At 37.5% G+C, this 518691-nt stretch overlaps 39 protein-coding genes, 16 long non-coding RNA genes and 3 pseudogenes across 104 annotated transcripts; 35 read left to right on the top strand and 23 right to left on the bottom strand.

The window, feature by feature from the left end:
* Window positions 1–14546: 14546 nt before the first annotated feature.
* On the top strand, window positions 14547–17463 carry LOC149668291 (uncharacterized). Its single transcript, XM_089841176.1, has 2 exons — window positions 14547–14939; window positions 15064–17463. Exon 2 carries the CDS (start codon window positions 15661–15663, stop codon window positions 17461–17463), a length of 1803 nt encoding a protein of 600 aa, XP_089697302.1. The 5' UTR covers window positions 14547–14939; window positions 15064–15660.
* A 53-nt stretch (window positions 17464–17516) lies between these two features.
* LOC149668290 (protein regulator of cytokinesis 1-like) lies at window positions 17517–18909 on the bottom strand. Its single transcript, XM_089841177.1, has 2 exons — window positions 18473–18909; window positions 17517–17895 (listed from the first exon to the last, which is right to left on the bottom strand). The coding sequence occupies exons 1-2, from the start codon at window positions 18568–18570 to the stop codon at window positions 17517–17519; spliced, it is 477 nt and encodes a 158-aa protein (XP_089697303.1). The 5' UTR covers window positions 18571–18909.
* Window positions 18910–21788: 2879 nt separating this feature from the next.
* Window positions 21789–28607, bottom strand: LOC149668289 (uncharacterized). The gene is made up of 18 exons (XM_089841269.1): window positions 28593–28607; window positions 27995–28109; window positions 27723–27931; window positions 27539–27649; window positions 27387–27471; window positions 27250–27317; window positions 27125–27184; window positions 26929–27059; window positions 26706–26859; window positions 26532–26648; window positions 26318–26452; window positions 26048–26237; window positions 25862–25977; window positions 23629–25688; window positions 23465–23562; window positions 23191–23392; window positions 22795–23105; window positions 21789–22213 (listed from the first exon to the last, which is right to left on the bottom strand). Exons 1-18 carry the CDS (start codon window positions 28605–28607, stop codon window positions 22170–22172), a joined length of 4221 nt encoding a protein of 1406 aa, XP_089697395.1. The 3' UTR covers window positions 21789–22169.
* Window positions 28608–30923: 2316 nt separating this feature from the next.
* Window positions 30924–32877, bottom strand: LOC149668288 (uncharacterized). The gene is made up of 3 exons (XM_089841179.1): window positions 32402–32877; window positions 32090–32258; window positions 30924–31232 (listed from the first exon to the last, which is right to left on the bottom strand). Exons 2-3 carry the CDS (start codon window positions 32249–32251, stop codon window positions 30963–30965), a joined length of 432 nt encoding a protein of 143 aa, XP_089697305.1. The 5' UTR covers window positions 32252–32258; window positions 32402–32877; the 3' UTR covers window positions 30924–30962.
* Window positions 32878–36086: 3209 nt separating this feature from the next.
* On the top strand, window positions 36087–41365 carry LOC149668287 (uncharacterized). Its single transcript, XR_016368035.1, has 4 exons — window positions 36087–36435; window positions 36508–36742; window positions 39990–40211; window positions 40557–41365. It is a non-coding gene; the product is annotated as an uncharacterized LOC149668287 (long non-coding RNA).
* Window positions 41366–58394: 17029 nt separating this feature from the next.
* Window positions 58395–59664, bottom strand: LOC149668286 (uncharacterized). The gene is made up of 2 exons (XR_016368033.1): window positions 59387–59664; window positions 58395–59314 (listed from the first exon to the last, which is right to left on the bottom strand). It is a non-coding gene; the product is annotated as an uncharacterized LOC149668286 (long non-coding RNA).
* Window positions 59665–63321: 3657 nt separating this feature from the next.
* Window positions 63322–68069, top strand: LOC149668285 (uncharacterized). 2 transcript variants are annotated; one of them, XM_089841167.1, is made up of 7 exons: window positions 63322–63658; window positions 63802–63970; window positions 64827–65145; window positions 66349–66763; window positions 67261–67316; window positions 67401–67512; window positions 67930–68069. In XM_089841167.1, the coding sequence occupies exons 2-6, from the start codon at window positions 63809–63811 to the stop codon at window positions 67502–67504; spliced, it is 1056 nt and encodes a 351-aa protein (XP_089697293.1). In that variant the 5' UTR covers window positions 63322–63658; window positions 63802–63808; the 3' UTR covers window positions 67505–67512; window positions 67930–68069. The 2 variants fall into 2 exon arrangements, with proteins under 2 accessions (XP_089697293.1, XP_089697294.1); XM_089841168.1 differs by lacking the exon at window positions 63322–63658 and having other exon boundaries at window positions 63668–63970.
* Window positions 67538–71046, top strand: LOC149668284 (uncharacterized). The gene is made up of 5 exons (XM_089841268.1): window positions 67538–67596; window positions 67930–68631; window positions 68836–69002; window positions 69072–69789; window positions 70785–71046. Exons 1-5 carry the CDS (start codon window positions 67538–67540, stop codon window positions 71044–71046), a joined length of 1908 nt encoding a protein of 635 aa, XP_089697394.1.
* A 1622-nt stretch (window positions 71047–72668) lies between these two features.
* On the top strand, window positions 72669–77582 carry LOC149668283 (uncharacterized). Of its 3 annotated transcripts, XR_016368029.1 has the most exons (3): window positions 72669–73277; window positions 76654–76802; window positions 77498–77582. XR_016368029.1 is itself a non-coding variant. In XM_089841172.1 (2 exons), the coding sequence occupies exons 1-2, from the start codon at window positions 72680–72682 to the stop codon at window positions 73413–73415; spliced, it is 663 nt and encodes a 220-aa protein (XP_089697298.1). In that variant the 5' UTR covers window positions 72669–72679; the 3' UTR covers window positions 73416–75747. The 3 variants fall into 3 exon arrangements, 2 of the variants coding, with proteins under 2 accessions (XP_089697298.1, XP_089697297.1); XM_089841172.1 differs by lacking the exons at window positions 76654–76802; window positions 77498–77582 and adding an exon at window positions 73351–75747; XM_089841171.1 differs by lacking the exons at window positions 76654–76802; window positions 77498–77582 and adding an exon at window positions 73339–75747.
* Window positions 77583–82035: 4453 nt separating this feature from the next.
* Window positions 82036–87740, top strand: LOC149668282 (glutamate receptor-like). The gene is made up of 5 exons (XM_089841173.1): window positions 82036–82111; window positions 83049–83204; window positions 84512–84773; window positions 85652–85779; window positions 87613–87740. Exons 1-5 carry the CDS (start codon window positions 82097–82099, stop codon window positions 87718–87720), a joined length of 669 nt encoding a protein of 222 aa, XP_089697299.1. The 5' UTR covers window positions 82036–82096; the 3' UTR covers window positions 87721–87740.
* Window positions 87741–87764: 24 nt separating this feature from the next.
* LOC149668281 (uncharacterized) lies at window positions 87765–89146 on the top strand. Its single transcript, XM_089841174.1, has 2 exons — window positions 87765–87836; window positions 88675–89146. Exon 2 carries the CDS (start codon window positions 88691–88693, stop codon window positions 89144–89146), a length of 456 nt encoding a protein of 151 aa, XP_089697300.1. The 5' UTR covers window positions 87765–87836; window positions 88675–88690.
* Window positions 89147–89219: 73 nt separating this feature from the next.
* On the top strand, window positions 89220–90100 carry LOC149668280 (uncharacterized). The gene is made up of 2 exons (XM_089841170.1): window positions 89220–89579; window positions 89639–90100. The coding sequence occupies exons 1-2, from the start codon at window positions 89222–89224 to the stop codon at window positions 89998–90000; spliced, it is 720 nt and encodes a 239-aa protein (XP_089697296.1). The 5' UTR covers window positions 89220–89221; the 3' UTR covers window positions 90001–90100.
* Window positions 90101–95990: 5890 nt separating this feature from the next.
* LOC149668279 (uncharacterized) lies at window positions 95991–106169 on the bottom strand. Its single transcript, XR_016368034.1, has 3 exons — window positions 106109–106169; window positions 96112–96238; window positions 95991–96035 (listed from the first exon to the last, which is right to left on the bottom strand). It is a non-coding gene; the product is annotated as an uncharacterized LOC149668279 (long non-coding RNA).
* Window positions 105772–107620, top strand: LOC149668278 (uncharacterized). Of its 3 annotated transcripts, XR_016368031.1 has the most exons (3): window positions 105772–106818; window positions 106895–107325; window positions 107387–107620. It is a non-coding gene; the product is annotated as an uncharacterized LOC149668278 (long non-coding RNA). The 3 variants fall into 3 exon arrangements; XR_016368032.1 differs by having other exon boundaries at window positions 105772–106755; window positions 106895–107620; XR_016368030.1 differs by having other exon boundaries at window positions 106895–107620.
* Window positions 107621–109440: 1820 nt separating this feature from the next.
* On the bottom strand, window positions 109441–252312 carry LOC149668269 (uncharacterized). 17 transcript variants are annotated; one of them, XM_089841150.1, is made up of 5 exons: window positions 148637–148776; window positions 145884–146298; window positions 145331–145386; window positions 145135–145246; window positions 141788–141835 (listed from the first exon to the last, which is right to left on the bottom strand). In XM_089841150.1, exons 2-4 carry the CDS (start codon window positions 146147–146149, stop codon window positions 145143–145145), a joined length of 426 nt encoding a protein of 141 aa, XP_089697276.1. In that variant the 5' UTR covers window positions 146150–146298; window positions 148637–148776; the 3' UTR covers window positions 141788–141835; window positions 145135–145142. The 17 variants fall into 17 exon arrangements, 4 of the variants coding, with proteins under 4 accessions (XP_089697276.1, XP_089697274.1, XP_089697272.1 ...); XM_089841148.1 differs by lacking the exons at window positions 141788–141835; window positions 148637–148776 and adding exons at window positions 144563–144717; window positions 252181–252269; XM_089841146.1 differs by lacking the exon at window positions 141788–141835 and adding an exon at window positions 144563–144717.
* On the bottom strand, window positions 123424–128738 carry LOC149668277 (cytochrome P450 1A1-like). Of its 2 annotated transcripts, XR_016367994.1 has the most exons (6): window positions 128591–128738; window positions 128301–128450; window positions 128028–128236; window positions 127305–127430; window positions 124450–127227; window positions 123424–124375 (listed from the first exon to the last, which is right to left on the bottom strand). XR_016367994.1 is itself a non-coding variant. In XM_089841138.1 (5 exons), the coding sequence occupies exons 2-5, from the start codon at window positions 128393–128395 to the stop codon at window positions 127097–127099; spliced, it is 561 nt and encodes a 186-aa protein (XP_089697264.1). In that variant the 5' UTR covers window positions 128396–128450; window positions 128591–128738; the 3' UTR covers window positions 123424–127096. The 2 variants fall into 2 exon arrangements, 1 of the variants encoding a protein (XP_089697264.1); XM_089841138.1 differs by having other exon boundaries at window positions 123424–127227.
* LOC149668276 (uncharacterized) lies at window positions 136434–138175 on the bottom strand. The gene is made up of 2 exons (XM_089841163.1): window positions 137453–138175; window positions 136434–137391 (listed from the first exon to the last, which is right to left on the bottom strand). Exons 1-2 carry the CDS (start codon window positions 138048–138050, stop codon window positions 137222–137224), a joined length of 768 nt encoding a protein of 255 aa, XP_089697289.1. The 5' UTR covers window positions 138051–138175; the 3' UTR covers window positions 136434–137221.
* Window positions 150710–156545, top strand: LOC149668275 (uncharacterized). Of its 3 annotated transcripts, XR_016368014.1 has the most exons (4): window positions 150710–151481; window positions 151554–151787; window positions 155170–155391; window positions 155737–156545. It is a non-coding gene; the product is annotated as an uncharacterized LOC149668275 (long non-coding RNA). The 3 variants fall into 3 exon arrangements; XR_016368015.1 differs by lacking the exons at window positions 150710–151481; window positions 151554–151787 and adding an exon at window positions 151912–152101; XR_016368016.1 differs by lacking the exons at window positions 150710–151481; window positions 151554–151787 and adding an exon at window positions 154289–155045.
* On the top strand, window positions 156582–162401 carry LOC149668274 (glutamate [NMDA] receptor subunit 1-like). 3 transcript variants are annotated; one of them, XM_089841144.1, is made up of 4 exons: window positions 156582–159056; window positions 159488–159643; window positions 160991–161252; window positions 162283–162401. In XM_089841144.1, the coding sequence occupies exons 1-4, from the start codon at window positions 159042–159044 to the stop codon at window positions 162288–162290; spliced, it is 441 nt and encodes a 146-aa protein (XP_089697270.1). In that variant the 5' UTR covers window positions 156582–159041; the 3' UTR covers window positions 162291–162401. The 3 variants fall into 3 exon arrangements, with proteins under 3 accessions (XP_089697270.1, XP_089697269.1, XP_089697268.1); XM_089841143.1 differs by lacking the exon at window positions 162283–162401 and having other exon boundaries at window positions 156582–158452; window positions 158969–159056; window positions 160991–162089; XM_089841142.1 differs by lacking the exon at window positions 162283–162401 and having other exon boundaries at window positions 156582–158452; window positions 158951–159056; window positions 160991–162089.
* LOC149668273 (uncharacterized) lies at window positions 177192–194102 on the top strand. Of its 2 annotated transcripts, none has more exons than XM_089841126.1 (3): window positions 177192–177416; window positions 177489–177723; window positions 192980–194102. In XM_089841126.1, the coding sequence occupies exon 3, from the start codon at window positions 193128–193130 to the stop codon at window positions 193716–193718; it is 591 nt and encodes a 196-aa protein (XP_089697252.1). In that variant the 5' UTR covers window positions 177192–177416; window positions 177489–177723; window positions 192980–193127; the 3' UTR covers window positions 193719–194102. The 2 variants fall into 2 exon arrangements, with proteins under 2 accessions (XP_089697252.1, XP_089697251.1); XM_089841125.1 differs by lacking the exon at window positions 192980–194102 and adding an exon at window positions 190393–191473.
* On the top strand, window positions 203326–205122 carry LOC149668272 (uncharacterized). Of its 2 annotated transcripts, none has more exons than XR_016368021.1 (3): window positions 203326–203474; window positions 203965–204322; window positions 204395–205122. It is a non-coding gene; the product is annotated as an uncharacterized LOC149668272 (long non-coding RNA). The 2 variants fall into 2 exon arrangements; XR_016368022.1 differs by having other exon boundaries at window positions 203327–203474; window positions 203968–204322.
* LOC149668271 (uncharacterized) lies at window positions 204343–206306 on the bottom strand. The gene is made up of 2 exons (XR_016368017.1): window positions 205511–206306; window positions 204343–205160 (listed from the first exon to the last, which is right to left on the bottom strand). It is a non-coding gene; the product is annotated as an uncharacterized LOC149668271 (long non-coding RNA).
* Window positions 226593–228646, top strand: LOC149668270 (uncharacterized). Of its 4 annotated transcripts, XM_089841135.1 has the most exons (4): window positions 226593–227095; window positions 227155–227374; window positions 227477–227646; window positions 227703–228646. In XM_089841135.1, exons 2-4 carry the CDS (start codon window positions 227159–227161, stop codon window positions 227872–227874), a joined length of 558 nt encoding a protein of 185 aa, XP_089697261.1. In that variant the 5' UTR covers window positions 226593–227095; window positions 227155–227158; the 3' UTR covers window positions 227875–228646. The 4 variants fall into 4 exon arrangements, with proteins under 4 accessions (XP_089697261.1, XP_089697260.1, XP_089697258.1 ...); XM_089841134.1 differs by having other exon boundaries at window positions 227155–227646; window positions 227712–228646; XM_089841132.1 differs by having other exon boundaries at window positions 227155–227646.
* Window positions 237110–256684, top strand: LOC149668268 (cytochrome P450 1A1-like). The gene is made up of 4 exons (XM_089841127.1): window positions 237110–237411; window positions 239906–240031; window positions 240110–240214; window positions 255618–256684. Exons 1-4 carry the CDS (start codon window positions 237357–237359, stop codon window positions 256091–256093), a joined length of 762 nt encoding a protein of 253 aa, XP_089697253.1. The 5' UTR covers window positions 237110–237356; the 3' UTR covers window positions 256094–256684.
* Window positions 256685–259154: 2470 nt separating this feature from the next.
* Window positions 259155–260302, top strand: LOC149668267 (steroid 17-alpha-hydroxylase/17,20 lyase-like). The gene is made up of 4 exons (XM_089841267.1): window positions 259155–259189; window positions 259236–259573; window positions 259637–259741; window positions 259818–260302. The coding sequence occupies exons 1-4, from the start codon at window positions 259155–259157 to the stop codon at window positions 260300–260302; spliced, it is 963 nt and encodes a 320-aa protein (XP_089697393.1).
* Window positions 260303–262300: 1998 nt separating this feature from the next.
* On the top strand, window positions 262301–264081 carry LOC149668266 (centromere protein F-like). The gene is made up of 3 exons (XM_089841165.1): window positions 262301–262570; window positions 262695–262916; window positions 263262–264081. The coding sequence occupies exons 2-3, from the start codon at window positions 262702–262704 to the stop codon at window positions 263305–263307; spliced, it is 261 nt and encodes an 86-aa protein (XP_089697291.1). The 5' UTR covers window positions 262301–262570; window positions 262695–262701; the 3' UTR covers window positions 263308–264081.
* Window positions 264082–265710: 1629 nt separating this feature from the next.
* LOC149668265 (uncharacterized) lies at window positions 265711–267501 on the top strand. Its single transcript, XR_016368018.1, has 2 exons — window positions 265711–266160; window positions 266592–267501. It is a non-coding gene; the product is annotated as an uncharacterized LOC149668265 (long non-coding RNA).
* Window positions 267502–268543: 1042 nt separating this feature from the next.
* On the top strand, window positions 268544–300044 carry LOC149668263 (uncharacterized). Of its 5 annotated transcripts, none has more exons than XM_089841152.1 (6): window positions 268544–269141; window positions 295863–296031; window positions 298311–298725; window positions 299224–299279; window positions 299364–299475; window positions 299905–300044. In XM_089841152.1, exons 3-5 carry the CDS (start codon window positions 298460–298462, stop codon window positions 299465–299467), a joined length of 426 nt encoding a protein of 141 aa, XP_089697278.1. In that variant the 5' UTR covers window positions 268544–269141; window positions 295863–296031; window positions 298311–298459; the 3' UTR covers window positions 299468–299475; window positions 299905–300044. The 5 variants fall into 5 exon arrangements, 3 of the variants coding, with proteins under 3 accessions (XP_089697278.1, XP_089697277.1, XP_089697279.1); XM_089841151.1 differs by lacking the exon at window positions 268544–269141 and adding an exon at window positions 295539–295719; XM_089841153.1 differs by lacking the exons at window positions 268544–269141; window positions 295863–296031 and adding an exon at window positions 296379–296422.
* On the bottom strand, window positions 285559–293016 carry LOC149668264 (uncharacterized). The gene is made up of 3 exons (XM_089841124.1): window positions 292764–293016; window positions 292457–292691; window positions 285559–286995 (listed from the first exon to the last, which is right to left on the bottom strand). The coding sequence occupies exon 3, from the start codon at window positions 286931–286933 to the stop codon at window positions 285605–285607; it is 1329 nt and encodes a 442-aa protein (XP_089697250.1). The 5' UTR covers window positions 286934–286995; window positions 292457–292691; window positions 292764–293016; the 3' UTR covers window positions 285559–285604.
* LOC149668262 (uncharacterized) lies at window positions 299501–303528 on the top strand. The gene is made up of 5 exons (XM_089841266.1): window positions 299501–299559; window positions 299905–300606; window positions 300815–301251; window positions 301330–301765; window positions 302785–303528. Exons 1-5 carry the CDS (start codon window positions 299501–299503, stop codon window positions 303143–303145), a joined length of 1995 nt encoding a protein of 664 aa, XP_089697392.1. The 3' UTR covers window positions 303146–303528.
* A 1889-nt stretch (window positions 303529–305417) lies between these two features.
* Window positions 305418–306621, top strand: LOC149668261 (uncharacterized). The gene is made up of 3 exons (XM_089841265.1): window positions 305418–305594; window positions 305673–306390; window positions 306452–306621. Exons 1-3 carry the CDS (start codon window positions 305418–305420, stop codon window positions 306619–306621), a joined length of 1065 nt encoding a protein of 354 aa, XP_089697391.1.
* Window positions 306622–309764: 3143 nt separating this feature from the next.
* On the top strand, window positions 309765–312582 carry LOC149668260 (uncharacterized). The gene is made up of 5 exons (XM_089841139.1): window positions 309765–309907; window positions 310892–311041; window positions 311106–311314; window positions 311904–312028; window positions 312108–312582. Exons 1-5 carry the CDS (start codon window positions 309894–309896, stop codon window positions 312156–312158), a joined length of 549 nt encoding a protein of 182 aa, XP_089697265.1. The 5' UTR covers window positions 309765–309893; the 3' UTR covers window positions 312159–312582.
* Window positions 312583–321372: 8790 nt separating this feature from the next.
* Window positions 321373–325423, top strand: LOC149668259 (uncharacterized). 2 transcript variants are annotated; one of them, XM_089841155.1, is made up of 4 exons: window positions 321469–321576; window positions 322817–323078; window positions 323345–323472; window positions 325296–325423. In XM_089841155.1, the coding sequence occupies exons 2-4, from the start codon at window positions 323009–323011 to the stop codon at window positions 325401–325403; spliced, it is 306 nt and encodes a 101-aa protein (XP_089697281.1). In that variant the 5' UTR covers window positions 321469–321576; window positions 322817–323008; the 3' UTR covers window positions 325404–325423. The 2 variants fall into 2 exon arrangements, 1 of the variants encoding a protein (XP_089697281.1); XR_016368010.1 differs by lacking the exon at window positions 325296–325423 and having other exon boundaries at window positions 321373–321513; window positions 323345–323467.
* Window positions 325424–325444: 21 nt separating this feature from the next.
* LOC149668258 (uncharacterized) lies at window positions 325445–327870 on the top strand. Of its 3 annotated transcripts, none has more exons than XM_089841130.1 (5): window positions 325445–325519; window positions 325596–325655; window positions 325750–325920; window positions 326352–327256; window positions 327316–327870. In XM_089841130.1, exons 4-5 carry the CDS (start codon window positions 326899–326901, stop codon window positions 327687–327689), a joined length of 732 nt encoding a protein of 243 aa, XP_089697256.1. In that variant the 5' UTR covers window positions 325445–325519; window positions 325596–325655; window positions 325750–325920; window positions 326352–326898; the 3' UTR covers window positions 327690–327870. The 3 variants fall into 3 exon arrangements, with proteins under 3 accessions (XP_089697256.1, XP_089697257.1, XP_089697255.1); XM_089841129.1 differs by having other exon boundaries at window positions 325463–325519; window positions 325571–325655; XM_089841131.1 differs by lacking the exons at window positions 325596–325655; window positions 325750–325920 and having other exon boundaries at window positions 325448–325519.
* Window positions 327871–344422: 16552 nt separating this feature from the next.
* Window positions 344423–345598, top strand: LOC149668257 (steroid 17-alpha-hydroxylase/17,20 lyase-like). Its single transcript, XM_089841264.1, has 2 exons — window positions 344423–344537; window positions 345123–345598. Exons 1-2 carry the CDS (start codon window positions 344423–344425, stop codon window positions 345596–345598), a joined length of 591 nt encoding a protein of 196 aa, XP_089697390.1.
* A 1263-nt stretch (window positions 345599–346861) lies between these two features.
* Window positions 346862–347191, top strand: LOC149668256 (cytochrome P450 18a1-like). The gene has a single exon (XM_089841263.1). It carries the CDS (start codon window positions 346862–346864, stop codon window positions 347189–347191), a length of 330 nt encoding a protein of 109 aa, XP_089697389.1.
* A 5940-nt stretch (window positions 347192–353131) lies between these two features.
* On the bottom strand, window positions 353132–355655 carry LOC149668255 (uncharacterized). Its single transcript, XR_016368026.1, has 3 exons — window positions 355406–355655; window positions 353299–355348; window positions 353132–353265 (listed from the first exon to the last, which is right to left on the bottom strand). It is a non-coding gene; the product is annotated as an uncharacterized LOC149668255 (long non-coding RNA).
* A 4864-nt stretch (window positions 355656–360519) lies between these two features.
* Window positions 360520–362686, top strand: LOC149668254 (uncharacterized). The gene is made up of 2 exons (XM_089841262.1): window positions 360520–360661; window positions 360775–362686. Exon 2 carries the CDS (start codon window positions 360785–360787, stop codon window positions 362684–362686), a length of 1902 nt encoding a protein of 633 aa, XP_089697388.1. The 5' UTR covers window positions 360520–360661; window positions 360775–360784.
* A 10759-nt stretch (window positions 362687–373445) lies between these two features.
* Window positions 373446–380003, top strand: LOC149668253 (uncharacterized). 2 transcript variants are annotated; one of them, XR_016368024.1, is made up of 3 exons: window positions 373446–373911; window positions 373979–374027; window positions 374103–380003. It is a non-coding gene; the product is annotated as an uncharacterized LOC149668253 (long non-coding RNA). The 2 variants fall into 2 exon arrangements; XR_016368023.1 differs by having other exon boundaries at window positions 373979–380003.
* Window positions 380004–385356: 5353 nt separating this feature from the next.
* LOC149668252 (fatty acid hydroxylase domain-containing protein 2-like) lies at window positions 385357–387319 on the bottom strand (annotated as a pseudogene). The gene is made up of 4 exons (XR_016368095.1): window positions 387289–387319; window positions 386928–387053; window positions 386665–386867; window positions 385357–386446 (listed from the first exon to the last, which is right to left on the bottom strand). The product of XR_016368095.1 is annotated as a fatty acid hydroxylase domain-containing protein 2-like (transcript).
* A 3668-nt stretch (window positions 387320–390987) lies between these two features.
* LOC149668251 (tRNA-dihydrouridine(20) synthase [NAD(P)+]-like) lies at window positions 390988–393497 on the bottom strand (annotated as a pseudogene). The gene is made up of 11 exons (XR_016368094.1): window positions 393429–393497; window positions 392680–392723; window positions 392559–392619; window positions 392385–392498; window positions 392176–392325; window positions 391933–392098; window positions 391747–391868; window positions 391489–391686; window positions 391335–391422; window positions 391204–391273; window positions 390988–391150 (listed from the first exon to the last, which is right to left on the bottom strand). The product of XR_016368094.1 is annotated as a tRNA-dihydrouridine(20) synthase [NAD(P)+]-like (transcript).
* Window positions 393498–394878: 1381 nt separating this feature from the next.
* On the top strand, window positions 394879–395359 carry LOC149668250 (uncharacterized). 3 transcript variants are annotated; one of them, XM_089841160.1, is made up of 3 exons: window positions 394883–395008; window positions 395064–395194; window positions 395255–395359. In XM_089841160.1, the coding sequence occupies exons 1-3, from the start codon at window positions 394990–394992 to the stop codon at window positions 395357–395359; spliced, it is 255 nt and encodes an 84-aa protein (XP_089697286.1). In that variant the 5' UTR covers window positions 394883–394989. The 3 variants fall into 3 exon arrangements, with proteins under 3 accessions (XP_089697285.1, XP_089697286.1, XP_089697284.1); XM_089841159.1 differs by having other exon boundaries at window positions 394879–395008; window positions 395082–395359; XM_089841158.1 differs by having other exon boundaries at window positions 395064–395359.
* A 1838-nt stretch (window positions 395360–397197) lies between these two features.
* LOC149668249 (uncharacterized) lies at window positions 397198–403066 on the top strand. Of its 2 annotated transcripts, XM_089841157.1 has the most exons (5): window positions 397198–399010; window positions 399067–401396; window positions 401764–401943; window positions 402027–402308; window positions 402990–403066. In XM_089841157.1, exons 3-4 carry the CDS (start codon window positions 401785–401787, stop codon window positions 402144–402146), a joined length of 279 nt encoding a protein of 92 aa, XP_089697283.1. In that variant the 5' UTR covers window positions 397198–399010; window positions 399067–401396; window positions 401764–401784; the 3' UTR covers window positions 402147–402308; window positions 402990–403066. The 2 variants fall into 2 exon arrangements, with proteins under 2 accessions (XP_089697283.1, XP_089697282.1); XM_089841156.1 differs by lacking the exons at window positions 397198–399010; window positions 399067–401396 and having other exon boundaries at window positions 401715–401943.
* A 183-nt stretch (window positions 403067–403249) lies between these two features.
* LOC149668248 (putative fatty acyl-CoA reductase CG5065 pseudogene) lies at window positions 403250–403721 on the bottom strand (annotated as a pseudogene).
* Window positions 403722–403744: 23 nt separating this feature from the next.
* LOC149668247 (uncharacterized) lies at window positions 403745–405879 on the bottom strand. Its single transcript, XR_016368020.1, has 2 exons — window positions 403956–405879; window positions 403745–403852 (listed from the first exon to the last, which is right to left on the bottom strand). It is a non-coding gene; the product is annotated as an uncharacterized LOC149668247 (long non-coding RNA).
* Window positions 405880–424802: 18923 nt separating this feature from the next.
* LOC149668246 (uncharacterized) lies at window positions 424803–426500 on the bottom strand. 3 transcript variants are annotated; one of them, XR_016368013.1, is made up of 3 exons: window positions 425583–426500; window positions 425076–425506; window positions 424803–425014 (listed from the first exon to the last, which is right to left on the bottom strand). It is a non-coding gene; the product is annotated as an uncharacterized LOC149668246 (long non-coding RNA). The 3 variants fall into 3 exon arrangements; XR_016368012.1 differs by having other exon boundaries at window positions 424803–425506; window positions 425583–425894; window positions 425977–426500; XR_016368011.1 differs by having other exon boundaries at window positions 424803–425506.
* A 1663-nt stretch (window positions 426501–428163) lies between these two features.
* On the top strand, window positions 428164–430680 carry LOC149668245 (uncharacterized). Its single transcript, XR_016368025.1, has 3 exons — window positions 428164–428349; window positions 428426–428938; window positions 429045–430680. It is a non-coding gene; the product is annotated as an uncharacterized LOC149668245 (long non-coding RNA).
* A 1337-nt stretch (window positions 430681–432017) lies between these two features.
* On the bottom strand, window positions 432018–432579 carry LOC149668244 (uncharacterized). Its single transcript, XM_089841145.1, has 2 exons — window positions 432483–432579; window positions 432018–432423 (listed from the first exon to the last, which is right to left on the bottom strand). The coding sequence occupies exons 1-2, from the start codon at window positions 432577–432579 to the stop codon at window positions 432050–432052; spliced, it is 471 nt and encodes a 156-aa protein (XP_089697271.1). The 3' UTR covers window positions 432018–432049.
* A 702-nt stretch (window positions 432580–433281) lies between these two features.
* LOC149668243 (uncharacterized) lies at window positions 433282–434300 on the bottom strand. The gene is made up of 3 exons (XR_016368027.1): window positions 434076–434300; window positions 433811–433981; window positions 433282–433380 (listed from the first exon to the last, which is right to left on the bottom strand). It is a non-coding gene; the product is annotated as an uncharacterized LOC149668243 (long non-coding RNA).
* A 1137-nt stretch (window positions 434301–435437) lies between these two features.
* LOC149668242 (ionotropic receptor 93a-like) lies at window positions 435438–439137 on the bottom strand. The gene is made up of 4 exons (XM_089841261.1): window positions 438179–439137; window positions 436608–436869; window positions 435688–435815; window positions 435438–435506 (listed from the first exon to the last, which is right to left on the bottom strand). The coding sequence occupies exons 1-4, from the start codon at window positions 438317–438319 to the stop codon at window positions 435438–435440; spliced, it is 600 nt and encodes a 199-aa protein (XP_089697387.1). The 5' UTR covers window positions 438320–439137.
* Window positions 439138–443254: 4117 nt separating this feature from the next.
* Window positions 443255–445695, bottom strand: LOC149668241 (uncharacterized). Of its 2 annotated transcripts, none has more exons than XM_089841140.1 (5): window positions 445594–445695; window positions 444474–444623; window positions 444201–444409; window positions 443481–443605; window positions 443255–443402 (listed from the first exon to the last, which is right to left on the bottom strand). In XM_089841140.1, the coding sequence occupies exons 1-5, from the start codon at window positions 445605–445607 to the stop codon at window positions 443352–443354; spliced, it is 549 nt and encodes a 182-aa protein (XP_089697266.1). In that variant the 5' UTR covers window positions 445608–445695; the 3' UTR covers window positions 443255–443351. The 2 variants fall into 2 exon arrangements, with proteins under 2 accessions (XP_089697266.1, XP_089697267.1); XM_089841141.1 differs by lacking the exon at window positions 445594–445695 and adding an exon at window positions 444751–445031.
* On the bottom strand, window positions 445633–458750 carry LOC149668239 (uncharacterized). 3 transcript variants are annotated; one of them, XM_089841122.1, is made up of 7 exons: window positions 458703–458750; window positions 456295–456709; window positions 455781–455836; window positions 455585–455696; window positions 454466–455167; window positions 453304–454257; window positions 451931–452285 (listed from the first exon to the last, which is right to left on the bottom strand). In XM_089841122.1, the coding sequence occupies exons 2-7, from the start codon at window positions 456558–456560 to the stop codon at window positions 452024–452026; spliced, it is 2352 nt and encodes a 783-aa protein (XP_089697248.1). In that variant the 5' UTR covers window positions 456561–456709; window positions 458703–458750; the 3' UTR covers window positions 451931–452023. The 3 variants fall into 3 exon arrangements, with proteins under 3 accessions (XP_089697249.1, XP_089697248.1, XP_089697247.1); XM_089841123.1 differs by lacking the exons at window positions 451931–452285; window positions 458703–458750 and adding an exon at window positions 445633–445742 and having other exon boundaries at window positions 456295–458020; XM_089841121.1 differs by lacking the exon at window positions 458703–458750 and having other exon boundaries at window positions 456295–458019.
* LOC149668240 (uncharacterized) lies at window positions 449021–449761 on the bottom strand. Its single transcript, XM_089841136.1, has 2 exons — window positions 449156–449761; window positions 449021–449093 (listed from the first exon to the last, which is right to left on the bottom strand). Exons 1-2 carry the CDS (start codon window positions 449738–449740, stop codon window positions 449052–449054), a joined length of 627 nt encoding a protein of 208 aa, XP_089697262.1. The 5' UTR covers window positions 449741–449761; the 3' UTR covers window positions 449021–449051.
* A 10274-nt stretch (window positions 458751–469024) lies between the features above and the next one.
* On the top strand, window positions 469025–470354 carry LOC149668238 (uncharacterized). The gene is made up of 2 exons (XR_016368019.1): window positions 469025–469185; window positions 469531–470354. It is a non-coding gene; the product is annotated as an uncharacterized LOC149668238 (long non-coding RNA).
* A 39-nt stretch (window positions 470355–470393) lies between these two features.
* LOC149668236 (uncharacterized) lies at window positions 470394–486330 on the top strand. Its single transcript, XM_089841260.1, has 5 exons — window positions 470394–470487; window positions 470809–470887; window positions 475023–475110; window positions 475542–475697; window positions 486067–486330. The coding sequence occupies exons 1-5, from the start codon at window positions 470394–470396 to the stop codon at window positions 486328–486330; spliced, it is 681 nt and encodes a 226-aa protein (XP_089697386.1).
* LOC149668237 (uncharacterized) lies at window positions 482848–483816 on the bottom strand. The gene is made up of 3 exons (XR_016368028.1): window positions 483694–483816; window positions 483482–483559; window positions 482848–483391 (listed from the first exon to the last, which is right to left on the bottom strand). It is a non-coding gene; the product is annotated as an uncharacterized LOC149668237 (long non-coding RNA).
* A 209-nt stretch (window positions 486331–486539) lies between the features above and the next one.
* On the top strand, window positions 486540–493281 carry LOC149668235 (uncharacterized). The gene is made up of 4 exons (XM_089841259.1): window positions 486540–486564; window positions 488158–488285; window positions 489809–490031; window positions 492777–493281. The coding sequence occupies exons 1-4, from the start codon at window positions 486540–486542 to the stop codon at window positions 492815–492817; spliced, it is 417 nt and encodes a 138-aa protein (XP_089697385.1). The 3' UTR covers window positions 492818–493281.
* Window positions 493282–500887: 7606 nt separating this feature from the next.
* Window positions 500888–509563, top strand: LOC149668234 (uncharacterized). Its single transcript, XM_089841258.1, has 3 exons — window positions 500888–504829; window positions 507364–508006; window positions 509337–509563. Exons 1-3 carry the CDS (start codon window positions 500888–500890, stop codon window positions 509561–509563), a joined length of 4812 nt encoding a protein of 1603 aa, XP_089697384.1.
* The last annotated feature ends 9128 nt before the right edge of the window (window positions 509564–518691 follow it).

Below are 518691 nucleotides of genomic sequence, written 5' to 3'. Positions count from 1 at the left end.
ATGGCCGCGATCGGTGGTGTTCTGCTAGCTGATATTGCTTTGGAAGAAGAGGAACGGTTAATTTATCGAAGAATTAGAGGAGATGGATTTAAGTTACCCGACGCTGAATTTTTGCGCCAATATCGAATGTCGAAGGTGAAAGTAGAGAAGCTGTGCGAGATGTTAAAGCCCGAACTCGAGAAAGAGCGCACCGGAGGCTTATACGTTCTTACTGTTAAAGACGAAGTGTTGGTGACATTGCTTTTTTATGGCTCTGGCTCTTTCCAACACAGCCTTGCCAGTAACTATGAACATGGAATGAGCCAACCATCAGTTAGTAGATCCATTGGTCGAGTTACTGATGCCATCAATGAAGTAATGCGGCACTACATTCGCTTTCCCACTGGAAATGCTGAAGTGGAAGCTATCAAGGTTCGTATTTATTTTGAGACGACAGATTGCGTTTCACAATTCTAAAATTTAATACTTCTTTTTCAGGCGTCATTCAGAGCCAGGTGCGTCTTTCCTGATGTTCTTGGAGCTATAGATTGTACCCATATCCAAATTAAAGCACCAGCTGTGTGGAACCCAATGCCCATCTTGATAGGCATGGGAATTATTCCATTAATGTGCAATTGGTAAATGATATACTATCTAACTATAGGCAAACTGACAACTAACAGTTCTTTATCATGCTATAGATATGTGACAATGAAACCCGTATAAGGGATCTTGTGGCTCAATGGGGTGGTGGCACTCATGATGCCTTTATTTGGCGTTTCTGTGGCGTGCTGGAAGATTTTAAGGCTCATAAAATGCCTGAAGGTTATCTTCTTGGAGACAGTGGCTATCCTCTTCAGCCATTTTTAATGACCCCCCTTCGTCAAGCCAGAACGCCGAATGAACAAAGATACAACCAACGTCACATGTCAGGTAATTGATGTTTATTAATCTACGCATTGTTACGTAAATAATATAGGGCTGTAATATAACGCTTCAATATTGTGCCAATTTGTTGTTGAGTTTCTTTGTTAAAAGCAGGAGCTACAGAGCAAGGCTTTGCAAAGGCACACACATTGACGTAAACATTTTTGTTCATTAGGTCGCAACGTTATAGAAAGGGTCAATGGCATTTTGAAAATGCGATTTCGATGTTTGGATTCGTCCGGAGGAGTCTTGTGCTACAAGCCTGAGAAAGTGAATGATATCATAAGTGCTTGCTGTCTCCTTCACAACTTCTTGTTGGGCGAAGCAATGCCTGCAGAAGACGGTAAATTACGTTTAATTATCGCGTTCATTTTAGTTGTCGTGTCCTCAACTGAATGCCTGTGTTTCGTTTTAGTATAGTTTTGTACGAGAGAAACCCTGTGATCTACCTTTTCTCTTAGTTCACGTTTATTTCCTTTGTCATGTGTCAGTGTTTGTTTTAGTCTTCAATTTTCCAATTAATTCACTATGAATCTCCTTTATACTCCTAAGTTTTAAACACTTAAGGTGCGTTTTCAAAGGAGCGTGTTGAGGGTAACAATCGAGCGGGAGCGAAAAAAAAACGAAAAATTCTCGCACCCGCTCGGCGAGCAACCGTTTTCATTAACGCGATATTTTTTGCGGGTGCGAGTAAAAGCCGCGAGCGGGGAACAAAATCGCTACCCGCTCCGATCAGATTCAATTAGATATTCTTGCTAAGCGTTTTTCTTTCTCGCTTAATGTTTTTCGTAGCCAATAGGAGCGTCGAAAACTTTGGCGCGTGTTTTAAGTGCAGCGCGAGACTTAAAAGTCTATGTTTTAAGCCTAATTATTCAGAGTTTTAAAAGTGAATATAAAAATGGGTAAACAATAGGTAAATATATTGCAACGGTCTGCAGAACGCGTTGCAGACGATCCGTTGCAGACGACAGTGGACGGAAGCCTCACACTTTAAAACCGCCGGTTTATGCTCAGTCCACTGCCGTCGCGTAACTACATCAACCCCAAACATCCGAGATATTTCCGGTTGCCACCCTTCCCCCTTTCGCGGATAGGAGTTAGCTTCCTAATGGATTGTATAAAAGAGAAATTTTATCTTGTAACATACACATTCGCATTCACACCCGGGTGAAATGTAGTCATCATTATTCAGTCTCTTTAGTTATGTTTATTATTATTTTAGTTTATGTTAATAAAATCAAAAGTTTTGATTAACCGATCGCTATGCCTTCTAATTTAAAGTTAACGTATTTGAAATATTTTGAAACGCCTTGTCAACGGAATCGATCTCTTTTTTCCGTTGCAAATGGTGCCCGTGCCCACGCGATTCGACCCCCGGGTATTGCTTCGTTCGTGCCCCACTTTCTGCCGTACCGTGCCGTCTCTTCTGCCGTGCCTCGCCGCCGACTCGTCTTTTTCGACGGGGTGGTCGGACCCGATCCGAATTTTTCGATCGTGCCCGCGTGTCACATCTCGGCGTATTTTGTCCGAGACGGAATTCGAACAATTCGTGTACGCAAGTATGACATTTCTAAGCCTTATTCCCTCGTGGCGCATGGCGCGATACGCCCTGCTTCTAGCTTAGACAAGTCAATGTCGCCGTTAATTATGATAGTCTTCGGATTTAATATTCGGAATTAACTTAATTGTCATCGAACCTTTCCCTCGCCTTAAAACATGAAAATTTCTACAACCTTAAACGCGGAAAACGACCTTTTTCTAACACGCGCCGACACAACATGTCGAACTTAATGAATGTGCCCCTCCATAACTTGTTAATAACCAAGTCTCGTGTAATAAACGGAGTATTCCACTACCCAGACAACGTCCTATAACAAGAGAGGCCACAAGTATTGACTTCCGGCGTAATAGTACTGCGCGTCGTAAAGATATGTTCGCCACCGCCCAAAAATCGCGCGCCTGTGGATCTGACAATCCCCGGCTACAACGTGTAACAACTGAACCAGAAAACCCAAAAGGAATTCACCACCGCCGATCGAAAGATCCAGGACAGGACAACACCGCCTCTGATCACACGATCCCGGATGGAAAATCCACAACCAATCACTGACATCCCCTACAGAACCTTCATCAAGAAGTAAGCCACCTCCGAAGACCAACGAACTTTCGAGCATCTCCAACGCCATCGGACAACAACAACGCCCTCAGACAACCATAACGTCATCAGACAACTACACCACCGTCGGACAACCGCACCACCATCTCCACGGCAGCATCCATCATCAACACAAGAAGGCGCCAAAGGAAGACTAGCTTACACGCCCTTAATTTTATAGCCATGTATAAAATTTTTCTTTGCGGGGTAGGATGCAACGGTCTGCAGAACGCGTTGCAGACGATCCGTTGCAGACGACAGTGGACGGAAGCCTCACACTTTAAAACCGCCGGTTTATGCTCAGTCCACTGCCGTCGCGTAACTACATCAACCCCAAACATCCGAGATATTTCCGGTTGCCACCCTTCCCCCTTTCGCGGATAGGAGTTAGCTTCCTAATGGATTGTATAAAAGAGAAATTTTATCTTGTAACATACACATTCGCATTCACACCCGGGTGAAATGTAGTCATCATTATTCAGTCTCTTTAGTTATGTTTATTATTATTTTAGTTTATGTTAATAAAATCAAAAGTTTTGATTAACCGATCGCTATGCCTTCTAATTTAAAGTTAACGTATTTGAAATATTTTGAAACGCCTTGTCAACGGAATCGATCTCTTTTTTCCGTTGCAATATAAAGTAGGAGGAGCTAATTGAAAAATATAGCAAATCGTCACGAGTGACGTTTCTAGTCTAGAGAAATGACGCTCGCGCTCAAATTAGTAAGATCATGGAAAGAATGCGCGTGAGGAAATTTGTTTTAGTCTTAAAATAAAAATTTCCTCACGAGCATTCTACCTGCAGACTCACGCCACGTGCAAAATCGCGCGCAACTGTGATGACGATTTCTTATTTTTTAACAAGTTCAGCAAGACCAAATACTTTATATAATCACCTATTCTTAATAAATGAAAATATATGACTAATTTGAGCTGAGAATAAAAGGGTTTCAGATGAAAAGAAAGAAAAATTGATAGATTTAGTTAGAAAAAGAGACATTATATGGAGCTTATCGCCACACAGATTTAAAGAGAATAAATCGATGGAAGTAGCGACGAAAGTGGAGATGAATAGTACGTATTTTAGTGATATAGGTGTTTTTCTTCAGCTAAAATGTTTATCATTTTGAAAACGAATGTAAAACATTTACTGTAAAATTAGGCTTAACGATCTCTCTATGTAGGGTTATCGAGCATATGAAAACGGTTGTCAAAAAGGTATCGCTAGCGCAAGCGATAGCGACAAAAGGAAAATTTCTTGGCGAGAAACCAAATATCGCTCGTTCCGCTTCTCGCTAAAAAATACCCTCAACACGCGCCTTTGAAAACGCACCTTTAGCCCTTTAATTTCCTACAACTCAATTGTACATGCCCTATTGTTTGATAATAATTCAAAATAGTCACAATGGTCATCATGCAGGAAAATCCCCTCAATAGACACATTTTTAATTAGTTTTATATATATGGAACATGAGTGTTAAAGAAAACTATTCCATTGCAGCTGTACCAAATCCAAACGTGGTAAGAAACCTTGATGATGATGAGGACAACGATGAAGCCAGTGATGGTGATGATGATAATGAGCTGCTAAATGAAGGCAGGAGAATAAGACAAGCCTTGATTGATCTGGAATGTAAAGTATTTTATTTATTTTTCATGAGTATCGTCATGGATAAAGAATGCGCGCGAGGAAATTTGTGTGCACGCTACAGGATAGGCAACTCCCTCTCTGGAGCGATCTCTTTTTCTGTACATACTCTGTTAGAGTATCGGTTGTCAGCATGCGCAAAGAAAGGGCTCTCTGTAACCTAGCCTTGTACGTACTGTCAAGAGACAAAAAACGTTTAGGATCTTCGGGATTTCAATATCCGCGAGTTTTCCGTCTCTTGCCAGCATGTACAAAGCTAGCGTACGTACACAAAGACATAGCTTTGCGCGTGCTGACAACCGATGCAGTAACAGAGTATATACAGAATAAGCTGTCGCTCGAGATAGGGAGTTGCCTATCCTATAGCGTGAAAAAAATTTCCTCAAGCGCATTATTTATCCATGGTATCGTGTTATATCAACCGCGTGTTAATTCTGCAAGACGTGTTACCAACCATAGCTACACGTTTATGCCTTTGAATGGTAACAACCCATCTACATCAGTCATGTAGGGCTTAACGAAACGGTCAGGATGTCCCTTTCCGAGTGAAATGATTTTTGTTAAATGTAACATACCACAGGATAGGATTACGAATTGCGTGTGGGATAAGCCTTTCACTAGACATTGAATAGTTTGGAATATATAAATGATACCTGGAACTATTCGTTGCCTGGATTTACTAAATCACATTCATCATTTCGTATGTTGTATTCCAAACTAAACGTTTGCCTACGTCGACCATTGCCCCTGAGCTGTAGTATGCCGGCTATTAGTTACGTGCCGGTGTCAGACAGTTCGCGGCCAGGCATAATGCGCCAAGGCTCGGGCCCCCTCGCCACGACAAGGCCTCTGACACCATCCCCTGGGGCCCACAGGGGGAGGGGGATATATGGAAATAACTGTATTCCAGCGTTTACTTCATCTTGCAACAATATAACTAGCTCGAACTTAATACCGATGTTAGTAACAAAAAGTGCATCAGTCAATATTACTAGGTGCCTTAAAAACCCGACGACATAGACAATTAATGGTTCCAGGTACACTTTTAGTGGTCGAAAACTTTACACCCTCGTTTGTTGAGAGCTTAACACTCGTAAAATTACTGTCGTAATCCCATTCAATAGCATGTTACAACTAACGAAACTCCTTTCACTCCGGTGGTGAATTTCCCTTTTCAAACGTGTCCCTAAAGGTCGGTAAATAACAACATGAAACCTAGAGATGATTGGAACGGTAATGATAAATGTGGTAAATACAAAGTAATGATATATGAGGTTTCTCTTGATGATATTACGACCTATTTTAGCAGAGTACCATGCAGGTGTGACACATGTACGTGATATTGGGATGTAAATGAAGTGTAACTTTATGCTTTTTGTGTAGGATTGACGAACGAGACAAGGCTGTGCTGACAAGAGACTGAGCCATGGAACAGCAAGGTCATTAGACCTTCGTCCTTATTGTATTGTTGAAGGGGGTGACGCGTCGCCGCGTCGAGCACCGATACCAAAGGTATATTGTGCGCCCCGAGCTGGTTAGACTGCGAAGAGTCCTGTCGCCTCGATGAATTGGAGAATATGATTTGCCGAGACAGTGGAGAACTGGTTAGGCTCCATAGTATGCATGTCAAAATGTTCAAACCTCATGGCCGCGAGGTAGTCCCAGCTACAGAGGATATGGGAGGAGGTTTCCTCTACCTCCCGGCAGAACCTACAGAGTGGGTCATCGACGATGCCCAATAAGTGCAGGTGTCTATTCAGCCGGCAGTGTCCAGTGAGGAGACTGGTAACCAGCCTAATTTTAATTTTGGTAAGGGCAAGCAGTTCCTTTGCCCTAGTAATGGAGGGACCCGGGATAAATTCCTTGGCTCGTCTCTGTCCATCCATGTCAAGCCAGAGTTGCAGTTGAAGTGCAGACATCCGGTAGTGAATCCTTAGGCGAATGATGCCATGGGGGATGGGAACCGCAGGCTCAGGTCCGAAGAACTCCGCCTCAGCCCCCTTTTTGGCATACATATCAGCCCTCTCATTGCCCAGGTATCCGCAGTGTCCTGGCACCCACAGCAATTGAACCTTGTTGCGGGCAGCCAGTGAACCCAGCAAATCCAGACAACTGAGGACTAGTCTTGAGTCAACAAGGCACTGATTCAGTGCCATGAGGGCGGCCTGACTATCCAAATAAATCTGAATCGTCCGTCCGCGGTAATTGTTCTTCATGCAGAAATCCGCGCATAAACAAATGGCCATGATTTCCGCTTGAAAAACACTGGCAAAATTGCCGAGGCTCTCGTAAAAACCAAACTTCTTGGTCAAGCAGTAGACCCTGGCACCAGCTCCAGAGTCCGTCTTTGAGCCGTCCGTGAACCAGACGGTCTCCCCCCCCCCCAGTTCCAAGGACTGGGGTGGTCTCCCAATCAGCGCGACTAGGAAAGTACACGCTGAAGGGCTTGTCAAAATGATATGATACAACAGACTTATCTGAGGCCATCGCAAATGATGGCTCGAGACTACTGTACTACCTGAAGAGCTTAGTGTGACTGAAGTCCCAGTGCTTGGGCTTCCACCAGCCAGGCTCCCATAATAGCCTCCTCCTCAATAAAGAGGTGGAGAGGAAGCATATTCAGAAGGATCTCCAGAGAGGCTGTGGGGGTAGTCCTCATGGACCCCGTGATACTGATGCACGCAAGCCTTTGAAGCTTGCGTAGTTCATCTTGGGCTGTTTTAAGGCGAACCCTGGACCACCAGACAAGAGCTCCATTGGAGACCACCGGCCTGATGATCGTAGTATAAATCCAGTTCACGGCACTGGGGCTAAAGCCCCACGATTTGCTGACTGAACTTCTTATACGCCAGAATAGAAATTTGGCCTTCTTGATGCTAAGATCAAGATGGGATTTCCAAGTAAGCTTGGCATCAAAGGTCACGCCAAGGTATTTGACCTCGGTGGACTTCTTCAAAACCTGTCCAAAGAAGGAAATATCATTGAAGAGGTCATTGGTAAACGGTATAAGGACAGTCTTGTTGGGATTGACGGTGAGGTTAACTGCCTACACCATTCCTCAACAACATGCAAGACAGTTTTCATCAGTGCAGCGATAGTTGCAGGGAACTTCCCTGTAACAATCACTGAGATGTCATAGCCAAAGCATAGTCCGCATAGCCACAGCAGTGACACCCCCCTCCCCGAGTCGACCCAGCAGCTCATCCACCACCAGGCACCAAAGAAGAGGGGAGAGAACCCCTCCCTGTGGACAGCCACGGTCGGTGGAGATCTCCAGGGATTCCCCGAGAAGAGACTCCGCCACCCTGCGATTCGTGAGCATGGAGTGTATCCAACGACACAAAGTGTCGTCAATACCAAACCGCTCCGCAGCGCGATGAATAACTTCACTAGAGACCCTATCAAAGGCTCCCTCAATATCAAGGAAGATGGCTAAAGACATCTCATTGAACTCGACGGCCCTGTCAAGGCAGTTCAAAATGCCATGGAGCGCCGTCTCCGTAGATTTGCCTTTCTGATAGGCAAACTGAGCAGTGGACAGGGGAGTATGGGAGAGAATTCCATCCAGCAAATACCTGTCCACCAATTGCTCTAAAATCTTTAGGAAGAAAGAGGTAAGACAGATGGGTCTAAATGCCTTGGCCTCAAGATAGCTCGTCTTCCCAGGTTTGGGAATAAAGATAACCTTCGAGCGCTTCCAGATATCCGGAATATGCGCCAGAGCAATACAGGCCCTCAATATCCTTCGTCCTTAACAATCCCAGCGGATAAGCGTCGGTCGAGCTCTTTCGCGAGTTAGAACCTTAACACGTCACACAACTAGTGCTCATCTAGAATGCGCCTCATCTAATTCGAGAGTACATTTCACTCATGCCTGTTGGGTCCCGAGGCTGCAAGGTCGACCAGATACCAAACCTATAGAACTACGTGATTCGAAGACCACGGACGTTCGGAACCAACTACTGGATGATCCATTGCATCCTTCAACCCATTAACCAGATTTGAGTCGATCTCCATGTCAGAATCAATCTACCCAGGCACAGTTTCCATGGCTTACAGTCTTGTCCCTCTGGTCCAGAAACATGCATACATCTGTTTCATTCAAGATGTGGTCCTACATAAGAAGTAAGAACGCATGCACACGGTACTCCCCTACCGTGTGGGAAGTGCCCGTTGCGAACCAGTTGACGTGCAATGTGTTACACCTACATTCCACAATGGGTACCCAGTGTTTCCTTGATATGAATCTGGCATTGCGATCATAGTTTTAGTGTAATTAATGAACATTTTGTAACAGTGTTTTACATATCTATACGGGTGACGACAAAGATACTTAGGCAAGGATTGATGAGTTTGTACGGATTGGACAACAGTGGAGGCAGCTCGCCTGTAAATGCAACGCATAGATTTTAAATTATTAATAGCTTGCTCCATGTATTGGATAATAATATCTATCAATAAATTAACAGTTAGTGATGTGTAAACGGTGATGAGCGTGTACACAGTGCATGCAATTTATTATCAGTCGCCGGGTTCTTAATGGTAAAGGTACTGCATTTAGTGCATGCAAAAAAGTAAATAACAATCAGCGTTAAACGCAATGGAAATAGTGAATGCACGCTAAAAAAGATAAAGAAAGCTTTGCGAACACCCCAAGAATTAAAGCACATAAACGGTATATAGCCGTACACATTGAGTGGGAACAAAGACCTGAAATAGCAGCAAGGACAATAGCTCAATAATTTAATAATAATAATAATAATAATAATAATAATAATAATAATAATAATAATAATAATAATAATAATAATAATAATAATCATTATAATAATTAAATAATAATAATCGTTAAGTGCCACGCATGTAATGCACGACATAAATAAAAGAAGAATACTTGATAAATTCATACCAAATAGAGTAATTAATATATAACAGTTTAATTGAATAAGGTATTAAACGCCACTCGGGCAAACGATGAAACAACGTCAAAAGCCTGGATAATTATTTTGCAATAAATAATGTATATTCTAAAGAAGCCAACCAGTAGCATGTTAGGTGGTTAAATCAAAGATAAGAAACCAATTTGACCAATCCTAACTGAGCATGCAGTAAATAAAGCAAATAATTCAATAAAACATTAAGTACAATTTCAAGGTCAAATTGCATGTCTAATTTAGCATGCAATAAATAAAGGTATTAATTCAATAAAGACATTAAATAATGTCAATACCAAAAGCGTGAGGAACTTAGCATGCAGTAAACAAAGCAAATAATTCAATAGAAACATTAAAGTACAATTTCAATACCAAAAAGCGTGAGGAATTTAGCATGCAGTAAACAAAGCAAATATTAATTAAACAATTTAAAGGCCAAAGTGCACGGGAATTTACCATGCAGTAAATAAAGCAAATATTAATTAAACAATTTAAAGGCCAAAGTGCACGGGAATTTAGCATGCAGTAAATAAAGCTCGGCAAAAGGTCAAATCGGGGTCTGAAACGGTCTCCACCCCCGCTGGGGGTGCGATGGCTCGTGACAACCCAATGAAGAGGCCCAGAGCGGAGGATTCGACTCCCTCACCAAGTACCTCGCAGGCGGCGTCGAAAAAGGCTAAGTCCTATAGTGACGCCGCCAGCTCAGAAAAGATGGCCATTGTCAAAAAAGGCTATCCGACGGCGGTCATCACGGAGGAAGACGTGGGCCCAATTCAGAAGGCGATTCTAAGGGCGCTGGATGGGATACCTTCGGGGAGCCCTCTACCGCGCCTTGCGAACTTTAGCCTGACGACCGGGGCCCTAGTATACTCCTGTGAGGATTCGTTCACTGGGCAATGGTTGAAGGACAACTTAGCCTACTCGGTGGTGGGGGATGCGGTGCTCTCAGTAATGAGAGCTAGCGAACTCCCTAAGCCGTTTAAGGTAATGTTCCGCACCAAGGACCAGATCACCAAGGAGCCGGCGGTGCTGTTTCGGCGCCTAAAGGCCCTTAATGCAGGTTTTGCCACTGAACGCTGGAAATGTATCCGGACGTACGTGGACAGGGCCGTACGGTACTGGGTACTGCTCATTGATGGCTCCTCATTGGAAGCCATTAAGAATGCTGGTTTCGTGGGCTATACTGGAGTGGACAAGGGTTCCTTCAAACTCCTTCAGAACACGGAAACCACTAAAACCACTGTAGCCGAGTCTGCGGCGGGGGGTGGGACTAGCGAGATGGGGGATCTCGCGGAGGAGCTCTCTGGTGTCGCTCTAGGCACAGAGGGGGAGGGGGGGGTGGCTCATTCGGAAGTCTGTTCTTCCATGGATGAGTCCACCCTACTGGAAGAATCGGATGGGACCCTTCGGGGTTCAGCCGATGAGCGTTCTAGTGGTCCTGGTGAGGGGGAGGATCTTGGGACTGGGAGCTCGCCTGTCGGGGGGGGGGAGGTGCCATTAGCCCTCTCGGGACCGATGAGGTGTAGCTAGGTCCCTTCTGAACCCCTCTCTTAGGGACCATGGGGACGCTACGTGCAATTCAAATCAATTTGCACCATAGTAAGGCGGCCTCTGCGGTACTCTGCAGGAGGTTTGCTATAGAGGGTCTTGATCTGGCCCTCATACAAGAACCGTGGATTTGCCATGGCAAAATCCTCGGTCTTGACGCGGCGGGATCACTATTTTATGACCAAACTGCTGCTAGACCTAGGGCGTGTATTTTGGTTCGGAGGGATCTTTGTTGTATCTCTCTACCGCTGTACACGTCCCAGGACACGGCGGCCGTGAATCTAGTCCTGGCCACTGGGCATGCCAAGCTGACTATCACGGCTGCCTCCGCATACTTTGCCCACGACGCGGACTCTCTCCCGACAATTGAGGTGATCAATTTGGTCAATCAATGTGAAAAGAGAGGGGACAAACTAATCATTGGCTGCGATGCCAATGCTCATCACATCACGTGGGGCAGCTCTGACTGCAACAAGAGAGGTGATGATTTACTAGAATATTTAGTTGGTTGTAAACTCTATATTCTTAATCAAAACAATGAACCTACTTTTGTTACTTCTAATAGAAGGGAGGTCATTGACCTCACGCTAGCCACGGAAAACCTCGTGTCTTCCGTGTCTAACTGGCATGTGTCAAATGAACCGTCTCTGTCGGATCATAGGCACATCTGCTTTACTGTCGCGATTACTTCTGTCCCGGCGGGGACGGAGATACGCAACCCAAAACGGACTAATTGGGCCGGCTATAGGGAAGACCTAATCCTACGCTACGGAGGGGGTCACACTCTTAAACTTACTTCACCTAAGGATCTTGATCGGGCTGCTGGTGATTTACAGTGCTCCATCATGGAGTCGTTCCACCGGAACTGCCCACTTAAGACCGTCAACCGCTCGAGGCTTGTCCCTTGGTGGAACGCGGATCTCAGCCGGCTTCGTAAATACACGCGCAGGCTCTTTAACAAAGCCAAGCGCACGGGTGACTGGGCTGGATACAGGCAGTCCCTTAACACCTACAACAGGGCCATTAGAGCTGCTAAGAAGGACTCCTGGCGGAGCTTCTGTGAGCAAATCTCCAATGTCCCTGCCACGGCTAGGGTCATGAAGATTCTAGCGCACGACAGCACACATCGACTTAATGCTATTAGGCTACGGGAGGGTGTGTACACTAAATCTGGGGCTGAGACTCTCAAGCACATGCTGGAGGTCCATTTTCCTGATTCTACTTTTATCAATCCAACAAACCCTGACTCTCTCTACCCTGTCCTGCACAGGGCTAAGAGGGAAGACTGGCTTGTAGCCAGACAGGTTGTCACGATTCCCAAGCTTCGGTGGGCTGTCAACTGTTTTGAGCCCTACAAGTCTCCGGGACCCGATGGGGTCTTCCCTCTGCTTGATGCAACTTGTGAGGTTAACTCTGTTGACAACGGTTCCATAGTGTGATGTGGTGTTTCCATTTCATATAAGGATATGGTATTTCCTCCTATACAGGCTACGTGCTTACCCCAATCCGTGATGATATCATGGTCAACCAAAAAGTTGCTACCCAGAACGATGGGGTATGGTAGATATTCAGCAACATCAAATTCCGTCTCACTCATCACAAGTCCTCCTTCCAAACGAACGCCAATATTAATCTTACCGACCAACGGTAGGTCCGAAATGAAACCAGTTGCAGAGATATCCTTAGTCCGCGTCATCGACCCATATAATCCTAGAGTCCTCACCATTCTCAGGCTCATAAAACAGCAGTTAGCCCCAGAGTCGATAAAAGCAAGATTAGTAATATTATTAATAGTTAACTTCAAGCCAAATCCTTTTCCAAGTGTTAATAGTGCAGGGTTTCTTTTCGGAGAAGTACGGGTACCTGCTGGCTCCGCCTCCGTATTTAGTTTTCCTGGTTGGCCGGTGACCGAGAAGCGCCCTGGTTGGTGCCTGTAGGTCGAGGTGGTGTAGCGAAACGAGGAGGTCGGGAGGGCGTTCCCGACGGTTCCCGAACAGGTGACTGCTGAACACCACTCCCATTGCTCGGTAAAGGTTGATTACGGTTGAAATAACTCGGCCCACTATTACGGAAATACCGGTTATTACTAATATTACCCCTGCCTCGGGACTGACTCCTGTTGCTGTTATAACTACGGGCCTCAACTAGTGGAACACTTCCTTCACTAAACTGTACTCGTTTTGGAGAGTGTTGTGGTACGGCATCATGGGACGTTAACCGACGGGCCTCGTTTTCGAAGATGTTCAAAGATGTGCACCAGGCAGGAGAGAAGGATGCTTTATAACAAGGTAATATATTAGTTAAAATAAGTCGAAGCATTTCGGATTCACTGTATGGATTTCGTAAGCCCTGATTGCGGCGTAACATTCGTAGTTCGTAATCGAGGAGGGATTCCCCCTCTTGTTGTCTGTCTTGTACCATATTCATACGAATAGTATTGTCACGGTCCTCGGAAAGATACTTATCATTAAATGCAGCGGTAAATCGGTCCCAACGCAGATCAAACGGGCCAAGAGCGCTTCTTAAGCCATTAAACCATACAGCGGCCCGGTCCAAAAGAGATTGTTGTAAAATCCATTTCAGGTCCACCTCTGATGTTCGTCGTAGTCGGATGTATGTACCCAAGTCCTCTAAGTACTTTTTTGGATTATCATCAGAATTATCTGAAAAACTTGGGAGAGACATTTTCGTGGTTACAGGGGTGGATGTGTGTATTTCGTGGGACATAGAAGCTTGTCCCATGCCCATTTCACAACTGGGAGTCTCAGGGATGGTATCATACGAAAGCCGAGGTTGACAAGGCGTCGAGGTGGCCTCGAATTCTGAAGTCCGGTGACTGGGACCAGAGGGGATGCTGCTCTGATTTTGCCCCATTTGAGTGGTTATGTCTCCAGCTTGGCAGGACGTAGTCTCGCCCCAATGAACATGGCGGTGTTCCTGTGGTCCCTTCTGTGAGGCAGTATCGGACCCAAAAATACTCGACAACCGCTGGGAATTGGTAGTAAAATCGACAGAAGGTGGCATAGGTCTCTGGGCTTTAACGGCAATAGTTAGTTCCTGCAATGCCTGTTGGATTTGTTGTATTGAGAGGACTAAGGCAGCCAAGTCCGTATTGCCTGGATGAGGACCTGACGGAGCAGTAACCGTAGGACCAGGACCAACGGGTGTTGGATTGTTCCCTGTTATCAAACTTGTACTCATCCAAGCAAAAATAAGATCCATCAGGGAATTAAAAAGACGCAAAACAGGATATATCACATAGCGAATCTTAAGGCAGAAACAACTAAAAATATATTTGAGTACGATAAAGGGAAAGTCCATTAGGAGACCCCAACACTTATGAAAGGAATCGTTCGTGTGCGGCCGTAAAATCGTACAGATTGCAAACTTCATAACCTTTAAGGCGACTAATAGTGTGAAGGTCTTAAAGCAATATGGGTTGCATATGAATAAATCCATTAACTCACATACTCCTACTATAAACATAGTTACGTAAAATAGTATCTCTTCAAGTAACTGGGTAACTACCAAACGACCATTATTAGAGAGGCCACGTGTGGCGTTAAATACTAACGACGGCATAAATGACATTATGCAGTTGTCCTAAACGTTGGGATGTACAAAAGCCAAGGCGAAACAATAACCATAACAGCCCAACCGCGTGGTGAACGCTAAGCCTAACACGGGCCTTAGTAGAGGATTCCCCCCATGGGCCACCATATGTAACAATATTTTACATGGGGATAGGTAAGAGCTAACATCATGCGGTAGGTTCGAAATTTACGGAAATATAATAAAGTATTATAAAGACTTCTTACTTTGGTATTTGAACGACGTTTTATTTTCAACTTATCTTTTTATATTTTAACAGCGTTATCCCGGTATTGACTCTATTCACCGACCGACTCTGTAGCTCGACTCCCAAGAACTGCCTCAAGAAGCGGGTGCTTCCCGTTTATATACCCGCGATCCTGTCCCTTAGAGTCGTCTGCTACAGGGTCTGTTACAGCAGGAGGGCTTAGACCACATCGCCTCTCCGCTATGCAAGATCTACAGACTTTGCATTGCTCTCGGTCACATACCTCGTGACTGGAAACGCTCTAGGGTCATCTTTATTCCCAAGCCCGGGAAGGCTTCCTATCTCGAGGCGAAAGCATTTAGACCCATATGCCTGACCTCCTTCTTCCTCAAAATTCTGGAGAAGTTGGTGGACAGGTACATCAGAGACGAGGTACTTTCGGTAACTCCTCTCTCTTCTTCACAATTTGCCTACCAAAAAGGCAAATCCACTGAGACGGCCCTTCACGGCCTTACGAATTGCCTGGATAGGGCATTCGAGTTTCAGGAAATTTCACTGGCTGTCTTCCTCGATATCGAGGGGGCCTTTGACAAGGTCTCTAGCTCGGTTATTACTGAAGCTGTTGAGAGATTTGGCATCAGCGCCACTCTTGGCCGCTGGATCAAGTCCATGCTTACCGACCGCGAGGTGTCGGCGTCCCTCCTTGGGGACTCTCTAGGGGTGACTACCAGCAGGGGTTGCCCTCAGGGTGGAGTGCTCTCCCCCCTGTTGTGGTGCCTGGTGGTGGACGAACTCCTGGGGAGGCTCGGGGGTGCTGGGGGCTGTTGCTGCTTCGGGTATGCGGACGATGTAGCGATAGTCTTTACGGGGAAGTTCCCGGATACTGTCACCGCGCTTATGAGATCTGCTCTCTCTAGCGTGGAGCAATGGTGTCAGGCGGTTAACCTCACCGTTAATCCTGATAAAACTGTCCTTGTTCCTTTTACGAGGAAGAATACTAAGGATCTGTTCAATGATATCTCTTTCTTTGGCCAGGTCCTGACAAAGTCCTCCGAGGTGAAATACCTGGGGGTGACTTTTGATTGTAGACTCACATGGAAGCCGCATCTTGATCGGTGTATTAAGAAGGCCAAGACGCTCTTCTGGAGGACCAGGAGCTCTGTCGGCCAGACTTGGGGCCTCAACCCCAAGGCTGTACACTGGCTCTATACTGGGATCATCAGACCCATACTATCTTACGGGGCACTTGTCTGGTGGACAAGGGTCCGGCTTAAGACGGTGCAGGCTGCCCTGCGCAAGCTTCAAAGGCTTGCCTGCATTGGTGTTACGGGGGCCATGAGATCGACCCCAACTGCTTCCCTGGAAGTGCTCCTTGACATGCTTCCTCTTCATCTCTTCATTGAGGAGGAGGCTGTCATGGGAGCCTACAGGCTCAACATTAGTGGCTGTTGGGTTCCAAGACTTTGGGATTACAGCCATACGAAGCTCTTTCGGGAGTACGCCGCACTTGAGCCGTCGCTTACGATGTGCTCTGACAAAACCGTTACCAGTTTTGATTTCACTAAGCCATTCAGCATCCACTTCCCCAGTCGGGCAGAGTGGACTAACCTGCTGCCTCTTGGCACTGGGGGTGAAACCATTTGGTTCACCGATGGCTCCAAGACTGATTCCGGCGCTGGCGCCGGCTATTACTGTCAAACCACAAGGGTCGGCTTTTCTGCTTGCCTGGGCACCTTCGCTAGTGTGTTCCAGGCTGAAATTGCCGCGATCTGTTATTGCGCAGATTACTGTATTAACAAAGGGTATACCGGACGGACTGTGAGAATTTATTCTGACAGTCAGGCTGCCCTGAACGCTCTGAACCAGTGTCAGATTACTTCTCAACTGGTGCGTAGCTGCCTCGACCTGCTAGCGCGACTGGCATCCTGCAACAGGGTTCTGCTGTACTGGGTGCCAGGGCATAGAGGATATTATGGCAATGAGCAAGCCGATAGATTTGCGAAAAGGGGTGCGGAGGCCAAGCTCTTGGGGCCGGAGCCGGCCGTCCCCATCCCCTACAGGCACGTCAAACGGTGTCTGCATGACAGGTTGACTGTCATACAAAACCAGCTCTGGCACAGCATGGAGGGCCAGAGACAGACAAAGCTGTTTGTCGATGGTCCCTGCAGGTCTCGTGCTAGGGACCTAATTTCGCTCGGCAGATGGGATATTAGGCTGGCCACCGGTCTTTTGACCGGGCATTGTCGGCTTAATAGGCACCTCCATCTGATGGGTCTTGTCGACGACCCTCTCTGTAGGTCGTGTCAGGAGAAGGAAGAAACATCCGCTCACGTACTTTGCGAGTGCGACTACTTCGCCTCGCTTAGATTAGAATATTTTGATTCACACACCCTGGAACCCTCGAGGGTCTCCTCTCTCACGGTGGAGCGAATTCTTCGCTACGCTGCAGCTACAGGCCTATTCAAGGCCTGATTACGAGGATGCACAATATGCCTTTGGCATCGGTGCTAGGGCGCGTACCCTCCTCAACAACAATAATAATAATCCTTGGTCAGCAAACTCGTGAGCTGCTCAATACGTTCGTACTTTAACTTCGAAAGCCTTTCGACTATTCGTTTCAAATGGAACTCCTGTTGTAGGAGTCCCATGCCGTAAACATCGTGGAACGGGAGCACTATTAATTCTTGGCAGAGATTGTGGTACTTGGTTTCTAACTCTTTAACGACGGTTTCCATTCCAACACGCAGACCTTTCTCCTCGTTTACCATTTGACGTTGCAGGTCGAAGACTTTTCGCAGTCTAACCATTTGGTCCTTTTCACATAAGCCAATCTTGGCCCATGTGTCGCTTAAGGTTTTTTGGGATTCAGCCAGCATTTCGGTTACCTTCTCGACAAGATTGAAACTACGAAAAGAAAAAGGGATACTTCAGAAACGTTTGGGAGATAATTTGTAGCTATGTCAGAGACTAAACAATTATTAAGTTTGGAAGAGCAGGTGGTATTCTTCAATTTTGCCTTTATGTCTTAAACATAATTAACTCAATAACTAAACGTCCATTCCTAAGTATTATCAGTCAGAATCAAGGGCATGACGTTGCTGACTCTCTTAGAAATGATTTCACTACACATTCGAGTGATCACTAACCCATTCCCAAATTAAAGAAACACCTAGCTTTACAACTTAAAATTACGGTGGTTGGTGCGCTGTTATAATAAATTCCAACCTCGCATATCCGACAATGGTAAAAGGGGTTACGTTAAATATGATAAATAAGTACAGTTTACGCTACTGGCTAAAAAGAGGGTTGTAGAAAGAAACTAAAATAGCAATATTGTATAACAGGTGGGGGGGGGGCAATAAACAAGCAATCATTTGGAAAAGGCAGCAGTATTTTGGATTTAAACCTAGCAAATTTAGTAGTTTTTAAGGAAGGGGGTATTTTAATCCGCTGTTAATGACAAAAACAGGGGCTCACTTACCTTCCTACTACCAAGACAGGATTGCTGTCGTCCTTCTCTAGCTCGCTATTAATTTCATGCACAGCACCCAACATAGATCTTCGCTTTGATGACGCCATAATTAAACTGAACTTTAATAGTTAAACGTTCGGCAAAACTATTTTAATAGTAAATTCTTTTTTTTTTTTTTTTTTTTTTTTTTTTGAGGTTTCAATGCGAAGTGGGCTCTTACGTCCGCGGCAAGGATGCGATTATTCAGGGTTCAGTATGTGTGTAAGCAGGGGAAGGAAATGAGGTTTACTTGGGAGGTGACGGACGGGGTGTGGGGGTCAAGTCACCTCCGGCGGACACGGGGCAGTCGGCACCTATAGGGTAGGATCGCCGACATGTGTCGTATTCCCTCAAACTTTGCCGCCCAGACGCTTGGCTTACAGGAGTGCGCCACACTCCCGGCTAATAGTAAATTCCCCGCGTCAAACCAATAACTAAACTGAATCTGAGTAAACGTTAGGCGTTGGATAACTAACTATACTCCGCGGTTTGTGTTGTTTCGGTTTGAACAGCGCGGTCAGTGCTAACAGCGAAATAAACCGGTTATGTCTTATCCCTCTTATATATGTATTTAAATTCATCTCACGTAATTAATCCTCCTTGGGATGCCGATCCCTTCTGTCACTTGAAACTAATGCCCTTTTCCATTGGCTGCTATTAATCTGCCACCATGGAGCAATATTACAGTAGACATACCTAGATAAATTCAATGCAATTTTAAGGGAACTTTCCTTTTCATTCCGAGAAAATTTCTCCATGGAAAATGCCAATGGAAAACGGTGGCATAAAATGGATACGAGTGGATTTTGAACCAGGAAGTTGATTTCGAAAATGAAAGTTTTTTCCCGTAGTAGAATTAATTAAGACAAAAGTAAACGTCAAAAGTGGTTGTCAAAATATATATTTCGGGTATTTCCGCTAGCCAAGAGGTAATTAAATACTTTAATTACTCGATTAAGTTACCAGTAAGAACTTAAGCCTCGGTCGAGCCTTTTAATGCCTCCTATCTATTTCCCGGTCCGTCATCAAATTTCGCTTAGCCACGCTAAATAAATGTAGTAAATTCACGCAGGCCGAGCTGACTGATATATTTTGGCCTAAAATTGGCCTATTTCCTCTTTAAATTAGATTCGTAAGAAGCAGCAAAGAGTGCTGTTCATTTTGGAGTCATTAAAGATTGAACACGAAGTTGTAGATATCACCGAACCGGGGAAAGAAGAGGATGTAAAGAATTTCATGAGAGAAGAATGTTCAAAACGCGGGAAAAATAACGCCTTGCCACCTCAATTGTTCATAGGTGATAACTATCTGGGGGTAAGAAGCAAAACCTACTTCTTCATCCCATCAAAATAAATAAATAAATTTTCAAACTTATTAAAGGATTACAGTGACTTTGAAAATGCCACGGAGGATGATAAACTGATGACCTTTTTCCAACTACCCGAGAGACCTTTTTCCAAGGTCAAGAATGGAGACACGGTAAGAGATAACCCCCCCCCCCTCCACCCTTTGCCAAATTCTAGTGAATTTAATCTTTGTAGCACACTGCGGGGGAAACGGCCGAGGATGAAAACAAAGGTGAGAATTTAATCAATGGCATAATAAGTGATCTGGAAAACGCGCAGGAAGAACAAGAAGAAGCCCAAGAGCAAGAAGATGAAGTAAAAGAGGATGAGACAAATGAAGAAGAAGTAAAAGAGGAAGAGGGGGAACAAGAAGAAGAAGAAGGGGAGGAGGAGGAAGATGATGAAATTGAATCTGGCAGACTTTAATTTCTAATTTATTTGACTTTCCCATTGATTTAAAACCAAACTGGACAATGATTCTTCCACAGAGAACTGTACCTACTTTATTGGGCTTCCGCAGCTTTTTAAGATTTTAATTAAAACAGATTAAGATTCTAATTAGGATAGAGAATAAAGAAATTAAGTTAGAATACGCGGATTATTAATTAATTTCAAAAGGAACAAAAGAATAATATCAAGATTCAGAAATATGTACGTAAAAGCATTAATTATTGTTTGGTAAATGAACCAAATTTGAAAATAAAATGAAGGTCCAACAAGGAATCATTGTAGATTGGCAGCGGATATTAATATTATAGGTCCACCATTGCCAATCTAGATGAGGGTAGGGTTTATTTAAATTAAAGTCTTCCTTAACACTAAAGTAGATCAGCATGTAAAACGGGAATGATTGATAATGAAGAATAACTAACATTAGACAGAATAATGGACTTGCAACTCTTTAGAAGGGAAACACTGATAAAAAAACTTTTATGTTTGTGACAGAGAACATGTTCTTTTTTTGCAATGCAACTCCTGTATGAATTTTACTAACAATCAATCGTTTGTGTATTTTGAACAAGTGTTTGTTTGTGTATTTTGAACAAGTGTTTGTTTGTTTATTTGTTTATTTGCATTATTAATTTCTCTCCCCTTTTTGTTTATTTTCAGCGTGAATTGGTTACTTGTAAGGCTTAACAACCAACGTGGATCTGCTCTTTCTAAACTGCCTGCTGATTTTCTTAACAACAAATTTGACGTAGACGCTCGTAATTTGGGGGGAAGGGGAGGGGGGGATGACAGGCGTTGCCAGAAATGATCCTTAAAAAGGCTTAAACTCGCCCGTCAATTGACTTGTTAACAATCAGAACACGCACGCACGCATTTGGTGGATTTTTAAATATGATTTTGGTCAAACCAAACTAAGGCATTTTGGTTTCACCCTTAATTTGTTTCCTAAACTAATCTTAATGTTAATTAGAATTAACATTTCTTCTAGAGATTGTTATTAAATTTCCTTATTTCATTTTATTATTATTTTTTTTTGGGATGATTAAAAAATTAATTATATTTTGCACAAATTTGTAAATAATTAACGCGAATTAATTAATTAATGTTAACGCCTTAATTACAGTTAAGTCTTAGTTTAAGTATTTTTTTCCACCCCCAAAAGAGTTTAATTCTGGTCATATTATTAAAACCCCTTAACTAAAAAAAGCCTAAACTTCATTCATTTCAGGGTAATTTTTGTTTTTAATTAATCTCACTTAGTTTTTTAATTAATTTAAATACTTGTCCTACACTTAAGAAAATAATGAACAAATTTTTTCAAGCCAAAACTAAAAAAACTTAATAATTATGGGCACCCTTTAAGGTCAAAGGTTAAAAGGGTGTTAAGCCTAAAATAAATTGCAATCTTAAAATGACCCCTTAGTTTTGCATTGGATGTCAAGTAGTGCCTTTGTCTACGTATTAATGAATTAATTTGCGAGTCATTTCGATTAACTGGTGCGATTAACTTTAATTTTGTTTTTATTACGATTGATTTGAATTAACAAATAAAAAGAGAGGGGGGCGGGGCTAATTTGAAAATTAAATAATACGGGATATGTTTGTGGTTTGTTCAAATATTTTTTTTTTTTGGTTTTGAAAATGATAATAAAGCTTGCCAATTTTTATACCTTATTAACGTTTCCCTAATTAATATTAATTAATTAGGCCTATTTTAATTATAAATGTTTACTAATTAATAACTCCCCCATCCCTTTCCTCTAGGGAACTGATAAACTAATGTTAAATAAATAATAAACGCAATTAATTAACATAAAAACGAACAAATAAAAAACGCCATAATTAAAAATGAAATGAAATTAATTTAAAACCTATTGAGTGGGGCATTCGTCAGCACTCTTTTTGGGAGACATCTCTGTTAGTAGATCAAAAAAAATTAGACAAAATATAAATTAGAATAATAAGGCCTTTACTTGACGTGACTAGTCTTTGAGAGGCTTGGTTCCAGAACAACCCAATGTTTTTAGCCACATCGCGTGATGGGTTTCTAAGGCCGGTGGGGGGATGGATGATGGGGTGTTTCTTGGTCAGTTCGCTTCCCACTGCCTCGCTAAGCTGACGCTTATGGCATTCACGCGTGTCCGTGGTCCGACTGAAGGTGACAATTGGGAGGGAGAGACTGGTTTCAACGTGTGTGGGAAAATCTAAGTACGGGGCGGGGGGGCTCCGACACGGGTAGTAGCTAGTAGGAGGGGAATGTGTCAAAATGCTTTTTGTTCGGATCCCAAGAATTCCCTCCCGGTGGTCCTACTCTGAGAAATGGTTAGGCGCGCCTTGGAATGTGTTAAGGGACCGGCCATCGCGGGTTCAAAGGGGGGGGATGGGGACGATATGAGTGGCTACTTACTATTATTACTTTGGGTTGCTGGCAAACCAAGCCAAGCCAAGAAGACTAGACTAGCAACTAGATAAGAACATTTTTATTCATGAACTTACCATTTGGCAGGGTGGATAGATCGAAGTCAAAAGTGAATTTCTTGGTGGGGGTCGTGGGTGGTTCCGCGAAGGAAGCCGGGATGAAATCGGCGATTGATTTTGGCGATGGCTCGAGGGCTTCGCCCACCGACAATGGCAACTGATTCTTCGCTTTGAGAAAATGGTCCGAGTTGGGGTCATCTTCCTTCAAAGTGGTGGTGGTGGTGGTGGTGGTGGTGGCTCGAGTTGTCTTGGCGAGGGAATCGCCACCGCTCCTATCGCTACTGGTCGATATATTTTCCTTATCATTTGTGGGAGGGAGAAGACTCAATCTGGAAGAACATTTTAAACGTCATCTATATCGCCTTTATTAACGCTGACTGAGAGGTCAGGGTTGAAACCAACGAATGAACGAACCTCTTTTTCAACTCCTTGTATTTATTCCTCAAGAGAGTGTTTTCCTCCTCGATTTTCTTGCAATGTTTGTGAAGTTGGTAGAGTTGGCGTTGAGCTTCGAAGACTTGCAGCGAACCAATATTGCTCTCGACGTTGCAGACCACTTTCGAGGCGTCGCCTTTCATCGTGGCCGAGGAGCCTGGTTCTTCCCTGTCGCGGCGGACTGCGCGTTCAAAGGTTAGTATTAAAAAACGTTAGCGAATAATTGAGTGGTTAACGAAGGCGATTAACTAACTGGTTTCGTCCAAGGCGGTCTGATTTTTCCTCAGTTGATTCGTCAAGTGGTAGATTTTCTCCTCGTATTGTTTGCGATCTCGTTTCAAGCTTTCGCATCTACAATTTGAACCTTTAAACTTAACGGACTTAGTCGATCGTAGTCATTAAAGGGGAGGAATTAACCTTTTAATCTCGTTGGCCAGTTTGGTCTCGGCCTTGTATCTCTTGGCGCGTTCTTCCGATAGTTTCGAAGACAAAATTTCAACTTCCTTAAGTTTTTCCTCCATTTTAGTTTTAAACTGTCGCAGTTCTTCCAGTTCGGACGTTTCAACAAGTTCTTGGTCGGATTGTTGTTTAAACTGTCGTAATTCGTCTAGTAGCGACAATGTTTCGGCCAGTTCACGCTCCAACATTTCCTTGGACTCGGTTATTTCTTCAAGTTGGGACAAGGTTTCTAAGAGCCTGGTTTCGCGCTCTTCGTTTAACCGGCGAAGTTCATCGAGTTCCCTCAAGGTTTCGCCCAGTTTTCCCTCCGATAGCGAGTTCGACAGACGCAGTTCTCGAAGTTGAAAGGACATTTCGCGACGTTCTTCGTCGGAGGATTTTAATTCTTCTAGTTGGGCCAACGTGACGGCGTGTGCTCGGTCAGCCTGTATCTTCGATTGTCTCAGCGCGTCAAGTTGCGACAATGTTTCGGCCAGTTTAATTTCGCTCGTCTCGAGTTCACAGAGCCGCGACGTCAATTCGCGAACTTTTTCATCTCCTCGTTCCTTCTCGAGTCTCAACTCCCGGAGCTGAGCCGACTTTTCGCTTAATTGGTGATCAGATCTTTCCTTGGCAATTTCGAGTTCATTGAGCCGCGACGTCATTTCGCGCAGTTTTTCGTTCGACTCTTCCTTGCCAATTGACAATTTCTCAAGTTCATTTTCTAAGTTGGCAACTTTATCGGATTCCAGCCGTAGTTGATCTTGATGACTTTGTCGAAGCGTTTCGACTCCAAGTTCCAGTTCCTCGGCCCGTTTTTCCAACGCCTCTTTGGCCCGGGACTGTCGTTCCAGCTCCAAACTCAACTGATCAACGCGTTTCCTCCACTCGGTTTCATTTTGCGTCTCAACTCTTGATTTGGTAACGTTTTCCAATTGACTTTCCAAATCTCGCGTCTGTTCCTCCAAGAATTCGATCGTGGCCCGAAATTCGTCGCGAGCTTTTTCGTTTTGTCGCAATTCGTCTTCGAGTTTGGTCATGGCCGCCAGACACGATTCGTTTTCGGCTTCGAGTTCGGCCACCCTCGTCTCGAGTTCGCTTTTCGCTTCAGAGGCGTTTTCCACTTGGCTATTTAAGGCGGAAAGGCGATTTCGAGACTCGGTCATCTCAATTTCAAATTGCTCCTTAGCACGCAGACTCTCTCGACAAATCGAATTTCGCTTCGACTCGAGTTCGTTTTCCAAATTGGAAACGGTTTGTCGCAATTCCTCACAAATTGATTGGCGCCTCTCAATCTCGGTCTGAAGTTCTTCCACCATTTTTTCAAATTTGTTTTTCGAATCCAAGGCATTTTCTAGTCGGCTATTCGAGTCAAGGAGGCCTTCCTCTAGTTGCCCGATTTTTGACTCCAATTCGGACTCTTTGACAATAAAAGTTTCGTTCCGCGTGGCCAGAAGATCCACTTTGGACTTTTCCAAATCGGACACAGTTTGGCGCAACTCGCAACAGACTAATTCGCGCTTTTCCAACTCCGACTGAAGTTCGGCCACTAATTTCTCAAATTCGCCAATTTTCGACTCTAATTCGGACTCTTTCAAAAAAGTTTCATTCTGCGTGGCCAGAAGATCCACTTTGGATTTTTCCAAACAGAAAATGGTGGCAACGTCTTTCGAGTGGTCAAGGACGCGGCTGTCGTCAAAGTTCAAAAGTAATTCCGTGGAGGATGGAACGAACTCGTTGGAAATCTCCTCCAGGGGCTCATCGGTTTGAGTGGACTGGTCAGTTGGCGTCACTGTGGTGGTTAGTGGTGGACGCGATTCGTCCAAATCTTTCCGTAATTGGGAACAAAGTCGACGTTCTTCCTCAAACTTTTGTTCGAAAATGCGCGTTTGTTCAAAATCTTTTTCCAGAGCGACTTTCGATTTTTCCAACTCGGAGTGTTGAAGTTTCAAGCGCGAAATTTCGATTTCTAAATTTTCTCGCGTTACATTCGAGTCTTTCAGTTGACTTTCGAGATTGGAGATTCGCGATTCGAGCGCCTTCAACAATTAATATTCGTTTTATTTTAAACTGGGTGCGGCGGCGGCGCTCAAAAACACTCGCCCACAATAATAATTTACACTCTGGGTTGCCACAATTTCAAATTCCCCATGATTCCCCCCCCCCGACTATTTAAATAAATATATAGTAAATATAGTAACTAATTAATTACCGCCGCATTAGAGGAGAAGTCGGTAGCCAGGGATTGCATCCTAAAGGGGACGCATTTGGATATTTTAGGACGCGTCGAGACGTTGGTCAAGTCGGCATTCGATTGGTTAAACGCGTCTATACCAATTAAAAGAAACGCCGGTAATTAAGAGAGACGCGATTTTAAAGAGCGTCTTTGGTTACAGACCGATTATTTGGTCAATGATGGACGAGGTCCTCCTTAAGGGAGGCGAGGCCCCCGCCTGCAAATTCAACTGAGAATGGGAATTTAATCTGTTGGACAAGTTGAAATTGGCGCTGACGACGCTAGGGGCGGCGCACCCCCCAAATCCTTCGATATGACCGCCCCACGTCTCCCTCCTTTGTTTTCTCATAATCTGGACAAAAGGTCACTCACTCACTCTCGATCCAGATATTATTCAAACACGTCATCATCAATTAAGGGTATTAGACGTACCATTCTGGGTGTCAAACTGGAGACCAAAACGTTGGCATTCAAATTCTTGGCCAATTGTTCCAGTTCTTGGATCCTTTTGTCCTTTCGTTCCAGCTCCTTTTCCACTTCTTCTTTGGCGCGATCGCTCTTTAAACACTGACCGGTCAAGAGAACGACAAAAGTTATCAGCAAAAAAAGAAAGAGTCGGACGTTGCGTGGTCAGTCTGACACGCACCTTCAGTTCTTTCTCCAGTTCTTGGATCTTTCGTTTGTGACTTCGGAGTCGGGCTTGGTCACTCATCACTTCGTTCACCTTAGGTTTATTGCAAATGTCCTTGGCTCTTCGAGGGAACTAAACACCAAATGAAATGAAATGACCCACCCAACACGAAGTTATTTTTAATTAAACGGGGGCGCTGAAGGGACAACTGACCATGAGTGTCGATAATGTCTGGTCGACGGAGGTTGGGGTGGCGTTACAAATAATGGCCGTTCTGGCGTTCCCCCCCAAGGAATTCTGGAGAATTCGCGTCAACTTTGAGTTGCGATAAAAAGCCCTTTTCCTAATGAATAAATACGGATTAAGTATTAACTAATTCATTAATACTTAACGAGTAGTTATAGTTAGTGACCCTTCGCTTAATGTTTTGATGACCGTTCCCAGACTAAAGAGAGACTTATTGATTTGGACGCTTTCTTGGAAGGTGTGACCCGTCGTCCCCATTTGACCCGCTCTCTCCGATCCCGCCAAATCAACAAAATTCTACAAGAATGATTAATTAGAGTGCGATTCATTTTTAAGACGCGAAACGACGGTTTCGCTCTTACAAGATGAGAGACTTGGACGGCGCCCTCGTTACCCGAATCGCAAAGTTTGCTCTCTATTATCTGTCAACCAAAAATGACGTCTAATCAATTTAACCGACATTAAGGCGCTAAAGTATTTAAAGTACCATTCTGAAAATGGCGTGAGATCTGGAACTGTAGCGGTTCATACAAGTTTCCCCAACTTGACGTTTCTCTAAAATTCATTTAAAACTAATTTAATCTATTTCAACTCCAGACTTAAGTCGACTTAAGACGCGCGTACCCTGTCCTTGACGTAAAAGCTCCAAGACATCGTCGGGAGTCGAAACCACCTCTTCTTTCAGCCCATCAACATAAACCTCCCCAGTCTAAGTGCGAAACGAAATGAATTTTAATTATTCCCGAGTTTAATCCGAAATTTTTTTAATGACTGACGCTGGTTTCTTGGATTTTCAAAGTCGTCGGGGAATTGGCCAACAAATCGGAGATGACTTCGTTGTATATCTCCATGTAGGAAACCCTCAACAAGTACTCGCGTTCGGGAACCTGACGACGATCAATGGACATTAAACAAATGCTCGAGCGACGATGGTTAATGGAATATTCAAATGTTATTTACAGTTTCGATTAAACTGAAAATGTCGTTGATGGCTTGCAAGATGACGCCCGGCTCGATTCCGTCGCCGCTCATGGTGAACGTTTTCCCGGACGAGGTTTGACCGTAGGCGAAAATGGTTCCATGAATTCCGTTAAAGACAGAGTTGACGACGTCTTTGCACAACTCGATATAAACGTCCAAATTGCTTTCCACGTAGGAGAAGACGCGATCTGACAGAGTTTTATCGTCAAAAACGAGTTCCTCCCTCGCCTACCATCCAAGGGAGAACTTACCAAAAACATGCTCCGTCCCGGGAATAAGGCAATCGTTGGAATCAATTCGATAAATCTCGTTTGGCGGATTTACTTTCCAATGAACGGAAACGTTGCTGTTTTTCTTCCTAGGAAACTTTAATAGTTAAAGGGGGGCTCCATGATCTAACTAGGTCGGACTGTTAGGAGTTGACGCTTAAAACACTAATGGCTGAAAGCGCGACTCTCATTTGGTTAGAAAGAAACTAAAATAACAATATAGGGAGCTTTCAGTTGGAGTAGGAGCCGAGTCTCGTGACATAATTTACGCTGCCATATTGGTGGGTTTAAAGCAAGAACGAAGCTGAGACTACCCAATATGGCTACCAAAACAGCGGTAAGACTTGGGAGGGTTGGGTCGGGTCGGGTCGGGTTAGGTTATATTTTAAATATTTTATGGTATTTGGTGGCTAGGAAGAAGGAACTAGTTGGGTTTTTATGGTCATGAAAATATCGATCAAAATAGTTTCCGTGACTAAAATTTAATTATCTTATAATTAACATCCAAGAAATTATATTTATTGGAAAAACTGTATTTTGAATGTGCGAGCTAAAGTAATATTTTTCCGTAAAAACGTACCCAATTTAGTAACATTTTGAAAAGGGGGGGGAATTTATTCAGTTGATAAAACTTAACAATAACTAGGGATGTGCGAGTGCTCGAAAAGGTTCGAGTACTCGATCGAGCTTCGAGCCGAGTACTCGGCTCGAAGCTCGATAAGCGATTTTTGAAAAGCTCGATAAGTTTTCGAGCCTTGGCCCAAAGCTCGATTAAAGCTCGATAGCCAAAATTGAGTTCCCAACCATCTCTCAAAAACCCTGGATGCGCGAAATCCTACTTTTTCGATCTGCGCAGGGGTTTAAGTAAGCTTAATTCTTATTGGCTCTTGAAATAGTGTGACACAGAAGCAGTTCTAAGAAGACTTTTGATTGGCTCTTTAGTTTGATATGTAGCATGCATGAAAGCACGTGAAATTATTTCAATAGGCGATTTGCCATTCGGTGGTAGAAAGTCCTTTGTTTTGGTGAAGCTTCAGGGATAATGGGAAGTTTGGTCGGTTTGTAGAATTTATTTTAAATTAGAATTAAAAGTTAGTAAAACAGAATTCTAAACTAGTATAAAACAGAATTCTAAACTAGTATAAAACAGAATTCAAAACTAGTATAAACAGAATTCAAAACTAGTATAAACAGAATTCAAAACTAGTATAAACAGAATTCAAAACTAGTATAAAACAATTTAAAACTCACTAAAAAGTTAAAGATACCAGATAATCAGAGACTAACAAACATTAAAGCTTCTGATATGGAAGCCAGCGAAGAAGATAGTCGGGATATTAGCATAGATGATAGTCAAGATGTTAGCCTAGATAGTCAAGACGATCCAACTTTCGAAAATAGTCAAGAACTAATTCAAAATAGTGATCAAGACAATGAAGACCAAATTTTGAATCAAGCGGCCCCGTAAAAGCAAAATATGGGATTATTTCGACTGTGTGAAAGATGGGTTTGCAAAGCTCGATGAGGCTCGAGAGCTCGATAAGAAAATCAAAGCTCGGCTCGAAACTGAAAATTCAGGGCTCGCACACCCCTAACAATAACCAAAACAGGTGCGCATTTAGCCGCACGTCATAAAACCTTTTTGAATTTAGCGCGCGTTGTATTGAACACGAAGAACACTAACGCCATCTATGCCTATAAAAAGGCGTTCTAAACGGCGGTGTACACAAATCACTAGTTCACTTTACCTTTGACTTTACAATATCAACTCCATGCAAATTATACAAATAAATAAAATGTACCCTAACCCCCCCCCTCACCATTGAACTAAGTTAACACAACAGTTGCCGGATTAAAATTAAAATTAGGCCCGATAAATAGACGTAATATCGTGCTAATTATTACCTTTCAATAAGAGGCCTGACTCTAACGGCAACTTTTATATAGGATATTTGCCATTGAAAAAATAGGAAAATATAGGTTTCAAGTGATTTGGAATTAATAAGACAGGATTTTCAAAACAAACTGAAACACTAATAAACAATTCAATTTAAAAAGATAAAATAAAATTCGTTAGCCAGATACCTCATCGAAATGGCACCCGGGGGCCGAGATAATGTGCGCCCGCTTAAGTCAGGAAAAAAAAGGAACAGCAAATGTTGCTAAGGCTTGCTTAATTACTCGGTCCCTGTTTGTCGTAGCCCTTATTTTTTAGTATGGTTGGATGGGGGACAAATTGGACTATAATATACTCAAAAGACATCCCCGTATCTCTAGTAGAAACAGAGTTATGAGCCTCCAAAGTTGGGTGTAATGCTATTCCTATGGAGTGTATGTTTTTGAACATTTTTCTCAATTACTCGGCAAATTTTTACTCGATCCCCAAGTTTTTAGTATGGTTGGATGGGGAACTCAATGCGCCCCAACAACCCTTGTGCTAGAGAGCCAGTGCCCCTCGGCCTCCCCTTTAATCTGGCCCTGACTAAACTAAAACCACCATCTGAAGCAGACGACAAGATTTTTTTAACTCTATTTTTTCCCGTTTCCCCATACATTTTTCATGGAGTAATTTTATCGTAGTGAGAATTATGTTTCCTGAAAAGTGCCTTACATTGCAGCTAATAGCTCCATGGTGGCAGGCTGGCAGCATGGATTACTAATACAAGCTAAACGTTAGCTTGTATTATTAATCCTTGGTGGCAGAAATGTAAAACTGCATTCATGTCTGTCACACTTCAAAATTTTTGAGTGACATCTACTAAAAACAACAGTGAGCGCGCGCAAAATGTGAAAAGATTTCGAAAAATAGGAAAATATAGGAAAATTGTCTAAATTATAGGAACTTATAGGAAGGTATCGAAAAAATAGGAAAAATTATAAAATATAGGAATTGTGGTCACCCTGAGTTTGGGACTTCAAATTTGGCTTTTTCAGCTTTTAGAGTTTTATTTTAAATTTGAAGTTGATCAACATGTTTACGTAGTTGAAAAACTTCAGTAGAAACCATGCTTTTAGTTTCGTCTACTGGGGTGCATTGGTTTTGGTCTAATTTCACTGAATGGGTGCTTCTTTCAAGTTGGTTTTCGAGTTTAAGTTTTGATTCTCTTTGGTTAAGGTCCTGTTTTAATTTGGCTAATTGCGTTTGACATTCATCGTAATTATCACGGGATGTAGCCAGTTCCCGAGTTAATTGGTTTAGTTCGTCTTTATGGGAGTCATTCTATAATGAATTTAACGTAACGTGACTCCGTTAGAAGTTCTAGGTCCTATTAACTTTAGGCCTAATATTGAGGCATTTAGAACTAAAATTTAGATTGGTTTTAGATAGAATAATGTAGGGGGGAGCCATTTAATATTTTGCAGCCCGATATTAATTAACATTAGGCCTAACATTGATTAATTAATTAATTCAGAACTAAAATCTGTAGATTGGCTGTAACGGAAAAGTAACCAATCTACAGAATAGGGACTTGGCAGTACTACGTCACGCAACCTCAGGCTACCTTCCATAGGGACTTGGCAATTCAGGCTTAACTCCGCCCCCAGCGCCATTATGGTATGTTTTTTTAACAGAATGAAAGCTACATAAGCCCCTCCTCCTGGTATGTTTTTTAGCACTAGTGGAAGGTAGCCTGACGTTGCATGACGTAGTACTGCCAGGTCCCTATTAGTGCTAAAAAACTTACCAGGAGGAGGGGCTTATGTAGCTTTCATTCTGTTAAAAAAACATACCATAATGGCGCTGGGGGCGGAGTTAAGCCCGAATTGCCAAGTCCCTATTCAGAATTTCATGTTTAAAGTTAATGTTTAAACAAATAAGAACTGTATAGTCTAATTATTTAATACAGATTCAATAATTCTAAAGAAATAACAGCTTTAAAATAAACGGAACAATAGAGTAGTGGCACTACATGTTAATTTCTCATAGGAGATAACGTAGCCAAGGGCAGGGAGGTGCCATTACTCTATAGGAAACTAGCGTCTTCCGTAATAGGGCAATGAACGATTTCTACTTCTATTAAACTAAATCCAGCTGTGGCTTGTCAATAAGTAAGGGATATTATAAAAAGAGCTTACCTTTTGTTTGTGTTTCTGAACCACTTGTTCAAGCTGATCCGGTAGTTGGCGTTTCTGTTGATTAATTTTAATCAACTTTCCGCATTGTTCTTCTAAAGCGTTTATTTTTTGCAAAGCTGGGCCAGGTAGGCCTTGCTTCCACTCTGAGGCAGACCAATCCATCTTAAGCCTATTTTAAAAATTAATTGGTGATTGGTATAATTAAAACATTAAATCTTAATTAAAACTCATTACAAACGCGGTTGGTCAAACAGTACTTCAAATAGTGGTTAAAATTTAGGTCTAATTATAACATTAAGTAAATATATTTACCTCTGAGCAACAAAACTTAAACTATTTTAAGTAGTTATCATAAATCTCAACGCTTTAATGATTAACTAATCAATTTAATCGCGATTAACCGTTCAGAACCTTGTCAGGGAATGATTTCATCCAGCGCGCAACGACAGTATGACACAAAGAGCCGTTTGAATTTTGAAGTTTAAAAAACAAAGATCACGTGGGTTTGAACTAGCCAATAAGAGCTCACTTAAGGAAAAAAACATTTAGAGACAGGCTTGGAAATAAGCTTTATTTCTGAACTAGTCCTCCGGACCAGTGACCCCTGATGTCTTAAATATGAAACTGGTCCCGGGACCAGTGACCCTTCCCCTATTTAATTTTCTACTGGTCTCAGGACTTGTGGTCGTTCTCTCTTCTAAAAAATCTCTCTCGGCTTAGGGTTGTATACACGACTGCACTCCTGGAGTCGAAATTTATGTTAAAATGAAAATAATTAAAGAGGTCCCCATATCAATTTTTAATAAGAGTAGGAATTAATAAACTAGTCACTGGGACCAGTGACCCTCACGTTTTGAATAAAAAAAGTGGTCCAAGCTATTAATGAACTGGTTTTTTTACCTGTAAACCTGTCTTATTTCCTAGCCTGTTTAGAGAGCTGGAAACCATCAGAAACCGACATTAGCCGTTTTCTTTTTTTATTCAAAATTAAGACCCTCATGCTATTATTATCCCCGATGTAATTAAATTATAAATATTTAAATATATATATATAAATCAATTGATAAATGTGACATTTTGACAGAACAGATGCTTTTAATATTGTATAAAATGAGGACACATGTTGTTAGGTTTAATATTCTATTGATCGAAATTGTGATATAAAAGGGTTGTGTTCTCTGGGTTTTATATCACAACTGACAACAGAATCGTCCATTTCATACGAAAATAACTCTAAAAATGTTTCGTTTCGTCGTTATTAGCTTAATTTACGCCAGTGTGGGAAATAAGGCACTTTCACAGGCCAATGGCCAGTTTAAAAATTACCTGGGCCAGTTTAAAAATTAAACGCTTTGGGGTCTACTGGCCCTGGTGGCCACTTAATTAATTCAAAGTTTTCCCCTCAAGATTTTGGATCATTAAATAAATACTATGTTAATCCCTAAGATTGTCTCGTCTTTGCTTCTATGCTGTTTGCTTGCTTGGCCTGAATTGTGTATGTGGGAGTGGGATTATGGGTGGGTTTCGTATGTCTGTCTACGCTCTACACAGTGTAGAATCTGTAGATGAAGTGATTTTTGCAGTTAGCTTAAGCATGGCTAAAGGGAAGATAATCTCTCGGTAGTCTTGTTTGGGTCTGGTCTCTAGGGAAAGGCAGCCTGCTGCCTTTGATTGTATTAGAGTCTATGGGAAGATAGCAATGGAGTGTCAACTCCCTCCCTACAGGCCGAATTTTTTAATTTAGCATTACTCAATAAAGACTTATAGTTCTTAATTTAAGACTCCAATATTTTTAAATACCCATAACTATAAAAACTAACCTACTAAGCCTACGCCCAAGCAAATATTGTCCAGAATAGATAATTTGGCCCTAAATTTCGAAAGCCTGATTTTTGAGGCTAAAAGTGGTAGGTGGCACCGTGGCCGGTTTTTTAATTAACATACCTAGAATCTACTGGCCACAGGTCCAGTTTTAAAAAAATCCTTATTTCCCACACTGTCAATGATGATGGCTGACTTGGCAGATGGACGGCTGACTTGGAATCAGGAATCCAGGATAAGGATTTTTTTAAAACTGGACGTCGGGCCAGCAACCCCCCCCCATGGTCTGGAATAAATAAACTGGTCCATGACCATTAACCAGAGTGCATCGTCTGCTAAACTTTTGAAGTGGATAATTAAAATAGTTGAGATAATGTCTGGAGTCTGGTTACCCTTGAATTTTATTAGTGGTCCCGTGGACCACTGACCCCCCTCCGATTTAATTTATAAACGGGTCCAGGCAATATTTAAACTGGTCATTTGCCCTGTGCCACCGCCTTATTTCCCACTCTGCTTGGAATTCTGGTTGCCATCTATATTTTCCATGGAGTAGTTTCACTAGAGTGAAAATGTTTTTATCCTTGAAGGAGTCTAATATTGTAGCTACGCCTACTGTAATAATACTCCATGGTGGAAAATAACTGATTGGCAACATAGATGGGCACTATCATATCATTTGATAGTTTTACCACTTGATACGATAGAAAACTAAATCTGCCCCTATCAAAGTATCAATTTTGATAGTTATTTTCGAGAAAAATTTGAATTATAATGATCGATTGAGTTTGATAGCTTAGAAAGTGCACTCGAAGTTGATATGATTCATTGATTCGTTGAAATCTTCTAGAGAAAAATATCGATTCTCAACGTGATCTGGCTACTAACCCCATCTTTTAGAAATCATAAAAAATGATAGGCATTATTCCTTGAGAAATAAATTGATTCTTTGAGTGATTTTATTTGGCGACATCTGTTTTCTGATTTCATTTTAAAAAAATTATGTGCTAATCTTTGATAGGCAATTTTGATAGTTATCAAAATTTCTGGAAAGATAAGTCGTTTTTTGAATGATATCGAAGTTTTTAATATATTTGAACGTTAGCAAGTGTAGGTTTAATCTATAAGAAGATTCTGTACTTGGTGGTCGTTATAACCCTCTCAAACAAATAAATAAAAATAAAATAAACGATGGTTCAACAGTTCAAACTGTGAAGACAGAGCTTCTTGTATATAGAAGCTCCGTGCTGTCACTGATGTGAACGACTACTCGAGGAGGGAGAACGATTCCACGAAATCATCCAAACGTAGAAGTAGATAAATTAAAGTGTAGATTTTCTGATTTTTATTACCCACAGTTTTAATTGCAATTTTTGCCTTTAATTATTATTAGTTAACCGTTTATAGTAGATGGTTTAGATTAAATCAAGGGCGAATAATTTGAAAAAGTTTGGATAGTAGCTTTTGAACTATAGACAGTTAAAAGTCAAACTTGAGAAATGAGATTATGGAAATTATATGAATATATGAAAATATTAGAAATTCTACAAAATCAGGAAATATCAGGAATCGATTAAACAGAGTAAAATTAGGTAGAGCCCAAATCAACTTGATCGAAAACAATCAAATTTAAAGTCCGGAAATTAAATAATCGATTAATTTAGTCGTTCCTAAAGATTTCAATTTGATTTGATAGGCAAAAAATCTATCTAACAATGAGAGCCAATCTAACATATTGAAGGAAGATTTGATAGTTTCACCATCTATGATTTGTTGAGAGGGAAAAAATCTATCTAACAAATAATGCCCGTCTAAAATATAGCTAGAAGAATTGATAGTTTCGCCAAATATGATAGTTTGAGAGGAAAAATATCTATCTAACCAGCAGTGTCAGTCTAAAATATAGTCAGAAGAGTTGATAGTTTCGCTATCTATGATAGTTTGAGAGGAAAGATATCTATCTAACCAGCAATGTCAGTCTAAAATATAGTCAGAAGAGTTGATAGTTCCGCCATCTATGATAGTTTGAGAGGAAAAAAATCTATCTAAGAAGGAGTTCCACTCTAAAATATAGCCAGAAGAATTGATAGTTTCGCCATCTATGATAGTTTGATAGGAAAAAAATCTATCTAAAGAGGAGTGCCCAACTCTGATTGGCAAAAATTTTATTTTATAACGGCATCAGACTAGGGCTAGACATAACTACAATGTAAAAGCAGACGGCGTTCAGATTCACTACACGAACAAACCATTATTTTGCTTTTTAAGACTCTCAAACCTTAAACGTCCGGTTTTCCGGTATCTAAAAAACTTTGGACCCAACGCACCATCGATCTAAAAATATTTTTGCCGCCTTGATTTCAGCGAGACTAGCAGGCTAGCAGCGCGGTTGTTCTTTCCGGCTTAAGCCTACTTTTTAGTTTTGCTTTTGTTTCTTTGTCAGAATCTCGATTCTCAAAGTTAATTTTGCGTCAAAGTCACGATCTGGCAATTAACCGTTTAAACTTCAAAAACGAAAGCATTATATGGTAATGATACATCTAAGATAACTATATAAAATAATTGTTTATTCAATTTATTAAGTGTTATAACTTTTCTAGCAACAAGTTTTTAAGTTAAGCCTTTGTTAGCCCAAAATTGGGCGGGAACTGAGGACCAAAGACAAAGAACTTGACCAGAACGCGCGTCTTTAGTTAGTCAATAATAAGTGGCGAAGTTCCTGAAGAACTTTTAAAAATTGAACATTTTCAAAGTACAAGGAAGTGTTTTTTTTCTGTTAAAGACATTATTGAACTAAATTACATGTGGATTCACAACAGCTAGATCATTAATATTGTAAGTAAATTTTATTATTTCCACTTTTTAGAATTACATAAATTTACGTGGGGGTTTTAATTAAAAATATCATTACCTAACAATAATGATAAGTGTGACAAGAAAAATGCGTTCTATATTTGTTGATTAGTAAGTTGTTAGTTTGGTGATAAGATTTTCGCAGACATAGATGGGCTTAAAGATTAGCTTACTGTTGATAAAATCAATTGACAATTAAGCAATAGAGCAGTGGCGGTAGAGAGAGGTGTAGACTATGTATCCCTCCCTCTGGGCACGCTCTTGTAGGCGCCTAAGAGTTTGATGACACAGAAAGGTAGGTTGTTTGCATAGGTAGTACTGCCATTACTCTATCAGGGTTCATTCAAAACTGGAAAACCCGTAAAAATGTGTGGGAAAAAACCTGAAAAACTCAGGGGAATCAAAAGGTTTCTTCATCATCCACAAGTTACTTGGTTTAGTTGCACTTATCTAGCCAAGACTGAACATCAAGGGTAATGCAACCAGAACCTTGAAAGTTAATATTTTCTTTCAATGGATGAATAGAAGTTATAATCCTCTAATGTCACTTGCAACTTTGGCAGTGCATGACATGACTTTCCCAAATGTCATTATGGGGAATCTATTCCGGTTTAGGGGAGCATACTAAAGCATAACCGGGTTTGCCTTAGTACCTGGAAGTCATGGAAAGTTTGGGATTTTGAAAATACGTGTGAAATGTTGGATAGAAGTTGGGGAATTTGAAAATTGTCCTAAAAGTTGGGGAATTTGAAAATTGTCCTAAAAGTTGGGGAATTTTGTCCTGGTTTCACTAATTTTCTTTTATTGGTTCTAGCATGTTTATAATTTCATCGTACTAGGCCTAGTCGTTTTTAAATTAATTGTTCTAACTGTTCCACGAACAAATAAAAACTGTTCCACGAACAAATAAAAACTATTCCACGAATAAAAAAAACTGTTCCACGAACAAATAAAAACTGTTCCACGAACAAATAAAAACTGTTCCACGAACAAATAAAAACTGTTCCACGAACAAGTAAAACTGTTCCACGAACAAATATAAACTGTTCCACGAACAAATAAAAACTGTTCAGCGAACATATAAAAACTGTTCCACGAACAAATAAAAACTGTTCCACGAACAATTGAAACTGTTCCACGAACAAGTAAAACTGTTCCACGAACAAGTAAAACTGTTCCACAAACAAGTAAAAACTGTTCCACAAACAAGTAAAAACTGTTCCACGAACAAATAAAAACTGTTCCCCGAACGGAACAAATAAAACTGTTCCACAAACAAACAAAACTGTTCCACAAACAAGTAAAACTTTTCAGCAAACAAGTAAAACTTTTCAGCAAACAAGTAAAACTTTTCAGCAAACAAGTAAAACTTTTCAGCAAACAAGTAAAACTTTTCAGCAAACAAATAAAACTTTTCAGCAAACAAATAAAACTGTTCTACGAACAAATAAAACTGTTCTACGAACAAATAAAACTGTTCCACGAACAAATAAAAACTGTTCCACGAACAAATAAAAACTGTTCCACGAACAAATAAAAACTGTTCCACGAACAAATAAAAACTGTTCAGCGAACATATAAAAACTGTTCCACGAACAAATAAAAACTGTTCCACGAACAATTGAAACTGTTCCACGAACAAGTAAAACTGTTCCACAAACAAGTAAAAACTGTTCCACGAACAAATATAAACTGTTCAACGAACAAATAAAAACTGTTCCACGAACGGAACAAATAAAACTGTTCCACAAACAAACAAAACTGTTCCACAAACAAGTAAAACTTTTCAGCAAACAAGTAAAACTTTTCAGCAAACAAGTAAAACTTTTCAGCAAACAAGTAAAACTTTTCAGCAAACAAATAAAACTTTTCAGCAAACAAATAAAACTTTTCTACGAACAAATAAAACTGTTCTACGAACAAATAAAACTGTTCTACGAACAAATAAAACTGTTCCACGAACAAATAAAACTGTTCCACGAACAAATAAAAACTGTTCCACGAACAAATAAAAACTGTTCCACGAACAAATAAAAACTGTTCCACGAACAAATAAAAACTGTTCCACGAACAAATAAAAACTGTTCCACGAACAAATAAAAACTGTTCCACGAACAAATAAAAACTGTTCCACGAACAAATAAAAACTTTTCCACGAACAAATAAAAACTGTTCCACGAACAAATAAAAACTTTTCCACGAACAAATAAAAACTGTTCCACGAACAAATAAAAACTGTTCCACGAACAAATAAAAACTGTTCCACGAACAAATAAAAACAGTTCCACGAACAAATAAAAACTGTTCCACGAACAAATAAAAACAGTTCCACGAACAAATAAAAACTGTTCCACGAACAAATAAAAACTGTTCAGCGAACATATAAAAACTGTTCCACGAACAAATAAAAACTGTTCCACGAACAATTGAAACTGTTCCACGAACAAGTAAAACTGTTCCACAAACAAGTAAAAACTGTTCCACGAACAAATATAAACTGTTCAACGAACAAATAAAAACTGTTCCACGAACAAATAAAAACTGTTCCACGAACAAATAAAAACTGTTCCACGAACAAATAAAAACTGTTCCACGAACAAATAAAAACTGTTCTACAAACAAACAACTAAAACTGGTAAATCTATGAGGAAAAATTACTTGCCAAGGGAAAAGCCTTGAACCTGGAAAGTGAGGGAATTTGGAATAGGGCATGACACTTCCTGCTTCCATATTTGAGGGATGGTTTTGTCCAGTCCCCAACAACTAGTTTTAGCTCTTCTACATTATGACATTGGTAGCTTTTAAGGTCATACCAGAAGGGGTTGATAATAGAAGAAGGATGATCTGATGGTTTCCAGCTCTAAAGGTTTTTTTTCCTTAAGTGAGCTCTTATTGGCTAGTTCAAACCCACGTGATCTTTGTTTTTTAAACTACAAAAATCAAACGGCTCCTCGTGTCGTTGGCCTCGTTGCGCGCTGGGAGGAAAGTATTCTATTCCTCGACAAGGTTCTGAACGTTTAATCGCGATTAAATTGATTTGTTAATAATTAAAGCTTTGAGATTTATGATAACTACTTAAAATAGTTTAAGATTTTTTGCGCAGAGGTAAATATATTTACTTAATGTTATAATTAGACCTAAATTTTAGCCACCCTAAAGTAACTATTTGAAGTAATGAGTTTTAATTATGATTTAATGTTTTAATTATACCAATTAATTTTTAAAATAGGCTTAAGATGGATTGGTCTGCCTTAGAGTGGAAGCAAAGCCTACCTGGACCAGCTTTGCAGATGATAAACACATTAGAAGAAAAGTAGATTAAAACTAATCAACATAAACAATTACAACTGGATCTTGTTCAAGCTGATCCAGTAGTTGGCGTTGTAATGAACAGATACAACGCCAACTACTGGATCAGCTTGAACAAGTGGCTCAGAAACACAAAAAGAAGGTAAGCTTTTCTTTATAATATCCCTTACTTATTGACAGGCCACAGCTGGATTTAATTTAATAGCAATAGAAATGTATACTTTGTTTACGTTCATTGCCCTATTACGGAAGATGCTAGTTTCCATTTTCCTATTGTTTGTTTATTTTGAAGCTGTTATTACTTTAGAATTATTGAATATGTATGAAATAATAAGGCTATGTAGTTCTTTTATTCGTTGAAACATTGGTTTTAAAGCTTCTATCTCAAACCAATCTACATTTTAGTTTTAAATGGCTTTATATTAGGCCTAAAGCTAATAGGACCTAGAACTTCTAACGGAGTCATGTTGGGTTAAATTCATTATAGAATGACCCTCACAAAGAAGTGTTCAAGGAAAAGGAGAATGCGTTAAGGGAAGAGTTGAAAATTTTAATTTTTACAAGTTTTAAACTTATTTATTTTAATTTTTACAAGTTTTAAGGAAGTCTTAAGTTTAAGTCTTGGGGACACCTCTGTCCTTGGTACCACCATCTCTAACTGCCAGCAGCGGGACGGAACCAATAGTACAACAAGTACCAATCCCATCATCAGAAAGACAGTCCTCAGCAGAACCTCCATCCATAGCAAAAGAAGTCGAGACACCAAGCCAGACCTCCAATCGTCCTATCCGGAACAGACGAGTTCCTACACGGCTAAACCTTTAAACGTCATTGCCTAAATTTAACAATCAAGTGATAACCTGACTCTGAGACAATCAAATTTTGATTCCTTAGAGTAGTACAAATTCAAAATAGTTGATGCCCTTTTAAAAATAACTTTAACAACATTATTACATTAAGTGCACAACCACAGTCCCTTTTAAAAATGTAAAACTAAATTCTTAAAGGCTTTTATGAGTATTATTTTGAACTTCTAAATTCTCGCGTTTAACTTATTATGTACCTCGAACTTAAAATCTAACGGGAGAGTATTGTCATATTCACATGTAAACTATTCCATACAAGATGTAGATGGCGCTAGTCTCACTAATCAAATGCTAGAGCCTACCTCCCGACGGGAAAACACTCTCGCTCTCTCCTCGGCTCTGGACGGTAACGTAAACGCGTTGCTCCCATCCTGTACTATGTAATAACCAACCTTCATTAAATGTAGAATAAATCTTAAGTGTATAATTATCCCGACTAATTATTTACCCCGGATTTGAACACTACAGGGTACAATTTCGGTATGAGTGAATAAGGTCAAAAATCATTTTAGAGCAAAATCAAGCACACCATTCGATAGAGCGTAAAATTTAGATCTAAAATGGCCGCCGCTTTTTTCAAATTTCCAAAAAAAAAAAAAAAAAGTCTTATCCGCCATAAGAAGTGCCACCTTTTCCAAAATATTGATGTTTAACGTTAGGGCTCATTTTCACTTAAGAGGCCGAATAGGTTAGGTTAGGTTTGGTTAGGTTAGGTTAGGTTTGGTTAGGTTTGGTTAGGTTAGGTTTGGTTAGGTTAGGTTGGAAAAGGTGGCAAATTATTGGCCCTCTGATGTTTTCCACACTGTTTTTGACCTTGTTCACCTATACTGCAAAATGTTTTTTGGTTTTTTTTTTTTTTGGAAATTTAAAAAAAGCGGGGGTTATTTTAGATCTAAATTTTACGCTCTATGGAATGGTGTGCTTGATTTTGCTCTAAAATGATTTTTGACCTTATTCACTCATACCGAAATCCTACCCACTACAGTATGTCTTCAGACAAGCCAAGAGCGAGAGATGAAAAAGCTTTCTCTACCCATAGTTTATACTTTTGTCGAATATCTGCAGACGCTGATGGGTCAGGTGCTGTTTCTGTCTTGTTTACAATATCCCAAAGACCTCGATCCCTCAAGACCATCTCCATTTCAAACCGCCAATTGACAAAATTGGTTGACTTTAGTTTCGTAATCTGTCCCATGAGTGAGGTGCTACTGCCGTCCGCCATCTTTGTTTTTGTTTACTACGCACTAATGTTGACCGTACCTTAAGCCTTTGCCTTCCAACGTTATTGCGTTTTTAAAGTCGTACATTGGTAACCACGCTCTGCTACCACATTGTTGGATGATCGAGTTAACGCAATAAAACAATGGCTTAGTTAATTAAATTAATGCAAAAACGTTTATTAGGAACAACAATAATACTGTTAAGAAAGACTGTATTGTACATCACCGTTAGGGTTACCGGTACACACGCGAGTGGGACTGGGTGAGATAAAATACAGGCATGACAATGTGACGTCATTAATTTTGACGTATAAAGCTCCCCCTATGGGTAGTGACCCTTTGACCTATGTTAAAGTTTAGGCTATATTCTAACAAAAACGTATACTTACAATCCGCGACCTTGGCTCAAATACCTAAGCAGTCGACAGGGTCACGGGGTTGAACTTTGTTTATTTTACGGTAATATAAGTGCCCCCAAGCGTATAACCACGGCGAACTAAATTGGTTAAAAAAATATTCTCGCTACGCGACACGCATGGGCCTAGTTCATCTCGGAGGCTCCACTCTAACCCAACTAAAATATGGAATAAGTTACCTTTCGAACATCATTATTTCGATTGCTTCCATTCCTGGTCTCACCCTAAACATTGATAACGTTCAAAGGGCAGAACATACAAGATGTCATAATCCGGTGAACAGCGTTAAAATTCTTATCATATCGAAGGGATTATAGTACATAAATCCCATTGATTTGAAATCCGTCACTCCTCAAATTTCAAAAATACTTTGGCACATTTCGGCAGAATGGGATTTCCATTCAATGGGAGTTCGGCTGAATGGGATTTCCATCCAATGAGAATTCTGCTAAATAGGATTACAGAAACGAAGGCAAGAGTAGAATATATTATTTTTGCCTTATAGAGATGGCAGATTTCATAGTGAAAACCTGTTGAATATAATTCGATTTGCCCTATAAATCGCGCATGTATACGACAGAAAGTTAATCGAAAATATTAGTGTTCACTCTTATTAGTGTTTCACTTTATTGTTAATTCTGTTTGCCTTAAATAATAATCCTGTTAAGGGAAGAGTGAAGTGGAAAATCAAGTGAGTTTTTATCGATTCTTCCACCAATTATAAGACCATTCTGCATAGTGAAACATACAGAAAATATCTCAGAATGATTTTAAAATTCAAGTTAGGCTCAGATTTTATGGATAATTTGAGATAAGGACCTCCGACCAATCGCGTAACGCCCTGCCTTTTTGTTAATAAAATTCTCGTGGCACGCTCCATGCCGAATAAAAAAAGCGCGAGATTGGATTAAAGTTATACTCGCGATGTGACAATCGTGGCGCGAGATGTAGAGTGTGCAAAAGAAATTTTGTTAAGAGAAAGGCAGGGCGTTACGCGATTGGTCAGAGGTCCTTATTTCAAATTATCCATAAAATCTGTACCTAATTTGAATTTTAAAATCATTCGGAGACTATATTTCCTGGATGTTTCAGTATGCAGAATGGTCTTTTAATTAGTAGAAGAATCGATAAAAAATCACTTGATTTTCCTCTTCACCCTCCCTTTAAAGAGCTATGCGTTTCTTACTAGTCTTTTTAATGGATACAGTTACGAGTTGGTATTGTCGAAAGAACGAAGTTTCGGATTCAAGAAACGCGGGAAATGGTTTGGAGTCGTAGGAATGCTTCAAAGAAAAGTAAAGATGAATTTTATACATCTCACACACAAACCCCAAACCTTTAATTTTTTATGTACAAACTTGTCACTGTCGCTCACATATTACATTATTTATGGAAAGTTATATTTCACAAAAAAATAAAATTCTTAAAATTATTTAACCTTCCTGTACAGTTATTCCAAATTCTCAAAGGTTATTTTAGGGCATTTATTTCAAAGAAAAATAGTTTTAAAAACTTGACAAATTAAGAATCTTTATTGTTAATTAAAAGTGGCTTTGGGTTGACAACACATTTTAACCATTGCTATATTTCGTGCCTTTGTGTCATCATAAAAGAGACGAGCTCAGACCTGATAGGCCTAAACGTGACCCCTGGTGAAATCTTATCGGATTTTAACGAAATTTGTCTTAATTTAAAGAGAAAATTACCCTCTACCTCCATAATATAGGAAGTTAACTTCAGCATGACGCTTCAGAACAGCTTCCCAAGAAGTCTGGTGGTGGATTTTGTCCAGCCAGATGTCAACGACAAAGCCACCTTCGTTTTGCGCGCTCCGCTTGAATTGCCAAGAGCCTTGGCACTAATTAAACCATTTAGCTTGGAAGTAAGTACACCAGTAAAGGCGCTCGAAATATCATAGGACAGACGCTTACAAAAAGGGACTAGTGCGTGGTAAGCTTTAGTGATCCAAAAGATAATTTAGTCCTAAAGAGACCTAATAAAGAGTTACTTTTTCCACTGGAAAATTAAAGGTGAACTTAAAAGAGTACATCTCATCTCAGACCACTTAACCCATGGACAGGCAAAACCATGTTAAACCCACGCTAACAAATGGCAATGCGTAGCACGCGCCCTCACGCGTCTGCCGACCGCAATTTGTTGCCAAATGTCCCGTAAAGAAAAATTTGTCTCTAATGGTTCGGGATATATTTTAGTCAAGGCTTAATGTTAAACAGACTTTATAAACAATACCAGAGTGATATTTACAAAAACTAACTTGATAGATCGTTTATGAATCTTTAATGAGGGAGAGGCTAAAATAAATAAATAATGAAATTCAACTAACTTTTATAATTTAGTCAGATTTTCTCCCCATATCGGTGACTGGAGATCTCTACTCCTCAAAAAACAAAATGGCGCGAATTTTACTATGGTTTGGCGAAAAACTTCCAACATCCGCCGCCACAGCGCTAGTGTCAGTCTTTGCTATAAGCAAACCTAGCCCCTATTCAGTTGCCTGTCCATGGGTTAAGTGGTCTGAGATCTCATTTACCCAAGTCCATCTTTAAACAGTAATTTGAAAATTTTTAGTAACTTTGTTGTACCAGAAAATGAACTGATCCTTATTTACCGCCAACACTAAAGGCATTAAACAGTACTAAGAAATTCGAACGTTCCAAGATGTATTAGATTACTAATCTCCTGTTGCTCGTGCCGTGATTTCCTTGCCGCCACCGCGTCTAGTTTTCCCAAGGATGATGGGGGGAGGGGGATGATCCGAAATCTGAGATAAATGTAAGTGCACTACGTGTGGCACGACTCAGTTTGGGTGGGACGCCAAAAATGCAGGAGGAGTAGTCGGACTCAATTGTAATTGGCTCAGAAGGGCTACAGAAGAACCAATTACAATTGAGTCCGACTATTCCTCCCCCATTTTTGGCGTTCCACCCAATGTTAGCCGTTCCACAGTTAGCGCACCTGCTTCTCTAAGATTTCGCATCCAACCCCCATCATCTTTGGTTCTCCTATCCCTATAGAGCTATTTCAGTGGGGGAAAAATTTCGTCTGCTACGAAAATTGGGCCTGCCTTTGAGTGTAGAGGGCGGCCATTTTGTGAGGGTTTCTCTATGGGCAAATAGCATTGGCGACGTAGCCATTACCCCCTCTGAAATAGCTCTATAGCGTTTAAAAGATCAAGGCTAAACAAATTTCTTTATTGTAACTTTGCTAGGTATGGATTTGCATTCTGTGCCTGTTTCCCGCTATGGCCATTTTCTTGAAGTTGCTGGCGGTGCGATTTTTTGTCGATTTGAAGGCCTCGAATAACAGGTTTTTTTGGTCGTTCGGTGACGCTCTTTGGTACGAATTCGGCGCCCTCCTTGACACCGGAGCCGAACCACCCAGGCGATTGGAGCGCAGTTCCATCATGGACGAAACAATACTGAAGGACGGATGGCAGCCCATAGAGCCCCATACTAAGCCACAAAACAACCAATGTTAAGCTTACTTCCCCTTTTTCAGCCCCAAAACGGAGGGGGGTTATGAAAAATAGTGAGTCAAATCCCGGAGAAAGCTAGCGCCATCTAGACAAAATAAGACGTTAACTACTTCAAAAAAAATAAAAAAAAAAAGATTTTTGAAATTTTGCCGTAACTTTGCAATCACAAATTTTTAAATTGCATGAAATTAAAGGTATGTTCTTATTATACTCTATATGTTTAATCATAACAATTAAAAGGCTATTCAATGTATTTTTAATTAATACAACTTCTTCTCTTTAAAATCGGCATTGATTTTATTCTAAATTTTGTCCAAGGCTTAAAGAAAATGGGCAGGAAAAAAATTTGTGTTTGCAAGCTTTGCAACAGCGATTCGCGATACGCTGATAAGGTTTATATGAAAGGAGTTAAATTTTTCCCATTTCAGTTTTTGAAATTTGGAACCAGCCTGAATCCGTTGAACAATGATTACTGACTTTTTTGTCACGTGCCTAATGTCCTTACCCCGGTTTTTCAGAACACTGATTCCCCCATATGCCCCCCACTCTCCGGTTTGCTACTATCTGCCGCTAGAAGGCGAATTAACAAGTATTTTTCAAGTTTCTCCCGCTGCCATTCGTCCTTCAGTATTGTTTCGTCCATGGTTCCATGAAAGTCGGCTTGATTGGTTGGCTCATCTTTTCCATGATCGCCTACGCTTCCTTTTCGGGTCAATTAAGTAAGAAGCAAAATGTCTCTCATATATATCGCTATATTAATTTGTAGATGTAATTCGGTTTGCACTCGTACTCGCGATTTTCATGGACGAGTTAACCCTAGATGTTCGAAAATAAATCGTTGTCTCAAGCCTGGTTTTCACCGCCGAATATTTAACGTAACATTAAAAAATAATCGGCAAAATTTTGCGGAAAATTCCTTAAAAAAAGGCGGCAAAACGTTTTCACTAAAACTTGCAATATCATAAGTACCATAATTACCCCTGATAAGTAAAACACGCCCGTTGGTCTAATGTAACCAGCATGTTCATCTGAACCCTATACAAGTTAAGTATAAGCGACGCCGTGCGGCCTTTTTTGTCCCAACTTTTTAGCCAATGGGAAACGTTTCTAAGGGTGCTCTAACTTCCCAGAAGTCTGACTTAGAATCTCGGTAAATGGATAGTGCTCATTCATAGATTCTGGGTCAGAATTCTGAGTTAGTAAACATTAAGGTTTCGTCTGCTACACGTATGGACACAGGCCACAGAAGCCCAAGCTACAAATATCGTAAGTGTAATTGATGAATTAGTACCGTTATCCATCATTGTTTAATATATGTCGCAACAAAAATGTTTTAAGTTACAACCCTAAACCTATACTCGCGCGCTTAAAGGTCGCCATTACTCCAACACTGGTCCGTGGCCTACAAGATATCTGTAGGGGAGGTCTGAATATGAGCCTCCGCGGACGATTTACAGTTTCAAATGACTACAAGAGGCCGCCTCCATCGTTTTTTTGGGTGAAAATGCCCGTTACATTGGTCCTATGGGCGTGTTGTACTTATCAGGGGTAATTATGGTTGCTATGGTAATATCATGAAAGTGGGCAAGCTCGTGGAGACCAAGTCTTACCAGTTATGTTGAAAACACACCAATAGCAACCTATCGATTTTTTTTAGAATTTAGGGTCTTTGTAAAAACGTTAATTTGTATCATATAAATAAGGATTAAGCCAAAGTCCTTTAACAAATCGTTAACTATACATTTTTAGAAATTTAACTCGACCACACAAACGCCTTCAATTAAAAAAAATGGCGTCGAAAATAAACCTCTCGCGAGGTGATCAAAACCAAGCCTATGACGTCCCGCATTCGTCGATTTCTATTGGACACCGCTTTCCTTTAAGCAAAAGTTCATTAGGTAAGTAAGTAAAAATTTGAGGAAAAATAGAAAACCAATTCCGTGCTTGCCGCCCAAAAAACGCGAAATTTTGCGGCAAGTTACCGGTTTTTCCAGCGTTTTGGGCCAGTGAAAACCAGGCTTTAGAAGCGAGGGGTTAGTTACTTGAATAATCAGGTGTACAAAACCGCAGAAATCGATAACTTGATTTCTAGAATTCTTAGAAAATCATCAGTAATCAAAATCATTCTTGTGGGTAATCAAAGGTAATCAGAAATCTCCGATAATCACTGGAAATCACGTGAAATCATAAGAAAATCGGAAATAATCACATAATTTACTTACAATCTTTCGTAGTTACCTCGGAAATCACACATTTCGTGAACTAATCACGCATAATCAATCGAGGAATTCGATAATTCCAAAATAAAATTCGTAACCAGTTCAGATAGAAATAATTACTGAATTCATCGTAATTCACGAAGAATCCAGTGCACTCTTAAAATCAAAGGTGTGATTTAGCACCTTTTGTCTTAATTTTGACGGGTCCAAAAACAGCACCATTAATGTGGTTAAATAACGCCTCTGAAAGCTTTAAATGGCCCATTTTCAACACTTTGCGTCTTAAAAATATTTCCTCCGACACATTTATTACACCTTTTAAAGCTTAATCTTACACCTTTTAATTACCATATTTTTAAAATATCTTCTTAAAGTGTCTGTATGTTCTTCTAATATTCTTCAAAAGGCGTAAATTTTTTCTTGAAGTGAGAAATAGTGCAGAAAAGGTGTGATTTAGCACCTTTCGTCTTAATTTAAAGTTGTTAAACAACACCTCTGAAAGTGTTAAATGGACCATTTTTAGCACTGCATCTTAAAAATATTTCCCACTGACACATTTATTACACCTCATTGAGATATTTCTTACACCTTTTAAAACAATATTTTTAAAAATTGTTCTTTAAGTGCTTGTACTTTGTATGTTCTTCCAAAATTCTTCAAATGGCGTGAATTTGAACTACCGAAGTGGGAAATAATGCAGAAAAGGCGTGTAATATTGTAAGGAAGGCTGTATTACACAACGTGATTTTAATACAGTTTGACACCGTTACCACATCGTGCTACTCTCAATAAAGGTGCTTTATATACTTTTCACTGTACACACGCAATATTTTAGTGTTTTTACCACCTATAAAAGTAGTTTTTATGGGTTCACATTTCACACAGACAGAAACCAAAATTGGGAGTTCTCATTCGAAAACACTCCCGCAATTTAGGCGGTTTCGAAAAGTGGTAAATAGTCTCAAACGAAAGTGTTCATGGCTAAAATTTCTCTGTTAATAACAGAGTTGCAACGTGCCACATTATCTAACGATTTGAAGTCTTATCTAAATATAAGAGAAAGGTGAAATAAGCCATAATCCATAACATATCCGTTGTTATTATTGTAACATGATGTTTAAAAAGAAAAATTTATATTTAAATTATGGTAAATAAACATGTTCCAGTAATATGTTGAGATATTTATGGATTTTTAATGAAAGGTTTGTCTGTAGTTCAAATTTACATCCGCAGAATCACGAAATTTTAGTGCAGAAGAAACTTTGTTATTATGGGTTTTCTAAACTATTAATTCAACCGATAACCAATACGCAGAGTGTGGGCGTTGTGAGCACTTAACGATAAATTAGCCTTGTTTGATTGAATTAAAAATGTTAAACCCGGGACGCAATGCGTCAAAACAATTAACGATTATAGAACTTTAATTATGGGTAATGTCAAATAAGGTGGACTTCGAAACTCTTCATTAGATATTAAGCTGAAAGGATTTAAACACACTTATTTGAACAATGGGTGTCGAAAATAAGAATGGAAATTGTTCAACAGAGGTGCAGTTTAACACCTTTTCAACTCGTCTTTCGTACTAAAAGATAATTGTTACTCTTTTATGTGTGTTGTGCAATTCCTTACAGGATGTGTCTCACCACCTTGGCGAGCTTAAAATAACACTTTTAAGCGTGTCGCATAACAACTTTTAGAGTGTCGCGTAACGCCTTAAAGAGTGTCGCGTGACGCCTTAAAGAGTGTCGCGTAACGCCTTAAAGAGTGTCGCGTAACGCCTTAAAGAGTGTCGCGTAACGCCTTAAAGAATGTCGCGTGACGCCTTAAAGAGTGTCGCGTGACGCCTGAAAGAGTGTCGCGTGACGCCTTAAAGAGTGTCGCGTGACGCCTTAAAGAGTGTCGCGTGACGCCTTAAAGAGTGTCGCGTGACGCCTTAAAGAGTGTCGCGTGACGCTTTTAAGAGTGTCGCTTGACGCTCTTAAGAGTGTCGCGTGACTCTTTTAAGAGTGTCGCGTGACGCTTTTAAGAGTGTCGCGTAATGCTTTTAAAAGTGTCACATAACACATTTAGCAGGTTTTATAAAGCTAATACCACCTGATCACCAATTCCTTTTCCTTAGCTACTTTTTACTCAGGGATAAAAATATTTTCTTAAGAAAATATCATCTTTAAAAAATGCTGTTATATTTACTTTAATACGAACAATTACGTCTTTTTCCTTGCATTTATAATCTTTGGATTGACTTCAAAATTAAAAGATATATAGAAACGGAAGACCTCATATAAAAAACAAGTTATTGATTTTCAATCCCGCAGTATTATTATTTAATTTCCATGTTTAATTTCAAACGGTGTTTTAAAGGTTTTTATTACCGAATTTACACCAAATTATCTGGAAAAACTCAAGGTGATGAAACTCTATTTTGGGTGTTTTTAATTTGCAAAACATTTGTTTTCTTAAATTACACTCTTTTGAAACTTCCATTTCGCTAAATATTAATTATCCACAAAACAATTTCATAATCATAAGTCAATGAAAAAATGCGAAATTGTTCTCTCGCCGCTCCCGCGTTATTGTATGGTACTGTATGAGACAGTTTAACTATAGCAATTAAAAATTTACAGAATTGTGCTAAAAAATACCAGTTTATAAAATTTAAAGTCTGAGATCTACCCTTATCAAAAGTAAATAGATATCAAAAAGTTATTAGCTTTAAGTCAATCATACCTTCCCGCCTGCATGCTATGTAAAATTAGTATCGAGTATCACGTGGCTTGCTTGTAACCAATAGGATGTTCGCATGACGTCATAGAAGCGACAAGAGATATTGGAAAGCAGTACAAATTACTGAGCATCATGGGAGTAAATTTAGGGCAATATCATTGGTAGCCGCGCTTACGTGATGGAAAATGGCGCCGTAGTAGTGCGGGTAATAGCTGAATTATGGTAAATTATATTAAAATACTAGTCTAAACCTGTAATTAGTTTCATAATGCCGCGTAAAAAACGATTTTAGTTTCGCCTTCGGTATCGACCCAGTGCAATTTTTATCTGAAACCTACGAATAATACCTCATACTCTTGCATCATGTTTCAAAACAAAATTTTTCAAACGTCCTTGGCTCTCCCAACATTGTAGTATTGTTTTACGTTGATCTTTTTGTTTCACGAATTCGTCATAATCATATTCCTTATCCATTTTTCATATTACTATTTTATCACATTCATAGGCAATCGCATATAGTCTTCACAGATTTTGTACTAGGCCTAGGCTATACTGTTACAGTCTCACAGCAGACAGCTGATTGAAATTACCTTTAGAACGCATGCGCGTCGATTAAACCTTCAACAACCCGCACTACTTTGTCTGAGCGGCGCGACACTAGATACGATAGGTACATGTCAAGTGGTTCGCTAGGTGCTACGCCATTTGTGCGCTGCCGCGGAATAGGAGCGGGAATCTCAACTTTCATAACGCGCCCAGAGATATTAACTTCTTGTTTATAATCTATTTACTTCTGCCCTTATAACACCCTTTCCGAAGAAAAAGGAGTAATTCCAGATAGATTTTACACCTTTATTAACTAAGCTTTTTTTCGTAGATAATGGTCACCTTTAAAATACCAATATAACACCGTTTTTGTTATTCATGTGAAAATGTTAGGTGTTATATAGGTGTTTTTAAAAAGTACACCATTTTCACTCCAAAGAAACACTCAATTTTTTTTGTGTGTTGAAACAGTTTAACTGCCGTTCTTCTCTGATTCGTGGCCATAGTTCCCTAATTTTATCCTCCAAACAGTAATTGCATGCCATTTTAAAACTTAATGACAAATCCAGGTCACTTTGATTCTCTAGCAATAACCTGGCCATCTTGGGTCGATTCAATGGTCCTTCAACCGTCCAACTCAAATTGTCGAGATGGTGCTCCAAGCTGGTGTCGTTGACGTCGTCGTTAATTTCGTTAAGCCACTTAATTATTTCATGTCCTACGTCAGTCAATATCAACATGGTCATTTCTTTAAATAGTGTTGGTACGTTGGAGCGCTTTAGATAGACAATTGCTTGGTCGTTCAATGCCTTGGCCTCCAGACAGTAGCGGTTCAAGACAAAGTTCTCCGCAAAGGCGCCGTCGAACTTAAATTTATCCAGAAAAGATCGTAAGGAATCTTTATTTGCCTTAACCCAAACTGACGAGGCGAAATTAGTCAGGGCTTGACGTTGCAAAGAAATCATAGGCAGTTTGGCCAGCTCCATTTTGAATTATTCAGTAAGACTTTCGTATGGATGCGTCGACGTTTAAGGATTCTCAAATGCGAGTAATAAACTTCACTGAATTTCGTGGCTTTTCAGAATCTGTAATTTATACGTTGTGGCTTCTCGCTGTTTTTCAAATGCGACTAACCTAAAAACCATACAAGAACTAATGGCTATTATTAATTGTTTACATCCGAAACGAAAAAGAAAACCATGACTTAATGCAGCCATAAGACATCCTACAGCAAAAAAAAAATCAGAATATCGGCCGCCTTACATATTACCGATTTTACCATAAGCTACGGCTTAGCTTGTTAAGCCATTCCTCGGACAATACTTCAGTTTTACTATACTGATAACTAATCACATTTGTAACACTAAAATAGCGAAGCTCAGAATGTTTTTAACGCTCATACGACAAGCACTTACCGAACAAACTCTGCTCAAAATTAATTCATTCCAGTCCCAGCGACAAAAAATGGTTAACTATAATGGCGACGGTGTGTTTTAATTAGGCTTAAGTTTGAATATCACGCGCGTCACGACGCAAGCTGCTCGCGCTAGCAGCGCAGCGTCCGGGAGCGCGTGATCGAGTGGGTTATGTTTGAACGGAAGATGGAGCTACAGTAGGATTTAAAAACAAGATGATAAAGACCCCTGGTTAAATGACTTGGAAATATTCATATTAACAGCACTCTATATGACCTCCGCCATATTTTAAAATGGCGGGCCAGGGTCAACGCCGCGTTCCTTCGCTCCTGGTAGAATCCCCCAGCCGAATTTAGAATATATTTATAGGAACCATAATACACCGGGGCATTTTTAAATAGTAAGCTACAATATAAAGCTATCTCAGTTGTGACGTCAGTGGCTAGGTAAAACGTCACAGACTTAGCTTTGTTAGAGGGCGGCCATGTTTGGTTCTAAGGGCAAATAGCATGGGTGACGTCACACCAAGGCTTCAGAATAAAATGATTGAAAGAATGTAACAACTACAATTGCAATTCTGAAGTACTCTAAATAATTAAAATTCTTGCGTATGAATTTAGATGGGAAAAAGTTTATTGTGACCAAAAAGTAAACATTAAATTGGTAAATATTTGAAAATAAAAGACTTATATTACTCAGTGTAATTATTCTTTAATCAATTTTTACGTAAGTATCTAACTACAAATGCATTACTTATTTAAAACTGAGCAATTTTGGAAAAAAATCCTTCAGAACAAAATTCGATGAAAACGTGTTTAGAAAACCAAAACGCATTATTTTGGGAAAATACTTTGCAAAACACAAAATTTTAAGTAATTTTATACTGATTGTAACAGTTTAACAATCTAATCAAAGCGGTTGAGATTCCAATGCGGAAAAATCTCAATCAAAATCTCAGCAATAATATCCTTAAAAGGAACTAAGCGACGATCATACTCTGATGCCTTAATTAGATTTTCAGCTACATTCTTGCTGTAAAGGGCACGAGCGAGGTAATATTTCAAAAGATTCAAGTCGTGTTTAGCCAACGAGTAGACAATTCTATAACGATGATTTAGGTCCTTGGGGTAACCCTTGGGTCCAACGCTTTCAATTACCATTTTAATGGAAACATCGTCTTCGTTGCGACACAGTTGATAAAAGATGCGAGGCAACAATGAAGAAACTTTTAATAACTCTTTTTTAGTGAATCTGGTCCAATAATGTCTGAACAAAATCCTAGAGTTGTAACGTTTGAAAAACCCCAATGATCCATCAGCTAGCTCTAACAAATCATTGCCATTTGAAGCATTCACTGTGTCTTCCATCTCGCTTAAGTGCTGGTCAAATGCCTTTACAAACTCGGTATTTTGCCATGCAAAGTAATTGAAAGTTGTCCTTAACATTAGGATAAGGCACCAAGGCATGATCTCGCGCATTTCCATAAAATTTAATTGACTTAACAAATAAGCAAAAACCGATTCGTCGCAGAGCAAATATTTTTTTACATGAAATGATTTGAAAACATTCAAGGCCTCATTTTTATCTGCATCACTTAAACTATTAAATAGAAATTTAACTGTTTCAATAGTATAACGACGACTAAAAACAACCTTAAGTAAACATCCTACATCAATAGACCTTCCATAAAAATTTAACACCAAGTCTAGACGGGTAAACAATACGTTCCGCAAGTGTTCGTCTAGTTTACAAATCCAGTATTTTACCAACGCATTTTCATCATCGAGATCTTTTAACTCCCGTTCTTCTCTGATTCGCGGCCATAGTTCCCTAATTTTATCCTCCAAACAGTATTTGCATTCCACTTTAAAACTGAATGACAAATCAAGGTCACTTTGATTCTCTAGCAGTAATCTGACCATCTTGGGTCGATTTAATGGTCCTTCAACCGTCCAACTCAAATTGGAGACTTGGTGCTCCAAGGTGGTGTCGTTGACGTCGTCTTCAATTTCGTTAAGCCACTTAATTATTTCTTGTCCTACATCAGTCAATATCATCATGGTCATTTCTTTAAAAAGTGTTGGTATGTTGGAACGCTTCAGCTCGGCAATTGCTTGGTCGTTCAATGGCTCGGCCTCCAGATCGGATCGTGAGAATTGTTTATTTGCCTTTATCCAAACTGACGAGGCGAAATTAGTCAGGGCTTGACGTTGGCCAGCTCCATTTTGAATTATTCAATACGACGTTCGTATGGGAAAATGCTGGATACGTTGACGTTTCAGGATTCTCAAAAGCGAGTAACAAACTTCACTGAATTTCTTGGCTATACAGAATAGAGATGGGCCGATACCGATACCATATCGGTATCGGTACCGATATTTGGCTTTAACCGATATATCGGGATCGGTTAAAAATGAACCGATATTTCTACCCGATATTTTTTGAAGAAAATAAATACTTATGTTGAGAGTAGATGGTGCCATAAGACCTAAACTCTGAGACAGCACAGTTTTTCATCTATTTTTGGATAACGTAACTAGTGTCTAAAATGGGTTTTATAGTTTCAATTACCAAAATTGGATCGAGAATCATCTATAGAGATGGGCCGATACCGATACTATATCGGAATCGGTTTGATATCGGTTTAATCGAAGGATCGGGTAAAATATCGGTATCGGTACGTATCGGTTTCCCAAGTATCGGATCATATCGGTATCGGTTTAAACTGGTATCGGCCCATCTCTAATACAGAATCCGTCATTTATACGTTGGGGGTTCTCGCTCTATTTCAAATGAGCCTTACCTAAAAACCATATAAGAACTAATGGCTATTATTAATTGTTTACATTCGAAACGAAAAAGAAAACCATGACTTAATGCAGCCAAGTATATAATACTTCTCTTCGAGAAAAGTGTAACACCACAAAGCGGGGTAATTGTAACATGATTCTTCCTAACCAACATTTATTATAGCAAGGTTAATTGCTAAACCGAATCGCATACGCCATATAAATAGTTAATTCCTCATCATTACTATATCTATTAGCGCTGCTTAACTATTTGCCAAGGCGAATGCATGCGCTTGTGTGTTAATTTTTGTTACAGCATGTCAAGACAATCAAGGTTTGTTGGTTAATTGATTGCTGAGGATTTAGTAAATACCAAACAGTTATAGAATTCACCCTAGCACGGTGCGATGCCCATCTGAAGTTTGATGAGCACGAGAGCAAACAAAAAGGGACCATGACTCCTGGGTAGAATCATGTTACATAACTAAAGTATTAAGATGATACAGTGTCATCCTTCTTCTATTATCAACCCCTTCTGGTATGACCTTAAAAGCTACCAATGTCATAATGTAGAAGAGCTAAAACTAGTTGTTGGGGACTGGACAAAACCATCCCTCAAATATGGAAGCAGGAAGTGTCATGCCCTATTCCAAATTCCCTCACTTTACAGGTTCAAGGCTTTTCCCTTGGCAAGTAATTTTTCCTCATAGATTTTCCAGTTTTAGCAAAAGTAAATAGATATCAAAAAGTTATTAGCTTTAAGTCAATCATACCTTCCCGCCTGCATGCTATGTAAAATTAGTATCGAGTATCACGTGGCTTGCTTGTAACCAATAGGATGTTCGCATGACGTCATAGAAGCGACAAGAGATATTGGAAAGCAGTACAAATTACTGAGCATCATGGGAGTAAATTTAGGGCAATATCATTGGTAGCCGCGCTTACGTGATGGAAAATGGCGCCGTAGTAGTGCGGGTAATAGCTGAATTATGGTAAATTATATTAAAATACTAGTCTAAAACTGTAATTAGTTTCATAATGCCGCGTAAAAAACGATTTTAGTTTCGCCTTCGGTATCGACCCAGTGCAATTTTTATCTGAAACCTACGAATAATACCTCATACTCTTGCATCATGTTGCAAACAAAAGTTTTCAAACGTCCTTGGCTCTCCCAACATTGTAGTATTGTTTTACGTTGATCTTTTTGTTTCACGAATTCGTCATAATCATATTCCTTATCCATTTTTCATATTACTATTTTATCACATTCATAGGCAATCACATGTAGTCTTCACAGATTTTGTACTAGGCCTAGGCTATACTGTTACAGTCTCACAGCAGACAGCTGATTGAAATTACCTTTAGAACGCATGCGCGTCGATTAAACCTTCAACAACCCGCACTACTTTGTCTGAGCGGCGCGACACTAGATACGATAGGTACATGTCAAGTGGTTCGCTAGGTGCTACGCCATTTGTGCGCTGCCGCGGAATAGGAGCGGGAATCTCAACTTTCATAACGCGCCCATGCCGGGGAGATATTAACTTCTTGTTTGTAATCTATTTACTTCTGGTTTTAGTTGTTTGTTTGTAGAACAGTTTTTATTTGTTCGTGGAACAGTTTTTATTTGTTCGTGGAACAGTTTTTATTTGTTCGTGGAACAGTTTTTATTTGTTCGTGGAACAGTTTTTATTTGTTCGTGGAACAGTTTTTATTTGTTCGTGGAACAGTTTATATTTGTTCGTGGAACAGTTTTTACTTGTTTGTGGAACAGTTTTACTTGTTCGTGGAACAGTTTCAATTGTTCGTGGAACAGTTTTTATTTGTTCGTGGAACAGTTTTTATTTGTTCGTGGAACAGTTTTTATTTGTTCGTGGAACAGTTTTTATATGTTCGCTGAACAGTTTTTATTTGTTCGTGGAACAGTTTATATTTGTTCGTGGAACAGTTTTATTTATTCGTGGAACAGTTTTTATTTGTTCGTGGAACAGTTTTTATTTGTTCGTGGAACAGTTTTTATTTGTTCGTGGAACAGTTTTTATATGTTCGCTGAACAGTTTTTATTTGTTCGTGGAACAGTTTATATTTGTTCGTGGAACAGTTTTATTTATTCGTGGAACAGTTTTTATTTGTTCGTGGAACAGTTTTTATTTGTTCGTGGAACAGTTTTTATTTGTTCGTGGAACAGTTTTTATTTGTTCGTGGAACAGTTTTTATTTGTTCGTGGAACAGTTTTATTTATTCGTGGAACAGTTTTATTTATTCGTGGAACAGTTTTATTTGTTCGTGGAACAGTTTTTATTTGTTCGTGGAACAGTTTTTATTTGTTCGTGGAACAGTTTTTATTTGTTCGTGGAACAGTTTTTATTTGTTCGTGGAACACTTTTTATTTGTTCGTGGAACAGTTTTTATTTGTTCGTGGAACAGTTTTTATTTGTTCGTGGAACAGTTTTTATTTGTTCGTGGAACAGTTAGAACAATTAATTTAAAAACGACTAGGCCTAGTACAATGAAATTATAAACATGCTAGAACCAATAAAAGAAAATTAGTGAAACCAGGACAAAATTCCCCAACTTTTAGGACAATTTTCAAATTCCCCAACTTTTATCCAACATTTCACACGTATTTTCAAAATCCCAAACTTTCCATGACTTCCAGGTACTAAGGCAAACCCGGTTATGCTTTAGTATGCTCCCCTAAACCGGAATAGATTCCCCATAATGACATTTGGGAAAGTCATGTCATGCACTGCCAAAGTTGCAAGTGACATTAGAGGATTATAACTTCTATTCATCCATTGAAAGAAAATATTAACTTTCAAGGTTCTGGTTGCATTACCCTTGATGTTCAGTCTTGGCTAGATAAGTGCAACTAAACCAAGTAACTTGTGGATGATGAAGAAACCTTTTGATTCCCCTGAGTTTTTCAGGTTTTTTCCCACACATTTTTACGGGTTTTCCAGTTTTGAATGAACCCTGATAGAGTAATGGCAGTACTACCTATGCAAACAACCTACCTTTCTGTGTCATCAAACTCTTAGGCGCCTACAAGAGCGTGCCCAGAGGGAGGGATACATAGTCTACACCTCTCTCTACCGCCACTACTCTATTGCTTTATTGTCAATTGATTTTATCAACAGTAAGCTAATCTTTAAGCCCCATCTATGTCTGCGAAAATCTTATCACCAAACTAACAACTTACTAATCAACAAATATAGAACGCATTTTTCTTGTCACACTTATTATCATTATTGTTAGGTAATGATATTTTTAATTAAAACCCCCATTCTAAAAAGTGGAAATAATAAAATTTACTTACAATATTAATGATCTAGCTGTTGTGAATCCACATGTAATTTAGTTCAATAATGTCTTTAACAGAAAAAAAACACTTCCTTGTACTTTGAAAATGTTCAATTTTTAAAAGTTCTTCAGGAACTTCGCCACTTATTATTGACTAACTAAAGACGCGCGTTCTGGTCAAGTTCTTTGTCTTTGGTCCTCAGTTCCCGCCCAATTTTGGGCTAACAAAGGCTTAACTTAAAAACTTGTTGCTAGAAAAATTATAACACTTAATAAATTGAATAAACAATTATTTTATATAGTTATCTTAGATGTATCATTACCATATAATGCTTTCGTTTTTGAAGTTTAAACGGTTAATTGCCAGATCGTGACTTTGACGCAAAATTAACTTTGAGAATCGAGATTCTGACAAAGAAACAAAAGCAAAACTAAAAAGTAGGCTTAAGCCGGAAAGAACAACCGCGCTGCTAGCCTGCTAGTCTCGCTGAAATCAAGGCGGCAAAAATATTTTTAGATCGATGGTGCGTTGGGTCCAAAGTTTTTTAGATACCGGAAAACCGGACGTTTAAGGTTTGAGAGTCTTAAAAAGCAAAATAAAGGTTTGTTCGTGTAGTGAATCTGAACGCCGTCTGCTTTTACATTGTAGTTATGTCTAGCCCTAGTCTGATGCCGTTATAAAATAAAATGTTTGCCAATCAGTTATTTTCCACCATGGAGTATTATTACAGTAGGCGTAGCTACAATATTAGACTCCTTCAAGGATAAAACATTTTCACTCTAGTGAAACTACTCCATGGAAAATATAGATGGCAACCAGAATTCCAAGCAGAGTGGGAAATAAGGCGGTGGCACAGGGCAAATGACCAGTTTAAATATTGCCTGGACCCGTTTATAAATTAAATCGGAGGGGGGTTCAGTGGTCCACGGGACCACTAATAAAATTCAAGGGTAACCAGACTCCAGACATTATCTCAACTATTTTAATTATTTTAATTATCCACTTCAAAAGTTTAGCAGACGATGCGCTCTGGTTAATGGTCATGGACCAGTTTATTTATTCCAGACCATGGGGGGGGGGGGGGTTGCTGGCCCGACGTCCAGTTTTAAAAAAATCCTTATCCTGGATTCCTGATTCCAAGTCAGCCGTCCATAACAGGCTTGGAAATAAGGTTTATTTCTGAACTAGTCCTTCGGACCAGTGACCCCTGATGTCTTAAATGTGAAACTGGTCCCGGGACCAGTGACCCTTCCCCAATTTATTTTTCTACTGGTCCCAGGACTTGTGGTTGTTCTCTCTTCTAAAAAAATCTCTCTCGGCTTAGGGTTGTATACACAACCAGGGCCGGAAATAAGCACAGGACACTGGACATTGTCCAATAAAATTTTAAAATGTCCCATAATCTTTTTAAAACCTAAGGGGGTCACTGGACATTTTGACCAATAAATTTTCCGAAGTTTTGATAGCTTGACTATGAAAATGTGACACTATTTATGCACACGCCAGTGGACAATGTCCAATAAATTTTCCAGACAAATAGGGGGGGGGGTCACTGGACAATGTCCTATAAGAAATTTTTCTTATTTCTGGCCCTGTACACAACTGGACTCCTGGAGTCGAAATTTATGTTAAAATGAAAATAATTAAAGAGGTCCACATATCAATTTTTAATAAAAGTAGGAATTAATAAACTGGTCATTGGGACCAGTGACCCTCGCGTTTTGAATAAAAAAAAGTGGTCCAAGCTATTAATAAACTGGTTTTTGACCTGTAAACCTGTCTTATTTCCTAGCCTGATTCCAAGTCAGCCATCATCATTGACAGTGTGGGAAATAAGGATTTTTTTAAAACTGGACCTGTGGCCAGTAGATTCTAGGTATGTTAATTAAAAAACTGGCCACGGTGCCACCTACCACTTTTAGCCTCAAAAATCAGGCTTTCGTAATTTAGGGCCAAATTATCTATTCTGGACAATATTTGCTTGGGCGTAGGCTTAGTAGGTTAGTTTTTATAGTTATGGGTATTTAAAAATATTGGAGTCTTAAATTAAGAACTATAAGTCTTTATTGAGTAATGCTAAATTAAAAATTTCGGCCCGTAGGGAGGGAGTTGACACTCCATTGCTATCTTCCCATAGACTCTAATACAATCAAAGGCAGCAGGCTGCCTTTCCCTAGAGACCAGACCCAAACAAGACTACCGAGAGATTATCTTCCCTTTAGCCATGCTTTAGCTATCTGCAAAAATCACTTCATCTACAGATTCTACACTGTGTAGAGCGTAGACAGACATACGAAACCCACCCATAATCCCACTCCCACATACACAATTCAGGCCAAGCAAGCAAACAGCATAGAAGCAAAGACGAGACAATCTTAGGGATTAACATAGTATTTATTTAATGATCCAAAATCTTGAGGGGGAAAACTTTGAATTAATTAAGTGGCCACCAGGTCCAGTAGACCCCAAAGCGTTTAATTTTTAAACTGGCCCAGGTAATTTTTAAACTGGCCATTGTAGGGCTGTGCGAATAGTACTTTTTAAGGTATTCGTCGAATACCAAATAGCAGTGTTTTTGGGAGCCATCTCTCGGCTCGGAATAGGAAAATGACCAAATAATTTGACCAAATAGTGTGAAGTTCAAAAATTCGACCAAATTTAAATTTCTATAAAACTATTCTACCAAATTTCAAATTTATAAATAATGGGACACGGAAAGGTACTTTTGAACAGCTGAAAACTTATTTTTGAACGAATCAAAGGTTTTATTTTAATCAAAATTAGGTTAGTTGTCAATATATCCCTACTCGCTTTGCAATGTATAACCTCTTCCATGTCCATGATACTATTTTTTTTTAATAGGTATACTATAGTGATATATTATTAGGAAGTTCAATATAGTTAGCTCCGCAGCGAGAAGTTGATAATAACTAGTACCCTTAAAGTTAAAACCTTTAATGATTTATCCTTGTCTATGAACTTCTAAAGACTGAGTGGCTGATTCCAGCTATAGCCTCCTAGATCACGCGACTCGGTGAACGCGGGTAATACTTAACAGTAGCCACGTCAGAATTTTAAGGGTGTGTCTGCCCAGTCGCGTCATCTAGCCACGGTCCAGCGGACATTATCACAGCGCCCATAGGGATAGGAGCATAACATTTATGTTTCTATCTCTATGACAGCGCCCTCAAATTCACAAAATCAACAGAAAAATTCAAAAACTGGTTGCGAATACCAAATAATTTGGTCAATAGACTGTTAAAAACATTCACTTTCAAATTGTTTTATCCGCTATAGAATAGTCGGTTTTTCGAAGCTCATTATTTGGTATTCTAGAATTTTGAAAATCATTATTCGATTCGTCGGTGCGAATAGTAAACGTCAGTTTTGACCAAATTATTTGGTCCGACCAAATAGTAACGAATAGTCTGCACGGCCCTAGGCCATTGGCCTGTGAAAGTGCCTTATTTCCCACACTGGCGTAAATTAAGCTAATAACGACGAAACGAAACATTTTTAGAGTTATTTTCGTATGAAATGGACGATTCTGTTGTCAGTTGTGATATAAAACCCAGAGAACACAACCCTTTTATATCACAATTTCGATCAAGAGAATATTAAACCTAACAACATGTGTCCTCATTTTATACAATATTAAAAGCATCTGTTCTGTCAAAATGTCACATTTATCAATTGATTTATATATATATATTTAAATATTTATAATTTAATTACATCGGGGATGATAATAGCATGAGGGTTTTAATTTTGAATAAAAAAAGAAAACGGCTAATGTCCGTTTCTGATGGTTTCCAGCTCTCTAAACAGGCTAGGAAATAAGGCAGGTTTACAGGTCAAAAAACCAGTTCATTAATAGCTTGGACCCCTTTTTTTATTCAAAACGTGAGGGTCACTGGTCCCAGTGACTAGTTTATTAATTCCTACTTTTATTAAAAATTGATATGGGGACCTCTTTAATTATTTTCATTTTAACATAAATTTCGACTCCAGGAGTGCAGTCGTGTATACAACCCTAAGCCGAGAGAGATTTTTTAGAAGAGAGAACGACCAGTAGAAAATTAAATAGGGGAAGGGTCACTGGTCCCGGGACCAGTTTCATATTTAAGACATCAGGGGTCACTGGTCCGGAGGACTAGTTCAGAAATAAAGCTTATTTCCAAGCCTGGTCGTGTATACAACCCTAAGCCGAGAGAGATTTTTTAGAAGAGAGAACGACCAGTAGAAAATTAAATAGGGGAAGGGTCACTGGTCCCGGGACCAGTTTCATATTTAAGACATCAGGGGTCACTGGTCCGGAGGACTAGTTCAGAAATAAAGCTTATTTCCAAGCCTGTCTCTAAATGTTTTTTTCCTTAAGTGAGCTCTTATTGGCTAGTTCAAACCCACGTGATCTTTGTTTTTTAAACTTCAAAATTCAAACGGCTCTTTGTGTCATACTGTCGTTGCGCGCTGGATGAAATCATTCCCTGACAAGGTTCTGAACGGTTAATCGCGATTAAATTGATTAGTTAATCATTAAAGCGTTGAGATTTATGATAATTACTTAAAATAGTTTAAGTTTTGTTGCTCAGAGGTAAATATATTTACTTAATGTTATAATTAGACCTAAATTTTAACCACTATTTGAAGTACTGTTTGACCAACCGCGTTTGTAATGAGTTTTAATTAAGATTTAATGTTTTAATTATACCAATCACCAATTAATTTTTAAAATAGGCTTAAGATGGATTGGTCTGCCTCAGAGTGGAAGCAAGGCCTACCTGGCCCAGCTTTGCAAAAAATAAACGCTTTAGAAGAACAATGCGGAAAGTTGATTAAAATTAATCAACAGAAACGCCAACTACCGGATCAGCTTGAACAAGTGGTTCAGAAACACAAACAAAAGGTAAGCTCTTTTTATAATATCCCTTACTTATTGACAAGCCACAGCTGGATTTAGTTTAATAGAAGTAGAAATCGTTCATTGCCCTACTACGGAAGACGCTAGTTTCCTATAGAGTAATGGCACCTCCCTGCCCTTGGCTACGTTATCTCCTATGAGAAATTAACATGTAGTGCCACTACTCTATTGTTCCGTTTATTTTAAAGCTGTTATTTCTTTAGAATTATTGAATCTGTATTAAATAATTAGACTATACAGTTCTTATTTGTTTAAACATTAACTTTAAACATGAAATTCTGAATAGGGACTTGGCAATTCGGGCTTAACTCCGCCCCCAGCGCCATTATGGTATGTTTTTTTAACAGAATGAAAGCTACATAAGCCCCTCCTCCTGGTAAGTTTTTTAGCACTAATAGGGACCTGGCAGTACTACGTCATGCAACGTCAGGCTACCTTCCACTAGTGCTAAAAAACATACCAGGAGGAGGGGCTTATGTAGCTTTCATTCTGTTAAAAAAACATACCATAATGGCGCTGGGGGCGGAGTTAAGCCTGAATTGCCAAGTCCCTATGGAAGGTAGCCTGAGGTTGCGTGACGTAGTACTGCCAAGTCCCTATTCTGTAGATTGGTTACTTTTCCGTTACAGCCAATCTACACATTTTAGTTCTGAATTAATTAATTAATCAATGTTAGGCCTAATGTTAATTAATATCGGGCTGCAAAATATTAAATGGCTCCCCCTAAATTATTCTATCTAAAACCAATCTAAATTTTAGTTCTAAATGCCTCAATATTAGGCCTAAAGTTAATAGGACCTAGAACTTCTAACGGAGTCACGTTACGTTAAATTCATTATAGAATGACTCCCATAAAGACGAACTAAACCAATTAACTCGGGAACTGGCTACATCCCGTGATAATTACGATGAATGTCAAACGCAATTAGCCAAATTAAAACAGGACCTTAACCAAAGAGAATCAAAACTTAAACTCGAAAACCAACTTGAAAGAAGCACCCATTCAGTGAAATTAGACCAAAACCAATGCACCCCAGTAGACGAAACTAAAAGCATGGTTTCTACTGAAGTTTTTCAACTACGTAAACATGTTGATCAACTTCAAATTGAAAATAAAACTCTAAAAGCTGAAAAAGCCAAATTGAAGTCCCAAACTCAGGGTGACCACAATTCCTATATTTTATAATTTTTCCTATTTTTTCGATACCTTCCTATAAGTTCCTATAATTTAGACAATTTTCCTATATTTTCCTATTTTTCGAAATCTTTTCACATTTTGCGCGCGCTCACTGTTGTTTTTAGTAGATGTCACTCAAAAATTTTGAAGTGTGACAGACATGAATGCAGTTTTACATTTCTGCCACCAAGGATTAATAATACAAGCTAACGTTTAGCTTGTATTAGTAATCCAGGCTGCCAGCCTGCCACCATGGAGCTATTAGCTGCAATGTAAGGCACTTTTCAGGAAACATAATTCTCACTACGATAAAATTACTCCATGAAAAATGTATGGGGAAACGGGAAAAAATAGAGTTAAAAAAATCTTGTCGTCTGCTTCAGATGGTGGTTTTAGTTTAGTCAGGGCCAGATTAAAGGGGAGGCCGAGGGGCACTGGCTCTCGAGCACAAGGGTTGTTGGGGCGCATTGAGTTCCCCATCCAACCATACTAAAAACTTGGGGATCGAGTAAAAATTTGCCGAGTAATTGAGAAAAATGTTCAAAAACATACACTCCATAGGAATAGCATTACACCCAACTTTGGAGGCTCATAACTCTGTTTCTACTAGAGATACGGGGATGTCTTTTGAGTATATTATAGTCCAATTTGTCCCCCATCCAACCATACTAAAAAATAAGGGCTACGACAAACAGGGACCGAGTAATTAAGCAAGCCTTAGCAACATTTGCTGTTCCTTTTTTTTCCTGACTTAAGCGGGCGCACATTATCTCGGCCCCCGGGTGCCATTTCGATGAGGTATCTGGCTAACGAATTTTATTTTATCTTTTTAAATTGAATTGTTTATTAGTGTTTCAGTTTGTTTTGAAAATCCTGTCTTATTAATTCCAAATCACTTGAAACCTATATTTTCCTATTTTTTCAATGGCAAATATCCTATATTTTCCTATTTTTTCAATGGCAAATATCCTATATTTTCCTATTTTTTCAATGGCAAATATCCTATATTTTCCTATTTTTTCAATGGCAAATATCCTATATTTTCCTATTTTTTCAATGGCAAATATCCTATATTTTCCTATTTTTTCAATGGCAAATATCCTATATTTTCCTATTTTTTTAATGAAACATCTCCTATATTTTCCCATAAATTGAAAATTTCCTATTTTCCTATATTTTTTTCAAGGCTTTGTTGTGGTCACCCTGCAAACTGCGTCAAACAATGAAGCTGCCTTCCCGGAGAAAATAGGAACTCCTTCTAAAGGGAGACAAACAAGCGAGAATCGGTTGGATAAAGTTTTAACGGAGAAAAAGCAAGCTGAAGATAAAATTCAAATGTTGGAGAACAAACTTCATCATATGAGCAAGAATATCATGGAGTGCCAACATCACAAATTTGAAGCTGCTAAAAGCTCATTAGAGATGAAGTTCAAGGAAAAGGAGAATGCGTTAAGGGAAGAGTTGAAACAGCATTATCAACAGATTGCCGAGGCTGAGAAACAAATGAATGAGTTTAAAATCAAGTTTAATCAGGCCCAACATCAGCTTTCCGCTTTGGAGTCATTGAAGGCTGCTTTTGAGAAAGAAAAAGCCTTAAATGTGTAGGTTTTGGTTTGTTCTTTAATATTTAATGATCTAGGGTTGGGACAAGGGTCAGGGAGAATTTCAGGGAGTTTAAAAATGGGGTTGAAATGTTTTTGTGTAGTCAGGGAGTTTAATAATGGGTTCTGAGGTTTTTGGGTAGTCAGGAAATTTAAAAGTGGGTTTTTTAAAGGTTTTTGGGTTGTCAGGGAATTTAAAAATGGGTTTTTGAAGGTTTTTGGATAGCCAGGGAATGTTATAGATGGGCTTTTAAGGTCTTTGGGCAGTCAGGGAATTTAAAAAGGGTTTTAAAGGTCTTTGGGAAGTCAGGGAATTTAAAAGTGGGTTTTAAAGGTCTTTGGGAAGTCAGGGAATTTAAAAGTGGGTTTTAAAGGTCTTTGGGAAGTCGGGGAATTTGAGAAATGGGTTTTACACTTTTTTGGGTAGTCAAGGAATTCAAAAATAGGTTTTAAAGGTTTTGTAATAATTTAATTTATTTCAAATTTCTTGCTCAAAGATCCCTCTCAAAAGAAAAACAGGTTTTAATGAAGGAAAACAGTGAGAAATCTAAATGTAAGGGTCTTCATCTCTACTCTCTAAATATTGCTACGTTTTTAATTGGATTTAATTTATTTTAATTTTAATTGAATTTTCCAGGTTTGGAAAATATGGAAAAATTAATGACTGATTTGAAAAATAAGTATCTGGAAATTTTGAATAAATTGGAGACGTCAACTGCCACAGTTGAGGAGAAAAACTAGGAAATATTGTAAGTTTTAAGTCCTATAATTCCTATGAAATCCTATATTTTTGTTTTGAACTTGTTCCATTTAAGTTCCTCTGAATTTTCAAAGTAAAATCCAATTTGTTATTTTACTTTAGGTTTTTTCTGCATAGTTTAAGCCAAAATAGTATTATATATTAGCGTGTTTTTTTAGTCCTATATTTTCCTATAAAAACACACGGTTTTTTTTCTCCTATAAAATCCTATAATTCCTGAAATAAAACAAAAATCCTATTTTTCCTTTAAAAAACACTATAAAATCCTATAATTCCTGAAATAAAAAAATCCTATTTTGTACTTTCCCTATAAGGAATTTAAATTTTTGGCTGGGCTCCCTGTTGTTTATTTTTTATTTAATTAATATTTAATTATTTAAATGGTTTCCTAATGTTTTCTTTTCAGACGTTTAAAAGAGGAGAATCAACTTCAAATTCACTCAGTTCGAGCTCAATTTGAAGTTCAAAAAGAGAGTTTGGAGTCCAGTGTTAAATCTCATCGAGATAAGTTGGAATCGGGAACATCGGAATTCAGAACCAAACTCAACGAAAAAGAACACGAATTGGAGGAATCGATGGAAAGAGCTCAGTTATTGAAAGAACAAGTGAATAAACTTGAAGTTGAACTTAGCAGTCGTGCAACTAAATTGGAAGCAGTTCAACAAGAATCAAACGAACGTGAAGCCGTCATCAATAACCTCCGAAATAAATACGAATCCGAAACCGCTCACTTTCAAGACGAACTAGAACAAAAAGAACTGAGTTTGAAGCTTCTTCAAACTCAACTTGAGCAATATTCGTTAACCCAGGTACAAAAGACTCACGATTTTGAGGAACAAATATCGTCCCTTACTGCCCAAATTGAACAAAACAACCAAAAACTGCGGGACACCCAACAATTGAAACTTGAAGATGAACATCGTTACCAAGAACAACTTCACGCCAAGGAACTTCAACTTCAAGAAATGTTGAACCAATTACAATTATCAACCGAAGAATTTGCTCAATTGAATAATGAACTCGCGGACACCAATGTTAAACTGGAATCGAGCCAAAATGAGTTGGAATCACTGAGGATTACGAAGTCTTCGAGCGACGATGCCGAAACGTAAGTTTGTTTTAATTTTTTAACATTATACCAAGAAGCGATATCTAGTTTACTAGGGAGAAGGTATAAGATGCCGAAGTATTAGTACGTCATAGCCCTTGTCCCCTTTCAAAATACAAGGGAGGCCGGGCTATTTCGCCTCTCAATAAGTCTTAATTTATTTTACTTATGCATGCATTTCCGTTGTTTTTAACCTTTAATCAGACCAATCGAAACCGAAAGCCAACACCTACGTCAAACTATTTCGGACTTACAATCGGATATCGTTACTTTAAAAGAATCGATACGCGTTAACGAATCGAAAGCCGTTGAACTTCAATCCCAAATCGATTCTTATACCTTAATGGAACAGTCCACCAATGACCTTAAAAGTAAAATAAACCCCGTAATCCCTAATCAATTACCTCTGGAGATGAAAGAATCCGCTAATTACGTTGCAGAATTAGAATCTCAACGAGATAAACTTAAATCGGAATTAAATCGTTTGAAAGAAAGTCACGATGACGTATCGGGAAGTAACGCGACCTTATTGGACACGATCCGTGGTAAAGATGACGCGATTACGAAGTTAGAGGACGAGATTAGCGCCTGTCTGTCGTCGATAGTCGAGAAAAATAACTACATTAACGCGTTACAAGCCAGTATGAACCGTGTTCGAGCGTATTTGCAAAGTAGAATGAGTACCGGACGTATTTCTCATCATATGAATAACAAAATTCCAGATTCAAGCGTTTTAGACTATTTGTTAAGCGAGTTATCCATCAAAAACGATGCTTTAACCGAAATGCGCAAATTAGTGGGTGGTAAAATCGCTTCGGTCGAAAATAAGATGAAGACTTATCAGGATCTACAATATTCAGTGCCTTTAAACGAAAGTTTGCGCAAAATGGAAGGGTTGAAGGCTTTTTTCCAAGAAAGTCTGCGAAGTCTCGCCAATATCAATAAGGAATTGGATGAGATGGAAGGTGCGGTTGCGGTTTCGGTTCCCGAAGATGTTGTCGATAACGCGTGCGGAGATTACGTAATTGCTGCTGATGTTGCTACCGCCGCCGCTGGTGGTAGTGTTGATAAGAAGCATGGTAATGTTTATCAAGCTATGGAAATTATTTGCGGAAAATTGGAAATGACTCTTAGTACTTTCGAAGATAATGTGGCAAGGTTAGATGTTGCTCAAAATTCTTTTGGTTTTGGTTTTGGGTTTTGTCGAGGGGTTAATCACTATCTGATTAGTGGTGTACTGGGTACTGATTAGGGGTAATCGTTTTAGCACTGGCAACTTGTCAAGGGGATTGGAAGGTAATATTATGCCTTTAGTATTGGTAAACTTACAGCGTGTACACCGATTACGATCGATGAGTGAATGGCCCCTCGGTTTTTTCTAGCCTTTTTTGGGGGGCAGGGGGCTTGCCAGGGTTCATACAAATATGGAAAACATGGAAAAATCAGGGAAATAAGTAGTTGACAAGAAACTCAATATGGTAAATTTTTGGTAAAATTCAGGGAAATCCGGGAAATGAATAGTTTACAGAAAAATTCAATTTAGTAATTTTTAGTAAAATCAAGAAGTGATATCTAGTTTACTAGGGAGAAGGTATAAATTCGCGCCACATTTCCAGCTTTATCTCCAGTCCAAACGTATAGTAGGTCTTATTACAGCCATCATCTCATTGGTTCTTGAAAACTCACGACAGCGTGACGCGAATGACGAAAACTACGCATTTTCCGACTGAGGAGAGGCGAAATAGCCCGGCCTCCTTTTACGTCCCCCCCTTGTATTTTGAAAGGGGGACTGGGACTATGGCGCGCGAATACTTAGGCAACTTATACATTCTCCCTAACAAATTAGATATCGTTTCTTGGTAAAATTTAGGGAAATCAGGTTAAGGTTTGAGTAACATTCATTGTTATTACTCCATGTATGGGGGGGAAAAACCTGGAAAACTCAGGGAAAGAACATGGAAATCGGTTTTCCAAAGGTTGTACGAACCCTGGTTTGCTATTTATTGGTATTATCATGAGTTTATGTGATATGTGTTAACGTCACGTGTTCTTGAACAAAAACGGTTCAAGTATACTAAGCAAAATTACGCCGAATCTGTAGAAACCTCATAACGCGGCGCAAAATCCCAATTAAATTTAATTCACTAATGTAGATTAAAGAATGGCAAACCTTTGGAATTCCCTCTCGAGGAAGAAATATTAAAATTAAGAGAAAGAGTTAAAAACGTCGAAGACGCTAATGACGTCTTGAAAAATTCAAACGCCAGTTTAGAAAATGAAATTCAAATATTCGAAATTGAAATTACAAAATTGAAAAACGAAGTCCGTTACCGCGATGATACGGTCAAGCAATTATCGGCGACTATCGAAGAAATTGAATTAAATTTGGAAGAAATTTTTAAGGAAAAAAATTAAGCCGTTGAAAAAGTATCGCAATTAGAAACCCAAAACTCAAATCTCTCCCAAGAAATAATCGAATTAAACGAAAGAATCGAAACCTGTAACGAAATATAGCTTGCGAGAGCTTTTTTATAGACTAGTGGCGGTAGAGAGGGGCGTAGACTGTGTATCCCTCCATCTGGGCGCGTTCTTGTAAGAGGGCATACTGTGCGCTCCCAGTAGGCGGATGACACTGAGCTAAGAGATAGAAGGGTATGACGTTTGCATACGTAGTACTGCCATTACTTTATACCGTAGCTCAACGGACTGAAACATCGAGCACGCTCGCGCAATTAAATGAAAAGTTAGTTAATTCTAAAATAGAATTAGACTTTTGGATCGATTCGGTTTTGGTAAATAAAAGATAAGGAGCACGACAAAATTTTTAAAATTCAACAATAACTGTTTATTACGAAAAATTAACTAAAAGATTAAAAAGAGAGATTGAAAAAAATAGTTTTTTTTAATGATTGATTTACACGTTCGCACTAGTATTTTAACCTTTGTTAGCGCTTGAAAATTTAAGGTTAATAACTAAGTTTATTGATTACTCCGCGCTTTAATTATTTGCTCACCGCACAATTTAAGTTCCTTTGTAAAGCACAATTATTCCTTAATTAACTAATGGTTTAGATCTGGCGCTAAATTTTCAATCTAAACTCGCACTCGCACTATTACTAGGTACATTTTTACTTAGTTTTTATTCTTAGGGCTTGGCGCGCACTTTCTAGCTTACCCTTTTTCTAACTGCTCATGAGAACTTGCTGTTCAAGACTAACTTTTTTATTTTTCTATTATTGACCAATTCAACTAGTGTGGTACTAGGACGCGCTCTGTCCCTGCGCTCTCTGGGTTGGTTTTTTTTAGTAAACCGGTCGACTTAGTGACGTACCCAGTTTTTTTCCGAAGCTTAAAATTTTCGATGCTTTTACAAGAATGTTGAAAACAACCTCGATCTTAACAGCGCGGAAAAATACTTTTTACAATAAAAAACAAAAGCAAACTTAAAATTGAAAACAACTTGAAAAATAGGCTAATACAAATAAAAAAATTACATTCGCAAGAGAAAATTACAAGGTTTAAAATAATTAACAAAAAAGTCAATTTTTGAGTTCAATTAGTTTCAAATTATTGTTCAAACCTTAAATTCATACTCGAAAAATCTTGATACGACCTCGAATTTGGAGCCCGAAATTAAATGTCTCGAATGGAAACCGAAATTAAATTAGTAGAAATGACCCAAAATGAGATGGTCTTAACGGAAAAGTTGCGTGAAACCTCGGCTACAAACCAGAACAACCTTGATGAAATCCAGCGTTTAAATGAAGAGATTGAACAACTCAAAGCTGACAACCCCAAAACGGAAGTAATGGAACAGCTTCAAGTTGTTTTGAGCGAGAAGAAAGCGGAAGTTCAATCGAATTCCGAGGAAATATCCAATTTGAAACAATTAGTACACGATTACGAAGAGTAAATTGGGAATTTGAAGTTGGCTTCCGAGAAACTTATAGGCGAGTTGACGTTAGCGAGACAGTACGCCTATGAAGTCGTCGAGGAGTTGAGTCGAGCCAAAGACGCGTTGAAAGAAAAGAAGGCCAAGTTGACTCAAATGGAATACGAAATAAACCATCTGAAGGAATGTTTAAATTCAGTTGAGATGCGCAATAAAGATCTTGAAGATAGCGTTCTAGATTTGTCGAATTTGAAGATTGTAGTTCAGGATTTGGAGTTGAAGCTGAAGAAATCTACCGTTCGTGAATCGCAACTCGTCGAGTATAAGGTGAAGTACGAGGAAGTCGACGAATCTTCGAAAAACTTGCGACAATTGGTGGATGAGTTGCAATTAGAGAAACAGAAGTGGATCGCCAAAGAAGGCCAGTATCTGATGTCCCAGAAACAATTGGAACTCGTTAAACAATCGAAACTTGAAGTTGAAGACAACTTGAAGACCCTACAAGAAGATGTTAACGCTTATCAAACGAAGTTGGCCAATTTGGAGAACCAATACGATGAGAAACAACAAACAGTTCGTGAAATGGAATCTAAGGTCGCTGAACTTAAGAAATATTTGGATGAGAAGACACAGACACTTGAGGAACGGTTGGTTGTGAATGAGAACTTGAAAACTGAACTGAACGAAACATTGTACAAGAACGAGCAAGAATCGTTGCAAGTCAAAGCCGAAATCACCAAAGCTCGAGAACCAGGTAAGTTTAACTTTTAATGACGTCCCATTCGTTGCTTGTTTCTTAAAATTATAAAATTTAGGAACATTTTCAGTGGACGGGGCTAAATCTAGTCAACCCCTAACTCCCACCGCTTCTGCTATGTGGTCGAGTTTGTAGTTCTTACGCTACCAATAAAAAAAGACTCTTGCAAGATACCAATAGTGATGATAAAGAGTGCAAGGTTCAATAGGTTTAAGGGCATTCCATCATTTGTTACTTCTCTTTTATGGTTTTTTTTTCATATTTTTAAGGGCCTATGTTTGTTTCTAATGAGAGTTCAATAAAGGTATCTTCTTTTCTTAAAATCGAATTCATTTATAGGCCTAATTTATTATATTCAAAGTAGCCTCTTAAAGTTAAGTTAAATCGTGTAATTCAACTTCCTAACTTAATTTTTAACGAAAATATTCAGGTTTGTTCGATTTTTAAGCCTAAACACGTGTAGTTACGACGTTAGAATTTTGGCGCCTTTCTTTTCTTAAAATTGAATTTATTTATAACCCTAATTATTTATTACGTTCAAAATAACCTCTTAAAATTACGTTAAATCGTTAAATTCATCATTTATAGCTTAATTTTCAATAAATCTATAAAGGTTTGTTCGATTTTTAAGCCTACACGCGTGTCGTTTCGAAGTTTGAAATTTTGGCGCCTTTTATAACGTTGTAGTAAGGGGCGCTTTACTCGTTGCAACTTTTCGAATCACTAGGCCTAGCAGACGACGTTTAAAATTAGGCTTACAAAATTAAATTTAAATACTAATTAATTCCGGATTGCCTTCGCGGCTAAATTTAAGAATAGCCCCTGCTCTTCCAAAATGTATCTTAAGGCGCGTTTTCAATCAAGATTTTTTTGAACAAAAATTAAGGTTTTGCTTCAAACGTAGCAGCGGAAAGCCGAAGCAAAAAATCTTGGTGTTTTCAAACAAGCATCAAATTCAGCTTTTCGTCTTTTCATGCTTTAAACCTTCGAGAAGCAGAAATATAAACGAGTTTGATATTTGCTTCTCATTTTCTTAAAGATTTTGCCGCTCAAAAAGAAAATATCGTCTACACACATGAAAATGTAATTTAAGTCACAACCACTTGTAATTTTTTATTCTTTTAAAGCTTGTTTGAAAACGATACGAGTTTCAGCTTTTCCGTTCTAATTTTGAAGATTTTTTATCTTCGTAAGCCCGTCAAAAGTTCCCAAAAAAGCCACAGCAAAAAGCTTGGAAAAAGTTGATTGAAAACGGGCATTTATATTATATTTATGTTAAAAAAATATTGAGTATGCAATTAATAAAAGACCCGACACACTTGTGTCTAAAGCGAAAGGCTAATTTCCTATCTTCAAATATAGTTTTGCGGTCAACTGAGTCAGAAATACGATAAAAAGTATTCTCCATTGGGTTTCTAACTTTTTGCAGTGCTTTTTGTTAGAAGGGAATGCGCGGCTCCTTTGACCCTTTGAAGTCGTGAATGGGCGCTTCCGGGTGCGGTTCGCCAGATCGAGGCTTCCTAGTCTTAAAAGAAGCCGATGCGAAAGGCTAATTTCCTATCTTCAAATAGAGTTTTGCGGTCAACTGAGACAGAAATACGGATAAAAGTATTCTCCATGGGGTTTCTAACTTTTTGTTAGAAGGGAAAGCGCGGCTTCTTTAACCCTTTGAAGTCGTGAATGGGCGCTTCCGGGTAGCTGCAAGGCTTCCTTGACTTAAAAGAAGCCGACTTTTTAAATTACTCGTTGAAAGTAGGCAGACTTCCGGCTGCTTGGAAAAGGGTTAATGTTGTCCCTCTATATAAGGGTTCTTCCTTAGACAGATCTGATATGGCGTCCTACCGTCCTATATCCTTATCCTCTGTTTTCTGTAAAATTATGGAATCAATTGTATCTGATTTCATTAATTCTAAATGTATTAAGCCTGGCGTGCTCCCTGAAAAGCAGTTTGGTTTTAGAAAGGGTTTCAGTTGCGTAACGCAGTTAGTCCAGGCTTTCCATTCATGGGCTTCTTTGTTGGACTTACGTGTACCATCTGATGTACATGTCATAATTTTTGACTGGAAAAAAGCCTTTGACTCTGTTCCTCATGATCGCCTCATTTTTAAGCTTTATGGTGTGGGTATTCGCGGTCCTATCCTAGCTTGGGTTGCTGATTTCTTAAGGAATCGTGAACAGAGAGTTGTCTTTCAAGGTGAGTTTTCGGGTTATCAACCTGTTACCTCTGGCGTACCCCAGGGATCAATATTGGGTCCTTTACTGTTTATTCTGTACGCCCATGATCTTCACCTTGGTATTTCCCCTGATACTAACCTTTGGCAATACGCTGATGATTCTTTTCTCTCTCGAGCTGTGCGCTCTATGTCGGACACTGTGTTACTTCAGAGAGATATAAATATAATCGTTGACTGGGGAATTAGAAATCTCTTGTCTCTAAATGTATCGAAATGTTCATATATCATTTTAACTAGACAGCGCAATGTATTTAATGTTGATTATTGTGTATCTAATCAAATCTTGCCTCGGGTCTTTAAATGTAAGTTGCTTGGGATTTTTATTTCAAGTGATTTAAAATGGGCTGACCATGTCTTATATATTACCTCTAAAGCCAGGCGCTTGACTGGTTTAATTAATAGAACTTTTGGTCGTTCAAAAGCAGCTATTATAGCGTTTAAGGCTCTGGTAATTCCTGTTTTGGAATATGGGTCTGTGGTATGGTCTCCTCATTTACGAAAGGATATTGACAGTGTTGAACGGGTTTTGAGACATTTTACTTCTTATCAATTGAACCAGTCATGGTTTAATAATGTGCAAAATTGCAATAGAGTACAATATGGTGATCGTTTAAAGACACTGAATTTTTTACCTATGTATGCACTAAGACAGTTTTCTAGTCTCGTCTTTTTATACCGGGTAATCTACTGTCATTATACCTTTCCTTTACTAGATTATGTCATTATTAATGAAAGGCATGAAATTTTGACATTTGCCATTGGTAAAGCTAGATGTGATGCACTTTTTCATTCATTTTTTTTTCGTGTCGTTAGGGATTGGAATTCTCTCCCAATTGACATAAGGTGTAGTAATACGCTAGCCTGTTTTAAATTTAAATTGTATCAAAAATTTTTAAATGACGATTGTATATTATAATTATTTTTATTCCTCTTCGATTTCATCTATTTAACTATGGTTTTACATGACTATTGGTTTTTATAATATTCTTTGTTTTAATTTAATTTGTGTATTTTTTTTTCTTTTTTTGTATTTGTCTGGGTCAACAAGCTCTGTACTGGGAGTTACTCCTTTTCTTGTTGGCCTCCAATTTATATATTGGGAAATAAAAATTATTATTATTATTATTATTATGCGATAGAGCCGATACTACGTGCATTCCTCTGGTGATAGACGGGTTGGAATTTCGGGGAACGACCTTCAGAGGGGTTTCACAAGGACGCTGCATTCCATAAACAGACACAATAGAAGCCGACTATTTCCGGTATGCCTTGAAATGAGGAAGAAGGGGTGAGTTATTTTTAGCCTCACCGTCTATTAATAGCGTGGATCATTAGATTGACCTGGTCTGTACCTTTTCGAAATTATTTGTGATGTAAAATTCGTCATCAGAAGTAAGATGAGACTAGAAGTACTGAGCTAACCAAATTCTTCACTTGGCGAAAGTGAATATTCTTGATAACACACCAACGGTTGGCTCTCTGGTAGCGGTTTCTGAATTTTCCCTCCAAAACGTGAGACGCTCGTGGCGGTAGACGGCCAAACTAGGTTCAAGCACCCACGTCCGTGTTCCGCGGCTTTAGGTTTAGGGGAAGGGGTAGGAAATTTTTTGGAACTCGACCAATTTTTTCTCTCTAGTGTAGGCACGATGGAAGCGGCATAAAATCCTCAAATTTGTTCAATAGTGCCAGGATCTACTACCAATGCTAGAGCTCTTTACTTCTAGTCTCATCTTACTTCTGGTAATGCTAGAGACTCGCAGCTCGAGCTAGTTCGAGAACGACAAGCGAGAATTGACTGCACTCGGTTAATTTTGCAGTCCACTAGGTCCTATTCAGTCTGTACTATAAGCCTGTGACAGCGCCAAAACCAGTCGTCGCTTTACGAAAATCTATCTCACGTTTCATCTACCTCATTTCATGACAAGCTTTCAGTAACCAGTGACAAACTTGTAGAACATTTCTTTTTTGCTTTTGTTCACATAGTCCAAGCGTGCCGAGCTTACTAAAGTATACCGCCCATATCTCCAAGTTTGATCTTGCTTTCTCGCCCATAGTTGACGTAGAGGATGACAAAGATAAGGCGAGGAGGTCAATCCGCCCATGTGCAAAGGATGTGCGTCCTAAAACTAAACGTACCGAAAATTGTTTTTACTACCCCCCTATTTTCCCATTTTTCGGCGGATTTTATAAATCGCGTTTCTATCTCCCTCTCTTTCTCCTCTTTGATTTATCCATCGTTACAGGCGCGAATCTTACGAAGTAAATTTTTATTGAAAGTCCGCGGACTCTTTAGCTACTATAGTTCAACGGAACGCTGAAGAAATGATAGCTGATATGTTGTCCGAGAAAGTCGCCTTTAATCCAAAGCCTAGATTGCAAAATTTCATCTTTAACATCATATCTCAACTGAAAACCTAGCATCGAGACTAAGAATGTAGTGACCGTGCCGATTTTCGAATCCCCGCTGGGGTAAAAAATGGAAGGGTTCTCTCTAACTGAAAATCGTGCAATGTGGTTCTGGCGAACTAAAGATGAACAACAGAAATCCTTTTCATCTTTTTTCCTCTCGAATTTTGCTTTCCTCGGAAGGAAATTCTCTATTGCGATTAACGCATACACAGAATGACGCATAAACATTTAGAGACGGTCCCCATCCCTACTTTAAGAAGGTTCTGTTCGGATCTCAATTGAGCTACGCTTTTCAACACTTAGCCTACCGCTGTAGTTTTTAGTGTATTATCGTTGTTTTAATATCATGAAGAAAAAAATATAAGAAATATTTAGCCCTGAATTCTACATATTTCTATAATTTAGTATAATTTTAGTTAATCAATTTAGAAACTCTGGTCTGGAGAGTTTTAATTTACAATATAATGTTTGAAACATTAATTAGGATAGCAAATTATCTTAATTATCGCTTCCGATTCTATTACGTAACCACACGTATCTAAAGAGAATTTCATCTTATACAGTGTGATCCATTGTTCTATGGCATTTTGCCTCATGGAATACCGTTTACGAGTTATAATTGGAGTGTTTTACGGATGACCCCTAATTTAGCATTGTCTGTCAGTTTCTTACTTAATTTTAAGCAGTCATCTGTGTAAAACATCTATCACTACACTGCTTCTGCGCTTACTTCTCTGCAGGAAAGAGTGGAATAGTCTATGCACCTTATCTCTAACTTCCTTGTTTCGTGGCGGAGATACTAACATAAACACCGTTTTTAGAACAATTATTGCTAAGCCAATTTGTGAGGCAAACTTTAATTAGTATCTGCCTCAAGTAATTCCTTTGAAGACTTAAAAGTTACCCATTGTTAAGATGAATCGGCTAAGATCTGGCCGCGATTGTGAATTTTCCTCATTAAATACTACTAATTTAGGCTTAAACTTTTCTTTTTATAAAAAAAAAGTTAAATACTCTAAATTTAGATTATTAGCGGTGTATTATCAGCCATGTCTAGTCAGTCACGTGATTTGAACGAAAAGTCACTTACTTAACACCAGTCTTATTTATTTACTTATATACAATACAATTGCCCATAGAGCCATCTGAGTGGTGTAAGCATGAGCAGCGATAATATTAGGCGTTTGCTATGAGAGATAAACAAAATGAGCCTTTTTGGCAGTGGCGCCGCCAGGGGGTAGGCAGGGTAGGCTACAGCCTACCCATAAATTTCAGAGGGGCCCCGAAATTAGGTTTCCATTGTTGGAACTCCTAAAGTTCCAATAAGGAATTTTTTAATTGTCTTTATAATTTCGTTACAATGTTTAATTTGTAATGAATTTTACATGCTTCTTTCATAACACCTTTAAAAATATCAGTTTAAAATACCTTTAAAAATTGTAGCTTCGAAATAAAATTGTCAAAGTTGATTTATAATGCACTAAAATTTTACGAAGAAAAATATATATAGAAAGAAAACGGTTAAAACCCATGTCTAACCAAAATACGCAAAATTCCTGTAAAGGAAGAGAAGAAAACTCTCCAAAATATTCAGAACGTTATAATATTTGTATCGGAAATGACGTTCTCGCGAAGCTCTGTATAAAGAGTTAAAAATAAGAAAGAGTATATAAAATTTTTGGAAGTTTTGAAATATTTTGAATATCAGCCACATCGTATGATGTACATCAACGATGAGGCTCTAAGTTTAACCCGCCCTGTTGTCATTCTCGTAGTAGTAGTAGTGTAAAATATTTTGGTTCGTCATTGAAGGGACAGTGAATGGAAGAGAATTGTTGTGAGCTGATATTTTTCGTTCTTTTATACATGGATAGGGATTGTAGTAATAAGTTTAAGCATTGACCTTAAAGCCCTGTTTTCATGAGAGCGATTTGCGAGAAAAATACAGCGATTTGCGAGAAAAAACCTGAAAAAAATCGCGCGAGAATTTTTCTTGCCTGTTTTCATGTTTGCGAGAGCTTTGAGACAATAGCGAGAAAGAGCCTGCGAGATCTATTTTAGCGATATCGCAAACGTCTGTCCGGTTTTGATCTCTTCGCTCTCGCTTCAGCGATTTTTATAACATTCCTCTACGTCACAACTTAACTAAAGTTAATCAGCCAATAAAACTGAATAAAAATTGTCACGCGCTTTTTGTTAAATTATTTACCAACATTAGGCCTAATTTTAAAAACTGCGGGAAAGGACTTTTTTCTCTTTGAGCGCGTGCAGGATAGAGACGGTTATTAACATTAGGCTTAAGTTTTGAGAAACCATTTATATATTTCTTTATTTTTTTATTACAATCTTAAATCTGTCGGAAGAAAATGCCTACGAATAATGAATATTTCAATCCTTTTATCGAACCTTTGAACAGTATAATTAATCAAATATAAACCTGGGAATGGCGGTAATGTCAAATTTTCATCTGTGTTGAAGCTTTAGATACTACTAACCAACGTTTCATAATGTCGCTCGGATTTTCTGGTTCCCCTCACTGGGTGAGCCCACCATCTACTTTTTGTTTAAACTGTTAATTTCTGTTTAAACTGAATAAAATTTGCAAAACCAAAAGCTTCTTTCTCAGAAGTAAATCCTTGGATTTATGTAGAACCGCCTTTTCATGTCGGCTTAATATGTTTAAAAATCGGACGTGAAATCACATTCTTATAAAAAATCGCTCTTCATGAAAACGAAAAAGTACAAGCGAGAACTTGAACTAAGTCTCGCTAAAATCTTGTAGCGATATCGCTGTTTGGAAACTCGCTCTCGCTCTCGCAAATCGCTTCGAATCTCGCTCTCATGAAAACGGGGCTTAATTGTCAAGTGAGGTTAGTGATTGTGAATTGTGTTTTACGTTTTCTCGATACATCTAAAGCGAAAGAAACTATTATAGGATTGCCTTAATATAATAGAAGGGATTAAAATCTCCCTTTTAAATTTCTGTCACCCGTTGACAATAAGGATTTCACGCATTCAATCCCGCTCCTCTATTTAAACATTGAAGGAAATCGATGTTAACTTTAAATGCAAAAGCAAGTATATATTGATGGTATATTTCTAATGGTCTTAAGGGGGAAGTCTAGCGATTTGAAGTACGCAGATAAGCCACTAGAGGCAGCACTTTACATTTTTGTTTTGCCTAACCGAAAATATAGATGGCTCGAAAAATCGTCTCTTGAGAAGGGCGGTTTGGGGGAGGTGCGAAAAATATCATGTCTAAATAAACTTCATGGGGACAGTCTAAGCTGCTAATGCAGGCGAAACTATTTCTATGGAACCAAAATTATGAAGGGTAAAACTGTCGAACCCTTCCTAGAAAAAACAGGGAAGGTTAATCCCTAACAGGACAAAGAAGATGGGGTGGGGTTTTGAGAAATAGTTGGTATCTATCAAACCTTTTGAAGGGTTGAAACTATGCATTTACGACTTAAAAATGGAGTTTTATTTAAAAAGAAGTACTCTCACAGAAACAAAGAATATAATATTTTTGCCTTATAGAAATGACAGATTTCATAGTGAATACCTGTTAAATATAGTTCGATTTGTCCTATAAATCGCGCATGTACACGACGGAAAGTTAACCGAAAATATCTTCTTCACTCTTATTAGTGTTTCAATTTATGGTTAATTCTGTTTGCCTTAAGTAATAATCCTGTTAAAGGGAGAGTGAAGTGGAAAGTCAAGTGAGTCTTTATCGATTCTTAAACCAGAAATAATATAAGAAACCTCCCTACCGGAAGGGAGGTTTCTTATATTACTTTTGCTTAAACCAATTATAAGACCATTTTGTATAGTGAAGCATACAGAAAATATCTCTGTTTGTGAAGAGAAAAGCAGGGCGTTACGCGATTGGTCAGAGGTCCGTATTTAAAATTATCCATAAAATCTGAACCTAATTTGAATTTTAAAATCATTCGGAGATATAACCTGTATGTTTCACTATGCAGAATGGTCTTATAATTAGTAGAAGAATCGATAAAAAAATCACTTAATTTTCCTCTTCACCCTCCCTTTAAAGAGCTCTGCGTTTCTTACTATAGTCATTTTAATGGATACAGTTACGAGTTGGTATTGTCGAATGAAAGAAGTTTCGGATTCAAGAAACGCGGCAAATGGTTCGGAGTCGTAGGAATGCTTCAAAGAAAAGTAAAGATGAATTTTATACATCTCACACACAAACCCCAAACCTTTAATTTTTTATGTACAAACTTGTCACTGTCGCTCACATATTACATTATTTATGGAAAGTTATATTTCACAAAAAAATAAAATTCTTAAAATTATTTAACCTTCCTGTATAGTTATTCCAAATTCTCAAAGGTTATTTTAAAAGTAAAGATGAATTTTACACATCTCACTTACACACAAACCCCAAACCAAGAAGCGATATCTAGTTTACTAGGGAGAAGGTATAAGATGCCTAAGTTTTCGCGCACAATAGTCTCAGTCCCCCTTTCAAAATACAAGGGGGGGGCGTTAAAGGAGGCCGGGCTATTTCACCTCTCCTCAGTCGGAAAATACGTAATTTTCGTCATTCGCGTCGCGCTGACGTGAGTTTTCAAGAACCAATGAGATGCTGGTTTTAATTTAGAGGCGGGGATTAACTCCGGACCTACGTTTGGACTGGAGATAAAGCTGGAAATGTGGAGAATTTATACCTTCTCCCTAATAAACTAGATATCACTTCTTGCCCAAACCTTTTATTTATTATGTACAAGTTGTCACTGTCTCTCACATATTGCATTATTTATGGAAAGTTATATTTCACCAAAAAAATTTCTTAAAATCATTTAACACTCCTGTATAGTTATTCCAAATTCTCAAAGGTTATTTTACGGCATTTAGTTCAAAGAAAAATAGTTTTAAAAACTTGACAAATTAAGAATCTTTATTATTAATTAAAAGTGGCTTTGGGTTGACCATACATTTTAACCATTGCTATATTTCGTGCCTTTGTGTCATCATAAAAGAGACGAGCTCAGACCTGATAGGCTTAAACGTGACCCCTGGTGAAATCTTATCCGATTTTAACGAAACTTGTCTTAATTTAAAGAGAAAATTACCTTCTACTTCAATGATTTAGGAAGTTAACTTCAGCATGACGCTTCAGAACAGCTTCCCAAGAAGTCTAGTAGTGGATTTTGTCCATCCAGATGTCAACGAGAAAGCCACCTTCGTTTTGCGCGCTCCGCTTCAATTGCCAAGAGCCTTGGCACTAATTAAACCATTTAGCTTGGAAGTAAGTACACCAGTAAAGGCGCTCAAAATATCATAGGACGGACGCTGGCAAAAGAGACTAGTGCGTGGTAAGCTTTAGTGATCCAAAAGATAATTTAGTCCTAAAGAGACCTAATAAAGAGTTACTTTTTCCACTGGAAAATTAAAGGTGAGCTTAAGAGAGTACATCTCATCCAGACCCGAGACCACCTAACCCATGGACAGAAAAATCATGTTAAACCCGCGTTAACAAATGGCAATGCGTAGCACGCGCCCTCACGCGTCTAACGACCGCAATTTATCGCCAAATGCCCCGTAAAGAAAACATTGTCTGTAATAGTTCGGGATATATTTAAACAGATTTTATAAACAATACCAGAGTGATATTTACAAAACTAAATTGATAGATCGCTTATGAATCTTTAATGAGAGAGAGAGGCTAAAATAAATAAATAATGAAATTCAACTTAATGTTATAATTTAGTCAGATTTTCTCCCCATATCGGTGAAGGGAGACCTCTAGTCCTCAAAAAACCAAAATGGCGCGAATTTTACTAGGGTTTGGTGAAAAACTTCCTACCTACGCCACCACAGCGCTAGTGTTAGTCGTTGCTCTAAGCAAACCTAGCTCCCTATTCAGTTTGCCTGTCCATGGGTTAGGTGCATGGTCTGAGATCTCAATTTACCCAAGTCCATCTTGAAACAGTAATTTGAAATTTTTTAGTAACTTTGTCGTACCAGAAAATAAACTGATTCTAATTTACCTCCTACACTAAATACATTAAGCAGTACTAAGAAATTCGAACGATCCAAGATTACTAATCTCCTGTTGCTCGTGCCGTGACTTGCTTGTCGCCACCGCGTCTAGTTTTTCCAAGGATGATGGGGGTAGGATTCGAAATCTGAGATAAATATAGGCGCGCTAACTGTGGAACGACCCATTTTTGGTGGGACGCCAAAAATGGGGAGGAATAGTCGGACGCATTGGTAATTGGCTGAGAAGGGCTACAGACGAACCAATTACAATTGAGTTCGACCATCCCCCCTTTTTGGCGTTCCACCCAATCTGAGCCGTTGCACAGTTAGCGCACCTATTTCTATCAGATTTAGCATCCTCCTCCATCATCCTTGGTTTTCCATAGGGAGCTAACAACTGGCTAGGGGGAAGAGATAGTCTGACGTCACGCAGCCCCTCTCTGGTTGGAATTTTTCGCGTAGAATACTGTTTCCAACCGTTAGGGGTGTGACGTTTCAGGCTCAGAACTGTTAACTCCCTATAGCGTTTGAAAGATCCAGGCTAAACAAATTTCTTTATTGTACCTTTGCTAGGTATGGATTTGCATTCTGTGCCTGTTTCCCGCTATGGCCATTTTCTTGAAGTTTTTGGCGGTGCGATTCTTTGTCGATTTGATGGCCTCGAATAACAGGTTCTTTTGGTCGTTCGGTGAGGCTCTTTGGTACGAATACGGCGCCCTCCTTGACGCCGGTGCCGAACAACCCAGGCAATTGGATCGCAGTTCCATGAAAGTCGGCTTGATTGGTTGGTTCATCTTTTCGATGATCGCCTACGCTTCCTTTTCGGGTCAACTAAGTAAGAAGCAAAATGTCTTTCATATATTTCGCTATATTAATTTGTAGATGTAATTTGGTTTGCACGCGTACTCGCGATTTTCATAGACAAGTTTATCCCTAGAAGTTCGAAAATAAATCGTTGTCTCAGAGGCGAGGGGTTCGGTTTGCACGCGTACTCGCGATTTTCATAGACAAGTTTACCCCTAGAAGTTCGAAAATAAATCGTTGTCTCAGAGGCGAGGGGTTAGTCACTTTAATAATCAGGTGTACACAACCGCAGAAATCGATTACTTGATTTCTGGAACTCTTAGAAAATCATCAGTAATCACAATCATTTTTGTATGTAATCAAAGGTAATCAGAAATCTCCGATAATAAATGGAAATCATGTGAAATCTTGAGAAAATCAGAAATAATCACATGATTTACTTGTAATATTTTGTAATCACCTCGGAAATCACACATTTCGTGAAATAACCACACATAATCAATCGAGGAACTCGAAAATCTAAAATAAAAATCGTAATCAGTTCAGATAGAAATAATTACTGTATTCATCGTAATTCACGATGAATCCAGTGGTAATCACGGCATTCACCAAAAAATCAACAGAATTCGTTGGAATTCAAACAGGAATCACAAGTAATCTGCGGCAATAACGGGAAATCAGTGTAAAGATTATGGAAATCACCGAAAATAATCCCAATCACAGAAATCAAGGAATTCGTTCAGTAATCAACGGAATTCACATCCAGAAATCAGCTGTACAAAATTTTGGCGAATGACTAGCCCCTCGCTCAGAGGCAATTAGAATCACGCGTCGCCTCCACTTTCCTTACTGTCTCACTTTTTGTTATCTCATTGTGTTTATGTTAATTATGGTGTCTTTTTTGCGCAGTTTCATTTTTGAACTTTCCGGGTTTGGAGGATCCGATCGACACTCTTGACCAATTAGCCGCCGCTGTCCATCAAGGGAAGATAGTTGCGGGCAGTTTGCGTAGCACTTTCTTTCATCAAGCCATAGAGGTCAGTCATAAAAGGAAAAAAGTAGTTTTTGTGATCACGTTTAGCTTAGGTGAATACAGCGCTAGCTCCCTTTGACAAGTGCTTTTATATTTTCAGTGACTGTGGTACACTAAAAAAATCATGTATAACCCCTCTTATTTAAGTTCTAGCTTTCAAAATTTATTTGAAGTTTAGAATTGTCTTGATATAGTTGAATTCCCTTTCTCGTGAGTCGTATAATTTTGGTATCACCAAAGCGCCCATTTTTAACATGACCTAAAACTATCTTTTACGTGTGGTTATAACCTGTCTGGTTGGTTATGTTTCGATTTCGAAAGGTTTAATACTTTAAGGGGCATGAAGGCAGCGTTCAACTACCGGCAACTGGAAAATACAGTCTCTCTCCGTTTGCGGTTTTTTTGGCCACGCTATACGTCATGAGTGGCTAAGAGAAATTTTTTAGCGTTGCTAGATCTCTTCAAAATGGCGTCTGCTGCCAAAAATTAATTACAAAAGCGTACTTTGAAGGTGCTCGTGAAGAACCAATTTTAAATTTGAAAACGATTCAGTTTATTCTCAGCAGTAATGATTCCATAGTAATATTGGGTGCAAAAAGCATTTTATACATATTTTTAAAATTATTCTTCAAACCAATGTTTTTGTAGCTCTCGTAAAAATCATAAGGCATGGTTTTCACTTGGCGTAAATCATGACTTTTCGTCCGACGTCAAGTGCATGACAACGGAAAAAAAACATAGTTACGCTGGACAGAAATTACGTGTACTGTGGCGATATTGGTTTTCTTTTTTTTTAGGCCGCGTTTTTGCTAACGCTCCACGCGAGCCAATCAGCAATGAGCTCGAGTCGTGACGTCATTTTCGACCACGCGTGTTCGGAAAAGGACGTCCGCTGTCCGCCATGTCTTTATTTATTTAGTTCCTAATCGAGTTAGTTACTAGTACAAATTAGAGATGGCCGATACCAGGCTTAACCCGATACCGATCGATACCGGTACAAACATGAACCGATACCGATCGATACCGATATTTACTCACTATGATCCAAAACCCGATACTTCAACCGATACCAATATGGTATCGGTTCATCCCTAGAGTAGTAGGCGCGTACTAAGAAAGATTTTTGCTTATTAGTTGTCAGATAAACTGAATTCAGGTACTTTTATATAAATGAGAACTCGTCACGATTGAAATTCATAGAAATGAGATATTATCACCATCATTACGTTTCTAAAATACCTAAAAATGTCATGTAGCGCCATATAACTTCTTTTAAACGAGTATCGGGTTAGTATCGGTATCGAACCAACCGATCCGATACTATCGGGAAACCCCGATATGGTATCGGTACCGGTTCATCCCTAGTACAAATCCCTGAGATTGACAAAGTCAAATGCTGAAAGTTTTATTGAAGAGGTTCGGAGCCATCAATATCTTTATGATATTAGACACAAAGGTTACAAAGACCAAAAAAGAAAGATGTCCGCAATTGGTACAATGTTCAGTTTATTTGGTAAGTCTTGGTTCCATTATTTGCGAGAACTACGCTAAGTGAAAACGCTAAAACGATGGGCGACAACGTAAGAAAACCAATCTGACGTTTGACGTCCAGCTGCAAAGTTGTTTTTTCGGTCAAGTGGGAGCTTTAGTCGCCATTACGAAACGGATGAACTAAGAAATAACGTACTCCCTTGCCATTTGGTTCGTTGACAGTTCGATTAAAAACGTCACGTGACAACCGGAATTGAAAACATCTTTGAACCAAAAAATTGGACTCCGTTGCGAGTTGTTGAAAACAGCCGACGCCAGGCTTAAAATGCTTTTCGTATACTTGTAGGCGATTAGTACCGGTCGTTTAGGTCACTTGGGCGACGGAGTCAGACGAGACCCGATCAGTTTCGGGGCGACATCGGTGCCTTTGGGTGTCTTGAAGGTCTTGCACTAGAAGTATGCCTTCGGTTGGGGCCGAGAGAACATGCGAGGGTCAGTCGCTCGGTTGGGAGAACATAATTTTCACTTTCTTAGTGACCAACTCGTTTAACACTTTCTTGGGACACGCTGGTAAGCAAACATACGCAGTAGTCTTCGTGTAACTTTACTTTCAATTTTCAGAAAATTATTATTGTCTATCCCGGAGATCTAGTATTACCAGAAGTATATAATACTTCTCTTCGAGAGAAGGGCACCACAAAGCGGTGTAAGTGTAACTTCATTCTTCCCAACAGCAGAGCATTTGGAGCAAGCTTAGGTTACTAAACCGAATCACATACGCGATAAATTATTATTACTCTATTAGCGTTTAGCTATTTGGCAAGACGCATGCGCTTGTGGATTTATGTCCCACGTCATGACAATCAAGATTTGTGGGTAATTGCTGGGATTTATTACCAAACAATTATAGAATTCACCCTAGCACGATGCGCGATGCCCATCTGAAGTTTGATGAGCGGGAGATCAAACAAAATGGGTAAGCCTGGGAAGAATAACTAAAGTATTAAGAGGATACAGAGTGTCATCCTTCTTCTATTATCTCCTTCTGGTAATACGTCGTAGTTAAATTGAAGCTGTCATGTAAAGATGAAATTGGAAATAGTACCTTTTATAGCACTCTTTGACGCGTGAGTTGATCACTCTTATCCTGGAAAGTATAAGACTAAGGCTTTCTATGGCACTCATCCCTGTTAAAAAAAGCGTATGATTTAAATGGCCACTAAAACAATGTAAATAACCACTAGATTTTGAAACCACCAATAGAATTTAATCTCCCGGTTGTCATAACAACCACTTAAAAAAATAATTCGCCCTTAATTTGCTCAATCACTAAAAAATGGAATAAGACTTTAAAAAATATAAAATCTACCTTTAACCTAATTCTCATCGCATTTTCTAATGCCAACAGCCAACTCATAATCGAAATGTCTTCGCAACTGACGAAGCTTCGATATGTCTCTGAATCAGAAGAAGAATCGGTGCAGGAAGATAGTACTACAAAAACCGTAAAAGCAAAACGAAAGTGTGCAAAATGGCGGATAGTTAAAACTTTCACTGCAAGAGCCGATGCTGATGCCCATGTGTCTGCCGACTGGGCGAAACATCACACGAACAATTGCATCAGTTCAGTGACAGTGTACTACTACTGCAAGAATCATGGTGAACCGTGTCCTGCTAAATCTAAATTGGTAATTCCAAGTAATATCGATTGTAAATTTGACTTTTATGAGTCCGAATCTACTCATCTCAATGCAAAATCTGACAAAAGTGGTTTAGAGAAAGAGTTGAAGAAAGAAATTCTTTCACTTGTGAATGTTGGTGTAACTAAACCAAATGCAATTCTTCGTGCACTTGCAGAGAAAGGAGATATTATTCCATAAAAAAGTCAGAAAATTAGCTTTTTAAGTTACGAAAAAAGAAAGAATGGTATTCCAGTTATTTATTTAAGCCAATTAATGAAATGGTGTGAAGCCAAAAGCCTGCTTCCAAGCGGAACTGACGAACCTTATGTGGTGCAATACAAGTCCAATGTTGATGAAACTGATTATGATAACAATTACTTCCATGTTTTTGCTTCAACTCGAAGATTGCTGAGTTTAGATCCATTATCAAAATCCTTGCAAGCTGATGCGACATACAAATTGAACTGGGAAGGCTTTTCAGTTCTGGTTGTTGGAATTCCAGACAAAGATAAGCATTTTCATCCAATAGCTATAATGCTTTCTAGTCACGAAAGAACTGAGGACTTTCAATTCTGCTTTCAATCTTTGAAAAAGGGTGTAGAATCTACAATTCTACAAAGATTGCCATTAGGTACATAGTTAAGTTATGGGTTATTTTTAATGCATGATAAATCGATTATCTTTTTACAGGCACGTTCCTGGGAAATATGATGATGATTGTGAAGTCCTGGTCAACTGACCGAGACCCATCAAATATTAACGCTAAAATCTTCAAAACAATGCCTACGTATAACTTGCACATAATGACCAGAGCGTATCAGTGGGTTCGTACGGCTCCCGTGGTGTTTGAAGACGAAGGAACTGACACAATTGATTGTTATGTCGCTGCAAGTCATCGAGCTTCTGTGACAGCAGAAGTTGTTAAATTACGCTCAAGACGATTCCGTAGCTTCGATGCGTTTAAGGAAAATTATTTGAATATTTATCTTATCAAGTTAAATTTGTTGACCTGCATGGGAACATTCATCGTGTACTTGTGCTTTTTTTTTTAAAGAATTTTGCGTGTAAAAGTATATCTACGGACTTTCTGTAATGCGAAAACTTTGTATCTTTCCTGACACTGCTAAGCAAGTACCAATTGGCCAAAAACGTAAAAGAGGCCGGCCTGAAAGAACGAAGAAAGCCCTTATTCGCCAGTAAAGTGGTGTGATTATTTTGAATAAAAACAAAAGTAAATAGATATCAAAAAGTTAATAGCTTTAAGTCAATCATACCTTCCCGCCTGCATGCTATGTAAAATTAGTATCGAGTATCACGTGGCTTGCTTGTAACCAATAGGATGTTCGCATGACGTCATAGAAGCGACAAGAGATATTGGAAAGCAGTACAAATTACTGAGCATCATGGGAGTAAATTTAGGGCAATATCATTGGTAGCCGCGCTTACGTGATGGAAAATGGCGCCGTAGTAGTGCGGGTAATAGCTGAATTATGGTAAATTATATTAAAATACTAGTCTAAAACTGTAATTAGTTTCATAATGCCGCGTAAAAAACGATTTTAGTTTCGCCTTCGGTATCGACCCAGTGCAATTTTTATCTGAAACCTACGAATAATACCTCATACTCTTGCATCATGTTGCAAACAAAAGTTTTCAAACGTCCTTGGCTCTCCCAACATTGTAGTATTGTTTTACGTTGATCTTTTTGTTTCACGAATTCGTCATAATCATATTCCTTATCCATTTTTCATATTACTATTTTATCACATTCATAGGCAATCACATGAAGTCTTCACAGATTTTGTACTAGGCCTAGGCTATACTGTTACAGTCTCACAGCAGACAGCTGATTGAAATTACCTTTAGAACGCATGCGCGTCGATTAAACCTTCAACAACCCGCACTACTTTGTCTGAGCGGCGCGACACTAGATACGATAGGTACATGTCAAGTGGTTCGCTAGGTGCTACGCCATTTGTGCGCTGCCGCGGAATAGGAGCGGGAATCTCAACTTTCATAACGCGCCCATGACGGGGAGATATTAACTTCTTGTTTATAATCTATTTACTTCTGATAAAAACTAGAAATGTTTTTTTAATTATTAATGGTGAATTAATTTTTTTGGTGAATGCCCACGTTAAGGGCTAATTAATTTTTTTAAGTGGTTGCTATGACAACCGGGAGATAACATTATTTTAGTGGTAGTAAAATCTAGTGGTGAATTACATTGTTTAAGTGGGGGATTATATATAAGCGTTAAAAAAACTGCTTTTCACATATTTAAATTGAGCCTATATAATTCTCCTAAGAATCCCACGATGGGAGATTGTAGTAGAGTTTCAAGGCGTTTGGACCAGTAGATACGAAGATACTCTTACTCTTAGCACTGAATCTCTCATTTTGACATGGCAAATTATTTTTCCAAAGAAAACGATCCATTTTGAAAGAGTCCCTTAATTTTGGGTTCATTTGAATTCAAAGGAATCAGAAATTAACTTCAAGTAAGAGTCGCACTTATACATGGTAATCGAATTCTTTGAACGGACTTCTAGCTCGATTAGCATCCGTCCGTGAGCGCGTGATCGAGTGGGCCGTGGTCCATCTCACTTACCATCCCCCTTTCGTACCACCTCCTTTTATCAAAATATTTGGGATGATCTGTTGAAACAGTTTTTCTCGGATCGTCTCTATTTTTAACCGAAATTACGAACCACGCTTAGCCGTTTAGTTATTTCCACACTGCTGGTGAGCTAATCTCACCAAGTTAATAGGTACTAATGAATAGAGCTTGAAGGTTTCGAATATGAACTTCGCGAGTCTTACATTTTCCTTGGAAAAAAGTCATTAACTTCTGCTTGAATGAAGTGATCAGTTCCTGTTGTCAATTGATGGTGAAACACATGAACACTTCCCTTTTAGAGCTGTGATTGGTTAATAATGAAGTAATACTTTTCAATCTTCAAAGTGCCAAAAGGCTCTCCGCTTCGAGTTCCCCTCAATATGGTGTAAGCTCTTCAAAAATACATCCACTTTGCTTAATTAATGCGCAATGTTATTTTAATTTTTTATTCTAAAAATACACCATATGCATGCTAAAATCCTGAATTTAAAAATGGCATTGAAATCCAAAATATTTCTTGGTCCCGCACGTTTCATCCATCCGAAAGCGATCAAGAGCCCGTAGTTAATGAAAGGCGAAAAATAACCTGAGAGGGTTAGACCTAAACTGCAAAAATCAGCAAAATTTGATAGATCTTTCAAAACATTACCACTGTGATGTAGTTTTACCAAGGATAAAGAATGCGCGTGAGGAAATTTGTTCTCACGCTACAGGATATGCAACTCCCTATCTCGGACGACAGCTTATTCTGTAAATACTCTGTTACAACATCGGTTGTCAGCACGCGCAAACCTAGGTCTCTATGTAACATAGCTTTTAAACTTCAGGACTTAAAATATCCGCTAGTTTTTTAGCTCGAGTGCACGGCATGAGTTTCAAATACGTGTAGTAGGCTGTAGGCAATTTCACAAGTATTCTCCATGAAATTTCAAACTAATTTTAATTTTAAAATATCTGTCATTTCAAACCAATATCTAACTAATTTTGATCTTTCCCCTTTCACATTGTTTTCAAAGGCACTTTTAATTAATGAACCTAAGAATTTGCTACAGCGAGGATAAACTCGCACGCTGTCAGCTTGCAAATTGATTCGCGTTCTCAAGGATGTCCAACTCCGCACACATTATATGGCCCATTCGCGCACAGTTTTTACATTGCAAATTTAGTTCACCATTTTTTACCATAACCCATTTCCACACAGTTTGCAAATAAAACATTTTTATTTTCTTGTTGATTAGGTTTGATTCGGTTAGGGTTAGGTTAGGTTCGGTTATATTTTGGTTAGGTTAGGTTATGCTACAATAGGGGCATGCAAACTTGTGATTCGACCATTGCAATATCACTATCGATGTAAAAAAGTGTATTGATAGACGTAAGTAACCATTAAACCAAGTGTGTTTTTGTTAAAAACAAGATGGCCCCGGCCAAATTAGAGCCCCATCGTTTGTAAGGCTCCATCTATCGAGAACATTCTATCTTTGGAATAGGTATTAGTTACCCTTAATCGCCATCCATTTTAAATCATCAATAAATCCCTATCTTATTTAAAAGTATCAATAAAAATCACCAATTCAAGAAATTCTTTATTAGTGAATAGCCCCTCGACGCGTTGCTTTTAACAGTGCTAAAATGATTGCTTGGAACCACTAAATAATCCCAATCCCTTTTAAAATTGGCAATGACTTTTTGTACATCAAACGATGTGGCTAAAAAACAGATAGTTATATTGATTATCCACTCGATGAGTTTACGACATAGACTCTTTTAGATTTATAACATGGACTTATGCCCGGAAGCATTTGAAAGAGAGAGAATTCGGTAAAACACCCAACTTGAGTTCTTTCTTTGTGTAAACCCCGAACTTTTTATTCTATAGAAAGTTGTTCGGATTCTTAGAATATTCATGGCTTAAAGTGTGACAAATTTTAAAGAGAGAATGAAATCTCTCATTTACGGTAAGGCAATATGACAAATTGTGGTGTTCATAAAAGATATACATATATTACTGTTTGTTCATTAATATTTTACACTGCATCCGCATTGTACTGTTATAGATAAATCATCAGCCTTTCCACCTTTAAAATCACCAGTCAATTAAAAATATCACCTAAACACAATTTATCCCTATTCACTCTAAGTGCGTTCATTCATATGTGCATAGTGCATTCGTAATGCATTGTTATAGAGAAATCATAATCGACACCCTTTGAAAATCAAAAATGCCTCTTTTCACTCTCCCTTTAGAAAGACGAACGATACTTCTTCTTCAGACCAAGTCCAACTAATACCCCCATCGTTAGATGTACATCAAACGATGTGACTAAAAAGAAGTAAAAGGAGCATTTTTAATTCCATCAGAAGTAAATAGATTATAAACAAGAAGTTAATATCTCCCCGGCATGGGCGCGTTATGAAAGTTGAGATTCCCGCTCCTATTCCGCGGCAGCGCACAAATGGCGTAGCACCTAGCGAACCACTTGACATGTACCTATCGTATCTAGTGTCGCGCCGCTCAGACAAAGTAGTGCGAGTTGTTGAAGGTTTAATCGACGCGCATGCGTTCTAAAGGACATGAAATAATTAAGTGGCTTAACGAAATTAACGACGACGTCAACGACACCAGCTTGGAGCACCATCTCGACAATTTGAGTTGGACGGTTGAAGGACCATTGAATCGACCCAAGATGGCCAGGTTATTGCTAGAGAATCAAAGTGACCTGGATTTGTCATTAAGTTTTAAAATGGCATGCAATTACTGTTTGGAGGATAAAATTAGGGAACTATGGCCACGAATCAGAGAAGAACGGCAGTTAAACTGTTTCAACACACAAAAAAAATTGAGTGTTTCTTTGGAGTGAAAATGGTGTACTTTTTAAAAACACCTATATAACACCTAACATTTTCACATGAATAACAAAAACGGTGTTATATTGGTATTTTAAAGGTGACCATTATCTACGAAAAAAAGCTTAGTTAATAAAGGTGTAAAATCTATCTGGAATTACTCCTTTTTCTTCGGAAAGGGTGTTATAAGGGCAGAAGTAAATAGATTATAAACAAGAAGTTAATATCTCTGGGCGCGTTATGAAAGTTGAGATTCCCGCTCCTATTCCGCGGCAGCGCACAAATGGCGTAGCACCTAGCGAACCACTTGACATGTACCTATCGTATCTAGTGTCGCGCCGCTCAGACAAAGTAGTGCGGGTTGTTGAAGGTTTAATCGACGCGCATGCGTTCTAAAGGTAATTTCAATCAGCTGTCTGCTGTGAGACTGTAACAGTATAGCCTAGGCCTAGTACAAAATCTGTGAAGACTACATGTGATTGCCTATGAATGTGATAAAATAGTAATAAGAAAAATGGATAAGGAATATGATTATGACGAATTCGTGAAACAAAAAGATCAACGTAAAACAATACTACAATGTTGGGAGAGCCAAGGACGTTTGAAAAATTTTGTTTGAAACATGATGCAAGAGTATGAGGTATTATTCGTAGGTTTCAGATAAAAATTGCACTGGGTCGATACCGAAGGCGAAACTAAAATCGTTTTTTACGCGGCATTATGAAACTAATTACAGTTTTAGACTAGTATTTTAATATAATTTACCATAATTCAGCTATTACCCGCACTACTACGGCGCCATTTTCCATCACGTAAGCGCGGCTACCAATGATATTGCCCTAAATTTACTCCCATGATGCTCAGTAATTTGTACTGCTTTCCAATATCTCTTGTCGCTTCTATGACGTCATGCGAACATCCTATTGGTTACAAGCAAGCCACGTGATACTCGATACTAATTTTACATAGCATGCAGGCGGGAAGGTATGATTGACTTAAAGCTAATAACTTTTTGATATCTATTTACTTTTGATTCCATTTGTTAAATCTGCATTAAAAATTAATCTATCGTTAAATAGCATCGAAAATTTTATAATCATAAAAACTCACATTTTGGCTATTTTCGGTCCAATGGGCCAGCATCATAAGTTTAAGGTTTTTAAAATGTTTTGCAAACTGTGCGGAAACGGGCTATAGGCTTTTAAGGTGTGAAAAATGAAACTCTGCGGAAACAAGCGACCACCGGCGTTCTCTACTACGGTTTTAAAAAGCCAACAATTATATTAAATAGAAAACTTAATGTTTGCGATTCAGAGTTCTTCGTCTGCAGGATTGTGGTATCCTGGAAAAGTTCCGTAAGGACACGATTGAGTGGGAAAGGATTAAGGGCATGTTTGACACAGACCACCTCCAGGAAAAGAGTGGGACAAGACACTTGGTCATAGTGGACCTGCAAGGCGCGTTCGCCATCTTGACCATCGGACACGCTCTGGCTTTACTCGTCTTTCTTGCAGAGACGGAGAGACTCTCTAACCTCTTCTCCAAATGCTTAAAGATGCTTAAATGACCACACCCGAAGAATGTATCTCGTTTTACCACGTTATTAAAAGGCACAGTGATCATCTAATTGCATAAGTTTATAACATATGTTACATAAGTATGACACTACCTATACTACTACGAAATGCTAGAGACTTACAACTCCTACGCTTTACCTACGTCACTTCATGTCAATCTCTCAGTAACCAGTGACAAACTTATGGAACATATCGTACGAACTTATGATAATTGCTATAAACTTCTGCAATTTTGCATCAATCTTTTACCTAAAATTTCATAAAGTAATGTAATTTTTGTTGTTGATTAGTAATAAATAATAATAATAGTCCTAGCACGGGATCGACTAATCTGCGGAATGTCTGAACGTCTGAACTGCTGAAAATAGTAGAATTTCTACTATAAAATTCTTCCATCCTACCAAACCGTAAACTGTCTGATCCTTTTTGACTATTTAGCTGAAATGCCGAATTCTGAACAGTGAACATTAAAATTAAAGTAAGAGATCGTCTGAACCTTTTTGACTATTTTGCTGAAATGCTGAATTCTGAACCGTGAACTTTGAAATTAATGTAAGATAGAGACCGTCTGAACTTTTTTGACTATTTTGCTGAAATGCTGAATTCTGAACCGAAATTAATGTAAGATAGAGACCGTCTGAACTTTTTTTGAATATTTTGCTGAAATGCTGAATTCTGAACCGAAATTAATGTAAGATAGAGGCCGTCTGAACTTTTTTGACTATTTTGCTGAAATGCTGAATTCTGAACCGTGAACTTTGAAATTAATGTAAAATAGAGACCGTCTGAACTTTTTTGACTATTTTGCTGAAATGCTGAATTCTGAACCGTGAATTTTGAAAATGAAGTAGAATGGAGACCGTCTGAATTTTTTTTGACTATTTTGCTGAAATGCTGAAATTCCGAATTCTGAACCGAAATTAATGTAAGATAGAGACCGTCTGAACTTTTTTGACTATTTTGCTGAAATGCTGAATTCTAGATCTCACTAATAAAAGCAGAATCTACAAAAATTATGAAATTTATGCTAATAATATTTGAAAAGGTGGATTTTAATTGAGAAAAAATTAGGAAAAGGTCCCATTTCATTTGTGTTCTAAATGAAATAAGCATCTAAATTCTGAAAAAGGTTGATTTTAATTGAGAAAAATTTCAGAAAAGGTCTCATTTTATTTGAGTATAAAAATTTCAGAAAAGGTCTCATTTTATTTGAGTATAAAAATTTTGGAAAAGGCAAATTTTAGTTGAGAAAAACTAGTTAATTAAAAACCAATTAGTGCCTTTTTCCCAAAATATCGAATTAATGCTTTTTTTAGAAACTAAAATATCGCTAATGTAATTTTCGCAACTTCCCGCTTATATTCTCCTTTTCCTTATTTTTGGAATTTATAAAATTTTCTTCTCACAATAATTTGGAAATTTCTCAGATTACTTTACCAAAAATGAATGGTTTTGGTAAATTCTGTATGTCCTAAAAATACCATAGCTATACTTCTGTCAACAGTCCTTGAAGTTAATTTAGTTGCCCACCCCCCGGCATATTATCAATTCAACATTTCAGCAAAATAGTCAAAAAAATTCTGACGGTCTCTATCTTACATTAATTTCGGTTCAGAATTCGGCAATTCAGCAAAATAGTCAAAAAAAGTCCGAGACGGTCTCTATCTTAAATTAATTTCGGTTCAGAATTCGGCATTTCAGCAAAATAGTCAAAAAAAGTTCAGACGGTCACCATTCTACTTCATTTTCAAAATTCATGGTTCAGAATTCAGCATTTCAGCAAAATAGTCAAAAAAATTCAGACGGTCTCCATTCTACTTCATTTTCAAAATTCACGGTTCAGAATTCAGAATTTCAGCAAAATTATCAAAAGGTTCAGACGGTCCCTATCTTACATTAATTTCGGTTCAGAATTCAGCATTTTAGCAAAATAGTCAAAAAAGTTCAGACGGTCTCCATTCTACTTCATTTTCAAAATTCACTGTTCAGAATTCAGCATTTAAGAAAATTAGTCAAAAAAGTTCAGACGGTCTCTATCTTACATTAATTTGAAAGTTCACGGTTCATGTAATGCCAAAAATAATTAAAAACCTATGGAAAAAGGGGTCGCACCCAGGAATGGTAATCGGTGATGCTGGACGTCACTGAGTTCCTCCATGGCCTACTCCTTTTTAGCGTGTTGCCTTCTGCAGGGGTTTTACTCGTGATTATTAGGGTTACTATTGTTATGGTTATAATGGACACTCTCCCCATATTTGATGGTTGCCTTGACAAAGGTGTTTTTCACGTTGAGAAACGCTATCCCCTTTACATACTTTCAAAACCTATTTTCTATTTTTATCAAAGCAACTATATTGCCAATGCCTCTGAGTTTTAAAGTTAAAAATATATGGTTAAGGATTTATCTATTGTGAGTTTTACTTTAAAATGATTGACATGTTTACGACATTTTTGAAACTACTTCCAACAATGTAAAGCTACTTCCCGAGCACTTATCTTAACAATTACTATATGGTACGACATGGTACGAAAACATATAAACTAACCAGGTGATGGTGACGTACAAACTTAAGACCACGTGATATTTTCGAGGAGAGACTAAAAACATGTAGATGAAAAAGAATAAGAAAAGAAAAACGTTTTTTTTTAAAAGAGGCGAAGAGAGCACAACTCCAGAGTGTGTAAGCGAAGAGTAACAAGAAAAAAATGTATGTCGGTCCGAGGGTAAAGGTTGGCGATATAGTACCCGAGAGGACGGATGGAGGATTTCGCTGTTGAGAACTTCGTTGGGTCAAAGACGTTTGGAGAATCTCTCGACTAAAAGCAAGCAAGACGATCGAGTCATTGAGATGCGCGTAAACGTGTGTGTGCGTGTGAATAAAAACAACTATGAATTCGTACCACTGGTCGGTCAAACATGGGTCGCTCCCATGAACAGATAAGTACTGTATGTTTCACTTTAAATATAAATATTATTAAAATATCGAGGAAGTAGTTGACGTAAGAATAATTACTGTTTTAAATTTAAATTCTATATCAGATTTAATATGTTAAATGTATTAAAGGGTAGTGGGTAGAATTGAAATTTATTATGAATAACTTTGATGTTAATTGCATGCTTTACGAATTATAATAATTAAAAAGAGTCATTGGTAACAGTTGCAAAATTTTGTTTCCTAAGCCTATTTATTCCCTAGACTGAAAAGTATAACTCGCTAATCCCAATAGTGAAAATTACGCGAGGCAACCCGGAGTTTCCATTTGTAACTTATAACTAAGAGTATTATGGTTCAGGATAGGAATTAGTTAGTGGTTAGTTAATGGTACTTTAACTATAGCTAAGTATAAATTGGACGAACTATTGAATACGTTAGTTAAGTAAGATTAAAATCGTTACAAAAATGGGGGTCCGTCCGGGATAGATCTGTTTTGATTGGCTAATTACTTAATTAAGCATAGAAAGATCGAAGTTTATTACTCATTGACGATGGTGATGCTATCTACCTGTTATCAATAGTGAATATGAGTTTTGTTTTTGCAATGTCCTATGAATCCTTACACTCGTTTTAGCGCTGAATTAAGTTCTGCATTAAAGAGAAGTAGAGAAGAAAGGTACGAACTCCGTTTAGTTCGCCGTTTATGTCCACCAACTGTCCCTGTCGTAACAATGCCTAGATTAGTAAGAAGTTTACCAGGTTCTCGTAGTGGTTCTCCCACTAGATCAGTAACAGTAACAACGCCTGTTAATAGTACTATAGACACAGGGGGCCCTGTTAATGTTGCACTTCCACCCCAAGTTCAGACTACACCTAACCCTACACCCCCCTTACAAATAACTTCAACGCAAGCTCCCAGCACAAGTGCGCAAAGTAGTGTTCAACCGGGAACTGGTAATGTGGTCATAAGTGGAAACACTTTAACAACAATTTTAGACAGATTGGATCACTTAGCTAGAACACAGCATGATATGCAGGTTTTGATTGCGCAACAACAGGCAGCAATGAGTGGTCAACAGTCCACGGTAATTAGTGTTCCCCAAACCGTTCCTACAACACTACCCTCTTTACCATCCGTACCCTCCTTTAGCAGTGCAGGACCCACTATTTCACTGCCTCACCCCACTGTAACCCCTGGTGCTAGTGCGCTACCCCAATTTCCCTCAGTATTTCAATTTTCTTCTCCCTTGGCCACTCCCACTTTTGAAGGAAATCCAGTGGACCCAGGTCCAAAAGAATTTTTGAGACGAGCAAAACAAATGCTGTTAATGAATAATATATCGGAGGATATATTTGTCCAAAGATTTGTACCTTCAATGCTGTCTGGCCCCGCGTGGAGTTGGTATCAAACGGAATCGCCGTTTTTATCATGGGATGATTTTGAAATAAGAATGAAAAGCGCATTTGAAAGGGCTTCAAATGATGAATACTTAAAAGATAAAATAGCTGAGAGAGTACAAAAACCACAGGAAACTGTTAGTGAATATGCCACAGTGATCCAAAAATTATTTGGGCAGTTAAATACCCCTTTAGAAGCCAGAGAACAAGTTCGCCTACTCTTTCGCAATTTACGCAATGAGTTAAAAATTCATCTCGCGACAAAAACATACTTAACCGTTCGTGATTTTTTAGATGATGCGATGCAAATAGAAAAATATGCCTTAAAATCTAAACCACATAACATAGTATCATCTACCAGTAAATTAGGTAATGAAAAGAGTACTATTTTCAATCCTCGTTGTTTTCTGTGTGAAAAACCGGGTCACATGGCTCCAGATTGTCCTCATAGACAAATTCAAAATAGTAAACCTCAAGAAGGGAAATCTATGAGTAACATGAGATGTTTTAAATGTGCCCAGAAAGGACACAAAGCTAAGTTTTGTCCCCTTAAAAAGAAGAATTCAAATTCGGGAAACGGGGAAGGGAGCGGGACGGGAGGTGCCAATCCGCCCGCTCAGCATTCTTAGAACAAAAGGGATCTAACACGGAAAGTGAAAGGGCAGAAATAATTAATAATAATCAACATAATATAACTAAGCAGGATTTTTTAAAAATATATTTAGGATCTCTTCCGTGTTTGGCTCTATTAGATCCTGGTTCTACTCATACAATTCTAAATAGCAATTTAAAAAGTTTAATAGAAAAACAGGGATATCAAACAAACAATAAATGTTCAGCTTTAATGCAACCGGATGGGTCTTTAGTGTCAATAGAAGGAACAGTTTCCTTACCAATTGGGTTACCAGGGAAAAATATAACATCAGAAGTTTCATATGTACCAAACTTAATGTATGAATGTATATTGGGTCATGATATAATATCTTTGACAGGAATGAGTGTCAATTATGGGAAAGGGTACTTCTGTTGGCCAGAGGATGAGACTAGCATGGTTAGTTTTAGTAAAGAGAAAACTGGTGCTAGTGTGAACTCCATTTGTCATGCCTCTATAGACAGAAGTCGATCAAACCGTCATATTGATCATGATGGAATTAAGCAGGCCCTGGAAAAGGTCTCCCTTGAGTTAAATGAAAAACAGGTTTTAACTTCCTTGGTTTCTGAATATGATTATATTTTTTCTACTGTTCCCGGTCGTACGACCAGAGTCGAACATTATATTGACACTGGAAACCATCATCCTATTGCGGTTGCTCCATATAGATTTTCCCCAGCAAAACGTGCTCAAATTGATGCGATAATAAATGATATGATTGAACAGGATATCATTGAACCATCCGAAGGTCCATGGGCTAGTCCTTCATTTCTTGTAGAAAATAAAGATCGTTCATCCAGATTAGTTATAGACTATCGAAAATTAAACGCAATAACTCGCAAAGATGTTTATCCTCTCCCAAGGATAGATGATATTCTAGATAGTATAAATGCTCCAAAATATATCACCACACTAGATATTAAAAGTGGTTATTGGCAAGTGCCTTTACACCCAAACGATCAAGATAAAGCAGCACTAATAACTCACAGAGGATTGTTTAAACCGAAAGTTCTTATGTTCGGTTTAACCAATGCTCCCGCCACCTTCCAGAGGATGGTGAATAATTTGTTTGGTGACTTAATACACAATGGAGTCTGTGCATATTTAGATGACATTGTTATCGCATCAGCTGATTTTGCTTCCCATATGACAACGTTAGAAGAAGTCTTTTGTCGCTTAGCAAAGGCCGGACTTACAATAAAAGCATCCAAGACACAATTCTGCCAGAAAGAATGTCGAATTTTAGGACATATTGTTAATGAAATAGGTATAAGCGTCGACCCCGACAAAACTGCTACTATATCAAATTTCCCAACACCCCGTACAGTCAGACAATTACGTCGATTTATGGGAATGGCAAGCTATTACCGAAAATTTATTAAAAATTTTGCTACTATAGCTAGCCCTTTAAATTTACTTTTACACAAAGATCAGCCCTGGCAGTGGAAAGATGCCCAGAAGGAAGCCTTTACAACTCTTAAAAGTCACCTGACAAAAGCGCCAATTCTAACACCACCCGATTATAGTTTACCTTTTGTCATTCACACTGACGCGTCGAATACGGGTTTAGGAGCAATCCTTTCCCAGGATAAAAAGGGGAAAGAACATGTTATTCAGTTTGCTAGTCGTTCTCTTAGTACCGCAGAACAGAAATATTCGACAACGGAACGTGAATGCCTTGGTGTATTATGGGCTATAGAGAAATTCAGACCATGCGTAGACGGTTCAAAATGTACGGTATATACCGATCACAGCGCGATTAAATGGTTGCACACTGCACCTGACCCAACAGGTAAATTTGCAAGGTGGATTTCTCGCTTGCAAGCGTTTGATTTCAGTATCCATCATATTCCTGGAAAATTAAACGTGGTCGCTGACACCCTTTCTCGCGCTTATGAACCGCCTTCAGTAGATGGATATACTGCTGCTATTAAGCCAGTTGACCCCATAGTACAATTCGATCTTGAACAATTAAGAGAAGCACAGCGACAAGACAAATACTTAGGCGCCCTAATCAAGTATTTAGAAGATAATATAATTCCCCAGGAAAAGGAATTGAAAGAATGGGTGGAAAAAGAAGCTCCTTCGTGTGATATTCGGGATTTAATTTTATATAAAGATATTGATAAATTAAGAAATGGATGGGAGAGTTATCGCATTATAGTACCAGAGTCATTAAAAGCTCGTATTTTGCATATTCATCATGATATTCCCTCAGCAGGCCACTTGGGAATTAAGAAAACTTTAAATAGGATTAAAAGCCAATATACTTGGCCAGGATTAACCCTAGATGTGATGAACTACGTAAAATCATGCACAGTTTGTCAAGCCTATAAAGTACCTTCGCAATTGCCAACAGGCTTGATGAAACCGAGTGCTATAGCAGAACCATTCGAAGTAATTTCAATTGATCTGAAAGGTCCCTTCCCACGAAGTAAAAGGGGATACAAATACATCTTAGTAATAACCGATTATTTAACAAAATGGGTAGAGCTTTTTCCCTTGCGCAGTGCTACTACTCAACCGATTATCAATCATTTGATTGACGACGTTTTCTCGCGTTTTGGGTTGCCTAGTTGTGTAGTGAGTGATAATGGGTCACAATTTATTTCAAAATTATTTAAATTGGTGTTCGAAAAATTACAAGTGAGACAGAGATATACCTCCCTGTATTCACCCCAAAGTAATGGTTTAGTTGAACGGTATAACCGTACGGTAGGAACCATGATTGCATCATTTATTCGTAATAATGAACACCGGGATTGGGACCGGTATCTATCTCAATTCGCAATGGCCAACCCAAGAAACTACTGGAACCACAACCGCAAAACTTATGTTCGGTCATGAGATTAGAACAGCCAGTAGTTTAATAACACCCAAAAACCCAGATCACTTCTCTGATCCTGAAGTGCAAAAGTTCTATGGTTTGCGTGCTATTCCACGAGTACAAAAAGCTCTGGAAAAGGCGAAGGAAGAGATCAAGAAATCTCAAGCAAAACAAAAAGCTTACTATGATAAGCATCATAGATCTTTTGAATTTTATTTAGGTGATATGGTGTCTAAAAAGACTCATTATCAGTCTAGAGCGGCGGATGATTTTACCGCTAAATTATCTAAGAAATTTGAGGGACCATACAGAATCACTCAAAAACTTTCCCCACACACATATAGGCTAGAGCATCCTAGTAGCCATAAACTTTTAAAAGGAACTTACAGGGTGTCCCAATTAAAGCCATATGTAGAAAGGGAGGCTTTTATATTGCAAGATGAGGATCTCTGCATGCCTGATAATAATGATGATGGAGAGGACACATCGAAGGATACTCCTTCCATCCACGACCATGGAGGTCGTATTTTGCGTCCTCGAGACCCAGTCACAAAACGGGTTGTTGTCAAGATATAATAATCTTATTATTATTAGCTCTTGGTTGCTTATCCATTTGGATGAGTGTAGGAATTCATGTAAATACATTAGCGCACATGTACATAGCATTATGACGTCGTCTTTATTTTTCTATTTCTAATTATTTTATTGATTTTTATGCGGTCTCACGTGGACGTTGAGACATTGATCTGGGGAGAATTGTAATGCCAAAAATAGTTATAAACCTATGGAAAAAGGGGTCGCACCCAGGAATGGTAATCGGTGATGCTGGACGTCACTGAGTTCCTCCATGGCCTACTCCTTTTTAGCGTGTTGCCTTCTGCAGGGGTTTTACTCGTGATTATTAGGGTTACTATTGTTTGATGGTTGCCTTGACAAAGGTGTTTTTCACGTTGAGAAACGCTATCCCCTTTACATACTTTCAAAACCTATTTTCTATTTTTATCAAAGCAACTATATTGCCAATGCCTCTGAGTTTTAAAGTTAAAAATATATGGTTAAGGATTTATCTATTGTGAGTTTTACTTTAAAATGATTGACATGTTTACGACATTTTTGAAACTACTTCCAACAATGTAAAGCTACTTCCCGAGCACTTATCTTAACAATTACTATATGGTACGACATGGTACGAAAATATATAAACTAACCAGGTGATGGTGACGTACAAACTTAAGACCACGTGATATTTTCGAGGAGAGACTAAAAACATGTAGATGAAAAAGAATAAGAAAAGAAAAACGTTTTTTTTTTAAAAGAGGCGAAGAGAGCACAACTCCAGAGTGTGTAAGCGAAGAGTAACAAGAAAAAAATGTATGTCGGTCCGAGGGTAAAGGTTGGCGATATAGTACCCGAGAGGACGGATGGAGGATTTCGCTGTTGAGAACTTCGTTGGGTCAAAGACGTTTGGAGAATCTCTCGACTAAAAGCAAGCAAGACGATCGAGTCATTGAGATGCGCGTAAACGTGTGTGTGCGTGTGAATAAAAACAACTATGAATTCGTACCACTGGTCGGTCAAACATGGGTCGCTCCCATGAACAGATAAGTACTGTATGTTTCACTTTAAATATAAATATTATTAAAATATCGAGGAAGTAGTTGACGTAAGAATAATTACTGTTTTAAATTTAAATTCTATATCAGATTTAATATGTTAAATGTATTAAAGGGTAGTGGGTAGAATTGAAATTTATTATGAATAACTTTGATGTTAATTGCATGCTTTACGAATTATAATAATTAAAAAGAGTCATTGGTAACAGTTGCAAAATTTTGTTTCCTAAGCCTATTTATTCCCTAGACTGAAAAGTATAACTCGCTAATCCCAATAGTGAAAATTACGCGAGGCAACCCGGAGTTTCCATTTGTAACTTATAACTAAGAGTATTATAGTTCAGGATAGGAATTAGTTAGTGGTTAGTTAATGGTACTTTAACTATAGCTAAGTATAAATTGGACGAACTATTGAATACGTTAGTTAAGTAAGATTAAAATCGTTACATTCAGAATTCAGCATTTCAGCAAAATAGTCAAAAAGGTTCAGACGATCTCTTACTTTAATTTCAATGTTCACTGTTCAGAATTCGGCATTTCAGCAAAATAGTCAAAAAGGTTCAGACAGTTTACGGTTTGGTAGGATGGGAGAATTTTATAGTAGGAATTCTACTATTTTCAGCAGTTCAGACGTTCAGACATTCCGCAGATTAGTCGATCCCTCATAGGACCGCGTAAAATAACTTAAATTACCATATTTCTGTATTTGTTGTTAGCCGGTTCCAACACGAACCAGGCAGTTTGTAGTACGACGCCGAATAGAAACATGTTAGCTGTCACTAAGAGTCGTTATTAATGAGACTGCGTTGTAATTAATATGCTAGCAGTCAGAACGAATAAGAAATGTTACATGGTGTCAGACTGACGAATCTATACGCTTTTATATTTTCTTCGCTCACTCCGAAGGATGGGAGGATTAGTTGCGCCTTAAGGGAAATGTGGATCAAAATTAGAGATCGTTCAAACCAAGGTTTCTCTTGTTCGAGGAAGCGTCTGCAGCCAAACCAAGGTCAGACTCACAGAAATTAGCGTTGCTGTTACCTGTCGCGGGACAAGTGGCAATTGATGTATTCGATTCGTCAACTCTAAAGAACTTTGACAACACTATAGCGGTTAGAAGCCCATTCAATCCCGAAGGAACACGAGGTACATGGAGAAACACCTCGACCCTAAACCTTTGTCAGAAGATGAACGCCGGTTTGGCAAACTATACCAGGAATGATACGGTCAACTATACTTGGATCTTTTGCAAAAAAAGGGGCAGAGTCAAACTCCGTTGACTCCCATTTGGGTTCAATCCACGGATAAATTCAACTGGAAAGCCATCAATTTTCCCATAGGTATATCCAGAGCATTTAATAACCCATGTAACAAAGAATCGGCGATAGTCTGTCGAAAACCAGGTAGGCCTAAATCTTATTTTAGGCCTCGTAAGTCAACTAACCCTAACAGCTAAACACTTTTAATTTATACTACCAGGTTGCGAAGCAGGTATTCTGCCACAATGGCCAGTTTGCTATTGGATGCATTCCGAACGCGTGACGTACGCGGACGCGGAAAGGAGTTGCAGAACGGAGAAGCAATCGCCCGTTCGGTTAGCCATGGTACACAACGCCGAGATACTGGAAATATTATCCAGGGTAGTCAGGGCCAACCAGGTATCTGGTTCAACGTGGTTGGTCATGAACGACAGTGAAATAGAGGGTGTTTGGAGATACTCCGACGACACCTTAGATGTTGAGAAACTAGGGTTGAAAGGCGAAAAAAACGGAGGTCGTACCAAAAACTGCGGTGCCATTTTCGGCAAACGATAGAAGTTCTTGATCGGGGATGAAAGATGTACCTTGACCTATCCTTCCCTGTGCGCAGTTGACGCAACAGCGCTCTCAGTCGATTTTGGTAATAAAAAGGTATGATACAGTCCATCAACAGTTTAGTCAGCAAACACGCAACTTATTAGAACAATGACAGAATGGTTGAAAAGGGTGCGACTTATTTCCTCACGAAATGCATGACACTTCAAAATTAAATCCAGTACCCTAGTTACGTCAGCGCAAATTAACCATCTGGTTATCATCACGCAAGAAATCTAAATAATGAAACCAAAATACGCGCATTATATAAATTTCCCGTGTTAATCATTCGTTGTAAAAATTTCAGTATAGAATTCTCGAAGCTAATAAAGAAGATACCTTTTAAATTTGATTATAACAGTTTTTTCTCTTTCCCCCAATGTATTTTTTGAATTTCTGTTCAAAGGGCCTTTTGTTTTGCCAAAATGGTTTTCGCTATACTTTGACGGGCATCACAACAGTTTGATTATAAAAAAACGTCTTGGTTTGGACCAAGGCCGAAAAAACAAACGATATGTCTGAGGTTTATCAGTTGACTGAAGTTTCAGATATTGCAATTTCTTTTTAAATTACTTTTATTCCTTTAATCCTTAATCAATATTTAATTCAATCAACTTATTTTTACTGTTAATCGATCTATTCCCTCTAAATTAATTTCAAAAATTACATATCTACGCTTTTCCAAGAATAATTCCATTTTCCGAAAACATTTTATCATGAAATTAATTATTTTGAAGGGAGTACGTGTTGGGTGACGAATATTGAATATTTGAAATATTATACGAAGTGTCTAAAAAGAGCAAGCGATCTTTGATATAACTCGAAAGGAAAATGTAAATATTTGATAGTGGATGCATATATTGGGGACGCGAATTTATACATTTAACTTCGAATATCGAAATGTTACATTTTTTTGTCGCGACTATGAAGGAAAGGTTGCACTGCAGTTTCCCTCTCCGAACTTCAAAGCTTCTTGGCCATAACTCAATCTAGATTTGGAACGTCATCACCCCTTACTACATTGTTGGCGTTACTTGTATTGTACACCGGTTACGTATTACGCGGAATGATTTTATCAGGCGTAGAGACCATTTCCGAAAACACACAGGGGCGAGGAGACCATTGGGGTATTCTTCCTTGCACCAAGGGCCATCGTCAGACGGTGCCAAAGTTCACTACAGGCGGGAGGAAAGTCAACTCGCACTGCCTCTAGCGGTGCTTCTAGGCGAGAGGGAGAAGACCCCAATGGCGGCATCGCCCCAGTGTTTTAGTTTCTCCTTATGTAATTTGTGTACGATCGGTCCATGGCAGTTCTGGTAAGGTATGATGTGTTCAACCATTTTATTTCCTCAGGAAATAACAAGTCATCGGAACTGAGAAGTATTTCTTTTTATGTAAACTTTACCCTTTCCTTTGGTTATATTTACACCGATATCATATTTTTCCAGTGCATAAAAGGAGAGCTACCTACTAAAAGAAACAAGACAGGACCGAGGTTGTTGCTTTGTCTTAAGTAGACAACATAAGTTTATAAATTAGTTTGAGCAAAATAAATTCTTTATCATAATTTCTTGACATCAGTCTTCCCAGCAACTTACAACAGATTTAAACTTTTTTGGTGCAAACTTGAAAATTTGTCAAGGCAACAAGAATTAAAACTGTGCTTCCAACTTAGTAATCATCGACACGAAATCCCTTCAAAATAATTAATTTCATGATAAAATGTTTTCGGAAAATGGAATTATTCTTGAAAAAGCGTAGATATGTAATTTTTGAAATTAATTTAGAGGGAATAGATCGATTAACAGTAAAAATAAGTTGATTGAATTAAATATTGATTAAGGATTAAAGGAATAAAAGTAATTTAAAAAGAAATTGCAATATCTGAAACTTCAGTCAACTGATAAACCTCAGACATATCGTTTGTTTTTTCGGCCTTGGTCCAAACCAAGACGTTTTTTTATAATATCTGTCCCTTCAGTCTTAATGTAATTAAAATTTGAATAATTTCATGTTTTTTGTACCGACATACATTTGGGGTTGATCTATTTCTAATAGCTTAAAGAAGTACTTAAGTATAGTTAATTATATGAACTCATATCCAATAACATAGTTTTCGAAAAGCATATAATGTTGTACTTTATATATGAAGTTAGTTCAAAAATGACAGTATTTGAAATGTAGAATAAATTTTTTTATTTGTTGTGTACACTCTAAACATATATCAATGAGAATTTTTGAGGAAATGCATCATGAGTAGAAGAGCTTGAAGACGATGTCTATATAAGCATATTGTGTTGTACTTTATTTATGAAAAGTTTAAAAACGACGGTATTTGAAATATGGAAGAAAAATATTTGTTTCGTACACTGTATACATATACAGTGTTGTCGAGATCAGACCAACAGCTTCCTTTATGTACAACCCCCAATACTGCCAACGGGTGATGTCGTGCTAAATTATACAGGGTGTAAATAAATGTTTAGAATTCATGTTTTATTGTATTTAAGTGACAACGAGTGGCAAGATACACAAAGAATACAGGAGAATATGCGTGAATGCAACAAAATATTTTAAAGCACAGTCCTACGATTAGTCTTAGAACCTGGGCCTCAAATTGCAACCTCTAAACTGTTTAGTAAACAACTCAACGTAAATATTCGAAGTGTCTACCATTGTGGTTGAGGCACTCTTCCAGATGACTGTCCGTGTCTTGCATTACATTTGCAACCACTAAACTCATGACGCATGGCAAGACTAATGGTATTGCCGTCTTAGGTACTTCTCGTCCGTTAAGGCTTGATGTAGGGGGATATGATTATGCCTGTAGTAATGCCCTTGTAAAGTGGCACGAACAGTAGAATGGCTTAGTGCAACTTCTTGTTCCACCGCTCTACTACAAGCATGAGATTGGCTTCAAAACTTTCTACGATGTCAAAGTCTGTATCCTCATTACAGACTATACAGTCTCTTCTACGTTCACGATCTTGCACTATCGAAATGACGAAAGTCCTCGCACCCAAATGTCGGTGTGGAGACCGTTCGGCATAAAGCACTACCTTTAGTTGAACCAGAGAGAATTTTACACATGTGTAAAATTCTCTATGGTTGAATGTTACCGCGACCTTCACCCAAAATAAACTTGCTGCCCAATTTTTCCTGGTTAGAATAAGTTGGCATTTTGCTAGGAAACGAGACCAACTACTGTAATTCTACTACTTAGCGACACTGAAAGCCCCTTTATATCTAAAAAGACCGGAAGTTCCTCAAAGTTGAGTTTTCAAAGATTGTCAGCTTGAGCAGCAGGTCATAGTATGTATAGTGGTGAAGGTCGCTTTAACATTCGACACGTGACACCACGGTATGTTTGGTCCTCCAATGTCCTGACCCTATAGGTCCAAACAATTACCATCCAGTTTTTCGGCTCAGCGTTGCGGTATTGCCGGTCCCATTTGAAATACAATTTCTGTAGTGTTACAATTTTAACAATACGCCTGTTAAAAAGGCACAAATACCGAAAAAAGAAACCATTGTAATAAAGGTCGGCCCCCTAACCTTAAACTATGAACAAAATAAAGAAAACATAAAGGTTTCTTTGGGAATGACTTTGAAGCAGAAGGTCCGAGTTGTCTGAGGAACCGAGAAAAAAGGCCGTAGTGAAAACTAATCGTCGTTACGTAGCAGTTAGGACCGAATTTAATTAGTTAGTCTCGTCTTTTAGCAAAATGCCAGTGTATTCAAACCAGGGAAAATTGAACATGATGTTTACGAGGATTACCCAAAACGGCAAAACCTTTGCGTGAACTAATTGAAGCCGATCCATTATTTTTAGAAAGGTACTGTTCTCTGACGAGGCTATTTAAGGATGGTACCTTAAACCTTCATAACGTGCATTTTTGGGAGGGCATTCTTGGAAACCAAATTATCGGACCCTTTTTCTTGATAAGAAAATCTCTGAAGGCATTTACTTGGACTTCCTGCGTCATGAGTTCGTTGCTTGTAAAGTAATTGAAAGACATGGACAGATGAAGAGTGCCTGCACCACAATGGTAATCACATTGAACATTTACGTTGACGTTGATGTGTACCAAACGGATTCGATTAGAGGCTGTAATTTGAGGCCCAAATTCCAAGACTTATCGTAAGACTGTGCTTTAAAATTTTCTGTTGCTCCCCCCACTTGACTGGTATGCTAGGTGGTATTTCAGTAGAAGAAAATTTATTGAATTAGGGATAGCGAGAGATGGCTAGTGATATGGCTTAGTTATGGGCTAGACGCCCTTGTTTTATTGGCAACATTATTACATTGAATGTTGCCAGATTAAATTGTTGCTGGTGATTTGGCGAACTATGCTAATGATATATTAAAATTTAAATGGAAAAGTTTCATTTTGACACATTCCTTACCCTAAAATTTTGTGTTTGGAGCCTATTAATGCATTATAGTGATAATGTAATTAATTTTAGTGTTAAATAGGAAAACATTTAGGCTGAAAGAACAACTGGCGTAGTTTAATCTTATTTTGTTATTTCAGTTAAGGGTTATCTATAGTTACCCAAAAAAAACCTGTTGTTTTCGATTAATTTTAATTAAATATGATCATTAAGTTGAAATTAACGGCTTATCTTCTTTTACTAGTGTTATTTCAGTTTATTATACGAGTTTGAACAAGAAATTCTGCAAACTTTAGAGGAGTGACTGTTTGACTCTTGCAGAACAATCACTACTTTGCCCCAAAACTTTTAAATATCACGCCTTTTCAATGGCTCTCTTTTCAAAATGGGGAAAAAAGCTTTTAAATGACAATTTAATTAATCGTAAGAATTAAACAGGAAAATGGAGGCTGGGTGAAAGATTTGTTAGTTTAATTATAAGGTATCCATGAATTTACCCAAAACACGAATCTTTCACATTCTGGGAGCACTGCCGTGCTCCCAGCCAAGTCGAGCACTGACATCCTTTTCTCGAAGCAACTCGTGGCACTTTTAAGCCCACTGTAACTTCGTGATGGGTATAGGTGAAAGTCTGAAATTTTGCTTGCCGCGAGGACTGTCAATCCTAGCTATTGTTTCCAAATTTCAAGTTCCTACCCTATATGCTTTTCGAAATATCGCAGGTGAAATCTACCTTATTTTGTCACTCACTCACTCACCGATCATCAAAATTCTAAGGTACTTCTAGAGGAGATAGAAACTTAAAATTCAGGATTTAGTTTTCATTTATTTTATAAAGCACAGAAAAATTAAAACATCCCGAATTTTTTATAAAATTGTTCTTTAGTTCTTTATTTTAAAACTAGATGGCGCTGCCGTCTTTTCAACAGAAATAGTGTGTGTTCTTGATGAAAGGACGTAATGGTCCAAAGTTAACCGAAAGTTAAATATATATTAAAGCTAATAGGAGTAGTAGTTTAATAGAAATGTGTCGTAACTGATGCTACATTCTTTTATTAGGATATCGCGTACAATCTTTATTGCATATTCTCTGCGGGTCGAAAGGGGTAATTCAGCGTAAATATGGACAAACGTTAGCGATTATATTGGCAAACGAAGTACCACGAGAGGGTCTTGTTTTAATATAACTACCGAAGTATAACGAGAGGGTCTACAAAAAGAAGTGAGATCCTAAGAAAAACATTAACATGTACAAAAATGGGCCAAGCCTCGCTTCGTGCCCTCTCCGCCGTAAAAGTTCTGAAATCCCATGTAGAGCCAAGTCTGCCTTTTGGTCTCATTCAATCGCCAATTGAACAATTATGTTATAAATTAAGTACTTTTCCTAATTAATAACCAATATTCTTTGACTCTATCATTATTATACATCTTTGTTCGTATCAAAAATATCGTGACTTGGCAAGCGCAGGTGTACATAAGGTTATGCATAACTCGCCTTATAAACTTGTAAATAGGGTTATGCATAACTCACCATATAATTTGTACATAGGGTTGTGCATGACTCATCTTATAAACTTGTACATATCCCCTCGACCATAAACGATTTAGTGAATATCCCTTCGACTTCCTTTTAATATTACTTACTTGCGATTGCCAAGTCACGATATTTTTGATACGAACAAAGATGTATAATAATGATAGAGTCAAAGAAGATTGGTTATTAATTAGGAAAAGGTCTTAATTTATAACATAATTGTTCAATTGGCGATTGAATGAGAACAAAAGGCAGACTTGGCTCTACATGGGATCTCAGAACTTTTTAGGGCGGAGAGGGCACGAAGCGAGGCTTGGCCCATTTTTGTACATGTTAATGTTTTTCTTAGGTTAATTATACTTGATTGAGTTTAATTTAACGGCTTATCTTGTTTATCTTGTGTGGATTTATTTTATAATAAAAGTTTCAATAAAATATTAACTTAAATTGCAATTACCCTAAAATTTTAATGTATGCGCTTTTGATGTATTTTAATGATCATTTAGATTAATTTGAAAGTGAAATAGGAAACTACTGTGGCTGTACGAAAAACTTGTGATGTTTTAATCTTAATTTGAGCGTGGTTCGTGAGAGTGGATTAAGCTTAAAATTTATTTGAATTTTTTACCCTATTTGCAATGTTTAGTGCAGTTTAATATTTTTGCCATATATTCATCATTATGGTACCCTAAACTTTTGGGTAGTTTAAACAGTTTATTTAAAAGTTATTTGAGCTTTTATCCAAAAATGTATATTTTGGTTTAATTTCACGTTAATTATATTTAATTGAGTTAAAATTAACGTAGGATTGTGTTTTGGCAGTGTACATTTAGGCTATAAAATGAGTTTAAATGTATACTTCACCTTAGTTGCAATTTTTAGTGGAGTTTTCGATTCTTATTTTACCCTAAACTTTTGAATTTCGCGCCTATTAAGGTGCTTTCGAGATAATTTAAATTAGCTTAAGTGTGAAAGAGAAAACATGGGGCTTTACCAACGGCTTGGTTAGATACAATCTTAATCAAGGACATCATTTAAGAGTTATCTGAGTTTTCATCCAAAAAAAATGTACATTCGGGGTTTAATTTCACGTTAATTACACTTAATTACGTTGAAATTAACTTGTCGTCAGTGCTCATTAAGCTTATAAAATGACTTTTAATAAATAATTCACCTTAACTCTAATGTTTAGAGGAGTTTTTGATTATTTCCAACACATTGCGTTAAATTTTTATCATATCCTGTGCTAGGTTTGTGGTAAAGATTATCTATACAATATGTTAATGAATGATGTTATTCTATAGTTTAGCTTGAATACCAGTAATTAAATCAAATACCTATACAATTCATAGCAATTTAAACCAATAAACAAACGGCAACGTGGACTGTGGAAATAGCAAACAACGTAACCCTCCGTTTCTAACGTGGTTACGTTGAGAGAATCTGTGATGTAAACATGAAAATTATTTGACTAATTAAATTATATAACGACACTGTCCTCCTGGATTAACCAGCACCACTGTTACTTATGAATTAAACAATCCACTGTTGGTAACAAATAGTTTATAAAATGATAACGTAACATCACAGTATAACTGATTCAATAGGACCAAAATTGTTTTAACGAATAATCTGGTCCTCTACATTGGTTTAGTTTTAAGGAATTATATCACACACCTTCACAATTAGTAGCATTTTAGTGAGATTAACAAATAATGAAACCGCGTATACCTGTCCTCAAATGAGAATGTTGAGTGAACTGCGCTAACCAGTAACCTATACACCACTCTTTTAACTGCCGTAGGAAAACACATTGAACATTTTGTGATCTTTCCTGTAATATTTTGAAGTTGAATTCATCACAGGGTGAAAACACTACCGTTGATTTCTAAACCATTAACAAATAATGAAACCCAGTATACCTCATACGTAACTCTCCGTTTCCAACGTGGTTACGTTGAGAGAATCTGTGCTGATGTAAACATGGAAATTCCTCTACATTGGTTTAGTTTAAGGAAATATATCACACACCTTCACAATTAGTAGCATTTTAGTGAGATTAACAAATAATGAAACCCTGTATACCTCAGTCCTCATATATTTGTTTGTAGCAGGAAACGAAGCAGACTGCGTATTTTTGGAATACAGAGCTGGAAATGAGCTTTTTTTATCTTGAAAGGGGAAAGACTATATAAATACTATATTACATAGACAAACTAAAATACAACTTAAGCCTTGGCCGTAAAGAACGTTCAAAAACTTACTTTAAATGATATAAAAACCTCTGGTAACTGTAATTATTTACCTGAATTACTTTTCTAGACGAAAATTCGACCTGATAACGACCTATTTCTTATTAAGGGTGCTACAGTTAATTAGAAAATACATATAAAGGTGCTCAAGCTCGGATGAAATAGTAAAGTAATCTGTCAGCGTCTACTGCTAGATAGTCTGACTCAAAAGTAATTTTGACGTACTTTCAGAATTAACTAAAATTAACATACTTAGAGTTAATTGATTTAAATTAAACTAGCCGATAGCACACCTTGAATACATAATTGTTAAATTAAGAGTATTCCGAAAAGTAACTTCGCTCTAGTTTTTCAGTTAGAGGTGGCTAAATATCACGAAAAACCCCATGTTAATCTCCATAGGAAAAATGGTAAAAGCATGTGAATTTTGCTTTAACGTTACAAAAGAGTATCAAGTCATATCTACAAGGGCCTACCGGCCCTGTAGAATTAATGACAGATAAAAGTGGAGGCCTTCAACCCCTGCACTTCATTGGGTTCCTCCCTATCCTTGGGCCGTTCGGACCAGACGTTAAAACTCATGAGGGCCTTAAGCCTGGTTTTCACTGCCGAAAATTTCACGGAACACTAAAAAAATAATCCGCAAAATTTTGCGGAAAATTCCTTAAAAACACGGCGACAAAACGTTTTCACTAAAACTTGTAATATCATGAAAGAGTGAGAGCTCGTAGAGACCAAGGCTTACCAGTTATGTCGAAAATGCACCAATAGCGACCTATCAATTTTCTTAGAATTTATTGTCTTTGTAAAAACGATCTTTTTTATCATATAAATAACAACTAAGCCAAAGTCCTTTAACAAATCGTTAACTATACATTTTTTTAAATTTAACTCGACCACACAAACGCCTTCAATTAAAAAAAATGGCGTCGAAAATAAACCTCTCGCGAGCTGATCAAAACCAAGCCTATGACGCCACGCATTCGTCGATTCCTTGCCGCCCAGAAAAGGCAAAATTTTGCGGCAAGTTACCTCTGAAAAAACGGCGCAGAACGCGGTTTTTCCTGCGTTTTGGGCCAGTGAAAACCAGGCTTTAGGTGACGAAGTGAAAACAGGAAACGCCACGTACCCCAATGGTACGCAGGTTACCTGTTCTTACTTAAATCGTGGTAATTTGAAGACTTGGTTATGGTCGGACGGAATATACCAAGCTCCGAATGTCCTAGCGGCACCCAATGTCATAGCTAAGGAATGCCCTCCGAACCTCGTCCAATGGCCCAGCGCCTTTACGGATCCAACGCCACAAACTTCGAGAAAAACATGCGTTAACTTCGTAGTGGCCGACAACTTTTACCGCAAGTTACATTGGCGTAGAGTTCTATAGGCCCGTGGGGCCCAAGCCCCTCCAAAACTTTGTCATCATCATGTGTTTGTTGAAATCATGAAGATAGTGACCTCATGAAAATAATTTTTACGTATAACTGTTGCAAATAATCACTAAAGCGCAGAGGAGTGTTTTCCGAACAGAATAGTTTTATTTGGTTCCGTTATATCCAAGGTTAACCACGTTGAACCATTACCCTTGAAATTTGAGTGCGAGAGAGGAAACAACGTTGACTCTTCTTGTAGCTATTCATCCAAAAACACTTTGCGAGAACGGCGTCCGTGTATACAGGAATGTTACTGGCTCGAAATTAGTATGTTGAACTGGTTTAGGGCCGATGCGCAATGCGTCAGGAGGAATAGTAAATCTCGCTCAGCTAAAATAAACACGCCGGAGATTCTAAAGGGTCTCAAGAAATTAGTCGGAAAGAAGCGCTATTCCTTTAAGCATTTTATTATGGGAGCGAGCAACTTAGACGAGGAAGGTGAGTGGCGATACCTTGACGAATCAGAGGTTACGTCGGATCAATTGGGAAAACTATGGTATAAGGGTCGTTTTAACGGAGGGCGGGCTGAAAATTGCGCGGCAATGCGCGGTGATGGAGAAGTTGAATTGATTGACGCGAATTGCGACACGCCTAATAGTCCCATTCTTTTGCGAAGTACCTGCCAATGAAGATGCGAGGAAACCTTTCATCCACGTAGAATGTAGAACATCACGATACGACGGAAATGACATGCCTTCCGTTTGCGACAAAGGAGTCTATTTAAAGGACACGTGTTACTGGGTTGAATACGAAAAAGTTCAATGGACGGAAGCGCTCTTCCATGTAAGATTCTCGTCTCTTGATTTGAAAATCATATTCCTCAGGTTGCGTTCGTTAATTTATATGAACGAGATAACACTCAGGGTCCAGAGAAACAGTTCTTATTTAGGCCATCTTTCTTGCCAAAATTACCAGCTTTATTCTAAAAATCACACACTTGTTTCGATCAGGGATAGATTTAATTTTAGAAGTAGGAATGGGGAACGGTTAGTATTTACTTCAGTCCGACTCATAGCCCAGTAAAAAGCCCCTCCCTCCAACACGTAACCAAAAGTTTAAATTATCTTATTGGTTCACTTAAACTACGTTTTGAAGACGTTGCTGACGGGGACGGCGAAAAATACGTAATTCTTTATTTCCTCTGTCGCTATGACCCGCCTCTTCTTTCATACCCGCCCCCCTGTCCCGTGAGGGGGGTCCGGGACTTTGACGCGTGCCCAGATTACTCTGTTCTCCATTCCAACTTCTAAAATTAAATTTATCCCTGGCTGAACTTTTTCAGTATCGGTTATCTCAATTCCCAAAAATGATAAGTGGCAACACTTTTCGGTATCATAAGTATATGGTAGAAGTTTACATTCGGTATCATAAGTATATGGTAGAAGTTTACATTCGGTATCATAAGTATATGGTAGAAGTTTACATTCGGTATCATAAGTATATGGTAGAAGTTTACATTCGGTATCATAAGTATATGGAACAAGTTTAGGTTCGGTATCATAAGTATATGGTAGAAGTTTACGTTCGGTATCATAAGTATATGGTAGAAGTTTACGTTCGGTATCATAAGTATATGGTAGAAGTTTACATTCGGTATCATAAGTATATGGTAGAAGTTTACATTCGGTATCATAAGTATATGGTAGAAGTTTACGTTTGGTATCATAAGTATATGGTAGAAGTTTACGTTCGGTATCATAAGTATATGGTAGAAGTTTACGTTCGGTATCATAAGTATATGGTAGAAGTTTACGTTCGGTATCATAAGTATATGGTAGAAGTTTACGTTCGGTATCATAAGTATATGGTAGAAGTTTACGTTCGGTATCATAAGTATATGGTATAAGTTTACATTCGGTATCATAAGTATATGGTATAAGTTTACATTCGGTATCATAAGTATATGGTATAAGTTTACATTCGGTATCATAAGTATATGGTATAAGTTTACATTCGGTATCATAAGTATATGGTATAAGTTTACATTCGGTATCATAAGTATATGGTATAAGTTTACATTCGGTATCATAAGTATATGGTATAAGTTTACATTCGGTATCATAAGTATATGGTATAAGTTTACATTCGGTATCATAAGTATATGGTATAAGTTTACATTCGGTATCATAAGTATATGGTATATAAGTTTACATCCGGTATCATAAGTATATGGTATATAAGTTTACATTCGGTATCATAAGTATATGGTGTGGCGAGGTATCGCTACATAAGTTTTTATCGGGGAAATAAGGTGAAACGTTTTTACAAGAACATCTTTATTCGATACAATCCAAAACTGAAGTGAAGTCTTTTTCCTCTCTTTTTACCGAACACTCCTTTGACTCCAAAAAACCCCAAGAAACCCCAAATCCTCTCCGGTGGTCGAGCGAAAGGGGTGAATCATCTTTACGGAAAGTTTTCCAAATAAGGGCATGAAGTTCATAAAGGGACCTTCCCTAAAGTCACCGAGAGTAACGTAGGGACATTCACCGAAGTCCCCGTTACAACACCCCCCCACCAAAATTGGAGCACAACTGCGACAACATTCTTCATTATCTTCATTATACAATAGCAAGAAAAATTTTAAACAATGACAAAAATTGGCCAAACCAGAAAATAAAACAAAACAAAAATACAGTATATTGAAAATCCAAATACTAATTGAACAAACACAGTAACTTATGGTAACGAAAAAAATTAAGAAAAGCAATTTATACAACAAAAAACGAGTTAAGCTAGAACACTGATTGTAATATTTAATCTTATGTTTTACTACGTTTGTATGGCCCAGATGACCCGAAAAAACATCCTGGGGTTCATCTACCAATTCCTGAATAACAGAAAGGATATCTCTCTTTTCTTTACTCGTTATTTGACTATCCCAATTGTGGGCTTCTTGTTCTACTGAAGCGACAGTACTAATCATCCCATCTCTATTTTTTAGTGGGTAAAGCGTTTCGTCTGAACCAAAACAATAAGACGAAAGATGGGGTTTGACATACAACCCGGTATATAAACAAAAATCCCATCCGAGTATAAACTCACTTTCTAACATTGGCGTAACTATTACGTCAAACCTCCAAGATTTATCTTGTATCTTAACAACAATCCTAGCTTTTCCAATGATTTCCAAATTCCCTTTATTTGCTACCTGCACCGTACCACCATTCCAAGGTTTCAATTTGTTATTACCCTTCGCCTTGTCCCACACTTCTTTGGGTAACACCGTTACATCCGAACCACTATCAAGAACCGCAAAACCATCCCAGGATCCCACTGAAACGGGAATTTTTGGTCTACCTTGCTCTTTTATAAGTTTTCTCACTGCTAGAATATTTAGGTCAATCTCATCTGAAGGCTTTAACGCCGCAAATGGTGACATTTCATCCCATGTTAGGTCACCCATTTCTTTACCTATTCTAATTTCATTCGGGGAATCTTTAACGACTCCTATTAAGCTAGAGTGAAATTGAGGACGCTCGTAATCCCCCTCCTCCAAACCCATTTGATTATTCACAAAACTTAACTCTCCATAAGCTACTTCTACCGCATTATCCGGCTGAATGTCAGGGTCCCGCCCCTGACCGATAGCCGATACTTTGGGCATAGACGGTCTTTGGTTATCGTTCATACCAGGACAACTAAAAGATCTATGACCGAACCTGTTACACTTGTAACACTGTAAACCCGAATCTGGTTTTCTCGGTAAATAATTATTGGCTTGAATTTGGTTATTTCGAGTAACCGGATTAGGGGGCTTCCCATAATTACCCCAATTTTCGCTTCCACCCAAATTTTCCCTATTTACGTTATACCTTTGATTTGTTTGAGCGTTAGGTCTAAAATTTTGACTGTTCCTATATGTTGAGCTATTGTCCCTACCAGACAACGAGGGAGGTCTAGAATAGAAAACTCTATCATATTCTGTAATTTGTTCATTTAGACTTTGTGCCCTTTGAGCTGCCTCCTGCACTTCCGAAATTGATGGGCTAGGCGATAAACGCATAATTTGCAATAGATGCGGGTTCATTCCGCTTAATATTTTACTAGCGATGCTAGTTGAACTCATTTTCGGTTCAATTTGGCGACATAGGCGCTCCTTTTCTAACATATACGTTAGAACGCATTCATTTGGCTTTTGCCTCCTACACGCTAATTTGTCTTCAAGTTGATATCGGTAGTCGATACCAACAAACGCCCGGCAAAAACGGTCCCGAAATTCCTCCCATGTACCTAAATCGACATTTGCCCTGTCCCACCAAAGAACTAGATCACCCTCTAACATGCATTCCATTTTTTCAAATAGTTCCTTATCATTTAATCGCGATAATCTTCGGTACCTTTCCACGTCGTTTAGAAAACCCAGGGCATCTTGTCCAAAGGCAAACCTTGGCATCGTTATATTGGCACTAGATGGACTCGTACTTGGACAGTGTCCAGCTACATCAGGACTAGATCTAGTTTGGGGAAATGGCTCCACAATAGATCCCGCAGTGTCGAATGGTTCGGCACCAGCGTTCAGGTCACTAGGAACTTCATAGATTTGAGTTATTGAACGTTTTTAACCCTGAACATTTGTATAACAAGACGGCCCAAGGGCTCGTAATAGTAGCCATATCGTACGAGTGAATAGCCCCTCTATACCCTACCCTAATGAGTGGATAACCCCTCTATACCTTACCCTAATGAGTGAATAGTGCTATCTTTTTCAATGCTTAAATGATTTACCGTGCATAAAATCAGAGTGAATAGCCCCTCGATTCCCTACTCTAAACAGTGATTAAATTATAACCGTATAAATTTACTTATGCTGTAATTCTAATATTCCGGCGAATCGAAGAACAGATAGTTTTTAGTGATAATCCCTCGATGAGTTTACAACATAGACTTATGCCGATGCACACTTATCGCATCTTATAAATTTCTAACAAGGACTTATGCCCAGAAATCTTTTGAAAGAGAAAGTTTAGTTATAGTGATTACGCATTTTAGTGATTATCCCCTCGAATTACCTTTAGCAATGCTAAAATGATCAAACGCATAACGCTCATTTAACACTATGTTAGCTCTATCTAAAGTCACATTTGAATTCACCGCCAAAACGTTCCAGTCAAACATAACATAGATGACGATAGCTACCGAACGAGAACGAAACACATGAGGAGCGCGGTAGGAAACGGGGAAAATCGTTATCTATTTAATTAGCACATACATAAAAAGAAAATGAATATAAAAACCCCAAACATACAAATTCATAAGTATCCGACCCCACAGATAAAAATTCAAAAGTATCCGACCCCACAGATTAAGAGGTACCCCACCCCACATCACCCCGACATTTTAGAGATAAAAATAAATAATAAAAAACTCGGAGTTTCTATCAAGTCTCTGTGGTTCAGTTGGTAGAATGTCTGCCTATTGCGCCAGCGACCTGGGTTCGATTCCCGGGTCCAATTTACGTGAACATTATTAATTTGACAAGTATAGTTGACCTTAAATTCATGGTTTCATTCAATTAAGACTTAATACCTAATAATTGAAATTCCTTTAGCCACGATGGCTCGTTAGTTTGTCCTTACAAAAATTAAACCATGGCCATTTTACGAACCCACAAAACTATTCTGGGCGCATCTCAAAGGTTTGTAAGAAATTATGGGGCGATTTGTAGTCGAAAATGTTCTATGAAATTTTGCCCTAAGGTCCACCGTTTCCCTCAAGAATGTGATTTTACATTTCTGTCCGCCATTTTTTAAGATGGCCGCGGATTCGAAAAACCTTTAATTAAGAGTAACGTACCTGCAAAACTTCAGCCTTCTACGTACAGCGGTTTGGGCTGCACATTGATTATTAGTCAGTCAGACATTCAAAAATGTATCGTATATTATATTTATATTAAAAATATATAGAGTATGCATTTAGAAAAAGACCCGACACACTTGTCTCTAAAGCGAAAGGCTAATTTCCTATCTTCAAATAGAGTTTTGCGGTCAACTGAGACAGAAATACGGATAAAAGTATTCTCCATGGGGTTTCTAACTTTTTGTTAGAAGGGAATGCGCGGCTTCTTTGACCCTTTGAAGTCGTGAATGGGCGCCTCCGGGTAGCTGCAAGGCTTCCTTGACTTAAAAGAAGCCGATGCGATAGAGCCGATACTACGTGCATTCCTCTGGTGATAGACGGGTTGGAATTTCGGGGAACGACCTTCAGGGGGGTTTTACAAGGACGCTGCATTCCATAAACAGACACAATAGAAGCCGACTATTTCCGGTATGCCTTGAAATGCGGAAGAAGGGGTGAGTTATTTTTAGCCACCGTCTATTAATAGCGTGGATCATTAGATTGACCTGGTCTGTACCTTTTCGAAATTATTTGTGATGTAAAATTCGTCATCAGAAGTAAGATGAGACTAGAAGTACTGAGCTAACCAAATTCTTCACTTGGCGAAAGTGAATATTCTTGATAACACACCAACGGTTGGCCCTCTGGTAGCGGTTTCTGAATTTTCCCTCCAAAACGTGAGAAGCTCGTGGCGGTAGACGGCCGAACTATTCACTATGAAATCTGTCATTTCTATAAGGCAAAAATATTATATTCTTTGTTTCTGTGAGAGTACTTCTTTTTAAATAAAACTCCATTTTTAAGTCGTAAATGCATAGTTTCAACCCTTCAAAAGGTTTGATAGATACCAACTATTTCTCAAAACCCCACCCCATCTTCTTTGTCCTGTTAGGGATTAACCTTCCCTGCTTTTTCTAGGAAGGGTTCGACAGTTTTACCCTTCATAATTTTGGTTCCATAGAAATAGTTTCGCCTGCATTAGCAGCTTAGACTGTCCCCATGAAGTTTATTTAGACATGATATTTTTCGCACCTCCCCCAAACCGCCCTTCTCAAGAGACGATTTTTCGAGCCATCTATATTTTCGGTTAGGCAAAACAAAAATGTAAAGTGCTGCCTCTAGTGGCTTATCTGCGTACTTCAAATCGCTAGACTTCCCCCTTAAGACCATTAGAAATATACCATCAATATATACTTGCTTTTGCATTTAAAGTTAACATCGATTTCCTTCAATGTTTAAATAGAGGAGCGGGATTGAATGCGTGAAATCCTTATTGTCAACGGGTGACAGAAATTTAAAAGGGAGATTTTAACACCTTCTATTATATTAAGGCAATCCTATAATCGTTTCTTTCGCTTTAGATGTATCGAGAAAACGTAAAACACAATTCACAATCACTAACCTCACTTGACAATTAAGCCCCGTTTTCATGAGAGCGAGATTCGAAGCGATTTGCGAGAGCGAGAGCGAGTTTCCAAACAGCGATATCGCTACAAGATTTTAGCGAGACTTAGTTCAAGTTCTCGCTTGTACTTTTTCGTTTTCATGAAGAGCGATTTTTTATAAGAATGTGATTTCACGTCCGATTTTTAAACATATTAAGCCGACATGAAAAGGCGGTTCTACATAAATCCAAGGATCTACTTCTGAGAAAGAAGCTTTTGGTTTTGCAAATTTTATTCAGTTTAAACAGAAATTAACAGTTTAAACAAAAAGTAGATGGTGGGCTCACCCAGTGAGGGGAACCAGAAAATCCGAGCGACATTATGAAACGTTGGTTAGTAGTATCTAAAGCTTCAACACAGATGAAAATTTGACATTACCGCCATTCCCAGGTTTATATTTGATTAATTATACTGTTCAAAGGTTCGATAAAAGGATTGAAATATTCATTATTCGTAGGCATTTTCTTCCGACAGATTTAAGATTTTAATAAAAAAATAAAGAAATATATAAATGGTTTCTCAAAACTTAAGCCTAATGTTAATAACCGTCTCTATCCTGCACGCGCTCAAAGAGAAAAAAGTCCTTTCCCGCAGTTTTTAAAATTAGGCCTAATGTTGGTAAATAATTTAACAAAAAGCGCGTGACAATTTTTATTCAGTTTTATTGGCTGATTAACTTTAGCTAAGTTGTGACGTAGAGGAATGTTATAAAAATCGCTGAAGCGAGAGCGAAGAAATCAAAACCGGACAGACGTTTGCGATATCGCTAAAATAGATCTCGCAGGCTCTTTCTCGCTATTGTCTCAAAGCTCTCGCAAACATGAAAACAGGCAAGAAAAATTCTCGCGCGATTTTTTTCAGGTTTTTTCTCGCAAATCGCTGTATTTTTCTCGCAAATCGCTCTCATGAAAACAGGGCTTTAAGGTCAATGCTTAAACTTATTACTACAATCCCTATCCATGTATAAAAGAACGAAAAATATCAGCTCACAACAATTCTCTTCCATTCACTGTCCCTTCAATGACGAACCAAAATATTTTACACTACTACTACTACGAGAATGACAACAGGGCGGGTTAAACTTAGAGCCTCATCGTTGATGTACATCATACGATGTGGCTGATATTCAAAATATTTCAAAACTTCCAAAAATTTTATATACTCTTTCTTATTTTTAACTCTTTATACAGAGCTTCGCGAGAACGTCATTTCCGATACAAATATTATAACGTTCTGAATATTTTGGAGAGTTTTCTTCTCTTCCTTTACAGGAATTTTGCGTATTTTGGTTAGACATGGGTTTTAACCGTTTTCTTTCTATATATATTTTTCTTCGTAAAATTTTAGTGCATTATAAATCAACTTTGACAATTTTATTTCGAAGCTACAATTTTTAAAGGTATTTTAAACTGATATTTTTAAAGGTGTTATGAAAGAAGCATGTAAAATTCATTACAAATTAAACATTGTAACGAAATTATAAAGACAATTAAAAAATTCCTTATTGGAACTTTAGGAGTTCCAACAATGGAAACCTAATTTCGGGGCCCCTCTGAAATTTATGGGTAGGCTGTAGCCTACCCTGCCTACCCCCTGGCGGCGCCACTGCCAAAAAGGCTCATTTTGTTTATCTCTCATAGCAAACGCCTAATATTATCGCTGCTCATGCTTACACCACTCAGATGGCTCTATGGGCAATTGTATTGTATATAAGTAAATAAATAAGACTGGTGTTAAGTAAGTGACTTTTCGTTCAAATCACGTGACTGACTAGACATGGCTGATAATACACCGCTAATAATCTAAATTTAGAGTATTTAACTTTTTTTTTATAAAAAGAAAAGTTTAAGCCTAAATTAGTAGTATTTAATGAGGAAAATTCACAATCGCGGCCAGATCTTAGCCGATTCATCTTAACAATGGGTAACTTTTAAGTCTTCAAAGGAATTACTTGAGGCAGATACTAATTAAAGTTTGCCTCACAAATTGGCTTAGCAATAATTGTTCTGAAAACGGTGTTTATGTTAGTATCTCCGCCACGAAACAAGGAAGTTAGAGATAAGGTGCATAGACTATTCCACTCTTTCCTGCAGAGAAGTAAGCGCAGAAGCAGTGTAGTGATAGATGTTTTACACAGATGACTGCTTAAAATTAAGTAAGAAACTGACAGGCAATGCTAAATTAGGGGTCATCCGTAAAACACTCCAATTATAACTCGTAAACGGTATTCCATGAGGCAAAATGCCATAGAACAATGGATCACACTGTATAAGATGAAATTCTCTTTAGATACGTGTGGTTACGTAATAGAATCGGAAGCGATAATTAAGATAATTTGCTATCCTAATTAATGTTTCAAACATTATATTGTAAATTAAAACTCTCCAGACCAGAGTTTCTAAATTGATTAACTAAAATTATACTAAATTATAGAAATATGTAGAATTCAGGGCTAAATATTTCTTATATTTTTTTCTTTATGATATTAAAACAACGATAATACACTAAAAACTACAGCGGTAGGCTAAGTGTTGAAAAGCGTAGCTCAATTGAGATCCGAACAGAACCTTCTTAAAGTAGGGATGGGGACCGTCTCTAAATGTTTATGCGTCATTGTGTATGCGTTAATCGCAATAGAGAATTTCCTTCCGAGGAAAGCAAAATTCGAGAGGAAAAAAGATGAAAAGGATTTCTGTTGTTCATCTTTAGTTCGCTAGAACCACATTGCACGATTTTCAGTTAGAGAGAACCCTTCCATCTTTTACCCCAGCGGGGATTCAAAAATCGGCACGGTCACTACATTCTTAGTCTCGATGCTCGGTTTTCAGTTCGCTAGAACCGTTTTCTTTGGAAGAAAGCCTTTAAGTTTCATAATAACGTGAGACCGTTAAGACGGGAGAGGAGAAGAACTCCCTGCGACCCATCTATTGAATCCTACGCAATTACGAAAACGTTTGTACCTATGTTGTCGTCTATTTCTTCACGAATTGTTTCCTGAATTTCAGGAAAGGCAGCTAAAGCTTCGAATACCCACGTGATGGCAGTTGTAGTTGCGTCGGTACCAGCTGAAAACATAAGTATAGCGTTTAAGAGACAGCTATTTTTAATGGTCTATCGCGTTAAAACAATGCCTTAACAATACCCAAAAAGAGGTCGCCTAATATTCCTTGCAAATGGCGATCAGTTAAGTAAGTTTTGTTTTCAGATTCCTCGGATTCAGCTTCGATACCAGAAGCGATCACGGAATCCGTGAAGTGACGTAATTCATCTAGAGTATATATATATATATATATTTAGAGTTATTACACGTAGATATAGATTTCTCTTAAAGGGAGGGGGAAGTGGAAAATCAAGTGATTTTTTTTATCAAATGTTCTACTAATTATAAAACCAGTCTGCATAGTGAAACATTGAGGAAATACTTCCGAATGATTTTAAAATTCAAATTAGGTTCAGATTTTAAAGATAATTTTAAAGAAGGACCTCCGACCAATCGCGTAACGCCCTGCCTTCTTGTTAACAAAATTCTCGTGGCACGTTCCGTGTCGAATGAAATTTATCACGAGATTTGATAAAATTAGGCGCGCAACGTGACAATCGTGGCGCGAGACATGGAGCGTGCCACGAGAATTTTGTTGATAAAAAGGCAGGGCGTTACGCGATTGGTCGGAGGACTTTCTTTAAAATTATCCCTAAAATCTGAACCTAATTTGAATTTTAAAATCATTCGGAAGTATTTCCTGAATGTTTGACTATGCAGACTGGTCTTATAATTAGTAGAAGAATCGATAAAAAAATCACTTGATTTTCTACTTCACCCTCCCTTTAATGGTTAATTGTTTCTTAAATAAAAATAATTTATAACCAGGATTGTAATCTTTCTTAATTTCTTTCAATCTGTCCATCAAAAATGCCCCAACAGCTTCCTCTGCGTTTTGTATAGTCTTTTCAAACTTGCGAAAAAACGGATAAAGAATAGGCTTAAAGTCTCCGGGGGAAATGGTCATACTCTCGTGAAAAAGATCGAACTCTTTCATCATTATTTGACGCTCTGCTTCGGTTAACTCGTCCAATCTAAAGTTTTAGTAATAATAGATTAAACCCACGATATTCGGCAAGTTTCGTTTCCTGGTTTTACCCAAAAGCAGTTTGAGATATGATGTTAAAGATGAAATTTTGCAATCTAGGCTTTGGATTAAAGGCGACTTTCTCGGACAACATATCAGCTATCATTTCTTCAGCGTTCCGTTGAACTATAGTAGCTAAGACTTCAGAGTCCGCGGACTTTCTATAAAAATTTACTTCGTAAGTTTCGCGCCTGTAACGATGGATAAATCAAAGAGGAGAAAGAGAGGGAGATAGAAACGCGATTTATAAAATCCGCCGAAAATGGGAAAATAGGGGGGTAGTAAAAACAATTTTCGGTACGTTTAGTTTTAGGACGCACATCCTTTGCACATGGGCGGATTGACCTCCTCGCCTTATCTTTGTCATCCTCTACGTCAACTATGGGCGAGAAAGCAAGATCAAACTTGGAGATATGGGCGGTATACTTTAGTAAGCTCGGCACGCTTGGACTATGTCAACAAAAGCAAAAAAAATGTTCTACAAGTTTGTCACTGGTTACTGAGAGCTTTTCATGAAATGAGGTAGATGAAACGTGAGATAGATTTTCGTAAAGCGACGACTGGTTTTGGCGCTGTCACAGGCTTATAGTACAGACTGAATAGGACCTAGTGGACTGCAAAATTAACCGAGTGCAGTCAATTCTCGCTTGTCGTTCTCGAACTAGCTCGAGCTGCGAGTCTCTAGCATTACCAGAAGTAAGATGAGACTAGAAGTAAAGAGCTCTAGCATTGGTAGTAGATCCTGGCACTATTGAACAAATTTGAGGATTTTATGCCGCTTCCATCGTCCCTAGAGAGAAAAAATTGGTCGAGTTCCAAAAAATTTCCTACCCCTTCCCCTAAACCTAAAGCCGCGGAACACGGACGTGGGTGCTTGAACCTAGTTTGGCCGTCTACCGCCACGAGCTTCTCACGTTTTGGAGGGAAAATTCAGAAACCGCTACCAGAGGGCCAACCGTTGGTGTGTTATCAAGAATATTCACTTTCGCCAAGTGAAGAATTTGGTTAGCTCAGTACTTCTAGTCTCATCTTACTTCTGATGACGAATTTTACATCACAAATAATTTCGAAAAGGTACAGACCAGGTCAATCTAATGATCCACGCTATTAATAGACGGTGAGGCTAAAAATAACTCACCCCTTCTTCCGCATTTCAAGGCATACCGGAAATAGTCGGCTTCTATTGTGTCTGTTTATGGAATGCAGCGTCCTTGTGAAACCCCCCTGAAGGTCGTTCCCCGAAATTCCAACCCGTCTATCACCAGAGGAATGCACGTAGTATCGGCTCTATCGCATAATAATAATAATAATAATAATAATAATAATTTTTATTTCCCAATATTCTGAGAGAGCGGTAGCTCTCTTAGATAAGACTTCATACTGCTCTTAATGTATAAGGAGGGTTGTTTGTTTGGATGTAGTTTTTTTTGTATTGCATTAATTGTTTTGAATAAATTCCACAGAACTACAATTCGGGCCCTCAATATGTGGTTAAAATTTCAAAGAGATCCATTAATTAGTTTATTTTATAAAAAATAAAGTTGCTAAGGGTGGTTTTCATTTCCATAAAATTAATCACACCTTTTGATGAAAAAGAGGAATTTTTCCCATAGAAATAACATGGGAAATTTTTGGAAAAAAACAAATCGGTTCCTCGTGATTTAGAAAAACTATACGTTGGTTAGTTTTTGGAACGATCTTAAATGAAACTTTACACTATAATCTAGGACCATTTTTCTTGTTATTAAGAAAAATTAGTTTTAAGTATGTTTAATTTAAATTTTAAAAATTGCCCCAATCTGCGATATTTTAGCATTTATACACTGTTTTATTGGGAAATATCAGCGTGACCAATATTGGCCTTTTTTAACGTATAGTTGCCTCATAATAATCCGATTGTTTCTTCTTATTGCCTTTTGGTTGGAATGGCCTATCGATAGTGTGATAAGACGGTTTTAATATTGCTTCCGTGACGTTGATGCGGCCGCTGCGGTGACGCCATCAAAACACTTTGGTCTAAATTGTGGCGGATATAGTCAAATTCTTAGAACAAATAGCTAGATTAATTTACATTTTAACTTTTCCCTGCTAATTAAACTGGATTACCAATAGACTAGATTATCAGTTAAAGATGGTTAAACTATAGTTTACCAACTAAACGTACTTAAAATAAATTATCAATTAGAGGTAATTAAACTAGACTACCAATTAGAGGTTATTAAACTAGATTACCGACGACTGATAATTAAGCTAGATTACCGACAACCGGTAATTAAGGTAGATTACCGACGGCTGTCAATTAAGCTGGATTACAGACGACTGGTAATTAAGATAGATTACCGACGACTGGTAATTAAGCCGGATTACCGACGGCTGTCAATTAAGCTAGATTACCGACGGCTGTCAATTAAGCTGGATTACAGACGACTGGTATTTAAGCCAGATTACCGACTTGTGGGTGTTTGCCCCGGGTACTTGTGGGTGTTTGTAAGTACTTGTGGGTGTTTGTAAGTACTTGTGGGTGTTTGTAAGTACTTGTGGGTGTTTGTAAGTACTTGTGGGTGTTTGTAAGTACTTGTGGGTGTTTGTAAGTACTTGTGGGTGTTTGTAAGTACTTGTGGGTGTTTGTAGGTACTTGTGGGTGCTTGTAGGTACTTGTGGGTGCTTGTAGGTACTTGTGGGTGCTTGTAGGTACTTGTGGGTGTTTGTAGGTACTTGTGGGTGCTTGTAGGTACTTGTGGGTGCTTGTAGGTACTTGTGGGTGCTTGTAGGTACTTGTGGGTGTTTGTAGGTACTTGTGGGTGTTTGTAGGTACTTGTGGGTGTTTGTAGGTACTTGTGGGTGCTTGTAGGTACTTGTGGGTGCTTGTAGGTACTTGTGGGTGCTTGTAGGTACTTGTGGGTGCTTGTAGGTACTTGTGGGTGCTTGTAGGTACTTGTGGGTGCTTGTAGGTACTTGTGGGTGCTTGTAGGTACTTGTGGGTGCTTGTAGGTACTTGTGGGTGCTTGTAGGTACTTGTGGGTGTTTGTAGGTACTTGTGGTGGCTTGTAGGTACTTGTGGTGGCTTGTAGGTACTTGTGGGTGCTTGTAGGTACTTGTGGGTGCTTGTAGGTACTTTTGGGTGTTTGTAGGTAATTGTGGGTGTTTGTAGGTAATTGTGGGTGTTTGTAGGTCCTTCTGGATGCTTGTAGGCACTTGTGGGTGCTTGTAGGTCCTTCTGGATGCTTTTAGGTACTTGTGGGTGCTTGTAGGTACTTGTGGATGCTTGTAGGTACTTGTGGGTGCTTATAGGTACTTGTGGGTGCTTATAGGTACTTGTGGGTGCTTATAGGTACTTGTGGGTGCTTGTAGGTACTTGTGGGTGCTTGTGGGTGCTTGTAGGTACTTGTGGGTGCTTGTAGGTACTTGTGGGTGCTTGTGGGTACTTGTGGGTGCTTGTGGGTACTTTTGGGTGCTTGTGGGTACTTTTGGGTACTTGTGGGTGCTTATAGGTACTTTTGGGTGTTTGTAGGTACTTGTGGGTGTTTGTAGGTACTTGTGGGTGTTTGTAGGTACTTGTGGGTGTTTGTAGGTACTTGTGGGTGCTTGTAGGTACTTTTGGGTACTTGTGGGTGCTTGTGGGTACTTGTGGGTGCTTGTGGGTACTTGTGGGTGCTTGTGGGTACTTTTGGGTACTTGTGGGTACTTTTGGGTACTTGTGGGTGTTTGTAGGTACTTGTGGGTGTTTGTAGGTACTTGTGGGTGTTTGTAGGTACTTGTGGGTGTTTGTAGGTACTTGTGGGTGTTTGTAGGTACTTGTGGGTGTTTGTAGGTACTTGTGGGTGTTTGTAGGTACTTGTGGGTGTTTGTAGGTACTTGTGGGTGTTTGTAGGTACTTGTGGGTGTTTGTAGGTACTTGTGGGTGTTTGTAGGTACTTGTGGGTGTTTGTAGGTACTTGTGGGTGTTTGTAGGTACTTGTGGGTGTTTGTGGGTACTTGTGGGTGTTTGTGGGTACTTGTGGGTGTTTGTGGGTACTTGTGGGTGTTTGTGGGTACTTGTGGGTGTTTGTGGGTACTTGTGGGTGTTTGTGGGTACTTGTGGGTGTTTGTGGGTACTTGTGGGTTTTTGTGGGTACTTGTGGGTGTTTGTGGGTACTTGTGGGTGTTTGTGGGTACTTGTGGGTGTTTGTGGGTACTTGTGGGTGTTTGTGGGTACTTGTGGGTGTTTGTGGGTACTTGTGGGTGTTTGTGGGTACTTGTGGGTGCTTGTGGGTACTTGTGGGTGCTTGTGGGTACTTGTGGGTGCTTGTGGGTACTTGTGGGTGCTTGTGGGTACTTGTGGGTACTTACCCAAACTTTTAATGATTTACGTTTTTGAAGTATCATTATAAATAAATGTCTGATTGAGCTAAAGTTATGGTCCCCTTTATATATGTTTCTGCTTAGTGCAGATTTTGAAAATGTAAAACAGTTTCTTAACATTCTTAATTAAAATGAAGACTGAAGGAACAGATATTAATAAAAAATGTCTTGATTAGAATCAAGACCTAAAAAGTATCGATAAGACTGAGGTTATCACGTGACTGAAGGATCAGATATTAATTTTTCTTTTTAATTGAAACTTAAAGGCATGTTTAAGAAAAAACAACGTTCCATTACCGTTTTTGCTGAAATAAATTATTTAACTGGTAATCAATTTCAAAAATTTACTTATCTCGGCTTTTCGACCACAATTCCATTCCCCGAAAACATTTTATCATTACATTAATTACTTTTGGGAGATAACGTGTCAAAATAAGCTATTAAACAATAAAAAACTGTAATAGCGGTCTTTTTAGCCATGACAACAACCTTTTAAAAGTTACAAGTTCTATATCACCCTTTCGAGACTAACAGGAACTGAGCAAACTATAGCTTAACCTGCTACTAGTAAGACCAGGGAGAATTGATGTAAACTGGAGTTGAAATTTCATCATGTGCGACCAGCGGCACTGAAACTCTCCCATAGTGTGTAGTAGTGTGTAGAACATAATTCTTTCGCTGTTATCTGCCAAAATCAATCTTTCTAGGTAGTGCCGCCTCCTCACTTGAATATTTCATGATATATTAAGGTTTGAACGAACAAACCAAACTTTCCTCCCTTTTTGCTGCTCATTTCCGGTGCCATTCCCTTGTCTTTCTGTTCGTTATAACTACTATCATGAGTTTATTTCTTTCAAACCAAAATATAAAAAAATGGATTCTTTTTCCTTTTGTGCTACTTAGAATTTACAAATGTATATAACGTTGTGCCGTGCCATATCAAATACTCTCTAACCATTGTTAGAAACTAGAGAGAGAAATTGGGCATACCCTGAACTATGAGAAAGAACAATGCGACGGTTGGCTAAAGTACACTTGATATTACATCATTTTGCAAAAGTGCGAGTAAAAATCTTACTGTCCCTATTGAATTTGGCGCCATTTGCTTTATAATTATTAAAATGTTCCACTGCGAAGCGTGCCGGTCACGAATGGGAATGTAACGTCTTAAGGAACCTTTTAAAACGCAAAACCATACACGTACTCTCCCAAAAGTAATTAATGTAATGATAAAATGTTTTCGGGGAATGGAATTGTGGTCGAAAAGCCGAGATAAGTAAATTTTTGAAATTGATTACCAGTTAAATAATTTATTTCAGCAAAAACGGTAATGGAACGTTGTTTTTTCTTAAACATGCCTTTAAGTTTCAATTAAAAAGAAAAATTAATATCTGATCCTTCAGTCACGTGATAACCTCAGTCTTATCGATACTTTTTAGGTCTTGATTCTAATCAAGACATTTTTTATTAATATAAATTGGAGGCCAACAAGAAAAGGAGTAACTCCCAGTACAGAGCTTGTTGACCCAGACAAATACAAAAAAAAGAAAAAAAAAATACACAAATTAAATTAAAACAAAGAAAATTATAAAAACCAATAGTCATGTAAAACCATAGTTAAATAGATGAAATCGAAGAGGAATAAAAATAATTATAATATACAATCGTCATTTAAAAATTTTTGATACAATTTAAATTTAAAACAGGCTAGCGTATTACTACACCTTATGTCAATTGGGAGAGAATTCCAATCCCTAACGACACGAAAAAAAATGAATGAAAAAGTGCATCACATCTAGCTTTACCAATGGCAAATGTCAAAATTTCATGCCTTTCATTAATAATGACATAATCTAGTAAAGGAAAGGTATAATGACAGTAGATTACCCGGTATAAAAAGACGAGACTAGAAAACTGTCTTAGTGCATACATAGGTAAAAAATTCAGTGTCTTTAAACGATCACCATATTGTACTCTATTGCAATTTTGCACATTATTAAACCATGACTGGTTCAATTGATAAGAAGTAAAATGTCTCAAAACCCGTTCAACACTGTCAATATCCTTTCGTAAATGAGGAGACCATACCACAGACCCATATTCCAAAACAGGAACTACCAGAGCCTTAAACGCTATAATAGCTGCTTTTGAACGACCAAAAGTTCTATTAATTAAACCAGTCAAGCGCCTGGCTTTAGAGATAATATATAAGACATGGTCAGCCCATTTTAAATCACTTGAAATAAAAATCCCAAGTAACTTACATTTAAAGACCCGAGGCAAGATTTGATTAGATACACAATAATCAACATTAAATACATTGCGACGTCTAGTTAAAATGATATATGAACATTTCGATACATTTAGAGACAAGAGATTTCTAATTCCCCAGTCAACGATTATATTTATATCTCTCTGAAGTAACACAGTGTCCGACATAGAGCGCACAGCTCGAGAGAGAAAGGAATCATCAGCGTATTGCCAAAGGTTAGTATCAGGGGAAATACCAAGGTGAAGATCATGGGCGTACAGAATAAACAGTAAAGGACCCAATATTGATCCCTGGGGTACGCCAGAGGTAACAGGTTGATAACCCGAAAACTCACCTTGAAAGACACTCTCTGTTCACGATTCCTTAAGAAATCAGCAACCCAAGCTAGGATAGGACCGCGAATACCCACACCATAAAGCTTAAAAATGAGGCGATCATGAGGAACAGAGTCAAAGGCTTTTTTCCAGTCAAAAATTATGACATGTACATCAGATGGTACACGTAAGTCCAACAAAGAAGCCCATGAATGGAAAGCCTGGACTAACTGCGTTACGCAACTGAAACCCTTTCTAAAACCAAACTGCTTTTCAGGGAGCACGCCAGGCTTAATACATTTAGAATTAATGAAATCAGATACAATTGATTCCATAATTTTACAGAAAACAGAGGATAAGGATATAGGACGGTAGGACGCCATATCAGATCTGTCTAAGGAAGAACCCTTATATAGAGGGACAACATTAACCCTTTTCCAAGCAGCCGGAAGTCTGCCTACTTTCAACGAGTAATTTAAAAAGTCGGCTTCTTTTAAGTCAAGGAAGCCTTGCAGCTACCCGGAAGCGCCCATTCACGACTTCAAAGGGTTAAAGAAGCCGCGCTTTCCCTTCTAACAAAAAGTTAGAAACCCCATGGAGAATACTTTTATCCGTATTTCTGTCTCAGTTGACCGCAAAACTCTATTTGAAGATAGGAAATTAGCCTTTCGCATCGGCTTCTTTTAAGACTAGGAAGCCTCGATCTGGCGAACCGCACCCGGAAGCGCCCATTCACGACTTCAAAGGGTCAAAGGAGCCGCGCATTCCCTTCTAACAAAAAGCACTGCAAAAAGTTAGAAACCCCATGGAGAATACTTTTTATCGTATTTCTGACTCAGTTGACCGCAAAACTCTATTTGAAGATAGGAAATTAGCCTTTCGCTTTAGACACAAGTGTGTCGGGTCTTTTATTAATTGCATACTCAATATTTTTTTAACATAAATATAATATAAATGCCCGTTTTCAATCAACTTTTTCCAAGCTTTTTGCTGTGGCTTTTTTGGGAACTTTTGACGGGCTTTCGAAGATAAAAAATCTTCAAAATTAGAACGGAAAAGCTGAAACTCGTATCGTTTTCAAACAAGCTTTAAAAGAATAAAAAATTACAAGTGGGCGTGACTTAAATTACATTTTCATGTGTGTAGACGATACTTTCTTTTTGAGCGGCAAAATCTTTAAGAAAATGAGAAGCAAATATCAAACTCATTTAGATATCTGCTTCTCGAAGGTTTAAAGCATGAAAAGACGAAAAGCTGAATTTGATGCTTGTTTGAAAACACCAAGATTTTTTGCTTCGGCTTTCCGCTGCTACGTTTGAAGCAAAACCTTAATTTTTGTTCAAAAAAATCTTGATTGAAAACGCGCCTTAAGATACATTTTGGAAGAGCAGGGGCTATTCTTAAATTTAGCCGCGAAGGCAATCCGGAATTAATTAGTATTTAAATTTAATTTTGTAAGCCTAATTTTAAACGTCGTCTGCTAGGCCTAGTGATTCGAAAAGTTGCAACGAGTAAAGCGCCCCTTACTACAACGTTATAAAAGGCGCCAAAATTTCAAACTTCGAAACGACACGCGTGTAGGCTTAAAAATCGAACAAACCTTTATAGATTTATTGAAAATTAAGCTATAAATGATGAATTTAACGATTTAACGTAATTTTAAGAGGTTATTTTGAACGTAATAAATAATTAGGCTTATAAATAAAGTCAATTTTAAGAAAAGAAAGGCGCCAAAATTCTAACGTCGTAACTACACGTGTTTAGGCTTAAAAATCGAACAAACCTGAATATTTTCGTTAAAAATTAAGTTAGGAAGTTGAATTACACGATTTAACTTAACTTTAAGAGGCTACTTTGAATATAATAAATTAGGCCTATAAATGAATTCGATTTTAAGAAAAGAAGATACCTTTATTGAACTCTCATTAGAAACAAACATAGGCCCTTAAAAATATGAAAAAAAAACCATAAAAGAGAAGTAACAAATGATGGAATGCCCTTAAACCTATTGAACCTTGCACTCTTTATCATCACTATTGGTATCTTGCAAGAGTCTTTTTTTATTGGTAGCGTAAGAACTACCAGTCGAATCGTAACTCTTCAAACTCGACCACATAGCAGAAGCGGTGGGAGTTAGGGGTTGACTAGATTTAGCCCCGCCCACCGAAAATGTTCCTAAATTTTATAATTTTAAGAAACAAGCAACGAATGGGACGTCATTAAAAGTTAAACTTACCTGGTTCTCGAGCTTTGGTGATTTCGACTTTGACTTGCAACGATTCTTGCTCGTTCTTGTACAATGTTTCGTTCAGTTCAGTTTTCAAGTTCTCATTCACAACCAACCGTTCCTCAAGTGTCTGTGTCTTCTCATCCAAATATTTCTTAAGTTCAGCGACCTTAGATTCCATTTCACGAACTGTTTGTTGTTTCTCATCGTATTGGTTCTCCAAATTGGCCAACTTCGTTTGATAAGCGTTAACATCTTCTTGTAGGGTCTTCAAGTTGTCTTCAACTTCAAGTTTCGATTGTTTAACGAGTTCCAATTGTTTCTGGGACATCAGATACTGGCCTTCTTTGGCGATCCACTTCTGTTTCTCTAATTGCAACTCATCCACCAATTGTCGCAAGTTTTTCGAAGATTCGTCGACTTCCTCGTACTTCACCTTATACTCGACGAGTTGCGATTCACGAACGGTAGATTTCTTCAGCTTCAACTCCAAATCCTGAACTACAATCTTCAAATTCGACAAATCTAGAACGCTATCTTCAAGATCTTTATTGCGCATCTCAACTGAATTTAAACATTCCTTCAGATGGTTTATTTCGTATTCCATTTGAGTCAACTTGGCCTTCTTTTCTTTCAACGCGTCTTTAGCTCGACTCAACTCCTCGACGACTTCATAGGCGTACTGTCTCGCTAACGTCAACTCGCCTATAAGTTTCTCGGAAGCCAACTTCAAATTCCCAATTTACTCTTCGTAATCGTGTACTAATTGTTTCAAATTGGAGATTTCCTCGGAATTCGATTGAACTTCCGCTTTCTTCTCGCTCAAAACAACTTGAAGCTGTTCCATTACTTCCGTTTTGGGGTTGTCAGCTTTGAGTTGTTCAATCTCTTCATTTAAACGCTGGATTTCATCAAGGTTGTTCTGGTTTGTAGCCGAGGTTTCACGCAACTTTTCCGTTAAGACCATCTCATTTTGGGTCATTTCTACTAATTTAATTTCGGTTTCCATTCGAGACATTTAATTTCGAGCTCCAAATTCGAGGTCGTATCAAGATTTTTCGAGTATGAATTTAAGGTTTGAACAATAATTTGAAACTAATTGAACTCAAAAGTTGACTTTTTTGTTAATTATTTTAAACCTTGTAATTTTCTCTTGTGAATGTAATTTTTTTATTTGTATTAGCCTATTTTTCAAGTTGTTTTCAATTTTAAGTTTGCTTTTGTTTTTTATTGTAAAAAGTATTTTTCCGCGCTGTTAAGATCGAGGTTGTTTTCAACATTCTTGTAAAAGCATCGAAAATTTTAAGCTTCGGAAAAAAACTGGGTACGTCACTAAGTCGACCGGTTTATTAAAAAAAACCAACCCAGAGAGCGCAGGGACAGAGCGCGTCCTAGTACCGGGCCTTGGACTACGTCACACGGAGAGGTAAAAAGCTCTCGCAAGCTATATTTCGTTACAGGTTTCGATTCTTTCGTTTAATTCGATTATTTCTTGGGAGAGATTTGAGTTTTGGGTTTCTAATTGCGATACTTTTTCAACGGCTTAATTTTTTTCCTTAAAAATTTCTTCCAAATTTAATTCAATTTCTTCGATAGTCGCCGATAATTGCTTGACCGTATCATCGCGGTAACGGACTTCGTTTTTCAATTTTGTAATTTCAATTTCGAATATTTGAATTTCATTTTCTAAACTGGCGTTTGAATTTTTCAAGAGAGGTATTACACCGGCCGTGTCTGTGTGTCTGTGTGTCTGTCAGACCCCACGTGACCGCGTTCGCAGTTTGCGTATTGTAGCAAACAAATACCCGATTTCCGGAACGCGTTCGCGGTTCACGGAAATTTGGCCATTCATCTACCAACACAAGTCTTTACTAACTGGCTTCTAAGGACCACAATCTGCTAGTCTTTGTCCATCCCACATGGACACTAGTCTGTACTTGCTAGCTTCTAAGCACCACCATCTTCTGTTCTTCGTCAATTTCACCTTGACACCAGCTTCTATGCACCACCATCTTCTGTTCTTCGTCAATTCCACATTGACACCAGGTTCTATGCACCACCATCTTCTGTTCTTCGTCAATTCCACATTGACACCAGCTTCAATGCACCACCATCTTCAGGTCTTTTGTCCATTCCACATGGACGCCAGTCAGTACATTCTGGCTTCTTTTCCTCCGTCATCGTTTAGTTCCAAGATATACGCGGCGATCGGCTAGGGTTACGAGAAACGTCTAGCCTCCCAATGGCAGGGCTTCCACCAAAGGTTCACGCGAATGCGTTTTTATCTATTATTATAATGGAAACGAAACGTATATATACCCAAAAATTTGAAAAAAGCGGGCAAGAGGGGTACCCTTCACTTTAAACGTCAATATTAGCAAAGTTTCGAAAGATAATAGGAACAACTTTATTTTAAACGATTTAACTATTTTAAAAGTTATTTACTGGCGATTAAAATAATTAAAAATAATTATATTTATTTAAATATTAAAGATAAACCCAAGTACCGAAGTCGTTATATCATTGCCTCCTATATCTATCAAGGCCCGTGCATTGCGTTATATTTCGTACATTGTCTCTTATATCTTTTTAGGCCCGTGCATTGCGTTACATTTCCTACATTGCCTCCTGTATCCATAATAATTTATTTTCTTTGTTATATGAAATGAAAATATGGATAATATTTTCGGCAATTCGATTTGAATGGCTCTTTCTGATGTATCATTCTCTCAGCACTGTTCATAATGGACAGGAACGTAGAGATTCGAGACACTAGGAATTACGATAGTGTTTCAAATCCTCTGTAATGAGGGCTTAAAGGCTTGGAGTGAGTCGAAAGATAAATACACATCCAATTTTTAAGTTGTACCATGCGTACCACAATGTTGGCAGGCGTTTATTGAAGGATGCTTGGGTACTAGTACAGACTGTTACGTCTACCAAGTTTCCTAGCATCCAACAATAAATAGGATTCATAAAAGCCAGTGTTACGCGCATGTCATGGGTCAAGTCGTTAAATATATCGACGCAGTTAAATATCTGATGGCATTATTTTATCCACTTTCTCATTGCGTTTCGAGAGGAAGTTCAACTTTGGCACGGACGACAGATGGCGCTCTTAACCTTCTACCCCCAAAAATCGCTGTTGTCTGCTCGTTTTCCCCTTCCGCGTTTTTTCGTTATAAACTTAACTGTTAAGATAAAATTTCATATTTCCTAAGACAGATAAGCTTCTACTCCTTTCATCTTACTCCCAGTTAGATTTAACCTTGTTAAAACATAATCAGATGAATTTGAGTTACAATGTCGTAAAATCCTGTGCATACAGTTACCTAGGAGTGATAGAGACAATTTTAACGATGTCTAGAGATGATAAACTTAAGCGAAATTGTTTTACGTTTGAATAAAAATACCGCTTCCAGTAGTGGGTTTATAGTACTCCTTGTTAGTGTAAGATTAGTGTAGTTGTAGAGCGTAATCATGATAAACGCTTAAAAATATATATTTTCAATAAAAACACCGCTTCCACTAGTGGATTTCTACTCCTTGTGTTTGTGTAAGATTAGTGTAGGTGTAAAGAGTAATCATTATAAACGCTTAAAAATATATTTTCAAAAATGAAGAATAAAGAACATTGCTTTAGAAAAATCCAAACGGCTAGGTATTGGTAAAAAAGACATGTGTAAGCTATTTGTAGATGAGATATTGTTTTACATGTTTTGAATGAGGCTAAAACGTCCACTATTGTGTCTAAAAAAGTGTTGGCAATGTATAATTTTTAAATATGACGGAATTGCGGTTGATATGATAGCGCCCTATTTGCGAAAAAAACCTTTTTTTAAACAGTTGAATCACTCTTTGATAGAATTTCAAGAGAAGAAGTTAAGCGTTAAATTTGCTCGATTAATTTTGTTCGGAAAATAATATATTTAAGCGCTACGTATTACTGAAGGAGATTGATTTTGCCAATCTTTGTAAGTATTTAACTGTTTAATAATTATTTTGGTTAAGTGTGAGCCTATAGCTTATGTGTGATTGGGTTGTGGCTTCCATGTTTTGGGGACATTTGTTTTTTGTGTGGCGAGGTATGATTCAGCTTTGATATGGACAAATGTTACAAATCATACTGGTAGACTAAGAATACGTTTGAGGTATAGCGAGAGAGTAGAGTTTCCACAGCAATTGAGAGATATTGAAAAGGCTTGAACAATTGACTATTTTAAAATTGAATTCCTGCACTTGCAAAGAATTAAAAAAGCGATAGATGCATATATTTAGGTTGTTTAAACGGTAGTGATAGTCATCTCCACTCGGAGAGGTAATATTTTGGCTTTCCCAACTTGTAATATTTCTTCCTCGAGAGGGAATTCCAAAGGTTTGCCATTCTTTAATCTACATTAGTGAATTAAATTTAATTGGGATTTTGCGCCGCGTTATGAGGTTTCTACAGATTCGGCGTAATTTTGCTTAGTATACTTGAACCGTTTTTGTTCAAGAACACGTGACGTTAACACATATCACATAAACTCATGATAATACCAATAAATAGCAAACCAGGGTTCGTACAACCTTTGGAAAACCGATTTCCATGTTCTTTCCCTGAGTTTTCCAGGTTTTTCCCCCCCATACATGGAGTAATAACAATGAATGTTACTCAAACCTTAACCTGATTTCCCTAAATTTTACCAAGAAACGATATCTAATTTGTTAGGGAGAATGTATAAGTTGCCTAAGTATTCGCGCGCCATAGTCCCAGTCCCCCTTTCAAAATACAAGGGGGGGACGTAAAAGGAGGCCGGGCTATTTCGCCTCTCCTCAGTCGGAAAATGCGTAGTTTTCGTCATTCGCGTCACGCTGACGTGAGTTTTCAAGAACCAATGAGATGATGGCTGTAATTTAGAGGCGGCGGGGATTAACTCCGGACCTACTATACGTTTGGACTGGAGATAAAGCTGGAAATGTGGCGCGAATTTATACCTTCTCCCTAGTAAACTAGATATCACTTCTTGATTTTACTAAAAATTACTAAATTGAATTTTTCTGTAAACTATTCATTTCCCGGATTTCCCTGAATTTTACCAAAAATTTACCATATTGAGTTTCTTGTCAACTACTTATTTCCCTGATTTTTCCATGTTTTCCATATTTGTATGAACCCTGGCAAGCCCCCTGCCCCCCAAAAAAGGCTAGAAAAATCCGAGGGGCCATTCACTCATCGATCGTAATCGGTGTACACGCTGTAAGTTTACCAATACTAAAGGCATAATATTACCTTCCAATCCCCTTGACAAGTTGCCAGTGCTAAAACGATTACCCCTAATCAGTACCCAGTACACCACTAATCAGATAGTGATTAACCCCTCGACAAAACCCAAAACCAAAACCAAAAGAATTTTGAGCAACATCTAACCTTGCCACATTATCTTCGAAAGTACTAAGAGTCATTTCCAATTTTCCGCAAATAATTTCCATAGCTTGATAAACATTACCATGCTTCTTATCAACACTACCACCAGCGGCGGCGGTAGCAACATCAGCAGCAATTACGTAATCTCCGCACGCGTTATCGACAACATCTTCGGGAACCGAAACCGCAACCGCACCTTCCATCTCATCCAATTCCTTATTGATATTGGCGAGACTTCGCAGACTTTCTTGGAAAAAAGCCTTCAACCCTTCCATTTTGCGCAAACTTTCGTTTAAAGGCACTGAATATTGTAGATCCTGATAAGTCTTCATCTTATTTTCGACCGAAGCGATTTTACCATCCACTAATTTGTGCATTTCGGTTAAAGCATCGTTTTTGGTGGATAACTTGCTTAATAAATAGTCTAAAACGCTTGAATCTGGAATTTTGTTATTCATATGATGCGAAATACGTCCGGTACTCATTCTACTTTGCAAATACGCTCGAACACGGTTCATACTGGCTTGTAACGCGTTAATGTAGTTATTTTTCTCGACTATCGACGACAGACAGGCGCTAATCTCGTCCTCTAACTTCGTAATCGCGTCATCTTTACCACGGATCGTGTCCAATAAGGTCGCGTTACTTCCCGATACGTCATCGTGACTTTCTTTCAAACGATTTAATTCCGATTTAAGTTTATCTCGTTGAGATTCTAATTCTGCAACGTAATTAGCGGATTCTTTCATGTCCAGAGGTAATTGATTAGGGATTACGGGGTTTATTTTACTTTTAAGGTCATTGGTGGACTGTTCTATTAAGGTATAAGAATCGATTTGGGATTGAAGTTCAACGGCTTTCGATTCGTTAACGCGTATCGATTCTTTTAAAGTAACGATATCCGATTGTAAGTCCGAAATAGTTTGACGTAGGTGTTGGCTTTTGGTTTCGATTGGTCTGATTAAAGGTTAAAAACATCGGAAATGCATGCATAAGTAAAAAAAATTAATTAAGACTTATTGAGAGGCGAAATAGCCCGGCCTCCCTTGTATTTTGAAAGGGGACAAGGGCTATGACGTACTAATACTTCGGCATCTTATACCTTCTCCCTAGTAAACTAGATATCGCTTCTTGGTATAATGTTAAAAAATAAAAACAAACTTACGTTTCGGCATCGTCGCTCGAAGACTTCGTAATCCTCAGTGATTCCAACTCATTTTGGCTCGATTCCAGTTTAACATTGGTGTCCGCGAGTTCATTATTCAATTGAGCAAATTCTTCGGTTGATAATTGTAATTGGTTCAACATTTCTTGAAGTTGAAGTTCCTTGGCGTGAAGTTGTTCTTGGTAACGATGTTCATCTTCAAGTTTCAATTGTTGGGTGTCCCGCAGTTTTTGGTTGTTTTGTTCAATTTGGGCAGTAAGGGACGATATTTGTTCCTCAAAATCGTGAGTCTTTTGTACCTGGGTTAACGAATATTGCTCAAGTTGAGTTTGAAGAAGCTTCAAACTCAGTTCTTTTTGTTCTAGTTCGTCTTGAAAGTGAGCGGTTTCGGATTCGTATTTATTTCGGAGGTTATTGATGACGGCTTCACGTTCGTTTGATTCTTGTTGAACTGCTTCCAATTTAGTTGCACGACTGCTAAGTTCAACTTCAAGTTTATTCACTTGTTCTTTCAATAACTGAGCTCTTTCCATCGATTCCTCCAATTCGTGTTCTTTTTCGTTGAGTTTGGTTCTGAATTCCGATGTTCCCGATTCCAACTTATCTCGATGAGATTTAACACTGGACTCCAAACTCTCTTTTTGAACTTCAAATTGAGCTCGAACTGAGTGAATTTGAAGTTGATTCTCCTCTTTTAAACGTCTGAAAAGAAAACATTAGGAAACCATTTAAATAATTAAATATTAATTAAATAAAAAATAAACAACAGGGAGCCCAGCCAAAAATTTAAATTCCTTATAGGGAAAGTACAAAATAGGATTTTTTTATTTCAGGAATTATAGGATTTTATAGTGTTTTTTAAAGGAAAAATAGGATTTTTGTTTTATTTCAGGAATTATAGGATTTTATAGGAGAAAAAAAACCGTGTGTTTTTATAGGAAAATATAGGACTAAAAAAACACGCTAATATATAATACTATTTTGGCTTAAACTATGCAGAAAAAACCTAAAGTAAAATAACAAATTGGATTTTACTTTGAAAATTCAGAGGAACTTAAATGGAACAAGTTCAAAACAAAAATATAGGATTTCATAGGAATTATAGGACTTAAAACTTACAATATTTCCTAGTTTTTCTCCTCAACTGTGGCAGTTGACGTCTCCAATTTATTCAAAATTTCCAGATACTTATTTTTCAAATCAGTCATTAATTTTTCCATATTTTCCAAACCTGGAAAATTCAATTAAAATTAAAATAAATTAAATCCAATTAAAAACGTAGCAATATTTAGAGAGTAGAGATGAAGACCCTTACATTTAGATTTCTCACTGTTTTCCTTCATTAAAACCTGTTTTTCTTTTGAGAGGGATCTTTGAGCAAGAAATTTGAAATAAATTAAATTATTACAAAACCTTTAAAACCTATTTTTGAATTCCTTGACTACCCAAAAAAGTGTAAAACCCATTTCTCAAATTCCCCGACTTCCCAAAGACCTTTAAAACCCACTTTTAAATTCCCTGACTTCCCAAAGACCTTTAAAACCCACTTTTAAATTCCCTGACTTCCCAAAGACCTTTAAAACCCTTTTTAAATTCCCTGACTGCCCAAAGACCTTAAAAGCCCATCTATAACATTCCCTGGCTATCCAAAAACCTTCAAAAACCCATTTTTAAATTCCCTGACAACCCAAAAACCTTTAAAAAACCCACTTTTAAATTTCCTGACTACCCAAAAACCTCAGAACCCATTATTAAACTCCCTGACTACACAAAAACATTTCAACCCCATTTTTAAACTCCCTGAAATTCTCCCTGACCCTTGTCCCAACCCTAGATCATTAAATATTAAAGAACAAACCAAAACCTACACATTTAAGGCTTTTTCTTTCTCAAAAGCAGCCTTCAATGACTCCAAAGCGGAAAGCTGATGTTGGGCCTGATTAAACTTGATTTTAAACTCATTCATTTGTTTCTCAGCCTCGGCAATCTGTTGATAATGCTGTTTCAACTCTTCCCTTAACGCATTCTCCTTTTCCTTGAACTTCATCTCTAATGAGCTTTTAGCAGCTTCAAATTTGTGATGTTGGCACTCCATGATATTCTTGCTCATATGATGAAGTTTGTTCTCCAACATTTGAATTTTATCTTCAGCTTGCTTTTTCTCCGTTAAAACTTTATCCAACCGATTCTCGCTTGTTTGTCTCCCTTTAGAAGGAGTTCCTATTTTCTCCGGGAAGGCAGCTTCATTGTTTGACGCAGTTTGCAGGGTGACCACAACAAAGCCTTGAAAAAAATATAGGAAAATAGGAAATTTTCAATTTATGGGAAAATATAGGAGATGTTTCATTAAAAAAATAGGAAAATATAGGATATTTGCCATTGAAAAAATAGGAAAATATAGGATATTTGCCATTGAAAAAATAGGAAAATATAGGATATTTGCCATTGAAAAAATAGGAAAATATAGGATATTTGCCATTGAAAAAATAGGAAAATATAGGATATTTGCCATTGAAAAAATAGGAAAATATAGGTTTCAAGTGATTTGGAATTAATAAGACAGGATTTTCAAAACAAACTGAAACACTAATAAACAATTCAATTTAAAAAGATAAAATAAAATTCGTTAGCCAGATACCTCATCGAAATGGCACCCGGGGGCCGAGATAATGTGCGCCCGCTTAAGTCAGGAAAAAAAAGGAACAGCAAATGTTGCTAAGGCTTGCTTAATTACTCGGTCCCTGTTTGTCGTAGCCCTTATTTTTTAGTATGGTTGGATGGGGGACAAATTGGACTATAATATACTCAAAAGACATCCCCGTATCTCTAGTAGAAACAGAGTTATGAGCCTCCAAAGTTGGGTGTAATGCTATTCCTATGGAGTGTATGTTTTTGAACATTTTTCTCAATTACTCGGCAAATTTTTACTCGATCCCCAAGTTTTTAGTATGGTTGGATGGGGAACTCAATGCGCCCCAACAACCCTTGTGCTAGAGAGCCAGTGCCCCTCGGCCTCCCCTTTAATCTGGCCCTGACTAAACTAAAACCACCATCTGAAGCAGACGACAAGATTTTTTTAACTCTATTTTTTCCCGTTTCCCCATACATTTTTCATGGAGTAATTTTATCGTAGTGAGAATTATGTTTCCTGAAAAGTGCCTTACATTGCAGCTAATAGCTCCATGGTGGCAGGCTGGCAGCATGGATTACTAATACAAGCTAAACGTTAGCTTGTATTATTAATCCTTGGTGGCAGAAATGTAAAACTGCATTCATGTCTGTCACACTTCAAAATTTTTGAGTGACATCTACTAAAAACAACAGTGAGCGCGCGCAAAATGTGAAAAGATTTCGAAAAATAGGAAAATATAGGAAAATTGTCTAAATTATAGGAACTTATAGGAAGGTATCGAAAAAATAGGAAAAATTATAAAATATAGGAATTGTGGTCACCCTGAGTTTGGGACTTCAAATTTGGCTTTTTCAGCTTTTAGAGTTTTATTTTAAATTTGAAGTTGATCAACATGTTTACGTAGTTGAAAAACTTCAGTAGAAACCATGCTTTTAGTTTCGTCTACTGGGGTGCATTGGTTTTGGTCTAATTTCACTGAATGGGTGCTTCTTTCAAGTTGGTTTTCGAGTTTAAGTTTTGATTCTCTTTGGTTAAGGTCCTGTTTTAATTTGGCTAATTGCGTTTGACATTCATCGTAATTATCACGGGATGTAGCCAGTTCCCGAGTTAATTGGTTTAGTTCGTCTTTATGGGAGTCATTCTATAATGAATTTAACGTAACGTGACTCCGTTAGAAGTTCTAGGTCCTATTAACTTTAGGCCTAATATTGAGGCATTTAGAACTAAAATTTAGATTGGTTTTAGATAGAATAATGTAGGGGGGAGCCATTTAATATTTTGCAGCCCGATATTAATTAACATTAGGCCTAACATTGATTAATTAATTAATTCAGAACTAAAATCTGTAGATTGGCTGTAACGGAAAAGTAACCAATCTACAGAATAGGGACTTGGCAGTACTACGTCACGCAACCTCAGGCTACCTTCCATAGGGACTTGGCAATTCAGGCTTAACTCCGCCCCCAGCGCCATTATGGTATGTTTTTTTAACAGAATGAAAGCTACATAAGCCCCTCCTCCTGGTATGTTTTTTAGCACTAGTGGAAGGTAGCCTGACGTTGCATGACGTAGTACTGCCAGGTCCCTATTAGTGCTAAAAAACTTAGGGGCTTATGTAGCTTTCATTCTGTTAAAAAAACATACCATAATGGCGCTGGGGGCGGAGTTAAGCCCGAATTGCCAAGTCCCTATTCAGAATTTCATGTTTAAAGTTAATGTTTAAACAAATAAGAACTGTATAGTCTAATTATTTAATACAGATTCAATAATTCTAAAGAAATAACAGCTTTAAAATAAACGGAACAATAGAGTAGTGGCACTACATGTTAATTTCTCATAGGAGATAACGTAGCCAAGGGCAGGGAGGTGCCATTACTCTATAGGAAACTAGCGTCTTCCGTAATAGGGCAATGAACGATTTCTACTTCTATTAAACTAAATCCAGCTGTGGCTTGTCAATAAGTAAGGGATATTATAAAAAGAGCTTACCTTTTGTTTGTGTTTCTGAACCACTTGTTCAAGCTGATCCGGTAGTTGGCGTTTCTGTTGATTAATTTTAATCAACTTTCCGCATTGTTCTTCTAAAGCGTTTATTTTTTGCAAAGCTGGGCCAGGTAGGCCTTGCTTCCACTCTGAGGCAGACCAATCCATCTTAAGCCTATTTTAAAAATTAATTGGTGATTGGTATAATTAAAACATTAAATCTTAATTAAAACTCATTACAAACGCGGTTGGTCAAACAGTACTTCAAATAGTGGTTAAAATTTAGGTCTAATTATAACATTAAGTAAATATATTTACCTCTGAGCAACAAAACTTAAACTATTTTAAGTAGTTATCATAAATCTCAACGCTTTAATGATTAACTAATCAATTTAATCGCGATTAACCGTTCAGAACCTTGTCAGGGAATGATTTCATCCAGCGCGCAACGACAGTATGACACAAAGAGCCGTTTGAATTTTGAAGTTTAAAAAACAAAGATCACGTGGGTTTGAACTAGCCAATAAGAGCTCACTTAAGGAAAAAAACATTTAGAGACAGGCTTGGAAATAAGCTTTATTTCTGAACTAGTCCTCCGGACCAGTGACCCCTGATGTCTTAAATATGAAACTGGTTCCGGGACCAGTGACCCTTCCCCTATTTAATTTTCTACTGGTCTCAGGACTTGTGGTCGTTCTCTCTTCTAAAAAATCTCTCTCGGCTTAGGGTTGTATACACGACTGCACTCCTGGAGTCGAAATTTATGTTAAAATGAAAATAATTAAAGAGGTCCCCATATCAATTTTTAATAAGAGTAGGAATTAATAAACTAGTCACTGGGACCAGTGACCCTCACGTTTTGAATAAAAAAAGTGGTCCAAGCTATTAATGAACTGGTTTTTTGACCTGTAAACCTGTCTTATTTCCTAGCCTGTTTAGAGAGCTGGAAACCATCAGAAACCGACATTAGCCGTTTTCTTTTTTTATTCAAAATTAAGACCCTCATGCTATTATTATCCCCGATGTAATTAAATTATAAATATTTAAATATATATATATAAATCAATTGATAAATGTGACATTTTGACAGAACAGATGCTTTTAATATTGTATAAAATGAGGACACATGTTGTTAGGTTTAATATTCTATTGATCGAAATTGTGATATAAAAGGGTTGTGTTCTCTGGGTTTTATATCACAACTGACAACAGAATCGTCCATTTCATACGAAAATAACTCTAAAAATGTTTCGTTTCGTCGTTATTAGCTTAATTTACGCCAGTGTGGGAAATAAGGCACTTTCACAGGCCAATGGCCAGTTTAAAAATTACCTGGGCCAGTTTAAAAATTAAACGCTTTGGGGTCTACTGGCCCTGGTGGCCACTTAATTAATTCAAAGTTTTCCCCTCAAGATTTTGGATCATTAAATAAATACTATGTTAATCCCTAAGATTGTCTCGTCTTTGCTTCTATGCTGTTTGCTTGCTTGGCCTGAATTGTGTATGTGGGAGTGGGATTATGGGTGGGTTTCGTATGTCTGTCTACGCTCTACACAGTGTAGAATCTGTAGATGAAGTGATTTTTGCAGTTAGCTTAAGCATGGCTAAAGGGAAGATAATCTCTCGGTAGTCTTGTTTGGGTCTGGTCTCTAGGGAAAGGCAGCCTGCTGCCTTTGATTGTATTAGAGTCTATGGGAAGATAGCAATGGAGTGTCAACTCCCTCCCTACGGGCCGAATTTTTTAATTTAGCATTACTCAATAAAGACTTATAGTTCTTAATTTAAGACTCCAATATTTTTAAATACCCATAACTATAAAAACTAACCTACTAAGCCTACGCCCAAGCTAATATTGTCCAGAATAGATAATTTGGCCCTAAATTTCGAAAGCCTGATTTTTGAGGCTAAAAGTGGTAGGTGGCACCGTGGCCGGTTTTTTAATTAACATACCTAGAATCTACTGGCCACAGGTCCAGTTTTAAAAAAATCCTTATTTCCCACACTGTCAATGATGATGGCTGACTTGGCAGATGGACGGCTGACTTGGAATCAGGAATCCAGGATAAGGATTTTTTTAAAACTGGACGTCGGGCCAGCAACCCCCCCCCCCCCATGGTCTGGAATAAATAAACTGGTCCATGACCATTAACCAGAGTGCATCGTCTGCTAAACTTTTGAAGTGGATAATTAAAATAGTTGAGATAATGTCTGGAGTCTGGTTACCCTTGAATTTTATTAGTGGTCCCGTGGACCACTGACCCCCCTCCGATTTAATTTATAAACGGGTCCAGGCAATATTTAAACTGGTCATTTGCCCTGTGCCACCGCCTTATTTCCCACTCTGCTTGGAATTCTGGTTGCCATCTATATTTTCCATGGAGTAGTTTCACTAGAGTGAAAATGTTTTTATCCTTGAAGGAGTCTAATATTGTAGCTACGCCTACTGTAATAATACTCCATGGTGGAAAATAACTGATTGGCAAAAATTTTATTTTATAACGGCATCAGACTAGGGCTAGACATAACTACAATGTAAAAGCAGACGGCGTTCAGATTCACTACACGAACAAACCATTATTTTGCTTTTTAAGACTCTCAAACCTTAAACGTCCGGTTTTCCGGTATCTAAAAAACTTTGGACCCAACGCACCATCGATCTAAAAATATTTTTGCCGCCTTGATTTCAGCGAGACTAGCAGGCTAGCAGCGCGGTTGTTCTTTCCGGCTTAAGCCTACTTTTTAGTTTTGCTTTTGTTTCTTTGTCAGAATCTCGATTCTCAAAGTTAATTTTGCGTCAAAGTCACGATCTGGCAATTAACCGTTTAAACTTCAAAAACGAAAGCATTATATGGTAATGATACATCTAAGATAACTATATAAAATAATTGTTTATTCAATTTATTAAGTGTTATAACTTTTCTAGCAACAAGTTTTTAAGTTAAGCCTTTGTTAGCCCAAAATTGGGCGGGAACTGAGGACCAAAGACAAAGAACTTGACCAGAACGCGCGTCTTTAGTTAGTCAATAATAAGTGGCGAAGTTCCTGAAGAACTTTTAAAAATTGAACATTTTCAAAGTACAAGGAAGTGTTTTTTTCTGTTAAAGACATTATTGAACTAAATTACATGTGGATTCACAACAGCTAGATCATTAATATTGTAAGTAAATTTTATTATTTCCACTTTTTAGAATTACATAAATTTACGTGGGGGTTTTAATTAAAAATATCATTACCTAACAATAATGATAAGTGTGACAAGAAAAATGCGTTCTATATTTGTTGATTAGTAAGTTGTTAGTTTGGTGATAAGATTTTCGCAGACATAGATGGGGCTTAAAGATTAGCTTACTGTTGATAAAATCAATTGACAATTAAGCAATAGAGCAGTGGCGGTAGAGAGAGGTGTAGACTATGTATCCCTCCCTCTGGGCACGCTCTTGTAGGCGCCTAAGAGTTTGATGACACAGAAAGGTAGGTTGTTTGCATAGGTAGTACTGCCATTACTCTATCAGGGTTCATTCAAAACTGGAAAACCCGTAAAAATGTGTGGGAAAAAACCTGAAAAACTCAGGGGAATCAAAAGGTTTCTTCATCATCCACAAGTTACTTGGTTTAGTTGCACTTATCTAGCCAAGACTGAACATCAAGGGTAATGCAACCAGAACCTTGAAAGTTAATATTTTCTTTCAATGGATGAATAGAAGTTATAATCCTCTAATGTCACTTGCAACTTTGGCAGTGCATGACATGACTTTCCCAAATGTCATTATGGGGAATCTATTCCGGTTTAGGGGAGCATACTAAAGCATAACCGGGTTTGCCTTAGTACCTGGAAGTCATGGAAAGTTTGGGATTTTGAAAATACGTGTGAAATGTTGGATAGAAGTTGGGGAATTTGAAAATTGTCCTAAAAGTTGGGGAATTTGAAAATTGTCCTAAAAGTTGGGGAATTTTGTCCTGGTTTCACTAATTTTCTTTTATTGGTTCTAGCATGTTTATAATTTCATCGTACTAGGCCTAGTCGTTTTTAAATTAATTGTTCTAACTGTTCCACGAACAAATAAAAACTGTTCCACGAACAAATAAAAACTGTTCCACGAATAAAAAAAACTGTTCCACGAACAAATAAAAACTGTTCCACGAACAAATAAAAACTGTTCCACGAACAAATAAAAACTGTTCCACGAACAAGTAAAAACTGTTCCACGAACAAATATAAACTGTTCCACGAACAAATAAAAACTGTTCAGCGAACATATAAAAACTGTTCCACGAACAAATAAAAACTGTTCCACGAACAATTGAAACTGTTCCACGAACAAGTAAAACTGTTCCACGAACAAGTAAAACTGTTCCACAAACAAGTAAAAACTGTTCCACAAACAAGTAAAAACTGTTCCACGAACAAATAAAAACTGTTCCCCGAACGGAACAAATAAAACTGTTCCACAAACAAACAAAACTGTTCCACAAACAAGTAAAACTTTTCAGCAAACAAGTAAAACTTTTCAGCAAACAAGTAAAACTTTTCAGCAAACAAGTAAAACTTTTCAGCAAACAAGTAAAACTTTTCAGCAAACAAATAAAACTTTTCAGCAAACAAATAAAACTGTTCTACGAACAAATAAAACTGTTCTACGAACAAATAAAACTGTTCCACGAACAAATAAAAACTGTTCCACGAACAAATAAAAACTGTTCCACGAACAAATAAAAACTGTTCCACGAACAAATAAAAACTGTTCAGCGAACATATAAAAACTGTTCCACGAACAAATAAAAACTGTTCCACGAACAATTGAAACTGTTCCACGAACAAGTAAAACTGTTCCACAAACAAGTAAAAACTGTTCCACGAACAAATATAAACTGTTCAACGAACAAATAAAAACTGTTCCACGAACGGAACAAATAAAACTGTTCCACAAACAAACAAAACTGTTCCACAAACAAGTAAAACTTTTCAGCAAACAAGTAAAACTTTTCAGCAAACAAGTAAAACTTTTCAGCAAACAAGTAAAACTTTTCAGCAAACAAATAAAACTTTTCAGCAAACAAATAAAACTTTTCTACGAACAAATAAAACTGTTCTACGAACAAATAAAACTGTTCTACGAACAAATAAAACTGTTCCACGAACAAATAAAAACTGTTCCACGAACAAATAAAAACTGTTCCACGAACAAATAAAAACTGTTCCACGAACAAATAAAAACTGTTCCACGAACAAATAAAAACTGTTCCACGAACAAATAAAAACTGTTCCACGAACAAATAAAAACTGTTCCACGAACAAATAAAAACTGTTCCACGAACAAATAAAAACTGTTCCACGAACAAATAAAAACTGTTCCACGAACAAATAAAAACTGTTCCACGAACAAATAAAAACTTTTCCACGAACAAATAAAAACTGTTCCACGAACAAATAAAAACTGTTCCACGAACAAATAAAAACTGTTCCACGAACAAATAAAAACTGTTCCACGAACAAATAAAAACTGTTCCACGAACAAATAAAAACTGTTCGACGAACAAATAAAAACTGTTCGACGAACAAATAAAAACTGTTCCACGAACAAATAAAAACAGTTCCACGAACAAATAAAAACTGTTCCACGAACAAATAAAAACTGTTCAGCGAACATATAAAAACTGTTCCACGAACAAATAAAAACTGTTCCACGAACAATTGAAACTGTTCCACGAACAAGTAAAACTGTTCCACAAACAAGTAAAAACTGTTCCACGAACAAATATAAACTGTTCAACGAACAAATAAAAACTGTTCCACGAACAAATAAAAACTGTTCCACGAACAAATAAAAACTGTTCCACGAACAAATAAAAACTGTTCCACGAACAAATAAAAACTGTTCCACGAACAAATAAAAACTGTTCCACGAACAAATAAAAACTGTTCTACAAACAAACAACTAAAACTGGTAAATCTATGAGGAAAAATTACTTGCCAAGGGAAAAGCCTTGAACCTGGAAAGTGAGGGAATTTGGAATAGGGCATGACACTTCCTGCTTCCATATTTGAGGGATGGTTTTGTCCAGTCCCCAACAACTAGTTTTAGCTCTTCTACATTATGACATTGGTAGCTTTTAAGGTCATACCAGAAGGGGTTGATAATAGAAGAAGGATGATCTGATGGTTTCCAGCTCTAAAGGTTTTTTTTCCTTAAGTGAGCTCTTATTGGCTAGTTCAAACCCACGTGATCTTTGTTTTTTAAACTACAAAAATCAAACGGCTCCTCGTGTCGTTGGCCTCGTTGCGCGCTGGGAGGAAAGTATTCTATTCCTCGACAAGGTTCTGAACGTTTAATCGCGATTAAATTGATTTGTTAATAATTAAAGCTTTGAGATTTATGATAACTACTTAAAATAGTTTAAGATTTTTTGCGCAGAGGTAAATATATTTACTTAATGTTATAATTAGACCTAAATTTTAGCCACCCTAAAGTAACTATTTGAAGTAATGAGTTTTAATTATGATTTAATGTTTTAATTATACCAATTAATTTTTAAAATAGGCTTAAGATGGATTGGTCTGCCTTAGAGTGGAAGCAAAGCCTACCTGGACCAGCTTTGCAGATGATAAACACATTAGAAGAAAAGTTGATTAAAACTAATCAACATAAACAATTACAACTGGATCTTGTTCAAGCTGATCCAGTAGTTGGCGTTGTAATGAACAGATACAACGCCAACTACTGGATCAGCTTGAACAAGTGGCTCAGAAACACAAAAAGAAGGTAAGCTTTTCTTTATAATATCCCTTACTTATTGACAGGCCACAGCTGGATTTAATTTAATAGCAATAGAAATGTATACTTTGTTTACGTTCATTGCCCTATTACGGAAGATGCTAGTTTCCATTTTCCTATTGTTTGTTTATTTTGAAGCTGTTATTACTTTAGAATTATTGAATATGTATGAAATAATAAGGCTATGTAGTTCTTTTATTCGTTGAAACATTGGTTTTAAAGCTTCTATCTCAAACCAATCTACATTTTAGTTTTAAATGGCTTTATATTAGGCCTAAAGCTAATAGGACCTAGAACTTCTAACGGAGTCATGTTGGGTTAAATTCATTATAGAATGACCCTCACAAAGAAGTGTTCAAGGAAAAGGAGAATGCGTTAAGGGAAGAGTTGAAAATTTTAATTTTTACAAGTTTTAAACTTATTTATTTTAATTTTTACAAGTTTTAAGGAAGTCTTAAGTTTAAGTCTTGGGGACACCTCTGTCCTTGGTACCACCATCTCTAACTGCCAGCAGCGGGACGGAACCAATAGTACAACAAGTACCAATCCCATCATCAGAAAGACAGTCCTCAGCAGAACCTCCATCCATAGCAAAAGAAGTCGAGACACCAAGCCAGACCTCCAATCGTCCTATCCGGAACAGACGAGTTCCTACACGGCTAAACCTTTAAACGTCATTGCCTAAATTTAACAATCAAGTGATAACCTGACTCTGAGACAATCAAATTTTGATTCCTTAGAGTAGTACAAATTCAAAATAGTTGATGCCCTTTTAAAAATAACTTTAACAACATTATTACATTAAGTGCACAACCACAGTCCCTTTTAAAAATGTAAAACTAAATTCTTAAAGGCTTTTATGAGTATTATTTTGAACTTCTAAATTCTCGCGTTTAACTTATTATGTACCTCGAACTTAAAATCTAACGGGAGAGTATTGTCATATTCACATGTAAACTATTCCATACAAGATGTAGATGGCGCTAGTCTCACTAATCAAATGCTAGAGCCTACCTCCCGACGGGAAAACACTCTCGCTCTCTCCTCGGCTCTGGACGGTAACGTAAACGCGTTGCTCCCATCCTGTACTATGTAATAACCAACCTTCATTAAATGTAGAATAAATCTTAAGTGTATAATTATCCCGACTAATTATTTACCCCGGATTTGAACACTACAGGGTACAATTTCGGTATGAGTGAATAAGGTCAAAAATCATTTTAGAGCAAAATCAAGCACACCATTCGATAGAGCGTAAAATTTAGATCTAAAATGGCCGCCGCTTTTTTCAAATTTCCAAAAAAAAAAAAAAAAAGTCTTATCCGCCATAAGAAGTGCCACCTTTTCCAAAATATTGATGTTTAACGTTAGGGCTCATTTTCACTTAAGAGGCCGAATAGGTTAGGTTAGGTTTGGTTAGGTTAGGTTAGGTTTGGTTAGGTTTGGTTAGGTTTGGTTAGGTTAGGTTTGGTTAGGTTAGGTTGGAAAAGGTGGCAAATTATTGGCCCTCTGATGTTTTCCACACTGTTTTTGACCTTGTTCACCTATACTGCAAAATGTTTTTTGGTTTTTTTTTTTTTTGGAAATTTAAAAAAAGCGGGGGTTATTTTAGATCTAAATTTTACGCTCTATGGAATGGTGTGCTTGATTTTGCTCTAAAATGATTTTTGACCTTATTCACTCATACCGAAATCCTACCCACTACAGTATGTCTTCAGACAAGCCAAGAGCGAGAGATGAAAAAGCTTTCTCTACCCATAGTTTATACTTTTGTCGAATATCTGCAGACGCTGATGGGTCAGGTGCTGTTTCTGTCTTGTTTACAATATCCCAAAGACCTCGATCCCTCAAGACCATCTCCATTTCAAACCGCCAATTGACAAAATTGGTTGACTTTAGTTTCGTAATCTGTCCCATGAGTGAGGTGCTACTGCCGTCCGCCATCTTTGTTTTTGTTTACTACGCACTAATGTTGACCGTACCTTAAGCCTTTGCCTTCCAACGTTATTGCGTTTTTAAAGTCGTACATTGGTAACCACGCTCTGCTACCACATTGTTGGATGATCGAGTTAACGCAATAAAACAATGGCTTAGTTAATTAAATTAATGCAAAAACGTTTATTAGGAACAACAATAATACTGTTAAGAAAGACTGTATTGTACATCACCGTTAGGGTTACCGGTACACACGCGAGTGGGACTGGGTGAGATAAAATACAGGCATGACAATGTGACGTCATTAATTTTGACGTATAAAGCTCCCCCTATGGGTAGTGACCCTTTGACCTATGTTAAAGTTTAGGCTATATTCTAACAAAAACGTATACTTACAATCCGCGACCTTGGCTCAAATACCTAAGCAGTCGACAGGGTCACGGGGTTGAACTTTGTTTATTTTACGGTAATATAAGTGCCCCCAAGCGTATAACCACGGCGAACTAAATTGGTTAAAAAAATATTCTCGCTACGCGACACGCATGGGCCTAGTTCATCTCGGAGGCTCCACTCTAACCCAACTAAAATATGGAATAAGTTACCTTTCGAACATCATTATTTCGATTGCTTCCATTCCTGGTCTCACCCTAAACATTGATAACGTTCAAAGGGCAGAACATACAAGATGTCATAATCCGGTGAACAGCGTTAAAATTCTTATCATATCGAAGGGATTATAGTACATAAATCCCATTGATTTGAAATCCGTCACTCCTCAAATTTCAAAAATACTTTGGCACATTTCGGCAGAATGGGATTTCCATTCAATGGGAGTTCGGCTGAATGGGATTTCCATCCAATGAGAATTCTGCTAAATAGGATTACAGAAACGAAGGCAAGAGTAGAATATATTATTTTTGCCTTATAGAGATGGCAGATTTCATAGTGAAAACCTGTTGAATATAATTCGATTTGCCCTATAAATCGCGCATGTATACGACAGAAAGTTAATCGAAAATATTAGTGTTCACTCTTATTAGTGTTTCACTTTATTGTTAATTCTGTTTGCCTTAAATAATAATCCTGTTAAGGGAAGAGTGAAGTGGAAAATCAAGTGAGTTTTTATCGATTCTTCCACCAATTATAAGACCATTCTGCATAGTGAAACATACAGAAAATATCTCAGAATGATTTTAAAATTCAAGTTAGGCTCAGATTTTATGGATAATTTGAGATAAGGACCTCCGACCAATCGCGTAACGCCCTGCCTTTTTGTTAATAAAATTCTCGTGGCACGCTCCATGCCGAATAAAAAAAGCGCGAGATTGGATTAAAGTTATACTCGCGATGTGACAATCGTGGCGCGAGATGTAGAGTGTGCAAAAGAAATTTTGTTAAGAGAAAGGCAGGGCGTTACGCGATTGGTCAGAGGTCCTTATTTCAAATTATCCATAAAATCTGTACCTAATTTGAATTTTAAAATCATTCGGAGACTATATTTCCTGGATGTTTCAGTATGCAGAATGGTCTTTTAATTAGTAGAAGAATCGATAAAAAATCACTTGATTTTCCTCTTCACCCTCCCTTTAAAGAGCTATGCGTTTCTTACTAGTCTTTTTAATGGATACAGTTACGAGTTGGTATTGTCGAAAGAACGAAGTTTCGGATTCAAGAAACGCGGGAAATGGTTTGGAGTCGTAGGAATGCTTCAAAGAAAAGTAAAGATGAATTTTATACATCTCACACACAAACCCCAAACCTTTAATTTTTTATGTACAAACTTGTCACTGTCGCTCACATATTACATTATTTATGGAAAGTTATATTTCACAAAAAAATAAAATTCTTAAAATTATTTAACCTTCCTGTATAGTTATTCCAAATTCTCAAAGGTTATTTTAGGGCATTTATTTCAAAGAAAAATAGTTTTAAAAACTTGACAAATTAAGAATCTTTATTGTTAATTAAAAGTGGCTTTGGGTTGACAACACATTTTAACCATTGCTATATTTCGTGCCTTTGTGTCATCATAAAAGAGACGAGCTCAGACCTGATAGGCCTAAACGTGACCCCTGGTGAAATCTTATCGGATTTTAACGAAATTTGTCTTAATTTAAAGAGAAAATTACCCTCTACCTCCATAATATAGGAAGTTAACTTCAGCATGACGCTTCAGAACAGCTTCCCAAGAAGTCTGGTGGTGGATTTTGTCCAGCCAGATGTCAACGACAAAGCCACCTTCGTTTTGCGCGCTCCGCTTGAATTGCCAAGAGCCTTGGCACTAATTAAACCATTTAGCTTGGAAGTAAGTACACCAGTAAAGGCGCTCGAAATATCATAGGACAGACGCTTACAAAAAGGGACTAGTGCGTGGTAAGCTTTAGTGATCCAAAAGATAATTTAGTCCTAAAGAGACCTAATAAAGAGTTACTTTTTCCACTGGAAAATTAAAGGTGAACTTAAAAGAGTACATCTCATCTCAGACCACTTAACCCATGGACAGGCAAAACCATGTTAAACCCACGCTAACAAATGGCAATGCGTAGCACGCGCCCTCACGCGTCTGCCGACCGCAATTTGTTGCCAAATGTCCCGTAAAGAAAAATTTGTCTCTAATGGTTCGGGATATATTTTAGTCAAGGCTTAATGTTAAACAGACTTTATAAACAATACCAGAGTGATATTTACAAAAACTAACTTGATAGATCGTTTATGAATCTTTAATGAGGGAGAGGCTAAAATAAATAAATAATGAAATTCAACTAACTTTTATAATTTAGTCAGATTTTCTCCCCATATCGGTGACTGGAGATCTCTACTCCTCAAAAAACAAAATGGCGCGAATTTTACTATGGTTTGGCGAAAAACTTCCAACATCCGCCGCCACAGCGCTAGTGTCAGTCTTTGCTATAAGCAAACCTAGCCCCTATTCAGTTGCCTGTCCATGGGTTAAGTGGTCTGAGATCTCATTTACCCAAGTCCATCTTTAAACAGTAATTTGAAAATTTTTAGTAACTTTGTTGTACCAGAAAATGAACTGATCCTTATTTACCGCCAACACTAAAGGCATTAAACAGTACTAAGAAATTCGAACGTTCCAAGATGTATTAGATTACTAATCTCCTGTTGCTCGTGCCGTGATTTCCTTGCCGCCACCGCGTCTAGTTTTCCCAAGGATGATGGGGGGAGGGGGATGATCCGAAATCTGAGATAAATGTAAGTGCACTACGTGTGGCACGACTCAGTTTGGGTGGGACGCCAAAAATGCAGGAGGAGTAGTCGGACTCAATTGTAATTGGCTCAGAAGGGCTACAGAAGAACCAATTACAATTGAGTCCGACTATTCCTCCCCCATTTTTGGCGTTCCACCCAATGTTAGCCGTTCCACAGTTAGCGCACCTGCTTCTCTAAGATTTCGCATCCAACCCCCATCATCTTTGGTTCTCCTATCCCTATAGAGCTATTTCAGTGGGGGAAAAATTTCGTCTGCTACGAAAATTGGGCCTGCCTTTGAGTGTAGAGGGCGGCCATTTTGTGAGGGTTTCTCTATGGGCAAATAGCATTGGCGACGTAGCCATTACCCCCTCTGAAATAGCTCTATAGCGTTTAAAAGATCAAGGCTAAACAAATTTCTTTATTGTAACTTTGCTAGGTATGGATTTGCATTCTGTGCCTGTTTCCCGCTATGGCCATTTTCTTGAAGTTGCTGGCGGTGCGATTTTTTGTCGATTTGAAGGCCTCGAATAACAGGTTTTTTTGGTCGTTCGGTGACGCTCTTTGGTACGAATTCGGCGCCCTCCTTGACACCGGAGCCGAACCACCCAGGCGATTGGAGCGCAGTTCCATGAAAGTCGGCTTGATTGGTTGGCTCATCTTTTCCATGATCGCCTACGCTTCCTTTTCGGGTCAATTAAGTAAGAAGCAAAATGTCTCTCATATATATCGCTATATTAATTTGTAGATGTAATTCGGTTTGCACTCGTACTCGCGATTTTCATGGACGAGTTAACCCTAGATGTTCGAAAATAAATCGTTGTCTCAAGCCTGGTTTTCACCGCCGAATATTTAACGTAACATTAAAAAATAATCGGCAAAATTTTGCGGAAAATTCCTTAAAAAAAGGCGGCAAAACGTTTTCACTAAAACTTGCAATATCATAAGTACCATAATTACCCCTGATAAGTAAAACACGCCCGTTGGTCTAATGTAACCAGCATGTTCATCTGAACCCTATACAAGTTAAGTATAAGCGACGCCGTGCGGCCTTTTTTGTCCCAACTTTTTAGCCAATGGGAAACGTTTCTAAGGGTGCTCTAACTTCCCAGAAGTCTGACTTAGAATCTCGGTAAATGGATAGTGCTCATTCATAGATTCTGGGTCAGAATTCTGAGTTAGTAAACATTAAGGTTTCGTCTGCTACACGTATGGACACAGGCCACAGAAGCCCAAGCTACAAATATCGTAAGTGTAATTGATGAATTAGTACCGTTATCCATCATTGTTTAATATATGTCGCAACAAAAATGTTTTAAGTTACAACCCTAAACCTATACTCGCGCGCTTAAAGGTCGCCATTACTCCAACACTGGTCCGTGGCCTACAAGATATCTGTAGGGGAGGTCTGAATATGAGCCTCCGCGGACGATTTACAGTTTCAAATGACTACAAGAGGCCGCCTCCATCGTTTTTTTGGGTGAAAATGCCCGTTACATTGGTCCTATGGGCGTGTTGTACTTATCAGGGGTAATTATGGTTGCTATGGTAATATCATGAAAGTGGGCAAGCTCGTGGAGACCAAGTCTTACCAGTTATGTTGAAAACACACCAATAGCAACCTATCGATTTTTTTTAGAATTTAGGGTCTTTGTAAAAACGTTAATTTGTATCATATAAATAAGGATTAAGCCAAAGTCCTTTAACAAATCGTTAACTATACATTTTTAGAAATTTAACTCGACCACACAAACGCCTTCAATTAAAAAAAATGGCGTCGAAAATAAACCTCTCGCGAGGTGATCAAAACCAAGCCTATGACGTCCCGCATTCGTCGATTTCTATTGGACACCGCTTTCCTTTAAGCAAAAGTTCATTAGGTAAGTAAGTAAAAATTTGAGGAAAAATAGAAAACCAATTCCGTGCTTGCCGCCCAAAAAACGCGAAATTTTGCGGCAAGTTACCGGTTTTTCCAGCGTTTTGGGCCAGTGAAAACCAGGCTTTAGAAGCGAGGGGTTAGTTACTTGAATAATCAGGTGTACAAAACCGCAGAAATCGATAACTTGATTTCTAGAATTCTTAGAAAATCATCAGTAATCAAAATCATTCTTGTGGGTAATCAAAGGTAATCAGAAATCTCCGATAATCACTGGAAATCACGTGAAATCATAAGAAAATCGGAAATAATCACATGATTTACTTACAATCTTTCGTAGTTACCTCGGAAATCACACATTTCGTGAACTAATCACGCATAATCAATCGAGGAATTCGATAATTCCAAAATAAAATTCGTAACCAGTTCAGATAGAAATAATTACTGAATTCATCGTAATTCACGAAGAATCCAGTGCACTCTTAAAATCAAAGGTGTGATTTAGCACCTTTTGTCTTAATTTTGACGGGTCCAAAAACAGCACCATTAATGTGGTTAAATAACGCCTCTGAAAGCTTTAAATGGCCCATTTTCAACACTTTGCGTCTTAAAAATATTTCCTCCGACACATTTATTACACCTTTTAAAGCTTAATCTTACACCTTTTAATTACCATATTTTTAAAATATCTTCTTAAAGTGTCTGTATGTTCTTCTAATATTCTTCAAAAGGCGTAAATTTTTTCTTGAAGTGAGAAATAGTGCAGAAAAGGTGTGATTTAGCACCTTTCGTCTTAATTTAAAGTTGTTAAACAACACCTCTGAAAGTGTTAAATGGACCATTTTTAGCACTGCATCTTAAAAATATTTCCCACTGACACATTTATTACACCTCATTGAGATATTTCTTACACCTTTTAAAACAATATTTTTAAAAATTGTTCTTTAAGTGCTTGTACTTTGTATGTTCTTCCAAAATTCTTCAAATGGCGTGAATTTGAACTACCGAAGTGGGAAATAATGCAGAAAAGGCGTGTAATATTGTAAGGAAGGCTGTATTACACAACGTGATTTTAATACAGTTTGACACCGTTACCACATCGTGCTACTCTCAATAAAGGTGCTTTATATACTTTTCACTGTACACACGCAATATTTTAGTGTTTTTACCACCTATAAAAGTAGTTTTTATGGGTTCACATTTCACACAGACAGAAACCAAAATTGGGAGTTCTCATTCGAAAACACTCCCGCAATTTAGGCGGTTTCGAAAAGTGGTAAATAGTCTCAAACGAAAGTGTTCATGGCTAAAATTTCTCTGTTAATAACAGAGTTGCAACGTGCCACATTATCTAACGATTTGAAGTCTTATCTAAATATAAGAGAAAGGTGAAATAAGCCATAATCCATAACATATCCGTTGTTATTATTGTAACATGATGTTTAAAAAGAAAAATTTATATTTAAATTATGGTAAATAAACATGTTCCAGTAATATGTTGAGATATTTATGGATTTTTAATGAAAGGTTTGTCTGTAGTTCAAATTTACATCCGCAGAATCACGAAATTTTAGTGCAGAAGAAACTTTGTTATTATGGGTTTTCTAAACTATTAATTCAACCGATAACCAATACGCAGAGTGTGGGCGTTGTGAGCACTTAACGATAAATTAGCCTTGTTTGATTGAATTAAAAATGTTAAACCCGGGACGCAATGCGTCAAAACAATTAACGATTATAGAACTTTAATTATGGGTAATGTCAAATAAGGTGGACTTCGAAACTCTTCATTAGATATTAAGCTGAAAGGATTTAAACACACTTATTTGAACAATGGGTGTCGAAAATAAGAATGGAAATTGTTCAACAGAGGTGCAGTTTAACACCTTTTCAACTCGTCTTTCGTACTAAAAGATAATTGTTACTCTTTTATGTGTGTTGTGCAATTCCTTACAGGATGTGTCTCACCACCTTGGCGAGCTTAAAATAACACTTTTAAGCGTGTCGCATAACAACTTTTAGAGTGTCGCGTAACGCCTTAAAGAGTGTCGCGTGACGCCTTAAAGAGTGTCGCGTAACGCCTTAAAGAGTGTCGCGTAACGCCTTAAAGAGTGTCGCGTAACGCCTTAAAGAATGTCGCGTGACGCCTTAAAGAGTGTCGCGTGACGCCTTAAAGAGTGTCGCGTGACGCCTTAAAGAGTGTCGCGTGACGCCTTAAAGAGTGTCGCGTGACGCCTTAAAGAGTGTCGCGTGACGCCTTAAAGAGTGTCGCGTGACGCTTTTAAGAGTGTCGCTTGACGCTCTTAAGAGTGTCGCGTGACTCTTTTAAGAGTGTCGCGTGACGCTTTTAAGAGTGTCGCGTAATGCTTTTAAAAGTGTCACATAACACATTTAGCAGGTTTTATAAAGCTAATACCACCTGATCACCAATTCCTTTTCCTTAGCTACTTTTTACTCAGGGATAAAAATATTTTCTTAAGAAAATATCATCTTTAAAAAATGCTGTTATATTTACTTTAATACGAACAATTACGTCTTTTTCCTTGCATTTATAATCTTTGGATTGACTTCAAAATTAAAAGATATATAGAAACGGAAGACCTCATATAAAAAACAAGTTATTGATTTTCAATCCCGCAGTATTATTATTTAATTTCCATGTTTAATTTCAAACGGTGTTTTAAAGGTTTTTATTACCGAATTTACACCAAATTATCTGGAAAAACTCAAGGTGATGAAACTCTATTTTGGGTGTTTTTAATTTGCAAAACATTTGTTTTCTTAAATTACACTCTTTTGAAACTTCCATTTCGCTAAATATTAATTATCCACAAAACAATTTCATAATCATAAGTCAATGAAAAAATGCGAAATTGTTCTCTCGCCGCTCCCGCGTTATTGTATGGTACTGTATGAGACAGTTTAACTATAGCAATTAAAAATTTACAGAATTGTGCTAAAAAATACCAGTTTATAAAATTTAAAGTCTGAGATCTACCCTTATCAAAAGTAAATAGATATCAAAAAGTTATTAGCTTTAAGTCAATCATACCTTCCCGCCTGCATGCTATGTAAAATTAGTATCGAGTATCACGTGGCTTGCTTGTAACCAATAGGATGTTCGCATGACGTCATAGAAGCGACAAGAGATATTGGAAAGCAGTACAAATTACTGAGCATCATGGGAGTAAATTTAGGGCAATATCATTGGTAGCCGCGCTTACGTGATGGAAAATGGCGCCGTAGTAGTGCGGGTAATAGCTGAATTATGGTAAATTATATTAAAATACTAGTCTAAACCTGTAATTAGTTTCATAATGCCGCGTAAAAAACGATTTTAGTTTCGCCTTCGGTATCGACCCAGTGCAATTTTTATCTGAAACCTACGAATAATACCTCATACTCTTGCATCATGTTTCAAAACAAAATTTTTCAAACGTCCTTGGCTCTCCCAACATTGTAGTATTGTTTTACGTTGATCTTTTTGTTTCACGAATTCGTCATAATCATATTCCTTATCCATTTTTCATATTACTATTTTATCACATTCATAGGCAATCGCATATAGTCTTCACAGATTTTGTACTAGGCCTAGGCTATACTGTTACAGTCTCACAGCAGACAGCTGATTGAAATTACCTTTAGAACGCATGCGCGTCGATTAAACCTTCAACAACCCGCACTACTTTGTCTGAGCGGCGCGACACTAGATACGATAGGTACATGTCAAGTGGTTCGCTAGGTGCTACGCCATTTGTGCGCTGCCGCGGAATAGGAGCGGGAATCTCAACTTTCATAACGCGCCCAGAGATATTAACTTCTTGTTTATAATCTATTTACTTCTGCCCTTATAACACCCTTTCCGAAGAAAAAGGAGTAATTCCAGATAGATTTTACACCTTTATTAACTAAGCTTTTTTTCGTAGATAATGGTCACCTTTAAAATACCAATATAACACCGTTTTTGTTATTCATGTGAAAATGTTAGGTGTTATATAGGTGTTTTTAAAAAGTACACCATTTTCACTCCAAAGAAACACTCAATTTTTTTTGTGTGTTGAAACAGTTTAACTGCCGTTCTTCTCTGATTCGTGGCCATAGTTCCCTAATTTTATCCTCCAAACAGTAATTGCATGCCATTTTAAAACTTAATGACAAATCCAGGTCACTTTGATTCTCTAGCAATAACCTGGCCATCTTGGGTCGATTCAATGGTCCTTCAACCGTCCAACTCAAATTGTCGAGATGGTGCTCCAAGCTAGTGTCGTTGACGTCGTCGTTAATTTCGTTAAGCCACTTAATTATTTCATGTCCTACGTCAGTCAATATCAACATGGTCATTTCTTTAAATAGTGTTGGTACGTTGGAGCGCTTTAGATAGACAATTGCTTGGTCGTTCAATGCCTTGGCCTCCAGACAGTAGCGGTTCAAGACAAAGTTCTCCGCAAAGGCGCCGTCGAACTTAAATTTATCCAGAAAAGATCGTAAGGAATCTTTATTTGCCTTAACCCAAACTGACGAGGCGAAATTAGTCAGGGCTTGACGTTGCAAAGAAATCATAGGCAGTTTGGCCAGCTCCATTTTGAATTATTCAGTAAGACTTTCGTATGGATGCGTCGACGTTTAAGGATTCTCAAATGCGAGTAATAAACTTCACTGAATTTCGTGGCTTTTCAGAATCTGTAATTTATACGTTGTGGCTTCTCGCTGTTTTTCAAATGCGACTAACCTAAAAACCATACAAGAACTAATGGCTATTATTAATTGTTTACATCCGAAACGAAAAAGAAAACCATGACTTAATGCAGCCATAAGACATCCTACAGCAAAAAAAAAAATCAGAATATCGGCCGCCTTACATATTACCGATTTTACCATAAGCTACGGCTTAGCTTGTTAAGCCATTCCTCGGACAATACTTCAGTTTTACTATACTGATAACTAATCACATTTGTAACACTAAAATAGCGAAGCTCAGAATGTTTTTAACGCTCATACGACAAGCACTTACCGAACAAACTCTGCTCAAAATTAATTCATTCCAGTCCCAGCGACAAAAAATGGTTAACTATAATGGCGACGGTGTGTTTTAATTAGGCTTAAGTTTGAATATCACGCGCGTCACGACGCAAGCTGCTCGCGCTAGCAGCGCAGCGTCCGGGAGCGCGTGATCGAGTGGGTTATGTTTGAACGGAAGATGGAGCTACAGTAGGATTTAAAAACAAGATGATAAAGACCCCTGGTTAAATGACTTGGAAATATTCATATTAACAGCACTCTATATGACCTCCGCCATATTTTAAAATGGCGGGCCAGGGTCAACGCCGCGTTCCTTCGCTCCTGGTAGAATCCCCCAGCCGAATTTAGAATATATTTATAGGAACCATAATACACCGGGGCATTTTTAAATAGTAAGCTACAATATAAAGCTATCTCAGTTGTGACGTCAGTGGCTAGGTAAAACGTCACAGACTTAGCTTTGTTAGAGGGCGGCCATGTTTGGTTCTAAGGGCAAATAGCATGGGTGACGTCACACCAAGGCTTCAGAATAAAATGATTGAAAGAATGTAACAACTACAATTGCAATTCTGAAGTACTCTAAATAATTAAAATTCTTGCGTATGAATTTAGATGGGAAAAAGTTTATTGTGACCAAAAAGTAAACATTAAATTGGTAAATATTTGAAAATAAAAGACTTATATTACTCAGTGTAATTATTCTTTAAACAATTTTTACGTAAGTATCTAACTACAAATGCATTACTTATTTAAAACTGAGCAATTTTGGAAAAAAATCCTTCAGAACAAAATTCGATGAAAACGTGTTTAGAAAACCAAAACGCATTATTTTGGGAAAATACTTTGCAAAACACAAAATTTTAAGTAATTTTATACTGATTGTAACAGTTTAACAATCTAATCAAAGCGGTTGAGATTCCAATGCGGAAAAATCTCAATCAAAATCTCAGCAATAATATCCTTAAAAGGAACTAAGCGACGATCATACTCTGATGCCTTAATTAGATTTTCAGCTACATTCTTGCTGTAAAGGGCACGAGCGAGGTAATATTTCAAAAGATTCAAGTCGTGTTTAGCCAACGAGTAGACAATTCTATAACGATGATTTAGGTCCTTGGGGTAACCCTTGGGTCCAACGCTTTCAATTACCATTTTAATGGAAACATCGTCTTCGTTGCGACACAGTTGATAAAAGATGCGAGGCAACAATGAAGAAACTTTTAATAACTCTTTTTTAGTGAATCTGGTCCAATAATGTCTGAACAAAATCCTAGAGTTGTAACGTTTGAAAAACCCCAATGATCCATCAGCTAGCTCTAACAAATCATTGCCATTTGAAGCATTCACTGTGTCTTCCATCTCGCTTAAGTGCTGGTCAAATGCCTTTACAAACTCGGTATTTTGCCATGCAAAGTAATTGAAAGTTGTCCTTAACATTAGGATAAGGCACCAAGGCATGATCTCGCGCATTTCCATAAAATTTAATTGACTTAACAAATAAGCAAAAACCGATTCGTCGCAGAGCAAATATTTTTTTACATGAAATGATTTGAAAACATTCAAGGCCTCATTTTTATCTGCATCACTTAAACTATTAAATAGAAATTTAACTGTTTCAATAGTATAACGACGACTAAAAACAACCTTAAGTAAACATCCTACATCAATAGACCTTCCATAAAAATTTAACACCAAGTCTAGACGGGTAAACAATACGTTCCGCAAGTGTTCGTCTAGTTTACAAATCCAGTATTTTACCAACGCATTTTCATCATCGAGATCTTTTAACTCCCGTTCTTCTCTGATTCGCGGCCATAGTTCCCTTATTTTATCCTCCAAACAGTATTTGCATTCCACTTTAAAACTGAATGACAAATCAAGGTCACTTTGATTCTCTAGCAGTAATCTGACCATCTTGGGTCGATTTAATGGTCCTTCAACCGTCCAACTCAAATTGGAGACTTGGTGCTCCAAGGTGGTGTCGTTGACGTCGTCTTCAATTTCGTTAAGCCACTTAATTATTTCTTGTCCTACATCAGTCAATATCATCATGGTCATTTCTTTAAAAAGTGTTGGTATGTTGGAACGCTTCAGCTCGGCAATTGCTTGGTCGTTCAATGGCTCGGCCTCCAGATCGGATCGTGAGAATTGTTTATTTGCCTTTATCCAAACTGACGAGGCGAAATTAGTCAGGGCTTGACGTTGGCCAGCTCCATTTTGAATTATTCAATACGACGTTCGTATGGGAAAATGCTGGATACGTTGACGTTTCAGGATTCTCAAAAGCGAGTAACAAACTTCACTGAATTTCTTGGCTATACAGAATAGAGATGGGCCGATACCGATACCATATCGGTATCGGTACCGATATTTGGCTTTAACCGATATATCGGGATCGGTTAAAAATGAACCGATATTTCTACCCGATATTTTTTGAAGAAAATAAATACTTATGTTGAGAGTAGATGGTGCCATAAGACCTAAACTCTGAGACAGCACAGTTTTTCATCTATTTTTGGATAACGTAACTAGTGTCTAAAATGGGTTTTATAGTTTCAATTACCAAAATTGGATCGAGAATCATCTATAGAGATGGGCCGATACCGATACTATATCGGAATCGGTTTGATATCGGTTTAATCGAAGGATCGGGTAAAATATCGGTATCGGTACGTATCGGTTTCCCAAGTATCGGATCATATCGGTATCGGTTTAAACTGGTATCGGCCCATCTCTAATACAGAATCCGTCATTTATACGTTGGGGGTTCTCGCTCTATTTCAAATGAGCCTTACCTAAAAACCATATAAGAACTAATGGCTATTATTAATTGTTTACATTCGAAACGAAAAAGAAAACCATGACTTAATGCAGCCAAGTATATAATACTTCTCTTCGAGAAAAGTGTAACACCACAAAGCGGGGTAATTGTAACATGATTCTTCCTAACCAACATTTATTATAGCAAGGTTAATTGCTAAACCGAATCGCATACGCCATATAAATAGTTAATTCCTCATCATTACTATATCTATTAGCGCTGCTTAACTATTTGCCAAGGCGAATGCATGCGCTTGTGTGTTAATTTTTGTTACAGCATGTCAAGACAATCAAGGTTTGTTGGTTAATTGATTGCTGAGGATTTAGTAAATACCAAACAGTTATAGAATTCACCCTAGCACGGTGCGATGCCCATCTGAAGTTTGATGAGCACGAGAGCAAACAAAAAGGGACCATGACTCCTGGGTAGAATCATGTTACATAACTAAAGTATTAAGATGATACAGTGTCATCCTTCTTCTATTATCAACCCCTTCTGGTATGACCTTAAAAGCTACCAATGTCATAATGTAGAAGAGCTAAAACTAGTTGTTGGGGACTGGACAAAACCATCCCTCAAATATGGAAGCAGGAAGTGTCATGCCCTATTCCAAATTCCCTCACTTTACAGGTTCAAGGCTTTTCCCTTGGCAAGTAATTTTTCCTCATAGATTTTCCAGTTTTAGCAAAAGTAAATAGATATCAAAAAGTTATTAGCTTTAAGTCAATCATACCTTCCCGCCTGCATGCTATGTAAAATTAGTATCGAGTATCACGTGGCTTGCTTGTAACCAATAGGATGTTCGCATGACGTCATAGAAGCGACAAGAGATATTGGAAAGCAGTACAAATTACTGAGCATCATGGGAGTAAATTTAGGGCAATATCATTGGTAGCCGCGCTTACGTGATGGAAAATGGCGCCGTAGTAGTGCGGGTAATAGCTGAATTATGGTAAATTATATTAAAATACTAGTCTAAAACTGTAATTAGTTTCATAATGCCGCGTAAAAAACGATTTTAGTTTCGCCTTCGGTATCGACCCAGTGCAATTTTTATCTGAAACCTACGAATAATACCTCATACTCTTGCATCATGTTGCAAACAAAAGTTTTCAAACGTCCTTGGCTCTCCCAACATTGTAGTATTGTTTTACGTTGATCTTTTTGTTTCACGAATTCGTCATAATCATATTCCTTATCCATTTTTCATATTACTATTTTATCACATTCATAGGCAATCACATGTAGTCTTCACAGATTTTGTACTAGGCCTAGGCTATACTGTTACAGTCTCACAGCAGACAGCTGATTGAAATTACCTTTAGAACGCATGCGCGTCGATTAAACCTTCAACAACCCGCACTACTTTGTCTGAGCGGCGCGACACTAGATACGATAGGTACATGTCAAGTGGTTCGCTAGGTGCTACGCCATTTGTGCGCTGCCGCGGAATAGGAGCGGGAATCTCAACTTTCATAACGCGCCCATGCCGGGGAGATATTAACTTCTTGTTTGTAATCTATTTACTTCTGGTTTTAGTTGTTTGTTTGTAGAACAGTTTTTATTTGTTCGTGGAACAGTTTTTATTTGTTCGTGGAACAGTTTTTATTTGTTCGTGGAACAGTTTTTATTTGTTCGTGGAACAGTTTTTATTTGTTCGTGGAACAGTTTTTATTTGTTCGTGGAACAGTTTATATTTGTTCGTGGAACAGTTTTTACTTGTTTGTGGAACAGTTTTACTTGTTCGTGGAACAGTTTTACTTGTTCGTGGAACAGTTTCAATTGTTCGTGGAACAGTTTTTATTTGTTCGTGGAACAGTTTTTATTTGTTCGTGGAACAGTTTTTATTTGTTCGTGGAACAGTTTTTATATGTTCGCTGAACAGTTTTTATTTGTTCGTGGAACAGTTTATATTTGTTCGTGGAACAGTTTTATTTATTCGTGGAACAGTTTTTATTTGTTCGTGGAACAGTTTTTATTTGTTCGTGGAACAGTTTTTATTTGTTCGTGGAACAGTTTTTATATGTTCGCTGAACAGTTTTTATTTGTTCGTGGAACAGTTTATATTTGTTCGTGGAACAGTTTTATTTATTCGTGGAACAGTTTTTATTTGTTCGTGGAACAGTTTTTATTTGTTCGTGGAACAGTTTTTATTTGTTCGTGGAACAGTTTTTATTTGTTCGTGGAACAGTTTTTATTTGTTCGTGGAACAGTTTTATTTATTCGTGGAACAGTTTTATTTATTCGTGGAACAGTTTTATTTGTTCGTGGAACAGTTTTTATTTGTTCGTGGAACAGTTTTTATTTGTTCGTGGAACAGTTTTTATTTGTTCGTGGAACAGTTTTTATTTGTTCGTGGAACAGTTTTTATTTGTTCGTGGAACAGTTTTTATTTGTTCGTGGAACAGTTTTTATTTGTTCGTGGAACAGTTTTTATTTGTTCGTGGAACAGTTAGAACAATTAATTTAAAAACGACTAGGCCTAGTACAATGAAATTATAAACATGCTAGAACCAATAAAAGAAAATTAGTGAAACCAGGACAAAATTCCCCAACTTTTAGGACAATTTTCAAATTCCCCAACTTTTATCCAACATTTCACACGTATTTTCAAAATCCCAAACTTTCCATGACTTCCAGGTACTAAGGCAAACCCGGTTATGCTTTAGTATGCTCCCCTAAACCGGAATAGATTCCCCATAATGACATTTGGGAAAGTCATGTCATGCACTGCCAAAGTTGCAAGTGACATTAGAGGATTATAACTTCTATTCATCCATTGAAAGAAAATATTAACTTTCAAGGTTCTGGTTGCATTACCCTTGATGTTCAGTCTTGGCTAGATAAGTGCAACTAAACCAAGTAACTTGTGGATGATGAAGAAACCTTTTGATTCCCCTGAGTTTTTCAGGTTTTTTCCCACACATTTTTACGGGTTTTCCAGTTTTGAATGAACCCTGATAGAGTAATGGCAGTACTACCTATGCAAACAACCTACCTTTCTGTGTCATCAAACTCTTAGGCGCCTACAAGAGCGTGCCCAGAGGGAGGGATACATAGTCTACACCTCTCTCTACCGCCACTACTCTATTGCTTTATTGTCAATTGATTTTATCAACAGTAAGCTAATCTTTAAGCCCCATCTATGTCTGCGAAAATCTTATCACCAAACTAACAACTTACTAATCAACAAATATAGAACGCATTTTTCTTGTCACACTTATTATCATTATTGTTAGGTAATGATATTTTTAATTAAAACCCCCATTCTAAAAAGTGGAAATAATAAAATTTACTTACAATATTAATGATCTAGCTGTTGTGAATCCACATGTAATTTAGTTCAATAATGTCTTTAACAGAAAAAAAACACTTCCTTGTACTTTGAAAATGTTCAATTTTTAAAAGTTCTTCAGGAACTTCGCCACTTATTATTGACTAACTAAAGACGCGCGTTCTGGTCAAGTTCTTTGTCTTTGGTCCTCAGTTCCCGCCCAATTTTGGGCTAACAAAGGCTTAACTTAAAAACTTGTTGCTAGAAAAATTATAACACTTAATAAATTGAATAAACAATTATTTTATATAGTTATCTTAGATGTATCATTACCATATAATGCTTTCGTTTTTGAAGTTTAAACGGTTAATTGCCAGATCGTGACTTTGACGCAAAATTAACTTTGAGAATCGAGATTCTGACAAAGAAACAAAAGCAAAACTAAAAAGTAGGCTTAAGCCGGAAAGAACAACCGCGCTGCTAGCCTGCTAGTCTCGCTGAAATCAAGGCGGCAAAAATATTTTTAGATCGATGGTGCGTTGGGTCCAAAGTTTTTTAGATACCGGAAAACCGGACGTTTAAGGTTTGAGAGTCTTAAAAAGCAAAATAAAGGTTTGTTCGTGTAGTGAATCTGAACGCCGTCTGCTTTTACATTGTAGTTATGTCTAGCCCTAGTCTGATGCCGTTATAAAATAAAATGTTTGCCAATCAGTTATTTTCCACCATGGAGTATTATTACAGTAGGCGTAGCTACAATATTAGACTCCTTCAAGGATAAAACATTTTCACTCTAGTGAAACTACTCCATGGAAAATATAGATGGCAACCAGAATTCCAAGCAGAGTGGGAAATAAGGCGGTGGCACAGGGCAAATGACCAGTTTAAATATTGCCTGGACCCGTTTATAAATTAAATCGGAGGGGGGTCAGTGGTCCACGGGACCACTAATAAAATTCAAGGGTAACCAGACTCCAGACATTATCTCAACTATTTTAATTATTTTAATTATCCACTTCAAAAGTTTAGCAGACGATGCGCTCTGGTTAATGGTCATGGACCAGTTTATTTATTCCAGACCATGGGGGGGGGTTGCTGGCCCGACGTCCAGTTTTAAAAAAATCCTTATCCTGGATTCCTGATTCCAAGTCAGCCGTCCATAACAGGCTTGGAAATAAGGTTTATTTCTGAACTAGTCCTTCGGACCAGTGACCCCTGATGTCTTAAATGTGAAACTGGTCCCGGGACCAGTGACCCTTCCCCAATTTATTTTTCTACTGGTCCCAGGACTTGTGGTTGTTCTCTCTTCTAAAAAAATCTCTCTCGGCTTAGGGTTGTATACACAACCAGGGCCGGAAATAAGCACAGGACACTGGACATTGTCCAATAAAATTTTAAAATGTCCCATAATCTTTTTAAAACCTAAGGGGGTCACTGGACATTTTGACCAATAAATTTTCCGAAGTTTTGATAGCTTGACTTTGAAAATGTGACACTATTTATGCACACGCCAGTGGACAATGTCCAATAAATTTTCCAGACAAATAGGGGGGGGTCACTGGACAATGTCCTATAAGAAATTTTTCTTATTTCTGGCCCTGTACACAACTGGACTCCTGGAGTCGAAATTTATGTTAAAATGAAAATAATTAAAGAGGTCCACATATCAATTTTTAATAAAAGTAGGAATTAATAAACTGGTCATTGGGACCAGTGACCCTCGCGTTTTGAATAAAAAAAAGTGGTCCAAGCTATTAATAAACTGGTTTTTGACCTGTAAACCTGTCTTATTTCCTAGCCTGTACACGACTGCACTCCTGGAGTCGAAATTTATGTTAAAATGAAAATAATTAAAGAGGTCCCCATATCAATTTTTAATAAAAGTAGGAATTAATAAACTAGTCACTGGGACCAGTGACCCTCACGTTTTGAATAAAAAAAGTGGTCCAAGCTATTAATGAACTGGTTTTTTGACCTGTAAACCTGCCTTATTTCCTAGCCTGTTTAGAGAGCTGGAAACCATCAGAAACGGACATTAGCCGTTTTCTTTTTTTATTCAAAATTAAGACCCTCATGCTATTATCATCCCCGATGTAATTAAATTATAAATATTTAAATATATATATATATAAATCAATTGATAAATGTGACATTTTGACAGAACAGATGCTTTTAATATTGTATAAAATGAGGACACATGTTGTTAGGTTTAATATTCTCTTGATCGAAATTGTGATATAAAAGGGTTGTGTTCTCTGGGTTTTATATCACAACTGACAACAGAATCGTCCATTTCATACGAAAATAACTCTAAAAATGTTTCGTTTCGTCGTTATTAGCTTAATTTACGACAATGATGATGGCTGACTTGGAATCAGGCTAGGAAATAAGACAGGTTTACAGGTCAAAAACCAGTTTATTAATAGCTTGGACCACTTTTTTTTATTCAAAACGCGAGGGTCACTGGTCCCAATGACCAGTTTATTAATTCCTACTTTTATTAAAAATTGATATGTGGACCTCTTTAATTATTTTCATTTTAACATAAATTTCGACTCCAGGAGTCCAGTTGTGTACAGGGCCAGAAATAAGAAAAATTTCTTATAGGACATTGTCCAGTGACCCCCCCCCCCTATTTGTCTGGAAAATTTATTGGACATTGTCCACTGGCGTGTGCATAAATAGTGTCACATTTTCATAGTCAAGCTATCAAAACTTCGGAAAATTTATTGGTCAAAATGTCCAGTGACCCCCTTAGGTTTTAAAAAGATTATGGGACATTTTAAAATTTTATTGGACAATGTCCAGTGTCCTGTGCTTATTTCCGGCCCTGGTTGTGTATACAACCCTAAGCCGAGAGAGATTTTTTTAGAAGAGAGAACAACCACAAGTCCTGGGACCAGTAGAAAAATAAATTGGGGAAGGGTCACTGGTCCCGGGACCAGTTTCACATTTAAGACATCAGGGGTCACTGGTCCGAAGGACTAGTTCAGAAATAAACCTTATTTCCAAGCCTGTTATGGACGGCTGACTTGGAACATAGAAAATAAATTTATTTTCTATGCTTGGAATCAGGAATCCAGGATAAGGATTTTTTTAAAACTGGACGTCGGGCCAGCAACCCCCCCCCCATGGTCTGGAATAAATAAACTGGTCCATGACCATTAACCAGAGCGCATCGTCTGCTAAACTTTTGAAGTGGATAATTAAAATAATTAAAATAGTTGAGATAATGTCTGGAGTCTGGTTACCCTTGAATTTTATTAGTGGTCCCGTGGACCACTGACCCCCCTCCGATTTAATTTATAAACGGGTCCAGGCAATATTTAAACTGGTCATTTGCCCTGTGCCACCGCCTTATTTCCCACTCTGCTTGGAATTCTGGTTGCCATCTATATTTTCCATGGAGTAGTTTCACTAGAGTGAAAATGTTTTATCCTTGAAGGAGTCTAATATTGTAGCTACGCCTACTGTAATAATACTCCATGGTGAAAAATAACTGATTGGCAAACACTTTATTTTATAACGGCATCAGACTAGGGCTAGACATAACTACAATGTAAAAGCAGACGGCGTTCAGATTCACTACACGAACAAACCTTTATTTTGCTTTTTAAGACTCTCAAACCTTAAACGTCTGGTTTTCCGGTATCTAAAAAACTTTGGACCCAACGCACCATCGATCTAAAAATATTTTTGCCGCCTTGATTTCAGCGAGACTAGCAGGCTAGCAGCGCGGTTGTTCTTTCCGGCTTAAGCCTACTTTTTAGTTTTGCTTTTGTTTCTTTGTCAGAATCTCGATTCTCAAAGTTAATTTTGCGTCAAAGTCACGGTCTGGCAATTAACCGTTTAAACTTCAAAAACGAAAGCATTATATGGTAATGATACATCTAAGATAACTATATAAAATAATTGTTTATTCAATTTATTAAGTGTTATAATTTTTCTAGCAACAAGTTTTTAAGTTAAGCCTTTGTTAGCCCAAAATTGGGCGGGAACTGAGGACCAAAGACAAAGATCTTGACCAGAACGCGCGTCTTTAGTTAGTCAATAATAAGTGGCGAAGTTCCTGAAGAACTTTTAAAAATTGAACATTTTCAAAGTACAAGGAAGTGTTTTTTTTCTGTTAAAGACATTATTGAACTAAATTACATGTGGATTCACAACAGCTAGATCATTAATATTGTAAGTAAATTTTATTATTTCCACTTTTTAGAATGGGGGTTTTAATTAAAAATATCATTACCTAACAATAATGATAGTAAGTGTGACAAGAAAAATGCGTTCTATATTTGTTGATTAGTAAGTTGTTAGTTTGGTGATAAGATTTTCGCAGACATAGATGGGGCTTAAAGATTAGCTTACTGTTGATAAAATCAATTGACAATAAAGCAATAGAGTAGTGGCGGTAGAGAGAGGTGTAGACTATGTATCCCTCCCTCTGGGCATGCTCTTGTAGGCGCCTAAGAGTTTGATGACACAGAAAGGTAGGTTGTTTGCATAGGTAGTACTGCCATTACTCTATCAGGGTTCATTCAAAACTGGAAAACCCGTAAAAATGTGTGGGAAAAAACCTGAAAAACTCAGGGGAATCAAAAGGTTTCTTCATCATCCACAAGTTACTTGGTTTAGTTGCACTTATCTAGCCAAGACTGAACATCAAGGGTAATGCAACCAGAACCTTGAAAGTTAATATTTTCTTTCAATGGATGAATAGAAGTTATAATCCTCTAATGTCACTTGCAACTTTGGCAGTGCATGACATGACTTTCCCAAATGTCATTATGGGGAATCTATTCCGGTTTAGGGGAGCATACTAAAGCATAACCGGGTTTGCCTTAGTACCTGAAAGTCATGGAAAGTTTGGGATTTTGAAAATATGTGTGAAATGTTGGATAAAAGTTGGGGAATTTGAAAATATGTGTGAAATGTTGGATAAAAGTTGGGGAATTTGAAAATTGTCCTAAAAGTTGGGGAATTTTGTCCTGGTTTCACTAATTTTCTTTTATTGGTTCTAGCATGTTTATAATTTCATCGTACTAGGCCTAGTCGTTTTTAAATTAATTGTTCTAACTGTTCCACGAACAAATAAAAACTGTTCCACGAACAAATAAAAACTGTTCCACGAACAAATAAAAACTGTTCCACGAATAAATAAAACTGTTCCACGAATAAATAAAACTGTTCCACGAACAAATAAAAACTGTTCCACGAACAAATAAAAACTGTTCCACGAACAAATAAAAACTGTTCCACGAACAAATATAAACTGTTCCACGAACAAATAAAAACTGTTCAGCGAACATATAAAAACTGTTCCACGAACAAATAAAAACTGTTCCACGAACAAATAAAAACTGTTCCACGAACAATTGAAACTGTTCCACGAACAAGTAAAACTGTTCCACGAACAAGTAAAACTGTTCCACAAACAAGTAAAAACTGTTCCACGAACAAATATAAACTGTTCCACGAACAAATATAAACTGTTCCACGAACAAATATAAACTGTTCCACGAACAAATAAAAACTGTTCCACGAACAAATATAAACTGTTCCACGAACAAATAAAAACTGTTCCACGAACAAATAAAAACTGTTCCCCGAACGGAACAAATAAAACTGTTCCACAAACAAACAAAACTGTTCCACAAACAAACAAAACTGTTCCACAAACAAACAAAACTGTTCCACAAACAAGTAAAACTTTTCAGCAAACAAGTAAAACTTTTCAGCAAACAAGTAAAAACTTTTCAGCAAACAAGTAAAAACTGTTCCACGAACAAATATAAACTGTTCCACGAACAAATATAAACTGTTCCACGAACAAATATAAACTGTTCTACGAACAAATAAAACTGTTCCACGAACAAATAAAACTGTTCCACGAACAAATAAAAACTGTTCCACGAACAAATAAAAACTGTTCCACGAACAAATAAAAACTGTTCCACGAACAAATAAAAACTGTTCCACGAACAAATAAAAACTGTTCCACGAACAAATAAAAACTGTTCCACGAACAAATAAAAACTGTTCCACGAACAAATAAAAACTGTTCCACGAACAAATAAAAACTGTTCCACGAACAAATAAAAACTGTTCCACGAACAAATAAAAACTTTTCCACGAACAAATAAAAACTGTTCCACGAACAAATAAAAACTGTTCCACGAACAAATAAAAACTGTTCCACGAACAAATAAAAACTGTTCCACGAACAAATAAAAACTGTTCCACGAACAAATAAAAACTGTTCCACGAACAAATAAAAACTGTTCCACGAACAAATAAAAACTGTTCCACGAACAAATAAAAACTGTTCTACAAACAAACAACTAAAACTGGAAAATCTATGAGGAAAAATTACTTGCCAAGGGAAAAGCCTTGAACCTGGAAAGTGAGGGAATTTGGAATAGGGCATGACACTTCCTGCTTCCATATTTGAGGGATGGTTTTGTCCAGTCCCCAACAACTAGTTTTAGCTCTTCTACATTATGACATTGGTACCTTTTAAGGTCATACCAGAAGGGGTTGATAATAGAAGAAGGATGACACTGTATCATCTTAATACTTTAGTTATGTAACATGATTCTACCCAGGAGTCATGGTCCCTTTTTGTTTGCTCTCGTGCTCATCAAACTTCAGATGGGCATCGCACCGTGCTAGGGTGAATTCTATAACTGTTTGGTATTTACTAAATCCTCAGCAATCAATTAACCAACAAACCTTGATTGTCTTGACATGCTGTAACAAAAATTAACACACAAGCGCATGCATTCGCCTTGGCAAATAGTTAAGCAGCGCTAATAGATATAGTAATGATGAGGAATTAACTATTTACATGGCGTATGCGATTCGGTTTAGCAATTAACCTTGCTATAATAAATGTTGGTTAGGAAGAATCGTGTTACAATTACCCCGCTTTGTGGTGTTACACTTTTCTCGAAGAGAAGTATTATATACTCAATTTTATCAACTCAAAATTTTCCATTACCAAAACTGGAAATTACAAAACTTGTAGGCCTATAGAGAAACTGTAATGTCTTATATTTGTCCAAGTTACACAGTACCGTTAAATACACAAGTATATATCGTGAGACTCTTTAATTTACAACTTTCTAAAGGAAAGGACTTGTAAGATAGAATTATCTTTTTGTTCGAAATAACATATAAAATAGTAGGTCTATTTCAAATGGTACTTTTTGTCTATTTTCAATATTAAATAAGATAACGGGCAATTAAGTTTACTTTCTGGATTCTACGCGTTAGACAGCGCTGGATAGAAGACATTTGGGTAAAAATTCTATTGGACGATAGTTGGTGGTAGCATGAATAGATTTAATTTTATTAGTAGGAATGGAGATTGGAGAACAGATTAATTTGGGCACGCGTCGCCCGGATCCCCTTCCACGGGACGGAGGGGGGGTTATGAAAGAAGAGGCGGGTCATAGCGACAGAGGTAAAAAGGGATTGCGTATTTTTCGCCGTCCCCTTCAGCAACGTCATCAAAACGTAGTTTAAGTCAGCCAATAAGATAGTTTAAATTTTTCGTTACGTGTTGGAGGGAGGGGCTCTACACAGGGCTGAGTCGGACTGAAGTAAATACTAACCGTTCTCCATTCCTACTTCTGAAATTAAATCTATCCCTGGTATTACTAAGTCTTTGACAGCGCCTCACCAGGCGTCGGCGTCGCTTTACCCAGAATCTATGATCTACTCAATCACTTCAAAATTACAAGCTCCAGTTTGTAACCAGTGACAAACTTATGGAACAAATCTAATTATAAATTACTGTAAAACTAAAACTAATTCGAGTTTAAATTTCCACCCTTAAAAGACCGAACTCTCTTAGTTCCAATTTGAAATGTGTAGGTCTTTGGAATTTTGGAGTAAAACATTCTACAGTATACCTTTCCTTTAAAGATATGTCCCTACACTGTTAAAAAATGTTGTCCAAAATTGGATGTAAATGGATCCAAACGACTGACTCTGAGGCAGCACAGTTTTTCGTCTATTTTTGGATAACGTAATTTGTGTCCAAAAAGGGACGGTCAAATGATAAGCCAGATTTGGAGTCTCATCCAAAATTGGATCCAGAATCATCTATTAAGGGATCAACAATTACCCAGAAATGGACAGGATGTTATCCAATTTTTACGCAAGTAGGCAAAAATGTACTAGTATCCTCCCAATAATGGACTAATATCAAGCCAATATTGGAGTAATATCAAGCCAATATTGGAGTAATATCAAGCCAATATTGGACTAATATCAAGCCAATATTGGACTAATATCAAGCCAATATTGGACTAATATCAAGCCAATATTGGACTAATATCAAGCCAATATTGGACTAATATCAAGCCAATATTGGACTAATATCAAGCCAATATTGGACTAATATCAAGCCAATATTGGACTAAATTCAAGACAAGATTGGACAAATTTCTAAACGATATCAAGCTCATATTGGACTAATATAGAGCTCATATTGGGCTAATATCGAGCTCATATTGGACTAATATTGAGCTTATATTGGGCTAATATCGAGCCCATATTGGACTAATATCGAGCCCATATTGGACTAATATTGAACCCATATTGAACTAATATCGAGCCCATATTGGTGTAATACCTAAATAACACTGAACAAATGTCGAAAGATATTGGGCTCATATGAAGCCAATATGGATGCTAGATTCTTTACTTCACCAAGTGATGTATGCTATGGAGAGGTTCTGTTCTCGACGCATCCATCTGTCTTCGTGTGTGCCTGTCTGTCTGTTGTTACACCCCAAGAGATTGCATTCGCAGATTCCTAATCTGAACAAAAGTGTTCTCAATTTCACAGTTCAAGTGTTCAAAATTCACAGTTAACGGAATTATGGAATATTGGAAAACTGTACAATCGCAGGTACACTGACCACTATTCTCTTTCAGTCATCCCCAATCTAACTACACCATTTTGTGGTCTTTTAGACACTCGTGAAAGAGGTATATTCTAGGAGTCAAACGTCAATATTAGCTAGGTTCAAATGATAATAGGGAAAACCTCTCTTAAAACGATACAACTACAAGTTGGGAAAACCAAAATATTACCTCTCCGAGTCAAGAGGTCTACTACTACAAACTTATTTACCCAGATATGGAGTTATTTCACTTTTTTGAAGTAAAAATTTACGAAATATTGAAGTAGTATTCCAAACATAGCAAACAGTAAAGTAGACGACATTTTACATCCAATAAGGATAAATCTTGGACACATGGAAATCAGTCAATGGGGAAAAGAACAGGAAATGAAGTCTACGCTTCAGCTGTTTACCCTATATTCTGGTAGCTACATTCACAACTGGTTTTCAGTGTAAACACAATCGTCTCGTCTCACCTCAACAATATTCTTAGTTTGCCAACACGAATGTTAACGTTAAATAACACCAAAGCTAAATTATACCCAGACGCACTAATAGTCATAGCGCACCGTAAAGAGAATAAAAAGTCTGTAGCTACTCGTTTACCACTAGCCCTTTTACTAATCTAATTGCCACCATGATCTTTTCTTCTATTATAAAATCTTTACCTGATTATTTAAGAGTGTATTTAACTTTCGGCTCACTCTGAACCGTTAATGTCTCTTCATTTCAGACACGAAAATCAAAGCCAAAAGTTTACTTCACTTCAGGCCTCAATAATTTACACTTTGTTTCACTAAGCCTATTGCGGATAATACTTGTTTTACCCGCCGGAGTCTAGGTCTTAGGTTTCTTCATGAAGTCACTAAACCAAGGATTATTCTATATACAGATGTCGTATAGCTTAAGTAATATATAAACAGCCATTTCAAATAACAATATTAAAAAAAATCTTTGGAATATCAAAATGAAACAGAGCTTTAAAGCTACAAAACTACTAAATGCATCATAATTACGAAAAATACTTCCACATATTCACTTTATATTATGTAAAAAGGGAATATTAAGGTTCTGTATGATTTCTTAACACATCAACACAAGGCTAACTGCTAACGCGACGCACTAGTGTAACAACGGACGGACACACACAGACAAAAAAATAAGCTGCTTTTTAACTCTTTCCGTATTAATTTTGAGATGAGAAACAAGATTATCTTAAATATTAAAATAAATATAATTAATATTAAATATTTTCTTCGTCAGTTGTTTGCCTTATTGAACGTTACATCGTTTTGATATAGAACAATTAAACATTCTAGAGAGACTTGACTAATATTGGCGTTTGAAATGAAGCATACGCCGGCTGCTTCGACTTACTCAAATAGGTAGTATATAAGGGATTCGAATCGCGGCTGTAGATAAGAACATCGCAATTGCGTGAACCTTGGAGGAAGACCCCTCCATTGGAAGGCTAGACGTTTCTCGTAACCCTAGCCGATCGCCGCGTATGTCTTAACCTTAAGGATGTTGGTGGTGTTAGAAGCCAGGTGTACAGACTGGTGTCCATGTGGGATGGACAAAAACAAAGACCAGAAGATGGTTGTGTTAGAAACCAGGTGTACAGACTGGTGTCCATGTGGGATGGACAAAAACAAAGACCAGAAGATAGTGGTGTTAGAAGCCAGGTGTACAGACTGGTGTCCATGTGGAATGGGCGAAAGACTAGAAGATGGTGGTGTTTAGAAGCTAGAAAGTTCAGACTGGTGTCCATGTGGGGTGGACAAATGAACAGTTGTTAGACAGACAATGGAGTTATAGCCTGTAAGTGGAATACAATTTCCGGGACGGTAAATGCGGTCTGGAAATTGAATACACGTTTGCTCCGATCTGCAAACTGCGAACGCGGTCACGTGGGTATAACAACGGACAGACAGACAGACAGACAGACAGACAGACAGACAGACAGACAGACAGACAGACAGACAGACAGACACGTCGAATTTAGAACCTCTCCGTGACATACGTCACTCGGAGAGGTAAAAAGTATGATAAGTAACTCTCGATAAAAATAAATAATATCAAATAATTTTAATAAAATATTTGAGAAAAACCTATCTTAACCAAAAAATCCGTAGTCAAAGTTTATATAGGACGAGTAAGGAAGATTGGGTGTGAAGTCAATACACTGGATATATTTCACAGTTTATTTAAAGCGAGTAATAAAGACTGTACAGTACCATGAAGCTCTTTCCAAAGTTAATGTGTGACGAGTATTGATATCGTTAGTAAATAAAAACGGAACAAAGAAGTCGTTTTGAGGTAAATGACCAAAAGATGTTTTAAGCGTGACTTTCTGAAATATTGTAGGGGGAGTGGATTTTTACCTCTCTGGGGAGAGGCTTTGTATCTAACGTGTCAGTGTTTTACGTTAACTTCTGCAATTGCTTATCAATAAAGAGAAATGATTGATGAGAAATAGGTAAATATTTATGTAGGTGATCCTCAAGTATCATTTCGCTCCCCCCTTTTTACCTTAACCCATTTATATACCTTAACCCCTCTTTGTTCGAGTCTAGGGTGTTTATGTTCAGATAAGGATGGGTTTCGCACCAAGAATCGAAGGCATGCATTTTTGGATTAAAGCTACCATTTTTGGACCCTTACATCACTTCCCATCCAAATTTGGACTATTTGTGCAAATTTGGATAGTTTTAGCACCTAGAATCGAAAGCATCCATTTTTGGATTAAAGCTACCATTTTTGGACCCTTACATCACTTGCCATACAAATTTGGATTACTTTGTGCAAATTTGGACAGTCATTGGACTCATTTTTCTAACAGTGTATATAAAAAATAATGATAAAAAGCTCTCAGTTAAGATTAAGTGTATAAGGTGGGGGCGGGAAGGGGGTAAGGAGAAGAAATAGGAAATTCTAAAAGAGGAATTCAGTTGTGTTTTCCTAAGAAGAACTGTACTGGAGGAGAATGGGACTTGGGAACTTCCCCTAAGTTAATATTTCCGTTACGAAAGATAGCTTACCTTAGGACGAAGTGCGTGACTAGGTTCAATCGATTACCCAGGGTCATTTAGGAATAAAAGAGAGACTGGGACGATTTAGACACTAGTTAGACATAGTTATATGGACTGAAATAGTTTAGGATCACCTCTGTTTTTATGTGCTGGAAGCGTATTTTATGCATAGAGATTCAAGAGGAACTGTTGAGAGTCAGTTTTTGTGACGGTTTTAAGGCATTCACCCCTTCGCATGTGTGATGGGGTGAAAGACTAGTGGCGCCCCTACACGTAGCGAAGGTAAACTAAAAATACGTTTTCAAAAATCAAGAAATTGCAACTTGGATTTCCGCGCTTTAGTTTTTATATTTAATAACTCCTTCGCTCGTCGATAGGGGGGCGCCATCAGTCTAAATATGTTTTCATCGAATTTTGTTCTCAAGATTTTTTTTAAAAAAACTGCTCAGTTTTAAATCAAGTAATTTAGAATTGGATGCAGTTGTAGTTAAATACTTCTGTAAAGATTGTTTAGTGATTAATTACACTGAGCTCAGTAGCTTACTCTTATTTTGGGGGTTTTTACCAATTTTATGTTTCCTCTTTTTGCTTTCGCTGTCTATAGACTGCGGAAGCATTGCAATTACCTCCTACGGCTGGGCGTCATCTCCCCCCCCTTTCTGCCCCCAATTTTTCATGTGACCTGAGAGAATCCATCATAAATAAAGTTACTTTCATTTCAAACTTCCCGCTAGAAATACGAACTTCAGCGACATCTATACGAAGTCCCGTTAATTTCTCACTATTGAAGAATTAATATTTTGGCACGACCGGGATTTGAACCCGCCACGTCTGTATCCAGACAGGCACCAGAGTACAACGCCTTACAGACTGAGCTATTGAGGCTTAGTACCAAGTAGCGATTTTCACCAACAGTATCTCATTCTTCCCTCGACGGGCTAGCATTGCCAGAGAGAAAGAGAGAGAGAGGAGAGGGACCACGTGACTCTCGTTACTAGAGCGGCGGGCGCGTTACTCTCCCCTCTCGTTAAGTTAGGGGTGGGCCGTTTCCATGGTAGCGCGCGTATGCGAGAGGTAAACTAACACGCAGCGCCTCTGAACTATAAACTCTTGGCGGGAAATTCGCGAATGGTAGATTGGCAGTAAAGTATGTCGCGTTTTTAGCATTAGAAGGTTTACAAAATTATATTAGGGAAAAGTCTAAAATCTAATAATAACTAAACACATTTTTAACGTAAGAGATATTTGATTTGTAAACCAAACAAAGTTTATACCGTAGTCTCTAGAGCGTGTATCAGGGAATCTTCTGTAACTAAGCAAGTTTATGATATTACCATCTATGTAAGTGTTTATATTTTAAGTTAATTCTACTCGTCGAAAAGTCTAAATCTAATGAAAACTAAACACATTTTTAACGTAAGAGATATTTGATTTGTAAACCAAACGATGTTTATACCGTAGTCTCTAGAGAGTGTATCAGGGTAACTTCTGTAACTAAGCAAGTTTATGATATTACCATCTATGTAAGTGTTTTTATTTTAAGTTACTTAGATAGACACATTTTTGGGGTTAACTATACCTATACATTTAATTTGGGAATTTGGGTGTTGGGATTAGATAAGCACGTTACGGTTTCGGACAAACAAAAATGATAATTTGATGTTTAACTTTAAGTATTGGCATTCGCAATAAAATCTTTCTATTAAAGTTTGATTACTCAAATAATCCTAATAATAAATTTTACCAAGCACAAGCACTTTCTAAGGTTCTTTTCACATTTCAGTGACAAGTTCAGACAAAGATAAATTATCATTTCAAGTTTAAATTTGCCTATAAACGTTAATGATATTTTATTCAATTAACTCTTAATTTTATTAACTAATAAGAGTAATCAATTACTAATCATCACTAATTTAAGAAAAAAGTTCAATATTATTTTTATAAATAATCTTATCTCAATAAAAATAAGCATTGGTAGTATAATAATTACGCCGTTGCGTCATCTACGTACGTACACTACTATTTTAATACTACTATGATAATTTGATGTTTAACTTTAAGTATTGGCATTCGCAATAAAATCTTTCTATTAAAGTTTGATTACTCAAATAATCCTAATAATAAATTTTACCAAGCACAAGCACTTTCTAAGGTTCTTTTCACATTTCAGTGACAAGTTCAGACAAAGATAAATTATCATTTCAAGTTTAAATTTGCCTATAAACGTTAATGATATTTTATTCAATTAACTCTTAATTTTATTAACTAATAAGAGTAATCAATTACTAATCATCACTAATTTAAGAAAAAAGTTCAATATTATTTTTATAAATAATCTTATCTCAATAAAAATAAGCATTGGTAGTATAATAATTACGCCGTTGCGTCATCTACGTACGTACACTACTATTTTAGCAATAATTTCGAAGCAATAATTATTAATTGCTAACTCTATATTAAATTTAGTTTTTTTAATTGTAAATTTTATGTATGAGCAAAAAAGTTTAAATTAACATTGCCATATGCATTTAAAATTAGGCCGAGATGATGGCGCTAAATATAGCCTAGATCTGACGTAGACTACCCGCCTTTATTTCCGAGTATTCCCCCCCATTTTCGCTTATTACTATTCCCCCATCACCCATGTCGTTTTGAGCTCGCACACAGCCATAGCCCACTCGATCACGCGCATTACGACGCAAGTTGCTCGCGCTATAGAAGCCCGTTAATAGAAATCATTTTAAATAATACCATAATTTTAATAATTTTAAATAAGCTGATAGCGCATCGCGCTATAGCCTGCAGTCGCGTGATCCAGGAGGCTATGCTTGAATCGAGCAGAGAGAGGCCCACGCCACTCGACCACGATGATCACGTCGAGATTTATTTTTCGACTTCGCAGATGTAACTGGATTTTAACGGTAGTGTGTGGCGTCATAAATTGGTATGGATCCCGCAAACATGTAAGCAACTTGATAAAGTTGTTATTTCTTAATGTCCTTGATAATGTGCTAGGAGACCCAGATTTCCTAAAATCAGATGCCATTTTTATTGCCCAATAGGGGTGGGAGGTCGCTGGCCTAATGTCCATTTAAAAAATTTCCTTATTTCCCATCCTGGCCCGGGGAGTCCTTTACGAAAAAACATGTTACAACTTACTTCTCTGCACTGGGATGTACTTTTTCAAAAATAAAAAAAAACGGTTTTCCAAACCTCTCACCTCTGTGGTTGTGCGTCTGTGCGACAAGCGAGATTTTCTGATTACTCTGATTAATTCATGATTTAAATATTTGTCTTCCAGCAAATTTTTTTTGCTTTTGCGCTTCGAGTTGCAAAAGCATTTGTCTGACCCTTTCTGGCTGGGTGCCTTTTCCCCCTTTTATTCGCGTACGGAATCGCATTGAAATTTATAAATAGTACCTAGAACCATACCTAGGTGGCTTTGCAACCTCCACTGTGTTTTAGTTATTTAAGAAACTATTAAGATTTGTGATGATTAGTAATTGATTACTCTTATTATAAGTTAAAATTAAGAGGTAAACCAATTATTTTTATCGTTTTTGTCAAAAATTGTAACTGAAAATAACCTTAAAAAGTGCTTGGTAAAATTTGTTATCATGGGTTGTTTGAGTAATTAAACGATAATAGAAATATTTTATAGCGTATACTTATAATTATCTTTTTGTTTATCCAAAATTGTAACTGAAAGTAATCTTGGAAAGTGTTTGGTCAAAATTATCATTAAGTTTTTCTAACGACAATAAAATATAGTGCGAATATAAAAACAAATAACTGTACTTAGTCATTTTTCTTAAAACATTTGTTTTAAAAACAAAGTTATCATTAATGTTTATGTGAAAACAAAATCACACTAAATTAATTTCATTCATAATCGAAAGGATATTTAATAAATAAGAAAAGAATACCGCAAAATAAAATTTCCGGGGTCGTATCAGTTTTAGCCGCTAGAGGGCGCAGCGAAAGCATAATCTGGCCGGGGCCATCTTGTTTGTCACGACAACGTTCATACTTCCACTTCCGAATTGAAATTGTAGTCGTTGCGTCCTTTCAGTAATTTCATTCTTTATTGTTCAGCTGAGAGAAAAAATTAATAAAATATTGTGATGTAGGGAAGTCTCTAAAATTGAATAGTTGTAGCTTCAGTTTTGCCGTTTGTAACAAAATTGAGTCAATACAAGGGTAAAATGAAAGAATTAATGTTTTATTTTGCTATGGCTACATGAATTCATGTCTTATGATGCTATGGCTGCAGGAATACATGGGTTTTTTTGGGGGGGAGGAGTTTCGGTATGGCTGCATTAAGTCATGGTTTTCTTTTTCGTTTCGAATGTAAACAATTAATAATAGCCATTAGTTCTTATATGGTTTTTAGGTAAGGCTCATTTGAAATAGAGCGAGAACCCCCAACGTATAAATGACGGATTCTGTATTAGAGATGGGCCGATACCAGTTTAAACCGATACCGATATGATCCGATACTTGGGAAACCGATACGTACCGATACCGATATTTTACCCGATCCTTCGATTAAACCGATATCAAACCGATTCCGATATAGTATCGGTATCGGCCCATCTCTATAGATGATTCTCGATCCAATTTCAGTAATTGAAACTATAAAACCCATTTTAGACACTAGTTACGTTATCCAAAAATAGATGAAAAACTGTGCTGTCTCAGAGTTTAGGTCTTATGGCACCATCTACTCTCAACATAAGTATTTATTTTCTTCAAAAAATATCGGGTAGAAATATCGGTTCATTTTTAACCGATCCCGATATATCGGTTAAAGCCAAATATCGGTACCGATACCGATATGGTATCGGTATCGGCCCATCTCTATTCTGTATAGCCAAGAAATTCAGTGAAGTTTGTTACTCGCTTTTGAGAATCCTGAAACGTCAACGTATCCAGCATTTTCCCATACGAACGTCGTATTGAATAATTCAAAATGGAGCTGGCCAAACTGCCTATGATTTCGTTGCAACGTCAAGCCCTGACTAATTTCGCCTCGTCAGTTTGGATAAAGGCAAATAAACAATTCTTACGATCCGATCTGGAGGCCGAGCCATTGAACGACCAAGCAATTGCCGAGCTGAAGCGTTCCAACATACCAACACTTTTTAAAGAAATGACCATGATGATATTGACTGATGTAGGACAAGAAATAATTAAGTGGCTTAACGAAATTGAAGACGACGTCAACGACACCACCTTGGAGCACCAAGTCTCCAATTTGAGTTGGACGGTTGAAGGACCATTAAATCGACCCAAGATGGTCAGATTACTGCTAGAGAATCAAAGTGACCTTGATTTGTCATTCAGTTTTAAAGTGGCATGCAAATACTGTTTGGAGGATAAAATTAGGGAACTATGGCCACGAATCAGAGAAGAACGGGAGTTAAAAGATCTCGATGATGAAAATGCGTTGGTAAAATACTGGATTTGTAAACTAGACGAACACTTGCGGAACGTATTGTTTACCCGTCTAGACTTGGTGTTAAATTTTTATGGAAGGTCTATTGATGTAGGATGTTTACTTAAGGTTGTTTTTAGTCGTCGTTATACTATTGAAACAGTTAAATTTCTATTTAATAGTTTAAGTGATGCAGATAAAAATGAGGCCTTGAATGTTTTCAAATCATTTCATGTAAAAAAATATTTGCTCTGCGACGAATCGGTTTTTGCTTATTTGTTAAGTCAATTAAATTTTATGGAAATGCGCGAGATCATGCCTTGGTGCCTTATCCTAATGTTAAGGACAACTTTCAATTACTTTGCATGGCAAAATACCGAGTTTGTAAAGGCATTTGACCAGCACTTAAGCGAGATGGAAGACACAGTGAATGCTTCAAATGGCAATGATTTGTTAGAGCTAGCTGATGGATCATTGGGGTTTTTCAAACGTTACAACTCTAGGATTTTGTTCAGACATTATTGGACCAGATTCACTAAAAAGAGTTATTAAAAGTTTCTTCATTGTTGCCTCGCATCTTTTATCAACTGTGTCGCAACGAAGACGATGTTTCCATTAAAATGGTAATTGAAAGCGTTGGACCCAAGGGTTACCCCAAGGACCTAAATCATCGTTATAGAATTGTCTACTCGTTGGCTAAACACGACTTGAATCTTTTGAAATATTACCTCGCTCGTGCCCTTTACAGCAAGAATGTAGCTGAAAATCTAATTAAGGCATCAGAGTATGATCGTCGCTTAGTTCCTTTTAAGGATATTATTGCTGAGATTTTGATTGAGATTTTTCCGCATTGGAATCTCAACCGCTTTGATTAGATTGTTAAACTGTTACAATCAGTATAAAATTACTTAAAATTTTGTGTTTTGCAAAGTATTTTCCCAAATTAATGCGTTTTGGTTTTCTAAACACGTTTTCATCGAATTTTGTTCTGAAGGATTTTTTTCCAAAATTGCTCAGTTTTAAATAAGTAATGCATTTGTAGTTAGATACTTACGTAAAAATTGTTTAAAGAATAATTACACTGAGTAATATAAGTCTTTTATTTTCAAATATTTACCAATTTAATGTTTACTTTTTGGTCACAATAAACTTTTTCCCATCTAAATTCATACGCAAGAATTTTAATTATTTAGAGTACTTCAGAATTGCAATTGTAGTTGTTACATTCTTTCAATCATTTTATTCTGAAGCCTTGGTGTGACGTCACCCATGCTATTTGCCCTTAGAACCAAACATGGCCGCCCTCTAACAAAGCTAAGTCTGTGACGTTTTACCTAGCCACTGACGTCACAACTGAGATAGCTTTATATTGTAGCTTACTATTTAAAAATGCCCCGTTGTATTATGGTTCCTATAAATATATTCTAAATTCGGCTGGGGGATTCTACCAGGAGCGAAGGAACGCGGCGTTGACCCTGGCCCGCCATTTTAAAATATGGCGGAGGTCATATAGAGTGCTGTTAATATGAATATTTCCAAGTCATTTAACCAGGGGTCTTTATCATCTTGTTTTTAAATCCTACTGTAGCTCCATCTTCCGTTCAAACATAACCCACTCGATCACGCGCTCCCGGACGCTGCGCTGCTAGCGCGAGCAGCTTGCGTCGTGACGCGCGTGATATTCAAACTTAAGCCTAATTAAAACACACCGTCGCCATTATAGTTAACCATTTTTTGTCGCTGGGACTGGAATGAATTAATTTTGAGCAGAGTTTGTTCGGTAAGTGCTTGTCGTATGAGCGTTAAAAACATTCTGAGCTTCGCTATTTTAGTGTTACAAATGTGATTAGTTATCAGTATAGTAAAACTGAAGTATTGTCCGAGGAATGGCTTAACAAGCTAAGCCGTAGCTTATGGTAAAATCGGTAATATGTAAGGCGGCCGATATTCTGATTTTTTTTTGCTGTAGGATGTCTTATGGCTGCATTAAGTCATGGTTTTCTTTTTCGTTTCGGATGTAAACAATTAATAATAGCCATTAGTTCTTGTATGGTTTTTAGGTTAGTCGCATTTGAAAAACAGCGAGAAGCCACAACGTATAAATTACAGATTCTGAAAAGCCACGAAATTCAGTGAAGTTTATTACTCGCATTTGAGAATCCTTAAACGTCGACGCATCCATACGAAAGTCGTACTGAATAATTCAAAATGGAGCTGGCCAAACTGCCTATGATTTCTTTGCAACGTCAAGCCCTGACTAATTTCGCCTCGTCAGTTTGGGTTAAGGCAAATAAAGAATCCTTACGATCTTTTCTGGATAAATTTAAGTTCGACGGCGCCTTTGCGGAGAACTTTGTCTTGAACCGCTACTGTCTGGAGGCCAAGGCATTGAACGACCAAGCAATTGTCTATCTAAAGCGCTCCAACGTACCAACACTATTTAAAGAAATGACCATGTTGATATTGACTGACGTAGGACATGAAATAATTAAGTGGCTTAACGAAATTAACGACGACGTCAACGACACCAGCTTGGAGCACCATCTCGACAATTTGAGTTGGACGGTTGAAGGACCATTGAATCGACCCAAGATGGCCAGGTTATTGCTAGAGAATCAAAGTGACCTGGATTTGTCATTAAGTTTTAAAATGGCATGCAATTACTGTTTGGAGGATAAAATTAGGGAACTATGGCCACGAATCAGAGAAGAACGGCAGTTAAACTGTTTCAACACACAAAAAAAAATTGAGTGTTTCTTTGGAGTGAAAATGGTGTACTTTTTAAAAACACCTATATAACACCTAACATTTTCACATGAATAACAAAAACGGTGTTATATTGGTATTTTAAAGGTGACCATTATCTACGAAAAAAAGCTTAGTTAATAAAGGTGTAAAATCTATCTGGAATTACTCCTTTTTCTTCGGAAAGGGTGTTATAAGGGTAGATCTCAGACTTTAAATTTTATAAACTGGTATTTTTTAGCACAATTCTGTAAATTTTTAATTGCTATAGTTAAACTGTCTCATACAGTACCATACAATAACGCGAGAGCGGCGAGAGAACAATTTCGCATTTTTTCATTGACTTATGATTATGAAATAGTTTTGTGGATAATTAATATTTAGCGAAATGGAAGTTTCAAAAGAGTGTAATTTAAGAAAACAAATTTTTTGCAAATTAAAAACACGCAAAATAGAGTTTCATCACCTTGAGTTTTTCCAGATAATTTGGTGTAAATTCGGTAATAAAAACCTTTAAAACACCGTTTGAAATTAAACATGGAAATTAAATAATAATACTGCGGGATTGAAAATCAATAACTTGTTTTTTATATGAGGTCTTCCGTTTCTATATATCTTTTAATTTTGAAGTCAATCCAAAGATTATAAATGCAAGGAAAAAGACGTAATTAATCGTATTAAAGTAAATATAACAGCATTTTTTAAAGATGATATTTTCTTAAGAAAATATTTTTATCCCTGAGTAAAAAGTAGCTAAGGAAAAGGAATTGGTGATCAGGTGGTATTAGCTTTATAAAACCTGCTAAATGTGTTATGTGACACTTTTAAAAGCATTACGCGACACTCTTAAAAGCGTCACGCGACACTCTTAAAAGCGTCACGCGACACTCTTAAAAGCGTCACGCGACACTCTTAAAAGAGTCACGCGACACTCTTAAAAGCGTCACGCGACACTCTTAAAAGCGTCACGCGACACTCTTAAAAGAGTCACGCGACACTCTTTAAGGCGTCACGCGACACTCTTTAAGGCGTCACGCGACACTCTTTAAGGCGTCACGCGACACTCTTTAAGGCGTCACGCGACACTCTTTAAGGCGTCACGCGACACTCTTTAAGGCGTCACGCGACACTCTTTAAGGCGTCACGCGACACTCTTTAAGGCGTCACGCGACACTCTTTAAGGCGTTACGCGACACTCTTTAAGGCGTTACGCGACACTCTTTAAGGCATTACGCGACACTCTTAAAGTTGTTATGCGACACGCTTATAAGTGTTATTTTAAGCTCGCCAAGGTGCTGAGACACATCCTGTAAGGAATTGCACAACACACATAAATGAGTAACAATTATCTTTTAGTACGAAAGACGAGTTGAAAAGGTGTTAAACTGCACCTCTGTTGAACAATTTCCATTCTTATTTTCGACACCCATTGTTCAAATAAGTGTGTTTAAATACTTTCAGCTTAATATCTAATGAAGAGTTTCGAAGTCCACCTTATTTGACATTACCCATAATTAAAGTTCTATAATCATTAATTGTTTTGACGCATTGCGTCCCGGGTTTAACATTTTTAATTCAATCAAACAAGGCTAATTTATCGTTAAGTGCTCACAACGCCCACACTCTGCGTATTAGTTATCGGTTGAATTAATAGTTTAGAAAACCCATATAATAACAAAGTTTCTTCTGCACTAAAATTTCGTGATTCTGCGGATGTAAATTTGAACTACAGACAAACCTTTCATTAAAAATCCATAAATATCTCAACAATTTACTGGAACATGTTTATTTACCATAATTTAAATATAAATTTTTCTTTTTAAACATCATGTTACAATAATAACAACGGATATGTTATGGATAATGGCTTATTTCACCTTTCTCTTATATTTAGATAAGACTTCAAATCGTTAGATAATGTGGCACGTTGCAACTCTGTTACTAACAGAGAAATTTTAGCCATGAACACTTTCGTTTGAGACTATTTACCACTTTTCGAAACCGCCTAAATTGCGGGAGTGTTTTCGAATGAGAACTCCCAATTTTGGTTTCGGTCTGTGTGAAATGTTTACCCATAAAAACTACTTTTATAGGTGGTAAAACACTAAAATATTGTGTGTGTACAGTGAAAAGTATATAAAGCACCTTTATTGAGAGTAGCACGATGTGGTAACGGTGTCAAACTGTATTAAAATCTCGTTGTGTAATACAGCCTTCCTTACAATATTACACGCCTTTTCTGCATTATTTCCCACTTCGGTAGTTCAAATTCACGCCATTTGAAGAATTTTGGAAGAACATACAAAGTACAAGCACTCAAAGAACAATTTTTAAAAATATTGTTTTAAAAGGTGTAAGAAATATCTCAATGAGGTGTAATAAATGTGTCAGTGGGAAATATTTTTAAGATGCAGTGCTAAAAATTGTCCATTTAACACTTTCAGAGGTGTTGGTTAACAACTTTAAATTAAGACGAAAGGTGCTAAATCACACCTTTTCTGCACTATTTCTCACTTCAAGAAAAAATTTACGCCTTTTGAAGAATATTAGAAGAACATACAGACACTTTAAGAAGATATTTTAAAAATATGGTAATTAAAAGGTGTACGATTAAGCTTTAAAAGGTGTAATAAATGTGTCGGGGGAAATATTTTTAAGACGCAAAGTGTTGAAAATGGGCCATTTAAAGCTTTCAGAGGCGTTATTTAACCACATTAATGGTGCTGTTTTTGGACCCGTCAAAATTAAGACAAAAGGTGCTAAATCACACCTTTGATTTTAAGAGTGCACTGGATTCTTCGTGAATTACGATGAATTCAGTAATTATTTCTATCTGAACTGGTTACGAATTTTATTTTGGAATTACCGAATTCCTCGATTGATTATGCGTGATTAGTTCACGAAATGTGTGATTTCCGAGGTGACTACGAAAGATTGTAAGTAAATCATGTGATTATTTCCGATTTTCTTATGATTTCACGTGATTTCCAGTGATTATCGGAGATTTCTGATTACCTTTGATTACCCACAAGAATGATTTTGATTACTGATGATTTTCTAAGAATTCTAGAAATCAAGTTATCGATTTCTGCGGTTTTGTACACCTGATTATTCAAGTAACTAACCCCTCGCTTCTAAAGCCTGGTTTTCACTGGCCCAAAACGCAGGAAAAACCGGTAACTTGCTGCAAAATTTCGCGTTTTTTTGGGCGGCAAGCTCGGAATTGGTTTTCTATTTTTCCTCAAATATTTACTTACTTACCTAATAAACTTTTGCTTAAAGGAAAGCGGTGTCCAATAGAAATCGACGAATGCGGGACGTCATAGGCTTGGTTTTGATCACCTCGCGAGAGGTTTATTTTCGACGCCATTTTTTTTAATTGAAGGCGTTTGTGTGGTCGAGTTAAATTTCTAAAAATGTATAGTTAACGATTTGTTAAAGGACTTTGGCTTAATACTTATTTATATGATAAAAATTAACGTTTTTACAAAGACAATAAATTCTAAAAAAATCGATAGGTTGCTATTGGTGTGTTTTCAACATAACTGGTAAGACTTGGTCTCCACGAGCTTGCCCACTTTCATGATATTACCATAACAACCATAATTACCCCTGATAAGTGCAACACGCCCATAGGACCAATGTAACGGGCATTTTCACCCAAAAAAACGATGGAGGCGGCCTCTTGTAGTCATTTGAAACTGTAAATCGTCCGCGGAGGCTCATATTCAGACCTCCCCTACAGATATCTTGTAGGCCACGGACCAGTGTTGGAGTAATGGCGACCTTTAAGCGCGCGAGTATAGGTTTAGGGTTGTAACTTAAAACATTTTTGTTGCGACATATATTAAACAATGATGGATAACGGTACTAATTCATCAATTACACTTACGATATTTGTAGCTTGGGCTTCTGTGGCCTGTGTCCATACGTGTAGCAGACGAAACCTTAATGTTTACTAACTCAGAATTCTGACCCAGAATCTATGAATGAGCACTATCCATTTACCGAGATTCTAAGTCAGACTTCTGGGAAGTTAGAGCACCCTTAGAAACGTTTCCCATTGGCTAAAAAGTTGGGACAAAAAAGGCCGCACGGCGTCGCTTATACTTAACTTGTATAGGGTTCAGATGAACATGCTGGTTACATTAGACCAACGGGCGTGTTTTACGTATCAGGGGTAATTATGGTACTTATGATATTGCAAGTTTTAGTGAAAACGTTTTGCCGCCTTTTTTTAAGGAATTTTCCGCAAAATTTTGCCGATTATTTTTTAATGTTACGTTAAATATTCGGCAGTGAAAACCAGACTTGAGACAACGATTTATTTTCGAACATCTAGGGTTAACTCGTCCATGAAAATCGCGAGTACGAATGCAAACCGAACTACATCTACAAATTAATATAGCGATATATATGAGAGACATTTTGCTTCTTACTTAATTGACCCGAAAAGGAAGCGTAGGCGATCATGGAAAAGATGAGCCAACCAATCAAGCCGACTTTCATGGAACTGCGCTCCAATCGCCTGGGTGGTTCGGCTCCGGTGTCAACGAGGGCGCCGAATTCGTACCAAAGAGCGTCACCGAACGACCAAAAAAACCTGTTATTCGAGGCCTTCAAATCGACAAAAAATCGCACCGCCAGCAACTTCAAGAAAATGGCCATAGCGGGAAACAGGCACAGAATGCAAATCCATACCTAGCAAAGTTACAATAAAGAAATTTGTTTAGCCTTGATCTTTTAAACGCTATAGGGATAGGAGAACCAAAGATGATGGGGGTTGGATGCGAAATCTTAGAGAAGCAGGTGCGCTAACTGTGGAACGCCAAAAATGGGGGAGGAATAGTCGGACTCAATTGTAATTGGTTCTTCTGTAGCCCTTCTGAGCCAATTACAATTGAGTCCGACTATTCCTCCTGCATTTTTGGCGTCCCACCCAAACTGAGTCGTGCCACACTTAGTGCACTTACATTTATCTCAGATTTCGGATCATCCCCCTCCCCCCATCATCCTTGGGAAAACTAGACGCGGTGGCGGCAAGGAAATCACGGCACGAGCAACAGGAGATTAGTAATCTAATACATCTTGGAACGTTCGAATTTCTTAGTACTGTTTAATGCATTTTGTGTAAGAGGTAAATAAGGATCAGTTAATTTTCTGGTACAACAAAGTTACTAAAAATTTTCAAATTACTGTTTAAAGATGGACTTGGGTAAATGAGATATCAGACAACCTAACCCATGGACAGGCATCTGAATAGGGAGCTAGGTTTGCTTAGAGCAAAGACAGACACTAGCGCTGTGGCGGCGGATGTTGGAGGTTTTTCACCAAACCATAGTAAAATTCGCGCCATTTTGTTTTTTGAGGAGTAGAGATCTCCAGTCACCGATATGGGGAGAAAATCTGACTAAATTATAAAAGTTTGAATTTCATTATTTATTTATTTTAGCCTCTCTCTCATTAAAGATTCATAAACGATCTATCAAGTTAGTTTTTGTAAATATCACTCTGGTATTGTTTATAAAGTCTGTTTAACATTAAGCCTTGACTAAAATATATCCCGAACCATTAGAGACAAATTTTTCTTTACGGGACATTTGGCAACAAATTGCGGTCGGCGGACGCGTGAGGGCGCGTGCTACGCATTGCCATTTGTTAACGTGGGTTTAACATGGTTTTGCCTGTCCATGGGTTAAGTGGTCTGGGATGAGATGTACTCTTTTAAGTTCACCTTTAATTTTCCAGTGGAGAAAGTAATTCTTTATTAGGTCTCTTTAGGACTAAATTTTCTTTTGGATCACTAAAGCTTACCACGCACTAGTCCCTTTTTGCCAGCGTCCGTCCTATGATATTTCGAGCGCCTTTACTGGTGTACTTACAGTGGCGCCGCTAGAAACTTTTGCGGGGTAAGCGGTGTTTGATGAATGGGCCCCCTACCCAGCAGTGATTCATGCGTGGTGAAAACGGGGGTAAATCTAAGGTACACAGCGGTGCCTGGGCGCTGCTTTCTCGCGCACAGTTGACGTAGGGGATGACAGACATAAGGCAAGGAGGTCAATCCCCCATGCGCAAAGGATGTGCGTCCTAAAACTAAACGTATCGAAAATTGTTTTTACTACCCCCCTTTTTCGGCGGATTTTATAAAGCGCGTTTCTATCTCCCTCTTTCTCCTCTTTGTATTTACTATTTCGAAATAAGAAGTAACAGTAGAGAGTTTAAGTTGCAATACGTGTAATCTTCTAAAGTGCATTGGACAAATGCACTGTAGAAGCCTACAAGAAGTGCAGCATAAACTCTCTAATAATAATCCTCGAGTCAGCGCCGTCCCGTTGACGATCCTTATCAGTACACAAAAAAGTAACACAATAGAGCTGCAGCTCTAAGAAATTGGGGTGTGCTTTAACACCTTTAAAAGTAGTTTATATGGGTCCAAATTTGACACCGTTACAGGTGTTCATTTACACCCCTGAAAGTGTTTAATAACACTTATTTGAGCAATTGGTGGAAAAGAGAAGAATAAAATGGTGCAACAGAGGTGTAGTTTAACACCTTTTTAACTCTTATATCGCACTGAAAGTGAATTTTTACTCTTATATTAGTGTTGTGCAACTCCTTAAAGGGTGCGGCATGGCACCTTTCAGAGTGTCGCGTAACACCTTTAAGAGTTGGAGATTTATTGGTAGGATAATAGTAGAAATTCTAGTACTTTTCCTAGACTTAAGAGCAAAACCGATGACGTAAAAAACACTATAGCTACATTTTGACCACTCATGAGGCATAACTCAAATATCGAGTATGGTTTTCCTGTTTAATTAAAATTTTGATTATCCGCCATTCCGCAGTATTATTAGCAATTAGTGCTATATTCATAGCAGGGTCCCATCTTTAGAGAACTTCATCACCTATAGGGAGGAAAGTTCTCACATGCAGAACTATAGCTCTTTAAGCGAGGGTTGTTGCATATAAAGTCATTTTTACGGGTTTATAAACTTCTGAAAAAGGCAGAAAGTTTTTAATTTGTACAAATGCATAGGGTATTAAATTAGTTTTGGAGGCTATAATATTCAAGCAGTAGATATAGACGTTCTTGTTAAATTTAATAATCTCTTTTCACTAAGAGTTTTTCGAGCACCAGAAACGCGTTTAATCTAATTTGCACTACAGATTTTACAAAAAAAAAAACCATTTTGTACTCGAATTTTTCTCAAAATAATGATAAAACATGTCACAAAAGCAAGTGCCCCACTTTGGCTTCTCAAGCTGGCCCTACTGTGAGGCCAGTACCAAACCTAGTCTCGTTTTTTAAGAGTATCGCTTAACACCTGTAAGAGTGTCGCCCAACACGTTTAGCATAGTTTTATGAAAGTACAACACCGCCAGATTACCAATTTCTTTGTTAATTTTATTTAAAGGATAAAACTGTTTTCTTTCATGAATATCATCTTTAAAAAAGATTTAACAATTACGTTTTTCAATAATTTTTTACTGTTTGTATTGACTTTAATATTAGAACATTAATGAAAAATAAATGAAAGACCTTATTTAAGAAACCCGCAGTATTATAATTTTTCAGGTTTAATTTCGAACGGTGTTTTAATAGTGTTATTTTACACCGAATTTACACTTTAAATTGACCCCTAAAAAGTCAAGGTAATAAAACTCTCTTGTGGGTGTTTTTACGGTGTTTACACCGTTTTAACACGTTTTTAACACTTCCATTTCTTAGAGTGTGGTCGAAGTGAAAAGTGCTCGGTTTAGTTACCTCTTTCGCTTCCAATAAATTTCTACCAGCAGGAGGTTTCTATCACGTGAAAGTATTTTTGCCTCTCACTTCTAGGCCCGGTAGGACTAAAGGTCCCCATCCCCAAAGCGCATTCTTTACTAACCTAACCCCATCCCATTATGATAGCGACGGTCTACAAAAGTCGGCCAAACCTGCAGTAGCCACCGCGGTATTCCACCTGCGACTCCAGGACTAAATTTTGAATATTTTCAGTAAAATCGTATTTTTGTAAATGAGGCCCTTCCTCCAAAATTAGGCCCCCTTCAAAATTTGAAGTAAGCAGCCGCTTACCGCGATTACCTCTGGCGGCGCCACTGTGTACTTACTTCCAAGCTAAATGGTTTAATTAGTGCCAAGGCTCTTGGCAATTGAAGCGGAGCGCGCAAAACGAAGGTGGCTTTGTCGTTGACATCTGGCTGGACAAAATCCACCACCAGACTTCTTGGGAAGCTGTTCTGAAGCGTCATGCTGAAGTTAACTTCCTAAATTATGGAGGTAGAGGGTAATTTTCTCTTTAAATTAAGACAAATTTCGTTAAAATCCGATAAGATTTCACCAGGGGTCACGTTTAGGCCTATCAGGTCTGAGCTCGTCTCTTTTATGATGACACAAAGGCACGAAATATAGCAATGGTTAAAATGTGTTGTCAACCCAAAGCCACTTTTAATTAACAATAAAGATTCTTAATTTGTCAAGTTTTTAAAACTATTTTTCTTTGAAATAAATGCCCTAAAATAACCTTTGAGAATTTGGAATAACTATACAGGAAGGTTAAATAATTTTAAGAATTTTATTTTTTTGTGAAATATAACTTTCCATAAATAATGTAATATGTGAGCGACAGTGACAAGTTTGTACATAATAAATTAAAGGTTTGGGGTTTGTGTGTGAGATGTATAAAATTCATCTTTACTTTTCTTTGAAGCATTCCTACGACTCCAAACCATTTGCCGCGTTTCTTGAATCCGAAACTTCGTTCTTTCGACAATACCAACTCGTAACTGTATCCATTAAAAAGACTAGTAAGAAACGCATAGCTCTTTAAAGGGAGGGTGAAGAGGAAAATCAAGTGATTTTTTATCGATTCTTCTACTAATTAAAAGACCATTCTGCATACTGAAACATCCAGGAAATATAGTCTCCGAATGATTTTAAAATTCAAATTAGGTACAGATTTTATGGATAATTTGAAATAAGGACCTCTGACCAATCGCGTAACGCCCTGCCTTTTTCTTAACAAAATTTCTTTTGCACACTCTACATCTCGCGCCACGATTGTCACACCGCGAGTATAACTTTAATCCAATCTCGCGCTTTTTTTATTCGGCATGGAGCGTGCCACGAGAATTTTATTAACAAAAAGGCAGGGCGTTACGCGATTGGTCGGAGGTCCTTATCTCAAATTATCCATAAAATCTGAGCCTAATTTGAATTTTAAAATCATTCTGAGATATTTTCTGGATGTTTCACTATGCAGAATGGTCTTATAATTGGTGGAAGAATCGATAAAAACTCACTTCACTCTTCCCTTAACAGGATTATTATTTAAGGCAAACAGAATTAACAATAAAGTGAAACACTAATAAGAGTGAACACTAATATTTTCGATTAACTTTCTGTCGTATACATGCGCGATTTATAGGGCAAATCGAATTATATTCAACAGGTTTTCACTATGAAATCTGCCATCTCTATAAGGCAAAAATAATATATTCTACTCTTGCCTTCGTTTCTGTAATCCTATTTAGCAGAATTCTCATTGGATGGAAATCCCATTCAGCCGAACTGCGAACTCCCATTGAATGGAAATCCCATTCTGCCGAAATGTGCCAAAGTATTTTTGAAATTTGAGGAGTGACGGATTTCAAATCAATGGGATTTATGTACTTTAATCCCTTCGATATGATAAGAATTTTAACGCTGTTCACCGGATTATGACATCTTGTATGTTCTGCCCTTTGAACGTTATCAATGTTTAGGGTGAGACCAGGAATGGAAGCAATCGAAATAATGATGTTCGAAAGGTAACTTATTCCATATTTGAGTTGGGTTAGAGTGGAGCCTCCGAGATGAACTAGGCCCATGCGTGTCGCGTAGCGAGAATATTTTTTTAACCAATTTAGTTCGCCGTGGTTATACGCTTGGGGGCACTTATATTACCGTAAAATAAACAAAGTTCAACCCCGTGACCCTGTCGACTGCTTAGATATTTGAGCCAAGGTCGCGGATTGTAAGTATACGTTTTTGTTAGAATATAGCCTAAACTTTAACATAGGTCAAAGGGTCACTACCCATAGGGGGAGCTTTATACGTCAAAATTAATGACGTCACATTGTCATGCCTGTATTTTATCTCTCCCAGTCTCACTCGCGTGTACCGGTAACCCTAACGGTGATGTACAATACAGTCTTTCTTAACAGTATTATTGTTGTTCCTAATAAACGTTTTTGCATTAATTTAATTAACTAAGCCATTGTTTTATTGCGTTAACTCGATCATCCAACAATGTAGTAGCAGAGCGTGGTTACCAATGTACGACTTTAAAAACGCAATAACGTTGGAAGGCAAAGGCTTAAGGTACGGTCAACATTAGTGCGTAGTAAACAAAAACAAAGATGGCGGACGGCAGTAGCACCTCACTCATGGGACAGATTACGAAACTAAAGTCAACCAATTGTGTCAATTGGCGGTTTGAAATGGAGATGGTCTTGAGGGATCGAGGTCTTTGGGATATTGTAAACAAGACAGAAACAGCACCTGACCCATCAGCGTCTGCAGATATTCGACAAAAGTATAAACTATGGGTAGAGAAAGCTTTTTCATCTCTCGCTCTTGGCTTGTCTGAAGACATACTGTAGTGTTCAAATCCGGGGTAAATAATTAGTCGGGATAATTATACACTTCAGATTTATTCTACATTTAATGAAGGTTGGTTATTACATAGTACAGGATGGGAGCAACGCGTTTACGTTACCGTCCAGAGCCGAGGAGAGAGCGAGAGTGTTTTCCCGTCGGGAGGTAGGCTCTAGCCTTTGATTAGTGAGACTAGCGCCATCTACATCTTGTATGGAATAGTTTACATGTGAATATGACAATACTCTCCCGTTAGATTTTAAGTTCGAGGTACATAATAAGTTAAACGCGAGAATTTAAAAGTTCAAAATAATACTCATAAAAGCCTTTAAGAATTTAGTTTTACATTTCTAAAAGGGACTGTGGTTGTGCACTTAATGTAATAATGTTGTTAAACAAATTGTAAAGTTATTTTTAAAAGGGCATCAACTATTTTGAATTTGTACTACTCTAAGGAATCAAAATTTGATTGTCTCAGAGTCAGGTTATCACTTGATTGTTAAATTTAGGCAATGACGTTTAAAGGTTTAGCCGTGTAGGAACTCGTCTGTTCCGGATAGGACGATTGGAGGTCTGGCTTGGTGTCTCGACTTCTTTTGCTATGGATGGAGGTTCTGCTGAGGACTGTCTTTCTGATGATGGGATTGGTACTTGTTGTACTATTGGTTCCGTCCCGCTGCTGGCAGTTAGAGATGGTGGTACCAAGGACAGAGGTGTCCCCAAGACTTAAACTTAAGACTTCCTTAAAACTTGTAAAAATTAAAATAAATAAGTTTAAAACTTGTAAAAATTAAAATTTTCAACTCTTCCCTTAACGCATTCTCCTTTTCCTTGAACACTTCTTTGTGAGGGTCATTCTATAATGAATTTAACACAACATGACTCCGTTAGAAGTTCTAGGTCCTATTAGCTTTAGGCCTAATATAAAGCCATTTAAAACTAAAATGTAGATTGGTTTGAGATACAAGCTATAAAACCAATGTTTCAACGAATAAAAGAACTACATTACATAGCCTTATTATTTCATACATATTCAATAATTCTAAAGTAATAACAGCTTCAAAATAAACAAACAATAGGAAAATGGAAACTAGCATCTTCCGTAATAGGGCAATGAACGTAAACAAAGTATACATTTCTATTGCTATTAAATTAAATCCAGCTGTGGCCTGTCAATAAGTAAAGGATATTATAAAGAAAAGCTTACCTTCTTTTTGTGTTTCTGAGCCACTTGTTCAAGCTGATCCAGTAGTTGGCGTTGTATCTGTTCATTACAACGCCAACTACTGGATCAGCTTGAACAAGATCCAGTTGTAATTGTTTCTGTTGATTAATTTTAATCAACTTTTCTTCTAATGTGTTTATCATCTGCAAAGCTGGTCCAGGTAGGCAACAAATCTTAAACTATTTTAAGTAGTTATCATAAATCTCAAAGCTTTAATTATTAACAAATCAATTTAATCGCGATTAAACGTTCAGAACCTTGTCGAGGAATAGAATACTTTCCTCCCAGCGCGCAACGAGGCCAACGACACGAGGAGCCGTTTGATATTTGTAGTTTAAAAAACAAAGATCACGTGGGTTTGAACTAGCCAATAAGAGCTCACTTAAGGAAAAAAAAACCTTTAGAGCTGGAAACCATCAGAAACGGACATAAGCCGTTTTCTTTTTTATTCAAAATTAAGACCCTCATCAATTACCGCATTCGACGTACAAAATTGACGATGGAGAAAGCACCTCTTGGTCTCTTCCGCTGCTGGTAATAGAGTACGGTGAATTTGGTAGGCTCTCTACATGGTCACGACGGACCTCTTGGGTTCTTCCACTACTGGTTCATTATTTCGGACACTAGGGGGTCACTGGTCCCAAGGAGTAGTTTAAAAAATATTCTTATTTCCCAGACCTCGTTGTTACTACCAATAAGTCCCAATTTCGACGCAAACTGTCTGATTATTTTAAGTCTCTACCTTAGCTAAGTTTTTAAATCGTTTTGTTCACCCTGCTTTACTCTCCCCCCCCCCACACTGGGCCCCCTACATCCAATTTTTACCTCTCCGAGTGACGTATGTCACGGAGAGGTTCTAATTTCGACGTGTCTGTGTGTGTGTCTGTCTGTCTGTCTGTCTGTCTGTCTGTCTGTCTGTTGTTATTGACTTACACCCCAGGGGACCGTGTTCGCAGTTTCCGAATTGAAGCAAATGTGTTCGCTATTTCCGGACCGTATTCACAGTTCCCGGAAATTTCAAAACTTGAATCTATCCACAAATCAACTGGCCACTATTACTTCACCTGACTAGTCAATTGTCTATTCTACATGAATACCAATCTGTACTTATTGGCTTCAAACACCACCATTTTGTGGTCTTTGTCCATTCCACATAGACACCAGTCTGCACTTACTGGCTTCTATCACCATCATTTTCCGGTCTTTGTTTTTGTCCATCCCACATGGACACCAGTTTGTACACCTGGCATCTAACACCACCATCTTCTGGTCTTTGTTTTTGTCCATCCCACATGGACACCAGTCTGTACACCTGGCTTCTAACACCACCATCTTCTGGTCTTTGTTTTTGTCCATCCCACATGGAGACCAGTCTGTACACCTGGCTTCTAACACCACCATCTTCTGGTCTTTGTTTTTGTCCATCCCACATGGACACCAGTCTGTACACCTGGCTTCTACTCCTTAAGGTTAAGACATACGCGGCGATCGGCCAGGGTTACGAGAAACGTCCGGCCTCCCAATGGTGGGGCTTCCACCAAAGGTTCACGCAATTGCGCTGTTCTTATCCATAGCTGCGATTCGACACCCTTATATACTACCTATTTGATGAAGGCGAAGCAACCGGCGTATGCTTCATTTCAAACGCCAATATTAGTCAAGTATCTCAAGAATGTTTAATTGTTCTTTTTCAAAACGATGTAACGTTCAATAAGGCGAATAACTAACGAAGAAAATATTGAATATTAATTATATTTATTTTAATATTTAAGATAATCTTGTTTCTCAATTCAAAATTAATACGGAAAGAGTTAAAAGCAGTCTATGTTTTTGTCTGTATGTGTCCGTCCGTTGTTACAGTAGTGCGCTGCGTTAGAAGTTCGTTTTGTTTTGATGTGTAAAGAAACCATAATATTCCCTTTATCCTTAATATAAAGTGAATATGTGGAAATATTTTTCGTAATTATGATGCATTTAGTACTTTTGTAGCTTTAAAGCTCTATTTCATTTTGATATTCCAAAGATTTTTTTTAATATTATTATTTAAAATGGATGTTTATATATTACTTAAGCTATACTACATCTGTTTATAGCATAATCCTTTCTAAAATCACAGTGAATACAAGCACAATGCTACTATGTTGGTCAAATGACCTCTTATTTGTCAATAGGCCTAGTGAACCAAAAAGTAAACGTTTGGGTTTGGTTTTCGTTTCTGTATGCAGAGACATTAACGGTTCAGAGTGAGCCGAAAGTTAAATACACTTTTAAATAATTAGGCTTAAATTTTATTATCATGGTGGAAATCTGGGCCGCGTTCAGCAGAGCCCAGCGTTGCTGAACGCGGCCCAGGGATTTTGTTTTTGAATTTTGACGTTACGGTGCTTAGCGCTGAGCAAGCGCTGTCTTCAAAGAAAATAGTCGGCTTTTTGGGTAACGTGACGTAAAACGCGTAGTTCTCAGCTTGGCGAAAAAACTATGGAGGAATTAATACAAATAGCTCTATGGGACTATAGCTATTTAATTGGCGTGAAACCAGTTGATCACGCGAGAATTTTAAGAGATATGTTAGTTTCTAATTTTAATTATAAAAGTTGTTATCTATCTCTATAAATATGTTATCCTACAATTTTTGTTAAGCCTTGGTACCTTGCACGCTTTATTAGGCTAGCGTCATTTATAAAACGCCGATGACCCGTTTTTCCCCCATCGGATGATTTTAATGTGTACAAGTATATCATTATTGGATGTAAAATGTCGTCTGATTTACAGTAAATTTGCTATGCTTTGTATACTGCTTTAATATTTCATAAATTTTAACTTAAGAAACATTTCCATATCTGGGTAAATAAGTTTGTAAATAGTCGTCTTGACTCGGAGAGGTAATATTTTGGTTTTCCCAACTTGTTACTTAATTGTTTTCTTTAAAAAAGTCTGTTATCTCTCATTGAAAACGCCTAATATTATCGCTGCTCATGCTTAAACCACTCAGATGGCTATTTGGGCAATTGTATTGACTAGACATGGCTGAAAATAAACTATTTATCTTTTTTTTTATAAAAAAGATTTTAAGCCTAAATTAGTAGTATTTAATGAGGAAAATTCACAATCGCGGCCAGATCTTAGCCGATTCATCTTAACAATGGGTAACTTTTAAGTCTTCAAAGGAATTACTTGAGACAGATACTAATTAAAGTTTGCCTCACAAATTGGCTTAGCAATAATTGTTCTAAAAACGGTGTTTATGTTAGTATCTCCGCCACGAAACAAGGAAGATAGAGATGAGGTGCATAGACTATTCCACTCTTTCCTGCAGAGAAGTAAGCGCAGAAGCAGTGTAGTGATAGATGTTTTACACAGATGACTGCTTAAAATTAAGTAAGAAACTGACAGACAATGCTAAATTAGGGGTCATCCGTAAAACACTCCAATTATAACTCGTAAACGGTATCCCATGAGCCAAAATGCCCTAGAACAATGGAACACACTGTATAAGATGAAATTCTCTTTAGATACGTGTGGTTACGTAATAGAATCGGAAGAGAGTTTTTCTAAAATTATGATTAATTTTCTAGAAAACAAAAGATAATTTGCTATCCTAATTATTGTTTCAAACATTATATTGTAAATTAAAACTCTCCAGACCAGAGTTTCTAAATTGATTAACTAAAATTATACTAAATTATAGAAATATGTAGAATTCAGGGCTAAATATTTCTTATATTTTTTTCTTTATGATATTAACACAACGATAATACACTAAAAACTACAGCGGTAGGCTAAGTGTTGAAAAGCGTAGCTCAAATGAGATCCGAACAGAACCTTCTAAAAGTAGGGATGGGGACCGTCTCTAAATGTTTATGCGTCATTCTGTGTATGCGTTAGTCCAGTTAAACGTTATTCCGTTTATGCATTAATCCTGTTATACACTAATACAATTAAGCGTTAATCCGGTTATGCGTTATTCCGTTTAGGCGTTATTCCATTTATGCGTTATTCCATTTATGCCTTATTGCCAGTATGCGTTATTCCGAATATACGATATTCCGCGTATGCGTTATTCCCTCGCTCAGTATCGGGACGTACACGCGGGTTGATTGATACATTGCCGTCTTTGCGCACTCTCATGATACAAAAAGACCACAGTGCAGGCGCCAAAAGCGAGATGGAAGGCAAAGTTTTACCCGCGTGTCTTTCCCTTTTAGTTACATCGAAATGGTATATTACAGACCAGAAGTTTGTAATACTTCACTTCGAGAGAAGTGTTACAGTGTACCGCAGAGTGTGACTGATATAAGCGGTACAGTTTGTTCAGATTCGGTAATGAATCGTTACTGCGCATAAGGAACAAATACACAAACAAACCACTTGATTGAAGTAAACTAAAAACATTGCCAAGATCATATTTACTTGAAGGGAGAGAATGATATTAAATTTTTTCTCACTCTTACTTTGATTTGATACAATGCTACTATAACCATAACCAAAGTACCAAAACATAGTAATTTTTCCAAAAATGTATTTTATTAACTCCTGGGTACTACTTTGATTTCATAGTCGGCCGCTAAACTAACAAGAGGATTGTTTTCCATTACCATTTCGCCTCTGTTTCGCGGACCATGATAGACGATCCGCGCGTTTTGCATGACATTAGCAATAACGAGAAACAAGTCGTTGCGAGCCATTTTCTCGCCAATACACATTCTCTTTCCTTCGTCGAATGGAACGTAACCTGAAAATTTCTTTGTCGAATAATTGCCGGACGAATCCAGAAATCTTTCGGGTTTCAATTTACGCGGTTCTTCCCACAAATTCGGGTCAAAATGGGTAGCGTTGATGTCAAAGATGACCATGGTTCCTTTCGGAATTTTTCGCCCACCGAGTGAAGTGTCGACGTTAGCAGCGTGAGGAAGTAGCATCGGAACTGGCGGTGGCATCCTCAAGATCTCGGAGATAAAAGCCCAAGTGTAAGGACAGACATTTTTATATTCTTGCGTAGGGAAGTTGGTACCTGCAGTATAAAACCGCCAATACGCGAAAAAGATACTCTTTCTGAAAAAATGTCAAATATATTAGGCTACTAATACCTATATTGTCGTCTATCTCCTTTCTAAGGCGTTCCTGGATATCGGGATAGGTTGCCAACGCCAAAAAGATCCAAGTTAAACTAACCTGCGTGGTATCCGTGCCAGCTGAAAACGCGGAGTATACTCGCAATCACGCGTAATAATTTAATTTTGCAAATAAATAAATACCCAAAAACAAATCGCCTAATATTTTCTTTAAATGATCATCGGTCAAATATTCTTTGCTGGCAGATTCCTCTTTTTCCGCTTCTATTCCGGATGCGATGACTGAATCGGCGAAATGCCTTAAAGGCTCACCGAAAACGTATCCCTTTTTAATAACTCGTAATCTTTCACTTAAGAAGTTTCCAATTTCTTCGAGGCTAAGTCTGATTCTGTTTTCAAAACCGTGGAAGAAGGGAAAAAGTAGCGGGTAAAAGTCCCCTGGAGAAACGAGCATAGTTTCGTGGAATAAATCAGCGCTTGTCATGAATAATTGCGTTTCGGCATCGGACAGTTTATTAAACCTGCGTTATACCATTATCAAACTTCATCCATAAAGCAGATCCATACTTAGAAGAGTTTTGTAGGGTTATGAATTTTGACATTTTGATAATACCCAAAAGCAGTTTGAGCTATGATGGCGAAAGTTGTTTTTTGCAGTTGTTACTGCGGGTTGAAAGGGCTCTTTTTAGACATCATATTTTGTAGCATTTCAGACCATTTCTTCAACGCTATCTTGTACAATGGTAGCCAGTACATCAGAATCGGCAAATTTTCTACGATAAAGGAGGTTTAATACTCTGTATTTAAAAATCCGCGAATCTATACAGTCTAGCTGTACGTAACGGCTGAGAATCCAACTTTTCGGCACACTTCCCATTGCTTGTTATTACTTTGAAACGCCATAGCGTCCGTGTGTTTCAAGGCATGTTGCACTGAAATATATCAAAAGCGCTACCAATATATTTTACATTCGAAAATAAAGTTATCAAACCTTACGCGAATTGAATTCTGGTCTCGAAATGATGTCATTTCTTTTGGTTAGTAAGCCTTCTCTGGTCATCTCCCAGTCCGCCACAATAGCCATGGGAACAGAGCCAGCCCACAATGTGTATATTCCATTGTACCTCTTCCTTAACCTTTCCAAAAGGTCCTGCACGTTATTCTTATTTCGAACTTCGAAGAAATACTGCGACAAAAAATAATAATTAGTATATCAAGAATAATGACTGATTTAATAAGATCTATCTTACGTAACACGTTCCCGAGTAAGGGAATTGGCAAAGGTCCGGGTGGAAGACATCTAATTTCGATCCAATATTTAACGATATAAAATGTTATCAACCCGATGGCTAGAGCCGGAAACCACGACCAATCCACGGACAACATTTCCATGTAATAAAACCCTTTAAATTACTTCTTCAAAATTTATCCTCGGCTAATAAAACGACCTTCAAAATCATAATGATTCAAGGAGACTTATATAAGATGCTTTTATTTTGTAGAGATAAGTTGATTAATTTTATTTAGTCTATAATTTTCAAACAGATAATGGTATCGAAAGATGAATTTCAATTTCATCTAAGAATAATGGAAGGACAAAATTGTTCAATAACGTTTGCAAAATACGTTCCATAAATAAAGTAAGTTTTCGTATTTATTTCAGTAATTATTGCTTTGAGATTTTATCTTTGCTATAAAATCAGGTCTTGAGAGAGAGCGTGAACGTTGTTTTGATCTTGAGAGAATGAACGTTATTCTTTTCGCGCTCGAGGAAGGATTGTTTTCAAGGTCCTTACTATACGTCAGATTTAAACTACAATCAGGCACAAATAGAAATAATATAAAGTAGTAAACTTTAAGGTCTCGTTTCACTGGTCGAAAAATCTGCGTTCTACTTTAATATTATCATAAGTTTATCATGCCTCTAAGTACACAAATATGGGTTACAACTGGGCATCTTCTGCAGGCTACTGTTACGTCAGAACTCGTATAGCGCTAAGATCCAAAGAGAGAAAATTTTGAAATTCCGGTCGCGGTGCAGTCACCAAACGGACGAGACGATTACTAAATGGCTCACATGAAAAAAATCATCCATTGGAATAAAGGAGATTTTTGCGTTTCGTAAAGGCAGGCATTGGGAGGGGGACGAATTTTACTTAAGCAACCCCCAAAATCCCACTCTCTCTCGTGAGATAGAGGCGGTTTCAGTACTGAAACATTTTAAAAGGGTTAAAAGAAATGCTAGACTAGGAAGTACAATTTTGTTTTGAAGTTGAGGTAATAAATGATACGGAGAGAGTATAGGGCTCTCATTAAAGAGAGCCAGACAAACACTATTTAAATAGGAGTAGCAGCCATATCTCAACTTAGAGGCATGATAAACTTATGCTTTCTGATATCTGTATTCATCTTTGGTATAATTCGTAAATATTTTGATAAACCCTATGCTTGTTGAATGATTCTCGTCGTTTTCGATAAAAAGGTGAAAGGTTCAAGAGCTTTTAGATAACAGCAACAGTGACGGATTTTATATGTTTAAAAGTGTATTCTAGGAGTCCCTAGTCGGGTTTAACATTATATATTACCATAACGTTGATAACTGAAAGACAGTTGCCTACTTAATTAGTTAGCCACGAGAAATCCACGAGCCACATTTTTATGAAAAAATGTTCCTTTAATCAGTCGATTACAAAAGGTCAGTAATATTAAACATTATACCATCAATATTCAGATAAAATACACCACCTTGAACTCTTGAATATTTGTAAGTAATTAGGGTAGTATCTAATTTAAAAGATGGAACTTGTTTTATCTATAGGTAAGACATTAATCTCAAAATCCGCGGGCAAATTAAAGAAGGGGTTGTTTTCACTCTGCATTTTATTGGCGTTTCTGCTCGCCACAATGCGAACTTTGCGCGTGACATTTGCAATGATGAGAAATAGATCATTTCGAGCTAATTCCTCACCAATGCACATTCGCTTTCCTTCGCCGAATGGAAGATAACCGGGTATTTTCTTGGACGCGTAGTTACCATCCGAGTCCAAGAACCGTTCCGGCTTAAATTTCAACGGTTCTTCCCACAAATTCGGATCAAGGTGTGTAGCGGTAATATCGAAAAACACGATTGTCCCGTGGGGAATTTTCTTGCCGCCAATTGACGTGTTGACGTTGGTGTCGTGAGGAACGAGTACGGATAAGGGCGGTTTGTACCTCAAACATTCCGAGATGAAGGCCCAAGTGTAGGGACAATCTTTCCTGCGGTCCACGGTTGGTAAACCGGAACCTAATTGTAATTAAATTGCATTTCGGTATAGGTAATATCGGGATAAACATACAAACGACGTAGGTAATTCTAATGGTGCTTGTTCCGAGCTTAAAGGCCGACTTCCAGCGAAAAGGGCTCTAGCGAACTGACAACCGAGCATTGAGACTAACAGTGGAGCGACCGTGCCGATTTTCGAATCCCCGCTGGGCAAAAGTTGGAAGGCTTCTAGCTAACTGAAAACCGTGCAATGTGGTTCTAGCGAACTGAAGATACGCAATAGAGAATTTCCTTCCGAGGAAAGCAAAATACTCGTGTAAGTATTCTGATTTATTTTTCAAAAACATTTTACAATCTCGGTCCTGGGACCATACAAAAGGGTTGTTTTTTATAGCTAGAGAGCGTGGCCCAGGGGTTTACCAAGTGACGACCCATTTTTTGGCCAAATGGTAGTATAGGGACCCCACGGATTTTTAAAAGTTTGTACTCATTTCTGATAGTAAATGAGGTGAGGAACACGATGCCGTTAAAATTTTCCACCGCAAATGATTAAAAAAAAAAAAAATAAAAAAGGTAGCACATATTGATATTACTTATGGTTGTTTTTATATTTGATATTTGAGGCGCATACACTTGTTTAGATTATGTTTGGGATATTTTAGGTTCAGGTTAGGTTAGGTTAGGTTAGGTTAGGTTAGGTTAGGTTAGGTTAGGTTTGGTTAGGTTAGGTTTGGTTTGGTTAGGTTTGGTTTGGTTAGGTTTGGTTAGGTTTGGTTTGGTTAGGTTTGGTTTGGTTAGGTTTGGTTAGGTTAGGTTTGGTTAGGTTAGGTTTGGTTAGGTTTGGTTAGGTTAGATTTTGTTAGGTTAGGTTTGGTTAGGTTAGGTTAGGTTTGGTTAGGTTAGGTTTGGTTAGGTTAGGTTAGGTTAGGTTTGGTTTGGTTAGGTTAGGTTAGGTTAGGTTTTTTTAGGTTAGGTTTGGTTAGGTTAGGTTTGGTTAGGTTAGGTTAGGTTTGGTTTGGTTAGGTTAGGTTAGGTTTGGTTTGGTTAGGTTTGGTTAGGTTCAGGTTCAGTTCCTATAGGATTTGTCCTTTTCCAAAATATTGCAATTTTCATATAGTATATTGGCATATTTTGAAAGAAGAAAAAAAAAAAAAAAACTTTAAAATCATTTGCGGTGGAAAATTTTAACGGCATCGTGTTCCTCACCTCATTTACTATCAGAATTGAGTACAAACTTTTAAAAATCCGTGGGGTCCCTATACTACTATTTTACCCATTTTTTTTCGTGAAGTCGAAGATGTTTATCTTACACGTGCGGAGGATTTTTGGATGAAACTTTTCTCTATTTTGAAAATTTTACGACTGACCCCTGAAATATCAACGATAATTTAAGGAAGACCCCTGTCACAACGGTAATATAAGCACCACCAGAAGTCCATTAAATTAGCCTAGGAAGTGAACAATTACAATGGCTGGTATAGCGTACGTCTCTGCTGGGATAAAAACTCCTTCTAACTCCATGGATAGGGGGTTAAATTTTTTCCCCTTTCCTAACACAGTTAGAAATCTCGAGCTCTTCTCTAGAAAGTCTTTCTTGACGTGAGCGGGGCGTGACTTCTTCAGCCCATGAACGCTGCATCTCTAAAGGGTAGATTGTTTGCTTTATAAAAATTAAACAAGTTGGGAAAACCAAAATATTACCTCTCCGAGTCAAGAGAAGGACTACCTACAAACTTATTTACCCAGTTATGGAAATGTTTCTTTTTTTTATGAACAAATACTGAAGTTAAAATTTATGAAATATTAAAGCAGTATACAAAGCATAGCAAATATACTGTAAATCAGACGACATTTTACATCCAATAAGGATATACTTGTACACATTAAAATCATCCGATGGGGGAAAAACGGGAAATGAAGAGATAAAACTTTGGAGGGATATTACCTTTACGTATTTGTAAAGGCCCAATTTGCTACTCCTCAACTGTATACCCTCTATGTTCAAAGCCATATTCACAACAGGGTTGCCATGTAAACACTATCCTCTCCTTTCACCTCAACAATTTTCTTAGTTTGTCAACATGACGATTAAAGTTACATAACACCAAAGCTAATTTGTGGCTACACACACTGAAGGTAAATGCGCACCATAAAAAGCATGAACACACGAAGCTATAATCCGATTACGATCAGACCTTTCACTGATCTGGGCTGCGTTCAGCAGAGCTCACCAAAAAAGACAGCGGATTTTGGAAAACGTTTTCTGGTGAGATCTGTCGTCATAGCTTTTCTCCGGTCATCGGTCTTTTAAAAATGAAGCTAGCGCAATAAAGCGTGCAAGGTACAAAGGCTTAACAAAAATTGTATGATAACATATTTATGGAGATAGATAAGAACATCTTTTATAATTAAACATAGAAACTAACATGTCTCTTAAACTTCTCGCCGCTCTCGCGTGATCAACTTGTTTCACGCCAATTAAATAGCTATAGTCCCATCAGAATCAGCAAGAGCTATTTGTATTAATTCCTCCATGCTTTTTCGCCAAGCTGAGAACTACGCGTTTTACGTCACGTTATCCAAAAACCCGACTATTTTCCTTGAAGACCGCGCTGGCTCACTGAGCACCGTGACGTCAAAATTCAATAACAAAATCCCGTTCTGGATGACACTGCTAACAGCGCCTGACAGCGCTGAGCTCTGCTGAACGCGGCCCAGATTTCCACCATGATTATAAAGTCTAAGCCTAATTATTTAAAAGTGTATTTAACTTTCGGCTCACTCTGAACCGTTAATGTCTCTGTATTACAGAAACGAAAACCAAACCCAAGCGTTTACTTTTTGGTTCACTAGGCCTAATGACAAATAAAAGTTCATTTGCCCAATATAGTTGCGTTCTTCTTGAAATCACTTTAGAAAGAATTATGCTATAAACAGATGTAGTATAGCTTAAGTAATATATAAACATCGATTTCAAATAATAATAATAAAAAATATTCTTGGGATATCAGAATGAAACAGAGCTTTATAGCTACAAAACCACTAAAGGCATCGAAATTACGAAAAATATTTCCATATATTAATAATATATTATGAGAAAACCAAATATTAAGGTTTTGTAGGATTTCTTTCCACAAAACAAAGCGAACTGCTAACGCGGTGCACTAACGGACGGACACACACAGACTAAAACATAGGCTGCTTTTTAACTCTTTCCGTTTTAATTTTGAGTTGAGAAACTAGATTATCTTAAATATTAAAATAAATATAATTAATATTAAATATTTTCTTCGTTAGTTGTTCGCCTTATAGAGCGTTACATCGCGTTGATAAAGAACAATTAGACATTCTTGAGAGACTTGACTAATTTTGGCGTTTGAAATGAAGCATACGCCGGTTGCATTACCTTACTCAAATAGGTAGTATATAAGGGTGTCGAACTACAGCTAAAAGCAAGAACAACCGCAATTGCGAAAACCTTTGGTGGACAACCCACCCTAGGGAGGCTAGACGTTTCTCGTAACCCTAGCTGATCGCCGCGAATGACTTAAACCAAACGATGACTATGGAGTTAGAAGCCAATAAGACAGATTGGTGTCTATGTGGAATAGACGGAAGACCAGTAGATGGTGGTGTTTAGAAGCCAGTATGTACAGACTGGTGTCCAAGTGGGATGGACGAAGACCAGAAGATGGTGGTGATTAGAAGCCAGTATGTACAGACTGGTGTCCATGTGGGATGGACGAAGACCAAAAGATAGTGGAGATTAGAAGCCAGTATGTACAGACTGGTGTCCAAGTGGAATGGACGAAGACCCGAAGATGGTGGTGATTAGAAGCCAATGAATACAGACTGGTGTCCATGTGGGATGGACGAAGACCAAAAGATGGTGGTGATTAGAAGCCAGTAAGTACAGACTGGTGTCCGTGTGGGATGGACAAAGACGAGAAGATGGTGGTGTGAGAACTCAAGTAAAAGAGCCATTTCCGTGACTGTGAAAGCAGTTCGGAAATGGCGAACACGTTTGCTCCAATTTGGAAACTGCGAACGCGGTCACGTGGGTGTAACAACAGACAAACACACAGACAGACACACACACACGTCGAAATTAGAACCTCTCCGTGACATACGTCACTCGGAGAGGTAAAAAAGGAACGGCCACGGTTGTTAAAGGGAGGGTGAAGTAGAAAATCAAGTGGTTTTTTAATCGATTCTTCTACTAATTATAAAAATGCAGGAGGTTACGCGATTGGTCGGACGTCCTTATTAAAAATTATCTTTTAAATCTGAACCTAATTTGAATTTTAAAATCACTCGGAGCTAGTATTTCCTCAATGTTTGACTATGCAGACTGGTCTTGTAAATAGTAGGGGAATCGATAAAAAAACCACTTGATTTTCTACTTCACCCTCCCTTTAAATAGTTTTTTTCAATAGGTTCATAAAAAACTGAATGACCTTGACTGTTCCAAAATTCACACCCCCATCCCTTCTCCTATTTTTAAGCGGGCTCGGTTTTACAGTGGAAGGGGGCGTTTTCGGCCAATAGTTTTTTATCTCTCGATAGGGCAAATTTTGGCGTACGAGTCGCACCTAAACCGGAGATCTGAGATAAATTATCGCGAGGTGGCGAATGTGTCGCCCTTCTTCAGTATTGCTACACAAGAGAGGGGAGTACCAAACCCCGCTTTTGGTTACTTCCTAGGCTAATTTAAAGGACTTCTGGTACCACCTCGTACACATATATGGTAAAAATATTTTCCTTAACAAACTGGATATTTCCCCACATAAAATTTGACATGCATGGGCCTAGTTCATCTCGGAGGCTCCTGTAAGAATCGCGCCTGTAACGATGAATAAATAAATACCGTACCTAACAGCGGTGTGTCCAACCTTTCTGCAAACCTCCCATTGTTTCGAATTCCCTTGAAACGATATTGCTACAGTGTGGTACTTGTTGTGACGCACTTAATATGAAAATTTGTAAACTCCTTTTAGCGAATATGAGTTGATCAGCACCGAGAAATTATAGAGATGACGCGGGGAATTATTTTAAGGTCTCCGCGGCTTCAAGATCAAAGTTATGGATATGGGCGGTACTTTAGTAAGCTCGCCACTCTTGGGCCATTTCAATAAAAGCAAAAGTTTATAAGATATGTTCTACAGTATAAGAAACGTGAGATAGATTTTCGTAAAGCCACGCCTGGTTTTGGCGCTGCCAAAGGTTTAGTACAGACTAAATAGGAAGATGGAGTGCAAAATTAGCCGAGTGCAGTCAATTCTCGCTTGTCGTTCTCGAACTAGCTCGAGCTGCAAGTCTCTAGCTTTACCAGAAGTAAGATGAGACTAGAAGTAAAGAGCTCTAGCATTGGTAGCAGATCCTGGAACTAGTGAACAAATTTGAGGATTTAATGCCGCTTCCATCGCGCCTACACTAGATAGAAAAAAATTGGTCGAGTTCCAAAAAATTTCCTACCCCTTCCCCTCAACCTAAAGCCGCGGAACACGGACGCGACTGCTTGAATCTGCATTAAAAATTAATCTATCGTTAAATAGCATCGAAAATTTTATAATCATAAAAACTCACATTTTGGCTATTTTCGGTCCAATGGGCCAGCATCATAAGTTTAAGGTTTTGCAAACTGTGCGGAAACGGGCTATAGGCTTTTAAGGTGTGAAAAATGAAACTCTGCGGAAACAAGCGACTACCGGCGTTCTCTACTACGGTTTTAAAAAGCCAACAATTATATTAAATAGAAAACTTAATGTAAGCGATTCAGAGTACTTCGTCTGCAGGATTGTGGTATCCTGGAAAGGTTCCGTAAGGACACGATTGAGTGGGAAAGGATTAAGGGAATGTTTGACACAGACCACCTCCAGGAAAAGAGTGGGACAAGACACTTGGTCATAGTGGACCTGCAAGGCGCGTTCGCCATCTTGACCATCGGACACGCTCTGGCTTTACTCGTCTTTCTTGCAGAGACGGAGAGACTCTCTAACCTCTTCTCCAGATGCTTAAAGATGCTTAAATGACCACACCCGAAGAATGTATCTCGTTTTACCACGTTATTAAAAGGCACAGTGATCATCTAATTGCATAAGTTTATAACATATGTTACATAAGTATGACACTACCTATACTACTACGAAATGCTAGAGACTTACAACTCCTACGATTTACCTACGTCACTTCATGTTAATCTCTCAGTAACCAGTGACAAACTTATGGAACATATCGTACGAACTTATGATAATTGCTATAAACTTCTGCAATTTTGCATCAATCCTTTACCTAAAATTTCATAAAGTAATGTAATTATTGTTGTTGATTAGTAATAAATAATAATAATAGTCCTAGCACGGGATCGACTAATCTGCGGAATGTCTGAACGTCTGAACTGCTGAAAATAGTAGAATTCCTACTATAAAATTCTTCCATCCTACCAAACCGTAAACTGTCTGATCCTTTTTGACTATTTAGCTGAAATGCCGAATTCTGAACAGTGAACATTGAAATTAAAGTAAGAGATCGTCTGAACCTTTTTGACTATTTGCTGAAATGCTGAATTCTGAACCGTGAACTTTGAAATTAATGTAAGATAGAGACCGTCTGAACTTTTTTGACTATTTTGCTGAAATGCTGAATTCTGAACCGAAATTAATGTAAGATAGAGACCGTCTGAACTTTTTTTGAATATTTTGCTGAAATGCTGAATTCTGAACCGAAATTAATGTAAGATAGAGGCCGTCTGAACTTTTTTGACTATTTTGCTGAAATGCTGAATTCTAGATCTCACTAATAAAAGCAGAATCTACAAAAATTATGAAATTTATGCTAATAATATTTGAAAAGGTGGATTTTAATTGAGAAAAAATTAGGAAAAGGTCCCATTTCATTTGTGTTCTAAATGAAATAAGCATCTAAATTCTGAAAAAGGTTGATTTTAATTGAGAAAAATTTCAGAAAAGGTCTCATTTTATTTGAGTATAAAAATTTCAGAAAAGGTCTCATTTTATTTGAGTATAAAAATTTTGGAAAAGGCAAATTTTAGTTGAGAAAAACTAGTTAATTAAAAACCAATTAGTGCCTTTTTCCCAAAATATCGAATTAATGCTTTTTTTAGAAACTAAAATATCGCTAATGTAATTTTCCCAACTTCCCGCTTATATTCTCCTTTTCCTTATTTTTGGAATTTATAAAATTTTCTTCACACAATAATTTGGAAATTTCTCAGATTACTTTACCAAAAATGAATGGTTTTGGTAAATTCTGTATGTCCTAAAAATACCATAGCTATACTTCTGTCGCCAGTCCTTGAAGTTAATTTAGTTGCCCACCCCCCGGCACATTATCAATTCAATATTTCAGCAAAATAGTCAAAAAAATTCTGACGGTCTCTATCTTACATTAATTTCGGTTCAGAATTCGGCAATTCAGCAAAATAGTCAAAAAAAGTCCGAGACGGTCCCTATCTTACATTAATTTCGGTTCAGAATTCAGCATTTCAGCAAAATAGTCAAAAAGGTTCAGACGATCTCTTACTTTAATTTCAATGTTCACTGTTCAGAATTCGGCATTTCAGCAAAATAGTCAAAAAGGTTCAGACAGTTTACGGTTTGGTAGGATGGGAGAATTTTATAGTAGGAATTCTACTATTTTCAGCAGTTCAGACGTTCAGACATTCCGCAGATTAGTCGATCCCTCATAGGACCGCGTAAAATAACTTAAATTACCATATTTCTGTATTTGTTGTTAGCTGGTTCCAACACGAACCAGGCAGTTTGTAGTACGACGCCGAACAGAAACATGTTAGCTGTCACTAAGAGTCGTTATTAATGAGACTGCGTTGTAATTAATATGCTAGCAGTCAGAACGAATAAGAAATGTTACATGGTGTCAGACTGACGAATCTATACGCTTTTATATTTTCTTCGCTCACTCCGAAGGGTGGGAGGATTAGTTGCGCCTTAGCGGAAATGTGGATCAAAATTAGAGATCGTTCAAACCAAGGTTTCTCTTGTTCGAGGAAGCGTCTGCAGCCAAACCAAGGTCAGACTCACAGAAATTAGCGTTGCTGTTACCTGTCGCGGGACAAGTGGCAATTGATGTATTCGATTCGTCAACTCTAAAGAACTTTGACAACACTATAGCGGTTAGAAGCCCATTCAATCCCGAAGGAACACGAGGTACATTGAGAAACACCTCGACCCTAAACCTATGTCAGAAGATGAACGCCGGTTTGGCGGACTATACCAGGAATGATACAGTCGACTATACTTGGATCTTTTGCAAAAAAAGGGGCAGAGTCAAACTCCGTTGACTCCCATTTGGGTTCAATCCACGGATAAATTCAACTGGAAAGCCATCAATTTTCCCATAGGTATATCCAGAGCATTTAATAACCCTTGTAACAAAGAATCGGCGATAGTCTGTCGAAAACCAGGTAGGCCTAAATCTTCTTTTAGGCCTCGTAAGTCAACTAACCCTAACAGCTAAACACTTTTACTTTATACTACCAGGTTGCGAAGCAGGTATTCTGCCACAATGGCCAGTTTGCTATTGGATGCATTCCGAACGCGTGACGTACGCGGACGCGGAAAGGAGTTGCAGAACGGAGAAGCAATCGCCCGTTCGGTTAGCCATGGTACACAACGCCGAGATACTGGAAATATTATCCAGGGTAGTCAGGGCCAACCAGGTATCTGGTTCAACGTGGTTGGTCATGAACGACAGTGAAATAGAGGGTGTTTGGAGATACTCCGACGACACCTTAGATGTTGAGAAACTAGGGTTGAAAGGCGAAAAAAACGGAGGTCGTACCAAAAACTGCGGTGCCATTTTCGGCAAACGATAGAAGTTCTTGATCGGGGATGAAAGATGTACCTTGACCTATCCTTCCCTGTGCGCAGTTGACGCAACAGCGCTCTCAGTCGATTTTGGTAATAAAAAGGTATGATATAGTCCATCAACAGTTTAGTCAGCAAACACGCAACTTATTAGAACAATGACAGAATGGTTGAAAAGGGTGCGACTTATTTCCTCACGAAATGCATGACACTTCAAAATTAAATCCAGTACCCTAGTTACGTCAGCGCAAATTAACCATCTGGTTATCATCACGCAAGAAATCTAAATAATGAAACCAAAATACGCGCATTATATAAATTTCCCGTGTTAATCATTCGTTGTAAAAAATTTCAGTATAGAATTCTCGAAGCTAATAAAGAAGATACCTTTTAAATTTGATTATAACAGTTTTTTCTCTTTCCCCCAATGTATTTTTTGAATTTCTGCTCAAAGGGCCTTTTGTTTTGCCAAAATGGTTTTCGCTATACTTTGACGGGCATCACAACAGTTTGATTAATGACAGAAAAAAGTGGAGGCCTTCAACCCCTGCACTTCATTGGGTTCCTCCCTATCCTTGGGCCGTTCGGACCAGACGTTAAAACTCATGAGGGCCTTAAGCCTGGTTTTCACTGCCGAAAATTTCACGGAACAGTAAAAAAATAATCCGCAACATTTTGCGGAAAATTCCTTAAAAACACGGCGACAAAACGTTTTCACTAAAACTTGTAATATCATGAAAGAGTGAGAGCTCGTAGAGACCAAGGCTTACCAGTTATGTCGAAAATGCACCAATAGCGACCTATCAATTTTCTTAGAATTTAATGTTTTTGTAAAAACGATCTTTTTTATCATATAAATAACAACTAAGCCAAAGTCCTTTAACAAATCGTTAACTATACATTTTTTTAAATTTAACTCGACCACACAAACGCCTTCAATTAAAAAAAATGGCGTCGAAAATAAACCTCTCGCGAGCTGATCAAAACCAAGCCTATGACGCCACGCATTCGTCGATTCCTTGCCGCCCAGAAAAGGCAAAATTTTGCGGCAAGTTACCTCTGAAAAAACGGCGCAGAACGCGGTTTTTCCTGCGTTTTGGGCCAGTGAAAACCAGGCTTTAGGTGACGAAGTGAAAACAGGAAACGCCACGTACCCCAATGGTACGCAGGTTACCTGTTCTTACTTAAATCGTGGTAATTTGAAGACTTGGTTATGGTCGGACGGAATATACCAAGCTCCGAATGTCCTAGCGGCACCCAATGTCATAGCTAAGGAATGCCCTCCGAACCTCGTCCAATGGCCCAGCGCCTTTACGGATCCAACGCCACAAACTTCGAGAAAAACATGCGTTAACTTCGTAGTGGCCGACAACTTTTACCGCAAGTTACATTGGCGTAGAGTTCTATAGGCCCGTGGGGCCCAAGCCCCTCCAAAACTTTGTCATCATCATGTGTTTGTTGAAATCATGAAGATAGTGACTTCATGAAAATAATTTTTACGTATAACTGTTGCAAATAATCACTAAAGCGCAGAGGAGTGTTTTCCGAACAGAATAGTTTTATTTGGTTCCGTTATATCCAAGGTTAACCACGTTGAACCATTACCCTTGAAATTTGAGTGCGAGAGAGGAAGCAACGTTGACTCTTCTTGAAGCTATTCATCCAAAACACTTTGCGAGAACGGCGTTCGTGTATACAGGAAATGTTACTGGCTCGAAACTAGTATGTTGAACTGGTTTAGGGCCGATGCGCAATGCGTCAGGAGGAATAGTAAATCTCGCTCAGCTAAAATAAACACGCCGGAGATTCTAAAGGGTCTCAAGAAATTAGTCGGAAAGAAGCGCTATTCCTTTAAGCGTTTTATTATGGGAGCGAGCGACTTAGACGAGGAAGGTGAGTGGCGATACCTTGACGAATCAGAGGTTACGTCGGATCAATTGGGAAAACTATGGTATAAGGGTCGTTTTAACGGAGGGCGGGCTGAAAATTGCTCGGCAATGCGCGGTGATGGAGAAGTTGAATTGATTGACGCGAATTGCGACACGCCTAATAGTCCCATTCTTTTGCGAAGTACCTGCCAATGAAGATGCGAGGAAACCTTTCATCCACGTAGAATGTAGAACATCACGATACGACGGAAATGACATGCCTTCCGTTTGCGACAAAGGAGTCTATTTAAAGGACACGTGTTACTGGGTTGAGTACGAAAAAGTTCAATGGACGGAAGCGCTCTTCCATGTAAGATTCTCGTCTCTTGATTTGAAAATCATATTCCTCAGGTTGCGTTCGTTAATTTATATGAACGAGATAACACTCAGGGTCCAGAGAAACAGTTCTTATTTAGGCCATCTTTCTTGTCAAAATTACCAGCTTTATTCTAAAAATCACACACTTGTTTCGATCAGGGATAGATTTAATTTTAGAAGTAGGAATGGGGAACGGTTAGTATTTACTTCAGTCCGACTCATAGCCCAGTAAAAAGCCCCTCCCTCCAACACGTAACCAAAAGTTTAAATTATCTTATTGGTTCACTTAAACTACGTTTTGAAGACGTTGCTGACGGGGACGGCGAAAAATACGTAATTCTTTATTACCTCTGTCGCTATGACCCGCCTCTTCTTTCATACCCGCCCCCCTGTCCCGTAAGGGGGTCCGGGACTTTGACGCGTGCCCAGATTACTCTGTTCTCCATTCCAACTTCTAAAATTAAATTTATCCCTGGCTGAACTTTTTCAGTATCGGTTATCTCAATTCCCAAAAATGATAAGTGGCAACACTTTTCGCTATCATAAGTATATGGTAGAAGTTTACATTCGGTATCATAAGTATATGGTAGAAGTTTACATTCGGTATCATAAGTATATGGTAGAAGTTTAGGTTCGGTATCATAAGTATATGGTAGAAGTTTAGGTTCGGTATCATAAGTATATGGTAGAAGTTTACATTCGGTATCATAAGTATATGGTAGAAGTTTACATTCGGTATCATAAGTATATGGTAGAAGTTTAGGTTCGGTATCATAAGTATATGGTAGAAGTTTAGGTTCGGTATCATAAGTATATGGTAGAAGTTTAGGTTCGGTATCATAAGTATATGGTAGAAGTTTACGTTCGGTATCATAAGTATATGGTAGAAGTTTACGTTCGGTATCATAAGTATATGGTAGAAGTTTACATTCGGTATCATAAGTATATGGTAGAAGTTTACATTCGGTATCATAAGTATATGGTAGAAGTTTACATTCGGTATCATAAGTATATGGTAGAAGTTTACATTCGGTATCATAAGTATATGGTAGAAGTTTACGTTCGGTATCATAAGTATATGGTACAAGTTTACGTTCGGTATCATAAGTATATGGTAGAAGTTTACGTTCGGTATCATAAGTATATGGTATAAGTTTACGTTCGGTATCATAAGTATATGGTATAAGTTTATATTCGGTATCATAAGTATATGGTATAAGTTTATATTCGGTATCATAAGTATATGGTATATAAGTTTACATTCGGTATCATAAGTATATGGTATATAAGTTTACATTCGGTATCAAAAGTATATGGTATAAGTTTACATAGTATATTTAGCCACATCGTATTTTACATGCAGTATCATAAGTATATGGTACATTGCTTCCATTTTTTTGTGCCCAAAATAAAGAGTGAAAGAAAAAAGCAGTCTTTATTGCTTCAAGCAGGGAAATCGTTCTATGACTCAGAAACATCCACAGTAAACTTTCTCTGGGGTTGGGGAATTTTTCATGCATTCCGCCGCGTAGATTGTGTACTTAGGTTAGTCATAAATCCAATGAATATGGATCACCGTGATTTGTCATTGCTTTCGACTTGTTTAGAACTTCAGTACCTTATTTAAAGGAAAAGTTCAGGCAACGTAACATTATGCCTTAAAAGAACGGCCTTTTTCTAAATATGAAAGGAAAAATATTAAAAAAAAATAAATAATCTCTTATTACAAAATAATTAGCATTTAATTAGTCTGAAAACGAAAAATACGGACCCGCCATGTCGTCTGTCTCCCAGTGACCATCGCGCGGGATTGGTTGATTGAGAGGCCAATGCCGCCAATCGGTGATCGCGATTCTGTAGCAGACAGAAAATTATATTTGAAGTCGCTTGAATTGAAGTTTGACCAGAAGTCTTGGCTTATATCTGATAGTTTTATTAAATTAAAACGAATATGGTAGTTTGCGCGTCACTCCCGGCACGGTATTAGTTTTATTAACATACTTTACAAACATCCCGAAGTGACTAAAAGTGGGTGAAGTACGCTAAGCCTAACGTTAAGGCTTTATATGCTAAATGCTTTCAAGGTGATGAAAAAGAACAAATTATGTTGCAATTCTCTAGCTTTAACCTCAGAAAATGTGAGTACTTTGACTTTCTCCTATTCAAAACCAAAATTTTAAGTATAATACTGTTTTAGAAGCATGGATGGAGTTAGGGTTGTACCTTACATGTTTGAGCCTGAATATACAGAAGAAGAACTAGCTGAAAGAAGGAGGCAAGTGGCTGAAGAAAATGTTAGGCAAGAGCCAGGCCTTCAGATTGATATTGAAGCTATCAAAAACAACTGCGATTGTGGTAACTGCATACCAGATTGGTTGAGCAATGGAGAGGAAAATGTGGACATCGATAGACAGCAAGTATACGAGCGGCTTACTACCCTTTTAAATGCAACTGATATTCGCAATGGCATAGTTTGCTGTAAGCAAATACCCAATGTGGTTCGTTTCATTGCTGCTCAGAGTGACGAAGAAGACAGTCTCGATGAAAATGGTGATATCAACGTAAATTGTGTCTGTCAACATTCAATTTTTAAATCTAATTGCCTGCGAAGAAGAACACTGAAAACGATTTATCGTGGCTACTATCATTTGAGGAGACAAGGACCGCCCCCTAGATTTCTAAACAATCGGTAGTGGTGATAATTTTTTTTCCTGAGGCTGAGTAATAACTAAACATACTTTTTAGAACTTTCAGGTATACTGCATACCGTAATTTCACACACATGATTCATAACCGCTTGGGTGCTAAAAACAGAAGAGTCATTCCACTTTGTGCATTATTAAAAATTAGGAAAAAATTTCCAGAAGAGGATCCCAATTCATACATAGGATTTAAAGCAGCGTGGGAGTTCCTATGAACAATTTATAAATAATGGTTATTTGCATAAAGTAGTGTTATTGTAGTTGAAAAATAATTTGCTCTTGATCTCAATTAGTGTTACTGTTTTAAGTGAAATGTGATATGTAATATGAAGTTATAAATGTATTTTTGTTGAAAATAAGTCATTTTCATCTAGACTAGTATTATTGACACTGTTGTTTATGTCAAACTAAGTCCAAGCTCAAGTTTTGTGATACGTAAACCAAAGTATTGTTTTAAAATTATTTTTTAAATTTCATAAGTGATATTTTAAAGAGATAATGATGGATAACAAGTTATTTTAGTTGACTAAGGCTGTGGAAATAGGAGTTAAAAAATTAGGATAACACACCAAACCTTTCTTGTTAATTTCTAATTTAAATTTTCAAAGTTGTGATTTCAAAATAGTGTTTGGCTTAGTGACAAGAAAACAAAACTTTGAAAATAAATCATGAAATAACCTAAAAGATTTGTTGAGTTTTTCCAGGTTTTTAACTGGTATTTCCACAGACTTGGTGAACTAAAATAACATGTCCTTATTCATTTATCCCTTTTATCAGTAATTCCAGTTACAGTAAGCCAAAAATTTTAAAAATAAAGACCATTTAGTTGTACAATATTTTATTCAAGTACTAAATAATAGTGATAAACTCCTGTTATCTTTTAGCCCAAAGCAATAACTTTGAAATGTAACCAAAGTATTTCATTTTGAAAATTTATGTACATTTATCCTGTTAAATATGGTCATAAAATTGAATTAGAATATGAAATGTTCATTTTGTTTTTAATATAAAATCGTGCAAAGAAAAAAGAATACATTTATATTTAAAATTCAGAAAAGCTTTCTCTTTTTAACATCATTAATTAGTTCTGTTTTATCGGGGCAAGGAATTGGAGCTATGTTGTTAGCTAGCTTTCGTTTACATCCTATTATTGGCTTTACATTTTTTCCTTCTAATTGTCTGTTAACAATGTTTTTTAGCAAATCATATACATAATCGTACGTTTTGGGTTCTTTAAGTGGTCTTGCAAACCATTCGGCAGTAGCTTTGGAATAATAAAATGTAAAGTCCTGGGCTTTGGTTGTTTCTGACATTTTACAACGATATTTTCTGTCAGTGTTCGAATTATGATCTAGAATTGTCAATATTATTCTCGCTTCCATTGCATCAAAGTCGAAGTCCCTCTGTTTGCTGCAATACTTGTTCATTAGACTATGGTAATTTTCAAGAGAGGAAGTATGAGAAAAAGAATTAATTTGTCTAATGTCATTTAACAATCGCTTGTCATTGATGAGGTTATTGAGAGCCTCGTGAGTTGGACTTAAAGGCTCTAAAAACTTTTTTCTTTCAATCACCTCTTTTTTCAATAGACCATGACTGCATTTTTTGAACTTTTTAAGGCTTGGAAAATAATGACGGTTAACCACGTGGTAACTGATTGATTTCCACATGTCTTGAAGCACATCGGCGCTGTTTTTACAGTTTTGGGCACTAAACCATAAATGTCTACAGATGGATTTCAGCCATGGTTTTAAAGTTACGTGATTTTTGTTTGTTGCTAATTTGGCTAATTTCGCTCTTACGCTTTTTGCGAGATGCCAAACGTCAAATTGATGGTTAATCTTGGGCCAAAATTTCTTAAGGTATGCTCTGACTTGTATGTGGCGATCCGTTGTTAATTGCGTGATTTTAACCTTCCATTCTTTCATTTTATTGAGACACCTCTTTAAAGCTTCCAGTTCCATATTTGTTGATTTGTACTCCACCTCTGACTTCTGAACTAATTCAAAATGAATGCATTTGTCTGTTTCCTGATCCATTAATGTCACTGCGCAATATTTGGCACTGTGCCCTGGTGAGTCACATCTTCCATCAGCGGATATATTACATTTTTTTCGCTTTCTTACTTCAGTTAAAATCAAACGTTGCATTTTCAGCCATGCTGATTTGATTTCCGGAATGAGTATATTCCGCTGCATAGAAAAATACGTGGTTTTCCCGATTCCCTTTATACCCATGAAATCAAAAAAGGATTGCAGCTGATGAAAAATACAACCGGTTAACAATATACACGCTGCGATTAAAAGATTTCCAGCTGGCATTTTTCCAATTCTTGGTTGGCTTTCCCAGGTTTGATCATGCCCGTCTAAACAGCTATACTTAACCGTAATCAAACTACCTTCATTTTCAGATTTCGTTATTGTGCTTTCATCAATAATTTTAGGGCATTCTTTAATTTGGCACTTTGCACGGCAAATTAATTGATCTAATTGTTTTTCAAACACAATGTACTTCTTTTGGTTTACTATTTCACTAGGAATAGATTGAAACTCTTCAAGAGAAGAATCCAAAAAACTTTCTTCTTCAGTCGCATCAAAACTTGGCTCGTAGAGAGATACGTCTTCAAAATTCGAGGTATCAGGTGAAGAAGGAGCAATAGGTGAAATTGCATTATTCTTAAGATTAGTTAGTATTTTCACAGGGGTTGACTGGCTAAATTGGCTTGAGTTCCCTTTGGATGCGGCTAAAGTAAAACCATCATTGATTTCTGGTGGTTGAACTGCGTACAAATGATCTTTTAAAACTAAGTTTCTACGCTCGATATTCAGAGCTTCCATATCAGAAGCAATTGTTTCTTCTGAACAAGTTTCAGTTCCTACATCTGAGAATAAGGTCCCACCAACTTGACAACCAACTGCCTCAACTGTTTTCGAACTCTCCCCTGAATTTTCTTGGCAGACATTTTCAGCAAATAAACTCTGGTTCTCTTCACTAATTAGATGCTGGCTTGGTTGTATTTCATGCTGGCTTGGTTCTTTTTCATGCAGGCTTGGTTGTATTTCATGCTGGCTTGGTTGTATTTCATGCTGGCTTGGTTGTATTTCATGCTGGCTTAGTTGTATTTCATCATCGCTTGTAGTAGAAATATTCACGTTTAATGTAGGAAACGCGTGTGGGTAGAGTTTTTTTTTATTAAAGAATGTTGGTTTAACCGGCTCAAAATCACCTTCAGCAAAATGTTTTATGCACACTCTGTATAAATATCCTGAATTTATACTTCTCAAAGAAATAATTTGTTCTTTTTCATCACCTTGAAAGCATTTAGCATATAAAGCCTTAACGTTAGGCTTAGCGTACTTCACCCACTTTTTAGTCACTTCGGGATGTTTGTAAGGTATGTTAATAAAACTAATACCGTGCCGGGAGTGACTGTTGCAGCCCTCAATCGCGCAAACTACCATATTCGTTTTAATTTAATAAAACTATCAGATATAAGCCAAGACTTCTGGTCAAACTTCAATTCAAGCGACTTCAAATATAATTTTCTGTCTGCTACAGAATCGCGATCACCGATTGGCGGCATTGGCCTCTCAATCAACCAATCCCGCGCGATGGTCACTGGGAGACAGACGACATGGCGGGTCCGTATTTTTCGTTTTCAGACTAATTAAATGCTAATTATTTTGTAATAAGAGATTATTTATTTTTTTTTAATATTTTTCCTTTCATATTTAGAAAAAGGCCGTTCTTTTAAGGCATAATGTTACGTTGCCTGAACTTTTCCTTTAAATATTTGTTGCTATATTCATGAGTGTATATACTTGGGGAATTTTTCATACATTTGGCTACGAGATTCGAAATCTCATTGTGTCCTTAGGTTATTCATATATCTCATATACCCGATGAATATGGAATAGCCGTGATTTGCCATTCCTCTCAACTTCATCAGTATATTGTTGAAGTATTTATTTCTATATTCATTAGTGTACGACTTACTTCATTGGATTTTCCCCCTTTTTATTATTTATTTACTTACTTTCTCTGAAATAGCTTACAATTTTGCATACCACGAGTGAAATTTTCCGAGAGAAGCTTGATTTTTTACGCGCTTTTTACGTTTGATTTTAAATATTCCAATTTTTCTAATCTTAAAACTAAATCAGTTTAGAGAAGGTTGATGTTTTACGCGCTTTTACGTTTGATTTTAAATATTCCAATTTTTCTAATCTTAAAACTAAATTAGTTTAACCTAATTTTTGTATTTGTTTGTGTTGAACGGAGTGGAGTTCAGAAAAAATTCAAGTCAGGGTTGGCAAAAACCCGGACAAAACTAGTTTTTGCCAGGACACGTGGAAAAAACCGGCAAAAACGGAAAAAACCGGCAAAAACTAAATTCATGGTTGCAAAGTGGTAAACTAGCGAGTTTTAAGTGCATTTTCGTGATGTTTGTTAATGTTATGTTAGAAAATTAACAATAGTATTTTTAATTTTTAAATTTGAGATGGTTATTGCTGTATTAAATTTTTAGTATTCAAATTTGCCAGGTGTCTTTCTATGAGCATTTGTCAGCAAAACAAAAGTAGAAGCGGTTTCATTCATTAACCTATTTCAAAGTTTTCCATTAATGAAAGACAGTAGAAAACATTATTTCTATCGAGGCTGAGCTATAACATGTAACTATATTTGGTTGGTTACATGGCCAATAAGAAGTGTGTGGAAAAAGACCCGAATTTTCTAACGCTAGAGAGTAGTGGCACTTGTACCCAATGCTAGTAAATTGAAGGCATAATGATAGCTGATATTAATTTAGTTTCAAGTTGTTCGCGAATATTTAACGAATAATTAGTCAAATACTTTGCATAGAATTAAGGAAAAAAAAATCTTAAAAAGTGGAAAAAACCGCGGAAAAATTAGTTTTTGCCACCCGGTTTTAACCAGGTTAAAACCGCGGTTTTTTCCACCCCTGGCAAAAACTTGCCAACCCATTTCAAGTAGACTCTAATCTTTATCTTTTGGTTTTTTTACGTTTGATTTTAAATATATTCCAATTTTTCTAATATATTAGTGTACAAAAATGTCTGATGGCAAAAACAGAGATGCTTTAGATAGAGGGGATAAGAGTAAGGAAGATGAAGGCACGGGAAGCGCTTTTTCAAGTAACAGTTGTTAAGGATTGATTTATGGAGGAAATGTCCGTGTTTTAGATGGACTTTGTTTCGGACTTAAGGCGGATGCATACATATGCCGCTGAGCCGTTGCCGCTCTCCGTTGTCGCCGGCGCGCATGCGCTAAACCATCTTGGTTCATGCCGCGCCGTGTTCCGCTTGCCGCTCGTGAGCCTTGACGAGAACATGGAAGAAGAAGGGTATGGAATGGTGAGGTGAATAGGCAGACGGCTACGCGAAATGTAGGGTCACGTGGGAAAACTCTCCTCTCCTCTCGGCACTAGCTGTAACGCGATTACTGCTCTGCGCAATATTGGCGCGCAAGCAGAGAGAGGGATACACTGTTTAGATCCGCTCTCTACCGCCTCTGCTACAGCGCGCCTGCGCGGAAGCTTTCAACGTTGGTGATAAACTCGTGAAGGAGGGAATGAAAAGGTGGAAGTTACGATTTTTCTACGCGCTCTCTTTAACACTATAGGACCCTTCCATACCCTTCTTCTTCCATGACGAGAATAGGATATTTTTCTATTTTCGCCGAAGGTAACGGAACGGCGGAGAAGCGCAATCCAATCACGACAGTTTAGACGATCACGTGGTTTCTTTAGAAAGCAGACGAATATAGTATTTATATAATATATAATATATAATATGAAATTATATTATTATTATATATATTTATTTATATATATTTTTATTTTATATATATATATATATATTTATATATTTATTTATATATATTTTTATTTTATATATATATATATATATATATATATATTTATATATTTATATATATATATATATATATTTATATATATATATTTATATATATATATATATATATATATATATATATATATTTATATATATATATATATATATTTATATATATATATATATATATATATATTATATATATATATATATATATATATATATTTCTTTGGAAAATAAACCCTAGAACTTCATTGGACATTTATCTCAATAATTCCTACGAATTTCTTTGGGAAATAAACCCTAGACTTTCTTTGGAAATTTATCTCAATAATTCCTTACTTTGGAAAATAAACCCTAAACCTTATTTGGAAATTTATCTCATGAATTCCTAGGGAATTTCGTTGAAAAATATTCCTAGACGTTCTTTGGAAATTTATCTCAAGAATTTCTAAAGAATTTCTTGGGAAAACAACCCCTAGACCTACTTTGGAAATTTATCTCTAGAATTCCTAAAGAATTTCTTTAGAAAACAATCACTAGACCTTCTTAGGAAATTTATCTCTAGAATTCCTAAAGAATTTCTTTAGAAATTAATCCCAAGACATTCTTTGGAAATTTATCTCTAGAATTCCTAAAGAATGTCTTTAGAAAATAACCCCTAGCCCTTCTTAGGAAATTTATCTCTAGACTTCCTAAAGAATTTCTTTAGAAAATAATCACTAGACCTTCTTAGGAAATTTATCTCTAGAATTCCTAAAGAATTTCTTTAGAAATTAATCCCAAGACATTCTTTGGAAATTTATCTCTAGAATTCCTAAAGAATGTCTTTAGAAAATAATCCCAAGACATTCTTTGGAAATTTATCTCTAGAATTCCTAAAGAATGTCTTTAGAAAATAACCCCTAGACCTTCTTAGGAAATTTATCTCTAGACTTCCTAAAGAATTTCTTTAGAAAATAATCACTAGACCTTCTTAGGAAATTTATCTCTAGAATTCCTAAAGAATTTCTTTAGAAAATAACCCCAAGACATTCTTTGGAAATTTATCTAAAGATTTCTTTAGGAAATTCCAAAAAAGTCTTTGGAAATAGTTTCTTTAGAAAATTATCCCAAAGGCTCCGTAGGGTTCCAAAGAAATTCCTTTCTTCGGTGGGTGAAAAAGTATAGTGTTGTTTTAGACCTGAAAGCGTTATTGAACGTTTTTAACCCTGAACATTTGTATAACAAGACGGCCCAAGGGCTCGTAATAGTAGCCATATCGTACGAGTGAATAGACCCTCTATACCCTACCCTAATGAGTGGATAACCCCTCTATACCTTACCCTAATGAGTGAATAGTGCTATCTTTTTCAATGCTTAAATGATTTACCGTGCATAAAATCAGAGTGAATAGCCCCTCGATTCCCTACTCTAAACAGTGATTAAATTATAACCGTATAAATTTACTTATGCTGTAATTCTAATATTCCAGCGAATCGAAGAACAGATAGTTTTTAGTGATAATCCCTCGATGAGTTTACAACATAGACTTATGCCGATGCACACTTATCGCATCTTATAAATTTCTAACAAGGACTTATGCCCAGAAACTTTTGAAAGAGAAAGTTTAGTTATAGTGATTACGCATTTTAGTGATTATCCCCTCGAATTACCTTTAGCAATGCTAAAATGATCAAACGCATAACGCTCATTTAACACTATGTTAGCTCTATCTAAACCCACATTTGAATTCACCGCCAAAACGTTCCAGTCAAACATAACATAGATGACGATAGCTACCGAACGAGAACGAAACACATGAGGAGCGCGGTAGGAAACGGGGAAAATCGTTATCTATTTAATTAGCACATACATAAAAAGAAAATGAATATAAAAACCCCAAACATACAAATTCATAAGTATCCGACCCCACAGATAAAAATTCAAAAGTATCCGACCCCACAGATTAAGAGGTACCCCACCCCACATCACCCCGACATTTTAGAGATAAAAATAAACAATAAAAAACTCGGAGTTTCTATCAAGTCTCTGTGGTTCAGTTGGTAGAATGTCTGCCTATTGCGCCAGCGACCTGGGTTCGATTCCCGGGTCCAATTTACGTGAACATTATTAATTTGACAAGTATAATTGACCTTAATTTCATGGTTTCATTTAATTAAGACTTAATACCTAATAATTGAAATTCCTTTCTTAATTTAGCCACGATGGCTCGTTAGTTTGTCCTTGGCATACTGTACGTGTTTACAAAAATTAAACCATGGCCATTTTACGAACCCACAAAACTATTCTGGGCGCATCTCAAAGGTTTGTAAGAAATTATGGGGCGATTTGTAGTCGAAAATGTTCTATGAAATTTTGCCCTAAGGTCCACCGTTTCCCTCAAGAATGTGACTTTACATTTCTGTCCGCCATTTTTTAAGATGGCCGCGGATTCGAAAAACCTTTAATTAAGAGTAACGTACCTGCAAAACTTCAGCCTTCTATATACGTACAGCGGTTTGGGCTGCACATTGATTATTAGTCAGTCAGACATTCAAAAATGTATCGTATATTATATTTATATTAAAAATATATAGTGTATGCATTTAGAAAAAGACCCGACACACTTGTCTCTAAAGCGAAAGGCTAATTTCCTATCTTCAAATAGAGTTTTGCGGTCAACTGAGACAGAAATACGGATAAAAGTATTCTCCATAGGGTTTCTAACTTTTTGTTAGAAGGGAATGCGCGGCTTCTTTGACCCTTTGAAGTCGTGAATGGGCGCTTCCGGGTAGCTGCAAGGCTTCCTTGACTTAAAAGAAGCCGATGCGATAGAGCCGATACTACGTGCATTCCTCTGGTGATAGGCGGGTTGGAATTTCGGGGAACGACCTTCAGGGGGGTTTTACAAGGACGCTGCATTCCATAAACAGACACAATAGAAGCCGACTATTTCCGGTATGCCTTGAAATGCGGAAGAAGGGGTGAGTTATTTTTAGCCTCACCGTCTATTAATAGCGTGGATCATTAGATTGACCTGGTCTGTACCTTTTCGAAATTATTTGTGATGTAAAATTCGTCATCAGAAGTAAGATGAGACTAGAAGTACTGAGCTAACCAAATTCTTCACTTGGCGAAAGTGAATATTCTTGATAACACACCAACGGTTGACCCTCTGGTAGCGGTTTCAGAATTTTCCCTCCAAAACGTGAGAAGCTCGTGACGGTAGACGGCCGAACTAGATTCAAGCAGTCGCGTCCGTGTTCCGCGGCTTTAGGTTGAGGGGAAGGGGTAGGAAAGTTTTTGGAACCCGACCAATTTTTTTCTATCTAGTGTAGGCGCGATGGAAGCGGCATTAAATCCTCAAATTTGTTCACTAGTGCCAGGATCTACTACCAATGCTAGAGCTCTTTACTTCTAGTCTCATCTTACTTCTGGTAAAGCTAGAGACTTGCAGCTCGAGCTAGTTCGAGAACGACAAGCGAGAATTGACTGCACTCGGCTAATTTTGCACTCCATCTTCCTATTTAGTCTGTACTAAACCTTTGGCAGCGCCAAAACCAGGCGTGGCTTTACGAAAATCTATCTCACGTTTCTTATTCTTTAGAACATATCTTATAAACTTTTGCTTTTATTGAAATGGCCCAAGCGTGGCGAGCTTACTAAAGTACCGCCCATATCCCTAACTTTGATCTTGAAGCCGAGGAGACCTTAAAATAATTCCCCGCGTCATCTCTATAATTTGTCGGTGCTGATCAACTCATATTCGCTAAAAGGAGTTTACATATTTTCATATTAAGTGCGTCACAACAAGTATCACACTGTAGCAATATCGTTTCATGGGAATTCGAAACAATGGGAGGTTTGCAGAAAGGTTGGACACACCGCTGTTAGGTACGGTATTTATTTATTCATCGTTACAGGCGCAATTCTTACCGGAGCCTCCGAGATGAACTAGGCCCATGCATGTCAAATTTTATGTGGGGAAATATCCAGTTTGTTAAGGAAAATATTTTTACCATATATGTGTACGAGGTGGTGCCAGAAGTCCATTAAATTAGCCTAGGAAGTAACCAAAAGCGGGGTTTGGTACTCCCCTATCTTGTGTAGCAATACTGAAGAAGGGCGACACATTCGCCACCTCGCGATAATTTTTCTCAGATCTCCGGTTTAGGTGCGACTCGTACGCCAAAATTTGCCCTATCGAGAGATAAAAAACTATTGGCCGAAAACGCCCCCTTCCACTGTAAAACCGAGCCCGCTTAAAAATAGGAGAAGGGATGGTGGTGTGAATTTTGGAACAGTCAAGGTCATTCAGTTTTTTATGAACCTATTGAAAAAAACTATTTAAAGGGAGGGTGAAGTAGAAAATCAAGTGGTTTTTTTATCGATTCCCCTACTATTTACAAGACCAGTCTGCATAGTCAAACATTCAGGAAATACTAGCGCGCCGAATGATTTTAAAATTCAAATTAGGTTCAGATTTAAAAGATAATTTTAAATAAGGACGTCCGACCAATCGCGTAACCCCCTGCATTTTTATAATTAGTAGAAGAATCGATTAAAAAACCACTTGATTTTCTACTTCACCCTCCCTTTAACAACCGTGGCCGTTCCTTTTTTTAATTTTTTATAAAGCAAACAATCTACCCTTTAGAGATGCAGCGTTCATGGGCTGAAGAAGTCACGCCCCGCTCACGTCAAGAAAGACTTTCTAGAGAAGAGCTCGAGATTTCTAACTGTGTTAGGAAAGGGGAAAAAATTTAACCCCCTATCCATGGAGTTAGAAGGAGTTTTTATCCCAGCAGAGACGTACGCTATACCAGCCATTGTAATTGTTCACTTCCTAGGCTAATTTAATGGACTTCTGGTGGCGCTTATATTACCGTTGTGACAGGGGTCTTCCTTAAATTATCGTTGATATTTCAGGGGTCAGTCGTAAAATTTTCATAATAGAGAAAAGTTTCATCCAAAAATCCTCCGCACGTGTGAGATAAACATCTTCGACTTCACGAAAAAAAATGGGTCGTCACTTGGTAAACCCCTGGGCCACGCTCTCTAGCTATAAAAAAACAACCCTTTTGTATGGTCCCAGGACCGAGATTGTAAAATGTTTTTGAAAAATAAATCAGAATACTTACACGAGTCAACGGAAAAGGATAGTAGAGATGGGCTGATACCGATACCATATCGGTATCGGTACCGATATTTGGCTTTAACCGATATATCGGTATCGGTTAAAAATGAACCGATATTTCTACCCGATATTTTTTGAAGAAAATAAATACTTATGTTGAGAGTAGATGGCGCCATAAGACCTAAACTCTGAGACAGCACAGTATTTCATCTATTTTTGGATAACGTAACTAGTTATTTTTCCGAGTTTTAAAATTTTTATTGCGTAAATAAAGTTGAATTATTTGTAAATACCTAGTAACGTAACTAGTGTCTAAAATGGGTTTTTCGTATGATAAGCCAGTTTTATAGTTTCAACTACCGAAATTGGATCGAGAATCATGATTCTCGATCCAATTTCGGTACTTGAAACTATAAAACTGGCTTATCATTAGAGATGGGCCGATACCGATTGATATCGGTTTAATCGAAGGATCGGGTAAAATATCGGTATCGGTACGTATCGGTTTCCCAAGTATCGGATCATATCGGTATCGGTTTAAACTGGTATCGGCCCATCTCTAAAGGATAGTCGCTCTCGAGTATTTCTCAACCCTCTCCCAAATGGAGAAAAATACTTATAAAAACTTTAAAATAATTAAACAAAACAAATTAAACGTATTTTTCAATCGGTACGTTTTTTAAATAATTAAGTCTCTCCCAAGAGCATAAAGAATACCCTAGAAATCCCAACCAAAATTTTAAGGATTTCTATAAATTATAAGACCAGTCTGCATAGTGAAACATTCAGGAAATACTTCCGAAAGATTTTAAAATTCAAATTAGGTTCAGATTTTAAGGATAATTTTAAAGGAAGTCCTCCGACCAATCGCGTAACGCCCTGCCTTTTTATTAACAAAATTCTCGTGGCACGCTCCATGTCTCGCGCCACGATTGTCACGTTGCGCGCCTAATTTTATCAAATCTCGTGATATATTTCATTTGACACGGAACGTGCCACGAGAATTTTGTTAACAAGAAGGCAGGGCGTTACGCGATTGGTCGGAGGTCCTTCTTTAAAATTATCTTTAAAATCTGAACCTAATTTGAATTTTAAAATCATTCGGAAGTATTTCCTGAATGTTTCACTATGCAGACTGGTCTTGTAATTAGTAGAAAAATTGATAAAAAATCACTTGATTTTCCACTTCACCCTCCCTTTAAGAGAAATCTATATCTACGTGTAATAACTCTAAATATATATATACTCTAGATGAATTACGTCACTTCACGGATTCCGTGATCGCTTCTGGTATCGAAGCTGCATCCGAGGAATCTGAAAACAAAATTTACTTAACTGATCGCCATTTGCAAGGAATATTAGGCGACCTCTTTTTGGGTATTGTTAAGGCATTGTTTTTAACGCGATAGACCATTTAAAATAGCTGTCTCTTAAACGCTATACTTATGTTTTCAGCTGGTACCGACGCAACTACAACTGCCATCACGTGGGTATTCGAAGCTTTAGCTGCCTTTCCTGAAATTCAGGAAAAAATTCGTGAAGAAATAGACGACAACAAAGGTACAAACATTTTCTTAATTGCGTAGGATTCAATAGATGGGTCGCGGGGAATTATTCTCCTCTCCCGTCTTAACGGTCTTATGTTAGGATGAAACTTAAAGGCCAACTTCCAAAGAAGAGGGTTCTAGCGAACTGAAAACCGAGCATCGAGACTAACAATGTACACTGTTAGAAAAAAAGGTGTTTCATGGGTGTTCGGAAATACCTTGAGGTGTTTATACACTCTTTTTCGAGGGTTTTTTAACTGAGATGGTGTTTTCTCCGTAAAAAGGTGCTAGTTGACTCTTTTTAGGTATTTTTTAAGCAAATTGTGATTCACTGGTACGTAGACACACCTTTAGGTGTTAATTGACCCTTATTAAATTGTTTTTTTAAACGGAAATAGTGTTTTTAATATAAATCTGTTCGAATGGTGCGAATAAACACCTTTGGGCTTTACTTTACACATTTTAGCTGATATGGTGTTTTTTATTAAGTGAAAGGTTATTGATATGAGCTTAGAGGGAAATAATCTACTAATTCTACCTGCATAGTGAAGCATCCTAAAAATAACCCAAAGATTTTAAAAATCTAAATTATTTAACATTTCTTAGCACTAGCTTATTCTAATATTTGAAGGAATTTATACTTAGTTTGATTTTTCAATCATTGGAAAATAATTCTCGAAGAATTCAATATGCTGGAATGTCTTGGAATTAGAGTAATTCATAAAATTATCACTTGAATTTCCCCTTGACACAGGTTTTTATCTCTCCGAGTGACGATGACGTCACGGAGAGGTATTACACTGGACGTATCTGTCTATCTGAGATGAAACAAAGCTTTATAGCTACACAACTACTAAAAGAATCGTAATACCGAAAAATATTTACAATATTTCCATTTAATATTCTGCAAAAAGAAAATGTTCTCGTTTTGTAAGAGATCTTATCATCCTACTCGCTTTATATTACCTTTGATATGCGTGTTGTGTCTCGATTCAGATGCAATCTTTATTACTCGTTCTATATAAACTCTCTTTTTTGTCATTCCAAAGAAAGAAGTTTATCTGAAATAATTAAATAAATATAATTGATATTAATTTTTTTAATCGTCATTATTTTACGTTAATTATAATTAGGTCGGTTTAAGAAATTTAATTCCTAAAATAATTATAAAAAACCGTCTTGGTTTGGACCAAGGCCGAAAAAACAAACGATATGTTTGAGGTTTATCAATTGACTGAAGTTTCAGATATTGAAATTTTTTTCTAGTTATTTTTATCCACTCAATCCTTAATCAATATTTAATTCAATCAACTGATTTTACTGTTAATCGATCTAGTCCCTCTAAATTAATTGAAAAAATTACATATCTACGCTTTTTCAAGAACAATTACATTTTCCGAAAACATTTTATCATGAAATTAATTATTTTGAAGGGAGTACGTGTTGAGGCATCAGTATTGAATATTTGAAATGTTCTACTGGATGTCTAAAAAGAGCAAGCGAACTTTGGCATAACTCGAATGGAAAATGTAAATATTTAATTGATACCAAACCAGGGTGTTGCGCGAATTTATACATTAAATTTCGTATATCGAAATGCTACATTTCTATTGTCGCATCTATGAAGGTAAAGTTGCACTGGAACTTCCATTTCCATACTTTAGAATTTCTTGGTCATAACTCAGTCTTCATTTGAAACGTCACCCCCTACTTTACACTTAATATAAACAAGATGGCCCAATGGCTGGGACTAAATAGTAGCCACATCGTTATCTATTTAATTTGCACATAAATAAAAAGAAAAAAATTCAAAGACCCTAAACAAAAAATCAGAAGTGTCCGACCCCACAGTGGTAGCGTGTCTTACTGCTGCGCCAGCCAGCCAGACTCAATTCCCGGGTGCGGTGTGAAATTTTTTTTAATTAAAATAAAATCTCTAACTGAGCTCAGCTACCACTATTGGTTACATTTAAGCTAAAATCTGACGATAACGAAAGCGAAAACCCCGGCCATATACTACGGCTCGGGTCAAACTAAGAGCCTATCGTATACTACAATGTGGCTAAAAATTGCATAATTGGTTCTTTGGAAAATGTGTAGGCCTTTAAAACTATCCGTAAATTTGTGTTAACATGAAATTTTCCGTATTTTAAAGATGTACAACCTTTTATTAATAAGGACTACGGAACCGATTATGAAGGGTTTTCACTCGTCTTAGGTTTATTTTTAGTTTTGGTTAGCTTTTAGTCCACACTATTGGGACTCCCTTCGAAAGAACATGAAACATTTTACTTGTCTCCATCTGTTTTTTTCTTCAAAATTTTACTGTTTCATATTGAAAATTTTTTATATATTGCTACAGAATTTTAGGTTGCTAACAGCAATTTTTTCGTAGGGTTTACGGATTATTTTGGGGGGCTAAGTTTGGAATTTGGGGGGGGGGGCTATAGCCACCCCCCAAAAAAAGGCCTAGCGACGCCAGTGAGCGTAAAGATCATTTCGGAAAACACAGGGGCGAGGCCACCATTGGGGTGTATTCTCCCTCGCACCAAGGGTCATCGCCAGACGGTGCCAGAGTTCACTACGGGCAGGAGGCTAGTCAACTAGCACTGCCTATAGCGGTGCTTCTAAGCGAGCGAGAAAATGAAAGAGAGAAAACACCCCAATGGCGGGATCACACCTGTGTTTCAGTTTCTCTGTATATAATTTCCGAACTCACTTACAAATGTACGGTACACCGATTACACTGAGTGATCGGTCGTTCGGGCGCTAGCGAGTGTCAAGCCATAACCATAACCATTCATGTACACGAATGTTTTATAGTGTTAGGTTAATAAGGTTGGCGGGCAAGTCCGGAGTGTCATGTACCGTTTACTAATGTGAAAAGGTTTCGATCTATATGGTAATATAATATAGTGTGTTGCGACGGCTCAGATGACCCATACACTGGAACCAATGGTGATTATAAAATGCAATATATTGGGAAAATAGAGGAAGGGAGGGGGTGTCGGAGTTAAATGTGACCTCTTGGCATAACTAGTAATGAATGATGTTTTTAACCATATTATCTCCGCGGGAAACGAATATAACAAGTCATTGATACTGAGAAGTATTTCTGTTTATGTGATCTTTACCCTTAACCACGCAGGATAAACTTTGTTGTTTTGTCTTAAGTAGACGACATTCACTGTAAACTTGAAAATTTGTCAAGCCAGCAACAATTAAAACTATGTTGGTCAAGGTGCTTACAAGTTAGTGAGCATCGACACGAAATCCCTTCAAAATAATTAATTTCATGATAAAATGTTTTCGGAAAATGTAATTGTTCTTGAAAAAGCGTAGATATGTAATTTTTTCAATTAATTTAGAGGGACTAGATCGATTAACAGTAAAATCAGTTGATTGAATTAAATATTGATTAAGGATTGAGTGGATAAAAATAACTAGAAAAAAATTTCAATATCTGAAACTTCAGTCAATTGATAAACCCCACACATATCGTTTGTTTTTTCGGCCTTGGTCCAAACCAAGACGGTTTTTTATAATATCTGTCACTTCAGTCTTAATGTAATTAACTTTTGAATAATCATGTTTGCTTCACCGTCATACATTTGCACTCTAAAATATAACGGTGCTTTCAAACACCATATATGCTGTTTTTCCCGGTGCCAAAAAAAGACATTATTTAGGGTGTACTTTAACCCCATTTTTATGATCAATTCACGCCATTTGCTAATATTATTTGCAAGTATTAAGGAAATATTAGGCATTAATGCACCATTTACAGGGGTTTTTAACATCTTTGTTAGGCAATCTGTTTTGAACTTCTAATATTACTTAGTTTAATGGTGTTAAAAGTATGGAAAAAGTACGCTACCTCTGTCACATTATTAAACCAAGTGAAGTGAAATAGTTGTAAAATATTTATTTTTTTCATATTTAGCACCACGTTTATGGTGTAAAACAAATCGGTCAATACACCATTTCAAGTCCCTGTTTACCCATTTAAAGACCTGTTTACCCATTTAAAGACCTGTTTACCCATTTAAAGACCTGTTTACCCATTTAAAGACCTGTTTACCCATTTAAAGACCCTATTTTCCCCGTTTTGACTTTTAAGGCCCTATTGACCCATTTCAAGTTAATTGTACTATGGTAATTAACCGCTTGCCTGCCTTACGACCGAATTCCAATTCGGCTGAAAACTACCGCAATTTGGCGGTTTTGGATTTGGTCTAATGGGACAAACATCTTGGCTTAAATTAAAATTCTATCTACGCCCGTTAACATCTGATTAACTTGAGTGGTTATGTAAAATGACTCCATCTATTTGGTAAAACATTAAGAAAATTTATAATTTAGAAGAATGAAATATTTTTAAATCGCAGAAATGCACCGTTATAAAGCGATTGGCTTATTTTAATTTTTAAGTCAAATTACGTAACACTGTAACGAACTTAAACGAAGTTTGAACATACAACGAGTTCCCAAAAATAATTTTCTAACGTAATATAGTGCCTGTGAAAAACCACATATTATTAAAAGAAAATATTTTTATTTTTAAACGCTGTCAACGATAAAACGTTTGTTATTTTTGAACTTTTTTTTATTAAATTTATAACATTTATAGGATAAATACGTCTACTATTAAGAGGTACAATGCTTGAAATTTGTGTCTCAATGACACGTAACCTAACTAACATATGCCTTACCTAACCCGACGGCATTAACATTTTTTCTTAAAATCGTGTTCAGTCAGGATTGATATAATAAGAGAGCCTTCAACGTGTACAAACACAATAGGAAAGGTAGTGAAGTCCCACTGAACAAGACTATAAATATTCCTGTAAATCGGGCGCATGGTCCTGAAATGGGGTGAACAGGGGTTTCATATGAGATAAATAGGGGTTTTAAATTGGGACATGAAATGGGGATAAATTGCGACATGAAATGGGTGTAAATTGGGACATGAAATGGGTGTGTAAATTGGGACATGAAATGGGGGTAAATATGGACATGATATGGGGGTAAATATGGACTTGAAATGGGGCTTAATATGGACATGAAATGGGGTAAATATGGACATGAAATGGAGGTAAATATGGACTTGAAATGGGGTAAATATGGACTTGAAATGGGGGTAAATATGGACTTGAAATGGGGGTAAATATGGACTTGAAATGGGGTAAATATGGACTTGAAATGGGGTAAATATGGACATGAAATGGAGGTAAATATGGACTTGAAATGGGGGTAAATATGGACTTGAAATGGGGGTAAATATGGACATGAAATAGAGGTAAATATGGACATGAAATGGAGGTAAATATGGACTTGAAATGGGTCTAAATATGGACTTGAAATGGGTCTAATAATGGACTTGAAATGGGTCTAAATATGGACTTGAAATGGGTCTAAATATGGACTTGAAATGGGTCTAAATATGGACTTGAAATGGGTCTAAATATGGACTTGAAATGGGTCTAAATATGGACTTGAAATGGGTCTAAATAAGGACTTGAAATGCATCTAAATATGGACTTGAAATGCGTCTAAATATGGACTTGAAATGGGTCTAAATATCGACTTGAAATGGGTCTAAATATCGACTTGAAATGGGACTAAATATGGACTTGAAATGGGTCTAAATATGACTTGAAATGGGTCTAAATATGGACTTGAAATGGGGGTAAATATGGACATGAAATGGAGGTAAATATGGACTTGAAATGGGGTAAATACGGACATGAAATGGAGGTAAATATGGACTTGAAATGGGGGTAAATATGGACTTGAAATGGGGGTAAATATGGACATGAAATGGGGTAAATATGGACATGAAATGGAGGTAAATATGGACTTGAAATGGGGGTAAATATGGACTTGAAATGGGTCTAAATATGGACTTGAAATGGGTCTAAATATGGACTTGAAATGGGTCTAAATATGGACTTGAAATGGGTCTAAATATGGACTTGAAATGGGTCTAAATATGGACTTGAAATGGGTCTAAATATGGACTTGAAATGGGTCTAAATATGGACTTGAAATGGGTCTAAATATGGACTTGAAATGGGTCTAAATATGGACTTGAAATGGGTCTAAATATGGACTTGAAATAGCTAAATATGGACTTGAAATGGGTCTGAATAAGGACTTGAAATGGGTCTAAATATGAACTTGAAATGGGTCTAAATATGGACTTGAAATGGGTCTAAATATGGACTTGAAATGGGTCTAAATATGGACTTGAAATAGCTAAATATGGACTTGAAATAGCTAAATATGGACTTGAAATGGGTCTGAATAAGGACTTGAAATGGGTCTAAATATGGACTTGAAATGGGTCTAAATATGGACTTGAAATGGGTCTAAATATGAACTTGAAATGGGTCTAAATATGGACTTGAAATGGGTCTAAATATGAACTTGAAATGGGTCTAAATATGGACTTGAAATGGGTCTAAATATGGACTTGAAATGGGTCTAAATATGGACTTGAAATGGGTCTAAATATGGACTTGAAATGGGTCTAAATATGGACTTGAAATGGGTCTAAATATGGACTTGAAATGGGTCTAAATATGGACTTGAAATGGGTCTAAATATGGACTTGAAATGGGTCTGAATAAGGACTTGAAATGGGTCTAAATATGAACTTGAAATGGGTCTAAATATGGACTTGAAATGGGTCTAAATATGGACTTGAAATGGGTCTAAATATGGACTTGAAATGGGTCTGAATAAGGACTTGAAATGGGTCTAAATATGGACTTGAAATGGGTCTGAATAAGGACTTGAAATGGGTCTAAATATGGACTTGAAATGGGTCTAAATATGGACTTGAAATGGGTCTAAATATGAACTTGAAATGGGTCTAAATATGGACTTGAAATGGGTCTAAATATGGACTTGAAATGGGTCTAAATATGGACTTGAAATGGGTCTAAATATGGACTTGAAATGGGTCTAAATATGGACTTGAAATAGCTAAATATGGACTTGAAATGGGTCTGAATAAGGACTTGAAATGGGTCTAAATATGAACTTGAAATGGGTCTAAATATGGACTTGAAATGGGTCTAAATATGGACTTGAAATGGGTCTAAATATGGACTTGAAATAGCTAAATATGGACTTGAAATGGGTCTGAATAAGGACTTGAAATGGGTCTGAATAAGGACTTGAAATGGGTCTAAATATGGACTTGAAATGGGTCTAAATATGGACTTGAAATGGGTCTAAATATGGACTTGAAATGGGTCTAAATATGGACTTGAAATGGGTCTAAATATGGACTTGAAATGGGTCTAAATATGGACTTGAAATGGGTCTAAATATGGACTTGAAATAGCTAAATATGGACTTGAAATGGGTCTGAATAAGGACTTGAAATGGGTCTAAATATGAACTTGAAATGGGTCTAAATATGGACTTGAAATGGGTCTAAATATGGACTTGAAATAGCTAAATATGGACTTGAAATGGGTCTGAATAAGGACTTGAAATGGGTCTAAATATGGACTTGAAATGGGTCTAAATATGGACTTGAAATGGGTCTAAATATGAACTTGAAATGGGTCTAAATATGGACTTGAAATGGGTCTAAATATGGACTTGAAATGGGTCTAAATATGGACTTGAAATGGGTCTAAATATGGACTTGAAATGCGGGTAAATATGGACTTAAGTGCTCATTTAATTGTAAAGATTAAATAGGAAAATTGAGACTGGGTGAAAGATAAGTGTAGTTTTAATTTTAATTAAATAAGGTATCCATGAATTTAACCAAAAAAATCGTGTTTTGCGTTAATTTCACCTTAATTTTACTTACGTTTAAAGGTTTATCTCGATTAAGTTTAGTTTAAAGGCTTATCTCGATTAAGTTTAGTTTAAAGGCTTATCTCGATTAAGTTTAGTTTAAAGGCTTATCTCGATTAAGTCTAATTTAAAGGCTTATCTCGATTAAGTCTAATTTAAAGGCTTATCTCGATTAAGTCTAATTTAAAGGCTTATCTCGATTAAGTCTAATTTAAAGGCTTATCTCGATTAAGTTTAGTTTAAAGGCTTATCTCGATTAAGTTTAGTTTAAAGGCTTATCTAGATTAAGTTTAGTTTAAAGGTTTAACTCGATTAAGTTTGGTTTAAAGGCTTATCTCGATTAAGTTTGGTTTAAAGGCTAATTATCTCGATTAAGTTTGGTTTAAAGGTTTATCTCGATTAAGTTTAATTTAAAGGTTTATCTCGATTAAGTTTAATTTAAAGGTGTATCTCGATTAAGTTTAATTTAAAGGTGTATCTCGATTAAGTTTAATTTAAAGGTTTATCTCGATTAAGTTTAATTTAAAGGTTTATCTCGATTAAGTTTAATTTAAAGGTTTATCTCGATTAAGTTTAATTTAAAGGTGTATCTCGATTAAGTTTAATTTAAAGGTTTATCTCGATTAAGTTTAATTTAAAGGTTTATCTCGATTAAGTTTAATTTAAAGGTTTATCTCGATTAAGTTTAATTTAAAGGTTTATCCGGATTAAGTTTAATTAAAGGTTTATCCTAATTAAGTATAATTTAAAGGTTTATCCTGAATAAGTTTAATTAAAGGTTTATCTTGATTAAGTGTGAAATAGAAATACGAGGCTTTATCAACAGCTATACAGTTTAAATATTAATTAAGTAGTCCATTTAAAATTTATTCGAGTTTTTATCATGCCCCATCCTAAATTTGCGGTAACGTGAAGATTAACAATTAAATATGTTGTACCGGTGAGCCCGTTACAACGGATCACTACAAAGGTTACAATGTTAATGAATGATGTGATTCCATAGTTTCGCTTAAATACCAGTAATTAAATCAAATACCTAAACAATTCATAGCAATTCTGACTTATAAACAAACGGCAATGAGGACTGTGGAAATAGCAAACGTAACCCTCTGTTTCCCACGTGTTTACGTTGAAAAAATCTGCACATGGAATTTATTTGACTTATTACGTAAAGACAATGTTCTCCTGGATTAATCAGCACCACTGTTACTTATATTTCTAAATTAAACAATCCACTCTTGGTAACAAATAATTTATAAAACGTAATATCATATACGGACTGTTTCACCAGGAAAACAAGTTGGGAAAGCCAAAATATTACCTCTCCGAGTGGAGATGACTATCACTACCCCTTAAACAACCTAAATATATGCATCTATCGCTTTTTTTAATTCTTTGCAAGTGCAGGAATTGAATTTTAAAATAGTCTATTGTTCAAGCCTTTTCAATATCTCTCAATTGCTGTGGAAACTCTACTCTCTCGCTATACCTCAACCGCATTCTTAGTCTACCAGTATGATTTGTAACATTTGTCCATATCAAAGCTGAATCATACCTTGCCACACAAAAAGCAAATGTGCCCAAATCATGGAAGCCACAACCCAATCACACATAAGCTAGGCTCCCACTTAACCAAAATAATTATTAAACAGTTAAATACTCACAAAGGTTGGCAAAATCAATCTCCTTCAGTAATACGTAAGGCTTAATTATATTATTTGCCGAACAAAATTAATCGAGCAAATCTAACACTTAACTTCTTCCTTCGAAATTCTATCAAAGAATGATTCAACTGTTTAAAAAAAGGTTTTTTTCGCAAATAGGGCGCTATCATATCAACCGCAATTCCGTCATATTTAAAAAATATACATGGCCAACACTTTTTTAGACACAATAGTGGAAGTTTTAGTCTCATTTAAAACATGTAAAACAATTATCTCATCTACAAATAGCTTACACATGTCTTTTTTTACCAATATCTAGCCGTTTGGATTTTTCTAAACCAATCTTACCACCAAAATATTTTTTTAGCGTTTGTAATGATTACTCTCTACACCTACACTAATCTAACAAGGAGTATAAATCCACTAGTGGAAGCGGTGTTTTTATTGAAAATATATTTTTTAAGCATTAAATCTAACTGGGAGTAATATGAAAGGAGTAGAAGCTTATCTGTCTTAGGAAATATGAAATTTTATCTTAACAGTTCGTTAAATCATAAGTTTATAACGAAAAAACGCGGAAGGGGAAAACGAGCAGACAACGACGATTTTTGGGGGTAGAAGTTTAAGAGCGCCATCTGTCGTCCGTGCCAAAGTTGAACTTCCACTCGAAGGCAATGGGAAAGTGGATAAAATAATGCCATCAGCTATTTAACTGCGTCGATATATTTAACGACTTGACCCATGACATGCCCTTAACACTGGCTTCTATGAATCCTATTTATTCTTGGATGCTAGGAAACTTGGTAGACGTAACAGTCTGTACCAAGTACTCAAGCATCCTTCAATAAACGCCTGGCAACATTGTGGTACGCATGGTACAACTAAAAAATAGGATGTGTATTTATCTTTCGACTCACTCCAAGCCTTTAAGCCCTCAATACAGAGGATTTGAAACACTATCGTAATTCCTAGTGTCTCGAATCTCTACGTTCCTGTCCATTATGAACAGTGCTGAGAGAATGATACATCAGAAAGAGCCATTCAAATCGAATTGCCGAAAATATTATCCATATTTTCATTTCATATAACTGAGAAAACAAATTATTATGGTTCTGAGAGGAGCTTCCCATTTTGGTTGTTGTTCTCAAAAATATATCGCAATGCACGGGCCTCGATAGATATTGGAGGCAATGAAGGAAATTTATCACAATGCATGGGCCTTGATAGATACTGGAGGCAATGTAGGAAATATAACGCAATGCACGGGCCTTGATAGATATAGGAGGCAATGATTTAACGACTTCGGTACTTGGGTTTATCTTTAATATTTAAATAAATATAATTATTTTTAATTATTTTAATCGCCAGTAAATAACTTTAAAAATAGTTAAATCGTTTAAAATAAAGTTGTTCATAATATCTTTCGAATCTTTGCTAATATTGACGTTTAAAGTGAAGGGTACCCTTCTTGCCCGCTTTCTTCAAATTTTGGGGTATATATACGATCCGTTTCCATTATAATAATAGATAAAAACGCATTCGCGTGAACCTTTGGTGGAAGCCCTGCCATTGGGAGGCTAGACGTTTCTCGTAACCCTAGCTGATCGCCGCGTATATCTTAAAACCAAATAATAGATAAAAACGCATTCGCGTGAACCGATGGTGGAAGCCCTGCCATTGGGAGGCTAGACGTTTCTCGTAACCCTAGCCGCTCGCCGCGTACATCTTAAGATGATGGAGTAGAAGCCAATGTTACAGATTGGTGTCTATGTGGTATAGACGAAAGTCCAGTAGATGGTGGTGTTAGAAGCCAATGTTGCAGATTGGTGTCTATGTGGTATAGACGAAAGACGAAGAACAGAAGATGGTTGTGCTTGGAAGCTAGCAAGTACAGACTTGGACGAACGAAAACCAAAGCTGGTGGTGTTGGAACTCAAGTTGAATAGCCAGAGGAGACAAACCCAAATTTCCGTGAACTGTCAATGCAGTCCGGAAATTGGGAACACGTTTGCTCCGATACGCAAACTGCGAACGCGGTCACGTGGGGCGTGACAGACAGACAGACAGACACGCACGTCCAGTGCAATACCTCTCACGTGACATACGTCACTCGGAGAGGTAAAAATTGTTTTAACGAATCGTTTCCAACGTGGTTACGTTGAGAGAATCTGTGCTGATGTAAACATGGAAATTCCTCTACATTGGTTTAGTTTAAGGAAATCACACATCTTCACAATTAGTAGCATTTTAGTGAGATTAACAAATAATGAAACCCTGTATACCTGCTATATTTGTTGGTAGCAGAAAACGAAGCAGACTGCGTCTTTTTATAATACAGAGCTGGAAATTAGCTTTTTTATCTTTAAAGGGGAAAGACACTATAAAGACTATATTACATAGACAAACTAAAATACAACTTAAGCCTTGGCCATAAAGAACGTTCAAAAACTTACTTTAAATGATATAAAAACCTCTGTTAACTGTAATTATTTACCTGAATTACTTTTCTAGACGAAAATTCGACCTGATAACGACGTATTTCTTATTAAGGGTGCTACAGTTAATTAGAAAATACATATAAAGGTGCTCAAGCTCGGATGAAATACCAAAGTAATTTGTCAGCGTCTACTGCTAGATAGTCTGACCCAAAAGTAATTTTTGACGTACTTTCAGAATTAACTAAAATTAACATACTTAGAGTTAATTGATTTAAATTAAACTAGCCGATAGCACACCTTGAATACTTAATTGTTAATTCAAGAGTATTCCGAAAAGTAACTTCGTTGTAGTTTTTCTGTTCGCGGTGGGGGTAAATCACGAAAAACGCCATGTTAATCTCCATAGGAAATTAAGTAAAAGCATGTGAATTTTGCTTTAACGTTACAAAAGGGTGTCAAGTCATATCTACAAGGGCCTACCGGCCCTGTAGAATTTTAAACATAGCTATCTTTAAAGTTATACTTCTAGGAAACACCTATATCAGAACTTTTGTAAATTTTGGGTGTATAAGGTGATTGATTCACACTTAAGCTTTGTCCACACTGAACTCGCGCTCGCGTGTTCGCGCCTTCGTCTATTCGCATCTTCGCAACGGATCACGAAAAACATTTTCACTTCTGTTCTGATACACGGAAAAAATTTGCTTTTCCCATTCTGAGAGCCAATAAAGTTTGAGCAATCTTTGCGCCATCTGCCCTTCTCCATCGACGTTGTCCAAAGAGAAAAACGAAACTAATCGCCCCACCCTTCCTTTCGTCTGTGATTGGTGCTTTTCTCGCGAAGGCGCGAAATTCTTGGAATAGTCGCAAGAAATTTGTATCTTCGCGAGGTGAGGACGCAAAGTAGCGAAAACCCAATGTGAACAGTAGCGCGATCTTGCAAACAAGCAAAGCGAAGATACGAACTCGCAAAATCTGTCAGTCTGGACAGGCCTTAAGAGATAAGAAATGCGCAATTGCGTGAACCTTGGTGGAAGCTCTGGCATTAGGAGGCTAGACGTTTCTCATGTCTCACGTGTGGCGTATGTGGTGTACGAAAGACTAGTGCATGGTGATGTTGTTCGAAACCATTAAACACCGGTTAGCATTGGGTGAAACAATTGGTTGGTAGACAGCAGATGAAGGTGTAACGGATAGTTAGTGATTGATGTTAAATAAGATGGATATAGCAACGAAGTAACATTTTCCGAATTTTTGTATACTGCGAACGCGTTCCGGAAATTGCGAAGACGTTTGCTTCGATTTGCCAACTGCGGACGCGTGACAGACACGTTCAGTCAGTCGGAGAGAGGTAAAAATTCTACTTCATTACGCTATCGCCACACTTGCTTTTCTAATGGTATATACCGCATACAAGCTAATCTGTACTTATTGTCTTCTGACAACACCATCATATAGTCTTCTGTGTATACCACATACACGCCAATCTGAAATATTGGCTTCTACTCCATAATCATCGTTGGGATTAAGATGTACGTGCGATCGGCTTAAGTTAAGAGAAACGACCAGCCTCCCAATGGCAGGGCTTCGACCAAAGGTTCACGCAATAGCGCTCATTCCTACCATTTGTGAATCAATCGCCTTTCATACCCTAAATTTCCAAAAATTGTGTAAACGGTTTACGCTAGAAGTCAAACGTCAACAATGGCTATGTTTAAAATCATTTTAAGAATAACGTTCTTAAAACCACTTAACTAGAATTAAGGTAAAATACTGACGATTAAAAAAATTAATATCATTTATATTTATTTAAATATTTAAGATAATTTTCTTTCTTCGGAACGTTACAAGTGAAAGTTTATATAGAACGAGTAATGAAGATTGCATCTGAGTCGAAACACTACACGCATATCAAAGTTAATATAAAGCGATCAGGATAAAATTATCTCTTACAAAACCATAACATTTTCTTATAGGGAGGTAACAACTGGCTATGGGGGAAGAGATAGTCTGAAGTCACGCAGCCCCTCTCTGGTTGGCATTATTTGCGCGTAAAACACTGTTTCCAACCGTTAGGGAGGATGAAACTCCAGTAAGAGATAGAAGGGTGTGACGTTTCAGGGTCAGAACTGTTAGTTCCCTATTGTAGAATATTAAAGGAAAATATGTTAAGTATGTTTCGGCATTACGATTCTTTAAGTAGGTTTGTAGCTATAAAGCTCTGTTTCATTTCAATATTTCATGAAGATCTTTTATATTAATATATCAAATTTGGTGTTTACTTTTTAATTCAGCTTTACTACATTTATTTACAGTGTAAACATGAAATTTAACTTTCCTAGTTTCACTAAATGTTACTTCTAAATATTTTGGTTAGCGTTGTTCGGATTGGTTCCTTGATTTTGTGTGTCTTTTGGGGAGGTCTTGACGGTTCACAGTGAGCCGAAAATTAAATACACATTTGAATGATGTAAATCAGGTCCTTAAATAGAACTATTGATTATATACAGTAAAGGTTAAACGTAACCAATTCACACATACATATCAATTCTTTCACGGTTGAATAAGGCTTACAGCAGAAAAACGTTTACCCTTAATCCACTGGATTTTAGCAGCAGATATTGAGCAGCTATTTTGAAAGACTAATCTATGGTAACTCATGTGTTTAGAAAAAAATAATTTCAAAAAACACCCTTTACAGAGTCTATATACACCTTTCTGGTATAATTATAATCCTCTATTAAGGGTGATGGTTTAAACCTAACAAGAATTAAAAAGCACCAACGTCAATGGAATTTAAAAACACCAAATTAGTCTCAAAAAGACCTTTTTTTAAAGGGTTTATTAACACTTTTTCTGGTATTAATATACACCTCTATTCAAAGTGATTAAAACACCTCAAAGGATATAAAAAGCACCTTCAGAGAAGGTATTATTTCGAACCGTTTTGAAAGGTGCGTATTGACATCCTCTCGAATGGTGCTTTTAAACACCAATAGGGGTGCTGCTGGGGATGCATTACGAAACACCTCTAAAGGTGTCAAACATTTCCATTTTTTTTAACAGTGTAGTGACCGTGCCGATTTTCGAATCCCCGCTGGGGTAAAAGATGGAAGGGTTCTCTCTAAATGAAAGTCGTGCAATGTGGTTCTAGAGAACTAAAGATGAACAACATAAATCCTTTTAATATTTTTTCCTCCCGAATTTTGCTTTCCTCGGAAGGAAATTCTCTATTGCGTATCTTCAGTTCGCTAGAACCACATTGCACGGTTTTCAGTTAGCTAGAAGCCTTCGAACTTTTGCCCCAGCGGGGATTCGAAAATCGGCACGGTTGCTCCATTGTTAGTCTCGATGCTCGGTTGTCAGTTCGCTAGAGCCCTTTTCGCTGGAAGTCGGCCTTTAAGCTCGGAACAAGCACCATTAGAATTACCTACGTCGTTTGTATGTTTATCCCGATATTACCTATACCGAAATGCAATTTAATTACAATTAGGTTCCGGTTTACCAACCGTGGACCGCAGGAAAGATTGTCCCTACACTTGGGCCTTCATCTCGGAATGTTTGAGGTACAAACCGCCCTTATTCGTACTCGTTCCTCACGCCACCAACGTCAACACGTCAATTGGCGGCAAGAAAATTCCCTACGGGACAATCGTGTTTTTCGATATTACCGCTACACACCTTGATCCGAATTTGTGGGAAGAACCGTTGAAATTTAAGCCGGAACGGTTCTTGGACTCGGATGGTAACTACGCGTCCAAGAAAATACCCGGTTATCTTCCATTCGGCGAAGGAAAGCGAATGTGCATTGGTGAGGAATTAGCTCGAAATGATCTATTTCTCATCATTGCAAATGTCACGCGCAAAGTTCGCATTGTGGCGAGCAGAAACGCCAATAAAATGCAGAGTGAAAACAACCCCTTCTTTAATTTGCCCGCGGATTTTGAGATTAATGTCTTACCTAGATAAAACAAGTTCCATCTTTTAAATTAGATACTACCCTAATTACTTACAAATATTCAAGAGTTCAAGGTGGTGTATTTTATCTGAATATTGATGGTATAATGTTTAATATTACTGACCTTTTGTAATCGACTGATTAAAGGAACATTTTTTCATAAAATTGTGGCTCGTGGATTTCTCGTGGCTAACTAATTAAGTAGGCAACTGTCTTTCAGTTATCAACGTTATGGTAATATATAATGTTAAACCCGACAAGGGACTCCTAGAATACACTTTTAAACATATCAAATCCGTCACTGTTGCTGTTATCTAAAAGCTCTTGAACCTTTCACCTTTTTATCGAAAACGACGAGAATCATTCAACAAGCAAAGGGTTTATCAAAATATTTACGAATTATACCAAAGATGAATACAGATATCAGAAAGCATAAGTTTATCATGCCTCTAAGTTGAGATATGGCTGCTACTCCTATGGAAATAGTGTTTGTCTGGCTCTCTTTAATGAAACCCTATACTCTCTCCGTATCATTTATTACCTCAACTTCAAAACAAAATTGTACTTCCTAGTCTAGCATTTCTTTTAACCCTTTTAAAATGTTTCAGTACTGAAACCGCCTCTATCTCACGAGAGAGAGTGGGATCAAAGAGGAGGGAAATAGGGAGAGATAATCGCATAGGCAGCCGTGATCCATCCGTATTGAGAAGAGAGGAAAATCTGTGATACGCGGCGGCTCTTAACGCGCAACTTATTCGCGCACAGTTGGTTCTCCTCTTTCGGGCTACTACGTCACCAAAATTGCTCGGAAAGGTTTAAACGTTGTTAAAACGTACGCTTTAAAAATAAAAAGCCGAGGCTTAAGTGAAATGATCAGCCAAGTGGGCTTTTTTAAGCAAAGAGTTATTTATTTATCAGAGGTAATTTAAAATGGTTTACTACAAAAAAATGCTACTACTTCATTTGTAGTAGCAATACGCGGTATTCAAGTAATCCAAAAATGAACGGTATAACTTTTAAACCATTTCGAAAACCTATAAACAAACATCAACAATGTGTAATTAAAAACATCATTTCGTGGGTTCGTGTGCTCAAGCCATTTTTCTAATGGTGATAGTGATCCATTAGCAGGATTTGGTGTTATATGTTTACAAGTAAGATATTTTGAATATTTTCCTGAAACATTACACGGCTCGAATCTTATCTAAATTACCACTGATAAATAAATAACTCTTTGCTTAAAAAAGCCCACTTGTCTGAACATTTCACTTAAGCCTCGACTTTTTATTTTTAAAGCGTACGTTTTAACAACGTTTAAACCTTTCCGAGCAATTTTGGTGACGTAGTAGCCCGAAAGAGGAGAACCAATAACGTCAACTGTGCGCGAATAAGTTGCGCGTTAAGAGCCGCCGCGTATCACAGATTTTCCTCTCTTCTCAATACGGATGGATCACGGCTGCCTATGCGATTATCTCTCCCTATTTCCCTCCTCTTTGGTGGGATTTTGGGGGTTGCTTAAGTAAAATTCGTCCCCCTCCCAATGCCTGCCTATACGAAACGCAAAGATCTCCTTTATTCCAATGGATGATTTTTTTCATGTGAGCCATTTAGTAATCGTCTCGTCCGTTTGGTGACTGCACCGCGACAGGAATTTCAAAATTTTCTCTCTTTGGATCTTAGCGCTATACGAGTTCTGACGTAACAGTAGCCTGCAGAAGATGCCCAGTTGTAACCCATATTTGTGTACTTAGAGACATGATAAACTTATGATAATATTAAAGTAGAACGCAGATTTTTCGACCAGTGAAACGAGACCTTAAAGTTTACTAATTTATATTATTTCTATTTGTGCCTGATTGTAGTTTAAATCTGACGTATAGTAAGGACCTTGAAAACAATCCTTCCTCGAGCGCGAAAAGAATAACGTTCATTCTCTCAAGATCAAAACAACGTTCACGCTCTCTCTCAAGACCTGATTTTATAGCAAAGATAAAATCTCAAAGCAATAATTACTGAAATAAATACGAAAACTTACTTTATTTATGGAACGTATTTTGCAAACGTTATTGAACAATTTTGTCCTTCCATTATTCTTAGATGAAATTGAAATTCATCTTTCGATACCATTATCTGTTTGAAAATTATAGACTAAAAAAAATTAATCAACTTATCTCTACAAAATAAAAGCATCTTATATAAGTCTCCTTGAATCATTATGATTTTGAAGGTCGTTTTATTAGCCGAGGATAAATTTTGAAAAAGTAATTTAAAGGGTTTTATTACATGGAAATGTTGTCCGTGGATTGGTCGTGGTTTCCGGCTCTAGCCATCGGGTTGATAACATTTTATATCGTTAAATATTGGATCGAAATTAGATGTCTTCCACCCGGACCTTTGCCAATTCCCTTACTCGGGAACGTGTTACGTAAGATAGATCTTATTAAATCAGTCATTATTCTTGATATACTAATTATTATTTTTTGTCGCAGTATTTCTTCGAAGTTCGAAATAAGAATAACGTGCAGGACCTTTTGGAAAGGTTAAGGAAGAGGTACAATGGAATATACACATTGTGGGCTGGCTCTGTTCCCATGGCTATTGTGGCGGACTGGGAGATGACCAGAGAAGGCTTACTAACCAAAAGAAATGACATCATTTCGAGACCAGAATTCAATTCGCGTAAGGTTTGATAACTTTATTTTCGAATGTAAAATATATTGGTAGCGCTTTTGATATATTTCAGTGCAACACGCCTTGAAACACACGGACGCTATGGCGTTTCAAAGTAATAACAAGCAATGGGAAGTGTGCCGAAAAGTTGGATTCACAGCCGTTACGTACAGCTAGACTGTATAGATTCGCGGATTTTTAAATACAGAGTATTAAACCTCCTTTATCGTAGAAAATTCGCCGATTCTGATGTACTGGCTACCATTGTACAAGATAGCGTTGAAGAAATGTCTGAAATGCTACAAAATATGATGTCTAAAAAGAGCCCTTTCAACCCGCAGTAACAACTGCAAAAAACAACTTTCGCCATCATAGCTCAAACTGCTTTTGGGTATTATCAAAATGTCAAAATTCATAACCCTACAAAACTCTTCTAAGTATGGATCTGCTTTATGGATGAAGTTTGATTATGGTATTACGCAGGTTTAATAAACTGTCCGATGCCGAAACGCAATTATTCAAGACAAGCGCTGATTTATTCCACGAAACTATGCTCGTTTCTCCAGGGGACTTTTACCCGCTACTTTTTCCCTTCTTCCACGGTTTTGAAAACAGAATCAGACTTAGCCTCGAAGAAATTGGAAACTTCTTAAGTGAAAGATTACGAGTTATTAAAAAGGGATACGTTTTCGGTGAGCCTTTAAGGCATTTCGCTGATTCAGTCATCGCATCCGGAATAGAAGCGGAAAAAGAGGAATCTGCCAGTAAAGAATATTTGACCGATAAATATTTAGAGAAAATATTAGGCGATTTGTTTTTGGGTATTTATTTATTTGCAAAAGTAAATTATTACGCGTAATTGTGAGTATACTCCGCGTTTTCAGCTGGCACGGATACCACGCAGGTTAGTTTAACTTGGATCTTTTTGGCGTTGGCAACCTATCCCGATATCCAGGAACGCCTTAGAAAGGAGATAGACGACAATATAGGTATTAGTAGCCTAATATATTTGACATTTTTTCAGAAAGAGTATCTTTTTCGCGTATTGGCGGTTTTATACTGCAGGTACCAACTTCCCTACGCAAGAATATAAAAATGTCTGTCCTTACACTTGGGCTTTTATCTCCGAGATCTTGAGGATGCCACCGCCAGTTCCGATGCTACTTCCTCACGCTGCTAACGTCGACACTTCACTCGGTGGGCGAAAAATTCCGAAAGGAACCATGGTCATCTTTGACATCAACGCTGCCCATTTTGACCCGAATTTGTGGGAAGAACCGCGTAAATTGAAACCCGAAAGATTTCTGGATTCGTCCGGCAATTATTCGACAAAGAATTTTTCAGGTTACGTTCCATTCGGCGAAGGAAAGAGAATGTGTATTGGCGAGAAAATGGCTCGCAACGACTTGTTTCTCGTTATTGCTAATGTCATGCAAAAGGCGCGGATCGTCTATCATGGTCCGCGAAACAGAGGCGAAATGGTAATGGAAAACAATCCTCTTGTTAGTTTAGCGGCCGACTATGAAATCAAAGTAGTACCCAGGAGTTAATAAAATACATTTTTGGAAAAATTACTATGTTTTGGTACTTTGGTTATGGTTATAGTAGCATTTTATCAAATCAAAGTAAGGGTGAGAAAAAATTTAATATCATTCTCTCCCTTCAAGTAAATATGATCTTGGCAATGTTTTTAGTTTACTTCAATCAAGTGGTTTGTTTGTGTATTTGTTCCTTATGCGCAGTAGCGATTCATTACCGAATCTGAACAAACTGTACCGCTTATATCAGTCACACTCTGCGGTACACTGTAACACTTCTCTCGAAGTGAAGTATTACAAACTTCTGGTCTGTAATATACCATTTCGATGTAACTAAAAGGGAAAGACACGCGGGTAAAACTTTGCCTTCCATCTCGCTTTTGGCGCCTGCACTGTGGTCTTTTTGTATCATGAGGGTGCGCAAAGACGGCAATGTATCAATCAACCCGCGTGTACGTCCCGATACTGAGCGAGGGAATAACGCATACGCGGAATAACGTATATTCGGAATAACGCATAAATGGAATAACGCCTAAACGGAATAACGCATAACCGGATTAACGCTTAATTGTATTAGTGTATAACAGGATTAATGCATAAACGGAATAACGTTTAACTGGACTAACGCATACACAGAATGACGCATAAACATTTAGAGACGGTCCCCATCCCTACTTTAAGAAGGTTCTGTTCGGATCTCATTTGAGCTACGCTTTTCAACACTTAGCCTACCGCTGTAGTTTTTAGTGTATTATCGTTGAGTTAATATCATAAAGAAAAAAATATAAGAAATATTTAGCCCTGAATTCTACATATTTCTATAATTTAGTATAATTTTAGTTAATCAATTTAGAAACTCTGGTCTGGAGAGTTTTAATTTACAATATAATGTTTGAAACATTAATTAGGATAGCAAATTATCTTTTGTTTTCTAGAAAATTAATCATAATTTTAGAAAAACTCTCTTCCGATTCTATTACGTAACCACACGTATCTAAAGAGACTTTCATCTTATACAGTGTGTTCCATTGTTCTAGGGCATTTTGGCTCATGGGATACCGTTTACGAGTTATAATTGGAGTGTTTTACGGATGACCCCTAATTTAGCATTGTCTGTCAGTTTCTTACTTAATTTTAAGCAGTCATCTGTGTAAAACATCTATCACTACACTGCTTCTGCGCTTACTTCTCTGCAGGAAAGAGTGGAATAGTCTATGCACCTCATCTCTATCTTCCTTGTTTCGTGGCGGAGATACTAACATAAACACCGTTTTTAGGAAAATTATTGCTAAGCCAATTTGTGAGGCAAACTTTAATTAGTATCTGTCTCAAGTAATTCCTTTGAAGACTTAAAAGTTACCCATTGTTAAGATGAATCGGCTAAGATCTGGCCGCGATTGTGAATTTTCCTCATTAAATACTACTAATTTAGGCTTAAAATTTTTTTTATAAAAAAAAAGATAAATACTCTAAATTTAGATTATTCGCGGTGTATTATTATTAGTTTATTTTCAGCCATGTCTAGTCAATACAATTGCCCAAAGAGCCATCTGAGTGGTTTAAGCATGAGCAGCGATAATATTAGGCGTTTTCTATGAGAGATAACAGACTTTTTTAAAGAAAGCAATTAAGTAAAAATTGGATGTAGGGGGCCCAGTGTGGGGGGGGGAGAGAAAAGCAGGGTGAACAAAACGATTTAAAAACTTAGCTAAGGTAGAGTCTTAAAATAATCAGACAGTTTGCGTCGAAATTGGGACTTATTGGTAGTAACAACGAGGTCTGGGAAATAAGAATATTTTTTAAACTACTCCTTGGGACCAGTGACCCCCTAGTGTCCGAAATAATGAACCAGTAGTGGAAGAACCCAAGAGGTCCGTCGTGACCATGTAGAGAGCCTACCAAATTCACCGTACTCTATTACCAGCAGCGGAAGAGACCATCGTCAATTTTGTACGTCGAATGCGGTAATTGATGAGGGTCTTAATTTGAATAAAAAAGAAAACGGCTTATGTCCGTTTCTGACGGTTTCCAGCTCTAAAGGTTTTTTTTTCCTTAAGTGAGCTCTTATTGGCTAGTTCAAACCCACGTGATCTTTGTTTTTTAAACTACAAAAATCAAACGGCTCCTCGTGTCGTTGGCCTCGTTGCGCGCTGGGAGGAAAGTATTCTATTCCTCGACAAGGTTCTGAACGTTTAATCGCGATTAAATTGATTTGTTAATAATTAAAGCTTTGAGATTTATGATAACTACTTAAAATAGTTTAAGATTTGTTGCGCAGAGGTAAATATATTTACTTAATGTTATAATTAGACCTAAATTTTAGCCACCCTAAAGTAACTATTTGAAGTAATGAGTTTTAATTATGATTTAATGTTTTAATTATACCAATTAATTTTTAAAATAGGCTTAAGATGGATTGGTCTGCCTTAGAGTGGAAGCAAAGCCTACCTGGACCAGCTTTGCAGATGATAAACACATTAGAAGAAAAGTTGATTAAAACTAATCAACAGAAACAATTACAACTGGATCTTGTTCAAGCTGATCCAGTAGTTGGCGTTGTAATGAACAGATACAACGCCAACTACTGGATCAGCTTGAACAAGTGGCTCAGAAACACAAAAAGAAGGTAAGCTTTTCTTTATAATATCCCTTACTTATTGACAGGCCACAGCTGGATTTAATTTAATAGCAATAGAAATGTATACTTTGTTTACGTTCATTGCCCTATTACGGAAGATGCTAGTTTCCATTTTCCTATTGTTTGTTTATTTTGAAGCTGTTATTACTTTAGAATTATTGAATATGTATGAAATAATAAGGCTATGTAGTTCTTTTATTCGTTGAAACATTGGTTTTAAAGCTTCTATCTCAAACCAATCTACATTTTAGTTTTAAATGGCTTTATATTAGGCCTAAAGCTAATAGGACCTAGAACTTCTAACGGAGTCATGTTGGGTTAAATTCATTATAGAATGGCCCTCACAAAGAAGTGTTCAAGGAAAAGGAGAATGCGTTAAGGGAAGAGTTGAAAATTTTAATTTTTACAAGTTTTAAACTTATTTATTTTAAATTTTACAAGTTTTAAGGAAGTCTTAAGTTTAAGTCTTGGGGACACCTCTGTCCTTGGTACCACCATCTCTAACTGCCAGCAGCGGGACGTAACCAATAGTACAACAAGTACCAATCCCATCATCAGAAAGACAGTCCTCAGCAGAACCTCCATCCATAGCAAAAGAAGTCGAGACACCAAGCCAGACCTCCAATCGTCCTATCCGGAACAGACGAGTTCCTACACGGCTAAACCTTTAAACGTCATTGCCTAAATTTAACAATCAAGTGATAACCTGACTCTGAGACAATCAAATTTTGATTCCTTAGAGTAGTACAAATTCAAAATAGTTGATGCCCTTTTAAAAATAACTTTACAATTTGTTTAACAACATTATTACATTAAGTGCACAACCACAGTCCCTTTTAGAAATGTAAAACTAAATTCTTAAAGGCTTTTATGAGTATTATTTTGAACTTTTAAATTCTCGCGTTTAACTTATTATGTACCTCGAACTTAAAATCTAACGGGAGAGTATTGTCATATTCACATGTAAACTATTCCATACAAGATGTAGATGGCGCTAGTCTCACTAATCAAAGGCTAGAGCCTACCTCCCGACGGGAAAACACTCTCGCTTTCTCCTCGGCTCTGGACGATAACGTAAACGCGTTGCTCCCATCCTGTACTATGTAATAACCAACCTTCATTAAATGTAGAATAAATCTTAAGTGTATAATTATCCCGACTAATTATTTACCCCGGATTTGAACACTACAGTATGTCTTCAGACAAGCCAAGAGCGAGAGATGAAAAAGCTTTCTCTACCCATAGTTTATACTTTTGTCGAATATCTGCAGACGCTGATGGGTCAGGTGCTGTTTCTGTCTTGTTTACAATATCCCAAAGACCTCGATCCCTCAAGACCATCTCCATTTCAAACCGCCAATTGACACAATTGGTTGACTTTAGTTTCGTAATCTGTCCCATGAGTGAGGTGCTACTGCCGTCCGCCATCTTTGTTTTTGTTTACTACGCACTAATGTTGACCGTACCTTAAGCCTTTGCCTTCCAACGTTATTGCGTTTTTAAAGTCGTACATTGGTAACCACGCTCTGCTACCACATTGTTGGATGATCGAGTTAACGCAATAAAACAATGGCTTAGTTAATTAAATTAATGCAAAAACGTTTATTAGGAACAACAATAATACTGTTAAGAAAGACTGTATTGTACATCACCGTTAGGGTTACCGGTACACACGCGAGTGAGACTGGGTGAGATAAAATACAGGCATGACAATGTGACGTCATTAATTTTGACGTATAAAGCTCCCTCTATGGGTAGTGACCCTTTGACCTATGTTAAAGTTTAGGCTATATTCTAACAAAAACGTATACTTACAATCCGCGACCTTGGCTCAAATACCTAAGCAGTCGACAGGGTCACGGGGTTGAACTTTGTTTATTTTACGGTAATATAAGTGCCCCCAAGCGTATAACCACGGCGAACTAAATTGGTTAAAAAAATATTCTCGCTACGCGACACGCATGGGCCTAGTTCATCTCGGAGGCTCCACTCTAACCCAACTCAAATATGGAATAAGTTACCTTTCGAACATCATTATTTCGATTGCTTCCATTCCTGGTCTCACCCTAAACATTGATAACGTTCAAAGGGCAGAACATACAAGATGTCATAATCCGGTGAACAGCGTTAAAATTCTTATCATATCGAAGGGATTATAGTACATAAATCCCATTGATTTGAAATCCGTCACTCCTCAAATTTCAAAAATACTTTGGCACATTTCGGCAGAATGGGATTTCCATTCAATGGGAGTTCGGCTGAATGGGATTTCCATCCAATGGGAGTTCGGCTGAATGGGATTTCCATCCAATGGGAGTTCGGCTGAATGGGATTTCCATCCAATGGGAGTTCGGCTGAATGGGATTTCCATCCAATGAGAATTCTGCTAAATAGGATTACAGAAACGAAGGCAAGAGTAGAATATATTATTTTTGCCTTATAGAGATGGCAGATTTCATAGTGAAAACCTGTTGAATATAATTCGATTTGCCCTATAAATCGCGCATGTATACGACAGAAAGTTAATCGAAAATATTAGTGTTCACTCTTATTAGTGTTTCACTTTATTGTTAATTCTGTTTGCCTTAAATAATAATCCTGTTAAGGGAAGAGTGAGGTGGAAAATCAAGTGAGATTTATCGATTCTTCCACCAATTATAAGACCATTCTGCATAGTGAAACATACAGAAAATATGTCAGAATGATTTTAAAATTCAAATTAGGCTCAGATTTTATGGATAATTTGAGATAAGGACCTCCGACCAATGGCGTAACGCCCTGCCTTTTTGTTAATAAAATTCTCGTGGCACGCTCCATGCCGAATAAAAAAAGCGCGAGATTGGATTAAAGTTATACTCGCGGTGTGACAATCGTGGCGCGAGATGTAGAGTGTGCAAAAGAAATTTTGTTAAGAGAAAGGCAGGGCGTTACGCGATTGGTCAGAGGTCCTTATTTCAAATTATCCATAAAATCTGTACCTAATTTGAATTTTAAAATCATTCGGAGACTATATTTCCTGGATGTTTCAGTATGCAGAATGGTCTTTTAATTAGTAGAAGAATCGATAAAAAATCACTTGATTTTCCTCTTCACCCTCCCTTTAAAGAGCGATGCGTTTCTTACTAGTCTTTTTAATGGATACAGTTACGAGTTGGTATTGTCGAAAGAACGAAGTTTCGGATTCAAGAAACGCGGCAAATGGTTTGGAGTCGTAGGAATGCTTCAAAGAAAAGTAAAGATGAATTTTATACATCTCACACACAAACCCCAAACCTTTAATTTATTATGTACAAACTTGGCACTGTCGCTCACATATTACATTATTTATGGAAAGTTATATTTCACAAAAAAATAAAATTCTTAAAATTATTTAACCTTCCTGTATAGTTATTCCAAATTCTCAAAGGTTATTTTAGGGCATTTATTTCAAAGAAAAATAGTTTTAAAAACTTGACAAATTAAGTATCTTTATTGTTAATTAAAAGTGGCTTTGGGTTGACAACACATTTTAACCATTGCTATATTTCGTGCCTTTGTGTCATCATAAAAGAGACGAGCTCAGACCTGATAGGCCTAAACGTGACCCCTGGTGAAATCTTATCGGATTTTAACGAAATTTGTCTTAATTTAAAGAGAAAATTACCCTCTACCTCCATAATTTAGGAAGTTAACTTCAGCATGACGCTTCAGAACAGCTTCCCAAGAAGTCTGGTGGTGGATTTTGTCCAGCCAGATGTCAACGACAAAGCCACCTTCGTTTTGCGCGCTCCGCTTGAATTGCCAAGAGCCTTGGCACTAATTAAACCATTTAGCTTGGAAGTAAGTACACCAGTAAAGGCGCTCGAAATATCATAGGACGGACGCTGGCAAAAAGGGACTAGTGCGTGGTAAGCTTTAGTGATCCAAAAGATAATTTAGTCCTAAAGAGACCTAATAAAGAGTTACTTTTTCCACTGGAAAATTAAAGGTGAACTTAAAAGAGTACATCTCATCTCAGACCACTTAACCCATGGACAGGCAAAACCATGTTAAACCCACGTTAACAAATGGCAATGCGTAGCACGCGCCCTCACGCGTCTGCCGACCGCAATTTGTTGCCAAATGTCCCGTAAAGAAAAATTTGTCTCTAATGGTTCGGGATATATTTTAGTCAAGGCTTAATGTTAAACAGACTTTATAAACAATACCAGAGTGATATTTACAAAAACTAACTTGATAGATCGTTTATGAATCTTTAATGAGAGAGAGGCTAAAATAAATAAATAATGAAATTCAACTAACTTTTATAATTTAGTCAGATTTTCTCCCCATATCGGTGACTGGAGATCTCTACTCCTCAAAAAACAAAATGGCGCGAATTTTACTATGGTTTGGCGAAAAACTTCCAACATCCGCCGCCACAGCGCTAGTGTCAGTCTTTGCTCTAAGCAAACCTAGCCCCTATTCAGTTGCCTGTCCATGGGTTAAGTGGTCGGAGATCTCATTTACCCAAGTCCATCTTTAAACAGTAATTTGAAATTTTTTAGTAACTTTGTTGTACCAGAAAATGAACTGATCCTTATTTACCGCCAACACTAAAGGCATTAAACAGTACTAAGAAATTCGAACGTTCCAAGATGTATTAGATTTGTTAAATTAATATTCAAGTAATGACGCCGGATTATATAAAAGCATATTAGTTTATTATTAATCTGTTTAAGTTAAGTTAGTCATCGTTCTTCAAAGCACTCTTACTGTTATTACATACTGGTTATAATTACAAATAGTTGAATACGTCCTACTACAATACTAGATCTACTTAGCGTAAAACACGAGAGGCACATCCTGAGGGAGACTCACTGGTAGAGAACCGATCGAGAGAGAGAGTGTATTATCACTAATTCAGTCTAATCCTAAACTCGGGTTAGGTGCAAAGGTTCTTTATCTCTATCATGTGATTATAGCGAAGATAACTGTTCAGTTCAGTTCAGTTCCAACATGCTCCCCTCTTTTTTCGTTGTCTGAGCTATTATGCTTTATACATCTTTGTTTTGTTTCTGATTTTTTTTTCATACATTATTATGTTACTTCATTAATACATTGTTATGTTACTTAATTAATACATTGTTATGTTACTTCATTAATACATTGTTATGTTACTTAATTAATACATTGTTATGTTACTTAATTAATACATTGTTATGTTACTTCATTAATACATTGTTATGTTACTTCATTAATACATTGTTATGTTACTTCATTAATACATTGCTATGTTACTTCATTAATACATTGTTATGTTACTTCATTAATACATTGTTATGTTACTTCATTAATACATTGTTATGTTACTTCATTAATACATTGTTATGTTACTTCATTAATACATTGTTATGTTACTTCATTAATACATTGTTATGTTACTTCATTAATACATTGTTATGTTCTTTTGTCACATTATAGCACTTTAGTCTATTTTTACCATTTATATATCACGTTAGTCTTATTATCACATTAATCTATTAATTATTTATCACATTTTCTATTTATAGTATCACTTTGGTTTGTTAATACTGCAACCTTAGTGTGTTGCAAAATTCTTTAAATTTTCTAGTTGGTATTGCCTTGGTAAACATATCAGCAATATTCTACAGGGCCGGTAGGCCCTTGTAGATATGACATGACACCCTTCCGTAATGTTAAAGAAAAAGTCACACCTTTTAGGGTTAGCGTCCCATAGAAAAAGCATTAAAAAATTTTCGTTTTTTTAACGAAATGGTCATAGGCCATACGGAAAAAGTATAGCGAAGTTAGTTTTCGGAATACTTCTAAATTAACAAGCATTTATTAAACGGGAAACTTACGGGTTTCGATTTTTAATTAATGAATTCTAATTTTTGTAATTTAACTAATTAAGATAGTAAGTCAAAAAATTACTTTTGGGTCAGATGTCAGCCTAACCTTATAGCGCGCTTAAACCTATTTTCTTCATTTCGTTCTCGTTGACAACTAGAAGGTCCTAGGTTTGTGGGTGCTAACAAGTTACGTTGACTAATTGTAAATGTTGGCTTTCTTGCTGATTTTCCTAATTTCTTAGCAGTAGACTCCAGCAAATTACTTTTGTATTTCGTCCGAGCTTGAGCACCTTTATATGTATTTTCTAATTAACTGTAGCACCCTTAATAAGAAATACGTCGTTATCAGGTCGAATTTTCGTCTAGAAAAGTAATTCAGGTAAATAATTACAGTTAATAGAGGTTTTTATATCATTTAAAGTAAGCTTTTCGACGTTCTTTACGGCCAAGGCTTAAGTTGTATTTTAGTTACTCTATGTTATATAGTGTTTATAGTGTCTTTCCTTTTAAAGATTATTAGAAAGCTAATTTCCAGCTCTGTTTGGAATTACAAAATACGTAGTCTGCTTCGATTCATGCTACAAATCCCAACCCTAGGGCCAAGGTTTTACGCTTCTTGTAACTTAATACTGTATCTATGACAGTAAAAAATGGCATATATATCCAAATTATTATGGTTTAGAAATCAACGGTAGTGTTTTCACCCTGTGAAGAATTCGACTTCAAAATATTACAGGAAAGATGACAAAATTTCCAATTTGTTTTCCCTTCGGCAGTTAAAAGAGTGGTGTTAATGTTAGCGCTGTTAAGTCAACATTCTCATTTGAGGACTGGTATAAACGGTTTCATTATTTGTTAATCTCACTAAAATGCTACTAATTGTCAATGTGTGTGGTATAATTCCTGAAACTAAACCAATGTAGAGGACCAGATTATTCGTTAAAACAATTTTGATCCTATTGAATCAGTCATACAGTGATGTTACGTTATCATTTTATAAACTACTTGTTACTAACAGTGGATTGTTTAATTCATAAGAAACAGTTGTGCCGGTTAATCCAGGAGGACAGTGTCGTTATATAATTTAATTAGTCAAATAATTTTCATGTTTACAACCCAGATTCTCTCAACCTAACCACGTTAGAAACGGAGGGTTATGTTGTTTTCTATTTCCACAGTCCACATTGCCGTTTGTTTATTGGTTTAAATTGCTATGAATTGTAAAGGTATTTGATTTAATTACTGATATTAAAGCTAAACTATAGAATAACATCATTCATTAACATATTGTATAGATAATCTTTATGTTACCACAAACCTAGCTCAGGATATGATAAAAATTTAACGCAATTTGTTGGAAATAATCAAAAACTCCTCTAAACATTAGAGTTAAGGTGAATTATTTTTTAAAAGACATTTTATAAGCTTAATGAGCACTGACGACAAGTTAATTTCAACGTAATTAACTGTAATTAAGGTAAAATTAAACTAAAATATACATTTTTTTGGATGAAAACTCAGATAACTCTTAAATGATGTTCTTGATTAAGATTGTATCTACCCAAGCCGTTGGTAAAGCCCCACACATAAGCTAATTTAAATTATCTCCAAAGTACCTTAATAGGCGCGAAATTCAAAACTTTAGGGTAAAATGAGAATCTAAAACTCCACTAAAAATTGCAATTAAGGTGAAGTATACATTTAAACTCATTTTATAACACTAAATGTATAGTGCCAAAACAGTCCTACGTTAATTAAACATAATTAACGTGAAATTAAACCAAAATATACATTTTTTGGATAAAGGCTCAAATAACTTTTAAATAAACTCTTTAATTTTGATTAAAACTACCCGAGCCATTGGTAAAGTCGAATATTTTCTATTTGACACTTAAGTTAATTTAAACTATTTTAAAGTACAATAATTGCCGCGAAATTCAAAAGTTTTGGGTTAAAAAATGAATTTGCGGAAAAAATATTAAACTGCACTAAACATTGCAATTAGGGTAAAAAATTCAAATAAATTTTAAGCTTAATCCACTCTCACGAGAACCACGCTCAAATTAAGATTAAAACATCACAAGTTTTTCGTACAGCCACAGTAGTTTCCTATTTCACTTTCAAATTAATTTAAATGATCGTTAAAATACATCAGAAGCGCATACATTAAAATTTTAGGGTGATTGCAATTAAAGTTAATATTTTATTGAAACTTGTTTTATAAACGAAATCCACGCTAGATAAACAAGATAAGCCGTTATATTAAACTTAAGTATAATTAATGTGAAATTAGCCCAAAACACGAATGTTTTGGGTAAATTCATAGATACCTTATAATTAGACTAACAAATTAAAATTAAAACTACACTTATCTTTCACCCAGCCTCCATTTTCCTGTTGAATTCTTACGATTAATTAAATTGTCATTTAAAAGCATTTTTCCCATTTTTAAAAGAGAGCCATTGAAAAGGCGCGATATTTAAAAGTTTTGGGGCAAAATAGTGATTGTTCCGCAAGAGTCAAACAGGCACTCCTCTAAAGTTTGCAATTTAGGAGAATTTCTTATTCAAACTCGTATAATAAACTGCAATAACACTAATAAAAGAAGATAAGCCGTTAATTTCAACTTAATAACCATATTTAACGTGAAATTAATCGAAAACAACAGGTTTTTTGGGTAACTATAGATAACCTTTAACTGAAATAAGAAAATAAGATTAAACTACGCGAGTTCTTTCAGCCTAAACGTTTTCCTATTTAACACTAAAATTAATTACATTATCACTATAATGCATTTAATAGGCTCCAAATACAAAATTCTAGGGTTAGGAATGTGTCAAAATGTAACTTTTCCATTTAAATTTTAATATATCATTAACATAGTTCGTAAAATCACCAGCAACAATTTAATCTGGCAACATTCAATGCTGTTGGTCTGATCTCGACAATACTGTATGTGTATACAGTGATACGAAACAAATATTTTTCTTCCATATTTCAAATACCGTCGTTTTTAAACTTCTTTCATAAATAATGTACAACCATAAGTCTATTATGTAAGGTCCCCATAATAGACTTATGGTACAACATTATATGGATATCAAAATCAATGTTATTGGATATAAGTTAAATGTAATTAACGATAATTAAGTACTTCTTTAAGCAATTAGAAATAGATCAACCCCAAATGTTTGACGGTAAAGCAAAAATAAAATTATTCAAATTTTAATTACATTAAGACTGAAGTGACAGATATTATAAAAAAACGTCTTGGTTTGGACCAAGGCCGAAAAAACAAACGATATGTGTGAGGTTTATCATTTGACTGAAGTTTCAGATATTGCAATTGTTTTAGTTATTTTTATCCATTTAATCCTTAATCAGTATTAAATTCAATCAACTGATTTTACTGTTAATCGATCCATTCCCTCTAAATTAATTGAAAAAATTACATATCTACGCTTTTTCAAGAACAATTACATTTTCCGAAAACATTTTATCATGAAATTAATTATTTTGAAGGGATTTCGTGTCGATGATTACTAACTTGAAAGCACATTGACGGTCATAGTTTTAATTAAGGCTGGCTTGACAAATTTTGAAGTTTGCAGCAAAAAAGTTTAAATCTGTAGTAAGTTTCTGAGAAGACTGATGTTCAAGAAATTATGATAAATAACTTATTTTGCTCAAACTTATTTATAAACTAATGTCGTCCTCATAAGACAAAGCATCAACGTTTATCGTGTGTGGTTTCTTTGAGTAGGTGGCACTCTGTAGCACACAAAAAATTTATTATTTTATTTTAATGTATGCGCTTTTGATGTAACTCCCCCCCCCCATTCCTTCATATTCCCAATATATACAGTTTTACGATCACCAGTGGTTCCAGTGTATGGGTCATCTGAGCCGTCGCAACACACTCAGCCAATATTATCATAAAGTTCGAGACCTTTTCACATTAGTGAACGGTACATGACTCTCCGGACTTGCCCGCCAACATTAATAACCTAAAACTATAAAACATTCGTGTACATGAATGATTACGGTTGTGGCCTGACACTCGCTAGCGCCTGAAGGACCGATAACTCAGTGTAATCGGTGTACATTTGTAAGTGAGTGGACCATTTTGGAAATTACATACAGATAATTAAAACACAGGGGTGATACCACCATTGAGGTCTTCTCTCTCTCTTGCCTAGAAGCACCGCTATAGGCAGTGAGATTTGACTAGCCTCTTGCCTGTAGTGAACTTTGGCACAGTCTGGCGGTGACCCTTGGTGTGAGGGAGAATACCCCAATGGTGGCCTCGCCCCTGTGTGTTTTCCGAAATGGTCTTTATGCGTACTAAAAGGATTACACGTAATACGTAACCGGTGTACAAGTAGCGCCAACAATGTAGAAAGGGGTGGTGACGTTTCAAATGAAGACTGAATCATGACCAAGAAATTCTAAAGCACGGAGAGGGAAATTGCAGTGCAATCTTTTCTTCATAGAGGCGACAATAGAAATGTAGCATTTCGTTATACGAAATTAAATGTATAAATTAGTGCAACACCCTTGTTTGGAATCCACTATTAAATATTTACATTTTCCTTTCGAATTATGTCAAAGTTCACCTGCTCTTTTAAGAAAGTCAGTAGAATATTTCAAATATTCTATATTGACACCTCAATACGTACTCCCTTCAAAATAATTAATTTCATGATAAAATGTTTTCGGAAAATGTAATTGTTCTTGAAAAAGCGTAGATATGTAATTTTTTCAATTAATTTAGAGGGAATGGATCGATTAACAGTAAAATCAGTTGATTGAATTTAATACTGATTAAGGATTAAATGGATAAAAATAACTAAAACAATTGCAATATCTGAAACTTCAGTCAAATGATAAACCTCACACATATCGTTTGTTTTTTCGGCCTTGGTCCAAACCAAGACGTTTTTTTATAATTATCATTTGTTCTTATGAATTCAACACTAACAAGACCTTTATTAATACAATCTCTTATAAAATGATATCGGATATCTATATGTTTCGTTCTATTATTCTCTATACTATTTTTAGATAAAGCTATGGTTGCCTGATTATCACAATATATGGTTGGCTTTAATTCATTAGTTCGTAATCTAAAAATATCTACTAATTCGTTTATAATTCTTGATATCCAAATTACTTCTTTCGTTGTCTCTGCTAATGCAATATATTCAGCTTCGGTGCTTGATAATGCGACTATGTCTTGTTTAACAGTTCTCCATTGAACTGGATTATTGCCAACATTTAGTATGAACCCTGTGGTTGAATTACCATCATCTAAATCCATCCCATAGGATGCGTCGGTATAAGGGTCGACCGTTAAATAGCTTAATGCGTTATAATTCAATCCATAAGCATTAGTATCAAATACATATTTCAATACTCTTGTTAGATGATCGCAATGTATTTTGGCTGGATTTTCCGAGTATCTTGATAAGCTAATTACCGCATGCATTATATCTGGTCTTGTACGTTGTGCTATGTATAGCAATATTCCTATTAGTTGTCGGTATGGAAAATCTACTCTTTGCCCATCAGGTGGACATTGTCGTTTTGAGAATACAACGCCAACTGGTACCGCTATTTCATAGATTCTGGTTAGTTCCATATCCCATGCTTCTTTTATTTTAGCAATATATCCCTTTTGATGCATATATGCTGTGCCATTCGTGTGAAATTCAAATTCTATCCCAAGAAAATAGTGCAATGGTCCAAGGTTGTTTATTTCGAATTCGGATTCAAGTCTTGTCGTTATTTCCTTCATTACTTGGTTATTTTTAGCAATTATTATGATATCATCTACGTATACTAGTAGTATCCCCTTATCTTCATAATGGTAAATACAATTACAACCTTGTAACTTCTTAAAGTTCAAATCATGTAATGTTTTGTCTAACTGTTCATACCACTGCCTACCGCTTTGTTTTAACCCGTATAACGCCTTGTTTAATTTCCAAACATACTGTTCTTTTCCTGATTGAACAAAACCCTTTGGTTGCCTTAAGTATATATCTTCTTTTAAATCGCCATATAAGTATGCATTCTTTACATCTAGTTGTGTATGAGTCCATCCCAAACATAGGATAAATATGATTACGCAAATTCTTACAAGTGCAAAATTGATAACTGGCGCATACGTCGTCGTATAATCTGATCCAAATTCTTGTGAAAATCCTTGGGCTACTAGTCGCGCTTTATGCCGTATAGTTTCGCCGTTTGCATTCTGTTTCAAGGCGTAAACCCATTTCGTTCCAATAATATGTTGGTTTTCTGGTTTCTTCACTAGATCATATACGTTTCGTTTTGCAATTGTTTGTAATTCCATATCCATGGCGTCTTCCCATTTATCTTTGTCTTCACTCTCTATGGCTTCTTCATACGTCTTTGGAATCGTCATACAATGGAATTCAATATTTCCTAACATATCTCTGGCATATCTTGCCTGCTGTTTTGCCTTAGGCTTAAATGAAAATTTACTCATGTCATGCTGGATCCCTCTTTGGCGTAAACAAGCTTTCACTTCATTATATGATCTCAACCTTTCCTCTTCATCCGTGATGTAGTAGACATCTATTCTTGGCCCAGATGTTCTCGGTACTTCTTTTCTTCGCCATCCTCTTGGTAATTCTAAATCTTCTTCTTTATTTGGGAATATATCTTCTTTCTTCTGAGGTTCCACGTTATCTTTATGATCTGGGAAATGAAATGTGACCATGTCGTCTTTCTCCTTGGGCTTCACGTGTTCTTTGTTGGTACGTGTGGGTCTTCGGAATGTGACCCTTTCTTCATCATCATCAGATTCATGGCTAGTTTCTTCCATATTGTCTTCTACAGATTGTTCCATACTGTCCTCGAATTCATCATCAGATGTTTCTTCGGCTTCATCAGCAAATCGTACTGTTTTTTTGGTCTTTGCTGGTTCCAAACTAGGGTTCGAAAATTACGGTAATTTTGGAAAATGGTAAATTACGCCGTAATTTACCGCGTAAATTACCGTTCATGGTAATTTACGAAAATTCAAAAATTTATTTATATTGATCGTTTTTAAGTTAAATAATGAAAAATATCACTTGAACACAGCTATTCTTTTTATAGCATAGTATCTTACATTATTTAAACACCGAGTTTTGATGTTTGCAGCTCAAAATACTTTTGAACAGCAACATCCACTTTCTTCTTCTTACCTATTTTGCGAATTATTGCTATTTCACGTTTTTAGAACAAAATTCTAGAGAAGGGCCGATACCAGTTTAAACCGATACCGATATATCGGTTTAGTCAAATTTCGGTGCCGATATTGGTATCGGTATGGGCCCATATCTATAAATTTCTAACAACTACAGCTTTCCAGCTGAAGCAAACGAATTCGACAACAAGAATAGACGAGAAAATCAGATTTCATTTCCTTAATCAAATTTTTCCCACGCTTGCCGTTCGACCTTTTATGACTTACTCATGTCTCATGGGAAGAAATAAGTGTGCATGCACGGGTAGAGCAAAATATGGAGCTTTTAGACAATTTTCCAAGAGAAGGAAATGAAAATTCGGTGGTAAATTACCATCGTGGTAATTTACCAGCGTAAATTACCACGGTAATTACCAGGGTAATTACCGTTTTCGTAATTTACCCGAGAAAATCGTAAATTACAGTTACCCTGGTAAATTACCGTGTAAATTACCATGGTAATTTACCGATTTAGAACCCTATTCCAAACACTCTTCATCATAGTGTTCTACTATTTCAACCTTCGCGTTAACTTCCTGTATCCCAATTTATCTTCGTCAAATGATACATGTTTCAGTTCAATTATCTTGTCTTGATCTGGAAACCATATTCTATATCCTTTAGTTTTAATTGCATACCCAATGAAAACACCAATTCTTGATCTGTTTTGTAGTTTGTTTCTTCTTGGTTTGGGTATCAATGCAAATGCCGTACATCCATATCGTTTAAGGTGTCGTACACTTGGTTTCTTTCCCATCCATCGTTCTAAAGGAACTTGATTTTTAAGTTTGTCATGAGGTAATCTATTGTACAGGTATGTAAACGCCATTGCAGCTTCGCCCCATAATTTCAAAGGTAATTTTGCATCTTGTAACATCGTACGAATGCCTTCTGTTATTGTCCTATTGAATCTTTCCGCGATGCCGCTCATTTCTGGAGTGTATGTATTGGTTCTTTCGAGTTTTATTCCCAATTTCTTACTATTATTCTCAAATTGCCTATTACAGTATTCTAAGCCATTGTCTGTTCGTAAGACCTTGATGTCCTTGCCTGTTTGCCTTTCTACGAATCGTTTAAACTCTTGAAATTTGTCGTACGCTTGATCTTTCGTTTGCATAATATAAATCGTAGCTCTTCTTGTATAGTCATCGATAAACGAAATAAAATATCTGCCACCACATCTTGACGTTATAGGTGAGGGTCCCCATACATCACTATGTATTATCTCTAATGGTTGTGTGGTTTTAATTTTCTCACTTGTTCGAGACGGATATTTCGCAGCTTTTGATAATCGGCAAGGTTGACAAACGCCTAACTCCCCATCCAATTTAGGTATGCCTTCGACTAAATGCTTGTCGTGTAATTCCTTCAATTTTCTTTCGTTAGGGTGCCCTAATCGTTGGTGCCATCTCATTATATCATGCGTTTGACTTGTTAATGTGCTTATGTGCTGCTTACTATCTTGTTCTGGTTCATCAATATGTACTTTGACGTCTGCGACGTATAAATTCTCCTCCGTTAACCTGGCGCTCAGGAAGAATTTCCTCTTCTCATCGTATACCTTTGCTTTTCCATTTTCCACGATAGTCTTGTATCCGTTCACATCGAATTTTCTCACTGATAATAAATTTCTATTATACCCTGGTACATGTATGACATCTATCAAATCAATTATTTCCTGTCCATTTCTAATTGATAATGCGACATTCCCTATGCCTATAGCTTTAGCTCCACCTTCAGCTATTTCTACTGATGATTCTATGGGTTTATAGTTTGAGAACCATTCCCTCTTATGGCAAAAATGATGCGAAGCTCCTGCGTCAAATATCCAGGCTTCCTTATCCTTTATCGCTAGTAAGGCTGATGCGAAATGAGCTCGTCTACTTTCATTGTCGCTTGATTGCTTATGTTTCTGTTTATTTGTTTTATTTGACCAACAATCTCTTGCATAATGACCTTCTTTACCACAATTAAAACATATTATCATAGTTTTATTAATCCTATTCCTTGATTGACTTCTTTTGCGACTATTACTTCTATTGGGCCTCGGCTGATTCAAGTTATTTGGGGTCCTAACTCTACTTCTTTGTTGCAAGTGAGATGAATAACCGGCTTGTTCATAATCATCTTCACAATCTTCTCTCCTTTGCCTATCATATTCTGATATTAGCAACTGGTTCACGTTCTTCGGAGTAAAATCTTTATCAGGCCAATGATACGTTAAAGTCTTGATTTGCCTATAGGCAGTTTATGTAACATTTGGAAGGCTATTTCCATGTCCGATATTTGTAAACCCGCTGCTTTCAAATTATCTGCTATCACTATTAAACTTGCTAAGTGTGTTGCCATTGAGCCACCCTTATATCGACAGCTTATAAATTCTGATCGTAAGTCTGCCATACGCGCTTTTGATTTGGGTTCATATATTCCTGCTAAAATATCCCACGCTTCCTTTGCTGTATCGCTTTTCTCTATAATACTCTTGTGGGGGTCATCACACGCTAATGATAATTTTGATAACGCTTTCTGCGATCTTCAAAGATATGCTGTTTTTGCGTCTTCTGAAGCTGATGCATCTGGTTCTTTTTCTTTTCCATCCAGGAATCCCCATAAACCATAGTCTAATAATGCCATTCGCATATCGCGCTTCCAAGTCTCATAATTGCAATCATTTAATTTTCGAAATGATAGAGCATTGCCCGCGTTGTTAGTCTCTACGTAATCAGCCATTGTAATTATAAATATTCCCTACTTTACTTTACTTAAATTTGCCAGCTTATCATGTCATATAATACTCTAGTAATAATCTTTAAATGCTTATTAACTCCCTTCTTATTTAACTTCCCTAGTACTCCTTAACTTCTCAAATGGTTTTATGATTGGCTTATTTCTGTTTACAAGCTATGATTCTTACTTAATGGTCTTATTATTATTATTAAATTATGGTTAAAATGTTCCATTAAATGTTCATCAGTTCATACTTGGATCACCATTACTATTATACTTAAATTATAATTATTATCGCGTACTGTTCAGTCTTAGGTTTCTTCTTATTATGTGTAACTCACCGCCGTTGTTTGTACTGTTCTTGTCCTCTGTTGTATGGCTTCTTGTTTCTTAAGTCGCTCTTCCTTGGTTGCTTGTTGTGAGCATGTTTTAACTTGTCCAAGACAGTTCCATTCCTCGATTAGTTGACACACTTGGCCTGGGTTTTCTAACCCTAACTTCCACGTTGTACCGGATTACCGCACTGATTTTGACTGCCCCGTTCGTCGTTAAGCCTCGGCTATTTACGTTGACTCCGTCCGCGTTTATTACCGCGTCATTACCATTAATCACGTTAAATACTTGTTGAATACCGTTAAATACCGCGAACCACGCTCTGCTACCATGTTAAAATAATATTCAAGTAATGACGCCGGATTATATAAAACCATATTAGTTTATTATTAATCTGTTTAAGTTAAGTTAGTCATCGTTCTTCAAAGCACTCTTACTGTTATTACATACTGGTTATAATTACAAATAGTTGAATACGTCCTACTACAATACTAGGTCTACTTAACGTAAAACACGAGAGGCACATCCTGAGGGAGACTCACTGGTAGAGAACCGATCGAGAGAGAGAGTGTATTATCACTAATTCAGTCTAATCCTAAACTCGGGTTAGGTGCAAAGGTTCTTTATCTCTATCATGTGATTATAGCGAAGATAACTGTTCAGTTCAGTTCAGTTCCAACAAGATTACTAATCTCCTGTTGCTCGTGCCGTGATTTCCTTGCCGCCACCGCGTCTAGTTTTCCCAAGGATGATGGGGGGAGGGGGATGATCCGAAATCTGAGATAAATGTAAGTGCACTAAGTGTGGCACGACTCAGTTTGGGTGGGACGCCAAAAATGCAGGAGGAATAGTCGGACTCAATTGTAATTGGCTCAGAAGGGCTACAGAAGAACCAATTACAATTGAGTCAGACTATTCCTCCCCCATTTTTGGCGTTCCACCCAATGTTAGCCGTTCCACAGTTAGCGCACCTGCTTCTCTAAGATTTCGCATCCAACCCCCATCATCTTTGGTTCTCCTATCCCTATAGCGTTTAAAAGATCAAGGCTAAACAAATTTCTTTATTGTAACTTTGCTAGGTATGGATTTGCATTCTGTGCCTGTTTCCCGCTATGGCCATTTTCTTGAATTTGCTGGCGGTTCGATTTTTTGTCGATTTGAAGGCCTCGAATAACAGGTTTTTTTGGTCGTTCGGTGACGCTCTTTGGTACGAATTCGGCGCCCTCCTTGACACCGGAGCCGAACCACCCAGGCGATTGGAGCGCAGTTCCATGAAAGTCGGCTTGATTGGTTGGCTCATCTTTTCCATGATCGCCTACGCTTCCTTTTCGGGTCAATTAAGTAAGAAGCAAAATGTCTCTCATATATATCGCTATATTAATTTGTAGATGTAATTCGGTTTGCACTCGTACTCGCGATTTTCATGGACGAGTTAACCCTAGATGTTCGAAAATAAATCGTTGTCTCAAGCCTGGTTTTCACCGCCGAATATTTAACGTAACATTAAAAAATAATCGGCAAAATTTTGCGGAAAATTCCTTAAAAAAAGGCGGCAAAACGTTTTCACTAAAACTTGCAATATCATAAGTACCATAATTACCCCTGATAAGTAAAACACGCCCGTTGGTCTAATGTAACCAGCATGTTCATCTGAACCCTATACAAGTTAAGTATAAGCGACGCCGTGCGGCCTTTTTTGTCCCAACTTTTTAGCCAATGGGAAACGTTTCTAAGGGTGCTCTAACTTCCCAGAAGTCTGACTTAGAATCTCGGTAAATGGATAGTGCTCATTCATAGATTCTGGGTCAGAATTCTGAGTAAGTAAACATTAAGGTTTCGTCTGCTACACGTATGGACACAGGCCACAGAAGCCCAAGCTACAAATATCGTAAGTGTAATTGATGAATTAGTACCGTTATCCATCATTGTTTAATATATGTCGCAACAAAAATGTTTTAAGTTACAACCCTAAACCTATACTCGCGCGCTTAAAGGTCGCCATTACTCCAACACTGGTCCGTGGCCTACAAGATATCTGTAGGGGAGGTCTGAATATGAGCCTCCGCGGACGATTTACAGTTTCAAATGACTACAAGAGGCCGCCTCCATCGTTTTTTTGGGTGAAAATGCCCGTTACATTGGTCCTATGGGCGTGTTGTACTTATCAGGGGTAATTATGGTTGCTATGGTAATATCATGAAAGTGGGCAAGCTCGTGGAGACCAAGTCTTACCAGTTATGTTGAAAACACACCAATAGTAACCTTTCGTCTTAATTTAAAGTTGTTAAACAACACCTCTGAAAGTGTTAAATGGACCATTTTTAGCACTGCATCTTAAAAATATTTCCCACTGACACATTTATTACACCTCATTGAGATATTTCTTACACCTTTTAAAACAATATTTTTAAAAATTGTTCTTTAAGTGCTTGTACTTTGTATGTTCTTCCAAAATTCTTCAAATGGCGTGAATTTGAACTACCGAAGTGGGAAATAATGCAGAAAAGGCGTGTAATATTGTAAGGAAGGCTGTATTACACAACGTGATTTTAATACAGTTTGACACCTTTACCACATCGTGCTACTCTCAGTAAAGATGCTATATATACTTTTCACTGTAAACACACTATATTTTAGTGTTTTTACCACCTATAAAAGTAGTTTTTATGGGTAAACATTTCACACAGACCGAAACCAAAATTGGGAGTTCTCATTCGAAAACACTCCCGCAATTTAGGCGGTTTCGAAAAGTGGTAAATAGTCTCAAACGAAAGTGTTCATGGCTAAAATTTCTCTGTTAATAACAGAGTTGCAACGTGCCACATTATCTAACGATTTGAAGTCTTATCTAAATATAAGAGAAAGGTGAAATAAGCCATAATCCATAACATATCCGTTGTTATTATTGTAACATGATGTTTAAAAAGAAAAATTTATATTTAAATTATGGTAAATAAACATGTTCCAGTAAATTGTTGAGATATTTATGGATTTTTAATGAAAGGTTTGTCTGTAGTTCAAATTTACATCCGCAGAATCACGAAATTTTAGTGCAGAAGAAACTTTGTTATTATGGGTTTTCTAAACTATTAATTCAACCGATAACCAATACGCAGAGTGTGGGCGTTGTGAGCACTTAACGATAAATTAGCCTTGTTTGATTGAATTAAAAATGTTAAACCCGGGACGCAATGCGTCAAAACAATTAACGATTATAGAACTTTAATTATGGGTAATGTCAAATAAGGTGGACTTCGAAACTCTTCATTAGATATTAAGCTGAAAGGATTTAAACACACTTATTTGAACAATGGGTGTCGAAAATAAGAATGGAAATTGTTCAACAGAGGTGCAGTTTAACACCTTTTCAACTCGTCTTTCGTACTAAAAGATAATTGTTACTCTTTTATGTGTGTTGTGCAATTCCTTACAGGATGTGTCTCCGCACCTTGGCGAGCTTAAAATAACACTTTTAAGCGTGTCGCATAACAACTTTAAGAGTGTCGCGTAACGCCTTAAAGAGTGTCGCGTAACGCCTTAAAGAGTGTCGCGTAACGCCTTAAAGAGTGTCGCGTAACGCCTTAAAGAGTGTCGCGTAACGCCTTAAAGAGTGTCGCGTGACGCCTTAAAGAGTGTCGCGTGACGCCTTAAAGAGTGTCGCGTGACGCCTTAAAGAGTGTCGCGTGACGCCTTAAAGAGTGTCGCGTGACGCCTTAAAGAGTGTCGCGTGACGCTTTTAAGAGTGTCGCTTGACGCTCTTAGAGTGTCGCGTGACTCTTTTAAGAGTGTCGCGTGACGCTTTTAAGAGTGTCGCGTAATGCTTTTAAAAGTGTCACATAACACATTTAGCAGGTTTTATAAAGCTAATACCACCTGATCACCAATTCCTTTTCCTTAGCTACTTTTTACTCAGGGATAAAAATATTTTCTTAAGAAAATATCATCTTTAAAAAATGCTGTTATATTTACTTTAATACGAACAATTACATCTTTTTCCTTGCATTTATAATCTTTGGATTGACTTCAAAATTAAAAGATATATAGAAACGGAAGACCTCATATAAAAAACAAGTTATTGATTTTCAATCCCGCAGTATTATTATTTAATTTCCATGTTTAATTTCAAACGGTGTTTTAAAGGTTTCTATTACCGAATTTACACCAAATTATCTGGAAAAACTTAAGGTGATGAAACTCTATTTTGGGTGTTTTTAATTTGCAAAACATTTGTTTTCTTAAATTACACTCTTTTGAAACTTCCATTTCGCTAAATATTAATTATCCACAAAACTATTTCATAATCATAAGTCAATGAAAAAATGCGAAATTGTTCTCTCGCCGCTCTCGCGTTATTGTATGGTACTGTATGAGACAGTTTAACTATAGCATTTAAAAATTTACAGAATTGTGCTAAAAAATACCAGTTTATAAAATTTAAAGTCTGAGATCTACCCTTACAACACCCTTTCCGAAGAAAAAGGAGTAATTCCAGATAGATTTTACACCTTTATTAACTAAGCTTTTTTTCGTAGATAATGGTCACCTTTAAAATACCAATATAACACCGTTTTTGTTATTCATGTGAAAATGTTAGGTGTTATATAGGTGTTTTTAAAAAGTACACCATTTTCACTCCAAAGAAACACTAAATTTTTTTTTGTGTGTTGAAACAGTTTAACTGCCGTTCTTCTCTGATTCGTGGCCATAGTACCCTAATTTTATCCTCCAAACAGTAATTGCATGCCATTTTAAAACTTAATGACAAATCCAGGTCACTTTGATTCTCTAGCAATAACCTGGCCATCTTGGGTCGATTCAATGGTCCTTCAACCGTCCAACTCAAATTGTCCAGATGGTGCTTCAAGCTGGTGTCGTTGACGTCGTCGTTAATTTCGTTAAGCCACTTAATTATTTCATGTCCTACGTCAGTCAATATCAACATGGTCATTTCTTTAAATAGTGTTGGTACGTTGGAGCGCTTTAGATAGACAATTGCTTGGTCGTTCAATGCCTTGGCCTCCAGACAGTAGCGGTTCAAGACAAAGTTCTCCGCAAAGGCGCCGTCGAACTTAAATTTATCCAGAAAAGATCGTAAGGATTCTTTATTTGCCTTAACCCAAACTGACGAGGCGAAATTAGTCAGGGCTTGACGTTGCAAAGAAATCATAGCAGTTTGGCCAGCTCCATTTTGAATTATTCAGTACGACTTTCGTATGGATGCGTCGACGTTTAAGGATTCTCAAATGCGAGTAATAAACTTCACTGAATTTCGTGGCTTTTCAGAATCTGTAATTTATACGTTGTGGCTTCTCGCTGTTTTTCAAATGCGACTAACCTAAAAACCATACAAGAACTAATGGCTATTATTAATTGTTTACATCCGAAACGAAAAAGAAAACCATGACTTAATGCAGCCATAAGACATCCTACAGCAAAAAAAAAAAAATCAGAATATCGGCCGCCTTACATATTACCGATTTTATCATAAGCTAGGGCTTAGCTTGTTAAGCCATTCCTCGGACAATACTTCAGTTTTACTATACTGATAACTAATCACATTTGTAACACTAAAATAGCGAAGCTCAGAATGTTTTTAACGCTCATACGACAAGCACTTACCGAACAAACTCTGCTCAAAATTAATTCATTCCAGTCCCAGCGACAAAAAATGGTTAACTATAATGGCGACGGTGTGTTTTAATTAGGCTTAAGTTTGAATATCACGCGCGTCACGACGCAAGCTGCTCGCGCTAGCAGCGCAGCGTCCGGGAGCGCGTGATCGAGTGGGTTATGTTTGAACGGAAGATGGAGCTACAGTAGGATTTAAAAACAAGATGATAAAGACCCCTGGTTAAATGACTTGGAAATATTCATATTAACAGCACTCTATATGACCTCCGCCATATTTTAAAATGGCGGGCCAGGGTCAACGCCGCGTTCCTTCGCTCCTGGTAGAATCCCCCAGCCGAATTTAGAATATATTTATAGGAACCATAATACACCGGGGCATTTTTAAATAGTAAGCTACAATATAAAGCTATCTCAGTTGTGACGTCAGTGGCTAGGTAAAACGTCACAGACTTAGCTTTGTTAGAGGGCGGCCATGTTTGGTTCTAAGGGCAAATAGCATGGGTGACGTCACACCAAGGCTTCAGAATAAAATGATTGAAAGAATGTAACAACTACAATTGCAATTCTGAAGTACTCTAAATAATTAAAATTCTTGCGTATGAATTTAGATGGGAAAAAGTTTATTGTGACCAAAAAGTAAACATTAAATTGGTAAATATTTGAAAATAAAAGACTTATATTACTCAGTGTAATTATTCTTTAATCAATTTTTACGTAAGTATCTAACTACAAATGCATTACTTATTTAAAACTGAGCAATTTTGGAAAAAAATCCTTCAGAACAAAATTCGATGAAAACGTGTTTAGAAAACCAAAACGCATTAATTTGTGAAAATACTTTGCAAAACACAAAATTTTAAGTAATTTTATACTGATTGTAACAGTTTAACAATCTAATCAAAGCGGTTGAGATTCCAATGCGGAAAAATCTCAGCAATAATATCCTTAAAAGGAACTAAGCGACGATCATACTCTGATGCCTTAATTAGGTTTTCAGCTACATTCTTGCTGTAAAGGGCACGAGCGAGGTAATATTTCAAAAGATTCAAGTCGTGTTTAGCCAACGAGTAGACAATTCTATAACGATGATTTAGGTCCTTGGGGTAACCCTTGGGTCCAACGCTTTCAATTACCATTTTAATGGAAACATCGTCTTCGTTGCGACACAGTTGATAAAAGATGCGAGGCAACAATGAAGAAACTTTTATTAACTCTTTTTTAGTGAATCTGGTCCAATAATGTCTGAACAAAATCCTAGAGTTGTAACGTTTGAAAAACCCCAATGATCCATCAGCTAGCTCTAACAAATCATTGCCATTTGAAGCATTCACTGTGTCTTCCATCTCGCTTAAGTGCTGGTCAAATGCCTTTACAAACTCGGTATTTTGCCATGCAAAGTAATTGAAAGTTGTCCTTAACATTAGGATAAGGCACCAAGGCATGATCTCGCGCATTTCCATAAAATTTAATTGACTTAACAAATAAGCAAAAACCGATTCGTCGCAGAGCAAATATTTTTTTACATGAAATGATTTGAAAACATTCAAGGCCTCATTTTTATCTGCATCACTTAAACTATTAAATAGAAATTTAACTGTTTCAATAGTATAACGACGACTAAAAACAACCTTAAGTAAACATCCTACATCAATAGACCTTCCATAAAAATTTAACACCAAGTCTAGACGGGTAAACAATACGTTCCGCAAGTGTTCGTCTAGTTTACAAATCCAGTATTTTACCAACGCATTTTCATCATCGAGATCTTTTAACTCCCGTTCTTCTCTGATTCGTGGCCATAGTTCCCTAATTTTATCCTCCAAACAGTATTCGCATGCCACTTTAAAACTGAATGACAAATCAAGGTCACTTTGATTCTCTAGCAGTAATCTGACCATCTTGGGTCGATTTAATGGTCCTTCAACCGTCCAACTCAAATTGGAGACTTGGTGCTCCAAGGTGGTGTCGTTGACGTCGTCTTCAATTTCGTTAAGCCACTTAATTATTTCTTGTCCTACATCAGTCAATATCATCATGGTCATTTCTTTAAAAAGTGTTGGTATGTTGGAACGCTTCAGCTCGGCAATTGCTTGGTCGTTCAATGGCTCGGCCTCCAGATCGGATCGTAAGAATTGTTTATTTGCCTTTATCCAAACTGACGAGGCGAAATTAGTCAGGGCTTGACGTTGCAACGAAATCATAGGCAGTTTGGCCAGCTCCATTTTGAATTATTCAATACGACGTTCGTATGGGAAAATGCTGGATACGTTGACGTTTCAGGATTCTCAAAAGCGAGTAACAAACTTCACTGAATTTCTTGGCTATACAGAATAGAGATGGGCCGATACCGATACCATATCGGTATCGGTACCGATATTTGGCTTTAACCGATATATCGGTATCGGTTAAAAATGAACCGATATTTCTACCTGATATTTTTTGAAGAAAATAAATACTTATGTTGAGAGTAGATGGTGCCATAAGACCTAAACTCTGAGACAGCACAGTTTTTCATCTATTTTTGGATAACGTAACTTGTGTCTAAAATGGGTTTTATAGTTTCAATTACCGAAATTGGATCGAGAATCATCTATAGAGATGGGCCGATACCGATACTATATCGGTATCGGTTTGATATCGGTTTAATCGAAGGATCGGGTAAAATATCGGTATCGGTACGTATCGGTTTCCCAAGTATCGGATCATATCGGTATCGGTTTAAACTGGTATCGGCCCATCTCTAATACAGAATCCGTCATTTACACGTTGGGGGTTCTCGCTCTATTTCAAATGAGCCTTACCTAAAAACCATATAAGAACTAATGGCTATTATTAATTGTTTACATTCGAAACGAAAAAGAAAACCATGACTTAATGCAGCCATACCGAAACCCCTCCCCCCCAAAAAAAACCCATGAATTCCTGCAGCCATAGCATCATAAGACATGAATTCATGTAGCCATAGCAAAATAAAACATTAATTCTTTCATTTTACCCTTGTATTGACTCAATTTTGCTACAAACGGCAAAACTGAAGCTACAACTATTCAATTTTAGAGACTTCCCTACATCACAATATTTTATTAATTTTTTCTCTCAGCTGAACAATAAAGAATGAAATTACTGAAAGGACGCAACGACTACAATTTCAATTCGGAAGTGGAAGTATGAACTTTGTCGTGACAAAAAAGAGGAAACATAAAATTGGTAAAAACCCCCAAAATAAGAGTAAGCTACTGAGCTCAGTGTAATTAATCACTAAACAATCTTCACAGAAGTATTTAACTACAACTGCATCCAATTCTAAATTACTTGATTTAAAACTGAGCAGTTTTTTAAAAAAAATTCTTGAGAACAAAATTCGATGAAAACATATTTAGACTGATGGCGCCCCCCTATCGACGAGCGAAGGAGTTATTAAATATAAAAACTAAAGCGCGGAAATCCAAGTTGCAATTTCTTGATTTTTGAAAACGTATTTTTAGTTTACCTTCGCTACGTGTAGGGGCGCCACTAGTCTTTCACCCCATCACACATGCGAAGGGGTGAATGCCTTAAAACCGTCACAAAAACTGACTCTCAACAGTTCCTCTTGAATCTCTATGCATAAAATACGCTTCCAGCACAAAAAAACAGAGGTGATCCTAAACTATTTCAGTCCATATAACTATGTCTAACTAGTGTCTAAATCGTCCCAGTCTATCTTTTATTCCTAAATGACCCTGGGTAATCGATTGAACCTAGTCACGCACTTCGTCCTAAGGTAAGCTATCTTTCGTAACGGAAATATTAACTTAGGGGAAGTTCCCAAGTCCCATTCTCCTCCAGTACAGTTCTTCTTAGGAAAACATAACTGAATTCCTCTTTTAGAATTTCCTATTTCTTCTCCTTACCCCCTTCCCGCCCCCACCTTATACACTTAATCTTAACTGAGAGCTTTTTATCATTATTTTTTATATAGGGACATATCTTTAAAGGAAAGGTATATTGTAGAATGTTTTACTCCAAAATTCCAAAGACCTACACATTTCAAATTGGAACTAAGAGAGTTCGGTCTTTTAAGGGTGGAAATTTAAACTCGAATTAGTTTTAGTTTTACAGTAATTTATAATTAGATTTGTTCCATAAGTTTGTCACTGGTTACAAACTGGAGCTTGTAATTTTGAAGTGATTGAGTAGATCATAGATTCTGGGTAAAGCGACGCCGACGCCTGGTGAGGCGCTGTCAAAGACTTAGTAATACCAGGGATAGATTTAATTTCAGAAGTAGGAATGGAGAACGGTTAGTATTTACTTCAGTCCGACTCAGCCCTGTGTAGAGCCCCTCCCTCCAACACGTAACGAAAAATTTAAACTATCTTATTGGCTGACTTAAACTACGTTTTGATGACGTTGCTGAAGGGGACGGTGAAAAATACGCAATCCCTTTTTACCTCTGTCGCTATGACCCGCCTCTTCTTTCATAACCCCCCCTCCGTCCCGTGGAAGGGGATCCGGGCGACGCGTGCCCAAATTAATCTGTTCTCCAATCTCCATTCCTACTTCTAAAATTAAATCTATTCATGCTACCACCAACTATCGTCCAATAGAATTTTTACCCAAATGTCTTCTATCCAGCGCTGTCTAACGCGTAGAATCCAGAAAGTAAACTTAATTGCCCGTTATCTTATTTAATATTGAAAATAGACAAAAAGTACCATTTGAAATAGACCTACTATTTTATATGTTATTTCGAACAAAAAGATAATTCTATCCTACAAGTCCTTTCCTTTAGAAAGTTGTAAATTAAAGAGTCTCACGATATATACTTGTGTATTTAACGGTACTGTGTAACTTGGACAAATATAAGACATTACAGTTTCTCTATAGGCCTACAAGTTTTGTAATTTCCAGTTTTAGTAATGGAAAATTTTGAGTTGATAAAATTGAGTATTTAATACTTCTCTTCGAGAAAAGTGTAACACCACAAAGCGGGGTAATTGTAACATGATTCTTCCTAACCAACATTTATTATAGCAAGGTTAATTGCTAAACCGAATCGCATACGCCATGTAAATAGTTAATTCCTCATCATTACTATATCTATTAGCGCTGCTTAACTATTTGCCAAGGCGAATGCATGCGCTTGTGTGTTAATTTTTGTTACAGCACGTCAAGACAATCAAGGTTTGTTGGTTAATTGATTGCTGAGGATTTAGTAAATACCAAACAGTTATAGAATTCACCCTAGCACGGTGCGATGCCCATCTGAAATTTGATGAGCACGAGAGCAAACAAAAAGGGACCATGACTCCTGGGTAGAATCATGTTACATAACTAAAGTATTAAGATGATACAGTGTCATCCTTCTTCTATTATCAACCCCTTCTGGTATGACCTTAAAAGCTACCAATGTCATAATGTAGAAGAGCTAAAACTAGTTGTTGGGGACTGGACAAAACCATCCCTCAAATATGGAAGCAGGAAGTGTCATGCCCTATTCCAAATTCCCTCACTTTCCAGGTTCAAGGCTTTTCCCTTGGCAAGTAATTTTTCCTCATAGATTTTCCAGTTTTAGTTGTTTGTTTGTAGAACAGTTTTTATTTGTTCGTGGAACAGTTTTTATTTGTTCGTGGAACAGTTTTTATTTGTTCGTAGAACAGTTTTTATTTGTTCGTGGAACAGTTTTTATTTGTTCGTGGAACAGTTTTTATTTGTTCGTGGAACAGTTTTAATTTGTTCGTGGAACAGTTTTTATTTGTTCGTGGAACAGTTTTTATTTGTTCGTGGAACAGTTTTTATTTGTTCGTGGAACAGTTTTTATTTGTTCGTGGAACAGTTTTTATTTGTTCGTGGAACAGTTTTTATTTGTTCGTGGAACAGTTTTTATTTGTTCGTGGAACAGTTTTATTTGTTCGTAGAACAGTTTTATTTGTTCGTAGAAAAGTTTTATTTGTTCGCTGAAAAGTTTTACTTGTTCGCTGAAAAGTTTTACTTGTTCGCTGAAAAGTTTTACTTGTTCGCTGAAAAGTTTTACTTGTTCGCTGAAAAGTTTTACTTGTTTGCTGAAAAGTTTTACTTGTTTGCTGAAAAGTTTTACTTGTTTGCTGAAAAGTTTTACTTGTTTGTGGAACAGTTTTGTTTGTTTGTGGAACAGTTTTATTTGTTCCGTTCGGGGAACAGTTTTTATTTGTTCGTGGAACAGTTTTTATTTGTTCGTGGAACAGTTTTTATTTGTTCGTGGAACAGTTTATATTTGTTCGTGGAACAGTTTTTACTTGTTTGTGGAACAGTTTTACTTTTTCGTGGAACAGTTTTACTTGTTCGTGGAACAGTTTCAATTGTTCGTGGAACAGTTTTTATTTGTTCGTGGAACAGTTTTTATATGTTCGCTGAACAGTTTATATTTGTTCGTGGAACAGTTTTACTTGTTCGTGGAACAGTTTTACTTGTTCGTGGAACAGTTTTTATTTGTTCCTGGAACAGTTTTTATTTGTTCGTGGAACAGTTTTTATTTATTCGTGGAACAGTTTTATTTATTCGTGGAACAGTTTTTATTTGTTCGTGGAACAGTTTTTATTTGTTCGTGGAACAGTTTTTATTTGTTCGTGGAACAGTTTTTATTTGTTCGTGGAACAGTTTTTATTTGTTCGTGGAACAGTTTTTATTTGTTCGTGGAACAGTTTTTATTTGTTCGTGAAACAGTTTTTATTTGTTCGTGGAACAGTTTTTATTTGTTCGTGGAACAGTTTTTATTTGTTCGTGGAACAGTTTTTATTTGTTCGTGGAACAGTTTTTATTTGTTCGTGGAACAGTTTTTATTTGTTCGTGGAACAGTTTTTATTTGTTCGTGGAACAGTTTTTATTTGTTCGTGGAACAGTTTTTATTTGTTCGTGGATCAGTTAGGACAATTAATTTAAAAACGACTAGGCCTAGTACGATGAAATTATAAACATGCTAGAACCAATAAAAGAAAATTAGTGAAACCAGGACAAAATTCCCCAACTTTTAGGACAATTTTCAAATTCCCCAACTTTTATCCAACATTTCACACGTATTTTCAAAATCCCAAACTTTCCATGACTTCCAGGTACTAAGGCAAACCCGGTTATGCTTTAGTATGCTCCCCTAAACCGGAATAGATTCCCCATAATGACATTTGGGAAAGTCATGTCATGCACTGCCAAAGTTGCAAGTGACATTAGAGGATTATAACTTCTATTCATCCATTGAAAGAAAATATTAACTTTCAAGGTTCTGGTTGCATTACCCTTGATGTTCAGTCTTGGCTAGATAAGTGCAACTAAACCAAGTAACTTGTGGATGATGAAGAAACCTTTTGATTCCCCTGAGTTTTTCAGGTTTTTTCCCACACATTTTTACGGGTTTTCCAGTTTTGAATGAACCCTGATAGAGTAATGGCAGTACTACCTATGCAAACAACCTACCTTTCTGTGTCATCAAACTCTTAGGCGCCTACAAGAGCGTGCCCAGAGGGAGGGATACATAGTCTACACCTCTCTCTACCGCCACTACTCTATTGCTTTATTGTCAATTGATTTTATCAACAGTAAGCTAATCTTTAAGCCCCATCTATGTCTGCGAAAATCTTATCACCAAACTAACAACTTACTAATCAACAAATATAGAACGCATTTTTCTTGTCACACTTATTATCATTATTGTTAGGTAATGATATTTTTAATTAAAACCCCCACGTAAATTTATGTAATTCTAAAAAGTGGAAATAATAAAATTTACTTACAATATTAATGATCTAGCTGTTGTGAATCCACATGTAATTTAGTTCAATAATGTCTTTAACAGAAAAAAAACACTTCCTTGTACTTTGAAAATGTTCAATTTTTAAAGGTTCTTCAGGAACTTCGCCACTTATTATTGACTAACTAAAGACGCGCGTTCTGGTCAAGTTCTTTGTCTTTGGTCCTCAGTTCCCGCCCAATTTTGGGCTAACAAAGGCTTAACTTAAAAACTTGTTGCTAGAAAAATTATAACACTTAATAAATTGAATAAACAATTATTTTATATAGTTATCTTAGATGTATCATTACCATATAATGCTTTCGTTTTTGAAGTTTAAACGGTTAATTGCCAGATCGTGACTTTGACGCAAAATTAACTTTGAGAATCGAGATTCTGACAAAGAAACAAAAGCAAAACTAAAAAGTAGGCTTAAGCCGGAAAGAACAACCGCGCTGCTAGCCTGCTAGTCTCGCTGAAATCAAGGCGGCAAAAATATTTTTAGATCGATGGTGCGTTGGGTCCAAAGTTTTTTAGATACCGGAAAACCGGACGTTTAAGGTTTGAGAGTCTTCAAAAGCAAAATAATGGTTTGTTCGTGTAGTGAATCTGAACGCCGTCTGCCTTTACATTGTAGTTATGTCTAGCCCTAGTCTGATGCCGTTATAAAATAAAATTTTTGCCAATCAGTTATTTTCCACCATGGAGTATTATTACAGTAGGCGTAGCTACAATATTAGACTCCTTCAAGGATAAAAACATTTTCACTCTAGTGAAACTGCTCCATGGAAAATATAGATGGCAACCAGAATTCCAAGCAGAGTGGGAAATAAGGCGGTGGCACAGGGCAAATTACCAGTTTAAATATTGCCTGGACCCGTTTATAAATTAAATCGGAGGGGGGTCAGTGGTCCACGGGACCACTAATAAAATTCAAGGGTAACCAGACTCCAGACATTATCTCAACTATTTTAATTATCCACTTCAAAAGTTTAGCAGACGATGCGCTCTGGTTAATGGTCATGGACCAGTTTATTTATTCCAGACCATGGGGGGGGGGGTTGCTGGCCCGACGTCCAGTTTTAAAAAAATCCTTATCCTGGATTCCTGATTCCAAGTCAGCCGTCCATCACAGGCTTGGAAATAAGGTTTATTTCTGAACTAGTCCTTCGGACCAGTGACCCCTGATGTCTTAAATGTGAAACTGGTCCCGGGACCAGTGACCCTTCCCCAATTTATTTTTCTACTGGTCCCAGGACTTGTGGTTGTTCTCTCTTCTAAAAAAATCTCTCTCGGCTTAGGGTTGTATACACAACCAGGGCCGGAAATAAGCACAGGACACTGGACATTGTCCAATAAAATTTTAAAATGTCCCATAATCTTTTTAAAACCTAAGGGGGTCACTGGACATTTTGACCAATAAATTTTCCGAAGTTTTGATAGCTTGACTATGAAAATGTGACACTATTTATGCACACGCCAGTGGACAATGTCCAATAAAGTTTCCAGACAAATAGGGGGGGGGTCACTGGACACATGTCCTATAAGAAATTTTTCTTATTTCTGGCCCTGTACACAACTGGACTCCTGGAGTCGAAAATTTATGTTAAAATGAAAATAATTAAAGAGGTCCACATGACAATTTTTAATAAAAGTAGGAATTAATAAACTGGTCATTGGGACCAGTGACCCTCGCGTTTTGAATAAAAAAAAGTGGTCCAAGCTATTAATAAACTGGTTTTTGACCTGTAAACCTGTCTTATTTCCTAGCCTGGTTATGGGTATTTGAAAATATTGGAGTCTTAAATTAAGAACTATAAGTCTTTATTGAGTAATGCTAAATTAAAAATTCGGCCCGTAGGGAGGGAGTTGACACTCCATTGCTATCTTCCCATAGACTCTAATACAATCAAAGGCAGCAGGCTGCCTTTCCCTAGAGACCAGACCCAAACAAGACTACCGAGAGATTATCTTCCCTTTAGCCATGCTTTAGCTAAATGCAAAAATCACTTCATCTACAGATTCTACACTGTGTAGAGCGTAGACAGACATACGAAACCCACCCATAATCCCACTCCCACATACACAATTCAGGCCAAGCAAGCAAACAGCATAGAAGCAAAGACGAGACAATCTTAGGGATTAACATAGTATTTATTTAATGATCCAAAATCTTGAGGGGGAAAACTTTGAATTAATTAAGTGGCCACCAGGGCCAGTAGACCCCAAAGCGTTTAATTTTTAAACTGGCCCAGGTAATTTTTAAACTGGCCATTGGCCTGTGAAAGTGCCTTATTTCCCACACTGGCGTAAATTAACCTAATAACGACGAAACGAAACATTTTTAGAGTTATTTTCGTATGAAATGGACGATTCTGTTGTCAGTTGTGATATAAAACCCAGAGAACACAACCCTTTTATATCACAATTTCGATCAAGAGAATATCAAACCTAACAACATGTGTCCTCATTTTATACAATATTAAAAGCATCTGTTCTGTCAAAATGTCACATTTATCAATTGATTTATATATATATTTAAATATTTATAATTTAATTACATCGGGGATGATAATAGCATAAGGGTCTTAATTTTGAATAAAAAAAGAAAACGGCTAATGTCCGTTTCTGATGGTTTCCAGCTCTCTAAACAGGCTAGGAAATAAGACAGGTTTACAGGTCAAAAAACCAGTTCATTAATAGCTTGGACCACTTTTTTTATTCAAAACGTGAGGGTCACTGGTCCCAGTGACTAGTTTATTAATTCCTACTTTTATTAAAAATTGATATGGGGACCTCTTTAATTATTTTCATTTTAACATAAATTTCGACTCCAGGAGTGCAGTCGTGTATACAACCCTAAGCCGAGAGAGATTTTTTAGAAGAGAGAACGACCACAAGTCCTGAGACCAGTAGAAAATTAAATAGGGGAAGGGTCACTGGTCCCGGGACCAGTTTCATATTTAAGACATCAGGGGTCACTGGTCCGAAGGACTAGTTCAGAAATAAAGCTTATTTCCAAGCCTGTCTCTAAATGTTTTTTTCCTTAAGTGAGCTCTTATTGGCTAGTTCAAACCCACGTGATCTTTGTTTTTTAAACTTCAAAATTCAAACGGCTCTTTGTGTCATACTGTCGTTGCGCGCTGGATGAAATCATTCCCTGACAAGGTTCTGAACGGTTAATCGCGATTAAATTGATTAGTTAATCATTAAAGCGTTGAGATTTATGATAATTACTTAAAATAGTTTAAGTTTTGTTGCTCAGAGGTAAATATATTTACTTAATGTTATAATTAGACCTAAATTTTAACCACTATTTGAAGTACTGTTTGACCAACCGCGTTTGTAATGAGTTTTAATTAAGATTTAATGTTTTAATTATACCAATCACCAATTAATTTTTAAAATAGGCTTAAGATGGATTGGTCTGCCTCAGAGTGGAAGCAAGGCCTACCTGGCCCAGCTTTGCAAAAAATAAACGCTTTAGAAGAACAATGCGGAAAGTTGATTAAAATTAATCAACAGAAACGCCAACTACCGGATCAGCTTGAACAAGTGGTTCAGAAACACAAACAAAAGGTAAGCTCTTTTTATAATATCCCTTACTTATTGACAAGCCACAGCTGGATTTAGTTTAATAGAAGTAGAAATCGTTCATTGCCCTATTACGGAAGACGCTAGTTTCCTATAGAGTAATGGCACCTCCCTACCCTTGGCTACGTTATCTCCTATGAGAAATTAACATGTAGTGCCACTACTCTATTGTTCCGTTTATTTTAAAGCTGTTATTTCTTTAGAATTATTGAATCTGTATTAAATAATTAGACTATACAGTTCTTATTTGTTTAAACATTAACTTTAAACATGAAATTCTGAATAGGGACTTGGCAATTCGGGCTTAACTCCGCCCCCAGCGCCATTATGGTATGTTTTTTTAACAGAATGAAAGCTACATAAGCCCCTCCTCCTGGTAAGTTTTATAGCACTAATAGGGACCTGGCAGTACTACGTCATGCAACGTCAGGCTACCTTCCACTAGTGCTAAAAAACATACCAGGAGGAGGGGCTTATGTAGCTTTCATTCTGTTAAAAAAACATACCATAATGGCGCTGGGGGCGGAGTTAAGCCTGAATTGCCAAGTCCCTATGGAAGGTAGCCTGAGGTTGCGTGACGTAGTACTGCCAAGTCCCTATTCTGTAGATTGGTTACTTTTCCGTTACAGCCAATCTACACATTTTAGTTCTGAATTAATTAATTAATCAATGTTAGGCCTAATGTTAATTAATATCGGGCTGCAAAATATTAAATGGCTCCCCCCTACATTATTCTATCTAAAACCAATCTAAATTTTAGTTCTAAATGCCTCAATATTAGGCCTAAAGTTAATAGGACCTAGAACTTCTAACGGAGTCACGTTACGTTAAATTCATTATAGAATGACTCCCATAAAGACGAACTAAACCAATTAACTCGGGAACTGGCTACATCCCGTGATAATTACGATGAATGTCAAACGCAATTAGCCAAATTAAAACAGGACCTTAACCAAAGAGAATCAAAACAAACTCGAAAACCAACTTGAAAGAAGCACCCATTCAGTGAAATTAGACCAAAACCAATGCACCCCAGTAGACGAAACTAAAAGCATAGTTTCTACTGAAGTTTTTCAACTACGTAAACATGTTGAGCAACTTCAAATTTAAAATAAAACTCTAAAAGCTGAAAAAGCCAAATTGAAGTCCCAAACTCAGGGTGACCACAATTCCTATATTTTATAATTTTTCCTATTTTTTCGATACCTTCCTATAAGTTCCTATAATTTAGACAATTTTCCTATATTTTCCTATTTTTCGAAATCTTTTCACATTTTGCGCGCGCTCACTGTTGTTTTTAGTAGATGTCACTCAAAAATTTTGAAGTGTGACAGACATGAATGCAGTTTTACATTTCTGCCACCAAGGATTAATAATACAAGCTAACGTTTAGCTTGTATTAGTAATCCAGGCTGCCAGCCTGCCACCATGGAGCTATTAGCTGCAATGTAAGGCACTTTTCAGGAAACATAATTCTCACTACGATAAAATTACTCCATGAAAAATGTATGGGGAAACGGGAAAAAATAGAGTTAAAAAAATCTTGTCGTCTGCTTCAGATGGTGGTTTTAGTTTAGTCAGGGCCAGATTAACGGGGAGACCGAGGGGCACTGGCTCTCGAGCACAAGGCTTGTTGGGGCGCATTGAGTTCCCCATCCAACCATACTAAAAACTTGGGGATCGAGTAAAAATTTGCCGAGTAATTGAGAAAAATGTTCAAAAACATACACTCCATAGGAATAGCATTACACCCAACTTTGGAGGCTCATAACTGTTTCTACTAGAGATACGGGGATGTCTTTTGAGTATATTATAGTCCAATTTGTCCCCCATCCAACCATACTAAAAAATAAGGGCTTCGACAAACAGGGACCGAGTAATTAAGCAAGCCTTAGCAACATTTGCTGTTCCTTTTTTTCCTGACTTAAGCGGGCGCACATTATCTCGGCCCCCGGGTGCCATTTCGATGAGGTATCTGGCTAACGAATTTTATTTTATCTTTTTAAATTGAATTGTTTATTAGTGTTTTAGTTTGTTTTGAAAATCCTGTCTTATTAATTCCAAATCACTTGAAACCTATATTTTCCTATTTTTTCAATGGCAAATATCCTATATTTTCCTATTTTTTCAATGGCAAATATCCTATATTTTCCTATTTTTTCAATGGCAAATATCCTATATTTTCCTATTTTTTTAATGAAACATTTCCTATATTTTCCTATAAATCAATTGAAAATTTCCTATTTTCCTATATTTTTCTCAAGGCTTTGTTGTGGTCACCCTGCAAACTGCGTCAAACAATGAAGCTGCCTTCCCGGAGAAAATAGGAACTCCTTCTAAAGGGAGACAAACAAGCGAAAATCGGTTGGATAAAGTTTTAACGGAGAAAAAGCAAGCTGAAGATAAAATTCAAATGTTGGAGAACAAACTTCATCATATGAGCAAGAATATCATGGAGTGCCAACATCACAAATTTGAAGCTGCTAAAAGCTCATTAGAGATGAAGTTCAAGGAAAAGGAGAATGCGTTAAGGGAAGAGTTGAAACAGCATTATCAACAGATTGCCGAGGCTGAGAAACAAATGAATGAGTTTAAAATCAAGTTTAATCAGGCCCAACATCAGCTTTCCGCTTTGGAGTCATTGAAGGCTGCTTTTGAGAAAGAAAAAGCCTTAAATGTGTAGGTTTTGGTTTGTTCTTTAATATTTAATGATCTAGGGTTGGGACAAGGGTCAGGGAGAATTTCAGGGAGTTTAAAAATGGGGTTGAAATGTTTTTGTGTAGTCAGGGAGTTTAATAATGGGTTCTGAGGTTTTTGGGTAGTCAGGAAATTTAAAAGTGGGTTTTTTAAAGGTTTTTGGGTTGTCAGGGAATTTAAAAATGGGTTTTTGAAGGTTTTTGGATAGTCAGGGAATATTATAGATGGGCTTTTAAGGTCTTTGGGCAGTCAGGGAATTTAAAAGTGGGTTTTAAAGGTCTTTGGGAAGTCAGGGAATTTAAAAGTGGGTTTTAAAGGTCTTTGGGAAGTCAGGGAATTTAAAAGTGGGTTTTAAAGGTCTTTGGGAAGTCGGGGAATTTGAGAAATGGGTTTTACACTTTTTTGGGTAGTCAAGGAATTCAAAAATAGGTTTTAAAGGTTTTGTAATAATTTAATTTATTTCAAATTTCTTGCTCAAAGATCCCTCTCAAAAGAAAAACAGGTTTTAATGAAGGAAAACAGTGAGAAATCTAAATGTAAGGGTCTTCATCTCTACTCTCTAAATATTGCTACGTTTTTAATTGGATTTAATTTATTTTAATTTTAATTGAATTTTCCAGGTTTGGAAAATATGGAAAAATTAATGACTGATTTGAAAAATAAGTATCTGGAAATTTTGAATAAATTGGAGACGTCAACTGCCACAGTTGAGGAGAAAAACTAGGAAATATTGTAAGTTTTAAGTCCTATAATTCCTATGAAATCCTATATTTTTGTTTTGAACTTGTTCCGTTTAAGTTCCTCTCAATTTTCAAAGTAAAATCCAATTTGTTATTTTACTTTAGGTTTTTTCTGCATAGTTTAAGCCAAAATAGTATTATATATTAGCGTGTTTTTTTAGTCCTATATTTTCCTATAAAAACACACGGTTTTTTTTTCTCCTATAAAATCCTATAATTCCTGAAATAAAACAAAAATCCTATTTTTCCTTTAAAAAACACTATAAAATCCTATAATTCCTGAAATAAAAAAATCCTATTTTGTATTTTCCCTATAAGGAATTTAAATTTTTGGCTGGGCTCCCTGTTGTTTATTTTTTATTTAATTAATATTTAATTAATATTTAATTATTTAAATGGTTTCCTAATGTTTTCTTTTCAGACGTTTAAAAGAGGAGAATCAACTTCAAATTCACTCAGTTCGAGCTCAATTTGAAGTTCAAAAAGAGAGTTTGGAGTCCAGTGTTAAATCTCATCGAGATAAGTTGGAATCGGGAACATCGGAATTCAGAACCAAACTCAACGAAAAAGAACACGAATTGGAGGAATCGATGGAAAGAGCTCAGTTATTGAAAGAACAAGTGAATAAACTTGAAGTTGAACTTAGCAGTCGTGCAACTAAATTGGAAGCAGTTCAACAAGAATCAAACGAACGTGAAGCCGTCATCAATAACCTCCGAAATAAATACGAATCCGAAACCGCTCACTTTCAAGACGAACTAGAACAAAAAGAACTGAGTTTGAAGCTTCTTCAAACTCAACTTGAGCAATATTCGTTAACCCAGGTACAAAAGACTCACGATTTTGAGGAACAAATATCGTCCCTTACTGCCCAAATTGAACAAAACAACCAAAAACTGCGGGACACCCAACAATTGAAACTTGAAGATGAACATCGTTACCAAGAACAACTTCACGCCAAGGAACTTCAACTTCAAGAAATGTTGAACCAATTACAATTATCAACCGAAGAATTTGCTCAATTGAATAATGAACTCGTGGACACCAATGTTAAACTGGAATCGAGCCAAAATGAGTTGGAATCACTGAGGATTACGAAGTCTTCGAGCGACGATGCCGAAACGTAAGTTTGTTTTTATTTTTTAACATTATACCAAGAAGCGATATCTAGTTTACTAGGGAGAAGGTATAAGATGCCGAAGTATTAGTACGTCATAGCCCTTGTCCCCTTTCAAAATACAAGGGAGGCCGGGCTATTTCGCCTCTCAATAAGTCTTAATTAATTTATTTTACTTATGCATGCATTTCCGTTGTTTTTAACCTTTAATCAGACCAATCGAAACCGAAAGCCAACACCTACGTCAAACTATTTCGGACTTACAATCGGATATCGTTACTTTAAAAGAATCGATACGCGTTAACGAATCGAAAGCCGTTGAACTTCAATCCCAAATCGATTCTTATACCTTAATGGAACAGTCCACCAATGACCTTAAAAGTAAAATAAACCCCGTAATCCCTAATCAATTACCTCTGGACATGAAAGAATCCGCTAATTACGTTGCAGAATTAGAATCTCAACGAGATAAACTTAAATCGGAATTAAATCGTTTGAAAGAAAGTCACGATGACGTATCGGGAAGTAACGCGACCTTATTGGACACGATCCGTGGTAAAGATGACGCGATTACGAAGTTAGAGGACGAGATTAGCGCCTGTCTGTCGTCGATAGTCGAGAAAAATAACTACATTAACGCGTTACAAGCCAGTATGAACCGTGTTCGAGCGTATTTGCAAAGTAGAATGAGTACCGGACGTATTTCTCATCATATGAATAACAAAACAGATTCAAGCGTTTTAGACTATTTATTAAGCGAGTTATCCACCAAAAACGATGCTTTAACCGAAATGCGCAAATTAGTGGATGGTAAAATCGCTTCGGTCGAAAATAAGATGAAGACTTATCAGGATCTACAATATTCAGTGCCTTTAAACGAAAGTTTGCGCAAAATGGAAGGGTTGAAGGCTTTTTTCCAAGAAAGTCTGCGAAGTCTCGCCAATATCAATAAGGAATTGGATGAGATGGAAGGTGCGGTTGCGGTTTCGGTTCCCGAAGATGTTGTCGATAACGCGTGCGGAGATTACGTAATTGCTGCTGATGTTGCTAGCGCCGCCGCTGGTGGTAGTGTTGATAAGAAGCATGGTAATGTTTATCAAGCTATGGAAATTATTTGCGGAAAATTGGAAATGACTCTTAGTACTTTCGAAGATAATGTGGCAAGGTTAGATGTTGCTCAAAATTCTTTTGGTTTTGGTTTTGGGTTTTGTCGAGGGGTTAATCACTATCTGATTAGTGGTGTACTGGGAACTGATTAGGGGTAATCGTTTTAGCACTGGCAACTTGTCAAGGGGATTGGAAGGTAATATTATGCCTTTAGTATTGGTAAACTTACAGCGTGTACACCGATTACGATCGATGAGTGAATGGCCCCTCGGTTTTTTCTAGCCTTTTTTGGGGGGCAGGGGGCTTGCCAGGGTTCATACAAATATGGAAAACATGGAAAAATCAGGGAAATAAGTAGTTGACAAGAAACTCAATATGGTAAATTTTTGGTAAAATTCAGGGAAATCCGGGAAATGAATAGTTTACAGAAAAATTCAATTTAGTAATTTTTAGTAAAATCAAGAAGTGATATCTAGTTTACTAGGGAGAAGGTATAAATTCGCGCCACATTTCCAGCTTTATCTCCAGTCCAAACGTATAGTAGGTCCGGAGTTAATCCCCGCCGCCTCTAAATTACAGCCATCATCTCATTGGTTCTTGAAAACTCACGTCAGCGTGACGCGAATGACGAAAACTACGCATTTTCCGACTGAGGAGAGGCGAAATAGCCCGGCCTCTTTTACGTCCCCCCCCCTTGTATTTTGAAGGGGGGACTGGGACTATGGTGCGCGAATACTTAGGCAACTTATACATTCTCCCTAACGAATTAGATATCGTTTCTTGGTAAAATTTAGGGAAATCAGGTTAAGGTTTGAGTAACATTCATTGTTATTACTCCATGTATGGGGGGAAAAAACCTGGAAAACTCAGGGAAAGAACATGGAAATCGGTTTTCCAAAGGTTGTACGAACCCTGGTTTGCTATTTATTGGTATTATCATGAGTTTATGTGATATGTGTTAACGTCACGTGTTCTTGAACAAAAACGGTTCAAGTATACTAAGCAAAATTACGCCGAATCTGTAGAAACCTCATAACGCGGCGCAAAATCCCAATTAAATTTAATTCACTAATGTAGATTAAAGAATGGCAAACCTTTGGAATTCCCTCTCGAGGAAGAAATATTAAAATTAAGAGAAAGAGTTAAAAACGTCGAAGACGCTAATGACGTCTTGAAAAATTCAAACGCCAGTTTAGAAAATGAAATTCAAATATTCGAAATTGAAATTACAAAATTGAAAAACGAAGTCCGTTACCGCGATGATACGGTCAAGCAATTATCGGCGACTATCGAAGAAATTGAATTAAATTTGGAAGAAATTTTTAAGGAAAAAAATTTAGCCGTTGAAAAAGTATCGCAATTAGAAACCCAAAACTCAAATCTCTCCCAAGAAATAATCGAATTAAACGAAAGAATCGAAACCTGTAACGAAATATAGCTTGGGAGAGCTTTTTTATAGACTAGTGGCGGTAGAGAGGGGCGTAGACTGTGTATCCCTCCATCTGGGCGCGTTCTTGTAAGAGAGCATACTGTGCGCTCCCAGTAGGCGGATGACACTGAGCTAAGAGATAGAAGGGTATGACGTTTGCATACGTAGTACTGCCATTACTTTATACCGTAGCTCAACGGACTGAAACATCGAGCACGCTCGCGCAATTAAATGAAAAGTTAGTTAATTCTAAAATAGAATTAGACTTTTGGATCGATTCGGTTTTGGTAAATAAAAGATAAGGAGCACGACAAAATTTTTAAAATTCAACAATAACTGTTTATTACGAAAAATTAACTAAAAGATTAAAAAGAGAGATTGAAAAAAATAGTTTTTTTTAATGATTGATTTACACGTTCGCACTAGTATTTTAACCTTTGTTAGCGCTTGAAAATTTAAGGTTAATAACTAAGTTTATTGATTAATCCGCGCTTTAATTATTTGCTCACCGCACAATTTAAGTTCCTTTGTAAAGCACAATTATTCCTTAATTAACTAATGGTTTAGATCTGGCGCTAAATTTTCAATCTAAACTCGCACTCGCACTCTTACTAGGTACATTTTTACTTAGTTTTTATTCTTAGGGCTTGGCGCGCACTTTCTAGCTTACCCTTTTTCTAACTGCTCATGAGAACTTGCTGTTCAAGACTGACTTTTTTATTTTTCTATTATTGACCAATTCAACTAGTGTGGTACTAGGACGCGCTCTGTCCCTGCGCTCTCTGGGTTGGTTTTTTTTTAGTAAACCGGTCGACTTAGTGACGTACCCAGTTTTTTTCCGAAGCTTAAAATTTTCGATGCTTTTACAAGAATGTTGAAAACAACCTCGATCTTAACAGCGCGGAAAAATACTTTTTACAATAAACAAGACGGCCCAAGGGCTCGTAGTAGTAGCCATATCGTACGAGTGAATAGCCCCTCTATACCCTACCCTAATGAGTGGATAACCCCTCTATACCTTACCCTAATGAGTGAATAGCGCTATCTTTTTCAATGCTTAAATGATGTACCGTGCATAAAATCAGAGTTAATAGCCCCTCGATTCCCTACTCTAAACAGTGATAAAATTATAACCGTATAAATTTACTTATGATGTAATTCTAATATTCCGGCCAATCGAAGAACAGATAGTATTAGTGATAATCCCCTCGATGAGTTTACAACATAGACTTATGCCGATTCACACTTATCGCATATTATAAATTTCTAACAAGGACTTATGCCCAGAAACTTTTGAAAGAGAAAGTTTAGTTACAGTGATTACGCATTTTAGTGATTATCCCCTCGAATTACCTTTAGCAATGCTAAAATGATCAAACGCATAACGCTCATTTAACACTATGTTAGCTCTATCTAAACCCACATTTGAATTAACCACCAAAAACGTTCCAGTCAAACATAACATAGATAACGATAGCTACCGAACGAGAGCGAAACACATGAGGAGAAACGGGGAAAATCGTTATCTATTTAATTAGCACATAAATAAAAAGAAAATAAATATAAAAACCCCAAACATACAAATTCATAAGTATCCGACCCCACAGATAAAAATTCAAAAGTATTCGACCCCACAGATTAAGAGGTACCCCAACCCACATCACCCCGACATTTTAGAGATAAAAATAAATAATAAAAAACTCGGAGTTATTAAGTCTCTATGGTTCAGTTGGTAGAATGTCTGCCTATTGCCCCAGCGACCCGGGTTCGATTCCCGGGTCTGACCTGAAAAATTTTTAATTAAAATTAAATCTCTAACCGAGCCCAGTTACCCCAATGGGTGGGTTGTGGTAATATAAAGTTCCTTTTAAGCTAAAATCTGACGATAACGAAAGCGAAAACTCAAGTACTACTACTACTACTACTACTACTACTACTACTACTACTACTACTACTGCTGCTACTACTACTACTACTACTACTACTACTACGGCTCGGGTCAAACTAAGAGCCTATCGTATACTACGATATGGCTAAAAACGAAAGCAAACTTAAAATTGAAAACAACTTGAAAAATAGGCTAATACAAATAAAAAAATTACATTCGCAAGAGAAAATTACAAGGTTTAAAATAATTAACAAAAAAGTCAATTTTTGAGTTCAATTAGTTTCAAATTATTGTTCAAACCTTAAATTCATACTCGAAAAATCTTGATACGACCTCGAATTTGGAGCCCGAAATTAAATGTCTCGAATGGAAACCGAAATTAAATTAGTAGAAATGACCCAAAATGAGATGGTCTTAACGGAAAAGTTGCGTGAAACCTCGGCTACAAACCAGAACAACCTTGATGAAATCCAGCGTTTAAATGAAGAGATTGAACAACTCAAAGCTGACAACCCCAAAACGGAAGTAATGGAACAGCTTCAAGTTGTTTTGAGCGAGAAGAAAGCGGAAGTTCAATCGAATTCCGAGGAAATATCCAATTTGAAACAATTAGTACACGATTACGAAGAGTAAATTGGGAATTTGAAGTTGGCTTCCGAGAAACTTATAGGCGAGTTGACGTTAGCGAGACAGTACGCCTATGAAGTCGTCGAGGAGTTGAGTCGAGCCAAAGACGCGTTGAAAGAAAAGAAGGCCAAGTTGACTCAAATGGAATACGAAATAAACCATCTGAAGGAATGTTTAAATTCAGTTGAGATGCGCAATAAAGATCTTGAAGATAGCGTTCTAGATTTGTCGAATTTGAAGATTGTAGTTCAGGATTTGGAGTTGAAGCTGAAGAAATCTACCGTTCGTGAATCGCAACTCGTCGAGTATAAGGTGAAGTACGAGGAAGTCGACGAATCTTCGAAAAACTTGCGACAATTGGTGGATGAGTTGCAATTAGAGAAACAGAAGTGGATCGCCAAAGAAGGCCAGTATCTGATGTCCCAGAAACAATTGGAACTCGTTAAACAATCGAAACTTGAAGTTGAAGACAACTTGAAGACCCTACAAGAAGATGTTAACGCTTATCAAACGAAGTTGGCCAATTTGGAGAACCAATACGATGAGAAACAACAAACAGTTCGTGAAATGGAATCTAAGGTCGCTGAACTTAAGAAGTATTTGGATGAGAAGACACAGACACTTGAGGAACAGTTGGTTGTGAATGAGAACTTGAAAACTGAACTGAACGAAACATTGTACAAGAACGAGCAAGAATCGTTGCAAGTCAAAGCCGAAATCACCAAAGCTCGAGAACCAGGTAAGTTTAACTTTTAATGACGTCCCATTCGTTGCTTGTTTCTTAAAATTATAAAATTTAGGAACATTTTCAGTGGGCGGGGCTAAATCTAGTCAACCCCTAACTCCCACCGCTTCTGCTATGTTGTCGAGTTTGAAGAGTTACGATTCGACTGGTAGTTCTTACGCTACCAATAAAAAAAGACTCTTGCAAGATACCAATAGTGATGATAAAGAGTGCAAGGTTCAATAGGTTTAAGGGCATTCCATCATTTGCTACTTCTTTTTTATGTTTTTTTTTTCATATTTTTAAGGGCCTATGTTTGTTTCTAATGAGAGTTCAATAAAGGTATCTTCTTTTCTTAAAATCGAATTCATTTATAGGCCTAATTTATTATATTCAAAGTAGCCTCTTAAAGTTAAATCGTGTAATTCAACTTCCTAACTTAATTGTTAACGAAAATATTCAGGTTTGTTCGATTTTTAAGCCTAAACACGTGTAGTTACGACGTTAGAATTTTGGCGCCTTTCTTTTCTTAAAATTGAATTTATTTATAAGCCTAATTATTTATTACGTTCAAAATAACCTCTTAAAATTACGTTAAATCGTTAAATTCATCATTTTTAGCTTAATTTTCAATAAATCTATAAAGGTTTGTTCGATTTTTAAGCCTACACGCGTGTCGTTTCGAAGTTTGAAATTTTGGCGCCTTTTATAATGATGTAGTAAGGGGCGCTTTACTCGTTGCAACTTTTCGAATCACTAGGCCTAGCAGACGACGTTTAAAATTAGGCTTACAAAATTAAATTTAAATACTAATTAATTCCGGATTGCCTTCGCGGCTAAATTTAAGAATAGCCCCTGCTCTTCCAAAATGTATCTTAAGGCGCGTTTTCAATCAAGATTTTTTTTGAACAAAAATTAAGGTTTTGCTTCAAACGTAGCAGCGGAAAGCCGAAGCAAAAAATCTTGGTGTTTTCAAACAAGCATCAAATTCAGCTTTTCGTCTTTTCATGCTTTAAACCTTCGAGAAGCAGATATCTAAATGAGTTTGATATTTGCTTCTCATTTTCTTAAAGATTTTGCCGCTCAAAAAGAAAATATCGTCTACACACATGAAAATGTAATTTAAGTCACGCCCACTTGTAATTTTTTATTCTTTTAAAGCTTGTTTGAAAACGATACGAGTTTCAGCTTTTCCGTTCTAATTTTGAAGATTTTTTATCTTCGAAAGCCCGTCAAAAGTTCCCAAAAAAGCCACAGCAAAAAGCTTGGAAAAAGTTGATTGAAAACGGGCATTTATATTATATTTATGTTAAAAAAATATTGAGTATGCAATTAATAAAAGACCCGACACACTTGTGTCTAAAGCGAAAGGCTAATTTCCTATCTTCAAATAGAGTTTTGCGGTCAACTGAGTCAGAAATACGATAAAAAGTATTTTCCATGGGGTTTCTAACTTTTTGCAGTGCTTTTTGTTAGAAGGGAATGCGCGGCTCCTTTGACCCTTTGAAGTCGTGAATGGGCGCTTCCGGGTGCGGTTCGCCAGATCGAGGCTTCCTAGTCTTAAAAGAAGCCGATGCGAAAGGCTAATTTCCTATCTTCAAATAGAGTTTTGCGGTCAACTGAGACAGAAATACGGATAAAAGTATTCTCCATGGGGTTTCTAACTTTTTGTTAGAAGGGAAAGCGCGGCTTCTTTAACCCTTTGAAGTCGTGAATGGGCGCTTCCGGGTAGCTGCAAGGCTTCCTTGACTTAAAAGAAGCCGACTTTTTAAATTACTCGTTGAAAGTAGGCAGACTTCCGGCTGCTTGGAAAAGGGTTAATGTTGTCCCTCTATATAAGGGTTCTTCCTTAGACAGATCTGATATGGCGTCCTACCGTCCTATATCCTTATCCTCTGTTTTCTGTAAAATTATGGAATCAATTGTATCTGATTTCATTAATTCTAAATGTATTAAGCCTGGCGTGCTCCCTGAAAAGCAGTTTGGTTTTAGAAAGGGTTTCAGTTGCGTAACGCAGTTAGTCCAGGCTTTCCATTCATGGGCTTCTTTGTTGGACTTACGTGTACCATCTGATGTACATGTCATAATTTTTGACTGGAAAAAAGCCTTTGACTCTGTTCCTCATGATCGCCTCATTTTTAAGCTTTATGGTGTGGGTATTCGCGGTCCTATCCTAGCTTGGGTTGCTGATTTCTTAAGGAATCGTGAACAGAGAGTTGTCTTTCAAGGTGAGTTTTCGGGTTATCAACCTGTTACCTCTGGCGTACCCCAGGGATCAATATTGGGTCCTTTACTGTTTATTCTGTACGCCCATGATCTTCACCTTGGTATTTCCCCTGATACAAACCTTTGGCAATACGCTGATGATTCCTTTCTCTCTCGAGCTGTGCGCTCTATGTCGGACACTGTGTTACTTCAGAGAGATATAAATATAATCGTTGTCTCTTGTCTCTAAATGTATCGAAATGTTCATATATCATTTTAACTAGACGTCGCAATGCATTTAATGTCAATCTAATCAAATCTTGCCTCGGGTCTTTAAATGTAAGTTACTTGGGATTTTTATTTCAAGTGATTTAAAATGGGCTGACCATGTCTTATATATTATCTCTAAAGCCAGGCGCTTGACTGGTTTAATTAATAGAACTTTTGGTCGTTCAAAAGCAGCTATTATAGCGTTTAAGGCTCTGGTAATTCCTGTTTTGGAATATGGGTCTGTGGTATGGTCTCCTCATTTACGAAAGGATATTGACAGTGTTGAACGGGTTTTGAGACATTTTACTTCTTATCAATTGAACCAGTCATGGTTTAATAATGTGCAAAATTGCAATAGAGTACAATATGGTGATCGTTTAAAGACACTGAATTTTTTACCTATGTATGCACTAAGACAGTTTTCTAGTCTCGTCTTTTTATACCGGGTAATCTACTGTCATTATACCTTTCCTTTACTAGATTATGTCATTATTAATGAAAGGCATGAAATTTTGACATTTGCCATTGGTAAAGCTAGATGTGATGCACTTTTTCATTCATTTTTTTTTCGTGTCGTTAGGGATTGGAATTCTCTCCCAATTGACATAAGGTGTAGTAATACGCTAGCCTGTTTTAAATTTAAATTGTATCAAAAATTTTTAAATGACGATTGTATATTATAATTACTTTTATTCCTCTTCGATTTCATCTATTTAACTATGGTTTTACATGACTATTGGTTTTTATAATTTTCTTTGTTTTAATTTAATTTGTGTATTTTTTTTTCTTTTTTTTTGTATTTGTCTGGGTCAACAAGCTCTGTACTGGGAGTTACTCCTTTTCTTGTTGGCCTCCAATTTATATATTGGGAAATAAAAATTATTATTATTATTATTATTATGCGATAGAGCCGATACTACGTGCATTCCTCTGGTGATAGACGGGTTGGAATTTCGGGGAACGACCTTCAGGGGGGTTTCACAAGGACGCTGCATTCCATAAACAGACACAATAGAAGCCGACTATTTCCGGTATGCCTTGAAATGAGGAAGAAGGGGTGAGTTATTTTTAGCCTCACCGTCTATTAATAGCGTGGATCATTAGATTGACCTGGTCTGTACCTTTTCGAAATTATTTGTGATGTAAAATTCGTCATCAGAAGTAAGATGAGACTAGAAGTACTGAACTAACCAAATTCTTCACTTGGCGAAAGTGAATATTCTTGATAACACACCAAAGGTTGGCCCTCTGGTAGCGGTTTCTGAATTTTCCCTCCAAAAAGTGAGACGCTCGTGGCGGTAGACGGCCAAACTAGGTTCAAGCACCCACGTCCGTGTTCCGCGGCTTTAGGTTTAGGGGAAGGGGTAGGAAATTTTTTGGAACTCGACCAATTTTTTCTCTCTAGTGTAGGCACGATGGAAGCGGCATAAAATCCTCAAATTTGTTCAATAGTGCCTGGATCTACTACCAATGCTAGAGCTCTTTACTTCTAGTCTCATCTTACTTCTGGTAATGCTAGAGACTCGCAGCTCGAGCTAGTTCGAGAACGACAAGCGAGAATTGACTGCACTCTGTTAATTTTGCAGTCCACTAGGTCCTATTCAGTCTGTACTATAAGCCTGTGACAGCGCCAAAACCAGTCGTCGCTTTACTAAAATCTATCTCACGTTTCATCTACCTCATTTCATGACAAGCTCTCAGTAACCAGTGACAAACTTGTAGAACATTTTTTTTTGCTTTTGTTGACATAGTCCAAGCGTGCCGAGCTTACTAAAGTATACCGCCCATATCTCCAAGTTTGATCTTGCTTTCTCGCCCATAGTTGACGTAGAGGATGACAAAGATAAGGCGAGGAGGTCAATCCGTCCATGTGCAAAGGATGTGCGTCCTAAAACTAAACGTACCGAAAATTGTTTTTACTACCCCCCTATTTTCCCATTTTTCGGCGGATTTTATAAATCGCGTTTCTATCTCCCTCTCTTTCTCCTCTTTGATTTATCCATCGTTACAGGCGCGAATCTTACGAAGTAAATTTTTATAGAAAGTCCGCGGACTCTGAAGTCTTAGCTACTATAGTTCAACGGAACGCTGAAGAAATGATAGCTGATATGTTGTCCGAGAAAGTCGCCTTTAATCCAAAGCCTAGATTGCAAAATTTCATCTTTAACATCATATCTCAAACTGCTTTTGGGTAAAACCAGGAAACGAAACTTGCCGAATATCGTGGGTTTAATCTATTATTACTAAAACTTTAGATTGGACGAGTTAACCGAAGCAGAGCGTCAAATAATGATGAAAGAGTTCGATCTTTTTCACGAGAGTATGACCATTTCCCCCGGAGACTTTTCGCCTATTCTTTATCCGTTTTTTCGCAAGTTTGAAAAGACTATACAAAACGCAGCGGAAGCTGTTGGGGCATTTTTGATGGACAGATTGAAAGAAATTAAGAAAGATTACAATCCTGGTTATAAATTATTTTTATTTAAGAAACAACTAACCATTAAAGGGAGGGTGAAGTAGAAAATCAAGTGATTTTTTTATCGATTCTTCTACTAATTATAAGACCAGTCTGCATAGTCAAACATTCAGGAAATACTTCCGAATGATTTTAAAATTCAAATTAGGTTCAGATTTTAGGGATAATTTTAAAGAAAGTCCTCCGACCAATCGCGTAACGCCCTGCCTTTTTATCAACAAAATTCTCGTGGCACGCTCCATGTCTCGCGCCACGATTGTCACGTTGCGCGCCTAATTTTATCAAATCTCGTGATAAATTTCATTCGACACGAAACGTGCCACGAGAATTTTGTTAACAAGAAGGCAGGGCGTTAAGCGATTGGTCGGAGGTCCTTCTTTAAAATTATCTTTAAAATCTGAACCTAATTTGAATTTTAAAATCATTCGGAAGTATTTCCTCAATGTTTCACTATGCAGACTGGTTTTATAATTAGTAGAACATTTGATAAAAAATCACTTGATTTTCCACTTCCCCCTCCCTTTAAGAGAAATCTATATCTACGTGTAATAACTCTAAATATATATATATACTCTAGATGAATTACGTCACTTCACGGATTCCGTGATCGCTTCTGGTATCGAAGCTGAATCCGAGGAATCTGAAAACAAAACTTACTTAACTGATCGCCATTTGCAAGGAATATTAGGCGACTTTTTTTGGGTATTGTTAAGGCATTGTTTTTTAACGCGATAGACCATTAAAAATAGCTGTCTCTTAAACGCTATACTTATGTTTTCAGCTGGTACCGACGCAACTACAACTGCCATCACGTGGGTATTCGAAGCTTTAGCTGCCTTTCCTGAAATTCAGGAAAAAATTCGTGAAGAAATAGACGACAACATAGGTACAAACGTTTTCGTAATTGCGTAGGATTCAATAGATGGGTCGCGGGGAGTTCTTTTCCTCTCCCGTCTTAACGGTCTTACGTTATTATGAAACTTAAAGGCCAACTTCCAAAGAAAACGGTTCTAGCGAACTGAAAACCGAGCATCGAGACTAAGAATGTAGTGACCGTGCCGATTTTCGAATCCCCGCTGGGGTAAAAGATGGAAGGGTTCTCTCTAAATGAAAGTCGTGCAATGTGGTTCTAGAGAACTGAAGATGAACAACAGAAATCCTTTTCATCTTTTTTCCTCTCGAATTTTGCTTTCCTCGGAAGGAAATTCTCTATTGCGATTAACGCATACACAATGACGCATAAACATTTAGAGACGGTCCCCATCCCTACTTTAAGAAGGTTCTGTTCGGATCTCAATTGAGCTACGCTTTTCAACACTTAGCCTACCGCTGTAGTTGTTAGTGTATTATCGTTGTTTTAATATCATAAAGAAAAAAATATAAGAAATATTTAGCCCTGAATTCTACATATTTCTATAATTTAGTATAATTTTAGTTAATCAATTTAGAAACTCTGGTCTGGAGAGTTTTAATTTACAATATAATGTTTGAAACATTAATTAGGATAGCAAATTATCTTTTGTTTTCTAGAAAATTAATCATAATTTTAGAAAACTCTCTTCCGATTCTATTACGTAACCACACGTATCTAAAGAGAATTTCATCTTATACAGTGTGTTCCATTGTTCTATGGCATTTTGCCTCATGGGATACCGTTTACGAGTTATAATTGGAGTGTTTTACGGATGACCCCTAATTTAGCATTGCCTGTCAGTTTCTTACTTAATTTTAAGCAGTCATCTGTGTAAAACATCTATCACTACACTGCTTCTGCGCTTACTTCTCTGCAGGAAAGAGTGGAATAGTCTATGCACCTTATATCTAACTTCCTTGTTTCGTGGCGGAGATACTAACATAAACACCGTTTTCAGAACAATTATTGCTAAGCCAATTTGTGAGGCAAACTTTAATTAGTATCTGCCTCAAGTAATTCCTTTGAAGACTTAAAAGTTACCCATTGTTAAGATGAATCGGCTAAGATCTGGCCGCGATTGTGAATTTTCCTCACTAAATACTACTAATTTAGGCTTAAACTTTTCTTTTTATATAAAAAAAGTTAAATACTCTAAATTTAGATTATTAGCGGTGTATTATCAGCCATGTCTAGTCAGTCACGTGATTTGAACGAAAAGTCACTTACTTAACACCAGTCTTATTTATTTACTTATATACAATACAATTGCCCATAGAGCCATCTGAGTGGTGTAAGCATGAGCAGCGATAATATTAGGCGTTTGCTATGAGAGATAAACAAAATGAGCCTTTTTGGCAGTGGCGCCGCCAGGGGGTAGGCAGGGTAGGCTACAGCCTACCCATAAATTTCAGAGGGGCCCCGAAATTAGGTTTCCATTGTTGGAACTCCTAAAGTTCCAATAAGGAATTTTTTAATTGTCTTTATAATTTCGTTGCAATGTTTAATTTGTAATGAATTTTACATGCTTCTTTCATAACACCTTTAAAAATATCAGTTTAAAATACCTTTAAAAATTGTAGCTTCGAAATAAAATTGTCAAAGTTGATTTATAATGCACTAAAATTTTACGAAGAAAAATATATATAGAAAGAAAACGGTTAAAACCCATGTCTAACCAAAATACGCAAAATTCTTGTAAAGGAAGAGAAGAAAACTCTCCAAAATATTCAGAACGTTATAATATTTGTATCGGAAATGACGTTCTCGCGAAGCTCTGTATAAAGAGTTAAAAATAAGAAAGAGTATATAAAATTTTTGGAAGTTTTGAAATATTTTGAATATCAGCCACATCGTATGATGTACATCATACATCTCGTAGTAGTAGTAGTGTAAAATATTTTGGTTCGTCATTGAAGGGACAGTGAACGGAAGAGAATTGTTGTGAGCTGATATTTTTCGTTCTTTTATACATGGATAGGGATTGTAGTAATAAGTTTAAGCATTGACCTTAAAGCCCTGTTTTCATGAGAGCGATTTGCGAGAAAAATACAGCGATTTGCGAGAAAAAAACCTGAAAAAATCGCGCGAGAATTTTTCTTGCCTGTTTTCATGTTTGCGAGAGCTTTGAGACAATAGCGAGAAAGAGCCTGCGAGATCTATTTTAGCGATATCGCAAACGTCTGTCCGGTTTTGATTTCTTCGCTCTCGCTTCAGCGATTTTTATAACATTCCTCTACGTCACAACTTAGCTAAAGCTAATCAGCCAATAAAACTGAATAAAAATTGTCACGCGCTTTTTGTTAAATTATTTACCAACATTAGGCCTAATTTTAAAAACTGCGGGAAAGGACTTTTTTCTCTTTGAGCGCGTGCAGGATAGAGACGGTTATTAACATTAGGCTTAAGTTTTGAGAAACCATTTATATATTTCTTTATTTTTTTATTACAATCTTAAATCTGTCGGAAGAAAATGCCTACGAATAATGAATATTTCAATCCTTTTATCGAACCTTTGAACAGTATAATTAATCAAATATAAACCTGGGAATGGCGGTAATGTCAAATTTTCATCTGTGTTGAAGCTTTAGATACTACTAACCAACGTTTCATAATGTCGCTCGGATTTTCTGGTTCCCCTCACTGGGTGAGCCCACCATCTACTTTTTGTTTAAACTGTTAATTTCTGTTTAAACTGAATAAAATTTGCAAAACCAAAAGCTTCTTTCTCAGAAGTAGATCCTTGAATTTATGTAGAACCGCCTTTTCATGTCGGCTTAATATGTTTAAAAATCGGACGTGAAATCACATTCTTATAAAAAACCCTCTTCATGAAAACGAAAAAGTACAAGCGAGAACTTGAACTAAGTCTCGCTAAAATCTTGTAGCGATATCGCTGTTTGGAAACTCGCTCTCGCTCTCGCAAATCGCTTCGAATCTCGCTCTCATGAAAACGGGGCTTAATTGTCAAGTGAGGTTAGTGATTGTGAATTGTGTTTTACGTTTTCTCGATACATCTAAAGCGAAAGAAACGATTATAGGATTGCCTTAATATAATAGAAGGTGTTAAAATCTCCCTTTTAAATTTCTGTCACCCGTTGACAATAAGGATTTCAGGCATTCAATCCCGCTCCTCTATTTAAACATTGAAGGAAATCGATGTTAACTTTAAATGCAAAAGCAAGTATACAGGGTGTTTCTGGAAAGTCTGGCACAAATTAACAGGCATGTTCCTTGGGTCAAAAGGAGTCCGAAAGGTCCTATGACGTTTTGGGGTAAAGCGCTCCGTTGCGACGTTATGGGCTCTCAAAAGTAGGCCGAAAAACAAGGTGATTTTGTAGAATTATAGCACTAGTATTGTGGTTTTGATCCAATTGTTTTCGATTATTGAGCATAAGGCAATGACGAAATAAGTTCAAACCTAGTGGAAGACCGTGAACGTGTTAAACGGCCAAAAGCGTTAATCCCTTTATTTTTATTAATGATTGTAATTAAAGGTAAGGAAAGTAGCTCAGATATTGGTTACTTGTTTGTTCAGATGTACTGGTAACTGACCAGTCTTTTATTCTTTATTTGAATTAGACTCATAACCTTTACAATAATTCGAATGAACCCCATTACATTTACAATAATTCGAATCGAACCCATTACATTTACCATAATTCGAATGAACCCCATTACATTTACAATAATTCGAATGAACCCCATTACATTTACAATAATTCTAATGAACGCCATTACATTTAAAATAATTCTAATGAACCCCATTACATAAATTTACAATAATTCTAATGAACCCCATTACATTTACAATAATTCTAATGAACCCCATTACATTTACAATAATTCGAATCGAACCCCATACTTTTACAATAATTCGAATGATACCCAATCAGGGGCGGACTGGCAAGCTGCACAACCATCTGCCACCGTTTTAAAAAGGGCCCCCAAGCCGATCCCTAAAATGAGAGGGGTGTATGTCGTTATAATGCACAGGGCCGTCGAGAGAGGGGGGCAGTTCGGTACTTTTTCCTCGGGGGCCTGGCCGGGCCTCGACCTTGGTTAATTCTAGTGAATAATGGTTGTAAAAATATAAATATAAAACTTAAAAATAAATTTATCTTCAACTAGAGCTTAAACAGTAAAATTCAAAAAGTGATGAAGACTAGTAGTTTTAAAACTTTAGCCTTCTCTTAATGTGCTCTCAGTCCCTTGTTTTCCCCTTTTATCACTAAGCATGAAAGTAAAATATAATCGGAGGTTTAAGTTTTGTTTCTCTCGCGATAGGCCACGGAAAAGATTCAACATCTTCTGGGCCGTCGAGAGAAGGGGGCGATTCGGTCCATTTTCCCGGGACCCGTACCTCTCGGGGGGGGGGGGGGTGTAACTCGTATCAGCAATTCTCGGAAGAGCAGTTCTCGAAATAGCAACCGCGATTCCAAAAAACAGCGGCGTTAAACAAAACTGCTCTTCAAGAAATAGCAGCTGCTAATTTAGAAATAGCGGCTGCTATTTTGGGAAATAGCAGTGTTAGTCTTGAGTTTTGAGCATTTCTTAACAATACAGTTATGTTCGTTGGTTTTTATGTTAGTTTATTCAGTGATCATTTAATCAGTAATGTGACCTAATTTTTTAAAAAAGGCATATTATTATTTGGGAAGTCAATGAAGATAAACACAATAATTTAGAAAAGGCGTAACATTGGTAATGTGGCATATTTTTTTTGGAAAAGGCATATTATTATTTGGGAAGTCAATGAAGAAAAACAAAAATATTTTGGAAATGGCGTAACATTGGTAGTGACCTAATTTTTTTTGGAAAAGGCATATTATTAATTGGAAAGTCAATGAAGATAAACAACAATATTTTGGAAAAGGCGTAACATTGTTACACTATTTCCAAAATATAACTAACCTAACTCAAACCAATCGAAAAAAAACCCCTTAAAATCCCAACCCAACCCAACCTGGCCTGACCTAATACTATTGAGTTCAAATAATCAAATTTAACCAAACCAAATTATCCGTATCTGGCATAGTTCTATTTGAGTTCATATAACCCAGCCTACACCATAATAAATAACTATAGTTTTTCGCATCCCCGTTTTTCTGCTCTTTTGAGAACTGCTGTAACGGTACGCCACGTTTACGAGAACAACTGTATCGGTAACTGCTGCAACGGGTAAACTGTCATTTCGGGAAAACTGCTATTTAGGGAACCGCTGTTATGAGGACCGCTATTTAGGGAACCGCTGTTATGAGGACCGCTATTTAGGGAACCGCTGTTATGAGGACCGCTATTTAGGAAACCGCTGTTATGAGGACCGCTATTTAGGAAACCGCTCATGTGAGGGCTTCCCCCTCTCGGGGGCCCGACCGGGCCTCGACCTTGGTTAATTCTAGTGGGTAATGGTTGTGAAAATATGCATATAAATATAAATATAAATATAAAACTTAAAAATATATTTATCTTCAACTAGAGCTTAAACAGTAAAAATAAAAAAGTGATGAAGAGTAGTAGTTTTATAACTTGAGCCTTCTCTTAATGTGCTCTTAGTCCCTTATTTTCCCCTTTTCTCACTAAGCATGAAAGTAAAATATAAACCGATTTTAAGTTTTGTTTCTCGCGGGATAGGCCAAGGTATAAAAGTTGAGTTGAAAACAATAAGACTACAAAACTATCTCTTTCCGCTTTATAAATGATTAAATGAACATTATCTTCTGAGATGCCATTTAAAAATGTCCGATTTATGGATACGTAACTATTTTGAGTTAGTGAAGGACCAATTTTGAAATATGCAAACCCCGAAAAGGAGGGCCCCTATTGACTGGGGCCCCACTGCCAGTGGCAGTTGGGGCCCTATGGCCAGTCCGCCCCTGTACCCAATTACATTGTTCTACAAAAATTGTTCAAAATGGGCACCATCAACGTTTAAGCAAACTTGCGCGCGTACGCCATGAAGCACGTTAAGGTACACACATTTAAGCCGTCTGTAAAAAACCTACAACTTCTGACGTTGAAAACTACTCTAATGTTTAGACCACCACAGCAGGGGAAAAATTCGAATTATTGTAAATGTAATGGGTTCAATTCGAATTATTGTAAATGTAATGGGTTCAATTCGAATTATTGTAAATGTAATGGGTTCAATTCGAATTATTGTAAATGTAATGGGTTCAATTCGAATTATTGTAAATGTAATGGGTTCGATTCGAATTATTGTAAATGTAATGGGTTCGATTCGAATTATTGTAAATGTAATGGGTTCGATTCAAATTATTGTAAATGTAATGGGTTCGATTCGAATTATTGTAAATGTAATGGGTTCGATTCGAATTATTGTAAATGTAATGGGTTCGATTCGAATTATTGTAAATGTAATGGGTTCAATTCGAAATATTGTAAATGTAATGGGTTCAATTCGAATTATTGTAAATGTAATGGGTTCAATTCGAATTATTGTAAATGTAATGGGTTCAATTCGAATTATTGTAAATGTAATGGGTTCGATTCGAATTATTGTAAGTGTAATGGGTTCAATTCGAATTATTGTAAATGTAATGGGTTCGATTCGAATTATTGTAAATGTAATGGGTTCGATTCGAATTATTGTAAATGTAATGGGTTCGATTCGAATTATTGTAAAATTAATGGGTTCGATTCGATTTATTGTAAAATTAATGGGTTCGATTCGATTTATTGTAAAATTAATGGGTTCGATTCGATTTATTGTAAAATTAATGGGTTCGATTCGATTTATTGTAAAGGTTAAGGGGTTCATTCGAATTATTGTAAAGGTTAAGGGGTTCATTCGAATTAATATTGTAAAAGTAATGGGGTTCATTCGCATTATTGTAAAAGTAATGTGCCTAATTGAAATAAAGAATAAAAGACTGGTCAGTTACCAGTACATCTGAACAAACAAGTAACCGATATCTGAGCTACTTTCTTTACCTTTAATTACAATCATTAATAAAAACAAAGGGATTAACGCTTTTGGCCGTTTAACACATTCACGGTCTTCCACTAGGTTTGAACTTATTTCGATCATTGCCTTATGCTCAATAATCGAAAACAATTGGGTCAAAACCACAATACTAGTGCTATAATTCTGCAAAATCTCCTTGTTTTTCGGCCTACTTTTGAGAGCCCATAACGTCGCAACGGAGCGCTTTACCCCAAAACGTCATAGGACCTTTCGGACTCCTTTTGACCCAAGGAACATGCCTGTTTATTTGTGCCAGACTTTCCAGAAACACCCTGTATATTGATGGTATATTTCTAATGGTCTTAAGGGGGAAGTCTAGCGATTTGAAGTACGCAGATAAGCCACTAGAGGCAGCACTTTACATTTTTGTTTTGCCTAACCGAAAATATAGATGGCTCGAAAAATCGTCTCTTGAGAAGGGCGGTTTGGGGGAGGTGCGAAAAATATCATGTCTAAATAAACTTCATGGGGACAGTCTAAGCTGCTAATGCAGGCGAAACTATTTCTATGGAACCAAAATTATGAAGGGTAAAACTGTCGAACCCTTCCTAGAAAAAGCAGGGAAGGTTAATCCCTAACAGGACAAAGAAGATGGTTTGGGGTTTTGAGAAATAGTTGGTATCTATCAAACCATTTGAAGGGTTGAAACTATGCATTTACGACTTAACAATGGAGTTTTATTTAAAAAGAAGTACTCTCACAGAAACAAGGAATATAATATTTTTGCCTTATAGAAATGACAGATTTCATAGTGAATACCTGTTAAATATAGTTCGATTTGTCCTATAAATCGCGCATGTATACGACGGAAAGTTAACCGAAAATATCTTCTTCACTCTTATTAGTGTTTCAATTTATGGTTAATTCTGTTTGCCTTAAGTAATAATCCTGTTAAAGGGAGAGTGAAGTGGAAAGTCAAGTGAGTCTTTATCGATTCTTAAACCAGAAATAATATAAGAAACCTCCCTACCGGAAGGGAGGTTTCTTATATTACTTTTGCTTAAACCAATTATAAGACCATTTTGTATAGTGAAGCATACAGAAAATATCTCTGTTTGTGAAGAGAAAAGCAGGGCGTTACGCGATTGGTCAGAGGTCCGTATTTAAAATTATCCATAAAATCTGAACCTAATTTGAATTTTAAAATCATTCGGAGATATAACCTGTATGTTTCACTATGCAGAATGGTCTTATAATTAGTAGAAGAATCGATAAAAAAATCACTTAATTTTCCTCTTCACCCTCCCTTTAAAGAGCTCTGCGTTTCTTACTATAGTCATTTTAATGGATACAGTTACGAGTTGGTATTGTCGAATGAAAGAAGTTTCGGATTCAAGAAACGCGGCAAATGGTTCGGAGTCGTAGGAATGCTTCAAAGAAAAGTAAAGATGAATTTTACACATCTCACTTACACACAAACCCCAAACCAAGAAGCGATATCTAGTTTACTAGGGAGAAGGTATAAGATGCCTAAGTTTTCGCGCACAATAGTCTCAGTCCCCCTTTCAAAATACAAGGGGGGGGCGTTAAAGGAAGCCGGGCTATTTCACCTCTCCTCAGTCGGAAAATACGTAATTTTCGTCATTCGCGTCGCGCTGACGTGAGTTTTCAAGAACCAATGAGATGCCGGTTGTAATTTAGAGGCGGGGATTAACTCCGGACCTACGTTTGGACTGGAGATAAAGCTGGAAATGTGGAGAATTGATACCTTCTCCCTAATAAACTAGATATCACTTCTTGCCCAAACCTTTTATTTATTATGTACAAGTTGTCACTGTCTCTCACATATTGCATTATTTATGGAAAGTTATATTTCACCAAAAAAATTTCTTAAAATCATTTAACACTCCTGTATAGTTATTCCAAATTCTCAAAGGTTATTTTACGGCATTTAGTTCAAAGAAAAATAGTTTTAAAAACTTGACAAATTAAGAATCTTTATTATTTATTAAAAGTGGCTTTGGGTTGACCATACATTTTAACCATTGCTATATTTCGTGCCTTTGTGTCATCATAAAAGAGACGAGCTCAGACCTGATAGGCTTAAACGTGACCCCTGGTGAAATCTTATCCGATTTTAACGAAACTTGTCTTAATTTAAAGAGAAAATTACCTTCTACTTCAATGATTTAGGAAGTTAACTTCAGCATGACGCTTCAGAACAGCTTCCCAAGAAGTCTAGTAGTGGATTTTGTCCATCCAGATGTCAACGAGAAAGCCACCTTCGTTTTGCGCGCTCCGCTTCAATTGCCAAGAGCCTTGGCACTAATTAAACCATTTAGCTTGGAAGTACACCAGTAAAGGCGCTCAAAATATCATAGAACGGACGCTGGCAAAAGAGACTAGTGCGTGGTAAGCTTTAGTGATCCAAAAGATAATTTAGTCCTAAAGAGACCTAATAAAGAGTTACTTTTTCCACTGGAAAATTAAAGGTGAGCTTAAGAGAGTACATCTCATCCAGACCAGACACCACCTAACCCATGGACAGAAAAATCATGTTAAACCCGCGTTAACAAATGGCAATGCGTAGCACGCGCCCTCACGCGTCTAACGACCGCAATTTATCGCCAAATGCCCCGTAAAGAAAACATTGTCTGTAATAGTTCGGGATATATTTAAACAGATTTTATAAACAATACCAGAGTGATATTTACAAAACTAAATTGATAGATCGCTTATGAATCTTTAATGAGAGAGAGAGGCTAAAATAAATAAATAATGAAATTCAACTTAATGTTATAATTTAGTCAGATTTTCTCCCCATATCGGTGAAGGGAGACCTCTAGTCCTCAAAAAACCAAAATGGCGCGAATTTTACTAGGGTTTGGTGAAAAACTTCCTACCTACGCCACCACAGCGCTAGTGTTAGTCGTTGCTCTAAGCAAACCTAGCTCCCTATTCAGTTTGCCTGTCCATGGGTTAGGTGCATGGTCTGAGATCTCAATTTACCCAAGTCCATCTTGAAACAGTAATTTGAAATTTTTTAGTAACTTTGTCGTACCAGAAAATAAACTGATTCTAATTTACCTCCTACACTAAATACATTAAGCAGTACTAAGAAATTCGAACGATCCAAGATTACTAATCTCCTGTTGCTCGTGCCGTGACTTGCTTGTCGCCACCGCGTCTAGTTTTTCCAAGGATGATGGGGGTAGGATTCGAAATCCTAGATAAATATAGGCGCGCTAACTGTGGAACGACCCATTTTTGGTGGGACGCCAAAAATGGGGAGGAATAGTCGGACGCATTGGTAATTGGCTGAGAAGGGCTACAGACGAACCAATTACAATTGAGTCCGACCATCCCCCCTTTTTGGCGTTCCACCCAATCTGAGCCGTTGCACAGTTAGCGCACCTATTTCTATCAGATTTAGCATCCTCCTCCATCATCCTTGGTTTTCCATAGGGAGCTAACAACTGGCTAGGGGAAAGAGATAGTCTGACGTCACGCAGCCCCTCTCTGGTTGGAATTTTTCGCGTAGAATACTGTTTCCAACCGTTAGGGGTGTGACGTTTCAGGCTCAGAACTGTTAACTCCCTATAGCGTTTGAAAGATCCAGGCTAAACAAATTTCTTTATTGTACCTTTGCTAGGTATGGATTTGCATTCTGTGCCTGTTTCCCGCTATGGCCATTTTCTTGAAGTTTTTGGCGGTGCGATTCTTTGTCGATTTGATGGCCTCGAATAACAGGTTCTTTTGGTCGTTCGGTGAGGCTCTTTGGTACGAATACGGCGCCCTCCTTGACGCCGGTGCCGAACAACCCAGGTGATTGGATCGCAGTTCCATGAAAGTCGGCTTGATTGGTTGGTTCATCTTTTCGATGATCGCCTACGCTTCCTTTTCGGGTCAACTAAGTAAGAAGCAAAATGTCTTTCATATAAATATAAATCAGTGTAAAGATTATGGAAATAACCGAAAATAATCCCAATCACAGAAATCAAGGAATTCGTTCAGTAATCAACGGAATTCACATCCAGAAATCAGCTGTACAAAATTTTGGCGAATGACTAGCCCCTCGCTCAGAGGCAATTAGAATCCAGCGTCGCCTCCACTTTCCTTACTGTCTCACTTTTTGTTATCTCATTGTGTTTATGTTAATTATGGTGTCTTTTTTGCGCAGTTTCATTTTTGAACTTTCCGGGTTTGGAGGATCCGATCGACACTCTTGACCAATTAGCCGCCGCTGTCCATCAAGGGAAGATAGTTGCGGGCAGTTTGCGTAGCACTTTCTTTCATCAAGCCATAGAGGTCAGTCATTAAAGGAAAAAAGTAGTTTTTGTGATCACGTTTAGCTTAGGTGAATACAGCGCTAGCTCCCTTTGACAAGTGCTTTTATATTTTCAGTGACTGTGGTACACTAAAAAATCATGTATAACCCCTCTTATTTAAGTTCTAGCTTTCAAAATTTATTTGAAGTTTAGAATTGTCTTGATATAGTTGAATTCCCTTTCTCGTGAGTCGTATAATTTTGGTATCACCAAAGCGCCCATTTTTAACATGACCTAAAACTATCTTTTACGTGTCTGTCTGGTTGGTTATATTTCGATTTCGAAAAGTTTAATACTTTAAGGGGCATGAAGGCTGCGTTCAACTACCGGCAACTGGAAAAATACAGTCTCTCTCCGTTTGCGGTTATTTTGGCCACGATACGTCATGAGTGGCTAAGAGAAATTTTTTAGCGTTGCTAGATCTCTTCAAAATGGCGTCTGCTGCCAAAAATTAATTACAAAAGCGTACTTTGAAGCTGCTCGTGAAGAACCAATTTTAAATTTGAAAACGATTCAATTTATTCTCAGCAGTAATGATTCCATAGTAATATTGGGTGCAAAAAGCATTTTATACATATTTTTAAAATTATTCTTCAAACCAATGTTTTTGTAGCTCTCGTAAAAATCATAAGGCATGGTTTTCACTTGGCGTAAATCATGACTTTTCGTCCGACGTCAAGTGCATGACAACGGAAAAAAAACATAGTTACGCTGGACAGAAATTACGTGTACTGTGGCGATATTGGTTTTCTTTTTTTTTAGGCCGCGTTCATTGTTAACGCTCCACGCGAGCCAATCAGCAATGAGCTCGAGTCGTGACGTCATTTTCGACCACGCGTGTTCGGAAAAGGACGTCCGCTGTCCGCCATGTCTTTATTTATTTAGTTCCTAATCGAGTTAGTTACTAGTACAAATTAGAGATGGCCGATACCAGGCTTAACCCGATACCGATCGATACCGGTACAAACATGAACCGATACCGATCGATACCGATATTTACTCACTATGATCCAAAACCCGATACTTCAACCGATACCAATATGGTATCGGTTCATCCCTAGAGTAGTAGGCGCGTACTAAGAAAGATTTTTGCTTATTAGTTGTCAGATAAACTGAATTCAGGTACTTTTATATAAATGAGAACTCGTCACGATTGAAATTCATAGAAATGAGATATTATCACCATCATTACGTTTCTAAAATACCTAAAAATGTCATGTAGCGCCATATAACTTCTTTTAAACGAGTATCGGGTTAGTATCGGTATCGAACCAACCGATCCGATACTATCGGGAAACCCCGATATGGTATCGGTACCGGTTCATCCCTAGTACAAATCCCTGAGATTGCCAAAGTCAAATGCTGAAAGTTTTATTGAAGAGGTTCGGAGCCATCAATATCTTTATGATATTAGACACAAAGGTTACAAAGACCAAAAAAGAAAGATGTCCGCAATTGGTACAATGTTCAGTTTATTTGGTAAGTCTTGGTTCCATTATTTGCGAGAATTACGCTAAGTGAAAACGCTAAAACGATGGGCGACAACGTAAGAAAACCAATCTGACATTTGACGTCCAGCTGCAAAGTTGTTTTTTCGGTCAAGTGGGAGCTTTAGTCGCCATTACGAAACGGATGAACTAAGAAATAACGTACTCCCTTGCCATTTGGTTCGTTGACAGTTCGATTAAAAACGTCACGTGACAACCGGAATTGAAAACATCTTTGAACCAAAAAATTGGACTCCGTTGCGAGTTGTTGAAAACAGCCGACGCCAGGCTTAAAATGCTTTTCGTATACTTGTAGGCGATTAGTACCGGTCGTTTAGGTCACTTGGGCGACGGAGTCAGACGAGACCCGATCAGTTCCGGGGCGACATCGGTGCCTTTGGGTGTCTTGAAGGTCTTGCACTAGAAGTATGCCTTCGGTTGGGGCCGAGAGAACATGCGAGGGTCAGTCGCTCGGTTGGGAGAACATAATTTTCACTTTCTTAGTGACCAACTCGTTTAACACTTTCTTGGGACACGCTGGTAAGCAAACATACGCAGTAGTCTTCGTGTAACTTTACTTTCAATTTTCAGAAAATTATTATTGTCTATCCCGGAGATCTAGTATTACCAGAAGTATATAATACTTCTCTTCGAGAGAAGGGCACCACAAAGCGGTGTAAGTGTAACTTCATTCTTCCCAACAGCAGAGCATTTGGAGCAAGGTTACTAAACCGAATCACATACGCGATAAATTATTATTACTCTATTAGCGTTTAGCTATTTGGCAAGACGCATGCGCTTGTGGATTTATGTCCCACGTCATGACAATCAAGATTTGTGGGTAATTGCTGGGATTTATTACCAAACAATTATAGAATTCACCCTAGCACGATGCGCGATGCCCATCTGAAGTTTGATGAGCGGGAGATCAAACAAAATGGGTAAGCCTGGGAAGAATAACTAAAGTATTAAGAGGATACAGAGTGTCATCCTTCTTCTATTATCTCCTTCTGGTAATACGTCGTAGTTAAATTGAAGCTGTCATGTAAAGATGAAATTGGAAATAGTACCTTTTATAGCACTCTTTGACGCGTGAGTTGATCACTCTTATCCTGGAAAGTATAAGACTAAGGCTTTCTATGGCACTCATCCCTGTTAAAAAAAGCGTATGATTTAAATGGCCACTAAAACAATGTAAATAACCACTAGATTTTGAAACCACTAATAGAATTTAATCTCCCGGTTGTCATAGCAACCACTTAAAAATTAATTCGCCCTTAATTTGCTCAATCACTAAAAAATGGAATAAGACTTTAAAAAATATTAAATCTACCTTTAACCTAATTCTCATCGCATTTTCTAATGCCAACAGCCAACTCATAATCGAAATGTCTTCGCAACTGACGAAGCTTCGATATGTCTCTGAATCAGAAGAAGAATCGGTGCAGGAAGATAGTACTACAAAAACCGTAAAAGCAAAACGAAAGTGTGCAAAATGGCGGATAGTTAAAACTTTCACTGCAAGAGCCGATGCTGATGCTCATGTGTCTGCCGACTGGGCGAAACATCACACCAACAATTGCATCAGTTCAGTGACAGTGTACTACTACTGCAAGAATCATGGTGAACCGTGTCCTGCTAAATCTAAATTGGTAATTCCAAGTAATATCGATTGTAAATTTGACTTTTATGAGTCCGAATCTACTCATCTCAATGCAAAATCTGACAAAAGTGGTTTAGAGAAAGAGTTGAAGAAAGAAATTCTTTCACTTGTGAATGTTGGTGTAACTAAACCAAATGCAATTCTTCGTGCACTTGCAGAGAAAGGAGATATTATTCCATAAAAAAGTCAGATAATTAGCTTTTTAAGTTACGAAAAAAGAAAGAATGGTATTCCAGTTATTTATTTAAGCCAATTAATGAAATGGTGTGAAGCCAAAAGCCTGCTTCCAAGCGGAACTGACGAACCTTATGTGGTGCAATACAAGTCCAATGTTGATGAAACTGATTATGATAACAATTACTTCCATGTTTTTGCTTCAACTCGAAGATTGCTGAGTTTAGATCCATTATCAAAATCCTTGCAAGCTGATGCGACATACAAATTGAACTGGGAAGGCTTTTCAGTTCTGGTTGTTGGAATTTCAGACAAAGATAAGCATTTTCATCCAATAGCCATAATGCTTTCTAGTCACGAAAGAACTGAGGACTTTCAATTCTGCTTTCAATCTTTGAAAAAGGGTGTAGAATCTACAATTCTACAAAGATTGCCATTAGGTACATAGTTAAGTTATGGGTTATTTTTAATGCATGATAAATCGATTATCTTTTTACAGGCACGTTCCTGGGAAATATGATGATGATTGTGAAGTCCTGGTCAACTGACCGAGACCCATCAAATATTAACGCTAAAATCTTCAAAACAATGCCTACGTATAACTTGCACATAATGACCAGAGCGTATCAGTGGGTTCGTACGGCTCCCGTGGTGTTTGAAGACGAAGGAACTGACACAATTGATTGTTATGTCGCTGCAAGTCATCGAGCTTCTGTGACAGCAGAAGTTGTTAAATTACGCTCAAGACGATTCCGTAGCTTCGATGCGTTTAAGGAAAATTATTTGAATATTTATCTTATCAAGTTAAATTTGTTGACCTGGGAACATTCATCGTGTACTTGTGCTTTTTTTTTTATAGAATTTTGCGTGTAAGCATATCTACGGACTTTCTGTAATGCGAAAACTTTGTATCTTTCCTGACACTGCTAAGCAAGTACCAATTGGCCAAAAACGTAAAAGAGGCCGGCCTGAAAGAACGAAGAAAGCCCTTATTCGCCAGTAAAGTGGTGTGATTATTTTGAATAAAAACTAGAAATGTTTTTTTAATTATTAATGGTGAATTAATTTTTTTGGTGAATGCCCACGTTAAGGGCTAATTAATTTTTTTAAGTGGTTGCTATGACAACCGGGAGATAACATTATTTTAGTGGTAGTAAAATCTAGTGGTGAATTACATTGGTTAAGTGGGGGATTATATATAAGCGTTAAAAAAACTGCTTTTCACATATTTAAATTGAGCCTATATAATTCTCCTAAGAATCCCACGATGGGAGATTGTAGTAGAGTTTCAAGGCGTTTGGACCAGTAGATACGAAGATACTCTTACTCTTAGCACTGAATCTCTCATTTTGACATGGCAAATTATTTTTCCAAAGAAAACGATCCATTTTGAAAGAGTCCCTTAATTTTGGGTTCATTTGAATTCAAAGGAATCAGAAATTAACTTCAAGTAAGAGTCGCGCTTATACATGGTAATCGAATTCTTTGAACGGACTTCTAGCTCGATTAGCATCCGTCCGTGAGCGCGTGATCGAGTGGGCCGTGGTCCATCTCACTTACCATCCCCCTTTCGTACCACCTCCTTTTATCAAAATATTTGGGATGATCTGTTGAAACAGTTTTTCTCGGATCGTCTCTTTTTTTAACCGAAATTACGAACCACGCTTAGCCGTTTAGTTATTTCCCCACTCCTGGTGAGCTAATCTCACCAAGTTAATAGGTACTAATGAATAGGGCTTGAAGGTTTCGAATATGAACTTCGCGAGTCTTACATTTTCCTTGGAAAAAAGTCATTAACTTCTGCTTGAATGAAGTGATCAGTTCCTGTTGTCAATTGATGGTGAAACACATGAACACTTCCCTTTTAGAGCTGTGATTGGTTTATAATGAAGTAATACTTTTCAATCTTCAAAGTGCCAAAAGGCTCTCCGCTTCGAGTTCCCCTCAATATGGTGTAAGCTCTTCAAAAATACATCCACTTTGCTTAATTAATGCGCAATGTTATTTTAATTTTTTATTCTAAAAATACACCATATGCATGCTAAAATCCTGAATTTAAAAATGGCATTGAAATCCAAAATATTACTTGGTCCCGCACGTTTCATCCATCCGATAGCGATCAAGAGCCCGTAGTTAATGAAAGGCGAAAAATAACCTGAGAGGGTTAGGCCTAAACTGCAAAAATCAGCAAAATTTGATAGATCTTTCAAAACATTACCACTGTGATGTAGTTTTACCAAGGATAAAGAATGCGCGTGAGGAAATTTGTTCTCACGCTACAGGATATGCAACTCCCTATCTCGGACGACAGCTTATTCTGTAAATACTCTGTTACAACATCGGTTGTCAGCACGCGCAAACCTAGGTCTCTATGTAACATAGCTTTTAAACTTCAGGACTTAAAATATCCGCTAGTTTTTTAGCTCGAGTGCACGGCATGAGTTTCAAATACGTGTAGGCAATTTCACAAGTATTCTCCATGAAATTTCAAACTAATTTTAATTTTAAAATATCTGTCATTTCAAACCAATATCTAACAAATTTTGATCTTTCCCCTTTCACATTGTTTTCAAAGGCACTTTTAATTAATGAACCTAAGAATTTGCTACAGCGAGGATAAACTCGCACGCTGTCAGCTTGCAAATTGATTCGCGTTCTCAAGGATGTCCAACTCCGCACACATTATATGGCCCATTCCCGCACAGTTTTTACATTGCAAATTTAGTTCACCATTTTTTACCATAACCCATTTCCACACAGTTTGCAAATAAAACATTTTTATTTTCTTGTTGAATAGGTTTGATTCGGTTAGGGTTAGGTTAGGTTCGGTTATATTTTGGTTAGGTTAGGTTATGCTACGATAGGGGCATGCAAACTTGTGATTCGACCATTGCAATATCACTATCGATGTAAAAAAGTGTATTGATAGACGTAAGTAACCATTAAACCAAGTGTGTTTTTGTTAAAAACAAGATGGCCCCGGCCAAATTAGAGCCCCATCGTTTGTAAGGCTCCATCTATCGAGAACATTCTATCTTTGGAATAGGTATTAGTTACATTAATCGCCATCCATTTTAAATCATCAATAAATCCCTATCACATTTAAAAGTATCAATAAAAATCACCAATTCAAGAAATTCTTTATTAGTGAATAGCCCCTCGACGCGTTGCTTTTAACAGTGCTAAAATGATTGCTTGGAACCACTAAATAATCCCAATCCCTTTTAAAATTGGCAATGACTTTTTGTACATCAAACGATGTGGCTAAAAAACAGATAGTTATATTGATTATCCACTCGATGAGTTTACGACATAGACTCTTTTAGATTTATAACATGGACTTATGCCCGGAAGCATTTAAAAGAGAGAGAATTCGGTAAAACACCCAACTTGAGTTCTTTCTTTGTGTAAACCCCGAACTTTTTATTCTATAGAAAGTTGTTCGGATTCTTAGAATATTCATGGCTTAAAGTGTGACAAATTTTAAAGAGAGAATGAAATCTCTCATTTACGGTAAGGCAATATGACAAATTGTGGTGTTCATAAAAGATATACATATATTACTGTTTGTTCATTAATATTTTACACTGCATCCGCATTGTACTGTTATAGATAAATCATCAGCCTTTCCACCTTTAAAATCACCAGTCAATGAAAAATATCACCTAAACACAATTTATCCCTATTCACTCTAAGTGCGTTCATTCATATGTGCATAGTGCATTCGTAATGCATTGTTATAGAGAAATCATAATCGACACCCTTTGAAAATCAAAAATGCCTCTTTTCACTCTCCCTTTAAAAAGACGAACGATACTTCTTCTTCAGACCAAGTCAAACTAATACCCCCATCGTTAGATGTACATCAAACGATGTGACTAAAAAGAAGTAAAAGGAGCATTTTTAATTCCATTTGTTAAATCTGCATTAAAAATTAATCTATCGTTAAATAGCATCGAAAATTTTATAATCATAAAAACTCACATTTTGGCTATTTTCGGTCCAATGGGCCAGCATCATAAGTTTAAGGTTTTTAAAATGTTTTGCAAACTGTGCGGAAACGGGCTATAGGCTTTTAAGGTGTGAAAAATGAAACTCTGCGGAAACAAGCGACCACCGGCGTTCTCTACTACGGTTTTAAAAAGCCAACAATTACACTAAATAGAAAACTTAATGTTTGCGATTCAGAGTACTTCGTCTGCAGGATTGTGGTATCCTGGAAAAGTTCCGTAAGGACACGATTGAGTGGAAAGGATTAAGGGCATGTTTGACACAGACCACCTCCAGGAAAAGAGTGGGACAAGACACTTGGTCATAGTGGACTTGCAAGGCGCGTTCGCCATCTTGACCATCGGACACGCTCTGGCTTTACTCGTCTTTCTGGCAGAGACGGAGAGACTCTCTAACCTCTTCTCCAGATGCTTAAAGATGCTTAAATGACCACACCCGAAGAATGCATCTCGTTTTACCACGTTATTAAAAGGCACAGTGATCATCTAATTGCATAAGTTTATAACATATGTTACATAAGTATGACACTACCTATACTACTACGAAATGCTAGAGACTTACAACTCCTACGCTTTACCTACGTCACTTCATGTCAATCTCTCAGTAACCAGTGACAAACTTATGGAACATATCGTACGAACTTATGATAATTGCTATAAACTTCTGCAATTTTGCATCAATCTTTTACCTAAAATTTCATAAAGTAATGTAATTATTGTTGTTGATTAGTAATAAATAATAATAATAGTCCTAGCACGGGATCGACTAATCTGCGGAATGTCTGAACGTCTGAACTGCTGAAAATAGTAGAATTCCTACTATAAAATTCTTCCATCCTACCAAACCGTAAACTGTCTGATCCTTTTTGACTATTTAGCTGAAATGCCGAATTCTGAACAGTGAACATTGAAATTAAAGTAAGAGACCGTCTGAACTTTTTTGACTATTTTGCTGAAATGCTGAATTCTGAACCGAAATTAATGTAAGATAGAGACCGTCTGAACTTTTTTTGAATATTTTGCTGAAATGCTGAATTCTGAACCGAAATTAATGTAAGATAGAGGCCGTCCGAACTTTTTTGAATATTTTGCTGAAATGCTGAATTCTGAACCGTGAACTTTGAAATTAATGTTAAATAGAGACCGTCTGAACTTTTTTGACTATTTTGCTGAAATGCTGAATTCTGAACCGGGAATTTTGAAAATGAAGTAGAATGGAGACCGTCTGAATTTTTTTTGACTATTTTGCTGAAATGCTGAAATTCCGAATTCTGAACCGAAATTAATGTAAGATAGAGACCGTCTGAACTTTTTTGACTATTTTGCTGAAATGCTTAATTCTAGATCTCACTAATAAAAGCAGAATCTACAAAAATTATGAAATTTATGCTAACCCAGGTAGCAAAAACCCGTGATTTACACGTCTAAAAGCGGTGTACGGTAAACCTAATTATGAACGTGTAAAAAACCCATACCATGTCACCTCTAAACACTGTCTTAATCACGTTAACAAATAGTGAAAATAACGTGGTTTTTATTAAATATGTAAACAATATTTGCACTCAAAATTCACGTGAAGATAATGTAAGGTAATGAAATGTTCGTAACGTGCAATTAACGTGGGTAGCACGTGTAGCCAACGTTTCTCGGGTACCCAAAACCCGTGATTTACCCGTCTAAAAGCGGTGTACGCTAAACCTTATTATCAACGTGTAAAACACCCAATCCATGTCACCTCTAAACACCGTCTTATTCACGTTAACCAACAGTGAAGATCACGTTGTTTTTATTAAATATGTAAACAATATTTGCACTGAAAATTAACGTGAAAATAATGAAAGGTAATTTAGTGTTCGTAACGTGCAATTTACGTGGATAGAACGTGTACCCAACGATTCTCAGGTACCCTAAACCCGTGATTGACATGTCTAGAAGCGGTGTACGGTTAACCTAATTATGAACGTGTAAAATACCCATACCATGTCACCTCTAAGCACCGTCTTATTCACGTTAACCAATAGTGAAGATCACGTTGTTGTTACTAATAAATATCATAAGATTAACTTTAAAGGCGTGAAAATGATCATTTAACTTGCTGTTATATGTTGAAGTCCAATATATATCCAGGTTAAATTTTAAACGCAAAGCTGGAAATTAGCCTCCAGCTAGCCGACTGAAAACCAAATGGTTAAAACATTGCGATAGATTAGGAGGTCTAATATTTTTTAGACATCAATTTAAAATGAAAGATTTAAAAAGCGAACAGCCGAACACCCTACCTATTTTTTAGGAGCACTATACTGAAGGAGACGTAGCTGTATTTTAAAGCACTTATAAGGCAACGTTAATTTTTAATCCTATAATATTACTCCAGGGAAATTGTCAATAGAAAACATCTTCTGGTTATCATCACGCAAGAAATCTAAATAATGAAACCAAAATACGCGCATTATATAAATTTCCCGTGTTAATCATTCGTTGTAAAAAATTTCAGTATAGAATTCTCGAAGCTAATAAAGAAGATACCTTTTAAATTTGCTTATAACAGTTTTTTCTCTTTCCCCCAATGTATTTTTTGAATTTCTGTTCAAAGGGCCTTTTGTTTTGCCAAAATGGTTTTCGCTATACTTTGACGGGCATCACAACAGTTTGATTAATGACAGAAAAAAGTGGAGGCCTTCAACCCCTGCACTTCATTGGGTTCCTCCCTATCCTTGGGCCGTTCGGACCAGACGTTAAAACTCATGAGGGCCTTAAGCCTGGTTTTCACTGCCGAAAATTTCACGGAACAGTAAAAAAATAATCCGCAAAATTTTGCGGAAAATTCCTTAAAAACACGGCGACAAAACGTTTTCACTAAAACTTGTAATATCATGAAAGAGTGAGAGCTCGTAGAGACCAAGGCTTACCAGTTATGTCGAAAATGCACCAATAGCGACCTATCAATTTTCTTAGAATTTATTGTCTTTGTAAAAACGATCTTTTTTATCATATAAATAACAACTAAGCCAAAGTCCTTTAACAAATCGTTAACTATACATTTTTTTAAAATTAACTCGACCACACAAACGCCTTCAATTAAAAAAAATGGCGTCGAAAATAAACCTCTCGCGAGCTGATCAAAACCAAGCCTATGACGCCACGCATTCGTCGATTCCTTGCCGCCCAGAAAAGGCAAAATTTTGCGGCAAGTTACCTCTGAAAAAACGGCGCAGAACGCGGTTTTTCCTGCGTTTTGGGCCAGTGAAAACCAGGCTTTAGGTGACGAAGTGAAAACAGGAAACGCCACGTACCCCAATGGTACGCAGGTTACCTGTTCTTACTTAAATCGTGGTAATTTGAAGACTTGGTTATGGTCGGACGGAATATACCAAGCTCCGAATGTCCTAGCGGCACCCAATGTCATAGCTAAGGAATGCCCTCCGAACCTCGTCCAATGGCCCAGCGCCTTTACGGATCCAACGCCACAAACTTCGAGAAAAACATGCGTTAACTTCGTAGTGGCCGACAACTTTTACCGCAAGTTACATTGGCGTAGAGTTCTATAGGCCCGTGGGGCCCAAGCCCCTCCAAAACTTTGTCATCATCATGTGTTTGTTGAAATCATGAAGATAGTGACCTCATGAAAATAATTTTTACGTATAACTGTTGCAAATAATCACTAAAGCGCAGAGGAGTGTTTTCCGAACAGAATAGTTTTATTTGGTTCCGTTATATCCAAGGTTAACAACGTTGAACCATTACCCTTGAAATTTGAGTGCGAGAGAGGAAACAACGTTGACTCTTCTTGTAGCTATTCATCCAAAACACTTTGCGAGAACGGCGTCCGTGTATACAGGAAATGTTACTGGCTCGAAACTAGTATGTTGAACTGGTTTAGGGCCGATGCGCAATGCGTCAGGAGGAATAGTAAATCTCGCTCAGCTAAAATAAACACGCCGGAGATTCTAAAGGGTCTCAAGAAATTAGTCGGAAAGAAGCGCTATTCCTTTAAGCGTTTTATTATGGGAGCGAGCGACTTAGACGAGGAAGGTGAGTGGCGATACCTTGACGAATCAGAGGTTACGTCGGATCAATTGGGAAAACTATGGTATAAGGGTCGTTTTAACGGAGGGCGGGCTGAAAATTGCGCGGCAATGCGCGGTGATGGAGAAGTTGAATTGATTGACGCGAATTGCGACACGCCTAATAGTCCCATTCTTTTGCGAAGTACCTGCCAATGAAGATGCGAGGAAACCTTTCATCCACGTAGAATGTAGAACATCACGATACGACGGAAATGACATGCCTTCCGTTTGCGACAAAGGAGTCTATTTAAAGGACACGTGTTACTGGGTTGAATACGAAAAAGTTCAATGGACGGAAGCGCTCTTCCATGTAAGATTCTCGTCTCTTGATTTGAAAATCATATTCCTCAGGTTGCGTTCGTTAATTTATATGAACGAGATAACACTCAGGGTCCAGAGAAACAGTTCTTATTTAGGCCATCTTTCTTGCCAAAATTACCAGCTTTATTCTAAAAATCACACACTTGTTTCGATCAGGGATAGATTTAATTTTAGAAGTAGGAATGGGGAACGGTTAGTATTTACTTCAGTCCGACTCATAGCCCAGTAAAAAGCCCCTCCCTCCAACACGTAACCAAAAGTTTAAATTATCTTATTGGTTCACTTAAACTACGTTTTGAAGACGTTGCTGACGGGGACGGCGAAAAATACGTAATTCTTTATTACCTCTGTCGCTATGACCCGCCTCTTCTTTCATACCCGCCCCCCTGTCCCGTAAGGGGGTCCGGGACTTTGACGCGTGCCCAGATTACTCTGTTCTCCATTCCAACTTCTAAAATTAAATTTATCCCTGGCTGAACTTTTTCAGTATCGGTTATCTCAATTCCCAAAAATGATAAGTGGCAACACTTTTCGGTATCATAAGTATATGGTAGAAGTTTACATTCGGTATCATAAGTATATGGTAGAAGTTTACATTCGGTATCATAAGTATATGGTAGAAGTTTACATTCGGTATCATAAGTATATGGTAGAAGTTTACATTCGGTATCATAAGTATATGGTAGAAGTTTAGGTTCGGTATCATAAGTATATGGTAGAAGTTTAGGTTCGGTATCATAAGTATATGGTAGAAGTTTAGGTTCGGTATCATAAGTATATGGTAGAAGTTTAGGTTCGGTATCATAAGTATATGGTAGAAGTTTACGTTCGGTATCATAAGTATATGGTAGAAGTTTACGTTCGGTATCATAAGTATATGGTAGAAGTTTACATTCGGTATCATAAGTATATGGTAGAAGTTTACATTCGGTATCATAAGTATATGGTAGAAGTTTACATTCGGTATCATAAGTATATGGTAGAAGTTTACGTTCGGTATCATAAGTATATGGTACAAGTTTACGTTCGGTATCATAAGTATATGGTAGAAGTTTACGTTCGGTATCATAAGTATATGGTATAAGTTTACGTTCGGTATCATAAGTATATGGTATAAGTTTATATTCGGTATCATAAGTATATGGTATAAGTTTATATTCGGTATCATAAGTATATGGTATATAAGTTTACATTCGGTATCATAAGTATATGGTATATAAGTTTACATTCGGTATCATAAGTATATGGTATATAAGTTTACATTCGGTATCAAAAGTATATGGTATAAGTTTACATAGTATATTTAGCCACATCGTATTTTACATGCAGTATCATAAGTATATGGTACATTGCTTCCATTTTTTTGTGCCCAAAATAAAGAGTGAAAGAAAAAAGCAGTCTTTATTGCTTCAAGCAGGGAAATCGTTCTATGACTCAGAAACATCCACAGTAAACTTTCTCTGGGGTTGGGGAATTTTTCATGCATTCCGCCGCGTAGATTGTGTACTTAGGTTAGTCATAAATCCAATGAATATGGATAACCGTGATTTGTCATTGCTTTCGACTTGTTTAGAACTTCAGTACCTTATTTAAATATTTGTTGCTATATTCATGAGTGTATATACTTGGGGAATTTTTCATACATTTGGCTACGAGATTCGAAATCTCATTGTGTCCTTAGGTTATTCATATATCTCATATACCCGATGAATATGGAATAGCCGTGATTTGCCATTCCTCTCAACTTCATCAGTATATTGTTGAAGTATTTATTTCTATATTCATTAGTGTACGACTTACTTCATTGGATTTTCCCCCTTTTTATTATTTATTTACTTACTTTCTCTGAAATAGCTTACAATTTTGCATACCACGAGTGAAATTTTGCGAGAGAAGCTTGATTTTTTACGCGCTTTTTACGTTTGATTTTAAATATTCCAATTTTTCTAATCTTAAAACTAAATTAGTTTAACCTAATTTTTGTATTTGTTTGTGTTGAACGGAGTGGAGTTCAGAAAAAATTCAAGTCAGGGTTGGCAAAAACCCGGACAAAACTAGTTTTTGCCAGGACACGTGGAAAAAACCGGCAAAAACTAAATTCATGGTTGCAAAGTGGTAAACTAGCGAGTTTTAAGTGCATTTTCGTGATGTTTGTTAATGTTATGTTAGAAAATTAACAATAGTATTTTTAATTTTTAAATTTGAGATGGTTATTGCTGAATTAAATTTTTAGTATTCAAATTTGCCAGGTGTCTTTCTATGAGCATTTGTCAGCAAAACAAAAGTAGAAGCGGTTTCATTCATTAACCTATTTCAAAGTTTTCCATTAATGAAAGACAGAAGAAAACATTATTTCTATCGAGGCTGAGCTATAACATGTAACTATATTTGGTTGGTTACATGGCCAATAAGAAGTGTGTGGAAAAAGACCCGAATTTTCTAACGCTAGAGAGTAGAGGCACTTGTACCCAATGCTAGTAAATTGAAGGCATAATGATAGCTGATATTAATTTAGTTTCAAGTTGTTCGCGAATATTTAACGAATAATTAGTCAAATACTTTGCATAGAATTAAGGAAAAAAAATCTTAAAAAGTGGAAAAAACCGCGGAAAAAATAGTTTTTGCCACCGGTTTTAAGCTGGTTTAAACCGCGCGGAAAAAACCGCGGAAAAATTAGTTTTTGCCACCCGGTTTTAACCAGGTTAAAACCGCGGTTTTTTCCACCCCTGGCAAAAACTTGCCAACCCATTTCAAGTAGACTCTAATCTTTATCTTTTGGTTTTTTTTTTACGTTTGATTTTAAATATATTCCAATTTTTCTAATATATTAGTGTACAAAAATGTCTGATGGCAAAAAACAGAGATGCTTTAGATAGAGGGGATAAGAGTAAGGAAGATGAAGGCACGGGAAGCGCTTTTTCAAGTAACAGTTGTTAAGGATTGATTTATGGAGGAAATGTCCGTGTTTTAGATGGACTTTGTTTCGGACTTAAAAAGGAAATTCGTTAGGGAGAGTCGATTTTAATACGAATAAATTGATTAAGGAATGGCGTATGGATGCGATGTGGCTTTAAATATCGGCCTTGACGATCTTGTTATCCAAAATTATATACTTCAACCCACGTTAAAAAGTATAAGCCCACGAAACCAAAGTTAGATGATACGATTGAAAATTATTAATAATTATATTGACTATTATAAGGTTATATCGGTGGGTGAAAAAGTATAGTGTTGTTTTAGACCTGAAAGCGTTATTGAACGTTTTTAACCCTGAACATTTGTATAACAAGACGGCCCAAGGGCTCGTAATAGTAGCCATATCGTACGAGTGAATAGCCCCTCTATACCCTACCCTAATGAGTGGATAACCCCTCTATACCTTACCCTAATGAGTGAATAGTGCTATCTTTTTCAATGCTTAAATGATTTACCGTGCATAAAATCAGAGTGAATAGCCCCTCAATTCCCTACTCTAAACAGTGATTAAATTATAACCGTATAAATTTACTTATGCTGTAATTCTAATATTCCGGCGAATCGAAGAACAGATAGTTTTTAGTGATAATCCCTCGATGAGTTTACAACATAGACTTATGCCGATGCACACTTATCGCATCTTATAAATTTCTAACAAGGACTTATGCCCAGAAACCTTTGAAAGAGAAAGTTTAGTTATAGTGATTACGCATTTTAGTGATTATCCCCTCGAATTACCTTTAGCAATGCTAAAATGATCAAACGCATAACGCTCATTTAACACTATGTTAGCTCTATCTAAACCCACATTTGAATTCACCGCCAAAACGTTCCAGTCAAACATAACATAGATGACGATAGCTACCGAACGAGAACGAAACACATGAGGAGCGCGGTAGGAAACGGGGAAAATCGTTATCTATTTAATTAGCACATACATAAAAAGAAAATGAATATAAAAACCCCAAACATACAAATTCATAAGTATCCGACCCCACAGATAAAAATTCAAAAGTATCCGACCCCACAGATTAAGAGGTACCCCACCCCACATCACCCCGACATTTTAGAGATAAAAATAAATAATAAAAAACTCGGAGTTTCTATCAAGTCTCTGTGGTTCAGTTGGTAGAATGTCTGCCTATTGCGCCAGCGACCTGGGTTCGATTCCCGGGTCCAATTTACGTGAACATTATTAATTTGACAAGTATAGTTGACCTTAAAGGGAGACTCTCAGCTGAAAATCTTAGTGCCATGTTTTATTTTTTCCTGGTTCGTTTCAATTAAATATGAAGCCTCAAATTTTTTTCTGATTTTTCAAACAATTTTTTCAATTAAAATTAAATTTTTTAAAATTTGTTAGGCTTAGCAATGGGTCTCGATTTTAGCACACGTACCTACCGGCCAATAAAAACCTCTTTAGGGATAGAGCCAAATCAGCCAATCCCGTGAGGGTTAGAAAATATTAAGTGGTATGTTGTCTGCTTCAAACAGGAAAAGCAGGGCGGGAAATAAGTATTTTTTCAGAGTGCGCTCGTTACCAGTGACTCCGCGGGGCCCGTCGTCTGCTAAAGTTTGAGGAGGATAGTAATTGTGTTGCAGCTTGACTCTGCTGAGGTGTAAAAGATGGGTTTTTAAATTTTTTCCATCTCGAAGATCACAAAAAATAATAGTAACAATAATCTAAGAGCACAGATCTTCCCATTCCAAAGGCTAATAACTAGACACTCAAGATATACAACAAAATACGACCCGCCACATTTTAATATAATAAGATTACGAGAGTAATTTGAGTTTAAGTGAAACGTATAAAAGCATAAACCTGCTAATTACTAAAGTTTCTAATCCGCTTATCGTTAGACGATCGAAAACGCGTATTTCTTTCGAGTGCTAAAATGTAGAATACATATTTCTGAACATAATGCAGACGACGCAAATGAGACTCGCCCGAGAAAACCTTTGGGGGTTGACTCTTATAAATCACGGGCGCTGATTGGCCGGTAGGTCGCTTTATCAAAATTCAAATGCATGTTTTGGATACAAAACTTCAAATATTGTTTAAAACTATAAATAGCGCTTCAAAAAATCTGAAAAAATTCAAGGCGGCATATTTTAACATAAGGAATCAGAATAAAAATACTTAATTTTTGCCAATAGTGTCCCTTTAAATTCATGGTTTCATTTAATTAAGACTTAATACCTAATAATTGAAATTCCTTTCTTAATTTAGCCACGATGGCTCGTTAGTTTGTCCTTGGCATACTGTACGTGTTTACAAAAATTAAACCATGGCCATTTTACGAACCCACAAAACTATTCTGGGCGCATCTCAAAGGTTTGTAAGAAATTATGGGGCGATTTGTAGTCGAAAATGTTCTATGAAATTTTGCCCTAAGGTCCACCGTTTCCCTCAAGAATGTGATTTTACATTTCTGTCCGTCATTTTTTAAGATGGCCGCGGATTCGAAAAACCTTTAATTAAGAGTAACGTACCTGCAAAACTTCAGCCTTCTACGTACAGCGGTTTGGGCTGCACATTGATTATTAGTCAGTCAGACATTCAAAAATGTATCGTATATTATATTTATATTAAAAATATATAGAGTATGCATTTAGAAAAAGACCCGACACACTTGTCTCTAAAGCGAAAGGCTAATTTCCTATCTTCAAATAGAGTTTTGCGGTCAACTGAGACAGAAATACGGATAAAAGTATTCTCCATGGGGTTTCTAACTTTTTGTTAGAAGGGAATGCGCGGCTTCTTTGATCCCTTTGAAGTCGTGAATGGGCGCTTCCGGGTAGCTGCAAGGCTTCCTTGACTTAAAAGAAGCCGATGCGATAGAGCCGATACTACGTGCATTCCTCTGGTGATAGACGGGTTGGAATTTCGGGGAACGACCTTCAGGGGGGTTTTACAAGGACGCTGCATTCCATAAACAGACACAATAGAAGCCGACTATTTCCGGTATGCCTTGAAATGCGGAAGAAGGGGTGAGTTATTTTTAGCCTCACCGTCTATTAATAGCGTGGATCATTAGATTGACCTGGTCTGTACCTTTTCGAAATTATTTGTGATGTAAAATTCGTCATCAGAAGTAAGATGAGACTAGAAGTACTGAGCTAACCAAATTCTTCACTTGGCGAAAGTGAATATTCTTGATAACACACCAACGGTTGGCCCTCTGGTAGCGGTTTCTGAATTTTCCCTCCAAAACGTGAGAAGCTCGTGGCGGTAAACGGCCGAACTAGATTCAAGCAGTCGCGTCCGTGTTCCGCGGCTTTAGGTTGAGGGGAAGGGGTAGGAAATTTTTTGGAACTCGACCAATTTTTTTCTATCTAGTGTAGGCGCGATGGAAGCGGCATTAAATCCTCAAATTTGTTCACTAGTGCCAGGATCTACTACCAATGCTAGAGCTCTTTACTTCTAGTCTCATCTTACTTCTGGTAAAGCTAGAGACTTGCAGCTCGAGCTAGTTCGAGAACGACAAGCGAGAATTGACTGCACTCGGCTAATTTTGCACTCCATCTTCCTATTTAGTCTGTACTAAACCTTTGGCAGCGCCAAAACCAGGCGTGGCTTTACGAAAATCTATCTCACGTTTCTTATACTGTAGAACATATCTTATAAACTTTTGCTTTTATTGAAATGGCCCAAGCGTGGCGAGCTTACTAAAGTACCGCCCATATCCCTAACTTTGATCTTGAAGCCGCGGAGACCTTAAAATAATTCCCCGCGTCATCTCTATAATTTGTCGGTGCTGATCAACTCATATTCGCTAAAAGGAGTTTACATATTTTCATATTAAGTGCGTCACAACAAGTATCACACTGTAGCAATATCGTTTCATGGGAATTCGAAACAATGGGAGGTTTGCAGAAAGGTTGGACACACCGCTGTTAGGTACGGTATTTATTTATTCATCGTTACAGGCGCGATTCTTACCGGAGCCTCCGAGATGAACTAGGCCCATGCATGTCAAATTTTATGTGGGGAAATATCCAGTTTGTTAAGGAAAATATTTTTACCATATATGTGTACGAGGTGGTGCCAGAAGTCCATTAAATTAGCCTAGGAAGTAACCAAAAGCGGGGTTTGGTACTCCCCTATCTTGTGTAGCAATACTGAAGAAGGGCGACACATTCGCCACCTCGCGATAATTTTTCTCAGATCTCCGGTTTAGGTGCGACTCGTACGCCAAAATTTGCCCTATCGAGAGATAAAAAACTATTGGCCGAAAACGCCCCCTTCCACTGTAAAACCGAGCCCGCTTAAAAATAGGAGAAGGGATGGTGGTGTGAATTTTGGAACAGTCAAGGTCATTCAGTTTTTTATGAACCTATTGAAAAAAAGTATTTAAAGGGAGGGTGAAGTAGAAAATCAAGTGGTTTTTTTATCGATTCCCCTACTATTTACAAGACCAGTCTGCATAGTCAAACATTCAGGAAATACTAGCTCCGAATGATTTTAAAATTCAAATTAGGTTCAGATTTAAAAGATAATTTTAAATAAGGACGTCCGACCAATCGCGTAACCCCCTGCATTTTTATAATTAGTAGAAGAATCGATTAAAAAACCACTTGATTTTCTACTTCACCCTCCCTTTAACAACCGTGGCCGTTCCTTTTTTTAATTTTTTATAAAGCAAACAAGCTACCCTTTAGAGATGCAGCGTTCATGCGCTGAAGAAGTCACGCCCCGCTCACGTCAAGATAGACTTTCTAGAGAAGAGCTCGAGATTTCTAACTGTGTTAGGAAAGGGGAAAAATTTAACCCCCTATCCATGGAGTTAGAAGGAGTTTTTATCCCAGCAGAGACGTACGCTATACCCAAGGTTCTTATAGAAACTTTGTATTACGTTATAATATGCAATTGAAAAATATTCCACTTCACGCATTTTGCTAAGACAGACATTTTTGAAATCCGCGTAATACCCCCAAAAATCTACTTCCGAAAGGCTGTTGGGATCCAGCTACGTCACTCGCGACTGCGCGGAGAGGAGAGAGAATTTTTCTTATAGCGAGACGTTTTTTTTCGCAAATAAGCACCCCTTGCGCTATACCAGCCATTGTAATTGTTCACTTCCTAGGCTAATTTAATGGACTTCTGGTGGTGCTTATATTACCGTTGTGACAGGGGTCTTCCTTAAATTATCGTTGATATTTCAGGGGTCAGTCGTAAAATTTTCATAATAGAGAAAAGTTTCATCCAAAAATCCTCCGCACGTGTGAGATAAACATCTTCGACTTCACGAAAAAAATGGGTCGTCACTTGGTAAACCCCTGGGCCACGCTCTCTAGCTATAAAAAACAACCCTTTTGTATGGTCCCAGGACCGAGATTGTAAAATGTTTTAGAAAAATAAATCAGAATACTTACACGAGTCAACGGAAAAGGATAGTCGCTCTCGAGTATTTCTCAACCCTCTCCCAAATGGAGAAAAATACTTATAAAAACTTTAAAATAATTAAACAAAACAAATTAAACGTATTTTTCAATCGGTACGTTTTTTAAATAATTAAGTCTCTCCCAAGAGCATAAAGAATACCCTAGAAATCCCAACCAAAATTTTAAGGATTTCTATAAATTATAAGACCAGTCTGCATAGTGAAACATTCAGGAAATACTTCCGAAAGATTTTAAAATTCAAATTAGGTTCAGATTTTAAGGATAATTTTAAAGAAAGTCCTCCGACCAATCGCGTAACGCCCTGCCTTTTTATTAACAAAATTCTCGTGGCACGCTCCATGTCTCGCGCCACGATTGTCACGTTGCGCGCCTAATTTTATCAAATCTCTTGATAAATTTCATTCGACACGGAACGTGCCACGAGAATTTTTTTAACAAGAAGGCAGGGCGAAATCGGAACCTAATTTGAATTTTAAAATCATTCGGAAGTATTTCCTGAATGTTTCACTATGCAGACTGGTCTTGTAATTAGTAGAACAATTGATAAAAAATCACTTGATTTTCCACTTCACCCTCCCTTTAAGAGAAATCTATATCTACGTGTAATAACTCTAAATATATATATACTCTAGATGAATTACGTCACTTCACGGATTCCGTGATCGCTTCTGGTTTCGAAGCTGCATCCGAGGAATCTGAAAACAAAATTTACTTAACTGATCGCCATTTGCAAGGAATATTAGGCGACCTCTTTTTGGGTATTGTTAAGGCATTGTTTTTAACGCGATAGACCATTTAAAATAGCTGTCTCTTAAACGCTATACTTATGTTTTCGGCTGGTACCGACGCAACTACAACTGCCATCACGTGGGTAGTCGAAGCTTTAGCTGCCTTTCCTGAAATTCAGGAAAAAATTCGTGAAGAAATAGACGACAACAAAGGTACAAACATTTTCTTAATTGCGTAGGATTCAATAGATGGGTCGCGGGGAATTATTCTCCTCTCCCGTCTTAACGGTCTTATGTTAGGATGAAACTTAAAGGCCAACTTCCAAAGAAGAGGGTTCTAGCGAACTGAAAACCGAGCATCGAGACTAACAATGTAGTGACCGTGCCGATTTTCGAATTCCCGCTGGGGTAAAAGATGGAAGGGTTCTCTCTAAATGAAAGTCGTGCAATGTGGTTCTAGAGAACTGAAGATGAACAACAGAAATCCTTTTAATCTTTTTTCCTCTCGAATTTTGTTTTCCTCGGAAGGAAATTCTCTATTGCGTATCTTCAGTTCGATAGAACCATATTGCACGGTTTTCAGTTAGCTAGAAGCCTTCCAACTTTTGCCCAGCGGGGATTCGAAAATCGGCACGGTCGCTCCACTGTTAGTCTCAATGCTCGGTTGTCAGTTCGCTAGAGCCCTTTTCGCTGGAAGTCGGCCTTTAAGCTCGGAACAAGCACCATTAGAATTACCTACGTCGTTTGTATGTTTATCCCGATATTACCTATACCGAAATGCAATTTAATTACAATTAGGTTCCGGTTTACCAACCGTGGACCGCAGGAAAGATTGTCCCTACACTTGGGCCTTCATCTCGGAATGTTTGAGGTACAAACCGCCCTTATTCGTACTCGTTCCTCACGACACCAACGTCAACACGTCAATTGGCGGCAAGAAAATTCCCTACGGGACAATCGTGTTTTTCGATATTACCGCTACACACCTTGATCCGAATTTGTGGGAAGAACCGTTGAAATTTAAGCCGGAACGGTTCTTGGACTCGGATGGTAACTACGCGTCCAAGAAAATACCCGGTTATCTTCCATTCGGCGAAGGAAAGCGAATGTGCATTGGTGAGGAATTAGCTCGAAATGATCTATTTCTCATCATTGCAAATGTCACGCGCAAAGTTCGCATTGTGGCGAGCAGAAACGCCAATAAAATGCAGAGTGAAAACAACGCCTTCTTTAATTTGCCCGCGGATTTTGAGATTAATGTCTTACCTAGATAAAACAAGTTCCATCTTTTAAATTAGATACTACCCTAATTACTTACAAATATTCAAGAGTTCAAGGTGGTGTATTTTATCTGAATATTGATGGTATAATGTTTAATATTACTGACCTTTTGTAATCGCCTGATTAAAGGAACATTTTTTCATAAAAATGTGGCTCGTGGATTTCTCGTGGCTAACTAATTAAGTAGGCAACTGTCTTTCAGTTATCAACGTTATGGTAATATATAATGTTAAACCCGACAAGGGACTCCTAGAATACACTTTTAAACATATCAAATCCGTCACTGTTGCTGTTATCTAAAAGCTCTTGAACCTTTCACCTTTTTATCGAAAACGACGAGAATCATTCAACAAGCAAAGGGTTTATCAAAATATTTACGAATTATACCAAAGATGAATACAGATATCAGAAAGCATAAGTTTATCATGCCTCTAAGTTGAGATATGGCTGCTACTCCTATGGAAATAGTGTTTGTCTGGCTCTCTTTAATGAAACCCTATACTCTCTCCGTATCATTTATTACCTCAACTTCAAAACAAAATTGTACTTCCTAGTCTAGCATTTCTTTTAACCCTTTTAAAATGTTTCAGTACTGAAACCGCCTCTATCTCACGAGAGAGAGTGGGATTTTGGGGGTTGCTTAAGTAAAATTCGTCCCCCTCCCAATGCCTGCCTATACGAAACGTAAAAATCTCCTTTATTCCAATGGATGATTTTTTTCATGTGAGCCATTTAGTATTCGTCTCGTCCGTTTGGTGACTGCACCGCGACAGGAATTTCAAAATTTTCTCTCTTTGGATCTTAGCGCTATACGAGTTCTGACGTAACAGTAGCCTGCAGAAGATGCCCAGTTGTAACCCATATTTGTGTACTTAGAGGCATGATAAACTTATGATAATATTAAAGTAGAACGCAGATTTTTCGACCAGTGAAACGAGACCTTAAAGTTTACTACTTTATATTATTTCTATTTGTGCCTGATTGTAGTTTAAATCTGACGTATAGTAAGGACCTTGAAAACAATCCTTCCTCGAGCGCGAAAAGAATAACGTTCATTCTCTCAAGATCAAAACAACGTTCACGCTCTCTCTCAAGACCTGTTTTTATAGCAAAGATAAAATCTCAAAGCAATAATTACTGAAATAAATACGAAAACTTACTTTATTTATGGAACGTATTTTGCAAACGTTATTGAACTTCCTCACGCTGCTAACGTCGACACTTCACTCGGTGGGCGAAAAATTCCGAAAGGAACCATGGTCATCTTTGACATCAACGCTACCCATTTTGACCCGAATTTGTGGGAAGAACCGCGTAAATTGAAACCCGAAAGATTTCTGGATTCGTCCGGCAATTATTCGACAAAGAAATTTTCAGGTTACGTTCCATTCGGCGAAGGAAAGAGAATGTGTATTGGCGAGAAAATGGCTCGCAACGACTTGTTTCTCGTTATTGCTAATGTCATGCAAAAGGCGCGGATCGTCTATCATGGTCCGCGAAACAGAGGCGAAATGGTAATGGAAAACAATCCTCTTGTTAGTTTAGCGGCCGACTATGAAATCAAAGTAGTACCCAGGAGTTTATAAAATACATTTTTGGAAAAATTACTATGTTTTGGTACTTTGGTTATGGTTATAGTAGCATTGTATCAAATCAAAGTAAGAGTGAGAAAAAATTTAATATCATTCTCTCCCTTCAAGTAAATATGATCTTGGCAATGTTTTTAGTTTACTTCAATCAAGTGGTTTGTTTGTGTATTTGTTCCTTATGCGCAGTAACGATTCATTACCGAATCTGAACAAACTGTACCGCTTATATCTGTCACACTCTGCGGTACACTGTAACACTTCTCTCGAAGTGAAGTATTACAAACTTCTGGTCTGTAATATACCATTTCGATGTAACTAAAAGGGAAAGACACGCGGGTAAAACTTTGCCTTCCATCTCGCTTTTGGCGCCTGCACTGTGGTCTTTTTGTATCATGAGAGTGCGCAAAGACGGCAATGTATCAATCAACCCGCGTGTACGTCCCGATACTGAGCGAGGGAATAACGCATACGCGGAATAACGTATATTCGGAATAACGCATACTGGCAATAAGGCATAAATGGAATAACGCATAAATGGAATAACGCTTAATTGTATTAGTGTATAACAGGATTAATACATAAACGGAAAGGACTGGGGTAGTCTCCCAAACAGCGCGACTGGGAAAGTGCACGCTGAAGGGCTTGTCGAAGTGGTATGAAATAACAGACTTATCTGAGACCATCACAAGTGATGGCTCAGAACTGCTGAACTCACTGAAAAGCTTGGTGTGACTGAAGTCCCATTGCTTGGGCTTCCACCAGCCGAGGTTGTTGAGCCTACAGGCTCCCATAATAGCTTCTTCCTCAATAAAGAGGTGAAGGGGAAGCATATTAAGAAGGATTTCCAGAGAAGCTGTGGGGGCTGTCCTCATGGACCCCGTGATACCGATGCACGCCAGCCTTTGAAGCTTGCGTAGTTCATCTTGTCTTAAGGCGAACCCTGGGCCACCAGACAAGAGCTCCATAGGAGACCACTGGCCTGATGATCCTAGTATAAATCCAGTTTACAGCGCCAGGGCTTAAGCCCCAGGACTTGCTGACTGAACTCCTTAAACGCCAAAATAGAATTTTGGCCTTCTTGATGCTCAGATCAAGATGGGATTTCCAAGTAAGCTTGGCATCAAGAGTCACGCCAAGATACTTGACCTCGGAGGACTTCTTTAAAACCTGTCCAAAGAAGGAAATATCGTTGAAGAGGTCATTGGTCCTTTTCCGGGTAAACGGTATAAGGACAGTCTTGTTGGGATTGACGGTCAGGTTAACTCCCCTACACCATTCCTCAACATCATGCAGGACAGATTTCATCAGTGCAGCGATAATTACAGGGAACCTCCCTGTAACAATCACTGCGATGTCATCCGCATAGCCAAAACAGTGACACCCACCTCCCCAAGTCGACCCAGTAGCTCATCCACCACCAGGCACCAAAGAAGAGGGGAAAGAACCCCTCCCTGAGGACAGCCACGGTCGGTGGAGATCTCCAAGGATTCCCCGAGAAGAGACGCCGTCACCCTACGATACGTGAGCATGGATTTTATCCAACGACACAAAGTGTCGTCAATACCAAACCGCTCCGCAGCGCGAAGGATGACTTCACTAGAGACCCTATCAAAGGCTCCCTCAATATCGATGACCCTGTCAAGGCAGTTCAAAATGCCATGAAGCGCCGTCTCTGTAGATTTGCCTTTCTGATAGGCAAACTGAAAAGTGGACAGGGGTGTGTGGGAAAGAACACCATCCCGCAAATACCTGTCCACCAATTTCCCTAAAGTCTTTAGGAAGAAAGAGGTAAGACAGATAGGTCTAAATGCCTTAGCCTCAAGATAGCTCGTCTTCCCAGGTTTGGGAATAAAGATAACCTTCGAGCTCTTCCAGATATCTGGAATATGCGCCAGAGCAATGCAGGCTCTAAATATCCTGCACAGATAAGGGCCAATGGCGTCTATGCCTTCCTGGAGGAGAGCGGGAAAGACGCCATCTGGGCCAGGGGACATATAGGGCTGAAAGGAGTTTACAGCCCACTTAAGTCTAGAGTATGTAACTATCTTGTTGGCGATGCCCCAGTCCGCCCTGTGTGCTCTCCGAAAGTGCACGGGGGGAGCGTCGGTGCTTGTGAGGTCAAAAGCCTTGGAGTCCGGAAAGTGTACCTTAAGCATATGCTTAAGGGTATCAGTCCCTGACTTGGTAAACTCACCTTCTGCCACCTTGATGGTGCTGAGCTGGTGAGTATTATCATGAGCCAGGATCTTCATGATCTTGGCAGTAGCGAGGGCATCAGAGATGCTACCGCAGAAGTCCCTCCAGGAGTTCCTCTTGGCCTCCCGGATGGCTTTATTATATTTATTGAGGGTCTGTCTATAAATAGTCCAGTCCCCAGTCCTCTTAGCCCTATTAAAGAGTTTACGAGTGAGCTTGCGAAGCTTGCCAAGTTCCGTATTCCACCAAGGAACGAGCCTCGGCCGGCTGGCAGGCTTCGCCGGACAGTTGTGGTGGTAGGAATTGATAATGGCTTGTTGCATGAGATCAACTGCCAAATCAAATTCCAGCACCGAGGAAAGCTTTGGAGCATTACCTCTGAGTAGGAGGCAAAGTTCCTCCCTGTAGTCGGACCAGTCGGTCCGACGGGGGTTGCGCAGTTCCGTCTTAACCGAAGTTGACTTGACCGCGACCGAGAAGCAGATGTGCCTATGGTCCGAAAGAGACGGTTCATTAGACACATGCCAATTAGAAACCGACAGACTGATATTGTCTGTGGCCAGGGTGACATCAATGACCTCCTTTCTGTTAGAAGTAACGAAGGTGGGCTCATTGTGCCTGTTGAGAATATGCAGGTTCGTACCGACCAGATATTCAAGTAGTTCATCACCACGTCTGTTGCAGTCACTACTGCCCCACGTGACATGGTGGGCATTGGCATCACAGCCCAAAATGAGCCTGTCCCCCTGCCTCTCACAGCGGTCGACAAGAACGACAACCTCCTGTGGTGGAGGGGAACCCGTGGCATCATGGGGAAAGTAAGCAGACGCCATGATAAGGCCAGTTGCCACTCCAGAAGAGGAGGGCATTACCTTAATCACAGCAGTATCCCTAGTGAGGTAGTTCGGAAGTGGAAGGATGTCAAGACCCTTCCTGGTCAGAACACACGCCCTGGGGTTGGGTGAGGTAAAGTCATAAGAGATATTACCTACATTCTTTAAACGAAGGATTTTACCATTATGAATCCAAGGTTCCTGAATGAGGGCCACATCCAGGCCCTCTAAGGCAAACCTCCGGCATAGAACTGCCGAGGCTGCTTTGCAGTGATGCAGGTTGATCTGGATCACCTTGATGCTCATGTCTTAGGAAGAGAGGCGGCCCCGGCTACTTGCTTGGCGGTAGCGCGGAGTCCCGATCCAGGACCGGTATCTCCTTCGCCTCCACCAGCAGCACCCTCGGCCCCCAACTCCATCCCAGTAATAGGAGCGTAGGTCCTCTCGGTATCAGAGTCCTTCAAAAAGTCGGACTCTGTCCCGAGGTCTATATTTGAGCTATCTGGAAAGGATGGCTCTAAATTAATGCCAGCAATATTTGCTGCCAGCTCCCCACTCAGTATTGCCTTCTTCTTCAGAAGCCTCAGAGGCATTCTGGAGAGGGTCCTTTGGCGCATTCAGGACTTTTAATGTCCCGACATCCACGCCAGTAAGACCCTCGAAGCCGGCCTCCTTGATGGCCTCCATGGAGGAGCCATCAATTAGGAAGATCCAGCGTCTGGTGCTCTTCTCATCGAACGACTTCAGGCACCGCCAACAGTCGGTCAGAAACCTACCATTGTAGGCCTTCAATTGTCGGAGAAGAGCCACCGGATCAGTGGTGCGACGGTCCTTGGTCCGGAAGGACACCTTGAACGGCTTCGGGAGTTCACTGGCCTTCATCACTGAAAGCCGTGTTCCCCCTGTGGCACGCTCATTATGGTGTAGCACCTTCACGAGCCATTCGCTGGTCGCAGAATCCCCACATGAATAGATCATGGCCCCAGCCATGATGTGGAAATTGAGAGGACGCGGCAGCGAGCTTCCCGAAGAAAGCTCAGCGTCCAGTGTGTCAAGTATAGCGGCCTGGATGGGAACGACGTCCTCCTCCGTGACCGCATTAGTCGGATAGCCATCTTTAACGATGGCCATCTTGACAATACTGGCGACGTCGCAGTAAGACTTGGTCTTCTTTGACGCCGCAGCTTGTAAGCTAGGCGAGGGATCATGGTCCTCTGCCCTAGCTCTCTTTCCAGAAAGGGTGGTAGTTTCTCTTGCACCAGGCGTAGAGTCCGTACCCGGGACGTTACTCCCAGCACCCGAAGGTACAGGAGTCCCATCTCGGCCCGTATCTCTTGCACCCAGTGCAGAGTTCTGGCCACCTTTTTGGGATTGTTTTCTTCGGCGGTTGGCCATGCGCCTCCTATTAACTTCACTCAACCTGGTGGAACCCGATTGAGGAGCAGGAGGTGACTTTTGGCCTTCCGCCGATTGCGGGTGGGTGCTGCCAGAGGCAGCATCTCGCCCAGAAGCAGGTTGGGAGTTGCCTCCTTCCCTGAGAGAAGGCTGGGTACCGGTAGAACCGGCTCCATGCCCAGGTTTGTTTTTGGTTTTTGTTTTTAAAGAATCCATAAAGATCCCACGAGTAATGAGGCAAGTAAAAGGTCACCACCCGGTAGTCCTCAACCCGGGTGGAAGGCTAATTACAACGGGGTTTCGCCTGGTGCCCCGAGGGGATCGTTCGAGATACCGTAGATTAACTTCCCCGGTACCACACAGCCCTCAGCACGATACCTGCACACCTTGGCTTGGGAAGGGCGCGTATCAACTCAGCCCACAAAACGCAGTGGTTGACCAGCTCTCACCACCGAGGAGGTGTGATACAACGCACTGTTGAGGACCCAAGCTGGCGGCCGCGTGACTATAGCCGTTAAATGTTGTTCTTGGAAAAAATGGGCTTTTCGTGGGCAGTGGTGAATCATAGGTTTTGATAGATTTTAAAAAAAGGATTTCAGAAAAATTGAGCTGAAAAAGTTACATTTTGATATTTGAAATTTGAAAATATACCGTAAACTGAAAACTAAATAGGCGTTGACGTTATAATAGTCGATACTATGAGCGCTAAGCTTAAAATGTCAACTTTTGAAACTTATTATTTTATTAATGGACTATAGTTTTGGTTAGTTTTCATAATGGTTTTGAGGTTCTTTATTAACATTAAATGATTATAAAGCATTTTCTTTCTAATTCTTTCGACCTTCAAAAGCCGAGTGAGTACAACTCTAAATTTTAATTGGAAATAAACCTCCTCGAGTCGAGACGAGGGCTCACAATCCACTTAAAAGCTTTTTCTTAAATAATTAAATAAATATAATTGATATTAATTATTTTAATCGTCAGTAATTTACCTTAATTTTAGTTAAGTTGTTTTAAGAAACGTTATTCCTAATATAATTTTAAACATAGCTATTGTTGACGTTTCAATTCTAGCGTATGCCTCTTTAACAATTTTTGGAGATTTAGGTTAAATGTAAGTTGGCCGGTTCCCGAGAAGGGATAAGAAATAGTGTAATTGCGTGAAACTTTAGTGGAAGCCCTGCCATTGGAGGCGGGACGTTTCTCGTAACCCAAGCCGATTGCAGCGTTCATTGAAAAGTTTCTCCGCTTTGAAACGTAAGTGGTAAAAATGAACTGAAGCTATCATTAAGATAAAAAAATTCGCACTCAATTGTGAACTAAATTAAGAAAAGAATTCAGTCTCGCATTAATAAAAACTGGCAAATATATACGAGTAAAGTTTACAGTTATTTAATTAATCGAATTAAGTACAAAGATCTATTAAAACTGTACCAAATGCTAAAACGCATTAAATAAAACAATTATTGCTAGAAGTTGACCCCTCGGAATTATCTCAATTTTGGAATGATAATAAGCTTATAACCAGCTTTTCTGTCTGATATTGAATTTTCCTCTTTTAGGATATAATTGTATCAAGGCTTAAAACGGAGATCATATTAGATTTACAGATTGAAATCCCCCCTTCATTTTAAGAACGTATGAACACTGCAAAAGAATATTGTTGGAAAACATACCAACCTTAATGTCGTTTTCTTTATATAACTGAATAAATATGGTTTTAGCCACATCGTTAACGAAGGGTTATTAGTTCGACCTAGTGTGTTGAAGATGATGAATGTGTTTCGTTCGCAGGTGTGAGCCTCTAACCGTCATTTTTCATTTACCCTTCTGTATTTCCTTTTTAACGGATCACGTGACGTTAAGTCCTCCGCTGTGCGACCAGGTAGGTGCGTGCTACATACAGAAACTATAGACCTTTTCAATGTAAAACACGTTGGGAAACCAAAATAAACCTCTCCGAGTCGTGACGCAATTAAGAGGTTTTTCTTAAATAATTAAATAAATATAATTGATGTAATTTAATCGTCACTAATTTAGCTAAATTATAGTTCAATCATTTTAAGAAATTTTATTCCTAAAATCAATTTAAACATAGATATTGTTGACGTATGAATTCAAGCGTATGCCTCTTTAAAAATGTTTGGAAATTTAGGGTAGGTCTATATAAAGCGATTGATTTTTTTGATTCACTATAAGTGATAACAGGAATACATAGATTTAGTAAATCTATGTATTCTTGGTGATAAGAAAGCTCGCAATTGCTTGAACCTTTGGTGGAAGCCCTGCCAGTGAGATTCTAGACGTTTCTCGTAACCCCAGCTGATCGCCGCGTAAATCTTAACCATCATGATGATAATGGAGTAGAAGCCAATAATTGCTTTCTGCACAAACACGTTTGCTCCGATTTGCCAACTGCGAACGCGGTGACAGACACACACACACAGTGTAAATACTCTCCGTGACGTCATCGTCACTCGGAGAGGTAAAAGGGGGCTAGGCAACCCTCAGTATCAGGACATACAAGGGGGTAGATACATTGTCGACTCTGAGCACTCTCATGATGATACAAAGAGACTACAGTGCGGGCGCCAAAAAGCGAGGTGAAAGGCATCGAAATGGTCGATTGTGTGCCGTTCAAAGGTTCAACTTACCTTCCCCCTTTGACTTTCATTTCTCTACTTCCTCCATGGTGGAACCGTTGCGAGCGTGCGCCTTAAAATTTAAACTCTCCCTAGTTTGAACGTCACCTGAGACTACTTCAGAGTAAATTTGAAGGTTTCTCAGGCTTCGGTAGTTGTGCTGAGTAACAATTAGTACCCTTTTAAAATAAGTTTGTTGGCCGGTAATAGTGCGCAGACCAAATTTGCGTCCGGCTCTTCTCTGAGAGTATTCCCACGTGACCCTCCTCCATTTCTCGTAGCTGTTCCGATATGCATTCGGCCTTCTAATCTCTAGTTCTTCCACGAATCAACAAACGCGTTGTTATCATTTTTGCTACATTGTATCGATTGCACTAACAGTTTTACCCAAATAGTAACAGTAATAAGTACTAACAAAGACAAGTAGACAGTGAGCGAAGTAAGTAGGGCGTTGGCATCGCGCGATTCACGTTGCCAACGATGTGGCTTTATTATGGGCGAGCCCATCTTGTTTTTGCTTTTTGTGGTTATTTACCTCATGCTAAGTTTTTTCACGTGTAGCTATTCTTATCTTCTATAAAGCAGTAAAATAAACAAAGAAAAATAATGTAATTAAGGAACTGAACTCCTTAAGTATTCCAAGTTTGGCCCTAGTAACAGTTTCGTTAGCGGCGGCGAGTGGTCAACAACAACAGCAGATAAAGTGCACGGCGCTAACAACTATCAGAACTCCGATGTATGATACTACTCCAAGGTCTGTATATTTTTCAAAATTTCGCACTAGCGACCCGATGCTAAAACTGTAATCAACGAAGAGTACAATATCTATATCTGCAGAAGTCCATTAAATTAACCTAAGAAGTAACCTCTCCCCTTTGCCAAGCCAAAACTGGAGTTCGTAAGGAAAGTCAACTTGTAGGGGATCAACTGGAGCCGCACTATGCGTTCGTTCCTTATTTTTGATCTTTTTTAGAGCAAAACCGTTCCTGGTCCCTTTAGAGATCCAGCGTTCATGGGCTGAAGAAGTCACGCCCCGCTCACGTGAAGAAAGACTTGTTGATTGGAATTGAATAAAGCGTTGAATTCGTCTAAAGCAAAAAACTGAGTGACTTTGTTGGGAGGGGGAAAAAGTTAAAAGGACTTACCCACCAGAAACGTACTCTATACCAGCCATTGTAATTGCTTACTTCCTAGGGTAATTTAATGGACTTCTGATATCTGTAAAAGTAAAGTCCTGACGTACTGACTGATAATTCAGAATGTAGGACATAATCCCCCATAGGAGAAGAAAAGGACATAATCCCCTCAGGTAGGAGACAAAATCCCCCGGAAAATTTCCCCCGAATGGATGCCGAAGACAGAATACCCCAAGCCCTAGGACAAATTCCCCCCAGCCCCAGGACAAATTCCCCCCAGCCCCAGGACAAATTCCCCTCAATTAATGTAAAAAATAATATTTTGGAAAAGGCGTACCTTTGTTGGTCGCTATAATTTCCATGGTTTAATGAACAAGTGCTAAAATATGCATTGTCTTTTATAGAAATCTTAAAAAATATTAAGCCTGTAACTATAGGCCTAAAGGGAGGGAAATCTCAATATTTTAAAATGTAATGTTACTTCGGAAGAAAATAAATGTAAAAAATAATATTTTGGAAAAGGCGTACCATTGTTACAATATTTGCAAAATATTATTAACCGAACCCAACCTAACCTAACCTAACCCATCCCAACCCAACCCAACCGAACCTAACCTAACCTAACCCAACCTAACCTAACCCAACCCAACCTAACCTAACCTAACCCATCCCAACCCAACCCAACCGAACCTAACCTAACCTAACCCAACCTAACCTAACCCAACCTAACCTAACCTAACCCAACCTAACCTAACCCAACCAAACTCAACTGAACCCGAATAAAATCAAAAAATTGACAAACTGAATGTCAATATTGAATGTTAGTGACACAACCAATTAACAATTCGAAAGCAAAAATTGTTTCATATTTGCAATTTTTCTCCATTATTCACGCTAATAACTAATTATTAATACGTAAACCCATTCCTACCCTAGAAATGAATGAAACTGAACGAAATAATTTCAAATTATATTTTGATAATACTCACGTACCTTTGGGGAATCGAACCCACCATTCGTCTCTCCGCTGTTCAACGCCTTATCCACTACGCCACCAGATCGCTGAGGCTTCCAGTGTTTTAGATAATATTGATATTGTATTTTTTATTGTCGGGGGATTATGACCGGGGAATTTTGTCCAGAGGGTGGGGGATTTTGACTAGAGAGTGGGGGGATTTTGTCTACAGAGTGGGGGGATTTTGTCTTGAGAGTGGGGGGATTTTGTACTCTTAACTAGGATGGGGGGGAAATGACCGGGGGATTTTGTCTTGAGAGAGGGGGGATTTTGTACGTTTTTAAAAATGGGGGAATTATGACCGGGGGTCTTTTGTCTTGGGGGCATTTAGTCCGTATACCGATAATTCAGGCCCAGCCCAAATTAGCTTGACCTAAAAGGCTGAAATTTTACAGGAAAGTTACTGTATAGTAGTAGGCACGCTGCCATCATGAAAAATGGCGGTCGGAAATGTAACGAAAACCTTCGTTATGGAATAACGTTGATTGCGCGTTTCAAACGATTTCAATAACATTTTGTATACTGGTTCCCAATACCCTACAGACAAGCCTTATGGCTTTTGATGTTCGATTTTCCGTCATCTTTAAAAATGGCAGCCCGATAACAAATTAAAAGGTTCCAACAGGCATGGACGAACCATGCAACGGGCAACGCCGAGTGCCTTTGCTGCTAGTTTTTACCTCTCCGAGTGACGATGACGTTACGGAGAGGTGTTACACTGGACGTGTCTGTGTGTGTGTCTGTTTTTCTGTGTGTGTGTCTGTCACCACGTTCGCAGTTGGCAAATCATAGCAAACGTGTTCGCAAAAAGCAGTATTAGCTTCTACTCCATTATCATCGTTGGGGTTAGGATTTACGCGGCGATCGTCTAGGGTTACGAGAAACGTTAAGTCTCCCAATGGCACGGCTTTCACCAAAGGTTCACGCAATTGCGGGTTTTCTTATTACTTATGGTGAATAAATCCGACTATCGCCTCATATACCCCAAATATTCAATAATTGTTTAGAGGCATACGCTTGAATTCAAACGTCAACATTAGCTATGTTTAAAATGATTTTAGGAATAAAGTTTTTTAAAACGATTAGCAAGAATTAAGGTAGATTTCTGACGATTAAATTAATTAATATCAATTGTATTTATTTAGCTATATAAGAAAAACCTCTTAATTGCGTCTCGACTCGGAGAGGTTTCTTTTGGTTTCCCAACTTGTCATATAATTCTTACAGACAACACTTGTTCCTTTTCTCTTCTGAAGTTTTGATACGTGCAAGGATTTACGTGAATGGTCGAAATGTCGCCGACAGAATTTGAATTTATGGGAAGTGATCGATATTTTAAATACAAGTATCTAAAATTAGAATTTTCATATCTCACACGTTACTTTCGATTTCAAAATGATTTTTTTTTAATTTTAGATACACACAGGAAACCCCAATAAACGTAACGACACTCGAGGTGAGTTTATCAACATTGGGTTTCAGACAGAATTATTTTCCTAGATTGCAAATAAACTTTTAGCTTTTCTTATCAGGAAACGTGGGAGATGGAGAACACCGTGCCATGTTACAAAATTATTGGCGATTATTTAAGGCGATCCCTCAACATGAAGTAATTGGAATTCAATTCGAGCAATCGCTAGAAACGAGAAAGAATTGCGTTAACGTACAATCATGAACGAAATAGTGAACAATCCAGGACTTAACAGCCGTTCATTCACAAGTTGTTGAGAGAGAAAAAAATTAGGGGAAAAATTGAAGTTGAATTGATTTTGGTAACGCCATCTGTGGATGAAGAAATAAAGCATAATATTTGAACTTTTGAAGTCGAATGGAGTAAAACCCGTTATCACCGGTTTACTCTTCTTCAAATATTGGAATTGGGTCGTTATTTCTGTAAAATGGTTAAGAATAAGCACCGTGTGTTTCCATACCGTAACAGTGATAATCGGTATTTACATAACCCGCAATCTCTATTTCGCGTATGCAGCCACAGAAAGCCACCCTCTAACGTGACCTTTAATTCTGTCCCTAAAATGACGTAGTTCCGCTAGCGCGAATTTGAATCAACAGGGGCAATAGTAGTAGTGGGCGGTTTTTTCGCTAAAGACATGTCCTGGATTGGTCACTATTTCGTTCATGGTACAATCAAGAGAAAATAGAAGAAGAGAGTATAGAAGGTTGCTGCGACTCGATTGAGGGGTTAGATTTCAACCGACCTAGCGTCGCGACTCCACACCCCTTCCAGGATAGCCTCCTCACAGCTTTTAGACAGAGAAAAATAGTTCCCGCAAAACAGACTATGGACTCAGAGGCAGGGCCGGAAATAAGCAAAGGACACTGGACGTTGTCCAATAAAATTTTAAAATGTCCCATAATTTTTTAAAAAACTAAGGGGGTCACTGGACGGTTGACCAGTAAAGTTTTCCGACGCTTTGACAGCTTGACTATGAAGACGCGACGCAATTTTTGCGCACTGGGACAATGTCCTATAAATTTTCCAGTCAAAGGGGGTACCACTGAACACAAGTCCTATAAACATTTTTTCTTATTTCTGGCCCTGAGGCGGTAAACGAGGGCGGCTCGCTCTCCCAGAACATAGCCCACTCGTTCACGCGCAGCGTCCGTCAGCGCAGATCGAGTGGGCTATGTCCAGAATTCAGCAGCGCTACTTTCCAACAAAAAAATCTAACTTCTAACCTTCTGATTGCTTACTTTTAGTTTTAGAGAGAGGGGGGGGGTTAAAACTGGACGAAGTAAAAAGCAGGGATATAGTTAAATTTTGACCCAAGTATTGGTACGTCACATCCTCCTAAGTCTTACCTCTGTTCTGGGCCCAAAAGGTCAGGGAAAAGTCAGGGAATTTTAAAAGTTTCAGCAAAGTCAGGGAATTTTATTTTAGCGGGTAAAGTTTCTGGGTGATAAGTCTTTATTGTAAGAGTAATGAAAGTTTCTCCTCATCCTAATCTCTTAACACAGAAAACTCTAGAGCAATCCTTAAAAATGTCTAGAATTGTTTCTACAAAGTAAAGGCTCTCTAAAAAATGTCTAGAATTGTTTCTACAAAGTAAATGCTCTCTAAAAAAATCTCTTAGACTGTTATTTATAGTTAAAATGTTTCTTTACCATTTTGGTGCAACAAATACACTGGAAAACTTAATGTAGATCGAGTTTATTTAATTATAAGCACTTAAAACGTGCTGGGTAAAAGTTATTTGATAAACCTCAAACACGTGTCCGAGATGAGGCACGTGGTTTAAAGAAACTTTGTTTCATTATAAAAACTTGCGCTGCAGGGAATTAGCGCTGATATCTCGCGAAAAACTTGAGTACGTGTTCAGAAGGGAACTATGAAAATTTGTACAAAATTAACGGATAGCGCCTCTGGTAAAATTTTTTTAAGGATTTTCGTCTTGTTTTATTACGCCATATCGATTTAACAAAATGCTCTTTGGCCAATTTTTTTTTCTCCCTTAAACCAGTATAAGAACCAAAAGCTTTTCCCAGGGATAGATTTAATTTTAGAAGTAGGAATGGAGAACAGAGTAATCTGAGCGCGCGTCAAAGTACTCGGGAAAGGGGGGGGGGGTTTATGAAAGAAGCGGTAAAATTCAGGGAAATTTCGAATTTTTAGTAAAATTCGGGGAAATTTGCGTCAAACAGGGGCCGAGTAATTAAGCAAAGTGAACGTGAATATTCCCACCATAGGATTAAGATTACACTATACTTTGGAGGCTCAGAACTGTGGTTATATTAGAGATACGGGGATGTCCTTTGATTATGTAGTAGTCATATTTGCCCCCCCCCCGTTCGTTAGCATTTGCTCCATAGGATACTCCATATACGGGAAAACTCTGGGAAGTATATGGGGGAAAAACCTGGAAATCTCAGGGAAATTTGTTTTCCAAAAGTTGTGTGAACCCTGTTTAAGTGAGCCAATAAAATAATTTAAACTTTTCTTTACGTGTTGGAGGGAGGGGCTCTATACTGGGCTATGAGTCGGACTGAAGTAAATACTAACAGAAGGGAACAAAGGAGAAGGGAGACATTAGAGGCTGATATGGTAACGGGAGTCCGGCCAACCTCAAGAAAACCGCGAAAACTTGCGCAAGTACACAGCTTTTAACCAATTTACTGCAAATATAGTTCTTTAAGTCCTCCGCGGTATCAGGCGGCCTATTTGTCTGCTAGATTTTCATTCTCCAAAGGCTTAGGGCTGTCGATGTTTCGTTCTTGTGCAATTATAACCTCAAGTATGTATTTTATTGAAACTAATTTTTATTTTTTAATATTAATTCAGAATAATTAGTTTTCATCTATTTATTACCTTCAAATTATCTGATTTTGGTATGTTCTATCAATCTAGGGTCTTCATTATGAATTCCGACGTAATCACATCATGCACAAATATTATCATAAGTAACTGTTCAACCGAAAGGTTTTTGAAAAATATTAATGTTCCTGGAAGTGAAATAGCTTTATTGCACAATGAATTGGCTAGTCGAACAACTCAATTTGAATCTCTAATTAAGTATCTTATAAAGTTATTTTACCAAATATATGATTCTGTTAATGCTCCTAATACTTCTATCAAAGGAAAAAAAGTTAAGAGTACGTCAGAAAAAAGCACGCTCACGATTATAAATTGGTATGGTGCCATCGCGAAACATTTCTTCGATTTATCAATTTTGACCACAGAAGCTACCTCAACTGCGGCTAAGGTGTCACACTATCAGAAACTCCAGTTATTTCATGCCTATGGATATGAAGTATTCTCTGTATCAAGACTGAAGCTACTTGGTAGAGATTTAGATGTGAATAACCAGTGTGATAACCCCGAATCAAAGACAGCAAATGATACTGATACTGGCTGCGATGATCTCATTGAAAGTATCGATTTAGATGTGAATAACCAGTGTGATAACCCCGAATCAAAGACAGCAAATGATACTGATACTGGCTGCGATGATCTCATTCAAAGTATCGATTTAGATGTGAATAACCAGTGTGATAACCCCGAATCAAAGACAGCAAATGGTACTGATACTGGCTGCGATGATCTCATTGAAAGTATCGATGATGCAAGTGTAGAAGACAAATACGACAGAAGCTATATTTCATTTGGCGGTGGCTGCTTATCGAGTATAAGAAGAGTTTTTAAAAATCGGATTCGATTTGGAAAAGAAAAATCACTATGTGAGAAGCAAATCCTAGAAGCTAAAACACTTTACGAATTGAGCTGGATTTTCAGCATGGATGCCAAAGATAAAGTGAATTTAAATTATACGGGCATGCTTATGAGAGATGACGGTGGAATGCAGTTTCCGAGAGAGGAGCTTAAACCATTTTTACGGGAACTTAACTCGAAAGTTAGAAGCTACCTTAGTACAGAGGGTTTCTGTAAATACGGACGAGGCATTATAAAAGTAATGGCAGAAAATGTTTTCCAAGATGCCAGTCTAGTCAAGAAATTTCTTGAAAGTGCAAGAACATTCACAGATCGTGCGGAAGAAGATTTGCTTCTATTTTATAAAGAATGGACAAGAAAAATGGTTCACGCAATGTTCAATGATTGGTTAAGAGCTAAAGAATCGCAGGAAAGTGAAAACCATAAGGAAATGAGTAAAGGTGGCGCTTCTCTTAGGGATGAACTATATATTCTTTCAAAAACATCCACAAATTCGCTTAATCAACCCCTGAATGAAGATAGCAGTATTTCAAAAAAGACCACGAAAATGTCGACAGCCACAATCTCAAAACCCAAAGTCTCAAATCCAACCGCTATACGTAAAAAGAAAACTGTGATAGAAGTGAAAAATCGCAAAGACGTGTCAAAACTGACCAAAAGAGCTCGTCCGAAAACCATTGTGATAGCAAAAGATGCCACACAACCCAACAGTACATTGGGACAAGCTAAGAAACCCACAAAAAGAGGGCGTCCAAAAACCATTGTGATAGCTCAAGATGCCAAAGAACCCAACAGTACATCTGGACAATCTAAGAAACCCTCAAAAAGAGGGCGTCCAAAAAACATTGTGATAGCTAAAGATGCCTTTGAACCAAACAGTACATCAGGACAAGCTAAGAAACCCGCAAAAAGAGGGCGTCCAAAGAAAACCATGATTGAATCAGAAGTCACAGAAGCGCTCTCTAAACCAATGGCTAAACCGAGCGAAGTTGTGCAGCCCAAAAAAGAAATTATACATGCCTCAAATGCTAAAAAACCAAAATCGTCTAAACCATCCAAGAAGCTTAACGAAAAAAGACAGTACAAATAAATCTGTGATAAATAGTTCAAATGAAACACAATCAGGTGGCGAAAAAAACTCTCTATTTGAGCCGGGACCATCCTCTGGAAGACAAACAAGAAAACCAAAGTTCCTAGCTGACTTTAAATGCAAATTCTACAGGGCCGGTAGGCCCTTGTAGATATGACTTGATACTCTTTTGTAACGTTAAAGCAAAATTCACATGCTTTTGCCAATTTTCCTATGGAGATTAACATGGGGTTTTTCGTGATATTTAGCCACCTCTAACCGAAAAACTAGAGCGAAGTTACTTTTCGGAATACTCTTAATTTAACAATTAAGTATTCAGGGTGTGCGATCGGCTAGTCTAATCAGAAACAATTTAGTCTAAGTATGTTAATTTTAGTTAATTACGGAAGTACAACTCTTGAGTTAAACGTCAGGTTAACCTGTTAGCGCGCTGATACCCATTTCTTCAATTTTCAAGCATATTGAGAACAAGGGAGGGCCTAGCTTTGTGCCTAATAACAAGTTAAGTTGACATTTTCAGTTTGATTCATTCTGTGGAAGTTGAACCATGGAGCCTTAATCTTAAAAAGATACAGGCTCCATGGTTGAACTTGTTTTTGAGCAGTCGACGCTTGTTTAGTATTTTACCGGCTCAAAATATTTATTTCATTTTATAAATTTTCTGTAACACTCTTGCTAAGAAACACTTTGCTATCAGGTCGAAATTTTGTTTAATAAAGCAATCCAGGTATAAAACTAAAGGTAATTGATTTGATTATATTATAAGATATTGGTTTTTGGATGTTCTTTAAGACCAAGGCTTAGGTTTCTTATGTACTGTATTTGTATATATTCTTGATTCTCGGAGTCGGGACTCGGGAGTCGGGAGAACCCAGTTACACTCGTTACACTTAGCCAGCTTCCGAGCCTCCAGTGTCGTCTAGTTTGGCTTACGCTCTCGTGTTTTTAAGCTGAAGGTTATGTTGCAACGTTTTTGGTTTACAGACTTGGATCATTTTAATAATAGTGATGCTTCTTGCTCTTTACTCTTTAGGATAGTAACAGTATGTTGTAGAAAAAGAGCTGCTACTTGAAGGACTTATCTTTATTTTATTTTAGAAGTATTATTAAAATTTCAGAAGCTCCGCAACCGTTACAATAACTGTTTCTATAGCAGTTAATTCAACATTCCTTTGAGGTATACAGGGTTTTATTATTTGTTAATCTCACTAAAATGCTACTAATTGTGAAGGTATGTGGTATAATTCCTGAAACTCAACCAATGTAGAGGACGACATCATTCGTTAAAACAATTTTTTCCTGTTGCAACACTCTGTATATGATATTTCGTTTTATAAATTATTTGTTACCAAGAGTGGATTGTTTAATTCAGAAATATAACTAACAGTGGTGCTGGTTAATCCAGGAGAGCATTGTCTTTACGTAATTTAATTAGTCAAATAAATTACATGTGGAGATTTTTTCAACGTAACCATGTGGGAAACAGAGGGTTACGTTCGCTATTTCCACAGTCCTCATTGCCATTTGTTTATTTGTCAGAATTGCTATGAATTGTTTAGGTATTTGATTTAATTACTGGTATTTTAGCGAAACTATGGAATCACATCATTCATTAACATTTTAATCTTTGTAGTGATCCCTTGTAACAGGCTCCCCGTTACAACATATTTTATTGTTAATCTTCATGTTACCGCAAATTTAGCACGGGGCTATGTGTTGGAACTAATTAAAAACTCATCTAAACAAGCTGAATTTATAAGCTAAATCAATATTGCCAAACCATAATCCTTCATTAATTTCAACTCAATTAAGCCTAAAACCTTTAAATTAAACTTAATCAAGGTAAACCTTTAAATTAAACTTAATCAAGGTAAACCTTTAAATTAAACTTAATCAAGGTAAACCTTTAAATTAAACTTAATCGAGATATACCTTCAAATTAAACTTAATCGAGTTATACCTTCAAATTAAACTTAATCGAGATATACCTTCAAATTAAACTTAATCGAGATATACCTTCAAATTGAACTTAATCGAGATATACCTTTAAATTGAACTTAATCGAGATATACCTTTAAATTGAACTTAATCGAGATATACCTTTAAATTGAATTTAATCGAGATATACCTTTAAATTGAATTTAATCGAGATATACCTTTAAATTGAACTTAATCGAGATATACCTTTAAATATTTACCCCCATTTCAAGTCCATATTTACCCCCATTTCAAGTCCATATTTACCCCCATTTCAAGTCCATATTTACCCCCATTTCAAGTCCATATTTACCCCCATTTCAAGTCCATATTTACCCCCATTTCAAGTCCATATTTACCCCCATTTCAAGTCCATATTTACCCCCATTTCAAGTCCATATTTACCCCCATTTCATGTCCTTATTTACCCCCATTTCATGTCCCAAATTAAAACCCCTATTAATCTCATATCAAACCCCTGTTCACCCCATTTCAAGTCCATATTTACCCCCATTTCAAGTCCATATTTACCCCCATTTCAAGTCCATATTTACCCCCATTTCAAGTCCATATTTACCCCAATTTCATGTCCCAAATTAAAACCCTTATTAATCTCATGTCAAACCCCTGTTCACCCCATTTCAGGACCATACGCCTGATTTACACGAATATTTATAGTCGTGTTCAGTGGGACTTCACTACCTTTCCTATTGTGTATGTACACGTTGAAGGCTTTCTTATTATATCAATCCTGATTGAACACGATTATAAGTTAATGCCGTTAAAATTATCCAAATGAACTCTTTTGGGCAACAACTAATGGAGTCAGATTGGTTTTAATAATGAGCATGTTTTACTTTTTAAAACATCACTTAAAAACCTTTCTGAGTTTTGTATGCACAATTTTTTAAAAATACATGCTTTCAATTATTGCTTATTGGAAAATATTTCATGGCATAAAAATTTTATTTTTATTTTACAAACCGAGATTTAATATTAGGTCATTACTAAACAACGCGGGCCTTTTCCAAAAAAAATCGTTTATTTTTCAAGGTCCTTCAACTAAAAACGTTGAAAATATTGCTTGTTTTATAGGTCGGGTTAGGTAAGGCATATGTTAGTTAGGTTACGTTTCGTTGAAACACAAATTTCAAGCATTGTGCCTCTTAATAGTAGAAGTATTTATCCTATAAATGCTATAAATTTAATAAAAAAATTGTTCAATAATAACAAACGTTTTATCGTTGACAGCGTTTAAAAAAAAAATATTTGCTTTTCATAATATGTAATAATATAGGCACTATATTACGTTAGAAAATTATTTTTGGGAACTCATTCTATGTTCAAACTTCGTTTAAGTTCGTTACAGTGTTACCGAGGGGCTAGCCACTTACGAAATATGGTGTACAAGCCTTAAGAAATATATTTCAATATTTCGAGAAATATCGTAATATTGAGAAATATCGGAAATATAGGGAAATATCTGAAATAATGAGAAATATCGGAAATATTGGGAAATAATGAGAAATATTGGGAAATAATGAGAAATATCGGAAATATTGGGAAATAATGAGAAATATCGGAAATATTAGGAAATAAAGAGAAATATCGGAAATATTAAGAAATAATGAGAAATATCGGAAATATTAAGAAATAATGAGAAATATCGGAAATATTGGAAATACGAAGGAATAATGGAAATATTGGAAATTTAAGGGAAATATCGTGAAAATATTGGAAATTTTAGGAGATATATCGGGAAATAAAGAAATACAAAAATAATAGAAATACTGAGAAATATTAGAAATACGAAGGAATAATCGAAATATTGGAAATTTAAAGGAAATATAGTGAAAATATTGGAAATTTAAGGGAAATATAGTGAAAATATTGGAAATTTTAGGAGAAATATCGGGAAATATAGTGAAAATATTGGAAATTTTAGGAGAAATATCGGGAAATATAGTGAAAATATTGGAAATTTTAGGAGAAATATCGGGAAATATAGTGAAAATATTGGAAATTTTAGGAGAAATATCGGGAAATATAGTGAAAATATTGGAAAGTTTAGGAGAAATATCGGGAAATAAAGAAATACAAAAATAATAGAAATAAATCGGAAATATTTGGAAATAAGAAATCTGGTGTACATTTTTTGGGGAAGTGAGTAGCCCCTCGAGTGTTACGTAATTTGACTTAAAAATTAAAATAAGCGAATCGCTTTATAACGGTCCATTTCTGCGACTTAAAAATATTTCATTCTTCTAAACTATAAATTTTGCTTAATGTTTTACAAAATAGATGGGATTTTTGCTCATTTTACACAACCACTCAATCTTTATAAATTAATCAGACCTAAATGGGTCAATAGGGCCTTAAAACGGGGGAAATAGGGTCTTTAAATGGGTAAACAGGGACTTGAAATGGTGTAATAACGGGTTTCTTTTACACCATAAACGTGGTGCTAAATATGGAAAAAATAAATATTTAACAACTATTTCACAGTTTTTCACTTCACTTGGTTTAATAATGTGACATAGGTAGCGTACAGGGACTTGAAATGGTGTAATAACGGGTTTGTTTTACACCATAAACGTGGTGCTAAATATGGAAAAAATAAATATTTAACAACTATTTCACAGTTTTTCACTTCACTTGGTTTAATAATGTGACATATGTAGCGTACTTTTCCCTACTTTTAACACCATTAAAATAAGTAATATTAGAAGTCCAACAGATTGCCTAAAAAAGATGTTAAAAACCACTGTAAATGGTGCATAAATGCCTAATATTTCCTTAATACTTGCAAATAATATTAGAAAATGGCGTCAATTGATCATAAATGATGTCTTTTTTGGCACCGGAAAAAACAGCATAAATGGTGTTTGAATGCACCGTTATATTTTAGAGTGCAATGGTATGACGGTAAAGCAAACATAATTATTCAAAATTTAATTACATTAAGACTGAAGTGACAGATATTATAAAAAAACGTCTTGGTTTGGACCAAGGCCAAAAAAACAAACGATATGTGTGAGGTTTATCAATTGACTGAAGTTTCAGATATTGAAATTTTTTTCTAGTTATTTCTATCCACTCAATCCTTAATCAATATTTAATTCAATCAACTGATTTTACTGTTAATCGATCTAGTCCCTCTAAATTAATTGAAAAAATTACATATCTACGCTTTTTCAAAAACAATTACATTTTCCGAAAACATTTTATCATGAAATTAATTATTTTGAAGGGATTTCGTGTCGATGCTCACTAACTTGTAAGCACCTTGACCGACATAGATTTAATTGTTGCTGGCTTGACAAATTTTAAAGTTTGCACCAAAAGAAGTTTAAATCTGTTTTAAGTTGTTGATAACAGTGAATGTCGTCTACTTAAGACAAAGCAACAAAGTTTATCCTGTGTGGTAAAGGGTAAAGATCACATAAACAGAAATACTTCTCAGTACCAATGACTTGTTATATTCATTTCCCGCGGAAATAATATGGTTAAACACATCATTCATTACTAGTTATGCCAAGAAGGTCACATTTAACTCCGACACCCCTTCCCTTCCTCTATTTTCCCAACATATGGCGTTTTATAATAACCAGTGGTTCCAGTGTATGGGTCATCTGAGCCGTCGCAACACACTCAGCCAATAGATCGAAACCTTTTCACATTAGTAAACGGTACATGACACTCCGGACTTGCCCACCAACCTTATTAACCCAACACTATAAAACATTCGTGTACATGAATGATTATGGTTATGGCTTGACACTCGCTAGCGCCCGAACGACCGATCACTCAGTGTAATCGGTGTACATTTGTAAGTGAGTAGACCATTTTGGAAATTACATACAGAGAAACTAAAACACAGGTGTGATCCCGCCATTGGGGTGTTTTCTCTCATTCTCTCGCTCGCTTAGAAACACCGCTATAGGCAGTGCTAGTTGACTAGCCTCCTGCCCGTAGTGAACTTTGGCACCGTCTGGCGATGACCCTTGGTGCGAGGGAGAATACACCTCGCCCCTGATCTTTGCGCTTGCTAAAATGATTACGCGTAATACGTAACCGGTGCCAACAATGTAAAAAGGGGTGGTGACGTTTCAAATGAAGACTGAGTTATGACCAAGAAATTCTAAAGTATACGGAAATGGAAGTTCCAGTGCAACTTTACCTTCATAGAGGCGGCAATAGAAATGAAGAATTTCTATATACGAAATTAAATGTATAAATTCGCGCAACACCCTGGTTTATTAAATATTTACATTTTCCATTCGAGTTATACCAAAGTTCGCTTGCTCTTTTTAGACATCCAGTAGAACATTTCAAATATTCAATACTAATCCCTCAACACGTACTCCCTTCAAAATAATTAATTTCATGATAAAATGTTTTCGGAAAATGTAATTGTTTTTGAAAAAGCGTAGATATGTAATTTTTTCAATTAATTTAGAGGGACTAGATCGATTAACAGTAAAATCAGTTGATTGAATTAAATATTGATTAAGGATTGAGTGGATAGAAATAACTAGAAAAAAATTTCAATATCTGAAACTTCAGTCAATTGATAAACCTCACACATATCGTTTGTTTTTTTGGCCTTGGTCCAAACCAAGACGTTTTTTTATAATTTTAAAAATGACTTGACAATTAAAATGTATAACAGAATGTTTTAATTTCCAAATTAATTAAACAATTCCAAATGCTCACTGATTCTAGCTTTTCTTCACTAAACTTTGCTTAATAGCCTTACCCGTACAAAACTTTTAGGCTGTAATTCATCTGCATACGCGCTTTTTTATCACTATCACGCTGTAATAGGTATACATTAAGGCTACATTTTCTGCAGCTCGAAAAACGCGAAAATTTAACAACAATTCCAGAACTGCAAATTGTCTGCCGTTTCTACATTTTCTGTTTATTATCTGTTAATTGTCTGTACTGGCAGAAATATGCAGCGCGATTCTGCAAACGCGATGCAAAAGTAGAAATAACAGCTGCTAGTTTAAAACTAAAATTTGACCACAGTTATAGACATGTTACAGATCTGCAAAAGTGATGGAAAAGTAGAAATCCAGCTGCCAATTTAAAACTGCAATTTGACTATATTTATTGACATGTTATAGGTTTGCAAAAGTGATGAAAAAGTAGAAATACCAGCTGCTAGTTTAAAACTGCAATTCTACCACATTTATAGACATGTTACAGGCCTGCAAATGTGATGGAAAAGTAGAAATCCAGATGCCAATTTAAAACTGTAATTTTACCTCATTTATAGACATGTTACAGGTCTGCAAAACTTATGGAAAAGTAGATATTCAGCTGCCAATTTAAAACTGCAATTTGACCACATTTATAGACATGTAACAGGTCTACAAAAGTGATGGAAAAGCAGAAATCCTGCTGCCAATTTAAAACTGTAATTTGACCAAATTTATAGACATGTAACAGGTGTGCAAAAGTGATAGAAAAGTAGAAATACCAGATGCTAGTTTAAAACTGTAATTTGACTACATGTATAGACATGTTACAAGTCTGAAAAAGTGATGGAAAAGTAGAAATCCAGCTGCCAATTTAAAACTGTAATTTGACCATATTTATAGACATGTTACAAGTCTGAAAAAGTGATGGAAAAGTAGAAATCCATCTGCCTATTTAAAACTGTAACTATTCCACATTTGTAGACATATTGCAGGTATTCAAAAGTAGAATTTCCTACTTTTGAATACCTGCAATATATCTCTCTAAATGTTGTTAAATTACAGTTTTAAGTTGGTTCCATCACGTTTGCAGACCTGTAACATGTCTATAAAAATGGCCAATTTAGGTCAAATTAAAGTTTTAAATTGGCAGCTGTATTTCTACTGTTCCAGCACTTTTGCAGACCTGTAACATGTCTTTAAATGTAGTCAAATTGCAGTTTTAAATTAGCAGCCAGATTTCTACTTTTCAATCACTCTTTCAGACCTGTAACATGCCTATAAATGTGGTCAAATTGCAGTTTTAAATTAGCAGCTGGATTTCTACTTTTCTATCACTTTTGCAGACCTGTAACATGTCTATAAAATGGTCAAATTACAGTTCTAAATTGGCAGCTGCATTTCTACTTTTCCATCACTTTTGCAGATCTGTAACATGTCTATAAATGTGGTAGAATTGCAGTTTTAAATAAGCAGCTGGATTTCTACTTTTCTATCACTTTTGCAGACCTGTAACATGTCTATAAAAATGGTCAAATTACAGTTCTAAATTAGCAGCTGGATTTCTACTTTTCCATCACTTTTGCATACCTGTAACATATCTATAAAAACGGTCAAATTTCAGTTTTAAACTTACAGCTGGTATTTCTACTTTTGCATAGCGTTTGCAGAATTGCGCTGCATATTTCTGCCAGGCTAGACAGTTAACAGTTAACAAACAGAAAATGTAGAAACGGCAGTCAAATTGCAGTTCTAGAATTGCTGTGAAATTTTCCCGTTTTTTGAGCTGCAGAAATGTAGCCTTAATGGTTACAGCGTGGTAGCGATAAAAAAGCGCGTATGCAGATGAATTACAGCTTAAAATTTTTGTACGGGAAGTCAACTTCGAGCGCTCCATAAATTTTTATCTGCTTCTGTTAGGCATTAATATTACTGCTTTGATTTTCCTAAACTTTGAATAAACAATTGGTTAGGCCTAAAAAGGCATCTTAAAAAAGCTTTACTCATTCATCTCAATAAGATCTTTTGAACTAATACTGTCACGTCTCGATCCTAAACATATCTAAACCACCATAAAAGATAGAAAATTGAAACATTTTTGGCCAAAACTCTATCTCATATCATATGCCCTTTCCTTACCAAAATCATAAATTGCTCACTGACCACGGGAATATTTCCCCAACAATGGAAGCTGGGAAAAGTCACGCCTATTCCCAAAGTGAATGGAGCTTCGGAAGCAAATGATCTACGTCCAGTTACAATACTGGCGTGTCTCTCAAAAATCCTAGAACGAATTGTTCATGACCAACTCTATACTTACCTCCAGACGAACAACCTGATTTATGAAAGACAATCTGGCTTCCGGACTGGCTATTCTACAACTACCTGTGCAATTGACTTAATTGAGACAACTATTGAGAGACTGCGCAAAGGACACTATGTTGGCATAGTGTTTGTAGACCTCTCAAAGGCGTTCGACAAGGTTGATCATGGCTTCTTACTCAAATTGCTCAAAACCTATGGCGTTGTAGGTCATAGCCTAGATTGGTTTCACTCTTACCTCTCCACTAGACAACAATGTGTGTCTATTGGAAGTAATACTTCGACAATGCTTCCTGTTAAGAGAGGCGTTCCTCAGGGTAGTGTGCTAGGGCCGCTACTTTTTAATATATACACCTCGGATATACACACCTGCCTCGTAACGAGTAGGGCACACGAATATGCGGATGATAACGCATTACTCGACTCGTCACCGAACCTAGCCTGTCTTCTAAACAAACTCGAGACTGATGTCAATAATATTAAGACGAAGCTCCTCATGCGGAACCTAACCTTAAATGAAAAGAAGACCAAACTGATGATTCTAAATCCCAGCCTAAAGACTATGGACTACGCAATATCGACACTTGGCACCCTCAATATTGAACTGGTCTCATCATTTCTATACCTGGGATTCCTCATCACAAACACCCTATCCTGGAATGACCATGTCGATCTCAGGATGAGGAAAGCTCGCCAGAGAATGTGGTTACTAAGACCACTTCAAAAACATCTTCCGATAAAAACCCTGGACACGCTATATAAAGCTCTCATTTTCCCAATCTTAACCTACGGCATAATGTTATACAGCACGGCCAACAGAAAAACGCTGGATAAGCTACAAGTCATGCACAACCATGGAGCTCGATTTGTAAGCAAGGTATCAAAGCGCTCTTCTGCCACTGCGGTACGAGAACAGCTGAACTGGACCACGCTGGAAAAAACTTACCTCCGATCACTGGCAGTACTCATGTATAACGTCAATACTTCAAACGCACCAGATTATATAATATCGCTTTTTGTTAAGCCAAAAGATGTTCACAGCTACAACACTCGTACCTGCGACATTAACTTCTGTTCTGCACCACGATCAAAGACCCGAAAACTTACCAATGCCAGTCTGGAACAGAGAGCTACGAAACTGTGGAATGACCTACCTCGTCATATTAAAACATGTAGTAGTAGCACTCTATTCAAGAAACTTACAACACAGTATTTAACTACACTAATGTAATATTCTAATTTTTTAAATTAATGAGACTCTTTTGTAAATCAGAAACTCTCTGAAAAGAATATCTCAAATAAAAGCTATTATTATTATTATTATTATAAAAGGGCCAGTATTGAATATACAGTTATCAAAAGTCTATCAGATATGTTTCAATAAGTATGACTCTGCCTATACTTCGTAATGCTAGAGACTTACTGAGAGCTAGTTCGAGAATGACTCGAGAATACACCACTTCGACATTCTGTTGTGCGCATGCCCGATGCCCCGCGCTCGAAGCGCCTCAAGGGGAAAGACTGGAAACTGCTCTTTGTTACCCCTACTAGCAAAAGCGCAACCCCACGCGGTTTTTTTCCCTGCCCATCTTAATAAGTACTAGTTCGCAGTAGCCCGCTGTGGCGCCCTAGGTAATGTCAAAGTGGTGTATTGAATACACTCGGTTTTGCAGTCCAACTTCATCGATTAAAGGTAGCGTCGGCGAGGTTTATTACCGATCTAGAACGCTAGATGGCGCTCGCGATGGGGGCGGTGGCCTAAAATTTGAAAAAAGGACCATACCCTACGAGTGGATGAATCGCGTCACGTGGGTTACAAAGACTCTATTTGCCCCTCAACCTGGACTCCACGAATCAATATAAATGAAGCTCGCCTAGAGCGCAAAACCTTGCAGTCCATTTTGCACCCCTTTTCCTCATTCTTTCGTGACAGCGAGGAGCGGTTTTTCTTTTTCGCACCTGGGAACTTCTTTTATTCTTGGAATTTTTCTTTTTTTTGTACTATGCTGTTATAGTCATAAGAGAGGGGAAATTCGCGGAATTGAGAAATCATTCGACTTGGTTTGGTTGGGGGCTTGGGGCCGGGCGCGTTTAGCGATCGGTTAGGTATCTTTCTTAGGGACGAGATTTCAGAAAGACGGTTAGTAAGAAACGAATTGAGCTTTCTTCATATCGCATGAAGTCAATTGTGTTTGGAACTGTTTTATATGAAGATGATAGGTAACTATTAATAAAAGCATCAAAACTATATCCATGCCTGGTTTTAATTCATGCTTTGTTTTATCAGGAAAATTATTTTAGTGGTGTTTGGTAATGAACATCAAAAATAAAATGAGGTAAAAATCGAATGTTAAGTTTGACCAATTAGTGACTAAACATTTTGTGACTTTTATATTATACGTATACACCAGGACGTTACTGATAATTTAACAGGACGTGTGAATAATGTTTGAAATTATTGGGGTGGGAGAAGTTGCTCCCTCTCCGAGCTTTATCTTCAGTGCCATGTTGTGATTGTGAGGCATTCTACGTCAGCCAAGATGGTCAAGTACCAATTCAAACTGAACTGCTAGCCTTTCTCCCTGCAGCCTCTTGGCTTAGTAACACTGGGAGAACCAAAATGAAATTGAACTGGGTTACTGGACGCTTGGCAAAATTTAAATGGACGCTCGCGATATTTTAAGTGGACACTCGCGATATTTTAAGTGGACACTCGCGATATTTTAAGTGGACACTCGCGATATTTTAAGTGGACACTCGCGATATTTTAAGTGGACACTCGCGATATTTTAAGTGGACACTCGCGATATTTTAAGTGGACACTCGCGATATTTTAAGTGGACACTCGCGATATTTTAAGTGGACACTCGCGATATTTTAAATGGACACTCGCGTTATTTTAAGTGGACACTCGCGATATTTTAAGTGGACATTCGCGATATTTTAAGTGGACATTCGCGATATTTTAAATGGACGCTCGCGATATTTTAAATGGACACTCGCGATATTTTAAATGGACACTCGCGATATTTTAAATGGACACTCGCGATATTTTAAATGGACACTCGCGATATTTTACGTGGACACTCGCGATATTTTACGTGGACACTCGCGATATTTTAAGTGGACAGTCGCAATAGTTAGAATACTTTTTCAAACTTCGTATTTATAAAAACTTTTTGAGGATACAGAGTTTAGACTAATGGTGGTAGAGAGGGGTGTAAACTGTGTATCCCTCCCTCTGGGCGCGCTTTTGTAAGAGAGGATACTGTACGCGCCAAGTAGGGGCATGACGCTGAGCTAAGAGATAGGAGGTATGCCGTTTGCATAGGTAGTACTGCCATTACTCTATATCGGGCCTGATTTCAGTCTTACAACATCAGAACCAGTTTGTGTACCTGTACATATATAGACAAGCCTTTAGCAACTAGGGTTTTCTATACAATGTTGTGATTCTTTCTCGTATAACCGTGTCTAATCATAGAGCTGTTAAACTGGCAGCTTCAAGACGGAAAGGGTGTAGCGCTTTTTTTTTTTTTTTTATTGATGGTTTAGCAAGTTTACACAAAAATAATCACCCTCCCATAAAAGCCACATGAGCTTCAAACTATTGTATCTATAAATCGAGACAGGTTTGGGAGAGAATAGGTAGACTAAAGACATTTTCTATGATTTAGAGAAGGAGAAAAAACTTATGCGTCATGCACTGCTCAGCCTTAGACCATTGTTGGGTATTGTACAACCTTAGCACATTGCAAAATAATTTTGGTCTTTGTTAGCAACATCGAATGATAGATAATACCAGGTGGTAATTAGCAAAGGAGATGTATGTATTCATCCTTATTGGCATTAAGGGGTAGTATGGACTGGTACTTGCTTCGTTACTTTGAGTGGGGTAAGGGTGTGATGGTGTTGGAAAATTTTTGTGCCGGCTCGCTAAAAGCAAGGAGGATGAATAAGAGAGAAGACTCGTTTTGGAAATGTGGATATAAAAACATGCATCGGCGCGTAAGCCGTTGGTAAAGGCGCACGTCACGTGATCGTTCTTGCAAACGAGGAATATTCAAAATTATAAACAAGCTGATGAGGCTAGAAAAAGGGGGCGATATTTTAAATGGACACTCGCGATATTTTAAATGGACACTCGCGATATTTTAAATGGACACTCGCGATATTTTAAATGGACACTCGCGATATTTTACGTGGACACTCGCGATATTTTACGTGGACACTCGCGATATTTTAAGTGGACAGTCGCAATAGTTAGAATACTTTTTCAAACTTCGTATTTATAAAAACTTTTTGAGGATACAGAGTTTAGACTAATGGTGGTAGAGAGGGGTGTAAACTGTGTATCCCTCCCTCTGGGCGCGCTTTTGTAAGAGAGGATACTGTACGCGCCAAGTAGGGGCATGACGCTGAGCTAAGAGATAGGAGGTATGCCGTTTGCATAGGTAGTACTGCCATTACTCTATATCGGGCCTGATTTCAGTCTTACAACATCAGAACCAGTTTGTGTACCTGTACATATATAGACAAGCCTTTAGCAACTAGGGTTTTCTATACAATGTTGTGATTCTTTCTCGTATAACCGTGTCTAATCATAGAGCTGTTAAACTGGCAGCTTCAAGACGGAAAGGGTGTAGCGCTTTTTTTTTTTTTTTTATTGATGGTTTAGCAAGTTTACACAAAAATAATCACCCTCCCATAAAAGCCACATGAGCTTCAAACTATTGTATCTATAAATCGAGACAGGTTTGGGAGAGAATAGGTAGACTAAAGACATTTTCTATGATTTAGAGAAGGAGAAAAAACTTATGCGTCATGCACTGCTCAGCCTTAGACCATTGTTGGGTATTGTACAACCTTAGCACATTGCAAAATAATTTTGGTCTTTGTTAGCAACATCGAATGATAGATAATACCAGGTGGTAATTAGCAAAGGAGATGTATGTATTCATCCTTATTGGCATTAAGGGGTAGTATGGACTGGTACTTGCTTCGTTACTTTGAGTGGGGTAAGGGTGTGATGGTGTTGGAAAATTTTTGTGCCGGCTCGCTAAAAGCAAGGAGGATGAATAAGAGAGAAGACTCGTTTTGGAAATGTGGATATAAAAACATGCATCGGCGCGTAAGCCGTTGGTAAAGGCGCACGTCACGTGATCGTTCTTGCAAACGAGGAATATTCAAAATTATAAACAAGCTGATGAGGCTAGAAAAAGGGGGCTTGAACGCATGGGCGAGAACGTACGCTCTCTTGCCGTGAGAGGGTAGTGGTAATCATGGTAACTGGTCAACGCCACAGTGTAATTTTATGAACTGCGGACTACGTGCATTTTGTCTGACTCTGAACCTCCTCTCTTATAAATCCTCCTTGCTACGAGAATGCTACGGCATCTACCGTATAGACCATTTCGGAAATTAAATACGGTACCATTGCGGTATCCTCCTTGGCGCCAAGAAACCCCGCTAGATTCAGTGCGAGTTGGCTAGCCTCCCGCGAGCAGTGAACTCGGGCTCATTCTGGCGTCTCTTCTTGGCGCGAGAGAGAATACCCCAATGGCCGCCTCGCCCTTGTGGGTTGGTTACTCAGTATTTATATTCCGAAATTTTCTATAGTTAGTTGGTAAAGGGGGTCTGTAAACCAGAAATGTGATTTTATTTTTGTTTGGGTTCTAAGAATTCCCTCCAGATCCATGAATGTATACCATTTCTCAATCTTGGCGGATGGTGTTAATTTCGGGAGGGTAATTGAGGTTTTCCTACCCTTTTCTTAGTATCAACTCTGCTTTAAAGTCAAATTCCGGGTGGCTAGTGCTTCCCAAACACACCCATAATATCGGCCGGTTCTGACATTTTTACCTTGAATACAAGTTCATTCGTTCATTATTTTAAAAGGAGATAAAAGAAATGTTTAGGCGCAGTGGCGTAACGACGTTTGTTGGGCCCGCCCGCAGCCCGACAATAAGGGCCCCTTCTTAAGTGTCGAGCTTTCAAAAGGTATATGAAAGCATCACGAACGTTACTACTTTTCCCTTTCATAATTTTTAGCAATGGGTCTTGTCGTCGCTCTCGACTAAGATTTCTCGCACATACCAAACTGCAATGCAGGCCCTCAACTCTTATAGGGAATTTTTAATACAAGAAATAGGATTCTCTTCGCAAAATGATAGCATTATATAGGACCAGATTAATCAAATGATAGGATTATACAGGACCAGATTAATCAAATTATTGGATTATGCAGGACCAGATTAATCAAATTATAGGATTATACAGAACCAGATTAATCAAATTATAGGATTATACAGAACCAGATTAATCAAATTATTGGATTATACAGGACCAGACTATCCAAATTATAGGATTATACAGGACCAGATTAATCAAATTATAAGATTATACAGGACCAAATTAATCAAATTATAGGATTATGCAGGACCAGATTAATCAAATTATAGGATTATACAGGACCAAATTAATCAAATTATAGGATTATACAGGACCAGATTAATCAAATTATAGGATTATACAGGACCAGATTAATCAAATTATAGAATTATACAGGACCAGATTAATCAGATTATAGGATTATACAGGACCAGACTATCCAAATTATAGGATTATACAGCACCAGATTAATCAAATTATAGGATTATACAGAACCAGATTAATCAAATTATAGGATTACAAGGACCAGACTATCCAAATTATAGGATTATACAGGACAGATTAATCAAATTATAGGATTATAAAGGACCAGATTAATCAAAGGATTATACAAGACCAGATTAATCAAAGGATTATACAAGACCAGATTAATCAAATTATCGGATTATACAGAACCAGATTAATCAAATTATAGGATTATACAGGACAAGATTAATCAAATTATAGGATTATACAGGACAAGATTAATCAAATTATAGGATTATAAAGGACCAGATTAATCATAGGATTATACAGGACAAGATTAATCAAATTATAGGATTATACAGGACAAGATTAATCAAATTATAGGATTATACAGGACAAGATTAATCAAATTATAGGATTATAAAGGACCAGATTAATCATAGGATTATACAGGACAAGATTAATCAAATTATAGGATTATACAGGACATGATTAATCAAATTATAGGATTATACAGGACAAGATTAATCAAATTATTGGATTATACAGGACTCATAATTGATTAGATTGAAAGTGTGGATAATTTTATTTTTTTGAGAACGTAAGACTCTTTAAATAAGCGTTACATCGCTCCTAGATCTAAACAAATACTGAAGGGCTCACACAGACATAGATTTACATTTGCTTCAAACAGTGACTATTAATTAAATGAAACTGTAAGCAAAAAGAGACTTGAAAAGTTAAAAGTTACTGATAATGACTAAATCAAGCTATTTAAAAGGGTCAGGTATTAAGAGATGTTTTCAGAGATGACAGATTTTCAAAACTCTTTTTTATAATTGAACATATTTTAAAGGTCTGAGCTATAATTCACTTCAATCTCTGGGCTTAGATATTTAAATGAAAGGTCAGAGGCGAAATTCAATTGTGCTATTTTGAGTTCAGCTCAGAATGCAAAGTAATTGTTATCATTTCATATAAAAACCTTAAAAAATCGTATAAATTCAATTATGTGAGAATTGAAGATAAAAAATTCCTGAGCGAGCGAAGCGAGGTCCGCGGTTTTTTTTTATCTAACCAAATGAGCTATCACTAATTTTGCGTTTAAAACATCATACAGCAGGGATCATAAATAGTTTCTTTGAAATCACTAAAATGTAGGACTTTATTGGACGATTTGTGAAATTGTAGGGCACTATGGGACAATCAGTCTATAAGGAAAATTTCGAAAGGGCCCCAAAAGTCATGGGCCCGCCCGCAGTTGCGGGCTCTGCTCCCCTGTCGTTACGCCACTGTTTAGGCGCATTGGAATGTGGTCACCGAAGAAATGGAGAGAGAATTCAGTTACGGTTACTGCAGTGATTATAACATCATTATTTAATCGCCGCCTTTCATAATAAAGTGTACCCAGAACAACTCGCCAAATACACATGGCAAAGGTAATTGTAAAGCGATTAACGAGTCATTTCATTTCAGAAAGAAGTATGTTCGAAACACTTCGCAAATATCACACGATATAAGGAATTAGATCGGGATAACCAAATCATTTCACATCAGGTGTTCACAGGATATAAAGAAGGATCACGTCCCTTTCGTTTGAAGAACGTTCAAACCAATGTACTTTTTCAGTTTTTCCAAGAAATAAATAAAAATGCTCATTATATACTCTTGTTCAACCTCACTTGACGGTATTGTAAAAGTTGAGGAGCATTAGCCAATATATAATGGCAAGTACGGTTTCTCAAGTGCGGGTAAACAGGAGTATAGATATTTGTCTCCATAGTTTCATTTTAAGTTGAAAATATCGAATCGAAAAAAATAGTGAATCTTTATAAAAGACCTTTCTATTCATAGCTGCTAGCCATTAGCACATAGAGAGTGAGAAAATGGATTGAAAGGCATGTGTATGGCATTGGGAAAAGGGAATAAAGGAATCAACTATAGGTGTTTGGTTGTCAAAATATTCAGGTGGTCGAAGCTACCCTGCCCTTATTTAAAAAAGGGGGGGGGAGGTACCTCCTTCTTACAGAAAAAAACTTAATAGTATTGCAATGTTAGGGGGTTTCAGTTCAAACCTATGCCCTCTAAAAACTCCGAATCCCTTCTTGGTACCGCAGTCCCCAGGAAAATCATGGCAGTAAGACTATAGAGTAATGGCACCTCCCTGCCTTTGGCTACGTTACGCTCTATGTGAAATTAACATGGAGTGCCACTACTCTATGTAGGGGCAAAAAGAAAACCCAGTCTGGCGTTTTTCGTCCCCCCGTTTAACATTCTTAAGCTATCCCTACCATCAACGGTCACGTGGCACGAGCATCATCCATGGGGAGGGGGGTTTGGCGAACCTAAAGGAAGCGTGGCTTCGTCGTTGGAGCGGTAACGGATGGGAGAAAGGGGGGAGTAGAAAATTCGTTTGAAATAAACTGAGTTGCAAGCTTTCTCGCCTAGGCGGCAGCACATTTTCTCGGCGTTTGGAGCTACACAGGAAAGTTTCACTAAAGGGGCGCCAACCGAGCAGAGTTCCCCTTTAACCTCGTTCAAACGCGAAAATAACACTAAAGAAAATAAAACAGAGCGCTGAGGTCCGAGGTTGTGACTCTTCCTTGAGATACGCCTATGCCAAATTGTCCCGTTTGGTGGCGTTCAAATTTGAATGGTTAAACACCTCTCGCGCGCTTGAGCGTCTCGAAATGCATGTCAAGCTAAGGCAAAGGTAGGAAAATATGGCAGTCCGACACTTTCCCCTATTTATTTTTGTTTAAGGGTATAACTCCTTTAAGACTAGCTATGCCTCTAAAATTCGTAATCTAATGTAGATTTGGAAAAACTATCAGAACTATATAAAATTTCGAAAAAAAATGGTTAATTTCCCGTTAATAAGTTAGCCGTGCATTATGGTAATGAGAGAATATCGATCGAGGCACTGCCTTCTCTAATACCAGGCCTTGCGATAGGAATAAAAGGGGGGTGGCAGTTAGGATTTCACAAATGTCGCTTTTCTGAGGTTTTAAACTGGCGGCAAATTCAAAACTATGGGAAATTGTTAGCAACGACGAAGTGTAATGTGCTAAGTTCGTCTCGAAAAAGAAAGCATAAAACCGGACAATAAACCAGTTCATGATGCTGAACGGTTTCCGAGTTCGAAAAATACTAGTTTAAATTTGGTGTATGTTTTGACACGTGTCAATGGCGTCTGCATGGAAATTTCAACCCACCACAGCCCTTAATTTTTTCCCAAAAACTGCCACTGTCAATGAAATACCTTAAGTTTGATTTGGACTGCCCAATGAGCGAGCTTAGGAGAGGTAGGAGGAGATTTCTTTGGCAGCTGAATTCGGACACAGACATCTCCAATATTTTAATTATTCACTTCTCTAGTTTAGCAGACGATGTGCCCTGTCATTGACCAGGTTATTTAGTCCAGTTTAAAAAAAACCTTATTTCCCTTCCTGGTCCGCCTCTCAATATTCACAGAAATATAATAAATATGGTTATAATAAAGTATTGTTGTTACCAAAGAGGGTAGAAAGAGGGGGAGTAGAAGCTAGAGGCTTTGGCGAGGCATTTTGGGTGTTCTCGCTTTTCTTTTTTATTTGTTTGTTATATTTTCCTCCTAATATCCGGTTCACCGTATTTCAACCAATAAAAGGTCAGAGAAAGATGCGCGCGCACACCGGAAGCTTAGAGGTAAACTTTCAAAGCGAGAACACTCCAGCCAAGCCTTCTACTCCCCCTCTTTCTACCCTCTTTGTTGTTACCGTGGCTGTCGCAATAATTCGAGACATTTGGATACCTCTGTTGTTCAAGGGGCACACATAATGTGTTCTTTTTATCTTTTCCGTGGTTAAATCAGTTCAACCGCACGAAATAATCCATCTTTTACATATGTCCCCAGTCCAATTTGGTTTTGTTTGCGGAATGGGATGAATTTAATATCGGGGCTACAGTTTTTGTAACAACATTTCTTAAACGAAACCATTATTAGGCCTATAAATTGTTAAAAATTGTAAACAAACCGTAGACAAAGCTACAGTAACCACGCTGAATGCTGATCTCTAGTCTAGTGTGTAGTGTGAGCCTCTCTCTAACCGTATTTTCGGGTTTACCCTTTTTGAATTTTCCTCTCAAAGGATCACGTGATGTCTTACTCCTCGGCTGTGCGCCGAGGTAGGTTCATAATTGGAATGATATTTGATATTTAAAATAAAAAAAAATAGCCGTAAAGTATATAGGCCGGGGTCACCTTACAATAAATTTAGCTAGCCCAGGCAAAACGTTATATGGCCGGGGCCATCTTGTTATATTATTATTTCAAATGATTGTTTATATATTACCAGAAGAAAATAGGGGAAGTGGGTAGCCGTAGTCTTGAGCCATACAAGTCGTCCAGTGATTCTCACTTACAATGGTCGATTCCCCTACCACCCTTAAAATTTGAATCTGGCCAATCGGCGCGAAGCATAAAATAGTACCAGATTTCATTGCGAACGCCACCATGTAGCGAACTGTGGAACTAACTTGTGTAGTCTGCTTATATTTCTGCTGTGCTTCAGTTTGAGTTAGGGTTACGTCAGGTAACAGGTTAATGTGCACCAGTGGTCGAAGGAGGAAAAAAAAAAAAAAAAAAAAAAAACAGGTTAATGCGGATATTGGTTTAATTAAGGACGAAAATTCGGTTATTTAATAAAATGAATGTCGTTAAGAGTACTCAGCAGGGTTGTTTGATTTAAATCAGTTTGATTTAAATCACTGATTTAAATCATGATTTAAATCAAGCGATTTTTTTAAAAAAATCATTTGATTAAAATCAAGAATATATTTTTATCTTTAAAAAATGTTTTCTAAGATTCCAAGAAGTAGTTTAAGAAACTCGAGAAGAAACTTAACTAGAAAAGACCTAAAATTAAAAATAATCATGGTTTTGGTATATTTCAATGTAAGTTTTTCCCAGAACTCCAGTTTGTCTTGCTGGAAAGGCTAGGAAATGAAATAGCGGTCAAGCTACAGTGGCGTAACGACAGGGGAGCAGAGCCCGCAACTGCGGGCGGGCCCATGACTTTTGGGGCCCTTTCGAAATTTTCCTTATAGACTGATTGTCCCATAGTGCCCTACAATTTCACAAATCGTCCAATAAAGTCCTACATTTTAGTGATTTCAAAGAAACTATTTATGATCCCTGCTGTATGATGTTTTAAACGCCAAATTAGTGATAGCTCATTTGGTTAGATCAAAAAAAAACCGCGGACCTCGCTTCGCTCGCTCAGGAATTTTTTATCTTCAATTCTCACATAATTGAATTTATACGATTTTTTAAGGTTTTTATATGAAATGATAACAATTACTTTGCATTCTGAGCTGAACTCAAAATAGCACAATTGAATTTCGCCTCTGACCTTTCATTTAAATATCTAAGCCCAGAGATTGAAGTGAATTATAGCTCAGACCTTTAAAATATGTTCAATTATAAAAAAGAGTTTTGAAAATCTGTCATCTCTGAAAACATCTCTTAATACCTGACCCTTTTAAATAGCTTGATTTAGTCATTATCAGTAACTTTTAACTTTTCAAGTCTCTTTTTGCTTACAGTTTCATTTAATTAATAGTCACTGTTTGAAGCAAATGTAAATCTATGTCTGTGTGAGCCCTTCAGTATTTGTTTAGATCTAGGAGCGATGTAACGCTTATTTAAAGAGTCTTACGTTCTCAAAAAAATAAAATTATCCACACTTTCAATCTAATCAATTATGAGTCCTGTATAATCCAATAATTTGATTAATCTTGTCCTGTATAATCCTATAATTTGATTAATCATGTCCTGTATAATCCTATAATTTGATTAATCTTGTCCTGTATAATCCTATGATTAATCTGGTCCTTTATAATCCTATAATTTGATTAATCTTGTCCTGTATAATCCTATAATTTGATTAATCTTGTCCTGTATAATCCTATAATTTGATTAATCTTGTCCTGTATAATCCTATGATTAATCTGGTCCTTTATAATCCTATAATTTGATTAATCTTGTCCTGTATAATCCTATAATTTGATTAATCTTGTCCTGTATAATCCTATAATTTGATTAATCTGGTTCTGTATAATCCGATAATTTGATTAATCTGGTCTTGTATAATCCTTTGATTAATCTGGTCTTGTATAATCCTTTGATTAATCTGGTCCTTTATAATCCTATAATTTGATTAATCTGTCCTGTATAATCCTATAATTTGGATAGTCTGGTCCTTGTAATCCTATAATTTGATTAATCTGGTTCTGTATAATCCTATAATTTGATTAATCTGGTGCTGTATAATCCTATAATTTGGATAGTCTGGTCCTGTATAATCCTATAATCTGATTAATCTGGTCCTGTATAATCCTTTAATTTGATTAATCTGGTCCTGTATAATCCTATAATTTGATTAATCTGGTCCTGCATAATCCTATAATTTGATTAATTTGGTCCTGTATAATCTTATAATTTGATTAATCTGGTCCTGTATAATCCTATAATTTGGATAGTCTGGTCCTGTATAATCCAATAATTTGATTAATCTGGTTCTGTATAATCCTATAATTTGATTAATCTGGTTCTGTATAATCCTATAATTTGATTAATCTGGTCCTGCATAATCCAATAATTTGATTAATCTGGTCCTGTATAATCCTATCATTTGATTAATCTGGTCCTATATAATGCTATCATTTTGCGAAGAGAATCCTATTTCTTGTATTAAAAATTCCCTATAAGAGTTGAGGGCCTGCATTGCAGTTTGGTATGTGCGAGAAATCTTAGTCGAGAGCGACGACAAGACCCATTGCTAAAAATTATGAAAGGGAAAAGTAGTAACGTTCGTGATGCTTTCATATACCTTTTGAAAGCTCGACACTTAAGAAGGGGCCCTTATTGTCGGGCTGCGGGCGGGCCCAACAAACGTCGTTACGCCACTGTCAAGCTAGTCTTTTTATGCAAGCATTTGAATAGTTACAATATCCAATAGCTGCTAAAATGTCATGATTATTTTGCTTTTGGTTAATTTTGACTCAAAAGTTTTCATGTTGGTAATTTACTGTCTATTAGTTCAATAAAAATCAAAAAAATTAAATAAATCAATTAAAATAAAAAAATCCGATTTAAATCAAAAAAATCAACAACCCTGGTACTCAGTCTGATTTAACGTACAAGGAAACTACCGATAAGAAAACTCAGGCTGTGTTGAAAGGAAAAGTAAAATCTACCCAAACCAATCCCAATGTTAAAAATCAAACAACAACAACTTGGATACAACTTTATTACTTTGAACTCTTCCCTATCACAGGTCAAAACTTCGGACAAGTTAATTTTTTCCCTGGAATTTAGAAATACCATTGTATTTAAAAATAAAGACATATTTTAAAATAAGTTATGAATTTAGTACTTACCACTCGATTCCAGCCTCTGCCACTCTGCCTGAGTGCCTCACTGCCTCTAGCAGACGCCTCTAGTCAGTTGGAAGGCGTAGGACCGTACTGTCCACAGAATAACGTCACTCGTGTGTTAATGCGCGTAAAAATCCTATCTCTCTTCACCCCCACGGGGAGGTAAATGGCGCGAAAAATCCGTAAACGGGACGCCTCGCGAAGTTGCCCAAGCTACCCACTTCCCCTATTTTCTTCTGATATTACCAAAAGGAGATGATCTAAAAGGACATAGCTTTCCAGCCTAGGAATGTGACCCAGGTGAACCACAGCCATGTAGTAGCGGCGTGAGAACCCATAACTAAAGGTCCAATCAGGAATACATAGATTTACTACTGATGCAGACGACAGCTTAAAAGGTCATGATCTCGATCTGTCCCACACATTCGCATAACCAATGAGACGCGAGGAAGGAGGAGCAGGTCGTTTAAAAGTTTTTGGCGCTTCCCCTCACAGTCAATCAGATATTTGTGTGGGGTCTATGGCCTCTTAAAGATTCCAAGTACTAAATCTATGTATTCCTGGTCCAATAAACGGTGGTAATAAGTTTGACAGGGTATGTTCTAATGGATGGCAATATATGGCCGTTATGGCGATTGGAGACGTCCATTCATGGTGTTGCTTATGGATGTGCTTGTAGATTTTTGGATGGTGCAGGAGTCTGGGGAAAGAAATTACCTCATTTCATAGAGTTTAAAGGAACATAAGCACCGAGTTCAGGGGGATATTTCAAAATTTTTACTGGCAGACTTCAAGTCCTATTTTCTTCCCCTAGCCTATATTTTCTACACCGTTTCACAATAATTGATTCTTTAGGCTAAGGACAACAACACCACCCTTTGCTGAGCAATGAAACACCTTTTGATTTGAATGCCTTACCTGTGAGAATAATAGAAACCAATTTCCTCAATCAGTATGAAGACACTTAGTTCCAGGAGGACCCATTGAAAAGTTGGCAATTCCCCGCAATAACTACCTCGCCATTTGAAGAGCTCATAGGCGATGATAGTAAAGGGAATACCCACGCAAATCTGATTGCAGAGAACTTGTCCTATTACTTTCCATAATCGTTTCGGCTCCACCTGAACATAATACCATCATATTCAATCTCTCCCAGAGATGAATTGATTTATTAGGCTTACAGGGTAGTTGGTTAATTGTCTCTTGAATTTTATATTTCAGGAGAAAGGCTGGTTTTCCAGTCAGATCTACGAATGTGTAAATACCTCCAATCCCCCAGTATACAAAAAAGGCAATTATATTGGATGCTGCAAAAATGTTTTAAAAACTAATTCAATATCCATGATCAGCTCCCTGTTTTTGAGATGATTTATTTAGAGTATTTTTTATTTTATTGTATTATTGTTGTTTATCTTATTTTATTATAATATTGTTTATCCTATTTCAATGTATTACTGTTTGTCCTATTTTATTTATTATTTCGGTGATAAAGCGTAGGTAAACAATATCTTACCCGAAACAGCCACTGTAAAATCATCTTACTAGCAAACTGAAATAACATAAGCATTTCCATCATGAACTCTCTATTCCAAAAAAGTGTATAGTAATACGCAACATCTACAAGTGAAATTAACCTAAAAATCTTACACACATGCGTATCAAAGCGGATACAATTTACAATATAGTACACTGTAAATTACAAGTTATAGTCTATACAGATGTTTTAGGAAATTAGTAACTACAAAGTTATAGGACACACGGAAGTTTCGGAAATTGTAGGATGAAACAAAGGGGGGGGGATTGGTCCAATTAAAACTCAATTTCACATAACCTAATCTGCCTGTAACCTATGGAAATGGACCTTATTTGAAACCCAAGCCAAAGATAATACTTAGCAAGTTAAAGTATTTCGGAATGCAACAAAAACCACCAGGAATGTGCTGAGAATAAATATTGCGCTTTTCAATGAAGAAATTAGCTGGTGAGCTTTTCGCGGAACATTAGGATCTCTAGAGACAGTCTTAGTAACGTCGACTGGTGAATTATCCAGTAATGAAACTGAAGATGGTCTTGCCACTTGATTATCCTCCATGAGTGATGTTTGGTGTTTGTTTGTTCGTTGAACTAGCTAAAATCCCAAAATTGTTGATATATATCGCGATTAATATACCCTATTTAAAGATGAATAATAATCATTATCAGGAAGTCAATTATAACAATTTTATTATTAATTTTTCCATAACAATTTGATAACAAATAACATGAGGGTTTGCTAAAGATGAATTTGTGGGAGGAAGCTTTGAAACCCTTCGGGTATTATGAAGTTTGTGTAATGAGCTTTCACGACAGTGTCATTAATAGTGTAGTGGTTGATAATTGGCATCTTACCTTATTTTCTTAGAAGCCAATGAATTATGTTGGTTGAATATTTTCCGTCTTATATACCACAATGTTAATAGTCTTTCAATGTCATAGCTATTGTTTAAAAAACACAATACTACACTAGCAATTTATTGTAATTACTTCAGAATTTTGACCGAACTCGGGGCAAGGGTTATCAAATGTCAGAGCAGACGACGGTTTATAAACTTCTAAAATAGCGCGTGATCCCGTGGGCTATGGCTATGACATAACATTCGTTGCAGGGCCGGAAATAAGCACAGGACACTGGACATTGTCCAATAAAATTTTAAAATGTCCCATAATTTTTCTAAAAACTAAGGGGGTCACAGGACATTTTGACCAATAAATTTTCCGAAGTTTTGATAGTTTGACTATGAAGATGCGACACTATTTTTGCACACTTCAGTGGACACTGTCCTATAATTTTTCCAGTCAAAGGGGGCGTCACTGGACACTTGTCCTATAAGAAATTTCCCTTATTTCCGGCCCTGATTCGTTGGTTTTTTTCATTGAGTTGAGAAAATTACCACTAGAGTGGCCTTTGCCTATTGGGGTACAAGGGACACTTTTGAAAACATGGAACGGACGGACAGCTTCCAAGTTTCTCACGCGATGGTGTCTCCATCTCGAAGCCTAGATAAGAAATGTATAAATACATGTATTCTTGAAATCAGTCAAATTTCCCGCCTTTTCTTTTAGTTCCCTTGTTTGCACCGGGATGGCGCAACGATGGGTCTTATATCCAAGGATGGAAGACTATTCTAGGGGTAATTTTCTCAACTCAATGTTTTTTTTTCGCCGGTCACGGACTCCCGTGCCTGAACTGGTTCACCTGACCTATTTAGCCAATCACTTTCACATTCAAGAGATTTCCCGCCTATTCCGCGCCTAATATTTTCAAAATGTCAACTGACACGATCAACCTTGGATAGTGTTGTCTATTCTCAATTGAAGTTAACATTTAGTTTGAATTAAATATTTAATTAATCTAGAATGTCGCGGAGAAAACCTTTAAAGGGAGATCCGCAGAAGGAATCTCGCGAGGCTTTAGCCCTAAAAATAGGACAGTGGGCTTTTGATGAACTTGAATATTCGGAAGAAGCAACTCGACCTGTTGTTGCGAGTGCGTGCAAGGTATTTCAAAATTTAAGTAAAGGCGTAAATGGGAAATTGTGGGAAAATGTAATAAACAACGTAAAACGAGTCAAAACAGATGGTCCAATTAACGCCTGTACTAGTAAAGCTTTAAAGAAACTGTCAGAATTGAATGAACATTCCAAGGCTCTTGATTTAGAGTTAATGCGAGAAATATCTAATGTTGAGGAGTTGCAAAAGACAGCAACTACCCTTCAATCTAAGATTGACAAAGATTTAAACCAAATAACCCACCTTCAACGCGTGACTGTAATGTTAGAGTCCAAATCCGAAGAAACCAAGTCTAAGGCCTTACATTTTACGCGAGTTAACAATCATCTTCGGGAGAGTTTTGAGTTATTGAAAAAACCTGACGAAATAGTCGATGAATCCTTTTCAATCGCAAGCACGTGTCAAAAAGTACAAAAACGGAAAATTTTAGCCACAAATTTGATGATGGAGATTGAAAAGAATGTTTATTCTTTTTGCTATGATCATTCTATTGGAAAGCTTAATACCGAAGAAGAATCCTTCAATAAAAGAATTCTCACGGCACAAATAATTGACTTAAAGAAAAACATCTCCTTGAAGACCATAATGAAATGCTTAAGCCATCGAGCCCAAGAAGCGACTAATGATGTAACCAAATTAAGAAATGCATTTACCATCAGAGGACAAATGAGTGATCTGGGTGAAAGGGCAGCTTCAATGGGGGATGGGAAAGGCGATTTAATTCATGAAATTGAGGACAAGTGTATGCAACACCACTTTGATACTTTGCGTTGTAAACACGCAACAATTGATTCTGAATACAGAATGATTCGTAATCAGATTGAAACCTTACTTTTGAGGAGGAAAAACCTTGAAGAAAAAATGGCCGCCTTAATCTCAGGTAGTTCCAAACGTCAGATGATCTCTGATTTATTAAAATCCGAAATAGGCTTAAAAAACGCGGAGTCGAAGTTAAGCGCAATTCGCAAAGAAATAAATCTCATTGAAACTTCAGAATTTAACCCAAGTTTGAATGAAAAATTGGAAATTATTGAGGAAACTGAACGATTGATTCGACAAAAGCATATTTCAATATTGTCCGCGTTGTCTACGAATGCGAAAATGAAAGCTGAAATAGTTCTACGCTTCCAAAATCGAAAAGATGCGAGATTAATGTTTACACAAATGAATCTTTGCAATAACTTAACATCTATCGAAATATGGAAGGAGAAAATGGCACTAGGATTTCGCATGTTCTGTGAACTGGATATCGAAAATTTATCCCGTCTAAAAATTAAAGATCAAGTTGTCCCTTACACAAAGACGAACCTCTCTTTAATTGAACGAAATCCGTTTTTGTCCCAAATTAAAGACATATTTAATGTTTCTCGAGTTCAAAGCTTTGACTACCTTATGAAACGCGCCATTAATGAAAAACAGATGTACGCAATCAATGGAGACATTTGTCCGCAACAAGTGCAACTAATTAATGAAATGAAGAATTTTCAAGCAAAGCAACGACAATTTGTAGAAGACTATCAGAAACGTTTGAAAGACTTGAACCGTGAAATGGCTCAATGTGTACCAGTTATTAAAGAATTCTTAAATGAAATACCCCTTATTGAACATAGATGTAAAGAGACTGCGGAGCAAATTAACACATGGTGGACTCTACCCGCCTTTAATGTTAAATTTTAACTAAATAATTAACGCTTCTTAACCATTGTGATTTATCAAATAACATTTTTGTTACATTTACACTTCATGTCCTAACAAACCCGTAGCAGAACCAACTATTTTGTCTTTTTCAATTAACCCCAATGCAAAAGCAGCGACCAAGGCTGCACTTTGTTACGCAAATTTCTTGTTCTTTTCACTATGAAAAACAAAGACGTTAAATTGTTTATATAATATTAAGTAACCACTTACTAAAATGAACTTGAGTATTTTTGGCCTCCAACTATAACCGCATAGATGAAAACATTTTCTCCATTGGCCACTAAGGAATATTAATACTTAATTATCTTTGTAATTAACTTAATAATAAAAATTATATCTACAGTCTTATAAAAAGTTTGCTTTTTGTTATTTTGTCGCGTCCAATTAAACAAAATTGTTTTAGGTAATTCTTCCGTTGGAAACATTGATCTTTTTACGCAAAAAATATAGTCAGTCAATTCAAATGCAATTAAAAACGGATTAAAATTATTTTACTTGATATATCTGGCTTTCATAATCCACGTTTCACCGTCTTCAGTTTTCATTTTCTTTAATGAGACTTCTGGTGGTTCATCTTCATTAACATTTCCATCTATACTTTCTTTACGTTTCCTATTATTTTGAAAGCTGTGAGCTTTAAGCTTTAAATTCTTTTGGTATTCTTCGTAATAGTCTAACACGCCCCATAGTTCACTAAAATTGTTGTAAAGTTTAAAAAAACAAATAACAAATCAAATTTTAAATTATATTTACCATATTTCCTCCATTCTTTGAGAGGCCAAGAGCTTTTTTCCACGTTCAGACTCTTGTAGTGAACCCAACATTTGTTGAATGCAATATTTTGTATTGTGAAAATGGTTATCATAATCTATAGCCTAGAAAGTAACACGCCTTTCAATAAATTATAATTTAATTATTTTAATTAATTAAATGTAATACCAATTTTAAATAAGCAACAATTAATTCATCCAATGGTATTTTCCCTTCTGGTCTCAAAATGGAACAATTTTTTTCAATTTGTCTGGCAAGCATCACGGAAGAAGCTCCACACCTCTCTTTAAACTCTTTAATATCATTGTAACAATAAATTCCACCGGAACCACCACTAATTTTATTTAAACAAAAGGGGTTGAAGTTTCAAAGTTTGCATTAAAAATTTAAAATTGAATTTTTTTTCAATACTTTGCTATCACCGGGATTTTTAACATTTGGGCTATTTGTTTAATTTCTTCATTTCTGTTCTTGTCTCTCTTCTTTTCTTCTGCCATGAATGGCTATAGCGGAAACAGCCGTGCTTTCAATGACCTTGGCTAGTTTCATAGTTTCTTCTAACTAAAAATGATCATTATATAAGTAAAATTGACTTCAGTATCTATTTAAATTTAACATACACAAGGAAGCAACCGGATTTTGCAAGTTATTGGCATCTTGGTATTTTTAACAAGAGTGGTCAAAATCTTTTCTACTTTTTCAGGATTTTTTAGCAAAGCAGCTCCCATACCACCCTAAAATTTTCAAGTATTGTTATTTAATGTTATTTGTTTTTTTTTTAATTAATTTTTTACTTTGATTGAGAATTCTTTAGGACATCCCATATTTATATCTATTCCAGCCACATCATTCTGCCTGTTAAAATGTTATTTTTTTATTTATTAGTTTATACAAGTGATGAAAATATATACGTACACTTTTAACGCTACTTGTAAGGCACGTTCTGGGTTGCATGTTCCCTATATTATTACGAATGCTTAGTAAAAGTTTAGAGAGATTGTTGTAAAAATTATAAGGTTTAATACGTTAACATTTGTAAAATTAATTGCTTCTTTTCATTATCACATGTTCGGAAGACTATGTTTTGATCATCATCAACATAGTCAACAGTACCCAAAACATCTAGAGCAATCGTTTCATAATTAAATTTTTTAAGTGGGGTATTTTTAATACATATTAATTGAACAAGTAGTTTACTATTTTCAATTCTTCGGCATTTTAATAATCGGTAATCAATCAGTTCCTGCAGGAATACATAGATTTAGTACTTGGAATCTTTAAGAGGCCATAGACCCCACACAAATATCTGATTGACTGTGAGGGGAAGCCATAGTTAGACCCGTATATATATCTATGGTCGAGACCTAACCGTTAAGAGACCCAAGTGAAACTAAAATTATCAGGCATAAAGGATAGTGATCATCTGCGTCATTGTAATGGAAACGAGGTGTTATGTTGTTAATGTTATTAAGTTTGTTAACCCTGTTTAAAGTCACAAATTATGGGAAAATCAACCACTAATATTTGGCGGTACTTTAATAAATCTACTAAAGTTGGCAAAATAACTGGAGAATGTTTTAAATCTTTAAAAGTTAGATAAATCACGGAGCTTCTATTTACAGGGAGAGGAAACTCGGACTTTCCCCCCCTAGCCCTTAGCGTACCTCGGTTCTGCGCAACGCTTTCGCTCCTCGCGCGCACCCCGAGCCCATGTAAACAAAGTCTGACGTCATTTTCTTGGTGGAACTTCAATTCCTTGCCATTAAATGATGATTTGTACCGTGAATCGCTTCTGTAGCTACGGTATACACATTTCTCCTCATTCCCTCTAGTGCAAACTATTAGCCTGGAATCGCAGTCCATTCAAAATTTAAAAATTAAACCTTTAAAACACCAAGGCTTATGCCTTTCAACGAACTAGTGAAGGAGGCCATCTTCGTTGTTTACATAGGCTCCCTTTTTTGCCAGCGAAAACCGAGGGGGGTTAAATATGTGCCCCTTTTTATGGACAAATAGTGTCTACGTTTCCTAAGAGCGTTTACATTACTAGAGGGGGATGAAGTTTCCTCTCCCTGTAAATAGAAGCTCCGTGGTAATACCATGGTTGTTTGCTCTTCTCACTTTAAAAAAGACGATTATAAAACAATTCCGCAAGAACATAGAGGTAAGACACTTGCTGGAGTAATAAAATTTGTAGTAGTTTCAATTCTACAATTCTTTAACAGATCAGTTCAAATACCCACCGCGCCTAAGACCTTTGGCAATTCCATCCCAGAATCTGCCTATTCGTAAACATGACAGAACTCTTTGAAAAATAAAAACGGGGGAATGAGTTCAGATGATGGTGAGAATTTGAAAAATCATTTGTTTGCGGATCATGATCATCAAGTAGAGCAAATTGGTGTTAATAACCAACCCGATGACATAACTGAAAGTGAAGAAAATGGAAACAGTACTCGACTACGAGACACACCTGAAATTTGTGACACTGATAACAGTTCCTTAGAAAAAGGAATTATGGTGAACACATTAGAAGAACATAAATGTAAAGTGTCAGCTAGTTGCGGAATTTTGAAACAACAAACTGTAGCAGTGCCGTCTTATCCATTGGGCCCGTTGGGCACTGGCCCAGGGGCCCCTTAAGAACAGGGGCCCCATAATTGTCAAATAATACTCATTTTTCATTTCTTGTCATAAGAAAACCACTAGAATATAAAAACTACTTTCCATCGGTCATACAGTCTTTTCAATGAAAAATTTGGCCTTCGATCTTGAAAAATGTAAAACTAAAAATCTTGAGACTTATGAGGTAGTCACCCATTGCTTAGGCCTTAACATTATCACCCCTCCCCATGGCCTCACTTCACAACCGTACATCGGCTTATTTATTTAGTTTGAAACCTTCACCCTAAAACAGACTCAGTCTATACTCTCATTTTGCCCATGCGCAGAGAGAAAACCTGGAATTTTCTCGCTCATTCTCGCTGTTTGGTGGCACGTGGGGTACAAGTCTATTTCTTTCCCTGCTGAAAGTAGACAACTTTGTTTAAAATATAATGCCTGTTATGAATAAAATTATGGCTGAGATGTTAGACAAACTATATATAGAGATTAGTAGTGATCAAATCAAAATTGAAACGTAATACTTTGAGCGGTGCTCAGAAGATAAAACGAGCTGCGCAGGAGCTAACAAACTTCCCAAGGTAACATCATGGTGCCATAAAAATGCAACGAGAAGTGCCTGGTAAAATTACTCTTTCAATAATATCACCGAAGCCCTCAAAGACTACCACATGCAGTTCCAACCGACATTGCAGTGGAGTCATCACTTGTTCCTACAACTGATCCAGATGAGGATATTCCACCAGTGGAAGTGCCTAAATGTGAAACGAAAACATCTTCCTTCCAGGAAACAGATGCAGGGCTATGGGTAATCGGCAATCCTAACACAGTTAATTGCTGGATTCAAAATGGGCCGGCATCTTTTCAGAAACATGAAAGCGATCTTTCCAAGACACGCCAAGTGTATAAAGCAGATAGAGAAAGATTAGTATTCCAAGACAAGATATTTGTCAAAATATGTGTTCAAACGTGAATTACGTAATGGCGATCCAATTGTAAAGGAATTTTCAAGGAAGAAAGTGCGCAAATGTTTCTGACTTTTCGTTGACTGTTAAATTTGTAGACTTTTGTTTGAAGGAAATAATAAATATTTTTTTATTTCTCGATTAATTTGTTTTGTATGGGGGATTAGGGGGCCCAATATACTGCACAGCCCAGGGGCCCATATAGCACTTAAGACGGCCCAGAACTGTAGTAGCTTTGACTGGAATTCAGTCAATGGAACTTTTTAATGAAATAGTTAAAATTGTTAGTGAAGAATATCCTAGTAAAAGTCCACTACCTGTAGCTGACGGAATTTTACTTACACTAATGAAACTTAAACTTGGTATTTCATATTCCGCTCTCGGAGCTCTTTTTGGTCTAAGCCAGCAGATAACTTCTAGTTATTTCAAACAAACATTATGCAAGTTAGCGACTGTCTTGGAGTCATCAATTCAGTTACATGGCTAGAGAAAGAAGAAATTGTGGAAGCTATGCCGCATTGCTTTAAAGAATACACTGATACAAGAGTGGTATTAGATTGCACCGTGGTATCTGTTGAAAAACCCAAGTGTTTAAAATGCAAGATCAAGACTTATTCTCACTACAAAGGGACCAATACTGTAAAAGTACGCGTTTGTGTAGCTCCATCCGGTGTGATCACCATGGTGAGCAGAGCATATGGGGGAAAGTCAACAGATAAACAAATAACTGAAGAATGCGGGGTCCTAGAACGATGCATACCATACGCAGACGCCATAATGGTAGACAAGGGGTTCGCTATTGAAGATCTTTGTAACGAAAGAGGGCTCAAACTAATTAGGCCACCTTTTCTAAAACGTAAAGCTAAAGGTCAAAAAAATAAAAAAAGGGAACAATTCCCTAGAGAAGATGCTTTGCTTACGTCAAAAATTGCGTGTGCTAGGGTACACGACGTGGCTAAAAACACTGAATTAGGATAGGCAATAATTGTATACACTGTACATGATTCTGTTGGTTAAAGGTACAATGTGATAATTGCCTCATATTAACTATGGGCAATTTTAGCTATGGAGATATTGTAACCAAATATATCTGGAACAGAAAGAGGACCATGCCTATCGAATAAATTGCCAAAAGGTGAGCTCCCCCCAACGGGGGCGCATTCGCCGAATGAAAGAGAGAAACTTTCGAAATCATACAGCTAGTAGCCAGTGACGTGCGCTGCTAGTAACCAGTGACGTACTGTATATTTTTTGGTGGTATTATTATGTTGGCAATTTTATCTGTCTCTAAACTCCGTTAGCTGTGATAAGGCTAAGAGGATTGTGATTTTGGTAGTATATAAATAGTATAAAATTAAAATAATTCAAACTTGACAAATTTAGAAATATTTTAATTTCAAATGCTAATTTTTAAGTATCTATTATAGGGAGAAAGAATAGAACATGCTTTTTTTCTCGAGTTGAAATTAGGAACATTATAATCACAAATTTAACAGTGTTTTCTCTTGTTTAATATACATAAAGTCGGCTTTCAGGTCTGTTTCATAATCATCAGGAGTAAAATGATGGGAAAATATTCTAGCATTTTTACTTGAAATTCATTGTTTCATAAAGCAAGTTGCATTTACTTAAGCAAGAATGTCTGATAATGTTATCAGAAGGGAATCTATGATAAGACACATCTTGAATTCTGGTTGACAAGAAAGTTGTTTGCCTTATACAAATCCAATACCTAATTACCGATAAGTTTAAGCCTATGCTTTGCCCGAATGTTGAAGTTGAACCTGATATTTGAATAACACATCAGTATCTGAGCTCAAGGTCCGTAAAACCGCAAAAGCTCTATGATCTGAGCTGATCCCATCTTGAAATTTAACTTATAATAAATAACCCTTTCGGATACAAGTCGTCAAGCTGCCGGTAGCCCGGTACCTTGGCCACCGGGCGGCGTGCCGGCCCGTGAATCTCGTCGTAATCCCTCTCGGCCCGTGAATCTCGTCGTAATCCCTCTCGCCTCGTGATTGCCGTCGCCGGCTCGCCTCGGCTCTCCACAAAAAAGCTGGACTACATTCGGGTTCATGTTTTCGAACGCGACTACTTATTCCTAAAAAATCCGTAGCCAACTACGTCACGCGGCAGGGAATACATCGTTTTCTTGCCCCCCGGTGATTTTGAGAATTTACCTTTGTACAATAAGGCTTTATAAGCTAACCTAAATATAGCTTTTGCGATTTTACGGACCTTGAGCTCCCCCTTCCCCCAAAAATATATATCGAAACTAGGTCACAACACGCTAAATTTCCCCAGTCCATAATAGCTTAGCATCGAAACTGTGGGGTAGGACGTTTTAGAAAAGGTGTACGGTATTTCGAAATCCAATTTGATTTCTTCGGATTTCACTTGATTTCAAAATTTGATAAAGTCCGACGGATTTCATCGAATTTTGCGATTTTTTCCCGTGATTAAGACGGATTTTGGGATATTTCCCTTGATTTCGTCGGATTTTGTAATGGATTTCGTTTTTTCTTTACTGATTTTATGATTTCTTTACTGATTTTAAGATTTCGTTGCTGAATTCGGATTTTTTTATGGGATTTCGAAATCAGCAATGACCGACCCCTCGATCGAAAACACAGCCAATGCAAAGCACCAACCACGCACTATAGGTTGTGTCCCGAAAAGTGGCTTGGCCCGGCCAATTAAGACCATTAAGTACGCCGTGATTTAATATCGACCACCCCCCAACCTTTCCCTGCGTAATAATGACTCCGATATATCTTAATTAGATCTAGAATAGCCTTACGCGTACGTGTACGCCTAAGCACATACACTACACTACAATTCCAATAAATGTATGGAGGAAGAACAGGGTCTATACAACTTTTCGAAGAAAACAAATTTCCCTGAGTTTTCCAGGTTTTTCCCGTATATGGAGTATCCTATGGAGCAAATGTTAACGAACGAGAGTGGTGGGCAAATAGGACTATTACATACTCAGAGGGCATCCCCGTATCTCTATTAGAACCAGAGTTATAAGCCTTCAAAGTATAGTGTAATGTTAATCCTATGGAGGGTATGTTTGTTTACTTTTTGCTTAATTACTCGGCCCCTGTTTGTCGTAGCCCTACGTTTTTAGTATGGTTGGATGGGGGTCAAATAGGACTATAACATAATCAAAGGACATCCCCGTATCTCTAGTAGAACCAGAGTTATGAGCCTACAAAGTTTAGTGTAATGTTAATCCTGTGGAGGGGAGTATGTTTACGAACATTTTGCTTAATTACTTGGCCCTTGTTTGACACAAATTTCCCTGATTTCCCTCAATTTTACTAAGAAATTTAAAATTTCCCTGAGGTTTTTGTCAACTATTTTTTTCCCTGATTTTTCCAGGTTTGTATGAACCCTGAGGAAGTATGTTCCAAACACAAAAGGACACGCAATTGCGCTATAGAGAAACTAGGGAAAGTTTCAAGATGATATAGTTATTGAATATATTCAAGATGGGTTTTATCGTAGAACAGAATTTCAAGTGACTCAAATCAGGGATATTAGATGTTTTAAATTAAGAGGCATTAGAATTTTAAAGGGAGAGGGAAATTGTGGAAAGTTATCGGCGTGTGCCCTGTGCTATCGCCTTATTTCACACGCTGGAAATAAGGGTAAGGTAGAGCATAGCCAACTCAATCACGTAGGGGTAAGAGGTTCTATTTAGCAGACGCCATGCACTAAACCAATGGAGGGTGGTGCAGTAGTCCTTGATTATTTTAAACCCTAATTAAATGTACTAATTATAATTTGTAATAAGAGATCATAATTATTTTAATTTGAATTAGTTTTATGTTTATAATAAGACTGTTCCTTTAAGGTTACTTAAACTATCCCTTTAAGAAAAGACAAAGGGACATTATAAGATGGAGGCTTATAAAACAAAGAGCTACTGAATGAGGAGGTCGTTCAGGTATAGGCTAAAGAATGACGGGCGGTGCAGCTAGGGATTACCGCATTACTGTCTGTGTAATGGTTTTCCATTATTATAGTGAAGGATAAGCTTACGAGCTCACAGGTATGCGACGTTACAGAGAAGACAGTTCTACAGAAGATGCATGCGTCATGGACTCATGGCTGCTGATAAGGATTGCAGTCGTTACCGAGGAAGATTTGCCATCGAACTGTAATGAACATCACTCTTCTTATAAGGAAGGACCAAAGAGGAACTACGTTATACCTTTTACAAAAGGTGCCATGGAATTACAAATACTGAATTATCAGTCTTGAGTTTATTAAAGGTTTAGAGCTTAAATTATTACTTGATCTAAACCCCTCTAATAAAACCACTAAGTCATAATAGAACGTCAGGTCATGATGTAACACCATAAGTTCATAAGATATGTTCATGTTCCATAAGTTTGTTTAATTAATCTCTGGTAACTTAGAAACTCAGCTTGTAATTTTGAAGTGAGTGAGTGAGGTCATAAAGTCATAGATTCGAGGATGTAAAGCGAGCGATGGGAGCCTGGTGAGTGGGGCGCTGCTGTCAAAGGCCTAATTAGTAATGCAGATACTAAATAGGAGGACCTAGATGGAACTTGGTCCTGCATGCAAAAAAAATTAACCACTTGTAGTAGTAAGGACTTCAATTGAGTTCTCGCTTAATTGTCGTTCTCCTTCTCGAACTAGTTATCATCTCGAGCTGCTGTAAGTCTCTCAGTAGCATTACTTAGCATTGAAAGTGACATACTTATGGAAGGAACAAATCACTTATAAACTTATGGTAACACCAATTTAACTAGTGCCCTATAACTAGAACGATCATGTTGAGGATAATATGAAATTAAACTTCCTCTCTCACTTGTTTTTACTTTTGCGCTCCTTGAGAGCTACAAAACTATTAGCTGGTCACCTTCCGGCTGGGAACCTATACCCCCTTTCTTCCCCAGTTTTTGGTGTGACCTTCTGCACCATATTTAAAGTCCCCCGTATTTCAAATTTCCCGCTCAAAAAACTGCATATAGACCTAGGTGGCTTCACAAATTTTATTTCAAATTAAATTTATGTATCGTGATCCCATCGCAGGTAAAATTTGGGTCTCTGATAAAATACTCGACTCCGTTCAAGATACCAACTCCTTCTTTAACTCTCCAAGGATTTTAAAAACAAATACATCTGGATGAAGACCCGCTCACACGCCATTTAAGAAAGCAGCTTAAACTTTCAGATTCAAATTCCCAGCCTACTTGTTCAATGACCATGTCAAGAGTGCATTATTTGTTAAAAATAATATTGTGTTACAAACAAGTTAATTCTACATTTCGAAAAAATGCTGATTTAACAACGTTTCTGATAACTCGTAAAATCCTTCAAGGTCAGTTTCTACTACGTCACGTCGATCACGCGTACTTTTATAAAACCAGTCTCTTTGGTACGTGCACTGAACGCCCCCTGTGTGACGTCGACAAAAATAGTAAACCAATGAGTAAAACTATCAGCTGCCCAAACAATTTTACGAAGCGCAGCTAGATGGGCAACTCCCGTTTCAATCGAAAAAAATTATGCATAAGGGGTTTCATACCGTTTCCCCCAGTGTTGCCAGGCCGTTGGTGAGTCAATAGATTGCAGAGTGAAAGGCTAGCAGTTCAGTTTCACTCAGAGCAGGGCCTAACAACACCGCACTGAAGTTTAAACCGAGAGAGGGGGAAGAACTTTCCACAGCCCCTTTATTGAAAACTATCAATGCCGCGCCAAATTGGTAAGTTGCTGTCTGTTCGTGTAACCGCGGCTTAAAAATAAATTCTAGATTTATTGGTTCGTCCAGGGACACCAGCTAAAGGAAATTTGTTGACTCCGTAATTTTTAGCACGGGAGTCATTTATATGGACTCTTTGTTTTAGGCGAGATTGTCACGCCTAGCTTCCTTCCAAAGTACTAATAAATGAAGCCGCCTTTCAAATCGCTAGCAAATGAACTAATGCCCTATTACTAAGATAGCCAGTGAGAGCTCCTTTTGAGACCCTGTACTTGAACTCGAAACTTAAAGGACAAGCTCAGGTAACATAATATTATAGCCGCGTCAAGCCTATTTTATTCAGATTCGCGCGACATTATTAGTAGACTCGGGAGTCTCGGGCGCTCGCGCTTGGCTTCCGTCGTTCTCGAACTAACTCGAGTAAGCCTCTAGCATTACGAAGTATAGGTAGTGTCATCCTTACGGAACATATCGCTTCTAAACTTAATGGTGTCTACAATCATAGACGGGAAACACTTCCCGGTATTCAGATCCTTATAAGACCGAGTAGACTATCGATAATATGAAAGCGAACGAGAGACAAAAGCGGGGTCCATGACGTACCGCTTGCCAGGCGCAATCGTCACACTCAATTGTTGAAAGTGCAGCTCAATGTCGATATCTTTTCAGGGTGACCTAAACCTTAATCCAATGACCAGATCGTATTTTACCGCAACACACCGTGATGGCACCCCGTATTTTTCGGAGCCAGTCATGTACGTTGACAATTACTTGTGGTCTGAGCGTCACGAGAAGGTTCAACGGGTAACGCCGGGAGCCTTGAACGACCTCGGATTGCTTTCTCCCGTGGTATGTCATCTTGGAGGAAAGAGTTATATGGACCGAGGGTATCTCTAACGTACTTCCATCAATGGCAATCATGTCCTATCCAGAATGCTCGTGGCCCCAACCCCCCGCAAGGTCCTCTGGGAGACGTTCATCACCGCGTTGTCCACCAACGAGTCTACTACGTCCCACTCTTTCCTCCTAGGTCTCACTTGACAAAAAACTAAAGGCTTCCATTCCGCGACCGCAGATCTGGTGGGGTGTCATCGTAGCCTGCTTCGCCATCACGGCCGTTGAGACCATCCAGAGTGGATTAAGAGAACTGAGAATCACTCCTCATCGCATCTTCAACATTCTATCTCTCTACTTCGGAGCGCTCTTGGCGAAAGGTAGCGTATGGCGTTTAAACGTATCAATCCTCTAACCATGGACCTTGTCGGCAACTTGACCCTCATAGTATTCGCGGCGTTAAAGGGAGGGTCTAGTAGAAAATCAAGTGATTTTCTCAATGTTCAGGCATTTCCCTATTTTTGCGTCGCTCAGCCTTATCCGGAAGGTGATACAATTAGGCCAATAACAACGCTAGGGTCGACGGTTCTAGCAAACGCAGTCGGGGTCTACGACTATTGGGAGTGCGCGCTGGGGAGATAAACCGGATGTGAGGAAGCGCTTTAGAACCACGAAATAATTCCTCCTTGACGCGTTTTACATCAGCCGCTGACGTCAAATACTATTAGAGCCTAGTAGGTATAGGTAATAGAATGGCTAGGAGGCAGGTATGCAGGTATAGCGTTTCGGACAGAGGAAATACGGGTTGGACGTGCTCCTTCCTTCTGACCATGCACGGCGTATCAAAAAGCACGAAGAACTTATATAATGTAGCGAGCGGCGTTGCCGGCAGTTAGATGCATTCATTAGTATATTCGTTTCCAACCAAATATTTCATATGGAAAAACAAAAGCCGCAGTTGGACCAGCAGGTTCTTTTCTGCCTTTGTATTTCACTCAAATCTGACTAACAAGTACTAGGCCTACAAAATAAATGGAATTATGATTGTTTATATTCCACAGAATGCTGTCAATAGCCTAGATTTTGAATTACCAGGGATAGATTTAATTTGAGAAGTAGGAATGGAGAACAGAGTAATATTTGGACGCGCGTCAAAGTACCGGACCCCCTTCCACGGGACGGAGGGGGGGGCGTATGAAAGAAGAGGCGGAAGGGTCATAGCGATAGAGGAAAGAAGGAATTACGTCACTATTTTTCGACGTCCCCGTCAGCAACGTCATCAAAACGTACCTGTTTAAGTGAGCCAATAAGATAAATGATTCTACGAGGAAATCGGCTGTATAACGGGTACTGGGTAGACAGTTTCTTCGATCAGCGGTTTCTGGCAATTCGAGTACGCTGTTGAGACGTAAACGAAAGCCAATTTCTCGTCAAAAGCTTGAAAAAGCTCGAGGACATTTTTCGTCCCGATGAAGTTGATGGCCAGGGCCTTTCTACAATAATTCAAGGGATTAGAGCGCAACACGCTCTCGAGTAATAAGAAGTAACTTGAGCGGTTCGTTGAACTTTGTGGTGGCGGCCAAATGGAAGACGATGGAAGCGTTTCGCCGTAACATCTCCCTGTCCGACTCGGACAATCCGAGTCCCTCTTGCGAGACATCTCCCCAGACGGCAACTACCTTGGACAGGGCTTCCGGTCTTTTCTCTCGAAGACGGTCGAAGACCTAAACGCGAGCAGGCACCACCACCGTTATACGCGCGTCTTACAATTAGGGTTGAAAATGCGCCTTCATACCTTCGATTTGAGCAGATTTTTCAGGCGATCTTCACCCACTGGATCGGTGGCTCTGGAACCTTTGGGCCGAATTAGAACGTAGGCGTTCTTGACAAGAGGACACGAATAGAAAATCTTCTCCAAAAAGATCTAATCGAAATGAAAACATCTTTTAATCGAAGTACAATCGATGGTGGCCGAGCGATAACGCGTCACTCTATCGGCATCATCGCGAGTGAAGGGATCAGGTTACCCCGAGTTGGGAAAGATTATGATTTTCTTGGCGAGAAAGCCAGTTACCCCCGTGATGAATACTCCCTTGTTGTCATAAAAATCTAGTACTCCTTGCCTCTGTCCGTCCATAGCGAAACCAAGCGGAGCCATGACTAGGAAAGGCGATTAATTAATTAACTAATAATTATTTATACTGTGGTTAATCGCCATTAAGAAATACGGAGAGTTCCACGCGCAGGACATGATACTACTCGGAAAAAGCCAGTTGCTCGGATTCCTCGACGTTATTCTTAAGTTGAAATTTCGAAAAGAACTTTCATCATTTTGGAAATGTATCTTTTACCGCGTTTTCATCAATTGATTTCGACATTTTTACCACCGCGTTGACGCGTTTCTCGGTTTTTGTACTAGGGTAATGGCAGCGCCTGACCGAAGGCCTTACCTTAGACTGCGGGAAGATTACGTCGAGTGTCAAGACGCTTTCTCTCCAAGCTCTCAATCGAAACTGAACTTGTAATATTTTTGGGAGAGAAAGAGATTCGGGGAGAGGGTTCGAACTTCGAAACGCCTTGCAAAAAATGCAAACTACGTTTAAACGTAATTACTAATTTCGTCATACTTTTTGCCAAAAGCGAAAATTCTTTTGTCTGTCAGAAGTCAATCATTCGACGTATATAACTAAAGTTTCGCTTTAAATTCAACGTTAAAAGTAAATATCTCGAACGAGAAGTATGGCGCGCGCATTACGTCAGCTTCAACTTTCGAACTACATTTCTTAAATCTTTTTTAATTTTTAATATAATCATATAATAGATAATAATTAGAAAAAGATCTAGGAGGAATTAACCTTGAAAGCCTTAGGCGCTCTTTTGTGGCAGCAACAGCCAACCGTAATTAAGCCAAATCCAAATAAACCTTAATTACTGATAATAAGATGGATGGGCGGCGTAATACGGCGTCCAACCTTTGACCCACGATACTTCTTGATATCAACAAAGATATTAAAATTGGAACTAACTGAAATTATAAGTGCCGCGGAGGGCTTGGGAGCAATCTGACGATCACGTATCCACTCGCGTACCAAGTCGCCAAAGAAAGTACCGGCGATCTGACTGATTCTGGAGGATTACTCGGTTCTATGAAAATAATGGAATGTGGTTTTCCATTACACCGGTCACTTTGAAGCTGTTTATTGTTGGGACACCGATTTTACCCGAAACGTACCACTCCTCTACCCGTCTCCCATTGTTAGCCCGTCTTAATTTTTCCAAGGTTGGCAATTTCTCGCGAGACCCGCTCTCTATCGCGTATCCGACCCCTCGCTTTGAAAAAAAAAAGAAAGAAATGTTTTGAGAAGAGATTGCAATCTAGTTTAGTCAAAGGTCTTTGTGAAGGGTAAAACCCGAGGGGCTCGTCACTACGCCTCCGTGGTGGTCATCCCCAGACGTGCCCCTCCTCCCATCATACACAAAATGGATAATTTAAACCTCCCCCGGGTTTTTCAGGGGCGAACCCCCAGCAGCATCAGCCAGCGCGTGGCGCCGAAAACAAGATAGAGAGAGACTGAATGTAATAAGTCAGTCAAGGTCCGGGATAAGATTAAAATAGGGGTGGTGGTATTCCCTTTACTGCATGGTTGTTTACCAGGTAGATTTTTGAAAAGACGCTTTACAAGTGGAAAAGTACCCCGCTCCCTCTGTACAGAATGTAGCCCGAAATCTTATGTCGCAATGAAATATAAACTGCGAAAGTTGAGGGGTTTGGGGGGAACTACTTCTCATCGACTATTCATTTGTGATTTTCTCTCGTGTTAGGAAATTCTTCCACGAGACGTGACAGTCATTTCAAAAAGGCGGAAGATTCCTAATTGGAATGCAAATTATATCCAGGATACCTTGAATTAATTAAATAGTAATAATTAGGCTAGGGAATTTAAATATGGACTAAAACGTTAGGAAGTTTGATTTCTCGGGCTGACGAAAACTGCAATCATGCAACTGGTTTAAGCGCGGTGTTCCGCTTTACGAGAAATACCAGGAATACGTATTTCTTGAAGAATCGACTTTGTTCATGACAAATCATATCCTTAAAATCGTTGCCATTTATAACGTTCTTTTGTTATAGGCTTAAAAATATTATGGGAAAATGTAAGGAAATCATCTGAAAATATATAGTTTTAAAAGTAAGCCGCGGGAACTTGAAGATCTGAAAATTGATTTAAGATTTAATTCATCATTGAGTCGCTTTCAATGTTCGCCTATTTATCAAAAAACCCACTGTTTTTCTACAATCTTTCTGGAACAAAGCCGACTTAACGTGACGCAATACTCTAATTCCGAGTACATCCCTTGATGGGAAACTTCCGTTTTCCACCTCCCGGATGTGTCATCCATATCACTCGTACACGAGACGCGAACATTTGTCAGGCTGACGCGATCTATCTAGTTTAAAAGCGGCTGTCTTTCTTAATTTCAACTCATTTTAGACAGTACAATGTTGCATTCCATCATTTGCGTCTTGTTCCTTAGCTCCTTTCAACTCTTAAACGCCTTGAATCAGACGGATAATTATTTCGTAGGTTTCGTTTAGTACACGTTGACGTTGGCGTTTAAATTTAAAGGTACATTTCAGGATGAATCGAAATACGTCGAAGAAGTTCGACGTCACATGCAAGAGGTCAGAGACCAATTTGGTGACGAACTGAAGGACACCTACGATCGGGACATTACCGATTATATTCGTCGACGCAAAAGATCGAGTAGTACGAGCACTTCGCTTTCCCACGCATTTAATCACGCATAGTTTATCGGTACCAATACCTCAAAGTAGCTATAGTTACCATTTTGAAAAGAATCTACTTCTAGGGATTGGGACTGATCAACGAGTCGTTGTTGCGCGACATAATAATAATCTGGCTAAAGACGAATTTCTTTTGTCAGTTGGCAAAGGTTGCGATTTGCCTAAGCAAATCGGTATTAACGACGCTTGCATGTGTCAATCGGGACCTCACAAAACCATGGTCGAGTTGGAAATGATCAACGGAGATATATCCGGCAACACCGTAAATCAAACGAAAGATAAACTCGGGAAACATATTTTAAATCATTTCATTCATTGGTATATAGTTGCAAATACCGTGGTGCATTTCCATCGACAGATGCAGCAGTTCTTGCTCTTCACCCACGCACAAATGCGTCGCCGTCGACAAAGAGATGGTCAAAGTACCGGTAAGTACGCGTCTTCGAGTCGCGACCTTAAAAGGCCCGGAAGGTTTCCATTCTAAGTCCCACCCAAAACTTAGATGGAAGTCAATTAGAGACAAATATGTCAGAGAAAAGAAAATTATGGACGGACAGAAATTGAGCGGCAGTGGTTGTTCGAGCAGAGAGGTATGGGACCTCTACGAAAGCCTTCATTTCCTTAAACACTCGATTAGCCACAGAAAGTACGTGAATACAAGAAAAATAAACAGCTAGATTTAACGATTCTTGTTTCCACGCAGAACAATTAACAATATGTCTCAAGCAAATAAAGACGAGGCGGCCGATAAGAATCCTGATAAGCCAGAAGATAGTCATGAGGAAATGGTTTTTGAGCATGAAGATGAGGACTTCATTATCGAGGAGCCAATTAATGAGGCGGCAAATGCGCTGTCCGATGCTGACCAAGGAAATAACAGTTTGCCTAAGCCAAGAAAAACCAGCTCTACGTCTAGCTTGAGTGCAAGTGACAGTCGGCCCAGTACGTCTTCAAGCAAACGTGAAAGTTGAGAAACATTTATGAAATCAGCCAAATATAAAAAGCCAAAACAAAAGGTTGATGCCTATGAACAAACGCTCCTAAATATTTGGAAAGAAAATACAGGTAAAATCAATGCTAGCTCCTGCAATGCCATCCCAGAGGATCCGGATCGTTTATTTCTGTTGAGCCTAGAAAAGGATTTTAAATCTTTAAATGATAAAAACAAAAGAAAAGCAAAACATGCACTCATGCAAGTGCTCGATGATTTGCTTGAAGAGGAAGAACGTGACAAATTGGCAGAGCAAATTAATTAATAATCTGTATTTTCATAATAAAATCATTTTTATTAAACGAGTAATCTTTAACGTCCTTGGTATTCCATTTTACCATTAATAGTAAAATATTCCTTATAAGAATCTCTTATCTGTATGGCTCCTCTTCTACATGCTCTACCTCCTTGCCGAGGAAGCCCGGTCATATTACTGTTATGGTTAAGTCTCCATTCCCCTTTGACCAAATTTCCATGTTCATCAATATGGTCACCGTACTTGATTGGACAATACAAACGCCTATCAGTTTGTTCTTCCTTCGTTATCAAGAAGTTGTGCAAACATACTGCAGCTTTTACAACAGCCTCAGCATTCACTGGGTCAAGAGGTATAGGGCTTTGCAAACATATAAATCTAGAACTGAGAATCCCAAATGAATTCTCAATGGTCATCCTAGCACGAGACAATCTATAGTTGAAAGTGTCTTGATCAGCTGGGAGATTTCTGCCAGCATAAGGGCGCATTAAATTGGGTTTAAGAGGAAAGGCAACATCACCAACAAAACAAAACGGAAGTTCAGGCCCATTTTCTTAAATTTTTCTTGGTTGCGGAAAGAAATTTTCATCTTCAAATGCTTTCCCCAACTCTGAACCACCAAAAACACCTCCATCACTTATTCCACCGAAATTTCCAATGTCTACAAATGTAAATTTATAATATGCGTCGCACACCGCCATCAACACAATACTGTAGGTTCCTTTGTAGTTGAAAAACATAGAGCCAGAATTAGGAGGTGCGACCAATTCAATATGTTTTCCGTCCAAGGAGCCAACACAATTAGGGAAATTCCACTTTTGAAAATAATTTAACGCGGATGTCATCATTGCTTTTTTAGTCATTGGTGGAAGATATATTGGCTGAACTGCATTCCATATGACGTTACAAGTCTTTGGTACAATTTTAGCAACGGTTGATTTACCAATTCGATACGCTAATGACAAAGTTCGATAGCTATCTCTAGTTGTCAAATACCTATAGAAAAGCTAGTAAATTTACAACCAATTCAAATAATTAAACATAATACTACCCCTATGCTCAAAAATATGCTCAAGAATATCTCGTACACCAGTGCACAAAATTACTGCATATCTATTTGCACAAAAATATCCCGTATCCATTTGCAGAAAAATGTTCTTTAGACCTGTGCAGTGGCCTTTGCAAAAACAGATTCCTTAGGCCTCTGCACAAACCGATTCAGTAGGCCTATGCACAAAAACATTCCGTAGACCTGTGCACAAAAATATTCCGTAGACCTGTGCACAAACAGATTTCGGAGACTTGTACACAAACGGAAGTCACAGGGTTGTGCACAAACAGATGTCAAAGACTTGCGCAAAAAATACATCATAGACTTCTCAAAAAGAGATGTCATGGATATGTGCACATCAGATTCCATGGACTAGTGCACAAACAGAAGTCTTAGACTTGTTTACAAACAGAAGTCATAGACCTGTTTACATGAAGATTTCATACCCATTTGCACAAAACAATTCCATACCCATTTGCACGACACGATTCCATACCCATTTGCACAAAACTATTCCATAGACCTGTGCCCAAAGAGATTCCATAAATCTGTGCACAAAAAGATTCCCTAGACCTGTGCTCAAAAAAATATGCCGTAGGCCTGTGTACAAACAGATTCCGGACATCTGTTTACTGATTCCGTAGCCATGTGCACAAACAAATTCCGTAGACTTGTACACAAGTGGAAGTCACAGGCTTATGCCCAACAGATGTCAGAGACATGTTCAAACCAGATTCAATAGTTTTGAGCACAAACAGAAGTCATAGACCTGTGCACAAAAACATTCTATAGACTTGTGCACATCAAGTTTCCATAGACCTGTGCACAAAAGATTTCATGGAGATGTGTACTAAAGATTTCATGGAACTGTTGCACAAAACATTATATAGCCTTGTGCACATAAAGAATCCATAGACCTGTGTACATAAAGATTTCATACCCATGGCACAAAACTCTTCCATAACCATTTGCACAGAAATATTCCCCAGACCTGCGCACAAAGATATTTCATAAAACTGTGCACAAAAAGATTCCATTGACCTATGCACAAAATATTCTATTGGCTTTTGTATAAACATGTGACATAGACCTGTGCACAAAAACATGCCTTGGACCTGTTCAGAAACATTCCATACCCCTATATGCTCCAAAATATTCCACACCCATTTGCACAAACATTTTCCGTAGACCCGTGCACAAACAGATGCCGTAGACTAGCGCATAAACAGATTCCATAGATTTGCGCACAAATATATTACGTAGACTCGTGCACAAATAGATTCCACAGACTTGTACACAAACAGAAGTCACACGGTTTTGCACAATCCGATGTTATAGACTTGTGGACAAACAGATGTCATATGCTTGTTTAAAAAACTGATTTCATAGACTTGCTCAAAAAGAGATGTCATCGACATTTGCACAAAAGATTCCGTAGACTTTTGCACATAAAGATTCTTCAGACTTGTGCACAAACATATTTTGTAAACCTGTACACACACATATACCATAGACTTGTGCAAAAATAGATGTAAAATATTTGTGCAAAAATAGATGTAAAATATTTGTGCAAAAATAGATGTCTAATATTTGTGCAAAAATAGATGACAAATATTTGTGCAAAAACACATCCCTTAGACTTTTGCACAAACTGATGCCATAGACTTGTGCACAATCATATGTCCTAGACCGGTGTACAAAACATTCTATAGATTTGTGCACAAACATGAGTCATATACCTGTAGCCAAAAAATCCCCCTTACTTCTGCACAAAAACATTCCATATCCCTATGCTCAAAAATTTTCCTTACCCATTTTCACAAAAATAACACTTTCACCTGTGCACAAAAATATCACGTACACCAGTGCACAAAAATATTCGGTATCCATTTTCACAAAAATATCACGTACACCTGTGCACAAAAATATTCGGTATCCATTTTCACCATAATATTCCGTACACCTGTGCACAAAAATATTCCAAATCCATTTTCACCATAATATTCCGTACACCTATTCACAAAAATATTCCGTACACCTATTCACAAAAATATTCCGTACACCTGTGAACAAAAATATTCCGTACACCTGTGAACAAAAACCGTTCGTACACCTGTGCACAAAAATATTCCGTACACCTATGCATAAAAATACTTCGTACACTTGTGCACAAATAGAAATCACAGGCTTGTGCACAAAGAAATGTAGACTCGCGCTAAAAGACATGTTATAGACATGTGCACATCAGATTCCATAGAGTTATGCACAAACATTTTCAATACCCCTATGCTCAAAAAGATTTCAAACCCTTATGGTCAAAAAGATTCCATACCCATTTGCTCAAAAAGATTCCATACCCATTTGCTCAAAAATAATCCGTAGACCCGTGCTCAAAAATATTCCGTAGACCCTTGCTCAGACAGAAGTCACTCGCGTGTGCACAAACAGATATCATAGACTTGTGAATAAACAGATGTCATAGACTTGTGAATAAACAGATGTCATAGACTTGTGAATAAACAGATGTTATAGACTTTTGCACAAAGAGATGATATAGACTTGTTTACACACAGGTGCTATTGACTTGTTCACACACAGGTGTTATAGACTTGTTCACAAGCAGGTGTTATAGAATTGCTCACAAACAGGTGTTATGGAATTGCTCACAAACAGGTGTTATAAACTTGTTCACAAACAGATGATTTAGACTTGTGCACAAACAGATGATTTAGACTTGTGCACAAACAGATGGAATAGAATTGTGCACAAACAGATGTTTTAGTCTTGTGTACAAACAGATGTTTTAGACTTGTGCATAAACAAATGTTATTGACTTGCGCGAAAAGAGATGTTATTGACTTGCGCGAAAAGAGATGTCATAGAAATGAGCAAATCAGATTCCATAGACCTGTGCACAAACAGAAGTCGTAGACCTGTGCACAAACAGAAGTCGTAGACCTGTGCACAAACAGAAGTCATAGACCTGTGCAATTAAGATTTTTCACTTGGGCACATAAAGATTCTTTAGGCTTGTGTGCACATAAAGATTCTTCAGACTTGTGTGCACATAAAGATTCTTCAAACTTGTGCACATAAAGATTCTTCAAACTTGTGCACATAAAGATTCTTCAAACTTGTGCACATAAATATACCATAGACCCATGAACAAAAAATTCCATAGACCTGTGCACAGAAGATCCCATACTCCTATACTCAAAAGGATTCCATGCAGATTTGCACAAAAACATTCCGTAGACCCGTGTAAAACAATATTCCATAGGCCTGTGCACGAAAAGATTCCATAGACCTGGAAAAAAAATATTCCACTGACCTGTGCACAAAAAGATTGCAAAGGCCTCTGCACAAAGAGATTTTATACCCTTTTGCACAAAAATATTCTGTAGGTCTGAGCTTAAACAGATTCCGTAGACTAGTACACGTAGGCCTAGATGTTATAGTTTAGACTCGTGTAAAAATTTAATTACCTATAATTGGTAATTATCTTTATTTGTTTATTTTGTTTAATTATCTTTAATTGCTGATATTTTTTAATTAAGTTTAATCTGTACTTCGCAACTAAATTAGTTGGACGCGCAAAAGTTATAATGACAATTAAGCTAGCTAATTGCCATACCAATTTGATTATCCGCAGTAAAACGACGTAAGTCCTAGAATGACTTTCTTTATTACTTAACACAAGCAAAAAAGTCTCAAGTTCCACAGTTTAAAGGTAAACCACGTAATTCGGAGCAGGTACTTAAAACTTTTAAAAACAATACTTAAACTTTGTTTTTCTTAATAAAACAAAAACTGGCGCCCACTTTAAAAATGGGGCTTTCATTTAAGACCGTTTTCAAATCTATCAAACGTATAGTTATTTTTGTAAGGGTAGTTACAAAATGGGTAAGTTTGGAAAATTTCCCATGTTATTTCTATGGAGATTCTCTAGTTTTTCGCCAAAATCTGTGATTAATTTTATGGAAATGAAAACCACCCTTAGCAACTTTATGCTTTATAAAACAAACTATTAGGTGGATCATCTTGAAATTTTTACCACATATTAAGGGCCCGGATTTTAGTTCAGTAGAAAAATTTCGAAACAATAAACTTAATACGAAAAAAGTTAAAACCAATCCAATAACCTTCCTTATACATTAGAGCCGTCATCAGGCCTTATCTAAGGGAGCTACCGCTCCTTGTTTTCGATTATTGAGCATAAAGCAATGATCGAAATAAGTTCAAACCTAGTGGAAGACCGTGAACGTGTTAAACGGCCAAAAGCGTTAATCCCTTTGTTTTTATTAATGATTGTAATTAAAGCTAAGGAAAGTAGCTCAGATATCGGTTACTTGTTTGTTCAGATGTACTGGTAACTGACCAGTCTTTTATTCTTTTTTCAATTAGACACATTTTTTTTACAATAAATCGTATGAACCCCTTAAATTTTACAATAAATCGAATCGATTCCATTAATTTTACAATAATTTGAATTGAACCCATTACATTTACAAAAATTCGAATTGAACCCCATTAGTTTTACAATATTTCGAATGAAACCCAATTACATTGTTCTGCAAAAATTGTTCAAAATGGGCACCATCAACGTTTAAGCAAACTTGCGCGCGTCGTTTGAAGATTCACGAACACGTTCGAAGATTCCTGGCGTGTTACGGATGCTATCACATCCATCAATTATCCTTTGTCGTAAGTCTTCGACATCGCGAACTTCACTTCGGTATACCAAGTCCTTGAGATGGCCCCAAAGAAGTTAATCGCATGGATTGAGATCGGGAGATCTTGCTGGCCACGCAACAGTTCCGGCTCGACCTATCCACCTCCGGGGAAACGCGACATCAACATATGCTCTAACTTGAAGACTAAAATGGGGCGATGCGCCATCTTGCATGAACCACATTATTTGTCGCAGTCCTAACGGTAAGTCTTCTAAAAGCTCCGGTAAATTGTCACGCAAAAAGTTCAAATAGCCTCCCCATTTAGCCTCGGTTGCAAAAAGTTAGGCCCAATTAAATGATCTCCTACAATTCCGCACCAGACGTTCAAACTAAACTGAACTTGATGTTTCATGACAGTGGTCGCGTGCGGGTTTTGTTGCTTCCACTCGTGATAGTTATGCAAATTAAGTATCCCGTCACGAGAGTAATTGGCCTCGTTGGAAACTAGAAAAGTACGCGGAAAGTCTAAGTCATTTACCCGTGCCACAAACCACTGGCAGAAATCGACCCGTCTCGGATAATCAGCTTCGTTTAAAGCTTGTACCTTTTGCAAATGGTATGGGTGGAACTGATGTCCTCGAAGGATTTTCCAGACGATTACGTGGTTAGCGCACAATTGCCGCCCGACGTTCCTGGTACTGGTTGTTGGTCATCTTCGAAAATTGTCAAAACGGTGTCCTCTACATCCTCGGGAACAATCGCCGCACGAGGTGCAGGTCCCGACGGTTGAAGTTTCCCGGTTTCTCTCAAGGGTCTGTCGACTGCCGTAAATGTTTGTCGATTGGGAACTTGTCGTTTAGGCAAGTGCTCCTGGTACAAACCCCGAGCTTCCACCGCATTTCCCCGAGCCTGTCCATATCTGAGTACTTTGCATTCGTGAAGTAGACCATGATTAGTTCCAGATAAGCTTCCAAATGTGCACGAACGCCATGAAGCACGTTAAGGTAGACACATTTAAACCGTCTGTAAAAAACCTACAACTTCAGACGTTGAGAACTACCCTAATGTTTAGACCAACACAGCATAATTGGTTTTTAACGGAGGTGGATAGGTCGAGGCGGAACTGTTGCGTGGCTAGCAAGATCTTTCGATCTCAACCCATGCGATTTTTTTCTTTGGGGCCATCTCAAGGACTTGGTATACCGAAGTGAAGTTCGCGATGTCGAAGACTTACGACAAAGGATAATTGATGGATGTGATAGCATCCGTAACACGCCAGGAATCTTCGAACGTGTTCGTGAATCTTCAAACGACGCGCGAAAGTTTGCTTAAACGTTGATGGTGCCCATTTTGAACAATTTTTGTAGAACAATGTAGTTGGGTTTCATTCGAATTATTGTAAAAGTAATGGGGTTCGATTCGAATTATTGTAAATGTAATGGGTTCGATTCAAATTATTGTAAAATTAATGGAATCGATTCGATTTATTGTAAAATTTAAGGGGTTCATTCGATTTATTGTAAAATTTAAGGGGTTCATTCGATTTATTGTAAAATTTAAGGGGTTCATTCGATTTATTGTAAAAGTAATGTGTCTAATTGAAAAAAAAAAGAATAAAAGACTGGTCAGTTACCAGTACATCTGAACAAACAAGTAACCGATATCTGAGCTACTTTCCTCAGCTTTAATTACAATCAATAATAAAATGAAAGGGATTAACGCTTTTGGCCGTTTAACACGTTCACGGCCTTCCACTAGGTTTGAACTTATTTCGATCATTGCCTTATGCTCAATAATCGAAAACAATTGGGTCAAAACCACAATTCTAGTGCTATAATTCTGCAAAATCTCCTTGTTTTTCGACCTACTTTTGAGAGCCCATAACGTCGCAACGGAGCGCTTTACCCCAAAACGTCATAGGACCTTTCGGACTCCTTTTGACCCAAGGAACATGCATGTTAATTTGTGCCAGACTTTCCAGAAACACCCTGTATATTATATATTATATAAATACTATATTCGTCTGCTTTCTAAAGAAACCACGTGATCGTCTAAACTGCCGTGATTGGATTGCGCTTCTCCGCCGTTCCGTTACCTTCGGCGAAAATAGAAAAATATCCTATTCTCGTCATGGAAGAAGAAGGGTATGGAAGGGTCCTATAGTGTTAAAGAGAGCGCGTTGAAAAATCGTAACTTATACCTTTTCATTCCCTCCTTCCCGAGTTTATCACCAACGTTGAAAGCTTCCGCGCAGGCGCGCTGTAGCAGAGGCGGTAGAGAGCGGATCTAAACAGTGTATCCCTCTCTCTGCTTGCGCGCCAATATTGCGCAGAGCAGTAATCGCGTTACAGCTAGTAGCCCAGGACTTTTAGGGTTTGACCTAGAACATTTGAACATAAAGATGAAAATTGGTACATGTGTTGTTTTTGATACAACAAAAAATATACTAAAAGTCCCCTGCTGTAGAGCGCGAGCTTTCGCCGCCATCTTGGAAAGTGGCTGCCGGGAATTACAGCTACAATGTATTCCACTTTCTTCTTCGAAAATTATGAAAATTGGTAGACATAATGATTGGAACCACATGAACATCATGGCAAAATGCTACAGCTCTGTGTTCAATAGTTTGGCCGCCATATTGGAAAATGGCCGCCGTGAATGCTAGGTACAGTATATTTCACCATGTTGTTGGAAAATTATGAAAATTGATAGGTATGATAATCAGAGCTGTGTGAACCTCACAGTAAAATATTGAAGCCATTAAACAGATATTTTGGCCGCCATGTTGGAAAATGGCCGCCATCAAAATAATTTAGATACTGTATATGGTTCAAAAATTATAAAAATTGTTAATAATTATGTTGAAGACCGTCTTAACATCATACTTGAATATCGAAGACGTGCTACAGTTAGCTTGGGCGCCATCTTCGAAAATGGCTGCTGGAAATGCTAAATATATTTCAAATATGTAAATCTTTTTGAAATTCCTATTTTGAATAGATGATTTTCAGTAACGTAATAAACCACAAAAAATGGATATCTCGAAGTTGAAATTATCGACGCCATCTTTAAAAATGGCCACACGAAAATCATTGCCCTAAATTCGGAAAGAAAGAAAAGTTATTCAAAGCTGTTATTCTCGACATGTTGATTAGAGAATATGATTTAATATGGGGTTTATACATTCTAATGTTGTTTAAGATTAGATTTTAGACAAATCTCTAACATTTCATTTATATTCATCGTCATTCTGAAGATTTTTCATAATAATTGCATGTCAGAACCCTTGATTAGGCGCTAGACCTAGCAGGGGACCTTATCAGCGCCCCTCTCAATCATATTCGAAATTGAACCTGAGGAACCGCCGTCATGGCACACGGGATCGGCCAGTGGGCCCGACAAACGCCATTTAAGCAGGTGACAGAAGCTGAACACCGTCAGCGGCGAGCCCAGTCAGGAGGTGGTCGGTGACAGGGATGGATTAAGGCAGCAGAAGACTCCAGGGGACGGGTGAGTTTTCTCCAAGCACAACAGTGCCATACGTCCCAAACAAATAGTGTATCCGCGACCCCTAGAGGGTTGCCAATAGAGGGGGCGAGCCAAGGCAACACCTGGGCGGCGGCGAAAAGGCCGGGCAAAACCTTCACGGAATGGGGCAAGGAACTCCCGAACCGTCACACCGAACTCGGGACCACTCCGCCACGACAAGTCCTTTGAGTTAAAAATGTTAATTTACGTGACAGATAATCAATCAATGGAACCGTTGCCACACATACTGTCAAGTCCTCATTTGATCTCGCTAAGCTTCATCCAACAACCGACGCCGCAAAACTACATTTTTTCCGAGCGTATCTTCAAGTCCAACAATAGCTAGGAAACGATTTAATCCCGAACAGTGGGGATTGGTTCGCGATCGCGAAAGTCGAAGAACAATTCACACCATTCTCCTTCCGGCATCAGATGAACTTTTAACACTCATTATTTGTACCTGCAGTCTGCAGAACATCTTGTATAAAGAACTGTGAATGTAGACGATCAGGATTATCTTGCTGGACAATGTGTGGTCATTGTCAAGGTATTAGCCGTAATAAAAAATCATCAGGAAGGAGAGAAATATGAACGTAATGTTAAAAATGTGTCTTAAATCTAGTCCTTAACGACACTAGAATGTACATACCCCATATGAAATGATTTTTCCTAACCAAAATCCGAGTAATATGGTTTTGCTTTTCTTTTTTCCAGATTTTAGGATAGTTATATTCCAGCGACCATTTTTGAAGAGGGGTCGATAATTTAGACTCGAAAATAGTTATTTTTATGGCGTTTAATACGTTCATGAAACTCACCTACTCAATAAAAAAATATCGAAAAAATTTATATATCGGTAATATATTTGGCATTTCAAGCAGTCATTTTCGAAGATTGCGCCCAAACTATCAGTAGCACGTCTTCAATATTCAAATATCATGTTTAGACGGTCTTCAACATAGTTATTACCAATTTTCATAATTTTTCAACCGTATACTGTATCTAAATGACATTGATGGCGGCCATTTTCCAACATGGCGGCCAAACTATCTGACTAATGGCTTCAATATTTTACTATGAGGTTCACAGAACTCTGATTATAATACATATCAATTTTCATAATTTTCCAACAACATGGTGATATATACTGTACCTAGCATTCACGGCGGCCATTTTCCAATATGGCGACCGAACTATTGAACACAGAGCTGTAAAATTTTGCCATGATGTTCATGTGGTTCAAATCATAATGTTTTCCAATTTTCATAATTTTTGAAGAAGAACGTGGAATACATTGTAGCTGTGATTCCCGGCGGCCATTTTCCAAGATGGCGGCGAAAGCTCGCGCTATACAGCAGGGGACTTTTAGTATATTTTTTGTTGGGTCAAAAACAACCCATGTACCAATTTTCATCTTTATGTTCAAATGTTCTAGGTCAAGCCCTTTTTTTGGCCTATCTGTCCTGGCCTATAGTGCCGAGAGGTGAGGAGAGTTTTCCCACGTGACCCTACATTTCGCGTAGCCGTCTGCCTATTCACCTCACCATTCCATACCCTTCTTCTTCCATGTTCTCGTCAAGGCTCACGAGCGGCAAGCGGAACACGGTGCGGCATGAACCAAGATGGTTTAGCGCATGCGCGCCGGCGACAACGGAGAGCGGCAACGGCTCAGCGGCATATGTATGCATCCGCCTTAAGTCCGAAACAAAGTCCATCTAAAACACGGACATTTCCTCCATAAATCAATCCTTAACAACTGTTACTTGAAAAAGCGCTTCCCGTGCCTTCATCTTCCTTACTCTTATCCCCTCTATCTAAAGCATCTCTGTTTTTTGCCATCAGACATTTTTGTACACTAATATATTAGAAAAATTGGAATATATTTAAAATCAAACGTAAAAAAAAACCAAAAGATAAAGATTAGAGTCTACTTGAAATGGGTTGGCAAGTTTTGGCCAGGGGTGGAAAAAACCGCGGTTTTAACCTGGTTAAAACCGGGTGGCAAAAACTAACTTTTCCGCGGTTTTTTCCGCGCGGTTTAAACCAGCTTAAAACCGGTGGCAAAAACTATTTTTTCCGCGGTTTTTTCCACTTTTTAAGATTTTTTTTTCCTTAATTCTATGCAAAGTATTTGACTAATTATTCGTTAAATATTCGCGAACAACTTGAAACTAAATTAATATCAGCTATCATTATGCCTTCAATTTACTAGCATTGGGTACAAGTGCCACTACTCTCTAGCGTTAGAAAATTCGGGTCTTTTTCCACACACTTCTTATTGGCCATGTAACCAACCAAATATAGTTACATGTTATAGCTCAGCCTCGATAGAAATAATGTTTTCTACTGTCTTTCATTAATGGAAAACTTTGAAATAGGTTAATGAATGAAACCGCTTCTACTTTTGTTTTGCTGACAAATGCTCATAGAAAGACACCTGGCAAATTTGAATACTAAAAATTTAATACAGCAATAACCATCTCAAATTTAAAAATTAAAAATACTATTGTTAATTTTCTAACATAACATTAACAAACATCACGAAAATGCACTTAAAACTCGCTAGTTTACCACTTTGCAACCATGAATTTAGTTTTTGCCGGTTTTTTCCGTTTTTGCCGGTTTTTTCCACGTGTCCTGGCAAAAACTAGTTTTGTCCGGGTTCTTGCCAACCCTGACTTGAATTTTTTCTGAACTCCACTCCGTTCAACACAAACAAATACAAAAATTAGGTTAAACTAATTTAGTTTTAAGATTAGAAAAATTGGAATATTTAAAATCAAACGTAAAAGCGCGTAAAACATCAACCTTCTCTAAACTGATTTAGTTTTAAGATTAGAAAAATTGGAATATTTAAAATCAAACGTAAAAAGCGCGTAAAAAATCAAGCTTCTCTCGCAAAATTTCACTCGTGGTATGCAAAATTGTAAGCTATTTCAGAGAAAGTAAGTAAATAAATAAAACAAGATGGCCCAAGGGCTGGGCCTTAATAGTAATTTTACACGGCTCACGTGACCCCCCGTATAGTTGATCTCCAATAAATCGTACAACTAAAAACATTTCTGAAACGCAATCGTGTATCCCCTTAATTTCTAATAACGTCACATTTCAAATAATATTAATGAAACTAAATTGTGCACCCCACTAAAGTATAATTTTTAAAAACCATACGAATCAAATAATGTATCTAAAACCAAATCCTGGATCCCCTAAACCAGAAATCACTATGACCGTAAACCGTCCCCTCTATTTTACGAAACCTAACCTAACCTAACCATTCAGCATAATCTCTGATGTATCACGCGCACAAAGTGCAGCAGTGCACGAAAATTATCAACTTGTTTCTTTCACTCAAAAAAGCCCGCGAGATTTAAACTACCTTTCTTTCCTCTCTCTCCTCTCCGAGCGGGATGCCCCCTCTCCCTCTTCCCCCTCTCACTAATATACCAGGCAGGCAGCGGAGCTTCGTTTCCCTCCGATCTGGGTTCCATCTCTCTTCGTATCGCCATCGCCTACGCTAGCGATCTCTCTCTCCCCGCACGCTTACGTTTTCCCTCTCTCTCTCCCATCGTAAAAGCGTACGCGAAACCGGTTTCGCGGACGCGTCCGGCACAGGGGATTTTGGTGCCGTTTCTTAAATTTTAACGGAATAAAATTCCGTGTAAAATTAAAAAAGGGGGAAAATCCAATGAAGTAAGTCGTACACTAATGAATATAGAAATAAATACTTCAACAATATACTGATGAAGTTGAGAGGAATGGCAAATCACGGCTATTCCATATTCATCGGGTATATGAGATATATGAATAACCTAAGGACACAATGAGATTTCGAATCTCGTAGCCAAATGTATGAAAAATTCCCCAAGTATATACACTCATGAATATAGAAACAAATATTTAAATAAGGTACTGAAGTTCTAAACAAGTCGAAAGCAATGACAAATCACGGTAATCCATATTCATTGGATTTATGACGAACCTAAGTACACAATCTACGCGGCGGAATGCATGAAAAATTCCCAACCCCAGAGAAAGTTTACTGTGGATGTTTCTGAGTCATAGAACGATTTCCCTGCTTGAAGCAATAAAGACTGCTTTTTTCTTTCACTCTTTATTTTAGGCACAAAAAAATGGAAGCAATGTACCATATACTTATGATACTGCATGTAAAATACGATGTGGCTAAATATACTATGTAAACTTATACCATATTCTTTTGATACCGAATGTAAACTTATATACCATATACTTATGATACCCAATGTAAACTTATATACCATATACTTATGATACCGAATGTAAACTTATACCATATACTATTGATACCGAATGTAAACTTATATACCATATACTTATGATACCGAATGTAAACTTATATACCATATACTTATGATACCGAATGTAAACTTATATACCATATACTTATGATACCGAATGTAAACTTATATACCATATACTTATGATACCGAATGTAAACTTATATACCATATACTTATGATACCGGATGTAAACTTATATACCATATACTTATGATACCGAATGTAAACTTATACCATATACTTATGATACCGAATGTAAACCTATACCATATACTTATGATACCGAATGTAAACTTATACCATATACTTATGATACCGAATGTAAACTTATACCATATACTTATGATACCGAATGTAAACTTATACCATATACTTATGATACCGAATGTAAACTTATACCATATACTTATGATACCGAACGTAAACTTCTACCATATACTTATGATACCGAACGTAAACTTCTACCATATACTTATGATACCGAACGTAAACTTCTACCATATACTTATGGTACCGAACGTAAACTTCTACCATATACTTATGATACCGAACGTAAACTTGTACCATATACTTATGATACCGAACGTAAACTTCTACCATATACTTATGATACCGAACGTAAACTTCTACCATATACTTATGATACCGAATGTAAACTTCTACCATATACTTATGATACCGAATGTAAACTTCTACCATATACTTATGATACCGAATGTAAACTTCTACCATATACTTATGATACCGAACGTAAACTTCTACCATATACTTATGATACCGAACCTAAACTTCTACCATATACTTATGATACCGAACCTAAACTTCTACCATATACTTATGATACCGAAAAGTGTTGCCACTTATCATTTTTGGGAATTGAGATAACCGATACTGAAAAAGTTCAGCCAGGGATAAATTTAATTTTAGAAGTTGGAATGGAGAACAGAGTAATCTGGGCACGCGTCAAAGTCCCGGACCCCCCTCACGGGACAGGGGGCGGGTATGAAAGAAGAGGCGGGTCATAGCGACAGAGGTAATAAAGAATTACGTATTTTTCGCCGTCCCCGTCAGCAACGTCTTCAAAACGTAGTTTAAGTGAACCAGTAAGATAATTTAAACTTTTGGTTACGTGTTGGAGGGAGGGGCTTTTTACTGGGCTATGAGTCGGACCGAAGTAAATACTAACCGTTCCCCATTCCTACTTCTAAAATTAAATCTATCCCTGATCGAAACAAGTGTGTGATTTTTAGAATAAAGCTGGTAATTTTGGCAAGAAAGATGGCCTAAATAAGAACTGTTTCTCTGGACCCTGAGTGTTATCTCGTTCATATAAATTAACGAACGCAACCTGAGGAATATGATTTTCAAATCTAGAGACGAGAATCTTACATGGAAGAGCGCTTCCGTCCATTGAACTTTTTCGTACTCAACCCAGTAACACGTGTCCTTTAAATAGACTCCTTTGTCGCAAACAGAAGGCATGTCATTTCCGTCGTATCGTGATGTTCTACATTCTACGTGGATGAAAGGTTTCCTCGCATCTTCATTGGCAGGTACTTCGCAAAAGAATGGGACTATTAGGCGTGTCGCAATTCGCGTCAATCAATTCAACTTCTCCATCACCGCGCATTGCCGCGCAATTTTCAGCCCGCCCTCCGTTAAAACGACCCTTATACCATAGTTTTCCCAATTGATCCGACGTAACCTCTGATTCGTCAAGGTATCGCCACTCACCTTCCTCGTCTAAGTCGCTCGCTCCCATAATAAAACGCTTAAAGGAATAGCGCTTCTTTCCGACTAATTTCTTGAGACCCTTTAGAATCTCCGGCGTGTTTATTTTAGCTGAGCGAGATTTACTATTCCTCCTGACGCATTGCGCATCGGCCCTAAACCAGTTCAACATACTAGTTTCGAGCCAGTAACATTTCCTGTATACACGGACGCCGTTCTCGCAAAGTGTTTTGGATGAATAGCTACAAGAAGAGTCAACGTTGTTTCCTCTCTCGCACTCAAATTTCAAGGGTAATGGTTCAACGTGGTTAACCTTGGATATAACGGAACCAAATAAAACTATTCTGTTCGGAAAACACTCCTCTGCGCTTTAGTGATTATTTGCAACAGTTATACGTAAAAATTATTTTCATGAGGTCACTATCTTCATGATTTCAACAAACACATGATGATGACAAAGTTTTGGAGGGGCTTGGGCCCACGGGCCTATAGAACTCTACGCCAATGTAACTTGCGGTAAAAGTTGTCGGCCACTACGAAGTTAACGCATGTTTTTCTCGAAGTTTGTGGCGTTGGATCCGTAAAGGCGCTGGGCCATTGGACGAGGTTCGGAGGGCATTCCTTAGCTATGACATTGGGTGCCGCTAGGACATTCGGAGCTTGGTATATTCCGTCCGACCATAACCAAGTCTTCAAATTACCACGATTTAAGTAAGAACAGGTAACCTGCGTACCATTGGGGTACGTGGCGTTTCCTGTTTTCACTTCGTCACCTAAAGCCTGGTTTTCACTGGCCCAAAACGCAGGAAAAACCGCGTTCTGCGCCGTTTTTTCAGAGGTAACTTGCCGCAAAATTTTGCCTTTTCTGGGCGGCAAGGAATCGACGAATGCGTGGCGTCATAGGCTTGGTTTTGATCAGCTCGCGAGAGGTTTATTTTCGACGCCATTTTTTTTAATTGAAGGCGTTTGTGTGGTCGAGTTAAATTTAAAAAAATGTATAGTTAACGATTTGTTAAAGGACTTTGGCTTAGTTGTTATTTATATGATAAAAAAGATCGTTTTTACAAAGACAATAAATTCTAAGAAAATTGATAGGTCGCTATTGGTGCATTTTCGACATAACTGGTAAGCCTTGGTCTCTACGAGCTCTCACTCTTTCATGATATTACAAGTTTTAGTGAAAACGTTTTGTCGCCGTGTTTTTAAGGAATTTTCCGCAAAATTTTGCGGATTATTTTTTTACTGTTCCGTGAAATTTTCGGCAGTGAAAACCAGGCTTAAGGCCCTCATGAGTTTAAACGTCTGGTCCGAACGGCCCAAGGATAGGGAGGAACCCAATGAAGTGCAGGGGTTGAAGGCCTCCACTTTTTTCTGTCATTAATCAAACTGTTGTGATGCCCGTCAAAGTATAGCGAAAACCATTTTGGCAAAACAAAAGGCCCTTTGAGCAGAAATTCAAAAAATACATTGGGGGAAAGAGAAAAAACTGTTATAATCAAATTTAAAAGGTATCTTCTTTATTAGCTTCGAGAATTCTATACTGAAATTTTTTACAACGAATGATTAACACGGGAAATTTATATAATGCGCGTATTTTGGTTTCATTATTTAGATTTCTTGCGTGATGATAACCAGATGGTTAATTTGCGCTGACGTAACTAGGGTACTGGATTTAATTTTGAAGTGTCATGCATTTCGTGAGGAAATAAGTCGCACCCTTTTCAACCATTCTGTCATTGTTCTAATAAGTTGCGTGTTTGCTGACTAAACTGTTGATGGACTGTATCATACCTTTTTATTACCAAAATCGACTGAGAGCGCTGTTGCGTCAACTGCGCACAGGGAAGGATAGGTCAAGGTACATCTTTCATCCCCGATCAAGAACTTCTATCGTTTGCCGAAAATGGCACCGCAGTTTTTGGTACGACCTCCGTTTTTTTCGCCTTTCAACCCTAGTTTCTCAACATCTAAGGTGTCGTCGGAGTATCTCCAAACACCCTCTATTTCACTGTCGTTCATGACCAACCACGTTGAACCAGATACCTGGTTGGCCCTGACTACCCTGGATAATATTTCCAGTATCTCGGCGTTGTGTACCATGGCTAACCGAACGGGCGATTGCTTCTCCGTTCTGCAACTCCTTTCCGCGTCCGCGTACGTCACGCGTTCGGAATGCATCCAATAGCAAACTGGCCATTGTGGCAGAATACCTGCTTCGCAACCTGGTAGTATAAAGTAAAAGTGTTTAGCTGTTAGGGTTAGTTGACTTACGAGGCCTAAAAGAAGATTTAGGCCTACCTGGTTTTCGACAGACTATCGCCGATTCTTTGTTACAAGGGTTATTAAATGCTCTGGATATACCTATGGGAAAATTGATGGCTTTCCAGTTGAATTTATCCGTGGATTGAACCCAAATGGGAGCCAACGGAGTTTGACTCTGCCCCTTTTTTTGCAAAAGATCCAAGTATAGTTGACCGTATCATTCCTGGTATAGTCCGCCAAACCGGCGTTCATCTTCTGACAAAGGTTTAGGGTCGAGGTGTTTCTCAATGTACCTCGTGTTCCTTCGGGATTGAATGGGCTTCTAACCGCTATAGTGTTGTCAAAGTTCTTTAGAGTTGACGAATCGAATACATCAATTGCCACTTGTCCCGCGACAGGTAACAGCAACGCTAATTTCTGTGAGTCTGACCTTGGTTTGGCTGCAGACGCTTCCTCGAACAAGAGAAACCTTGGTTTGAACGATCTCTAATTTTGATCCACATTTCCGCTAAGGCGCAACTAATCCTCCCATCCTTCGGAGTGAGCGAAGAAAATATAAAAGCGTATAGATTCGTCAGTCTGACACCATGTAACATTTCTTATTCGTTCTGACTGCTAGCATATTAATTACAACGCAGTCTCATTAATAACGACTCTTAGTGACAGCTAACATGTTTCTGTTCGGCGTCGTACTACAAACTGCCTGGTTCGTGTTGGAACCGACTAACAACAAATACAGAAATATGGTAATTTAAGTTATTTTACGCGGTCCTATGAGGGATCGACTAATCTGCGGAATGTCTGAACGTCTGAACTGCTGAAAATAGTAGAATTCCTACTATAAAATTCTCCCATCCTACCAAACCGTAAACTGTCTGAACCTTTTTGACTATTTTGCTGAAATGCCGAATTCTGAACAGTGAACATTGAAATTAAAGTAAGAGATCGTCTGAACCTTTTTGACTATTTTGCTGAAATGCTGAATTCTGAACCGTGAACTTTCAAATCAATGTAAGATAGAGACCGTCTGAACTTTTTTGACTAATTTTCTTAAATGCTGAATTCTGAACAGTGAATTTTGAAAATGAAGTAGAATGGAGACCGTCTGAACTTTTTTGACTATTTTGCTAAAATGCTGAATTCTGAACCGAAATTAATGTAAGATAGGGACCGTCTGAACCTTTTGATAATTTTGCTGAAATTCTGAATTCTGAACCGTGAATTTTGAAAATGAAGTAGAATGGTGACCGTCTGAACTTTTTTTGACTATTTTGCTGAAATGCCGAATTCTGAACCGAAATTAATTTAAGATAGAGACCGTCTCGGACTTTTTTTGACTATTTTGCTGAATTGCCGAATTCTGAACCGAAATTAATGTAAGATAGAGACCGTCAGAATTTTTTTGACTATTTTGCTGAAATGTTGAATTGATAATATGCCGGGGGTGGGCAACTAAATTAACTTCAAGGACTGGCGACAGAAGTATAGCTATGGTATTTTTAGGACATACAGAATTTACCAAAACCATTCATTTTAGGTAAAGTAATCTGAGAAATTTCCAAATTATTGTGTGAAGAAAATTTTATAAATAAGGAAAAATAAGGAAAAGGAGAATATAAGCGGGAAGTTGCGAAAATTACATTAGCGATATTTTAATTTCTAAAAAAAGCATTAATTCGATATTTTGGGAAAAAGGCACTAATTGGTTTTTAATTAACTAGTTTTTCTCAACTAAAATTTGCCTTTTCCAAAATTTTTATACTCAAATAAAATGAGACCTTTTCTGAAATTTTTCTCAATTAAAATCAACCTTTTTCAGAATTTAGATGCTTATTTCATGAAATGGGACCTTTTCCTAATTTTTTCTCAATTAAAATCCACCTTTTCAAATATTATTAGCATAAATTTCATAATTTTTGTAGATTCTGCTTTTATTAGTGAGATCTAGAATTCAGTATTTCAGCAAAATAGTCAAAAAAGTTCAGACGGTCTCTATCTTACATTAATTTCGGTTCAGAATTCGGAATTTCAGCATTTCAGCAAAATAGTCAAAAAAATTCAGACGGTCTCCATTCTACTTCATTTTCAAAATTCACGGTTCAGAATTCAGCATTTCAGCAAAATAGTCAAAAAAGTTCAGACGGTCTCTATTTTACATTAATTTCAAAGTTCACGGTTCAGAATTCAGCATTTCAGCAAAATAGTCAAAAAAGTTCAGACGGCCTCTATCTTACATTAATTTCGGTTCAGAATTCAGCATTTCAGCAAAATATTCAAAAAAAGTTCAGACGGTCTCTATCTTACTTTAATTTCGGTTCAGAATTCAGCATTTCAGCAAAATAGTCAAAAAAGTTCAGACGGTCTCTATTTAACATTAATTTCAAAGTTCACGGTTCAGAATTCAGCATTTCAGCAAAATAGTCAAAAAGGTTCAGACGATCTCTTACTTTAATTTCAATGTTCACTGTTCAGAATTCGGCATTTCAGCTAAATAGTCAAAAAGGAGCAGACAGTTTACGGTTTGGTAGGATGGAAGAATTTTATAGTAGGAATTCTACTATTTTCAGCAGTTCAGAAGTTCAGACATTCCGCAGATTAGTCGATCCCGTGCTAGGACTATTATTATTATTTATTACTAATCAACAGCAATAATTACATTACTTTATGAAATTTTAGGTAAAAGATTGATGCAAAATTGCAGAAGTTTATAGCAATTATCATAAGTTCGTACGATATGTTCCATAAGTTTGTCACTGGTTACTGAGAGATTGACATGAAGTGACGTAGGTAAAGCGTAGGAGTTGTAAGTCTCTAGCATTTCGTAGTAGTATAGGTAGTGTCATACTTATGTAACATATGTTATAAACTTATGCAATTAGATGATCACTGTGCCTTTTAATAACGTGGTAAAACGAGATACATTCTTCGGGTGTGGTCATTTAAGCATCTTTAAGCATCTGGAGAAGAGGTTAGAGAGTCTCTCCGTCTCTGCCAGAAAGACGAGTAAAGCCAGAGCGTGTCCGATGGTCAAGATGGCGAACGCGCCTTGCAGGTCCACTATGACCAAGTGTCTTGTCCCACTCTTTTCCTGGAGGTGGTCTGTGTCAAACATGCCCTTAATCCTTTCCCACTCAATCGTGTCGTTACGGAACTTTTCCAGGATACCACAATCCTGCAGACGAAGTACTCTGAATCGCAAACATTAAGTTTTCTATTTAATATAATTGTTGGCTTTTTAAAACCGTAGTAGAGAACGCCGGTGGTCGCTTGTTTCCGCAGAGTTTCATTTTTCACACCTTAAAAGCCTATAGCCCGTTTCCGCACAGTTTGCAAAACATTTTAAAAACCTTAAACTTATGATGCTGGCCCATTGGACCGAAAATAGCCAAAATGTGAGTTTTTATGATTATAAAATTTTCGATGCTATTTAACGATAGATTAATTTTTAATGCAGATTTAACAAATGGAATTAAAAATGCTCCTTTTACTTCTTTTTAGCCACATCGTTTGATGTACATCTAACGATGGGGGTATTAGTTTGACTTGGTCTGAAGAAGAAGTATCGTTCGTCTTTTTAAAGGGAGAGTGAAAAGAGGCATTTTTGATTTTCAAAGGGTGTCGATTATGATTTCTCTATAACAATGCATTACGAATGCACTATGCACATATGAATGAACGCACTTAGAGTGAATAGGGATAAATTGTGTTTAGGTGATATTTTTCATTGACTGGTGATTTTAAAGGTGGAAAGGCTGATGATTTATCTATAACAGTACAATGCGGATGCAGTGTAAAATATTAATGAACAAACAGTAATATATGTATATCTTTTATGAACACCACAATTTGTCATATTGCCTTACCGTAAATGAGAGATTTCAGTCTCTCTTTAAAATTTGTCACACTTGAAGCCATGAATATTTTAAGAATCCGAACAACTTTCTATAGAATAAAAAGTTCGGGGTTTACACAAAGAAAGAACTCAAGTTGGGTGTTTTACCGAATTCTCTCTCTTTCAAATGCTTCCGGGCATAAGTCCATGTTATAAATCTAAAAGAGTCTATGTCGTAAACTCATCGAGTGGATAATCAATATAACTATCTGTTTTTTAGCCACATCGTTTGATGTACAAAAAGTCATTGCCAATTTTAAAAGGGATTGGGATTATTTAGTGGTTCCAAGCAATCATTTTAGCACTGTTAAAAGCAACGCGTCGAGGGGCTATTCACTAATAAAGAATTTCTTGAATTGGTGATTTTTATTGATACTTTTAAATGTGATAGGGATTTATTGATGATTTAAAATGGATGGCGATTAAGGGTAACTAATACCTATTCCAAAGATAGAATGTTCTCGATAGATGGAGCCTTACAAACGATGGGGCTCTAATTTGGCCGGGGCCATCTTGTTTTTAACAAAAACACACTTGGTTTAATGGTTACTTACGTCTATCAATACACTTTTTTACATCGATAGTGATATTGCAATGGTCGAATCACAAGTTTGCATGCCCCTATTGTAGCATAACCTAACCTAACCAAAATATAACCGAACCTAACCTAACCCTAACCGAATCAAACCTATTCAACAAGAAAATAAAAATGTTTTATTTGCAAACTGTGTGGAAATGGGTTATGGTAAAAAATGGTGAACTAAATTTGCAATGTAAAAACTGTGCGGGAATGGGCCATATAATGTGTGCGGAGTTGGACATCCTTGAGAACGCGAATCAATTTGCAAGCTGACAGCGTGCGAGTTTATCCTCGCTGTAGCAAATTCTTAGGTTCATTAATTAAAAGTGCCTTTGAAAACAATGTGAAAGGGGAAAGATCAAAATTTGTTAGATATTGGTTTGAAATGACAGATATTTTAAAATTAAAATTAGTTTGAAATTTCATGGAGAATACTTGTGAAATTGCCTACACGTATTTGAAACTCATGCCGTGCACTCGAGCTAAAAAACTAGCGGATATTTTAAGTCCTGAAGTTTAAAAGCTATGTTACATAGAGACCTAGGTTTGCGCGTGCTGACAACCGATGTTGTAACAGAGTATTTACAGAATAAGCTGTCGTCCGAGATAGGGAGTTGCATATCCTGTAGCGTGAGAACAAATTTCCTCACGCGCATTCTTTATCCTTGGTAAAACTACATCACAGTGGTAATGTTTTGAAAGATCTATCAAATTTTGCTGATTTTTGCAGTTTAGGCCTAACCCTCTCAGGTTATTTTTCGCCTTTCATTAACTACGGGCTCTTGATCGCTATCGGATGGATGAAACGTGCGGGACCAAGTAATATTTTGGATTTCAATGCCATTTTTAAATTCAGGATTTTAGCATGCATATGGTGTATTTTTAGAATAAAAAATTAAAATAACATTGCGCATTAATTAAGCAAAGTGGATGTATTTTTGAAGAGCTTACACCATATTGAGGGGAACTCGAAGCGGAGAGCCTTTTGGCACTTTGAAGATTGAAAAGTATTACTTCATTATAAACCAATCACAGCTCTAAAAGGGAAGTGTTCATGTGTTTCACCATCAATTGACAACAGGAACTGATCACTTCATTCAAGCAGAAGTTAATGACTTTTTTCCAAGGAAAATGTAAGACTCGCGAAGTTCATATTCGAAACCTTCAAGCTCTATTCATTAGTACCTATTAACTTGGTGAGATTAGCCCACCAGGAGTGTGGAAATAACTAAACGCTAAGCGTGGTTCGTAATTTCGGTTAAAAATAGAGACGATCCGAGAAAAACTGTTTCAACAGATCATCCCAAATATTTTGATAAAAGGAGGTGGTACGAAAGGGGGATGGTAAGTGAGATGGACCACGGCCCACTCGATCACGCGCTCACGGACGGATGCTAATCGAGCTAGAAGTCCGTTCAAAGAATTCGATTACCATGTATAAGCGCGACTCTTACTTGAAGTTAATTTCTGATTCCTTTGAATTCAAATGAACCCAAAATTAAGGGACTCTTTCAAAATGGATCGTTTTCTTTGGAAAAATAATTTGCCATGTCAAAATGAGAGATTCAGTGCTAAGAGTAAGAGTATCTTCGTATCTACTGGTCCAAACGCCTTGAAACTCTACTACAATCTCCCATCGTGGGATTCTTAGGAGAATTATATAGGCTCAATTTAAATATGTGAAAAGCAGTTTTTTTAACGCTTATATATAATCCCCCACTTAACCAATGTAATTCACCACTAGATTTTACTACCACTAAAATAATGTTATCTCCCGGTTGTCATAGCAACCACTTAAAAAAATTAATTAGCCCTTAACGTGGGCATTCACCAAAAAAATTAATTCACTATTAATAATTAAAAAAACATTTCTTGTTTTTATTCAAAATAATCACACCACTTTACTGGCGAATAAGGGCTTTCTTCGTTCTTTCAGGCCGGCCTCTTTTACGTTTTTGGCCAATTGGTACTTGCTTAGCAGTGTCAGGAAAGATACAAAGTTTTCGCATTACAGAAAGTCCGTAGATATGCTTACACGCAAAATTCTTTAAAAAAAAAAGCACAAGTACACGATGAATGTTCCCAGGTCAACAAATTTAACTTGATAAGATAAATATTCAAATAATTTTCCTTAAACGCATCGAAGCTACGGAATCGTCTTGAGCGTAATTTAACAACTTCTGCTGTCACAGAAGCTCGATGACTTGCAGCGACATAACAATCAATTGTGTCAGTTCCTTCGTCTTCAAACACCACGGGAGCCGTACGAACCCACTGATACGCTCTGGTCATTATGTGCAAGTTATACGTAGGCATTGTTTTGAAGATTTTAGCGTTAATATTTGATGGGTCTCGGTCAGTTGACCAGGACTTCACAATCATCATCATATTTCCCAGGAACGTGCCTGTAAAAAGATAATCGATTTATCATGCATTAAAAATAACCCATAACTTAACTATGTACCTAATGGCAATCTTTGTAGAATTGTAGATTCTACACCCTTTTTCAAAGATTGAAAGCAGAATTGGAAGTCCTCAGTTCTTTCGTGACTAGAAAGCATTATGGCTATTGGATGAAAATGCTTATCTTTGTCTGAAATTCCAACAACCAGAACTGAAAAGCCTTCCCATTTCAATTTGTATGTCGCATCAGCTTGCAAGGATTTTGATCTAAACTCAGCAATCTTCGAGTTGAAGTAAAAACATGGAAGTAATTGTTATCATAATCAGTTTCATCAACATTGGACTTGTATTGCACCACATAAGGTTCGTCAGTTCCGCTTGGAAGCAGGCTTTTGGCTTCACACCATTTCATTAATTGGCTTAAATAAATAACTGGAATACCATTCTTTCTTTTTTCGTAACTTAAAAAGCTAATTATCTGACTTTTTTATGGAATAATATCTCCTTTCTCTGCAAATGCACGAAGAATTGCATTTGGTTTAGTTACACCAACATTCACAAGTGAAAGAATTTCTTTCTTCAACTCTTTCTCTAAACCACTTTTGTCAGATTTTGCATTGAGATGAGTAGATTCGGACTCATAAAAGTCAAATTTACAATCGATATTACTTGGAATTACCAATTTAGATTTAGCAGGACACGGTTCACCATGATTCTTGCAGTAGTAGTACACTGTCACTGAACTGATGCAATTGTTCGTGTGATGTTTCGCCCAGTCGGCAGACACATGAGCATCAGCATCGGCTCTTGCAGTGAAAGTTTTAACTATCCGCCATTTTGCACACTTCCGTTTTGCTTTTACGGTTTTTGTAGTACTATCTTCCTGCACCGATTCTTCTTCTGATTCAGAGACATATCGAAGCTTCGTCAGTTGCGAAGACATTTCGATTATGAGTTGGCTGTTGGCATTAGAAAATGCGATGAGAATTAGGTTAAAGGTAGATTTAATATTTTTTAAAGTCTTATTCCATTTTTTAGTGATTGAGCAAATTAAGGGCGAATTAATTTTTAAGTGGTTGCTATGACAACCGGGAGATTAAATTCTATTAGTGGTTTCAAAATCTAGTGGTTATTTACATTGTTTTAGTGGCCATTTAAATCATACGCTTTTTTAACAGGGATGAGTGCCATAGAAAGCCTTAGTCTTATACTTTCCAGGATAAGAGTGATCAACTCACGCGTCAAAGAGTGCTATAAAAGGTACTATTTCCAATTTCATCTTTACATGACAGCTTCAATTTAACTACGACGTATTACCAGAAGGAGATAATAGAAGAAGGATGACACTCTGTATCCTCTTAATACTTTAGTTATTCTTCCCAGGCGTACCCATTTTGTTTGATCTCCCGCTCATCAAACTTCAGATGGGCATCGCGCATCGTGCTAGGGTGAATTCTATAATTGTTTGGTAATAAATCCCAGCAATTACCCACAAATCTTGATTGTCATGACGTGGGACATAAATCCACAAGCGCATGCGTCTTGCCAAATAGCGAAACGCTAATAGAGTAATAATAATTTATCGCGTATGTGATTCGGTTTAGTAACCTTGCTCCAAATGCTCTGCTGTTGGGAAGAATGAAGTTACACTTACACCGCTTTGTGGTGCCCTTCTCTCGAAGAGAAGTATTATATACTTCTGGTAATACTAGATCTCCGGGATAGACAATAATAATTTTCTGAAAATTGAAAGTAAAGTTACACGAAGACTACTGCGTATGTTTGCTTACCAGCGTGTCCCAAGAAAGTGTTAAACGAGTTGGTCACTAAGAAAGTGAAAATTATGTTCTCCCAACCGAGCGACTGACCCTCGCATGTTCTCTCGGCCCCAACCGATGGCATACTTCTCGTGCAAGACCTTCAAGACACCCGAAGGCACCGATGTCGCCCCGGAACTGATCGGGTCTCGTCTGACTCCGTCGCCCAAGTGACCTAAACGACCGGTACTAATCGCCTACAAGTATACGAAAAGCATTTTAAGCCTGGCGTCGGCTGTTTTCAACAACTCGCAACGGAGTCCAATTTTTTGGTTCAAAGATGTTTTCAATTCCGGTTGTCACGTGACGTTTTTAATCGAACTGTCAACGAACCAAATGGCAAGGGAGTTCGTTATTTCTTAGTTCATCCGTTTCGTAATGGCGACTAAAGCTCCCACTTGATCGAAAAAACAACTTTGCAGCTGGACGTCAAACGTCAGATTCGTTTTCTTACGTTGTCGCCCATCGTTTTAGCGTTTTCACTTAGCGTAGTTCTCGCAAATAATGGAACCAAGACTTACCAAATAAACTGAACATTGTACCAATTGCGGACATCTTTCTTTTTTGGTCTTTGTGACCTTTGTGTCTAATATCATAAAGATATTGATGGCTCCGAACCTCTTCAATAAAACTTTCAGCATTTGACTTTGGCAATCTCAGGGATTTGTACTAGGGATGAACCGGTACCGATACCATATCGGGGTTTCCCGATAGTATCGGATCGGTTGGTTCGATACCGATACTAACCCGATACTCGTTTAAAAGAAGTTATATGGCGCTACATGACATTTTTAGGTATTTTCGAAACGTAATGATGGTGATAATATCTCATTTCTATGAATTTCAATCGTGACGAGTTCTCATTTATATGAAAGTACCTGAATTCAGTTTATCTGACAACTAATAAGCAAAAATCTTTCTTAGTACGCGCCTACTACTCTAGGGATGAACCGATACCAAGCTTCAAATTACGCTTTTGTAATTAATTTTTGGCAGCAGACGCCATTTTGAAGAGATCTAGCAACGCTAAAAAATTTCTCTTAGCCACTCATGACGAAGCGTGGCCAAAAAAACCGCAAACGGAGAGAGACTGTATTTTTCCAGTTGCCGGTAGTTGAACGCAGCCTTCATGCCCCTTAAAGTATTAAACTTTTCGAAATCGAAATATAACCAACCAGACAGACACGTAAAAGATAGTTTTAGGTCATGTTAAAAATGGGCGCTTTGGTGATACCAAAATTATACGACTCACGAGAAAGGGAATTCAACTATATCAAGACAATTCTAAACTTCAAATAAATTTTTAAAGCTAGAACTTAAATAAGAGGGGTTATACATGTTATTTTAGTGTACCACAGTCACTGAAAATATAAAAGCACTTGTCAAAGGGAGCGCTGTATTCACCTAAGCTAAACGTGCAAAAACTACTTTTATCCTTTTATGACTGACCTCTAAGGCTTGATGAAAGAAAGTGCTACGCAAACTGCCCGCAACTATCTTCCCTTGATGGACAGCGGCGGCTAATTGGTCAAGAGTGTCGATCGGATCCTCCAAACCCGGAAAATTCAAAAATGAAACTGCGCAAAAAAGACACCATAATTAACATAAACACAATGAGATAACAAAAAGTGAGACAGTAAGGAAAGTGGAGGCGACGCGTGATTCTAATTACCTCTGAGCGAGGGTCTAGTCATTCGCCAAAATTTTGTACAGCTGATTTCTGGATGTGAATTCCGTTGATTACTGAACGAATTCCTTGATTTCTGTGATTGGGATTATTTTCGGTGATTTCCATAATCTTTACACTGATTTCCCGTTATTGCCGCAGATTACTTGTGATTCCTGTTTGAATTCCAACGAATTCAGTTGATTTTTTGGTGAATGCCGTGATTACCACTGGATTCATCGTAAATTACGATGAATACAGTAATTATTTCTATCTGAACTGATTACAATTTTTATTTTAGATTTTCGAGTTCCTCGATTGATTATGTGTGGTAATTTCACGAAATGTGTGATTTCCGAGGTGATTACAAAATATTACAAGTAAATCATGTGATTATTTCTGATTTTCTCAAGATTTCACATGATTTCCATTTATTATCGGAGATTTCTAATTACCTTTGATTACATACAAAAATGATTGTGATTACTGATGATTTTCTAAGAGTTCCAGAAATCAAGTAATCGATTTCTGCGGTTGTGTACACCTGATTATTTAAGTGACTAACCCCTCGCCTCTGAGACAACGATTTATTTTCGAACTTCTAGGGGTAAACTTGTCTATGAAAATCGCGAGTACGCGTGCAAACCGAATTACATCTACAAATTAATATAGCGAAATATATGAAAGACATTTTGCTTCTTACTTAGTCGACCCGAAAAGGAAGCGTAGGCGATCATCGAAAAGATGAACCAACCAATCAAGCCGACTTTCATGGAACTGCTATCCAATCGCCTGGGTTGTTCGGCTCCGGCGTCAAGGAGGGCGCCGTATTCGTACCAAAGAGCCTCACCGAACGACCAAAAGAACCTGTTATTCGAGGCCATCAAATCGACAAAGAATCGCACCGCCAAAAACTTCAAGAAAATGGCCATAGCGGGAAACAGGCACAGAATGCAAATCCATACCTAGCAAAGGTACAATAAAGAAATTTGTTTAGCCTGGATCTTTCAAACGCTATAGGGAGTTAACAGTTCTGAGCCTGAAACGTCACACCCCTAACGGTTGGAAACAGTATTCTACGCGAAAAATTCCAACCAGAGAGGGGCTGCGTGACGTCAGACAATCTCTTCCCCCTAGCCAGTTGTTAGCTCCCTATGGAAAACCAAGGAGGATGGAGGAGGATGCTAAATCTGATAGAAATAGGTGCGCTAACTGTGCAACGGCTCAGATTGGGTGGAACGCCAAAAAGGGGGGGATAGTCGGACTCAATTGTAATTGGTTCGTCTGTAGCCCTTCTCAGCCAATTACCAATGCGTCCGACTATTCCTCCCCATTTTTGGCGTCCCACCAAAAATGGGTCGTTCCACAGTTAGCGCGCCTATATTTATCTCAGATTTCGAATCCTACCCCCATCATCCTTGGAAAAACTAGACGCGGTGGCGACAAGCAAGTCACGGCACGAGCAACAGGAGATTAGTAATCTTGGATCGTTCGAATTTCTTAGTACTGCTTAATGTATTTAGTGTAGGAGGTAAATTAGAATCAGTTTATTTTCTGGTACGACAAAGTTACTAAAAAATTTCAAATTACTGTTTCAAGATGGACTTGGGTAAATTGAGATCTCAGACCATGCACCTAACCCATGGACAGGCAAACTGAATAGGGAGCTAGGTTTGCTTAGAGCAACGACTAACACTAGCGCTGTGGTGGCGTAGGTAGGAAGTTTTTCACCAAACCCTAGTAAAATTCGCGCCATTTTGGTTTTTTGAGGACTAGAGGTCTCCCTTCACCGATATGGGGAGAAAATCTGACTAAATTATAACATTAAGTTGAATTTCATTATTTATTTATTTTAGCCTCTCTCTCTCATTAAAGATTCATAAGCGATCCATCAATTTAGTTTTGTAAATATCACTCTGGTATTGTTTATAAAATCTGTTTAAATATATCCCGAACTATTACAGACAATGTTTTCTTTACGGGGCATTTGGCGATAAATTGCGGTCGTTAGACGCGTGAGGGCGCGTGCTACGCATTGCCATTTGTTAACGCGGGTTTAACATTATTTTTCTGTCCATGGGTTAGGTGGTCTCTGGTCTGGATGAGATGTACTCTCTTAAGCTCACCTTTAATTTTCCAGTGGAAAAAGTAACTCTTTATTAGGTCTCTTTAGGACTAAATTATCTTTTGGGTCACTAAAGCTTACCACGCACTAGTCCCTTTTTGCCAGCGTCCGTCCTATGATATTTTGAGCGCCTTTACTGGTGTACTTACTTCCAAGCTAAATGGTTTAATTAGTGCCAAGGCTCTTGGCAATTGAAGCGGAGCGCGCAAAACGAAGGTGGCTTTCTCGTTGACATCTGGATGGACAAAATCCACTACTAGACTTCTTGGGAAGCTGTTCTGAAGCGTCATGCTGAAGTTAACTTCCTAAATCATTGAAGTAGAAGGTAATTTTCTCTTTAAATTAAGACAAGTTTCGTTAAAATCGGATAAGATTTCACCAGGGGTCACGTTTAAGCCTATCAGGTCTGAGCTCGTCTCTTTTATGATGACACAAAGGCACGAAATATAGCAATGGTTAAAATGTATGGTCAACCCAAAGCCACTTTTAATTAATAATAAAGATTCTTAATTTGTCAAGTTTTTAAAACTATTTTTCTTTGAACTAAATGCCGTAAAATAACCTTTGAGAATTTGGAATAACTATACAGGAGTGTTAAATGATTTTAAGAAATTTTTTTGGTGAAATATAACTTTCCATAAATAATGCAATATGTGAGAGACAGTGACAACTTGTACATAATAAATAAAAGGTTTGGGCAAGAAGTGATATCTAGTTTATTAGGGAGAAGGTATAAATTCTCCACATTTCCAGCTTTATCTCCAGTCCAAACGTAGGTCCGGAGTTAATCCCCGCCTCTAAATTACAACCAGCATCTCATTGGTTCTTGAAAACTCACGTCAGCGCGACGCGAATGACGAAAATTACGTATTTTCCGACTGAGGAGAGGTGAAATAGCCCGGCCTCCTTTAACGCCCCCCCCCTTGTATTTTGAAAGGGGGACTGAGACTATTGTGCGCGAAAACTTAGGCATCTTATACCTTCTCCCTAGTAAACTAGATATCGCTTCTTGGTTTGGGGTTTGTGTGTAAGTGAGATGTGTAAAATTCATCTTTACTTTTCTTTGAAGCATTCTTACGACTCCGAACCATTTGCCGCGTTTCTTGAATCCGAAACTTCTTTCATTCGAGAATACCAACTCGTAACTATATCCATTAAAATGACTATAGTAAGAAACGCAGAGCTCTTTAAAGGGAGGGTGAAGAGGAAAATTAAGTGATTTTTTTATCGATTCTTCTACTAATTATAAGACCATTCTGCATAGTGAAACATACATGTTATATCTCCGAATGATTTTAAAATTCAAATTAGGTTCAGATTTTATGGATAATTTTAAATACGGACCTCTGACCAATCGCGTAACGCCCTGCTTTTCTCTTCACAAACAGAGATATTTTCTGTATGCTTCACTATACAAAATGGTCTTATAATTGGTTTAAGCAAAAGTAATATAAGAAACCTCCCTTCCGGTAGGGAGGTTTCTTATATTATTTCTGGTTTAAGAATCGATAAAGACTCACTTGACTTTCAACTTCACTCTCCCTTTAACAGGATTATTATAGGACAAATCGAACTATATTTAACAGGTATTCACTATGAAATCTGTCATTTCTATAAGGCAAAAATATTATATTCTTTGTTTCTGTGAGAGTACTTCTTTTTAAATAAAACTCCATTTTTAAGTCGTAAATGCATAGTTTCAACCCTTCAAATGGTTTGATAGATACCAACTATTTCTCAAAACCCCAAACCATCTTCTTTGTCCTGTTAGGGATTAACCTTCCCTGCTTTTTCTAGGAAGGGTTCGACAGTTTTGCCCTTCATAATTTTGGTTCCATAGAAATAGTTTCGCCTGCATTAGCAGCTTAGACTGTCCCCATGAAGTTTATTTAGACATGATATTTTTCGCACCTCCCCCAAACCGCCCTTCTCAAGAGACGATTTTTCGAGCCATCTATATTTTCGGTTAGGCAAAACAAAAACGTAAAGTGCTGCCTCTAGTGGCTTATCTGCGTACTTCAAATCGCTAGACTTCCCCCTTAAGACCATTAGAAATATACCATCAATATATACTTGCTTTTGCATTTAAAGTTAACATCGATTTCCTTCAATGTTTAAATAGAGGAGCGGGATTGAATGCGTGAAATCCTTATTGTCAACGGGTGACAGAAATTTAAAAGGGAGATTTTAACACCTTCTATTATATTAAGGCAATCCTATAATCGTTTCTTTCGCTTTAGATGTATCGAGAAAACGTAAAACACAATTCACAATCACTAACCTCACTTGACAATTAAGCCCCGTTTTCATGAGAGTGAGATTCGAATTTCGAAGCGATTTGCGAGAGCGAGAGCGAGTTTCCAAACAGCGATATCGCTACAAGATTTTAGCGAGACTTAGTTCAAGTTCTCGCTTGTACTTTTTCGTTTTCATGAAGAGCGATTTTTTATAAGAATGTGATTTCACGTCCGATTTTTAAACATATTAAGCCGACATGAAAAGGCGGTTCTACATAAATCCAAGGATCTACTTCTGAGAAAGAAGCTTTTGGTTTTGCAAATTTTATTCAGTTTAAACAGAAATTAACAGTTTAAACAAAAAGTAGATGGTGGGCTCACCCAGTGAGGGGAACCAGAAAATCCGAGCGACATTATGAAACGTTGGTTAGTAGTATCTAAAGCTTCAACACAGATGAAAATTTGACATTACCGCCATTCCCAGGTTTATATTTGATTAATTATACTGTTCAAAGGTTCGATAAAAGGATTGAAATATTCATTATTCGTAGGCATTTTCTTCCGACAGATTTAAGATTGTAATAAAAAAATAAAGAAATATATAAATGGTTTCTCAAAACTTAAGCCTAATGTTAATAACCGTCTCTATCCTGCACGCGCTCAAAGAGAAAAAAGTCCTTTCCCGCAGTTTTTAAAATTAGGCCTAATGTTGGTAAATAATTTAACAAAAAGCGCGTGACAATTTTTATTCAGTTTTATTGGCTGATTAACTTTAGCTAAGTTGTGACGTAGAGGAATGTTATAAAAATCGCTGAAGCGAGAGCGAAGAAATCAAAACCGGACAGACGTTTGCGATATCGCTAAAATAGATCTCGCAGGCTCTTTCTCGCTATTGTCTCAAAGCTCTCGCAAACATGAAAACAGGCAAGAAAAATTCTCGCGCGATTTTTTCAGGTTTTTTTCTCGCAAATCGCTGTATTTTTCTCGCAAATCGCTCTCATGAAAACAGGGCTTTAAGGTCAATGCTTAAACTTATTACTACAATCCCTATCCATGTATAAAAGAACGAAAAATATCAGCTCACAACAATTCTCTTCCATTCACTGTCCCTTCAATGACGAACCAAAATATTTTACACTACTACTACTACGAGAATGACAACAGGGCGGGTTAAACTTAGAGCCTCATCATTGATGTACATCATACGATGTGGCTGATATTCAAAATATTTCAAAACTTCCAAAAATTTTATATACTCTTTCTTATTTTTAACTCTTTATACAGAGCTTCGCGAGAACGTCATTTCCGATACAAATATTATAACGTTCTGAATATTTTGGAGAGTTTTCTTCTCTTCCTTTACAAGAATTTTGCGTATTTTGGTTAGACATGGGTTTTAACCGTTTTCTTTCTATATATATTTTTCTTCGTAAAATTTTAGTGCATTATAAATCAACTTTGACAATTTTATTTCGAAGCTACAATTTTTAAAGGTATTTTAAACTGATATTTTTAAAGGTGTTATGAAAGAAGCATGTAAAATTCATTACAAATTAAACATTGTAACGAAATTATAAAGACAATTAAAAAATTCCTTATTGGAACTTTAGGAGTTCCAACAATGGAAACCTAATTTCGGGGCCCCTCTGAAATTTATGGGACCCCCTGGCGGCGCCACTGCCAAAAAGGCTCATTTTGTTTATCTCTCATAGCAAACGCCTAATATTATCGCTGCTCATGCTTACACCACTCAGATGGCTCTATGGGCAATTGTATTGTATATAAGTAAATAAATAAGACTGGTGTTAAGTAAGTGACTTTTCGTTCAAATCACGTGACTGACTAGACATGGCTGATAATACACCGCTAATAATCTAAATTTAGAGTATTTAACTTTTTTTTTATAAAAAGAAAAGTTTAAGCCTAAATTAGTAGTATTTAATGAGGAAAATTCACAATCGCGGCCAGATTTTAGCCGATTCATCTTAACAATGGGTAACTTTTAAGTCTTCAAAGGAATTACTTGAGGCAGATACTAATTAAAGTTTGCCTCACAAATTGGCTTAGCAATAATTGTTCTGAAAACGGTGTTTATGTTAGTATCTCCGCCACGAAACAAGGAAGTTAGAGATAAGGTGCATAGACTATTCCACTCTTTCCTGCAGAGAAGTAAGCGCAGAAGCAGTGTAGTGATAGATGTTTTACACAGATGACTGCTTAAAATTAAGTAAGAAACTGACAGGCAATGCTAAATTAGGGGTCATCCGTAAAACACTCCAATTATAACTCGTAAACGGTATTCCATGAGGCAAAATGCCATAGAACAATGGATCACACTGTATAAGATGAAATTCTCTTTAGATACGTGTGGTTACGTAATAGAATCGGAAGCGATAATTAAGATAATTTGCTATCCTAATTAATGTTTCAAACATTATATAGTAAATTAAAACTCTCCAGACCAGAGTTTCTAAATTGATTAACTAAAATTATACTAAATTATAGAAATATGTAGAATTCAGGGCTAAATATTTCTTATATTTTTTTCTTTATGATATTAAAACAACGATAATACACTAAAAACTACAGCGGTAGGCTAAGTGTTGAAAAGCGTAGCTCAATTGAGATCCGAACAGAACCTTCTTAAAGTAGGGATGTTGACCGTCTCTAAATGTTTATGCGTCATTCTGTGTATGCGTTAATCGCAATAGAGAATTTCCTTCCGAGGAAAGCAAAATTCGAGAGGAAAAAAGATGAAAAGGATTTCTGTTGTTCATCTTTAGTTCGCTAGAACCACATTGCACGATTTTCAGTTAGAGAGAACCCTTCCATCTTTTACCCCAGCGGGGATTCGAAAATCGGCACGGTCACATTCTTAGTCTCGATGCTCGGTTTTCAGTTCGCTAGAACCGTTTTCTTTGGAAGAAAGCCTTTAAGTTTCATAATAACGTAAGACCGTTAAGACGGGAGAGGAAAAGAACTCCCCGCGACCCATCTATTGAATCCTACGCAATTACGAAAACGTTTGTACCTATGTTGTCGTCTATTTCTTCACGAATTTTTTCCTGAATTTCAGGAAAGGCAGCTAAAGCTTCGAATACCCACGTGATGGCAGTTGTAGTTGCGTCGGTACCAGCTGAAAACATAAGTATAGCGTTTAAGAGACAGCTATTTTTAATGGTCTATCGCGTTAAAAACAATGCCTTAACAATACCCAAAAAAGGTCGCCTAATATTCCTTGCAAATGGCGATCAGTTAAGTAAGTTTTGTTTTCAGATTCCTCGGATTCAGCTTCGATACCAGAAGCGATCACGGAATCCGTGAAGTGACGTAATTCATCTATAGTATATATATATATATACATTTAGAGTTATTACACGTAGATATAGATTTCTCTTAAAGGGAGGGGGAAGTGGAAAATCAAGTGATTTTTTATCAAATGTTCTACTAATTATAAAACCAGTCTGCATAGTGAAACATTGAGGAAATACTTCCGAATGATTTTAAAATTCAAATTAGGTTCAGATTTTAAAGATAATTTTAAAGAAGGACCTCCGACCAATCGCGTAACGCCCTGCCTTCTTGTTAACAAAATTCTCGTGGCACGTTCCGTGTCGAATGAAATTTATCACGAGATTTGATAAAATTAGGCGCGCAACGTGACAATCGTGGCGCGAGACATGGAGCGTGCCACGAGAATTTTGTTGATAAAAAGGCAGGGCGTTACGCGATTGGTCGGAGGACTTTCTTTAAAATTATCCCTAAAATCTGAACCTGATTTGAATTTTAAAATCATTCGGAAGTATTTCCTGAATGTTTGACTATGCAGACTGGTCTTATAATTAGTAGAAGAATCGATAAAAAAATCACTTGATTTTCTACTTCACCCTCCCTTTAATGGTTAGTTGTTTCTTAAATAAAAATAATTTATAACCAGGATTGTAATCTTTCTTAATTTCTTTCAATCTGTCCATCAAAAATGCCCCAACAGCTTCCGCCGCGGTTTGTATAGTCTTTTCAAACTTGCGAAAAAACGGATAAAGAATAGGCGAAAAGTCTCCGGGGGAAATGGTCATACTCTCGTGAAAAAGATCAAATTCTTTCATCATTATTTGACGCTCTGCTTCGGTTAACTCGTCCAATCTAAAGTTTTAGTAATAATAGATTAAACCCACGATATTCGGCAAGTTTCGTTTCCTGGTTTTACCCAAAAGCAGTTTGAGATATGATGTTAAAGATGAAATTTTGCAATCTAGGCTTTGGATTAAAGGCGACTTTCTCGGACAACATATCAGCTATCATTTCTTCAGCGTTCCGTTGAACTATAGTAGCTAAGACTTCAGAGTCCGCGGACTTTCTATAAAAATTTACTTCGTAAGATTCGCGCCTGTAACGATGGAGAAAGAGAGGGAGATAGAAACGCGATTTATAAAATCCGCCGAAAAATGGGAAAATAGGGGGGTAGTAAAAACAATTTTCGGTACGTTTAGTTTTAGGACGCACATCCTTTGCACATGGGCGGATTGACCTCCTCGCCTTATCTTTGTCATCCTCTACGTCAACTATGGGCGAGAAAGCAAGATCAAACTTGGAGATATGGGCGGTATACTTTAGTAAGCTCGGCACGCTTGGACTATGTCAACAAAAGCAAAAAAAAATGTTCTACAAGTTTGTCACTGGTTACTGAGAGCTTGTCATGAAATGAGGTAGATGAAACGTGAGATAGATTTTCGTAAAGCGACGACTGGTTTTGGCGCTGTCACAGGCTTATAGTACAGACTGAATAGGACCTAGTGGACTGCAAAATTAACAGAGTGCAGTCAATTCTCGCTTGTCGTTCTCGAACTAGCTCGAGCTGCGAGTCTCTAGCATTACCAGAAGTAAGATGAGACTAGAAGTAAAGAGCTCTAGCATTGGTAGTAGATCCTGGCACTATTGAACAAATTTGAGGATTTTATGCCGCTTCCATCGTGCCTACACTAGAGAGAAAAAATTGGTCGAGTTCCAAAAAATTTCCTACCCCTTCCCCTAAACCTAAAGCCGCGGAACACGGACGCGACTGCTTGAATCTAGTTCGGCCGTCTACCGCCACGAGCTTCTCACGTTTTGGAGGGAAAATTCAGAAACCGCTACCAGAGGGCCAACCGTTGGTGTGTTATCAAGAATATTCACTTTCGCCAAGTGAAGAATTTGGTTAGCTCAGTACTTCTAGTCTCATCTTACTTCTGATGACGAATTTTACATCACAAATAATTTCGAAAAGGTACAGACCAGGTCAATCTAATGATCCACGCTATTAATAGACGGTGAGGCTAAAAATAACTCACCCCTTCTTCCTCATTTCAAGGCATACCGGAAATAGTCGGCTTCTATTGTGTCTGTTTATGGAATGCAGCGTCCTTGTGAAACCCCCCTGAAGGTCGTTCCCCGAAATTCCAACCCGTCTATCACCAGAGGAATGCACGTAGTATCGGCTCTATCGCATAATAATAATAATAATAATAATAATAATTTTTATTTCCCAATATATAAATTGGAGGCCAACAAGAAAAGGAGTAACTCCCAGTACAGAGCTTGTTGACCCAGACAAATACAAAGAAGAAAAAAAAATACACAAATTAAATTAAAACAAAGAAAATTATAAAAACCAATAGTCATGTAAAACCATAGTTAAATAGATGAAATCGAAGAGGAATAAAAATATTTATAATATACAATCGTCATTTAAAAATTTTTGATACAATTTAAATTTAAAACAGGCTAGCGTATTACTACACCTTATGTCAATTGGGAGAGAATTCCAATCCCTAACGACACGAAAAAAAATGAATGTAAAAGTGCATCACATCTAGCTTTACCAATGGCAAATGTCAAAATTTCATGCCTTTCATTAATAATGACATAATCTAGTAAAGGAAAGGTATAATGACAGTAGATTACCCGGTATAAAAAGACGAGACTAGAAAACTGTCTTAGTGCATACATAGGTAAAAAATTCAGTGTCTTTAAACGATCACCATATTGTACTCTATTGCAATTTTGCACATTATTAAACCATGACTGGTTCAATTGATAAGAAGTAAAATGTCTCAAAACCCGTTCAACACAGTCAATATCCTTTCGAAAATGAGGAGACCATACCACAGACCCATATTCCAAAACAGGAATTACCAGAGCCTTAAACGCTATAATAGCTGCTTTTGAACGACCAAAAGTTCTATTAATTAAACCAGTCAAGCGCCTGGCTTTAGAGGTAATATATAAGACATGGTCAGCCCATTTTAAATCACTTGAAATAAAAATCCCAAGCAACTTACATTTAAAGACCCGAGGCAAGATTTGATTAGATACACAATAATCAACATTAAATACATTGCGACGTCTAGTTAAAATGATATATGAACATTTCGATACATTTAGAGACAAGAGATTTCTAATTCCCCAGTCAACGATTATATTTATATCTCTCTGAAGTAACACAGTGTCCGACATAGAGCGCACAGCTCGAGAGAGAAAGGAATCATCAGCGTATTGCCAAAGGTTAGTATCAGGGGAAATACCAAGGTGAAGATCATGGGCGTACAGAATAAACAGTAAAGGACCCAATATTGATCCCTGGGGTACGCCAGATGTAACAGGTTGATAACCCGAAAACTCACCTTGAAAGACAACTCTCTGTTCACGATTCCTTAAGAAATCAGCAACCCAAGCTAGGATAGGACCGCGAATACCCACACCATAAAGCTTAAAAATGAGGCGATCATGAGGAACAGAGTCAAAGGCTTTTTTCCAGTCAAAAATTATGACATGTACATCAGATGGTACACGTAAGTCCAACAAAGAAGCCCATGAATGGAAAGCCTGGACTAACTGCGTTACGCAACTGAAACCCTTTCTAAAACCAAACTGCTTTTCAGGGAGCACGCCAGGCTTAATACATTTAGAATTAATGAAATCAGATACAATTGATTCCATAATTTTACAGAAAACAGAGGATAAGGATATAGGACGGTAGGACGCCATATCAGATCTGTCTAAGGAAGAACCCTTATATAGAGGGACAACATTAACCCTTTTCCAAGCAGCCGGAAGTCTGCCTACTTTCAACGAGTAATTTAAAAAGTCGGCTTCTTTTAAGTCAAGGAAGCCTTGCAGCTACCCGGAAGCGCCCATTCACGACTTCAAAGGGTTAAAGAAGCCGCGCTTTCCCTTCTAACAAAAAGTTAGAAACCCCATGGAGAATACTTTTTATCGTATTTCTGACTCAGTTGACCGCAAAACTCTATTTGAAGATAGGAAATTAGCCTTTCGCATCGGCTTCTTTTAAGACTAGGAAGCCTCGATCTGGCGAACCGCACCCGGAAGCGCCCATTCACGACTTCAAAGGGTCAAAGGAGCCGCGCATTCCCTTCTAACAAAAAGCACTGCAAAAAGTTAGAAACCCCATGGAAAATACTTTTTATCGTATTTCTGACTCAGTTGACCGCAAAACTCTATTTGAAGATAGGAAATTAGCCTTTCGCTTTAGACACAAGTGTGTCGGGTCTTTTATTAATTGCATACTCAATATTTTTTTAACATAAATATAATATAAATGCCCGTTTTCAATCAACTTTTTCCAAGCTTTTTGCTGTGGCTTTTTTAGGAACTTTTGACGGGCTTTCGAAGATAAAAAATCTTCAAAATTAAAACGGAAAAGCTGAAACTCGTATCGTTTTCAAACAAGCTTTAAAAGAATAAAAAATTACAAGTGGGCGTGACTTAAATTACATTTTCATGTGTGTAGACGATATTTTCTTTTTGAGCGGCAAAATCTTTAAGAAAATGAGAAGCAAATATCAAACTCATTTAGATATCTGCTTCTCGAAGGTTTAAAGCATGAAAAGACGAAAAGCTGAATTTGATGCTTGTTTGAAAACACCAAGATTTTTTGCTTCGGCTTTCCGCTGCTACGTTTGAAGCAAAACCTTAATTTTTGTTCAAAAAAATCTTGATTGAAAACGCGCCTTAAGATACATTTTGGAAGAGCAGGGGCTATTCTTAAATTTAGCCGCGAAGGCAATCCGGAATTAATTAGTATTTAAATTTAATTTTGTAAGCCTAATTTTAAACGTCGTCTGCTAGGCCTAGTGATTCGAAAAGTTGCAACGAGTAAAGCGCCCCTTACTACATCGTTATAAAAGGCGCCAAAATTTCAAACTTCGAAAAGACACGCGTGTAGGCTTAAAAATCGAACAAACCTTTATAGATTTATTGAAAATTAAGCTATAAATGATTAATTTAACGATTTAACGTAATTTTAAGAGGTTATTTTGAACGTAATAAATAATTAGGCTTATAAATAAATTCAATTTTAAGAAAAGAAAGGCGCCAAAATTCTAACGTCGTAACTACACGTGTTCAGGCTTAAAAATCGAACAAACCTGAATATTTTCGTTAAAAGTTAAGTTAGGAAGTTGAATTACACGATTTAACTTTAAGAGGCTACTTTGAATATAATAAATTAGGCCTATAAATGAATTCGATTTTAAGAAAAGAAGATACCTTTATTGAACTCTCGTTAGAAACAAACATAGGCCCTTAAAAATATGAAGAAAAAAAACATAAAAAAGAAGTAACAAATGATGGAATGCCACTATGGACGGAATGCCCTTAAACCTATTGAACCTTGCACTCTTTATCATCACTATTGGTATCTTGCAAGAGTCTTTTTTATTGGTAGCGTAAGAACTACCAGTCGAATCGTAACTCTTCAAACTCGACAACATAGTAGAAGCGGTGGGAGTTAGGGGTTGACTAGATTTAGCCCCGCCCACTGAAAATGTTCCTAAATTTTATAATTTTAAGAAACAAGCAACGAATGGGACGTCATTAAAAGTTAAACTTAACTGGTTCTCGAGCTTTGGTGATTTCGGCTTTGACTTGCAACGATTCTTGCTCGTTCTTGTACAATGTTTCGTTCAGTTCAGTTTTCAAGTTCTCATTCACAACCAACCGTTCAAGTGTCTGTGTCTTCTCATCCAAATATTCAGCGACCTTAGATTCCATTTCACGAACTGTTTGTTGTTTCTCATCGTATTGGTTCTCCAAATTGGCCAACTTCGTTTGATAAGCGTTAACATCTTCTTGTAGGGTCTTCAAGTTGTCTTCAACTTCAAGTTTCGATTGTTTAACGAGTTCCAATTGTTTTTGGGACATCAGATACTGGCCTTCTTTGGCGATCCACTTCTGTTTCTCTAATTGCAACTCATCCACCAATTGTCGCAAGTTTTTCGAAGATTCGTCGACTTCCTCGTACTTCACCTTATACTCGACGAGTTGCGATTCACGAACGGTAGATTTCTTCAGCTTCAACTCCAAATCCTGAACTACAATCTTCAAATTCGACAAATCTAGAACGCTATCTTCAAGATCTTTATTGCGCATCTCAACTGAATTTAAACATTCCTTCAGATGGTTTATTTCGTATTCCATTTGAGTCAACTTGGCCTTCTTTTCTTTCAACGCGTCTTTAGCTCGACTCAACTCCTCGACGACTTCATCGGCGTACTGTCTCGCTAACGTCAACTCGCCTATAAGTTTCTCGGAAGCCAACTTCAAATTCCCAATTTACTCTTCTTAATCGTGTACTAATTGTTTCAAATTGGAGATTTCCTCGGAATTCGATTGAACTTCCGCTTCCTTCTCGCTCAAAACAACTTGAAGCTGTTCCATTACTTCCGTTTTGGGGTTGTCAGCTTTGAGTTGTTCAATCTCTTCATTTAAACGCTGGATTTCATCAAGGTTGTTCTGGTTTGTAGCCGAGGTTTCACGCAACTTTTCCGTTAAGACCATCTCATTTTGGGTCATTTCTACTAATTTAATTTCGGTTTCCATTCGAGACATTTAATTTCGAGCTCCAAATTCGAGGTCGTATCAAGATTTTTCGAGTATGAATTTAAGGTTTGAACAATAATTTGAAACTAATTGAACTCAAAAATTGACTTTTTTGTTAATTATTTTAAACCTTGTAATTTTCTCTTGCGAATGTAATTTTTTTATTTGTATTAGCCTATTTTTCAAGTTGTTTTCAATTTTAAGTTTGCTTTTGTTTTTTATTGTAAAAAGTATTTTTCCGCGCTGTTAAGATCGAGGTTGTTTTCAACATTCTTGTAAAAGCATCGAAAATTTTAAGCTTCGGAAAAAAACTGGGTACGTCACTAAGTCGACCGGTTTACTAAAAAAAACCAACCCAGAGAGCGCAGGGACAGAGCGCGTCCTAGGACCACACTAGTTGAATTGGTCAATAATAGAAAAATAAAAAAGTCAGTCTTGAACAGCAAGTTCTCATGAGCAGTTAGAAAAAGGGTAAGCTAGAAAGTGCGCGCCAAGCCCTAAGAATAAAAACTAAGTAAAAATGTACCTAGTAATAGTGCGAGTGCGAGTTTAGATTGAAAATTTAGCGCCAGATCTAAACCATTAGTTAATTAAGGAATAATTGTGCTTTACAAAGGAACTTAAATTGTGCGGTGAGCAAATAATTAAAGCACGGAGTAATCAATAAACTTAGTTATTAACCTTAAATTTTCAAGCGCTAACAAAGGTTAAAATACTAGTGCGAACGTGTAAATCAATCATTAAAAAAAACTATTTTTTTCAATCTCTCTTTTTAATCTTTTAGTTAATTTTTCGTAATAAACAGTTATTGTTGAATTTTAAAAATTTTGTCGTGCTCCTTATCTGTTATTTACCAAAACCGAATCGATCCAAAAGTCTAATTCTATTTTAGATTTAACTAACTTTTCATTTAATTGCGCGAGCGTGCTCGATGTTTCAGTCCGTTGAGCTACGGTATAAAGTAATGGCAGTACTACGTATGCAAACGTCATACCCTTCTATCTCTTAGCTCAGTGTCATCCGCCTACTGGGAGCGCACAGTATGCCCTCTTACAAGAACGCGCCCAGATGGAGGGATACACAGTCTACGCCCCTCTCTACCGCCACTAGCATGGAACTAACTAACGCTAGGGACGGTCCGCACCGATAGAACTTACATTAGTCTCTCTGAAAAACATTCGTTGATAAACCCTCCCGCTTTTAAATCCCCCTCCTGAAATTTGGTGATTCAAAACGGAAATAAGGCAATTTTTAACGCCACCTATAATTTAGTTTTCGTACTAATATATAAGATCCGCAGTAGAAGTCGTCCGCAATGCTAGGCATAGCTTAACCATGGCGTAACCTTTGTGTAAATTGTGCTACTATGGAACTAATTAACGCTTAGAAATTCATTTTACCCCTAACTTTGAAACATAATTTATTTACAGAACTGAGTATTTAACACTTTAAAGGCTGTACCGTTGTTTTTAAAATAATTATAAATATGGATATGTGTGTAAAATGGTTGTAGAAGTGATAATCGCCAAGCTCATAAATAGTACATGAGATATGCAGAGTTTATCGCTTTTCCTAAACCTAAGCGTAATTATGAAATAGCAGACTGCTTTTAAGTCTTTTTGTTACCCCCCCCCCTTTTAAAAATTGATTCACTTTTCCGGTTCGCACCAAATTCTCGCTAGGGTGCGTTGTCACCGAACATTTCTCAGATATTCACGCTTGCGGACCGTCCCTAGCGTTAGTTAGTTCCATGCCACTAGGCTATAAAAAAGCTCTCGCAAGCTATATTTCGTTACAGGTTTCGATTCTTTCGTTTAATTCGATTATTTCTTGGGAGAGATTTGAGTTTTGGGTTTCTAATTGCGATACTTTTTCAACGGCTTAATTTTTTTCCTTAAAAATTTCTTCCAAATTTAATTCAATTTCTTCGATAGTCGCCGATAATTGCTTGACCGTATCATCGCGGTAACGGACTTCGTTTTTCAATTTTGTAATTTCAATTTCGAATATTTGAATTTCATTTTCTAAACTGGCGTTTGAATTTTTCAAGACGTCATTAGCGTCTTCGACGTTTTTAACTCTTTCTCTTAATTTTAATATTTCTTCCTCGAGAGGGAATTCCAAAGGTTTGCCATTCTTTAATCTACATTAGTGAATTAAATTTAATTGGGATTTTGCGCCGCGTTATGAGGTTTCTACAGATTCGGCGTAATTTTGCTTAGTATACTTGAACCGTTTTTGTTCAAGAACACGTGACGTTAACACATATCACATAAACTCATGATAATACCAATAAATAGCAAACCAGGGTTCGTACAACCTTTGGAAAACCGATTTCCATGTTCTTTCCCTGAGTTTTCCAGGTTTTTCCCCCCCATACATGGAGTAATAACAATGAATGTTACTCAAACCTTAACCTGATTTCCCTAAATTTTACCAAGAAACGATATCTAATTTGTTAGGGAGAATGTATAAGTTGCCTAAGTATTCGCGCGCCATAGTCCCAGTCCCCCTTTCAAAATACAAGGGGGGGACGTAAAAGGAGGCCGGGCTATTTCGCCTCTCCTCAGTCGGAAAATGCGTAGTTTTCGTCATTCGCGTCACGCTGACGTGAGTTTTCAAGAACCAATGAGATGATGGCTGTAATTTAGAGGCGGCGGGGATTAACTCCGGACCTACTATACGTTTGGACTGGAGATAAAGCTGGAAATGTGGCGCGAATTTATACCTTCTCCCTAGTAAACTAGATATCACTTCTTGATTTTACTAAAAATTACTAAATTGAATTTTTCTGTCAACTATTCATTTCCCGGATTTCCCTGAATTTTACCAAAAATTTACCATATTGAGTTTCTTGTCAACTACTTATTTCCCTGATTTTTCCATGTTTTCCATATTTGTATGAACCCTGGCAAGCCCCCTGCCCCCCAAAAAAGGCTAGAAAAAACCGAGGGGCCATTCACTCATCGATCGTAATCGGTGTACACGCTGTAAGTTTACCAATACTAAAGGCATAATATTACCTTCCAATCCCCTTGACAAGTTGCCAGTGCTAAAACGATTACCCCTAATCAGTTCCCAGTACACCACTAATCAGATAGTGATTAACCCCTCGACAAAACCCAAAACCAAAACCAAAAGAATTTTGAGCAACATCTAACCTTGCCACATTATCTTCGAAAGTACTAAGAGTCATTTCCAATTTTCCGCAAATAATTTCCATAGCTTGATAAACATTACCATGCTTCTTATCAACACTACCACCAGCGGCGGCGCTAGCAACATCAGCAGCAATTACGTAATCTCCGCACGCGTTATCGACAACATCTTCGGGAACCGAAACCGCAACCGCACCTTCCATCTCATCCAATTCCTTATTGATATTGGCGAGACTTCGCAGACTTTCTTGGAAAAAAGCCTTCAACCCTTCCATTTTGCGCAAACTTTCGTTTAAAGGCACTGAATATTGTAGATCCTGATAAGTCTTCATCTTATTTTCGACCGAAGCGATTTTACCATCCACTAATTTGCGCATTTCGGTTAAAGCATCGTTTTTGGTGGATAACTCGCTTAATAAATAGTCTAAAACGCTTGAATCTGGAATTTTGTTATTCATATGATGAGAAATACGTCCGGTACTCATTCTACTTTGCAAATACGCTCGAACACGGTTCATACTGGCTTGTAACGCGTTAATGTAGTTATTTTTCTCGACTATCGACGACAGACAGGCGCTAATCTCGTCCTCTAACTTCGTAATCGCGTCATCTTTACCACGGATCGTGTCCAATAAGGTCGCGTTACTTCCCGATACGTCATCGTGACTTTCTTTCAAACGATTTAATTCCGATTTAAGTTTATCTCGTTGAGATTCTAATTCTGCAACGTAATTAGCGGATTCTTTCATGTCCAGAGGTAATTGATTAGGGATTACGGGGTTTATTTTACTTTTAAGGTCATTGGTGGACTGTTCCATTAAGGTATAAGAATCGATTTGGGATTGAAGTTCAACGGCTTTCGATTCGTTAACGCGTATCGATTCTTTTAAAGTAACGATATCCGATTGTAAGTCCGAAATAGTTTGACGTAGGTGTTGGCTTTCGGTTTCGATTGGTCTGATTAAAGGTTAAAAACAACGGAAATGCATGCATAAGTAAAATAAATTAATTAAGACTTATTGAGAGGCGAAATAGCCCGGCCTCCCTTGTATTTTGAAAGGGGACAAGGGCTATGACGTACTAATACTTCGGCATCTTATAGCTTCTCCCTAGTAAACTAGATATCGCTTCTTGGTATAATGTTAAAAAATAAAAACAAACTTACGTTTCGGCATCGTCGCTCGAAGACTTCGTAATCCTCAGTGATTCCAACTCATTTTGGCTCGATTCCAGTTTAACATTGGAGTCCGCGAGTTCATTATTCAATTGAGCAAATTCTTCGGTTGATAATTGTAATTGGTTCAACATTTCTTGAAGTTGAAGTTCCTTGGCGTGAAGTTGTTCTTGGTAACGATGTTCATCTTCAAGTTTCAATTGTTGGGTGTCCCGCAGTTTTTGGTTGTTTTGTTCAATTTGGGCAGTAAGGGACGATATTTGTTCCTCAAAATCGTGAGTCTTTTGTACCTGGGTTAACGAATATTGCTCAAGTTGAGTTTGAAGAAGCTTCAAACTCAGTTCTTTTTGTTCTAGTTCGTCTTGAAAGTGAGCGGTTTCGGATTCGTATTTATTTCGGAGGTTATTGATGACGGCTTCACGTTCGTTTGATTCTTGTTGAACTGCTTCCAATTTAGTTGCACGACTGCTAAGTTCAACTTCAAGTTTATTCACTTGTTCTTTCAATAACTGAGCTCTTTCCATCGATTCCTCCAATTCGTGTTCTTTTTCGTTGAGTTTGGTTCTGAATTCCGATGTTCCCGATTCCAACTTATCTCGATGAGATTTAACACTGGACTCCAAACTCTCTTTTTGAACTTCAAATTGAGCTCGAACTGAGTGAATTTGAAGTTGATTCTCCTCTTTTAAACGTCTGAAAAGAAAACATTAGGAAACCATTTAAATAATTAAATATTAATTAAATAAAAAATAAACAACAGGGAGCCCAGCCAAAAATTTAAATTCCTTATAGGGAAAATACAAAATAGGATTTTTTTATTTCAGGAATTATAGGATTTTATAGTGTTTTTTAAAGGAAAAATAGGATTTTTGTTTTATTTCAGGAATTATAGGATTTTATAGGAGAAAAAAAACCGTGTGTTTTTATAGGAAAATATAGGACTAAAAAAACACGCTAATATATAATACTATTTTGGCTTAAACTATGCAGAAAAAACCTAAAGTAAAATAACAAATTTGATTTTACTTTGAAAATTCAGAGGAACTTAAATGGAACAAGTTCAAAACAAAAATATAGGATTTCATAGGAATTATAGGACTTAAAACTTACAATATTTCCGAGTTTTTCTCCTCAACTGTGGCAGTTGACGTCTCCAATTTATTCAAAATTTCCAGGAACTTATTTTTAAAATCAGTCATTAATTTTTCCATATTTTCCAAACCTGGTAAATTCAATTAAAATTAAAATAAATTAAATCCAATTAAAAACTTAGCAATATTTAGAGAGTAGAGATGAAGACCCTTACATTTAGATTTCTCACTGTTTTCCTTCATTAAAACCTGTTTTTCTTTTGAGAGGGATCTTTGAGCAAGAAATTTGAAATAAATTAAATTATTACAAAACCTTTAAAACCTATTTTTGAATTCCTTGACTACCCAAAAAAGTGTAAAACCCATTTCTCAAATTCCTAGACTTCCCAAAGACCTTAAAAACCCACTTTTAAATTCCCTGACTTCCCAAAGACCTTTAAAACCCACTTTTAAATTCCCTGACTGCCCAAAGACCTTAAAAGCCCATCTATAATATTCCCTGACTATCCAAAAACCTTCAAAAACCCATTTTTAAATTCCCTGACAACCCAAAAACCTTTAAAAAACCCACTTTTAAATTTCCTGACTACCCAAAAACCTCAGAACCCATTATTAAACTCCCTGACTACACAAAAACATTTCAACCCCATTTTTAAACTCCCTGAAATTCTCCCTGACCCTTGTCCCAACCCTAGATCATTAAATATTAAAGAACAAACCAAAACCTACACATTTAAGGCTTTTTCTTTCTCAAAAGCAGCCTTCAATGACTCCAAAGCGGAAAGCTGATGTTGGGCCTGATTAAACTTGATTTTAAACTCATTCATTTGTTTCTCAGCCTCGGCAATCTGTTGATAATGCTGTTTCAACTCTTCCCTTAACGCATTCTCCTTTTCCTTGAACTTCATCTCTAATGAGCTTTTAGCAGCTTCAAATTTGTGATGTTGGCACTCCATGATATTCTTGCTCATATGATGAAGTTTGTTCTCCAACATTTGAATTTTATCTTCAGCTTGCTTTTTCTCCGTTAAAACTTTATCCAACCGATTTTCGCTTGTTTGTCTCCCTTTAGAAGGAGTTCCTATTTTCTCCGGGAAGGCAGCTTCATTGTTTGACGCAGTTTGCAGGGTGACCACAACAAAGCCTTGAAAAAAATATAGGAAAATAGGAAATTTTCAATTGATTTATAGGAAAATATAGGAGATGTTTCATTAAAAAAATAGGAAAATATAGGATATTTGCCATTGAAAAAATAGGAAAATATGGGATATTTGCCATTGAAAAAATAGGAAAATATAGGATATTTGCCATTGAAAAAATAGGAAAATATAGGATATTTGCCATTGAAAAAATAGGAAAATATAGGATATTTGCCATTGAAAAAATAGGAAAATATAGGATATTTGCCATTGAAAAAATAGGAAAATATAGGTTTCAAGTGATTTGGAATTAATAAGACAGGATTTTCAAAACAAACTGAAACACTAATAAACAATTCAATTTAAAAAGATAAAATAAAATTCGTTAGCCAGATACCTCATCGAAATGGCACCCGGGGGCCGAGATAATGTGCGCCCGCTTAAGTCAGGAAAAAAAAGGAACAGCAAATGTTGCTAAGGCTTGCTTAATTACTCGGTCCCTGTTTGTCGTAGCCCTTATTTTTTAGTATGGTTGGATGGGGGACAAATTGGACTATAATATACTCAAAAGACATCCCCGTATCTCTAGTAGAAACAGAGTTATGAGCCTCCAAAGTTGGGTGTAATGCTATTCCTATGGAGTGTATGTTTTTGAACATTTTTCTCAATTACTCGTCAAATTTTTACTCGATCCCCAAGTTTTTAGTATGGTTGGATGGGGAACTCAATGCGCCCCAACAAGCCTTGTGCTCGAGAACCAGTGCCCCTCGGCCTCCCCTTTAATCTGGCCCTGACTAAACTAGAGCCACCATCTGAAGCAGACGACAAGATTTTTTTAACTCTATTTTTTCCCGTTTCCCCATACATTTTTCATGGAGTAATTTTATCGTAGTGAGAATTATGTTTCCTGAAAAGTGCCTTACATTGCAGCTAATAGCTCCATGGTGGCAGGCTGGCAGCCTGGATTACTAATACAAGCTAAACGTTAGCTTGTATTATTAATCCTTGGTGGCAGAAATGTAAAACTGCATTCATGTCTGTCACACTTCAAAATTTTTGAGTGACATCTACTAAAAACAACAGTGAGCGCGCGCAAAATGTGAAAAGATTTCGAAAAATAGGAAAATATAGGAAAATTGTCTAAATTATAGGAACTTATAGGAAGGTATCGAAAAAATAGGAAAAATTATAAAATATAGGAATTGTGGTCACCCTGAGTTTGGGACTTCAATTTGGCTTTTTCAGCTTTTAGAGTTTTATTTTAAATTTGAAGTTGATCAACATGTTTACGTAGTTGAAAAACTTCAGTAGAAACCATGCTTTTAGTTTCGTCTACTGGGGTGCATTGGTTTTGGTCTAATTTCACTGAATGGGTGCTTCTTTCAAGTTGGTTTTCGAGTTTAAGTTTTGATTCTCTTTGGTTAAGGTTCTGTTTTAATTTGGCTAATTGCGTTTGACATTCATCGTAATTATCACGGGATGTAGCCAGTTCCCGAGTTAATTGGTTTAGTTAGTCTTTATGGGAGTCATTCTATAATGAATTTAACGTAACGTGACTCCGTTAGAAGTTCTAGGTCCTATTAACTTTAGGCCTAATATTGAGGCATTTAGAACTAAAATTTAGATTGGTTTTAGATAGAATAATGTAGGGGGGGAGCCATTTAATATTTTGCAGCCCGATATTAATTAACATTAGGCCTAACATTGATTAATTAATTAATTCAGAACTAAAATGTGTAGATTGGCTGTAACGGAAAAGTAACCAATCTACAGAATAGGGACTTGGCAGTACTACGTCACGCAACCTCAGGCTACCTTCCATAGGGACTTGGCAATTCAGGCTTAACTCCGCCCCCAGCGCCATTAAGGTATGTTTTTTTAACAGAATGAAAGCTACATAAGCCCCTCCTCCTGGTATATTTTTTAGCACTAGTGGAAGGTAGCCTGACGTTGCATGACGTAGTACTGCCAGGTCCCTATTAGTGCTAAAAAACTTACCAGGAGGAGGGGCTTATGTAGCTTTCATTCTGTTAAAAAAACATACCATAATGGCGCTGGGGGCGGAGTTAAGCCCGAATTGCCAAGTCCCTATTCAGAATTTCATGTTTAAAGTTAATGTTTAAACAAATAAGAACTGTATAGTCGAATTATTTAATACAGATTCAATAATTCTAAAGAAATAACAGCTTTGAAATAAACGGAACAATAGAGTAGTGGCACTACATGTTAATTTCTCATAGGAGATAACGTAGCCAAGGGTAGGGAGGTGCCATTACTCTATAGGAAACTAGCGTCTTCCGTAATAGGGCAATGAACGATTTCTACTTCTATTAAACTAAATCCAGCTGTGGCTTGTCAATAAGTAAGGGATATTATAAAAAGAGCTTACCTTTTGTTTGTGTTTCTGAACCACTTGCTCAAGCTGATCCGGTAGTTGGCGTTTCTGTTGATTAATTTTAATCAACTTTCCGCATTGTTCTTCTAAAGCGTTTATTTTTTGCAAAGCTGGGCCAGGTAGGCCTTGCTTCCACTCTGAGGCAGACCAATCCATCTTAAGCCTATTTTAAAAATTAATTGGTGATTGGTATAATTAAAACATTAAATCTTAATTAAAACTCATTACAAACGCGGTTGGTCAAACAGTACTTCAAATAGTGGTTAAAATTTAGGTCTAATTATAACATTAAGTAAATATATTTACCTCTGAGCAACAAAACTTAAACTATTTTAAGTAGTTATCATAAATCTCAACGCTTTAATGATTAACTAATCAATTTAATCGCGATTAACGGTTCAGAACCTTGTCAGGGAATGATTTCATCCAGCGCGCAACGACAGTATGACACAAAGAGCCGTTTGAATTTTGAAGTTTAAAAAACAAAGATCACGTGGGTTTGAACTAGCCAATAAGAGCTCACTTAAGGAAAAAAACATTTAGAGACAGGCTTGGAAATAAGCTTTATTTCTGAACTAGTCCTCCGGACCAGTGACCCCTGATGTCTTAAATATGAAACTGGTCCCGGGACCAGTGACCCTTCCCCTATTTAATTTTCTACTGGTCTCAGGACTTGTGGTCGTTCTCTCTTCTAAAAAATCTCTCTCGGCTTAGGGTTGTATACACGACTGGACTCCTGGAGTCGAAATTTATGTTAAAATGAAAATAATTAAAGAGGTCCCCATATCAATTTTTAATAAAAGTAGGAATTAATAAACTAGTCACTGGGACCAGTGACCCTCACGTTTTGAATAAAAAAAGTGGTCCAAGCTATTAATGAACTGGTTTTTTGACCTGTAAACCTGTCTTATTTCCTAGCCTGTTTAGAGAGCTGGAAACCATCAGAAACGGACATTAGCCGTTTTCTTTTTTTATTCAAAATTAAGACCCTCATGCTATTATCATCCCCGATGTAATTAAATTATAAATATTTAAATATATATATAAATCAATTGATAAATGTGACATTTTGACAGAACAGATGCTTTTAATATTATATAAAATGAGGACACATGTTGTTAGGTTTAATATTCTCTTGATCGAAATTGTGATATAAAAGGGTTGTGTTCTCTGGGTTTTATATCACAACTGACAACAGAATCGTCCATTTCATACGAAAATAACTCTAAAAATGTTTCGTTTCGTCGTTATTAGCTTAATTTACGCCAGTGTGGGAAATAAGGCACTTTCACAGGCCAATGGCCAGTTTAAAAATTACCTGGGCCAGTTTAAAAATTAAACGCTTTGGGTCTACTGGCCCTGGTGGCCACTTAATTAATTCAAAGTTTTCCCCCTCAAGATTTTGGATCATTAAATAAATACTATGTTAATCCCTAAGATTGTCTCGTCTTTGCTTCTATGCTGTTTGCTTGCTTGGCCTGAATTGTGTATGTGGGAGTGGGATTATGGGTGGGTTTCGTATGTCTGTCTACGCTCTACACAGTGTAGAATCTGTAGATGAAGTGATTTTTGCAGTTAGCTAAAGCATGGCTAAAGGGAAGATAATCTCTCGGTAGTCTTGTTTGGGTCTGGTCTCTAGGGAAAGGCAGCCTGCTGCCTTTGAATGTATTAGAGTCTATGGGAAGATAGCAATGGAGTGTCAACTCCCTCCCTACTGGCCGAATTTTTTAATTTAGCATTACTCAATAAAGACTTGTAGTTCTTAATTTAAGACTCCAATATTTTTAAATACCCATAACTATAAAAACTAACCTACTAAGCCTACGCCCAAGCAAATATTGTCCAGAATAGATAATTTGGCCCTAAATTGCGAAAGCCTGATTTTTGAGGCTAAATGTGGTAGGTGGCACCGTGGCCAGTTTTTTAATTAACATACCTAGAATCTACTGGCCACAGGTCCAGTTTTAAAAAAATCCTTATTTCCCACACTGTCAATGATGATGGCTGACTTGGAATCAGGCTAGGAAATAAGACAGGTTTACAGGTCAAAAACCAGTTTATTAATAGCTTGGACCACTTTTATTCAAAACGCGAGGGTCACTGGTCCCAATGACCAGTTTATTAATTCCTACTTTTATTAAAAATTGATATGTGGACCTCTTTAATTATTTTCATTTTAACATAAATTTCGACTCCAGGAGTCCAGTTGTGTACAGGGCCAGAAATAAGAAAAATTTCTTATAGGACATGTGTCCAGTGACCCCCCCCCCTATTTGTCTGGAAAACTTAGTGGACATTGTCCACTGGCGTGTGCATAAATAGTGTCACATTTTCATAGTCAAGCTATCAAAACTTCGGAAAATTTATTGGTCAAAATGTCCAGTGACCCCCTTAGGTTTTAAAAAGATTATGGGACATTTTAAAATTTTATTGGACAATGTCCAGTGTCCTGTGCTTATTTCCGGCCCTGGTTGTGTATACAACCCTAAGCCGAGAGAGATTTTTTTAGAAGAGAGAACAACCACAAGTCCTGGGACCAGTAGAAAAATAAATTGGGGAAGGGTCACTGGTCCCGGGACCAGTTTCACATTTAAGACATCAGGGATCACTGGTCCGAAGGACTAGTTCAGAAATAAACCTTATTTCCAAGCCTGTGATGGACGGCTGACTTGGAATCAGGAATCCAGGATAAGGATTTTTTTAAAACTGGACGTCGGGTCAGCAACCCCCCCCCCATGGTCTGGAATAAATAAACTGGTCCATGACCATTAACCAGAGCGCATCGTCTGCTAAACTTTTGAAGTGGATAATTAAAATAGTTGAGATAATGTCTGGAGTCTGGTTACCCTTGAATTTTATTAGTGGTCCCGTGGACCACTGACCCCCCTCCGATTTAATTTATAAACGGGTCCAGGCAATATTTAAACTGGTCATTTGCCCTGTGCCACCGCCTTATTTCCCACTCTGCTTGGAATTCTGGTTGCCATCTATATTTTCCATGGAGTAGTTTCACTAGAGTGAAAATGTTTTTATCCTTGAAGGAGTCTAATATTGTAGCTACGCCTACTGTAATAATACTCCATGGTGGAAAATAACTGATTGGCAAAAATTTTATTTTATAACGGCATCAGACTAGGGCTAGACATAACTACAATGTAAAAGCAGACGGCGTTCAGATTCACTACACGAACAAACCATTATTTTGCTTTTTAAGACTCTCAAACCTTAAACGTCCGGTTTTCCGGTATCTAAAAAACTTTGGACCCAACGCACCATCGATCTAAAAATATTTTTGCCGCCTTGATTTCAGCGAGACTAGCAGGCTAGCAGCGCGGTTGTTCTTTCCGGCTTAAGCCTACTTTTTAGTTTTGCTTTTGTTTCTTTGTCAGAATCTCGATTCTCAAAGTTAATTTTGCGTCAAAGTCACGATCTGGCAATTAACCGTTTAAACTTCAAAAACGAAAGCATTATATGGTAATGATACATCTAAGATAACTATATAAAATAATTGTTTATTCAATTTATTAAGTGTTATAACTTTTCTAGCAACAAGTTTTTAAGTTAAGCCTTTGTTAGCCCAAAATTGGGCGGGAACTGAGGACCAAAGACAAAGAACTTGACCAGAACGCGCGTCTTTAGTTAGTCAATAATAAGTGGCGAAGTTCCTGAAGAACTTTTAGCAAGTTGGGAAAGCCAAAATATTACCTCTCCGAGTGGAGATGACTATCACTACCCCTTAAACAACCTAAATATATGCATCTATCGCTTTTTTTAATTCTTTGCAAGTGCAGGAATTCAATTTTAAAATAGTCAATTGTTCAAGCCTTTTCAATATCTCTCAATTGCTGGGGAAACTCTACTCTCTTGCTATACCTCAACCGTATTCTTAGTCTACCAGTATGACTTGTAACATTTGTCCATATCAAAGCTGAATCATACATCGCCACACAAAAAGCAAATGTCCCCAAAACATGGAAGCCATAACCCAATCACACATAAGCTAGGCTCGTACTTGTTCATCGCTTTCGATGATTTCACTAATATTAGCATTAACATTTTGTACATTATTGGGTTCCTTATTAATAGATATGCCTACGCCTACAGTACTTTCAATAGAACATTTATTTAATGCATTATCTTTCGTACGATCATGGCCAACTGGCCTCGTGGTAGGACCAACATTTTGCGTGCTAGAACCTGTTCCAGAAACAGCCTTTTTTTCCGCGGCTAACGCTCTTCTCCTTTCATTTTCTCGTTTCCTAAATTCAGGATCTGACCTTTTTGCCCTCATTCTTTCCCTTGCCTTTCGTTTTCTGATTTCCTCTTTACTTAAATTATTATCTTCCTCCATTTACTTATTAATCAGTTAAATACTCACACAGGTTGGCAAAATCAATCTCCTTCAGTAATACGTAAGGCTTAATTATACTATTTGCCGAACAAAATTAATCGAGCAAATTTAACACTTAACTTCATCCTTCGAAATTCTATCAAAGAATGAATCAACTGTTTAAAAAAAGGTTTTTTTCTCGAATAGGGCGCTATCATACCAACAGCAATTCCGTCATATTTAAAAAATATACATTGCCAACACTTTTTTCAAATAAAGAATGATAAAAGTGCGTAAAAAAGGTCTTTCACAAATAGGCCTAGGGGGCGTATAAACTAAACAGCAACAACGCTCTACAGCTACAATAATCTTACACAAACAAGGAGTACTATAAACCCACTACTGGAAGCGGTATTTTTATTCAATCGTAAAACAATTTCGCTTAAGCTTAACATCTCTAGACATCGGTAAAAATGTCTCTATAACTCAAATTCATCTGATTATGTTTTAACAACGTTAAATCTAACTGGGAGTAAGATGAAAGGAGTAGAAGCTTATCTGTCTAAGGAAATATGAAATTTTATCTTAACAGTTCGTTAAACCATAAGTTTATAACGAAAAAACGCGGAAGGGGAAAACGAGCAGACAACAGCGATTTTTGGGGGTAGAAGGTTAAGAGCGCCATCTGTCGTCCGTGCCAAAGTTGAACTTCCACTCGAAACGCAATGAGAAAGTGGATAAAATAATGCCATCAGCTATTTAACTGCGTCGATATATTTAACGACTTGACCCATGACATGCCCATAACACTGGCTTCTATGAATCCTATTTATTCTTGGATGCTAGGAAACTTGGTAGACGTAACAGTCTGTACCAAGTACCCAAGCATCCTTCAATAAACGCCTGGCAACATTGTGGTACGCATGGTACAACTAAAAAATAGGATGTGTATCTATCTTTCCAGTCACTCCAAGTCGTTAAGCCCTCATTACAGAGGATTTGAAACACTATCGTAATTCCAAGTGTCTCGAATCTCTACGTTCCTGTCCATTATGAACAGTGCTGAGAGAAAGATACATCAGAAAGAGCCATTCAAATCGAATTGCCGAAAATATTATCCATATTTTCATTTCATATAACAGAGAAAACAAATTATTATGGTTCTGAGAGGAGCTTCCCATTTTGGTTGTTGTTCTCAAAAATATATCGCAATGCACGGGCCTAGATAGATACAGGAGGCAATGTAGGAAATATAACGCAATGCACGGGCCTAAAAAGATATAAGAGACAATGTACGAAATATAACGCAATGCACGGGCCTTGATAGATATAGGAGGCAATGATTTAACGACTTCGGTACTTGGGTTTATCTTTAATATTTAAATAAATATAATTATTTTTAATTATTTTAATCGCCAGTAAATAACTTTAAAAATAGTTAAATCGTTTAAAATAAAGTTGTTCATAATATCTTTCGAAACTTTGCTAATATTGACGTTTAAAATGAAGGGTACCCTTCTTGCCCGCTTTCTTCAAATTTTGGGGTATATATACGATCCGTTTCCATTATAATAATAGATAAAAACGCATTCGCGTGAACCTTTGGTGGAAGCCCTGCCATTGGGAGGCTAGACGTTTCTCGTAACACTAGCTGATCGCCGCGTATATCTTAAAACCAAATAATAGATAAAAACGCATTCGCGTGAACCGATGGTGGAAGCCCTGCCATTGGGAGGCTAGACGTTTCTCGTAACCCTAGCCGCTCGCCGCGTATATCTTGAAACCAAACGATGACGAAGGAAGAGAAGCCAGAATGGACTGACTGGCGTCCATGTGGAATGGACAAAGACCTGAAGATGGTGGTGCATAGAAGCTGGTGTCAATGTGGAATTGACGAAGAACAGAAGATAGTGGTGCATAGAAGCTGGTGTCAATGTGAAATTGACGAAGAACAGAAGTTGGTGGTGCTTGGAAGCAAGCACGTACAGACTAGTGTCCATGTGGAGTGGACGAAAACCAAAGCTGGTGGTGTTGGAACTCAAGTAGAATAGCCAGAAGAGACAAACCCAAATTTCCGTGAACTGTCAATGCAGTACGGAAATTGGGAACACGTTTGCTCCGATACGCAAACTGCGAACGCGGTCACGTGGGGTCTGACAGACACACACACACACACACACACACACAGACAGACACGGCCGGTGTAATACCTCTCACGTGACATACGTCACTCGGAGAGGTAAAAATTGAACATTTTCAAAGTACAAGGAAGTGTTTTTTTTCTGTTAAAGACATTATTGAACTAAATTACATGTGGATTCACAACAGCTAGATCATTAATATTGTAAGTAAATTTTATTATTTCCACTTTTTAGATTTACATAAATTTACGTGGGGGTTTTAATTAAAAATATCATTACCTAACAATAATGATAATAAGTGTGACAAGAAAAATGCGTTCTATATTTGTTGATTAGTAAGTTGTTAGTTTGGTGATAAGATTTTCGCAGACATAGATGGGGCTTAAAGATTAGCTTACTGTTGATAAAATCAAATGACAATAAAGCAATAGAGTAGTGGCGGTAGAGAGAGGTGTAGACTATGTATCCCTCCCTCTGGGCACGCTCTTGTAGGCGCCTAAGAGTTTGATGACACAGAAAGGTAGGTTGTTTGCATAGGTAGTACTGCCATTACTCTATCAGGGCTCATTCAAAACTGGAAAACCCGTAAAAATGTGTGGGAAAAAACCTGAAAAACTCAGGGGAATCAAAAGGTTTCTTCATCATCCACAAGTTACTTGGTTTAGTTGCACTTATCTAGCCAAGACTGAACATCAAGGGTAATGCAACCAGAACCTTGAAAGTTAATATTTTCTTTCAATGGATGAATAGAAGTTATAATCCTCTAATGTCACTTGCAACTTTGGCAGTGCATGACATGACTTTCCCAAATGTCATTATGGGGAATCTATTCCGGTTTAGGGGAGCATACTAAAGCATAACCGGGTTTGCCTTAGTACCTGGAAGTCATGGAAAGTTTGGGATTTTGAAAATACGTGTGAAATGTTGGATAAAAGTTGGGGAATTTGAAAATTGTCCTAAAAGTTGGGGAATTTTGTCCTGGTTTCACTAATTTTCTTTTATTGGTTCTAGCATGTTTATAATTTCATCGTACTAGGCCTAGTCGTTTTTAAATTAATTGTTCTAACTGTTCCACGAACAAATTAAAACTGTTCCACGAACAAATAAAAACTGTTCCACGAACAAATAAAAACTGTTCCACGAACAAATAAAAACTGTTCCACGAACAAATAAAAACTGTTCCACGAACAAATAAAAACTGTTCCACGAACAAATAAAAACTGTTCCACGAACAAATAAAAACTGTTCCACGAACAAATAAAAACTGTTCCACGAACAAATAAAAACTGTTCCACGAACAAATAAAAACTGTTCCACGAACAAATAAAAACTGTTCAGCGAACATATAAAAACTGTTCCACGAACAAATAAAAACTGTTCCACGAACAATTGAAACTGTTCCACGAACAAGTAAAACTGTTCCACAAACAAGTAAAAACTGTTCCACGAACAAATATAAACTGTTCAACGAACAAATAAAAACTGTTCCACGAACAAATAAAAACTGTTCCCCGAACGGAACAAATAAAACTGTTCCACAAACAAATAAAACTGTTCCACAAACAAACAAAACTGTTCCACAAACAAGTAAAACTTTTCAGCAAACAAGTAAAACTTTTCAGCAAACAAATAAAACTTTTCTACGAACAAATAAAACTGTTCTACGAACAAATAAAACTGTTCTACGAACAAATAAAACTGTTCCACGAACAAATAAAACTGTTCCACGAACAAATAAAAACTGTTCCACGAACAAATAAAAACTGTTCCACGAACAAATAAAAACTGTTCCACGAACAAATAAAAACTGTTCCACGAACAAATAAAAACTGTTCCACGAACAAATAAAAACTGTTCCACGAACAAATAAAAACTGTTCCACGAACAAATAAAAACTGTTCCACGAACAAATAAAAACTGTTCCACGAACAAATAAAAACTGTTCCACGAACAAATAAAAACTGTTCCACGAACAAATAAAAACTGTTCCACGAACAAATAAAAACTGTTCCACGAACAAATAAAAACTGTTCCACGAACAAATAAAAACTGTTCCACGAACAAATAAAAACTGTTCAGCGAACATATAAAAACTGTTCCACGAACAAATAAAAACTGTTCCACGAACAATTGAAACTGTTCCACGAACAAGTAAAACTGTTCCACAAACAAGTAAAAACTGTTCCACGAACAAATATAAACTGTTCAACGAACAAATAAAAACTGTTCCACGAACAAATAAAAACTGTTCCCCGAACGGAACAAATAAAACTGTTCCACAAACAAACAAAACTGTTCCACAAACAAGTAAAACTTTTCAGCAAACAAATAAAACTTTTCTACGAACAAATAAAACTGTTCTACGAACAAATAAAACTGTTCTACGAACAAATAAAACTGTTCCACGAAAAAATAAAACTGTTCCACGAACAAATAAAAACTGTTCCACGAACAAATAAAAACTGTTCCACGAACAAATAAAAACTGTTCCACGAACAAATAAAAACTGTTCCACGAACAAATAAAAACTGTTCCACGAACAAATAAAAACTGTTCCACGAACAAATAAAAACTGTTCCACGAACAAATAAAAACTTTTCCACGAACAAATAAAAACTGTTCCACGAACAAATAAAAACTGTTCCACGAACAAATAAAAACTGTTCCACGAACAAATAAAAACTGTTCCACGAACAAATAAAAACTGTTCCACGAACAAATAAAAACTGTTCCACGAACAAATAAAAACTGTTCCACGAACAAATAAAAACTGTTCTACAAACAAACAACTAAAACTGGTAAATCTATGAGGAAAAATTACTTGCCAAGGGAAAAGCCTTGAACCTGGAAAGTGAGGGAATTTGGAATAGGGCATGACACTTCCTGCTTCCATATTTGAGGGATGGTTTTGTCCAGTCCCCAACAACTAGTTTTAGCTCTTCTACATTATGACATTGGTAGCTTTTAAGGTCATACCAGAAGGGGTTGATAATAGAAGAAGGATGATCTGATGGTTTCCAGCTCTAAAGGTTTTTTTTTCCTTAAGTGAGCTCTTATTGGCTAGTTCAAACCCACGTGATCTTTGTTTTTTAAACTACAAAAATCAAACGGCTCCTCGTGTCGTTGGCCTCGTTGCGCGCTGGGAGGAAAGTATTCTATTCCTCGACAAGGTTCTGAACGTTTAATCGCGATTAAATTGATTTGTTAATAATTAAAGCTTTGAGATTTATGATAACTACTTAAAATAGTTTAAGATTTTTTGCGCAGAGGTAAATATATTTACTTAATGTTATAATTAGACCTAAATTTTAGCCACCCTAAAGTAACTATTTGAAGTAATGAGTTTTAATTATGATTTAATGTTTTAATTATACCAATTAATTTTTAAAATAGGCTTAAGACGGATTGGTCTGCCTTAGAGTGGAAGCAAAGCCTACCTGGACCAGCTTTGCAGATGATAAACACATTAGAAGAAAAGTTGATTAAAATTAATCAACAGAAACAATTACAACTGGATCTTGTTCAAGCTGATCCAGTAGTTGGCGTTGTAATGAACAGATACAACGCCAACTACTGGATCAGCTTGAACAAGTGGCTCAGAAACACAAAAAGAAGGTAAGCTTTTCTTTATAATATCCCTTACTTATTGACAGGCCACAGCTGGATTTAATTTAATAGCAATAGAAATGTATACTTTGTTTACGTTCATTGCCCTATTACGGAAGATGCTAGTTTCCATTTTCATATTGTTTGTTTATTTTGATGCTGTTATTACTTTAGAATTATTGAATATGTATGAAATAATAAGGCTATGTAGTTCTTTTATTCGTTGAAACATTGGTTTTAAAGCTTCTATCTCAAACCAATCTACATTTTAGTTTTAAATGGCTTTATATTAGGCCTAAAGCTAATAGGACCTAGAACTTCTAACGGAGTCATGTTGGGTTAAATTCATTATAGAATGACCCTCACAAAGAAGTGTTCAAGGAAAAGGAGAATGCATTAAGGGAAGAGTTGAAAATTTTAATTTTTACAAGTTTTAAACTTATTTATTTTAATTTTTACAAGTTTTAAGGAAGTCTTAAGTTTAAGTCTTGGGGACACCTCTGTCCTTGGTACCACCATCTCTAACTGCCAGCAGCGGGACGGAACCAATAGTACAACAAGTACCAATCCCATCATCAGAAAGACAGTCCTCAGCAGAACCTCCATCCATAGCAAAAGAAGTCGAGACACCAAGCCAGACCTCCAATCGTCCTATCCGGAACAGACGAGTTCCTACACGGCTAAACCTTTAAACGTCATTGCCTAAATTTAACAATCAAGTGATAACCTGACTCTGAGACAATCAAATTTTGATTCCTTAGAGTAGTACAAATTCAAAATAGTTGATGCCCTTTTAAAAATAACTTTACAATTTGTTTAACAACATTATTACATTAAGTGCACAACCACAGTCCCTTTTAAAAATGTAAAACTAAATTCTTAAAGGCTTTTATGAGTATTATTTTGAACTTTTAAATTCTCGCGTTTAACTTATTATGTACCTCGAACTTAAAATCTAACGGGAGAGTATTGTCATATTCACATGTAAACTTACTATTCCATACAAGATGTAGATGGCGCTAGTCTCACTAATCAAAGGCTAGAGCCAACCTCCCGACGGGAAAACACTCTCGCTCTCTCCTCGGCTCTGGACGGTAACGTAAACGCGTTGCTCCCATCCTGTACTATGTAATAACCAACCTTCATTAAATGTAGAATAAATCTTAAGTGTATAATTATCCCGACTAATTATTTACCCCGGATTTGAACACTACAGTATGTCTTCAGACAAGCCAAGAGCGAGAGATGAAAAAGCTTTCTCTACCCATAGTTTATACTTTTGTCGAATATCTGCAGACGCTGATGGGTCAGGTGCTGTTTCTGTCTTTTATAATATCCCAAAGACCTCGATCCCTCAAGACCATCTCCATTTCAAACCGCCAATTGACACAATTGGGTGACTTTAGTTTCGTAATCTGTCCCATGAGTGAGGTGCTACTGCCGTCCGCCATCTTTGTTTTTGTTTACTACGCACTAATGTTGACCGTACCTTAAGCCTTTGCCTTCCAACGTTATTGCGTTTTTAAAGTCGTACATTGGTAACCACGCTCTGCTACCACATTGTTGGATGATCGAGTTAACGCAATAAAACAATGGCTTAGTTAATTGAATTAATGCAAAAACGTTTATTAGGAACAACAATAATACTGTTAAGAAAGACTGTATTGTACATCACCGTTAGGGTTACCGGTACACACGCGAGTGAGACTGGGTGAGATAAAATACAGGCATGACAATGTGACGTCATTAATTTTGACGTATAAAGCTCCCCCTATGGGTAGTGACCCTTTGACCTATGTTAAAGTTTAGGCTATATTCTAACAAAAACGTATACTTACAATCCGCGACCTTGGCTCAAATACCTAAGCAGTCGACAGGGTCACGGGGTTGAACTTCGTTTATTTTACGGTAATATAAGTGCCCCCGAGCGTATAACCACGGCGAACTAAATTGGTTAAAAAAATATTCTCGCTACGCGACACGCATGGGCCTAGTTCATCTCGGAGGCTCCACTCTAACCCAACTCAAATATGGAATAAGTTACCTTTCGAACATCATTATTTCGATTGCTTCCATTCCTGGTCTCACCCTAAACATTGATAACGTTCAAAGGGCAGAACATACAAGATGTCATAATCCGGTGAACAGCGTTAAAATTCTTATCATATCGAAGGGATTATAGTACATAAACCCCATTGATTTGAAATCCGTCACTCCTCAAATTTCAAAAATACTTTGGCACATTTCGGCAGAATGGGATTTCCATTCAATGGGAGTTCGGCTGAATGGGATTTCCATCCAATGAGAATTCTGCTAAATAGGATTACAGAAACGAAGACAAGAGTAGAATATATTATTTTTGCCTTATAGAGATGGCAGATTTCATAGTGAAAACCTGTTGAATATAATTCGATTTGCCCTATAAATCGCGCATGTATACGACAGAAAGTTAATCGAAAATATTAGTGTTCACTCTTATTAGTGTTTCACTTTATTGTTAATTCTGTTTGCCTTAAATAATAATCCTGTTAAGGGAAGAGTGAAGTGGAAAATCAAGTGAGTTTTTATCGATTCTTCCACCAATTATAAGACCATTCTGCTTAGTGAAACATACAGAAAATATCTCAGAATGATTTTAAAATTCAAATTAGGCTCAGATTTTATGGATAATTTGAGATAAGGACCTCCGACCAATCGCGTAACTCCCTGCCTTTTTGTTAATAAAATTCTCGTGGCACGCTCCATGCCGAATAAAACAAGTTGGGAAAGCCAAAATATTACCTCTCCGAGTGGAGATGACTATCACTACCCCTTAAACAACCTAAATATATGCATCTATCGCTTTTTTTAATTCTTTGCAAGTGCAGGAATTCAATTTTAAAATAGTCAATTGTTCAAGCCTTTTCATTATCTCTCAATTGCTGTGGAAACTCTACTCTCTCGCTATACCTCAACCGAATTCTTAGTCTACCAGTATGATTTGCAACATTTGTCCATATCAAAGCTGAATCATACCTCGCCACAAAAAAAGCAAATGTCCCCAAAACATGGAAGCCACAACCCAATCACACATAAGCTAGGCTCGTACTTGTTCATCGCTTTCGATGATTTCACTAATATTAGCATTAACATTTTGTACATTATTGGGTTCCTTATTAATAGATATGCCTACGCCTACAGTACTTTCAATAGAACATTTATTTAATGCATTATCTTTCGTACGATCATGGCCAACTGGCCTCGTGGTAGGACCAACATTTTGTGTGCTAGAACCTGTTCCAGAAACAGCCTTTTTTCCGCGGCTAACGCTCTTCTCCTTTCATTTTCGCGTTTCCTAAATTCGGGATCTGACCTTTTTGCCCTCATTCTTTCCCTTGCCTTTCGTTTTCTGATTTCCTCTTTACTTAAATATCTTCCTCCATTTTATTATTCAGTTAAATACTCACAAAAATCCGCAAAAGCAATCCCCTTGCAAGACTGTAACGTTTGAAATATTATTTTCCGAAGAAATTTATTACGGAAGATTGAATTATGAAGTACTAGCTTTGAAATTCAAATAAAGAATGATAAAAGTACGTAAAAAAGGTCTTTCACAAATAGGGGGCGTATAAACTTAACAGCATTTGTTTATATTTAAAAAATATTCTTAGATAGTCAAATACTTTTTGCGCCGTTGAATTTTTTTAACACCAGCTTGTAAAAAAGGTCTCTTTCAAACTAAGGGGGGGGGGGCGTATGAAAAAACAGTTAAACATTATTCATAGAATAATTTCCATATATGGGGGTAGGAAAACGGTAACAGTTGACAAAGACTAATTGCATTTACCTTAAGTGGACAAGCAACTTTTCACTATCTTGTGGTTTTGAAAATGCATAGCTTGGCAACACTGTCACTAGCACCGCGAATCGGCGTATGGGTTTTCCATCTTGAAGGAGAGAGGAATGGAGTGGAAACCCCCATACCTATAGCGTTGCCTGTGTACCCCCACCTACGGCACCGTAGTCCTCCCAGCATCCTCAGCGGTTAGGTAGGGTCGTACTGGACAAAATTATAAAGGGCGCTCCCTCTATCTTAAAAATAGAAGCTAGTTCTCATACAAATAAAATGGCGCTACGCGGCAGCACTTAGCAATCGCCTACCGAAGGGTAGGGGCGTGCGCGAGGTACATTGGGAGAGATACGGTGCCGCAGGTCGCCCATCATCATTTCCAATCCATCTCAACTCCCTTTTCCCTGCCTACATCAGACCATTTGGGGCAAGGTTACTAAATCGAATCACATACGCGATAAATAGTTCCCTCATCAATGGCAGTACTACGTATGCTAAAGTCATACCCTTCTATCTCTTAGCTCAGTGTCATCCCCCTACTGGGCGCGTACAGTATATCCTCTCGCAAGAGCGCGCCCAGAGGAAGGGATACACAGTCTACACCCCTCTCTACCGCCACTAGTAGAGAAAAAGAAATTATTATGGTTTTGAGAGGAGCTTCTCATTTTGGTTGTTGTTTTGAAATGCACGGGCCTTGATAGATATAGCAGGCAATGAATGAAATATATCGCAATGCACGGGCCATGATAGATAGAGGAGGCATTGTAGGAAATATAACGCAATGCACGGGCCTAAATAGATATAAGAGGCAATGTAGGAAATATAACGCAATGCACGGGCTTTGATAGATATAGGAGGCAATGATTTAACGACTTCGGTACTTGGGTTTATCTTTAATATTTAAATAAATATAATTATTTTTAATTATTTTAATCGCCAGTAAATAACTTTAAAAATAGTTAAATCGTTTAAAATAAAGTTGTTCATAATATCTTTCGAAACTTTGCTAATATTGACGTTTAAACTGAAGGGTACCCTTCTTGCCCGCTTTCTTCAAATTTTGGGGTATATATACGATCCGTTTCCATTATAATAATAGATAAAAACGCATTCGCGTGAACCTTTGGTGGAAGCCCTGCCATTGGGAGGCTAGACGTTTCTCGTAACCCTAGCTGATCGCCGCGTATATCTTAAAACCAAATAATAGATAAAAACGCATTCGCGTGAACCCATGGTGGAAGCCCTGCCATTGGGAGGCTCGACGTTTCTCGTAACCCTAGCCGCTCGCCGCGTATATCTTGAAACCAAACGATGACGGTGGAAAAGAAGCCAGAATGTACTGACCGGCGTCCACGTGGAATGGACAAAAGACCTGAAGATGGTGGTGCATAGAAGCTGGTGTCAAGGTGAAGTTGACGAAGAACAGAAGTTGGTGGTGCTTGGAAGCAAGCAAGTACAGACTAGTGTCCATGTGGAGTGGACGAAAACCAAAGCTGGTGGTGTTGGAACTTAAGAAGAATAGCCAGAGGAGACAAACCCAAATTTCCGTGAACTGTCAATGCAGTCCGGAAATTGGGAACACGTTTGCTCCGATACGCAAACTGCGAACGCGGTCACGTGGGGTCTGACAGACAGACACACAGACACACACACAGACAGACACGGCCGGTGTAATACCTCTCACGTGACATACGTCACTCGGAGAGGTAAAAAGCGCGAGATTGGATTAAAGTTATACTCGCGATGTGACAATCGTGGCGCGAGATGTAGAGTGTGCAAAAGAAATTTTGTTAAGAGAAAGGCAGGGCGTTACGCGAGGTCCTTATTTCAAATTATCCATAAAATCTGTACCTAATTTGAATTTTAAAATCATTCGGAGACTATATTTCCTGGATGTTTCAGTATGCAGAATAGTCTTTTAATTAGTAGAAGAATCGATAAAAAATCACTTGATTTTCCTCTTCACCCTCCCTTTAAAGAGCTATGCGTTTCTTACTAGTCTTTTTAATGGATACAGTTACGAGTTGGTATTGTCGAAAGAACGAAGTTTCGGATTCAAGAAACGCGGCAAATGGTTTGGAGTCGTAGGAATGCTTCAAAGAAAAGTAAAGATGAATTTTATACATCTCACACACAAACCCCAAACCTTTAATTTATTATGTACAAACTTGTCACTGTCGCTCACATATTACATTATTTATGGAAAGTTATATTTCACAAAAAAATAAAATTCTTAAAATTATTTAACCTTCCTGTATAGTTATTCCAAATTCTCAAAGGTTATTTTAGGGCATTTATTTCAAAGAAAAATAGTTTTAAAAACTTGACAAATTAAGTATCTTTATTGTTAATTAAAAGTGGCTTTGGGTTGACAACACATTTTAACCATTGCTATATTTCGTGCCTTTGTGTCATCATAAAAGAGACGAGCTCAGACCTGATAGGCCTAAACGTGACCCCTGGTGAAATCTTATCGGATTTTAACGAAATTTGTCTTAATTTAAAGAGAAAATTACCCTCTACCTCCATAATTTAGGAAGTTAACTTCAGCATGACGCTTCAGAACAGCTTCCCAAGAAGTCTGGTGGTGGATTTTGTCCAGCCAGATGTCAACGACAAAGCCACCTTCGTTTTGCGCGATCCGCTTGAATTGCCAAGAGCCTTGGCACTAATTAAACCATTTAGCTTGGAAGTAAGTACACCAGTAAAGGCGCTCGAAATATCATAGGACGGACGCTGGCAAAAAGGGACTAGTGCGTGGTAAGCTTTAGTGAACCAAAAGATAATTTAGTCCTAAAGAGACCTAATAAAGAGTTACTTTTTCCACTGGAAAATTAAAGGTGAACTTAAAAGAGTACATCTCATCTCAGACCACTTAACCCATGGACAGGCAAAACCATGTTAAACCCACGTTAACAAATGGCAATGCGTAGCACGCGCCCTCACGCGTCTGCCGACCGCAATTTGTTGCCAAATGTCCCGTAAAGAAAAATTTGTCTCTAATGGTTCGGGATATATTTTAGTCAAGGCTTAATGTTAAACAGACTTTATAAACAATACCAGAGTGATATTTACAAAAACTAACTTGATAGAAAGCAGAGAAATTTAGTAAACCGTCTAATACACCAAAGTAGAACAAACTACTTTCAAAATAACCTTAGTAAAGACAAATCTACGGCAGCTTTCTGGAAGACGCTAAAACCATTTCTTAAACAAAAACAACGAAAATTAATCGCTAAAGTTACCTATAGGAACGGGACAATAGAAGACCCTAGTGATATAGTAAACGCGTTCAATGACTACTATATTAACGTAGCCGAACAATTACTAGATAAAAACCTCCCAAATGCTACCACCCAAAATCACAAAATCGTAAATATTGAAGAAGAAACTGAGGTAAAAACCCTATCGAATTTTTCACCGGTTACTGAAAATGAAATTTTCAACATGCTCAAAAAAATGGACACCAATAAGGCATGCGGGATTGATGATCTAAGCCCAGCACTTCTTAAAGCGCTAGCTGCCATAATAGCTAAAATAGTAGCGAAAATTATCAACCTAGTCTTGGCATCTGGGAAATTTCCAACACAATGGAAACTGGCCAAAGTCATTCCAATTTACAAGTCCGGGGACGTCAAAGATCTTAAAAACTATCGCTCCATTTCAATCCTGCCAGCCCTATCCCTATTGTGTGAAAGACTGGCTTACAGAAACGTATACGATTATCTCGAAGAAAATCAAATCTTATATCCTTACCAAAGCGGGTTCAGAACAAGACATTCCACTTCCACATGCATTTTTGACCTATTTGAAACAGTACTAGGAAATTTACAAAAGGGCCACTATGTAATACTAGTCTTTATTGACCTATCCAAAGCGTTTGACACTGTGATACATGCCAACCTGCTTAGGGACCTCGAAAACATAGGAATTCGCGATAAAGTCCTCGAATGGTTCAGATCCTATTTACAAAATAGGCAACAAGTCCTCTTTCATAACGAATTATAAAAAACCGTCTTGGTTTGGACCAAGGCCGAAAAAACAAACGATATGTTTGAGGTTTATCAATTGACTGAAGTTTCAGATATTGAAATTTTTTTCTAGTTATTTTTATCCACTCAATCCTTAATCAATATTTAATTCAATCAACTGATTTTACTGTTAATCGATCTAGTCCCTCTAAATTAATTGAAAAAATTACATATCTACGCTTTTTCAAGAACAATTACATTTTCCGAAAACATTTTATCATGAAATTAATTATTTTGAAGGGAGTACGTGTTGAGGCATCAGTATTGAATATTTGAAATGTTCTACTGGATGTCTAAAAAGAGCAAGTGAACTTTGGCATAACTCGAATGGAAAATGTAAATATTTAATTGATACCAAACCAGGGTGTTGCGCGAATTTATACATTAAATTTCGTATATCGAAATGCTACATTTCTATATACGAAAACTAAAAATAAACCTAAGACGAGTGAAAACGCTTCATAATCGGTTCCGTAGTCCTTATTAATAAAAGGTTGTACATCTTTAAAATACGAAAAATTTCATGTTAACACAAATTTACGGATAGTTTTAAAGGCCTACACATTTTCCAAAGAACCAATTATGCAATTTTTAGCCACATTGTAGTATACGATAGGCTCTTAGTTTGACCCGAGCCGTAGTATATGGCCGGGGTTTTCGCTTTCGTTATCGTCAGATTTTAGCTTAAATGGAACCAATAGTGGTAGCTGAGCTCAGTTAGAGATTTTATTTTAATTAAAAAAATTTTCACACCGCACCCGGGAATTGAGTCTGGCTGGCTGGCGCAGCAGTAAGACACGCTACCACTGTGGGGTCGGACACTTCTAATTTTTTGTTTAGGGTCTTTGAATTTTTTTCTTTTTATTTATGTGCAAATTAAATAGATAACGATGTGGCTACTATTTAGTCCCAGCCATTGGGACATCTTGTTTATATTAAGTGTAAAGTAGGGGGTGACGTTTCAAATGAAGACTGAGTTATGACCAAGAAATTCTAAAGTATGGAAATGGAAGTTCCAGTGCAACTTTACCTTCATAGAGGCGACAATAGAAATGTAGCATTTCGATATACGAAATTTAATGTATAAATTCGCGCAACACCCTGGTTTGGTATCAATTAAATATTTACATTTTCCATTCGAGTTATGCCAAAGTTCACTTGCTCTTTTTAGACATCCAGTAGAACATTTCAAATATTCAATACTGATGCCTCAACACGTACTCCCTTCAAAATAATTAATTTCATGATAAAATGTTTTCGGAAAATGTAATTGTTCTTGAAAAAGCGTAGATATGTAATTTTTTCAATTAATTTAGAGGGACTAGATCGATTAACAGTAAAATCAGTTGATTGAATTAAATATTGATTAAGGATTGAGTGGATAAAAATAACTAGAAAAAAATTTCAATATCTGAAACTTCAGTCAATTGATAAACCTCAAACATATCGTTTGTTTTTTCGGCCTTGGTCCAAACCAAGACGGTTTTTTATAATATCTGTCACTTCAGTCTTAATGTAATTAAATTTTGAATAATCATGTTTGCTTCACCGTCATACATTTGCACTCTAAAATATAACGGTGCATTCAAACACCATATATGCTGTTTTTTCCGGTGCCAAAAAAGACATCATTTAGGGTGTACTTTAACCCCATTTTTATGATCAATTCACGCCATTTGCTAATATTATTTGCAAGTATTAAGGAAATATTAGGCATTAATGCACCATTTACAGGGGGTTTTTAACATCTTTGTTAGGCAATCTGTTGAACTTCTAATATTACTTAGTTTAATGGTGTTAAAAGTATGGAAAAAGTACGCTACCTCTGTCACATTATTAAACCAAGTGAAGTGAAATAGTTGTAAAATATTTATTTTTTTCATATTTAGCACCACGTTTATGGTGTAAAACAAATCGGTCAATACACCATTTCAAGTCCCTGTTTACCCATTTAAAGACCTGTTTACCCATTTAAAGACCCTATTTTCCCCTTTTTAACTTTTAAGGCCCTATTGACCCATTTCAAGTTAATTGTACTATGGTAATTAACCGCTTGCCTGCCTTACGACCGAATTCCAATTCGGCTGAAAACTACCGCAATTTGGCGGTTTTGGATTTGGTCTAATGGGACAAACATCTTGGCTTAAATTAAAATTCTATCTACGCCCGTTAAAGGGATAGAATCAATCTTTTGACTACAAACGAAAAGCTTTCATTTTTTTAAATCAGATAGAACCTAAAATTACGTTTTCAAAAATATATATATATTGATAGTTTTAATAACTTAACTATTTTTAATTAATGTTTAAAAGAATTAGTTTTCGGCGCCGCTCCCATCACTGCTCCCTCTACAGTCGTTCGGCAAAAACACGAGCGAACCACCTACATTACCCCGCTAGCCTCCTCTCACACGGAAATATAGTAGATTTACACCTAAAAGTAGTTTTCATACTATTGTGCATTTTGCATTTTCGCCAAATTAGTATTTTTCATGGAAGTTAAGCCTTTGCCAAAATAGCGCAAAAATGAGGTGTTTTGGCCATTACCCGTAACTATTTTGACAAATCTCTATCATCCCAACTCTACAACGTAACCAAGAGTTAAGGAAACAAAGGATAATAAACATGATAAATCAGAATTATGTTTACAAATGTCTTCTCGAATATGCGCCGCTTCCCCAGTGAAGGAGAAAAGCTACTATACAGTGATCTAGAGCTACCTATATACTCCTATTTCCAAACAACCAATGAATCAGTGGACGTTAGCAACGTCACTAGGGTAACAAAACAAGTTGGGTGGTATTCGCGGCTAGTTTGAATTTCAAAATATCTAACGTACTTTTCTTAATTTTAAACGGTTTAATTCGATTTTTTTTTTTGGCACACATAATTTTAGGCACATTTTTTAACCTAAAACTGCCCTCATCTTGTACTAGTCGGAAATCCTTGATTCTATCCCTTTAACATCTGATTAACTTGAGTGGTTATGTAAAATGAGCAATAATCCCATCTATTTTGTAAAACATTAAGCAAAATTTATAGTTTAGAAGAATGAAATATTTTTAAATCGCAGAAATGCACCGTTATAAAGCGATTGGCCTATTTTAATTTTTAAGTCAAATTACGTAACACTGTAACGAACTTAAACGAAGTTTGAACATAGAATGAGTTCCCAAAAATAATTTTCTAACGTAATATAGTGCCTATGAAAAACCACATATTATTAAAAGAAAATATTTTTATTTTTAAACGCTGTCAACGATAAAACGTTTGTTATTATTGAACTTTTTTTTTATTAAATTTATAACATTTATAGGATAAATACGTCTACTATTAAGAGGTACAATGCTTGAAATTTGTGTCTCAATGACACGTAACCTAACTAACATATGCCTTACCTAACCCGACGGCATTAACATTTTTTCTTAAAATCGTGTTCAGTCAGGATTGATATAATAAGAGAGCCTTCAACGTGTACAAACACAATAGGAAAGGTAGTGAAGTCCCACTGAACAAGACTATAAATATTCCTGTAAATCAGGCGCATGGTCCTGAAATGGGGTGAACAGGGGTTTCATATGAGATTAATAGGGGTTTTAAATTGGGACATGAAATGGGGATAAATTGCGACATGAAATGGGTGTAAATTGGGACATGAAATGGGTGTGTAAATTGGGACATGAAATGGGGGTAAATATGGACATGAAATGGGGGTAAATATGGACTTGAAATGGGGCTAAATATGGACATGAAATGGGGTAATTATGGACATGAAATGGAGGTAAATATGGACTTGAAATGGAGGTAAATATGGACTTGAAATGGAGGTAAATATGGACTTGAAATGGAGGTAAATATGGACTTGAAATGGGGTAAATATGGACTTGAAATGGGGTAAATATGAACTTGAAATGGGGGTAAATATGGACTTGAAATGGGGGTAAATATGGACTTGAAATGGGGTAAATATGGACATGAAATGGAGGTAAATATGGACTTGAAATGGGGGTAAATATGGACATGAAATGGAGGTAAATATGGACTTGAAATGGGGGTAAATATGGACATGAAATGGAGGTAAATATGGACTTGAAATGGGGGTAAATATGGACTTGAAATGGGGGTAAATATGGACATGAAATGGGGTAAATATGGACATGAAATGGAGGTAAATATGGACTTGAAATGGGTCTAAATATGGACTTGAAATGGGTCTAATAATGGACTTGAAATGGGTCTAAATATGGACTTGAAATGGGTCTAAATATGGACTTGAAATGGGTCTAAATAAGGACTTGAAATGCGTCTAAATATGGACTTGAAATGCGTCTAAATATGGACTTGAAATGGGTCTAAATATGGACTTGAAATGGGTCTAAATATCGACTTGAAATGGGTCTAAATATGGACTTGAAATGGGTCTAAATATGGACTTGAAATGGGTCTAAATATGGACTTGAAATGCGGGTAAATATGGACTTAAGTGCTCATTTAATTGTAAAGATTAAATAGGAAAATTGAGACTGGGTGAAAGATAAGTATAGTTTTAATTTTAATTAAATAAGGTATCCATGAATTTAACCAAAAAAATCGTGTTTTGCGTTAATTTCACCTTAATTTTACTTACGTTTAAAGGTTTATCTCGATTAAGTTTAGTTTAAAGGTTTATCTCGATTAAGTTTAGTTTAAAGGCTTATCTCGATTAAGTCTAATTTAAAGGCTTATCTCGATTAAGTCTAATTTAAAGGCTTATCTCGATTAAGTCTAATTTAAAGGCTTATCTCGATTAAGTTTAGTTTAAAGGCTTATCTCGATTAAGTTTAGTTTAAAGGCTTATCTCGATTAAGTTTAGTTTGAAGGCTTATCTCGATTAAGTTTAGTTTAAAGGCTTATCTCGATTAAGTTTAGTTTAAAGGTTTAACTCGATTAAGTTTGGTTTAAAGGCTTATCTCGATTAAGTTTAGTTTAAAGGCTTATCTAGATTAAGTTTAGTTTAAAGGTTTAACTCGATTATGCTTAGTTTAAATTTTTAACTCGATTAAGTTTGGTTTAAAGGCTTATCTCGATTAAGTTTGGTTTAGAGGCTTATCTCGATTAAGTTTGGTTTAAAGGCTTATCTCGATTAAGTTTGGTTTAAAGGCTTATCTCGATTAAGTTTAGTTTAAAGGCTTAGGTGTATCTCGATTAAGTTTAATTTAAAGGTGTATCTCGATTAAGTTTAATTTAAAGGTGTATCTCGATTAAGTTTAGTTTAAAGGCTTATCTCGATTAAGTTTAGTTTAAAGGTTTAACTCGATTAAGTTTGGTTTAAAGGCTTATCACGATTAGGTTCAGTTTAAAGGCTTATCTCGATTAAGTTTGGTTTAAAGGCTTATCTCGATTAAGTTTGGTTTAAAGGCTTATCTCGATTAAGTTTGGTTTAAAGGCTTATCTCGATTAAGTTTAATTTAAAGGTGTATCTCGATTAAGTTTAATTTAAAGGTTTATCCGGATTAAGTTTAATTAAAGGTTTATCCAGATTAAGTTTAATTAAAGGTTTATCCTGATTAAGTTTAATTAAAGGTTTATCCTGATTAAGTTTAATTAAAGGTTTATCTTGATTAAGTGTGAAATAGAAATACGAGGCTTTATCAACAGCTATACAGTTTAAATATTAATTAAGTAGTCCATTTAAAATTTATTCGAGTTTTTATCCAAAATATGTATATTTTATGTTTAAATTCACCCTAATTATACTTAATTATGTTGAAATTAATGAAGGATTGTGGTTTGGAAGTATTGACTTAGCTTATAAATTGAGCTTCAAAATATTATTAACCTTAAGTTTAGATGAGTTTTTGATTAGTTCCAACACATTGCGTTCAATTTTTATCATGCCCCATCCTAAATTTGCGGTAACGTGAAGATTAACAAGTAAATATGTTGTACCGGGGAGCCCGTTACAACAACTACAAAGGTTACAATGTTAATGAATGATGTGATTCCATAGTTTCTCTTAAATACCAGTAATTAAATCAAATACCTAAACAATTCATAGCAATTCTGACATATAAACAAACGGCAATGAGGACTGTGGAAATAGCGAACGTAACCCTCTGTTTCCCACGTGTTTACGTTGAAAAAATCTGCACATGGAATTTATTTGACTAATTACGTAAAGACAATGTTCTCCTGGATTAATCAGCACCACTGTTCCTTATATTTCTAAATTAAACAATCCACTCTTGGTAACAAATAATTTATAAAACGTAATATCATATACGGACTGTTTCACCAGGAAAAAAATTGTTTTAACGAATCGTTTCCAACGTGGTTACGTTGAGAGAATCTGTGCTGATGTAAACATGGAAATTCCTCTACATTGGTTTAGTTTAAGGAAATATATCACACATCTTCACAATTAGTAGCATTTTAGTGAGATTAACAAATAATGAAACCCTGTATACCTGCTATATTTGTTGGTAGCAGAAAACGAAGCAGACTGCGTATTTTTATAATACAGAGCTGGAAATTAGCTTTTTTATCTTTAAAGGGGAAAGACACTATAAAGACTATATTACATAGACAAACTAAAATACACCTTAAGCCTTGGCCGTAAAGAACGTTCAAAAACTTACTTTAAATGATATAAAAACCTCTGTTAACTGTAATTATTTACCTGAATTACTTTTCTAGACGAAAATTCGACCTGATAACGACGTATTTCTTATTAAGGGTGCTACAGTTAATTAGAAAATACATATAAAGGTGCTCAAGCTCGGATGAAATACCAAAGTAATTTGTCAGCGTCTACTGCTAGATAGTCTGACCCAAAAGTAATTTTTGACGTACTTTCAGAATTAACTAAAATTAACATACTTAGAGTTAATTGATTTAAATTAAACTAGCCGATAGCACACCTTGAATACTTAATTGTTAATTCAAGAGTATTCCGAAAAGTAACTTCGTTGTAGTTTTTCTGTTCGCGGTGGGGGTAAATCACGAAAAACGCCATGTTAATCTCCATAGGAAATTAAGTAAAAGCATGTGAATTTTGCTTTAACGTTACAAAAGGGTGTCAAGTCATATCTACAAGGGCCTACCGGCCCTGTAGAATATTACTCGGAATAAGGGTCCGTTAAACACGGGGTCCCACAGGGTAGTGTTATGGGTCCCCTTCTTTTCAATATATATACGTCTGATAACCATAAATGCCTAAGGTCATCTAAATCTAAAGAATACGCTGACGACACAGCCCTAATTTCATCAAACAAGGACCTGCAGACGTTAATTAAAGACACCGAACAGGATCTGAGATCATTTAAGGAAACTCTACTTAAAAAGGATCTGATCTTAAATACCGAGAAAACAAACTTTATGCTAATCTCTCCGAACAAGCAGATGAGACAACTAGCAAGTTGTCTAACCTCACTATGTGACGGGTCAATAAAAAGAGTAACACACTAGAAATATTTGGGTCTGTGGCTTGACGAGCTCCTTTCTTGGTCAAATCACGTAGACTACGTTCTTAAGAAGGTAAACACTCGTCTCTGGATACTTAGACCGTTACAGAATAATCTTCCCACAGAGACATTACGTACACTTTACAATTCCTGTATAAAACCGATACTGCAATATTGCAACATTTTTTACCATAATACATCAAAGGCCAACCAATCTAAGCTGTATTCCCTTCATAATAAGTGTGCTAAACTAATCTCAAATGAACGCAAGTACTCTTCAGCGACATTGGCCAGAGAAGTCGCGCAAATAAACACACCGGATTTTAACTATTTTATAGACCTGTTAATTTTCATGTTTAAGGTCAAAAACTCGATTGTACCAGAATATGTTTCAAACTGGTTCCTAAAAAGCAGTTCCGATTCGAGAACTCGGGGAGATAAGTTCAACTTTTACACTGAAACTTGTACCTCACGTAACAGAGATAGAAGTGTCAAATTTCAAGGTATAACATGTTGGAATAAACTGGACAATGAGGTTAAATCGCTAAAATCAATAACCCAATTTAAAAATGCGGTGCGAAACTACATCTCTGACAAACTGAATTAAACAATAACCACAAACCTGTAATACATAAAAACAGACATTTCATAAAATATAAAAACTCTTTTAGTATTCTTAACTTAAGTTAATTTAATGACGGGACATCATTGTAAACAAGGCTATGCCTTAATTGATTGATCCAATAAAAGCATTTATTATTATTATTATTATTATTATTATTATTAGATCGTTTATGAATCTTTAATGAGAGAGAGGCTAAAATAAATAAATAATGAAATTCAACTAACTTTTATAATTTAGTCAGATTTTCTCCCCATATCGGTGACTGGAGATCTCTACTCCTCAAAAAACAAAATGGCGCGAATTTTACTATGGTTTGGCGAAAAACTTCCAACATCCGCCGCCACAGCGCTAGTGTCAGTCTTTGCTCTAAGCAAACCTAGCCCCTATTCAGTTGCCTGTCCATGGGTTAAGTGGTCTGAGATCTCATTTACCCAAGTCCATCTTTAAACAGTAATTTGAAATTTTTTAGTAACTTTGTTGTACCAGAAAATGAACTGATCCTCATTTACCGCCAACACTAAAGGCATTAAACAGTACTAAGAAATTCGAACGTTCCAAGATTTATTAGATTACTAATCTCCTGTTGCTCGTGCCGTGATTTCCTTGCCGCCACCGCGTCTAGTTTTCCCAAGGATGATGGGGGGAGGGGGATGATCCGAAATCTGAGATAAATGTAAGTGCACTACGTGTGGCACGACTCAGTTTGGGTGGGACGCCAAAAATGCAGGAGGAATAGTCGGACTCAATTGTAATTGGCTCAGAAGGGCTACAGAAGAACCAATTACAATTGAGTCCGACTATTCCTCCCCCATTTTTGGCGTTCCACCCAATGTTAGCCGTTCCACAGTTAGCGCACCTGCTTCTCTAAGATTTCGCATCCAACCCCCATCATCTTTGGTTCTCCTATCCCTATAGCGTTTAAAAGATCAAGGCTAAACAAATTTCTTTATTGTAACTTTGCTAGGTATGGATTTGCATTCTGTGCCTGTTTCCCGCTATGGCCATTTTCTTGAAGTTTTTGGCGGTGCGATTCTTAGTCGATTTGAAGGCCTCGAATAACAGTTTTTTTTGGTCGTTCGGTGAGGCTCTTTGGTACGAATACGGCGCCCTCCTTGACGCCGGAGCCGAACCACCCAGGCGATTGGATCGCAGTTCCATGAAAGTCGGCTTGATTGGTTGGCTCATCTTTTCGATGATCGCCTATACGCCTCCTTTTCGGGTCAACTAAGTAAGAAGCAAAATGTATTTCATATATTTCGCTATATTAATTTGTAGATGTAATTCGGTTTTCACGCGTACTCGCGATTTTCATAGACAAGTTTACCCCTAGAAGTTCGAAAATAAATCGTTGTCTCAGAGGCGAGGGGTTAGTCACTTAAATAATCAGGTGTACACACCCGCAGAAATCGATTACTTGATTTCTGGAACTCTTAGAAAATGATCAGTAATCACAATCATTTTAGTATGTAATCAAAGGTAATCAGAAATCTCCGATAATCAATGGAAATCACGTGAAATCTTGAGAAAATCAGAAATAATCACATGATTTACTTGTAATATTTTGTAATCACCTCGGAAATCACACATTTCGTGAAATTACCACACATAATCAATCGAGGAACTCGAAAATCTGAAATAAAAATCGTAATCAGTTCAGATAGAAATAATTGCTGTATTCATCGTAATTCACGATGAATCCAGTGGTAATCACGGCATTCACCAAAAATTCAACGGAATTCGTTGAAATTCAAACAGGAATCACAAGTAATCTGCGGCAATAACGGGAAATCAGTGTAAAGATTATGGATATCACCGAAAATAATCCCAATCACAGAAATCAAGGAATTCGTTCAGTAATCAACGGAATTCACATTCAGAAATCAGGTGTACAAAATTTTGGCGAATGACTAGCCCCTCGCTCAGAGGCAATTAGAATCACGCGTCGCCTCCACTTTCCTTACTGTCTCACTTTTTGTTATCTCATTCAGAGCTGTGCTAATTAGCTGACAACTAATTGAATTAGAATTAGCAATTAGGGAAATATTTATGAACTAATTAATTAGCCAATTAGCAATTAGGGAAATATTTATGAACTAATTTTTAGCCAATTAGCAATTAGGGAAATATTTATGAACTAATTAATTAGCCAATTAGCAATTAGGGAAATATTTATGAACTAATTAATTAGCCAATTAGCAATTAGGGAAATATTTATGAACTAATTAATTAGCCAATTAGCAATTAGGGAAATATTTATGAACTAATTAATTAGCCAATTAGCAATTAGACATGGAAACTAATTCAATTCAATTAGAAATTAGACATTTATTTATCAAACTAATTAATTAGAATTACTATTTTCTAAGTAAGGTAAAAAGAAACCATAAGTAAATATAAAAGTTTGAAAGTGCCCATGGATTTAGTACTTTGGTAATGCAAAGTTTAATGTTTTAATGCCATTGAAAAACGGGTACGGAAGCCAAAAATGAGACAAGCCTCGAGCCTTCCGTCATGTTAAAATTTGTCTCATTTCTTCATTTTCTTGCCACAGTTCCTATAATGGACTCCTGAGTAGTAAATACATGCGCACTACTATTAATTCTAAAACAGTCGAAATTTCGAAATGGGGCAGTTGCGAACTACGAAATTTTCTACTAGTACTAGTATTCTCTCATATTTGAGGAGCTGAAAAATTTAGAGTAGCACTAAGGTTTCCTCATCGATATAATAAGGCTTTTTCATATTCAAATAGAAGAATCAAGAGTTAATTCCTCGATTTTTTCACAACAAATTGGCGTAAAAGAATAATTGAAAATCCAATTGGCTAATTAGTTAATCCTAAATCTAATTAAATTTTAATTAGATAATTACCTTTCCGATTCATACTAATTAATTAGAATTACTTCTCAATTAGAACTAAGGTAATTAAAATTCAATTACCATTTTCAATTAGTAAATGTTGCTAATTAATTAGAAATTCAATTAGCTAACTAATTAATTAGCACAGCTCTGATCTCATTGTGTTTATGTTAATTATGGTGTATTTTTTGCGCAGTTTCATTTTTGAACTTTCCGGGTTTGGAGGATCCGATCGACACTCTTGACCAATTAGCCGCCGCTGTCCATCAAGGGAAGATAGTTGCGGGCAGTTTGCGTAGCACTTTCTTTCATCAAGCCTTAGAGGTCAGTCATAAAAGGATAAAAGTAGTTTTTGCACGTTTAGCTTAGGTGAATACAGCGCTCCCTTTGACAAGTGCTTTTATATTTTCAGTGACTGTGGTACACTAAAATAACATGTATAACCCCTCTTATTTAAGTTCTAGCTTTAAAAATTTATTTGAAGTTTAGAACTGTCTTGATATTAGAGATGGGCCGATACCGATACCATATCGGTATCGGTACCGATATTTGGCTTTAACCGATATATCGGTATCGGTTAAAAATGAACCGATATTTCTACCCGATATTTTTTGAAGAAAATAAATACTTATGTTGAGAGTAGATGGTGCCATAAGACCTAAACTCTGAGACAGCACAGTTTTTCATCTATTTTTGGTTAACGTAACTAGTGTCTAAAATGGGTTTTATAGTTTCAATTACCGAAATTGGATCGAGAATCATCTATAGAGATGGGCCGATACCGATACTATATCGGTATCGGTTTGATATCGGTTTAATCGAAGGATCGGGTAAAATATCGGTATCGGTACGTATCGGTTTCCCAAGTATCGGATCATATCGGTATCGGTTTAAACTGGTATCGGCCCATCTCTACTTGATATAGTTGAATTCCCTTTCTCGTGAGTCGTTTAATTTTGGTATCACCAAAGCGCCTATTTTTAACATGACCTAAAACTATCTTTTAAGTGTGGTTATAACCTATCTGGTTGGTTATGTTTCGATTTCGAAAGGTTTAATACTTTAAGGGGCATGAGGGCTGCGTTCAACTACCGGCAACTGGAAAAATACAGTCTCTCTCCGTTTGCGGTTATTTTGGCCACGATACGTCATGAGTGGCTAAGAGAATTTTTTTAGCGTTGCTAGATCTCTTCAAAATGGCGTCAGCTGCTAAAAATTAATTACAAAAGCGTACTTTCGAGCAACTCGCGAAGAACCAATTTTAAATTTGAAAACGATTCAGTTTATTCTCAGCAGTAATGATTCCATAGTAATCTTGGGTTCAAAAAGCATTTTATACATATTTTTAAAATTATTCTTCAAACCAATGTTTTTGTAGCTCTCGTAAAAATCATAAGGCATGGTTTTCACTTGTCGTCCGATGTCAAGCGACAACGGGAAAAAACATAGTTACGATGGACCAAAATTACGTTGGGTGTGGCGATATTAGTTTAAAATTTTTTTTGGCCGCGTTCAGTTTATCTGCTAAGCATTGGTTCCATTATTTGCGAGAACTACGCTAAGTGAAAACGCTTTAACGATGGTGACAACGTAAAAAACCAATCTGACATTTGACGTCCAGCTGCAAAGTAGGTTTTTTCGGTCAAGTAAAAACCATGCTTTAGTCGCCATTACGAAACGGATGCACTAAGATATAACGTACTCCCTTGCCATTTGATTCGTTGAAGGTTCGATTAAAAACGTCACGTGACAATCGGAAAACATCTTTGAACCAAAAAATTGGACTCCGTTGCGAATTGTTGAAAGCAGCCGACGCCAGGCTTAAAATGCTTTTCGTTTACTTGTAGGCGATCAGTACCGGCCGTTTGGGTCATTTGGGCGACGGAGTCAGACGAGGCCTGATCAGTTCCGGGGCGACATCGGTACCTTCGGGTGTCTTGAAGGTCTTGCACGAGAAGTATGCCTTCGGTTGGGGCCGAAAGAACATGCAAGGGTCGGTCGCTCGCTTGGGAGAACATAATTTTCACTTTCTTAGTGACCAACTCTTTAACACTTTCTTGGGACACGCTGGTAAGCAAACATGTAACTTCACTTTCCATTTTCAGAAAATTATTATTGTCTATCCCGGGGATCTGGTATTACCAGAAGTATATAATACTTCTCTTCGAGAGAAGTGCACCACAAATCGGGGTAATTGTAACGCCATTCTTCCCAACATTGGAACATTTGGAGCATGGTTACTAAACCGAGTCACATAAGCGATAAATAGTTCCCTCATCATTACTCTATTAGCCTTTAACTATTTGGTCAGACGCATGCGCTTGTGGATTTTTGTCCCATGTCAAGACAATCAAAGTTTGAGGGTTGATTGCTTGCTGGGGATTTAGTGCCAAACAGTTATAGAATTCACCTTGCGTTGCGATGCCCATCTGAAGTTTGATGAGCGGTAGAGCAAACAAAATGGGTAAGCCTGGGAACAAAGACGTTAACTAAAGTATTAAGAGGAAACAGAGTGTCATTCTTCTTCTATTATCCCCTTCTGGTAATATGATGTAGTTAAATTGAAGCTGTCGTGTAAAGATGAAATTGGCGTTAGTACCTTGTATAGCACCAGAAGTAAGATAAGGGAAGAAAAGTGCTCTAACATTGGTAATAGATCCTGGCACAAATTTGAGGATATTATGCCGCTTCCATCGCGCCTCCACTAGAGAGAAAAAAATTGGTCGAGATCCAAAAAAACTTCCTACCCCCTTCCCCTCAACCTAAAGCCGCGGAACACGGACGCGGGTGCTTGAATCTAGTTCGGCCGTCTACCGCCGCGAGCGTCTAACGGGTTGGGGGAATTCAGAAACCGCTACCAGAGGGCCAACCGTTGGTGTGTTATCAAGAATATTCACTTTCGCCAAGTGAAGAATTCGGTTACCGCGATACTTCTAGTCCCTTATCTTACTTCTGATAGCACTCATTGACGCGTGAGTTGATCACTCTTATCTTGGAAAGTATAAGACTAAGATCATTTTGATCTTTAGGGCAGAGGATTTATCCCAAAAACGTACAATCTCCCATAAAACTTAATGTTAATTTTGGTTTCCTTTGAATTCAAAGGAATACGAAATCAACATCAAGTAACTCGCGCTTATACATGGTTAGTCTTTGAAGGGGTTCTATATCTCGAAAAGCTAGCGTCCGTGGGTGCGTGATCAAGTGGGCCATGACCAATCTCACTCACCATCCTCCCCCCCCACAATATCCTTATTATCAAAATATCTAGGAAGATCTATTGAAACAGTTCTTGGATCGTCTCTATTTTCAAACACAATTACAGACCACGCTTAACCGTATCTGGCGAGCTAATATTAGGTAGAAAGTTGATCGGTACCAGAGCTTGACGGTTTCGAATATAAACTCCGCGAGTCTTCCATTTTCCTTGGAAAAAGTCATAAACTTCTGCTTGAATGGAGTGATCAATTCTTGCTGTCAATTGGTGGTGAAAAACATGAAAACTTCCCTTTTAGAGCTGTGATTGGTTAATAGTAAAGTAATACTTTTGTTTCAATCTTCAAAGTGCCAAAAGGCTCTCCGCTTCGAGATCCCCTCAATATGGTGTAAGCTCTTTAAAAATTCATCCACTCTGCTTAATTAATGCGCAATGTTATTTTAATTTTTAATTCTAAAAATACACCATATGCTTGCTAAAAACCTTAAGTTAAAATTAGCATTGAAATATTGTTTCATCAGGGATAAAGAATGCGCGTGAGAAAATTTGTTTTCAAGCTATAGGACGACAGCTTATTCTGTATATATCTTGTTGCGACATCGATTGTCAGCACGCACAAAGCTAGGTCTCTATGTAACCTAGCTTTGTGCGTGCTGTCAAGAGACGAAAAACTTCAGGATTTTCAGGATTTAAAATATCCGCTAGTTTTTAAGCTCGAGTGCACGGCTTGAGTTTCAAATACGTGTAGTAGGCTGTAGGCAATTTTAATTTTAAAATATCTGTCACTTCAAACGAATATCTTTTTCCTTTCATATTGTTTTCAAAGACACTTTTAATTAATGAACCTAAGAATTTGCTACAGCGAGTATAAACTCGCACGCTGTCAGCTTGCTAATTGATTCGCGTTCTCGGGGATGCCCATTTCCGCACAATTTTCGAGAATCATAGCCCAATTCCGCACACTTTTTATGGCCCATTTCCGCACACTTTTAATGGCCCATTTCCGCACACTATTTATGGCCCATTTCCGCACAGTTTTTACATTGAAAAGTTAGTTCACCATATTTAACGATAACCCATTTCCGCACAGTTTGCAAATAAAACTTTTTTTTTGTTGATTAGGTTTTGTTCGGGTTCGGTTAGGTTTGGTTCGGTTAGATTTTGATTAGGTTAGGCTATGTTACAATAGGGGCATGCAGACTTGTGATTTGACCACTGCAATATCACCATCGAAATAAAAAAAGTGTATTGATAGACGTAAACCAAGTGTGTTTTTGTTAAAAATAGAAGTAAAAAAATTCTGTTTGTTAAACCTGCATTAAAAATTAATCTGTCGTTAAAATGCATCAAAAAATTTATAATCATAAAACCTCACATTTTGGCTATTTTCGGTCCAATGAGCCAGCATCATAAGTTTAAGGTTTTTAAAATGTTTTGCAAACTGTGCGGAAATGGGTTATGGGTTTTTAAGATGTGAAAAAAAAACTGTGCGGAAACAAGCGACCACCCGTGTTCTCTACTACGGTTTTAAAAAGCCAACAATTACATTAAATAGAAAACTTAATTCTTATTGTTTATGATTTAGAGATCGTCTGCAGGATTGCGGTATCCTGGAAAAGTTCCGAAAGGACACGATTGAGTGGGAAAGGATTAAGGGCATGTTTGACACGGACCACCTCCAGGAAAAGAGTGGGACAAGACCTTTGGTCATAGTGGACTTGCAAGGCGCGTTCGCCATCTTGACCATCGGACACGCTCTGGCTTTACTCGTCTTTCTGGCAGAGAGACTCTCTAACCTCTTCTCCAGGTGCTTAATGATGCTTAAATGACCAGACCTGAAGAATGTATCTCGTTTTACCACGTTATCAAAAGGCACAGTGATCATCTAATTGCATAAGTTTATAAGATATGTTACATAAGTATGACACTACCTATACTTCGAAATGCTAGAGACTTACAACACCTACGCTTTACCTACGTCACTTCATGTCAATCTCTCAGTAACCAGTGACAAACTTATGGAACATATCGTATGAACTTATGATAATTGCTATAAACTTCCACAATTTTGCATCAATCTTTAACCTAAAATTTCATAAAGTAATGTAATAATTGTTGTTGATTAGTAATAAATAGTAATAGTCATAGCACCGCATAAAATACCTTAAATTATCATATTTCTGTATTTACGCTCTTTGTTAATTAATGTGGGAATTAATGGATTCCCTCCCATTGGACCGAAATCCCATTCAACCGAAACCAAAGAAGGGAGGTCCCATTGGACCGAAATCCCGCACCTTGGGCGGTTTACGAAAAGTGGAGATAGCCATGAATGGCTGCACTTAACGTTAGTGTACACTGCCCAGTTATCTCCGATAAAAACGAAGTAGCAATGAGTTAACCGTGGAGTCGGTTTTAAAGGCTTATGTTAATTTAAGTGAAAGCTAAAATGAGCCGTAAACCGTAACATTTTCTTTAATGTTACTTAAAATTACAAAACGCTTTAACTTGAATATAGGGTCTAATAATTTTTCTCAGTTTATTTCAACTTGGTTGTTTCAAATTGAATAGTGTTCTAAAGTAAGTTTCCAAGGGTATTTTCATGAAAAGTACGAAACATTTACGTCGCTCAACCTAACCAAACCTAACCTGAGCAAACCTAATCTAACCAAACCAAACCAAACCAAACCTAACCTAACTTAACATAACAGTAATGTTTTGGAAAAGGCATATTATTTGAGAAGTCAATGAAGCTAAACATCAATATTCTGGAAAAGGCGTAGCATTGTTAAATGATTTATAAAATATTACTAACCTAACCTAACCTAACCAAACCTAACAGTAATGTTTTGGAAAAGGCATATTATTTGAGAAGTCAATAAAGCTAAACATCAATATTCTGGAAAAGGCGTAGCATTGTTAAATGATTTATAAAATATTACTAACCTAACCTAACCTAACCTAACATAACATAACCTAACATAACATAACATAACAGTAATGTTTTGGAAAAGGCATATTATTTGAGAAGTCAATGAAGCTAAACATCAATATTCTGGAAAAGGCGTAGCATTGTTTGATTTATAAAATATTACTAACCTAACCTAACCTAACCTAACCTAACCTAACCTAACCTAACCTAACCTAACCAAACCAAACCAAACCAAACAGTAATGTTTTGGAAAAGGCATATTATTTGAGAAGTCAATGAAACTAAACATCAATATTCTGGAAAAGGCGTAGCATTGTTAAATGATTTATAAAATATTACTAACCTAACCTAACCTGCCCTAAATCAACGTCACCCCGTTGCATTCGAATCGATGGGATCTCCTTATCTTATGCAAATCCCAGTGGTTCGAAAACCCGCCGTTCCGCTAGTTTCTTATCCAGTTTGGCGTATTTCGGTTGAATGGGATTTCGGTTCACTGGGAATTCGGTCCATTGGGAGGATACCAATTAATGAACTCGAATAAATTAATAATTCGATTAGTATTGCGCTTATAATGGTTACGATCGTGTCATTCTATCAAGATGAAATGCCGAAATATTCGACTCTATTGTTAAATTCAATTGCAAATATTTGATAAAAATGAAAAAGACGATGGTAATGGTTACGATCGTGTTATTCGATCAAGGTGAAATGACTTGACTCACCAATGGTTCAATAAAAATTGGGAAAAATAATACGATTGTGACGCACGTAATGTTTCTTATCATGTCATTTTACTAATGTCGTTTTAATACGATTGAATAGGCAATTTGCAAAAGCGAAGAACAATGAACAATAAAAAAATTATTAACGATACGCGTAACTCGAGACGCGTCAAGAGACATAAAGTCATCCTTCCAATGGACGATTGACAGACTTGTCAACACTGTCAAAAGTTCGAATCACGCTAATTATGAACGAAAACACTCCGCTCTATTTACCGTAGTTTTCTCCATGATGGCAACGAAGATTCACTCTCAGCAGTTTCTTTTTAACCTCTCCGAGTGACGTATGTCACGGAGAGGCTCTAATTTCGACGTGTCTGTCTGTCTGTTGTTACACCCCAGGGAACCGCGTTGGCAGTTTGCAAATCGGAGCAAATGTGTTCTCAATTCCCGGACCGCATTTATAGTTCCCGGAAATTTGTTTTCCACTTACACTGCCTATTACTCCATTGTCGCTCTAACACCACCACCTTTTATTCATCCCACATAGACACCAGTCTGTACTTACTGGCTTCTAATCACCACCATCATCTGGTCTTTTGTCCATCGCACATGGTCACCAGTCTGTACTTACTGGCTTCTAAACACCATCATCTGGTTTTTTTTCTATCCCACATGGACACCAGACTGGCTTCTACTCCATCGCACATGGTCACCAGTCTGTACTTACTGGCTTCTAAACACCATCATCTGGTTTTTTTTCTATCCCACATGGACACCAGACTGGCTTCTACTCCATCAAGGGTCTTTCCTTCGCGTGATTGTCGTGGCGCGTGGTCGCGTGTTTTTTCGCTCGCGCTATTCTTAAATTCTTGTAAATTTCAGTTTTTAGACTCTTGTTTTAGGCTTAGCGCTTTTCGACAGTTTTTTTTCCAAATTCTTATTTTACTACCGTTTTCGATACTTCTTGTTGTTACTAAATTTGCTGAGTGCACAAGTGGCTTTTGGAAATGCTGCCTCCAATCTTCCCTGAGGTCTTCAAGGCGTATTTTACTGGTACACGGACGGGTTACTGTGTTCGGATTCTTGGGTTGGTCACGCTCTCTCTACTATACGCTCATTTATATGGAACGTGTACTTCAGTTTCTCTGTTCAGTGTTTGGACTAAGCTACTTCTACGCACCCTTTGTTGCGTACTCCACTGCGGACTCTTTTGGTCACGTACGCTCGCCCCATCGTTTTCGTTCGCTTCCGTCAACACTTGCCCTACTGGATGTGGTTTCTGAAGTTTCGCCACTAATGGCACTGCGCTTTAACCATTTGATATCTTGCGGTGACGTGGAACTGAATCCTGGTCCGATCTTGACTATGAGGTGGCCTTGTGGGCATTGCCAGAAACCTGTTACTGACAATCAATTGGCTCTTTTCTGCGAGGGCGACCTTTGTCAACGATGGTTTCACATGAAATGTGTGTCCATGCGCCGTGCGGAATACGATCATCTCGGATCATCCGACGAGCCCTATTTATGTCCCACCTGTTCTCTATCGGCTCTCACTGACTCATTTTTTGCTGCGCAAGATGCACCGTCCCTGGATAATTCTGCGTACTCTACAAGGCTCAATGAACGCTCGAGACATGTTTCTTACCTCCATGCCAATGTTCGTAGCCTGTGCTCAAAGATTAAGGATCTGTCTCTCCTGAACTCCTCTCAATATGATGTCATCGCTCTAACGAAAACATGGCTTGACCCTTCTGTTCCGAGATACTACCCCTGAATATGTCACTTTCCCAAAGGATCGTCCTACACGCGGCGGTGGTGTATTACTGGCCTTGCATGAAACTCTACATCCGGTTCGCATTGAGCTTCCTGCTGAACTCCAGACCTCTGAAGATGGGATTCCTATTGAAGCGGTGTTTGCGACCTTTACCTGTGGCTCTCGCTCAGCTGTGCTTGGTTGCGTCTATCGTCCGTCGAATTCTTCACTGGCTTATATGGTTACGCTTTGCGAACTTTTTGGACACCTACATGAAACACTTCCACCGCATGACGTTTTTCTTTTGATGGGAGACTTTAACGTACACATATCATGGTTGGATCCGTCTCCGAGAACTGCGGATGAACAGTTGTTTTGCGACACTGTCCTTGGCCTTGGGCTTCAACAAACTGTACTCACTCCCACCCGTGGCAACAATTTTTTGGACCTGGTTTTTATTAACGACGAAAGATTCCTGCACGAGACTTGCACTACTGCCAATCTGCCAGGTTGCGACCATTCTGCGGTCACTGGCGCTCTCAAGATGCCGCGTCGCTTTACCCAACGCGTTAACCGTTCGGTCCTGAACTACAAAGATTTGGTCTTGGAGGACCTACTTAATACGATTCGTCACGCCCCTTTTGACTTGGCCTTCTCTCCCAGCTATAACATTGATGAGACCTGGGAACTTTGGTTAGATATTTTTTGGGCCACTGTAAGGGATAACATCAAGTCAACTGCCATACGGGGCAGAAAGCGTTCGCCTTGGATCTCTAAAGAACTCGTCCATCTAAGTCATGAAAAGATTTCGCTTTATAATAAGGCCCGGAAGTCCAATAAGGATTCAGACTGGAATAAATATAGACAGTTCAGTAATGTTCTACGTTCGACGACACGTGAGGCTTATGACAAGTTCGTTGGGACCTTGCACGATACCCTGGCAACGTATCCTAAACGCTTTTGGAGCTTTGTGAGGTCAAGATCTCTTTCACCACCGCCTTCGTCCTTTGAGGTACCTAATGGGGTGCTGTCTTGCCCTTGCACCATCGCCGCTGCTTTCGGAAATTATTTTTATGACAACTTCCGTCCTCCGGATCAGGAGCTGACCTTACCACTCCTTCGTCAACCTGAACTTCAATTCACCTTCGATCGCGTTGATTCCTCTGATGTTGCCTGTGCCTTGACTCGCTTAAAACCTGGTTCCGCCTGCGGTCCGGATGGTATAACACCACGTCTATTACAGTTGATGGCTCCTGCGATTATTGGTCCACTAACTAAACTTTTCAACTACTCACTGGAGACATCGTCCCTGCCCTCAGGATGGATATTGGCCAATGTAGTCCCGGTTTTTAAGGGTTCTGGAAAACGGAATGATATAACAAACTACCGCCCTATTTCTCTTACATCCGTAGTTGGGAAGGTCCTTGAATCGATCATAGCCGAGAAACTAAATTTATTCCTCGAAGATAACTCTCTGCTGCCTTCATCACAGTTTGGATTCAGGACTGGTCGCTTGTGCATGCAGAAACTCTTACAATCATTTCACCAATGGTCGTCTTTCCTTGATGAGAGGGGTCCTCCAGATGTACATGTTGTCTCCTTCGACTGGTCGAAGGCTTTTGACTCGGTGTGCCACAAGAGACTCTTGTACCAGCTCGAACGTATTGGAGTTTCGGGAGCTGTTCTTTTCTGGTTTCGGAACTTCCTGTCCAACCGCTTTCAACGCGTGATTTATCGAGGAGAGTTTATTTCCTACCGCCATGTTCTATCTGGAGTTCCACAAGGCTCGGTTCTCGCACCATTGCTTTTCAGCGTGTTTGTGGCCGACCTACCATCCGTTTTATCTGAACGATGTTCCATCTATCAATATGCGGATGACAGCTACATTTCTCAGGACATACGCGAGACATCTAACCGGTCTGATTTGCAGGAAAATATCGATCGAGTTTATCAATGGGGTGTTGCCAACAACATTTCGCTTAATATCCGGAAATGTAATTTCATGGTTCTGACAAGAAGAAAATATCTAAATGACGTTTCCTATCGGATCAACGACACACCAATGACACGTGTTGTCTTCATGCGGCTACTTGGAGTCAGGGTCAGCTGCGACCTATGCTGGGCTTCTCATGTCGCCTTTTCTGCTAACCGTGCCAAACGTTTGTGTCGATTAATTCGTAGAACGACTGGCTACTCCAGGGCGTCCCTAACCCTCTACCGCTCGATGTGTCTACCTGTTTTAGAGTTTGCATCCCCGGTTTGGAATCCTTACCTGAAGAAAGATATTTCTACCTTAGAAGGTGTTCAACGGCGTTTCACAAGCTTCATTCTGAGGTCTCCCAAATCGCATAAAATCAATCATATACCATATGTAGACAGGCTGCGCACCTTACATCTTTTGCCACTGTCCGTTCGTCGTGATGTTTGCGATATGGTTCCACTTGTCCGCCTGGCCACTTCACCTACCTTCCGCCTACACGAATTTATGACCTTGAATCAGAGACACGCTGTTCCGACGTTCTCAATAAAATATGCGCGATGCCTTGCCTTGAAGAACTCATTCTTCTACAGAAGCGCTAGTGCCTGGAACGCGTTACCTGAAAACCTCAGATCAGACGCTACTCATTCATCGATTTTACAGTTTCGGTCTTTAATTTCGAATTTTTGCTAGATGCCTGGGTCTATGATTTTCCTTCAAATTAATTAACTTCCATTCATTTCATCTTTTGTATATTTACTAGCCGTTACCCGCGGCGTCGCTCGCGTGTAATAAGAACTTCCATCTAAAATGATATAAAGAATGTGTAGATTTTACTGATGACTAATATTTTTGTAGCACCCGAGGAGCGAAGGCACTCGGCGTTGCCCGTCAGCCCGTCGGGATATTTTTTATTACTTTTCACGCGGGCATTATTCCATAAAGAAGGGTTTTTAAATTTTTGGCAGCCATTTAAAAAGATGGCAACAAATCGAACCCAAAATACCATTCAGCCCGTCTATAGGTTAAAGGAAACCATTGTACTAAATATTTGTGAAATCGGTTGAAACGCGCGGACTTTATGGCATAGAGAATATTTTCTTACATTTCTGGGCGCCATTTTAAAAGATGGCGAAAAATCGAACCCGAAAGACCATTCAGCCCGTCTTAAGGTTAAAGCAAACCAGTGTACTAAATATTTGTGAAATCGGTTGAAACGCGCGTACTTAATTGCATAGAGAATATTTTTTACATTTCTGGGCGCCATTTTTTAAGATGGCGGCGGATTGGAAAAATATTTCTTAGTACGCGCCTACTACTTATGAGTAACGTTCCTGCAAATTTTCAGCCTTCTAGGGCAAGCGGTTTGGGCTGGGCGTTGATTATCAGTCAGTCTGTCAGTCAGTCAGTCAGTCAGGACTTTGATTTATATAGATATAGATATCTGTGTATTAAGTGTTTTTGTATTGCAAAAAGAGAAAGGGTGTGATAGTGAAAGGCAAATGTTACTGGCTCGAAGGTGATAGAACGAGTTGGGTCAAAGCCGAAGGCAAATGCAACAGATTGAATCCCAACGCTCACTTGGCTAAAGTTAACACGAAGGAGATTAAAGACAAACTCCAGGTTCTAATTGGAGATACTGTTAAAAATGTGCATGCTCTATTTTAATAAAAATTCTTTAAATCTTAATTTTATAACTTAGCAAATTAAATTAAATATAAAATACCAAACTGTATAATTCAAACTGTATAACTTAAATTTCAAAAACCTAAAAACATTCTTGTAAATTTTCCTTTACTCGATGTAAACTTTAAAATTGAAAGAAAAAATATAAAAACCCCCAAAAAGAGGGATTAAAGCCTTTGTAAAGAAATCCAGGTTGCCTTTCGTGAAACATGGGGCGTGTGTGGTAAAGATCACGCACCCCAAAAAACTTTCCATGTTTCCGAAAGGCGCCATGAAGTCTATTGACGTCATCCCTGGGTTTCTATAGAAATCATTGTAAAGAGAGGATTCACTTCTCTGCTCTTCGCTGCGCAAGCAAGATGGGTAAAATTTTGAGTCGTCAATAAAATAAAATAAAACCAAGTCTTGTCCTTTGAAAATAACCTTAGGATAACTAAACTAAATTAAAACGCGGTTAGCACCCAATTAAAACAAAACAAAAAGAACGCGGTATCGTTTTTTCAGTCGGCGATATAGCGGTAACAATTCAAGCTCTCCCAGAACCAGCAAACCCTAGGAATTGGATAAAACAAAAGTCCAATTTTCTACATGGTACGCGAAACCCGGGACTAAACGCGTAATCGAAACGAAACAATGCCAAACGAAGAAGAAATTACGGGTGAAAATATGGACGGGGTCGACAAAACAAACGACCCGAAATCCTCATCCTCAAAAACAATCAAAACTTCAAAAGCGCAACAAGCGCGTCTGGACAAATTAAATCTACAACGGGCTGCAAGAAAAAGCACTCGCGACGCAGTTAAAAGAACAATAAGTGAACTAGACGCGCTTCTCAAAAACACAACAATTTCATCTGTAATAGATGATATTGAAGACAATCTAAGCATTTTACTACAAAAAGAAGAAGAGCTAGTAGAACTAGACGCCAAGGTAGAGTCTCTCATTGAAGACGAAGCCGAACTATTCAAAGAAAGAAACGAAGCCATCAACGAGAGGGACATCATCATTCTCTATAAATCGAAATCAACGAGGGCTATCAGAAGGGCAAACGGACAAGGAGGATCCAGCTACGGTGGATCAACCGTCATCGGGCAACTACCGCTACCCACGCCGCCAAATCAACAAAGCAGCGCTGGAAACAACGGAAATTCAGGCATCAAACTTCCGCCAATTAACATCTTGAGGTTCAGAGGAGACCATACGAAATGGCCGAGCTTCTGGGCAAGATACAAAATCACCATCCACGATCAAACAAATATCTCAAAGGTAGAAAAAATGATTCACTTAATATCATATTTAGATGGCGAAGCCCTTCAGGCTGTAGATGGATTTCCCGAAATTGATAGCTCTTATGATGAAATAATAGACTTGTTAAAGAAAAGATACGATAAAACACATGTTGCTATTAATGAACATATTAGAAAGTTAGCAAGTATTAAACCAATTAACGAAGTCAATAATGTTAGGGCGTTACGTCGTCTATTAGACACGTGCGAAATAAACTTAAGATGTTTAAAATCATTAGGGGTAACCTCAGCCGCGGAAAAGGCTAGTTACGTATGTCCCGCATTATTGAGGTGTCTTCCAGTCGAAATACGAACGGAGTATTATCTTAAATATAAACCAGCAGATGGTAATTATTGGGACGCGGAAGAGTTAATTAGGTTTTTTAAGGAACAAGTTGAGTGCAGAGAGATGGCCCAGTTGTTGGCTGGAAAACCAGAACAAACTAAAAGTTTTAAACAAAATGATAAACTAAACGATAAACAAAAATTTAAATTTAAAACGGACCCTAGAAAAACTTCATCTGGCGGTTCCGCTTCTGCATTATCGGTACAAACAAAACCTCAATCGGATTTTTTTTGTATCTTTTGCGATGAAAAGGGACATAAAACAATAGAATGCCCAAATTTCACTATAGAGCAAAAGACGCAAATAATTGACGAGAGCGGTAGATGTACCAACTGTCTAAAATTTAGTCATAATGCCCAAAATTGCTTTTCAAAATTTAAAAACTGCAGAAAATGTCACAAAAGAACGCATAATTTTGCAGTTTGCGATCAAAACCAATCCCATTTAAAAGAAAAACCCCAATCAAAATTAAACATAGACCCAAAAGTAGTTTCCTCAGTGAAAGGAGGGGAAAAAATAGTGCTGCTGCAAACCGCTACGGCTATTGTGCGCAACAATACCTTCCCAGAAAAACAAGGAGTCGCTAGGGTATTATTGGACGGGGGGAGTCAAATAAGTTTCGTGAGAGAAGATCTTTCGAGGCAGCTTAACCTTCCAATTGTAAGAAAAGAATATTTAGATGTATATAGCTTCGGTGAAGAAAGCCCCACCGAAAGGGAGGCAAATAGGGTAAAATTAATCCTTGAAAATCGCTCAGACCCCGAACAAAAGGTTGAAATAGAAGCTGTAGAGGTACCCTTTATTTGTCACTCTGTACCAAGCATATATAGCTCGGAAATAGAAGAAATCATGAACCAAAAAGGCCTACAACCAGCCGATATCTCCAGTAAATCGGAAGAAATTAATTCCGACCTACAAATACTAATTGGAGGCGATTATTATTGGCGGGTAGTATCAGGAAAAAATGAAAGATTCAGTGATGACGTTGTAGCTATAGAAACCGTTCTAGGTTGGTCCATTCAAGGACCTACCGGAACACCGAGAAATCGGTTCTCTTGTAGCGCTGTTAGTACTCTGCTCGTCAGCCTTGGACAAAAACAAATAAATGACAATTTAAATAGATTTTGGGATCTAGAATCCATCGGGATAAAAGAAGAAATAACAAAAAACCCAGGGGATGACGCAACTGTGGCTAGATTTTTTGAAGAAGTAGAGTTTACAGGGGAAAGGTACAGCGTTAAGTTCCCTTGGATAGTTAGTAAGGAAACTTTACCTGATAACTTCCAGATAGCAGAGAAAAGGCTACACAGCTTAATTAGAAAGTTCAAAAAAGATCCAAAATACTATATAGAATACAAAAAAATCATAGAAGACCAACTAGAAACAGGTGTGACAGAAATAGTACCCGAAGAAGCTCTCAAAGAAAAAAGGGCAGGGACCTATTATGTACCACACCAGGGGGTAGTTAGGGAAAACGTTGCTACCACAAAACTACGCGTAGTATACGACGCCTCATCCCATTCAAAGGGTAAACCATCGCTAAACGAATGCCTAGCACCTGGACCCAATCTTAACCCAGATTTACTGCTATTGCTCTTAAAATTTAGGAAACATCCTGTAGTAGTTAGCGACATTGAAAAAGCCTTCCTCCAGGTTGAATTAGATGAGGGCGATAGGGACTCTGTCAGGTTGTTGTGGGTAAAAGAACAAAACGGAGAAATCTTAGATAACGAATATACAGTTATTAGAACTTGTCGTGTTCCTTTTGGCATCAGCCCATCCCCATTTTTATTGGGATGTACCATTAAGTTTCACTTGCAAAATATAAAAGAAGTAAATGAGAGAGTTTTAGAAAGACTAAAAAATAACCTTTATGTGGACGATTTCATATCGGGGGGAAAAGACGTAGAAGAGGCGTATGAAATCTCAGTGGGGGCAGCTCGCGTACTAAAAGGAGCGGGCATGAATCTACGTAAATGGGTAACCAATTGTCCAAATCTAAGAAACCTTTGGAATAATCATTCTAACCCAGAGGAGCTTGATCTATTTGAAAAGGTAGATCAAGAAAAAGAAACAAAAATATTAGGATTAAACTGGGAACCAAATTTAGATAGCTTCAGATTCGACCTAAGCAATTTAATCGCTGTAAGTGGAGTAAAAGGAACAAAAAGACAAGTTTTAAGTCTAGTGGCGCAAATCTTTGACCCGATAGGCTTATTAGCTCCATTCACAATACGCGCAAAACTTCTTCTCCAAGAGATTTGGAAATTAGAAAAAATAGGGTGGGACTCCGAACTACCTGAAGAAATAAACAACCAATTCGAGGCATGGTGTACTGAATTCCACAAACTAAATGAAATTAAAATAAACAGACACTACTTCCTCGGAGAAAAGGAAATAACCAACCTAGAGTTACATTGCTTCTGCGATGCGAGTATTAAGGCTTACTCAACTGCAATCTTTGTCAGGTATCAAACAAAATCAAACGAAATTAGAGTTTCCTTAATTACTGCAAAATCTAGGGTAGCTCCTCTAAGAGAAAAAAGTCTTACACTCCCTAGGCTTGAACTAATGGGATGCCTGTTGGGAGCGAGATTAACCAATTACGTCAAAGAAACGTTTGGAGATGAATTATCAGGAATTCATCTCTGGACGGATTCTACAATAGCCTTGTCATGGGTAACCGACAATCAAAAGACATGGCGGCCTTTCGTATCTAATCGAGCTAAAGAGGTTCAAGAACTAACAAAAAACTACGAGTGGGCTCACTGTCCAGGGGTCGAAAACCCCGCCGACCTACCAACTCGTGGCATCAGCGCAAACAAATTAAAAGACAATGAGTTATGGTTTCAAGGACCACACTGGTTGAGAAAAACCAAAGACCACTGGCCTAAAACCATGCCTGAACCTAATTTAGAACTAGTGGAGAATGAAAGGCGCAAAGTAATAATGTCGGTCAGAGTGATAAATATTGTAGGAATTCAAAAAATAGTAGATTTAAATCTAAGCAATTCCCTAAACAAATTATTACGCGTAACATCATACGTGTTAAGATTCATACAAGTTGGGAAAACCAAAATATTACCTCTCCGAGTCAAGACGACTACTTACAAACTTATTTACCCAGATATGGAAATGTTTCTTAAGTTAAAATTTATGAAATATTAAAGCAGTATACAAAGCATAGCAAATATACTGTAAATCAGACGACATTTTACATCCAATAATGATATACTTGTACACATTAAAATCATCCGATGGGGGAAAAACGGGAAATGAAGAGATAAAACTTTGGAGGGATATTACCTTTACGTGCTTGTAAAGGCCCAATTTTCTACTCCTCAACTGTATGCCCTCTATGTTCAAAGCCATATTCACAACAGCGTTGCCATATAAACACTATCCTCTCGTTTCACCTCAACGATTTTCTTAGTTTGTCAACATGACTGTTAACGTTACATAACACCAAAGCTTATTTGTGGCTACACACACTGAAAGTAAATGCGTGCCATAAAAAGCATGAAAACACGAAGCTATTATCCGATTACGATCAGACCTTTCACTGGTCTGGGCTGCGTTCAGCAGAGCTCACCAAAAAAGACAGCGGATTTTGGAAATGTTTACCGGTGAGCTCTGTCGTCATAGCTTTTCTCCGGTCATGGGCGTTTTATAAATGACGCAAGGTACCAAGGCTTAACAAAAATTGTATGATAACATATTTATAGAGATAGATAACAACTTTTATAATTAAAATTAGAAACTATCATATCTCTTAAAATTCTCGCGTGATCAACCGGTTTCACGCCAATTAAATAGATATAGTCCCATAGAGCTATTTGTATTAATTCCTCCATGGTTTTTTCGCCAAGCTGAGAACTATGCGTTTTACGTCACGTTATCCAAAGAGCCGACTATTTTCTTTGAAGACGGCGCTAGCTCAGCGCTAAGCACCGTGACGTCAAAATTCAAAAACAAAATCCCGTTATGTAGGACACTGCTAACAGCGCTGGGCTCTGCTGAACGCGGCCCAGATTTCCACCATGATTATATAATCTAAGCCTAATTATATAAAAGTGTATTTAACTTTCGGCCCACTCTGAACCGTTAATGTCTCTGCATTACAGAAACGAAAACCAAACCCAAGCGTTTACTTTTTGGTTCACTAGGCCTATTGACAAATCAAAGTTCATATGATCGAAATTGCAGCGTTCTTCTTGTTATCAATAACGAAAGGATTATGCTATAAACAGATGTAGTATAGCTTAAGTAATATATAAACAACCATTTCAAATAATAATATAAAAAAATATTCTTGGGATATCAAAATGAAATAGAGCTTTAAAGCTACAAAAGTACTAAATGCATCATAATTACGAAAAATATTTCCACATATTCACTTTATATTAAGGATAAAGGGAAAATTATGGTTCTGTAGGATTCCTTTACACATCAAAACAAAACGAACTTCTAACGCAGCGCACTACTGTGACAACGGACGGACACACACAGACAAAAACATAGACTGCTTTTTAACTCTTTCCGTATTAATTTTGAATTGAGAAACAAGATTATCTTAAATATTAAAATGAATATAATTAATATTTAATATTTTCTTCGTTAGTTATTCGCCTTATTGAACGTTACATCGTTTTAAAAAAGAACAATTAAACATTCTTGAGAGACTTGACTAATATTGGCGTTTAAAATGAAGCATACGCCGGTTGCTTCGCCTTACACAAATAGGTAGTATATATGGGTGTCGAACTACAGTTAAAAGCAAGAACAACCGCAATTGCGAAAACCTATCGTGGACAACCCACCCTAGGGAGGCTAGACGTTTCTCGTAACCCTAGCTGATCGCCGCGAATGTCTTAAACCAAACGATGACGACGGAGTAGAAGCCAGGTGTGCAGACTGGTGTCCATGTGGGATGGACAAAAACAAAGACCAGAAGATGGTGGTGTAGAAGCCAGGTGTACAGACTGGTGTCCATGTGGGATGGACAAAAACAAAGACCAGAAGATGGTGGTGATTAGAAGCCAGTATGTACAGACTGGTGTCCAAGTGGGATGGACGAAGACCAGAAGATGGTGGTGATTAGAAGCCAGTATGTACAGACTGGTGTCCATGTCGGATGGACGAAGACCAAAAGATGTTGGTGATTAGAAGCCTGTAAGTACAGACTGGTGTCCGTGTGGGATGGACAAAGACCAGAAGATGGTGGTGTGAGAACTCAAGTAGAGGAGCTATTTCCGTTACTGTGAAAGCAGTTCGGAAATGGCGAACACGTTTGCTCCGATTTGGAAACTGCGAACGCGGTCACGTGGGTGTAACAACAGACACACAGACACACAGACACACAGACATACAGACACACACACACGATCGTTACAGAACCTCTCCGTGACATACGTCACTCGGAGAGGTAAAAAGCAGCTAAAGGGTTAGGTAAAACCACAGGACCCATAACCGCGGAGGAAATTAGATTAGCTGAATTAAAATTTGTAAAAGATATTCAATCAGAAGAATATAGAATCGAATTGAAAGCTTTAGAACAGGGAAAAAACGTTCAACCCTCTTCCAACATAGCTTCATTAAGTCCCATTTTAAGCAATGGAGGGTTAATTTGTTTGGGAGGTCGTTTAAAAGAATCCGAAGACCTTACATACAATGAAAAGCACCCCATAGTTCTGAACAAAAATCATAGGTTTTCAAAATTACTCATGATTAGAAGTCATGAGGAAGTTAATCACAGCGGCATAGCAGACACTATTACCCAACTAAGAGAAAAGTATTGGTTAACGGCCGGTAGACAATTGGCAAGAACAATTGTAAAAGATTGTACAAAATGCAAAAAATTCAAAGTTAAACTAGGCGAAGTGCCTACCGCCCCGTTACCCAAGGAACGCATTAGCGAAAACCCCGCCTTCTCCATAGTGGGATTGGATTTTTTCGGACCTTTAATAATCAAAACACAAAATGATAAACAAATTTCCCATCAAAAATCCTATGTTTTATTGGCAACTTGCACCGTCTCACGAGCTGTCCATTTGGAACTCGTGCCATCACTCAGCACTCAAGAGTTCCTTTTAGCATTTAGGAGAATGATCGCGAGAAAGGGTATACCTAGTATAATTTACTCTGATAATGCTTTAACATTTAAAAAGGCCGATAGAGAATTAAAACTAATCTGGGAAAAACTCAATGATGCGGAAATTAAAGAATTTTTTGGAAAAAAATGTATTCAATGGAAATATATTGTAGAGCGATCAGCATGGTATGGTGGTTGGTGGGAGCGTCTCGTACGCTCAGCAAAAACATCACTAAAGAAAACTTTAGGTAGAGCAATGCTTAATTACACTGAGATGGAAACAGTAATCTCTGAGACCGAGGCCCTAATAAACTCTCGCCCGATCTCGTATAATTACAATGACCCTAACGAACCATCACCCATCTGCCCAGCTGATCTAGTCATTGGCCGAAGATTAACTTCGCTGCCACCCCTAGAATTTAAGGAAAATGTACCAACAAAATTAAATCAATTTAAAATAAGAGAAAAACATCGCGAACAAATTATGCAAAGAATCTGGCGAAAGTGGCGACAAAATTACTTAATGGAATTAAGGTCTGCGCACCATTCTGATCCAAATAAAAAGGATTCTGCATTATTTAAAGTAGGCGATGTAGTAATCATATATGACGATAAAATACCACGTCATATGTGGAAATTAGGAATAGTAAAACAATTGATTATTGGTAGAGATAACAAAATTCGTGCATGCATAATTAAAAATAACAAAGGAACGGAACTTAAACGCTCCGTGCAACATTTAGCTAATTTAGAAATTACAGATTAAATAAATTCTTCTTGGTGATAATAGTAATTATCACCGGGGGGAGTGTTAAAAATGTGCATGCTCTATTTTAATAAAAATTCTTTAAATCTTAATTTTATAACTTAGCAAATTAAATTAAATATAAAATACCAAACTGTATAATTCAAACTGTATAACTTAAATTTCAAAAACCTAAAAACATTCTTGTAAATTTTCCTTTACTCGATGTAAACTTTAAAATTGAAAGAAAAAATATAAAAACCCCCAAAAAGAGGGATTAAAGCCTTTGTAAAGAAATCCAGGTTGCCTTTCGTGAAACATGGGGCGTGTGTGGTAAAGATCACGCACCCCAAAAAACTTTCCATGTTTCCGAAAGGCGCCATGAAGTCTATTGACGTCATCCCTGGGTTTCTATAGAAATCATTGTAAAGAGAGGATTCACTTCTCTGCTCTTCGCTGCGCAAGCAAGATGGGTAAAATTTTGAGTCGTCAATAAAATAAAATAAAACCAAGTCTTGTCCTTTGAAAATAACCTTAGGATAACTAAACTAAATTAAAACGCGGTTAGCACCCAATTAAAACAAAACAAAAAGAACGCGGTATCGTTTTTTCAGTCGGCGATATAGCGGTAACAATTCAAGCTCTCCCAGAACCAGCAAACCCTAGGAATTGGATAAAACAAAAGTCCAATTTTCTACAGATACAAGGCCATGTTTATATCGCGTCAAGCGATATAAATAGGGAAGGCGACTGGCGATACTTGGACGGAACCAGGGTTACTAAAGAGCAATTCCAAGAAATGTGGTGTAGAAATACGGTAGGAGAATTCGACAAGATATAACGAATTTCAAGATTTCGGCGCGATGCGTGGTGACGAAAATAAAAATTGGAACGATTGGAACAACATGACCCTAATTCGCACGACTTGACTGATACGCAGTGCCACAGAATTCTTCGATTTTTTTGCGATATATCGATGAAAGAGGGTTCGAAAGAGCCCAAGCGTGCAACCTTCAAAGACTGTGAACTCTGAGCGCAACCCTGCTGAAGTTAGTAAGCAGAATTTGGGGATTATGCTTTGAAGTCATACTAAGAAACAAATTGTTGATGCAATAAAAATAAAGTCTTAAGCAATCAATATCTCTTGATTTGAAAATCATATTCCTCAGGTTGCGTTCGTTAATTTATATGAACGAGATAACACTCAGGGTCCAGAGAAACAGTTCCTATTTAAGCCATCTTTCTTGCCAAAATTACCAGCTTTATTCAAAAAATCACTCACTTGTTTCGATCAGGGATAGATTTCATTTTAGAAGTAGGAATGGGGAACGGTTAGTATTTACTTCAGTCCGACTCATAGCCCAGTAAAAAGCCCCTTCCTTCCAACACGTAACCAAAAGTTTAAATTATCTTATTGGTTCACTTAAACTACGTTTTGAAGACGTTGCTGACGGGGACGGCGAAAAATACGTAATTCTTTATTACCTCTGTCGCTATGACCCGCCTCTTCTTTCATACCCGCCCCCTGTCCCGTGAGGGGGTCCGGGACTTTGACGCGTGCCCAGATTACTCTGTTCTCTATTCCAACTTCTAAAATTAAATCTATCCCTGGCTATACTTTTTCAGTATCGGTTATCTCAATTCCCAAAAATGATGTGTGGCAATACTTCTTTGGAAACCAAAAAAAAAAAAAAATCAAGTGGTTTCTAGCACCTTCTGCTACTCTATGTATCCACTTAAAACCTAAGATGTCATCGATATTACGAGTTAGAGGCGGAACAACCACGAGTCGGATTGCGACGACTTCAACAAGCAAGCATCTTCATCTCTTTCCTCGTCGAGTATCTAGCTTTGGATCTTGGCAGGAATTTAAAGGGACTGTAAAGTTCGAGACCCCCACTGCGTTTGCTAGAAGGAAAGACTTTCGATTTGTTTACCCCCCCTCCCGAGGGGGGAATGTGACGTCAATAACGACTTTTTCAACCAAAAAAAATCATACAGTCCGTTGGGACCTTTAGAGACCCTTTAAGTCAAACATTTGGGAAGCTGTTTTCCCACGCTTTGTGAAACAAGATATAAACAAAAAAGTTATGTTCATAATTTCTGTGCTTTTAAATTTAAAATTGAAACTTGCGAATTTTTGAATTTGTACCTTCGTAACTACAATGTGCTTATGAAAATTGAACTTCAATGTTTTAGCAGCGCTCCCAGATCAAAATAATTAACGTGAATCAACCACCGATATATTTATTAATTAAAATTGGCTTTTAGTATCGCTTTAGGGTTCTCTGGTAAAACAACTATGGCCAAAGACAGGTATATTGATTCAGTTGAAACAACATTATTAGTTCAGAATTGTGTGCATTTAAAATGGCCGAGCCAAGTTTGACCTACTTAACTCGGAAAAATAAGAAATATGTCTTTAATCAATATTTTTAATGAACCCACCATATGAAATGCAATGTTAAGTTTCTATTTCATGCGTGATATTCTATAGAATCGTTCATACGGAAAACGAGGCACGAAATCAATCCAAGGATTACTACTTTGACTTATTTTGCCTTCGCGTTTTTCTGTAAAAAACGCAATCAACCCAATAGTAATTATACTCAGCTAATCAGGCTATACCATGAATACTAAAAGTAATCAGTCAGTTTGGGAACCGAGGACTTTGAACTGTTCTTATTCATTGTACGATGAATGCTTGCTGCCTTTAGCCGTTATATTGGAAGAAATTCACCATTTGAAAGCAGTACGGAATGAATTTTAAAATCTAGAGCAAACTTTAATATCAAATTTTTACTCGGTCATGGTTTGGTGCTTACATTAATTGAAAGAAATATTAACAGACCTTTTTGCTACTAAATTGAGATTATGGTGAAGCTAAAATCATTGTGAAAGTATACGTTTAAACCGGGTTCAAAGCACAACATAAAAAACTAAATATTTATTAACTAATTAAATAACTGGGCATCAGCGTGTTACTCGTACGTTTTTAAATAACCACACGGAGTAAAGATCCACTATAAAAGTCATCAGAGGTAAGTAAATTACGTAACAACGCAATTTTTACCATAGTTATATAGTCATGTATTACCATCGTTTTCCAATCGTCCATGCCGCAGATTTTTGTAATTTCGGTGCTCAAAACTTTTGCGAATGCTTTAAGATGAAGACACATTTTTAATTTTACTTATCCATAAATTTTAATGTTAATTTTTTGATTAAAACACTTTTTTAATGAGAATAAATATTTACCCGATTGTACCAAGGCAACAATTTTCCCTCATTAAAGGCCGACTTCCAGCGAGAAGGGTTCTATCGAACTGAAAACCGAGCATGGAGTCTAACAATGGAGCGACCATGCCGATTTTCGAAGACCGCTGGGTCAAAAGTTGGAAGGGTTCTCGCTAACTGAAAGTCGTGCAATGTGGTTCTAACGAACTGAAGATGAACAATAGAAATCCTTTTAAATTTATTTCCTCTCGAATTTTTGCTTTCCCCTGAAGGAAATTCTCTATTGTTCATCTTCAGTTCGCTAGAACCACATTGCACGGCTTTCAGTTAGCGAGAACTTTTGACCCAGCGGGGATTCGAAAATCGGCTCGGTCGCTCCATTGTTAGTCTCGATGCTCGGTTTTCAGTTCGCTAGAACTCTTTTCGATTTAAGTCGGCCTTTAAATATAATCAAGAAGGGATTTCCTATAAGAAGGCATAAACCGCGAGATTTTACGCTACTACTCTTACGCCGGTGTTAGTGGACAAGTAAGCCCTACCCCTTTCATGTCCGTCATTGCTCTGCGCTTTCCCATTGGATCCCGTGGAGATAGGTCATACAGACGCGAATGACGTATTCCGAATAGAGAAAAATAATAACTCCAAGGTAAACAGAAAATGGATTCTGAAATGGTAAGACGGTTGCTTTTAATTGCCATTAACCAGTTAGTTAAAGGTTTTGAACCAAACTAGATGGATTTTGAATATGTGTCTCTATACGTGAAAATCATTTTATAATTATTTCTAAATCGAATCAAGTGTACTAATGATTTCGTGAGTTCTAAAAACCTAACCAAAGCTTAATGAAAAGGTAAAAGAGATAGATGATGGAAAACAGAGTAAGATAAAATATTAAGTCCCGCCTCCGTTTCCACCCCTCCCCCACCCATGAAGGGGGTATTGTCGACTATCACGCGAGCACCTGACACTAATTTATGCCTTACTCCTTCTTGGTGTAACTAAGTAGGTGAGAAAAATCTGATTTGTCCTCAAAACACTTGGAGAATGGAAAGTCTGAGCCGACATTGGAAAAAAGCAACATTTATTGGATTACATTTAGGCACAAGTACTTCGGCAAAACTTGAAATTTAAGTTTTTCTTTAACAATATTACAATTTCAACAGAAAGGAAAAACCATGTTTTTCGGTTATCTTCACTTTAGTTGTTTAGTAGGTTGATATTTTTTTTAAAAAAAGAAGTAGCCCATGCTCTTCTTCAGTGTTAAAGCTACATGTAAGACAAATTTCATCCAAATCTGTTTCGTAACAGACAGAAAGAATTACTGAGTTTTTGTTGAATTTCTAATATTTGTATGAATTGAGAAATTTACATTATGATCCTGAACCGAAATCCCTGTTTTTAAAATGTTGTTGGACGAGCATAAATTATTTTGTAAATCATTACACCATATGAAATAGTCGTGGTAAAATAGTGTTTTGTGTTTAGTCACCTTGTTGTCTTAAGACAATTTGTGGATGCAACGAATTTACAAGTTGGGAAACCAAAATAAACCTCTCCGAGTCGAGACATAATTTGAGGTTTTTCTTAAATAAATATAATTTATATTAATTATTGTAATGGTCATTAATTTAACCTAGTTATAGTAGTTAAATCGCTTTATGAAACTTTATTCCAAAAATCATTTTTAAACATAGCTATTGTTCCTCGTTTGAATTCAAGCGTATGCCTCGTTAACAATTATTGGAAATTTGGGGTATATAAAGGGATTGATTCTCAATAAATTATGAGAATTTAGCAAATGCGAACGCGGTGACAGACACACGCACACAGACACCTCCAGTATAATACCTCTCCTTGTCGTCAACGTCACTCGGAGAGGAAAATGTTTCCAGTCCTTATTGTTTAAAGCCCCATTTAACGTCTTTGAATCCACATTCCGGATATGTACCGCTTAGTACACGATAAGGCAGCATGGTCTATAAACCTATTAAAATGGGGGGTTCCCATTCAACCTAATCTCGATGGACAGAATCGCATTCGACAGAAAATGTTTGGCTAGAATTTCAAAATCTAGCCCAATGGCTATATTCCCGATGGACCGAAATCTCAATCTTCCAAATATGCCCTAAAAATACATCAATATAACTTGAAACACGATAGCCGTCAGCGATTCGTTGGTGTAGTTTTGAAATATATAAATTAAATGTTTCGTGATGCTAATTAAATCGCTCACTTTCATTCCTTTCAAGGCAAGAGATATTTAGAATTAATAAACAAATTGTGCTTTAAAATGAAGTATAATCATAATGGTAGTTCCATCAATTTTAAGTTTAAAATTAAAATTTTAATATTTTGGTTTCGGGTAGGTTAGGTCCGATTCGGTTAAGTTATTTTCCTATTAATTAGCTACCACCTTTTCCAAAACATTCTCCTACTAATTAGCTACCACCATTTCCAAAATATTCTCCTAATAGTTAGCTGCCACCATTTCCAAAACAATGGTTCCAATAATTCGTTGCCACCTTTTCCAAAATATTCTCCTAATAGTTAGCTGCCACCATTTCCAAAACAATGGTTCCAATAATTCGTTGCCAAATTTTCCAAAATATTCTCCTATTAATTAGTTGCAACCTTTTCCTAAATATTTTCCTATTAATAAGCTGCCACCTTTTCCAAAATATTCTGTTATTAATTAGCTGCCACCTTTTCCAAAATATTCTCCTACTAATTAGCTGCCACCTTTTCCAAAATATTCTCCTACTAATTAGCTGCCACCTTTTCCAAAATATTCTCCTAATAGTTAGCTGCCACCTTTTCCAAAATATTCTCCTATTAATTAGCTGCCACCTTTGCAAAATATTCTCCTATTAATTAGCTGCCACCTTTCCAAAATATTTTCCTAATAGTTAGCTGCCACCTTTTCCAAAACATTCTCCTACTAATTAGCTACCACCTTTTCCAAAATATTCTTCTAATAGTTAGCTGCCACCTTTTCCAAAACAATGGTTCCAATAATTCGTTGCCACCTTTTCCAAAATATTCTCCTATTAATTAGTTGCCACCTTTTCCTAAATATTTTCCTATTAATTAGCTGCCACCTTTTCCAAAATATTCTGCTATTAATTAGCTGCCACCTTTTCCAAAATATTCTCCTATTAATTAGCTGCCACCTTTTCCAAAATATTCTCCTACTAATTAGCTGCCACCTTTTCTAAAATATTCTCCTAATAGTTAGCTGCCACCTTTTCCAAAATATTCTCCTATTAATGAGCTGCCACCTTTTCCAAAATATTCTCCTAATAGTTAGCTGCCACCTTTTCCAAAATATTCTCCTATTAATGAGCTGCCACCTTTTCCAAAATATTCTCCTATTAATTAGCTGCCACCTTTGCAAATTATTCTCCTATTAAATAGCTGCCACCTTTCCAAAATATTTACCTAATAGTTAGCTGCCACCTTTTCCAAAACATTCTGCTACTAATTAGCTACCACTTTTTCCAAAATATTCTTCTAATAGTTAGCTGCCACCTTTTCCAAAAAAATGGTTCCAATAATTCGTTGCCACCTTTTCCAAAATATTCTCCTATTAATTAGTTGCCACCTTTTCCTAAATATTTTCCTATTAATTAGCTGCCACCTTTTCCAAAATATTCTGCTATTAATTAGCTGCCACCTTTTCCAAAATATTCTCCTATTAATTAGCTGCCACCTTTTCCAAAATATTCTCCTACTAATTAGCTGCCACCTTTTCTAAAATATTCTCCTAATAGTTAGCTGCCACCTTTTCCAAAATATTCTCCTATTAATGAGCTGCCACCTTTTCCAAAATATTCTCCTAATAGTTAGCTGCCACCTTTTCCAAAATATTCTCCTATTAATGAGCTGCCACCTTTTCCAAAATATTCTCCTAATAGTTAGCTGCCACCTTTTCCAAAAAATTCTCCTATTAATTAGCTAATAACGTGATAAATATTACTTAAAATAATGAAAAAAAACTACAATTCCCTTTAAAAAGTAAATTTTCGGGGATTTGAAAGTATTTGGTTCTTCTAAGCTAAAATAGGTGCTTAATATTTTACAGAATGTTCGCGTATGGTGCTCAATTTCTTTGACCATTATTTTATTATAAGTCAAAGAAATTGTTTGCTTGCAAAGATGCAATCTTTGCGCTCCCGGGAATTAAATTCATTTTAGTTCCATCGGGTGTATATGCGCATGCATTCTTGTCCCAATGGACCGAATCCGAAACCCGGAGAAGTGCGGGTTTTCGCTCCAATGGGACTGTCCCATTGGACCGAATCCGCCAAAAGTGCGGGTTTTTCGGTTGATTGGGACTGGTTTCGGCCGAATGCGATTCGGTCCAATGGGGCAGAGCCATTAAAATGGCATAGCACGTTTACTAACTCAAATACAGCAAAATCCATTTGATTTCGTTCCTTAGACGCTTTAGCCCATGTTTTAGGTTTCCCCCAATGTTATCAATATATATTTTTGTTTTTGTTTTCAGGAAAAGATTGCTTGAGGAGTCAATTAAAATTTTCCTGCAAAAGATAATGGAAGAATTATATAATCCGAAAAATCCCTACAACTTGACTTTTGCATTTCCACATGAGGTAAAAACAAGTAGGGAAACCAATTTAAACCTCTCCGAGTCGAGGCGCAATTAAGAGATTTTTCTTAAATTATTAAATAAATATAATCATTTTAATCGTCAGTTATTTAGCTTAAATCTGTTTAAATCGTTTTAAGAAACTTTATTCCTTTCACCAACTGCGAACGCGGTGACAGACACACAGAAAGTTCAGTGTAATACCTCTCCGTGACGTCATAGTCACTCGGAGAGGTAATAATTACTCATATCAAATGTGGATGAGAGTATGACAATGGCCATAGAGCCTGTGTTAAAAAACGCGGACATCAAAGTTTCGCCAATAACTATTCAGTTTACTAGTGCCTGATGGACTTGCAAACTCGCGACTGAAAGTAGTTCCGACATTTATGCTCCTTGGTTTAACCATAGCCCACTCGATCACGCGCATCGCGACGCAAGCTGCTCGCGCTATAGCTAAATTACCGAGATTTGTTTTAAACGTATCTAGTTTTATGTGCTCTTCTGTTGCTTCGATAACCTTCCTTAAATCCATATTATACCTTCAAATACCTTTTAAAACACTACCAGCTACTCTGCCCTGACTACAAACACAAATCGAGGAAGTTCTAGCATACACAATAGCAGACGACGGTAACCGCGTAACCGCGAATTAACACAAGACCTATTTTAAGGGAGTGAACAGGCCCAGTATAGCTACGCCAATTAAACGGTCAACTACTGCGAAACTCTGATGACTCGCCACTTTTGGAAATTTTCATACTTTTCCCCTTATCCACTTTTGCTCACATTGATTGAAATGTAGTTGTGTAGCTTCTAGTATGGAATTTAGCTTTCCCGGTTTTCAAACGTGCTTTGAACTTTAATATTCTCAGAATTTCCCAGGTTTTTCATTACCTATGACAACCCTGCTGACCTTTTCTTAGTAAGAGTAAGGTGAGGCGGGCCTACAGATAGTTCAAAAATCGTGGCACGAGTACGGTTTTGAGGAAGTGTAGAATCATTTTTAAACTCGTCCTAGAAATGAAGAATTTGGCATTGTTTGCTAGTCCCGTATAAGTTTATATTGTCCCTGGCCACTCAGGTTTTTGACTTCAGAACCAGTTTTTGTATACATATACATGTACTAGCTGTTACCCGCGGCGTCGCTCGCGTGTAATAAGAACTTCCATCAAAATGATGTAAAGAATGGGTAGATTTTACTGATGACTAATATTTTTGTAGCACCCTTGGAGCGAAGGCACTCGGCGTTGCCCGTCAACCCGTCGGGACATATTTTATTATATTTCACACGGACATTATTCCATAAAGAAGGGTTTTTATATTTCTGGCCGTCATTTAAAAAGATGGCAACAAATCGAACCCGAAAGACCATTCAGCCCGTCTATAGGTTAAAGGAAGCCAGTGTACAAAATATTTGTGAAATCGGTTGAAACGCGCGTACTTTGTTGTATAGAGAAGATTTTTTACATTTCTGGGCGCCATTAATTAAGATGGTGGCGGATTGGAAAAATCATTCTTAGCACGCGCCTACCAATTACGAGTAACGTTCCTGTAAATTTTCAGCCCTCTAGGGCAAGCGGTTTGGACTGGGCGTTGATTATCAGTCAGTCTGTCAGTCAGTCAGGACTTTGATTTATATAGATAAAGATAGATAAACAGTCTCGCCTCACTGCGAGAAGATTAGACAGGGTGGGGTTGGCTTCGAACTTTCTAAGATATCGGGAACACCTTCAATTGACCAGTATGTTGATGGATTTAGTGTTTTGGCAAACGAAATTGTGCAATTAGTTAATGCAAGGGTTTTTTCTGATTGTGAAGATTTTCTACGATTTACGGAAAGAGAAAAAAAATGTATGAAATGGCACCTTATGCATTGTCATGGTTACTGTATTTCGCGTATATTGAATTGGGCAAGCATTTCTCAATTTTATGCGGGCTTGCTGCACTCTTCGTAACTTTACAGCATATGCTTATGTTTATAGTGTATGCGAGCCACTGTATAGCCTTAGATCATTGTTGGGTGCTGTACAACCTTAGCACATTGTAAACCACGTGGAGTAATTTAAAATGATTTTGGCCCCTGTTTTAATTTGAACTGATAAGGCACGAGATTTTAATGT

The sequence above is a fragment of the Phalangium opilio genome, unplaced genomic scaffold (assembly GCF_054372755.1).
Source record: "Phalangium opilio isolate 3A_F unplaced genomic scaffold, DU_Popi_V2 ptg000056l_1, whole genome shotgun sequence".
Taxonomy (NCBI): domain Eukaryota; kingdom Metazoa; phylum Arthropoda; class Arachnida; order Opiliones; family Phalangiidae; genus Phalangium; species Phalangium opilio.
The sequence above is the reverse complement of the archived record's forward strand: the minus strand, read 5'-3'. Positions and strand labels throughout refer to the sequence as shown.

What these genes read in the sequence shown, in the direction of transcription:
- LOC149668291 (XM_089841176.1), top strand. Translation starts at nt 15,661, where the DNA reads ATGCTTACCGACCGCGAGGTGTCGGCGTCCCTCCTTGGGGACTCTCTA.
- LOC149668290 (XM_089841177.1), bottom strand. Translation starts at nt 18,570, where the DNA reads ATGGCGTCATCAAAGCGAAGATCTATGTTGGGTGCTGTGCATGAAATT. An exon ending in CCTGTCTTGGTAGTAGGAAG is followed by an intron (nt 17,896 to 18,472) that starts GTAAGTGAGCCC and finishes TTCTTTTCGTAG; the next exon opens with TTTCAATCTTGTCGAGAAGG.
- LOC149668289 (XM_089841269.1), bottom strand. An exon ending in TGAAAATCCAAGAAACCAGC is followed by an intron (nt 27,472 to 27,538) that starts GTCAGTCATTAA and finishes TTTCGCACTTAG; the next exon opens with ACTGGGGAGGTTTATGTTGA. An exon ending in TCTATCCACCCTGCCAAATG is followed by an intron (nt 22,214 to 22,794) that starts GTAAGTTCATGA and finishes ATCTACTAACAG; the next exon opens with AGATGTCTCCCAAAAAGAGT.
- LOC149668288 (XM_089841179.1), bottom strand. Translation starts at nt 32,251, where the DNA reads ATGGATTGGTCTGCCTCAGAGTGGAAGCAAGGCCTACCTGGCCCAGCT. An exon ending in TTCAGAAACACAAACAAAAG is followed by an intron (nt 31,233 to 32,089) that starts GTAAGCTCTTTT and finishes AATTCATTATAG; the next exon opens with AATGACTCCCATAAAGACGA.
- LOC149668285 (XM_089841167.1), top strand. Translation starts at nt 63,809, where the DNA reads ATGGATTGGTCTGCCTCAGAGTGGAAGCAAGGCCTACCTGGCCCAGCT. An exon ending in TTCAGAAACACAAACAAAAG is followed by an intron (nt 63,971 to 64,826) that starts GTAAGCTCTTTT and finishes AATTCATTATAG; the next exon opens with AATGACTCCCATAAAGACGA. An exon ending in AAACAGTGAGAAATCTAAAT is followed by an intron (nt 67,317 to 67,400) that starts GTAAGGGTCTTC and finishes TGAATTTTCCAG; the next exon opens with GTTTGGAAAATATGGAAAAA.
- LOC149668284 (XM_089841268.1), top strand. Translation starts at nt 67,538, where the DNA reads ATGAAATCCTATATTTTTGTTTTGAACTTGTTCCATTTAAGTTCCTCT. An exon ending in GTCCACCAATGACCTTAAAA is followed by an intron (nt 69,003 to 69,071) that starts GTAAAATAAACC and finishes ATTACGTTGCAG; the next exon opens with AATTAGAATCTCAACGAGAT. An exon ending in TTCGAAGATAATGTGGCAAG is followed by an intron (nt 69,790 to 70,784) that starts GTTAGATGTTGC and finishes TCACTAATGTAG; the next exon opens with ATTAAAGAATGGCAAACCTT.
- LOC149668283 (XM_089841171.1), top strand. Translation starts at nt 72,680, where the DNA reads ATGGAATACGAAATAAACCATCTGAAGGAATGTTTAAATTCAGTTGAG. An exon ending in CACCAAAGCTCGAGAACCAG is followed by an intron (nt 73,278 to 73,338) that starts GTAAGTTTAACT and finishes TATAAAATTTAG; the next exon opens with GAACATTTTCAGTGGACGGG.
- LOC149668282 (XM_089841173.1), top strand. An exon ending in TTAAACCATTTAGCTTGGAA is followed by an intron (nt 83,205 to 84,511) that starts GTAAGTACACCA and finishes TACCTTTGCTAG; the next exon opens with GTATGGATTTGCATTCTGTG. An exon ending in TTCCTTTTCGGGTCAACTAA is followed by an intron (nt 84,774 to 85,651) that starts GTAAGAAGCAAA and finishes TTTTTTGCGCAG; the next exon opens with TTTCATTTTTGAACTTTCCG.
- LOC149668281 (XM_089841174.1), top strand. Translation starts at nt 88,691, where the DNA reads ATGTCTTCGCAACTGACGAAGCTTCGATATGTCTCTGAATCAGAAGAA.
- LOC149668280 (XM_089841170.1), top strand. Translation starts at nt 89,222, where the DNA reads ATGAAATGGTGTGAAGCCAAAAGCCTGCTTCCAAGCGGAACTGACGAA. An exon ending in TCTACAAAGATTGCCATTAG is followed by an intron (nt 89,580 to 89,638) that starts GTACATAGTTAA and finishes ATCTTTTTACAG; the next exon opens with GCACGTTCCTGGGAAATATG.
- LOC149668277 (XM_089841138.1), bottom strand. Translation starts at nt 128,395, where the DNA reads ATGATAGCTGATATGTTGTCCGAGAAAGTCGCCTTTAATCCAAAGCCT. An exon ending in ATATCTCAAACTGCTTTTGG is followed by an intron (nt 128,237 to 128,300) that starts GTAAAACCAGGA and finishes CTAAAACTTTAG; the next exon opens with ATTGGACGAGTTAACCGAAG. An exon ending in TAAGAAAGATTACAATCCTG is followed by an intron (nt 127,431 to 128,027) that starts GTTATAAATTAT and finishes TATATACTCTAG; the next exon opens with ATGAATTACGTCACTTCACG.
- LOC149668276 (XM_089841163.1), bottom strand. Translation starts at nt 138,050, where the DNA reads ATGGAATACGAAATAAACCATCTGAAGGAATGTTTAAATTCAGTTGAG. An exon ending in CACCAAAGCTCGAGAACCAG is followed by an intron (nt 137,392 to 137,452) that starts GTAAGTTTAACT and finishes TATAAAATTTAG; the next exon opens with GAACATTTTCGGTGGGCGGG.
- LOC149668269 (XM_089841148.1), bottom strand. Translation starts at nt 146,149, where the DNA reads ATGTTGGAGAACAAACTTCATCATATGAGCAAGAATATCATGGAGTGC. An exon ending in AAAGAAAAAGCCTTAAATGT is followed by an intron (nt 145,387 to 145,883) that starts GTAGGTTTTGGT and finishes TCTTGCTCAAAG; the next exon opens with ATCCCTCTCAAAAGAAAAAC. An exon ending in AAACAGTGAGAAATCTAAAT is followed by an intron (nt 145,247 to 145,330) that starts GTAAGGGTCTTC and finishes TGAATTTTCCAG; the next exon opens with GTTTGGAAAATATGGAAAAA.
- LOC149668274 (XM_089841143.1), top strand. An exon ending in TTAAACCATTTAGCTTGGAA is followed by an intron (nt 159,644 to 160,990) that starts GTAAGTACACCA and finishes TAACTTTGCTAG; the next exon opens with GTATGGATTTGCATTCTGTG.
- LOC149668273 (XM_089841125.1), top strand. Translation starts at nt 190,455, where the DNA reads ATGGAGCTGGCCAAACTGCCTATGATTTCGTTGCAACGTCAAGCCCTG.
- LOC149668270 (XM_089841132.1), top strand. Translation starts at nt 227,159, where the DNA reads ATGGATGGAGTTAGGGTTGTACCTTACATGTTTGAGCCTGAATATACA. An exon ending in CCTAGATTTCTAAACAATCG is followed by an intron (nt 227,647 to 227,702) that starts GTAGTGGTGATA and finishes CATACTTTTTAG; the next exon opens with AACTTTCAGGTATACTGCAT.
- LOC149668268 (XM_089841127.1), top strand. Translation starts at nt 237,357, where the DNA reads ATGGGAATTCGAAACAATGGGAGGTTTGCAGAAAGGTTGGACACACCG. An exon ending in GTTGGACACACCGCTGTTAG is followed by an intron (nt 237,412 to 239,905) that starts GTACGGTATTTA and finishes TATATACTCTAG; the next exon opens with ATGAATTACGTCACTTCACG. An exon ending in AGAAATAGACGACAACAAAG is followed by an intron (nt 240,215 to 255,617) that starts GTACAAACATTT and finishes AATTACAATTAG; the next exon opens with GTTCCGGTTTACCAACCGTG.
- LOC149668267 (XM_089841267.1), top strand. Translation starts at nt 259,155, where the DNA reads ATGTCAAAATTCATAACCCTACAAAACTCTTCTAA. An exon ending in ACCCTACAAAACTCTTCTAA is followed by an intron (nt 259,190 to 259,235) that starts GTATGGATCTGC and finishes GGTATTACGCAG; the next exon opens with GTTTAATAAACTGTCCGATG. An exon ending in GGAGATAGACGACAATATAG is followed by an intron (nt 259,742 to 259,817) that starts GTATTAGTAGCC and finishes TTTATACTGCAG; the next exon opens with GTACCAACTTCCCTACGCAA.
- LOC149668266 (XM_089841165.1), top strand. Translation starts at nt 262,702, where the DNA reads ATGGATTGGTCTGCCTTAGAGTGGAAGCAAAGCCTACCTGGACCAGCT. An exon ending in CTCAGAAACACAAAAAGAAG is followed by an intron (nt 262,917 to 263,261) that starts GTAAGCTTTTCT and finishes AATTCATTATAG; the next exon opens with AATGGCCCTCACAAAGAAGT.
- LOC149668264 (XM_089841124.1), bottom strand. Translation starts at nt 286,933, where the DNA reads ATGGAGCTGGCCAAACTGCCTATGATTTCGTTGCAACGTCAAGCCCTG.
- LOC149668263 (XM_089841152.1), top strand. Translation starts at nt 298,460, where the DNA reads ATGTTGGAGAACAAACTTCATCATATGAGCAAGAATATCATGGAGTGC. An exon ending in AAAGAAAAAGCCTTAAATGT is followed by an intron (nt 298,726 to 299,223) that starts GTAGGTTTTGGT and finishes TCTTGCTCAAAG; the next exon opens with ATCCCTCTCAAAAGAAAAAC. An exon ending in AAACAGTGAGAAATCTAAAT is followed by an intron (nt 299,280 to 299,363) that starts GTAAGGGTCTTC and finishes TGAATTTTCCAG; the next exon opens with GTTTGGAAAATATGGAAAAA.
- LOC149668262 (XM_089841266.1), top strand. Translation starts at nt 299,501, where the DNA reads ATGAAATCCTATATTTTTGTTTTGAACTTGTTCCGTTTAAGTTCCTCT. An exon ending in TCGAGCGACGATGCCGAAAC is followed by an intron (nt 300,607 to 300,814) that starts GTAAGTTTGTTT and finishes ACCTTTAATCAG; the next exon opens with ACCAATCGAAACCGAAAGCC. An exon ending in CATTAACGCGTTACAAGCCA is followed by an intron (nt 301,252 to 301,329) that starts GTATGAACCGTG and finishes ATAACAAAACAG; the next exon opens with ATTCAAGCGTTTTAGACTAT.
- LOC149668261 (XM_089841265.1), top strand. Translation starts at nt 305,418, where the DNA reads ATGACCCAAAATGAGATGGTCTTAACGGAAAAGTTGCGTGAAACCTCG. An exon ending in TGAGCGAGAAGAAAGCGGAA is followed by an intron (nt 305,595 to 305,672) that starts GTTCAATCGAAT and finishes GGGAATTTGAAG; the next exon opens with TTGGCTTCCGAGAAACTTAT. An exon ending in CACCAAAGCTCGAGAACCAG is followed by an intron (nt 306,391 to 306,451) that starts GTAAGTTTAACT and finishes TATAAAATTTAG; the next exon opens with GAACATTTTCAGTGGGCGGG.
- LOC149668260 (XM_089841139.1), top strand. An exon ending in ATATCTCAAACTGCTTTTGG is followed by an intron (nt 311,042 to 311,105) that starts GTAAAACCAGGA and finishes CTAAAACTTTAG; the next exon opens with ATTGGACGAGTTAACCGAAG. An exon ending in TAAGAAAGATTACAATCCTG is followed by an intron (nt 311,315 to 311,903) that starts GTTATAAATTAT and finishes TATATACTCTAG; the next exon opens with ATGAATTACGTCACTTCACG.
- LOC149668259 (XM_089841155.1), top strand. Translation starts at nt 323,009, where the DNA reads ATGAAAGTCGGCTTGATTGGTTGGTTCATCTTTTCGATGATCGCCTAC. An exon ending in TTCCTTTTCGGGTCAACTAA is followed by an intron (nt 323,079 to 323,344) that starts GTAAGAAGCAAA and finishes TTTTTTGCGCAG; the next exon opens with TTTCATTTTTGAACTTTCCG. An exon ending in TCTTTCATCAAGCCATAGAG is followed by an intron (nt 323,473 to 325,295) that starts GTCAGTCATTAA and finishes GTATACTTGTAG; the next exon opens with GCGATTAGTACCGGTCGTTT.
- LOC149668258 (XM_089841130.1), top strand. Translation starts at nt 326,899, where the DNA reads ATGAAATGGTGTGAAGCCAAAAGCCTGCTTCCAAGCGGAACTGACGAA. An exon ending in TCTACAAAGATTGCCATTAG is followed by an intron (nt 327,257 to 327,315) that starts GTACATAGTTAA and finishes ATCTTTTTACAG; the next exon opens with GCACGTTCCTGGGAAATATG.
- LOC149668257 (XM_089841264.1), top strand. Translation starts at nt 344,423, where the DNA reads ATGTTTTCGGCTGGTACCGACGCAACTACAACTGCCATCACGTGGGTA. An exon ending in AGAAATAGACGACAACAAAG is followed by an intron (nt 344,538 to 345,122) that starts GTACAAACATTT and finishes AATTACAATTAG; the next exon opens with GTTCCGGTTTACCAACCGTG.
- LOC149668256 (XM_089841263.1), top strand. Translation starts at nt 346,862, where the DNA reads ATGGTCATCTTTGACATCAACGCTACCCATTTTGACCCGAATTTGTGG.
- LOC149668254 (XM_089841262.1), top strand. Translation starts at nt 360,785, where the DNA reads ATGAATTCCGACGTAATCACATCATGCACAAATATTATCATAAGTAAC.
- LOC149668249 (XM_089841156.1), top strand. Translation starts at nt 401,746, where the DNA reads ATGTCGATATCTTTTCAGGGTGACCTAAACCTTAATCCAATGACCAGA. An exon ending in TCGGATTGCTTTCTCCCGTG is followed by an intron (nt 401,944 to 402,026) that starts GTATGTCATCTT and finishes TGTCCTATCCAG; the next exon opens with AATGCTCGTGGCCCCAACCC.
- LOC149668244 (XM_089841145.1), bottom strand. Translation starts at nt 432,579, where the DNA reads ATGCTTTCTAGTCACGAAAGAACTGAGGACTTCCAATTCTGCTTTCAA. An exon ending in TCTACAAAGATTGCCATTAG is followed by an intron (nt 432,424 to 432,482) that starts GTACATAGTTAA and finishes ATCTTTTTACAG; the next exon opens with GCACGTTCCTGGGAAATATG.
- LOC149668242 (XM_089841261.1), bottom strand. Translation starts at nt 438,319, where the DNA reads ATGACGCTTCAGAACAGCTTCCCAAGAAGTCTAGTAGTGGATTTTGTC. An exon ending in TTCCTTTTCGGGTCGACTAA is followed by an intron (nt 435,816 to 436,607) that starts GTAAGAAGCAAA and finishes TTTTTTGCGCAG; the next exon opens with TTTCATTTTTGAATTTTCCG. An exon ending in TCTTTCATCAAGCCTTAGAG is followed by an intron (nt 435,507 to 435,687) that starts GTCAGTCATAAA and finishes GTCTTGATATAG; the next exon opens with TTGAATTCCCTTTCTCGTGA.
- LOC149668241 (XM_089841140.1), bottom strand. An exon ending in ATATCTCAAACTGCTTTTGG is followed by an intron (nt 444,410 to 444,473) that starts GTAAAACCAGGA and finishes CTAAAACTTTAG; the next exon opens with ATTGGACGAGTTAACCGAAG. An exon ending in TATTAGGCGACCTTTTTTGG is followed by an intron (nt 443,403 to 443,480) that starts GTATTGTTAAGG and finishes TTATGTTTTCAG; the next exon opens with CTGGTACCGACGCAACTACA.
- LOC149668240 (XM_089841136.1), bottom strand. Translation starts at nt 449,740, where the DNA reads ATGGAATACGAAATAAACCATCTGAAGGAATGTTTAAATTCAGTTGAG. An exon ending in TCACCAAAGCTCGAGAACCA is followed by an intron (nt 449,094 to 449,155) that starts GTTAAGTTTAAC and finishes TATAAAATTTAG; the next exon opens with GAACATTTTCAGTGGGCGGG.
- LOC149668239 (XM_089841122.1), bottom strand. Translation starts at nt 456,560, where the DNA reads ATGTTGGAGAACAAACTTCATCATATGAGCAAGAATATCATGGAGTGC. An exon ending in AAAGAAAAAGCCTTAAATGT is followed by an intron (nt 455,837 to 456,294) that starts GTAGGTTTTGGT and finishes TCTTGCTCAAAG; the next exon opens with ATCCCTCTCAAAAGAAAAAC. An exon ending in TTCGAAGATAATGTGGCAAG is followed by an intron (nt 452,286 to 453,303) that starts GTTAGATGTTGC and finishes TCACTAATGTAG; the next exon opens with ATTAAAGAATGGCAAACCTT.
- LOC149668236 (XM_089841260.1), top strand. Translation starts at nt 470,394, where the DNA reads ATGTCTTCAGACAAGCCAAGAGCGAGAGATGAAAAAGCTTTCTCTACC. An exon ending in TGCAGACGCTGATGGGTCAG is followed by an intron (nt 470,488 to 470,808) that starts GTGCTGTTTCTG and finishes AACGTTTATTAG; the next exon opens with GAACAACAATAATACTGTTA. An exon ending in ACACACGCGAGTGAGACTGG is followed by an intron (nt 470,888 to 475,022) that starts GTGAGATAAAAT and finishes TAATGGATACAG; the next exon opens with TTACGAGTTGGTATTGTCGA.
- LOC149668235 (XM_089841259.1), top strand. Translation starts at nt 486,540, where the DNA reads ATGATCAGTAATCACAATCATTTTA. An exon ending in CAGTAATCACAATCATTTTA is followed by an intron (nt 486,565 to 488,157) that starts GTATGTAATCAA and finishes TTTTTTGCGCAG; the next exon opens with TTTCATTTTTGAACTTTCCG. An exon ending in CACTTTCTTGGGACACGCTG is followed by an intron (nt 490,032 to 492,776) that starts GTAAGCAAACAT and finishes GATCGTCTGCAG; the next exon opens with GATTGCGGTATCCTGGAAAA.
- LOC149668234 (XM_089841258.1), top strand. Translation starts at nt 500,888, where the DNA reads ATGCCAAACGAAGAAGAAATTACGGGTGAAAATATGGACGGGGTCGAC. An exon ending in TGGAGAATGAAAGGCGCAAA is followed by an intron (nt 504,830 to 507,363) that starts GTAATAATGTCG and finishes ATAACCGCGGAG; the next exon opens with GAAATTAGATTAGCTGAATT. An exon ending in GAGAATGATCGCGAGAAAGG is followed by an intron (nt 508,007 to 509,336) that starts GTATACCTAGTA and finishes TCGTTTTTTCAG; the next exon opens with TCGGCGATATAGCGGTAACA.